Source organism: Rissa tridactyla, chromosome 2 (assembly GCF_028500815.1).
Source record: "Rissa tridactyla isolate bRisTri1 chromosome 2, bRisTri1.patW.cur.20221130, whole genome shotgun sequence".
Taxonomy (NCBI): Eukaryota; Metazoa; Chordata; class Aves; order Charadriiformes; family Laridae; genus Rissa; species Rissa tridactyla.
The window spans coordinates 137,519,034-138,051,611 of NC_071467.1; the positions used below are offsets into that span (position 1 = coordinate 137,519,034).

A 532,578-nucleotide genomic window follows, 5' to 3' on the forward strand; every position below is an offset into this window, starting at 1 on the left:
GGGAGTTAGGATGTTAGTAAAGAGCAAAAGTACTCTGTCTCCCCCAGAAACAGTTACAACGGACACAGCTTTTTGTTTTGGGTTGGTTTTTGGGTTGTTTTTTTGTTTTTTGTTTTTTGGTTTTTTAAGGAATGCAGGGCCAAACACATTAAAAATCTTATTGTATGGGTGCTCGTCTGGATGGAGTCCACTTTCTTCATAGCAGCCCACATGGTGCTGTGTTTTAGATTTGTGACCAAATCAGTGTTGTTAACACACCCGTGTTTTGGCTGTTGCTGAGCAGTGCTTCTATAGGGTCAAGGTTGTCTCTCCAACTACCCCACGAAGGCTGGGGGTGGGGAAGAGGTTTGGAGGGGCCACAATTGGCACAGCTGACCCTAACTGGCCAGAGGGTCTATACAATGTCATGTTCAGCAGCAAAATTTGGGGTCAGTTTATCCAAAGTAGCCTTTGCTCAGAGATCGACTGTGCATTGTTCAGCTGGTGCTAAGTGAGTGCTTTTGCATCACCTGCTTTTTTCCCTCTTTTTCCCCTTCGCTTATTAAACTGTCCTTATCTCGACCCATGAGTTTTTTTCACTTTTGCTCTTCTGATTCTCTCTCCCATCCCGCTGGGGGAGGACCGAGTAAGCAACTGGGTGGGGGTTTAGCTAACTGTTGGAGTCAAGCCACCACACTTATCTAAAAGTCTTCTGTACTTTTAGCTTCCCTGTTTTATTGTTCAAGATCCTCAGCCTCAGAAGAAGTCATGACGAAGTTGTCAGGGACCACAGACTCAGGAAACCTGGTCTCCTAAGCAGCCTGCCAGGCAAAGAACCGGACTATTGTTTGACTGAAATTTCACAGGAATTTAGGTACTTTTCATCAGGACAAACTGTTTTGTCGGACATTTTGCCAGCCTGCTTTAATTTGGACTAGATTCTTCTTGTGCCATGCATTCACAGACCTCCTGGTGGGAAAAGGAAGGAGCTGAAAATAGGCACAGTTGGGGACCTAATTACAGCATAATTGCAGACCTGTCCCTGTTTATATTTTGGGGACCCTTAGAACGAATACAGCATAGTTATCTGAACCTCACTGGAATTTTATGTCATTCCCTCAAAATATTTCATCTGGCTTTTTGGCCAACAGAGCCCACTGCCACCCCTCCCACACCAGGTATGAAGGAGCACACAGTGATGTCCTGTGGTCTGATTTTTTCCTCTCCATACATTTCTGGGTATGAAAGGCAATAAGAGTTCTAACAAAGTAGTCCCTACATATTATGCGTCTCCTCATGCACGTGAGAATATGCACATGAGAATACACATTCATTACTGATGAACATGGTAACAGATGCATGTTTAAGATGATCAAGTGGAATTAAAATATGTGTACCCAAAGTTGAAATGAGGGATATAACCAGAAGATTTCATAGGTAGAGAATTATATGGCTATCTACAACCTTTCAATAAAGATATTTTATTTTACCACACAACTCAAAATCAGAGAGAGAATTTTTGACTGAGCAGAGACAACAGAAAACTGGACAGTTGCTTCTAGCCCCAGAGCACTTCAGATGCATTAACACCCATCAGAAGATTTGAGCTTTGTTCTTAGATCTGCTAGAGGTGCTAACTCATAGGTACAATACTTAGAGACAATATCTATGGGGGGACCACAGCCATGACTTAGAGACAATAACCAGGGGACCATGACCTCAGGGTTTGCTGGGGAAATAAATTCTTGTGATAATGTTTGTGAAAAACTCATAGCAGTGTGATTTAGTACTAATAATTTTCAAAAGGCAAAAGTCTATTCTTTCTCTCATCAAAGGTAATATCAAAATTACTATTAATTTTAACATAGACAGAAGTATATTTTTAAGTAATGGAGAAGTCAGTGGTACATTCAGAGTGTGGCTCAACCAAGATACTGCAAGAGTAATCAATTACAAAAAGAAGTAACAGTTTACAAATCCTGAATCCTCTTAAAACTTTGTTGTTCAATTTAAAATCATTCCTTCATAAATAAGAGTATGTCAAACCAGACATGAAAGTGTATAAGCCTGTAAGTTTAGGATATACTTTTTTTCATCTAGGAGAGCCTTTTAAAATCTTTTTTTTCTGTCTTTCATCCAACAACTGGAGAATTGCACATATTTTCTGTAACATCAAATCATTTAAAAATTGTCACACTTAATTGTGAGTTTTTAACCAATGTTTTAGACTTTCCCTGAAAGGCCAACCTAAATGCAACCCAAAACCTCAATAATGAAACTGTTCAGTGCGGCATATTAACAAGTTAAAGATAATACATTAGCTCAATCCTTCCTAAAAGATATCTATGTTAGCTAGCTGTGCATTTTATCCCAAGGGGACAGTGAGCCCTTCAGCTATTTCCAGTTTCACTCCAAAGTAATTTTTTGCACATATAAGAAATATGAGGATGCATTTTATACAACTTTGCCTTTTCTTACATGTATGTGATTGTGTGCTTGTGCCTTTTCTTATATATATAGGTAAAAGATATTCTTAGACTCAGATAGCTGATAAAGGACTTAACTTGCCCATTGATGTTTCTAAGGTTATATTTGCTGCACTATTCAAATTAAGCCTACAAGTTCCATAAACAGCACAACAGGAGAACAATTTTCTTTTGTGAGGGACTCCACGAAAGGTAGAGTCAAAGATCACTACAATATCTAGATTCTTTTACAGGGGCACCAGAGACTGAACAAAATTTTGTCCCCAGTAAATTCAGTTGCCGGTGATAACAAGGATATGCACTTCTTTTTGAGTAATAATTAAGAGCTGAATGGCAAGATAAACTGTGAAGTATCACGTTGCTTCATTCAGTAAGCAGGTTTGCTGAGTGAGCCCTGTATTAGAATCCTTCATCAACACTGGTTTTCATCAGTGCTGGAAGTGAATCACCACTCAGTGTGCTCGTGCTCATGGCCAAAAGAAAACATGATCAGGAAAACATGTACCCTGGAGCAACATTCTGCATTTGACTTGGTCAAGAAAACAAGCCAGTCTCAAAGCCATCATTATTGTCTAAAGATCATCATTAAAGCTGTTTTTTAAATTGCATCCTTCACAAGAAGCTACTTGTGCTCCAAAGCCTTACAGGATTCTTCATGCCTTCTGCATTTCTACTTAGTCTAATTTGGAAAGAGCTTTTGAGATATGTGAAAAGTTGCCATAGAACTTTAATTTATTTTTTTTAAGTATAAGGTCCTCAACTGGGCAAATACTGACATCTAAGTAAAAGAATGCTATAATATGTAAGGGATGGTTTTCACATCTACCAAGTATTCAGACTTTTATTAAAGTCAATTCCAATTATAGCAATTCAGTATATTACGGTTTTGCTTTCTAGGAAAACGAAATCACTGTACAGGTTGACCTCCACGCCCAGTCATTGCTTTCACCTAGATCTAGTTTAAAAAGTCACACAAAATTGGAGCTATTCCTATAAATGTAATAAAAGAGGTCTTGTCTGAGTGACATTGAAAGAACCTGTCTTTAAACTGAGTCATAAAATTAAAAAAAATAATGTGTTCTCTCATATTTCACATGGGATTTTTATTTAATGGGATTTATAATCTTCAAGATTCTTCCAAATATCCCATCCTTTAAATGGTAATACTTTACTCCATAATTGCTCATACAGAAATAATCTAAATACCAAGGTACAGAGGGGAAACATGTTGATACTGTTCCGGGTTTGTGGCAGCTCTTTAAAGAACCTGATGGTGTTTATAAGGGAGGAAGTATTATTTCATGGCAGGAAGCTGCTGCAGCTCTGTACACATCATCTACATGAATTGGAAAGTTTCTAATCAAAATGTTTGTTCTTACATTTTTATTGAACCTGGGCCTAAAGTGCTCTCACTACTTGAGAAAACATGACAAAATTTGTCCTTGAGATATTTTGTTTGCGACTACTTCTAGAGGCAACTAACATTTCTGTCTGAAAGGTTCTCTTATCTTCTACATATTTACAGAGGAATATATACAGGAGACCAACATTTTAATAGGAGAAAAACTACCAAGAAAAAAAATGTAGCTTTTATTTTGTTATCATGCTGCTATGAGCAATGGCATACATCCAGGGTTTTTTTTCTGTTGTTTTGTTTTGGTTTTCTAGAGTGCATGTTTGAAAAACGGCTGATAGCAGAGCTATTAAAAAAAAAAAACAACCAGATGTTTTTATTTTCTAGTGCAAATGAGTCTCAGTGGCTTAGAGCTATCTCATCTTTTAATGGCTTTCATGTTTATTCAGTAATCTTTTCTGGAACTCTTTACTGAAAACTACCTCTAGAACTACCACTGAAACAACCACAAAGATACACGCAGGCATGCACACACACACACACACATGCAGCCCTCTCAGTCCTGCGGAGTGATAGCGTGGGACATCTTCAATCACGTCCACGGTGACAAACGGTCCCAATACAGAGTATAAGGTTAATGCAGAACCAAGCTCAGAGAGCACACCTTCGTACAGAACTGCTGACAAAACATGCCATTCCCAAGCAGCTGAGAAATGTTTCCCTAAACAGTTTTGATGATTTCTATTAATCAGTTGACTCCTCTAGAGCCCATAGGTTACAGTTACAAAAACTTCATGAGAAAGTAAAACATTATATTCTTTGTGCCTATACTAATGAAAATCCACAAAACCTATCTATTGATTTATGATCAGATTATTTAAAAACAAGCACTTTGCAGGTATATTCCAGTACTTTGTCTTCATTCGTGGAGAGATGCCTAGACAGTTATTGCCATTCTGGAAGTTTTAAGAAAAATAAATGTAATGCAGAAATACCATTAAAACTAACGAATTTGCACTTATACATTAAGCTCACAGTAAACTGTAAGCAATTTCTTGTGTTCATTGAAAGATATAGTTTAGTGACGGTTTTTGTCAGAGTTATGTTGATGGTTGGACTAAATGACCTGAAAGGTTCCTTCCAACCTAGGCAATTCTATGATTCTATGATTCTATGTGAATTTTGACATGGAACAAGACACAAGGTCTCATATATGAAGCTTGATTATTGTATTTACACATAGCCATGTTTTTCACCACTTTAAGTCACTAATGTGCCCTATTAGACTGACAATACCATTAGCTACGTTTCATACTTACTTAGATAAATTTTCACAGATTGGAAAAGCAGCCTTAATATTTACTGTACAGAGAATAGCCCCAGAGTGAAATTACAACCGAAAGAAAGGGCCTTTGGATTGACAGGTTTAATTTTTTTATTCCAGTGGGCAATGAAACTGCAGTGTTTGAAACTTTGAAGGTTTTTTGTAGAAACTTGAAGATTTTCATAGAACATTAGTAGGATTGCTTTGCAATAACTGATAATGCTTTACTCAAGCTACTGAAAAGTCCAGAAATAATTATAGAAAGTACTATAGATGCTGAATTTTCAAAATCTAACAAATAAAGCCAGTTAAATCATTTAGAATGGACTCTCTTTGGTAAAGGAAGATCAGGTTGGGGAACATTTAAACAAACTGGACATAAATAAATCCATGGGACTGGGTCGGATACAGCTACATATGCTGAGGGAGCTGGACAATGTCTCAATTATCTTTGAAATGTCACGGCCATTGGGGAGGTTCCTGAGGTTGGGAAGAAAACAAATGTCTCCATTGCCTTCAGGAAGCGCAAAAAGGACAATCTGGGAACTACAGGCAGGTCAGCCTCACCTTGAACCATGGGAAGGTAATGAAGCTAACCATCCTGGAAACCATTTCCAAACATAGTAAGGCCAAGAAAGTGGCTGGGCATAGTTAGCAGGGATTTATGAAGGGGAAATCATACCTCACCAACCTCATGGCCCATCCCTAGAGGTATTTAAAAGATGCTTCGGGACATCGTTTAGTGTTAGGACTTGGAAGTGTTAGGTTAACGGTTGGACTCGATGATCTTACGGGCCTTTTCCAACCTAAACGGTTCTATGATTCTATGGACTGGTTCCATGGTGCTACCTAAGTTCTGCAATAAGGCTGAAGACTGAAATGCTGGACAATAATTCCAGAGCTATCAGTGTAACATTTTTGTGATTCACAAAAGCTACACAAAGAAAGAACTACAATTTTCTTTCAGGCGGCTTAAAAGATCTTTGCACAGAGTGGTTAGTATCAGGTGATACAGGTCATGAACACAAAACCCCCCTATATATTAAAATTTGGTGTCTGTAATGTGACTTACACTGAACACAAAATTGCATGGCATCATGCAGTAAAAATTCTGCTTAGATGCTTTAGGCAGATTTACCGTTTAAACCATAAGACAAAACAATGAACACTCTATATCCACCAATATCATCATATATCCTTTATACACACACACATGTATATTCTTCACATGCATATATAGACATATGTATACATACACATAAGTTATGACAAACTGCTCCAGGCTAGCATTGGAGAGAAGCCCAGAGAATTGGAGATGAAATTTAATGTGAGAAGAAAAAAGGCAAAAGGAAAATCTGGGGAGTTTAACTGTTTTCTAGTTCGTACACTAAATGCTAGTCAATGGTTTGGAATATTAAAAAATTGACCTGAGCTTTGCTAGGCAGACAGAATACAGGGGAGTAATGGATAATTTATAGAGCTGTCCAGAAAACAAAATGTTTTAAAATTTCCACAAAATGGAGGGAAATGTTTTAAAGAATTGTCCTGGTTTCAGATAGAGATAGAGATAGTTTTCTTTCTAGTGGTTGCTGTGTTTTCAGATTTGGTATGAAAGGAAGGTCAATAATGCTAATTGTTTTAGTTGTTGCTAAGTGATGTTTATACTAGTCAAGGGCTTTCTCCAGTTTCCCGTAGAAGCTGAGAAGGTGCATAGACAGAACAATAGCATGGCCAATGGAATATTCTGTACGATAGACGTCATTCTTGGTATACAAATGGGGGTTCACCGGGCAGGAGGGGAATCCACAATCTTTGCTTGCATCGGGCTGGGCGGGGCAGCCAATTCACTGGGTGATGAGTGATTTGTGTCTTGTATATTCTTTTACCATTACTATTATTGTTATTTTTTACTTTTCTGTTATTGTTCTATTAAACTGTCTTTAGCTCAACCCATGAGGGTTTTTTTTCTCTTTCCCCTCCTTTTCCCCCCTCTTCTCTCTATCCTTCGCGGTGGCGGGGGGGGGGTGTGCAGTTAGGGGAGGTGAGCAAGAGGCTGCATGGTCCTAGTTGCTGGCTGGGGTTAAACCCTGACAAGAATATTTGGCAATTCCTTCCCCTGCTTCCTTTTATTTCCCCAGCACGCTTATTCTGGTCATTACTATGTCTACATATTTAAGTGCATGAGTACACACATAAACACTAAGGAGATTAGACACTCAAACAAGATGAGAAATCCCAGATGCAAGCCATGGATATTCTCCATTTATACATAAAAGACAACCCCCTGGGGAATCTAACCACTGTTCAATTGCAAAACATTTAATGGTGCAGAGAGGATGTGGATCTTGATCCTGCAAACACTTAAACATGTGCTGCAGTGTAAGCTGTTAAATAGTCCAAAGAAGTCAAGTGTGTAAAGCTAAGTACATAATTTAGTTGCAAATTGAAGGTCTTAAAAGACTGCAGAATGTATTGCTTTAAAAACTTCCCCTATTTTTTTTTTTCATTAGCAATACCACACAAAGCAGGAAGAGATAATCACAGCTTGAAAATCTTTTAGCAGAATTCTTGTAAAACCAAAGATTACACTCAGAAGGGGCAACTGTCATAACCTTTATGTTCACAGATCCCGAAAAGATGCTGGTGGTCTCGGGATTATCTTCAAATACACAATGCTACGGCTCCAGTCGAACAGCAGGATGTCTGTTCTTAGCATAGCTGCAAGTCTGGAAACAGAGAGGTAAGCACATCACAGAGTCAGAGATCTATAAAAGGAGAATTCCTAGTTTTACAAATCAGCAAATGCAATATCTATAGGCTAAATCTGTATCATCAAAGAGGGAATATGTGAAATAAGGTCTAACTGATTATATTGCCTTTGCAGAGGGCTTAGAGACTGAATGTTTAAACTTCAGTAAACCTGCTGTTAATGGGTTGTGGAGTTTAAAATGACCCCTCATCCTCAAAACACAGATGAGCCGGCTTCTACATATGCAGGGGTGCTCTGAAAAGAGAAGCCAAGGAGACTATCAAGGACTGAGTGGGGAAAAAAAATGTTACAGGGGACATCTCTTGCTTAAAAAGATGTTTTTAGTTCTAAGACTGTCATTATATGCAAGGCAAATAAATATCTTTTTGCATCCCCTACATTATCTTTCTCCTTGATTGACAGTCCCTTTTCCTATGAACAAGTCTATATAGTCTATATTGTCTATATGGACAAAAACTATCAGATCTTAAACAGCCTTTTCTTTTGTAACATATGCAAGCTTAGACCAGTCTAAACACAGCAAAAAGAAAGAAAGGAAATATTTCATTTTATTGACATTTTACTTTTAAATATCTTCACTTCTGAGCAATCATCATTTTAGGTTGGTAACTAAACAGATCACATTTGCTTTATGACAGCTAAAGAACAGCATTGACCAGGATAACTAGTCTTTTCATCTGAATGCAGAAGTAGTCCTGGTGGGACACAGTAGATGTGTTTGAGATAAATGTTTTCTGTTGACCTGTATGTGAAGCTTTAAAATGTGATATTTTACATTTTCACAAGGGACTCACAAGCATTAATCTCCATCACATTTCAGAGCATGTCACAAAACAATTTTTTAACAGGTGTTTGAGGGCTGTTGAAGACATGGGAAGTTTTATTACCTAGTGTTTTTCATCAACTCTTTCTTTGATTTTATATTTGTGGACTGTATTTTGAATTCATGACTGTAGATCATGCAAAAGTATAATATGCAATGGAAAACCAAAACCACACTGGTAGGACTGAAAGAAAACCCAATTAAAGGCTAGGCCTTCTCTCTCTAACTACAGGAACTGTATTAAATCATATAAATCCCATGACCATCTTTTACCAGCACAAAGTCACGCAGTTCAGTGGGGCCCCACCAGTGTAACTAACTGGGACTATTACAACACCCAACATTTTCCATCCTTTTCAACCTTTCTCCCCCAACTTGCCTTCAGACATTGCTGTAGTATAACAGTATAATTTGGTTCTGCTTTTTACAGCTTTTTCTGGTATCTTCTATGTTGATTTCATCTCACAGTTTCAGCAAGGACCTGCTGAAAGCATTCTCCAAGCCCCTGGGTGGTCTCTGAACCACAGAGCAATGGAGTTGAAAACTGAACAGTATTACAGACCAATAGGCCTAACAGAAGATTTTTAATAATAAGATACATTTATTTGATTTTGTATTTTGGTAGCTCAGACTCATAAAGAAGAACACTTAGAATACCGAGAGTAGTAGGATGCTCTGCTAGTGACAGTAACACAGTATTTCTGTAGCTCCTTAAAGCACAACAGCTCAAAGCTCTTCCAGCTGATAAATTTCACTTAATTGAAAACTGAGATATAGCAAGAAAAAAGACTGTGTTTTACCAACACTAGCCTTCCTACTGCTGACAGAAAATACACAGAGGTTCAGGGCTTTGTTCTGTTCACCTATAAGAACCTTCAGGTATTTGTCAAAACCAGATTTCATTGTCAGAGCATGAGCTGCTGACACGTCTTCTGAACATTTCCAAGTTTGAAGGAGTATCGTATGGTACTAAGTAGATGAGGACTTGATATTAGTAATTTTGTCAGGGACATCCATACTGTAAAATAAAGTATTCCAATTCCAGCAATGGCATTCAATATCTTTTTCTTTATCAGTTATATATCCACACATGTACATTGTTTAATGCATCCATTTATTTAACAATTAATATTATTTAACTAATACTTGGTTATTTCTAGATAGAAACCAGTTTTATATATATTTGGGGCACTATAAAAATAACACCTATGAAGTCAGATTAAGGGTAATGCCTTCTCTACTGCAAAGGAGATAAATTGCCCCAATGGGTTGGAATAATGAGTCTTTGCTTAGGAAATGTGAAGGAGGAGTTCACTTTTAACTCACTTGCTTACTTTTTTTCTCAAATACAAACAATATTCTAGCAAATGTTACAAGTTAATAATGATTTCCCTTTGTCAAGACCATAGATGTAAACGTAGCAGCTCTGAAGCCAGACAGCAATCATACAGAAAGGGTGCATTCTTAAACGGAAAAACTAAGAAATTCTTTTATAATCATGGGGGTTGGGGAAGGATCAAGGCAGAGACAAATGTCTACAGATAGTCCATGTAGGAGAGGCAACTTGGGGGAAGCTGATACACTACAGCCTTGTTCTAGCTGGAAAATGAAGTAGCCGGTTTGTTGGGGTTTTTTAAGTAGTAGTACTATCTCTGTCTGAATTTCATAGCTGAAGTTATTGTTTTATTCATTCTTGACCTGCACAGTCATAGAAAGAAAAATTGTATCCTAAAGAAAGATGCCAAAAGGATTTATTTTTTCCCCATTGACCATCTGGCTTTCGTTCTCAGATACACTTACGATCTATTTCTAAAATGACAAAACTGAGATTGTTAACAGTATCAAACGTCAGAATACAGCAGCTACATTCTCTTTATCCTTACTCAGATCCCTGTCTCCATAAACTACCTCATTATCTCATGTAGTTTATATCAAAATTCCTAACCATAGAGGAAGAAAGGTAATGGATCAGAAACTTCAAATTACAGTACAACTGAAGAGAGTTCTTAAATCAACATTATGCCAGAAGGACGGTCGATTAAAAAAAGTACGTAGCATTTACCACAGTTGCATACACTACCAATAAAATGAGAATTAATCTTTTAAACTAATCTAGTTGAATGAGATTTTCTCCCATTTTCAATTGTCATTTGTAGGTAACTGAAGCTTACGCATCTGCATAGCTATCAATACAGCTGTGCTATTTTGCACAACTTTAAGATCTGTTCCATTACCTATAAAGCAGATTGCCTTCTGGCACTTAATTCATACAAATGTTGACACCTCATCTAGAAAAGTTACCTTTTAATATTTTTTTTTTAAATAAAATTGAACATTAGTTTCATCATATGGAAAAACCACATAATCATCTCTTTTTTTGCCAAAATAAGATTTTCTTTGAAACAGATTCCTGTCTGCAATTTCAGACCTCCATTTAAATTACTTACACGGGGCTTTTGCACTTCGTTCCTGAGAAGATTTTTCTAGAGTTTTTTTAGCTTTCCCTTTCAGAACCTCTCCTAGAGCTTTCCTTTCTCAACATTTCTCTTCCTTCCTACTGTTAGCTTCAAAACGTGAGACTCTTTTTTGAAATGTATGTTAAATGCACATTGACAATTCAGGTCTACTGACTTCAGTTGATTAAATAGGTGTGCAAAAAATAGAGCCACTGCTCTGAACAAACCTGCCAACAGGAAGATGGGGCAACCATGCAAGAGAGTTTTAGTCCAGAGGGATCCATTGAACACTCAAGGGACTCTTTCCAATCCCTTGCTAACAAACTTATGATCTGTAGTGATAGGCAAAACTATAATGTTCCACAGGAAAGGATGAGGAGAGAATGAGAGACAGAGGGAAACCAAACCAAACCAAACCAAACTGAACCGAACCGAACCGAACCGAACCGAACCAAACCAAACCAAACCAAACCAAACCAGATCAGTTAATGATTCCTTGAAGTAGGGAATTGGTTGAGAACATTGCTTTCTATTTCTCTATTGTGTGGGTCACGTCTGTACCCTAGGCTATATCATTAACAATGTGACTCAAAAGAAAAAAATCTTTCCTAACCTCAAATATTGTGATTTGTTTAATATTGAAAGAAGGAGCAAAACACCTCAAGCCAGATCTTGGAGACATTGGTACCACCTTGCCTCTTTATCATCAGTCCATCAGTTTCTAGAGAGATTCTAGTAAATAAATTTTCTGTGTAGAGTGTTTATGGAATCTACATCTTGTAATTTTTTTTTTAATTAGGAAACACTTTGCACTGGTAAGCTTATCCTGTTTAGTCAGAAAATGTGCATAAGTAAATAAAGTACAAATCTGACAAACTTGTAAAATAATAAACAGAGCTGATGCAGGAGGCTTTGCTGTGATTTCAGTGTCTGGCAGTTGAATGGGCCTCCCTTCCTTGAATACAGAAGTGTGAATGTACACATGGATATACTTTGGAAAGATCTGGATGCTAGCATCAAATTCAGTCTTGGGCAAAGCCTCTGCAAAGACTGTCACCTCTCCCAGGTGCACTGAAACAAGCCATAAGAACTACAAATATTGATCCCAACCTGCATCGGTTTGATTGGGGATTTTGTTAGTTGCTTGGCTTTGTTTTAATTTTCCTCCCTTCAGATGCCCATGACTGATCAGAAATATTAAATTGAAATTTCCAGGCTGACCCTCACTTCAGCTGAGGTTGGCTTGCAACTTCTCTCCGTTTTCCCCCTGTAATACTTCCTAGTATTACCTGGGCAGACTTCTCTTCCCAACTCATTTAGATTACATCTTCTCTAGCCTTGCATTTATATCTCCATTCCATTTTAAGACAAATTTTTACAACTCCAAAGTAGTAAGGCTCCAGTAGTAAGGGCCCATATGCACATTTAATCTTAAATTCAATGTCCTCCAGAAGTCAATTAAATTATTTATCTGTCAACTAAGCCATAATTTTTTTACAAGATGGGAGCAATAAGAGAGAGAAAAAGTATAGATTCAAAAGCCATCTAAGGGTTCCCATGTAAATCTGGCAATGGTTAGGTAGCTGCTTCCCCTGTTATTTCCTGTATCCCTTTTTCTTTACTTCCACCCCTTGCTAAAGATTAGTAATATAAGAAAAGCCAAACCATATAGCTCAGTACCAGTGCCTGAGAGTGACCAATACCATATTGCTTAGAGAAAACTGAACACACAAGGTAAATAATTCTTTGTCCTGTTCTCTATTTTCTCCAGCCTGATGCTTAGGGCTTCCTGAGACAGACACTGTAGCTGCATCATGCTTAACACATGCCCTCAAAATAGTTCAGTGGAATTAATTTAGCACCAAGCTTTTAAATCTGGTATAGTACTGAAATAATATTGCAGTGGATTTTCACATTGATTTTTAGAAATCCAACTAGCAAGACTACCTTCCACAATTTTGTGAGATAGTTTTGGAACATTTTGTTTATTACTACTTCAAAGTGAGATCTGTGCTTTGTTCCTGTGTCAATATATTTCTGTCAGTTCAGGTCATGCTCATGTTCTTTTCAGCATTTTAAAAACCAGTGCTGTTAAACTAAAAATTCAGATGGCCAAACCATCAGAGAGAGAAGTTAACAGGGCACCAGACAGACACTGTCCTTCCAGTTTCTTCAAACTACAGATGATAAAAAAAGTTTTCCTAATTTGCAAAAAAAAGTGCTATCTGCAGAGAGATATCTTACTCCTATCCCAGAAAAATAAATAATTTTATCTAGGGAGCAGACAGGAAACATATTTGCCATTAGTGTGAGGCAGGAGGAATCTGTATTCCTCTAAATACTTGTTTAAAGCCTCAACAAAGCCTGATGGAAAATTGGGAGGGGGGAAAAAGTCACATCTGCTTCTCTCTGTGAGGACTTATTTCTCAGTTTCTTCTTAGAAGATATACATGAAAATGGGAATTCTGAGTGAAATCCTCAGCAGAAATCAGTGCAACTCCACTCAGCTAAAGCAAGTTGATGATATGTGCTTCTGCTCCTTTAGAGTGCATCTGTTTTTACCATCCCGCTCTTTATTAAATAAATATTGCCTTTCTCTACAGTGCAGGCAAGGACTTAAGGAAGGACACAGACTAACTTGGTGCGTAGTCAAAGCTGAGGAAACCTTACTCACGTGCTTCCTCCTTTTTATGATCCTCCACCGTGAACTCTCTCCTTGAGTCAGGGACCAGACCTTTTCATAAAACAAAGCCAAAGAATGTGCTTTTCCTCCTTTGGTGAATGCGTCTTTTCCTTGCTGAGATAGCCACAGTTTATTTATTTTGTATATATGTAGTGTTATCAGATAACCACTGAGTGCGGATAGGATGTACCTCTCATTGGGGGTGCCGTGTCTGTATTCGGACGCAGCCAGAGCTGGCTGTTCAGTGATCTTACTGACTCACAACCTAGTGAGCTGGTCCCACATAGTAAGGTAAAAGGACACCGCTCTTAGTGCTAGGATGTGGGAGGTTTGGTTTCAAATCCTCCTTCTTCTTGAGGGATTTCACTAAAACATGTTTTAGTCTTTACAGGACCAAAGCATTTGATACAAACAAAGGTAAGCTGAGAATCTGAGAAAAATATTCCATTATTTGTTTGTCATCTGAATAAGTTATATATGTTAAGAATACTCTTTCTCCACTTCAGAAGAGCACATCATTTAATCAAGACCTTTACACAGTAATGTTAATTTTAATTTCACAAATATCAAAAAATAGTAGTTCAAATACAAATAGACTAAACTCAGTAAGCTTAAGAGTATGAAGTCCAAGATTAATGCTTTGGACCTTACTCAAGTAGCATTTATTCTATAGAGGCTAAAGAATGAATTCTATGTTGTCATACTTTTTTAAAATTGCAACTAATCAAGCTGTACACACACAAAGACAAACAGCATGGGAGACAGAAAGAGAAGAAATAATAGTTGAGAGTTGTATCATACGCAATTGATCAATGTAATTACGTCAGTGCCACAGCTCAGTCTGGGTAAAACAAAGATTATTCCATTAATATTCCATTAGCCAAGGGACTTCCCAGACTTCAAAATATTCAGGCACATTCTGAGTAAATGCGGCTGATAGATCTTTGAGTTAAGTTTCAAGCCATTATGTAATAAAGAATATAAAAATAATTGAAACCCACAAAAAAGTAAGGGGCTGATCCAAAGACAACTGAAGTTAATGGAAAACCTACCACTGATTTTATTTGGCTCTTAATAACCCCTGGAGACAGATTTCCTACATTTTATATTAAACCTCATAACGCTTATCCAAGCCAAATTACATCAGATTTTTATACTGAAGTCCTTTACTACATAAGTCAAACATAGTATACACAAGAGGTCAAATATGAAAGAGAATTAGGAGCTAAAACATACTAAAGATGTCATTACTTATGAAAGCTAAACAGACTGTCAACGCTGAGTACATTTACATGGCAGTTTAAAAAATACCCTCTACAAATTTTAAAAGCATTTTCAAAAACAAACGCCACTCAAGAGTCATGCAGTTTTCAGAAAAAGCCACCAACAAAATAAACATGAGCAATTTAAGCTCATGTCATGCTGTAATGTTAGCCACAGAATAACCAAAATAAATAAATGCATATGAACCATTACTGATTGTCTGTTTCTATTTATTTGGTGTCAAAGATAGGGATGGGGGATAGAATCAAGTCTCTCATTCTGAACTGGAATCGGCAACGCGTCTTAGTGTGTCTTCCTATGCCTTCATGATGTTTTTGGGACCTTAGTTTCAGAGCTGTTAAACCATATTTTTAAATCAAATGAACCTTAGCTAAGTTAAAAGTCACACAACCCACAATTTGAAGGGAAGATTGGAATTTGACTTCAAGGACAGAATTGATTAGATTAGACAAAGAATGTTAACAAATTATAGTTTCAGAAAGGATGTGTTCACTTACCATTCTCATAAATGAAATGGCATAATTGAAAAGAAATTATTTTTACGAACTGAAAGAATTAAAAACATTAAAGGGGAAGTACAAGAGAACTTGTCCCTCTCTGATGCTTTTGGATCTGCCCAGAGCTGTGGGCTATCTCTCAGCCATCTGCTCCTTACTGGAGGGGTGTTATCTGCTGAAGGCAACTCCAAACATCCAGCCCTTGGCATTACTACAATGACCCTTTGAAGCTTTGCAGGGAAATCTCCCCCAGCTTCCAAGTTCTGCGCACAGCTTTATTTGGAGCTGTCATCCATGTTCTATCTCTGCACAGATAACAAATACAGCAACATAAGTTTAAAAGGCTTGTTCAAATTTACCTTACCTACAATACAGACAGGCTTAATCGCACAGCACAGGGGATTCGTTTAAGACTCCCATTCATCCTCTAAGCTAGATAGTTTGAAAAAAAAGGCTTATAATAAATCAGATATAGTGAGCAATTTTAGCTTACACGTGATCAGATTATTCTCTAATTGTTTACCTTTATTTACAAAATATCACTAAGAAGCCTTAAGTGTCAGATTTGAAGATTCATTGCTCAGGACAGCATCCACCCACCTGGCTGCTGCCCGCACCTCTCAGTCTCTGCTTCGCTTCTCTTGTGCACCAGCATTCACACTAATTACTTGTTATGCCAAATAGCCTACCACAAGCACTGCCTTTGTTCTGTGTGATCCCCTTATTTACCTTTGAGTTCAGGGCTTGGATACACCTACAAAAAACCTTCACGCCTTGGTCTGGAGCCAAATACTTTCAAAACTCAAAGGTGAGTTCTCATTTCCAGCTCACACCTGAACAGCTATGCGCACGTATTTGTGAACGTACGCATTCTGGCAAACACCGCTGATTGTTCTTCCTGACTTAGTTACCTATAACAATTCAGGCTATTACTCCTTTGTCTTTAATCAGCCTGCTATCCACTTCCCTGCTGCCTGCTTTGGACTGTTCCCCCAAATGCAATTTGGGATAACATCGTCTTGCTAAATACTGCATGAGACACGTATTTCATGTATATTAAGTTCATGATCTAAGGTGCACCGTTATAGAGATCACACAAGTAAGAAGTTGCTATGTTGGCTGCATTTATAAGAAAGTTCCCTTTTTTCTCTGTCACGATTTTTCTAGGATTCTGGTTATGCATACACACACGTTGGAGATGCACAGTCACGAACTTACGCAGATAACCATCAAACCAGTACAATCTAGTTGCAGCGTCAAACACTTAGCATCAGCAGCGCCACCTTCTTTTTTATCTGAATTTTTAAACTTCGCAATGACTCTATTTTGAGCATTGCCCAAGTCCCTGCTCCTTGTCATCCAACACGTCTGTTTTCTCCAATTTATCACTATGCTTTTCCCTCCCGAATAAGTCAGTCTTGAGTCAGCAAAAGTACTTCTACTCAGGCTTCACTCAAAAAACCACTTTTGTTCATTCATAGATGAAACTTAAGAATCCACCTTAATTTAAATATATATTTAAAAGCTTTACTGAACAGACTGAGATTACTAAACTGGAAGTTAACCTTGGAATAATTTTCGAAACCAAGCTTGCATCTCTATTTCTTCATTGTTATTCATAATATCCACTCTGGGAGATGCTGCTCTGTGCTACAATGTCTAAATGCTCCCTGGCATTGATACCATTGCTTCCTGTGTCATGTTTTTAGTCAAACTTCAACAGTTATGTCTTGGACTACATAATCATTTATAGTATTTTAAGTTCTTCCTGCATTCAACAGTCCCAAATATCCTGCTACTTATTAATATGTACATACATTACTATTAATATGTAGTTTGACTTCATATTCCATCGTAGGTCAAAGAGGTGTTTTCAGTAGTGCAAACTGATTTTACATAGCCTATGATTTACTCCACTAAAACTATGCAAATTACTGCCTGAAATTGCAGCCTCCTGGAAATTGCAACCTCCTGGAAAGCGCAAATCTGCAATTTCTGTAATTGCAACCTCCTGGAAAGACCTATACTCCTGTTATAAGCATGAGGCTGCCCTAGAATTACTTTCATTTTTCATAACTTCACTGTCACTGACACAACTCCGTCACCGTGAGCACCGAGTACTACTTTTGGCAAGCTGTCAGCCCTTTTAACCACAATATGCTCTTCCTCTGCTGTTACTGTAAGATGGTACAAGGCTGATAGTAGCAGAGGGAGCTGGCAGAGGAAAACCAGTGCAGAAAAGATGAAAGGTGTCTTTACCCCAGCAGCCGTTACTGCCACCTCTTTCCGTCTCCCGCATGATCCATGATGAAAGGTGTTAATCCTCCTGTAAATACCACTCCATCATGATTAGCAGGGGTCAAAGAAGTAGCTCAATGTTTAAATTTTGTCAAAGCTTCTCACGTCCCTCTTTCTAGGTCCTTATTTTGTAACTTGTTTTGTAAAACACCTCTTTCCGTTTATCTTCTTTATAAACACACAGTTTGGGAAAAAATGAAAACAAACCCCAAACTTATTTCAGACGTATGCAGCTTTTCAGGATAAAAGTTTGTCGTACCTGGTAACAAATACCCCAGACGGTTGTCTAAACAATTAAGAAAACTTGTCATCAAAATTTCCCTGAATGCCTAGAAGAAATATATCTGCCACAGAGAACTGACAGAAATCCAAGACTCTGAATTCACCTCGCAGGCTCTGCTAGCTATTCCTTTTAAAACCTCGCTGCTGTCATGGAGCTGAACTGCGTCTTCCAGCGGGGAGGCTCCGGGTGTGCGCAGAAGAGCAGACTGAGGTCACCCCCACAACGCTGCTCTGTCTCTGCCTTGACTCCAGGCCCTGATACCTCCTTCTGCGGGGAAACCTGCTCTGCCAAGAGCCGCCCAGGGCAATACCTCCTGAAAGCGGTCCCCACCGGACATTTTACCTTTGCAGTGGATGGCGGTAAACTGTGTTTTACTGTCAGCAACGTTTATTTGTTTGATTTGAGTCTGCATATCCTTAATGAGAATGTGAAACATTTCTGCAGACTGCTGTAGACTCTTGTGTGTGCAAAGTTGTTCAGTGCCTGCACAGCCTCAAGCCTACAAAGAAAAATACCTGCATTACCCAATCTTAAAGGCCGAGGTTCGTCCTCTTTGTCCTCTTCTAGTTGTTTCCAAATAGGAGCATCTCCCAGCAAGCCTTGAAATTTGGGTGCTTGAAACTGTTAAATATTTGCGGAACTCATTCTGCATTGATGGTATCAAACACAGCAGGTTGTAATGATCAATAAAGCAGAAGTATAAAACACTCTTGGTGATCTCAGGAAATGACCAAAGCATCCACGGCAAACAATTTGAAACTGTCTGGTTTTCGGCACTTTACTGCACATTAGAAAATAGAGTTACGGGTCAGAGGAGAGCAGGACGTTGCTCTTTCATGACCCTGACCAGCTTTGGGTCTGTCTAGGACTTAAAAAAGCGTCTTCATAAAGCCCCCGACAGGAATCACTGAGTGTTTCGTTCGTTTTCCCGCTGAAAATCCCCTCTTCCCTCCCCGGAGCACCCGGGCAGGGGATGCCCAGCCGCCCAGGGGAACCGGGGCTGCCCGGCTGCCACAAGCCGCCGCCGCCCCCCGCCCCGGCGCCGGGAGCCGCCACCCGCGGCGGGGCCGGGCCGGGGCCGGCAGGGAGGGGGGCGGTGGGAGGGCCGGGCCCCGCCGCGGACCCCCGGCGGGAGGGGCTGCACTAAGGCACGGGGGTGGGCGCAGGGAGCCGCCAGAAGAGCGCGGAGCCGCCGCCCGTCCCGGCAGCCCGGCGGAGGGGAGCGGAGCCCGGCGGAGGGTCCGTTCGGCGCGGCGGGGCCATGCGGGCGTCTGTGCCCCCATCCCTCTGGCTCTGCGCCGCCCTGATGGGGTGTCTGGCGGCGGCCAGACCCCGCCGGCGAGGTAAGAGGCGCCGGGCCGGGCACCGAGAGGGGGCGAGCGGCGGCGGGAGGGGACATCGCCGCCGGCAGGTGACCGCGGGGGGAGCAGGGGCGGGCGGCTGCCCCCAGCCCGGGCGGGTTTGGAAGCAGCCCCCTGTCACGGAGCGCTCGCCGTGTCCCCGTCCCAGGGAGCGGCTGGGGTCTGGTCCTTCCCCTGTGCCCGCGCATCGCCTGTGCTCCATCGCTAGTAACAGCCTCGTGGTTTGTAGTCTCGCTGGAAGAGGCTTAACTTTATGAAGCGACAAAATAGGAGCTGGCGTTGTCACAGTGCACCTGCAGGGAAAACCTACCAAGTGAGAATCGGAGAGCAGGAATGTTAATTCTCCCGCTCTTTCTTCCCTGCTCTCTCTTCCCCGTGTGCTGGAGCACATGCGGTGCTTTGGCACATCCGTACCTGGGACCTCTGCAAAGTGATTTGCAAAACCTGCGCAAAAATCATATCATATTCTTTCGAATTTAGGAGAGAAAACACGTAAAGAGTAGATACAATAGCGTGTTATGTTGAGAATTACTAGAAAATATTCGTTAAGCATGTATTTTACATTTTTTAAAGGTTATGCAACTACTTACTACCTTTACAAAGCACCCTTTAGGGTAGACATGAGTGGTTGAAAAGTGTTTTAACACCCATTCAAATCATGTTACTTATAAAGATGTATTAATGTGTGTGTCTTGATTCTATTTTCTTCACTGTTCCGTGTACGGGAGCATCCATATTCCTGGTCCATTGCATTGCCATAGTCATTGCTATAACATTTGTGATCATGTTCTTTTGCATGTCTCATCCAAGCAAATGGTATCTTTTAGGTAAATAGTTACAGTCATTTTCATATTTTGCTTTAAAAGTGTTACTCTAAATAATTACTTAAGGATATCTTCTTCCAAAAAGTGAACGTCTTTCTAATTTAGTATTTTGACAGAGTTGAAATCCACAAATAGATCTGGGCACTTTTCTTGAATACAGTCCTAGTTCTAATTTCTGCGTTGGGATGTCGATATGCTGCTTCCTTTGCAGTCAGCAGATGCAAGAAAAAGCACTTTCAAGATCAGAGTGGGCACATACTAGTGGCACTAGTTCTTTATCTGTAGTCATCTGCCAGACCCTGGCCTTTGGACAGCAGGAGATACAAACCTGATAAGCCATCCATCCTCCCTACCTGAGGAACTGAGTTGCCAGTCCTGCCACTCCGTCCTTGCCCACCTGTACTCCACGAGCTCCTCCTTTTCCTGTCTCTACTTGGGATTGCACCCAGCAGCCCTCTGTTCCTGACTGCTCCATAATGCTGGAAGCATTATGGATAGATGGAAAATCTTCGGCCCCTCTCTGAACATGGATTGGAACAGAGATGTGAACAGGGAATGGAAAAACTCGGTTTCCCACCCGAGTTCCTCAGAGGCAGTCATCAGGAGCCACTTAAATATATCTTTGTGGAAAATGAGCTCCTGTGTTAATTTCAAGAACCTCTTTGACTTTTGGTTAATGTGTGGTCTTCAGAGTACCTATTACCTGATCCAGTTTGTGGCAGTCAAGGTACAAACCCCAATGTGGTGGCAGAGATTTAGTCTATCTCTCTCCCAAATGGCTCATCCACCAGCACAATGCTATCCTTGTCTTTAAGGTGTTGCAAAAGTTGAATTCTTTTCTGTCTTAGGGTCACATTTCTCAGTATCTGGCAAGATTCTCAGTATCTGGCAAGACCAAGAAGGTCTGGGATGGATCCAGGCAAAGCTTACTGTATTAAACCTGAAGACAGTCAGGAAAAAGCAAACATGAAATCAAATTCCTCCTGGCGTGCAGAGACCCCAGTTAAAGAACAGCAGAGAGCCAGACACAGTATACAGGCTGTTTGTGGAAAGAAGCACAGAATATAATAAGTAAATTTGAATTCTAGCGAAACAGCTGCATGTTTTCCCAAGACAGATTGCTTTTCTAGCAGACAGTATGTGATATTTGGACCTCCAAGCAAAATGGGAGAGTTTGACTTCCTAGAAATAAGTCTCTCCTCGTAGCCTGTCACGTGTGTCTCCCCTAGGTTAGGTTAAACCAATGGTGCGCTGTCTACAAAGGAGGCTGAATTTTACAGTCTTAACTATTTATTTGTGTATTTTGTAATTAGAAATTCAATTTAACTGTTCTAAAGCAAATATTTCAATTTAAAGTTATTAAATCACTAATACATTTAAAGGTCCTAAAAGAAAAAAAATTAAAAATAATATTCCCGTATATATGGAAAGACTTGCATCACGAATAATCATTCTTAAATGATAAATTCTGTTAACGCTAACGTGAGTTTTCCATTTTTGGGTCAGAACATGTCAGAATATTTTGTGACTGTGGATGAAGATGCTGTAAGTCGACAGTAGCATAGATGCCTTCCCGTACTTTAGTGTCCCTCCTATACTAGGCAGAGCTGGGAGGGAAACTTGCCCTGTGGCTAAGCTTCCTTAGCGCTTTCAAGTTACCAGGCCCTGGTTTTAGTTCCTTATTATTTTGTCAGATTTGACTCACTGGGCTGAAAATTGCTGGGTGTTGAACACAGGCACAGCTTTTCTGGAGCATTACAGCAAAATCGGTATTTCTCGTTCTGAGAATGAATTTTTAAACAATGCTTATATCATTTTGTCATTTTTTTAATACGTCACAAATACGGAAATCATGATTTCAGTGGAAAATTTAGCCAGCAGCTCTCTCTGAGCAGATCTGGTCTGCGGGGGTAACTTTTTCACAACTTCCATTTCTTATTTGTTTCTGCTGTTGCTAGAATTAGACAGCACATCAGTTTCACTCAGATGTGTAATACAATATTTTAATTTGTATTATTGATGATGGCACTTATTTGCAGGGTTTTTTTGCAGAATAGGTAAGAAAAAGAAGAGAAAGACAAAAAAAATAAATCAACCAGTGTTAAGTAACATGAGATTTCCAAGCAATAACTATGGAAATATTACATACTTCTAAAAAGGAAGAAAGAATAAATGAAGAGCTGGATAGACATTTTGAAGTGATGTGCATAATAAGAAGAAACGTATAATTTGATCTTTTGTAGGATTTATAACCCCATTACAAGTGAGTACAGTCAAGTGTTTTAAAAATCTATCAAATGATGATCTAATTAAACTGCAGAGGAAAAGAAAATAAAGACTTGTCTCATGTCTACCTTGATTTATTAATGGAAAAGGTAACAGATATTAATTGTTTAAGGATGATTCAGTTACAGGAAAGAAACCTAATGAGGGTGCTGTATGAGAGGGAGAATTCCAATAAAAAAATAGAAGACAGGAAGAAACTTTCACCATGGTTCATAAACTGCTTGTGCTGTAGCTTGTTTGGAAAACATTTCAATAACACACATGACTGACCTGTGATTCTTCAAGGGCTTTTCTTCAAATTCCAATGAAGGATAAATTCTCAATGAGGTCAACTTGTATGGACACGAATAGCCTACGGGCTACTACAAGTAACTCAGAAGCACAGTGGTGGCACAGTCAATCACATTGACTTCCATCTGCCCTTAGAGGATAGAAGATAAAGCTATTGTTACCTGCCTGGGTAGCCTAAAGCCATATCAGATTAAATCTTCCGTCTTTGAAAGACTATAGGATTCTCAAACTGTGCTTGAAAGAGATGAAGTCTGTTCTTTCACTGGGGCATCTTCTCCATTTGAAGGAGGGGAATTACCTGATTTTGAAACTGCTTTATAATTGTGGTTATCTATCTGGACAATGGCATGAAAAATGTGGAAGAGAGTGCATTATTAAATGATTTGAACCAAAATATGTTTGTAATCAGTGACACAGTTACACCATGCAAAATATGGGACAAATACAGAAAAGCCTGGCAGTAAAAACTGAAGAACAGAGTATTAATATTCAAAATGTAAGATTATAGAGCTTTGTTTACAGTTGCATTTTCTTAATTCATTAGTAGCGCAGTAGAGGCAAGAATTAAGATTAACTGTGGCATTCAGTATAACCTGAAATTTCATTCACAGTCAGCATCAGTTGGAATCCATTTGTAAAAGCAAGGTAAATAAATAGGTGCGTTTTAAATGTTACTTATTTATAAACATTCCCTTACTTTATTTCCCCCTACTTTCACTTCCCAAGCACATTCCTGAGCAAGAATGGCCACTCAGCATGTTGCATGTAAATATGCTGTTAGTCAGAACTTTTATTGTCACTGTCTTTGACAGGAATCAACTCAGTTGCCAGATGAGAGTCAGAAATTATGACATTCTGCTTTATTTCTGAATGAGTCTGCATTTTAAAAAAACTGTCATAAAGATGCCTTCAGATTTTGATCCTTTATTTATCAGCAATTTTGAGATGTTTTTTGAGGCCACAAGGTCACTTAGATGTCCAAAAATATGATTATGAGCTGTATTTATTAAAATTTAGTATGTCAGTCATGCAAATTGACTTAAAATGTGTAACTCGGTATCTGCCCATTTCCGTACACACTTTTGCTATGATCTGCATCTCTACCTGCAAAGTGTATGCAACTACCTCTCATCCATTTGAGAGAATTCTTCATTTCGTGCTTAGGAACCTTATAAAGTGGAAGCCTATTTACAAAATACCTTTGGATAATCCTTACTCCTCTTAAGGTTAGATTTGACATATCTGACACCCCATTTTTATTCAGGTTGTTAGCTTTCATAAACATCAGTGAAACTAGAAAGTCAAAATCCAGAGAAAAAGTATGAACATATTCCTTTCCACTGTTTTTACATCTAGGATAAATGCCTCGTTATTAATTTGCATTTATTGTCCACTTAAAGAAGGGGAAGTTACCACATGATGAATTCTATTAAATTTTAGGGTGCCAACAACTATTTGTTGTTGTTACTAAGACTTCAATATGGTTTTCAGTAAAAGTAGCATCATATTGCGATATATCCATATTTTCCCATTAAAAATACTTAACATATTTTCTAACATACTTGTTCGGCATTCCGTCTTGATCCTCAAAATACTCTTGCTCCACAGTTCTTGAATGCTCTCCTGGTGGACATCACATCCTGCAGAGCCCTTACCGAAGCGTTGATTTTGATTCATCCCACCTCCAGCAATCAGCTATTCAGGATTTAATATGTGACCATTCCCTAACACCAGGATGGTATCGCTTTATGATTTTTGATAAGCCTGCTGAGATGCCAACCAAGTGCGTGGAGGTATTGTTACAACTCATTTGATTATGAGAAATACATATTTTTTCTTAAGAATTTTTCAGTTAGGATAGGTATAAAACCAGAACGAAGGGACCTTAAACGTTGTCTAGTTCCAGCCCCCTGCCATGGGCAGGGACACCTCCCACTCGACCAGGTTACTCAAAGGCCCATCCAGCCTGGCCTTGAACACTTCCAGGGATGGGGCATCCACAACTTCCCTGGGCAACCTGTTCCAGTGCCTCGCCACCCCCACAGTAAAGCATTTCTTCCTAATCTTATCTAAATCTACACTCTTTCAGTTTAAAACCGTTACTCCCCGTCCTATCACTACACTGCCTGATAGGGTCCCTCCCCATCTCTCCTGTAGGCCCCCTTTAGGTACTGAAAGGCCACTATAAGGTCTCTCCGGAGCCTTCTCTTCTCCAGGCCGAACAACCCCAACTCTTTCAGCCTGTTTTCCTAGCAGAGGTGCTCCAGCCCTCTGATCATCTTTGTGGCCCTCCTCTGGACATGTTCCAACAGGTCCATGTCCTTCTTATGTTGGGGACTCCAGAGCTTTTTTAGTGCCCTCCAGTGCCCCTTTAGAGCACTCAAAAAGCTGTCATTTGTAGTTACTGCTAAGGAGTTTCTCAGTGGCAGCGTCGCAGGCCGATCATGTTGTAAAGCTGCAACTATGTGATGGTCAGTCTGTCGGGAAGGCCATGTGAAAGCAGTATAAAGACGTGCAGCCACATGAATCCAGTAATTGTGGAACTTTAAAAGTGATCATGTTAGAGAGAAGAGATTACTCCTAAAATGACTTGAACTAATAGAGCTAACTGGAGATCAGTTGCCTTGTCATTGCAAGTCCCCTAAGACTCAAAAATTACTTGGAATATTTAATACTTTAGACTTGTAGGGCTTTATTTTGGAGCGTGCCAACTATATTCCTATTTTAAAACATTTCCTAGTTTAAAAAAAATAAAAATGTCATTAGAATATTTTACTTGTGATTTTTCTAAGGAATTGAAATTGCCTGGTCACAGCCTCAAAAAAAAAAAAAAAAAGAAAAGAAAAGCCTGACAATGAAACACTTTTAAAGGAATACAAAACAGTTAAAACGTACTAGTAAAATTAAATTGAGTTTGTAGCAGCCCCTCTTATTTTTATTTATTTGATTTATTTTTATGAAATCTTTGCAGCAGTATAAAGTACTGAAGTATGTTTAACGTGCAGCTGACTCAAGGACTCGAGGGCTGTCTTGCAGAGGCTACTGCTACCCAGGTTTTTAAGCTGCGAAAAACTTGCAAAGAGTATCGTTCCCGAAGGACTTTCTTTCAGTTAGATTTAATACCAACAAATTAATTAGCTAGTTGTATATTCTCAAAATGGATACTTTTATTCAAAGAACCAGCATGATAAACCAGGGTAAAAAACGATGTGGTTTTCAGAACAGAGGTTAGACTAGCAAGATACCCGCTCAGATCATCTAGGAAAGTTCTAGAAATCTGACCAAAGTTCTCAGTGCTTGGTAAATATTTGGCAAAAATAGGCTACCATTCTAATACAGAGGAGTCCAGATAATTACAGTTGGAAAGAGATTGATTCAAAACTTATTCAGCAATTGAAATTTATGCATTGGCATCTGCTTCTTTGCATCTGTTGACAAAACCAAGACATTTATTTTGAAACCTCAAAGTCAAAACATTAAAAACAAACTAAAATGGATGTCTTGTTTGGGAAGTTTCCTCCTTTCTTTCCTTTTAGGAGAACTTTTATTATAGCTATATTTAATCCTTGTCGAAGATTCAGACTCTGTTAAGTAATCCATTCCATTTCTGTCTACTTCTCATTAATTCTGTCTGTCTGATGGATTGATGGTGGGCTCAGATATTCTAGATGAAGGAAAAAAAAGAAAGAAAAGTGTACTTTCCAGATGAGTAATTGTTCAATGAGTCTATATAGCCTTTAGAACAAGAGGTTTAAGGATAAGATGGTCTGAGACCTGGTTTCACTATAAAGTCAAAGAAAGGAATCCTTGAGGCGATGTATGAAGGAGGAGAGGTTCTCAAAATCACACAGTTTCAGATTTATAGTTTTCATGTAAATATTTTGCAAATGCTGGCTTTAACACATTGTGTCCTTCTAGGTGTTTCTCTTCATTTTGCTTTCTGCAGGCACATGAAAGACAGAAGGTGATCTTTAACTCCTTCTGGTAACCCATGAACCAGGTTCCTTCTTTGTCTCCTTTTCTCAGGATTCATTTTTCTGTGTTCAGCTGGTGAACTCTGGTGTCTGCTAAATCAGACTTAGACTTCAGTTACCATGCTTGGTAATACTGTTAAATTGTGACCTGCATGGCAGCTTCCTTGATGTGAAGACCTCAGTAGTGAGGGGTGAAGGAGACTGTTCCACAGCACACTTCTCACTCCTCGAGGAAAAGCACTGAAGAAGGCTTTTGTTTGCGAGGGAGGGAACATCTGGTTGTTACTGGGGGTGTATATTACAAGCATGTTTATTTCTAAATGTGGGGAATTGAAAGACAGACATGGCTTATCAGGTGTCCTGCATTTTTGGCTAGTAACCTTTGAAAGCCAGTAACCTTGTGTCGTCTGGCCACATCTCTTACGTGAAATCCAGGTTAGCTGAGCCCTCAGTCCATGGCAAAGGGCAGATAAAACGTGTCAGCTTTAGCACCTATAGTTGATGTTCTATGTATCTTCTACCCTGTATTTGCTGTGCTCTGATAGCATTCACGCAGTCAGTTACTGTAGGTTAATGGGTGTAGAGTAACTCACTAAGCCACAATACAACTGCTAGTTTTTTGGGGTGAAACACTTAGGTGTGGCTCCCAGTTAAGTTCTTCAGGCACTAAATTATAGCCTGTCTTTAGAAACACAAATTCATTAGACTCAAAGAAGGACTTAAGCCTCTTTTGTGTGTATTTGTATTCAACCTGGAGGAGGAATATAAGCAAGCCCTCGATTACACTGTCTAAACTTTGCTAAAAGCTCATGCAGGAAATTACTTGAATACGTATGTACCTGTCATTAAAGCACAGCAACAGTTCGATACAGCATTAACCATTTTCTGATGTTTTTCTCTGGTGCTGAAGATGAATCACTGTGGTACTCAAGCCCCTGTCTGGTTGTCTCTGAGGGAGTCAGAATCCATGCCTCGGCCCGGTGAGATCAAACGGTTAACAGCTTGTGCTACATGGCGGTTTTTCTTCAGCACTTCAAAAGACTGCTGTCTTTTCCGAATCCCTGTCAGTGTGAGGAACTGTGGAGATTTCTTTGTTTACTTACTGCAGCCCACCCAAGGATGCATGGGGTATTGTGCAGAAGGTGAGAAAGGGCATGCTCTAACTCAACTAAGTGCGTGTGTTTATGGGTAAGTGTGTTTCTCTGATACTTAGCTGAGCGGAAATATCTGGAAATAGCTATACATGGTAAAGTTTCCTGCAATGCTTACTTTTAATTTCGATGCGATAGAAAAATTATTTTGTATGGTAAGGTGGGTTCACACCACCCCTTTTTAACTTACATTTAGCGCTTAAGTGTGGTTCAAAGCCCAGAAACAGGGATTGAAATGTTCATATAATGAAAGTGAGGATGTAAGACACATCTAGAAGTCAAAATTCGTACCTACAGTGGCACTCGTGCTCTCCAAATACCCATTACTGAATATGCATAGTATTATGTGTCAGGGTAAATTTTGTTTAAGAACTTGACCAAATTTATATCAATTATTGTTTAGCGTTGTTAGGAATCTTTTTCTTACTGTAACTCTTTTATCGTCATTCTGGAGAGTATACACATTGTTGCTAGAAGAAAATCCAACACAGAAATGCTCTATTGATACACACTTTATTAGTACTATGAGAAAGAACTGGAATCCTTTTGCGATGTCTCTCATTGTCTTGGACTCTTGTGCTCCAAAAGTCTGTTGGCGTTCACAGCTCAAAACTTCAGTATTTCATTATTGATGCCAGATGTTTTAGATAACTTAAGGAAGGCATAGTTAAATCCTTAAAGTTATAAGTACTGTGAAACAGTGACAAATTAGTGTAACAGGAGATTCTTATTAGCTCATATAACACACTGTTGTGAATATACTAGCAATATTTTTATGTGTCATATACTGTATTTCTCTAACTCATGTTCTCTGTTACTGTCTGCTTGCAAAAGCTTAATACCAAAACTATCAGTGGGTTTTCTGATGCTTTAGTGGCCTATCATTATACCTTTAGGTCCAATTCTTAAGGTATTCTCCAAGGTTTTATTCACAGAAAAAAAAAATAAAATGCCAGAAATGGGATATTTCAGCATGTGAGTGACTGAAGCAACAAAGAACTCCCGCACTATAGGACTTTGTATTTGCTTTGGATGATGGCTTACAAAGAGGAAAGAGGGTATAAAAACCATAGGCAGTGAGCTAGCAAATTTTTACTGCCTCAAAACAAAGTAGGCAAGAACCATAACTCTGGTTTGGCTCTGCTGAATACCGTAAATCTGAAACACATTTTGAGTTTAAAAGCCCTCTCTTGAGGTGATGTTTTCATGCGAAGTGCTTTGTACTCCTGTGCTGCTTTTAGTATCTAGGTTACCATGTGTACTCTGTTTTCTCTGTAACATTTGACAGCTGTGAACACTTGATGCAAATTTTCAAACAGTCTCTCCTGTACATGCTACAGAATTCAAATGTTATATCACTGAAGCGTGGAACATCAAAATCTGCTCTTCATTCTTTTTGGCGAATGGGGTTTTCAGTGTTGTTGCTGCCCTTTTGACTTAGTTTGACCGGAGTGACTAACCTCTTTCTACTTCTGTTACAAATGCACCAGTATTTTCATATTTAATCAAAGTTCCACTTTTTAAAAGTAACATACAAAGTAGCAAACAACAGCAGCACGCAAGCACTTTTTCTTAGGCCCCTGTAGGAAAGATGATTTTTTTTTCAAAGCAGGTCTATGCTGAATTTGGCTGTCCAGGGTTACAGTTAATAAATAAACATTCAGGTGTGGATTTGGGGAGACAACTTATATATTCAAGAGAAGAGTTTAATTCCTTTTTATTCTCTAACAACATCTGTAAGTATTGGCTGCGTACATCTGCGGTAAAAGGTGTAGAGGTGGTAGAATGTTCTGTACCCTCCCTCCTAGGTGTAGCCCATCTACTTGTGATTTCCAACGCAAGGCTCTGTACTGACTGCTACCATAATTGTATATGAATAGGATTAGAAGATTGCTTCTGTTCTGCTAATTTATGCTTCAATTAGTGTCTTGTGATATTTTGTGTATTTTTAACATAGGGCAATAATTTAAGACCGTTGGTGTACCTACTCTCTATGCGTGTGAATATACAATTTAAGAACAATTTGTAGTTGTTTCAGATGCAAAGCCGCAGACCTGTGATCCTGAGGGAACAGAGATTCAAGGCGTCTGTAGCAGTAAGTATTCTGGTTTGATTTTAAAGATTTTCTGTGCATCTGTGACCTAATAATGTCAACGTTTAGTCATATTCTGTCTTGAATGAAAACATACTCATGTTATCGACAGTATTGCTCAGTCTCTTGCAAAATGAGCAGTTTGGCGGTAATTTCAGACCTTGGATTACAAAATTAGTTTCTCAGCGTATTGTTCAGAATAAGTACCAAACGTTACAAAGCAGTTTTAATAATGCTGATTTACAGATCACCTTGACACTTTGGGATTCAAATATCAGATGAATCTACAAACCATACAGTTGTTTATTCTGTTCCTTGTTACATAGCCTTTTTTGTTTTTCTTTTCCCGTTCTTCATAAGTAGAGAAAATATTCTTCTGTCAGGCAAATTCCTTTGCATGTTGCTCTCTACTGTCTGGTAAAATAATTAAATATATTTTGTTCCCTTGTTTTGGGTGTTTTTTCCCACTCTTCAGCAACTTCCTATGGGCTAGAATATAATCAGAGGCTGATAAAGATTTTTTTCTCCTTTCAATAATTAATAAAAAAATACACATTTTCTCTGATTCTCTAAACAATTATGTAATATTTCCACATAGGAAAAAGGTAAAAATTATTAGTGTATCAGTTGACAAAATATATGTCAATCTCATTTCATCCGATACTGGTTTTGCACAGAATAAAAAGCACAAACCACACTTCTGTTTGACTAGGTAACCTGGCTCCTTCATCATCTCCACCTGTGTCACCACCACTACCAGCTGTTCCTGAAGTTGTAGCACAATTGATGAAAGGCAGCATTTACCTAAGGTGCACCTTTGGCGTTCCTTTTGCAAACGGCTCGGTCGGATTCATTGTAACTTGGTCAAGACTTTCTCCTGAAGGTATCAAAGAAGAACTGAAACATGAAACAGCAGTTCATACGTTCTCTCTTCTAGAACTAGATGGGATAAACGTCAGACTTGGAGATAGAGTATGTTACAAATAATTATAAACTCTTCGTATCTTTTAAAATATGTTATTTCTCCTTCATAGCCATTTTATCTAAAGGCATCTGATTTCATAAATGCTTGGTAGACACTTAGCAGTTGATAGAGTCAGCGTTCCAGCACCGTACTGGGTAATTTTTCTTGGCAGAAGCATACTGCCTCTAGATGTTGTTTACACCAACAGTGCCCATACAAATGTGGAAATACCATAGAATATGTCAGTAATTATCACTACTGTTAAGTCTTTTAGATTGTCTGTCTCAGTACAGTATATTGTGCCTCCAGGAGATAAATGCTTATTCAAGTTGCATCTTCTTCACCCTCTACTGTGATTTGGTTTGATACTGCAAATTAAGAGGTTTTTTTGGATGCAACTGCATCTAAGTAAGAGGCTATAAAAGCCAGACGTTGTGATAAGCTGTGTTGTTGATTCATTAGGTACATTTCTGTTCTCTGAATCAATAATGAGCTTGATGGTGTTGTCTCCAGGATCAAATTTAAATGGTTTAATCTCTCCATCAAAAGGAGTGGGGGTACCTGCATTACCTTCTGTGGTAGCAGAATCAAGATCTAGGCTCTCATGGTAACTTTGAGAAGCTTAAGAACTGGACAATCGATAAGCGTTCTACCTGTATATAACAAAATGCAGGTTAATTTTTCCTGACCAAAATAAAAACCAAAAAAGCACATGGTTGGTGTGCATGTGTGTTGAAGCTAAAGCCAGGCTGTTTGGATGGCTTATGGGCAACAATGGCAATTGCTAATCCTCAAATATCCTTTGGGGACTTTGTGAATAGTTGCCTGGTGGTGTTAGCTCAGTGACAGTCAAAAGGAAAGGCACAGACATAAACTACCTGCTGCTGCTGTGAATCCTTGGTTTTCTCAGGATCTCAAGTATTGCATGTGTGGTCAACACATCTCAAAAGGGATACAGAAAAATAAACAAAAAATACAAAACCAGAGCAAAACCACAGGGTCTGGTAGCATGGAACTGGTTGAGTGGAGGGAAATCACAATAACCGCTTCAGCTTGAAAAAGATTATCCAGACCCATAATACCAGGAATAAAGTATAGTAAGAAGAGGGAAGGAGGGGATGATTGTTTTGCCTAATCTAAGATCTAATGGGCACTCAACGAAGTTAAGAGGCAAAAATGTGAAAGGGACAAAAAGAAGTAAATAACAAATAATAAAGTATAGAATGCATTTCCACGAGATGTCATGGGGTGAAGGAAATGCTCCAGAAAGGATTTGTTAAATACATGGAGACTTAGGTGCTTGTTAAACATGATGGTTTGTATGCGGCCTTTAGTTCAAGAAGTCTCAGCACCGCTGGTGGAGTATGCTGGGAAAAGATGCTTGATCTGTTTCTATGTTTTTCTTAAGCAGCATCACTGGCAATTAGTAGCTTCTGGTCCAAACAGAAGACTGGGTGTGATGAATCCATCAAATTGATCCGTGATGGCTGGGTTTTGTCTTCACGTGGCCGCTTCGTAACAAAAATGTATGCTATTTTACTGATTTTGCCCTACAGGTCTACTGTAGCAGTTCAGCTTTTTTCATGGAGAAGCCGGATATACAAAGCACTTCTGTTGAAAGCAAGGAATTTTTTGCTGGCATTAAGGTAATTTTGAAAGAAAATAATCTTAGAAAAGAATCATAGAATCATCTAGGTTGGAAGAGACCTTTAAGATCATCCAGTCCAACCATTAGCCTAACACTGCCAAAACCACCACTAAACCACGTCCCTCAGCACCACATCTACCCATCTTTTAAATACCTCAGGGATGGCGATTCAACCTCTTCCCTAGGCAGCCTGTTCCAATGTTTGATAACACTTTTGGTGAGGAAATTCTTCCTAATATTCATCCTAAGCCTCCCCTGGTGCAACTTGTTTTACTTTATTGTGGTAGGAATCTTTCTAAGTATTGCTACAGCAGTCAGTCTTCTGACTAGAAGGCAATCAAGATGTATTAATTGTGAATTAATAGAGCATGTTGTTGGCTGTAGAGAACTTAAATTCATCAAAAAGCAGAAGAGTCAAAGTTGTTTCTGTGCTCCCCGTGTACTCAAGGTGCAGGAAGGCTCACAGACATAGTGAAAGCCTTGATTTCCAGCAGCTGGAGTGGACTCTGATGCTGTGTTTGTAAACTGGGAGGGCCACGGTGCAGACCTGAGCCCTGGCACACTGTTGTCCATTATGTGTAACTGATGATGCTTTTTTTGGCATGATTTTGGCTTATGCCAGCAGGCTCTCCCAGCACATGGCTCATGGGCCGCTTCCCAGCTGGCCTTGGGGGTAATGGAAGGGTAAGAGGCCAATCTGGTTCTGGACTTAGAGCGGGAAACTGGGCCATGAGCTGTGCCGTGACACTTGGTCAAAGGCCAAGCTCCAAACTCATTTTAGTTCCTACTGTGAATATAGCTATAGGGACCCATTTGCTGGCCAGGAGGGGGACCCCAACCCCAGAAAGGCATCCTGCATGTCATTACGTGTTGAGAATAATCCTGTTGATTTAAGGATTTGCCCTTCATGAAGTTAAGCCTGAGCTCATGTTTCTGCAGGATCAGGGCCCAGATTTATCTCTTGTAAGTGCAAATGTGTAGTGCACACTGCAAAGTGTGAACGCATTATTTTTGTTTTCCTGTGAGGCTGCGTTCAGGGTTTCACACAGTGTACAACACTCAGTTGTAGGCATCTCTTACTGATCTCTAGTTGCATTTTTGATTATGCACCTATAGTGAGCTGTGTTGTAAGTTTACAGAGAGGGATCCCAGGAGGAATAGAGTGTTTCCAAATTCTTTTGGGACATTGTTGCCTGTAGGTAGCCTCCCCCTCTCTTTCCCCCAGACAAAACACCAAACTGTTTGGATTTTAGCTTCCAGAAGTTACCCAGAGAATACGTTTTTGTGGTGTTAATGTGGTTTGCTAATTCATTACCTTTCTAGCTAGCCTTTACTCTTGCCTTTTCCTTATCCTTGCCCCTTATTTCTGCCTCTTCAAGACTCTTGCTACCGTGTCCCCATCTTCTCCCCAGTATGCCACTGCTCTTCAGACCATCTAAACAAGCCTGATCAAGTGGAACAGGCCATGCGCTGTGCCATTCCATCTCTTTAATTTTTTATACTGTACTCCTGGCTGGTTAGTAAGCAGTGCTGTAGTTTACTCTCAAAGCTTGTGTTTTAAGTACAATTTCTTCTTTGCTAGATACATCCAGAAACATATGATATATCAGAAGACGGGCAGGAATACAGACTGGCAATAGAAAGTAGCGTTCCTATTCCTTGTCCTGAGTTCAGCCAGCTTGAAAGTGATTGCAAAATCTCACTAACATTAAATACTGTTGATGAAGGTAACTATTATCCTGATTTTTGTTGCATTTTGTATGTTTAATGTGCTTTTATAAATATTCCTGCTGGTCTCCTTCTTTGGAGAAGCTTTTACATTGTAAAATACTTTCTAAAATATTAAACCAAAATGTTCATAGGCTGTATATACTGCTGCTGAAAGTATAGAAGAATGTGTCCATAATCCATTACTTGTTAAAGTTAGTAGGTGTTTTTGGCAGCTATGGATATCGGAGCCATATTCTTTAACTTGAATAGACAGAGTACCATAATACTTGCACAGTTTATAATTCAGTTCATTTTGTTGACCTGTTGTGTTGCAAGCATTGTATATGCAGTTGTGAAGTTCTCATTTTTCGCTATTATTACTGTTTCTGTAGTTTCTCAAGCACAAGTCCTCTGAACCCCAGGAGGAGCCTTTCCTATGCAGACAACCATTTTTATGTCACGTTAGCAAGCCTATCGTGATTTCCATTTGTCTATCAAACTAGAAAATTCAAAACCGTGTTCTTAGATGTGTGTATGAAGATGTAGAGAGGGAGTTTTGCATGACCAAACCCAAGAAAAATGCATAATTATTTTAATTTACGAAAATGTTTGTAAATAAGTTAGTATATCTATTAACAGTAGTATACAAAATGTGACTGACTTAGAGGAAAAATCACTAATGATGTGCTTTCATTAAAACAGGTAAAGAGCAGTTAGGTTTAAACTTGGCTCTTTCTTCTTGTCATGTGGATCTTCTCCAGAAACCCTGCAATAACGGAATCTGTAGTCAAGCTGTAATTTATTTCACTGCTGTGACAGACTTTATGCAGGATGGAGACAGAATTACCAGAATTGCAGTCGAACCCATATCCAGTGAGAGCTTCCTGTGGAATGGTTACGTTCCAGAAAGCACACAGGTTGAAAATCTTCATGTTATGCTCTGTAAGGTGGCCAGAAATGCGGCTGATGTTAATGAAGCTTCTATTTCAGTTGTGACTTGCTGACTTACACCAAGATTTCTAAAAGTGGTCAATTTTCCATTGTTTTATTTTCATTGAAATGCTGCATTTTCATTTGAATTATTTTTTTTTTACATGTTCATACTGATATAACTACTCAGATAGGTTAAAAGTACAATATATTTATTAGAATGTAAGCCAGTATCATAAGATAAATAACGTGCCAGAGTCTGTTTATTTCCTAATCTGACATAGTTTACTATGTGCTGCTTTGTTTTGAAGATTACAGTAAAGGATCTACCCACTGCCTACTGCTACTCATTTACTGACCCTCATATAATTACGTTTGATGGAAGGTAATCACTGGATTGCTGCTCTTAATTTTAAGTGCGTCGGGGTTTTTTGTGGGTGGTTCTGGGGGGCTTGTTTTATTATTAATTTATTTTTTTATTTTAAATCTGGGCTGATGATACAAGTTAGCTGTAGGTTTCCACAACTGCGCTCTGTATTTTACATTCTTTCTTGGACAATAAGGATAAACATGCTTTAGTTAGTAAAAGCTTGCCAGGTATGAAGATGTTTGCAGTATTTGTATTTCTAAATGCAAGTTTTGGGGTTGGGGCAAAAGAGTGAAGCAAATCGACTGTTTTCCATTTTAGAGGAGCATGCCAAGAGAGGAGGGCTTGCTGTGCAGTCTATTGACTATGAAAGATAGAAATGTTGTTAAATATGAACAATGATAAAATGATTGATTAGGCAAAACTGCTTTAATGCAAAGGTGTTTCCGATCTACAGCATAGTTTCCCTGTTTCTGGGTGTCACTATCTGAATCCTTGTAAGGATCAAGTTGCTAGAAGCTCTCTGCTGCCTGTGTAACGTTGTGCTGAGTTCATTAAGGCATTGAAAGCGACTTAATCACTGCTGTCACTTGCACATCACTGACCTTTCTAAAGTGAAGACAGCTTCCTTGGCCACAGCCGGCATGTTTTTGGTATGCTTCTGTCTCTCAAAGTGTTTCTAATTCATGGAAGGTGTCAAAACAAACACAGGTCCCAGATCTGGGACTTCTACATTCTCTGCTCAGCAGAAGCACATTTCTTTGAGTGGCAGGGTGAGAAGAAGAGGATATGTTGCCTGCCAATAAGGATGTTCAGCCCACAGCCCTGCTCTTCTTGTGAACTTGATAACGGAAAGGAAAAGACAAGTTGTAATTGCTTTTCTGATAGCACTGTGACTAGGACTAATAATAATAATAAAGTCACTGAGGTTATGCTGATCTTTCAGTTCCTCCTTCAGTGGAAATTATAGGGATGGCTTCACTGGGAATTTTAACCATCGATGATGCATTGTGATCAAGCTTTCTTATGAAGCAATGATTTTCTGTGATACGGTCTGGCTGGAAGCATGACGCTGTGGTGAAAAACCTGTCTTCTTAAGGATAAAGTCTGTTGCTACTTTATTTTACAAATTGAGGAAACAAGCAGAAAAGGAACCGTCCTTACTGAATCACGGGTAATCCTGTGCAGTCCCAGTAGGGCAGCTGTCTGCAGTTTGTCTGCTGGCCCATTATTCATAAAGCAAATCACCATTCCGCAATCAATAATTAACTGTCAAATGCCATTTATAGCCAAGAGGCTGTTAAACTTGCAGCAAAAGTTTATAGTTTTTTTTTCTTTTTTTTTTCTTCCTTCTCATTCCTGAATCATTATATTGGCTATTCTAACCTTGCTTCAGGGAACAGATGGCTAACCCTAAGGAAAAAAAAAGGAAGCTGCTATTTATGGTTTTAATCTTAAATAATTTTCAGATCTTTGGGAATACGCACTCCCCATCTCCATCTTAATAAAGCAGACCTTTTTAAAAGTACGCGACTTTCTAAATCACTGTGTCAAGGGTACTTATGCAGTTTGCAGCAGCTGCCCCCCACTCGCACCCTGCTATGCATCTTATTGCTCTTGCTGCACAGATGTACTGCTGTAGAAACACAAAGGCTGAGAAGTACCCTCCAGTTCCCTGGCATAAACACTGTTAAAAAAAAACATCAAAGAATGGCAGTGGCTTCATGGTTATGTTTCCATTCACAACTATTGCCTACCTATACTTCACGCATGAGCCTTCTTTTATTCCTTATTTTTCCGCCGTAAAACAGGTTTAATTTTTTTAGAGCTGCACAGAGGAAGGTATGATGGTGTTTGTTCAGAACAAATTTGTGTGTTGGTTTGTGGGCTGTACTGTTTGGTTTTTCTGATGCAGGAAAATGAGTTGCAGTATCCAAGTTCTCCAATTAGAAACGTGTTTTAAGATAAAGTTGCTGACATGTGGCGATACAGTTATTTTATAACCAAAGTGATTCCACATGCTGTTCTTTTGATTCCAGGCTCTATGACAATTTTAAAACAGGAACATTTGTTCTCTATAAGAGTACGTCTCGAGATTTTGAAGTTCACGTTCGCCAATGGGACTGTGGAAGCCTTCACTACTCGGCATCCTGTAACTGTGGCTTTGTTGCCAAAGAAGGAAGTGATATAATTGCATTTGACATGTGCAGCGGTCAGCTACATGACTCACAGCCGCACCTATCTGTGATAAATAGAGACACAACGGGAAGCAATGTCAGAATCACTGAATCCTACCTAGGAAGAAAAGTAACAGTAAGTAGTAAATAATTGCTTGCAGACGTAACGGTTGTCTCAGCAATTATTTTTACCAGTTCACACCAACTTCAGAACTAAAAGGTGTTTTATTTGCTGCATTTCAGAAATAGCATAATGTTTATTTTACAATCGTAGTCCTTTGGCCAGTACTTTGCTTGTAAGTAAAGGATGTTGTCCTCAAAAACGAGGATGTGTCACCATGCATAACTTTCTGGAACCACGTTGTCAAATACAGTATACAACCCTTGTGTGGAAGGTGCAGTTTTCAGATTCAATAGGCACTTATTTAGCAGCCCTGATGTTCCAGCATGAGATCTCGTGTGTGCCCTGTTTCGCTCATGCCAGTGTCATATAGGGAGGCTGTGCATGCAGATAAAGTATGCCAGATGACATCCACAGAATTAGAAGTGTAGATGGTTTCTCTAGAGACTGTGGCCCTCAGATAAAACATTCACGTTTGCTTTTATAATTTCCTGTAGCTTTTCTTTTGTGGCTAGAATAGCTGTAGGACTCCACTGAACTTCAAATGAAGCAGAACAGAAAAATGAAGCCCTCAACTGCTCTTTAATCACTCTGTTTGTCTGAAATGCAAGCAATAAAAACAGATATGCCTTTTCACCTTGGGTTTGGCTATTGGCATAAGACTATTTTAAATATTTAACTTATATCTGAAGCGCTTCATCTGAAGACCTCAGGTATGAAATATTAAGACGACGTTAGGCAATAAAGAAATTAAAAGGATACTGAGGAACCAGAAAAATTAAGTGATTTGCTCAGATTTGTACAGCAAGTTAATAGCAAAACCAGCATTTAAACTTGCGGTGGATTCTTGAGAATTCTAGTATTTCTTTCAAGAGATTGTAATGTTTGAGACTATTCTGAGCTACCTAGAACATTTAGGATCAGCTTTGCAGGTAGAAATTGACTCTAACACAGGGAATCATGTAGCTGTCAAAAAGAAAGTTGAGAAAGGTGCTGCCAAAGAGTCTATTCACATTAGCAGAGTCATCCCTTTCCATATGCTGGCATGTGAAGAGTGAGCAGCCCAGCTGATCTTTGATTCTCCGTGGTTTTGCAGTCACTGACCCTTCACAATATACCTGCTAATGATGGATGAAGCTTATGGACCTACAGTGCACCATCTAGCTGCCTGCTAAGGTTGAGATGTATAGGGTTCTTATTTACAGGGCTCCACAGGAAGAAGAAGTAATGAAATTTGTCTGATCCAGAATAGTTAGAGCAAGAATTTAATGGTATGTCTTTATATGCCTGGCCTTTTCCAATTGTTCCTTGCCAACAAACGTACCTGGTTTTATTAGGTAAAATAAAAATCATATTTCTCATGATGATATCATCAATCTCTTCTAGGTTTTGTTTTCTTCTGGAGCTTTCGTTCGTGCTGATGTGAGTGAATGGGGAATGAGCATAACAGTTAGGGCACCCAGTTCAGATTACAGACATACGATGGGACTCTGTGGCACCTTTGACGGAAGTGCAGAGAATGACTTTCACACTGCAAGTGGGGTGGAAATCCCAAACCATGCTGATGTTCCTTTTTCTTTTATTAAGGAGTGGAGGTAATAAAATACTTCTGTTTCAATCAAATGTCATCATTTTTGGTTCAACCTTTCCTTCACACTCTTAAAAACTTGTCAAAATAATAACAACAAAATCTTTCTAAGTTTTGAAGTTAATGTTAGAATGCCATCGTTACACTCCATAATTAATTTCAGAGAAAATAGAAACTGAAGTGCCAAATTAGTATTTAAGTAGTATGATGTAAAATTAGTTTGAGTAGTTTTTGAACAAAATATCAAGGTATACAGAAAATATCCACTCTTCTCAAGTCTTCTATTATAAGTTAATCCCATGGTTTTGTGATTTAACGGGTCTTTGAATATAACCGTGTGCTGCAGATTCTGTGATCTGTGCTGTAGAAGTATTAAACAACAAAAAGCAAAACAAACATTAATGCTTTACTAAAACAATGAAAATAGTTCAGATACAGTTTCATCTGTTTCTTTCTTCTCTAGAATTTCACCAGGAGATAGCTTGTTTGACAAGACACCTGCTTCCTTAACATCTTCTAGAAAAATAGTCTTCTGTGACTGTGCACTTCATGATGCTGGATTATATCGATCAGTGAATAAACTAGAGACAGTTTCTCAGTCAGAACATCCTCTGTCTTGTAAAGAAAGTGAAAACGGTAGATTTCTTTCTTTGATACCAGGACTGGATGTCACTGCTGAGTATCTCAGTCCTGTTGATCTTGTGAGAGGCTTAAAGAAACGTTCATCTGCACATGAAATGGATTCACCTACGCTTCTGCAGGGGGAGGATAATCAAACCAAACTCCACAAAACATCACTAGCAAACACACGTGTCTCTGCAACCTCAGTGGGAAATACTGGTGTAAACAGAGAAGGAATTTCAAGCTCAGGCATTAGAAGAGATTCTCACCGTTACAGTAGTCATCCTCACAAAAGCCAATCTGTTACAAGTAGGGGGAAGCGCCAAAATTATTATGAATACCATCCGGTATTTCTATTCCAGAGTCTCAGCCAAACAGACTTAGAGGGATACAGTTATTTTTTCCCAGAGGACCATGCCACTGACACGAACCAAAAGTTTCTTCCTTCTTGGCCCACACCTTCTGGCCTCACCGAGTCTAGCGCTTTATTACTATGCCAGCAGGCAATAGCTAATTCCAGTATAGGAAGATCTTGTGGTGGCCTTCTTGGCAGGCGAATAGAGGATGCGATCAACATGTGTGTTAAAGATTTGCTGCTGAAAGATGACCTCAGTTGGGCAGAAGCTTCCTTAGCTCTTCTAGAGAATGAATGTGAGAAAAGACTTTTAGAAGAAATAAATTACAACCGACAGGAACTTGAAGGGTCGGTTGAGAGCCTCCTTACTGCATTAAAGTGTCCCAGTCTCTGCAGCGGTAATGGGGAATGTGCAGAATGGGGCTGTGCATGTTTTCAAGGCTACAGCTCATATGACTGCAGCATCCTGTCTGGTAAGTGGGAGGAAAAAAAAAGAAATTTACTTAAATAGCATTGTCAATGTTTGTGCAACATATACATTTATTTTGCTCCCTTTCTCTCCTGCTTTTTTTTTTTGAATGCTGACAAGGGTTCCCTGCAGTAGCCTTGTTCATTATCCAGCAATTTAGTTCCGGTTTAATACAGCCATAATTGTTTTCTGCTCAGCCTTCCTGTTTCCGAAGGGAAAAATATGGGCTTACTTTCTGGTATGTCAGATTTAAAAAATTTACCACTTAGTGAGTTTGCAATCCAGGGTATTGCCCCAAGAGATTAGCAGTGTTTCCACGCGCTGTCTTCTTCAGGGAAGATCTGCCACATCCATCCATTCCCTAATTTTTTATAGTCTATGTGATCCTGTTTATTAACTGTAAGTGGGAATGTTTTTCTCTTTGGTGATGTTACATCTCTGTAAGCTAAACGTTAGATGTGTTGGGATCAGAATTGGTGGTGAAATAAAAAGAGGTACAGCAAATAATGCTGGGCAGGGTTTATTTTTGTCTTTTTTTTCAGTAAATAAGACATTCACTAAAAATTCAGTTAAGCTGGAAAAATATGAAAAATACTACAAAAGTCAAAACCTTTTCAAAACAAAACCTGTTTGTTTTTGCAATGATGTTTTTGTTTTAGGGACCCCTTTAAAAGAAACAGAGAAAGAGGTAAGATAATAATAACAAGAAATATTTTATTCCTCTTGAAGTCAAATGGAACTGGTTTTGCTTCATAAAAACTATTTTTGAGTGTTGTAATTTTTGACAGTTCATTTCCTGAAATAACTTCCACCTGAGATTTTTTTTAGTCTTTAAACAAAAAATTCCCATTATAACTGTAACCTCTCCAATTCCTATTACTAGGACCTGAGTTTCATTTAGATTTTATTCTGCAAGTGTGATGTAAAGAATCATAGATGAGAAAGCAAAACCCATATTCACAGGTGTTTGTTATCAGGTGAATATTTTCTCTGCTTCATAATGTTCAGGTTTCAAGAGAAGACAAAAGCTGAGTTTTTAAAGCTAAGATTCATTTTAACAATAAAAAATGTTTCTGCCTTTCTTCAGCTGGGTCCAGATTTTGCTGTTTTTGTAGTTTTCTGAGTTGGATAGAGAAATAAACATATTGCTTGATGTAAATGCACATGAATGGGTTAATATACTGACATTCGTTGTCTAATCTCTGCTTCGAAGACGAGGCTCCAGAAATTACAGAGCTGGAGAATGCTGGGCTGTGCGATATTCGACAATATGACTGCACGTCAGTGAGAGCTTTTGGACGTGGCTTCAGGGAGTCATTGAATCTGAAATGTGAAATTATCAAATTACAGGTAGGTCTCCCTGAATAGTAACAATTACATTTTAAACTTCTCGGAGAACAAGGGAAAAAATGTCTAACGTATTATTCATTGATGTGGGTACGACCCAATGCTTCAGTAGAAGCTAAAAGCAAAGGCACTCAGCACTTTGCAGCAGACACTCAAGTCTCTGCAAGATTGCCATTTCCTCCACGATAAGAGAAATACAAAACATAATGGGAATGTTCATCAGCCGAGAGGGAGATAACAGCATACGGCAGCTATCCATCAGAAAAGGGCAAGGGCAGCCCTATTAGTAACAACCAGTACATCGTCGTTCGGTTTTTTAAGTGCTTGTGGAGAGGAATTGAAGTACCACTTCTTTGAAAAAGGACAGCAAGGTTAAAGACATTACTAGATTTCTGTCTCAAATCTGATGCTTGAAATAGCCCTTTTATAAACAGAATAAATCTGTTACGAAAAGAGAGGGGCATTTTTGATGTGTTGTCCGTTTCCCTGGGGTAGAATACGACGGCTATTTAAAGATATATGTCGGCTCTATACCCCAGGTTTGAATGGGAGATTAAAAATGTTGCACTGTAAACTAAGGAATCTGTATAGAGAGACTGTTGTTACTCAAACCTAGAATTTGCTCAAGGCAAGTTTACAAACAGTTTACAAGTGTTAGCCTGGAATAAACAATCGGCAATTACAAGTTTTTATGTCCTGTTAGACATGAGAATAAAAAAAAAGCTTCAAAGTAAAATTGGATTTCATTGATGCGATGATGGTAGGGGCGGGGGCAGGTGGCAAAAGGGGAACCACTCAATGGTAAAATTTTGTAATTGAGAAAAAAACCTTTCCTTAGCTAGTTCCAGCAGATGCTAAAATTATTTTGACAGATTAGGTAGTGCTGGCTATAGATTTTTCTTAAACACAACATGTATCCACTCATCTGCAAGTTGGCTTGAAATGATAAAGTCGAGAGTAAGTTTACACTCCATTAGGTTAAAAGACTTTTATACCAAGCTCACAGTGAAGCAATTATTGGGAGTTCACTTATCACAGTTTGAAGTGTCTCAGTTTTAACTCATGGCAAGATATTCTGATATAACACCCTTTGTGTTATACTACAAAAATTTTCTATTTAATCGCCTTTATTGATGATATTCTCACTGACAAGAGCCAGGTTAGAAAATGAACAATATTGTTGTTGTCTGCAGTTGAGGAGGAAGCTGAGAACTTTTTCCTTGAAAATACAAAAGAAAGGGTGTTTGGTTTGGTTTTTTTTTTGTTTTTTGGTTTTTTTTGTTTAGTTTCATTTGCTTAATTTTCAGGCCAGAGTAATAATGACTTTATGGAAATGTCAACGGACTTGCAACAGTATAGAACTCCGTGTATTCTGAGATTAAACTTAAATGATCAAAATTTCGTAGAGGAGGCTTTTTGGCAGATTTTAGAGCTAATACATACTGAATTTCTGATTTTTTTTATATTTTCACTTTTGAAAGGTTAAATCAAATGTATTGTCCCTGGACTGTCCTACCATGTTGGGAAGGATGTAGGTCTCGTGATTCAGAAGGAGGTGATTCAGAGCATTCTGTATTGAAGTACCTCACAGATGCAGGACTGCTACATGTGTCTTGATAGAGGTTTGGGTAGGACGTGGCCACGGAATCTATCATTACACAGATCCAGAATTTACTGAGATTTTTGTAAAGGATGAGAGTATGTTTAACCTCCCCAAAATGAAAATACAGGTTTAGTTCCTTCTTATTTACATTGAACTGCAGAATTAATTTTTTCTGTGAATGTAACAAACTGGAAGGCTACTAGATCTAAGGGTCTTTTAACTGACTTTTGAAAGGTTAATACGTTTTTGAAAAAAATATCTGAACTTGCCTCCATCAATACTTCAGTCAAATAGTATTATCATCCCTATTCCATTACCCTCAGCTCTCAAGATGAATCCTTGGATGATTTGTCCACACTGCAGTTTAGAAGAAAAGTCTACAGGGTTAATGGTGTCATCTACTGGCTTGTGCAAGGGCTTAATGGCTACCTGCCAGTATTCCCTTAGCACCCTGAATGATACCTGAGCCCTGCCAAAAACCTCATCTGTTCCTTCAACTAAAGCTTGTTCTCTCCTGGGAGCAGAGATGGAGAGGAACAGAAGCACTTCCACATCAGATCAGTGCTGCTAGAGGATCACCCACTGCTTAACCCTGCCATTACTCTCCAGCTGGAAGAACTGTTTGTCCTTGGCAATGCAGTGCCAAAGGGCCATGTGGCAGCAAAGACTTCTCTGCCTTTTCTTCCACAGTGGCAGGCTTAGACAGAAATCTATGTGTGCAAATAATGGCATTTGCTATTTCCCACTGCATTCTAATCCAGAGACATTAGACTCATTCAAACACTGCAATACATGTGGCTTTTTTCTCTGATGAAAATATTTTCATAATGCATTTCACTGAAAAACAGATTTTCTGTCTTAACATTTAGTATAGTGATAGACAATGGATTCCCGGAGAACCTCTAACTATGCCAGCTGCCTTCCAAAATGCCAGGACTGTCAACTGCCAGTTACCAAATGATGGCCAGCAGTCTGATGTCATGGATCTGGTTGATGATAAACCCATGACCCGGTGGCAAATAAAGGTACTCGCAGAAATTTCAAATATTTGCTTAAAGATATTCCTATTAAGATGAAAATACATTACATATAGATATTTTCCTTCTTTTAATGGTATTAAAGGTGGAACTCAGCTTGCTTACCTCAGGGTCTCAGTTTCATCATCTAAGCTTAAGTGTTGAGTGCCATTTGAGAGTGTTCTTCTGCAAGGGGACTGGTAGATACAACGTAGGACCTTCAGAGACACAAGTTCTTCAAGAGTGGAAGTTAAAGGCCAGGAAGTTACCCTAGAGCATTTCAAATGGTGCATTTACGTGGCAATTGAGCTGAGCCCAGTCTACATGTGTGAAACCCTGTGTGAGGTGGATATCTGAGTTTCATAGAGAGTCAATAAGGTCAATAGAGCCTACACGCTATTCAATTTACCCTAAAGTAGACACCTACATGTGGTCGGTCAAATATCTGCCTAGACTTTTTGACAGGATGGATTAGATTTCTGATGACTAATATAAGAGTTTGAACAGCTAAATATAGGTGTTTATCAATGAGCTGAAGCTCATGCTAGCAGTCCACACCGGTGATACATTGATACCTGTATGGGTTAATCCATTTTTACTGTACATCTTGCAGATCTCTAATGACGGATTCATTTATAGCAACACTAAAACAATGATATTATATGATGGAGCCTGTCAGACATGTGAACCACAAGAATCTGGGTTATGTACGTTAAAGGTATGTATTTCATTACTCTCTATGTCTATTCTGAAAATACACATCTTTTCAGGCAAAAAGAAATCTAGAAAAATCAGCAGAACGTGCCCTGCTCTGGTTTACAACAGGGATTTTCCAAGCAGAGAAATGATAATGACAGAAAGAGAAGCAGGGATGAGGCAATTCTGAAATAAAAAAATCAAAACAAAAGCACTTAATGTAACTACCAAATAAACCCAAACATACCGTTGGTTGTTTGGATTTAAAAACAACCTTAGTTGTTTAGTGAAAGCGCAGAATAGATTTGATTTTATTTGACACTTTACAAATTCATCCAGATTTGCTGTTTGATAACAAAAAAATAATGAATCACATTGTCATTTGTCTAAAAGGAGAAAACGTGCAACATAGATGGACTCTGTTATGGTGAAGGTGACACAAATCCAACCAGCCCTTGCTTACTCTGCAGACCTGACATATCAAAGTTAACTTGGTCAGTTGTTGAAAGTAAGTTCTAAATATTTTTTTTCTATATATAGGAAGAAGTTGAAAATCTACAAAGTTTTTAAATTTATGGAAATAGTGACATTTTAAGTTTAGCTAGTTAAGCGTTTCATTTAAAGTTTAGTACCCACTACTTTAGCTTGTAATTTGATCTTGGTTTTCATCTGACATTTCTCCTAATTTCTGAAAATGATATTTTGTATTCCAGACCATACATATAGAAGTTAATTATCTTTTGATAATTGGCATATCTACATCCACAAATGTTCGTCTTCAAAATTTAGGAATAAAAGATATTTTCCAACAAATGACTCTGATACCAAATGAGAACACAAACTGAATTAAATGGCATATCATATTTATTAGACACTTAATATCTGGACATAATCCACATCGATGGCATAGATACATGACCTAAACAAATGCTTGAAAGTGTATCCAAGGCTGTCATACTTAGTCCGGTTAGAAACCACGCTATGAAAAGAAGACCCAAGTCTAGATTCTTCATTTTCCTTCTCCATAGTACAAAGTTCTAGCCTAGAAGTTGTAGCTCTTTTGGCTCAGATCTTAGGCTTTGGATATACAAATCATATTGGTCCCTTCACAAAATGGGACGTCTCTTGGGGTTTTACCAGCCTGTCCCATCAACCCAAGTCCATAACATCTCAAATAGAAGGGTTCCATCAGTGTTTTCATGGATGGATGTGATGGCAAGACTCTGCCTGACTTGGGAAGGGTCCTGTATGAGTGGGACTTCTGTTGCCTGTCTTGTTAAAATTTTTTCTACTTCAAACTTGTACTGAAAGCCCATGTAGCTTTACCTATTCCAAAAGAATGAAACCTGAATGAAATAAAACTCATCCAACAGTCAGGGAGTCAAGGGATTTCCATATTCTTGAATCTCCTGGAATTCAATATTGCTGAAGTCAGAAATGGGAGAAGAATGTAAAATAAAGGTAATACCCAAAACCAAGGAGCACAACCTCTTCCATGGAGTGGATGACATCAGGAACAGGGTGTCAGAATCTAACAGCTGAGATACTGATCACAGATTCTTCTTCCTTCATGGTTTCTGCCACAGTGGGTGGCTTCCTGCCTGGAGCGATCACTTCCCTGTAACCCAAAACTTAGCAATCCTTATCACCTTCTTATGTCCCAGCTGCAAAACCTACACTCTTCCCAGGGCTTCGGCTTCTCTCTTTCACAGAACTTGTCCTGGTGCTGCGTTTTGCTTGTTTGTTTTCACCTGATGTCTCTAGAAATGGAGTTACTCCTGCCAAATAAGTTAGAGCTCAACAGCGCGGGCATCTAAATAGACTAAGACTTATCATTGAGTAAGTTGTTGTGTGGTTGAAATCCTTCCTAGGAGCAACGAGTGAATAACTTATTCCATCACCTCATGCTCAGTTTTGTCAAGACAGTCATTGCAGCCCATTCCCAAGTATTGCTTAACAATGTCTATTCATTTGTTACAGGCAACACCAATCACCTATGAGTTTTATGGCTTCCTGTACTTTCATCTGCAAACTATCTCAGCATCATAAAAATACAGTGGTTAAATTTGATAAATTCTTAGTTCTTTCTATGTATAGATACACTGCACCTTTACAAGCTCTTGTGTAGTATAAGTAATTTCTTGGTTACGTTATTACAGTTATAATGAAAATATCTAGTGTTTTTCCTGTGCCATTCAAATGACATCAGAATTTAAGAGAAAGAATTACATGTGACTTCCTTAATGGAAAGATACGCTCCTTTTTTTTTTTATAAGTATATTGCAACTTTTGCTTAAAAGAGGAAAATATCTCCTTCGTTACAGACAACCAGCCTCCGGTGCTTGAAACTTTTCAGGGTATGCTACAGACCTTTTATGGAGAAGATTTTGTATATCAGTTTTTGGCTTCAGATCCAGAGGGCTCTGCTATTCATTTCACATTGGATTCTGGTCCAGAAGGTGCCAGTCTTTCCCCTTCAGGTCTCCTTTTGTGGAAAGCTGTGTCAATGAATCTCCATAAATTAAAATTTTCTTTGACAGATGACTGCAATGCGAAGACTAAGGTAGAAATAGAGGTAATGAATATTATGGTAAAATGATACCTACTAGTCAGATGTTTAAGATATCTAATTACAAAACTCATCGCTAGTTCATTAAAAAAAGAAAACTGTCTTATTGGACATGTCTTGTAGGTCAGTGTAAAATCATGTGATTGCCTAAATAATGGCTCGTGTGTGACAAACATTAATTTCCCACCTGGAAGTGGAAGATATCTTTGTGTGTGTGTGGCTGGATTTGAAGGTGATCTCTGTCAAGTGAATACTGATGACTGTAAACTTAACCAGTGTGGTATTGGCAGATGTGTGGATGGAATAAACAGCTATTACTGTGAATGTCCACCTGAACTTCAAGGTAAATTACTACTTTATTTATGCACATTTATCACATTTAGTGATAAATAGGAATTTCTATTTTTATTTCTACTTTTTTTTATTTTTTGACTGTAAATAGCTTACTGTTAAAGTATGGAGAAATGTTATGTCCTTGTGACAAAGTTATATGATGTACTTCAAGATATTTCTTGCATGAATACAATGGTTTGTATTATGAGAGCAAATTCCCATTGTTTTCCTCTGCAGAGGTAAACTTGGCAACATGGTGAAACATAGGAGTGATGAGTTTGGTTACAGTGTGATTCCTCCTATGCCTACAGATAAAGATATAGTCCCCACAGCCCATCTTCTCCACATTCCGCAGTAAGCAAGATACTTCAGATGAAAAAACGTGAATAGCAAACCTAGTCAGCTGTACTTATTAGCTGTACTGAAATTTGTTGCACTTGATATTTCAGCACCTGCATACATTCTGCCTTTACCTTTTATAAACACACTGTCAAAGTCTAGCGACACAGTATTATAAAATTAATAATCTGTATTTCGATGCAGGTAAAAATTGCCAAGATGATGTCGATGAATGTGTATCCAGTCCTTGCTTCCCTGGAGTACTTTGCTTCAATACTTTTGGTTCTTACTATTGCGGCTCATGCCCAAATAATCTGCAAGGAGATGGGAAATCATGTTATGGTAAAATTATTTGGTTTTCAGAAGAATGCTATTATCTTATTGCCATTCAGATAAAATATCTTTGGTTGTGCTTCGTGTTTCTAACAGTAACTCTGAACTTTTTTCAGTAGTCAGCAAAACAGGACTCTTTCTGACTGTTGACGTCTGGGAGAGAATCTCAGTTGATGACAACATCAGACTGCACTGGGTCACATAGTTGTAAAACACTTTTTAGGTGACTAGAAAAAATAGATACAAAAAATACTACAATTCTTTTATATAAAAGTAGAATACAATGAAATGGTGGTTTTTTCGGCATTATTTTCATAATATGAGCTATTATTGTATTAGATTTCTTAACATAGAACTGTTTACCCAAGTCAAGGCACTTGCCAAATAAGGTGCCCAAACATTTATTTACGATGCAATTACTGAATAACTCGTATTTTTAAAATATGCTATTGAAAACTATTAAGAAACAGTTTTTGCTCTTTATCTGCTTTCTGATTTTTGATTTTTATGTACTAAAACTTTAACTCCATAATTTATTTGCAGTTGAAACAAAAGTAACTGCTAATGTGCCTTCATATCTTTTGTTTTTAGAAAGCTTTGAAGACACTAATGTTGAAAGAAAGGATTCCACAGGAGAAATTGGAGGGAATAAAGGTGATTTTTTCATGAAGAAAATGGAATTTCTGATTCACATACTGATAAGAATATAGCTGGCAAATAAAGGTTCTAGTCAGTTTTATGTTATTCACTTTAATTTTTCAGTTTGACTCAATTTAATTCATTACTGGCATTGTAGTATGGTCTGAAAAATGAGACTGAAATGTCAATATCAACAAATCCCTTAGGTCAGTCAAGTCATTTTATTGACAGTGTGATGTATGACATTCTCACCGTTGCCTTTTGTTTTTGTGACTAACCACTGACATAAAATAGGTAACATGGGGATAGGGACATCTGTTATATGAGATAAGCAAAAGTTTATGGCATTATGTTGAATGCCATTTTCCTACTTTAACTCAAAGGAAAGGTGAAGAATATGGCAAGTGAACGTCTTAATTCCAAAACTCCATAAATGCTGTTGCCGGCATTTCCAGCTCTGTGCCTGCCAGGGCTTTCTTTGCAAGAAATTTTTGTGTGTCTTTTCCCTTTGTCTCTGAATTGTTAGTGGGGGAGGAGAAAACTCTTTCCCTCCACTGCCAGTGCTGGATAATTCTTCATCGGCTCCAAAATGGTTTGCTTTTCCTCAGTGGGAGACAGCACTCTGTAATAAGACTCATTAAGGTTTAACCTTTTGTAGACCATTTTCTAGTATTGTTCTAAATGGGGCTAGGGACAGAGCTTAAGTTAGTTGGATAAGCTCCTCCAGTTTCATTCTGCCCCGTAATGCTAAAAGCCCATACACGGCATTCCGCCATTCTGGGCTTACAATGCCACACTCCTTTCCACGACCCACCAGACCACCTACTTTTTCTGGGCAGAATGTAAAGAACTTTTCATTCACTTTGCACTCCTTCCAACGAGGAGGCTGAGTCAGTCTCCACCGTTTATAAAACACATGAAACATCCCACTAATAAAACCCATCCAGAAACTTTAAGGAAGTTGATAAAAAAGTTTGGAGAGTAAAGCATGGTAATACTTTTGCTCCAAGGCGGTGGATTATTCACCTAAAATACTGTCTGTGGTTCATCAGTAAGTATCAGCATATACGTACTTGTGATTAAATATCTGCTTCTAGACTCGAGGCTTAATACTAGCGCTTAGACACACTGGTGAACCATAAGCAGTATCTTTTCCTTAAACACTGTTTCAGTTACCTAGGTGGAAGCAGTGTACGGAGCTGGTAATTTGCTCTGACAGTAAAGCTGTTTATTGACCTGGCATGGGAAAATCTCTGCTTTCTGTCTCATATATATGGCGCTTTTTCCTCATCTTCCAGCCAAGAAAAGGCCATGGTGAGGGTGGGGAAAGGATGCAGCCAGAACACTTGATCTTCTCCAATTCTGTCAGTTAGGAGTTAGGTTCTACTGTATACATATGTTGCGATGCAGCACATGGAGAGGCGTCCTGAAGCACAGAATGAATGGGCTGTACATTTTTCTGTTCAGAAGGTGTTCCCCACCCTCAGAAGGAAAAAAAAAAAAGAAAAAGTTTCATAATATTCCCGTACTTTTTCCCCTTCTTTCTTTCTAACATGCTGTAGGTTTTCAACAGTCATCCTTTGAGAAGGTTTTAAGCATCTCAAGCTATATTCCCAGTTTTACAGATGTCCCCGAGAGATTTATTTCGACAGAAATGGTCAGTAGCAGCACTCCACCAGTCTCCACAGTAAAAACAATCACCACTTGGAAGTCACTTAATTCTCAGAGAAGTGCTTCTGTACAACCTGCTGTTTTTGGAAACACTGCTCATGCTCTCAGCACCATCAGTGGTCGCCTTGCTAACATGGAAAAGAGTTCTTCAGTACATGCTGTGATGACTGCATCTTCACGGAGCCAGGCTCTATCACCTGAGAAGAAAACAAGGGCACAAGTTGAAGCCTACAGCTATTTTGAGACCAGCAGGAAGACTTCTCCCAGCAGCAGAACAAATATAGGCAAACGGCTTTCCTTGCCGAGCAAAGTTTTGAAAGGTGGAAATGCTCACAGAGTTCAGCACCTATTAGCCAAACATAAAGCGAGTCCTTTACCTTTTGTCCTTGTGGAAGTCACTGTCCCACCCAAAATGCTTCCTGAAGAATTGAGTGAACTAGTGATTCCTAAAGCAGCAACCTGTACCGATTTACCCTGTTTTCCTGGAGTATCGTGTGAGCCAAGTCAGGATGGAAGCGTCAAGTGTGGTCGTTGTCCTTATGGTTATTATGGAGATGGCTTCACTTGCAGAGGTATTACAAATAACTGCACTAACAGCTTTGCAGAAAAGAATCTTGTGACGTCTTTATAACTTGAAATTACATTGTTACTGTGTGATTGATGAAATGCATAGAGTATTGAATTTTCTCATTTTCATTATTAGTGTTGGCATAGCCTACTGGCTTTTAGTTGAATGGGTGCACTTAAAAATATTTTTTCTGATATGTCTCAGGCTCCCCCTTTATGGGCAGGGACCTAATGAATTCTGTGTGATCTGTTCGTTATGTTAGGCAAGATACAGTCGTGCTGAAACGACACTTTCATTTTCCTTATTCCTTTCCTTATTTTCTTCATTGCCTTTCAGCAAGGTGTAGACAAACATGTGGCAAAAATATGGAGTGTGTGGCACCCAATATTTGCAAATGCAAGCCTGGTTATGCTGGTTATAACTGTCAGGCTGGTGAGTATGGCATTTTGATTTGACCTGTGGTAACTAATTTCCACAAATTAATCATCTGAAGATCACTGTTGACTTTTCACACAGCTCTATGCAAACCTGATTGCAAAAACCATGGCAAATGCATTAAGCCCAATGTCTGTGAATGTCTGCCAGGATACAGTGGCTCTGCTTGTGAGGAAGGTAAGTAGAATATTTTTTGCCTTTGAATCCATGAATACCCAAAGGATTCTATAAATAACTTCCATGACTCTTCATTCTGACAGCAAAGAGGTGTCATTTTACTTTTACTTTAACAGAACTCTATGTTCTCATTGAGTAACATGTTGGTAGATACCCCACTTTTTTTTATATACATTGTAAATGTTAATTGTAATTAGATGTTACTAAATTTAGCTTTCACAGTAAGTAGGGGAGTTCACCAGTGCATGTAGATGCCTCTAAACTAAACACTCCTGAAGAGTGGGAAGTCCTGTCTGGAAATTGTCTCAGATTTCTTCAAGGTGACCACCACCGTTGGGACTCTGTGTACTCTGTTGGAATTAAGTTTTGTTACTTATTCTTGTCAAAAGGCATTGCATACATCTCCTTATTTTATTTCCAGTTCTTTGCTCGCTGTCAATTATTAACACTTCCCTTTTTCTAAACCATAACTAATCCATGCGTCTTTTTAGAGGTGATTCCTTGAACAACATAATTCTATATCTGCAGCACATTGTAAACCACCCTGTCAAAACGGAGGCACGTGCTTGGCCAGAAATCTCTGCACCTGCCCATATGGTTTTGTGGGACCAAGATGTGATACAAGTAAGCAAAAAAGCATGAGGGAAGAGTACAGAACATTCCTCCTCTTCTTCAGGAGCAAGAAAGAAAATTATGGTTTAAATTTTTGATGGACTCTGTCTAATGTTAGCAAATGACTTAATACCTGTGCCTCTTTGAAGGCTCCCATACTTGGGCTTTTCGAACGTTAGTTAGATAGTATTTGCATGTAAACTTTGAAAACATAATTTACTATAAAAATTGCAAGTAGTTTATTATTTATGATTTACAAATGTGGAAACATTGTGCATGTTGCACATGTGATACTACCTTCAGAACAAACATAGTTGTCTAATATGTCCTTACAGCTTTTTAACTTCTATCATCTTAAATTTGTTCGAGGCTGGGATACATTCAGAAGTCGGTGTCAGTGAATGTCAAGTTAGAAAAACTGGGAAACTGAATTCAGAACCACACTATGAGGACTTTTTTTTTAACCTGGCATGGGAATTGGAAAATTTGCTGTGATTGTAGCTGAAAAATTGGAATTAGTTAGTCTCACTTAAATTGTCTTTTATATATCAAATTCTACATGCTGCAATTTGGCAACTCCAAATTTTGTGTAGATTTCATACTGGTAATTTTTATCATCCAGAGAGTCCAAATTTAGACATGCTGTTTATATATCGTTCACCTGAATGTGCCACTGCATTATTGCCCCTGAATTGAGCAAGTCCTTTGTTCATCTCCTCCTCAAATCCCAGGACTCTTTATTCTCAGTTTTTCTTATTCTAGTTTTGATTCAATTAAAATAATGCTGCTCTTTGTTAAGCAATACTAAGGAGAATGAGCTGTTGTCCTGAAGAAGTGATTCACAATTTCCACAGCCATGATATTTTAATGTCTTTGCTTGTTAGTCTCGTGTCACTCTGCACACAGCTGCACTTGCTGAAGTGATGGAGGACACTTGAGTGGACTTTCTTGGAGTCCATCAAATCCATGATGTAACATGATGGATTTGTCTCTTAGTATTGAACTTCCCAATTTTTTTTAGAATTTATTTGAATTTTTCTAGATTTTTAACACTGAATATAACCAGACCATGGATAATTAATGGAAATACATTTTATTTACCTTTATACTCTGGTGCTAGTTTTTTATGGCTTTGAGACTGGATTAAGCTGTTCAGCAATTCCTCTTCTACTAGTGGAATTGTATGTTATTTCCAGTGCTAATAATTGGGAAAGAATTGAAAAACGAATCAAGCATAATTTGTAACATATCTCCTCCTCTCTCTCCTTCCCCCTTTTCCTCTGTTTTTGCCCACCTTCTTGGATGGTAGTGGTTTGCAACAGACACTGTGAAAATGGTGGCGAATGTCTTACTCCAGACATCTGCCAGTGTAAACCTGGGTGGTACGGACCTACGTGCAGTACAGGTAACACTCCTGCAACTTCCATGTTCCTGGGAGAGTGTCTGTAGGACCTCCCATAGTTTGAAGTGTGGAACCGGGTAGCTCAGACAGCAGCAATGGGCGGCTGCTGACTGCTGCGGAGCCCCTGTACGCCCTCTTGTCTCTGCGTGTTAGTTCTGCTGCTGGCAGCAGCCTCTGTAAGTTCTTTACCATGAGGGTGGTGAGACACTGGAACAGGTTGCCCAGAGAGGTGGTGGAGGGCCCATCCTTGGAGACATTCAAGGCCAGGCTGGATGAGGCTCTGAGCAACCTGATCTAGTTGAAGATGTCCCTGCGTACTGCAGGGGGTTGGACTTAGATGGCCTTTAAAGGTCCCTTCCAACCCAACACATTCTCTGATTCTATGATTCTAATACTGATCCTAAAATTTTGGGTAAAGATTTTATATGAATGGTACTACCTGCAGTTATCTTTGGTGTTTTAATTCCTGTCCTTGCAACAGGAGTACATATTTTATAGACTTTGTTTGGCTATCATGCTTCCCACTCTTCCTGACCCTGTTTCTGCAGCGATGTGTGACCCTGTGTGTCTCAATGGCGGTTCCTGTACTAAGCCAGATGTTTGCCTCTGTCCACGTGGATTCTTTGGTGCCCACTGTCAGAATGGTAATTTCTTTCTTTCCCCCTCCTCTCTTAGCTGACATTATGAGCAAATCTGTGAGAAAACATTGTTGTCTTAAGACAATCAAGTCACGTCCCTAAGAAGTGGTGCAAAACAGAGATTACATTATTTTTTAGATTTTATGGCTCCTTCAGTGAATGTCCAAGGAGAACGGAGACTCAAAATTTGCCTTGTCTTCCGCTCAACTTTTGAAAAGTGTTCAACCCAGTTCCATTGTATGTTATATAGTCTGGTTACTTGTGTACAAATACAGTTGCCAACCTTGACCCTGTTCCATCTGATTTTGTCTTTACTATTGATGTAAACACCAATCCACGTTAATATGATTTCTATGAGACAGTGCTGAACTTCTCTATAAGCTATCAGAATTTTAGCATTGCACTCCTGTTTCCTAGAAGTATATTGCTAAGTCAAACAAAATGCAAACTACAGCCTTTTCCTCCTGTTTGTGTCTTTTAGCTGTCTGCAGCCCGCCTTGTAAGAATGGTGGTCATTGCATGAGAAATAATGTCTGTACTTGTCCTGATGGGTACACAGGCAGAAGATGTGAAAAAAGTAAGCCAGTGTTAAAAGCCTTCTACGATCCAAAAGTAACCAATAAATTATTCTGTAATCAGTTAAATATACTAAACAGCAGGTGGTTTTGATTTTTAAGGTGTCTGTGAGCCAAGGTGCATGAATGGAGGAAGGTGCGTAGGGCCAAATGTTTGCTCTTGTCCTTCAGGATGGAGAGGAAAAAGATGTAACACTCGTAAGTATCTTGTAGTTAACAGGAGAACCATACCTTAAAAGTAATATATGACTAAAGGACAACCCTGTTCACACAAGTAGTATGAAATTAGCACCAAAGAATTCAAGAATATGCACACATTGAAAAAATAATGGTCTATAACTTGGTAGCAAAACTGAGGATGGAGAACAAATACCATGCAGTTTCTAGGCTAAATCACGAGACCAAAATATCTCTTAAATTCTTGTATAGCAAGTAATATTTGTTTCTTTCTTAATTCTTGTCAAAATAAGAAACATGTATTTCTGCAAAGAGCTGAGTCAATAAAGTGAAAGAATTTCAATTTATGCTGTAGGATATAAAAGCAGATATAATAGAAGTAGTAGTACAGCGAAAGATTGGAAAACTGTGGAAACATGGTGGGAAATGATTGGAATAGAGGATGCAATGGGCACAAGCTCTTTAGGACAGGTAGAAATAGGACTGTGATGGCAGCAGAGGCGTGGGTCGCACTGTATCATAATGGAGATATTGATGGCGCATAAATAAAGCGTGGCAGCGTGGATAAAAGCACAGTGTGCATGAAAAGCAGCGTGAGGATGGGTGGTAGAAATCCAATAGATAAAGTGTTAGTGTCTGTGATAGTACCCACCCGAGGCTCAGATATTGATATGGCCAATGAGGTCTCTAATGGCATGGCGGAAAAACAATTTTCCCTGTATGACTCTCTGTCATTATTGGAAAGTTTTATTGAAAAAAGTATTACCCATATTGACAGGGGTGAGATATTCCTGGACACCATGGAAGAGAGATTTGATTATCAACTAGTCAGTTAACCAATGAGAAATAATAGTGGGTTAGGTTGTGGCTTAATAAGCAGGGATGAATGTGCAGAAAAATGGGTCATAGAAAATAACTTTTGGATCAAATGTTCATGAGTTGTTTCACCGTGTGTTTAATTGCGTGTTAGACAAAAGATCTCTCACTAAGGTGTGGGCTTTAGAAAGGTCAATTTGGAAAAAAATCAAAGATACGTAGTGGCGCTGACTTAATTCAGTATTTCAGGCTTTTGTAGCAATCTGTGATGCATCAGAACATCTCAATGTGTGCTTTGGCTGTAGGGCTTTTTATTTCTAGTTGCCTCTCTTCCCTTCCTTCATATCCTGATGATCCTAGATGGATTTTCAGTGAATATGATGTGACTCTTGTGTAGGGAAAGCACTCAACCTCTCGTGGGCATGTAAATAATAAGTAACAGTAATCACTTGAGTTATAACCAAGCTTTGTGATGATGTCTGTGCAGCAATCTGTCTTCAGGAATGTAAGAACGGTGGGGAGTGTATTGGACCGAGTACGTGTCATTGTCCTCCGCAGTGGGAAGGAATCCAGTGTCAAACACGTAAGAATGACATCACCTGAAGCCTCTTGCCTCAGCACAGTTAAGAGTGCTTCAGCAACACGCAGTGCCTAGAAGTCCTTTGCCTTGGTTGTATTTTAACCCAAATCTGTGTCAAAGGCAGGATGAACAGTAGAGATTCCTCTGCCCCTTCTGAAGCCCTCCAGAAGAATGTGACAGTAGTCTGGGACCATGGCAGTATGCAGTGGCTTGTTCTAACACTGTATGCTGCTCTGACAGCCCTGTAATGCTGTTACCCCTAATGCCTACCCCTGTAGGATGCATTAAAAACCACTTTACCCATGTCCCTGTCTCAGTTTCATTCATGCCCTCAGCGTATTCCCACAATAAATCTGCATCAAAGCACGAGGGGGGTGGGTTGGGCATAAGAACATTGTTGGCTCCGCACGACTGTGAAGTCTCCTTAGACTGGGGGGTGTTTCCTTGTGAAAATATCTTGCAAGTTCTCAGCTCCTGTAAGCAGGCAGAATAAGTATATAGAGACAGTAGCCACTTTTCCTTCACCAAGTTGTTGTAGTGAATAAAGCCACATACGTTTCTCTTATTTCAGCTGTGTGCAGCCAGAAGTGTCTGTTTGGAGGCAAGTGCGTATTGCCTAACGTATGCTCCTGTCGTCCTGGTTATACTGGAGCCCTCTGTGGGAAGAAAATTCAGGTACAGGTAAACATAGTGATTTGGGAGTCATTATCTAGTCCACCCTTGTCCAATGAAGCAGCACAAGATACATCAACTGTGTGTCTAATTTCTTCCTTTCAGTCTCCAGCGAGTGAAAAATTCATAAAATTCCTAAGAGCAATTCCAGCAATTTATAGGCTCTAATACAGAATTGTTCTCAACACCTAAAGTAAATTTCCTTTGTTTCAAATTAAGCCAATTACCTCTTGTCATTCCCTAAGTGGCTGCAGCAGGAATTGATAACGATCCTCTTCACAACAACCACTATTCTCTTTTCCAGCATCTGGCCCCATTTTGGGAAAGAGTATCCCACTGCTGACTTTCTGAGCTTGCATTGACACAAGCCATGATCTTTTTCAACTAACTGTCACTCAGTTCATCCCTGTTCCTTATCCCTAAGCGTAACTTTTGGGAATAGCTTTACGTTTTGCATTATAGTGAGTGATGACCGTTTCTCTGTTTTGTCACGTAGTCTTCTGTTGTATTCCTTTGCTTCAATGCTGACAGTCAGTCACTGAAGGAATTTAATTAAACATTTCATTACAGCTAACCTTTTTTTGGGATGTCTGAAGTAGAAAGTATTCTTGCGTCATCTGAGGTGTTTCTCTTCTTTTCTCTTCAACATATTTAGAGGCTTTTCTGGTGCCAGCAGGATTCCTTTGGTGGAGCTGGGACATCGCCTAGCTGGTTTTAGCGCTGCCTGCCCGTGCTGAAATTTACATTCATCCTTTATATTCATCTTTAATTTCATGCCACCGTTAACACCTGTACTGTCTTTTCTTTTAAAAACCATTTAGTTCTTTGGTCTCCTGCTGCAGCCAAAATAGCCTATTCTGTTCTTCCCATCTTTCCTTTGCTTTTAGTACGTTGCTACATAGTGTCTTTTGACATAAACCTGTAATGTCATTGCTAGACGTGCAGGCATTTTTAGTGAGAAACGGGTAAAAAACAGGGAAGACAGCAATGGTTCGACTTTCACCCAGCCTCAGTTTCTCCCAGTTGAAACTACTCGAGAGTTCAAATCTTTTTGCTGCTTTCTCAAGTCCAATACACAACGCCAATACCATTTGTGGTCAGACACATTTGCTACAGATGGGGCAAATGTGTTTAAGAAATTGAAACAACTAATAAATGCTTTTACACAATATAAAACTACACATCCTATAAAAATAAGACTATGATGTTTGCAATATGGATTTCCAAAATGTGATCTAAAAAAAGGAAAGAATTTTGATTTAAATGTTTACATGAATATATGCAAAGCATCAGTATATTTTTAATCTAGAAAATAAGTTGCTGATGAGTCAGACAGTGCTGTATAAATACACCGACCAAAATGGCACATTTTCTTAAAGAAATAAACAAGCTATAGCCACAAATTTAACTTAATATTGTGTTTCTGCGTATCAGGAAAGCAGAGATTCATTAAAATAGTTTCTTAATCTTTACCATAAAAAGGGGCTGTGTCATTAAAGGCTCTTTTTACATTTTTTTTTCTCCAAGGTACAAAGGCATCGTGGTTGAAGAAAAGAAGCGTATCAATTCAATTGCAATGCTGCATGGATGTATGAGACTGGAAAGTAGCAAGAAAGTTGAAGGCAGTTGCAGAGTTTATTTAAACGAAAGCAATATCCAGAAGCATTATTTTAAAAGATTCATATTAGAGTCATGAAGTTTGGTGAGCTTCAATACAACAACCTTATAGTCATTATGTATATTTCTATAATTTTTGCTACCTCGTGCACAAACCCCACAGTCTCTGATTCTTCACTGGGCTCACGAATGATGCAAACCCAAAATTCTGCAGTTTATTGATGGAGTCAACGGGACTACGAGATTCCTTTTTGGGAGCAAGACTGTAACAGCTGCTAAGTGTCTCTAGGAAAGAAGGCCGCGCTTCGCCACTTGTGAATGGTACCTGCTCTTTTTAAACACTGTTTACATACATATTATTGGGCTGTGTGCAGAAGAAAAAGCAGAATTATTTTTTTCTTCTTTGTCTCGTATTTGCGTCCATCTGTTATAATGACTAGCTGGTAGTGAGGAAGGAGGGGGAACCTAAACCAAGGCTTGGCTACTAACCACAGGGGCAAGGCCTCATGTCTTCCTAACAGTCAGCCAGATGCAGGAGTAATTCTGGTTTATCTCTACCAGCCTTTGTAGCCAGGAGCCGGATACCGACTCTTCTGTTTTGACTTCATTACTTACACTCACGCAGCTGAGAACCCAACTACTGAACGATTTCTGTGTCGGTAAGACTCTTTTATGCCCCTGTTTTGAGACAGCATTCAGTAATAGGAGGAAATCTTGTCCTTGAGTTTCTCTGAGAAATCTGACAATCTTTTTAACCGTGCTGAATCTTAAAATAGGAACCAATAAGAGGAGAAATTTGCTGTATGTCATGCCATCCATCTACGGTTGGAACTAGATGATGTTTAAGGTCCCTTCCAACCTAAACCATTCTATGATCAAATCAGAAAGTATTTGTAAGAGACTCCTTAGAGGAGTTTTTTTCCATTACCTATTGCTCCAATGAACTGTTAGCGCCTCCCAGCTGCCAAATAGTTTTTGAACAAATAAAATTCCAGATTTTCTGAACCTTCCTACAGAGGACGACCATCTTCTTCCCCTAGAGCTGTTAAAGACATTTCAATCGCTGCCGCAACTAACTGAGCTCTGGTAATAGATATAAATGTCCCTTTAGCTAAGCCATTTAAGTTTACTGTTTTGTTTGGTTTTTTAAAAACGAAAATAAACATCATGACTTCCTGTTCTCCTGAGCAATATTCAATTTACATACACTAATTCTGAACAGCAAGAAAATGGAGCTCATTCTGCCATTTACTGCCACTGTGGGACGCTGATTGCCAAATCATAGCTGTTAGCAGCTCTGTGCCTAGATTTCTCCTCACCTTTTGATAGTCCTCTTAAGCCATTTTGCAAAGTAAGCTGGCATTCTGAGTTCTCAGCGTCATTCCAGAATGATACCTGATGGATTTCCCGGTGTCTGACTGGTGTATTTGAAAAATGTTTTCCATTTCCCACTTGCATTTTAAGTTTCAGTGTTTCCATAGTTTCTTTTAATCGAGCATCCAAGTGGCTGATAGCCTCATCTGCTGGGAACTGATGTATTATTTAAAACCTACTCCACTTGAACCGGTTCCTCTGTCACATCTCACAAAGATTGCCATGAACAAAACCTGACTAGCTATTGGAACGGATGCCTCAGGATGATGCTTTGAATATGCAGGGTTCTGAAAACATTTTTAAAATGCAAACACACCGATATTGTGTAATCTCATGTTGTAATAACCACCATTCCACATGTCAGTTAAGAGGTGGTGTGCTGAAGAGAGAGATAACATCTGCGCGGAACACTGATAACAGTACTTTGGTTAATGAGTTTGTGCAACCTTCCATTCACAAAACTGAATCAATATATAGATGCCTTTCTACAATTTCAGGCTCAATGGAGGTGGGTTTTTTAATCATAACTTTTAGTATTTCCCATTTATTTTCAGTGTTTCTAAAGGCAGAAATGATTTCTTTTACTTTTTCCAAATGCAAGCTGTGCAAACCAAAGCACATCCACAATTTTGCTATAGTAGTTAAAAAAGCTCAGTGCTAAGTTGTGCTATTTTCCAGCAAGCACATGAAGCAGAAAAAGTACTAGTATGTGCATAAAGACAGCCAGCTACTTCAAAACTGCCCAGTAATTATGTGATTAGTTGCAACTGTTTTGCTGCCAGATCGTCCATCATACCCATGAAACAGAATTCACTGTAATTAGAAAGCACATTGCAACAACTGAGGAAAATTGCTCCGTTTAACAAGAGGCAGAAGCGTGTAGAGGGCTTGTGTACACAGGGTAACAAAGTTGTTCTAATGTCGCGTCATGTAATCTGAAATTAGGCCCAAAAGAGTTTGGCGATTCGGAAGGGGGGAGAAGGGTTGCATACTGCAGGAGCTGCCACGCTTCCACTCTGATGGAATCAAGGACAACTTGTGCCAAACTGAAGATCTTACGATGATTCTTAGCACATTATAGAGAATACAGGTATCTTCACTGAATTTTCTTGCATGATTTATTTAAATACTAAACAGTGCTGGAAGGTACATCATCCATTTATTACCCGGCTGCACTACAGTTGCTCTGCAGGCCAGCAGAAATTCTCCCAAGTGCAGATTGACTTCTGCCCATAATCTTGAAAAGATCTTTAAAATGTTGTATAATAACTATTTTCTGATATTCTCATATCACAGAAGATACCACAGATCTTAGCAAGGACTGAGTTTCCTACATTTGTATCCGTGTTGGCTGTGATTTAAAAAAAAACAACAAAAAACCATCAAAAAAGTGGGCCCCATGTGAAAGGCTCTTTCTTTTTACAAAAGTTAATTATATATAATCATAGCTGAGAATAGAAAGTGAGTGAACATTTCCATCTACCAAAAGTAAACCCGTGAAGAAGAATCAGCGCAAACCCTACAGCAAATGAGTACAAAAGCTTAAGCTACTTGACAAACTGGCTATATCCACTCCATTACCTGTCCAAATGGTAAAAGCCAAAGTTTAAATTCTCAATAAAACATAACACCTGGGTACATATACAAAACCAAACACAGAGGTTAGAAAGTGTTACTAATCATTAAAGATGTTTATGCTCTTTCTCTTGCATAAAGGTATCGCATGGCAATGTTGGGTCATTTTACTCACTTCCACCCACAGCTCAGTTTAGCCAATAAAGGATATTTTATTGATAAACCAAGTAACTCCATTCTTGCTACAACCACTTACAGCAGAGAAAATATAAATGGTAAAATGGGCATGTAAGGAAATTAAAAAGAAGAAACACTTCCCACCTTTTCGCGCACATTCTAAAAAGACAGAATATCAAAACCACAACCAGTGCACTACCCTTACAATTTTTCCAGTTGTTTTTAGTGAAAAATCGGAGCACCTGTATAAGCTGTTCCAGTTAGCTCTAATAAATAAGGGAGGTAACCTGTTCTGTATCATTTCTCCTAACCTTTGAGCTGCATGTGTAACTAGCTTTTCACAGGAAGATACATCTAGCTCCAAAAATTACATGCTGTAACCAGTATGTTCAATCCTCCAGTGAGCGGGAAACAAAAACAAAGACAAGAAATACTGGCAGCTCTTAATAAATATATGTGAAACTATATGTGGAACTGTGGAAATAATAATGTGGGGACCTGGACTGTCATTAATAATACATTCTGACATTGTTCTCCTTTAAAATAACTGCTAGAAAATTTGCTTTTAAACTCACTTAAAATATTGCAGAGATTTAAATGATTTTTCTTAAAAACAAAACCAAAAAACCCCACCGAAAAACCCCGTAGCCAGTAGATGGTGCTACATTCAAGCGGTATTTCTAAAATATGCCATCACGTTCCGCATGCCGTCAAATTACTGCCTAATTCAATCGTTTCTAAATAGGGAACTATTTAAATCAGCATCTGTCCTGGCCTGCTCAGAAACACCAACTACAGGTCTCGCTCACTGACTGCTCCTGGTCTCATGCTCCTAATGATGCTAACGTCTCTTTTGGCTTCTAATCGCCATTATTGTCACTTTTGGCTTTATTAGTAGAAGCCGCTCTTTTCAGGAACAATACTGAGATATTGTGCCTCTCTGCATTTACATACTTCTGCTCATTTACTCTGAAATCTTGGGTCTGAGGCAATTAATTTTTTTCCACTCACTTCCCTGCAACCAGTACGTCAGCTAAGGTATTCAGCTTAACTCCTGAATTTCTAAATTATGGCATGATTATTATAGCGAACTGTGACAGAATTTCATCATCATAAAGGCTACTCCAGAACCGCTGATGAAATCATCTTGTTTAATGCATGAAAACCACATTTTTCAGCAGCATGTCTGAAATAGCCAGTCTACCACAGCAAAAGAGGCACAAAAAACATACACTCCTCTTACTCTGTCCTCTGCCCCGGCGACAAAACCTGCACAACACGTGTCCGTAGCAGGTTTCCTCTGAACCTGATGCAAGAGCCTCCAAAGCAAGGTCAGAGGAAGGCTTCTCAACTACACAACCCACCAATTGCTTGTAACAACAGAGAAGAGGAGTCTCATGAACTATACCATTGTCTTTCATTTGTCCTCTGTATCATAGAATCACAGAAACATAGAATCGCCTAGGTTGGAAGGGACCTTTCAGATCATCTAGTCCAACCATCAACCCAATTCTTGACAAAAACCATCACTAAACCATATCTCTAAGCACTATGTCTATCCATCTTTTACATACCTCCAGGGATGGTGCCTCAACCACTTCCCTGGGCAGCCTGTTCCCATGCTTAACAACCCTTTCAGTGTAAAGATTTTCCCTAATATTCAATCTAAACCTCCCCTGGCACAACTTGGTATGCTTGGGTTCTCTCTTTTAGAGAAGGTCGGTAACTGAGAAGACCCCATTTCCTTTGCTTCTTGTCAATGCTCAGGCACCTGTAATCCCTGGGGAAACATGCCCATATAAATCACTCCACCTACAAAAGCTACATGTTCTGGTAGGGCTGTTCATACATAGATACAACATTATTCCATCAAATGCATTAAAATAATGCATAGGCAAATGGATTACACTAATGCATAGTTAAAAATTCTCCCACCAAAAATTACAGTTTTGCCTAGAAGACGATGAAAATCAATCTATCTCAGAAAAAAAATAATTGATTTGGGCATCGTTCAGAAAGTTGACTGATTCAGCTTGCGTGTTTTGGCAAAACCTTCCTCAACTGTAGCCTACAAGAAACAGCACAGACGAGATATGGAACAATGAGCGTAGGAGTCCCAGTCCAATCTGCAGCCCATTCAAAAGGCTGCAAAAGCTGAATGAGGCCAAACTGGAACGTGTCCAGAAGACAAGCCTCAGCATCCTCCACACAGGTGATCTGTGACAGATGCAGCTTTTCCTCGCTGCCAGGCTGTAGCTTCCCATTATATTGCTCCTGTAACAACACAGTCTTGAATAGAAATGAATCATCAACGTCTACATCTTCAGAAGGGAGATAAACACATTTCCCTATCCTACTGGGATAAGGAAAAGAAATAACCGGAAGTCAAGAGATGATCAGGTAATATGATGGTAGAAGTAGACAAGATAAGGACTCTTTCAGAGTATCACCATGGATGAAGCTGTTATAAAGTAAAGTGGAACTGTCTGAACAAGTACTGTGTTTTGTTTTTTTTAATACTGCTTAACTAATCAAGATCCAAATTTGATTGGGGGGGGAGGGGCAGGAAGCACACATAAAGCGATAACCAGGATTTTAATAAGATGCTTTGCACTTTGCTGATGTTCCAGAAAGATGCAAACTCTGCAAGTTTCCTCTTGTAACTGTGTAATCTTATGGAAGGTAAATTATACTTGAACTAACACCCACTTCTGATGATCTGAATTAAGGACGTTTTATTTCATGTGCTTTTTAAAAACACATCATTAATATAATGCAATAATTATAGTCAAAGGGGGGAAAAATCAAAAAGAAGAGCACAGATCTGAAGTGCTTTATTTGAAGAGTAAATTTTATTTCAAGGTCAGCTGTATCAACCAAGACATAATACTTCTGCTTAGAAGAAAAATGAGAACAGAAGAAAACATGTGCCATACACTACACACACTTGGATACTTATAACAGTTTTGTTACAGTCAGCTATAATTTTCTTTCATACAGAAAAGCACTTACTTAATATACTGAAGACAAAAAGTTATCTGAAATTAATTGGTTACCACGTTTTGTTTTAAGGTCCTCCCACTGCTGCAGACTTCATCTCTGTACTAAGAGTTACATGAAGAAAACACAGCTCAACTTTACTGGATTTTCTTCATTCCTTCCTTTTCTTTGTACACTGCAGGCCAGAGTACGGCAGTCGACATCTGCACACGTTTGGAGCTATGCATTTTCCTCCATGTTGACAAGGTAGTTTACATACAGCTGAAATGAGACACCAGATACATAGTATGTCTGCAGCACAACACAGGATCATTTTTCTTCTTTGTCTCCCTGTGCTAGCAGAATTGTTCCCTGGTGATCGCACTGGGACAGTATAAATAAAAGCATAATGGAAGAACTGAAAAGCAATGCCTCTCAATTTATGGCATCATGGCCTTCACTGGAAAACAGCCACAGTACGTCTAGTCTTACTTATGCTCCATTCCCCCTTTAAAATACTATCATTTCTATTGTTCTTTAAGGCACAGGCTATTTTTGAGATGGATGCCTTCACGATAGCGAGAGAACAATAAAAATTCCTACTGAAATTTATTCAAGCCGGTTCTTGGATCCACATCCATGAGGAAACAGTTGCCACATACTCGATGATGCTCACACGCTGCCCTTCTGTTCTCCCCCTCCCCCAAAAGAAGGGCAGCGGAGGACTGAGCAGGCACAGCTTCAGTTGTCCCCTAGCTACACACCAGTTCAGGTAACAAGCCAGGGGCTGTGGTTTGCTTTTGAGCATCTGTACCAACAGAAGTCAAACTGGATACAGATCTAGTTAGTTCAGGAACAGTTTCACATTAAGGACTTGAACACTTCTACATTCCCTGGTGCAGGGAACGGAGCTATACATTTTGTAAGTTCTTTGCATCTCCCATTCTTACCTTTTAATATCACCCTCTATCTCGATACACTGCTGAATACAAAGGATAAGCATTTTGCTGTTCAAATGGGAATGATAAAGTATTATTTATTAATGTTTCTTTGACTAAATATATTGCAGAAGAACTAACACTACCTGAACTGGATTCCCACAGCCACACAAAAATTTCAGATGCAGAGAAATTAATACGGAGACCTTGCACCTACGATATTGAATTCAACAGCAATGCTTAAATGAGTTTCTCTGTTTCCCAGAAAGCAAACGGAAAAACTTTCCTTTTGACAATCTCAGGATTCTTGCTTTTAGCATCAGGGCAGTGCTGTTACGAGCATACAAGGCCCCGCCAGAGAAGGGTAGGTTAAAGTCTTTATAATCACCATCTGCTTTTGTGAATCAAAATTTGGGAAAATGCAAGTGGTTGTTCAGCAAGAATGTCAGTCAGTACTAACTCAGATTACAGATGGCTTCCTCTTACTCTTTTAAGAGCACCTAGAGTTAATTCTGGTGACAGCCGCAAAGTGAGAAGCAAGTTTCAGTTTTCCATGTCCATAAAATTTAACGAAGCTTCTAACCCACATCAGTACTGATAGTGTTTCTGTAACAGCCATTTTCAGTTCTTTTATACTGGGGTCTCGGCTTATAGAAAGAATTTCAGAAATACTGACAAAACATACTAAGTAATGAATTTGGTGACAACCAAAATCTGAATCTGAATTTACTTAAGGTGGAAAAGTTCTGTCTTTCTGACCAAATTAAAAAGCTAACTATTCCTTATGCATACTTGTAAGATCCCCAGCATGCAGAAGCAGCTCTCGTTTACTATTCCAAGATACTTTCCTAGCAGCTTTGTTAGGCACTGAAGATTTGAACACTATATTGGTAAATCAAACAAGTACAGAAAAGGATAAACGAAAAACGTCAGAAGTCATTTACCTAAGTGACATGCTCCACCAACCCATCCAGCTGGACAGCTACAAATCCCGGGAGCCACACAAGCTCCATTATTCCGACAACCTTGAGGACAAATTGCTAGAAGAAAAGAATGGGTAAGTCAGCAGGATTTATAAAACTGATATAAAAGAATTCTGACAGAATGAAGGATTCAGGATGATACAAATCAAAATGGCAAAACACATCTTCTTCCAGGCCAGATAATCAACTGGTATAACTCTAAAGGCATTTCCAGGACCACGTAAATGGAAAAAAATACATAGTACTGTGTTAAGAATTTTAGTTTAAATGTTAATAGATGTACACTTTAATGCAAAATTGACACTATTTTCTCTGAGTATGTAGTAATAATGCAGGTCCTTTATTTCAATAGTAATGCAATGACATTTCCATAGTTAGCCTCTTAATCATTTTAAAATGTTTTTGTTACTGCAGTTATATTTTTAATAAATATAAATATTTTCATTATGTAAATACGCAAGGTACTGTGAATGACCCATGCCATGATAATGTCACCTTATTATCCTCATTTAATAGCAAAGTAATACAGGCATCTTAACTGAGAGAACAGTTCCTTCAAACTTTTCTCCGAGGAGAAAGACAGGGTTTAATTTGGTTTGTGGGTTGTATACTGCTTTTTGTACAAACCAAATGAGTAAGAATTCTCTTCTCAAGAATGCAGGGATAAACAACCGAGACTGCTCCAGTGACGAGTCTAGTACATTATTTTTATTTCTAGTGCCCTCTCATCAGGCTGCCATCAGGACTTGTTTAGAGGCCCTAGAGACTTTTAGCATTCAAGTCACCCGTGGTACAAAAAAAGCACATGAATGTAGATACCCACCTTCTTGGCATCTTGATCCTGTCCAGCCAGAAGCACAAAGGCACTTCACAACTCCATTGACAGAGATGCATTCGCCACCATTTTGACAGCCTCCTTCACAGCTTACTGCAGAAGAACAGCATACACAGAGCATTTCAAAAGCAGCATAGGGCTTCAACTAATTATCTTTAAACAGCTGGTCTATCATCAACTGCTTGTTTTATCACATCTGCAAAGACTGAAATTTCAACTATTCAGAGCAAGGCACAGTTCTATAAGGAGCGAATGTGTATGACACAACCACGTCTGCAAATGCCAGCTCAAAATGCAGTTAAAACTAAGCATGTGCTTAAAAGCTTGTTGAGCTTTTAGCCTGAGAGTACCAACAAACAAACACGGTTATCGCTACGGCACAGCTCCTCCCCTCCCCAACTGTGAACCAGCTGTGCATCAGCTACACCACTGCTCATCAGCTACACCACAGTAACTCCTAACAGGCACATTCTTATCAATCTTGCCAAATCACAGCTGATAAGTCAATAACATGTGGTCAAGGATTCACTTATTTCTTTATCTGATATGACCTACACATAAGAGGAGGAAGAAGAGATAGGGATATTACTTTGGCAAATGACTATAGTCGAGTGGTGCCTTCCCAAACACCAACTATCTAAGTCAGCCTCCTCATTCCAGAATTGTTCTACATGTCAAAGCCCTGAAGGCCTCATTAATAAAGCATTATTTGTGCCACGACATATGATTGGTATCAACTGTGGTGTGGACCGTCTTTGAAATACGGCATAATTACTGTTCTGCACAATCAAGCACATCCTTTCACAAGCATGAATGTAAACATACACAACACCTTCACTGATTTGAAGAGAAACAACTATCCCTCATTATATGGATATCTTATATCCTTATATATATAATGAGGGATATAATGAGGATATCCCTCATTATAAGGATGTCTGCTTGATACTTGGTACCAAAAAGTCCAAATCTCTGTTCTACTGCAAATTTTGGGCACGAGTTCAGCTAACAGATTTTTGGCACAAATGCTGAACATGCAAGGACATGCAAGTCAACTCCAGCACAGCTAGAAAAGCTCTTCAAAGCTTGTTTGCATATTTCTTTGGCACACAGCATAAGTTAACGTATTTAATATTGATTGTATTCGATTGATTGCGATAAGTGGGAGAAGTGCCTGAAGACTGGAGGAAAGCAAATGTCAATCCAATCTTCTAAGAAGAGCAAGGAGGACCCAGGGAACTATAGGCTGGTCGGCGTCACCTCAATCCCTGGTAAGGTAATGGAACACTTGATCCTGGAAACCATTTCTAGGCACATTAAGGACAAGAGAATCATCAGAAATAGTCAGCAGGGCTTCACTGTGAGGGTGACCAAGCACTGGCACAGGTTACCCAGGGAAGTTGTGAAGTCTCCATCCTTGGAGACGCTCAAAAGCTATCTGGACATGGACCTTGGCAACTGGCTCTAGGTGTCCCTTCTTGAGCAGGGGGTTGGACAAGATGACCTCCAGAGATCCCTTCCAACCTCAACCATTCCGTGATTCTGTGTGATTCTGTAACAGCACATTGCGCCGCAATGCAGTTTTGTATATCCAAGCTCCATATGCCACAGTACTGCCCCTTAAAGGTGAACACAAGGCTGTCCCTTGCCTTACAGGGATAACATGATAATGAATACAAGTAGGACTTTTAGCCAGATACAAACACAATTCTAGACTTGTAGTTATTAGCATAAACTGAACCCTCACTCTGCTTTGCCTATTTAAGCAGTACTTCTCACCTTACTTCTAATTCAGGCTCTTCTGAGAAGGTCAAGTTCCCTCTTCTGTACAGACCCCACAAACCTACACTTTCAGTTGGCTTTTAAGAAATTTTTTTTAAAAAATCTTATTGCTGGAAAATGATGCTGACCATGCTCCAGTTTACCTCATTGCTGTCAAGACTGTTATGTCTACTTAAAATGAATAGTTATTTCCCAACGCATTACATAGCAGCACTGTGTTATACAGATCTTCATTAGAAGACACTTCCTCCTCTTTCTTATTCCTCTACAATGTTAACAATTTTGATATAAAATTATTATCACTGGCAGTTGAATTCCCCTTCAGTCAACATACCAGAGCTACAGTTCAAACTTCTGCAAACTTAGACATACGTTACTATGTTAGGTACACTAGGACCATGCTTTCTTCACAAAATACCAAATACAGCTTTATTAAAAAATTAAACAACAAAAAAACCCAAACAAACCCCACCCCAGACAACCCAACAAGAAGACTCCAGAGAGCTGCAGAAGATAGCCAAGGTCCTTCCCCAAGTACCAACGAGGCTACGCTCCAAGTAAACTCCTGTAGCTATTTCACATTTGAAGGAAATAAAGAAAATGCCCACAGAATAAACATCAAACATAAATTGAGAATCCTGTGAGGTGTTGCTAGCTGCTGTGACCACAGTCAGACAGAATGCTTATTAAGTTCTCAGCACAGTGATGACTGCCTGACTAATTTATCAGCATCTATGCAAAAAGAACTTTTAGAACTTTTTAAGTGCCAGTTTCAGACTTCTCCTCTGAAAGGAAAACCGCTTTTTTTTCCTTCAGTCTCTGGGAATACCATTTTCCCCTCAAACTATTTCAAGTTTGCTTCCCCTTTTATCCCAGAACTCAATTTATCATAAGTAGTCTAATCAGTTCATAACAATGTTTTTTTGGATTGCCTTTTCCAATCCATGCATATAGTCAATAGGCTTCACAAAACCATAAAAACTGGTCTTTGCTACTCCTCATCTCTGTCATCTCCCGTCACCTATCAACAATACATTGCCATGCACATCTTTAGTGACTTACCCTCAATATTACATCTTGCAAATACTACACAAAAGTTTCAGCCACCTACTATAGAAACATGTGTCTATACAAGTCAGCTCGTTGAACTATTTAGAAAGAGTCTGTTATAGAGCTAAACAGAATATTTACATAACACATAAAGAAGGTATTTTACAAGGGACAAAATTCTCTCAGATTCTCCCAACACATTTCAGTACATATACTCCACCCCCTTCTCCTGCAAGCACCCAGATCCTCTAGGCCGTACATTTTTTGACAGTAAGGTCAGAGATCTAAGGAATTAAGGTCATTATTTCAAGTGCATTAGATCCTGGACTCGAGGAGGTCCAAATTAATTTTGTATGTTTTCAAACTTCTTGTCTTTCCAAACTACCACTTGTTTGGGTTTTACTCACCTTTATGACAGTATCTACCTCCATAGCCAGGTGGACATCTGCATTTTCCAGGTCTGAGGCACTCCCCACCATTTTTGCATTTTGGATAACACGTGGCTGTAAGACAGATAACAAACCAATCTTGGATAAATACTGGTAAAGCTTATCAAAATTACTACTTAAGCACATAAAAAAAAATTGCTTTATTTTAGTCTCTGAGCACTCAGTTTGCCTTCACATTTCCTAAGATATATCTGCCCTACCATCCCACACTGCCAATCAGGTGAAATAGTTTCCCTGAACAGAGAGCACTCCACCATTTTAAGCTTTTAAACACTCAAAACTAAGGAAGCTTTTGGACCCTAGACAGAATAGAGAGAAGAGAGTGCCATACTGAAAAGGAACAAAGGAACACAGCTGGACTGCCAAAGAAGCTTTTGATAATTGAAGTCATGAAATGACAGGTGAGAAAAGAGGTGATAAGAAGAAATGACTTAATAAAAAATTCTGCAGCTTCAGTGGCACCTTCTGATTCTTAAGATGTAACATCATACTTAACTCTTTACTGGATTCCTACATATCTCTCCAGAAAAACTACGTGCTTGTTTCATCACACCTATTCTCTAAAATGTCTCCAGAAATAAGTCAGCACTTTCTTCTCCTCCATCCTTTTTTTTTTTTGCCTCAGTTTGCCTCTCAGAAACCTTTCTGAAGTGTACAGTGTTTGTTTAGAAATCACCTGAGATAAATGCAACTGTTTGTTTGTCATAACTGTAATTATCTGTTGGGAGAAAAGCATCTATGATCATCACAGACCCTGCAACTTTTTCAATGCTGACAGCTTGGACAAGTTGGATAAGGCACAAATAAAAATGTTAATTTTGCAAAATTCTGTGTAAATCCAGTCAGATTGAAAATAAATTACTTATCACATAGCTCTCCTTGCTACTCATAAATCATTCTTGAATCAGTCCTGGTGTCTGAGAAGACATTTGTTTATTCACACACAGATTTTAGAAACCCATGTGTTTCAGAGAGTCTCATCTGAATTAACTGCAGGTGTGAGAGGAGTTCTCTACATCATATTGCTTTATCCTTTGACTGGATGGGTGAGAAGTCTGAAACAGAGGGAAGAAAAGGGAAAAGATGAGCAGTGAATAACACCACACTGATTTTGCCCTCAGATGCTCATTGCACTCATAAGCAAACCAACTGAAGATTAGACGATTTTTCACGTTAGTATCTGTAGAATGAGTATTTGCATGCAAATAAAGGACACAGACACATGTGAAAGGACCATTCAGCACTCGGCACATTGGAAATGCCATATAAGAGCTGTCAATTTAAGAAAACCTCTATTTCTGTGTTATTTCACATAGTCTTATAAAGTTTACTTTACCTATTTATGCTAGAAGATACTGGCAGTGATATCTGAATTTCACTGTGAAGTCACGTACACAGAGTCAGAAAGCAGCCCTGACGTGAAGATTTAATACTTAAATTCGATACTACTTGCACAAAGAAGAAAAAAGTTAACTTATCTCAGTGAGTTTTCTTGACAGAACAAGAGATGAAGCTTCATTTATCCAACTTTTTTTCTGTATTGATGACCTTATCAGAGCTAGCATTCAGTGGTTCCTTTAACAATACCAGACAGTTCACCTCTCTGGTTCAAAAATGGATATGCATCTCTGACAATCGTTCACACCTTCTCTAAACCCTAGGGTCCAAGAGTTGTTTGTAACAGTGCAAACTGCAGAGTTATTCATCCCCAATATGCAGCGCATTAGCTGCACATCATTTGTCACCACCTGCTAGCCTTAGCTTCTAAATAAAACAATGTTCCATGAATGATTACGGTCCTGAATGAAGTTTTCAGCATCACATTTCAGAGTTTAAAAAAAAAAATAAAAAAGAACACATTTTAGATGAAGGAAATTGAGAAATAAAACAACTACCGTACAAACTATATTACCTCTTCACGCAGGACAAGATGTAAGGCAAAAGAACTTCTCCTGATAGTGTTTTTTAGCAATTATTAGCCCCAATGCTCTGTAGTTAAAACTTTTGAAGAAAGGAATTAGAAATTGGGCTTGTTATATTAAACAGGGTTTAAACTGAAACTCTTCTTGCCAGCGTATACTTTTGCATACTGGTGACAGTTTCAAAGATACTTTGTCTCCAAGGGGAAACCAACAGGAACAAACTTCAGTTCACCCCAGCTTTATGCCTCCCACCATGGAAATGGGATGTACGAATGATTCTGTGCATCAGGTTCTGAAAGCTGTCCAACCTCGAAAAGCACCTTTCCTTACTCAGGCAAGTATTGAAACATGCACAGAGAAAATGATAGAAGGAAGCAGATGCAGAAGCCTATCCAGTCAGTGGATGTCTACCTAATGTGCAAATGGTAGAACGCAACCTACCGACCACACAGCCATTTCCATCGGCCGGGTCTACTCACCTACGTGAGCGTCCTCATAGAGGAGCTGGCTCTTGGTTGTGCTCTATCAGTTGGCTGTCATTGCCTCGCCTCACCAGAAAACGGGTGTCTCTACCCCTCTTCTTCCACCCCACCTTGTCTGTGTCCTCCCCAGCACCTGACCACCGCCGCCTCTCACCGTACCCAGACCCGAGCTCCTCACACCTTCCCGGAGGGATGCCTTGCAGGCAGGCCGGCAGCTCCCAGGGCTCACACCCACACCCAGCCGTGTCCAGGCCAAGCCACGTCCCCAAGGACCACCACGCACGTCCCCACGGCCGCGGGCTGTGGCGACTCCCCGCCGACGGGACCCCGCCGCCACCCGCACCGGCACCCTCCCCCCGCCGCGGTGCGAGGCCGGGCCGTTACCGTGCTGGCAGCGCTCGCCCTCGTAGCCCTTGGAGCAGAGGCAGGTGCCGTTGGCCAGGCAGAGCCCGCCGTGCTGACAGCGCGGGCTGCAGGCCGCCGGCGGGCCCGCGGCGAAGGGCAGGGCCGCCCCGCCGGCGAGCAGAGCGCCGGCCCCGGGGCCGCCCCGCAGCCCCCACAGCGCCAGCCAGAGCAGCAGGCGGGGCAAAGCCCGGCCGCCGCCGTCCCGCCGCGCCATGGCCCGGGCGCCTCGCCCGCCCGGCAGCCGCTGGCTCGGGCAGCTCGGTCCGCTCCCCGCGGCCGCCTCCTCTCCGCTCACTCCCTTTCACCCCCCGCTCCTTCACGCCCCCCTCGCTTCTCCCCTCGCCGTTCTTTACCACTCCTCCTCCTCCTCACCCCCGCTTCAGCGCCGGCCTCCCCCCCGCCTCGCCTAGCCTAGCCGCCCCCCGCGGCCCGCCAGGGCGGGTGGAAGCCCCACCCGGGTGCCGGTGAGGGGCAGCGGGGCAGGGCCGGGGCTGCCGGCAGCGTGCTTCCGTCGGTCGGCCGGGGGCGCCCGCGGGGCCTGGCGGCGGTGGGTGAGGGAAAGCGGGCCCGGGGGGTCCCTGGCCCCGAGCCCACCGCCGGCAGACTGGCAGCCACGGGGCCGGCAGGTACCGGGGCTGATCCCTACGCAGGCCACGGAGCCCGCCTTCGCACGGAGGCCGGCAGCGGGCCATGCCGTTCGGTGGCCCTGCCACCCGTTTCCAGGATGGCACTGCGTTTGCCATCTGACTGACCTCCCTCCCTTCCTCTTCACTGCCCTCTGAATCTCTAGTTTCTATTCACCTTCATCTTTAAAGTCACCATGAAACGTGAATATCACCACACTGACATTTAAGGGTGATTCGAGAGAGACATACCGAACTCACTGCCACTTGGCAGATGGGAAAGCGGGAAGAATGAGTTCCATGCTGCCACCTCATCCAGCCATTCCCATCTGGGAATGGCTTGAATACCATTCCATGACAAATAAAATAGCCATATATTCCAGGTCAGGTGTGAAAATGTCTTCGGTTGTAAGAATGCAAACGTAGGTGATCAGAAAACATTTCCTCTCGCCCCATTCTTTCCTGTCTCTCACAAGCATGTCTTCCAGTGCTTAAAGGGGGCCTACAGAAGAGGTGGAGAGGGACTCTTTACCAGGGGGTGTAGTGATAGGACAAGGGGTAATGATTTTAAACTGAAAAAGGGCAGATTTAGATTAGATATTAGGAAGAAATTCTTTCCCGTGAGGATGGTGAGGCACTGGAACAGGTTGCCCAGAGGAGCTGTGGATGCCCCATCCCTGGAAGTGTTCAAGGCCAGGCTGGATGGGGCTTTTTGCAGCCTGGTCTGGTGGGAGGTGTCCCTGCACATGGCAGGGGGGCTGGAACTAGGTGATCTTTAATGTCCCTTCCAACTCTAACCATTCTATGATTTTAAGTGTTTCCCAGAGAAGGCACACACTTTCAATGCCACAATTGAGCTCAAGGGAAGTTTGTCAGGTGAGTTTGATTGACCAATAGTGATCAAAGGATAGTATAAACACCTATGTAAAGCTTCTACAGAAAAGTGAAATAAACCTCATGCCTTTTGAAAAACTAAGGAAACAAACAACAACTTTGTCTTCAACAGTGAGTTCTGACTTTGAATTAGTTTTGCAGTGGCATAAACCAGCTTAATTTGTCACCTAGATGAAGCAGTAATATGGTCTGTAGCTGAATTCACTTTGACTGGAAATTAATATTTGTGTAATTGCTTGATGGAATAAAAGGCAAAAGTACTTTTGCTGGAAAAGTGGCTTTGATCCCTTTTCACACCTACAGAGCGTGGAACATACAGTTCCCAGAGGGAGTAAAATACAAGGCAAATCTGTTACTGATTGTATGAGGTGCTGTCTGGCTTCTTGAAAAGATTAAGACATGTAATGTGATGTTTGCGAGACAGTATCTAGTCTTTCAAAGAGCAAAGTAACATGTTAAATGATTAAACAAAAGAAGCCTAGAAGTGCAATACTAAATAATTGCCCAAAACGGGCACAATTCCCCTCTTGCTTGTACCTAGGCAACCGAAGAAACTTTTAGATGGTACATAGATACAATTAGATTCATCCCGTGCAAACCCATGTTGCAAATATCCTTTCATGTAGTACTGATTCTGCAAAAAAAACCAGTGGTCCAATTACTCGTGCATAAGTTGCCATAGCCTGTAAATTTGCTATCTAGAAAAAAAACATCCAAACCCTATTTTTTTTTTTTTTTGCCATTCCAGTTGTGGTGGGGAGAAGAGGGTCTCCTATTTTCATATACAGTATTCCCTCTTGCGAGTACAAGGGTAATTGGATTGTGCAGTGAGAGCACTCTTGGTAAGATTGCTTGCCAGAAATATATTGAGGAATAAATTCGTCCCAAAAGGAATAGCTTTGTTTATGCCAGCCCCGTAAGAGCAAAAGAAGAGAAGAAAAGAACTGAGAGGCTGACTCTGGGCTGTATTGTTCTCTGGGTATATCATAATTTTACACTTCCTTGACTTCTGCCAATAATTTTGATCATATTGAGTTCTTCGCAGAATTATTTTTCTATTTTTGTCTTTTCTCTGGTTTAATGTGTAAGTGTGCCTTTCTGATATTAATGCCTAGCAACAATGCATTCATACAGAACCCTTTTCAGGTTTTCACAGCTATTCTTCATTATTCATGTAGAGAGTCTGATTTTTAAAGTACTATTTATTTTCAGTCCCATACCCCAGCTTCCCTATTCCAAAAGATGACTTCTGGTGGCTCAGGTTAATTAAGAGCCCTTTTTTTTTATTATTTCTCTCCAGGTTTCCTTTGAGGATCTCAATATAATTAATATGAAAGAAAATAATCAGATTTGGAAATATGGCAAGTGCCCCTTTAGTGGAGATAATTAAATGCAAAAACTATATTAAATAATCTTGCCCAGGTGTTCCGTTGAATGAAATAAATTTGTTTAAACATTATCTTCTGTAGGAAGGATTAGACTGCTTCACCATCTTTGTGCATCTAAATTCATCTCAGGGCTTATCAAATTTGCTGAGTGCGTGTCTGCATTTTAAAGGGATTGTGTCATGTTAACAGAAGTTCTCACCGAAAACAGAAATGCTTCCAGGCATCTGACATGCTTTAGCCTTAGAAGCACAATCTGATAAAAAAAGGCGGCAGTTAATGGAGTTGCTAACTAGAGAGTCAGACAAAGAGAATTCACATTCATTCATTGAAGTCACAATGGTTATATCATAGAGTCATGGAACTGGGTTGGAAGGGACCTTAAAGATCATCTAGTTCCAGCCCCCCTGCCCTGGGCAGGGACACCTCCCACTACACCAGGTTGCTCAAAGCCCCATCCAGCCTGGCCTTGAACACCTTCAGGGATGGGGCATCCACAGCTTCTCTGGGCAACCTGTTCCAGTGCCTCGCCACCCTCACAGTGAAGAATTTCTTCCTAATATCTTATCTAAATCTACCCTCTTTCAATTTAAAACCGCTACCCCTCATCCTATCACTACACTCTCTGATAAAATGTCCCTCCCCATCTTTCCTGTGGGCCCCCTTTATGTACTGGAAGGCTGCTGTAAGGCACATGGCAATATATTGTGGGAATAAGGACACTCATCTGGAGTTTGGGATTCTGCTCCCTGTAAGGCAGAGCAGGCACAAGGACTAGGCTCTTCCATAACTCAATGGCTACTCCATACCCCACTTCTGGCCGTCTTAGAGCATGTGAATGTGTCTCTTGCTTATGTCAAACACTTTTGTTTCATTACAGTGTGAAAAATATTAAAGAAGTATAAGCTCAGATCTTCATGTGCCATGTGATTTTATGAGTCAGCCAGCTGTAATACAACACAACTTGCTCTCAAAAGTACTGACTCGTAAGGAAATGATAAGCCTAGAAATCAGCATACGAAGTTTTAGAGGATGCGTGTGCAGTGGTGATGCACAATAATCTAATAAGGTGTCGGTAGCTCGTTAATCAAGTAGATTTGCTGGGGTGAGAGGTAATGTTAGGAGGTGTATTACACAGCTAGCCTCTTTCCTAGCACTGTGCAGTGTGCGAGGTTCAAAGCTCTGATACAATCATGGCTGCACTGGTACAGCTGGACTCAGTGCTGTGCTTAGTTACATTTAATAATGTGTCATCCAGAGCTGATACTTTGTTTATCACTGTAGCATCACAATTAGCACCCACATTTATAGTTACTTTTCAGCATAATTTGATCTCCATGCTCTCATGGGTAGCTGAACCACCAGGTGATGAGACAGTTAAGTGGCATTGATCACAGCTGTATCCCAACTCAAGTACACGTCAAATCTTTCAGATAATAGGGACTTATGAGCAACATCAGTCTTCTTTGTTGACAGTTTTGAATACTGATCTGTCTTCCAGTGCAAGTGGGCTACGGTGGCATTTGAAAAATACGTATGAAAGTCACTATAATTCTGTAAAAGAAGGAAAATGATACATGGATATATTTTCAAACATACCCATGTGTGAATTAGGTAAGCAGAAATATTATATGTGTACAGACTATGTACAAACATTCGTCCACAACTGCCATGTACATCTCTTGTTGGTGTCCAAAATTAAGGGCCTCTATGGATTGCATATACAGATTGTCACCATTAGTGCACCTAGCCCTGATTTCATAATATGAAGCCCTATTTTAATTTATCTGAAACAAATACATTAATCTGAAGGATGCCAGCCCCGTAGGCTACTTTCGAAACCATTATTCTAATAAGTAATTTTCTTCCCATAATGGCAAACTCTCAATGTGTGATGTTTAGTCAACAAGACCGATGTGCACTGAAGTACTCATTCACAGATTTATCTTGCTTACTAGATAGAAACATGGGAATGTTATATGTTAGTGAGATATTACAGAATTTACACTTTAGTAATTGCAATTAGTTATAAATCTCTCATATTGTCACCTTTCCTAGGCATTTCCAATTAGAGTGCAGAATAAATCTGTGCCTGGGGAGTCTGGGTATCCCAAAGCAATGCAGGAGTATTGTGAAAAGACCAGCCAGGCTCCCTAGAAACAGTTTAGCTGCGTTTGAAGCTCTGTTTTATGCAAGACAAGGTCACCCAGTCACTACTCCCTCTTTTGAATCCTGGAAATAAATTACATGACAGGGAAAGAAACAATGTTTCTTTTGCCCATTAAAAGATTACTGAGCAAAAGATCAAGGCTTGTCTTATTCCCTGAGAAACAGCTCAGCTTCCAGCTGTAACCTTAATTTCTTGTTGGATCTGATTCTGTCTTTCGGGCATGTTTGGTGGTGACTAAGCTAAGAAATCTTCCATTTCTGCAAAGTGGTTAGGCCAGTGGCCCTTTACCTGACTTCACAAACATAAAGCATTGCTTCAAAGTTGCAATTTTGTAAAGCAAGGCCCTAATCTTCCGCTGCAGAACACCTTGGTTAGTAGCTGCAATGTGGAGGGACCAAATGTTTACATAAATATTGCCCAATTTAATTTTGAAAGCTGAGGTTAGTCTCACTATAACTAAGGAATTTTCTGCTCATGCTATAGGTCTTAAGATCAGCCCCGTTCTATAGATGCACCATTTGAAAGATGCTGAGCAGACACCCACCAGCGGAAACGAAACCTGTGATTCACATACAAAAATTACTGTTAAGAACCAAAGTCCAGATAAAGCAAGACTGAGACACAAGTTTTAAGTATCACATCCAGCTTCCTTTAGAGCCATCTGGAAACCTCCTTATTTTCTGCAGCACCGTGGTACCAGGCCCTACATCCCCACAAATAAAGGGCATGATGTTGCAAGGCACCAGGTACCTGGAATTTTTATTTGGCCTGAAGTTTAAAGGGCTCAGTATCTCACAAAGCCATCAAAGTCAAACTGAAATAGTCCTCTTCTATCCTCTTTTCTCTCCACACTGTATTCTGCTGAGTTGCTTAAGTGGGCTTGCAAGCAAATGAAAAGAATTTGATTTCCTCACTACTCGTGGGCTCTCAACCATATCCCTCATAAATAAATGATTTTTTTTTTGGTCAGTGAATCTTATATTTTGCCCTCAAAGAAATTCGGCATAATATCCAGTGAAAAGAATAATTGAATGGCATTTGGTATAACTATTGACTATAACTCAGATACCACACCACTGCACACAGTATAAATACCAGGGGCCTAATGTTCTGTAAATTAATTGAAGTGGAAAGTCCATATTCACAATTTATCCTGATGAACTCGAGGAAAAAACCCAAGAGGGTAAATACTAATTCTAAGGTAGGGGTTTTTAGTGTTGAGTAGTGAACTTTATATTGTTCCAGTAGTTAAATCTCTGTCTCACAGGATTCAACTTTATATCCATCAACTGTCCACAGTATCAAATATTGTTAATCATTTGATATTTATATAGTTATTATTGTACCATAATCCCTACACACACTTATGCTGCTGTAAACCGAAGCAACACTACTCAAGCTGTCCTAGAGTAAAACCGGTGTCTGTGGAAGCAACCAGAGAATCATCCTTGAGACATAAAGATATCACTTTGTCTGCCACGAAAATGTTGCCAGCTTCAGGGTGAATGTGGCTACTGTTCAACAGGGCACAGCAGCACAACCCAGCAATGTAGAACAGGAAACGAGTAAAAAAAGACCACATCTAATTTATATTTAGATATGGTAGGATGTAATTACTCATGCTGGAATTCATTCAAAGCACCAGCACTCTGAATGCTCCCCTATTATGAAAGAAAAAAAAAAAAAAAAAAAAAAGTACAATCACTTCTTTACTGTCCACCAACAGAAAAGTCTTTAGTTTGGCAGCTGACGGCTAAAAAATTTGGTTTGGTATGTATTTCTATGTTTTTCATGTCATTGTTCTGTTTGTTAAGTCATATTACCTCAAATCTACCTCTGAACAAAGAACGTGGTAACTCAAGTAAATAGTCCTTAGAAGTTCAGCAGCACTTTACAAGTTTGGAGTTCATTATAAATGTTGCCTGCTTGTGCTAATTTTCACAGCACTCCCGAGGGAGAATTAAATAGCACAACCACTTTACAAAATGGTGGGGCAACAGAAAGTTGTTTGGCAACTCACGATTAGAGCTAATAGCAAAGCTGGAGTATACATGGTATTATTTGTCTGGTCCAAGTTTCAAATCATGACAGCATGTCTAATACAAACGTGTCTTCATGTGATCTGTGCAAGTTCTGGCCAGGAAAGGAATATGAAAAAAGAAGGAAGTCAGGTAATAGTTTATTTCGAAAGAATGCTGTCATTCATCTGAAAACCACAGGTAGACATCAACTTTCCTAACTGCATAGGTATGATGGTGTCAAGGGATTCCACCTCTAGTTTGAACAGAGCTGGAATCTGGGCTCAAGAAGCTTACAAAGTAAGAGCTGCTAACCCAAATCCTTAATGACAACAGAGCAAACAAGTTGACAGCGAACTAGATTCTGTATTAGCCAGCAAACCAAAAAAGTAAAAAAGATCACTAGTGTCAATGAAAACAACTCAAATCTACCTCTGGCTCATGTATTTGTGGATAACAGGTGGAGGAAGTGAATATATTCAGGAATACAGAAATTTTTCACATTTGTAGAAAAAAACAGCATCTTTGTTATAGCGATTTGTCTGTCTTTAAACATGCCATTAAATAGCCCATCTCCAATGGATCAGCTCAGCGCTCTCTCTGCCATTTATGTGCTGGGCTCCCATTTAAACTCAGACCCTTGATGGACTGTAACTCTGATGGATGCTTTTGTCTGCACTGGTGGTGGAGAACGATCACATTGTATTTAGTACTAACTTTCATATTTTTATGTAACACTGCCAGCTGTGAAGGGTTTTCAAAGTTGTTTTTTTTTTTTTTTCTTAAAACTTCAGATTCTGGAATCCTATGAGTAGTTTTAATTCTCAGTTTTAATTTTAAAAGCATTTCTATTTCCTAGTAGCTGTGAAAAAGAGCTTAAGAACATGATCCTAGAAAACTCAAGCAGATAAACTTAAAACTTAACTTCTGCCAACTTCTTAGAAATATATTTTTTAAAGTAGTATTTTTTGTGTCTGTCTTTTAAGCTCCTAGGGTTGTTAATACTGTCCTTAATTTCGCTTTTTCTAAATGTAAAATGGGAACTTTGTTCATACATGCACATCTTTGAACACATGTTTGTGAAAACAGAGCCTGAGGTAGCCTGACATTCTAACACAGTTCCAGTCCAGAAATCCTGAAAAATCAAATTTCCAAAATGTAAGAATCTCCATTGTTAATTTAGACATCACATCTGCAAGAGCTACCAACACAATCCTTTGCATTGCCTTAGGCAATTTTGACATTTTGAATTTTTTAATCCAACTTCTTAGGCTATGGCTCTGCTAGAAACCTTCTCCTTGTTACAAAACAACAACTGCAAGTTATATTTGAATCCTAAGCATGGGTACAGGACGCTTACTCACTTTATCACTGAATTATTCTGATCTGGTTTAAATGCATCACTGACAAAGCCATCAGTTTATCAAAATTTCGGGGTCCTGACCACCCCAACTGGCAATTAAATGTACATAAACAAGATATCTTTCTGCACCTAGTTGTCAGCCACTGGGAAACTTAAAACCCAGAGGTTCTTGGATGAAATGTGCCCCAAAGGCACAAAACGATCCCATCACCTCGTATATGTTGATTGTACCTATAGCTGCATAATGGATATAGTATTGCATATATAGGACTTAGAGGCTGAAGAGGGGAGTGCAGAGCTGCTGCAGACACCACTCTGGCTTGAAACATCATAGAAATAAGCTCAGCAAAACTGTTTCAGACAACTGAAAACAAAATGCTGACTGTATACGTTTGACTGAGTATACTGGATGAAGATGAGTGTAATATAAGACGAGCTGCTTAGTAATTTAGACTTTCAGCTCACACTGAAATCATCATTACGCATAAGTGTGAGATGATCTTGCTTCTGAATTTAATGTTGTTGGCTAGAGATTTATAGGTAGATTGGACACATGCACTATGTCATATTTTGGGAAAAAAGAATAACAAAAGTTAAAAAAAATGAAATCTGAAAACCAGCCTTAATAATGCAAACAGATTGTAAGACAGCCTCTTCCTCTCTACAATGGTTAATATTAATGTTGAGATCTTTCATTTTTATTGATTTCAGTGATGAAAAAGTCCAGTCCTGAATTACTTAGCCTCTCCTGTGCCTTAAACAGATATCATTTAAGCCAGCCAGCCAAAACCAGCACAAGACAACCAGACAATGCCAGAACAGACCTTTCCCTTTTCAACATAGGGTTTTTTTTTGGTGTGTCAAACTTTCATTAAGGATCTTAGTATTTTTTCTAAGACAACCAGTCTTAGACACCACAGTGACAACCAGTAAGAAACAAGCACTGATAATATTTACCAGCAAAATCTTTCAAAAGGTATCACATCTGCATAAACAATTTTGTGACTTTCCTCTCATACATATTTATTCATTTTTTGAGACTTGGGGTTCTGTTTTAAGACCCTTTAGTGGTTGACTATAGAGGTTGGCAAAAATACTTCAGTAGAGGATGTCAAATGTTGCTCTGCAAAGTTACTATAAGGCTTTGTCAACGTGGATTGCAGAGTTGCAGGACCCTGATTTAAGACAAATCATTCTTAGAAGGTGCTTGACATAGGTTTTCCGGGGCTGATATTTTCATGCTTTATACTGTATTACTTTATGGGCTAAGACAAATTGCACGGCTTATGAAGTAAAAGATGAAACTTTTGTTTTCTACTGTCTACTAGAACTTCTAAAGTTGGTTGCTTGCCTTGATAAACTTGGTGTCCTACTGCCCTGACACCTTAAAATAAGCCTGCCCTGTGAGGGCAAATCAATATGTATTTGCAAAGAAGAAGGTGACAAAAGAGTCCTGCTTTTTTGTATAAATCATTCATCTTTCATTTCACTTCCTTTTTAATGGCACTTAGAGGAGCGGATGGGCTGAAGATCACAAAAGCAGGGCCACCGCTTCCCTCCTCGGCCAGCTCAGGGGTGGCATTCAAGTGTTCCAGGCATGATTCATTCTGACCTTTACACTCAGTAATCAATATGAAACATCAGTAATGTTTGACTCACCATTAAAAGTGTTATTTTTGTTAGAAAGAAGATGAGGGTGATGGGAATCTACACCATCCCAATGGCTCCAAGGACACCTGGTCCCTATACCCGTCCTTAGCACTCTGAGCCATCTGGCACCTACGCCCTGCACAAACTAAAAACTCCTAACGTGTAGTAACATCAGCCTCTTAAGAAGAGTGCGTTGTTCCTCAGAAAGAAGGCAAAAGATAGGAAAGACATTGCCAAACCCTTCATTGTTGTAATTGCATGGAATTTTGTTGGAAATGGAACCCTTCATTGCATGGAATTTTGTTAGTGAAAACCTAGATAAGCTAAATAATCCTAAGGAGGAAACATTTTCCAGCAGTGGCTCCCAGCCAGCGTGGTCCATGAGAAGAAAAGGAGGACTTGAGCTCCTCCTGAGCAGCACTATCGAAGCCAATCATTTTGCCTACACAAAAGTCATCCCGCTGAAGTCTACCTAGTGTAAAACCAGAGTTATTCCTAGGTACTGGCCAATAGCAGGCTAATGCTAGCCAATAGCAGGCTACCTAGTTCCTGGGTATACTTATGGATATTATTGTTGTGAGTTACTTTCATTGCTGCAAAGACAATGAGGCTAATCACAGAAGAGAAGTAAGTGGTATATAGTCAAAGCTAAGCAAGGCTGATTCTGAAGAAGTACCAAGTAGGAAAGCTGCAAAAATTACAATGGTAAAAGCTTGGGTTATATTTCTGTTTCATAATAAGAATACAAATAATCTAATAGTGGTCTGAAAAAAAAAAATTATTTCCGATTTTCAGTGCTAAGAATGCCTACATGGAATAACACCATATTCATAGATATTTTTCCTCTACCTCTATTATCTGCAAGCTGACATGGAGGTCAACACACAATACAGTCTGGCGCAGTGAATTGAGTTATTATGAGACTGTAAGAATTTGTGTCTCCTTTGCTATCTTCGCATTCAGTATTGGCTATTATAGATTTGCAATAGAAGGAGATGACCCAGCAATCTGCACAGCCCATATAGTACACCACATTGTCTCTCTGGGATTTGGCCAGTTTTCACATCTAAGCTGTTCACAGTTTCTGTATACAATAGAGCTAAAATGGAGTGTAAACACCTTAATGTCTTCCTTGCATACATCATTCCTGAGCATTAGTTCTACATCTGTAGAATATTGTCCAAGCTGCTACAGATACATCTATTCAAATGTGTCTTAATCTTTAGCTGACTGTGGCTTTTTGACATGTCCCATCAAATAGCCAATAATGATGCATTTTCTGACATTCCGAAAACTGCTTCCCGTGTCTCTCAATTACTTGCCCCCAGCAGAATGACTGCAGTTATTAGCTTTTGCTTCACTGTGTCATTTGTGTTATTCTAGTTCCATGTGAAGTATGACTTCCTGCCATTTATTTGCTAATGGCGACTCGCTGCCTTTCCCCCCTGAGGTTTTTTTCCCCTCCAAAATGTACTAAATTATTTGCTGGCCAGAAGCCTAATTATTCTTCATTGTCAGTTCATTCTTCAGTTTCTTTAGGTACTGTTCACATCCAGCAATGTAGCTACTAGGACTACTTAGCCACAATTAAACTTCTAGAGTATAAATAAGAGGTGTTTTCAAAGTACCATAACCAAACAGCATGTAATATATTATCCAACACGCATAAAAAATGCAACCTAGAAAAATGCCTTGAGACATACGATTTTTTAAAAAATATTTTGGTGATCATCTTATAGTCTTTAATACTGAAATACAATACCATATTAGAATATGTACAGTAATGATGCAAACAGTGTTGGTGCGGTGTTTTAATTTGGTTTTGTGAAGAAGAATGATTGTTTAATTTAATCTGCTTGGAGTCAGCCAAAAAAACTCAAGCCCACTGAAATCCACCCCTCTGTGTGTCATTTGCATTTGCCAGAAGAAAATCACAATTTGGTAGATTTGTTTACTCAATCTCCATTAAACACTGTTTACTGAAAAAGTCTTTTGTGCATTTCTGAGCATCACAGATTGATAACCTGCAGTTTGCTGGTGAACTGCTGGTGGGGGATTGTAAACGTCTAGCAAGGAATAAAAAATAATAAGTAAACAACTAGGGGGGGGGGAAAAAAAGCTGGTCAGGGTAGAAAGCAGGCAAAGCATGGAGGCAACAGGAGAGTGTGTATCCTGTACAATCCCATGGTCTGGTCTACTTCATTATTCCCTTTGTACTTTTGTGTATACTGTCTTTCCAACTGTGCAGTTAGAGGATGCTCTGACACTTTTTGCTAACTGTTTATATTATATGTGGGAGTTTAGTATCCTAGTATTTCCTAGCCTGTTCAAGCAACAAAGTATGGCCAGACCTCTCAGTATTCAGCCCCAAATCTCCCTGACCAGCCAGCCTTCCCCTCCATACTCTACTTGGGAAAGTGACACCTTTAATCGTTCAAATCACAAATGGGTTGGAGAAGATGAATTTGGGCTGTGGTGAACCAAGTCTACAGCTAAACAGCAAGAACCAGTATGAAACTAGCATGAAAATCATCCTAAACCTGTAGTTCTGCATTAAACGGTGCCACAGGGACTATTACTGGGAAATTGGTAAATTCTGTGTTGGTAAACTGTTGGCATGATGTGCCTTGCTCTTGGCCACACCAGCCAGCACTGTCCCAGGCCACCCCTGAAGACACCTACAGAGTCTGAACTCCTTGAGGACCATTCCCAGCAGGCAACTTGTGCCCAACTACATAGTTTTATAGGGTAAAACAGTTTACATGGGCAGGGTACATCATGCCTGTTGGTCTCTTTACCAGCAAACGGACATGGATGCTTTTGATATCCTAATCTAGATGTAGTTTTACAGTCTTAGCATCCCCTAATGCACCATAGGCCTATCTGCCCTAAAACCTACGCCAAGCAGATTCACCGTTACCCAGTATGTCACCACAGTAGGGTTTGGAAACAGAGGACATTCCCAATCATCATCCATCTCTGACCAAAAGAGCCTTTTAACTCAGTGGAATGGCAGCCAGCAGTTTAATTATATGTCAAATGCTATTGTATTTCTAGCTTAAATACACAGGCACAATATCGGGTTAGATGTGTAAAATACAAACTCCACATTATGTTGTCCAGGATGAATTGCTCATCATGCAGATGGCAAAGTATTTTACATGATATTAAAGTTTAAAGGTTAATATGATGAGAAGTGAGAGAAAGTGCTATAAACAGATTAATAGGGAACTGTTTTGAATCATTTGTGTGAAGCGTAGCATCCATATGGATATTTGCTTTAATACCATTGCAGGCAATATTCTCCTCTCGTATGTTTTTAGCTAAAAATACTCTACTTCTGCCTGGTCTGTCTGTTTCAGACTAGATAGTAGGAAAAGTGTTCAAAGTACATCTTCTTTATTACTGTGACCACTTTGAGAGGGACTTCATAGTTTTACATGATTTGGGAAAAAAGAAGGCCTCCACAAGAAGGTTTGTGGAAGAAAGAGTGGCCTGTGATTTACCAGCTCTTAACTTGATAACAGAGGCAGGAGGAAAGCACCGCTGGGCTGTCTATCACAGCTTTTTAATTTCCATTCTGTCCTCACAATAACACATACTCCACTTACGTTTTGCTCCTAAAATCAGGTTTACGGTCTGCAGCCTGACATATAAGCAGCACAGATATAGTTGCAACCTTTACAAAAGAACACAAACTACTACTCTCAACATTAATCAGTTGTCTTACTTTTAATTAGAGGAAAGTTATCAGTGCAGACAATAGTCGTTGAAAAAAAGAAAACAAAATCTGTCTCTCCAGCAGGTTCAGTATCGCTAGAAGGCACAGAAATGAGAAAACAAAACCAAACATTGTGACAACGGTTTGTAACCGAGATACTTGGGAAAAACAAGCAATTTGAATCCATTCTGGAGGCAGTAAATGTCCCTCTAAATTGTGTGCATCTGAGAGTTCACATGTATATCCAATTCACATAGAAATCAACATAAAGCTCTAACTGTACTTTCTATTGCTCAGCAACTCAGAGCGCCTCAGCACGAGACTCACAGAAAACAAGGACAGGCTAATACTTTTACCTGGGAGCCTGTAATTTAATGTAGACTGTAAACAAGATGAATATATTTCAGAATGTTTTCTTATTTGTTCCAGCAAAATCTGAAGAGACATTGTCGTAGACCTCAGTTTGAGTTCAGTCCTGCTCAGTGTTAAGAAAGAAATGCTGGTGTCACCTCTGAAACAGGGTAAAGCAACCATCATCAAGTGGAAACCTCGCACCAACAGCACTTACCTTACTCTTCCCAGGATAAGGACTTATAAACTCCTCGCAAGCAAATGCAGCAAAACTTGGCTTCACTTTTAAACACACAATGTTTACACGCTGTAGAAGAAGATTTACCCTCCTGATCTCAGTACAGCGGGCAGTTTGCCCCCATTTACACCCAGAGCGAGCCCCACAGCTTCGAGCATTTCCATTTAATGGTTCCAAGGGAATCATTGTTGGTAAGTGCTTCTGAACAAGCACCTCTGACTGAAGCCTGCAGAAGCTAATTACAAGACATACTAAATGAAGAGGATCAGGTGGTAAAGTGGGGAGAGGTTAAATCATTTTAAAGCTACGATGGTAAGTTTTCTCATTTCCTAATAAGTTCCCCTCTATAATGCTGCAAGGGATGGAAAAATCTGATTTTTTTCTTGGCAAATGATTTCAGCTGTTAATTAACAAGGGTAAAACTTTTTACCTTACCTTTACCGTAATTTTTTGGGGTCTTAATATCTTCTTGCGAGAAGACTCTTCTGGAGTCTTATTTGCAGCTAAAATAAAACCAAAGAAAATCTGAATTTATATTGATTTAGGCCTAGAAACTAGTCCTGGGCAAAGCCCCTGCTTAGTTAGCCAGGTAGTGTACATATAGCCTTTAAAGTCAGGGCATCTGGCTGCCAGGATTGCTTCTGTTTCTAAAAGATACACTGTTAATTAAACAAAAGTTTTAGGGCTGGGCATGAAATAATGCAAGAACTAGAAAATCCCTGGCAAACAGCCTTCTATACGGTGAAGTTTCAGTCAGGACAATGTACCATTTTTGTGCTCGGTACCAATGGTAAGAGGGAAGGGTAACAGGAAGGAAGCTGAGAGCTGCGTCCTGATGGATAAGCGAAGCACTTCCCTGCTGTTTAGGAAGCCAGCAGAAACCGAGATGTTAACCCTGAACATTGACAGTGTCTGTGAAATGGCTGCGGGTCCTCACCTGTGCAGGGGAGGGCTCTTGTACCCCAACACGTCATAGGATGCAATCAGCAAGCCAGTGCAGACTGCAGCGCACACCTTGTCCTTATTAGTGCTTATTAGTAAAGCAAGGGCCATGCAAAAATGGAAGCTATATTAGGAAACAAGTTTCCCAGCCTTAACTGCAAAAGAACAGGATTTATATTGCCTACCCCTGGCACTTTAACTTACTGTCCCTGTGGCTTTGATAACGCTTTGACACGGTTACAGGTGATGATCTCACCAGAAGGCGAGGGAAATACGCGGGGGGAGATCAGGCTGCCACGGGGCAAGAGCAGAACCAGTGAGAAACACCCCAAGCCCTTTCAAAGAGCTCTCTGGCAATGTGGGAGAATGTTCTGCAGTGGGTTCCTCAGCATTATAGCCATAGGTCTGTACCTTAACCTAATCCATATAAGCAGCTGTCTTAGCCTGAAGGGACTCAGCTGTCTTAAAACATGTGCAAGAAAATTATACATGTGTAAGTAGGTGAAACAGTGGGATTTTGTGTGTTTGGTTGAATTTAAAATAAATAAATGAATAATGGGGGGGTTTTTTGTGTGTTGTGTGGTTTGGCTGATGTAGTTTATGGCTACCAGCTCATCCAGTGGCTCCTGACACTGTAGAAACAGTCCTTGTAATTCTATAGCAGTGTCCAAGTGACAGTGGGTGACAGCAAGTGGAGCATATTTTAGAAGCCTGGTTGTGCTCCCCTTGAGACTGCTGACTGCTTCAGCCCCTAGCGCAGTACAGATTTGGAAAGGCAGGGCTATGCCTTAAGGCCACCTTAGCCCACTTTCCCTTGAATCTTACCCACACGTCCCAAGAAATCTAGTTAGTGCTTCCCCTCTTAATACTAAAATTAGGATGGGACCTGATTAACCTGCTTCTGGTGGATATTCCCCCTTGTTTCAATGATTCAAAACAGGTCCAGCAGCTGTGGCTTGCACAGTGAGAAGGAAGCAGGCAATATCTTTCATGTTTAAGGGAGACTGTAGGTTTGTTCTTCGGAAGCAGCTGGTACTCCTGAGCTTAAAAATAAAACATGACGCCATGAAAAATGTGCATGTCCCACATTTCTTGATAGCTTTTCCATCATTCTATGAATACAGGAAACACTTTCAGCCCATTTACACCTTTGTGGCTTGGTAATGAAAGTCTATGTGAAGGAAAATAAAAGCCTAGAAGAGTTAAGCCTAGAAGCTAGTCATTACTCTTCTTGTCAGTGGCTGTATCTCACTGAACTTTGTAAGTAATTCATGATACTCTTTTTTTTTTTTTTTTTTTCTTTACTCCACAGCATAGTGGGGACTTTCCATTGAGACTGTGATTCCTTGTTGGGCTTCACAAAGAGTCAATGGTTGACCAAGAAGGGACAAAAGAGGTTTGTGAATCTGTGTTGAACTGAGGGGCTATTACATTTTTAGTTAAGTTTGAGAGGAGGAAAACGTCATCTAGAAACAAAAGGAGCATACTCGATCCATATGTCAAAGCCTAATAAATCCTGTCTTTGATTTTGTGATTGTGAATAGATCAATTAAATGGATGTTACATTCCTGAATGAACCCTTGTAGTTTTTATCCATTAGTGGCATGAATATGCTTTCCTGAGTGGGAACCAGGGGTTCAGGAAACAAAGGGCTCTTGAACCCACTTTCATTTCATTTTTCTAAAGAGCCCAAGTCTGAAATGGTCTTCAGACAAAACCAGAAATTAGGGCTCCACTTTTGGGCAAAGTAATAAGTGAAGACTCTCCACAACAGCCACACATCTGCCTAAATGACAAAAAATGTAGACAAAATCTTTTCATTTAGAACTTTTCAAAAGAGTATTTCTGAGAGGTAAGAGCATGTCAGAAGTTGAGGGTCATTCATTTTCTCCCTCTCACAAGCTATAATGCTTTTGTAGAATATGGAAAAGTGGCCGGGTATGTCCTTTTCTTCCCACCCTTGGGAAGGCAATATCCCAGAGCCAGGAAGATAGCCGAAGCCAAACTCTGACACAATCTCCGCAGCTCTGATTCACTTTTACAGAGTTTTGCTGTAAGCTGAGTGGTCTAACAGGGGATGCAGAAAGCAGTTGCTCTTCCATGGCATATATTCCCCTTTGGGTGGGGTGGTGACAGGCTGCTGGCATTTCTGCCACAAAGGCCAGAGGAGATGACCAATGCCAGGACCAGCATGACCTTCCACTTCACGTGATCGAGGTGAAAGAGAAGGCTTCAACCGCTGCAGCATTGGCCAGCGGTGACTTTTGTTTAATGGAAACTGAGCTGGGAAAAAGAAGGGAAAAGCAGAGGGCATTGCAGCAAGGCTCTGCCGAGACGCCCGGCACCGTGAGCCAGGGAGCTGGGTGCTTTGGCCCGGTGGCTGCCCTGCCTCAGTGGGGTGTGTGCAGCAGGTCAGGGAGCTCAGGTTTTCTGAAACCAACCAGGTGTGCAACTGTCCCTACAGAAATATTTTGTTAAGGACAGCAATAACCCTTCCAGAACTATCACAGTTTCTCCCTCCTCTGTGCTGCTGACATGACATCTCAAAGGCAGAGACTTTGGTTCCTGCCAGTTGTCAACCCTCTGCCTTCCACCTTCCTCCCCTAGACTGGCAAAACACCAGCTGCGTCCTCCTCATCTAAGAGCTAAAACTAGTACAGCACATGGATACTTGCACACTGCAGTGACAAACAGATGAATTTTGCTTATTTGTGTGACTGCTCACCTGCATGATGCCATTAACAACATCGAGGCTCTGTAGCTCCAAAAGTCCCCAAGAGAATAGAAGTTTCAGCAGTTCCCATAAGAGACAAGTTGATCAGGACATTGGAGAAGAAGAGTTACCTTTGCATTTACATAAGGCTCTTCCCTAAAGGTGGGTTCATCTTCATCCCTTCCTTTTTCAGGCATGGGAAGGCTACAATATAGAGAGAGCAAATGACTTTGCTTTGGTTAGTCTTGAGTCACTGGTGGAGCAGGACACAGATCCCCAGTGCTACAGCTTATTCATACCATGCTCTGCCGCGAACACACAGTGACTCAGCCGTGAAGCCAGTTTCAGAAACCAGATCCAAATCCGGTTCATCGAAGTCGCACATATTCTAATGAAAGATGCCTATGTATCTCATGAATAAGCTTGTTCATTCATGCTCCCTTCATTACCATGACCTGCATCTGCAGGGCACGGTGCAGAGAGATTGGCAGGTTTCACACACTCACATGGCTCTCATTTCTTTGACTCCTGTATCATACAGAACCCCATTTACAAAGGAGCTTTGCAAGGCTTCTCCAAATCAAAATCACGTGAATCTGTGGGTGAAGCAGCTAATAAGCACAGTCTTAATAAAACAGGAACTATTGGCTTTTAGGTTGGCTTTAGAGAAACAAAGCTTAAGCATATACTCGGTCTATCTGTCTGACCCCAACCTGCCTGTTGCCTTTGAGCCCATTAAACACCACCCATCGAACACAGAAATAAAATCAGTCGAGATATCAGGTTCTTACAAGTGCTGCAAAAATTGGTGGCTGCATAAAAGAGAGATCTCAAAAAACACCCCTATTGTAGGAAGGATACAACTTTTATGGGACACTGAAGAATCCACATAGAAATGGTCCCGTTGCTAAATATCTAATCTAAAGGATTTGCTGATTTATCTGACAGAGTAAATACTGCTTAAAAATCGAGTAAAGGAAAATAGAAAGTTCCTGACAGTGTTATAAAAGTTTTAAGGGAAGGAAAATTAGGGATGCCTAGATTTCCAAAACCAGCACCCTTCTAAGAAATAAATCCAAAATTATCCATAAATAACCCCATGAGAGGCTATGCTTCTGCAATTGTGGGCTTGATTATTTTTGCAATGAGAGTTAGAAAAAATTAAGAGGATAGGGGCACAGCATGCTGATTAAGGAAAAAAGAAAAGTGGTTTGCTCAGCAGATGTCTTGTCGAAACCACATCCTTTAATCTGAAGTACAAACAGTAAGACCAACATCGCGGTGACCTGTTTTAGCCATTACAGCATAGAGTATTCTGGGGGAGGTTAAGGAAGTACGGTCATTAGGGTGCAGAGGAACTGCAAGGTAAATGTCTTTCTGTGAAAGGATAAACACCGTTGTCTAGACAGTTTCCCATCGGGAGGAACACGGGAGCTGGGCACAGCCTTCCCCGGTTGTTAACACTCGAGCACGGAGCTCGGTCCCCTGGGGAGGCCCCAGGGATGGGCTGATCTCTCTGCTGGCCCTTTTGCAGAGAAAGGATGCTTCGCGCAGAGCCCGCGAGCCGAGCACCAGGCTGCCGGCAGGGTCAGTGGGGAGACTCCAACAGAAACCACTGCAATGTTTGGGAAGCTGGAGACAGAGCAAACTCCCTTCTCTCCAGAGAGCAGTGACAAGCATGGAAGATTGACTTGTGTGTTGAGCTCAACTCCACGTCCGAGACTTGGTGGTCTGTGGCCTGAGAGACTGAAGATGAGGCTAAGAAAGAGGAACTCCATCAACATTGTCACTCTCATGACATGTAAACTCATTTACATGATGAAATCTTCACCTTTCATTTTTGCTGTCAGCTGTACTAAAATGCTTTAAAATATTTGTTTGCACAAAATTAAAGATAGTAATTTTTTATTTTTATTTTTTTTTTGTCTGAACGCTCTTCCACAGTTCAACAGTTCAGAGGAGACTTTGTGCAAACAGTACCTGTACCGTCAGGAACCAGAGACTATAAGCAGTCTTTCGCAATGTTAGTTCACAGTTCAACCATGGTGTTGAAAGCCTAACAGCAAGAAAAGTGACTTTTCCAGCAAGAGACCCGGTAAAAAAGCACATATATACATAAACAACTCTAGGACTTGGTTCAGTTAAACTGCCTGCAGCTGGCACATTGAAGCTAGCCAATGAGGGGTGGAACCTACATCTCTCTGCAAACTTTTAACCTAAGAAATGTCTTTGTTTCTTCCCCCTAATGTAATTAAATTACATTTACAATTTGTCAGAATTTGCTTGAAGGCTTGAATTTATGATGGGACACTAACTCACCCAAGCATATTTTGTTTAACAATATAAAACAGAGTGGGATTGTATTGAGCCACCCCAAATTTGTCATTTGTCATTTTTGAACATGCAGATACATGGCAAAGAATATGTTTCTCCATCATATCTAACAGTGTACAAAACAAATTCACTTGAGGCTTTACAAAATAACCCCATTTATGGTGGTTGCTTTTTTTTTTTTTTTTTTTAATCTATTCAGTTTTTCTGTACATTAGCTTGGTGGAAATCTTACTAGGGAGTTTGATCAAATATTAACAGCGTATTACACACACATGTATTTTTCCAGCTAAATATATGATGACCCAAGGGTACAAGGATGTGAGCGTGCATATAGGAGTGAGTAACCACATGCACAAAGTCACTGCCTTGAATGCAGGCATGGAATTAAGATTAAATAAACAAATAACTTCTGTCTATGGACATCAAGTCCCCAGGCTGACGGGGCCTGACAAGCGGGATTTGTCACACCGAGTACAGCAGTCTCCCGAGGAAAGCCTCCAGGGACTTTGCTGCGGGATGCTCACAAGGCATGTAAGAGAGCACGTCCTTTCTGCCACCCCGTGTCGGTGCAGAATCTGCTGGCACATTCAGAGCACCTGCTGGGGAAAGGCAGAAGCGTGCGAAAAGCCACAGGCACTTGCAGAGAAGGCATGAAGCAGCGCAAGATGCACCACAACAGTGCCCCCGTGGGTGCTCTGTGCACCTGAAACTGAATGGACACTCTGAAACCCTGGCAATGCCACCCTGTCCTTCAGTCCCTGCACTTCCAACGGTGAACTTGACTGACAAGTTCACCAGATCAGCAGGCTTGGAGGTCCTTCCAACAACCGCAAAGCTAAGGGCTATTTTCCAGTTGTCCAACAGGACTGTCACATCCAGTATGTGACCAAATGGAATGTGTCAGAGTGTCCGGACGGTACTTCATATTACATTACAACCCCTGGGTATTATTTGGATCAAGGAGCATCTCCTGTTTCCCCACTCCCCAGTTCCAGCTCTGTGCTGCTTCTGAGCAGAAAGCAAACGTTATCATAGCTCTAGAGATGCCAGCCTTTCCAGATCACATTAAAATCATTGGCAGAATGATGATTGCCCAAAACAAAAACTTAAGTAAGCATATTTATCTAATACACAACATTCATTTCAGCTTCAAAAGAAAAAGACAGCTTTTTTTTTCCCTGTGTCTCCTGAATATAACTTAAATTATATTACAAGCTTTCTGTAATATTTTTACACTACTTTGGACTAAAGATCTCAGAAAAAAATTTTCATAAACCTCACAAAACTCTTGGTTTAATAGAAGTTATCTTTAAAATTTTAACAAAATAAACAGAATTTTAATAAAAAATAATTTCTTCAGTTTGGGTAAAGTCTGCTCCAAAATCCCAGTTCAGTGGGATTCCTCTACTGATTATATTAAGGCTTGCACCTATTCCGTAACTAGTTTCTAGTAGAGCAATGAGTACTCTTTTCATCTGTTCATTGTTGGTGTTTGCAGAAGTTGGTGTTTGCAGAATGTGACACAAAAAGGTGTTTCTGACTGAATGCCGTAGGTTTGCCAGAGATGCAGGAATAAATTTTGCTAACATTTTTTTAATGAATATTATTGACCTCATATTGTTAGTTGGTTTTGTTGCTGCAGAGCCCTCCACAATCTTGTGCATAAATTGTCTATTCCAAATGTATGCACAGGCATATGTATGTAGTCACGAGAATAAATGGAAACAGACAATATGGGAAACAATGTTTTAAGTAATCTCCTGCCAGCAAAATATATAATTCTTTTCCCTGGAAATGACAAAAATTTAATGTAAGAAAACTAATCATGAGTCTGCTCTGTTGGAAAACACCCCAGCACAGAGGTGAACCGGGAGGTTAGAAACCTATAAGGAGGAACGTAATTTTTTCCTTCAAGACTGTTAATGTGTTTTGTGGATATCAAGTAATTAATTCCCAGAACCGAGAAGTTTTTCATGTTTGTTCCTTCCTCCTTCACAGTCCCACTCCAGCTGCCATTACTGATCATCTGAAACTATCAGGTCCTTCATCTTTATGAGTTAGGCACAGAAAAATCTACCTACATGTGACAGCGTAAGGCCTGCAAGGCTGTAAGACGCATTTCATACATGGAAACATAGGATGTTTTGTTCTGGATATCCCAACAAAATACATGGGTTACTTAAACAAATATTAACTTTACTATTCACTTTCAATGCATCTCAAATGACAGCTAAACCAGAAACTGTATTTCCAGCATTGTCCACCTGACATGTCCAGGGTTGTGGCCTCCAGGCATTAGTCTGTTTTTCCTTAATGTGCTTTCAGACACGGCCTACACGGCAGATATTTCCCTCACACACATTAGGAGTGGATGCTGCCCCATCTGTAGCCAGGAATGAGATCAGAAGGCAGTGGGAAAGGCTGAATAAACTATATCAGGAAGCGATTTGGATAACAACACACTGAGGAGAGGCGATGTATATCACTATACAGAACCCGCCTGTAGCTTGATATACTGTCATATGAAAACTCCAGCCTGTATGTCAATTCAGTTTGGGCCATTAGCCATTTTTTCCCCAGTCACCCCGTTCCGGAGGGAACGTCGCTCTAGAGACAACACTGGATGATACAGTCATTATTTATCATCATGACATCCCTCCTGGGACTGTTAACAAATGAGTCCCACATGTCTCCTGAAAAATCTGTCAAGAACACAAATATATTACAGAGGTGGCACAGACAGCCATTATGTAATAATAATTCTGCAAAAACATAGTTTAAACAAGGCAATATTAAAGCCTAATAGCCTAGTCATCAGTAAAAAATGGAATAATCCTTAGAATCATCGATGCTATCCATGTTTATATCTTCTATCATGGGCCTTCAGCGCTTAATAACTTGAATGTGTGTTCATATACGTGGATACATACACACACTTTTTCATGCACCAGAGCTCAAAATTCAGTGTATTTTCACTAATTGAAGAGAAAGAAACTCTACGGGTGAAGGCTGTCAGAAAATCAGTAACACCGGTACCATTGCTCTTCCCACACAGAGATTTAACGTCTAGTCTCATAGTTTTAATTTTTTTAGTAGGCAAACCGATCATATTGATTGGTTTGCATGATGAAGCCTTTACCACATTCAATTGCCTCTCATGTTGGTTTAACCATTTTTGGGTCCCCAGAATCCTGGGTTCAGGTGTGCCTAGGAAATTCCGTAGAAACTCTGGTGTCTCTTTGTCAGCAGCATCCCCTGCTCACAACAAACCACAACAGGAACAGAAGCTGCCCTGGGACCCTGCTACAGCAGAGTAAAACGCATTACCTGATAACATCCTCACAGTTTAAGTTTCCAAATTGTATTTTAATCAGAATATTGCTTCCTGGAAAAATCCTAATTTTCCTTCTGATTCAAAATGAAATATAAATCTTTCCATGAATACCAAATTTCAGCCAGCACTGATAATTTAATGCTAAGACTCGGACATTTGAGCAGTAATCTGTAAATGTCCACAGAAGGAAAATTAAAGGATAAATAAGCCTATAAAAGAAAGATGAAGATATTACAATGACAAAAGCCAGATATTTCTCTGGAAAATTGTTTTGGACTTTGAGTTTTGTACCAAACTAATAAAGCACCACTTAATGCATTTGGAAGAACGCAGTTAAAAAAATAATAACAAAATCAAGCAATTTTGAGATAAAATCGTAACAGTTTGGGAATACTATAAGCTTTGAACTCTCCAAAATGCATTTTCAAGATATGTGACACTGCTTCCTTAGTATCCTGGTTATTTTATATTAGTTTTTAATAGAATTAGGGATGCAACGGATAAAGCATCCTTTCACCCCACCATGGAAGAGCTGTGTATCTTTCTATCCAACCACTTGAAATTCTACCAAAATTATCTTAATTACACTCTACCCTTTGCCGCATTTGAATGACTGCTTTTCTTATGCATGGAACATTTAATATTTCATTAGCAGGGTCTTCATTTTTTCAAAATGACCTAAAATGATTTGTTTTATACTTCTAATTTAATGATTAAATTGACAAAGGAAAACGCCAAGGTATTTGTAACAGGCAAAAAAAAAAAAAAAAAAGTTACTACACGATTCTTCTTTCTAGAGAAAAAAATAAGAAAAAAATTGTATTAAAGATGAGCTGAGAATTAGATGAGTTGGCAATTAGATGAGTTGTTTTGCTAAACAATGCTGTAAAGTTGATTTTTACATCTGCTTTACAATTCCTCCACCTGACACCTACATGCCGATAGTACTGTTACGCAGGAGCTCTTTTTTTTTGAATCAGTTCTTTGGCAGTGATCCTTTGCACAATTTAATTTCTCCAGGTGGCACTGTTTCCTGCCACGACCTGCCAAATGGAGAAGTACATAATTTAAACCTGTTAAATAAGAAGTAATATTCTTGCCCAAGAACAAAGCACAGAAGCCAGAAGTTGGATCAGGCATCCATCCATTCATTCATCTTTTAAATGAATGGCTTCATTTTGGAAAGTACTACACAGATGCAATTCTCATTAGCTTTCTGGGGAATATTTAAAAACTTGTTCACTTTATCAACATGCCCAATAAACAGTCAACATTTCAGTGTAAGATACTAGCAGAGGTAACACATCTGTTCTTTCTTGCCAGTAGTTTCTGTTGGGATATTGGAGATAGACGTATATATACACACACACATTATTAATATATATAATATACATTATCTAAAAACATATTATATATAAATATATGTATATTATTCCTATATATTAGTTACATATATATATACTTATTTTTTTAACAACTCATATTTCGTTTTCCAAAATGATTCATCAAAGCTCTTATTACACAATGTATCGCATAAATTCTGAGGGAGTTAGTTTGCCATTTGAGAGAGGATTTTATTTAGAAAAACTTAACATTTCAGTAACATTACATGTACTTATATGGTCAGATCTTTCATGAATTATGACTATGCTTTGCTAGTTAGACAAGGATTCAATATTTGTCTTTTTTAATGTTTTTTTTTTCCCCCCAGGGATGCTCGACGTTATTCAGTGAAAGTGCTCACCGATCTCAAGCTAAAGTTACAGCACTACATGACCAGTGGTGATGAGTAGAAATAAAGCTCTTGTGTGACTTCTAGACTGTCATCAATTGTGAAGTCAGCTCTGAACTCCCCTGATGACCTCCCTATTTAACACTCATGCAATTTGAATGTTTTTTTTTCACAGCAGAATTTGTTTACTTCAGCTAAGGCATAGTCACAGAGAAAAATGAAAAGTATTGTTTTACCTTCAAGTGAGAGACCCTAAACCATCTTTTTTTGAACAGTATTACGCTAACGATAAATCTTACCATGAGTTTTCAGCGTAGTATTCGCAGGCTTAAAGGGCAGACTGCAAATGCAATGGATCAGGAGCCCACATGGGAAATGTGTGCAAGTGCACAGGCACATACACACACACACACACGAGGCCAAATCACCAGTCATCTCATATGCCTCCCTAATAAAGTAATTGCTCTTCTTGACACTTCAGATGAGATTTTGGGTCAGATTCTGTGCAGCCCCAGGTTATGTCTCCCGGCAGTTGCTGGCACACCTCCGTGCCTTGCACCCCTTCCGCTATCAATCAGCCATCCTAATGGAGCGACCACTGCTGCTGCAAGGCAACGGCACTGTTTGCAGCGTGTTCTCCCGCAGGAACCCAAACCCCAGGAACCTGGGTACATTCATTTGTAAGTCTCTTCAGTAATTAGTTCAAATGATCAGATCAGGCTTGGGGAAAAAAACCCCAAACAAAAAAACCCTGCGCTGCTGCACTATAGCAATTCATCAGAGGTCATGGCCGCAGTGTCTGGCAATGCGACCACATCTGCTGTAGCCTCACAACAGCAGCTGCGAACCTAGGTTCCAATTTTCCTGAAGACATAATGGCAAAGAACCTCTGGATTGCTGGGAATAGTTAATCGTACATGCTTGGACTATAGGTATTGAACAATTATCCATCAGTAGTAAGGCATGAGATTCCACCCACTCATGGTTTGGTATTACAACATTACTTGCATACAAATGCTGCCCAGATGACTTCCCCAAAATAAAACAGATAAGTTAGAGCCGGGAATGTGTTCAGTGCAGCCCATCATGAGTGCATTACATTGTCAGATCAAGACTATACTGATTACCCTGTATGGTAATACTGTCTATTATTCAAATAGCTCAGGAAAAAAAATAATTCAAGCAGGACACCATCCTCATCAACCTAAAAGCCCAGACCAGTTTGTCTGTTGCATGGTCATGGCAAGTCAGAGATGTTCTTCAATGCCTTATAGATGTAAAAACTATGGAGGAGCATGGATGTGAAACACAAAAGTAACTGCTCGATGCATTTGTTGTTATATTAAATATTTACACTTTCCCAGTGAATTTCCCCTCCCCCAGCTATTAAGAAACAACACAGTCAGCCCAGGCTTTTTCTACTGACCAGATAGCCATTTACTAGAAAGTTAAGTGTCTACAGAAACCAGATGCCACTCCAGCTGCACTGGTACGTATAACTCTCAAATACACTCTTGTTCTTACCAGCGGAAAATTGCTTTTCAAAATCTGTTTTTTGACATACATATCTTGAAGACGTTATATCCTAGTAAGTCTCTCTGTAGCGAAAGGGTAAGAATATCCACATTTTATCTGCAAGTAAGGCAGTTTGGTCTTTAAAGGTCACAATTTGAGAGCCTGTGAATGAATTCAGGAATTACTTGGTTTTGAATGCTGGGTCTGAGCCATTAAGCAATAAAACTGATTTTAAATAAATTAATACATACAAACTTCAAGCCTAGTATGTGAGTGTGCTAAAAACTAGACAGCGAGGCATGTCTGAGAAATAAGATTTTCCCAGGCATGTGTTAGAGACTGAATTTGAGACAGGTTTCTCAATGTACTATTAAGAACTTGCTACCGAACAAGATAGGTACATTTGCACAATGCAAAAAGTTTGGGGGTTTTTTTACATATTAGTACTCTGTTACACAATATGTATTTAAATTCATCACTCTGACATGTTAAGGGAAACATGCCTAGTGATGAGGTCTTGGAGCTGCCTCAGTAATAGCAGAGATGCTCCTGGGAGAGAATTCAAAGCTATTGTTTTTAATCAAGAACAACTTTTAACAATGCTTTTTTAGTCAAGAAGCCCGAACAGAGTATCTCACATAGGCACTTCTATGTCTAACGAACATTTATCTGATTCTACCAATGTTCGTGTTAATATAATGGTAGCGATTACTACCATTATATGAGAGCTGCAGATGTTATTGCTAGACCACTCTCCATCGTCTTTGAAAGGTCATGGGGAACAGGAGAGGTGCCTGAGGACTGGAGGAAGGCTGACATCACTCCAATCTTCAAAAAAGGCAAGAAGGAGGAGCCAGGGAACTACAGACCGGTTAGTCTCACCTCTGTCCCTGGGAAGGTAATGGAGCGACTCATTCTGGATGTCGTCTCCAAACATGTTGAGGAACAGGAAGTCATTGGAAGTGGTCAACATGGATTTACCAAGGGTAAATCATGCTTGACCAATCTGATAGCTTTCTATGATGTTATAACTGGTTGGCTGGATGAGGGGAGAGCTGTAGATGTCATCTACCTTGACTTTAGCAAGGCTTTTGACACTGTCTCCCATAACATCCTCATTAGGAAGCTGAGGAAGTATGGGCTAGATGAGGTGACAGTGAGGTGGATCGAGAGCTGGCTGTGTGACAGAACTCAGAGGGTTGTGATCAGCGGCATAGAGTCTAGTTGGAGGCCTGTAACCAGTGGTGTCCCCCAGGGGTCAATACTCGGTCCAATTTTGTTCAGTATATTCATTAATGACTGGATGATGGGACAGAGTGTATCCTCAGCAAGTTCGCTGATGATACCAAACTGAGAGGGGTGGCTGACACTCCAGTGGGCCGTGCTGCCATCCAGCATGACCTGGACAGGCTGGAGAGCTGGGCAGAGAAGAACCTAATGAGGTTCAACAAAAGCAAGTGCAAGGTCCTCCACCTGGGGAGGAAGAATGCTAAGCACCAGTATAGGTTAGGGGTGGACCTGCTGGGAAGTAGTTCTGAGGAGAAGGATCTGGGGGTCCTGGTAGACGGTAAATTATCCATGAGCCAACAATGTGCCCTTGTTGCCAAAAAGGCCAATGGAATCCTGGGCTGCATAGGGAAAAGTGTGGCCAGTAGGTCGAAGGAGGTCATTCTCCCGCTCTACTCTGCACTGGTGAGGCCACAACTGGAATACTGCATCCAGTTCTGGGCTCCCCAGTTCAAGAGGGACAGGGAACTACTGGAGAGAGTCCAGTGTAGGGCAACTAAGATGATTGAGGGACTGGAGCATCTCCCTTATGAGGAAAGGCTGAGAGAGCTGGGACTCTTTAGCCTGGAGAAGAGAAGGCTGAGGGGAGACCTTATTATGGCATACAAGTATCTAAAGGGTGGGTTGAAGGAGGATGGTGCCAGACTCTTTTCATTGGTTCCCAGTGACAGGACGAGGGGCAACGGGCACAAGTTAGAACATAGGAAGTTCCGTTCAAATACACGGAAAAACTTCTTTACTGTGAGGTTGACGGAGCACTGGAACAGGCTGCCCAGGGAGGTTGTGGAGTCCCCTTCTCTGGAGATTTTCAAGACCCGCCTGGATGCAGTCCTGAGTAATGTGCTCTAGGCAATCCTGCTTTAGCAGGGGAGTTGGACTACATGATCTCTAGAGGTCCCTTCCAACTCTGAAGTTTCTGCGATTCTGTGACATTAATCGCTGCACTGGTACCATCCCCTCCCATGGATTTATAGTGACCTTGCACAGATCTAGGTTTAGGAATGATCCAAACCTGCTGAATTCAGATGCAGTCAAGGGTCATGGTTTCAGAAGGATAAAAGGTAATACTGATTTACAGGGAATTAAAATATTACATCAGTCTCTTCTAGAGTCATTTTGAAATTGATAATTGTATAATTCATACATTTCTGCCTGTAAGTAAGTGTGTGCCTTGGCAATCAGTTTGACTATCCCAACTATTCCCACACTCAAACTTTGCCTTTTCTCAAGTGGGTACTTCTTTTATGAGCCTGAAGACATACTGGGACTCTTTCCCTTTCAGAGACTTGAAAAGAATATTTTTAGAAGGGAAAGGTAGGGAACTCAAGCAGAGTATACATTTCCATAAGACAGGTCTCATGGCTACAAGATCCAAAGTTAAATGGCAGAAGTGCACGCTGAGTGAGTATGAAGTGGTTTGCACACATCTGCACAGACATGTCCTGCTCCCAGCCAGCTCACACCTCCCTTCCAGACTTCCCGAGGGAACTCTGGAGTTCCTACACCTAACCCCCAGCTAGAGATGGGGAAAAGGACGAAAAGTACCAGAGCAGGTATTAGAAGGTCCCAGATCCTGTCAGCCTGTCCTACGGCATCTTCTTGGAAGGGTTTGGAAAGCCCTTCCTGGTGGTAGGAGAGCTTCTACAAAAGCTTTCTTTCCATCTGGGGCCTTTAACCCACCACTCACTTCCCCATGTGCTCAGACCCTTACTGCCTTTCCAGAGGCACGGACTTACCTTCCACATTCCTGCATCCAGGGGTACTGGGAGAAGTGGCTGACACCTTTGCAAGGCCACTCTCTGCCATCTTTGAAAGACTGTGGACATCTGGCGATGTCCAAACGACTGGAGAAAGGCAAATGCTGCCCTCACCTTCAGAAAAGGACAAAAGGCAAATCCAGGAGCTACATAGCAGTCAGCCTCACTGGGAAAAACAGAGCAAGTCCTGCTGGAAGACAGTCCTGTGAAGGAGGAGGGGTGAGCTGGGAGCAGTTAGAGCAGATTTATGAAACAGATATCATGAGCACTGTGACTGGATTTGGGGACGAAGGGAGAGCAGTAGATGTCATTTATCTCCACTTTAGTGTGACTTTCGAGGCCATCTCCCACAATATTCCTGTATCCAAGAAAGGGCATTAGGTTGTGGGTAGGTGGACAGATAAATCGGTTTAAAAAACAGGCTGGATGATTGGGCTCAGGGGGTAGTTGTTAACGGACAGTGCTCTGACTGGGGGCAGGGGTCTGTTCTTGGACCTGTCCTGTTTAAAACTGTATCAGCGACCTTAAGAAGGAGACGGAGTGCACCCTCATCAAGTTTGCAGATGACACCAAACTGGGGGGACCGGCTGATACGCTCAAGGGTAAGGCCACCATTCAGAACGACACGGAGAGGCTGGAGGGATGGGTCACAGCGACCTAAAGAGATTTGACAAGGATGAACGCAAAGCCCTGCACCTGGGAAGGAACCACCCCTACAACGAGACAGCCTGGGCACCGTGGGGCTGGGGAGCAGCTCTGCTGAGAAGGGCCTGGGGTGCTGGCAGACAGTGAGCTGAGCCTGAAGGAGCCCACAGCCTGCCTTGGTGGCAAAGCCCTCTGCAGCGGTTTTCTAGTCTTCTGGAAAAGACTCTCATCAGCACCATCGACTCGCTGCTGGTATACCATAGGCAGGGAGCAAAGACAGTAGATCATAGCATAACTGGGCAATAATGGATTAAAAAAATCCCCAAACCAATTCAGCTTGAATGTCAAAGTAGACCATGGTTATCAGGCCATCACGAGAAGAGCAAGAGGTGAGAAACCAGATTTGGAGTTTGGTGAGCTACACACACACAAACAGGGGTTGCGCAAGGTTTTTTGTTGATTTCAACTTCTCAGCATCAACACTCTGTATGTATTAACTGCTACTCAGTTAATACATACTCAGGTCTTTTACATTTTAAAATCCAAAATAGACCTCTGAATTGAAATATTTCACTCATTCGGAAGGAAAATCATGTACTGGATTTATTAGATTGAAACTCTGTTCCATCTGAACAGTTCAACCAGGATAGCTCCGCTCTTTTCTGAAACGTTATTTCTCCTTCTGGTTGCACTTAAACACTGCGGAGGCGGACGGGGGGGAGGGATGGGGGGGAGCAGTGAAAGGCTGCGAAGCAGAAACACACTTTTAACCAGGTTCCCCTCCTCAGGGAGCACTTTTCAGCTCCTCGAGCATCACCTGAACTGCACCCACCTCGCCGAGGAGGCCGCTGCCCCCAGCACATGCCGCAAGCTCCGGGCACCATCTATTGAGGGAAGGCAGCAGCGCACGCCGAGCCTGGCAGGTTAGTTTTCTACATAGAAAAAAAGATGAAACAGCACCAGAATAAAAATTAGGGTGCCTCAGACTGCACTGTAAGTAGCAATCTGTTATATCTACAAGTAAATTAGCAATAATAGTGGTGGTTTGTTTTGTTTGTTTGGGGTTTTTTTTATTTTTTGTGGGTTTTTTTTTATTTTAGTTTTAGTTGTTTTTTTTTATTTTTTTATTTTGAGGGGCTGGGGGGGCTTCTTTCTGTTTTTTTTTAAATAAAGGACCCTGCACACTCCTTTCCCCGGGTTTAACTGGTCTCACCAAGGTTACTAAGTAACCTTGAGTTGCGTTCAGCATTTCTACCGCTCTTTTGAGAAGGAAATTGAATCCCTCCCATGTTTGAGAAGCCCAGCTTTCAGTCTAAATAGGATTTTTCAAGTATTAGCATATCAAACAGTCTACTTGTCAGCATGCAACATAAGATTAGCACATTTTATTTTTTCTAAGTCTCAGTTCCCTTCTCCCCTACTATTTTGCATTTTTAGTGAGAGCAAACCAAAGGCAAGCTTGGTAGCCATCTGCAGGAGCAAGACACTGTCTATGTCTACACAACAGCGTCATTTGCTTCCAGAAACCAAAGAGTGGCTTAAATCTGCTGGGTCCCTCCATGGACACTGCTGGCCCTCGCAAAATCCGCAGGGCAACACTTCAGTCCTGGCTCCTGAGATATTTACCAGTACCAAAAAGCTGGATCCTGGCACCCCACACAGGGTGGTGGTGGTGTCAAAGCAGCCAGGATCCTCTCTTGATCATCAATCGTCCACAGGAGAGTCAGGCATGTCAGGTCACTTAGCATGTTAAAAGCAGCATGGAAATACCAGCTCTGCCCCATCTCTGGATTGGCAGCAAGAGTGGTTGTAAATGGTACAAGTTTTAAAATCTATATTCTGCAGCAACGTTGTGGGCTTCTAAGGCTTATTTTAACATTTCTTTGCGTATTTGCTGAAAAGTTCACAAACTCAGCATCAGCATGGAAAGAGAAATAGCTGCAGTGATTGTGTCAACACGTTTAAACACATCAAATGTAAAATTTGATCACACAGTTATGGTGGGTGAATTCGATCAATTAAATGGATCCCCACACAGGCAGCCACTAACATTCCCCAAACCTAAGCTATTTAAGACAGACTTAACGTTTAAGAAATGATTATATCCCTGTAGTATAGAAGCCTCCAAAACTCATGAAAAACAGTCAGTGGGTGTTTACCTTCTGTTTTTCTAGATATTACTATCTATTGAAGTAACTCTTATATCACACCTCTCACCAGTACCAGAACAGCCGCCTCGTGGTACGACTCTCAGAGGAAAAGTCAGATAAAGGCACATTACATTCATTTCTCAATCTCAACTGTATTGCTAGGGCTGATAGCAGTGTTACTTCCCAAAAATCCCTCAAGAATAATAAACATCATTACCCTTCAAATACCCATAACTGTAGCCAGTGGAATGTTACGTTACAGTGATGCTGCAGCTCCTTAATCAAGTTCTAGTTTTACCGTGTTAGGTGATTCACTGGTTCATGAAAAAGCGGCTCCGTTATGGAGCAGTGTCAACTCCACAGTGTCCATGACAACTCATTAAGCTGTGTGGCACTTGCTACCCATACACAGGAGTGAGGCATCTCAGCTTTCAGGCTCACGAGGCAGGGATTCCTGGAGAAGAAGGGGGGGAAAAAAAAAAAAAGAAAAAAATCAAAACAAAAAAAAATCAAAACAAAAATGTATGGGGATCTTTACCTCACCTGACATCAAGAGACTTCTAGCAAAATTAAACGCGTGATTTGGAATTCTTTAAGTTGCGAGATAGACATCGTCTTCACACTAGAAGGCAATTAGTGTCATTCATCACAAGTGTACCCAAAGCCCAGTAACATAATAATAACCCACGTAACACAGGAACATAACCCAACCCTTATACAGAAAGCTGTATGGAATCTTGAGAAGTAAAAGGAAAGCAATCTACAGCCAGACAGGGAAACCCCCAAAACCTTTCAGAAATTCGTAATTGTTGGGTCTTTGAAACTAGGCCATTTGAAGACGTCAGATCTTTCAGCAGTTAGGTCTCAAAAACATCTATTTCGGTTGTTCTGGAATAGCAATTTTTAGGTCTTTAAACTTCTCCAAATTCACATTTGTCAGCGTACTCCTTTTCAATCCTTTTCACGCTCTCCAGACGGACAAGGTGATGTTTGAAATTTGCCTGGTAGGATTTCACCTTTGTACTCCCCTACGTGCTCTGGATGGAAAAAAAAAAACAAAACAACAAAACAAACAGGAGAGGAATCCAAACCATGTAGTTTGAAGTATTTGGATCAAATGAAACTGTTCACTGATGAAGACATACTTTTGCCTACCTGTCCCCAGACAGGCAGAACAAGAGAGAAGCAGTTCTTCACATGTCTTCAAGCTCTTATTTGTATAAAGTGAAATACTGCTTAAAAGGTTAATGTTCTCCAATTTACAGTGTTCAATAATGGGCTTGCCTAAATAGGGAAGTTTGGACAACAGCTATGACAACTCTGGGAAGGAAAAGGGACTGTATGAGAAAGAAAAGAGCAAGCACGACTAATTTTTCCATCTAAACTTAGTTTAAAAAAAAAAAAGCAGTTTAGAGATCCACAAGCTGAACAAAACAGTCTGAAAACCCCCCACGCCCTAAGCCTCTGTTACTTATCCATTAGAAGTCATATCAGAAAACCAATGTAGTAGTCATGAATATACAACCAGTTTCTCCAGGAGAAACCTTAGATAAGCCCCATTAAGTTGTTCAAAAACATTTGTAACAGACAATCTGTAAAATCTGAACATGCTATGAATGTTTTGAATGCTTCAAATAAAGCCGTGTTCTTTGTCGTCCAGCTTTTCAAGATTAAAGCCTTTAGGATATAACGGTTCTTTATAGCAACTTTGCAAATAGCTGTACTGGGTCTGGCTTAATTTTCTTCTGGAGTAAATTTTCTTCACAGCAGCCCCTATAGCGCTGTGTTTTGGTTAACGCTGAGCAGAGCTCATACAGCAGTTTCCTTTTTCATTGCCGCCCCCTCTTCCCCCCACCCCCCCTCCAATTCCATCCAACCCTGCAGTGAGTAGGTTGGGGGTGGTCAAGAGGCTGGGAGGGGACACAGCCAGGACAGCTGCCCCCAACTGACCAAAGGGATATTCCATATAGGATCATATGCCCAGAGAAGCTGTGGATACCCCATCCCTGGAGGTGTTCAAGGCCAGGCTGGACGGGGCTTTGAGCAGCCTGGTCTAGTGGGAGGTGTCCCTGCCCAGGGCAGGGGGGTTGGAACTAGATCATCTTTAAGGTCCCTTCTAATCCAAACTATTCTACGATCATGCTCAGCAATAAAAGCTCAGGGAAAGGAGGAGGAAGGAGGGATATTCAGGATTATGGTCTTTGTCTTCCCATTGTAAACACCTGCTGGCTGAGAGGAAATAGATTCCTTATTTTGCTTTGCTTGTGCACAGCTTCGGTGTCCTATTAAACAGTCTTTGAGTTTTCTTGCTTTTGACCTTCTGTCCACCACCCCACCAGGGGAAAAAGTGTCAACCCACCACGACAGCCTAGGGTTTTAACTCACTAACTTTAGTACAATAAAGTAATTCATTCACATGTGGTGCTTAGCTTTCAGATACTCCAGTTTATTGTGGACTTAAAATAAAACACAATATTAAAAAAAAAGTAGACATCATGGAATGCCAGTAGTTACAAAAATTGAAATCATGCCATTGAAAATACATGTAGGCTTGTGTAAAAAAATATGGGGAGATAGGGGGAAAGCTTGTGGCAGAGAGTGAAGGAGGAGAGAAAAATATTAAGTCAGCTTAAAAAGAGAGATACATGACCCAAGATTTTTTTAATAGAAAATTTAATACCATTCTTTGAGTCAAACAATCCTGTCTAGAAACATACTCATAATGAAATTAACTCCAGGTTTTGAACCTCTAGATAACAAAATCCCTTGCCCCAGTTAACTTACATTAAGATAGCTTCTGTCTCCCACAAGTCATTCCCAAATACCCCTTGACTCATATAGTGTTTATCATGCTTAAGTTAATAGATTGTTTGCTACACAGTTACAAGAACAACAGTTACAATTCTTAAATTACAAAAATAGTTATCACTCATTAGTATTTCTATACATATCTCAAGCTATTATATGCACACTCTGTACAGTGGATGTTAACAGTGGTTAAGTTTGCTTCCTTAAACAAAACAAGAAAAAGAACTAAATCACTGACAGTCAGACCCTAAATATTCAGGCATCATAATATACTTGCATGTCTGGCACTAAATATCCCTGCCCATACAAAGTAAAAGCAGTTTCAGTACCCAAAAGACGTAGGTATCCAGGTTGTAAGACCCTTATGACGGCTGGTGGAAGGGGACAGTACGAGAACCAGCCTGTTACTGCCTCCAAACAGTCCCGCACTGTGCCGCAGGGCCCGACACTAACTTTAATTGCAGATTCCTTGCAGGCAACTGCTCCTGTAAAACAGGCCTGCCTATGGGCTGAAAAGCAGGTTTACATGACAAAAATCTGTACGGCAGCAGAACAAGCTACCCCAAACTACCCCGCTGGCAATGACCGGAATTCCCCAGCTAAAGGTAAAATAGGAAGGTGGCTTCTCAAGTAGACAAACACTGGATGTTTTTATCATATCCAAATTATTGTTTTCAACATGTTTTCATTGGGTTTTGGCTTGGGTTTTAAACCTTCCCCCCAAAGCCAAAAAAACAACCTAGATTTTTTGGCATGATCAGGGCCGACACCAACAAACGTTTTGCTGGTTGCAGCAGTCCATTATTGAAGTACATTGGTTGCACTTCCATTACTTATCCTTCCCTTTCAAAAGTAATAGTAAGCCTGGCAGTATTGTCAGGGTTGTGGCATTTTGTTATACGGGCAAGTGAAAAAAAAGTAATTCGTTTTCAGAGGTATTACTGCTAGTCTTATTTATCTCTTAACTCTCATGGGCCAGTCCAACTGCTGTTAAGCTTCAGGTAGCTGCCCAACTCTGAAACAAGTCACTGATTTCAGAAGATGCTGCCTGGGAACAGATAGATGTCCCACTATAGATCTGGGGGGTGAGAAGAAAAGTAAGATCACAACTAACCACCCCATCACCACCAAAAAAAAAAAAAAAGAAAACCCACAACAGAAAAAAAAAATGAAGCCTCAAATGCTAAATAAGAAATAACCTTTTTTCTTTTAAGATTTTCTGAATCTAGAAATCTTTTGCATACTACTCCAACCACTATCCTTCCCATCATGAGGGCACAACACTTCAGTCAGATGCTTGAAGACCTCAACAGTTCAATCCAAGCACTTAGAGATTCAGTGCTTAAATGGCTAGCTTTATACACCACACGCTAAAAAATCCAGTCATGTTTGCAATGTACAACTACGAAAAAAATGTATTTATTTGCAGAACTTCAAGGACAATTTGGAGCAAAGTCAACTAAGGCATGTATTTAAGTCTGCCAACAGAAGGCTGCAAAATATAAACACCACAATGTTAATATCAAGGTCACGCACAAATCAGAAGTGCATTAAGAACTTCAAAGCTGCACCATGCAGGAAAAAGTTACGCTCGTCTTCACAAAAGGTTAAGAATTAAGCAACTATCCCCTCAATAATCACGATGAGTAAAGAAGTTATGAATGAGCTTCTACAGGCTTTTCCCCACACCAGGAATTCAAGAGTAAGCGTCAGGTACCACACTTTTTTTAGTAATAGCGCTTCCCTTTAAATCTCTCCAAATGGATATTTGATGGTTAGATCTTTGAGTTTGTTTGGTGGCTTTATTCATTCACTTATTTTTAAAGCATCATATTTAAAATATGATAAGCATCATATTTAAAATATAAAATAGTTCTGTTTTTCATGTCAGAATACCCAAATAGCCAACATTCTTACACATTTTAGTGTTCCATGTTAATTTACCTTAAGTTATGGTTTTGAAGTTTTACAGTTATTCTATATAGAATACATTAAGTTTTGTTTTTCAATTGTGCCATTACAGTGCAACATTTGGACCACTGTTTTAAGAGAAAACAAACAGAGCTTCCATTTTAAAGTGCAACGGGTTTTGGTACAGGAATTGCTACAAAGCATTCAAGTGAAAAGAATTATACTAGAAATAAATCCCTTGTAACACAACACTACAGTGCCAGCATATACATATTTGATAGTTTTTGAAGATTATGGGGAAGTTACAAGTGAAATCACTTCAGAAGTCCTTCAGGAACTACCTCATATACAGGAAAACAAACCATAAAAAAAAAAAATTACGATTCTTCAAGTTGACCTTCTGGAGAGAATTTGTACTTACTGATTTACAGTGAAATGAAAGGCTTGCCTTTTTTATTTTAAAATCAAGATAAAAAAATGAAAGTGTGATAACTACAGGTCTGTCACACGGCTCTATTCTCATAGCTTTTTTAAAGAGTTATACAAGTTAATACTGACTTCCCTTGCTCCCTTAGCATATTTCCAAGCTCCACCACAGAAATCAAGTCTAAGTTAAACATTCAAACAGATGCTGACCTGTTTATAAGATGCTGACCTCATATGAGATGAGATGCTACATTAAAATGAGTAATTCAAATACTTGCCTTGTTTGGTTAGTAATAAGCTGACAGTTTTACAAGGATATACAAGCACACGCAGAACCTTAAGCCTGATTCTCCTATAACTGACTTAATTTGAGGATTCATCAATAGGATTCTTCACCTCACCCTTTATTTTTTAAGGTGAGAACTCTTAGTCATTCAGGAAGTCTAACTACAAATTGATGGTGTTAAAGTTTACATGCATTAGATATCCCAGATGACAGACATGAAGAGTTGTAGCTTCCCCCTTCCGCCACATACATAGAATTATTCCGCTCATAATTCTATATTTTAAGTTAGCCAATACCAAGCATTTCATGCAAGGCAAGATCCACAGATTGACGTATGTATTTTACTCAGCATGTCTGCCAAACTGTCAAAGGACAGCTTGAGTCTCAACACTGTGTAACGTCCCCCCTCCACGCTTATTCAAGCGGCATTCACTACTGTCCCCAAATAATTTCATCATTGTGCCATTCCAGTTATTTTAGATTACCTTTATCCTTTGAAGAAAAATTTTGTTTTAAATTGATATAAATATCTGCCTAGAGATGTTTTCTTCTTTTTCTACTTCAAAAAGCCAAATCAAAAAACCAAAAACTAAACAAAAAACCCAACCACTCTAGGTGTAAATACTTAGGCCTAGAAGGGGAAAAAAAAAATCCATATCACTTGCTGGCTGACTTCAGATCTGACATGATTTAAACCTGAATTCTCTCCCTACTCTCCGATATAAACAAATCTTTCTACAAGAGTTTACCTCTCTGCTTCTAGACAGCTCCTCTCTATCCCAGCCTTTAGTTATCACCTGTATCTTTTCAGACTATCAGCCACAGGACTGAACCTCATCTACACTCTAGGAAGATTAAAGTCAATTGTGGACTAGTTTCCCTCACAATTGTAAGCTGTAATAAAGAAGGTTTACTTTTAGTGCCCAGATTCAAGAATACTTTTCAGAACATAACTACAGTAACTCATCAGAACTGACTAGTCCAGGTCCAGAAGTTCTCCAAAGCCAAAAGCTGACATCTTCATCTTATCAACAATTATATGAAACTGACAGTTTAGCTTCCAAAATTTTTCATAGATATTCAGCATAAGCTCTCATAACAATTCAAACAGACGAGTGGGTTTTTTTTCTACTGCGACTTCATTTCTTTTAAATCAGTCTTACATAATCGATATTTCCCCACCACCCCCACCCAATTAGGTCCACCTAAGAAAGGCCGATAAAGAAAAGAGTAATTAGTTTAGACATGTATCTTCACTGAAAGTACAGGAGCGTAAGAGATTGTTAGTTGCAAGAAGTTACTCAAGAGCCTTTTTCCATAGTGTTTATTTCTAATTCATTTTATGTAGCTTATTTTCAGGAGATGGGCAGCATAAAAACCACAACATCTATTTTAAAAAATATATTATTCATTACGATGCAACAGTCTCAACGGTATCTTCTTACAGCTGCATTTTATCTAATTCAGAAATAAAACAATCATGATCTAGTTAAAAAGTCTCGTACCTAACCCTTAGAACAGTCAGCCTTCAGAAGTCAAGCAGCTTTGGACACCAAATTTACAATCACCATGTTTGATAATAACCCCGGAAATTCTCCCTGTGCAAACTATCCTACTGAAACTATTTAATAGCTTTGTTAATAAGTCAGTCTCATGATTACATCAGCATTTACTCTTACGGAAAGCATTGCTTTATTCTCCCTTATATAATTTTGATGTGAACCAAGTGCTCTGGAGGTTCAGATTACTGTGTTGCTTACTGAGCCTGCAGACTAAATATAGACACCCCAACAAATTAACACTTACAAGTAGTTTAGATACACAGTATATTAAAACAATAGAAATGATGAAAACTTACATCAAGCTGCCCAAACCCATGCTCTAACAGTTTCCCACCTAGTTCAAACTGCACAATCTTGATTTTAATACCTGTACTCAAAAGTCTGCTAAAAAAAAAGGTAGAATGACACAGTCAAATTTTTTACCCATACATCTTCTACAATCTTGAATTTTTCCTCTGGGGGTTGGTTTTTATTTTGTTTTTAAACACAACTCTAAATCTAGTAACGTACATTCTCCTTATAACATCCCAGAGGTAGCAGGAGGGAATATGAATGAAAAGATGCCAGATTCTAGAAATTCCACATTCAAATATAGTGTCATCCAAGAGAGCTTTCCTGGCTTTCACAGGCTGCACGTCACCTCTAATCATGTATAACAAATGAAAATTAGAATCCCAAATTAAAGAGCTATTGCCACCGGTTTACTAATAGAAGTTTCACACCCAGATACCTCAAAGTAATCTTATTACTTAAGTAGTAATACTGCCAGTTTCAATAGCAAATACCAAGAAATGAAGTATAAACGTAAAGTTTATGAGTATCAATTTTTCTAAAACACTCATTAGTGACACATTTCACCTAAACACAGACACACACACAGTTACTCTAAGTTGATGTACCACACTGTGAGGAAAGGTCCCAATTCAGTTCAAGAATCTGATGTTCCCCCTCTCCCTCCCACCACACAACTTGACAGAAGTGCTTACAGTAATAAAAAGCAAACAGAAGGGGAAAACACGACATTTAACAAGTGCATCTATATACATTTTGCACCTTTTCCCTCCTTGCATCTAAAGTGAACAGGTCACCATGTTCGCTATGCTTTACATGCACGTACTCTCCCCTTCACGTAGTACCAGTCCTATTCAAAGGATCTCTGCAAGCATCAACCGCAGTCATTCCACACTAACCAACAGGTGCTTTTACTGCGGGGGCTGAAGTACATTTAAATATTCTGACTGGCCCAGCTGGTAGGTTGTGTTTCCTCCACAGTCCACATACTGGTATCTCTCCTGGGATATTTGCTCAGAGTGGCCAAAGTAAGAAGTTGTCACTGTCACTCTGAAAAAGACAAAACAGAAGAGAGATTTGTTTTGTAAGGGACTTAAGTTCCCTATTCTAAAGATCAGTGTTTCTACATTACCAGGGTTTTTAAGGAAAAAGTTTTGGAACAAAATATGTAATATTATTAAGAAGAAAGTTTTAAATAAAGTTAAAAACAATACTAGTTACCACAACAGATTTTCTCCATCAAAGACATTTGCTTTCCTGAGCACAGCCTTATTTTTTCCTAAAGATGGTAAAGCTGAGGTTTATTCATTAATACCTTGCTTTGCAAGGAGAAAGCAAACGATCATTAGAGAAGCTACAGCCACGGTTGGTCTACAAATCTTCCCTCTTGCCACACACTGCCCCCGCCCCAAGAAAGCCCCCCCATGCTGCTATTTATGCAATCAGTCACAAAAAGCAGACCCTGGCAGAGTACCAGCAGCCTGTAACCACTTCAAGATCACGAAGATCTCAGCAATTTTTGAACAGTGGCTGGCACACAAACTCATTTCAAAGCATTTGAGACCTTGATAGCTCTGCAGCTACAGCCCAACTGCAGAGCAGATACAGTAATAACAGTTCTGCCTATTCAAGTGTCTTTACCAGATGAAAGACACAGTTCAGTTTCAAGAACTATGAAGCTACTACACTAGAAAACAAGTTGATTTCATTTTATCTATGACGCACAGACTCCAGGATTAAGTATTTCTGAGTAATATTTCAATGAGAATTACATGGCTTTTAAAGTTGTTTCCAACAACTAGGAAGCTTCCATACTTACTGCATCATCACTACTATGTTATGCACTTTGATAGATGCTAAAGTACAGAAGTCACTGCAAAAAAGAAAAACAGCTGTTAGATTTGCATCAAGCTTTTACAGGTAATTATCTAAAAAGCAAGAATCTGTGGCTTCAACTGGAAATTCTGTTACCTTTGTACATAGAGGCTACAGAGTTGCTAGCAACGGCAACTAAAATACTTCAAAAACACTGCCTATGACTGTAGGCTCACCTAGGTCTACTTTTATATACATCGTGTTGCTTTCACATGAACTATAGTCACATGTGCTTGCTTATGTGCAATGTTTGCCAACAAAAGTGTCCTGTGAGACAGTGGTCACTCCATCTTTCAAAAGCTAATCAAAGTTAACCTCAACGACTACATTAAAGAATGACAATACCACTTCGTCACTGATGAAGACTTCTACTATGAAGGAATATAGACACAATTTGCTGCAATTTCACTTCATGTTGTTAAATTTATACACAGAAAGGAAAATTTACAACAAAAGATCAATGTTATGCCAACTTCAGCATCTTTTCATGTAAAAGCAGCAACTTCTATCAAAAAAAGGTCTTGAGGGGCTTGCTGTTCTTGCTTGAAAAATATCAAGAACTTAGGAAATTCCCTTTTTTTTTTTGCACTCATCCACTTCTGCATTCTGCAGAATGACCTTTTACCAATCTGCAGAGATTTTGAAGTTACTGTCAGAGTTATTATTTTCTTGCAAGATACCTTTTCGAACTTACATTTTCTGACGTGCACCTACATACCAGTTACACAGAGCACTATATAAGTGCATACTCTTTTCCCACCCCCCTCCTTAAATCAATTGCTCTTGGTCACAAATTTTTCAGCTCTGGAACGAAAGGCATGTGACCAGTTCAACAGGGTGGCATGGCAGCCACTCACAATATTTGCATGCCATTGTCATTCTTTTCCCCAGCACCAACAAACATATAGTGAAGTACTAAACAGTGAACAGACACAGGTGATCCAAATTACATGAAAATAAAAATAAGACATTTGGTATTATAAGTTTTTTTATATTGGTATCTATAGTAATGACAAATTTTTTGATTTTTTTTCCTACTAGGCTTAAAACAAGATTTAGTTAGACCAAATGCCAGATATTCTCAGTTATTGTACTTTTCTAATCCAAAATATAGACAGCCTGTAACATAATATAAAGCCAGCTTGTACCTAACAGCACATCCTGGCTGATGAACAGAGAGGTACAAAACCAATGTACTGTTTTTTAAGTCCAGATCATCTGGAAATAAATCTGTCTAAAATTAAACCAAGAAAAACCACATATCAACCAACCAATAAGGAAAAACAAAAAGACACCGAAACAAAAAACACACACACAACGAAACTGTAGGTAGGAAACTCCATTGAAGGTGAACTCCACATTGACCCAGCTCTCTAAAATAAATGGGTGGAAGTGCCCTGTATGATGCTGATTTCATCACACAGGTCTGCTGAATCCAGATGATCGTACGCAGACACCTCAGGTCTCTCAGGTCTCCTGTATTCAACCTAAACCGATTTTACAGGACTCTCCAGGATCCAAACAACTAGCTAGTTATAGCTAACAGAACCTAAACTGACTAGCTAGGGAAACACTGAAATGTGATCCACCGTACAACCCCCAATGCTACCACACAAAGTAAATGGCACAACTTCTCTGCAAATACATTTCTGCTGACTGGAAAAAGTCAGTTTTAGCACCACTATAATTTTTTACTAAGACCCATGAGATATTTAGAGGTCAGTACACTTACAACATGTAGCTCATTTCATCTTGTATGACTGTGGGCACCATATAGTCAATCTAAAAAAAAAAAAAAAACCAACAAAAATAGCCCAATGAAAACACAAGTAAGTAGATCTATATATGAAAATTAACATGTATTCAACTTTGAAAGCCTATTCTATTTACCTGTTTCATGTCCAGAGGACCAATGTTGGTGATGTTGTTTAGCCGTGCTTTGCCAATAACTGTTTTTGAAAACTGAACTTGGGCTGTGATATTTGCCACTTCAACAGAATAATAGTTGTTGTTTGTTATATTTAGTGTGTTCTGAAAAAAACCCAAACACAACACAAAACAGTAACGGCTATTCATTTGGTGTATCTTGATGAATACACATTTTGAAATTTGTGCCTGAGACAGTAATACCTGAAATTAGGCAAGTATATTTTCCTGACTTCTAGGATTGGGAGGGAGGGGTGTAAGGGACCATCACTTACTCTCCTCCTCATGTTTTTTTGGCATATATTGAGAAGCACAAATGTCTGTACAACTTCCATGGTGACCACCCTCCATTGCAAATACTGCAGTTCTTCCTATCCTCAATTATTCCTTCCAGGAAATTTAGCCATCATAAGACTCTTTTCTCTCATGGCTGCTTTGCTTTACTTAAAATAAGGAACTCTACCAAAAGTCTTTATGCAATCCTGTATTGACTGCATTACCAAGAAGCGTATGGAAAGAACTCTAAGTTTTAAGGTGGATAAGAAATTATTTTTCCTCAAAACCAATTTTGACAGATGCCTAATACCAGGAAGCATTTAAAAAACATTCCTACATACACACACTACATTCACACATATTCCAAAAATAATGTAAAGAACTGTAAAGTCAGTGTTCCCATGAAAACAGAAGACCCAATGGTAGCTTGCAACTACACCTCTATTAGCTATAGCTACAGGAACCAGCTACAGCAGGTCCAGTTACATTTTTCAAACTGGTAATTTTAACTGCTTGTATTTCTTAAGGCACTAACTAAGTTTACCAGCTAGGTACAATTTCTATGCATATTAAACTGTCACAGTAGTATCTCTTGTCGCATTTATCCATTACAAACATCCAAACAGATAGCAAGACTTACCGTAATATTTAGATATATTATACGTCTACCCTGTTCATAAGTGACATATACTGACTTCACACCAATGTATTCAACATCGATTGAACGAGGAAACAAGAAGAATACAGCCAGTCCAGAAAGTAGTAAACATACAATTACAGAAGCAGTCACGTAGAGCTTTCTGCAGAAGATAAAAAGAGAGCACATTTCAGAGTCGAAAGCACATTAAGCAATAGTGGCATGTTATTTTAAGTGATAAGGAGCATGACTAGTCAATACAACTAGTTCAGTCTATTTATAGTTTCCCTTGGCTTCCGAAGGGGAGAAAAAAACCCAACTACGCTGCACTTCACATCTATGTCTCAAAGAGATGTTATTCTTGTATATACACACCAGAAATCAAGTTTCAAACATGTGGTTATCCCAACATCTGTAACTTACAGAGGAAAATGGAAGAGGTAAATATTTATATGCTTTGAAACTTAAGCACTTCCTCTTAAAGTCTATTTATAGCAGAATTTTTGTCATTCTGCAGGACTCTTGCAAAACACACCGAGAAAGAATAAAGCTCTTACAAGTCGTAAGAGACTTTCAGGGAAAGTGTTAGACTCCTGCTAAGGAACACAAAATTCATAATTAACCTAATACTAAAAAGGCCGTGTATGTACAATAATTTTAAAAGTACACAAATAAAAGGCTCCATTTCAGCTCCAATTTTGTTTCAAATTCGTACTACTATTACATAAGATATACAATCCAGGATAGTATTATGTGAAGTTATTGGGGGATTTTTGCCCCCTGGCATTCATTTCTATTTACTATAGAAACACCCACACATTAAGGAAAGAAAACCAACAAGAAGTGTCAGAACAAGAAGCCCTGAGCACTGTAATTAAACCTTTAAGTAGATCCCAGGGGGGAAAGAAAAAAAAGCAGCACTATATCAGGATGATGAATTTGTTGATTTTGCTAGCTTTACAGATGAATTTCTAGGTGACCTGTTTTGTAGTAGCGGCTCAAAGAAGTTATCACTTTGCTCAGACTTTAACATTGAATATGTATCTGTTTAGATCAATTAAAATGCTACAGAGATTGACAAATACTTGCATAATTACTGTAGACATTCAGATAAATAACTACATGAAGAGATAATACAGTATTACTTGGCTTCATAAGACATACTGTGATGGGAGTATGCACACCTGTTAATAAATAACTCTCCAAGAGTTAAAGGTTAAGGCTGATATTACTCATGAGCAGGGTTCTTCCAATACTGAACGCAAGAAAACATTCCAGTGATTTTTTGCTTAATTCTTCTTAACACTATCTCCTTTAAATTGCTGAATTTTAACTAGAATAGAAGAATTGACTGTAGATTCATGTACAACAACTAATTATTAACTTACGTTCTTCTTGGCCTCAGTCTCTGATCACTGTATGGAATTAATGCTACCAGCTGATTTTCCTGCCCTGGAAACAAAAACACCCTTTCAGAATTTAAACCAACAAAGAATAAGTATTGTTGCAGCTACTTCAAACAAAGACTGCCCGTTATAACTTAATGGCACCAAAGAATAAACACTAAAGATAAACATTTAAATTCCAGATAATGACCCAAGTAGAACACTACTGTAGCTTATGTCACTTTCTGCAAAAGAGTATGGCTTACACAACACCAAGAGGAAAAAAACACCAAGCTCACAAAGAGCAAAACAGCAACAAGTTCTGCCTCTCTGCTGCATACATGCACAGGAGATGACATGTCTCTGTCACCGTTTCCTCGAGAGAAACAGAGGTACATAACAGCTTCCAGCTCTCTATGCCAGGTAAAATCACAGGAAAAAAACACTCAGAAGCTCAGGCAGTAAGAACCGATCCAGAAGGCATTCTGTATGTACTCTTCTTAAAACAGAAGTCAGGTTTGTTTAAATCCAGATACATGTATCAATTTGTGTGGCTTTGGCAACACAAGTTATACATATACTACATTGTGGAAATCAGTGGTATATGCAACCATTTCTCACGGGACTGAGCTGCAGCACTTTGGAAGCCAAAAAAGTATTTACTGGAATTTCTCCAAGCAACAAGTTACTTCATGAGACAGCATTTTCAAAACAGGGATATCTTAACAGTAAAATTAAAAAAACACAAACACAGATGAGCTGTTGAAAATACACAGACTACATCTGCCTTTATAGCTTTTGCTATACAAGAAAATGGAATTAAGATTCATCCATATGACAACAGAGGCGCCTCAAGACCAAGTCAGATTTGCATTTTTTAAGCTAAATGCAGAATGTGAACAGCATTACCACTTAGCTAATCAACCACTTCGAAGTGATTCCATTCTGAATCACTAAGCTGCGCAAAGCATGCTAACTAAGCAGGCAGTTTTATGTAACATCAACCTTCTAAAAAACCTTTACCAATTTAAAATGGATTTTTATCTCAACTTCAATGAAGCATCGTCAACCTTTGAACAAAACAGCACAGTCCTACTTTCATACTTAATCATACTGAAAAGGTAAATCTGTCCAAGTAACAAAACACATTTTCATGTGTTTATTATGCAGTTTATCCATCATGTCACATGTTACAGTCTTCCTTACTAGTCATGCGGTTATTTTATGAACAATTAATTCTTCCCCTCTCCCCTCAAAAAACAGCCCCAAACACAAAACCTTCTCATCAGTTCCTCCCCACAGTCAAAGGGAAGATCTTCAGCGAGGTCTGTTTCTAAACAGCTATTCAGGCGGCTTATCATATAGGAAAGAAGTTTAATAAAGCAGAATATTTTATTAGAAGAAAAGGAAAAGCAAAGGATGAGGGCAGCAAGCAAACAAAACAGTCAGGGACAAAGAACTAATGCTCTGCAGACTACTCCTTCCCAAGGCAGACAGAGATCCTATATATTTTCAATTCCCAGCTGGGGTCCCTCTGCCTAGGGGAAAGCAAGGGGCACTGGCAGAAGTGAGGGCAAGAAAATTCACTATAAATAATGAGGAAAAAGGCGTTGTATCACAGGCATACTTTCACACTCTGTATTTGCAGTTATTTTTGCAAAGTTATATATTGATTCAAATAGTTTCAAAATAGGTACTTAAAAAGAGATGCGATTAAATATCACAAAAATAAAGGTTTGCAAATTCAACTTGGAAGAGCTAGGATTATGTGTGAATTTAAAGCTGAGAAGCAAGAAACACTGGCATTGTAAAGACAGAAGACCCAACAGGTAACAGCCAAAGCTGACTCAATTTGTTTCATTCATCCAGTGTAATTGTAACAAAATGCTTGGTGCTAAGAAGTCAAAAAGATGAAAAAACTTCATCTTGACTAGGAGAGCTATTTGTTACTGATTATTATAGTTACAAGTGCACATGGTTATGAGGTAGATTTTATAGGTTAAAGAAAGAAATAAAAAAAACTTGCCTCGTGGAATTCTTCCTGTTCCCTGGCAAGTCGGGCAGGTGACACTGTCTCTTCCCGTAAATTCCACATAGGGAAACTGCGATACGTCTCCACATCTGCCATCTTCGTTGTGCGATTCTGAGTGAACTAACCCATTCCTCATATTATCAGACACTGTGCCTCCATCATAGCCATCTTCCTTGCACGTATGCATAGGCAGGTGAGAAAGTGATTTTCCCATGTCTAAAATAAAAGTCAAAAAGAAAGTTTTCAGGGAGAACAATTCAAACATAACTGGCATTTATCCCTCCGCATCAAGTAACTCTGAAAAGACTCCTGTTGCCCTCTGTTCAGATCCCTTAAAACCTGCAAAGCACAAAGGCCCTGTCAAGCTGGAGTCAATCCCAAGCTGTAAGAACCTGACCTGCCTGGGAGCTTTGTTCAGACCCTCCAATATGCAGTGGTTGAAGGGAGATCAACCAGAAGCTTTTAAGTTAGAACAGTACAATTGCTGGCTAAAGGTTGCAACACTCTAGCAGTACTTTTCAAACGACTGTTATTGTACAGACTTTCACACAACGCATTAATCTTTGTACAAAAAAAACCCCAAACTATTCAAGACTGGGCTCTAGAAAGCAAGTTTGAAATTTTCAGTGGTTTCTACACACACTACAGACCCAATTCTAATAAGCTTTTTAGGCTGGACGTGTTTTGAGAACATGAGATCAGCTACTCATTGCCAAGCTAGAAATATAAATCTCCAGGTGTTTAAACTGACGATTCCCTTTTAATCCAGAAGAGGACTGATTCACAGGAAAGTCAAGGAAAAAAATGGGAGTTACTTTAACATAGCTGCTGGCAATATGTAGCATTTGTAAAGGCTTGTTAAAAAAAAAAAGTAGTATTAATTACAAAAGTATGCAAGTTTTAAAATTTTCTCATTGCTGTAACTTTTCAGCCATGATACTGAAGCTACCTTGAAACACAGAACACTTGAAACTAAAGGCTGTAATGAAGTGATGCAAGCGGAAACCTTCCTAATTTGCAACAGGTGGAAAATAAACTCAAAGTTAAAAAAAATAAAATTCGTGCAGCAGTGGCAATCAGTTGTCCAGCCTATCCCCATAACCCATTTTACTTACTTAACACAGAGACACCAGCCACTCAGTTCACCAGTGTCTTGGGGAACAGGATGATTTTAAAAGAATATGCAAAACTTAAGGTTTTTTTCCATTTTAAGTGCCATTTTTAAAGCAGCTGCTAGTAATTATCACATTGGTTCACTGAGAAAGGAAGTCCTAAGAGGAACATTAAGAGAGCAAAACAAGTCAGAAAGAATATTTTAAAGCAACCACTCAGAACAGGAAGATCTTAAATATGGTGATGGTAACATGAGCACAACATTAATTGGTTATATTGCCACAAAGGCTAGGTGAATGGAGGAGGGGAAAAGACAAATGCCAACAAGTCCTAGCTACTGTTTCACCAAATACGCAGCATTATTTTATTGATTTAAGTCATTAAACCCTTACAAGAAGGAAAACTATTTATCCTTATGCTGCTACAGCACTTTTAAAATGTTATAAGTATGGGAGCCATTCAATAATAGAAATTGTTGAATTGAAAAGTAAAACTATTGAGCTATTAAAAAAAAACTTTCTGAAAGAGCTGTTTATAATGTTGACAATTATTACACATGGGGTTTTTGCTTACTGTTTTCTTTGTAGCTGACCTACAGCCTTTCAGCTCCGAAACTTGAGTCTTGCAGCTTAGGCAACAGCTGTCACAGATATAGGTCTGAAAGCTTAGGCATCAGTCCCTGGTGCTGTTGTGCTACAACTGTATTCAACTTACCTGCCCTACTGACGGTAGGCCCAGGCTATGTCTACATTAACGACTAAATACAGAACAAGCAGCAACTCTGTAGAAATTAACAGTTATTGAGGATCCAACAACCACACTATACATGGCTTTGAGTGTTTACTTCATATTAGCTCTTGTCTAGACTGACAACACCCACTCACAAATGAAGTGCACCTTCTAGTTTTAGCTTCTTCCAAAAGAAAAAGAGTTCATGCGCTCCCAGATCGCACTGTGGTGTGAACCATGGTGCGGCAAGTAAAGATGACTGGGAACTCATTTCAAGGGCACACCCTTTATTTGAATTAAAATATTAATGCAGATGTATCCTCCACTGCCAACTGTACCTGAGCTTCTATAATTAGATTTTAATACTGTTATTCTACTCACAGAAACTTAGGAGAGACATGTCTCAGTTCAAAAGTGAGAAAACAAGACAACCACCTTCAAGTGAACTGTGTTCTTCTAACATGCTTCCCCTCCAACCAAGCACTGAACTTATTACAGCTGACCAAAACTCAGGAACATTTTGTTCTTTTATCCAGCACTTACATGCTGAACAGTAGTAGTTCCAAGAATACATCAACTTCGTATGTGTCAGTCTCTGTACTGTCACCAAAGTCACAAACCCTACCTCCTTAACAGCTGTGCTTTGACCTAGTCTCTCCCTCACAACTGTTGTGTATATTCCAATCTCCTTGGACTTGTCTGGATTTCCCCTGAATTCACAGTTTGTTAGAAAGAGTTCATTAAATTAAAAAAATGCTGTGATAAGCGGCTTTTATTTAAGGCTGCACCCTTCAGCTTGCTATAGCACTGCAGCGGGATAGTGCAAAACCCAATGTCCCAGGCACACAGAACCACCGCATCCTGAGTTAAATACAAGACCTGGGGAAAAAACTTGTTGTTTATAAACTCAGTGAAACTTCATAGAGTTAAAGTAGATTGCTATGCTTCTCCAAGAAGTTAGGGTAGCCTATTTCTTTTTAAAAACAGCGAGAGACTTTGAATCGCAACCACCTTCTACTTTATCAGCCGTGTCTTAATCACGAACATCACCGGCTCCTCCAAAACACGGAATTCAGCCGGGGAAGGCAATGACTTCGCAGCCGCAGGCGGGCACCTCCGCCGCTGCCCTCCACCGCCCCTTTAGAGACACCCCCCCTCAGCAGACACCGCCTGCCCGGTGAGTCTGGCGCTGCCAAAAACACAGGAGTCAAGAACCTCCCCGAGATGTACGGATTTCCTCGCTCGCCGAGCCGGAGCAGCGGCTGCCCTCGCAAACATGGCGAAGTTTCCAGCCGCCAGACGCAGACCAAGGCCCGGCGAGCTCGGCCGCTGCCGGGCTGCCCCGGGCGGGCCCTTACACCCGCCCGGCCGGCGGACGAGGAGGGTCTCGGCGCGGGAAGCCGCCGCGGGGTAAGCGAGACCCCGCCGCGGGCCGGCCCAAGCCTCGCCGAAGCCCACGACCCACCGCCGCGGCCCCCCCGCCCGGCGCCCAGCTCCACCAGGGCCTCGCGCTCCGCCCGGCTCCTGCCCCGGGCCCGCCGCCGCCGGAGCGGCCTTTCCCCACCTGCGGCGCGGGCTCCGCGGGCCGGGCCGGGCAGAGAGGGGGAGGCAGGAACGGAGGCTCCAGGTGCGACGCAACCTCCCCAGCGCTAAACCCCGGATCCGGGGCCTGCGCAGGCGCGGAGCGGCGGGAGGCGGTGCCGCGTCGGGCTCGGCCCGGCCGCCGCTACCGGCCGCGGGCGGGGCTGGGCCCGGTTCTCTGTGGGAACTGGGGCGTCCGAGTGTGAGGCGGTGGCCGGGCTGAGGGGTGCTACCGGGCACCGGGGGTCGGGGTAGAAGTAGGAGGAGGGAAAACCGGGAGATGGCGTAGGGCGAGTCTCCGCCGCCCTGAGTTTCTCTGCCAGCGGCCGGCTGCGGTGCTGCCTGCGGGTGTGTGGGCCCTGGCCTCCACCTAAGCTGTGTTTGCCTTAATCACGGGAAAAAAAACCCCTGAGTTTACTTTGTGGGGCCTTCACCATCCTTATTTTCTGTTCCCTGTTTGACAGCTCCAGTGGAAGTAACTCGCGAATGCTGTGTCCTAGGGGAAGCCCCATGCTCGAGCAAGGAAAGCTGTGGCAGGTCAGCAAAAAAGGTCGTAGGAAGCGAGGACACACCATCACCACAATTATGTTTTGTAACTCGTGTCACAAGGTTGCAAGTACAGCTGATGTTTATTCAGGGCATGGGCAGTGGGGTGTTGCCCGCGTGATGTGCCAGAGCAAAGTGAAGCACCTTGGAAGTGAATAACTTGTGATTGTTGCCCTTTGTGTGCCTGCATCTGGTCCGTGAAAACCACTACCCAGTGTCTGTGGCAACACAGAGGACCACTCCTGTGTGGGGTTGTGGGGGCAGCAAAGGGACAAGAGCTGTGGGATGAAGGAGCCTGGGGGATCAGGGAGGAGCTCTGCCTGGTTTGGGAGTCCTGTCCCAGCTGCAGGAATGTATCAGGCTGAGGGAAACACTGTGATTCACACCACATATCAAAGTGCAAGGGCAAGCATAGGGGCAGGGCTCCAGGGAGAGGGTGAGGAAGCAAGGTCCTTACACCAGCTTGGGCTGATCATGAGTCTGGAGCATGGTGCCAGGCTTCTCCTGAGGCTGGGAGGAGACAGGCTGCCTCCAGCAGCCACCCAGAGCTGGGGCAGACGTGAGGCCACCTGCAGTACAGCCCTGATGGCAGTGTGTCTGTCACCTGGCTGCAGGTCCAGGAAATGATCAGCACAGAAAACAACCTTCCCTCACCTAAACATGCACTCAGAAAAAAAGGTCTGCACATATCTTTGCCTGGGCCAATGCCAGCCCATTTATTCCCTTTATCCTTGGAACTTCCTGGTGTTTTCTGCGAGTTTAAGAGGTTTCAGCTAGCAATAGGCCTTAGCCTTCATCATTCAGTTCAAGTAAAGTCCTGCATGCTGATCGCTGGTGGCTTGACTCTACTTCTCTAACCAGGCATGGCCAAACTCCTAACAGTATTGGCAAGAGCTGGGATGGGGTTGTCCCTTGTCCTTCTGGTAGACCTTCATCTGAGTCTTTGGCCTGTCACTGTTTAAGGTCCCTGAGGTGCCCATACAAAGGTCCCCATGCAGCAAGATTGACCACAGTACTTTGTGGGTTCCTAACTATAAAATGATGTGTAAGAAACCTCTAACAGATTCCTGGCATGCTCAGGACTTACACAGAGCTTGTATCTTGCTTTAGGGCACCAGCAAATGCCAAATGATGTGAATTTGGTAGCCTCAGGCCTGGCTATTGCTTTCACTGGCTTTTGGTTCTGGCACAACTTTATATTGACCCAAGGAGCGCAAAATAGAGTGTAAAAAAATTGCCATATCTTCCAGCTGTCCAAACAGAAAGTGTGAACACAGAACCTTTGCCTTTTAAATTGTTTTAAATAATAGTGGCTGCCAGGTACATTGACCTAAATCATCATACATCGGGGGTATGCCAGACAAGGTCTTGCGAAGAAGTTTTTGGAAGAGCTTTGAAAGGTCCCGCTGAGTTCTGGCAACTCAAAGTTACTCAGTCTTACAAATTCTCTCAATACAAATTTATTCAAGGGAAACATTCCTAGCAAATTTGAATTAACGTGGGGATTTTGATCAAATTACAAATTTTCACCTTAGACTGCAGCAGTTTTTATCCAACACTTTAAGCCCTTAAACTAATCTATAAGGCGCTATGCACGTCAGGATGTTACAAGGTTACCAAAGAGAGTGTTTCCCTTGCCAGGATAGATGCAACAGTTGAAATAAAGCTTTCCGGATGGTTCTCTGTTACTGTTACCAATAGAGATGTTTCTTATTAAAGACTTCTCACTACTCACCCTAGCCTTTCCTCTGTAGTCTTGAGACACCCAAAATGCTGCCCCCCCCGCCCCCCTTCTCTTTTCTTTAAAGCTGTCGTGGTGGAAGGGAACATATCTCTGGATATCTCTTTGCTTTGTAGTATTTTCAATTACGAAACATGTTAAAGATATAAATTGAGAAAAAGAAATGGAAATACTGGAAGGATCTGACTCACCCGTTAGTTTCTGCAAGCTCATCCTTATAGTACAATAATATACTATATTAATATATAATATAACAATATATAAAATACATTAAATATACAGGCTGAGAGAATTGGGGTTGTTCATCCTGGAGAAGAGAAGGCTCCGGGGAGACGTTATAGTGGCCTTCTAGTACCTGAAGGGGGCCTACAGGAAAGCTGGGGAGGGGCTGTTTGCAAGGGCATGTAGTGATAGGACGAGGGGCAATGGTTTTAAACCAGAGCAGGGTAGGTTTAGATTAGACATTAGGAAGAAGTTCTTTACCATGAGGGTGGTGAGACACTGGAACAGGTTGCCCAGAGAAGTGGTGGAGGCCCCATCCCCAGAGACATTCAAGACCAGGCTTGATGAGGATCTGAGCAATCTGGTCTAAAGATGTCCCTGCTTACTGCAGGGGGGTTGGACTAGATGGCCTTTAAATGTCCCTTCCAGCCCAACACATTCTATGATTCTATGATTCTATTTGTTACAGGCTAAAGTCATGCAATTAAAACTGAGAATAAACAATAACATGAAGGTCCTGTAAAGTGTCACTCCCTCTATGCAGGCTTGAAAAACATGAAAAAAATATGATATACTGATAACAATTGTACACATTAGAAGCACGTTAGAAGTGCTTAAGTAAGTGATGAGATGCTTAAAAGCGCTACTGAAATGGGCCACTGAGTTAGGGCTAATCAAGACACAATTCCTGTGACTATGGAAAGGGTATTTTGCGCTATAAGTACAGACTGCACAACAACAGATATTGGCACTTCATGAATTATGTGAATCATGACTGGATGGGGATTGCATGCTTAAACACAAATACAGAAATTAATCAGTTCAGAAATGCATGGAAGAGGGGTAGTACGCAATAGTGGTAGTAGGAGGGCTATGAAATGGAAACATTCAGATGGCATAAACACAGAAGCTGAGATCATCACTTTTGGACTGAGTTATGGGACAGCTGCAAGTAATACAAGCTCTTAGTTCTTATAGATCACTAAACGGGTGCAGTTTATACTTCCAATGGTACATCAGTAAAGAAATCCTAGTGATTAATCTGCTTTCAAGTTGAGTTTTGTGGCTGGGGTGTGATAAGTCAGTCAGGTCCTGGGAAGGGCTGGAATTAGCAATCCCTATAGCAGCCAGCTGTGCCAGTATGCAGGCTCCCAAGTCCTGTGAGGACCTGCAAGAGAGGTAGACCTTACAAGCACCAGCGAATAATTATATTTATTTCTCATTTTCTCCCCATGATGAATAACAATCCACTATCATTGGTTATTTGAAGAAACTTCAGACTGCCCCCTTTTATTTCATCCTTCAGAAATATCAGCTACTAGTTCTGTGAGCACTGAAGCTAATGAAGCCCAGTTTCCTCTGGGTTTGTCTCTCGGTTGGCTGGACTATTTACCTGAATTATAATAATATTTTTCTGTTACAACCGCATATACCTAGCATCTTCTCCTGCAGAGCATTCTGGCAGCAAGATGCAGGCTGCTGCGTTCAGAAGTGGAAATTTGTAGAAATTTGCTGACTGGATAGAAAGTTATTAGATGTTAACTCCAAAATGCTCAATCCCTAGTGTCTCTTCTGCGTGGTTATCTATTTTTATGACGTTTGTATAAACGTTTATCTCTTAAATTCCACTGAAACTAACACCTTCAAAGTTATTGGAACTTGGGACACAGACAGAGAGACAGGGTGGTTGCATAAACCTTGTTTCATATAGCCTACCAGGCTACAAATGGATGGCATGCTATCTGAATGCTGAGCTGGGTACAGAACTCATTTTTATCTCCACACTATCTTCAAGTCCAGAAAAACAAACAACAATAACAAAACCCCCAACAAAACCAAACAAAAAGAATGTGAAAACTATAATCCCCATCTAATCTAGAGTATAAAGTAGGACTATGAGGGACTGTGTCCACTTACCTGTTGCTGATGGGAGAGAAGATGCTTAAGAAATCCTGTAATTACTTTAGGTTCATTATTACATCACTGGGGTTTTCGAATATCAGGAAAAGCAGGCTTTGCCGAACTATTACAGTTGTCTGTGTGAATTATGTTCCTCCTCCACCTTAAGTAGCCAGGGAATAGTTATGCTCCCATGTTGTAAAGATCATATTTTTTCTAAATTTCTCTCTATCACTAGTTCACAAGGACACTCGAAAGAAAATGGTGATTCCCTATACCATGGTTTTCTTCTTGAGAAACTTCAGAAAAGAGATACAAGTTAACCTGATAAAAATAAGAACAATCCTATTTTTTAGTGATTTTGCCATTGATTCAATAAAATGACAACAGTCCTGTTTATTTGCAAGTCACCCTAGCTGCGGGATGCACTAGACTGAGCTATGTGGTGGTTGCAATGGTGGCTTGTGCCAGGTCTCATCATTAAAGGGTACCTAAAGTCACAGTTGGGACAAAAAGAAAAAAAAAAAAAAAAACAACCCCAAACTATAGAAAAAGAGGGAATTCTGCAAGGCATTTCCAATTTAGGTGTATGTAATCTGAGACAACCTTACTTCACGCACAGGACAAAAAGACCCAGCCTATTCTTTGACCAGGAACCTACCGGTCACTTTTTGATGTTTTATTCTATGTCCTAGTGCTGCTTTGAGGAGTAGCTGCACTAAATGTAAAGAATTAAAAATGTATATTAAAAATTCCACTGCATTAATTTGGTCTGTTTGGATTTTTAAAAAAGTTTGGTTTTGAAACATCCTTCCCCCCCTCCCCGCTCCATGAGGTATTCTCTGTATTTCAGAATTGCTGATCTTGATGATATTCTATGGTAAATATTTTTAGACACATTTGTTTGTCACAGATACTTTCATTGCTGTGTATTTTCTGATGGTAGGGCCTGTGCACTGAGTTATTTTGCATGAATAAAACATAAACAGTCTTTTATAACTGACATTCTGCCATTCTCACAACACTCCACGGTCTTCTGCAGCTTATACTTTATAGTTCCTCTTTGTTCATTATATGTGCACAAACCTTAAATTCTGCATTAGCTGACAAATGAACGAGATGATTAGGTTCTGCAAGAACATCATTTTTGCCCATTCCTCCACAATTCTGATGCTGTATAAGAACTGCGGCTTGCTCACTGTAATATATGCTTCCAATACTTCCTGGGGAAAATAGCCCATATTTCTCCCGTTTATGTATTCTCACCTTTCCTTCGAAAAAAAAGTATAGCTGAATATTGATGAGGAAAACCCCAAACTGACAACAATCCACAGATCTAGACAAAGAATAATAAATCCTCTGATCGATTGGGTGAATGACCTAATGATTATACTTTGATGCTTTTGAATAGCTATTTTCAGAACAAGGTTTTTACAAATCACATGCAGAACCACTTGTCTTTACCTTAGAGAAGCGGCAGTGGGTGGCAGCTGTGGCTGCCTTCAGCCATACATGTGGACATGGAATAATACTTATTGGGCAGCCCCATTGATCTTAGACTCATCTAATTTGCATATGATCTGTTCTGATGGAGGAAAATACAAGAAAGGAGATTCTAGCTTTATTATTTCTAATGCGGGGCTTGACTAGCTTTAATCAAATGGGTGATAGGCAGAGTTAAACATCTTATTGAGAGGCTTTTTAACTTATATAGCTCCCCAGGGGGAGACTTGAATAGCCAATGGAACATTTGGCCTTTAAGCATTCAAATTTATTTGACTTTAAAAAATAATAAATTTTTACATATATTTGGGGAAAGTAATGACATATGTATAAGTTACATGAACCTCTGAGAAGATCTAGTTTCCTGCATTTGGGAAGTTGTGTTGAGTGGTGATGACTCAGTCTCTCACTGACTGTGCTAACACAACAGAATTATTATGTCACAGTGCAAAAAATAAATGGTTTTTGCTATTGTTTTATTTTTACGTAACTTGATCAGCACCAAGAAAAGCCACTTGTACCTTAAAAAGTTCCCATATTTTTCTAAAACATCTTGGGAGAAATGTGGTATTAAGTCCTTTTTCTTTCCTTTAGGACTCTCCCACCTGGCTTAAGGCTCAGGAGTCAATCTGTGCAACCTTCCGCACAGTTTAGTCCATCATTTATACATAGAAATTGATTTATGGCATTGGTCTAACAGATGCATAAAGTACTTTTTTGAGCCACTATTAAAATATGAGAAATGGTACCCATAACAGATAAGTAAGAAAACAGACGATGCAGCATGAGGAGCACCAGACTGAACAGATAGCATTGAGGAAATTATTTCACATAGAGCCTGAAGCCAGCTTGTTCCTGGCTTTTCAGCTTAAATGTGGTTTTATTGTATGTATGGCAACAGTAGGTATCATATTCATTAGTAGCATATGTCAAGATGTCTTCGATAATCTACCTACTGTAGCAAAATGATAGATGGTTTGGCCAACAATTAAAATAACTTTAAGTGTGTTCGCCTGCCAGATTAACCTACTTGCAAATATATATGTATTTTGCGTGTTCTGTTCAAAACACAACAGTGTAACAATCTCATCTTTCTAGTCATGTCTAGCCGCACTCAGCCTCTTCTGAAAGTTTGCCAGGTGAAGGTGCCAGAAGATGTGATATTTTATTTCTTGCAAAATGGATGAAGACGAGCAGTTCACAGAGCTTACTTATATTTCAAGAGGTTTAGATTTCAAGTGATTGTAAGTTTTACTTATTAGATGAGAGTCAAAAGCTCCATAAAGGGCCTAAAAATTGGTAAGTGTACTAGAAATTAAATTACATGAATTCCCTCACCTTTCAACAGGGTCTTCCCTGTTATTTTTCATTTTTGCCTGCTCAGCTGACTCTTTAATGTTAATGGATTATTTAGTAAACAAAAGCTTTCTTTTTTCCTATGTCCGTCTTTTATAGGTTTTATATCAAAAAAAACCCACCTCTTTTAATAATAAAAACCAGCATCATAGTTTGTGAAGGTAAATAAAAATAAATAAATCTGTTTTTAAGTAACTATCACACAAAGATAAAACTTGCAAGTGCATTTTATTTCTTCAGAAAAATACTTTAATAGTCATTTTTGATTGGTATATTCGCTGTGCAAAAGTGCTTCCAGAGACAGTGTTTATGTTTCTGTTATAATATGTTCTGCAGAATTCTAGTGGATTCCATCTCATATAGATGAGATAGAATTAGAAATTAATATTTTAACTTATCATCATCAGGAAAATAATTTGTCATAGAAAAGATTATCATATAATTGCACTGCAATTATCTTAATGAGTATAATCTGTTATGTCTGATTTTTTTGTCCACTTTTGCACTTCTTTGAAATTGGATACTATAACACGTTTTTCATTATTGTCATGACAACTGTGTCAAAATATTTTATTGAAAATTTAATCACCCTCGTACTATCTAATCTCTTATTGCAAATGTAATTTGGCCTGAGTGGACTTTTTGCAGAGTATGTTCCTAAACAATAGTGGTTCTAGTCAGTACACAATGACATTTATTAATTCCTGTAATACTCAATATAATTTTATTATTTTTAAAGGAAGTAGAGAATTCCATTGCAACAAAGAGCAATGCCATCTTTAACGGGATCATATCATATGAAATTATCCTTTTATTCTTTGTTCTATAATACAGGAAAGCACTTCTGTTGTTGGGTGGCACTGTAGAGGTTTGAAGAACACAGGCTTGGCTGCTTGAAGATTTAACTAACTTCTTAAATTTATTTTCCCAATGAACCATGCTTATTTCAAAAGATGAAGAGTTCACAGGTCTCTGATTCCTGATAGAAACTGTTATTCATTCATAATAGATTATTTCTCTGCTGCTACACCTTTGGATTTCAAAATTAACCTCTAGATTTTCCTTCCCTTCTTCGAGTGGTGGATACCAGAAATAATATGCATTTATTGCTAAATAGATGACTTTACAGAATTCCCGTTTTTTCTTGCATTGCAGATGTTAGCCTCACAGAGGTTTGGTTGAACCTACCTGTTCCATCAGTAAAGAATCTAGTAACAGGATTATATGCTTGCAGTTAAAGGATCTATATCTCAGATAAAGAAATTGATTTCAAAATGATCATTAATAATAAGTAACTGCGCATTTCCTTTTCTAGCTGTTTATTGTATTATATGCATTAATATAATCTTTCAACACTCAGTTTCGCATATCCTAAACAGTGCTACTAAAACTGAGAAACAATCTAAAATAAAAATAATTTTAAGCCAGTTCTGAATGGAAAAACACCTGAATAACATTTGTATAATGTCTGAAGAAGTGTTTAGCAGAGGTAAAAATGCCCCTTTGACAAATTATGAGATTATAAGTAATTAAATTGATAGGCAACTTGTTTGAAGTGAAAAACAGACTTGTAATATAGGTTGCCTATGAACATTCATAGGAAAATGTACAACCACGTTTATGCTCACACATAAGGCAAACAGTAGAGTGGATGACATCAAATGCCCTAAGTTAGACCTTGAGAAAATAAAAGGTAGAAATGAACATGTTTAAAACCATATAAAATTACAACTTATGTTGCTTGAATAATGGGGAAAAAGAAATGCTTGAAGGACAGATTTTTTTTAATTGAGGAGTTCACAGCTTGTTTTGAAAGTGTGAACATTTCACTGATGAAATACAGTCATTGAAATCTGTGTTTCTGAGAATGTTTATGTGCAAAGTAGAGTGTTTGGACATTTCTGCGAGCGGGTGTGAAGAACAAGAATATTTTATCTCTCGACTGGAATTAAACATATGGAGAAGACTGGGTTACATTTTCCCAGACTGCTGATTTAATTTAATTTCATTTGATTTCATGTTCTGTGAGAAGAACACTGTTGTCCAGGGAGGGCAGGCTGCCCATGTGAGGGTAGGTGGACTGTAAAGATATCTGGTTTGTGAGGATATCTGGTTAACAGCTATTCAGCTTAAAAGACAAGGACAAGAGACAAGAGAAGTAATAAATTAAACACATTGATACCACAAACCCTAAGGAACAGGAGATAATGAGACAATAACAAATATGAGAATCCTTAGGGTACCGATTAATGGACCACTGGAGGAACCACTGAAGCATGGCCTTGAAGAGGTTCAACCTGAATTTTATCACTGATAAGAAAGAGGGAAGCAAGATTAACATAGATCTCATGGGAAAGTGCAGACTTCTAATGGGATATCTGATGGGACTTGGGAGGGTCTGTAAAACTTATTATGGCTTTTTGGGGTGCATTGTGGGAATGAACAAAACTTATGGCATGTTTAGGAAAGGGGCCAAAGGAAGGGAAAGGAAGAGGTGGACATGGATCAGAGAAGAACGAGTGGGAAAACGGAGAGGAGGGGAAATAAAAGGGGTTGGTCATGTGTGAAGCAAGCTGCTGGCCAGTACGCTTGTCTGGCCAAGCCCTGGGTTTGATTGCCTCAGCATAGCCCATCTTGTTATTAAACTCTGTTCTTTCCAATTATTTTCCCATGTGAATGTGCCTGATCAACAGTGAGCTTCATGACAGACTAGCTGGTGGCTGGTGCGAGAGGTCAGGGTGCTAACATCTGTATGCAGAGGCCACGGGTCAAAGGGACCTGTAGGTTTAAGGGCCAGTGACAGGAGAGACTGGGATCAGCTGCCAGAGGGACCCATTCATGTGTGATACAAGAGCCAATGTCCAGCCGGAGTAGCTGGTGAGCTGGGCAAGAGGACTGCGAGCTTGATAGTGGAGGGGCTAGGGGTCTAATAGTTGGCTACTGAAGGACTATAAGCCCAGACCAGAGACCAGAGAGCCCCATGTGCGTGCGTGCTAGCAAGCTTTGAGCCTGATTAGCTGGCAAGTAGAGACATGGTCAGGCCACCAGAATTGTTCCTGGTTATGTGAGAGCTTTTGGTGTAAATGCATGGGTGTGCAGGGGCCAGTGAAGGCATTGCCTTCTCCCTGGGTCGCTGTGTGCTGCCAGGTGTGTACATGTGCATTTTTGGGCCACCTGCCTAGCCAGACTGCTGGCTGGACCTGGGAATGGCAACAGCAGCATTCGCAGCAACAGGAAAATGCCCTGGGTTCTTATAGCCCACCATCCTTATCCTACCTTCACAGCCAGCTCCATGGCCTTATACCTTATGTCCGCTTTTTAGCCTGCGGTGTATCTACACCATCTCTGTGCTGTGCACAAATATAAGAAGGGCTGGGTGTCGTCAACCGCAGGAAGAAGTTGTGTGTATGAAGAATTCTGTATGTCAGTAATTTACAGCATTGCTTTTCAGTAGGTTCTCAGTGGTGGTGATACGATTTTGTAAACACACATATGCCTCAGGATTTGAAAACTGAAGCTTATGTGCAAGTGTATCATAGAATTCAGAAATATCTATCTGAAATGTAGGTGTGTTTGTAGGAACACTATTCATAAATTACAGTAGCACATTGATTTAATATCTTATTTCAAGTCCACCTCATGGATCTCTGGGAATGACATAGCTTTTGCCATCAATATGATCAGGCTGAAAAGTTGCTTTTCTATCTTCATTTTTATTCCTGAATGTACACTTTTGACACTTGATTTGTGATAGCTGACACCTCAAAGCTGATGTATGGCTCAAGAGTTAAGAAACACAGGGCCAGACAGAATGAGCTAGCTATAATCTCTCAAACGCACAATACTCTCTGACATCAAATGTGAAAATCATCAGCATGTGTATAGTGTCATACAGAAAAAAAAGTACTAAAACGAAGTGGATAATTACTGGAGTTTTGGCTCAGAGGAAGTTAAGCTTTTAAACTACCTACTATGTATTTTTCATCTCTTTCCTTTTCTTTTTGAGGATATAGAAACAAGATTTATATTCCTGTATTTTATATCTGCCCTGTGTCCCAATTGCTGGGAATTCCTATGGAAAGGAAGGGAAGGGAAGAGTTCATGTAGAACCGCAGTGACTGGTGTCTGGTGGGCACCAGGCATCCCTCAGGGCTGCAGCAGGTGCTGCTAAGGGGCCCCTCGTGGTTCTGGACATTAAGTGCATTATGAAGCCTAATCTTCTTTCGGATCTGACTGGTATTCTAGGCGCTTTCTGAATTCAAAGTTTAACTTTGCTTTCAAGATCTGAAGGGAAGCTAAGCAAGCAGGGGGAGATACAGATCACAATCTGAAGTTTATTTGTTTTTTTTAAACTCTGAGGTATTAATGCAAGATATAAGGCTGAGTCAGATATTTTGGCTTTCAAGCTTGTATGTAGACTTTTATTAATAAAGAGTCTACAGGTTTATATTTTTATAACAATATGCTCCTTCCCTGTTGCATTCACTAACTCTGCCACCTGCCCTGTATAAGTGCAGGCCAAGCAATAGCACTGTACTTCTGCTGCCTGGGGTTAGGGCCATTTCAACAGACAGAGCATCCTCAAGCATTGCTGTGCCGGAGTGTCCCATTGGTGGTATCAGTTAGCATTTTTTAATTTTCTTCCAGCTCAGCGTTTTGGTAGTTTCTAGTTACTAATACCTCAGACCGAATTTACATGGAGAATTTATCTTTCTTTTATTCTTCGTTTCTGCAAGCTTTTAAGGCTTAATAAACAATGTATTCTATAACTATCTAGCCTGAAGTTGTTTAAACTTGATTATGTTTGCCTTTGGTAACAAAAAGTAAACTATGTAACACATGTGAAGATAAACACTTTTCTTCACTGCCTGGTTATGGTTTTGGACAACAATTTAAAGCCTACTAGCAATTGTAAATCAATACATGTCAATTAAATGTACATGTGGCTGCCAGTTCAAATTTGTTCTGTATTTATTTACTCAGGTTTGGCTGCTACCAGTTATTTCACTTTTTATCAACTACAAGCAGCATGAACCTAACAAGGAAGAATGATGCAAATACAATGATCCTATTGATTGAACTGGAGATTCCTTCCTTGAGACAGATTGAATGCACCTACTGAAACAGAAGCTGCTTAGGTAATGGACTTAGATGAGCTGAAGCTCTCACAGAATGGACATTACGGTATTCAGCTCCTGAGGATATCTAGATAATAGTCAATTCTTGTCAGAAGCTGTACTGAAGCTATGCTTCAGGGAACATTAAGGTGCATCATAATGGCCTGCACAGCTCAGAACATTTCAGAAACAGCAGTGAAGGAAAACACAAGGGGTTTCACTTCAAAATACTGAAAATAGTTTACAGCCTTATGGAAGATACAGCCCCTTCTTTCTTGACCCTTACCAGTTGCATGGGTAGGTTTCCTGAGGCTTGATTTCAGCCCTACCTGTGATCCTACAATGCAAGAGGGCAGTGGAGGTACAGAGCTGCCAAGACCTGCACTATTTCCCCTTAGGAGCAAACAGGGAATCGATACTGCCTGAACTTATTGTCTGCTGGTACATCTGCATTGCCTGTATAAATTGTTATTCCCAATAAGTGACTAACTCAGCCCCCATTTATCTACAATAATGTGATCATTTCAAGAGTTTGCTTCATTTCAAACTATTCTCTAGACAATTGCATAGTTACAGGAAGGTACCATTTCTGTGATATTATCATGGTTAAGTTAAAATGTGTGATGGGAACTTTGGCTCATACACTATAAATGCTCTTTCCACTTATGCTTTTAAGATGTGTGAAGCAGATTTTTCTTGTTTATACAATGGCCAGTGCACATGAAATCTCATCTTCCTGATGGAAAAAAAAGTCCAGTCACTTACTTGCTTAAAACCTGAGTCACTCAACCATCTTCAATTCTGTCTTTTAAAATACATTTTTAATGTAGACATAAGTTTTCCAAGATTAGTAGGTGAGTGCCAGATCTGGAGTCTAGACTGACATCCAGCTCACAGCACTGAATTGGTTAGGGTCCTCACTCTTCCTCTGCTCCTGTGCTAGGACAACAGCTCTGGCCCCATTGTCTCCCATCACCTGAGACAATTGCCTTAATCCTTTAATATTCATCCTCTGTTTTTTTCCCACTTGAACAAACCCTGGTTCTGTTCATTTCTTCAGATGAAGTAACTCAGTTGTGCTTGCAATAACAGTCTTTCCAGAGTAAGAAACAATTAAAGATGGAAAGACGTCCAGAGAGAGTAACCAGGGTCAGCCACAGCCCCAGGATGGCTGGGTAGGGCTATGGGGACAGGAATGGGCCAAGGCCAGGCTGGCATGCCAGCCGGTGGGGCAGGGGCATCCCCACAGCCTGTCTGGAAGATGTCTCCACAGTCACCAGCAGCACAGGTCTAAGCCCAGCCACTTTGAGATGAGTTTTTTTAGAGCAGAAGAATGGGCAAATTCAGTACATTAGAAGAAGAGGTTATTTTGTGGGCTTGAGTTTATTTTTGCTGGGAGGTTAAATACGTAGTTGCTGTCTTTGGTTTCAGCTGTTGGAACGTGCCTAGAGAAAGGATGGGATTGAAAAGTGACAAAAGAGAAACGAAGAGTGTCTTGCTGGTATTCAAACCACTGTCATTTTGATTCCTCTAGTTGATTAAGATAAATTTTACTTTTTCACGTAATTCTAGAAGGTGCACTAGAAAGTGTATTGCTCTGTACTGTGGGGAAATGTCCTCAAAGTTATCTTTGACAAAAGGGAAGTGCACTGTGTGTAACCAGGTGTTTATGTAGTGATCTCACTCCCAATACACAGGGCCTCGGGCTCATGAAGTGCTGGAGGGAATATCAGCGTTTTGCATTCTCACCACTTCTGGTCTTTCCTTTATTTAGTAGCTTTGCCTAAGCTTAATATGCCCGAGTATATTGGGGTGGATAATATTTTTAAGATCCTTTCTTCAAAAACTATCTTAATCCCTTCTTAATCCGTGAACAAGAGCTCTTGGAGCAAGTAGGTCTTTCGTCTTGCTTTCTGCCTCCTCATTAACAAGTGCCTTTTCTGTTATTCTTGGTGCACAATTTCAATATAAAAAGGTCAATTTAACACAAATCAGTTTCATCACAGATCAAATGGGTTTATTGATTAGGACTATGAAGAGCGTAACTAATCAGTGATGGAGTAAGTACATAGCCTAACTCTGCATGCTTAGGGATAATATTTTACCTCCAGATAGGTATAGCTAGCAGTCAGCTTTCATTAGCTGAAGTAATAAAAGTACATAATGTCCCAGAAGATGCAAAGACTTACATGGACTGTTGGATGTAATGCTTGCACTACAGGTACGCCCAAGGCTCGGTTCATTAGGGTTCATCAGTTATGGTGAGGCAGAATCAGGGGGCTCTGCAGTGCTCTTCCCAGTGTTCTTGGTTCCAGTAGGTTTTTGCCTGCTTGCGAAACCAGCTCTGATTTATTTTGCCACTGAACTCATGTTTTCTCTTAGGAGGGCTCCTAAGGAGGCCCAGCATTTCTGTATGTGGTCCTCTGGGTATCACATAGCCAGGTTCATATTGTACTGCGCCTGATGTAGTAAATTCTGCTGAAATTCATCAGGATCGTCAGCAGGATGGCTTTGCTCATGTCTTTGGACTAGCTAATTGCAACACAAGTATATTGCTACAGAAATTAAGCTATTCTGTATTCCAGGTCAGGGTGCACAATTAGCACTAGCTCACACCCTGTTCCCCAGTCTTACACTGCATATCTCAAAGTTCCCTGTTGCTTAACTGTATGATTCTGATTCATAATGACCTACATATTATTCAGTGCTTTTACCTTACCTAAGTATAATAAAAGAGCAATAAAAGAGATACAGTAGCAGTCAACATTCAGTCTTTTAGGGGAAAGTCTCGTTCATGCTAAACTTTTTTGCCTCCTCATTCTGCTTTTCTGCTGGACTAATGACATTTCTTCCTCTCTGTATTTGTTTATAATTTACAGCCCTATAAAGTTACTCAACCCATATCAATTTATCTTTAGACTGAGAGTATCAAAGCATCAGTGACACAGGTTACCTTCTACCTATGGCCAGGCACCATGAATGCAGGAGATGTACAAATCATGGTCTGGCATTAAAGCCCTTGCTCAGCAATTCTTGAACAGTCAACTAGATCAGATATAGCAAAGCTGGGCCTGAACTTAAGTACATGGGATTATGGAAATGTGGTTTACAATTTGTTACGAAGGCCTTATCTAATTGAAATTAAAGTAGAGACAAAATGTTATGTAATACATCAGTTTCCATTACTTATAAATGGTCTTAGTCAGAAGCTGGGGAAGATCATGTACACACATTTTTTGAGCTCTGTATGAAGGAGGATACGATGATTAGAACAGAGGGGACCAACCCTTGATGAAGATTTTTAGCATCTATCCTAGTAAAATAGTAAATTATATTCCTAACGAATCAACATTGCTAGCCCAATGTTTAAACAGAAAATGTGGTTAGCTATCAGCAAAACTGTAGCGGCAATTTCACACTGTATTACAAAGTGTGCAAAATAGATAAACATAAAAAAGATAAAATACTGGGGTTTTTTCCCTTTGATTTCTCCTAGCAACAGGTATATTGTGGTTACATGTGGTAAGAATATGTTCAAAACTTTTGACAAAAATATAGTTTCCAAGTGTAACCCTTGATAAATTATCACGCACATGGGAAGATTTTTATCTTAACTGTTTGTGTTCTATTCTTGTCTAGTATTATTTGTAATTTCCCACAACATCCAGTTGCTTGGTTTCACTACTATTTGCAGTTTCTACTAATGATCTCCCACATTAATGCTTGGCATCAAATATTCATTTATACTGTGATTATGCCACTAGCTGGCAAGTCAGTCTTCTACTGAAGACGGAGAGATTAAACAAGGCCCACGAGGCAATCGCCACCAGAGATCTTTTTAATTTTGGTTGATAGGGGATGAGACAACAAGGTATCACACTGCCAAGCTGAATTATGGCAATCAGTAAAGGTTTTGGTAAAATATGGTTCGAGTTTGCTGATATTAAGTTAGCAGATAGTAGGAAGCTGCTCACATGAAAGAGCCCTTGTCAAAAAAGACATTTAAAAATGTGTTTGCTTTGCTAAAGGGACATTATAAGAAAGCGTTATATCGAAGGCACGTGAACAGCGGTTGCACTTTGTGTGAACCTCCTAATAAACACATGTGCCCTTTTTATGTCCAGTAAACAGAAAATGCTTCATTTCAGGTTAGGTTTTAACCCATTTCTGTGGATTTTATTTGGTCTTTGATTTAGATGGAGCTATAACTCAAACTAAAGGCTATGAGATCGTGTACTGATGTACTTCTAAAGGTTTCTTACTGGAGTAAATCACTTTGATATTGCAAACACCATCTTAGATCACTGTAACCCATCTGTCCCTGAGGGCATAAAACTAGAACAGCTTGAAGGAGGATAAACCCATCCTCTGAAATTCCAAAGCTCTCGTGCAATGGAATGGATGTTTTATGCATTTCTCAAGTTTTGATAAATTTCACTGGATGAATTCTTGACCCCGTGCAAGCCATTGGCCAATCTCCAATAGATTACAGAAGAACCAGAGATTCACTAATTTTTGATGACTTTTTAGAATAATTTCAAACATTCTATTTTTTTTCTCTTGCTAACATTCTTTCCCCATGCCGGACTTTTCTAAAATGACTTCTTCCAATAAAGATGTTTGTAACTAGTGATATCATTATTATAATTGCTATCTTTATTATTTGCAACATTCATGTTTTTTTATGAATATTCTTTAAATATATTGCCATCACAGGGATAAAAACCCACATACTTTTTTCAGCAGACATTAGATACTTGCTATATCAGCAAGCTTGAAACATTGTGTCTGAGAACATGCCATGTAAATATTATGTTCTGTACCTCCATAAATGCATTACTGTGTTGTGCTAGTCTATGCTTCTTTAGTGGGATGCTGGACCCCGCTGGCCAGGTTCCAAGGCACAGCCTGTTTAAGAGTCAGTAATGATGCTGAAGATCAGCCAGACAGCTGAGGCCTCAAAATAACAAATTATTTCTCTAAATTCAGTAAAAAAGGGAAGCTAAACCAAACTGTTTTTTTTTCTCCAATTGGTGGGTTGTGTAGTGCGTCTGCCTCACAAGGGATAACCATATTTTCTGCTACAATCAACAAAATGCTGTGAAAATGTACCAAGTGTGGAAGAAGAAAACCACAAGCTTCCACTCATAGCTGAATCATAAATTATCATGTGATTAAGATATGAGACTTATTTTTGCATCTAGGAAAGAAGCACATGCATCATCTGATCTTTTTTCATTGCAGCATGACTCATGCTACATGGTTCATCTGAGTCTGTCTCTGTGAGTTTTGTTTTTTTTCTCTTGATGTTACAAATTCTTGGGTTTTTTACTCATCCTACTCTGAATATATAAACATAATATGTAACATTGCTTCTCTCTCTGAGAAGTAAAGAAAATTCAAAGATCAAAATCATAGATATGAGTCAATAATTAAAATCAGTAATGTGCCACCAACTAAAAAACATATTTAACACATTAATATATTAACTAGAAAGGATGAAGAGAAGAGCAATGAGGGTGTTGAAAGATATATGAGAAGCAACTAAGACTCCTTAGCCTCAGAAACAGAAGACGGCTGGGTAATAGAGATACATAAATAATAAGTAACATGGTAATGATAAATAGTGAAGTAATGATTATTCAATATAACTAAGAAATTAAATTATGAAGTGACATGTTCAAAGCAAATAGAAAGAGGTTTTTCGTCATGAAGTAGAAACTACTCTTGAGAAAATCATTGCTATGGATTTTTAAGGATGCCAAAATTTTACACAGGTACAGAAGCAATTCAACACATTTGTAGAAGAAAAATCCATCCAGGAGTTATTTACATGGAGTGAATTTACATTGGGATTTCAGAAGGTCAGGTTTGCCCACCTTTAAGCTGTTCTGACTTTGTGCTCTCAGGTACAGATGTGTTGCAGCAGTATAAAACAGCGTTTACAACCTCAAAGTGATTTATTCCAGTAAGAAATCTTTATAGAAGTACATCAGTACCAAATTTCATAGCCTGTAGTCTGATTTACAAGCTGTTTACAAATCTGCTCTTTCTGGTTGAGGGAGCCCTTCGCTGCAGGACTCTGGAAAATAGGTGGGTGTATTGGGGAATTACCACCGTATGCTTTACCTTTTCATCCCTCTTCAGCCACTATCAACGACAGATTATAGACTAAATGAACCTTTAGTCTGACCCCATACAATTGGTTTTTTTTAACACTTGGATGGCTATATCACATATGGCTTGGATACATGTAAAGCAAGAAGTCATTGACAGACTCAGAAACCATGAAAGAGTGTATCTGGGCAGCTCTAGATGAGGTAGTCTTGTTAAAACATTCAAACCACATGTAACATCACTGATTTTGCAAATTCTTCTTTCAGGTACTCTTAAAATAGAGCTAAAATTTTAAGAAAAGAATTTTTTATGCTCCGCTGGATAGACTTCAAAACGCTGCGCTTAACTCTGTAGCAGCAGATGAGAATCTGACAAGCAATATAACAAACTTCTAATTTAAATATGTATGGCTTGTAAGAAAAGTATCCATGAAAAAAGTATAGCTTTACACCTTTTTGAGAGCTGTGTAAGAGGTGAGGTTTTCTTTTATAAAATCATTCTTTCATTTTTGGGGTACTTTGTTGTAATTTGTGTAAGAGATATCCATATGCAGAAGGAAAAAACAAAAAATAAAATCTGGCAGTAACGTTATTGCTTTAGCACTAGCAAGGCACAACCATCTCTGGTTTGCCCATAGCTTGTAATAGGTATGATCTAGCTGACTTTCTATAAACTGAAAAAAACAGAGCAGTCATAGTAGAATATGCGGTAGTCTCCTGAGGATCATTTACATGCACTTTTATCTGTTCGTGTACATACAGATACGGTGACAAAATGGTCCTTTTGTTCCTGTGGCTCGCACAGAGCAATGCAATCTGTTCATTGCTATAATGGACATCAATCATTATTCATACATATGTGTGAAGTTTTCATTTATTGGTCAACCTGACTTTGATAAGAGGCATCATTATTACAGTCTCCGTGAGTTAATGAAATGGTAAATGCTTCTGTCACATGCCTTGGAAAGGAAAGCGTGGTGAGAGTGTGGTGAGATGAAGCATTGAAACTTGCATTGAGAAATTCGCTTTTTTAAATGTAGCCTTTCTAACCATAAAATTTTTTATAGTTTTATATGTTTTTCTTTTTTATAAAAATAAGAATTTACATCGTCTGTTTTTAAAGCATAAAGATGTCTTCCACATTTTATCCACACAACAGGGACAGTGCACTGGCAGACTGCTGACACGCAGCCAGACACAGGCTCGTCAGTGCTTCTCCATTAAGAACTAGTTGTCCCACACAAACAGGTGAATGGATAGTTTAATTTTTATCTTCCTTCCATTTCTGACAATTCTGCCAAGGCTGTCAGCCTGTATTCTGACACTGCAAATCCTTACACATGTACTGATCTGCATGAATATGAGATGTTCCCGTGAATACAAAGCCAAAACCCAGAAGTCTTTGAGTCGGTGATGCTGCTCGTGCATAAAACTGTGCAGACATCTGCAAGATCAAGGCCCAGGGGAGAAATTACTACAGAAGGTTTTGTGTGGTACATATCTGTCTGACAGGACCTGGTCTGAAACCAAAACCTCATTTTACATTGGTCAATGAGTAATGTTTCATATTAACGATAGTTTATCCCTGGTCTGAATTGAACTGGAAATAATGAAATGGGATTTGACCTCTTAATGGCCCCATTTCTCTTTCCAAAAATTTGATATGCTAATATTTATATTTTTTATAAATTTCTTTGACATTCAATTGAAAGTCATGCTGCTATTCCTTTATTATACATTATCATGAAATATATAGTAAAGATAATTGAACTAAATGAATATTTTCACAGTCTAATTCAATGAAGTTCTCCTCTGTCCTGAGTTACCTTGTCATTTTTTAATGCCATGGATTCCTCACTATTTTGAAAGAGGTTTTCAGGTTCTCTTATGTTAGACCAATTTTCCTTACAGATGAGGTATAACTTATGTTAGAACTAAAAGGCCATTTTTTGCATGTGTGTGGTCTTTCCTTCCTGAAGGCCCAATAAGTGACTTCTAGTCTCCATTTTATTCCTTTGAGAACACATAGCATTTTAAAAGTATAATTTAGCTAAATTAGGAAATCTTGTTTCACTAGAACCCCACCACTAAATGGGCAGAGCACCTAATTAGATGTTAGCCACCTGGGGTACACCACCACCTGCAGAAGAGGGCTTAGATCACAGGTGTAAGCCCATGGGTGATTTATCTCTCCCCTCCCACCCCTTCCCTTACCAGACTGGTTATTTTACCTTTAAATGCTGATGTATTGCCAGCTCTGGAGCTGTGATGGATTCTGTGTGGCAGGGTGGGTGACAGCGAAGCAGATGTGTGAGGACAAAGACAGGTTTGTTGGTGCTTGTGTGGCTCTGTTGGTAGAGGTGCTTTCTTTTGATGGCAGCGATTTAGGCATGCAGTGATTTGGTACTTTTGCAGTTATGTTAGACTTATGCAATCAATTTGGGAGTAGTAGTAAAATTATCAAAATCTCAGCATTTCTTTAAAATAGGAGTGGTTATAGCACAACTGCCTTAGTTTGCTAAGAGCGCTCTTTCCACTCTTCTGTGTTGAGTGTTTCCCTCTTAGCTCAGGGGAAATAGAGTAAGAGGACACAGATAAGGAGAAAAGTGTGGTGGAAGGAAAGAAGTAGGGAATGTGTTAAAAAATTGTCTATTTAACATATCTTCAGAACTCTTTGTTGTTAAAGAACTTAAGATTTTTTCTTGTGAGATGCTATATTTTCTGTATATAATGTGGAATATTTCTCCTATCTGTCTGTAACTTTAAGTACCCACTGCAATTGGATGGCAAACACACTTTAATGTTAGTATCCTGGATCTAAAATAAAATGCAGGACTCCAATCCTTCCTAAGGCAAAGGAGCCCAAGGGCAAACTAGCAATTAACATGTGAAAAGGGTTGCTAGGGGAAAAAAAAAGGCTTGATTTATTTGCATACTAATGTAAATTAGAAATGAATACATTTCTGGAATAATTAAGATGATTTAACATTTACAGCTTTGTTCAATATTTGAAATTATGCTGCTAAAGTTTTTCAAAGCCACTTGTGCTTTCAGCACGGTGACACCATGTGGATTGCTTTTAGTACTTCTCTTTTAGTGTTCTTGATAGTTCTTTTAGTTTTGCTTTTGTAATTGATCACAAGAAAGATGTGAACCTCCTCCCTGTCAAGGTAAACTACTCTGAGAACCATTTGCAAGAACCTATAATACCTTCTTGACATACAGCTTTGTTAACAAAATATATACATAGACAACGTGAAAGGAACTTTCTGGGGATGGTTGGGTTTTTTTAGTATAGCTGAAAAAAATCCTGAACTTCTAACCATGCCATGAGGAAAAGAAATAATTAGTGTAGCTATTATTACAGGGGAGGGGAAAAGAAGAAATACAGAGAAGGTTATATGCAGGTGTGCTGGTTTTGGCTGGGATAGAGTTAACTTTCTTCATAGTGGATAGTATGGGGTTATATTTTGAACTTGTGTTGAAAACAGTGTTGGTAACACAGGGATGTTTTAGCTACTGCTGAGCAGGCCTTATATAGTCAAGGCATTTTCTGCTCCTCACACCAGCGAGTAGGCTGGGAGTGTACAAGAAGTTGGTAGGGGACACTGACAGGACAGCTGACCCCAACTGACCAAAGGGATATCCCATGCTGTATGTCATGTTCAGCCATAAAAACTGGGGGAAGATGGAGGAAGTGGGGGGGACATCTGGAGTTATGGCTTTTGTCTTCCCAAGTAACTGTTACATGTGATGGGGCCCTGCTTTCCTGGAGATGGCTGAGCTCCTGCCTGCTGACGGGAAGCAGTGAATGAATTCCTTGTTTTGCTTTGCTCGCATTGTGTGGCTTTTGCTTTACCTATGAAACTGTCTATATCTCAACCCATGAGACTTTTCATTATTACCCTTCTGATTCTCTTCCCCCATCCTGCTGAGGGGGGGTGGGGGTGATGGGGAGTGGTGACTGAGCAGCTGTGTGGTGCTAAATTGCCAGCTGGGGTTAAACCAGGACAGGAGGCAATGGAAAACTCAGTTCAAGAAATGCATTCTTCTGATACTCAACAGTTTTATATGAAATAAACAAGTTCTTATTATATGGTGGTAGGCAAGATGGTATAGTCGAAAAAAATCCTGAACTTCTAACCATGCCATGAGGAAAAGAAATAATTAGTATAGCTACTGTCATAGGGGAGTGGGGGAAAAAAAAGAAATACAGAGAAAGTTATATGCAGGTGTGCTGGTTTTGGCTGGGATAGAGCATGGGAGAATATGATGTTTTTGTCATATTCTGGCTGGGAAGTATAGAAATTGCCAAGTTGCCTTCTAATTCTGAACTTTTTTCAGGTAAAAAAAAAAAAACAAACACCACCCACAAAACACTTGAAAGAAACTTCTTATTTTCTTCAGCCTTGGATTTCTCATACCTTGGTTTCAGAGTCTTATCACAGATTATCTGTAAAACGACATATAAATAACCAAGGTTTCATCAGTCAAGTGTATCTTCTTTTCTAATTTTTCCCTAATCTTAACACATTTATTCTTTTTTTTACTTTTAACTGAAATTGGCTTTTTGATTACATATGAAGCTTATGATCTAACAGTTTTTGAACAGAATGGAAATCGGGTTTAAAAAGAGGAAGAGAAAACTGAAGGGAAGCTGTTAAGGGAAGTTTTCCAGAGATATTCATGATGCCTGGCTTTGGCAAAAGGCTAACCAAACCTCATGTTGGCAGGTGCTTTTATGGTATGAGAATTTTTCCAGCTAAGTGATTTTTACTTATACAAGATAAGAAATCCTAAGGACTTCTAAGAACTGAACTCTGGTCTGAATGAAGGGTAATCCTAGATCAGATATTGATGTCAAAACAAACAGAAAAGAACATTTTGTATGCAACTTGAATTGGAGAGAGGCTTTAATTGATGAGCTCTTCAGTTCTTTAGCACACCTGAGAAACCAGCTGTCTTTTAACCCTTGAAAGGAGGGTGAATTTTCCAGGCAATGCCTCATACAAAGTTCTACCAATCTGTTGTTTTGTAGCGCACATAGATACACAGATAAAGGAGTTAATTTTTAAAAATATTTCTGTGAATCTTTTATAGATAAGAAGTCTTCCATTTCTCATATCCAAAGTATCAGGAACTGAAGTCTCTAGCAAGCGTTTCCTTATCTGTTGTTCATTCCTGCTGTGAGAAACTGGCAATATACTTTACATCAGTGACTAGAATATAAAGAGTTTATCATCTGTACCGTGTTCTTCAAGAATTACACTTTCTCCTTGAGCCATTAGTCTTGTAGTAGCAGAAACCCTGTGTGATGTTCCAATCAGCAGATAGAAATTGGTTGTTTATTCCAAATAATTACCTGTAGAGCACTGATACTCAGTGTATTTTACTTTCATATTCGCACAGGCAAGCACAGGAGGGGAAGAAGCTTCAGGAACAATTATGGTTGTCTATACCAATAAGGCCACACGTCAGGAAGTGGAATGAGAGACTGTCTGTCTTATTAGTCAGGGTCAGAAAGAATTTCTTATATTCTTTAAGAGTTGTGTTTAAATCTGCAAATGCTTTAAGTCACAGTATTTGTTCCTTAAGCCCTATCCATGTGGCAAATACAGTGGCCAGTGGTCTGAGTTACAATGGCTTCTGGTTTTCAATTCTCATATTGTAATATGAGTGTATTTGACTGAATGTTAACACTTATGCATACGTATCAAAAGTAAATAGTTTAATTAAAACACAAGTGTACTGTTTAACTGGGGAGGAGGAAAAATGTTTTAGACATTAATACAGAATTGGTATCAAATCCAAAAGCTTTAGACTTTCTTACAGTTATGTGGGTGTTCTCGACATGGTCCTTATCAGAAAACTTGCTGCATATAGAAAAAAATTTGATAAAGAATAATGGCATGATCAGGCCAGGATTTTTTTTGGTGAAAACAATCCAATTGAGGGAATACAGCTGTATTTAAATGAAAGATTTTTATGCTGGTTTATATAAAACCTTTGCCCACCAAGGTGAACTCATAGGATAAGAATGATATTTTTGTATTACAATTCTTGTTATGTATTTCCATACACACATTAAATACATATAATCAAAACATTTTGCTAATGCTACCGTGTTATTAGATGTTAAAATAGAAATGAGTATGAAATTTGCCATTACTGTCATGGCATTTGGAAGATGTGTAAAAGATAAAATGACCATATTGTATTTTGATTTGTTTAAGGGTTTGACCAAATATTCATAGATATTGACCTAATAAAATACGTCAGTCTTAAAATTTACCTAAACCAGCAAAAAAGCTGAAAGAAGAAAATTAGAACATTTAAAACAGAAATGAAGATAATCTCCATTATTACCCTTTAGATTGTCTACTGTTATAGGAAAAAAAATAATCTAATAACTATACTTGTGCTTTTGAGAGTCTATTTGTACTCAGAGCATGGCTATGTAGCAGAACTACAGCACTGTAATAAACCACAAATAGCGTTTAGCCAAATGTTTATTGGGGAGATCTAGAAAGTAACATTAATTAGTTGAGGTGGATTAATGCCCTAGGACACATACTATGATACAGTATCTGTGGCAGGTTATGTCCATGGATGATGAGAGTGTAATGTCTAGTAAATTAAATGCATCTTCTTCAGTCTTCAGTGTGTAAAGTGACAAAATAATGAAATTTAAATAAGAATAATGGCTACATTTATCTTAATTTAGAGGCTGGTCACCTTAAATCAGGCGTAGATATGAGATAAAATAGTGTGAAAACTGACACTTGGTTCTTAAAAATAGTTGATCTGTAAACTCTAGAAAGTTTTTTTGCTTTGTCTGAAGTAGAAATTATTTAAATACCAGTTATGTATTTGATCAGAACAGGAGCTAGACATTTCTACTAAAGCTAGAACTGAGTAGATAGCACATATTTTAATCACTTTAAAAAAACCCAACCATATCAAGTCTAATAGTTTCTATGTAAAAATCTGTCAAATTTACAATACTGGGGAAGAGGTAAAGAAGTTATCAGTATGGAAACACCTCTAATTAAAAACAAGAGAAATCCTAGCTAGAATATGACATCCATTCTTTAAAAATTCTAAACTTACAAGATACCAAAACTTCATATAAAATTAATAAAAAATTGTGACTGGGTTCTTTAGCAAAAAGGAGTTTAGCTCTTTTCAGGATTTATCTCTTCAAAGTGTGTTTTGAATATTATAATATCTGGCCTGACTATCAGTGGTAGCAATAAATTCTTCACAATTGTTGTTCATGTGGGCTGCTTTGCTACATTCCAGTTACCAGAGTCAGGAATTTATAAAGATGGTTTTTGGTCAGGCTTGGTAGGGCAAAACCCTCTCAAAACTGACTCAGGGTTAAGCTCTGAAATGTTAAGCATTTCTGGGTTTAAAATCTAAGCTAAGAACCTGGGTGGGATTATGACAGTTCTTAATAGTTGTTTACGGATTTTATAATTGCAGTCCTGCTGCTGAAATTAACGACAAGAAATTAAATTAATAAGGTAAATCGGACAAGTGGGTTATACAGAGCCACCTTCTTGATTTTTTTTCCTCTCTGTCTTTCATAAATAAATGAATAAAATTTCAAGCTGTTTGTGCTCAGATCTGTAAGATCATTTACAGTACGAGCAATTGCATTTCAAATAGGATTGGGGGCATCTTTGCCCTGGGTTTTGAGGCCAGTATTAACATTTCATAATTCCCTTAATAATGAAAGGCACAACAGGGAAAACTAGTATCTATCTAATGAAAAAGAATATCTAGTGATTGCTATGAATAAACCGACAGATCTTCTAAAGTGTGTAATGGCAAGCTGCAGAGTTAAATGAAAGCGAGTGATGCTCATTAGAGTCTGCTGTGACACCTTGTTAGATTCATTAGTGCACAAACAAAGGTTTAAACCGCAGAAAACAAGCGTACAGTTTCATCTGCACTAGGTTGTACGTGAACAAAAGGAAAAGGGAATAGTTATGAAAGAAAACGGTATTGCAAAAGTGCTGTGTGGGAAACTGACTCATGTTACTGGTTGCTTATCCTAAAAAAATAAAATATAAAAATTCTCTTTGGGCTCTTTACATTATAAATAAGAATCTGAAAAAAAGAGTCACAAAATCCAAAATGAAATAATCAAAGCCTCTGAACTGGCCTTCTGATCCCTAACAAGCTTTCTGGTTTAGGACTACTGGTCTCAAATCCGTAAGCCAGCTCTCCACCAAGGGATGTTCCTCCTGCTCTGCTTACCAGCAGGAGAGCCTGCAGCAGGACTGGGTGCTGATATTCCATTTTAAAACATGATGTCAAATTTCAATGTTGTTTATTTTTTTAATATTTGTTCTACCTACATTAATGATAACATTTAGGTTATTGACAAAAAAGAATATTAACATGCTAATTTCTTGTCACTATTTATGTTGCTCCTTTCCTTTTTCACTGAGCTTGGGCAAATACAATGGCCTAGATGACTTCATTGCATTTTTAAGCTGCTAACGTAACGGCATTGAATTCAATAATATAGCTACGATCCCAGCTCCTTACAACAGGAAGGGAGTTCCTGGGAACTCCTTTCAATGGGACTTCCTACACTGGCACCCACAGCGGGGAGCGGGATGGGGCACGGGAGCTGCCTTTCCCGGAGGAAGGAGAGGAAGCCAGGAGGCAGTCAGCTGCTGCAGGACTTCTCCTGAGCTCAGCTGGAAGGAGGTAAGAAACTAGGAGCAGAGGAGGAGCTGGGCATAAGAGGTCCTTTCCTGGCTTGGGGCTTTTGGTGGACCCCTAATGGAGAAGTGGTAGAGGAGCAGAAGCAGAGTTCCCTTCCTCGATGCTGTGGCTGCAGCATCCCTCAGCTTCTCAAGAGGGGGACCCACTGCCACTGGGAACATGAATTTGAGAGGACCTTCTTCCCCCTTGGGCTGTCAGATGATCATTAGAAAACAACAGCAGTCACCAGGCAGAGAAACATTAATTTATTCTCAAAAAAGTCTGTAAATTAGTAAAGAGGTTAAACTGACCTCAGTGCTAAATATATTAACAATACAATTATACTTTTGTGGAGAACTTTACCCTGCTTCCTTTATAAGGATTTTCTGGCTAATCTATGATCATTTCTTTGCTTTTTCCTGTGACTATATGCAAGAGGATACTGGAATTATAATCAGCATTCCTAGATTTAAGTTGAACTGAAGGCATACTTTGCAAATGAGCTGCTGAAAATACTGCAGAAAAGCTTGTAGAGTTATACCACTCCTGTACTTTGGCAGTTGCTCTGTTCTGGGTTTTATCAAGTGGCAGGAGGCAGCTGTTTGGATCTAGCTGCTACAGTAAGAACTTGTTTTTCAGGAGAGTGTTTTGGAAAGGGTAATTACGTGGGAACAGTCATTTTAGTGCATTACTTCATAATTAATAACAACTGAATTAATGTGTCCAGTGATTGAATTTGAGTCCAGCGTGCAGCAAACTGTAGGCCTCTCCACTAGAAAATTTAAAGTTCTTATTAGATACTATAAATCAGCACCATTGCCAAGGCTGCAACGGAGCTTCTATCAATAAAAAATTTGAATGCTTTCAGTCATTGCTGCATCTCTTCACAATTCCCTGCTATCAATCATATTGGTTTCAAAACTATTAGGCTGGTTCTGGCGCATCAGGCTTGAAGTGAGGCAAATGATGGGCTCATACTCATAGGCGTTGTGTTTTATGCCAGTCTGTAGGAAAGCAAAGGTCACCAACTGCCCTCAAACAAAGAAGGAATTTTGATTATTGGTCTTAGCAAACTAGCTAATTCAACTAACGCAAATTATCTGAGTAATGTCAGGTTAACTTCTGACACCATAAATCAAACCTACGGGTGAGCTACGTAACCATGCTAACTAAGCAAAACCTTCACAGAGCTTACTGGGGAATTCTCCAGCTTGGGGGTTGTTAAGAATAGGGCAATTTGGGCATTTTGGCCTCTCCAGACAGCTCTTGAACAAGAGAAATCCTATGTTCCAAGAGCTGGAGAGCAGAAATTTTCTGAGCTTCAGGCTTCTTTGCTCAATGAACTGTTCTGGAAAACACACGTTCCTTTTCTAATCAACCTGGTGCTTCTTTGGGAGCAGGTCCTTGTTTCTGCCAGCACCTCTTTTCTAGAGTCACAGTTGGCACAAAGGAGCTACAGTGTGTGGCTAGGCCTGCTGGAGTCCAAACAGCCAGATAAGAGAATAAATTGAAAATAATTCTTGATTAACTCCAGGCAGCACACTGATACTTTGACACAAGCGTGAAAAGACAAAAGTATCTTGAAGGAGGTTTTGGTGCAATCCAAATGTGAAATATTGTAAGCAATGCTGTTCTTGCTGCCGGCAGTGAGAAACTGTACCACACAAGGCTAAAATGGATGAATTAAAGTACCCTGTTATTGTGGTCAAGAAGCTTATGAAAGGGAAGCGGGCACAAGGTTACATGACTGCGGAATGACCACAATTCAGGGAGCAATAGGATTGGATTTATTCTTTCCAACCTCCGGCTCACTGTTCACTGAGCTCATTTAAATCCTTCTGAGGCAGAGATTTTTGGGGCAAACCCTGTGTTATATCAAAGGCCCACTAGGATAAGGGTTAGCTAAGAAGTACATATGGGTTTTGTCTCTTTTTTTTTTTTTCCCCCTTGTGTTTTTTCATGACTCCCTTTATTTTCTGCAAAGGTTATTCTCACACTCCATTTGCATTGGCCAACTTGCAAAGGCCGAACTTGAAAAAGATCTGTGCCTTGGGCCATACTCTCTGGCCAATGCCCTGGGCTTGTGGCCTAAATCTGCTACATGTTTAACCCCGTACTTCACACTTGGATTTTGTAACTCTATAGGAACTGTGGGCCTGAGGAGACAAAACAGCTGGGGCAAGTTTGAGCTGCCCTCTGTGTGCAGGGGGTGGAAGTTAGGTGCAGGCAATGCTGGTAAATCAGGCTGCTATTTCTAGGAGGAGAACCTCAGCCTGAGTTTTCCTTTCCTTCACCCGTGCTACACTCGGGCTCCTTAGCATCCTTTCCAAGACAGAACTTTGCAGAAAAGTTTAGCAACAACAGAAACCCAGCAGAACCACAAATTGTCTTTTCAACTTCCTAGCTCCAAAGAAACTTAAAACCAGAATTTTGGAGAAACGGATAATGCCTGACTAGGTATGAAATTGGGCATCAGCAGCATGCTGGATCCCTGTGCTTAAGGACAGAGATGCAGTGTCAATGATGTAATACTCTGCTCTTCACCAGGGCTCTGAGAAAAAAGATCTTAAAGCAGCCGTGCTACCTAGGAGCCTCAGGTAGCACTGAACCATACTTTGCTTTGCAACATTTTACATATTAAGGGTTTCTTTGCTTTAGTTTTTGTTCTAATGAAGACCTAGGATTTCTTCTTTCAGATCAAATTTGGGCATGCAAGTTGAGTGTACTATGTTCTTATGTTGCCCTCCTATCTTACCTGGAAGTATTGCTAAAATTGGGCATGTTTTGCAGTCAGAAGAGCTGTCTTGTAAAACCACTGGCCTGATGTTCAGGTTTAGCCTATGTTTTAATGAGAGATAACAAAGCTATGTCACTTTAAGCTTTAAACTAAAATAAACGTTAAGCGGAAGCACTGCTAAATGATTCTCGGTAACTTTAAAACATCTGAGTACTGTGTGTGTAACAGTATATAACAGTGTGCACAGACAACTTTTCTGTGAATATTTGGGAAAAAGAGGTTGCACCCATGTGTACAGTCTAAGCATTCATTACTTCTATGTGGGCATAAAAGCAGTAATGAAATGATATTACTGAGTAAGACACCAAATAATGGTATATTAATGTTGAGTTCCAACTTCATATTGTATTAGTTTTACTGAAGTAAATGATAGTGTCATTTCATTAATGTCATAATTTTACATTAAATCGGGCTTTTCTCTTTACTCATTCCATCCTTTGAGCCATTGTTTTGCCCCATTTTTCCACTTTTGTCTGCCCTTACGTTAGGGAAGAGGATTTGAAGAAACTGGAAAAACTGCTAAAGAGGTGCAGCGCTTTCTACCCAGCCCTGGAAAGAAGATGGAAGAAGTGGCTGAGATCTGCAGGTTACCCACAAAAAGGCAACAGCACAGTTTGCCCCTTAATGGAGCACTGTTTGCATCGGGGTGGAAACAGATTTTAACTCAGATTGTGCAGGAACTTAAAGGTACCAGTTTTATTTCTAAGTAGCAGGCGATCCAGAAAAGAACACATCCCTCATATAAATTGCTACATGTGTCTTCGAGTTTGCCTGGTATATGGTGCTCCAGTCACAAATACTTTCTTACTCCTTGTTCGAGACAAGGAAACAGTAACGAATAAAAAAAAATAAATATACTGTCTCAGGCCTCACACAGGTGGCCTAGTTTTATATCTATGCTATGCAGGAACTAACTGGTTAAATTTAACTTCTAATAACAGTATCATTAATCTTATAGAAAATTTTAAAATCTGAATGTGGTAGTGCCTTTTTCTGAACTTACCTCCTTCGAGACTTGCCTTTGAGTAGTAATGTTTTCTAGAAATAACTATATAGGCAAGAATATGGAAAGGGTTTTGTGTTTTGTCGAGTTTTTCTTGTTTTGTTTTTGTTGTTTTTTCTTCTTCTCAACAGTATCTCTACAGAAAGGATAAGTTGTAAGTTAAAGCAGTGATGTAGCACCGATGACCTAAACTTGATCAAAGTGGGAAGTACCGCGCTTGAACAGGTCAGTTCCTATGTGCTTTAAGACAAAGCAAACGCACAAAACTCTACTGAAAATCCTGAAAGAAGTCACCTGAGAACTCCAATTCATTTGGGAAAGAGGGTGTGAAGTGTGAAGTCATCCTTTTGTGCTGCTAATGTGGCCTGAACATAGCCAGAATGTCCGTTTTGTTTTCTTTATCGCAGTTCATACCTGTGTAGTGTAGGAGTAGAGGAGCTTTGGGTTTGGGGTGGGGTGGGTTTGGCCAGCCTTCAGTTCCTCCCAGAGTCATCCCAAAAGCATGTTCTAATGTGACATTACGCTGCATCTCGAGTGCTTAAATGCCTACTAAATGATGTATCTTGCCGCCTGCTGTGGCTAATGGCAGATGGTGCAGAGAGAGAAGGATGCACCTACCTCACCCTGCGATGCTGACTGAAGCTCTGCGAGGGACTCCCCATGGCAATTCCCTTACAGCCTGCAGTGTGAGATTTGATTATCCCATCTCTTAAGAGATACAAATGTTACAACCATAAAATTATCCAGCTTAATATGAATATGGAGATAACTTAAGGTGACACTGTTGCAGAGTAGGTAACGTGAATGAATATGTAATTTAATATAGGTAAGTGCAGGAATGAGCTGTTGATTTAATGAGACGCCATTACTTCTTATTACTGGAGACTGAAAAAGATGGAAGTTTATTTCTGTGTGACTCAATTATTCTTTTTTCCTTGCCTGCACAGTAAACAGCAGTCTAACTAATGGCCCTGACTCATTTGAGGATAAACAAGTGCTACCTTCCTGTCTCGTCACGAATGGTATGTAATGACCTAGCTTCCAATTAAATTCCTTTAAAAGCTATAGCTAAAGCCCAGTTTCAGTTTACAAAGATCACTCAAGAAAACTAAAACTAGTCTTGGGCAGACAATGTGCATCCAAGTCATCTTTTAGTGTTGTTCAAAAAGAAAAACAAGAAGAAGAAAAAATAATTGTTGAACATCTGGACAAAAAAAATAAAATAAACGATGCATCTTTTAAAGATACTGAAGGCATGTGGTAACTGGAGGAAACTTTCTGTCTTGAGGATTTAAAAATAGGCTGTTAGGCATAAATCAAAGGGGTCTTTAATATTTTACAAAATGGTATGCAGACTGACCTCAGACCTCAATGCTGCAAATTATAATAAACATACTTTATACATTTGAATAGTGTCATGGTGGTGAATCAAGCTTGGAAAAACCACTTGTAAATGCGACTGTTAATAGGATCTGACCTATTTTTTTATCTTGACCACGGTTTTAGATGTTGTTACTTATTGTATTCACCAGCAGCCCATCTTTCCGAACATTGGCAGAAAGTTCAGTGGTTTGGAGATGCAGTTAGATACGATAGCCCACAGATGGAGATGGTGCTTTCTTTTGATACTACTTGCTCATTACACATACCTTTAGAGATGGAGATTTAAACGAGGAGAAGGTCTTAACAGTTATCAGTAGATGAGTTTCTTCACAGAAATGCAAAGTAAAATCTATTGTAATGTGTTTTCTTTGGAGCCTTATTAAAACCGCTAATGTGTTCTGAAAAGATGAATTGAAAGATGAAGTAGATTGTGTAGATAGCACTTTCAGCTTTGGATACAGGAAATGACATTTAATTTTAATATTAAGAAGTAATAATTTAAATATCATGCTGCTTCACTTTTGAATCATAGAAGTTTAAATTTTTTAAGCTAAAAACCTTTACTTTTGAAGGAGCGAATGATAAGTGTCAGTTATTTGTGGGTTAATATTTGTATATTTATTCTTTATCAGCCCTGCTGAGTTTATCCTTTTTTTTATTGCACTTTATATCCTTCATGCCATGTAGCTCTGTCTCATAAAGTCCTCTGTCATCTATTCCCAGATAAATATTACCTTGTGGACCATTACACACTTTTATGATTTTTCTGCATGAAACAGTGATTCTTGATGAATTTCTGCTTTCATTTCATGCTATCTAAGCCTCTATAATTCAATTAAATCCTTTAATCACAGTGTTACCATGAGAGGATAAGTCTCCTCCAGTTTATTTAAATTTTATTTTAATTTTGCTGTTCTGTTACTCTCAGAGGTCTGGAAGGAAAGGTGACCTAGCATAGGCAAAGTTTTACAGGCTTCAAAAGGAAAATATATGGATTTTTTTCTGGTTTAACAATACTGCCTCAAGAGAAACCTGTATTATCTGTCATGGGAATCCCAGTGGAGGCAGCACATGCCTACAATGTTTTTAACAGAAACTTAATTTGGAAAGGACGAACCTGGGAATGGAGACACTGAGGAGGGCATGGTCATAAAAGATTTGAATGTTGCCTCACAGCAGGGTTAGGATTCCAAGAAAATCATATAATCCTGGCTTTTCCTGACTTCCAGGTGCTGAAGTTTTAAAATAGACTGTCTTCTCTGCCATATATTGCGTGATGTAACACCCGTAACAGTGCAGGTAAGGGGATATTCTCCCAATGTTGCGTGAAAAAATAGGAGAGGAGTGTTCAGAAAACTCCTTTTCCTGCACAAAAAGTGAATATGAATACTTCAAAAAGTATTCTAAGCCATATATTAGACATCTCCCAGCAGCTTCGCACCTTGAATAAGGCACCATCCTTTGCAGCATAACTAAAGTATGGCTTTCAATGTTTTAACAGAGGAGTTTTGGACTGGATTTTGAAAAGAGGCTTTTAATGGCATTCCTTCAGGATCTTCCCCCCCCCTCTTTTTTTCAAGGAAATTCATACATGTATCAACAGAAAATTTTATCTCTGGTTAAAGCAGCAGAGTGGGATGAAATTATCAGAACTACAACACGGAAATAACAAATAACTGCCTTATGGGCAATTAGAGAAAATGACTGCAAATTTCAGGGACAGTCAGCTGGAATCTAGAGCCTTGTGAGTTAGCTTATTTTCATGCTTATTAGTTTGATCATTGAAAAGTTATCTCAAAAAGCTATCATATTTTTTTTCTTGTAAATTAATGACCTCCCCAAAGTTTTACACCAGCAACAATTTTCTACTTGCCGTTTGCTGAGTAAACTACAGTCTCAAACTACGGTCTCATGTAACTGTAAAATGGTTGAACTGCATAGCAGCTGGAGGGAGAGTGTAGAAAGCCAGATGAAAGTTATTGGCATACTGGTCATTATGTGGTTACCATTTGCTTCCAGGACTCCAGAGCACACCGTTAAGATTCTTTGCAAAAAATTAAGTGACCAAGCCTGACAATGAAAACAGATGATGAAGTGACTGAAACTGGTTGCTAAGCTATGAAAAGGCTATTGCTAACAGGCGCACGTAAGCGGAGTGCATAAATAGCACCATCTTTGACATACTAAAGCTACTAATTCCATTATTAGGTTTTAACAGATGCAGTGCAAGTTGTCTTTATGAAGAATACATCTGCTTGTGGTTAAAGCGTGACTTTCTAGTGAAAACAACTGTATTTAGCATTCACAGCTCTTTATATCCCACGAAAGGCTTTTTCTCAAGTGTAGTACAATCCCTATTTTTAAGGGACAGAATAGCCTTTTATGTTTGGAAGCTAACATGAGCTGAAGATTAATGTCTGAAAGTTTCCAGATTTCAATTAAAGTCTTGTATTTTAAGATTTTTTATTTGTATTGTATTTTTTCCAAAATTTGAAATGTGGTTAATATCAAAACTTCAGATTATAATGACAAATAGATCCCCAAATTTAGTTCTAGAAACTCAGGAGATTCATCAATATGTAATGTTATAAATGGACTTATTTTTTTTAGACTTCTTCAAGCACATCAAATGTAATCAGCAAATTCACTCTGTAGAAAACAGAATTAGAATTGATCAGGTTTGTATTAGTGAAATGAGTGAGTCATGGTACTGCCTAATGTTATGGGAATCTCTACTTCTGTTTCACACTAATTAACAGAGCATCTGTCCCCTTACCTCTCTTGACAAACAAAATGTACTTTAAACAACAACAACTTGTTCCAGAGATGTGCATATTGTGTTTATTATACTTTTAAAATAGCAAAATACAACAGATGTTTCCCACTTCTGGGAGGGGAAGTAATAAGTCCATTAAAATGGGGTAAGGAATCCAGTTATTGCAAAGGCTTAAGATAAGCTAAAATGGACAGATTTTTTGAGAGATCCAGCATCCCATAGAAGTTCTTCAAAGATTAAGATATTTTCTAGTTACAATTCCACCTCTCTCTTACAAAGGCAAAACACCTGTATTGTACCAGTTACCTTTTTTCTCTTTTTCTTTTTTTTTTAGGAGTAAGATTTTGCTGATGCCTGCATCAGCAGTTTTCCCACAGCAAGGTGACCCTGCTGGGTAAGGCTATGTGTGCAGCACTCCTGGTGATGGGGAAGCAGCTACCTGAACTGGCTCATTTCTGTGTGTGTCTTAGTAAACTACTAGTCTGATTGTAACATAAAGATCAATAGAAAGCTACAGGACCAGACCCTGGTAGTTGCAGTGCCAGAATTATGCATTGGCAGATCCTTGTCTGTGAGATAGATGCTGCTTCCCAAACAGTCTCCATGTTTTGGAGAACTTCCATTCTTTACTTTAGCTTCGTATCTGTTTCATAGAGATACTCTAATATCTAAATGTGTAGAGGGAACTTCCTCTGGAAAATAGCTGAGATCTCTCTTTTGGAGGCAAAATGGTTTCTTACTAGGTAAAGTCAAGAATTGAGTGACAATGAGGCCCTAAGGGTGGTGATAGGAGTTTTAATTAACGGGTAGAAGAAAAGATGGAGAAAAATTCCTAATAAATTCTGTTCTGCTGAAAAGAACAGGTAACATCAGAATGCAGGGTCACACGTAAAAAGAAGCGAGAGAGAGCTTACAGATATGACACAATGGATTAATCTGTTTTGTTTTTTTTTCTTACCATGAAGCCTGTATATGCATGACAGCGTCTTGCCTGTCTTCTAAAAGAACATTAGGCATGCCCTAGTAGAGATTTAATTTTTGCTCAAGGAACTAGCCTGATGTGACCTGAACATCTGAGACTTGTCTTGAGTTTAGGCATGAGAAAAAATTGGAAGGTCATGCTTTATGTTTTTTACTTGAAGCATCTTTTGAGGTCAGAAGCTCAATCCTACACTGTGGCAAGACTGATTGCATAGCCATACAGTCATGGTGCTTCTGATTTGCAGAGACTTACAGTAGGATCATACCTGGGCTTTTAGTTTGTTCATTCCAAAACACTCCTTTGGACTATGCAGTAAGTATATCTCACTCTGACCACATGACTCTTAAACTAGAAATCTCTAGGCCCATAAAACTACTCTAATATTATAGAGGGAGAATAGACTTTTCAGACTACCTAAGGGTAAAGATTAGATGCTACATATCTAAAAGCAGCATTATGCTATGAGGTATAAGCCACACCCTTTAAGATTTGACCCTTTAGTGTTAAAAGCACACACTTGAAGTTTTGTTTGAACTTTTGATGTGTAGGTTTGTTTCAATGACAAGCGGGCTCTTGTATTATGTCCACATTTATGCTAAATTTGCTGATCCACAAATTCCTTGCTTTCCTTCTTTTTTTGCATTCTGAATTTTTCATTGTATTTGTCCTATAATTTACTCTTTGACTATGACTCAGTTTTTGGGAGAAAAGGAGAAAGTTGAAGAAAACTAGCACATAAAGGTGTCTAAAAGAGATGCAGAATTTTTTAAGCCTCGGTTTTCCTTTCAAACATCTTTGTAGAGCATATGCATTTCTATTTGCATCGGTACAATCATAAATTAGAATTATTAAAATAACTTTATATGAATTTATTAAATTTAATTTATAAAACTAAAAAGCCAAGCTGGTATGCCAATGTTATATGCACCTGTCCTAAATAAAGAAGACAACTATGTGAGGATAGTAAGCTGGAGATGAGACTTGCCTTTTTGTTTTGTTTTTTAACATGTTCATTTCTTTCTCCTGAGGTGTTCAAGGGTAATGAAATTAATTGTCCTTACTAGAGAACGGTCTGTGGCCAACTCTGTGAAAATAATGAATTAGATCAGGTTAAGCTGTGGAACCATAGTTACCAAACCGCCTTGGTAGAGTATGAATTGGTCAAAGCAAACTAAACCCTCTTCCAGAGGAAGAAATACTTAAATTATACCTGTGACCTATTGATTTAAATGTGCAGTCATAAAATATTTTGCAGGAGTTAACTATTACTGAAGTAATATTATAGGACTTAGAATTAGTTTGAGTAGATCCTGGCACTTACTACTTAGTAGCTAAATCAGCTGGCCTCCTGTTTAACTAAGACTGTGAAGGAGAAAAGGTGAGCAACCACGCTTGATCCAGTTACACTGTGACCATGAAGGTGATGGAGCTTGTGTTTGGGTCTGATCTAAGGGTGAGGGAATTTCCAGAGACTGGTTAAGATGCCTTGCGCTATTTCTATGTTATCTTCAAGCATAAAATGCTGAAGGGAATACTTGACGTGGTGTCGTTTCCTTCCTTCCCCATATCTTCTCTGGAAAAGGAGAGTAACTTGGGACTTAAAAGGTCAAAGGGAGTCACCTATGAAAGGAACCTGCACACCACTGTGACTAGTTTCACTGTATTCATAAACCAGCATCTGTTCTTGCAAATTGGCTAATTGTGTGTGCAAGCAGGTATCCACTAATTAGGTGCTCAGTTATCCGTTTTGCTCAAACAATGGGCATTTGCATGTATAAACCGAAAGGTTTTATGGACAGCTAACTCTTCCCCTGGTAATGAGCATTAAGCAGGGACCATCTTAAAGACATCCATCAACATTTCAAGGCTTCAGGGAAGTCAAGGGGGCTGGAATTCTCTTATGAATAAACGCTGCATAGTGTTGCCTAACAATTAAAGCATATACGTGGCAATATTAATATCAGAAAGTAGCAGAACCCAATATAAATGATAATTAGGAGAAATGACAGCTCAGCAAAAAGGAGCGATAGCATCATTAGTGCCACTAGGGGCTTTGTGAAGCATGCTCTTCACTGTACAGCTATAGAAAAGGGAAGGGGGTGGGGAACAACAGCTTTTGATTAGGTCAGATAATTCTCTGGAAATTCAAACCATTGCCTAGATAGATTGCAATAACTTTTTAATTTTCAGAAGAGAGGGCCTAAGTATGGCTTTTCAAAGGGTTTTCAATTATCCATCACAAGTACTTTTTGAAAATAGCACTTCAGCTTGATGCCAAAGCCTTTATTTTATCTTCTCTCCATGTTGTGTGAGGACGATTGCTCTAGAGTGACAAACTGGTAGCCCTGAAGGCTTTTAAAAATACATTTAAACCTAAAATATAATGAACTATACACTGTGGATTAGAAGATAGGATTCTGGATCTCGCTCATTTAACACTTCTTTCTGCCTCTTGTATGAGGATTATGTCAGTTTTTATGCATGTTCATAAAACAACTTCCTAAGCTCTGAGGCAATTATAGTGGGGGGCGGCGGGGGGGGTGGGGTGGGAAGGGAAGGCAACATATAAAGTTGAAAATTGTTACTTTCTAGCCAGTATCTTATTCATCATTTTTAAACCATAACTCTAGTGCCATTTTTCACCACACCAAAGATGAATAAAAAGCGTAACCAATTTTATTTAGGATATATAACTGCCAATAGCACTTTCATTTTATATTAAGAATAATTAATTAAATAACAAATCATTGCATTACTGTCTGTGTACCTCGGAGCCTATAGACATGCTTCTGATCATGTTTGTCAATCTCGTCAGTAGGTGGTGTGTGCCCAGTGGAAGGAAAATAAAAGGCTGTGACTGAAATCCCAAATCCTGGCAGCTCTCTGCTACTGAAACAGTCTTCTGCTTTGATTCAGCCTTTGAACAGGTCTCATTTTTTTTCTGGGTGGGTGATTACTGTTCAGTTTGTGGAAAGGTCGAAGTCATGAATAAAGCACTGGTTGTCACAGACCCCCTCCACCTTGGGGTCTTGCAGCCTTCTGAGTCCAGAGGATTTAGCCTTCAGTGTTTAAAAAGCAGCTGAATATCTAGCTCTTTAATCCTTAACTCTGGTTTTGGGTTTTCTGTGGTGGTGGTGTTTGCTTGTTTGTTTTTGTTTTGTTTTTTTTTTTTTAAATCAACTACAAAAATCCAAAACTACAAAACCCCCCAAACACTAGCTTTTGAAGTCTAGAGGCTTACGTTGAAAAAAACAATTAGGTTTCTCAATGCAGAGTTTAGCTCGAAACTGAAATTTTTATTATTAAGTTATAAACATGTCAATTTTTCTGGCTTTTAAATATGTAAATATATACCAGACATGGCAGCAAACAAGTAATATCCTCATCAAAGATATAGGAAACTTTACTTTTGACTTCAAGGATAGAGAATTGTGTTACCTGTTCTTTCTTTGTTTTAAATCCCCTTTTACTCAAATTTAGATAATGCTACTGATTTCAGCTGTAGCACTTGGCAACACCTATCCTTTCACTAGATGCTGAGACCTTATTGCCTTATTAAAAACAAACAAACAAAAAAAAATTCAGCTCTGATCTAAATAAAATCTGCAAAAAACCCCCCAAAAAACCCTATCAAATGTTTCTCTGGCCAGGAAAGGAAAATTGCCTAAGGTGTGAGAAGACCCAGTCATATGAATAGACATGCACAGTTATTTCCCCCTAAGGGATTTTAGAAGATAGAAACAGCTCTGCAACCATTTCTGCTGGGCAGCTTTTATTATGATTTATCTTCTCCTGGTAATGCTTATGTGATATCACTTTAAAGAATGACAGTACTCTGTGTGACAGTAAAATGTCTTTGAAGACTACGACAACAAAATATTTTCATATTCTACATACTCTCAAAAATGTGCTGTACCCACATTTCCAAAATAATGCTATCTAGACCGATCTATACCATACAGAGTTCATGCTGTATCACTGGTCAAGTCAGCTTAGATAACATATATTTTCTGAGGTACAAGATAGCACTCTATTTAAGTATTATGAAATTAGTAGTTGTGTATGTGATGCAATGTTCCAGTCCAGTAGAAAAATGTCATCTTTTGTAAACAAATAAACAAACAAAAAGGTATCTTCACAGTAAAATTGATTACAAAGATCAGGTGGAAAACTGACTGTGGAAAATAATTCCTATGTTTGACAAGCATGCCATCTCTTGATCCTGTCCCTTGGACCGGTGATGTTTCCATTTTTCCAAGCCAAAATCACAGTAAGGTGTAGCCTGCATTTGGCCACACCTGAGCAATCCAACACAGAAAAGGACATATGAAGTGTAAAATGATGCTGTTCAGATTGTAGTGCATTAAAAAATGACCACTCCTAGTGAAAAAGATCCTGTAAATCTTTTATGTAAAACATATGCTACTTATGTAGTGTCTGCATAGAAAACGCATTTGTTCCACTTGAAAAAATTCAGTACGATTTTATGGCTAAAATTTGAAACAAATGAAAGCCTAGGAGATCTTTTCTCACCACGCTGCCTCTACTCGCAGGGCCAAAGACTGACCTTATTCCACATGTAGCTATGTAAGGGGGCTCCCTTGAAAAGTTGTCCATCAGTAGGGATGGAATGAGTGATGTTATGTTTATTCTTACTGGTAAATTAGTGATTTCTTGCAGCACACTTCAGGATGCTGTTGGGATATATTTTTAGCTCTCAACAGGCACATCCAGGAAAGTGTCCCTGGTCGTCTTCAACCAGACTGGATTTTTACGGTTCCTGATTTAGCTATGAACTGTGTTCTTTTTACTTCTGATTATATGCCCCTTTGTAGCAAATTCAAGCCTTGTTCATTCAGCCTAAATTTCAGCTGTGCTGCATGTCTTGAAATAGGATTATCTACATGTTTCCTAAGGGATGATGAGAGTAATGAGAAATTAGTCCACAGTGGGCTAGTTTTTCATGAAAATTCCGTACTTCTATGTATATTCTGGTTTTGTTAACAGAAACCGACCTTCATATTTTGAATTGCCAGCTCCCTAGAGTTTCTCTGATCTCCAAACTGTATTAAAAAAAAAAATAGAATGTTTCAGTAAACTGTCCTTCGTCAGTTCAATTCTGATGTAAACATCATAACTGGCACAAAACTGCTCCTCTATTTAGTAGTTAACTGATGTTAAGAAGATTCATTATCATAAATAAAGGTAATATCCAACTGGGGTTTCTTATAAGCATTGCAAGTGTAATAATAGTGTGCAATAAAGGTTCTTGTTTTAGTAAATCAGCTTTTATAATGCTAAAGTTGACGTGCTTTTTTTTGGTATATATTGGATGTGAAGTGAATGACAGAATTTCAGATTTCCAGGTAAGTACTCGTGAAAGAAAAACAGTGTCTGGTGTAGAGCACGTTCCAGGAGCATGAATCCAGGACTGGAATCTTCTCCTCATACTCCTTGTACCACCTCTCCTTTGCTTTAAGCTGAAGGGCTAAAACACTGATATTAACTTGGGATGAAATCATCTATTTTATCCCCCCTGTGGAATATAAATGTTAAGGGATGTATATCCTTTTGTAAAAAATACACTGAATCTTCATGAAATTAGTAACGCTTCTCTAATAATTTTAAAAATCTGACAGTAGTTCATATTTCATAAAGGATGAGGTAAGTTGCCTAAAAATATATATACACACAAGTGCTCTGGTATGTTTTGAAAGTAATTTCTATTAAAATACTCTACTAAAAAAAAAAAAGTTTCAGTGAGTACCCTCAGGTACACCAGGATTAGCTACAACTTGAAGAACTCAACGAGAAGAGTGAATGGTCGCTTTGCCGCAGTAAAGCAATGCGGTCTTCTGCACAGGGATTTCTATACTCCATAAACTCTACCCCTATAATGTAGGGCAGCCTTTGAGCTCTCCTATCTTGTGGCTGACAATTGACGTTCCTACGGGTCTACTGCGACAGCTGTGTGCCATCCTGTCCTGTTGCTGAGAAAGGCCTCAAAATACTTAGCAAACCACAAGCAGTGGTTGCGTCCTTATAATAGTAGGACTTCCTTCAAGAGACCACATATGGCAAGCACAGAGGACCACAGATATAAGTTGAAGTGGATGCTCATAATTTTATTTCCTCTTTCAGTTTCTTAAAGCGTGAAGTGGTGGAATGGTCCTATTAACCTCGTTGATCTGAATGAAATTTTCACTGCTTGTTGCACAGAGTTTTTAATGGCAAAGCTGGCGGGCCTTAGGCAAAATAAATTTACCTGAGAAGGTAAATCCCTGTGTGGCTTAAAAAAATAAAAAATTAGCTAGTTCTGCCCTGAAAACATTTTATTACTTTAGTTACGTAAATGTCATTCTCAGTTTCCAGCAGCCACTTTGCGCACCCCACTGCTGCTCTGCCCTTGTGCCCGTCCTTCTCCTGGGATATATGACTCAGGCTCTTCTTTTTCCCCTTTTCCCTCCAGGTGTTCTCTACGCTTTCCTGCCATCCCAAAGCTTTCCACATTTCTGACTCTTGACAGCTGGAAATATTTATTTCTCCGATCTTCACAGTATTGCTGGAGTTAGTGGTAGATATGAAATATTGTGATATCTCTCTCAAAACCTGTTTCAAATATCAGTTCTTCCAAAGCAAGACTTTATGGCATGGCAGAAATTTCTTCAATGAGCAATTTATATTCCAGTACTTTCAAGTGTTCAATTTTCAGGGGATACAGAGAAAAATGGATTTGGAAAGGAATGTCCAGTGTCTGCTTCCATTCAAGTATATTGTTTATAATCTATTTCTAGTAGATCAAATGCACAGTTTACAATTCAATTGATGTTCTAGAAAAAAAAAATAATTCAGCAGAAGCCTTTTCAAAGGTGTGAATCCGTTAGGAAAACTAACAGGTGGAAGGTCTTGCAGTTTGGATGTTTCAGATATGATACAAGACAATTTTGTTTCTGAAGGAAAACCCAAGGTATCCTTAAATAGATGGAAAATTAAATATTCTTTTGTGTTTCTTCTGCTTTGGGATATGTGGCTGAAGTACCAAGGGAATGCCTTCGAACTGCTGTGTTTCTTATTCTTGTAAAGAATAGTTCTTTAATTAAAAAAAATTAACAGATTTTTGACTTTGTGTTGGGAATGACATTTCAAATGGAGGAAGTGTAAAAATACATTTATTCAACATGATCGTTTTTGTATTAAACGTTTCAATGTAATCGGTGGCATAGTTGCGTGTGCTGTCTGTGTCCGTATGCTGCTAGAAAAATTAGTGCTTTTTACATAGACTGTGAACAGGAATGCCAACTGGGGTCTGCTGTGCTGGTGATTTCTTGGGTAGATTTCTGCCCACTGAAATAACTAATTACTGTCACATAAAGCATAAAATATGTAAAATAGTAACAGCTCAGTCAATTTATCACAGCTCTGCTGAACTGAGGTGAAAGCTTCCTTATCCCACTCCAATTTGTCGAATTGTTTAGCTCCTTGACTATGAACACGTATTTCCTCTTGTCAAGTCCCTTAGGGAAAAGTTTTTCCCTTGTATTTTTTGCATCATTACAAAACCTCTGACAGGTTTCACAAGTTCTTAACAGACTTAAGATGATATTTTTTTGCTTCTTTCCTTAAAGACTGTCTCCCGGAACACTTGAGCCAATTTATTTACAGTTCTTGCCCTCAATTTGCTCTAAAGGGCCTGAAAAAACCACACAAACCAAATTCCAAACACACCTTGCAAGGCTGCCAGATTTCTTTAGAATGAGATGGTGATTCTGCAATATAGCTGAATATTACGTTTCAGGTATACCTGCCTGCTTGTTCCTGGTGTGAAATGGGCGTTCTTCAAAACAAGAATGTTTGTATCCAGGAGATGTTTAAGATTATATGCCTTATATGTATTTTTTGGTAAGTTATATGTATACATATGCTGGGAGAAGGAGGACATAATTTATGTAATGGAGAAATGGAGAATAAGTTAAAATACAGATAGTACTAATGAGAATACTGGTAAAAAATTCAAAGAGTTTAAGGTGAATACAATGGCTAGAAATTCTAGTTTTCTCTTTTGTGCAGAAGGCGGAAAAACCAGAGCTTGTGTGAACAAAAGGGAAAACAGCTTCCACCTAGGCTACCCTTTTTGCCAGCTCCTTCCCTTCCTCATTCCGAGCTGCCGTCCCTGAAAGCTCCACTTCACAACCAATCTCAGCACTAGCCGTGTGGTTGTACACAGGCCACGTGCATAAAAATATGTACTGCCTTTCAAATAGGGCCAAGAAACTGCATCTCGGGCAAACATTGTTACTGATAGTAGAAAAACCTATTATTCAGTATTAAAAATGGTTTTGCATAAGGCCTGGGAAAACTCAGTCTGCTTTGTGGGTGCTGCTGAGACCCTTAAAGTTACTGTATGACCAACTTGTATGGCCAAATGGGATACAAATGACTTTGACCTGAATCTTTGCTCTTTCTGATAGAAATAGGAACTTAGGAGGAAATTTTAGTTTGGCCATGCTGTTTTGTGTAGGTTTCATCATGAGTACCTGAGTCATTTTAGCTTTCCATTTTTAGTCCTCTGGGAGGTAGGACCCCCCACCCCCCATAACGGTTTTACTTTATAATATTAAATTCAATGAGATTTATTAAAAAGGAATAGGAAAGAGTAGTGAATTTGTGAAGTTAGTGATATTTCTGAGAGATCTGAAGAAAAGAAGACTAAGGTGGAGGATCTAATTGCCATCTTCAACTACCGATGAAGCGCTTACAGGAAAGGCAGAACCACACTCTTCTCAGATGCCCAGAGAAAGGATAATTCCAAATGCTGAGAGTAAGTTAAAAAAAAAAAAAGGCACTTTTGATATTTTGTACATTGCTTTTCTTAAATCTAATAAAAATAACATTAATTCTCCTAAAATATTTTTTTAATAATGAAAATTAAACTGGTTAGCATGGTAAGCATTTAGTTTACATATCACAAGATTAACATCTGTGTATTTTTTTAAGAACTATTGTAAACACCATGTTTTGGACTGTTGTCCCTTTTATGTGTCCCTTTTATACTATGATTTGATTTATAGAGCAGGTTTCTGCAAAATTCTGAATGTCGCTGTAGATTGATCACACCGTTGCAGGACATGCAATCAAGCTCACAATTACTCGGTCATAGATATTGGTGCTAAGCTTATATTTAGACAAGCATTTGACATATCAATCAATGTGATACCAAGAAAGATTGATTAAAGTTGATTATGCCATAATTCATTTTTGCTATGCGGAAAAAAAAAATAGGGGATACTAATGAAAAATGTATTCTTTTCACATGGAACATTTAGATTCCATAGAATGTCTAAAGTTCTTTTAGAAGAAGTGAATAAAAGTGGCATTGATTCACTGCTTTCCTCAAAGTGTGCGAAAATAAATGGAACTTGAAAAAATTATATAAATTGCTGCAGTAGTTACTGCAAGGAAAGAGAAATCTACTGGAGATACCAGGACAAACATATCAACTTACAACTTTGCCTGTTTATTTCAGAAGATTTGGGTACTCGTGGTTTGCCTGGCTTTGCTTCTTATCTATGTCTGAAGGATATCTGTGTGAAAAGTCTTGTTTCTTTTTCAGGTTTGAAGTTTCTGACATCCAGGAAGGAAACCCCAACACTTTCATTATTAAAAAGGGAAATGTAACAGCACTTGGGAACACTCTTTCATAATATGAAGTGAATATTCATCTTCCTAAGAAAGACTTCTCCTTAAGAAAATGTATGAGATGCTGTCATTGGCTGTTTAATAATTCCAGAAGTTGAGTGATTTACGCCAGAACTGGAGAGCGCTGTGTTTGCCTGCCATCTGTCCCAGCTAATCTCTGAATTCCATCTACGAACGTGGATGACTTACAACTTCCCTGATTAATGGCATCTATCACTTTCTTCGTAACACAGAGCAATTAATCTTGCCCCGTCCCAGGGGTCCGCCGCAGTAATAGGTTCGGGGGGAGAAGCAGCCGGCAAAGTGCTTTTGGAAATAACACCCTTTTCGTCCTTTTTTTTTTTCCCCTCTTTTTTTTTCTCTCCCCCCCCCCCCGTTCCTCCCCCGTTTCTTCTCTTTTTTCCTTCTTTTTTCCTTCTTTTTTCCTTCTTTTTTCCTTCTTTTTTCCTTCTTTTTTCCTTCTTTTTTCCTTCTCTTCTTTTTCTTTTTTCTTTCTTCCTCCCCTGCCCCCCGTCCCTCGCTGTTTCAGACGGAGCATCAGCGCCAGGAGCTCCCTGACCCCGCTCTGGCCGTGCGCCCAGGCGCGGTGTCTCCGCGCTGCCCGCCCGCCCGTCCTTCCGCGGGGCTGGGGCCGCGCTGCCCAGCGGGCTAAGCTCGGATCCGATGGAGGGGGCGGGCAGGTGCCCGCTCGGGCCGGGCCGGGATGAAGAGGAGGAGGAGAGGGCGGCCGCAGCTGCATTGCGGATGGAGCCGCTGGCTCTCGGGGAGGGGCGGCCGCGTGATGCCGGTGGGGGGCGGGTGAATGCCCGCGGAAGGGAGCGTGGGCGGTGCGGGGCACCGGGCGGGCGGAGGGGGGCGCGGAACCTCCGCCCCGACCCGCCGCAGGAGGGAGGTGCCGCCGCGTCCCGGCGCGGGGAGCGGAGCGGAGCGGCCGCGGTGAGTGCGGGCGGGCGGGCGCGGCGCTCCCGGGGGGCGCCCACCCACTGCCGAGGTTCGCCCCGCCGGCGAGGTGCGCGGAGTTACCGCGGGGAGGAGCGGGGAAGGCGCGCAGCAGCCCCGCGGCACTGGGGTGGGAAGTTGCGGGGCGGCTGCGGCGGGGCCGGGGTATCACCTGCGCCGTCCCCGCTCCGCGCTCGGCCTCCCCCCGCCGCTCGGCCCCGTTAAACCGGGACTTCGGCCGCCGTGGCCCGGCAGGAGCGCGGGTCCCCGGGCTGCCCCGGCTCGGGGGTGAAGGAGCCGGGAGTTGGCTTGTTCTGGAAGTCGGTGCGAAGTGTTAGCGCCGTGGAGTCGCAAAGGCGGCGGGGCGTCCGGCTGGGGCAAACTGCTGGGGAATTTTGGAGCTGTTTCGACAGAGTTTAACAATCTTGGAAGCTTAGCTGTGGTTACGCTCTCGGGGAGGCAAACAAACCAGCGTGACGCGAAGCCGTGCCTATAAAAAGCAAAGAATACGCTGGGTGCGAAGATGCCCTCAGGAGCGGGTTTGCCAGGCTTCCCCTAACCGAGCCGTGGGGTCAGGAGTGAAACTGTCCAGCTGCTTTGTAAAAGCAATTGATTGCTGTCTCTGAAAGGCATTAGACAAAAAAAAAAAAAAAAAAAAATTCTCATTTGTCAGATCACTTTGTGCGTGTTGCAGGAGTTGGGTTGTAGTTGGTCCCTTTATATAGCTTATCACAGCTCTGTGCGTTGTGCCTGAAAGTTAACAGTCCTGTTACTAACAGGGTTATAGGGTGTTCTGCGACAGAACTGGTGAAACTGGTGCTGAAAAAGAGTAGCAAAGAGGCACAGGAAAAGACAGCAAAGACTGGATGGGGACAGGCTCGTATCCCATACGCTGAGAGTTCTCCTAGAACACTCTTAAACAAAAAGAAAGTAAAGAAAAAAGTATGATTAAAAAAACCAAAAACAAAACACTGTTCTAGTAAAAGCAGTTGGCATAAAGTTAAATTCAAGGTGATGGTGTTTCCTTTTATTTGGCTTAAGTGAAATGTAAATCTGTGGTATTATGGAAACTGAAAAAAAATAGTTCTGCGTTACGGATGCGTGTTTGTGTAGTATGCACTAGTTAATGTGTAACACTAAGGTTGGGTTGCTTAAATCTGAATTAAAATTTTGATATGGCTATATTTAGCAATTTATGCATCAGCACTAAGTTTGATGGAGCTGCACTGATGAAAGTTGTTTTAACAGGCTCTTGTGCTCTGTTAAAATATCTACTTTTTTAAAAAAAATCAGCTTATCATTTAGTTTTAACGTTTGTAGGATAACATAGTAAAATTATTTGCCACTTCTGTATAGGTTACAGGACCTATCCTGTCATTTCCTAATTTAAGTCTTCTTTTCCAAAGATCCTATTGAGAAAGCCTTTTTTTTTTTTTCCTTTTTTTTTCCTTTTTTTTTTTTTCTTTTTTTCTGACAGATCTTTTGGAGGGCACCTGGAACACAGCAGGGAATAAATGTTATCAAAGTTGCTTGGGAACAGCATACTGTGCTTAGGGAGCAGGTGATTTTGTTCTTAAGGCACACGTTGTCCACGACGTGTTACTGTTTTGGCTGCACTATTGGCTTTATTTTGGAATGACTTAGTTTTTATTAAAGCCATCAGTATATTATTAGATAATAATTTCAGTCTATTTTTTAATCAAGATTCACACGACTGGTTGATTTTGATAGATCTGTTCTGACTTGAGATTTAGCAGGACAGTGGTGATGTTTCTTTTCCTTACCTGAGGTTATCAGAAATTTCCCTGGGTTTATGGCAGTGCTGGAGGAATGCATGTTTTCTGGTGAGATGGAACTTGCTCTACTTTGCCCAGATTTTTTGCCCTTGGATCGGATGGAGGCTCAGTATTGTCAATGACTTGTCTTTGTCAACTAAGGATTTTAGGGCATCTTTAGCAACTCTCACTTTATTCCTGGTGCTTTATAATTCATTTTACTGGCCAGTACAACATACCAGAAATTCCAGCTGCGGTTAGGCACTTGGATCCACATTTATCTTCCCACATAGAGCATTTTATGACAAGAGGGAGTAGGGGGAAGCTGACGAAGTGATAATATTCTGACATAGTAATTCTACAGGCTATATATCATGTCAGTGTACCGTATATTACAGGAGTGGTACGTAGTGTATTTGTCACGGCTGGCCATAAGAGAGGGGGGAGGGAGCTAGGATTGCCTCAGTTAGGCCTTCCTTTAAATCCACAGGGGAGCAACAAAGTTCTTATCGGGATCCTATTGAAACATTAATGTGGTCAGAGGAGGCAGGGATAATTTTAACTATTAGCTTGCACTTGATACTAAAAATCTTATTGAATTAATGAATTCCACTGCAGTAGCCAAACCCCAGGCTTTCCTCAGTAGTTCCTTTGGCAATGATTCGGTCAACATAAGCTGGGAGAAATTCCTTATCACTTCTCTTTCCCTGACTGCTTAAATTCTAAAGTTGCAAGTCACTGCTTTATCCCCATTAATCAATAGTTAATCAATGTATACAAAAAGTATTCAGAACGTAACCAGGAGGAAAAAGCATTTTACTTTTTATCTTAACAGCTGCAAAACTGTATAAATTAATTTTTATCCATAGCATAGTCTGCCAGCTCCATTTCATTAGAGTGAAAAGACAGTATCTAGGAGATATAAGGGATATCTTGGGACTTGTTTCTTTCATAACGTGATAAAGAATTCTTGCTGCTTCACTTATTTTCTCATGTGCTTGCAACTTGTACCTGACAGGGTTTGAAACCAGGATTAAATTCATGGTGAAGGAGATGCAGGAAAAGATGAGCTAGAATGCAAATATGCACATACATTACAGCCATCGGTCTGCTATTCTGGATTGTTCTGGTGTAAAAGTTACCCTTTCTTCCAGAAATAAAACTAGTCATGAGCTAAATACATTCAATATCTTCTTTGAGCTGTTAGTTTTACTTCTTATAAGCATAGAGTGCTTACAAGTGTCAGAACTGTGCCCTCTCCTCAAACTACCACATGCAAGGGAGATACCTGAATAGTACAAGAAGCGGTTCTCAAATTTATTTCAATTTGCAGACCACTAACAATTTTCTAGTGGAAATCAGTTTTTCCACTTAGATCTTACTGTCAGTAGGACTGTTTTTCTTAGTTAGGTATATTAAGTCTCTTGGAGGTCATTTGGGTACTACAGGTTGAAACTTACTGTTATAAAATTTGAGAATCCGCTTTAACTTTCAGACGGTTGACTGGTGGTGTGTGAATGTATAGCAGCTTTCTTGAAGTTTATGAATGAAAAGCAGTCTCTCTTTCCCCAGTTGTCCTTTTCTCCTCTGCTGTACATTTGGCAAAAAGGTCGATGTCACAAGTTGATGAAGTTAAGGCCTTGGAATGTTGTTGTAATTAATTACTCCTCACGTTCATAACATATCTAAGATTTGTTCTGTAATAGAAACTTAGGGGGTGATTTGGAAATAAAGGAGGTATTCACCTGGACTACTGATGTAATGCAAGAATGGAAAAAGCAAAATATAACCTTATGATGCCTGAGGAGGGACAGCTTTGAAAGATCTGGAAAAATATTAATGTCATCTCGCAACAACTTACGATGAGATGAAATGTTCTGATCACTCATGTTCAAGAAGAAATAACTGAAACTGGACCAGGTGTTGAGAAGAGCAAACAGGATGGTCTGAATATATAGTGAGCCTGCCCTGTCACAGAGAGAAGGGAGATCCTGGCTTGTTTGTCCAAGTGAAATCCTAAGTGGGATATGGACTCCACGTGCAAATTCAGGAGGGGATCAACTCAAGGGAAGCAGAATCTTGTGATAAAGCACATTGCTGGCACAAGAACAGCTGAGTATCTGCTACCACTGAATAAAATTTTCTTGCGGAAATTTGGAGAACATTCCCCTTTTAGAGGCAAGTGGGTTCTGAAGCACCCAGTGACAGCAGAGAGGGGTGGGGAAATACTGTGGAATATTTGAGATGGAGTTTGTTTATTTTCCAGATGAATTATATGCGTAGCAGCGGTATGGGCCCAGGGAAAGAGTTGCATTTAACTTCTGTCAAAGCTTTAAATGTCATGCCACGTAACGTGCCAATCCAGTTCCCCTTCAATCTGTTCAAAACGGAGCTTTGGAAACCCTTCATTCTTTTTTGGCTCTTGCCAATGTTTAACCCCTCTCAAGTGACTTCTCCTCTTCTACGTCAGGTTTAAGCTGCTTGTCTGCGCCTTAGCAGGCTAAAGCCGCATTGTGTGCAGCCTGTCTCTCTATTCTTGTTTCTTTGGCCTTTCCTTCAGCAGCCCTCTAGGCTGCCTGAAGCAGGAGATTAATCTCTCCTTCTCTCTCGTTCCTCCACCCGTGTTTAGGTCTGGCTCCCTCTCCGTATCGACCCAACACACTCATAAATTCCTCCTGAAAATGCATAATATTCAAAATGGTTTCCACGCATACCCCTTTCATAAAAGGAATATGAATAAATGGGCAATGTAGATGCTTGTAGACATTCTTTCACCCTAAAGTATCAAGAGCAGCAAGGAAAGTGTCCACAGAAGTCTGTGGAGCTGAAACTCTGATGACGACAGAGAATTTTAGAAGAATAGGAAAGACAAGTTTAGAAGAGCTTTTAATCTGGGGGATCTCACTCTTTTTCTCTCTTTCTCTTTTTGTGCACTGCATAAGAAAATGTCATTTTGCTTTTGTGTGGGATGGCAGCATCTTTAGCGGAATTACTTGCATTTCGGATAATAGCACAGGCTTCTATTTAGTTTCAGTTGTCCCTTAGACAGGTCTTTCGTATTAATCCATTAGCAGCCACTGTAAAGGATGTGCAGTACTCTTTCTGGTTAAAGTCAGAATGACAAAGTTTGGGAAATTGTCACTCGGCAGATACTTAAGTAACCCATATACTTTGGGACTACTTCTTCGTCCATTTGGGCAGAAACAAGTTTTTTTGTTAAATAAAATACAATTTTATTTAGTAGAAAGGTACTTTAAATGGGTAATTTTGAATGTCATAGATTCCAAAAGGAGCAGGATAAGGATACTAGCCCGCCTCTCTCCCCTGGCATTAGAAGATCATTGAATCATAGAATTGCCTAGGTTGGAAGGGACCTTTCAGATCATCTAGTCCAACCATCAGGCACCACTGAACTATATCTCTAAGCACCTTTTAAATACCTCCAGGGATGGTGACTCAACCACTTCCCTGGGCAGCCTGTTACAATGCTTGATAACCCTTTCAATGTAAAAATTTTTCCTGCTATCCGATCTAAACCTCCCCTGGCACAACTTGAGGCCGTTTCCTCTTGTCCTATCACCTGTTACTTGGGAGAAGAGACTGTCCCCCAGCTCTCTACAACCCCCTTTCAGGTAGCTGTAGAGAGCGATAAGGTCTCCCCTCAGCCTCCTTTTCTCCAGGCTGAATAACGCCAGCTTCCTCAGCTGCTCCTCATAAGACTTGTTCTCCAGACCCCTCACCAGCTTCATTGCCCTTCTCTGGATGCGCTCCAGCACCTCAATGTCTTTTTTCTGGTGAGAGGCCCAAAACTGAACACACTACTCGAAGTGGAGCCTCAGCAATGCCAAGTACAGGGGATTAATAGTGGTTGTAGTGGTATGGAAGTGGAAATCCAAAAGACATCAGACAGTTGAGTTTGGAGCATGGACATCTTCACTCTGGCCAGCGTGGAAAGTGCTGAGAGACATGTTCAAGCCATTGTTGGTAAACTTACATGATTTTTTTGAAATACCTCACTATGTTTACGAAATTATTTGCCTTCTCTCTGGCTTTTTATGTCCTTACCCTTGATTACCACCCATTTTATCTGTTGTCTTTCTGTTTTTTTTAGCAACTTCTCCTCCTGTTTGATTACTAATCACTTTAGTTTGCCAGCTCCTATCTCTTTTAGTATTGACATCCCCAGAGCTAAGGCAATAAAATTTTTAAGCAAATGCTGTTGATGTGTCAAACTTATAAGTATATGAGGTCTATCCGTATTGTATTTAAGCGTCTGTGGGTAATTTACAAAAAATGAGTATTATGAATGGTATTATATTGTTTTTTATTATGTTAAGGTTCTGGATAGTAATTTCCTGGAGTGTTTAATATCAATTTTCCTTAACGAAATTTCAGCTAGGTTGTAAAATTATTTAATTTAGAATAAATTGCCTGAGGGAGAGAATAAACACATGATTATTGCCTCGAATAATTTACAATATAGGGTCTTTACTATGCTACTATGCAAAGAGTAGGTTGTGTTATCTGTCTGAAATGCAAATAGTTCTATTGAAATCTGTAATGTCATAGAGAGGCAAAATTACATTCTGTTTAAAAAAAAAAGAAAAAAGGAAATGAATGTGTTAAATGAACTTGCTATTTTTAATTTTAAAATCTATGAATTCTGTCATGTATTTACCGATATCTCTCTTTGTGTTTTTTGCTAAGCTTAAGACTTGTTTTTGTTTGTTTGTTTAAGGAAAGAGAACGTAAGTGATGAGGAGCCCTACCCCAGATCAGTCAGTAACAATTTGGCCATAATTTTATCACCTACTTTAATGTAGGTATAGGGTTTATAGTCCGAATTTGAAATTAGCCAATATCACAAAAAAGCTCATCAGAAATATATATTTTTCAAAACTAATCTTTATACAAATATGCTTCTGGGTGCTGTGATTCTTCTCTTAAAAATGTGCTGGTCAAAGTCCTTTGATTGAAAAAGCTTCTATCTCTTTGCTTTCATGAGGACTTGAAGTCTAAATGTAATATTTTAGACTTCCCCCAGTCTTTAAGAGTTCAATTCTGTCACTGAAGGGAAGTTATATTCTCCCATTGACTTTAACGTGTGTAAAATTGGATTCTAATAGTCTAGTAACTGTAGAAAATGGGGGTGTTCCTCCAGTTAGATACATAGAAAAAGATTAATCTTAAAATAATAGAGGATAGGTCAAGACATTTTGAGAAATCCACTACAGTGACTATGAGATTATGTGAATTATCAGTTGCATGTAAATCTTCCTAAGGATGATGGATAGATATCCCAGATAGAAATGGTTGTAACAATACACCTTTTGTGGTCTCTGAAATTAATTTAATAAATGTTTTGGAGGTTGACTAATATACATATAATGACTTTTTTGTTTAGGTCAATGTAAAGTCTAATATATCTTGGAGATTAGTATTGATCAGAGTAAGGCCAAAATCAATCTTGGATTTTGAGGGTCGTTACACTTGGAAATAGGATGCAATACAGAAGATACTGCAAATGTTATGTTGCGGAAGGCTTTTACAGTAATTATGGAAAAATAAACTTTTACTTAGTAGTAGCAGTATCTAAAAAAACCTAATAAAAGGACAACCTGGTAAGGTTTAGTTAATTAAATAAGTAATAAGTTAAACCACTTTACATCTTTCCTTAGTTTGATGGATGATATCCAACCTTCTTGAAGTCGATATTGAAGTTCCCTTTTGCTTCAGCGGGAGAGGAATTTTGTCCTCCCTGTTTGAATTCATGAGCTGGTGTTGAGGAAAAGGTTAACCTATGTTCGTTTAGAAATATATTTCTTTTAAATGGTAAGTAGTTTCCTGTCTTGACTCTCTTCCTTAGCTTTTCTGGTTAAATTCAATTTGTGCCGTTGGAGAAGTACATGTATAGAGAAGTGAAAGAGGTAAATTACAATACAATGTACCCTTCAAATATTGCACAGCAAGCATAATCGATTTCACTGAAGGTGAACTAGTGCTACTTACTAAATAAGAAATGTTTGAACAGAACATTTTCTTTTTAATGGATTTTTTTTGTTTGTTTTGCCTGTTATAAAGTCTCTGGCCTGGGCACTTAATTTAAAAATAACCTGGTGGAAATTTTTAAGATCTTGGCTGAGAGTTTTTGACAGAATTAAGTCTTTCTAAAATCTGACTTGACTGAAACATCTATTCTGTATAAAGTGAAATTATGCGATCGTTATTTTATCCAAGATTCCTCTGTAAAGGATATCTTGCTTCCCCTTCATATTTTCAGAACTTATTAAAATAAATGAAGGTTATTCTATGTATCTTCTGCACAAAAGTCGTCTTCTGATAAACCTTTTTCTGCAGAGAGCACTGGGTGATGTTCTCCACAATTAATTGGTATAATTCCACTGATGTCTGTGATTATACTTTGGCCTATTATCTAGCCTTATATATTAAAGTCTCAAAAACTATAGTTAAGATGATAGATTATGCATTTATATTTATGAATGGATACATATTTATAATTTTAATGATGTGTTTGAATGCAAATGGAAGTTTATGTATACATGCCAAGTGTCTATCAGATTCAGGGACCCTGTAGCATTGTCCTTGAAAATTAAAGCCTTATATAGATGCAAGCTATTGATATTGGAAGTGATCTTCAAAGCTGCTCCATTTAAATATATTAACTATTAATAATGAGCTACATCTCAGATATAGCATTAGTTTGTATTCTGAGAGATCAAAGTACTGACATTATAGATGGTAGTTCTCAGGCTAAGAAAGTTCTTTTACCTTATCTTATCAGTGGACTTCTCCTCAATTTCTCTTAATGGTTATCCTCAGTGAAAACCTGCAGTATGTATATTACGAAATTCACCTTGTTTGTACCCGAAATAACACTTTGAAATATATTAGCAGGAATTTTTAGAGAGAGAGATAATATATGCCACCTTTTGCTGCACTGAAAGTAATAGTGTTGCTTTGGATTTAAGGCAGGCTGAGCCAAAAAAAAAAAAAAAATCTGATAACTGCTTTTCAGAATAAAATTGTTTAATAATCAGAATAAACATCTTTTAAAATGCCTCAGAAAATGTAAATTTTAGTGCATAAGTATTTTTTTTCTTACTCAAATGTTTTGGATGAAGTTTGCGAGAAGATTATTTTCCATTTGATGTTCCCACGTAGGAGAGTACTTAGGTCAGTTTTACTAATTGAAAGAAATTTGTCCACAACCATATCCTAATGCTTCCTGTTCCTCCTTTTCAAATGCTGACAAAAGAAGATACTAGAATTGAGTTAAAGAGTTGTCATTCTTTAGCTTCCCAAAAGAAAGAAGCAGTATAATAGTAATATTATAATAGTAACATATTTTCTGATTTTTGACTTTTTTTTTTTTTTTTTCCCCCCTTCAATGGGACTAATGCATTGGGATCAGAAAAAGTAATGATTTTACTGTTGTGCTTGACCTTTATATTAACACTTGCTTACTCTTGGAATTATTAAATAAAACACAGAAACAGCTAATCTGTCTTGAGCTAACTAATCAGCCTCTAGTTACATGTGGGTTCATAGCAATCTATTCTTCAGAGTATGGAATTCAAATGCTAATACATTTCACCTGTGAGACCTTTAATGCAGAAATATATTATGAAAAGTGATGCAGCCACATGATTCATTTATGTATTTATTTGTGAAGGATCCACTCAAAATGGGTCAGGCTTGCACTGTGCAAGCTGACTTTGGGAAAGGTTGGAGACACTATGAAACTTGACCTATATGTTTGAACTGGGACTTCAGAAACTGGGCTGAAGGAAAATCAAGCTTTTAAAACTTCTTCTCTGCATGCAAGTATTGATGTTTGGCCACTGATTTCACTCTGTTCAAACAGTTCATATAGTAAATATGTCTCTGAGTTAGGGAGTGTTTTATTTTTTTCTTCGTAGAGTCTTATTCACTAAGTGAAGTTAATTACAATTTATATCTGTGTGAGAGCAGAAGAGGCTCAAATTGCATTTAGTCAGGTACATTATCTATAAAGACGAAGTTGTATGCCCAAAAAGCAGTTCCTTATAATTTTCAATGCTTTGTTGTTTTTTGCTAATGGAATTGAGTACTTTTGAAGTAAAATACTATTTTACTTTCAAAAACTGAAGATTACTATAGCACCTATATTTTGTTACAAAGCAGTGCTGCTGTGATTGATATCTGAAGTCTCCGGGACTGTTGCTTGAACTCTGTCTCCAACTATCTTAATACACTACAGTTTCTCGCAGAGAAAACGGATCACAATCCAGATCTTCTGCCTCTTATGATTTTAACTATGCATCACAGAATACTAACATTGTCTGACTTTGAGACTGAAAATTTTACAGAAATTTCAGTTGATTTTTACTTAAAAAAAAAAAGTGAGTTTTACATTAGTAAAAGCATGACATCAGAGATGCCTGTTGGTAGTGTGGCTTGGTGTGTTGTTTTTTTAAACTACTATCATAACTCTACTTTTCCAAAGTAGAATGCTGCCTGCCAGAATACCGAAAGTTTCTGAAAGGAGAAGAGCCTTTAGTTACTGCTATTTTTGTTTTGCTAACCTAGGTTGTTACCTTCCCTCTGAACTTCTCCAGTCTTTTCATAATCCTCTAGTAAGTCCCAACAGCTCTTATTTTACTAAGCTCTTTGTGTAAAAGGGCGGATCAAAAAGGAGAGTGATGCTTGAGATTTTTGTCACTGACTGACACTAGTATTTTGTCATAATTCAATATTTTACATGTTGGTATAGTTGGGCTTAACAAGTTTCTTGTGAGCACGTACAAGGTCCCCTTTAAAAATGAGGAAAATATGTGTAGAAATCATCCAGGACACAGGAAGTAATGACGTGATCTGATCCACTAGTAACAAAGACAATGGAAAGGCTTCCATTAGATGGGGTCCTCTTGGACCACTTTTCCGTACTCTTTAGACCATTTCTAATCTATTACGTTGCAGTACTTTCTAGGCAAACCTCTTCCAAGTGACTGTGACTTTGGGTTTTTAACAAATGTAGTTTTGTGGGTTTGTGCTACAAAAGTTTAGTGCTTTTCTGATGCAGTTTCACCAGCTTCACCAAAGTTTTTGGGAACACTTGGGATTATCACTTTTTTCTTTTTGGTTCTTTGTCATAATGGTAGCAGTTTTGATGACCTAGGTGCTTAGTCACCTTGCAAAATCATTAGAAGCAACCTTATTTGGGGAAAAGAGCAAGTATTTTACACAGTTCTACTACAATCGACTTTATACTATGAGTTTATTGTATCAGACGAGCAGGCTTGCTCATGGGAAGCAGTGGAATTAAATGCCTCCCATCTAAGTGCTGTGGCTCTTTGAGTATGCTTGAGGCAGAACTTGTCATAAAAGTGCTATTGATAAAACAAAGGCCCTTTTCTATTACTTTTTGTTCTATTTCTTGTGAAATAAAAAGTACAGACAATGAAGACTGACACCACTTACTGGAATCATGTAAAAGTGAAATCAAGTTATTCAACTGAAGTAATTAGAATTCTTTAGTTGCTGAACTTCTGTGAGGTTTTTTTTTTTCCAAGGCTTGTTCGTTACAATTTTGTGGTTAGCCCTATAAGCAGTTTCCTAATGTAATGTCATCACACGGACTGAACCACAATGTAAGGCTGGCAGCCGATTGCTATTCAGGGCGTGCGGTTTAGGAAGAACGGCTTTGGGTAAAATCGCTTTATGAAGCATTTTAAAAATTAACTTTTGTCATTTTTGTTTGCTTGTTTCTCATGAACAAAGGAGACTTTTGCTCTCAGAAATATAAATGGAAAAGTATGCTAATGAGTAGAAAATTCCTTCACATACTCTAAAAGAGGGTTACGGTACCAAGAAGAAGTGAGGTTTTAATTTCAGGCTTCATTAGCCAAAGGATGCTGTTTGGAACAAATTCTGCCTGAAGTCACAGCTAAAAAAAATTAACTAATCTTGTTATAAATCTTTATAGACTTTCAAAATAAATTAATAATTCAAAAAGACATCTGTTATTAAATAAATAATTTAAATAACTGTTTTTAAGCTAATAGTCATTAGTTACCTGTGTAGTATTTCTGAAGGACTGTACTCCAATCCAAAATAATGTGTGGCAAGACTACAATAAGCGAGTAAGTTGACTTTCTTCAATGTCAAACGCATTCTTCTACTTGCCTGCTGCCGTTAGTTCTCTTAACTAAGTGTGTAAGCTTAGATGCTTTCAGTATTTAAGATTGGGCATGAACACCAGCTTGGATGCTGAAGGATGTAAATAGTAGAAGGGACTAGGCTGCAGCTTAAGGTAGACAAACATGTACAGTGTAAGCAGTTCCTAATAAGTACTACATTTATATAATGATTTAAGGTAAACTTGTCATTTGATATCTTCATGACAATTAGAAAACTTTCCTCCTTAAAGCCCTTTAGAAAACAAAAAAGTTCATCACATACTTTAAAAGGGGCTCAGCTGTGAACTTTGGATAGTGCTGTTGCTTCTGCAAGGATTCATGTGATGACATTTGGAGACTTCAGGGTTTCTTTGGTGCATTCAGAGCTTGTGCATTTTCTTGAGGCATGACCTAGACTTACCCCTAGATATATATTCCCCGTATCTGCTGTAGAAACCTGTATGACCCATTATGGTTTTGTTTTTCTGTTTGCAATTTCCTGTTCATCAGGAATACCGTTCTGAGTCGATGGAAACAAAACCTCGAGTAGTGTCATTTTAGGCTTAGCTATGCCCTCAGTTTATGTACCAGTGCAGTTAATTGCATTGCTGATTTCTGTATATTGTATACATTAAAGTATGAAAGAAATAAATACAGCACCAGCTATAACATGGGGTGACTATTTTTTTTTAAACTTTGACCAGTTCAATAACTTCCAAATAGCTTCCTGGACACACTTCTTCTCCCTCCCGCCTCCTCCCCCCGCCCCTTAGTTTTTGATACATTACAAAGAAAATTCCTTCAGTTCTTGATGCCTTGAAAAAATAATGAAATGAATTTTTTATCAATATAAAGGAGACTTTAATATGTTTGCTGTTTACTGCTGTTCATTGGTTAGATTTTAGCAATAATTATATATTAAGATTCAACTTAAAAATACATACTGTACTAAAGTTACTAAAATATAAATATTTTTTGCACTTAGAAATGTTGGGGAACAGAAATGAAATTATAAGGGTATCTGTACTGGATCTTTCCAGTAGTGATTTACTGGAAATTTTTCAACACTAGCAATTGATCGATTCTTAAGAAAGAGTGTAAGAAACAGAGGCAGCACAAAGTGATCTTTTTCTTGGAAGAGACTATTGGCTTCTGCTGGTCAGCAGTTTGCTATATTCCAAGTCTAGATCTCTGCATGATCATCGTGTTTAATGATTTATGCTTTACTACGTTCTATAATCCTCCTGTTTAGCATTTGACCTTCAGAGTTGGTTGTGACAATGAATTCCACGAAACTGTCAAGCCTCTGTAAAATAACTCTTCCTTGCATTTGAAAATTGCCAGTGATTTTATTAAATGGACCTCTGTTTTAGCCCCTCTGTGCATCTCTCTACCATTATAAAAGTCGCTGTATCACCTCTGAGCATCCACGTTGCTACGCCCTATGTCCTTTTTAGTTCTTCTGTATCTCTTTGTGTTGGAGTAAAGAGAACAGCAACCAGAATTTGAGCTACCACAGAGCTGTGTGTTTTTATAAACTCACGCTATGATGATTCTTGGTTTGTTATCTAAATATTTCCAATTAAGCCTCCTCCCACTCTGTCCCACTGCCAAAGCTAATAGGTTTTTATCTGCTGCAAGGCATCAAAGTGACATTTTCAGACAGCTGTCCTTGATAACTCTGAAATACCATCCTTATAAGCTGTTATAGAGCCCAACTCTGTTTATATGTGATTGGGGCTGTGTGTGGGGGGTTTTTTTTAATGGATTACTTTACATTTGTAGGCAGTGAATTTCGCCTGTAATTCAGCTTTCCCCACTTGTGGTTGTGAGATCCTTCTGCAACTTTGACCATCTGAATTTTCCTTTCACTATCGCTTTTTGAACAGTTGCCTTTTCTTCACTTATGAGTAAAAATGTATATATAAATATATCTATATGCACATAAATTATATATTTTATACATTATACATATCAATATCATATATTTACAGTTATATTTATACTTATATGATATGTTTTAATGAATGAATATATTTTTAATAGATGCAACCTATCCTCTCGTTCCTGTGTCATTTGTATCTTCTATTATCTTTCTGCTACCACTACACATATGCAATAGGTATCTATTAATAGTCTATTCATATTACATGAATAAAATACCATTTTACACACGTATGTGTGTATGCACATACACATACGCATATGTGAATTCACATACTCCCACTTTTGGTTTTAGCATCAATATAAAAGCACAGATATGTTTGGTCTTATCACTAATTTTCATATATCCTGTTTAATACTTACACTGCCAGTTTTGTAAAATTGTCAGAGACTTTCTGATCTAATTTTGTAGCCATTCTTCCCCCTGTTAAAATTATAGCAGTGTTGTATGAGAATTCGTTCTAGGGTCACCAAATCTCAGATTTATACTGAGGTGCTTAAAAATAGCACCTGACATCAAAAGTAGTTTTCACTAGTCCCATATTCACCTGAACAAAATCTGCTATGCGACTTCACCTGAATTATATTTATTTTTGTAAAGTTTAAACTTTGTAAGGCTGTGGCTCTGCAGTTTTAACCCCTGCTTCAGTGGGGTGGAGCAATTGTTTACAAACGGTTCACTGTAATTTTGCAAGGTTTTCAAAATACTTCTCTGTTAGAGAAGTGCAACTAACAGCCTACAACTGGAAAATGTAATTGAAACCCAGTCTGCACAACTTGGTAAAATTCATACCTTCTCTATTGCACCTGGCTCTCGTTACTCTCTCTGCAATCGCCATTCTATCTTGAGAAGATTTACTCAAAGACATAACAAATGTCTTCACACCTTCTTGAAGCAGTTCCCCGTGGTACAAGAACTGCATTTGGAGAAGCAGTGCCTGTATGTGTGCGTTCATCGCAGGTGCAAACGCTGCTATCGAAGCAGGTTCATAAGCGTGTGGGTTCGGCGACGGCTGGGTATGTTTTGTGGGAGGTTGTACGCACCCTCCTGAATCCTCACCCTGGGGGGGGAGGGAAGTTTCTCCGTCCTGCGTGCCCTCTTCTTACATTGCAAAGCATCAGGGACTTGCTGGCAACAGAGTGGTGTCCATGGGCTCGCAGTGAAGGTGAAGATGAGACCCAGGTCAAAACTCTTCATGTGTTGTGAAGTGTCGCGATTTTAAGGCTTTTGTTTGAGACCGCTGGCTTATTGTCTGTATGCAATACTAATACTGCTTTATGTCATACTTAGAGCCTTTCAGATATTCAGAGGGTTTTATGGGTGTTTTCATATGGTTACTCGTTGGTGGCTGCGTGTTTGGATGTCCTTTCGCACTATGAATTTATAAGCACTTTTAAAATATGGCTCTTATTCTGTGGTGGGTGAGGACATTCTTGCTTGTTGTTTTCCTAATACTGGAGTGCAACAAAGAGCCTCTGTCTGCTGAATAAACTTCAGTAACGAGTTCAGCTGCTTCTGAACAACAGTATTAAGGACTATCGGACTCTCCAAACAAACAGGAAAGGATTGAACCAATTTTTTTCAGCTTACAGGCTATGTTAACAGAATAAATAAAACCAAAGGAGAACTATGACCTCCTTATTTAAGCAAGCAAGAGGAGTTTTAAGAATGTGTTTGAAATCTGGCAGTCATTTTTCTGTTATAATGTAACTAGATCTGAAGAGACGTACGTGAGATTTGAACCAATGTCGCCCAGTCAGCCCTGCACTGCAGTGCTTCCAGCAGGAAGCTATTGCAGATGAGAAGTAGGATTTGGGTGGGTTTCTTTTGTTGGTTGTGTTTTTTTTGTTTTGTTTTGTTTTGTTTTTTTATTTTGTGTGTGTTTTGTTTTTTTTTTTTTTAAAGAAATGCTTCTTAAATACCCAGTATTTATTTGCTGTGATCTGTATAATATTGATTATAATTAATGTTGAACTGGGGTACATCTGTGTTTCATTTTAAGAAGAATGAACTGGAAAGCATTGCCTGGGCTCGTTAAGTAATTGTGCTTTGTTTTCATACTGAGAAAAGTTGCTTCTTGTTAGGATAAGAACCAAATGTTTGCATATTTCCTGAAATGGTCCCATTTACTGGATGTGAGAGCTTTTATATGACTTCCAGTTCAAATAGTGATGGCAAGACTTAGTCTGAAGATTTTTAATAACAGTAGAAATACATATAGGTGTTATCTTTACTTGATTTAGTCTCGCCTGTCAGCTATGAAGATTTGTGCTTCTTTGTTTGCTGTCAGTTAATTGGTTTTCATCTGGGCAGCATGGGATGAAAAACTTTTCTTGTAGACAAAGTCAAAAGGGGGCTGAGGCTGGTGCCATTTCTTACCATTGGCCTCAGAAGGAGCCAGGATGAAGCCAGAAATATTGCACTGTCTTCCTCATGGGTGCTATTTTCTCCATAGCTCCTTACCTGAATGCAAAATTGCTGGGAAACGTAGGGAAATTCATGTGAGCTTTTGCTGCTCTGCTTGTCCTGGAATCTGATTTATGTGAGAATACTTTTTCCTTGTTGGCATTAGTAATAATCAAAATAATTCAGATGGAGAAATGGAAGAGTCTTTGAGTGTTTATCATGTGAGAGATAATTAAAAAAAAAAAGCCATGTTCAATAATTTAGCGCTTATTAAATTACATTGAACTGGGTATGTAAGAGGAGGAAGGATCTAGATTTTGATTTACAAGATAAAAAAAAAAAAAGAAAGAAATAGTTTTATTTCATGGATGGGCATTTTTCTGTGAGAGGCAGTTGTTTTCCTGCATTATATACTATATCCACTGAAACAGGCTTGCATTTCTGGGTACTGCTGCTTCTTTTAGACTAGTAACAATGAACACGTTACTTGAAGATATAATGTGGCATATCCTTAAAGGCTCCTTGAGGTCTTTTGTGGATAAGATTAACATCTGCCTTCACTTTAAGCCAACTAGAAGTTGTACAGAAAGTGCTGAGCGCTTGTCAAACTCTAGATGAGGCCTGAACTATTTTCCATTAGTAGATTGTTCTTGCTACAGGTTTCCCTCTGGCTTTAATAGAAAATAGGATTAGAAACTGCTGAACTTTAATCCTGTTCTAGCATTTTGTTATCTCATGTGATTAGCTGACTTGAAGTTAAGTGTTTTGTGGCAAGTTTGCCAAATTGGTCCATGCCTGGCATCTGGCAGAGGCCGGTGTTGTGCCGCTCATCCGTGTACGGCCCCTTGCTGTAAAAAATGCTCCACTTTCTTGGTTGCTCTTGATTGTAACCTCTTAATTTTAGCATCTTTCCACCCCCCCCCCTCTCTCCCCCCGTTGTTTGTGGCGTTACTGGGAAGTTTCTGGGGGCAGCACCTTACCCATGAGCTCTGTGTCAGGAAGCCCTGATCTGCCCCAGCACCTGTTGCTGCAGGGCAGAGCTGGGAGCTGGGACAGGGACTCTCGCCGTGGCTTCAGGAGACTGAGCGGCGACCAGAGCCGCAGCACTATTGAATCTCGGGGTCACCTGAGCAGTGGAGGCACAGCTTTCGCACCAGCTGTCATTCGTGGACACTTGAGGAGACCCATGAGATAAATCCGCTCGTTGCGCACCCAAAGGTGAAGAGCAGTGGCGCGCGGCCTGGCCATGCTGTCCTCCCCGCAGCTGCCTGAGGCGGGAGCCAGGACCCTTCGGGGCTGCCTGCGCCCCTCCGGCTGCCAGAGATCTCGCTGCCATTTAATTGCCATCCTGTATCCCCCCCAGGGGCTCCTTCCTCGCTTTATCCCTCGGTGCCTGCAGTCCGCAGCATGTCCCTGTGCGGTACCGCACCGCCTGTGACTTGTCATTTTGCTCTAGTAGCACGGACCGTGTCCCTCTGGGGGTCCTATCAGCAATGCTGTCCTCAGGATTGTTTTTCAAGATATGGTTATCAGTTTAATTTGCTTAAAATTTGCCATAAGGAGAAATAGGCCATGAGGTCTCTCTTCCTGGGAGGAATTTCCACCAGGCGAAATCTGTCACAGGGCATTAGCTCGGCACTGTCATGCTGTGCTGCTAAGAAAAAGAGCAAGTGAAACTAAAATAGTTTGGAAGCAGTTTATCTCTCTGTTAAAATTTCACTCCGTTATTCTGGGTGCTGTGTGTGCTGTTGGGAAGGCGAGATGTTTTAGGAACGAAGCCGCTCTGGTCAGTGCTTTAAATCCTGAAATCTCAGGTCTCTGACACTTTTGCCTTTGCTGTAGATAGTTTAGGTGTTGCATGAAATTATGACTTTCGATGGGGAGTAAGGAGCAAATGAACTCCTTTAGAGTTTGCAGAGCCTTTCCCACAAAGTGGGAAACTACAGAGTAGGTGGATTTAATATGCCAGGATGATCTCACTGACCCTGATAGAGATACAGACTGCAGCTGGGCCCTTGAAGTCGTCCTTAATGATACGATCAGTCTTAATACTTGGTGGTGGTTATGCAAATGTAGGGATAAAAAAAGTGCATGTTTACGAGCTCTAGATCCACTGTATCTAATGCTTTTGACTAGTTTTGGCATGAGATAAAGTTTGCATACTTGGACTATTTAGAGGCCCCCTTTTTCTTCGTGCTTTCAAAATATGCTAAGCGCTGACAACAGCCAGGCAGTCCTTAGTTTTCTCCTGAAATCTCTTAAATTAGCTGTTTTGGAATCAGTTCTTTTTATGTCTGGGGGAAGAACGCTACTTCATATTCATAACAAAGAGATTGTGTCTTAGTCCTAAAGGGCAGATAACTAGGTTTGAACTTCTCTTTTTGAGGAATTTGCCTCTAATATTTAGTACCCAATGAAAATTTAATAACTAAAATCTATTTTGTTTGAGCAGATGTTCATGCCGAAAGATTAATATAAACAGGCAGTTATTGGTGTTTGGTAGGAGGAAGACAAGGAGAGAGTGGATCTGTAAGGCCTGGGATTTTTTTTTCCTTTTCAAATCCATGATAAAATTGATGCCACGCAGTTTAGGCGGAGCAGGTTAAACTGCCACCTGATCAGTCCCTGTCACTGTTTACAATTAAGCCACTTCTTCATCATTGGCAATTCTTATAAATTATAAGTAACATTTACTCTATGTTTACTTAATCCAGAGACTGTGGAAGGTTGAGAATAGCAAAAAGCCAAGGCCAAAAAGGTCTGTTGCTCCATCTTAAAACTAAAGAAAATCACCACCGCCAAAAAAACAATCCAGCAGTATTGTTTAGCAATTCCATGTTTGAAGTTTTGTTTATCATTTGATCAGTTCTTAATCTATTTTTAGTATGTGTTATGCTTGACTGACTTCAAAGAAAAACAAATAAATTTGTTAATGCATTTTTTCATTAAACAATCTTATTGCTTATTAAAATAAGCGGTCAGTCTTAACAACATAATTATTGGAATTAAGGATATTGTCTGTCTTTTATACAATTACATGTACTGTTGACCTTTCTATGACATTTCCAGAATCAGTGTTACAATAAGTATAAATCTGTGGGTCATCCTGTTTCTTTTAAATAACCATTAGCTTTCTTTTTTGTGTTGTGCTACTTTGCAATCTTTTGGAACTTTCCTTTGTTAAGGCAACATTCAAGGCTCAGGGAGCTCTGTGGGCATTTTATAACACTTTGGGATGCATGCTTTCCACTTCTGAAAACTTAAAATATTACTTCAAATAGTTGCTATTTAATAACCTATTTTTTGAATAAATAGAATATCACTATCATTGTAAAACACTGATTCATCATTCTACTTCCTCAATATAAAGGAGAAAGTGCTTTTGAACACTTCTGCCTTTCATCTCGATAAAAACATCAAAAGGTACGCAGTTTTTAACACTGAACTCATTGCTTAGTAACTTAGGCATTCCTTTCCGTAAAACTACAGGAGCATCAATGGAGCGTATGAATTTCTGAAAGGTGTTTTCGTGACCAGACTAGCCAGGATAGTTTCAACCACAGCCTTAACAATTCTTGTTTTGCTTTGTTTTGTCTAGTGAAGATTGATCCTAATAGATTTTTTTGCTTGTTTGTTTTATTAAGTGTAAATTGATCTGTGATTTAATTTATCTCTTTCTCAAATTTAACTGTGTTCGTAAATTGAGTTCTGGTAGAAAGTGGAATATGGAAAGAGCGTAACATTGAAGTGTTACAGAATCTGCTCTGCAAATTCCCTTTGAGTTGATTAGAGCAGACAGGTCCTGGCCCTGAAATCAACATGATTACAGAAGTGATTTTGGTTGCTAAGAAATGTCACAGCAATACAAATGTTTCATTTGAAAAACAGATTAGCTCATCTTAGTTAAGAGGTGAATTTGTTCGAAACATACCTTTTATTTAAAAAAGGGATAATCTGTTGCAGCTTCTATATGCCCTAGTCAAAATCCTGTGGATATTTTCATTATGTTATTGACATATATGGGAATATATAAGTTTATTGACAATATTTAGGATTATTTTACTTCTTTCTTTTTTTTTCTCACTTTTATTTAATGCTTATAAGTAAGGATTACGATATTTTTACTTGATTGAATTATGTGTTCCACAACTTGAAGTATTCTATTATGAATTTATAAGGAAATTGTTATGCTGATGATGTTTCATAACTATATTAGATATTCCTAATCGCTGTCCGTCTTTCTCTCTCTGGTAGGATAGTAGCATCTTTTTATTGGGAAAACCGAACTTGGACACTACACCTGAACATTGATAAAACTAGTGCAACCCCAGCCTAATTTTAGAGAAAGCATATTTTTTTAGGGTTTTCTTTCCTCAGCCAAATCATAGTAAGAAAAAACAGCTATGAAATAAATCCAATCACTTGGTAAAAACAACATATCTCATCAAGAATAAATCTTAGGAAATCTCTTATTTGAGGCAAGTAATATCAACGTCTTTCAAAACTTTAATGTAAGAATTTGCTAAATGTTAAAATATTTAGGCATTGCCTCAGTTGGGGATGAGATGTCATTACCTGTGAGGTAACAGGGGTGGTGTGAAGACATTTATCACAGTAAGTAAAGCAGATTTGATTTGATCATATTGGTCCATAAAGTAGGTTTTAATTTACAAGGAAGACAATGTGTAATATTTTCTTTTGTCTCTGGACTCGTCAGAAGAAACTGTCACCTTTTGGATGACAGTTTCTTGCCCTCTGGTTGTCGGTGTGCTTTTATCACTCCTCTGTTGTAGAACATACATGGCTCATACTTCTCTTTGTACTTAATATTTCTGTTAGTAAAGGAGCTATTTGCACCTGGGTAGCTTTAACTATCTAGCCTAAATTCTTCAGCTCCTCATTAGCCTATGCTGCTGGGATCTCATTGAATCTAGTTCCTCATCTGCATGTTGATATCCCAGGGTCAAGCTGCCAGTTGTCACATACGGAGCACTCCCCTGGTGACTAGCACAACTCCAGGAGCATCCAGAAGACAACTAGCTGGCAAGGTTTTGTTCATGCCACTCTGGGACCTTTATCCATGGGGATAATATTTATGTCTCTGGATTGACATGAAACTGCTGCATAACCTTTGCTAAGGATCATTAATAATCATCACTTTCTCCAACACAGCTAGAGGAGCAGAGATGTTAAAATGTGTCTTTGGATCATTTTTCACTGATGAGTGGATAACCTCTTAGTCGCATACTGGAAAATCTTTCGTATTTGCAGCAGTTAACTTGTAGTTAACCTCAGCTCAGCAATAAATATGTTTCTGCCTTGCATCCTTGCTGTGAATAGTTTCTGTGGGTTTATTGCTTCAAGGGTTCTATTAGGTGATTAGCAGGAGAGAAAATGAGTTTTCTCACAAAATCATGGGAAGAGAGTGAGCAGTTCGTGCAGCAGTACCTATCAAAATTTTTCACCCCAAACTTGCCAAGTCTGAGACGTGGCACTGTGGGTCTTACAGTAAATTTTTCTAGAGCAGACCCTGTGAGGGGCCAGCACAAAGAGGTGCTGGGGTCAGTGTGGGGCTGGGGTGTGTCCTTGCTGCCCGGGTGGTACCGCTGAGGGGAACGGTGTGGGAGGCAGTTGCTCCAGAAGTGAGGTCTCCTGCACAAGTTGGCTTGTGGGTTTCCTCATCCTATTCAGCTGACTCTGGATCCCTGGTGGAACCACTCAGGGATCTTTGGGCTTTGTACTTTGAAAACAAAAGCCCTTTCTCTCCTAGGTATAAGTGACGAGCTGAGACAGAGCCTTCAAAAGCATGTTTTGTTGATCGACTGTCAGAATGTGTGAGGCTTCTTCCCTTAACAAATGGCAACAAAACAGATAAAAGCCTGGATGTGGTGTTTGATAAACACTTTTGAGAGTCTCGGGGAGCCCTGCTGACACTTGGCTGTATGTTGAATTGTCTTCAATATAGTCCTGCAAGTTACAAAAATAAGTTCTATCAGTTTATCAGGAAAGAACCTGAAAATGTGTAAAAATTTGTGAGCAGTCTGTTGTAACAAATGAGTGCCAGGAAACATGGTCTTGATTTGGTGTCTTCGCTACCACAGACAGTTTTAAGATAAGTATTATAATTTGATGATAAAAGGACTAAGTTGAAAGATGTATCAGAAATCACAAACAGTTGTGGGTATTATTTGTGTTTGACTGACAGTATGTGAGAGAGTATGTTATGATACATCCTTGTCATTCAAAGGTTTTATTTTTAATCTCGCTTTCACAGTTGTTTTCTCTTATCTCCAGCACCACGTTTCATGCACTATAAATCACTCATACACCATAAACCATTTAAGATGTGCATGTTTCTTCATGAAATATAAATCAGAGTATAAAATTCATTTTACCATCTGACTAATATCACTTTTAAGACTATAGTACTCTGTCTTTAGACCCAAATTCTGCTTGCATTGAATCGCACATTGTCTCCTAAGTAATTAACGATATAAAATGATACCTTTTTAGTGACTGAAAGCCTTTCAATTTTAGTTAAGTTTAGATTTTATTATTAAATAGTTTAATATGTTAAATTTCTCCCCTTTTGTTGCTTTAATAAAAGGTGTAAAGATCTGGATTGATATGAAATCTTTCAGGAATTTTCATAGCTAATATCATTGAGTCTTATGGTTTCCCATGGTTGATTGCCAGAAAGCTGAATCATAGAATCATTTAAGTTGGAAAACATTTTTCAGGTCATCAAGCCCAACTGTTAACCAAGAGCTGCCAAGTCCACCACTAAACCATGTCCCTAAGCACCACATCTACCCATCTTTTAAATACCCCCAGGGATGGTCACTCAACCACTTCCCTGGGCAGCCTGTTACAATGCTTGATAACCCCTTTGGAGAAGAAACTTTTCCTAATATCCAATCAAAACCTCCTGTGGCACAACTTGAGGCCGTTTCTTCTCATCCTGTTCCTGTTACTTGGAAGAACTGACCCCCACCTCTCTACAACCTCCTTTCAGGTAGATGTAAAGAGCGATAAGGTCTCCCCTCAGACGACTCCTCTCCAGACTAAGCAACCCCAGTTCCCTCAGCTGCTCCTCATGAGACTTGTGCTCTAGACCAGACCCTTCACCAGCTTCGTTGCCCTTCTCTGGACACGCTCCAGCACCTCAATGTCTTTCTTGTAGTGAGGGGCCCAAAACTGAACACAGTTCAGGTCACGCCTCAGAACTCGAGGCGGGGCCTCACCAGCAACAAGTACAGGGGGACGATCACTTCCCTAGTCCTGCTGGCCACACTATTTCTGATAAAAAGAATGTAGTAAATGAAATCTTTTTGATAAAACTGAAAGAAAAGCAAATGAGCTGATTTTGTGGTACTTAAATACTCACCAAAACGGCTCCTAATAAATTTTGAATTCTCAGGTTGTTACTGTGATATTGAGCCTATTTTTTGCAGACTCACAACTGTTAAATGCACATCATCACCAGGAATGCTTCTGTTACTTCAGAAATGACACTGTAGCCTGTTCAATAGCTTAACTCTTTCCAGGTGGGACTGAGATTATTTATTTATTTATTTATTTATTAGTTCTAACCTCATCCAGGCTAAATTCTTTCACAGGCTTCCAAAGAGGCATTTTACTAAATATTCCTCTATCACCGTCAGCCAGTAAATCATACTATGGTTTCCTTGTAGGTCACAAAGAGGGAAAAAAAGAAGTCTTTTACGTTTTTCCAGGTTATGATATTCTGCAACAGAGTACTTTGTCTGCTACAATATATGCTCACTCCTGACTGTGGCTGGAATTCAGCTAGGGAAACTTTTCAAGGAAGGATCTTGTCCTGTGAGTCTTCTTTGAAATTGGGGCATTTTTCTCTATTGTCACTCAGGAGCGATATCATTTTGCAGACCTCTTATATGGCTGAAATTGGGAAGTATAAATTATATGTTATTGTTTGTCGATACAGTTTTGCAGAAATTCCAGTTACTGTCTATGAGGAATTATTCTTGCATAATAAATGAATTTAGAAGCTGTCATTCAACTACCAAAAAAATGTTTAATTTGAATCACTCAAAATGGGCCACTGCAAATGAAATTAATTAGGGCATGCTGTCCCAGAAAAGCTCCTGCTTGACTTTGAAGATCTGGAACAAAAGTTGTCATTAGACGACAGCTACTACAGGAGAGAAGAGGCAGCAGGTTTTTTGTTGTGATTTTTTTTTTAATTTATTTAAATTACTGTGTTTACACTTTTTAGCTTAGTGTACACTGGCGTATCCGTTCAAAATATAGCACAGTTCGGCATGAGTAAAACTTTCTTAAAGTAATGGAAAACTGTGCAATTGTTGGGTGTAGTGCTAGCAGCACTGAACTATAAGTATTAGTAATATTGCGTGTTAGTTTTTCCATACTTTGTCCCCCTCCCCTTCCCACTCCCATTTTGTTTTTTAATAACAAGTAATTGAAGGATAGTTATTAGATAACACAAAAGGTCTCCTGCATTGCACACAAAAGTACTCCTGCATGCAAAGTACTGTGTCTTTAGTGCCTTACATGTTAGTGTAGGCATAATGTTTTCAATAAATATGCACTATTTAACTATAAATACTGCTTTTTATTAATTCTTGTTTCAGAAGATAATCGGATCACAATGAGACATCCATTGGGTGTGACTCACTAGAGTTTATTAAAATCCACTACACTCCATTCTGTAGCTGTGAAGTGTTTTTCTCCAAGACAAGAATAACAAATCAGGCGTATCTAATTGAAGGAAAGTGCTCTTAGACTTTGTTAGATATAATCTAATACATACTGTTTGTCTTGGTTTACTCTCAAAACCTAATTGTTTTTGAAAAATTCACATTTCACTGTGCAAATAACTAGATAGTTAGCTGACCAATTGCCCAGCCAAATGTAAGACTTCAAGCCATATTATACAGATGATAGTAATGAAAGCATCTTGTTAGTTTATAGTTTAAGGCATTGGTTGATCAAATGCTTACTTGGTTCCTGGTGCCAATCTACATTTATCAAAGAGTAAGAGTAAATTGTACTTTTTATTTTCGTTACTTTGAAAATACACGCAGAAGCATGTTGTGGAACATTTCTACCAGAACATTGATAATAGTGTAAATTTTATTCAGTTTTTATAAATTCTCAAACTATATCACGTGGAATAATGCATGGTAAAAAAAAGTAGATGAGCCTATTTTATTTCCCCACTAGGACAGTGTTATTTCCTAATCTGTGTTTCTTATTTTAGAACATGCGTGAGCTGAAAATATTATCCAAGTGTGCTCTAGGCTCGAGAATTGTGTTTCTGTGTCCACCTGCAGTATTGTCGGTATGCCCTTTGCACTGCGTGTCACTGCCATGGGCCACATGGACAGGACTGATTATACCTGTGGTGCTCTGGTAGGTTTTGCATGTGAAACAGGCCTGAAGTAACACTGAAGAGTATTGAATTTTCTGCAAATACACTGGACATCTGTGTGGTGGCCTTTATTTTTCGAATGGGCCTTTTGTGTTCTTCTAACATCTTCTCTGAGACGTTAAGTGAAGGTAACCTAGTAGCTAAATAGTCTTGTTCTAACTCATCCCAGAGACCAAAGAGATGGCTTGTTTTTGCACTTGTATGCTCAGAAGAAATGGTTGGTAGGTAAGAAGATCTACGATGGAAGAAGATCAGGAGATGGGTAAATGAAGAAGTGAAGGGAGGACAGAAACAAAAGCAGACTGAGTGTCTAGTTGCAGCCTATTCAGACTGTCTCCTGAATGCTTACCGGGAAAAGCAGGATGTCAGTTTTGAGCTGAAAGTGCAGAGGAGGAGGACCCATGCATGAGTTCCATGGAGTGATTGTACTTCCAGCGTCTGCAGAGGGGATGGGAGGCAGCCTGGTCGTGAGGCACTGAAGAGATGACACTGTGATAAAAAGCTGAAAGGTGTGGGAGACACACTAATCACCTTTGGGGTTGCGGAGCGCTGGAGTTGACCGCGCTATTTTCCCTAGGGGTTTCTGACAGCGTGGCACAGCAAAGAGATGTAGGGATGTGTTACAGTTTGCGTAGAAATTCACACTGCTTCAGTCTGGGCCTGAGTTTATGCATTTGTTCTGTGTGTCTTACTGCTTACCTGGCACAGTGGGTCTAAAGTAGATCACCAGTAGGAAAACTACGTCTTGCTTTTTTCCCCTGAATCTGACCCCTGAGGTGTTTTCTAAAACTGAGTTTTTAGTGGGGAAAAGAGGAATTAGTTAGTAAGTGCCTAAACAGCCAAGTCAAAGTTTCACATTCTGCAATTCGCATCCCAAACTCAGAAAGCAAAGCCTTCCTGGGGTGGAGTAAGTCTCTGTTTGGCTCCTCAAGGAGTGAGGCGGGGTCCTGCCTCTCTTCCTGTGAGCTGAAGTGGAAGGAAGGATGGAGATACCGAGTTGGGCAGAGAGACCGGTGATAAATCTGCAGAGTTGCTGCCTCTCCTGCTGGCACAGGGGTGTTGTGAGGGGTCCTCATTCTCTGAGGGGATGCTCCTCCTGTAGTAAAAGCTACATAAGCTGAAGAGAAACTAAACTATTAGAGGCTCCCTCTTTTGTTGCTCTTTGTAATGTCTCTTGATGAGGTAAGTCAACAAAGCTTTGTTGGTTACATCGCTGGGGTGGAAAAAATGCCACAACTTTTCTATGTCTTGATGATCTGCTTGCTCCTAAATATGGTTTTCTGCCTAGATGGGCTGTTCCCAGAGCAGTACTATAAAACTGGTCTAGTTTTAATCTCCGTCAGCACCCTGCCAAACAGGCTTCAAGAGATTGTGTATCATGTACGGACAGCTTTCCTCAAAAGTAGTGATTCTTTTAAATGCTAATGATAAATTACACATTTTATGAACTGAGCTTCTGAAATGAATCACAACAGATCAGGGTAAACCTCAAAGGGCTCTTTTAAAGGAGACACTCCAGACGTCCATGCGACTAGATTATTTTATCCTTTTAGTACCATAAAATGCTTATGTTCAGTTAAGCCACCTAATTAGATACCTGCTTATAGCCTGGTTTTTTCCATAAAAAAGTAATAATATGTCTTGACTTTTATTTTATTGCAGTCTGGCCTATTTCATAGAATTTAGCTAAACTTCAGTAGAAATAAAGAGGGTTTAAATTGGGTAGAAGCAAAACTTAGTTTCATAGTTGTATTAATTGAAGTAGGAATATTTCACTGAACAGGCCTAATTCTGTGCGAGTGAGATCAAAGTACAAAATGAATTATCCTGCTGTAACTTAAGGTTAAAGAGGTATAGCTTTTACGCAAAGACTGATGCAGTGGATATTTGCAATAGACTGTAGGAAGTTTGAAATAGAAATGTGCGGGGCAGACCTTTCCAAGACCTCTCCGCAGTGGCATATAGGTACAAGGGCAGATCCACCCATGCTGCCCTTGGTTTGAATTTTGATAGGTGTGTATTTGTTGCAGCCTAAAAGTCAGTGTAAAGTGCAGAAGCTGCGTCGGACCCTGCCTGAGCCGCGTGGGCAGCGGTGCTCGTGGGGACCGCAGCTACGGAGATGCTGGTATTGGGACGCAGCTGCTTACTCCGGTTTGGGTCACTGAGCTGCGGGCACAGCTTCTCTGAAAACTGCTGGGGAGGGCACTCTGTACCCGACAGGGGATTTCCTCCTGCTGAAGCTATGGATTTTGTTGTGATGTTATTTTACCCCTCCCCCGATAACATGCCTTTTGTGTTGATACTGTTTTAATGGACTGAGTAGGCGTGCGTTATACAGCAGTTTGCCTTCAGTTCGTTATGAGCAAATTTCCTCTGGCTTGGAACAAAACTTTGTTCTGTCAAAATTTGTCCAAATTTTGAAACTTTCTGTTATATTGAACTTGTTCTTAAATATTTGTATTTATTTGTTGTTTAAATAGCACCATTTGTGTCATTCGTGTTCCTCGTGACTTTAAAAGCACACTGAGAGCGTATCCCAACACTTCACAATTAGTGTGCCATTTGGTAGGATTTGGTCCTATCAGGGCTTCATATGTGTGGAAGCTCTTGGTGAAATCTTAATAGTGAAATCTTAAGTACCGAATCTTGGATTTCCTTCATGTGGGATCCTAACTTATGTGTGTCCTAAATCAGTGTTTCATAGGATTTTTTTCTGTGATAGATTACTTTCTTAATTGTTATAGACGTATAAAACAATTTTTTTTTTTTTTTTTAATCTCCGGTCTGTGCTACTTCTTCATGGCAGGCAGAAATTCTCAGCTTTTTAAAATCCCAATATAATATCCTATTTAAAAGGGGTGGAGTGTCATATTGAGACTTTTGTACAGTTTCTTTCTTTAACAGGCTATCAAACACAAGACTGATGTGAAAACATTAATAGTAGTAGAGTAGTTTGATTTAGAAAATTAAACTTCCAGACTGTACCACGCATAAAAGCAGAAGATTCATAATTGTTTCCCTCACTGGACAGAGAAGTATTGTATAATATGGCATGGATACTAAAAGTATTGAGATTTTTTTTGGCTATTGTGATTAAACTAAGACATAAGAGTATTTCTCCAAACTGAGACTTTACAAATGCTATACTTTGGAGTTGCTTTGTATTCTCAGGCCTTTTTGTTCAAGGGTTTAAAAACAATAAAACCAATTTGATTGTAAAGTTCATGTATGTGTCTCTTGTTTTTAGTGCATGGTGGCACGCCTGATCAATGTACTGCACAAATACCCGCCCCCAAAGCTTGGTTGTTTTCCACTCTTAGGAAGTGTCCTGCTCCTGCGTTCAAGTTGCCATAGATCAAGTTATCCCTTGGAGTTCATGTTGCTGCTGTCCTGAGTTTTGGCTGTGGCGTCTTTTGTTAGCGTTTTGATCTTTCATCTTGCTGACTGCTGTTGTGAAGGGCTGTTTGCACTAATCTAGATTCTGATTGCAATAGCACTTTGCATGGCATGGATACCCTGAAGTTAATCTGTCTTGTGCTTACAGATCAGAGTCAAGAACAATTTATTTTTTTTTTTAATGTGTTCTTACACATTTCAGAATAACAAGTATAGTTTAAATTTTATGTGGGTACCAGTTCTGAGTCGGGACTGAGCTATTTCTGGAAGACTTTGCCTGTTAAATACAGAACTAGAATGGTTACAGTTTCCAGAGCCCAAGGTAGAAATTTTTAACTAATTTTGTGATGCTGGCTGAGAGTTGAACACTCTGTAGTGAGACCTGGGTTCTGTCTTAGCATGGCCTGTCCCATTTCCCTGGCACCAGCATCAGTAATATCACCAAATAATAGTAATTATGTACACAATCAAGGCAATTTTAAATTAGACCTTCCAAAGGAAACATTAAACACACGGTGTTCAGAACAAGACAGCGAGACTGTTAGCTTGATTTTTGGTTAATTTAGAGTAATGTTATCATTTTAAGTGTTGATTAAAGTTATTGGCCCTAGAACATCATACTCAGAGTGCATTCAGCACTGTTTTGTGTTCACAGGAACAAGAACTGACTTGTTCAGTACGTGGAATTGGTGGGTATTGAGCGAGTTATCTAATGCCAGCTGACAAATACGGGATTTTCAAACTGGCAAAGCTTCTTGCCTTAATAATGAGTATCATGTGCTTTTTAGCCAAAGCCATTTTTGTAATTAAAATCTTTATTGAGCCTTTTGTGAAAAGCAGTAAAAGGAAAATGTTTTGATATGTTACAGAGCATTTCTTAATATATCAGTGCACTAGAACGTGTATAAAACAACTTTATTTTTAAGCCTTGAGATAAAGGTTTTTTCTCCTGCTAGCTATTATAGAACAACTAAAACCGAAATACACAAGGAGGAACTGTTCTGTGATCCTAATGCTTTTATAAAATTATTCTTAGGAGGAGAAGATGATGCATGCGTGTGTTTGTGTATGTATGCATGTGTATTTCCTAGCTAACTAGAGTACTAAACGGATTACTTTCAAGTTTTATTTCCTTGTTCTATGTCTGGAATCACTTTTACAAAAGCCAAGTGGAGACTGAAAGCAAGGCTGTGTATGGCACCCCGGTAATATTAATTTGTGAGTGATTACCTTAGTAGTGTAGACTTTTTTAGTTCAATTCAGATGTTTGGTCATGTGATAAATATGCATTAGGGATGGTCTGTTTTGCTGCATGTAGCTCAGGAATAACGTCACATAGATTGCTTCTGCTGGGTGTGTTTGTTCAACGAGTTCCCAGTACTTTTAAATATAGCCCAGCCTTTCCAGCTTGAAAACTGTTCATTTGGTGGCCCTGCAGTTGTATCCGTGCCCATTACACGCGGCCTTGGGCATTGCAGCAGCAAGGCACTTGACCCCCTGGCTGGGGCTTGGGACGACGTTGCAGCGAGAGGCTCCAGCCTAGCAGCGCTGAACAAGGGCCAAGGCACCGGTGGCTGCCAAAAGCCACGTTGTCACCTCGTAGCTGTTGCCAGCTGTGACTGTTTCGGCAACCTTCCAAAAATGTACGAAAGTAGCACTGTGGGTCTGAGCAGCTGTGGGCTTCCTCTGGCTTCACCACACCTGGCCCCAACCACCTCTTCCTGCATCCTGCATCCTCACTCTGCTCCCTGGTGGGTTGTCATTCCGGGGGTGTTCCCTGACCTTTCCATTGGAGAGACGGAGATCTACACGGATAAACACATTTCTGAATGGAAAATATGACAGTTATGTCTCTATTGCCTTGTGTTCCCTTCCCTGAAGAGTGTCAGATAACATGGTTATGTGCATGATATATTAAGCCCTAAATAATGTGGAGCTGAATTATGTAGCTAACTTGGGTATTTATTCCTTCCTTGATCAAGACAGTGGGAGGATGGTGAAATTAGTTAAATGCAATGTATATACGGAACCGTGTGCCACTGGTACAGTAACTCACAACCTTTTTTTACTCAGTTGTCATTGCTTGCCCGTTGGGTAAGAAGGTTGAATTGGAATCCCACATTTTGCAATCAACAAACCTGTCAAGGGCTCTCACTGAGTAGGTTGAAATAATGTAGCATTTTGTGTAAATGGACTGTGTACATTTGTAATGGTAGGCAATTTGTAGAAAAAAAACGAAAAACAAACCAACCAAACAAAAAAAACTCCAAAATGAAAAAACAACTAAAAATAAGGCATTTGGAATTTTTTTATGACAATAATGGCATTGCATGCTTTTTTCTCGCGATTTAAAAGTTAGTTTTAAATGCATATGAAGACTTTGTCTTCACTAATGATTCCACTTAACAGAGAAGTAATATAAGGATACAGTCATGCTCTAGGGTATTTGAAACTTGCCTTGAATTTTCTGAGTAGCTCAAGGCATTTCGACAAGAGAAGTCTAGGGCTGTTGCAGATCCTGTGACAAATTCATGTCACATTTTCCATTACCTTTTGTAAAACAGAATTTACTCTTCCCGCTTTTACATGATGTGTATAAATAGGAGATGCCCATCATTTAAGATATTAATGAATGGTTATCTGTGAGTATAATTTATTTTCCATTACCTCTCAGCTATTTGTGGTAACAAGGTATGTGTCATGTTATTGGGTTATAGATTACTAGGATGAGAAAAACCAATAGTAATTATAATCATTCATGTGAAATAAAAGAAAAAGTAGGTAAAATCCAAGGATACTGTCCTGCCATTGAAACTGATGATTTCTTTTGAGGTTCGATTTCACCGCAAAACTGTTGAAGTCATCTTACAGGCATATCTATGTGCAAGTTGGCTAATAATTTTTTGTTGTGGTCTTTCACTATAACCAATCTCAGCTCAAAGGTTTGGTGTTTGTTTTTTTTTTTTTTTTCCCCACAGTGATTTTGGGAGTTATTCACATCATCTGCATCTCATATTTACTTTAGCTACTATGTTTGAAGTCAAGAACATAATTTTTAATGGAGATAATCTTGGATTGTACCCTAGAGGAAATTTACTTACTTTATACATCTTACGTAGACTGTGTGAATACCCTCCAAACTATGTTTATGGTTGTTCAGTCAGCTTCAGTGCGCTCAGCAGGATCACATAGATACAGTAGAGATCAGAATTTGTTTAGTATGGTCTATTAGCATATATTCTTTCATTGAGAATAATAGCCTAGTATATCATTCACTCCTTTCATGAAATCACAAGGATGTGTGTAATGAAAATGAACATTATGGTGTTTTTTTTGTTTTTTTTTTTTCCATGCGTGGTGAATTGTTTATAAAGTCTTTTGTACACCAAACAAAAAACCTTCTCACTGGGAGAATTGGTCCGGGTGAGTATGTTAATTCTGTAGCTAGAGTAAGACTGTATGCTCATACTAATCAGTCAATTCTTGAAAGGAATTCCAGTAAAGTAAGTAATCTAGGCCGAATATGTGAGCAATACTAGGTATCCGTCATAATAGAAGCAAATTGCTATGGGCTAAATTTCGTAGAGTAAAATGGGACAATAAGCATTTCTAAGCCTTCCCTAGGGAGAGTAAAAGAAGACCTTTGGCCTAAATTTACATTCTGACAAAGAGAAAATACATTTTAATTCCTTGTATCTTAAACTAATGTTGCTTTTCCAACACTTGGTTGGAACCTCTGTTCTTGGAATGAGCAGTTTGTTAAGAAACTAAAAATTTCAGATCCACTGGATGTGGCAGCATTCTCTCACCCAAATTTCACAGTACTAATATGAGTCTTTCAGGCTTCTTTTTTACTAGTACTTGAACTATGTGGGTTTAGATGTAAACACTTGGTTTTATATGCTTTTCTTATGCCTTAGTGTTCCATACGCCCATTCCTTTATATAGTATTTGTTGTAGAAGATCCTAAGCTAAGAATGTTAAACAAAATATGACCAGTGTGTAAATAAGAATAGTGTGAAAATGGAAGATGGGTGTTAAAACTACATGTACAGAAGCCTAATTTGAAGATGTGTTGTGTGAGATATTTGTGCAGTGGTTTCCCTGCTTTCTGAGGGATAATTACCATGACAATTTGTTGTTAGGCCACTTACAATGCATATATGAAGTCATCATTGAGAAACTTAACAAAAAAAACAAAACAAACACTGTTTAACAAAACACTGTTAAAGCCAGTGAGGTTGTGTTGAAGGAGAGAATCTGCAAGAATGATTCCAGTGTCAACAAGAGCTATTTGGTTTCAGATTTATCTCTGCACACAATGGTTGTAGAATGAAAGCCTCCATGGGTTTTGGGGGTTCTGGCCAACAGTTCATTATGAGAGAACTGAACTGTGGTGCAAGTAGTTTGATAATGGTGTCTTTGTTGTAGATAATAGTAAAACAAGACCATGTTTTGACTGAAATGGATGATAGAAGTTGAAAGCTTCTTGATACTCAGATCTTAATTCAGACGTGGTTCTGAAAAAATGGATTTTGTGGTTCCTGTTTAAAGCTCATTAACTTCTTTTTATGGCTAATTGCATTTTGTTCAAGGTGGTATTTTGGGACAATGAAAACTATTTTTAATTTCGTGTTTGCTTTGTAGTTTTATCCAAAGTATAAATGACATCATCTTTCAGCTTCGTGTGCTTGTTGTAGGTCAGAGCTAGAGGAACATCCATTCTTGTTTCCAAATTTACCAGGTAGACCAGTGGCTCAGAAATGTTCTTTAGTGATAAGCCTACTATTTATCTTCTCCTTTTGTCCAGAGGACTTGAATCCATAGTTCTTATTGCATAGACTGGGGGGTGGGAAATATTTACTGTTAATAGTTATTTGCCTTCATTGAAGCATTCTGTAGCACAAGATACTACACTTTCAGAGGTTAGCTAATTGCAACTGGGATAGTCATTCTTGCTCTTTCCTCTAGTGAATATTCAGTATTGCCTTACAAAACTGGCCAAATCTACTTGAACAAGCTCTTACGTGAATCACTTTGGACTTTGATCTCCATTGTTCCAGGGGAATACAACTCTTATGGTAGCACATGAAGCACAATCTGGCCTTTTGTACTATTGATTCTGGATGTTAGTGCCAAGATCTTAATGGATTAGAAACTTCCAGGGAGGCATTAATGTCTTGTAACAGGGATTTTTTTTGCAAAAGATGACCCCACTTTAGGAGATGTTAGGTAGCTACTTCAGCTTATCTAGAGCTTCTGTGTTGTCCTTTGTTTTACTGTGTAACATCTGTGTAGTATCTATTAAAAAGCTACATGGATTTCTGTGAGGTGGCTTTCCTGAGAAGGAAACAGCTGAGACTGAAAGAATATGTTGCCCTTAGGAGGCCCTAAATTGTCTTTGCCTTTCAGGCTTAGCGATACGCTTGGGTTTGAAGATGAATAGGAATATTTGGCATGTTCTACATGTTATAGAAGGAAATGACCATCTAAATGTTATGAAGCGGTATCAAACATAAAAAACTTGAGGGTAACTAAGGTATACATTGAACTGGCCATGCATAAGAGCTACTTCAGGCTTTATTTACTTGAAGTAGCTAAATGCTTTCATTATTTCCAGGGGTATTATGTGTACCTAATTTATCACCACAAGCTTTCTATTTTGTTTTCTGGACTCTCAGTTAAATCAAACATTTCTTTACCAAGAGAGTGGTCAAATACCAGAACAGGCTTCCTAGAGAGGAGGTTGATGCCCCAAGCCTGTCAGTGTTTAAGATGCATTTGAACAATGCCCTTAAGAACATACTTTAACTCGGTCAGCACTGAATTAGTTAGGCAGTTGGACTAGATGATTGTTGTAGGTTGCTTCCAATTGAAATAGTCTATTCTGTTCTATTCAAACAGGATCTATGAGCTGGTTCTGCATTGAAAGTGTAAATAATACCTTCATACTGATGTATCTGCCATACTCCAGAGGGTCTGGGTACATGCATTCTGTCTCAAGTTTAGTGTCACGTTGCCTCCCTGACAGCACCAGGAGAAGATGCCCCCTTGGAATGGTGTAACTTTCCCTAGAAAGAGGACAAACAAAATACTCTGGGTTTCAAATAAAGCTGACAGCAAAGATGTTCAAACAGGATAAAAATAGTCCCCTAAAATATGAGAGAGACTCCGTGAGGCGCTTCGGTCAGTCTTACATGGAGTTTGTGGGATGCTCATTTCCAGATCAAGGCTGAACACCTGGCCTATTTAAATAAGCAAGCCAGAGGTAAATGTCATGTACGAGTGATACATACAGTTGTTTGCATGTGTGTGTATGTCTATACGTAACAGCTTTTTGTCCTCTGAGTCTCTGTTAGCTCTGTAATGAAATTTTTGTCTGAAATTCCTGATGTTTAGCACATTAGATGGAGAAGTAGCTTGTAAGTTCTGGTCCTGCTCTTTTTGCAAAGAAGTGCATGTGCTCAGTATTTTCAGCCTGTCCAGAACATGCCCATGTCTGTGCTAGATTCCTCCTCAGTGAAACAGAAATTGCTGGTTAACTCTAGGAACAGTGCGCTGAGGTGAATGTGTAGGGCATAAGACTTGTCACACTCCGCGATGGGTTGACCCTGGCTGGATGCCAGGTGCCCGTCAAAGCCGCTCTATCACTCCCCCACCTCAGCTGGACAGGAAGAGAGAAAATATAATGAAAGGCCTGTGGTCAAGATAATAACAGGGAGATCAATCACCAATTACCATCACAGACAAAACAGACTTGACACGGCGAAAATTAATTTATTACCAATTCAATCAGAGTAGGGTAATGAGAAATAAAAACTAAATCTTAAAACACTTTCCCCCCCACCCATTCCTTCGTTCCAGGCTCAACTCTGTTATCACAGAGGCACTAACACCATCACTGATGGGCTCAACCTTGGCCAGTGACGGGTCCATCTTGGAGCTGGCTGACATTCGCTCCATCGGACATAGGGGACACCTCTAGCAGCTTCTCACAGAAGCCACCCCTGTAGCCCCCACCACTACCAAAACCTTGCCACGCGAATCCAATACGCTATATCATGTGTCCTAATTATGCTTCAGTAGGGCTTTTCCTATGAAGCTCAGACACGCAATCTATTTCTACAGAAGGGCTATGTTTTTTTATTTATTTTCCCCTGTAGTAGTCAATCACAGTGACATGAGGTAGGATTTTGCCCTTATTTACACCCTGTCCAGGCTCATTCACCTCCAGGAATCACAAGAAGCCATTTTAGATGTTAAAAAAGAAATGTCCTTGCAATGTCTTTCTACATCATTTTGCTTTTGCCAGTGAAAACACACACCGCTGTGTCACAGTTGTTATTTGGCCTGAGCATTTGCAGAGATTATAGGGTGCTGTCACAATTTCTAGTAACTTCAACAGTCATTTCTTTTAATAGAACAATAGAACCAAATGACCCTTGATCAACGATTTTTCATAATTGTTTTGTTTTGCATATGCCACACTAACCAGCTTCCAGATGCACATCAAACTATTGTAGTCAGTTGTTGAGCCACACATTCCAAAACAGTTTCATATTTTACTTTTATATAAATAGAATATAACACTATATGGAGTTTAATGACTTTTAAAAATAGAACGTCTACAAGCTTAGCTAGCATCTGGTCTAAGCGTTCACTTAGAGCAGTCAATTTATTTAGGAAGTTCATATCTGGGGGCTTGATAGAAGTGACCGTATATCCTGAGAAATGCTAGATGATATTCCTGAAGAGGTGTGAAATAATTCTTTTAAATATAATTTTGGGGGCATTTTAGAAAATAAATGACAGTTTGGGAATTTGTCCTCGATTATGTGTTTATATTATTAAAAAAAAAAACACAAAACAACTAACTTTGTTTTCTTGATCAAAAAGTGAGGTTAAATATTGTTTTCAAGCATGGAAAGGACTACAAGACCAGAGAAGGTTATTCCCTCTTCACACTGTGAAAACCGTGTGTTTATTCTTAACTTTCTCTGAGTTACTTGCAAGGATTTTTGAACTAACCAAACCCATTTGTTTATAGACAAATTGAACTGCAGTCACTGTTGGTGGTGTTGTTTAGCTACTGTCTGTACTTTCTTCCTTTGGCACAACAGGGCTCTGCACAGTAAACATGAAGCTTCCCTGCCTTGAAGATAAAAATTCCTCATGGGTGAGTCTAAAATGGTTACACAGACAAGAACTAACAGCAATCACAAACCCATGCTTTTTTTAAATAGGCAGAAATACATTTTTTGACCTTGTTTTCTATAACCTAATGGTACAGACAAGTATATGATTATAAAAATCACAACATAAATAGAAGTGCCTTCCTAGAACAACATACTAGTCACAATTAGCTCTGAAGTTTTCTGGATCTGTGTCTGATAAAGGACTGATTTTTATTGTTTATTTTCTTCTCCCCAGCCATTTTTTGGGGAAAAAGATACTACCTGTACTACCAACCTTGCCTCACTTAGGTCTTCAGGCCATCACAGCTCTAAAAGGATACATTTAGCACTACTTAGAACAAGCCTCCACTGCCTGTATTTCTTCTCCAGTGGAAGAGGACAAAGATGACGGGTAGTTTTCGTATGCTATGCTATGGGGAGATGCATAGAGACTCTACTCATGAGAGGGATAAGGAAACCCCTTCTGAAAGGAACAACGGTCAAAACGAATAAAGATCTTGTTTTCAACCTATTTTTTCAGCAGATGGTACTTTAAAGGTACAGGTACCTGTGTTCAATGTTCTGAGAAATTCTGTTTCATGCACTGCAGGAGACTTGAGAATTACGTCTCAAGTCCTGCATCCTTGAGAGAAGTGCCGTGTTGGCAGTTTAGCGCTTTTTCTGTAAGGGAGCAGTTGTGACATGAGTCGATGCTGTATTCCTAGATGTTGCTCAGACTGTGCTAACCAGGTTTAAAAGCAAGTGGTCACTGTTGTTCTCCCTGAATTGTAGCCCATGCTGAAGAGTAGTAATTTTTTATTTATTTTTATTTTCTTGTACGGGTATGGATATCTCATATTGCTGAGTCCTTGTATTCAGAAACTGGTGTTAGAACCTGATAAACTCGAGTGTTTTGTCTGTGTTTTTTTTTTTTGAAGTGATGAAAGCAATGTGGACTGAAATATAAAATTTAATTCTCTTTTAAAAACTGTTTAAAAGTTTGTCCTTTTCAAATAGCATGCAAGATGAACATTCTTTTCATTTTGTATCTGCAGATACTGGCCTAGGTGAATAATTACTGTTGATTTCTGTTAAGCATCAAGTCAGTATACTAGAAATATTAATAGTTGTTTTTTTCCTTTTAAATTTTATTTTTAGTGAATGTCATCACAAGTAACAATGGGAGGAAGTTAGCTACAAAGGCATACACAAAAAACTTGCAGAATAGTATGAATATGTGATAGAATTCAATGTTTGAGATTAAAAATCCTTAGATTAAAATACTTGTCAATCAGTGGGATTTTTTTTTTTTTTTTTAATGAAGAAGTGGTTCACATGTTTTGTATGCTGTTTCCCTGGAGTTTGAATGAATGAGAGTGTGGAAACCAACTGTTTAAAATGTTTTCATTATAATGAACTCTGCTACTATCTCTTGTATATGTTGCTTGCGATTAAGTGCAGTTGTGCTTGAAAAAAATGTAATAAGTTTCCAGCACAATGAAGCACAAAGAATGTTTAAGTGAAGATTAAATTAACATTCTTCAATGCCGATGGATTTTTTTTTTTTCTTTTAGCAATGTCAATCAATAAAGAAGGCCTTGCAATATGCAAACCTTCAAATGAAAAACTTCACAGCATGTAGAAGGAAGGATGAAAGAATATGGGAAAAACAAAACCAATTTGTGGTATAAGCCATGTATATGTTTTCTCACCACTTATTTAAAAATTTTTTTCTACAAATGATCTATGCAGTAGTTAAGGCTTTGGGTTTTCTCTTTTTTGGCACATGGGAATGAGAAAAGTTGGGGAAAAGGAAGAGGGAATTGGTTTTGTTTTCAAAGTATGCATCCATTCAGTTACAAAACATGAAAAAGTTCTGCAGTGTCTGGAATTTCAAAGTAATGTTTCCACTTTTCCTTATTTAACTTCTTTTTTTTTTTCTTCAAGAAAACAGGAATTGGATGCATATGAAGAGAATTTCTCTGCCCAGCACTGTTCTAGGCTGGACTTAGTACTTCATATTTTAAACACAAATGCATTTAATTGGAACTGTGCATGTAAATATTTATAGATCATAAATTTGTCTTTCTTAGCATTGGTTGATTCTTTTTTGTCTTTTCAGTACTACAACTGTTTTCTTCTTCTTCAGTCTTAAATCTTCCTCTAGCTTCTGCCAAATTCCTGGGCTCTCGGAGCTTTTGGCCATTCTTGTGTTGCTCAAATGTCTTCACATAACTTGTGTATTTTTACCATTTCCAGGCATAGCCCTTAGTCTTTCACAGATTATTTCTTTTTCTTCTTAATGTTGGATTTACTTGGGAAGCCTCCATAGGATGTTTAAATTAACTTAGTTGACCTTGACATTTCCCTGCCCAGTGAGATCTGCCCAGTTTTCTTTCTATCTGCATCTCTATTTATACCTCCTATCCCATAATCTTTTTGGCCCTAAGTTATTCCCTTTAATGGCAAATTTACTTTGTTATTTCAATTTTAATATTTTAAAATGCATTTTTCATCTGGAGAAAAGTGATTGTGTCCCACTTCTGTAGAAAAGAATAAGCCATATAATGGTCTTGTACATCTCAAATCAGTCTTTCTCAGTAACTGCTGACAGCTTAAGAAATGTAATTTAACCTTTTTTCTTCATCACCATTTTTAGGTTTAATGTTCCTTCCCATCTAAATGTTCAGATTCATTAGTATTCGTTATCAAGTTTAGCAGGCTAGTTTAAGACCATTTTTGACAGTTTACAAGGATACATTTAGCTTATCTTTACTAATCTTAAGTTCTATTTCTCTTCAAGTCTCCAGACATCATGACCTTTATCGTGTGTTCTTCCTTTCTTGAGTTAGCAGAGTTATCAGCACATTAAAAAAAGTTCCTGCAGGCCCATCTTGAAAACTCCGCAGCAATAACGCTGTGTTCCCAGAGCCACTGTGGGAAGCTGTAGGGAACCATGCATCTCCCTGCCTTAATCCTTTATTAAGATCAAATGGGGCAAGGACTTCACTCAGTATTAGTTCTCTTACTTTTTGAACCAGAAACACTCCATTGTATCACCATAATAACTTTATAAGGGGGTTCCTGACTGATTGCAGCCCAGAGGCCATCTCATGCTTTTATATGCTTTCTTTAAATCTGCTGTGTCCTCTGATCTTGTTCCTTTTATCTCTCTTTCACTATCAGTGATGTGATTTGAGATATTTGAAACATTGTGGACCTATCTTCACTTATTTCCTCACTTATTTAAAAAACAATTAGATGGGAAAGTTATGAATGCTGTTAATAGCCTAGGATTTTTAAAAGAATCCTGTGCTGCAATGGAAATTCTTCTTCCCCTTAGCTTTTTGCTTCACAAAAAATATTTAGGTAAGCCAGAGGTTGCTAACATAGTTATGGTTAAACATCATAAAAAAATTTCAAGGCGGTAACTCTTTGGTTTTCAACGACGTCATGGGACTTAATGTTGAGTTTGGAAAACAGCAAGAAATGTAACCGTTAAGGTTCCAGCAAAACATACCGGCTTGCAGACAATAAACAATAAAACGTAAGCAAGTGAAAAAAGGGACTGATGTAGGCTTTCTTCCCTTTCTTCTTGGCAAAATGCTATAGGCTTATACTTACCAAGTTAGCCCCAGCAGAGTGACTCTTCTTGTTCGCCTTTGCTATAGTAGAGTGGGTTGCCAGGCCGGCGACTCTAGGCAGGAACTCTTTGATGGTGGGCACTGACGGTCCTTCCTTAAGTCTTGCTTTGTCTGATGGAATGGTGTATCGGGATCATCACTAGACAAGATACTTCTGTAAAAAAATGTTTATTTTAAAATCTAGATTTGCAATAATAGACCCAAGTTGTTTTAACATTACACTGGACAATAATGAATCTCCTTATCACCTCCAGTGTCTTCTCTAGCTTTTGAGTTTGGTCAGCGTGCCCAAAATCTTCTGAGAGTTGTGTTTTTTCTGTTCCTATATTTAAAGGAAATCTCTGGAGCAGGCAGTTTGAGAACCTTAATTTTCTGCAACCAGGGATAACATGGCTTGATTGTAGCTTTCTCTTTGGATGAACCTTATTCCCAAAGATTATAGCACTGAACGTCATATGGTAATGCTCTTCCTCGTCTTCCCCAAGTTTCTTAAAAATATTTGTTATGCCTTTCTTGGTTAGGTTAAGCTTTTGGCTCTAGGCTTTAAGGTCCTGTCCCCTACCTGCAGTCTTCTTAAGGCAGAATGCCTTTGCAAAACATGTATGTAAATATTGCAAATTCTTTCAAAATTAATAATGTTTGTTTCTATCTTTCATAAGGAGAGTTCTAGTTTCATTTTCTACAGTGTCGGTGTGTATGGCTGAGATAGGCAGCGTAAGCTCCGCTTACAGCTGGAGGAGATGAAGAGGCACTTTAGGGTGTGTTTCATTTACCCTAGATGTCTTCTTAGAGAGTGATTGACTTCATCCTTAAGCTGCATTGCCTAGGAGGCTAGTTTAGGTCTACCTTATGTCTATTTTTAGATAGATTCTGTGTATGACAAAAGGCTAATCTGAAGACAGTAGTGTTCAGAGAGCACAGCCTTCACTTGACAGTTTTAAAATTTAGGGCAGCCCATTGCATGAGTGCTGGGTTTAGATTAGGTTGAGCATTATCCCAGGAAATAGTGAGATATATAAGAAAAAATACAAAGTACTTTCTAAGATGCTGGAATATAAATTTCCTGAGAAGAATGTATGGGTGAGAGAGATTAATGTCAGGGGGAATCTTTTCACAGAAGCTTGACATTTAAACCTGATCTGCCGTAGAACCAGTCATGAATATGGAATCCAAATGTCATTTCTGTGCTTGTGTAGGTTTCTTTCTTTATATTGTGGATATCCACAACTGTAAACTATGTAATCATGTTCACTGCAGCAGTAAAGTTTGTTTTTTATTATTTTTTTTTCATTGTAAGGAATGCTGAACAAAGTAAGGAAATCACTGGAGTGAATACTGAATTGTAACCATCAAAATCAGAAATCAAATTAACTAACCCTTGTGGGAAGCACTTTCTGAATTAATGCTGAACCTTCTCACTGCCCTTAGTTGGACTTCCATGGTAAAGGCATAATATATACTGATCAGTCTGGTTCATAAATTTGTACAAGGCTGCGTGTCTGATATCATTCTTTTTTTTTTTTCTTTTTGATGACAATATGTTCCAATATTTCCTTTAATATCAGTATCATTGTGGAAAGCAGTGATTACTACTCATTTCTCCTGGGTGATTTACAGAACGTACTTTGGTAAGAATGGCATACATTGAAATCTTCCTTTAGGCATCTCAGTGAGCTGTTTCTTTAATTCTTCATTTCCCTGGAATTGCAATGCAACTTCCTAAAGTCCAGGCGTCCCCAGCCACCACTGACACCAACGGTAATGCAAAAGGTAGAGCTGAGCCCAACAAGTTGACCAAATTATAATGCTATCCACAGTGTCTTGCTTTCTCGCTAGTAATTCCCTAATCTGAATATCCTATGAATAGTTTGTTTTAGGTAATAAGAAATATTAATCTGTAAATGAATCTCTGAGATGCAAATAGAACATGCTGAAAAAATATCAATTATTATTTATTAAAATGCAAATGTGGATAGGCACTTTAGAGACAGTTTAGGTAGTCAAAATAAATGAAATAAAAGAACATCAGTAATTAGACACTTGCAAGATACGTATAGTATATTACCAGGATTGCTGGACACAGGCATCATAAAGTGCTGTGTTTTAACTTCAGCTTTATGCTGCAGCCTCACAACAATTTTTGTCTCCAACGACTATTTAAAATATTCAGGTACCACAGCTCATACTTAAGTTTTATTAGATGTGTTCTAAAGATAACTTTTTATGGCAGTAAATTTTAGCTGTATGACTTGCACTCGCTTTAATGAATTCTGTAGTTAAATCCCTCTACGTTATTTAAAAAGTCTACTTTCAGTTTACGGAGCCCACTGGATTAGAATATTGTGATTTAGCACTTAATGAGCAGATGTTTTACAGGTTTACATAGGTTTTATACTTTCAGTTCAGCGCACAGGAAAACCATTAAGCCCTCTACACACAGATGTCAGTCAAATAACTAAGAAAAGTGACAATGAAAATTTTGTGAGTTTTTCTTCTAAAGGATATGGAGGGCTCGTTGAAGTAAGTGCTCAGAAGGGTAATGCTTAACTTAAGGGTGATTTGTAGTGACTGTTTTGGTTTTAAAGTGCTATCACAAAATGTGATTTGAACAACAAAGTGTGTTGGAACTTTTGTGACATTGACACAAATGTAATATGTTGTTATTAAATTCTGAATGTCCTTTGAGATTATAAGTTTGCAGCAATCTGCTAATGACTCCATGATAACAGAGGTTGCACTTGGTCTGATAACTATATTGTTAGGAGACTGCTTCATTAAGCCATATCTGTGTGTATACATACACATACCTAATTAATGCTAAGTATAGCCACATGTCAACATTTAACCCTTCGTTATCTCTTTAGTTAGATCTTAAAAAGATCGAGCAACATAAAAATTACTGTAGGTAATGTTGATTAGTGATCAGTTGAACCCCTGGAATCTAGAAGGAAGTGGGATCCAAATATAAGTTGAGTAACTATACCCTGTCTTTTAATAACCATATCTTACAGAAAATTTGTTTTAGATATTATTGAGAGCATGACTTTTTATATTCGAAAACTAATTTGTTTGTTTTTTAGTGAGTTGAAATGACAGATTTTCACGGTCTATAGAAGAACTTGTTCTTATATTTTTTTCTTGTGGAATAATATTGTGAAATTTAATCACGTAAGATCCTTTTATAACTACTGTGTAGTAAAATCTAGTAAGAATGAATTGCTTTTTATTCATTTCTGTTTGCCATATGATAGCACCAAAATGGGAGATTATTTTAATGTCATTAGAATTAATTAACATATATTTGGCAAATATAAATTATGGTTCAAGTCCTTGGTGAATTCCAAATTACATTCAAATTGCAATGCAATGAGTTTTATGGAGGACAATCTCCAAGACGTTTTCCATTTGTGTCATTCCCTGAAGTATAATGTGAAAGAATCATTAGGTAAAGTCCCACGGGAATTGTTTTGCTCTTTCCTGAAGCCAGGCATTCAGTGGCATCAAAACCAGATATAAAGCAAACTAAGATAGTGATCTGGAATGGTAACGATGTGAGGGAATTAAAAGGTATGAGAATTAAATATTTCACATCTTCATTCTGGTCAAGTATAGCAAAGGCAGAGGAAAAGGAGAGTTGCAATAAAAAGCTCTGTGTAAATGCTGAAACAGAAGTTGGATGATTGCCCTTTTCCTTTATGTATGTTGACCCTTAAAGTAATTGGGATGGTGATGTTTGTAAATTTTCACACTGGTGTCACTCACTGTTTGCCCCTCTGACAGCTAGAAATGCCTCCAAATAATAAAAAAGATGGTAGATCTCATTTTCATATGGGGAACTATTTTATTCATTTTCTTTAAACAAGTCGGTAAAGGGCACAGTGTGTTGTAACATAGAAATGGAAATTCTCTGCAAAGTGGCAGGTGTAAAATAATATCACTATAAAGGCTAGAAATAAAAATCCCCATCCCCTCCCCATGTGAAGAACACAGATCACAGACAAAACCTCCTTTCTTCCCTTGAGTTTACTTCCAGTAGTTGCATCAGGACCTTGCAATACTTGTAGCATAGCATTCCCCTTATACTACCTTTTTACTTATTCGCCTAATGTCTTCACCCATCTGCCTTGTTGTCTGTCATGATTTCTCTCTGTTAAGATGAACTGATATCTCTACAAAGAAGAATATTTGATAATGGATTTTTAAAAATATATTTTTTTTTCACTTCAATGTCATTTAGAGATGCTTAGATATGGCAGCAGTTATGGCCATATAGAAAAGCCTGCTCGGGCCCAAGGAGTCGCAGACTCTGTAAATAAATCTAAAGAAAAGCTTCCAGTGCCAAAGTGTTTATAGCTATGGTGGGAATTCTGTGATTTAAATTTATTCGTTTAATGTAAGTCTCTTTGTAAAATTGATACCTCTGAGCTTATTATCCTGTCCTGAGATATCTGTGGCTTACAAAATGTACAGTTGTAAAAATACTCCTTCATCCCGTGTTACAATAAAAAGTATTTGCAGATGGGACTATTAAAGACATGTAAATGTCAGGAAAGATGCGATAAGGAGAAAAACAAATCCAAAATGAATTTAGACTACTAATATCTGAGACACATAATTTCAAGGCAGGATTATGTGTGCAAAATTAGGAGTTTAAGATCTGACTTTATACCTTAGTTTGTGTTTAATCGCATAAAGAATTCTTCCAATGAGCTTTTAAGGTCTATTCTAAATGGGTTTTTTATGTTGTATCGATTAATTTTATTTTTTTTTTCCATTATGTGATGCCTGTTACTGATCAGGTTTCCAAAGGTTTGAAAACTTCTCATATAGTACTCCCAAGTGTAATGAAAAAATTTCTAACTTTGTTACACCCAAAAGAGTAAACGGGAAAAGTGAGCTATCAAAAATGCTCTGTGTGTGTGGGTGCGTGGATGCTCTGGTGATATTTTACATTAGAAAATTATAATTTCTATCAAGAGGGGCTAGTTATCTGAAAATAAATAGCATGAACTGTATGTATTCATACAGGTATACTCCACAGAAGGTGAAAACACTAGATATTATAATCAAGGACTATTTAATGGATCTACATAAAAATTACACAATGCAAAAATTTGCTGTTCATAGTATTACTGGTAGAACGGTGGTGATTGAATGAGGTATTGTGAAAATAAATCTTTTCAAAACTGAAATGTGTATGGGGGGAAAGTCTATATGGAAAAGAACTACCTAGCAGTGACCATTTGCTTTGGAAACGAGCAGATATGAATCAAACAAACGTTGAAAGACTATATTTGTATTGAAAATTAGATTTATCAAATGACTATAAAAAAGAAAGAGCAAACCCAAACCAGTGAAAATAGTGGTAGTTTTACAGTCTATCAACTGCCAGCAAAATAGCATGTTGAGTTATTTTTATAGCTTACAGGGAATTTCATATAAAACAATCACAAAGTTAGTGAGCAAAACTGAAACCTAAAAGATGCTTCTACTTATGCTAAACTGTACCTTTGCTAAGGAATGAGAAAAATGTATCCTCTGTTGAACAGGAGGTCATCACATCAAGGCCACGTACAAAAACTTTGAGGAAGTTTCCTGGGTTTATCTCCTTTAGTAACTGACATTACTGTAATGGTCAGAAAATCATCTCTTGTTTAGGCTCCTCTTTAAAACATTAATTTTAACTCACAATCTTCTATGTATTAGAACAGTAAACTGAGCTGCCTCTGGCATTCTAATTTTAATAGTCAGGTTTCTGTTTGCAAGTCTGTTGTGTTTTAGTCCCAGCTGGCAAAAAAGAACCACGCGGCTGGGATAGGGAGAATTGGAAGAAAAAGGCAAAACCCAACGGTTGGGGTAAAGACAGTTTAACAGAACAGCAAAGGCAGAGAAAAACAGCCACAATAATACTGATAAAAGAATACACAAAACTGATTAATGCACAACCACTCACCAACCAGAACCCAAAATGCCCAGCCTGCAGCAATTCCTGCCCCTCCACAGCAGGTCCCCCAGCTGAGCGTGACCTCACATAGTATGGAATACTCCTTTGGCTAGTTTGGGTCAGCCATCCCAGCTGTGTCCTGTCCCAGCTTCTTGTGAAAATTAACCTTATTCCCCCTGGAACAAGGACAAAGTCAAACAACAGGGTTCATATTCTTGGTTATAAGTTTTGGGTGCTGGATTGATACCATGATGTTTGCTCATGCTGTGGTCGGTGGCAGGAAATGACAGCCCTCCACTGCGTATGTGTTTCTTCCGAGTGCTATTTGTGGCATAACTATCTATTAGTGAGAGGCTCAGAATGAAGTTTTTCTTTTAAAAAACTTAAAAGAAACTCAGTTACGAGGGGGGAGGAGGAATGGAGCATCTACATAAACTGTCTGTTGCATTAAAGCATTGGAGTTACATTTAAGTCGTAAGGGTTGGAATTGAGAATCACAGGAACATGTGTCTTTCTGCTTTTGCAAAGGATTCTTCTTGTTTTTAAATACTGCTGTCATATGAGGCTTGATAGACCTAATTGGCCCTAGGGCTGAAGTCTAAGTATTTCAGCTTTGAACTTAGGAAGGGACAAGAATCTGAACTTCGTCTTGTTGATTTTTATTTTGCATCTATCAAATAGAAAAAGCCATAAAGAGTTACAGTTACTGAATGTGAACTGTATCTCATTCGTTGAATGTAAATTCATTTATTTTGAAATGTCAAGAACAGGCAATCCGCCCTCTAGCAGAAACTATTTTGTATGGTGAGGGCTTGTCAGCATTTTGTTATAACTCCATTCTTCAGGCTATAAAAATTTGCTTCAAGCTGAAAGCTGAATGTGAAATATCGGTCTTGTGATAAACTTGTGTTATCAAATTTGTCTGAAATTGGCTTCATTTTACACAGTTCAGAGGTTCAATCAAACAGAAATTTGCTGCTTTTGACCATTCTCCTATGTACATTACTCAAATTAACTTGTTTGCGTATAATCGGCTGTTTAGTGTTGCTCGTATGAAACTCTTGGGGTGTTTACTTTAAATGGCTGTGATTTATGTGGACAAAACCACCCACATTTACAACATAACATAAGGTCTTGCCTTATCTGAATATCTGCATATTAGAGTTCCTAACTGCACCCATAGAGCTTGGTCTAAAATTCTCTGTATTAGAGTAAATATGAGTCGTAGTTTAACCCCGTTGGGCAGCTCAGCCCCACACAGCCGCTTGCTTACGCTCCCTCAGTGGGATGGGGGAGAGAATCGGAAGGGCAAAAGTGTGAAAGACAGTTTTAATAGGCAAAGCAAAAGCTGCATGTGCAAACAAAGGAAAATAAGGAGTTCACTGCTCCCTATCGGCAGGCAGGTGTTCAGCCATCTCCAGGAAAGCAGTCCTCCATCACACGTTAACAGTTACTTGGGAAGAAAGACACCATAATTCAGAATGTCTCCCCTTCCTCCTTCTTACTGCAACATTTATTGCTGAGTGCGATGACGTATGGTCTGGGATATCCCTTTGGTCAGTTGGGGTCAGCTGTCCCAGCTGTGTCCCCTCCCAGTTTCTTGTGCACCCCCAGCCTACTTATTGTCGGAGCAGTGTGAGAGGCAGAAAAGGCCTTGATGCTGTGTGAGCACTGTTCAGCAATAGCTAAAACATCCCTGTCTTACCAACACTGTTTCCATCTCAGATCCAAAACACAGCACCATAGGAGCTACTGTGAAGAAAATTAATTCTGTCCTAGCCAAACCCAGTACAATGTTTTAGTTGAAAGAAGTCTAAAAGCCCAGGAAGATCAATTTCCACTTCATTCCATTACTGAGAGACATTTACTGCTGAATGGAGATACCTAATTTATATTCCCAATAACTTAAAATAAACCAAAAAAGGGTATTTCATTCTGTTTTACAATGGGTCTTCTTGCTCCAAGTCCTCAACTTGGGCAGTGGTAGCATACTAATATACAGACCAGACAGCTCCTTATTTTAAACTTTCCTCGTGAAGAAAAAAGTAAAACAATTTTGGAATGTGGGTTTTAAAATAAAATAGTCTTATCCACTGTCATGAGGGTGTAAAGGACATTTGCCTCATTACTGCAGTTCTTTTACAGTAGTCAGTATAAATCCCTAATGTTACAGCTTAAAAGTGGAGAGAAACACTTTGTATAATAAATTCCAGATTACGTTAAAACTTTGGGACCAAGTTTTGACTACATATAAGTTTTCTGACCCTGATTTACCTCTTTCTTGTTTTTTTAACAGTACAAGCTAAAACAGATAGGAAGATCTCAAATGAGATTAGGGATAAGCCTAGAATTTTCTCAGTGTAGGCAAACATGGATGCAACTAAGGAAAAAGTGATTTTGATTGCGGTCCACCTTCTTACATGCAGCTTGTTCTGCTCTTCTGTGTCCTTCATAAGACAGAAGAAGGAGGTTATATGAGCAATAAGGATGTGGATTTTCCTGAACTCCAAAAAAGGAATTGTGACACGGAGCAAATGGAGCAGAAGAGAATGGCTAACACGATTTTTTCTGTTTAGCTGTATATTTCTCCTAGCTAAGGAAACTTGGAGGTGTGATTGTATAAATGCAGAATCTTTCTGCCTTTCCTATTCATTACGTGGTGTCGATGTACTGTACTTCATATATTGGATTACGTTTATATCAATTGGTTGCCTGGGCCGATTTATTTGTCAAAAAGTTGGACTTTTTTGATTTTAATAAGCCTCTGTAAAGATTTAATCTTAATTATTTGGGATAGTAAGAATGGACAGGTAACAGATTGTGTTTAATATTTTTTTTAATAGCTTCAGACTGAAAATAAAAATCTCTTTTAATATATTTGGAAAAGTACGGGCAAGACTAAGCCATGAATCAGAGGAATGTCCTCTTAAATTAGAACTTTGAGATGGATGTAAGTAATGTGATCAGATGGCATAAATGGAAAAAAGAATGGGAGGAGAAAAGGTTCAAAACAGACGCCTGGCAGCAATTTTTCACAGAAACAAAAAATGTGTGGAATGACCTTCCAGACATGATTATGCTATGGAGAGTTAAATATTGGGCTATTCAGGGAAATTAGAGAGCATTTCAGGAGCATACGGGTGACAGTAAGCTTTGAAACTGGGGGAGCCATTGAAATATTCTTATTGTCATATGTTCTTGGATATACTGAGATATTAATGCTGAATTTCCTATTGCTTGTACACAGTTTAGATCATCAGGACACACTGTCCATCAGTGCCCTCTCCCTAGTGAATCAGGGGGGACCTCGTATGGGTAATTCTTTTAATTTTTGCCTTCTGACTTTTTATCTGCTTATTTATAGGTTTCTTCTGAATTCACTGCACAGAAGGTGCCTGTCCCCGTGGTATTGTTTTAGCATGCTGTGGAATCATGATAGTTGAGAAGTCCCTCACTAGCAGCGGAGAATGAATATTTACCGTGGCAAAAAGGTGTGTTTAGTTTCTACTGCTTATGACTTTTTAGACATGGAGGAATTCCATGTGGAATGTTTGTTTGTCTCTTTCCTATCAACTCTTTAATACTTTTTAAAGAAAATTTGAAACTTCTTTTAAATTGGTAACAATTATCTTTGCTTAACTGAGCCATGATTTACATACAGATAGAGCTACAATCTGCATAAAGCAGTCCTACAAGTAGACTAAAAAAGCAGATATGATTCTTATGTGGATAACAGTAAACTCCAGTTTGTCTAAATTAAATGTAGAGAGTTTCAGGTTTATATTTTTGTTCCGGTTATAAATATATCTGAGTAAAGGAAACTGTCTCTAGGCTATAATAGCTAACTTGGTGTTGTGCACTTAGATTGTCTCAAGTCAAAAATTGATTGTGAAACTGTACAGTTCATCGTAAGTGAATCTATCTTTGAGCAACTTAGCTTTTACTGAAAACGTAATCATGGTAGCAGAAAAATGTTCTTTTCTTCTGCAACTTGCATGTACATGTAGTTGGAACATAAACACTACAGTGACCAAGGTTGGGAAGATTCATTTCTGAGCAGGAGACAAAAGATTCTTTTCTCTAAAATAGCATGATTTTTAGTCAGTCTGTGATCTTTGGGGACAAAGCCACGAGGTTTTTGTGGATCCAGTATTTTAACAGAGTCAGCGATTTGACTAAGGTAACAGTTTTGGAATAATTATATTTCAGTGTGCAAAAACCTCTCTGAGTTACTCTTACATACTTGATTCTATTTGCTTTTCCACTGTATGTGACAGATCTGACCTCACAGTAACTTAGACACTTCATTTTCATAACCAGAAGACTGCAAATGATTAAATATTTTTTCCAAATTATTTGGTTTAATGTAACAATTATTGGACAAAATCATACGAAAGCTACAATAATCATGGGACAAGAAGTCCCTTGGAAGGCAGGCATAGCTGGACTGTCTACAAACTACTAAAAAAAATATTAAATCCTCTCAAACATCCTTCACACTGGCTTTTATATAATGTATATAAAATATGCCATTCATATGATGGTGTAGCTGCTGCGTTATTGACAGTTGGTTGTCCTAACAGACAGATGTGCTGTCATTCAAAATTCATGCCATGTAAAATATTCCAAGCATTAAAATATTTGTTTATTGTCCTACATAAATCATACATCTTGCAAGCTGTTATGAATATTTGAAAAAGTCACTGTTTTCCCTTTTATTTTTTTTTAATTTTGGAAAGAAGAAATAAAAGAAAAAGTAAAATGTTAATGATAATTATTGCATGCGAGCAATTGAAGACCGAATAAAACCAGAATGTTCAGGTATTATCATGAGAAAAGGGAGGGAGTGGTAGTCTTTTTGATTGCTATATTGTATAAAAATAATTGGTTCATTATCATAATTACGTTCTTGTTCATGATATCAAGGTCGAATGAAATAATAGTAGCAATGGAGGGATGTCATTTTACTCATTCTGGCAGATTTTAATTGAGGAAAAAAGAGTTTTGTTGTACTGAAGAGAGACAGGTGAATATAGAACCCAGAGGACCTTCCTTGTACTTCATATTCCTTACCATCTGTGTCGGGAATTCCAAATTCAGCCATGGACTGGGAAAGGCTGAATCTCCTTCTTTTCCATTTCACTTCTTAAAAAATGCTATTTTCAAGATAATGCTACAGTGGAATGTCTATATTTTTAATTCTAATTCAAAAGTTTAGGGTTTTTTTTAACACAGAAACATGTTCTGAGTTCAAATTCACATAAATGTTTACATTATGAAACACTGAGTTCTGCTTTATTTATTCTGGTTCTAAAAAATTTTCCTTGGTCATTAATGAAAGTCATTAATGGTTTCAGGAAATGAGTGTTGGCTGTTTCTCTCCTGTACCCCAGAAATCCTTAATAATAAGAGGAACCATTTATTGTGACCTGTTCAGTGGTAAAAATGAAATAGTTTAAAGGATTTATATCAATAGAACATGGAGAGTATAAGATGAGTTTAACATTGGTTCTAAATCCAATAGATGATGAACTGGACCGTAATAATGGATTTTCATTTTGATTAGTCTGTACCACCAGCTCAACTTACTAATAGACAAGAAATGGTGATAAATGTGTTAGAAGAACTATGCTGAATAAGCAGTGTTGTTGTTTTACACAATCCCTGGCAATGTAACAGCATATGAAATACAAAGCCAAAACTTTACCAGCTGATAAACATGAGAAAGTTTTGTTTGGTTTTTCCACAAAACGGTTGTTGTGGTAGTTAGAAAATATTTCTTCCGAAGTTTTCCAACAACTCATTTTGCTTTATCTAATTAAATTTTCTACATGTTAAGTACATGTTCTTGGATATAGGTTTGAAATGACATTAAGGTTACAAAATCGAGCACTCAGAGTGTGTTTCTTAAGTTACAAAAGCAATGAATTTTTTCTGAGCCTAATTGGCTGATCTGATTTAGCTAAAACTTCGTAAAAATGTTGTCTTGATGGACATATGGAGCTTGAAAACACATCTGAACATTTGGCAAATGTAAATGTGAGTTAAAAAAAAAATAAATCTCAGAATGGAAACAGTTTTTGGTTAGTGAGATAAAGTTCTGGATCATTTGCTGCTGCATCTGCCCTCAGCTGGTCACTTACAATGTAGGGAGCGCAACGGGAGAGGGCTGGTGGGCACCTGGCTGCCGGGGCTGCCTTCCACTGCTCCCAGCTCAGACCGACACAGCGGCTGCGTGGTGGCTGGCTCTTAGACATTTTTGGCTCTTTGAACTAAGGCCATAACAATGTGACTAAATGCTGTAGTCTTAGCCCTTAAAAGATGAAGCAGTGTTTGCTGAAGGTGACCTTCTTCCCAAAAATGAATTGGACGGGTTTTACAGTGATTGTAGCACATACAGTTTTCCTACGTTATGAAAGATTTCAGTTTTTCATTGTGCTGCAAAGTACAATTACTTAAATAAAGTATGAGCAGTACCAGATTTATGAAACTGTTTGAAGTGGTTATGCTAAATATTTGGTCTTTGACACTGCGAGGGATTTTTGTTTGGTTGGTTTTATCCTGTGAGTGGGTGGTGGTGTGTAAATGAAAGGGAAAGTTTTCTCAGACCCCCCAAAAAAAAGTTTAAAAATGACTGAAATAGCAGGGCATTTTTGTTAATGCGTGTGTGCCAGTGCTTGGTGAAAATTATGTCACATAAACAGATTTACATTTTGAACTGTCAAAAAGAAAGCGTTTGTGTTCCAGCTGGTAACTAACCCCTACCTCCTCCTCCCCATCCTCAGCTCCTCTGGCAGGGTATGTATTCTAGGGGGAGGACCTAATCTGTCTTTTATCCTCCCTAATTGCCCCTATAATTGAATGTGTACGTCTATACCCACCGCAGTGGTTGTGGCTCCGTCTTCCACTTCAGGAAGACAGCGTTACTGAATCACATCTGCCACAGCTAGCATTAGAACTTCAAGTTCAGAGTGAAAATAGGATTTTACTTAAAGTTTGTAGGATTTCTGGGAAAGGAGAAGAAAGGGCATCTTGAGGGTTTATTGTTGTATTGCTTTATTCTACTTTTGCCTTTTTTATTTTATTTTTCTTTTTTGCCCAGTTTCCCTTATTCGTTCCCTGTGAGCCTGTGGCAGTTGGCGTTGCCCCTGCACAGATTTGAGCGGCATGACCTTTGCCAACACACTGCATTAATTCTGACCGCAAATATCTGTTTGCTGCCTGCCCAGCAGCTACCCCTGCTCCCTAGCTTCTCAGTGAAGAAGAATATCTTATAACCTCCCATTAATCAGTGTAATCTGTTACTGGCCTTCTCCCATCGGTCCTGTGCCTTCACCCTGCTGACTTTTATTCCTGCTTTAGCCCTGCCTGTCAGGCACTGTGGGATTTGGGAGCCCTTCCAGCTTCCTACGCATCACGTTATTTTTCAGTAGCTGGGAGGAAGAATTATATAGTGATCCACGGACAACTCTAGGAGATGCATTTAATGGATGGCCAGGCTGTCAAACATTTGAAAGTGATGTAGGAGGAATGTTTCTTGCCAGTTTGAATAAGTATCAGAAAGCTGGAATTAGCAGTAAGTGCTGAGGTTCTCAACTTGCCTGGGTGGCAGCTGCCTGCCTGCAAGAGCTCTGGAACCAGAAATTAAACTCTGGCATGGCTGTGCTTGTAAAAATGTTAATATTTTCCTGCTGTGTTGATGACGATTTTTAGTTCTTCTTGTAAAATGTTCCCTAATTAACCACTGGCATGTGGCTCTTCATGGGAATTAAATGTTTAATTTTTCAGAAAGAAAAGAAGAAGTATTTTTCAGCCAATTGGGAGGAATTGTCAGTTGTGCCCAAACACTTTGGTTTTGCTGAATCGGTTATTGAACTGAAATGGAAAGTCAGATTAAGGCTTATAAAAGTTGCATGGTAATTTCGTTTCCTTATTATTGGTGGGAGGTGGATGTGATATGCAGCTCTGCTGAATCTTTACTCTGTGTTTTACGTGGGTGTGCATAAATATGCTGCTTGAGCTGAGTCACATTTCCTTTGTCCTCACTACCTTCATGAGGTTGTGATTATGCAAATAGACAGCTCATGAAAAGTGGCATTCTAGTAAAAATTGTTTTAGGACAGTGTTTTAAACAGTTAAAAGAGAGTATCTTAAACCCATGCTGTGGCAACATAAAAAGGTCATCGAGAAAAGCAGAAGTATTATTAAAAGTATACAGCTACTGTAATACGTGTGCTAATTGTATGCTATTCTTACACCCCGTAATAACTTTACCCTTTATCTACTTTGGGTAAGAGGGGAACTTTAAGGATGTTAAGTACTGTCAAATACCTGAATTTTGGCATCAAAACCGGTGTAGACCATTAGTCCATGCAGCGATACGCTTCTGGGGCTTCTAAAATAGTGATTTTTTTATTTTTTGATAGGTGCCTTATCTTTGCTCCAAAGTGAAAAATAGAGATGGCTGGAAAAGATGTCAGTTGGAATCATTTTCACTAAAAGGAGTGGGGACTAAAAGTACCAGAAAGCCGGGTATAGGGTCGTTCCTGTCAGCTGCAAGGAAGTATTGTAGTGAGATTTTCATGGATAATACATTTACATAAATAGGACATTGTTATAACAGCTACAAAAATAGGACCTTAGGAATGAAGGGAATGGGTAAAATCAAAACTGGTACTTTGCTTCCTTCATGTGTATATGTAAGATCTCAGTCTTCTAATGCATGATAACCTGTCCCATAGGGCAAGGAGCTTCCACACCTGGCACTACTAACGCAGCAACCAGTTCAGCATTAATAGCTCTTAATTAATAAATTGGTACTTCTCATTGCTCTATTTCTTACTCTTTATTGCATGCATCCTATTTAGCAAACATGCCGATGTGATAAGTAACAATTATTTTCCAGTCTTTGATGGATGTATTGTAAGCTCTCCAGGCTGGCTGAAAAATAGAGTCTTGAAACTCGGAAGCTGATTCTACGAATGTGTGATGACTTGCAGACTTCTTAATTAATTAATTAAAACCTTCATGTTTGTTTTCTCAGAAAAGTGTCTGGATTAGTTGATGATGCGCAACACAGTAAAATAAATTCGTAACTTATTTCCTATGTAAAAATTTGAGACCAAGAATGATTTCTGATTCATTACATTTGCATCACTTTCTATGTTTTGAATAACATTTTTGGATACAAAGTCACTCCTCAGAAATACCATAAAATGAGAAAAGCTTAAGGGCAAGTTGTGCCGTTAGTAAGCGATGATACTTCTATCTGGCGGTTCAGTCAGCTTGAATAATATGAGGTTTATGTGATTTATTACCTTACAATGCTGGAATAGTATCTACTAATACAAATGTTTCAATTAAAAAAGAAAGGGAACTTATTAAATGGGAAAGATAATGTTTTATTAATTTTTCTTCTTGGTTTTATATTCTTGTGCCCTGCAGCTCTAGTGCAGCTGCTCTAAGTGCAAATGCAAATACCAACTTGCTTAATGGGGTAATTAAACACAGTGGAGGAAAGTTATGTAACGGATACTTAGGAAGTGTAAAATATTCAAGCCATACCAAATGTTATATTAAACTGTGGATTGTCTCCTGAGGATGGAAAGACATTGCATACCACTTCTTGAATAGCTCTTTTTCTAAAATTGGATGTGAAAGGAGGGAATTGGAAGGATGACCTACCTTAGGTCTGCAGATTCTGAATTATTTTTGTTCTTTTTATTTGGGTAGGATAATTTAACATTTTCCCCCATTATTAACCCCGCTTCCCTATATAGTTAAAAAAAAATGTGTTGAAATCCTGGCTAGCAGCTGCATTATTAGGAAGACCATTACGGAAAAACAGTTTTCAGGAAAATTGCTTTGTCTTCAGATTATGTCCAGCTCTGTACAGCTTTGTGTTGAGCATCCTGAATGGAATTAAGGACAGATTCCAAGGACATGGTGCATTGTATAGTTTAGCGGGAGAAACAAAAACTACATGTTTAACGTGTTCAGAAGCCTGTGATTAGGTAATTCAAGATTTTCAGTTTCAAACCTACAAGCTTTTGAAACTGGACTTTATTTGTCTTTTTAAAACTAATATGCAATATTTTAGGACAGCTTCCAATACAGTAGGCTTCTCAAATCTTTCCAGTGGTGTAATATTTGGTCTACTATCTAGAATTGTTTTCATTTAGTAACAAAGTGTAAAGGTTAAGTGTAATTAGCAGTATAACCATAGTGATAAGGTTATACATAGAGAATTCGATACACATTTGAAAGGAGATTTCTTTACATTTAAGCTGGGTTTGATCTTAAGAGAAACATACATGGGAAAACCTCATGCATGTTTTAAATGAATTGAACAGTATTTTGGAGAAAATGTACAGTAGTTTTAACATTATGTAAAATTTTCTTTTAGTGATGAAGTCGTAGACTGTGCTACTGGAAGTTTTGGAAAATGTGCTCTGATGGCATATGACACTTTGTCTTTTTGCAGCTCCTACCAGATCATTTTATGCAGCTGGTTTCAGTCCTGAACTACCAATGTAGTGTCTTTCACAGTCTTTCTCCTCCTTCCGATCCTCAATTCTACCTCTTTTCTAAGTTTTTCTTTTCTGATTCCTTACATAACATTCTAAACCACAAATTTATTTCCTTTCCCTGCCATCATGTGCCCTTATGGAGACAGCATTGGGAACACGGGGCAGCTGCTCCAGATCTGCCTGGCAGTGAGAAAAGTAATTGCCAGCAAGGTCCATGCTTGGCTGTTGCAGTGATGCTTCTCATGCTGGCAGGATCACACCTGTGTAATTAGTCTCACACACAAGGCAGAGTATAATTGATGTAATGAAGTCTTTGACAAGCGCTCTCCAATTACTGTCTCTGCTGGGAATTGAATGACTTGTGATTCTTAAAGCTTTATTATAATTCTAAGTATTCTTTTCATGTTTTGAGTAGGTCAAGAGGTATATCTCTGATACCAGACAATCTCTACTTGCTAAACTTCAAACTCCTCTAGCTTGAAAGAATATCATGATAGTGCTTCTCAGGGAATTCATTGTCAATTGTTTATTTTTTAAACTGTGGGGTTTGTGGTTTTTTTTGGTTTGGCTTTTTTGTTTGTTTGTTTGAACTAACCTCTTGTTATTCACCACTCCGTAAAAAGAATCCAGGCAAAACAAAACCAAAATCCCTACCTCAAGCATCACCCTGAGGAGTATGTACAGTTGCAGAATAGCTAGATTAAATTAGTAATAATCAGTTAAAATATGGTCTTTCAATGGAAATTGTTACTATCAAGTGCAGGCGTTACTCCCATCAACCGTATGTTTTTAGGCTAAAATTTTAATTGCAAAGCCTTATATATACATTACAGAAACATTCCAAAAAGCCATCCTTTTATTTATATGGAATCTCTAATAGTTGTATTTTGTTACTCTAGGAAAAATAAGGTAGTGGTTTTCTCTTTCTTTTGGAGAGTGGGGTTGGTGGGAGGGTTCAAACAGTTGTTAGGGGTTTTTTTTGGTTCTGGTGCACTCCTTGGCCTCTTACATCTCCTATACATTTCTTCCTTATCTCATGGGAAATTTTATGTCATTTTTGTCTGTTCTCCTTCATGAACACAGAAGCCAAGTCTTCATTTCTTAGAAAAAAAAAGTCTCTCATAGATCTTTTATTTTGGAAGTATTTCTTGCTTACTTAAGCCTATTTATTAAACTGATTCCTCTGTTACAACATAATCACTAGTTAAGATGTTAAATGAATTTTAAATGTTGTCGTTCACTGTTCCCACTCGACAATTTTGCCAGGTTTACTTATTTTATTCTGCATTTATCTTTTGGAGTTTGGCTCTGGGATTCTCCATGACTGGGAATAAACTTTTTTTTGAAAATCTCTTATAAAAATATTATTTCTGATGTACAAAATCTCATCTTGTAGAAGACTGCAAGATACCTGCAGTCTAACAGTAGTGATCCACAAAGCCATGTGTGCTGTTGGTAATCCAGGGTAATGAACTGCACGTACATCTCCTCTGGTATTATTTCAGCTGGACACCCTTCTTAAAATTATGTCACACCGTGATTATATTACAGTTACATCATATTGCATGCATGTCCAAAATCTGGTTGGTACATATGCTTTTGTTTAATGTATAGATATTTAATGAGTACTTGTGATCATTTTAGTCATGTGTAGTATTAAGTACTGTGGTTGAAATGTTCCAAGAGCAGATATTTTTTCTTCTGACTTTTTTTATTACTAATTTTTTTACCCTTAGGCCTTTGCAGAGCTGAGTTGCTCTTTGACAAGCTGGAGCCAGGGGTTACCGTCTACCTGGTGCTAACGCTTGTCCTGGGCACATGCTTCTCTTGTGGTCCACGGGCGTTGCGCACAGCACTGCCATGTATTGAGCACTGGTGGGTCCTAGCAACATCCACCTCTACGCTGGCTGGTTCTTTGTAATACGCTCTTCCTAAGACCCTTGTGAATCCCTCTGTAAAAAAATTACATGAAAATATTGGCAGTTCGAGTCTACCTTATTGCGGACTTAAAGGTTTTAGTTTTTTATTTCTTTCTGTATTTCTACCTCATCTCTGAAATTCGTGTGCTTCTTTGCAGGATTGAGTGCTAACACGTCAAAACTTAAAAGCTGTTTCAACTCTATCAGTCTTCAAATTAACTCAGAATATGATATCTTTTTTTTCCCCCAACAAAGTTGAAGAATCTTCAGTGTTTTTAATGTCTCCCCTCACCATCTCAGCTCAACACATATGAAAAAACTAAAAGTAGTACAGGAAAATGGTTGAGTGTTTATAGTAGTAGTAATAATAATAGTAGTAATAAAAATAAAAAATAATAAGTTTTTGCTTAATAGAGCATATTTTTCCATTAAAGTGTATTAACTGACACTTCCTATGTACCTCATCTTTAATTCTTTATTTTAAATATGTCATGTATACCCTCTAAAGTATTTTAAGTTTAGCTGATAAAGATGGGTGTAGTAAACAGCCAGCCTTTGATAAGACATTTGATGAAGTCCCTGCGGAAATTCTAAATAAAAGTTTAGCCTCCCATACTAGCAATAGAAATATGAAGACAAATCCATCAACTGGATTAAAAAACCTATTAATGGTCACACTGCAAAAAGAAATAGGTGGGATATTTTATATTTTACGTAGAAGCCTAAATGTAAGTTTCAAAGTCAGTGCCCATGAAACTTGTAGCTGATAACTAACTTGTTTATTAGAGTTGCAGAACAGAGTAGTCTTGGGAATAATCTGGACTGGTTGGTAATATGGATTTATGCAGGCAAATTATGACTCGGTCAAACCACAGTCAAAATGATGCATGTAAAACCAAGAAGCTCAGGCCATGTTTTCAGGAAGATCCTGGATCCTTGACTGGGGAAAACACCGACTCTAGAGAGGATTTAGGGAGTCAGAGCAGACAAAGAAACTCCTCATGGGTTCCCAGTTTGACAGAGATTAGTTCAGTCTCTGGCTGTGAAATACTGCAGGAAAGACTAAAAGTCAGCATTTAGTAGAAAGGCTGAAAGAGTTGTTCTTTAATCTGTGAAATCGATACTGGAAGAATCCTTAGTGATTGATGCCGATAGTTTAAAAGGGTGCAGAAGAGCAGGAGAAGGTGTAAAAAAATCTCACATAAATATTGCTTGAGGAAACTTTGCAAAAAACCCCTGCTTATTTCATCAACAGCAATCATCTTAAGTACTACTAGGTATAAGATGCATAAATCCCATCAGAGGGGGAATAAATAGTGGGTGCTAAAAACCTTCCATTAAAGTAGATGTGTTTCTGAAAAATACACATTAGAGAATGGATCACATTTAGTGATTTGGAAATATTTGGGCAAGTTTAAGGTTCAGTAATAACCCAGCAAAATCTCTGGCCTTTTGAACCATAGGAACCTGCGAAACTCTAGAGAAACTGATTTTTTGTGTATAGTCAGAGGTGCTGTGTGAGTAGTACTACATCATAGTCCACCTCTGTTGTGGTAGACACAAACAAGGTTGAGATTCCATAATGCTGGCATCTCTTCAAGTTGAGGTATTTGATCTTTTAGGTATTTAAATAATGATTATTTCAATAATATTATTAGGTCATTAATTATCTTTTGAAATAATGTTTGTTTGTTTGTTAATTTTATTTTGGGGGGTGTTGCATTAAAGTTATAGGCCAGTTTTTGGTGGTCTGGACAGGTCCGTCACTGACAAATATCTTGTGGTATCCACTTAGGCAATGGTCATCAGGTATGGGGACAGACACTTCAATTAATGTAGCAAGAATCACTGCCTTGCTGGAAGATAATATACATGTATTTAGCCAAGCCCCCAGCTCTTGAATCTGAGCTCCAGCCTGTCTTTGGAGCAGGTTTGCTTGGTTGTGGCACCTGTATTTGGCAGGCTGCAGGGCTGCTGCATGAGAGCATCCTGGAATGGGGATAGGGGAGCCTGGACCTATTTTCAGTTTATTTGTTTCAGCCCATAGTTGAAGAAAGCTGTGCTACCAGTGGTAGAGGGCTAGATAGCAAACTGCTTCAGCAGCATTTTATTGGTTTTAGGAGGTTGTAGAGGCTATTCTGTTCTTTGCCTACCCAAATATCTACATTTGTGCTTCATACTGGAAGCATAGAGAAGGTTCAAGACTATGTTGGAAACTATTACAAGTTTATGGTCCAAGTTTTGTAACTATTACCCAGTCCAAAGAAATGATTGGCTGGAAGGGAAGCGGGTGAGAGGCATAAGAACAGGGAATAGACTGGTTTATGAATGGAAGTGTTAACTTTATTTGCAATATAAATTTATTTTTTTTTTTTTATTGTTGCAGAAGGAAGGAACATACTCCAAATCTGGAAGCCAGAGAACATGGCCTTAATCTAATTTAGGTATCTGTAATAGAGTAGGTAACATGACACCTCTTCTATATTCAAAGAGCATTCTGATATTTTAGGACAGGATTCATCCAACTGGTTTTAGATGTACGCTTCCAGGGAAGCTAAATTATATCTATTGATGAGATCTTTATTGACTATAATGAAGTATAGCTGAAATGGAGATAACAACAATGGACACTGATGAATCCTATTCAAGATATTCAACTCTCACAGGCAGTGTGATATTGCACATTTCCATCGAACTACATGTACTTTCTGCAATAGTTGTGAGAAAATTATATGCGTTCTTCCCAGCACAGCAATAGGAAAGTTCAAGCACTTGATTAATGGAGAAAAAAAAAAATCAAATGCATTGTATGGTTGACTGATTTATGCTGAAAAGCGCTGTTTATCTTTGAACCCTCAAATTGCAGGTCAGATTGGATTGTGTAACTTTTCCTTTGTTTCAGAACTTTCTGTGCAGATGTGATTGAACAGATATATGCAAGAAAGATTTCTTTCAGACAAAAGCTGAGCAGACTTCTCCAGCTGTTGCCTATCCCGGATACAATGAATACAGTCTTGGGAAGTAACCCCAGCCCTAATAAATTGCACTAAGCTTTTAACTGGTATTTGGAGCAAGGGGAGAAAAGTTCTGATGAGTGGTTCTTACCCATTTTCCTCAACTTCCTCCCCTTAAGAATGCTAAGAAAGAACTTTACTCAAGTTTGCTTTTTGTATTTGTTCTTTCTACACAGATGTTGAGGCTTATTTATGTACTTCAGAGAAATAATTTTACAGGAAGTATGACTATTTTTAAATGATTGCAAACATACACAGAGTAAATGAGACATTGTTCTTTTCACTTTTATTGTTAAAGTTGCTCGATAAACTAGCTCTGAAAGCAATTTTTCATTTCATTTTTCACTTTTAGCGTGACTTGGGTATTGACATTTGGTGAATTTATGTATTTTTTATGAAAATATTGAGATTTTTTGTATGCCTTGAAGTGCTAATGCCATGTATATACAATATATTCAAACAACAGAACTTTGGTGACTTAGTGAAAATAAGGAATGGGATGCTGGTAACTCCCAGAAGCACCGTGTTTTTACATCAATTAGGAAGTAGGCTTCTGTATCTTTTAAATCTTGTAATCGACAAACTTCTTTTGAATTTCAGAGAAATTGTAAAAAATGCCTAGAGGAAAGTCTTACAATGACCTTCTCATTTAGTCTTGGAACAAGGAAAGGAATTTTTTTCTTCTTTACAGTCATATTGAAGTATTGAAGTGTCTGTGTCTTTTCTAATTTTGTAGAGTATGTAATTGTCAATAAAGTTCAAACTGTAGGACTGAAGAAGTTGAAAAGTATATTTATTCATTAAAAGTACAAGACATAACATTGATGGACTGGCTAGGGATGTGAATATTTGTTTTAATGCGTGGTGATTTCACCAGTGAAGAGTCCTTTTTAGTATCTTCTGGGCACAGGTAACTCTAAAATGTCCATGCTAGGCAGTAAAACAGAGAACTTCAAAATTCAAGAACAGTTTCTATTATTTTCTACTCTTTTGCTGAATAGAATAAAAGAATGTAAACCTCAAGTGATCAGGCATGAATTGAATCAGTTGGATTGCCTCTGTGTCTTTGAAATACTCATTTTAACACCTTGAGCTACTTTGTTGTTTTGTGAGATGTAATAACATTTAACATTTTAGATATGTTTTTGGTGCTATATGAAAGAGCAAAGGAAACTTCTTCAGTGCTGTGTCACGGTATGTATTTTAAATAGTGCTGATCTATGGAAAGTCCATGGAAATTCTGTTTTGAAAACTAACTAACACTGAGAGCACTTCCTGTTACTGAATCAGCTCATGTTTGCATTCAGAACAGTAACTGGGGAAAAAAAAAAAGTACCTTTTTTTCGGTAATTAAAATGATCAAATGCTGTAGTATAATGTGGTTTCTTAGTTATTCTGGTCCCAGTTTTATACGGTTTCTGTTGGACTTTGCAAAGTTAAATGCTTATTCCAGACTTCGCAGGAGTGCCGAGTTCCTGAAACTTTGCTTGCTGTACATACTGGAAATGCATGTATATGCACTGAACACACTGAACATGATTCGGGACTAGATTTGCATGTCAAAATGTTGCACCGTTGAGTCTACTTAATCTCCCATTACAAATGACTAGCCATCTTGCCATTGAAAGGACTGTGTCATGTCGTGCACTATGGCAAGAATTTCCATCCTATCTGCAGCAGGAAGTTTGAAGGGGGCGATGTGTTTGGTATTGCAACCAGAGCTGCCAAGCGCTTTGTGCTTCCTGGGACACAACGGCACCTGGCAGCTCCGAGACACCAAGCTGAGATGGTCTATGTTCAGCTGGGCTGAGGGAATGGCCTGCAGCTGCGTTCCCTCACTGCTGGGAATATTCTGTCTTGCTGTAGAGATCTGCTCTTGGTGTAGTACTGGCCTCAGGTGCTCACCAAAGCGTGCCGTCTGGTGGTATCATATGCTCCGTCACACTCAGACACTGACACATGTCCTAAAGGCCATCACAAGTAGCCCACTCCCTCCCCCATGCCTCTCTCAGCGGTCAGACCACCGCAGCTCCCACTGTGCCACCGCCCTTCCTCACAAATCATCATCCGAAAGTTGTGCTTTTAAGTACCATACATATAAGCACACATGTAAAGTCATTAAATATACATAAGATAACTATGTTTTTGGTAAATAGCTGGAAATGGTAATCAATTTAGAAAAGTGGGGTGAAGGCTCAGTACAGGTGGAGAATATGTTTTTACAAGGATTTAACTCAGAACTTTTAACTGAAAAACCCAAGGAAGTGTAAACTGAGAAATGAAAAGATTTCTGTAGAAATTTTATTGCATAATCTGAATTAGCATCTTCATGCTATATCTATAACTTGCTCTAAATTATTTTTGCAAGGTTCATTTTCTTGTTTTGCTGGTTTTTGGAATAAGGCAGCTACATACTGAAGGGCAAGCGAGCAGTAATTTCCAACTTTTATCTATCTTCATACATCAGCAGTGGTTGAGTGTGCTATCTCCCAGCACGCTTTTAGAAGGATCAGACAAGGTTTCTTTTTATTGGTTCTTCAGTGATTAGCCTTGGCTTCTATATGTGCCAACTAGCATCTCTGAGAAGCTTACGTGTAGCAAACATGCATTTATCTATAATTTTCAGGAGAATAACCATGAAACTTAAATAAATAAAAAAAATCTCCTTGCAATACAAGACGGATTAAAAAACCTCTTTAACTGTAGGGAAAACTATTGTCAAAATCAGTCAGTAATTAATCTCAGATGTCTCTTGTACAGCTAAATATATATTTTTTTTTTTGGTCTTGAAGTCTACTATATGCATATAAACATATATATATTTAATTTAAATATTGAGTTATTTATTTTTGCTTCTTTTGATAATACTTAGGGGCTTCTTACTGTAGTTCATAATTTAGCTTCATCCATTTTTTCTGTTTTCCTGCATGAAACACGTTCATGTGCACAGTGTGATAACTGAATCTTGATGAAAAGCATGTCCGTGGGTGCTAAACCTTTCTCATTTTCACTATGTAGTTTACTTTGACTATGAATTAATTGAAGCAGTATGTAATTCTGTGGGACTTCTGGTTTTTAGATGAGAAATCTATCTCAGTATCTTATTTATTTATATTCTGTGTACAGTTATTGCACGACTTGGTGCTCATCTCTACTTTTTCTGTGATAGAATCACAGAAGCCAGAACTACAAATACACATCCCATTACTAGCAAGAAATATCTTTATGGAGTTTGATTTCTTTTCAGTGTTTTTTTCCCCAGTAGCTCTTATAATAAATTTCCTGATAATATGTTCTTCCTTTACTTTTTATCAGTAATTTGAAGTGTCAGTCTTTCTTTCAGGATTAGGACACGTGTTCCATTAAGTTTCATGCCTCCCTAGCAGCCTTGATAATAGAATTATAGATATTGAAATAACAAGAGATAAGTGCGAGAACTCTCCAAGAGTATCTTGTACTAACATAATGCCATACTTGAACAGTCCGATATTTTTCTTTAAGCTAAAAAAAAAAGTCTTGGTAGAATGGTGGATTTATATGATTCCATTCTAATCTACATGTGCTCTCATGTATTAATGGAACTGTTTACAGATTGTAGAGGTCAGTCGTATCTTGTAATATTACTACTTCTAATTCTAAGGAGTTATTAGGAGTTGTAAGCAGTCAATAGACCCGTGTTTTTGCAGCCATTTATAGCTTAGAACTCTCATGTTTTGTATAACAAACACCTGCTTAAAATACCTCTAGCGACCTTGATCGGGAGGTTTCACAACACTGACTTTGGATTTATTCTCAACTCTTTTTATTATTACTCTGAAAACAGCAGAAGCTACTCACATATGAATTTCTTAAACTGTAACCTATATTTTCAAATTACTGCAGACTGAAAGATTATTAATATTATTTTTCTATGTGTGGTCAGCATTCCTGGGTTGTTTTGCTAGAATAATTAGAAGTCTTGGGTTTACAAACAAAGTGTCTGTAAATTATACAGCTATCCTCAGTAAACCTAAAGTGCAAAATCGTGGATATCGAGGAACAACACTGACTGGTGCAAGCCATCTATATTTTCTGTGAAGTCCATCTTTTAACAACTACTTAGGTTCTATCGCAAGATGTAGAAAAATAACAACTAAAATTACCTCAGTGGTCTTATCTCGGTGTGTGCAGAACTGCTCTACTTTATAAAGGGGCATACTTTTTAGCAGGGCTTGTTGTGCTAGGACAAGGGGTAGCAGTTTTAAACTAAAATCACGTAGATTTAGACTAGATAAAAGGAAGAAATTTTTTACACTGAGGGTGGTGAAACAATGGGACAGGTGGTAGATGCCGCAGCTCTGGAAACATTCAAGGTCAGGTTGGACAGGGCTCTGAGCAACCTGATCTGGTTGAAGACGTCCCTGCTCATTGTAGAGGAGGTTGGGCTAGATGACCTTTAAAGGTCCTTTTCAACCCAAACTATTCTATGATTCTATACCTTTGTGGCTCCACTGTTAAAGAAACGTACAGTCAGCTCTAATGAAAGCTATTGGTCTCAGAAGTTACAGGGAGTGAATAAATGTTACTCATAAAAGCACTTCTTGTCAGAATACGAAAATATTGTTTGTTTGTGCTGAAAATAATTGTATTCCAGATGTTTTATACACATTCCAAACATTATGCTGACTTTCGTGTACTGAAAATAGCTGTTTGACAACATATTTTGTAGATAAATACATAGTAAACCTTGCTTCTCTTTCCCCCATAGTGTATCACAGATGGAGTAAATGGGGCTGTAACTCCCCTGGGTTTTTAAAAACGCACTGCCTTAGTTCAGATGCTGTGGCTGCATCATTGCCTCCCTACTAAGACTGTCTGACTCAGTCTGGCATACTGGATGCAAAGCCCTGCTAGATTAAACTGATATTGCTTTGGTTAAAATCTCTTTATGGATTGTTAATCGCCAAAACAGAGACTATAACGTATTGCAAATATTTACTGGACTGCAAGCGCTATCATGCCCGGATAATCTGGTAGATTTGAAAGGCAATGGTGAGCAGCTATTCTGAATTAAGAACTAGGTGAAATGTAGAAGCGGTAACTGTACAAAGAGTTTTGACTTATCTAATAAAAATGTTTGTCTTTCAACCTGGCAGAAGTCTCTATCCCTGGTGTTCAAGGAAAGATTTCAGGATTTACTCGTAAAATGATCATTTTTAAATGACAGGAAAGGTGACTGAAGTGAATAAAAGCTTTGTCTAGAAATACTTTTTATATGTTGAATTTTCTTTTTTATGCACGATGTATGTTGGAACATGAAATATAGTTGGAATTCATGAAAATCTGTCTGTTTGTACATTCACCTCCCTTCCTTATTTTTTTCCACGGACTAACATGTGTATGGATCAGTGAACTCTGTTTTAAAGATTCCCCTCCCTCTCAATTTTTTTTTTTTTTTTTACAAAGTTCTTTGTTTCCCACATTAGTTGTGGTTCCGTATTTTGTTATGTACATAAGTTAATTCAGTTGAGGAGTTTGTTTCCTGCCAAAGGATTTGTTTTGAAAACTTGAGTCTTACCCTCTCCTCTCCTCACCCAATGACCCAATGCAGGAAGTTAACGTGCTAATCTTCTTGGAAAGCATATTTAACAGGAAATGGGGGCTATATTTAAAGCAGGAAAGGAAAGTGTTAATTGTGGCAGGATGTTGATGAACACAATTACCATACAGAATTAACTTATCATTGCATAAACTGAATTATATCAAGGAGGTATCTACACAGAAGAAATGCACACTGTGACGTATAGGAAGATATGTGTTTTGATAATATAATTCATTGGTTGTATGAATTAATGTATTTATTTGGGTAGTGTCTGAATCCTAATGTTGATTGGAATGCCTTGAAGCTTTTCCCTTCTTTTATAAAGGTTAACATGCACAAAAAATCCACTTCTGTTTTTATTTTTCAAATTCTCTACTTCGGCTAAAGGATTTTCTATGTTCAAAATCCTGCAGCACAGCCAGAGAAGTCCCGGTGGACAGTGCTCTAATGGACAGAGATGAGGAAGGCAGCAGTGGAGGGACGCTAGCAAGATGATAGTTGTCATTTCAACTATGTGGCTAAGTGCTCTTGACTCAAAGGGATGTCAAGTGTGTTCTTTAACCCGATACGAGTGGAATGCTCTTACAGCTTCGCTCCTCTCTGCCTTTTCAAAGTATGAACATTTCTGTCTGACTTTATAAATTTTGAAATATTTCAACTTCCTCAGTTTTCCTCGTGTTTATTAGACTTCCGCTATGGCAAGGGTAGCAATTTGGAATCAAGCACAAAATAAAAAGATATTTTACGAAGCTATCATTAATATAAAACTTTGCCGTAAAGCAGTATCTCCTCGAGAGTTAAAAGATAAGGTCCAGCCTCTGCAACACACTTCATGTTCAGTTGTCTTCTGACGGAGAGTTGCCGGATCTCTGATGCACCATCCCATTTCCAAGCATCCTCCCACTGCCCCTGTTTGGGGGGGTCCTGTGCAACACCCCACAGTCTTTCCTGGTGCTGAGCTCCTTCCGCTCATTCATCCTCCGCCAGGCCAAGGCAGCCCAGCACCCTCAGAACTGGGCTGAGTGTCACTCCTGTGCACTGTTTAACAGACTGGTTAAAACTTACTGCTGCAAACTTATTTTTGTGACTCTTCTGTTTTGGATAGCACGAGCGTAGGCCTTGCACTTTTCCTGTGCTGGTTTCCTGATGCACAGTCTGTGCCAGCTCTCACTAACATCAGCACTGAGGCTATTCCAGTAATTGTTTTGGATGGAGAACATAGGAGGAGTCCTCAATTACAGCAGATTAACCTTTTATTTGCTGGTCCCTCTTCAAATTGCATTTTGATAATGTGACCTGTGGTTATGGTGTCATTTCAATAAAGATTTGAAATTTAGATATTACAAACTGCTTTGCCCTTTGCTAAGTAAAGAAGAGGTAGTGTAACGGTGGCAGACAGACTCTTAGAAATTTGAGCTTCCAGATTTCTGCGGCTACCCATCTCTCCTACTTTGTACCTGTAGTTGGAGAGCTATGTTTTAATAAACTGTCAGTCAGGTCAGCTGCACATGTATTGCAGGTCTGGAAGGAATTTCCTTTTGAAGCCTTTGTTTTTCTTTTTTTAACCTTTGTTAATGGACTATCAAGTATAGTTGGGTTAATAGCTAAAGGACTTGTAACTGTAATCTTTAGTAAAATCTGATGTTAGTTATCGTATTACCACTGTGGCCAGAGTGGATGAAAGCGAGAAACAGATAAGTCTTGTGCCTGTGGAACAAGTGACATCCTGAGTATTTATCAGAAGAGAGCTCATTATTTGGTTATCTTCATGGGTGAAGATTCAGAGGCTGAGCTGAATATTGCAACTTACCCTTGGAGAGCCTGTTTGAAGTGGGAAGGGTTCAATAAAGAGCTTGAATTTACCTCAAAATGTGCTGATTAATGTACTGAAATGGCATTCTGCCACTTTTAAATTAAAGGCACATCTGGAATACGACTTTTATGAAATTCAAGCTTTTTTAAAAATTTACTTCTAAATTTTAAATTACACTTTATTTTTTGTGAATTGAATGATTTAAATATGTTTCTTTATGGATTTAAAATTATAGAATTGTATGATAATGAAAGGTTGATAAATGTTCCTCAGGTACAAGTTATAATTCTGGTACTGTACTTCACATATTTTAGTTTGCTCCGGTACGAATTTATGTGTATATTGATCTTTAAAATATTTCTTTCAAAATAGATTTGCTTTCTGACTGTACCTTACATTATCAAATATGTCATTTCTCATTCAACATCGGATAATATTCTACATGTTTGGGAGCTTTAGTGCAGTGCTCAGCTTTTTTTTTAAAAAGGGAAATATAATGTCTGCTCTCCAGCTCTGTAGAAAAAAAGCAGTGTGCTTTGTGAGTTTCCGTTAAACATTATCCCAGCCATATCTGCTCAAATCTGTTGTTGCTTATTCTTATAGTAACATAAGTTTTATGTGTGTTTAGAAGGAAGAAGCTTCTGCATCTTCTGCAGCTTTAAGAAGAAAATTTGCTGTGAAGCGTTGAACCTATTATTGTTACTGTCTGTTAAGCTAGACAGTAATTAGCATTAACGCTAGTTCTGTTACACAACTTCTTTTTAAGATAATGTATACATTCAGGAATTCTAAGACACGTTGTCTTGTTCTCTATCAATACTAGCACTGAAACAGAAGAAATAATAATAGATCAGAGTTGCAAGGATAAATTCTGCAGGCCGAAAAAATCCTCAGTATTGTTGCACACATGTTGATGAAAAAAAATGTGTATTTTTACAAAAGTTTATCATTAGGCCAACATCTCTATTTGGAGGAATCAAGACAAATAAATATAAGCTAATAGTGCACTGTGTCAAACACGCGATCTTAAACTTCAGTCATTTCATTTAGCATTTCAGCCCTAGAGTGGGACCTATATTAGCCCCATTACTATTACAGGCTTTATCATACATTGGTCAGCCACTTGTAACATCGCCTTTTTTAGGTAACTACAAAATAAGTGCCTTTCTATTTTCTTTTTCCTTTTTTTGTGATGTTAGTTAATCGTTTCAAATATGGGAAAAACACAGTTTTAAATGGGTGGGAGAGCAGTAGATTGGTCCAAACCTGGCGAGTGGGAAAGTGAACAATGGAGGCATGTTTTCATTAGATTAGAAATATTATTCTTTGGAACTCAAGGTGCAAATTATGCTGTGCCATAATGTTCTTTTCAAGCACACAAGATAAAATTTGCATATCTAAATTGGATCAGCTTGAATGGGTTTCCCTGCTGTCTCATCCCCTCAGCTGCAATCTTTCTGAAATGGCCTGCAGGTGGATCCAAAAAGTAATTTTTAAGCCTATTTTTAAGAGCATCTCTAAAATAAATATTTTTCTTTTAGTTTTATATTGATTTCTTGCAGTGAACACCAGCAAAAATTCTCCTATGCCTCATCTGAGTATAATCTACATGATAATTGGAGGCTTAAATTTAATTCTGTTTACACTGACTATAAGAATAACAATTTTATCTGTCTCAATAAAGTCACAATTGTTTCATAGTATTAAAATAACATAATTTTTTTTATGAAACATTTTAGAAGCGTGTGTAATTTATTTATGATGAATGTGAAAAATTTTGCCATCCAAAGGAGTTAGGGGGAGGATCCTGCAAGCGATCTTGTTCTACACTTCTGGGCTTTTGTTCTGTTTTTTAAATGTAAAATTACTGATACTGTACTGATTCAGATTTCTCTCCTCCCTTTCCATAAACTTCTTTCTCATAACTTTGATAGTATCTTATTACATTCATCTTGATGGACGTGTATAGATTTCTTTTTCTCCATCAAAACCATTATATTCTTAATAAACTTTTCTCAAGTATGATTTTAATTCATTTCATCCATCTGCTCAATTTAGTGTTCATTTGGTAGTATGAATTCTGACTTAACAAAGAGAAACAGCAAAAGAAATACTTTAACTTCTGAGGACAACAGGGCTACAGTTCAAAGATAATGTTTTAATTCCTGTAAAATAGAGTTTAGAAGTTCTAAGGGGAGTATTTTTACAGTGTCTCTGCATAGATATACTTTGATGTATGTAAAAAGATGTGGCACGCTCTTAGACCATAATGGTTTCTGTACGTGAATCTGAAAAACAAGCTATGGATGACCTCAGGTTTTTGCCAGTTCATCTGCGTTTTACTGCTTGTATTTTAACAATGAAAACTTTTCACGTCAGAATAAGGAATATGCTGGAAAGAAAGTCCTCGCGCCCTGCCGAGTGAACAAACAGAACAGTGACGTCAACGGAGCTTCACGAGACCCTGTCCAAGGTGCTGAGCAGTAGAATTCGGCTCAAGGTGGGGAGGCCGTACCGCCCCTGCTGGGGGGGGGCCGGCTCGGGGTGTTTGAGCTGTGGACATCTAAATGGAAATCATTGTGCTGTTAAATACAAGCTTATGTTCTGGGTGGCTTTGGGGTTTTGATGCTGTTTGGGTCGGTTAGGTCGGATTGGGTTTTTTGTTGGGTTTTTTTGGGTGGTTTGTGTTTTTTGGTGGTTGTGGGGGTTTTTGGTTGCTTTTTTTTTGTTTGTGCTTTGGTTTTTTTTTGTAGGATTTTTTTTTTTTTGCTTTGTTGGTTGGTTTTTTTGATGTTTTTTGAGCGGTTTGGGTTTTTTGGTGGTTTTTTTTTGGTGGGGTTCTGTTTTGGTTTTTCTGTTGGGTTTTTTTTTTGGTTGGTTGTTTTTTTGTGTGGTCTTTTTTATTTGTTTCTTTTTATTTCTTTTTAACTTCCCATCTCCTATATGTAGAATGTTAGAGTGTTATAGAAAAGCGAAAGTTGGTTTGATAGTTTTATCTAGAGATGTTTAAAACTCAATATTAGCAACTATTTATCGGTTTACCTACAGGCCTTAACTCAGGCTGATGTTTTTGTTCCTTTATCTAGAAGATTTGAAGGCTCTATTAAATTCTACGTATAGTTCTGATTTACATATTGATAGGGTTTTTTTTCTCTTGCTCTTGACAAAGCAATTTGAAATTTTATTAAAATAAGCTACCAACACTGCTGTGTCCTGTAATGATGATACTTTTATATATAAGTCAGAAAACAAAATTCTTCCTAATTAGTATTTCTGGATGCAATATGAACATTGCTTGTGTTTTTGAAGATCACAGTAATGGTCTTCTTCCATCTGAGTGGTATTCAAGATGTGATTGACCTAGAGTCCAATGACTGTGCCTAACTCATGGAGCCTACTTTCTGTTACTACAGCAAGAGAATAATACTATGTCTGCAAAAACCCTTCAAATATCATTGGAGGTGGGAGGTGTAAGGAATAAGAGATATTCTGGTGGTGGTTCTTTGGCTGTAGGATTAGTTCTCTTGCTTTAGGCAATACAGTAAGGTCTAAATGTTATTTAATTATGTAGAGCATACAATGCCAGCATTTTGGGAGAAGATTCTGACTATGTTGTGATGGGGAGAGAGGGGGTTGAACCCTAGGCAATGTGGTGCCATTGTGCTCAATATATTAGTGGGCCAAGCAAGGAAGAATGTGCTGTGTCAGGGAAAGCTTCTCACACAGGCAAACGCACACATACACATCTTGAAAGTTAATTGACGCATGCTCCAGCTAGCACTGCAGTGGTTTGGCATGGCTAAGCCACATAGGGGGAAGAATGCAGCACTCACTCTGACCGGTCCCAGCGTCAGGCTTTGGGTAATGGATCGGTGACAGCCTGCGCCACTCCCACCATGGGCACTCTGCTTCTGCAAGGTATTGGATCTCTGTGTAACCAATGTTCCCCCATTGTCTCTATCTGTGTGTGTGTGTGTGTGTGTGTGTGTGTGTGTAAGCCAAACAGCCACAGACTGACAGTCAAATCAGCCCACAATGGTATCGGGGTGCACCTTTACAAACACTTCAGATGTTCTTGTCCTGTCACTTGTTGATCCAAGGCCTGTACTGATGTTCATAACATCTTAACATAAGTGCAGATTACCAGAGGTGACATCATGGATAGCATGTTGTAATTCTGAAAATGGACGAGTAGAATAATTTTGTGTAACAGTGTAACTAGCTTTGTTTATACGATGCCTACATATATAAAGATAATATGTTTGCCAAACTATAGGTGCGGGATTGGGCTTTTTATGGGAAGTCTTAGGCAAAAAATCATCATAGTTTGATAGTTTGTAATGAAATTCCATGCAATTGCCTTTGTGGTTAACCCTTATTCTTTTAAACAGCATTTACTGTTTGCAGTAATGCCGAAGTGTTTCAGTATAGCAGACACACTTGTGCTAAGTGTCTTTTCTCATCTTTTAGATCTGTTGAAAGTATTTGCCATCAGATAGAATGTGGATTATTAGTTCATTGGGGAAATCAGGGTACAGAAAAGTTAATTTAAAATGAAATAGTTGCTTTTCTGTAAGACAAGAAATACTGTGAAAGTTTACCAACAATCTTTGTTAAAAAGTGGTGTGTGTGCTTTGCAAAGAAATCATTTGTTCTGCCATAGTGAAGCTAATTATTCTCAACACACACTAGCTATGTCAAATTGCAAAACAAACACCAGCCTTTGTATGTTGTAGGAATTAAAACACCATCAGTTGAGTTAATGAAGAGCATACAATGAATATGATCTCATTTTTGCAATGCAGTTAAAGTGAAAGCCATTTAAAGAACTGTTGCAAAAATCATAATTTAGGAAGAAAACAAACAATAAAGCAAATGTTTACTATCTATTTTAATTACTTTCATTTTAGAGGTATGCATTAGGTTTATTTGTTGTTTGATTTCAAATTCTTTCTTTTAGTGGTTAAGAATACGGTGACTAACGGTCCATTCTGAAATCAAATGAATACAATCTTCTGTATTCCATTATACAAAGCCAGAGAAACTAATCTGGGATTGTTTCATTATTATATCATCTGAAGATTGCTACTTGAAATTACAGGTTAACATAAGGATGGGAATGTCAAAGAGAATAGGAAACACAGAAGAGAAAGAAAATTCTTGCACTTTTTTTCAAATGGTGAAAGAAATGAGACTGGTTTTCTGAATTATGGTCTGAAGATGTGAATGCAATGAAAAATGCCATTCCCTATTCATATTTTAATTATTTTTCCTTTGTAGAATTACTTACAGAGAGAGCATTACAAAAAATCTTTTCTGTAATAGATGATTTCCTTTAAGCTTTCCTAATGCTTGGTGAAAGTAACAAGTTCTGCCCTGGCCAAAGACAGTAGCAATTTTATTTTTGCGTACATTTAAGAGTGATCACAAGACTAATTTTCCTCCTTTCCTCCAAAGATCCAAGGTATGTGGTTCTTCCCTTTGTCAAAACTATGTATGCACCTAGAAAACTTAGGACATGACGTCAGAGGTCTTGACTCTAAGAGAGGCTGGGAACACTCAGTGCACGTCACCAGTCCCTTCAGAACTGAAAATTATGTCTTAGGAGCTTAGGAGAACCCCTGCCAAACTGTCTATACCCAAATCAAGAATAATTTTTATTTAGAGATCAATGTAGTAAAATAACTCTATATATTTAAATTTTACATTAAAAAAATTCCGATTCACAAGGTTGGCAATCAAGCAAGTATTTTTTTGGCTGCCAGTCAACCAGCTATTGACAGAGAGAGGGGATTTGGTGTAGGCATATCCCCTACATAAGTGTTTGATATAAAGAAGGGAGTTCTTTTCTGAATCCGATCAGTGTAATACTTTGCTATGGCAACCTGTAACTTTACAGGAGGTTAATTTATTGAATTGTACCCTACTTGAGCCTAAGTGAGGTGCAATTTGCCCTTCTATTCAGCAAGTTTTAGTATTTAGGATGTATTCCAAGGCTGTATAGTATTTAAACTCCTCCTGTAGATAAATGCATGTGCTACAATAAGATATGGGCAAACTTCTACATATGTTATGGTTATGACTGTGTATCTGTAAGAAGAAGGAAAAAGTGAAATGATCTGGGGATTTAACATGCAGTTATCCTCCAGGGTCTCCAAAGCTCGTTGCTTACAATGGTTTTCTAGTAGCTTTGGAAGAAAGCAGAGTATATTTTTTGTTTTCTTCATCTTTCTTAATTTAGAATTTGGAATTATTTGGTTTCATAGTTGATATAAACATTACTAAAAATAGCTTTTGTAAATATTGAAAATACCTCCTAGGGTCACTATGTGTGATGGAGACATTAATGTTGGAGTGTGTGTAGAAGTGTCTGCAGGCAAGGGATGGAGTTTGGTCTAGTGGTGTGAGTACTTTAGCCACATATTACAAAAATGGACATTTTCCTTTCACTGTGTAGGATGTCTCAGAAGATTAAACTTCTACTTAGGTGTCAATGTATCAGCCAAACAACTGAAGTTAGGTGTGTTGTATCTGTATTTATATGTAGGTGCTGAGAGAATTTAAGCTGACCTAAATTGTGTTGTTATTTTGTTTGTAAGAGTGATAAATTCAATATATATGTTAAAAAGTATTAAGATGAAAGAATTACAAAATATTTTGTATCTTATTGATACATCTAGGAAACAGGTTCTTACGTAAAGTTTGACTTCAGCTTTATGCATGACATACCTTTTTTGCACTGGTAAAACAAGTTTGTCCCTTTATCTGAACTCAGGTTGTTATTTTACCTGAACTCAGTGTTATTCAAACATTGCTATTGCAGTTTCAAAGTCATGCTTCATTTTTTTAGTACTCCTCACCCCACTTCATCTGTGTAAATTAAATTTCCTTGTCCCAGGGAAATCATGCTCCACTTATCTACCTGGATGGTAACAAATGAACTCGGTGCTCATCTAGAGACAACTGCTTTGCAAGTTTCTATACTATTTCAGTAATAGTACAATCACTGAGAAAACCCCTTCTTTTAATTTCATCCATGTCATTTCTTCCATCAGTGAGCAGTGTATTAAAGTAAGTTGTCATATATTCTACAGAGAGTATATAGATGCAACTGTCAGTTATTTTAGACCAAGGTTAGTTTTGAGTCTCACGGGAAAAACTTGTGGAAGTACTAGAGCTGCCACTAACAGTTAAATGGAAAGCTTATTCACTCATTTTCAGATACGCAAGTATAATAGCAATTGGAGAAAACTGTCAATAATGTCCTTTGTCACCATAGGGAAGAACAACGGTGCCAATTTAATGAATTTTTTTCCTGTCCTGAAAGTGTCACATCGCCTTAAGCTTGGTTTGATCCCCCTAGTGAAGCTCTAATTTCAGTGTTAATGCTGATAATTTAGAGAAGATTTTTCAGCAGCACACAGAATGTGTTAAGTGCATTGTGCTCTGCATGCAGAAAATTCAGTTATATATGGTTGTGATGTTACCTGTTTCAGTGCTTAGATTTGGCTACTTACTTTCTGGTTGCCACAGAAATGTTGGTGCAGTGGAGCATAGGAGAGGAAGGTGCTGCAGCAGCAGAGGAGGAAGAAAAGTCAGCGCTTAGGAGAACGGGCGATTTTAACACAACGCAGAGTTTTGGAATTAGTTGTCCATGTGGTTTGAAATGATTTCATGCTTTCATTAATAGGGGCTTAGATTTCATTAATTTTGTTGCCTCCTTATTTAGATTTATTCTTTACATTGTAGTTTGCTACAGAGTTGACTTCAATGAGAATGACCTATAATTTTCAATAAGAAGATTGATCAACAGGAACAGATTTCCCTCCCACCCCCCCAGTTCAAGCACCTACCATATAATGAAAGTACGACAGATGGAACACACTTTTGAATCTTTTGTATAAAATTAGAGAGTAAAGAATTTATCTGTGCTGTAACTTTATTTATAACCTAAGATTCTGCAAAATATGATTATTAATAATCTGATGTAGTTCTATCTTAGGGCTTGGTTAGTTAGCAAATCGCAGTTGAACCTTGGTCATTAATTCAATATGGTTTAAATCTCACCTCATCTTACCCCATGTCAGAATGGTGTGAGATCCTTTAATCGGTTTCCTGAAGTTATACTCCTCTTGTTTATTGATCTGTTGAAGTCAGCACAAAACACACAGCTGTACTTTTGGCCAGCTAAGTTAGGGCTCTTAAGAAGTTAACAAATCATTAAAAGCTATTTCCAGCTATATTGTGTTTGTCACTACTACTGAGTCTATCCTTTTCTGGAAACCATTAAACATATTGGTTAAGTTAAAAAAACACCAATGAAACAACAACTCATTAAGAAAGCAGCCTTGTTTAATTTTCTTATTAATTTGTATTACTTAACTAATTTGAGAATTGATAACACAATGTTTGAGTGATTTATGGCTTGAAAAAGAAGACCAACATTTCCCTCCTTGAGAATGGAAATTGGCTTGTCAGGCATTTAGATGAAGAATGATCAATCAATAGGATTTTAATAAGGAGAAGGTTTAAAATTGACTGAAGGTGGCTTTTGTTTAAAGGTGATTTGGTATGTGCAAATTACTAAGCTCTCCCTGGAGAGGATTTTCAAAGGCAATAATGGGCACTGATTTTCTTTGTTTATTCCATTCTCTTTCTGCTCCCCTTGCCAGGGATTTCAATGCTTACCTCTTCATTGTGTCTTTGAAATCTCACTGCCTGCTTTTCAGGTTCTGTGAATTATTCTACTTATTTGCATTAACAGCTGTCAGTTTTAACTGTTATTTTTCTCCAGTGAGCATGTTGTCTAGGTAAACTTATTATTTTCAGCAGACGTTCATGTTAAGGGTAGGGTCTAGCTTTTCCCATTAAGGTTAGAAACAGAAATTTCAAAAGTATATGCACACATTGGAGGAACAGAGTTGACTTGGAAAGTCCCATTAAAATCCTGCCTTTTGGTTTCCTGTCAGAAAATCCAATATAGTGGGGTGGGTGAGAGAAAACTAGCTCTACGGGGAATTATGGTCACTTTGGTTGGTTTGTTTTCTCCATTAGTGAAGTCTGTATTGGACTTTCTGAAAGTGAGGCAACCGAAGTTAGCTAAAAAACAACTCCATTCTTTGTGCCGTCTTAATTACATAGGTACACATGCTGTAGATACATGCCAAATGTGTTAAAAGAGCAAATAGTAAACAGAACACCCACAGAAATTCTGGTTGTCACTACTTCATCACAGTATTTTTTTCCCCACTTAGGTTTCTTACCCTGATTTCAGTCGGTTCTCTCAGCTTTTCCTATCGTTTACTCTTTCCCATGCTTTCTATCCTAGTGACTTAGAGGCTGGCTTTATGTTCCAGCCTCACTTTTGTACTCAATCTTAGTTTTTGTCCCCTTCAGCGCCCTCTAAGCAAGTGCATACTGGTACCACAATTTCAGAAGAGGTTCTAATTGTGTGCAGACTTCTTTTCAGAGGTTATAATGAAAAGCGCACAGTGATCGCTCCCAATAGAAACAAAGTTTGAGTTTCTTCCCCAAAGCAGAGGTTACCAAAAGCTTTTAAGTGAAAAATTCACTGCTTCCCTCATGCACATATTTTTTCCCTTTTTTATTAACACGAAAAAGTAATGATTGTCTCTTTTCTTCATTGAAATGACTGGGACCAGGATGGAGATAATTTTGATATGTTTTTCTCTTTCTTGTCTTTGGCTTTCTGTATAAAGTTACTACGAAACTGTAAATATGGCAGTCTTAAGAAACTGAAAAGTGTAATTGAGTCAGAGTAGTGATGCAGACCTCGCTACAAACTCTAAACGTAATTAGTATTCTGCTTGTGAATTTTGTGTGTGATTAGAATTATGCTGTGTGTATAGTCTCTGGAAGAGAAATTTCAAATACAAGGACTTACTCCATTCACTTCTGAATATGTGAACGTGTTCAAAACCTCTTTCATGCAAGCTGGTGTATCAATGCTTTCCAACAAAAAGCGCATACTGTATCTTCCTGCTATATAGCAAGTTCCAGCAGAGGCTACTAAACACATCTCTGAATTGAAGAGAAAAGGTTGAGAGCTTGAATTCTCAATAGAGATGACACTTCCTGATAGGGAACTGTCACAGACACTTCTGCAGCCAGTTCTGATCTTTGGAAAGGTTCTGCTTCCAAAGGTCAGCTGTTGGAGCCAATATAATCTGGGCAGAAAGGAGAGTGTTCATTCATAGAGTTTAAAGCCAGAAGGTAGAATTAGCTGATTTAATCTGACCTTCTGCAGTTCTATGGCCGCTACATCAGGTAGCTTGATCCAAAGCTAGGTAGGTTCCTTGATAAAGTCATTAACTTCTTGAATTCCTCCAGTTTTATCTTTCAGCAAGCAATTTTCGATACACCTGCTGGTGGCACATCAACGTGCCCTTCTTACAAAGAATACTTTCTTTCTGTGAATGTTCCATGCCGGGGATGTTGATTGTTACCTACAAAGCCTACAAAGAATGCAACAGCCAGCTGTTAAACCAAACTGAGAGAACTACTGAAATAGTGCAGTACAGGAGGAAAAAAAAAAAAAGAAAAAAGAAAAAGGAAAAGAAAGGCTAAATTAATTATCTTTTGTTTTGCAACTGAAACCCCCACCCCTTACCCATGGAAGAATTGTTAGGAAAATTTCTAGATTTAAACTACATTAAAAAAGAAACAAACAACCACCACACACACATCCCAATATAATCAAACTACAAAATCTTCAAAAAATGAGAAATCTGTTCAAGAATTACTAACTTACCATAGTAAAAGCAGAAAGTCAGAACTAGATGACTAGTTCTGCTGCTCATGCATTCATGCAAGCAGGATCTTTATTCACTTTCCAAAAATAACTTTTTCTTTTTGCAAAGATTTTCAGAGGAATCGAGAAGCACTGAAGAGTTTAAGTATACATTATTAACATATTCTAGGGATTTTGTACATGTAGTGCTTTCTTACTTCCGCACAGCTCACATGCATAACTCCTCAAGTTCATGATTTGTCCTCCAAATCCATGATCCAAAAAAATGATATAAATTTAACGAACAGGCACTGTGATACTTCTAATGTTTGCAAAAACAGTTACTCTGGCAAACCCAAAAATAACTGTACTACTTATATGAAAGAGGCATAAATTTGCTGGGTTGCTTTCTTTGTTTGTTTCTTTGTTTTTTTAAATTACAGTTTTGAAAAGCGTATGTGACATAATATCACTCCTTGAAAGGACAAAATCAAGGTCTCTTACCTGCTATGAAAGAATAAGAGCAATCCATACATAGCGTATTGTGACATGGTCGAGTGTGACACCTAGAGGCCATAAGTTTAGGATCCCTAAATAATAACTTTTTTCAGCTGCAAGTTTTGCACAGCGCATTTAATTTTGGATTTAAGGAATGGAGCTGCCAGATTTTGAGAGGTGAAGTATATTGCAACATATTCATATTTTTATTCAGATTGTTCATGTTAAGGATTTTTTTGTGGCTTCCGTGACGAGGCTCCCTAGCATTGATACGAATGAAAATAATAGACCATTACTGACTGTGGTGAGGTGTGCTCAGTGCTCTGCAGAAAAGTAAAGCCTAAAAGAGCTCTGTACAGCTTATTCTAGCCTGGAGTTCACAAAAACTGATAAAATTCTTGCAGGCCCCATCTCAAGAGAAACCTTATGATATACTTGCATCTGTAGTAAAATATCTGCAGGAAAGTCAGGCTCTCACAAAATGCAGAGCTAGAAGTTTTGGCCTGTGAGCTTATGTCAGGGAATAAAGAGAACAAAAGCTTTTTTGAGCTGTCGTGTGGATTGTTTAGATCACGGATGTTGCAAAACAAATGTCCATGTAAAGAAACACACGACACCTTCCTAACTTCCCCTCTAAAAGTTAGGGGTGCAACCAATACCGCTGCATCCCATACAGGTGATATATCCAAGGGCATCCTAATATGGTGACTGAACCAGATCGACTCATTATAGCTCTAGAGCTCTTTTCATTGAGATAGTTGACTTATTTGTCTATGGCAGCACCTATCATTTTCATACCTAAGTGAAGGGAAAAAGTCTTGGAGATAAATCAAATGAGCAGAGTTCACATGAGGAGGACACTGAATTTTCTACACAAGAGAGAAAACACTTTTCATTCTTTAGAATTTGGGTGATTTTTGTGGTATTCTTGTACTCACACAGCACAGATGGTTTAGGGCGGTACAGCTGTAGAGTTTGTGAAACATCTTTTATAGATCTAGAAAAGTGGACTGAAACTTCGCTAAGGATTTCTGGCTTAACCAGGCTGTGAAACTGAAGGTGGAAAAAGTCATGCTGGGCACAACTCTTCATTTGAGTATTGTTGACTCTAGAAAAAAATGTGCTGTATATATGTTGTAGTCTCTGCACATTCTTTGACTTTACTATATGTAGATATAAAACATATTCAGGATAGAAGATAATATGATCCTGAAGTTTTTATTCATAGCATTTCAGAAACAGAGAAGGGTGCTAGCATGGGACTGCCTGGTAGCAGAGGAATGCCAGCAGGGTGATTCTATTTGGCAGGCAGCTTTTCATACCCAGCGGCTAAGAAATGTATATCTTGTTCTCATTTCTCTTTCTACTAAATACAAGGTATTGCGTGTTTGTTTTGTCATCCTCTATCTGTTTAATGCTAGGAAACACGAACAAAGTAATTCCAAAACTTCATGGTTAACTCTACCTCATTTTCATAAAGGTCTTTGAGGTTAGTTGTATTTTTTTCCTAGAAAACAAAAAGGTACTAACTTGTCAATCACTTGTGAGAGCAGTTTACAGACTCCACATAGCTGCTGTGCTTCAAATAAATAATTGTATCTGAATAGAGGTCTACTGAGACTCATATGTTGGTGCTCCAAGGTACAGCTCAGGTACTATTATGTTAGTGACACAGATGCTCATGTTGATTGTAGTTTATTTCTTTGCTTTGTCTAGAGGTTTCTTCTCAGAGGTACTTAACCATTTCTTTGGGAATGTCTAGGCCATAAACAACTGCTAGATTATGATAACTAGGTGTGTATTAGAAGATGGATTGCCATCATGGGCTGGAAATAGTGGCTGCACTGTCAACTGGGAGGGAGGTCACCATAGCAAATAGGAAGAGGGTAAGAGAATATGGGATACACTGGGGTGGATAAGGCTAACAGCAGCTCTCCAGGTAAGGTGTGCTGATAGCAGCTGAAATTTGCAATCAGGATATATTGCCTTCTGTGTCTGAAGCCTAACTCCTGCAGTTAGGATGGTGTGGGTGTCTCTCTCTGAAGGCATCAGCCTACTCTTTGGCCTGTGCTTTCATTGGCTTTTCCCTGCCCTGATCAATAGAAGTTAAGTGTATGTACTGCAGAAATGATCTAGTGTTTGCCAAAAACAGTGACTCAGGAATCCTTATTTTTTTCCCAGACACACAAATACATTTGCATAATAAATATCTCCTCCATTCTGTCTTTGTGACATATTTCTGAATGCTTTTAAATACATCGTAGCTTCTTAGCAAAAAGGAAAAGAAAAGAAAAAGTGAAATTATTATTTCATGCTTCATTGATTTTTGACAGGAAAAATGGTACAACCATAAAAAGTGGTGTGAAATTATTTTGTTTTAATAGTCTCTGTTTTAGTGAAGTTTTAAAGGTATGCGGTCCAATAGTTGCACAAATATAAGGAAATATTTGAGCGCTTGTGTATGTGTGCTCACCCTCTTTCATGATATTGCTTTGTTCTGCTGTCAAAAACCACTTTGATTCATTGTGCCAACTACATGGATGATCTGTTCCCTGATGATGTTTCTGGATGATCTGAGTCACGTACAAAATATTTTCAGAGCCTTTCTTTATGCATTCATAAAAATTCTAAGTAGAATCCATTGTATTGAATAACTCTGGTGCCTTTTCCCCTACTCACTGTATAAACTTGATTTTTCCCCTCATGCATAGCTCCAACTAAAAAGCCAGTATTGTTACTCTTAATTTTTCAAAAGAATGTATAAGATCTATATGTTTTATTTGAACTATTCAAGTCACTAAAGCTATTGCCACAGACTTCCTGATGACCTTAAAACTTTTTTAAGCCCTTAAATTCTCAGTCTTATTTTGCATAAATTATGAAGCTGGCATTATTTTTCTTAGGTCAAATATTCTCAGGTCCCTCTACATAGCGTGCAAAATAATGTGCATGTGACTAACTTAACCCCAAATTTACCAGTGAAATTGCTGTAATTGTATAAACTCAGACAACATTTTGATTTGAAGCAGTATTCTGTCCTGTTCAACAAAGCAAAAGCTGACGGGGTTTCCATGCTTCCTAAAGTGAATACAGCTTGATGTAGCGGTGAATAAAATGTATTTCCAGAAGCGCTTTAACTGAGGCTACAAGTTTCTGCATCAGGATGCTATAAATTTGTTAAGATCATGGCTTTCTATGTATCCCTTATCAACCTATAATCTCCTGATTGTTGCCTGTTTTTCAACAGCTGAGGAACAGTAATCCACACTTGCTTATCTCTCTTAATCACAGCCTCACGGTGCTAGAGCTCCCTGAGCCTTTAATTCCCTCTTAGAGGCGTAACAGAGTGGAAAGTAAACAAAGACGAATTTGCAACCTTCAACATTGCTAATTTGCTCTGATGTCAGAATATTTAAACAGGCAAAGACTTGGGAATTATTTGATCACGGCTGATTTTAATCTAATGCATGTGAAAAGGCTGAGACTGGGAAGGTTGTGCAAAATGACAGGCGTCCCAAGAGAGGTTGACTGAAGGTTTCTTCTTTAAACAACAATAGCTCCATCATTTTCAAACTCTGCGTCCTGTGTTCCTACTGTGTGTTTTTGTAGCTGTTTTCATTTTTAATGAAACTTTTTGAATAAGATAGCAGTTTTTCTTGAAAATTCTTCATTTGCTTCCCAGTTTATAGGTGTCCGAAACCCGATCTTTAGGCTTTTTATTGCATCTGTTCACTGGGTAGTGGGTGGGAGAGATAAAGATCCCTATTTAAAAAGCTTTGTCTCTCTCCACGTTTTTGTATCATCATGACAGCCTAATGCATCCTGAATACTTTCGTATGTAGAAGTCAGTGTATGTTTTAAAAATGATTGATGACTTGATCCTCAAATTATTTTAAATTACACAGTTGACATTTATGCATGTATATATGTGTACATACTTGCTGGATAGGACAGAATGTTATCTTGCGTTATATATTACATGCACACTTCATCTACCATGGAGGTGATGTGCTTACACATACATACACGTTATCGTATACATATATTTGTCTCTCCTCACAACAGATAACTACATGTTATTACCTGAAACAGATATGATAAATACACAAGGCAAGTTAGTGGTTAGTGTGTTTTTATTTTTTTTCTGCATTTTCTTCCATTTTCCTTCATAAGGTCTTAAATGTCTATTTAACAAATGTGTAATCACTTATTTTTTGTTGTTTGTTACAAAATGGTTAATGCAGCGTACATATTGTTATCAGGACAAATGTCTGATGCTCTCTTAATGAATCTGTGTCATTCTAGTTATATCTGTTCTGCTCCTATGACTTGTGCTTCTGAAGCGCGTCTGATGATGATTTCTTCTTTTCTTCTTAGTATGTGTCATTTGGGATATTCCGGGGAGAGACGTGTCTGGGAAGCCAGCCTTTTGCAGTCACTCTCTGCGTCGAGATTACAGCATTGAGCTATTTGTGTTTCTCCTCATCCCTGTTTCTCTCTGTCTCTCACTCTCTCCAGCTGGTGTAAATGACTGCTGCTGCCTCCCAGAGCAAGATAACCTGCTCAGTCAGCTGGAGCCCCCTGCGGACAGCTGTCTCGCTTTTAGCTGATGGAAACCTGCTACTAACCGCTGAATGGAAGAGTGTGGAGCAGCAACCATACTAGCAGCCGCCACCACCGCCGCTGCAGCAGCAGCAGCAAGAGCGAGCGAGGACTCTATTGTTCCCTGGTGTTAAACAGTTTTTCCTTTTCAACTGCCATGCACAATAGCGGGAGAGAGGTTTCCAGCCCCCTTCTCCCCGCCAAGAAATTCTGAAGAGGGGAATATTGTTTGCAAGAAGGTTTCGTGGTCGTGCTGCCGGTTTTGGAGGCGGCAGCAGGCTGCTGGAGGCATGGGGTTGAGCGAGGGGAGCGCTGCTTTCTGCCGTGGTCCAGGGGTTTCCGCCGTGCCAGCCCGGTGCGTGGGAGTTCTTGTGCTGCTGCTGCTGCTGCTGGGAATCTGGGACGCTCGTGCACAAAGTGAATTTCAAACTTCATCGGTGTATTTGTGGAAGACCGGTAAGTAAGGAAGCTATGTTAACACCACAGCAGCGTATTTATTTTTTGTTGTAAGTAATAGCCTTTTTGTGCACTTTGTGTATGCGGAGAGAGAAAGTTAAATCTCAATTACGAATGTTTACTTGCAGGATTATACGAAAAAAAAATAAAAATAGGTCATCTTCCATGATTCCACCAGTCAGGCAAATATGGCAATTAAAAAAAGCCACATTTGTGACTCTGTGGCACAATTACTGGAATCTTTCATGTATTTTCTGTGACTTCTGAGGTTTTTAATTTTGTTTAGTAGCTCTGTGTTGTAGGTAAATAGCAAAGGTCAGGGCGTTAGTGCCTGTCCACAATGGGAAGGAACGTTTGTTACAATTGGAGTCAGCAACGTTAACAGTGCTCTAAAAATATTGACTTTTCACAAAGAAAGATGTAATTCAGCATGTCTAATCTTTGTGCTCTGTGCTGACATGTAATATATTCAGCGTGGTAATTGATGGGGAGTTGGGTTTGTTAAATTTAGGTTTGTTGCAGAGTATATAGGACACGTGAAAGCTAATGATGGATTAGGTGAAATAATCCAAGTGATGCCAGATCTCGTAACCAAAGAGCCGCAGACAAATAGGCTATGTGGATTCAGCACCACACTAGATAGATAATTTCCTCTACTTTGATACTAATGAGTTACGTGTCTGTTTTAAAGATTGCATAGTCATAACAATGTTCCAACCTCAACTTTGCATTAAAAATCAGTGGGGAATTTTCCTGTGTCTATTAATACATTACATTAATTCAGAATTTTATCAGTGATGAATATGTACATTTTAGTTGTCTAGTACAGTTGTAGTTTCTATGTAAGTAGAGTCTCCTTTAGGAAATGTAAGAATTTCAAGCCAGTAAATATTTCACATTGGCTTTGGCAGTTGGCTTTCTTCCCTGTATGTTGCCAGGAATAAAACAATCCAAAAAGTAGTAGATTGGTATAAAAATTGCTTTTCCATTAAAGGATAATATAGTAGTAAGGGAGAGTGCAAATTAATCATTTGTCTGAAAAACAACTTTGAGAAGACAGTCTCTTTCCTGGATGGAGGGCCCCAGCCTTCTGCCACAGAAGCAGATCAATTTACAATTACAGTGATATCCTGAATTTTTTAAGAGGCTCCATCTATCCAGCAGCTCAGGGAGGAGATTAAAAGGAAATTCATTTAAACAAGATGACAAGCTTTCCAATAACGCTAGAAAGAGAAGTCTGAAGAAGGGAAAATCCTTTGCAACTTTCACTTCTGACTGAAAGATGGATCGCACAATGACAGTGACCTTTTTTTTTTTTTGACCCACTGACAAATTCAAAACATAGTTTTCAGTCCCATTAGAGATTTGTATATGTTTAGCACACGCTTAAAAAAAAAGAAGATAAAATACATGCACAGGTTTATGCAAAAGCACAATGATAGTATAGCATTTTACATTTACGCTAAGTTGCTAGGCATCAGTGGAATAAACTCTCCAGCATTTTATTTTGTCTCCATTGAACAGTTTAATGGATCGTATTTAAAAATGTTAAAATAGTAACAAATGTTGAAAATGATAACTGTAGTCAACTAATACAAACATGCACTGTCAGTTTGCGATGAACTTAAATCCACTTACTTTGCATATAGTACACGTGCTCTGAAGTCATGTCAGCTAAACCAGCTCAAGGAAACTGGGCGGCTTTTGTTTTCTCCCTTCCTGGCAAAGACCACTCTTAAGGAACTTTTGTTTAGAACAGGTATGATCTAATTACGTGGCCTGATGAAGAGCCAGCTCTTCCCTTCGGCTTTTATTCTGTGACCTCTCTCCTCTGTTTTGCCTGCAATAAGAAATAAGATGAGCATGTTCACTGTGCAGTTTCTAATATTACAATGTCAGCGATTTGATAATAACATGATGAAAAACAAGTCAGAAAGACTCTTTTCAAACAATGAATGGCAAGATTCAGTGAATAAGGTAGTGCATCTGCGTTTGGCTTCTAATTAAATCTTCGCACACACATTTTATTGAGTTTTTCTGTTTTCCCCCTCCTCTTTGTGGGAGGTTCTAGAAAGTGAACTAGGAGAATCTCTGGTCAGTGATCTGAAGGGATAGCTAGTATGGGGCGTATACAGTCCAGCTGAAGTATCAGAGGGACTAATAAAATTGAACAGGTAATGAGCCCTTCCAACTCAGATGGTATTTTGCTTTACCTTCTGTGAAAGAAACTGGTCAAGGGAATGTGTGGCTAAGACTGCGTGTCAAGGAAATCAGCTTGATTATATGCCTTTTGGGACTTGTTATATCCATTTTTTGAGAAACATGCTTTTTTTGTATTGAATTTAGTCTGGCATCAGTTTTTGTAAATGTTTTTCATGACTTGCATGTGTCTGATTTTTATTTCTAAAGATTTTTGAAGTAAGTCTTGGTGTGCGCTACTCCATGTCTTCTATACTGGTTTACTGCATTGTGCATGCCCTGGAGAATAATCTGCAAGAGTTATGAGGTCTGAGTTGAGGCATTCTTTGTCTTATAAAATAACAGTTTTGGTATCTGGTACAGTTTCCTTATACTTTCTTTTTTTGAAGGGTTGTTGTTTTGTTTTATGAGGTTTGGGGTTTTTTTGTTGTTGTTTTGGGAGGGGGTGGGGGGAGGGAGCTTTCATCTGGTTCATCTTCCAACAGCTATGAAAACGTCTCAGGGGTCATGAACTTTCCTGTCTACCGCCATCCTCCTGTGTACTACCATAAAAATCTGAAGGGTCTGTAATACTCAGGTTAACCATTCTGGGGTTTAATTATCTTTGATTTAGCATGAACAATGTTGTGAACAACCTGCTCTGGGCAGGTAGCTTGGACTAAATGATTTCCAGAGGTCCCTTCTAATCTCCACCTTCCTGTGGTATGGAAGCCATCACTAAGTCATTTTTACTTTTCCAACTGAAACTGCTTTGAAGTTTTGGTTTTCGTAACTTTTTTGATCTCTTGTGAGAATGGATGTTTGCTGTTGCAGATTTATGCTGCAATTATGATGTTTTCAGTGTTTTGAGTGGCATTTAGATGAACGTAGTTGATCATAGTTACTAGTCTTTAAACTAGGTTTCTCGCAAAACATTCTCATTCCATGCCATGCAGACATGGTGTGTACATTTTTTTCAGATCCAAATACACAGCTCACTAATTTTGTGTGGTCACTGGGAAAGTCCATCTGGTTTCTTTAACATAAACTAAAGCAAAGTCTCTACCTGTGCAGAATACCTTCACAGGAGAGTGATGAAACAGCTAGATTCCCAGAGTTGAGTCATGGTGTCTGTCTGCTTGATGATTTGAGCCAGAGAACAGCAACTCGTAGAACAGACATTGTGGTATTAAGGGGTGGTGATTCCACTGGTGTGAGGTGGACACACACTGCTGAGCACTGGACTTTTGAAGTTGAAAGAATTTTTGAATTACCTGTTTTGTTCATCAGTAATTGCCCTTCTCTAAGTCTACAGTCTTTATTTGCTATGAATAGGTGTTTGGTTCAGGTTCTACGCTCCTACACTGAACTTCTGTGAGTTCCTGAAATGTTTTAAGTTTCATTCATATTCTACCTTAATTGTTATGAAGCCTTATTGAATTGTTTCTGTATATGCATAAAAAAAAAAATAGTAATTCTATGCTACAATTCAGTAAAATCTCCTTTTGTGTTAACTTTTGCTAAATGTTATTGTCCAGTTTCTTTTATGTTTAAAGTTAAATTTTCATATTCCAGAATGTATCATAACCTTCTTTATACTCCCCACCATAGGCTAAGATTTTGATATATCTCTAAGTTTTGCAGTAAACAATGTGAGGATTGCTGATTCATAAATGAAGACTGCCATACAGCTATCACTCTTCCAAAACAAGAAGATGCATATTTTTCTTGTTCTGTCTTTTTGTGATGCAAGCCACGTAGGTACCATTTCTATATACAACTGACTAAGCCTAGGTATTTCTTACCACGTCAGAACTCTCCTTTACTTCTTTCTACGCTGTGCTTCATTTGTTTTTGTTAAATCAACCGACATGGTGATGTGTGATGTGCTGTCAGTGTTGGGTGCAATGCCTGCCTACAGTTACTAATATAATTACTGAAGAGCTGCACAAAATCACAAAGGTTCGATCACGCTCTAAAATTGCTTCTTCTGACAGTTTGAAGTAATGCACATTATACTCTTGAAGTGGAAGATGCAACATTGGATTGATATCTCTGGAACCAAAAAAAAAAAAAAAAAGGCCATAAGAAAAAATCTGGGAGGCAGTGCCTTTACCATCATTATCTGTTTTAAAGACTATTGATCAGATCTCAGATAGTATAGATTGGTATAACTCTGCTGAGTTATTTGAGCTATCTGCAATTGTGTGATACCAAGACTTGGTCGTCTGTATAACAGCTGCTGTTGGACGTTTTCCCCTTCTTTCTAACAAAGGTAGAACTTGAAATAGACTATCTGTAGGTAACCGTGCCTTTTTAAAATTAAAAGGAAGAATTCTTCGTTTTCTGAAGAGAACACTTAAATACCTTTATTTTTATGCTTATGCTGTGTCTCAGTATGTGAGAATTGGTCCTTAGGTAATAATTTGTGCAATGTTTGAGGCAGTGGAGAATCAGAGGAAAGGCAATAATGTGGGTGTAGGAAACATACAGGAAATCGCATGTGCTCCTGGGGTTATGGAGGTACAGTGTCAAATTAGCGTGCCAAGTGGTTTCCAGCGGCACCAGAGAGATGTTGGAAGCTCTGCAAGAGCTCTCCTTAACCTCTTTCTGAGCTTTTTTCAGGCAGTAGCATCTCTCCTTTACTCTTCCTAGTTCCATCCTCTTGGAAAGATGACTGCCCAAGGGCCTCCTACTTCACCTGAACAGTCTATGAACAAATCTTTCTCTTGTTTCAACGTGTTACTGTGGGACCTTTTAACCACATCATGCTTCTTTGCTACTTGATAAGAACTTGGGTCTCAAAACCCCTCTAGTTTTTAACCTCTTGGTTTCCCACTTACCCACGAAGTAGGACAAACACCACCTCTGTACCATCATGCATCCTTGTCAGGTTTTACAGTTTTACACATTCCAAGGCCCAACTCTATTTTAAAAAGAGTTTGATGCCTCAAATGGCATTGGAGAGAGGAGGGTTTCCAACACTTTGTCTGAAATTCCTCATCTAACGCCTTTGGTGGCTAACAAACATAAAAACACTGAATAAAATGTCCTTATTTTATTTTCCCTATGTATGTCTCTATGACTGCCCTTATTTTCGCAGGACTGAGTGTTCCTATCTCGTATTAGTGCCTGAGGGGGGCAGAAGTCCTTCCTAGGACCAGCAGTCCAGCAGGATTTTCAAAATGTGCCTAAATACATGACAGGAATGATCACAAGGGAAGAGGGACAGATAAAAATTACCTAACCATCCCTCTGATTAAAGCAGTTACCTTTTAAAGGTTGTGTCAGCTTGTTTGTTGAAGCTGTTCCATCCTATAGCAGAAAATTCCCGATTTGTTTCAGTACTTGGCTTTTTTTCCAAAACCAGAGTAAAGAATTTTTGCAGTAATCGCAACTTGAGACTAGAGACAGATAAGCCTATGTCAGTAAATAGAAAACTCCCGATTTTAAAGAGATTATGAAGAAATGATCTGAAGAGGCGGATTAGATGTGAAGACCGAGGGGAAAATGCTAAATGAGAAAAGATGTTTTAACTTGAGGCCTGACGGACAGGAAGGGAATTCACATGTGATGATGAAAGAGGGCAATGAGGACCTCTTCAAGGGAAAATCTACCTACACATCCTTGAGGAGGGAGAGGTCAAAATTTTTGAATTGTCAATGTAAAAGGTGTTTATCAGGATTCACCTTTTTCATTCTCAGGTCTTTAGTTCCAGAATAAGATAAAAGGGATATTAGTAAAAGCTGCATTTCATCAGCTTTTCAAAGAAAAAACCTAGTCAAGCAAAATGTGATAAAGATGCTTTACAGTTATTTCATTGATTTAAAATATAAATGATCCTCCAGGACTGAACGTGGTTAAGTGTTGGTCACATACACCCTGTATAAATTTATATTAATTAGAGTTAGAATGTATCACTTCTATTGCATTCTGTAATGTGCATCTAAGCAACCACGCTGTTGCCTGTCTGTTTCCTAGTTAAATCTGACTTTTATGTAGTCAAATGGGGCTTGTCTATCTATGACTTGAATAAGGAAATATTCATTTTCATTAGGCACGTTCATCACTCTTGCTCTTCGCCCTCATCTATAAAATGTCCTTTCAGATTTCTTTATTCAACAGATATTGTGCAAGGCAAGTATTAAGTCTTCCATGAACGCAAAAGGTTTTTAGTGCAGCCTGGCAACAAAACATTTGGCAGAGATGCAGAAAATGGTTGCTTTAAGGAAATTACTTATAAATGTTTTTTACTAATGTGTCTCCTTATTTAACAAAGTCAGAGTAAATATTTAAATGTTTGGAGAAAAATGTTGTGCTGCTGAAATTCTTTTTCTTGTGCAGCTACATTGCCAAATCTGAGATAGGAAAATAGGAAGAAGGGGGGCTGATAAGCCTCTAGTTAAGATAAAATATACTCTGGGCTAATGGTTGACTTCACTTGTAGGATAGCATTTTGAAGCTGTCAGAAGAGTGGAAAATGGTAGTTGATCATGTTGTACTGGTAGCTGAGAATGTCTGGATTGTTTTTAGCAAGTGCCCTGGAGTGCTTATGCTAACTGGATCAGCTGAATCCCTCAGTTTATAGGCATACTGGAATAAGAGAATGTCACAAAAGCTGTGGGTTGTTTTGCTCTGTAGGCTGGCTGCTCTGGTGTTGGATTAATTCTGTTTATTAATATCTTATAGACCAGGGTTTTATTTTACAGTTCCCAACTCCACCTGATGTTTATATCTTTTATCGTGTTCATCCACTCAGTTGTTCAGATGTCACAACCATGTATCTTTTAACACAATAACTCCAGATTTAATAGAAAGCCCAATTCCCATAATATAAAGGCTAATACTCTCAAACACAAGTGTAAATAAAATTGCACACCAAACTACACACTGCAGCTGAGAAAGTAATGTCTGGGGTTTAGGACACTACGCATATTTACTCTGTTTATTGAAGGTTCTTTGATGCATTCACATCTTTATATGTCTTTTTTTTTCTTTTCGTATATTCCTTTATGATCTGTTTTCTGTCCACCGACAAGGCCTCTCCGTGTAAGAGGGCTGGGAGACTCCTTTTGGGATGTATGTGCAGTCAAAAATCTCTGTTTCTGTTTCTTAGATTGGTGAAGCTGAAAAAAAGTGGTGGGTTCCTTAGGTGGGTAAAGATCTGTCTGTTTAAGTTCAGACTGATAGAAGCTGAAGATCCGATTGTTTGGTGTGGACCCTCAAAGGAGACAATGGGCTGGCAGAGCCCACAGTTGGAGATAGCAGTAGCATTAACTTGGGATTTTATTTATGGACTTCTTTTTTCTTTTTATGTCTATTTCTGTGTAGTGAGGCAGTAAAAACATATGGAGTTACTAAAATGATGGAATAATTAGGTGAGAGAAACATGTCTAGAAACCCTAAAGAATGACGTTATTTGGTAAACTTTCCTGAGTAAAGACAATTAAAATAACTTTATCGTATTGCATATTAAATCTCAGTCAAACCAAATTTAATGTAAGCAGTTTTGCTACCACTAACACAAATTAATCTCCCCTAGAAATCCCATTATTTACAACACCCATATGAATGCTGTACATTGTTAAACGTACCAGCGTCTGGGATTTCACACAAAATCTAAGACAGTTATTGTAGCAATCAGCACGTTCTCAGCATTAATTAGCACTGTGCATTTTGGTGTGGCTGACATTTCTGGAAGTTGTCAGTAGACCACAGTAGCTGTTCTCTTTGAAGTAATTTTCGGTATTTTGTGAGCATTGCCAAGATTTTTTTTGGTGATTTTATGTCTGTGGAATAGAGAAGAAAAATACGGTCTATTTGCATGGATTCAGGGAAGGAGTGGCATTAGATGTAGCCCTTATTGACTGGACCAAGTTGAAATTTCTCCTGTGATCCCTAGTGCACAGTGTTGCAGGTAACACAGCAAACTTTCAAATGTCCAAATACTGGTAAGAGTTTTCCACAGGTATTTTGAGAGGGACAGAGAGAGATAATAAGTAACTGTTTTGTGTAGACTGTTTATATTGCATAAAGTGAGTTTGAGGATATTAATTGGAAATGGTTTCTGATGTAGTGAGACATACTTAAACATTTTAAAGATTGATGACATCTGCTAATCCAATGAGAAATTTCTTAATGAGACACATTATTACCTTCTACCTCCTGTATTATGCAAAATGAAATGTTTATATTAGTGAACAACAATATAACTCTCCTTATGTGTGCTGGGGAATAGCTATTTTACCACTAGGCCATTAGAGAAATAAAGAACAGAACAGAGAGAGATTGTTTTATAATGACTTGTGTTTGTACAGTGCCTAGCACAATTGAATTCTCTTCAATTGCTGGTGTTCCTATGTACCACAGCTTTATACAAAATGACATAATTAAGACTTGTTAACGATGCTGTTTACAAAGATACGAAGATAAATTATTAACACTCTAAAAGCGCATTCAAATAATTTCAAGTGTCAAAAATAGTTCAAATAGCTGATATCAAGATGCTGTACTAAAGGATAAAATTATTTTCATAAGAAAACAGTGTTTTGAAAAACCTTGGAAGCAGGATTTGTCTGTATGATAGTTCCAAAATGCATAGTTGTGAGAAAATCTCTTCAGTAGTAAGAGGAATGTTACTTAGCATTTCCACATTCACAGATTTGTCAGTCATCCCTTCTTCTATTTGCATATAGCAAAACTCTTGTTTTGAATTTCATAGAATGGTTTGGGTTGGAAGGGACCTTAAAGATTATCTAGTTCCATCCCCACTGCCATGGCGCGGGATGTCTTCCACTAGACAATCCAACTCCATCCAACCTGGCCTTGAACACTTCTAGGAATGGGGCATCCACAGCTTTTCTGGGCAACCTGTTCCAGTGCCTCACCACCCTCACAGTAAAGAATTTCTTCCTAATATCTAATCTAAATCTCCCCTCTTTCGGTTTGAAACCGTTACCCCTTGTCCTATCACTACACTCCCTGATAAAGAGTCCCTCCCCATCTTTACTGTAGGCTTCCTTTAAGTACTGGAAGGGGCCATAAGGTCTCCCCGGAGCCTTCTCTTCTCCAGACTGAACAACGCCACCCAACTCTCTTGGCCTGTCTTCCTAGGAGAGGTGCTCCAGCCCTCTGATCATCTCCATGGCCCTGCTCTGGACTTGCTCCAACAGGTCCATGTCCTTCTTATGCTGGGTGCCCCAGAGCTGGATGCAATACTGCAGGTGGGTTCTCACCAGAGCAGAGCAGGGGGGGAAAATTGTCGTCCCCCCCCCCAGCCCCATCTCCTCTCCCGTCCTTTCTAAAGAGCCTATATCCTTCCATTCCAACACTCCGGTTATAAGAGCCATTACACCATGTTTCCATGATGCCAATAAGATCATAACCCTGCAGGTGTGTGCACATTTCTAACTCCTCTTGTTTATTCCCCATGCTACATGTGTTTGCAGAGAGGCATTTAAGTTGGGCCCCTGATGAAGCTGACTTATTGGCTGGAGTGGCTGGAAGTCCTTTGTGCTGCACTCCAGGTGCTCTCCAGCTGACCTGTGATCCTTCTCCAGGCTCTGACCATCTATTGCTGGCACTGGCATTTGATATGAATGTGCTTGATTATTCTAAAAGATCCCTTGTGTTATGTAAAGTTTTGCTTGTTTTGCAGTTTTCTGCTGACTGGTTGAATCAAGTATACATTGTGATGAATTTTTTCCTGGTTTATTCTGCTTTACTTGATTTGCTTGTGATTGTCGGTCAAAAAAATGTCTGGATTAGGGGAAGAGGTAGAGGAGAAGGGTAAAAGCCATTCCAGTAACAGTAAGACTGCTATATTTTGCAACAAGGAACAACAAACCTTATGGAAAAAAAACCAAGAAGACATTATAAGCCAGTAAAGAGGCTGGATCTTGAATCTGGTCTCAGCTCTGGAAGTGGTTGGCAATGGTGACATTGAGAACCTTTTTCCTCTTCTGTAAAGTGACATTTATGTAAGTATAGTTTTCTGTAGGTTTCTGTGCAAAAACAAAAGAGAAGAAACTTTTTGAGACTTGGGACTTTTTGATATAGTTATCATACTGTTCCCAAGAAACCAGCGCTTTAGCACGCTTGTAGTACTTGTCATATGCAAACAAAAATGGATGTAATAGGAAAAGATTATGACATTTGGGAAATCGGAAGAAAGAAATTAACTTGAGTGGAGAATACAAACATGAAAATCATGGGGTAAGCAACCAGCAGCTATTTTCTGTTGAATACAAATATGTAAAATAGACTGTGAGACTGAAAAACTCAGGGGGCTGAGAGAAGGCGGCAATTGCTGTATGAATAGATGTGGAAATTTTTAAACTAACATGAATTTTCTAATGAATCTGTCTAGAAGTTATTTTCGTTCGATGTCTCCAACAATACGCATACCTGTGCGTGCACGCTTGCATGTGTGATATATATGTGATGGTCTGAAAACATTACTGAACAACGCTCTATGGATCCAATGGCACTACCTTAAAATGCGTATAATGGTAGGTTACCTAGGTCTTCAGTGTCTGACTAAAACAGGAGCACAGCTTGAATTTGTGGTTGCATCTAATAACAGAAGCGTATTTTTTTTTTGTATACCACTAACTCATTTTAAGAAATTCCAGCTCCGCTGCTGCTTAGCTTGCTGTTTTTAAGAGGCGTGCTTTGAAGGCTGTCATTGAAACCACTTTGTTTTTTTTTTTTTTGAAACTCTAAATGAAATTCACAGTCAGCATTGCTTTTTAGAGAGCAGCATTGGAAAGACCAACTCCTTCCTGTAAGATGGGCTTGGTGCCATGCAGAAGATAGTGGAAGGAAGAGGAGGGAGAGTGATAAAGTGACTGAGTGTGCAAGGAAGATTTGTAGTCTTTAACTTGACATGGATGAATGACTTGTGGGTCTTCATATTTCAACTTGATATATGAATGTCAACACCCTGGGCATAGTTTGGGTACCTGAACCATAAAGCTAGGGAATTCAGGTTACTTTTCTGTATTTTACTTCCATGGCTTTGTAGGGAACTGCAGAAGTCTATGGGCTGTACTGCACAAAAGCAAAACCAAAACTCCGCAAAGTGCATACCATGACAGATTTGTATAGGTGATTTACATATTTAATATATTAAATATATATTAATATAAATAATTCATTTCCCCCCTCTGTGTTTAATATGTTTTAAAAGCTTTATGGAATAAATCAAGATGATGAGTATATGTACTGATTATAATTGAGTCTTGGTTCTTTTGTCATAATACAGATTTAAGCCATTTTATCAGATGTACTACCAATTACATGTGGTGGAAGTAACTCTAAATTTATGATTTTGTTATATGGATATTAGACAACTTGTTTTTTGAGATAGCATCATTTTTGTCTTTTTCTTATCCTAACTCTATAAGTTCATTTTATTGCTCTGGAGATGTTATGTAGTGAATGCCTTCCCTTGAAAATACTGAATTTGCTAGGTTATAGTGCTTCATAGTTTCTCCTGAACAGTGTATTGCTTAGTTTCTCTCTTAACATAAAAGTAATAGCCCTTAAGCATCAGGGTCCAAAACTAAAAGCTAAAATTGGGTAGTAAAGATTTTACCTTTCGGATGCAGAAGTAGGGTTTCCAAAATAAGTATGTTTTTTTGAAGCCTCAGCTGTAAAGGGACACTGCTGATCAGAAATGAAGTAACAATTCGGTGAACTACAAATTGCTGCCACACAAACAGAAAAAAACTTCTCTCACAATGACAAAATCTGTTGCTTACGTGATGTCTTCATCACCCTCATTTGAGAAGTAGGATATAGGTGTGTTCGTATCGATGAGAAATCTTTCATACTATTATTAGAGTAGAAGGAGATGAAACGTTGAACCTGTGTCTCAGAGTAAATTGCCTGTTGTTACTGCTCATATGTAGATGCTAGTTTGGGTGGAAGCCATTGTAAGAAAGATAACAGTAGACAATTTGCTTCTAAAGTAGCTTATGTATCTCTTACAAAGGTTGTATATACATCTGAACTAATAACCTTGCTGTTTTAGTAAATTAAAGGCAATCTTCAGTATATGCCCATACCTTTCTAAATATATTTTCTCAACAGTGAAACACTGTTATCCAGAAAGTTTATTATTATACTATCAATGGAATCCAGTCTGTATATAATCCCCTGAGAGCGATGAGTAGCACTCCTAGAGGCAGGCATTCACTAACAAAATACGGATTTAAGGAGAACTTGAGAAGAAGAAAAGGTGCTACTTAATTAAAGATAAAATACTAAAAGGAAGAGCACAAAAATGAGTTTTCAGTCTTGTGGTGCCTGTATTAGTTGATAATGCAATTCAGTGTTGCAATTTCTTTTCAATTTAAGACAGACATTCATCACCTCTTATGTAAATGTTACCAGAGAGAGTTATTTTGGAAAGACAAAATATATTAAGAAGCCGTAAAACACAGATGCCCTGCTTTCTGTATAATGAATCAGATAATATATTGCTTTTCTGTTAACTTTTTTTTTTTCATTGAAAGTATTCAAAAAGAAGCAAGTTATCATTGGCTAAGGCTTACTAAATCTTCAGTTATTGAAGCAGTTTAAGATAGATAGGGAAAATAGTTTAATGAATAGCACATCTGGGGGAAAAAAAAAAAACAACAAAAAAATTGGAATGTAGAAGATCAAAGATAGCATGGCAATTAAAAAAGATTTACTTTTGTGCTATATCACTTCACCTGTGTCTGGTGCTAACAGACAAAGAGTTCACCTAATTTGCTGCAGTTGGTTATAAACAAGGAGTCCATTTGAAGTAATAGTGTTGCTTTTGGTTTTGAATTTTTAAAGTAAAGATGAAGAAGGCTCCCTGAAGATAGAAACTCATTAAGAAAGCTGAGGGCTTTTTGGAGAATACATTCTATTCAGGGTGGCTTTTTTGTTCCCCACTTTGTATGTCTCGGAGCACGCTGCTGCTTCTAATGAAAAAATAATGCAGTTCATTAATCTGGAAAAACTTCTGAAAGTAGCTACATTCTCACAGTATTCTGGGAATTAGTTTGAACATAATTGGTTAGATGTCAATATTAAAAAGCACTCTAATGAAAAAGGAAATGCTCAAACTATGATAGTTTGCTGCTTCTGATGAAAAATTTAATGAGGCTGAATAATTACCCTTTCTCTCTTCTTTCTTCCCAATCTGCCACGTCTTTCCCAAGCTCTGCTTTACATTTATTGTAAATATTTTAAGTAGGAGGATTTCTACCACTGTAATTGAAAGACTACACTATTGTCTGTGTTGCACTATTTTATAGCCAGTTTGTCTTTTTCTGTAACCCTTTTTCCTCTTCACGACTAGATTACTCGAGAAGAGTATTTTTCAGTTGTCATGCCCCTCAGCTATGGCTTAGCTGAACTGCGCTTAGTGAACTCTAATCTTTCTTGATAAATCAACCTATTAGTGTTGCGCCGAGCAGCACAGTGTCTATCATTTACATAACAGTTACTCTAGTGGGTTTAATGTGACTTTTTATCTTCTAACTTCAGGTTGAGAGTATCTTCCTTCTGAGATGTGATCACTGCCCCAATACGAATTCTTTCCAGCTACTGAGTTGATTGTTAATCACTTATTTAATAAAGTTATGAAGCACATGGAAGTTGGGATTTTTCATGGGTGACTCATTCTATAGAAAAAAACCAAACAAACTGAAACAACATACACACACGCATGCACACACACAAAAGCAACCAAACAGAAGAGCCACAAATGCACATTATTCGAGTGGAGGGCCTCTTATTCTGATAACTAAGTTGCCACAGAGTGATATAGTATCAGTGATATAGTATCAGTTTGATATGAGGCGCAGTACAGATAGTCAGATGAAGCATTCAGACTCATTCTTTAAAACACAGTAAGTTTTTGTATAGACAGAGGTTTTCGTGAGTCTTCAAATCTATCGTCTGTAATATTTTGGTTTTCTTTTTGCTTTTTTTTTTTTTTAGTAGAGATGATAGGTTTTTAGTCTCCATCCCAGTGCCTTATGAGACTTGTATTAGCCCTTCTGTATCGTCCTCCTTTTCTGTCTCGGTGGGCTAATGGGTGCTGCATGAGATGTTTTTCCCCATGGCCTGGGTCTGTATTAGTTGCCTGTTCAATAACTGCTCAGTATTCTGGAGGAGAAACTTTGCTTTTTCTGCCATAGGCCCCTACCTGCAACAAGGAATAGTGGTTCACCTTTTTACGATGTTGTATTAATGCGCTTCCAAAGAGAAAAATAAGAGAGACACAAAGGCAGTCTTATTTTATCTCATGCTGTCAACACCTAAGAATTTTTATCAAAGGCGAATTGTAATTAGAAGACAAAGCCAGAACCATGTTGCTGTTTTTGTTAATGATATTCTTGATCTGTTAGTTACAAAACCTGAATATCAGTCACACCATGACGGCGATGCAAACCTTGATTTTAACATTCAAATGCACTTCATGGAGACATTTGGTGCTTCAGAAGACATTTGCTGCTCTTTCTTTAGAGCTCGCAGCCTTGAAGATAACCTGGAATGCCAGACTAGGAAATTGAAAAAGGCTTTAGTGGCTCCCTGTGCTCTTCTTCCCGGGCTACGAGCCACCTTGTCACATATACTGCTCATGATATCATTGAATATGCGACATTAAGAGATCACACCTTTTTCCTCACTTCATAAGATGAGAAACTTTTAGTGTAAGTTTAATAAGTCAAATATGACACATACTTACGCAATCTCTTAACAGGAATTTTTGCTTTTTTCCTGATTCCATTTTGTTTAATAATTCTGTGAGTTTTTATCATGGTCAAGAGAGAGTCCAATCTGAATCTTTCTAGCAGGACATTTAGTGCAAAGGTATTCTTTCACTATACAGATCATAATAACAGTGTACTTCTGGTTTTCCATTGAGAAAACAAAATTACTGGGTCCAACCTTATATACTTTAGCTCCTGCGACTTTAATGTCATGACTCAAGGTAACACTTCAACAAGTGCTCAACATCCATTCTGGAACACAGGAATCAGGAGGTGGAAAAGCCGGCAGTGTTTTGCCTCAACATAATTTTTAGGTTTTTACAGAGAAGATATTTAAGTAGTATTTTTTATTTTAACTAGCAAATGAAGGCTTGAGATTAAAAATATATAAATGCCGTTCCCTGTTTATTGGATAAAAAGGGGGAAATACTCTCTCTGAGAAGTTCCTAGATGTTTCTTTTTGACATTCTAATTTACCTTTTACGCTAAAAATTAATCTTTCTTCTTTAATATGTATTTTGTAATACCACTTTCTTCTTAAAATTATTAAGCTTTGTGCAGCTGAGTACACTGAGATTTCCTTTGGCATATCAATTAAACTTTGATACTGACCACAGTGATGGGGCCTTTCCCATCGTGGAAGCATCCTTAAACTTTTATTCCTTCCTGTGTCACTGGAATTACACCTAACTGTGAGAGCGGCCTGTAGAGCAGCCTTCCAGAAGCTCATGAACTTTCATTTTCTTTTCAATTTTATTTAAAGGAATTTGTCTTAGTTGCCTTCATTGATACAATATACATTCAAACAAAATGCCCGATGCTGATTTTCTTGTTTTTAACTAGCCATATTAAAACCAACTTTCAAAAAAAGAGATAGATACGTGTGTCTCTTATTTTCTTTTCAGGAGGTTCTTAGCTTTTAGGTAGATTAGCCTTTATGCTTTAGTTAAGTAATAACACTTAATCCCTTGAATTAAAAGGAATGGGAAGCAAAAGATGAAATTGAGCTTGGTGGCGGTTTGTTTCCTCTTGTTTTGGAAGAATTTTTAGAACTTTTATCCTTCAGAAATATGGGTGCCTGTTAGAATTGATTCTGAGCATAAAGCTAGTGTAGTTTTAACAAGCAGACTTAGTAAACATATGGATACATGACTTTTGGATTAACATAGGTTGTTTTGCCATCCTTTACTTTTATAGTTGTAATAGGATGTATTCTTTGGGAGCAAGGATGTAGTCTTTCGGTGACAGCTGGGAAAGCTTTGATGTAGATTTTTGTTCGTTCCTATAGTTACCATACATTTGTAGTTGATGGTTCAAGGTCTTATTTAGGAGTTCTGGTTTATGTGCCCAACCCATTTCTGTCTCCTTTTTGCACCTACCAAGACCACTGTCTTCTATGGACTTGAAGTAACGAAAAATGCTGCTTACTCATGTAGTTCTTGCCGCCTCGGAGGGCCTTTGGTTTTAAATTTCAGTGCAGTACAAGCAAAAAAGAATTTAATCCTTGTGATGGCAAAGAAATCTCTGAGAGTTAAACTTTTCAAGTATAATACCTGTCACTTTGAAATCTGGTAAATGAGTACCCTTGGCCTGGCTGTTGGCAATGATTTTGCATTTAAACAAGCTCTTCATTGCGATTCCACTTTTCAAAGCAGAGAAATCACATGTTTAAAAATAACTTGTCTCAAGAAAAGTTTCAAAATGAGAATGTATTGTTTAAAACCTACTTAATGGAAAAGCTTTCAAACTGAAATCTACTTCATGGTAGCTGCTTATGAGAGAGGCAATTCAGCATGATTCCAAGCTTCTGCTTTTATCTGCCTTGATAATTGTGCATCAATCTGGTAAAGATACAGAAATTGTTCCTAGCAGCATAAAAGCAATGCCCATTTTAATTTTAAAGGTCATGCATGTAGAATACCCTGTGAATTAGTAATCAAGTGATTATTTTTTTATAATTTTGGGTGGTCTTTGTTTTTGTTAAGTTTTAAGATTATTTTATTTTTCCAATTTAGTATCCTTATGTAGCTTTTCAGTACAACGTGGGAGGCTAAAAAATCTTTCTACTGCAGGGACAGAGGGTTGAGCAAAATATGAAATGAATGTAAGACCATTCTTTCAGCTCTAAGATTGCCTGCACTTTCAATGCCATCTATCTATTCACAGTAGCTAATAAGATATTTTCGTAGTTTGTTTACAAACAAGAATTTGTGTAAAGCATTTTGGAATGCAGTATTTCTTCTCAGGCCAGTGCAATTAAGAGTTTCTTAGTTTGCAAATTATTAGAGTCTATTTTATTATTACTGATGTGCTTGTCAGAACACATTTCACCAGTGTGGCCTGGTGCTTCTTTGCTTTAGAATATTCTTAAATACTTCATGGTGGTTAAATATAAGTAGCCTCTTGGAAATACCTATATCATTTTTGTGATGCTATAGAATTACTCAATGTAGGTTTCATTGTTGAAAGGTCTTTGCTGCCTGTTTCTGAGTGTCAGGACTTCTCATGTCCTGACAGATTATTGTAATGTCGCAGATGGCCTAAGACTCTATCTTTAATCAGTAAATGCAAACTGAAGGTTTGGAGTTTATCTGTTTCATTCTTAGCTATGGACTAATAGTGGGACAGATGGATTCATCCCAGACAGTGAAGTCGCTATATAGAGTGCTCTTTCGAACAGTAAATGTTGCTGTGAAATATAGCTAGCACCACCGTCATTTTGGATTGTTATGCTTCAGTTCTAATGCCATTTAAAATCCTCATTCATTAAAAAGGCCATTTTATTCCATTTGTTACAAAAACCCTTTACAATTTTGAAGAGAAACTCGACTAATTTCTAGTTAACCTTATGTAAAAAGAGGCGAGCACCTGAGAACAAATAAGGAAACAGAAATCTTCTTTAGTTTGCTTTAAATGGATTAAATAGGGAGATTCTTTCACATGGGTTTTCAAATTAGTTACCTATTGTGTAGTATTTTTATTGCTTCTAGATAACTATTTTATGGACATTTGAAGCAAACTGTCTAAAAATACATTCTTGAAAAATGTTGACCATGTCACAGCATTATCCTTTAAAAAATAATTTATTTATTTAAATATGCTAAGTTCTTAACTGCAAAAGAGATATGTTGGGGTTTGGCTTTTTTTTTTTTTTTTTTTTTTTAAAGTATATATGTTAAAGCTGTCAATACAATGGCAGGTTATAAGTGAAACCCACAGTACTATTAATACTGCTTTATCAGTATGTTGTTTTCATACAATATGTTCTCTTTGTGTCAGAGTAAGAGTACTCTGCCATTAATTCAGTGGATTCAGTGACAAGTTGTTATAACTACATCTCAGAATATAGAGATAAAATCACAATCTCTATAAATACGTATCTCTGTCAACTGGAGCTGGCTTCTCCTAAAGTGTAGAGTAACCTTCCTTCCTGCCTTTTTTTTTTAAAAGTTTGCATTTTGTGCTTTGTTAGAAACGAAGTTTCTAGGTAATAGAGAAAAACTAACATTTTGCTGATTAAACTTCTATTTTCCCCGTCTTTCCTTTTTAATACCGTGATGTTTTCAAGTATGAGCCTTAATTGCGTCAGCATAGATTCTGAGTGGAAATTGGAAAGGAAAAAGAGTCAGTTGCGTTGTCAGTTTTTGTATGCCCTGAAGTAATCCATCTTTCTTCAAAGCTTCTGCTGCTGTTTGTTCTGCAGGGGAGAATGGTGATTTGTGGGCCCTGCTCGGAAGCGTAACTTTAAATGATACTTTATTGACTCTTTCCTGGTGTTTAGCAATAACATTGTTTTGCATAATGAAAAAAAAATTAAATAATTAAGCAATTCTAAAAATCATCTTAAATGTAAAATACATTTTTTGGGCAACCTTCCCTAAGCAAGGATTTATTAATGGTAAATCATTTTGCTTTGCTTACATGTGACTATCGAATGGTATAGTTAGATCTTAATATTACAGGTGAGAGGTCAGGCTAGGAATAAAGCTAAATAATTTACAGCAAAGTAGACTAATTACTGGTGATGGAGTGGACTAATTATTAGTAATGGTTGGATTTCAAGTCCCTCTTTCTTCCCTCTAAGTACGGTATTTTGGATATTCAATGTTTTGAACCACATCAGAAAAATACGCCATATGGTATTGCTTGTCTTTCCTGATAGGATGTAACACCAGCTGTTACTCTGCGGATTCCTGAGGAGACAGTATAGATTTCATTTGTAAATGCTCAGGCATTCACTTTCATATTTGTTTTCAGAGTGGATTGTCTGAAAACAAGATTATGGTTTCTTTGAAAATATGAAAGAGATCTAAGTATGGATATTGTTTAAAAGTTCATGTAATTTCAGTTAGCTGTTTGAAATTTTATATGCAAAATAAAAAGCACAGCATGGTGTGGCTTTTTGTAATGTGTAGACTTCATTTTTATTTTGCGAAGTTGCATGTGTAGAAATAATAAATTGTGTATATCTTTTAAAAAAGTATAAATAACTCTTTATAGAGTCAGTTCATGTTTCCTTGTAATACAAATGACTAAACTGGATAAACATTCCATGCTTGAACTCTTCACATTTAAGGGGATTCTTAGAGTTACTGAACTATTGTAATTTCATGAAATAATGTTTTTTTTCCAACAATACTAACACTTCGTTACGATAAAAGCTAAAAGTCTTTTCTTAACATTTGGGACGTTGGTAATAACTGGATCAAAATAATTATGAAATTGTTTTCTGTGTCAGAGTTTGGATAGTAGTTGTATTTATCTATTTAAAGTTTCCAGTAAATGTTTCTTCTATTGCATCTTGCCTTTTGTGAAATCAGAGTCAGCAGAACAGACCAGTGATGCTGGGAAGAACAAGGTGTTCCCAGAGTGACCATAAGAACACCCAAAATCGTGTGATGCGGCAAAATTTCAAGCTGAAGGCCTTAGGAGTCGGGGTAGTTGAGTGCTCTCATAGATGAGGAATGAACACCTTCCTGTTAATTTTGTTTTCTCAGGGTATCACTTTCATTTCCTGTGAGTTGGTAAGATGTTATGTGCAAAGGTTCAAGTCCAGAGTTCATGGAAATTTTGTACTCTTAAGTAGTAATGTGTAGGACAGTGTTTATAGTACCATGGAAAAGACCATAGTGTATAATATCAGCTGATTAGTGTCTTTTTGTTTCCTCTCCTTTTGCCCCAAACCAGTGGATGAGAACCTTTGGTCCCTTCAGGTGTTTGTGCAGTGGCCTTTGCTATCGCTGTCACGCAGGGATGCGTGAGTTCCCCAAACACTCTGCGCCCACCACATGGTGGGTGGGCTGTTTCTAACATTCATAGTCATTCTAGTTGGATGGGTTATTGATGAAATTGCTGTTCAGATCCGATGACAATTTAATACAGTACATGATAACTGAACTGAGTGACCTTTGCTGCAATTGACGTTGGCCTTTCTCCCTGTTAAGTGACCGCTCAATTTATCTAACTTATAGGAAATATTGTGATTGTTGAATAAACTGTCTTGGACAAAGATATCTACCATTCATCTTGAAAAGGTTGAGTGGGCACTAGTAATCAGAAAAGGTCAAAGAGCCTGATTAAAGATTGTTTAAATCTTGAGCTCTTTTTCAGAAGTAAACGTACAGGATATAACCAAGCGTCTAACTCTGGTATTGGTATCCAGTGTAGGCAAACCAGTAGTGTAGAAGACCACTTAAAGCGTCACCCAGACTGTCAGTTTGTAAGTGCTACGCAGAACAAAATAAAAGTTCTAGGCTTGTCTTCAATTTTTACAGAAGACGTGTGATTACTTAGTTCTATCAGAAAGTTATGTGGGAGCTTTCGTATACATGCAATTAGTATTTCATAGAATGAGAGTAGGTAACATTAACAAATGTTTCTCTTTAGGCAAAATTGGTAGATATTGATCAGTTAACATATGATATTTAAGTGAATTTATACAGGCTATTTTCCTGAGTGCTTCAGCTGTTGCAGAACTTACCACACTCAAATGCTGTTAACTACCGCTTCAATGCTGAATCACAAAACGATCGAAGAAAAATAAAGAGCAATCGATCTGCATGCTTTTCAACTTTTATTGATTTCATCCATGAAGATTATTTTCCATTTGATTATTCTGAATCTTGAAGTACTTTAGCAGGAGTTGATTAACACAGGGATCTTATTCTCCAGTGCTTTCACTGTTGACCTAGTCACATTTGTGCATTACTTATGATGTGTGAATACAGAGTGTGCAGGAATTTGCTATTTACTTAGAATTTAGTATAGATTTTTTTTTTTTACCACATATCGTACTTCCTTCTTCCCCCCCTCCCCTCTTCTTATTTTTTTAATTTCCATCTGACACAATTGGAGATTTTTTTAATTTTTTTTTTTTAAGATTTATCTCTGGTCCAAATGCTAACCATGGCTGTATGACTCCTGGTGAGTTAGCACGGTGACAGTAACATTTAAATGGATGCAAACATTGTTTCAGAGCTGCATAAGAGACCCAGTCTGTCCAACCCAGTATTCACAACTCTCCACCCTAGGCACTTGAGTTAATTGGCTCATTCCTTTAAAAGTTAGTCTCTTTGAACAGTAACTGGGGGTGTTGAATTACTTCAAGTCATGGAAGTAATCTAATAAACACCTATTAATTTTTTTACTTAATTAGGTGAAGTTCAATGTGTGCTTCTCATAGCATTGATGTACTTTGCAGAGAAGGGCTATACTTACATAGTTGTGAGATTTTAGTCTCCTTTGGGTTGTCCTAAATTGACCTGTATGAAATACTCTGGAAGTAGACACACAGCCACTTCGATTTCTTCATCCATACATAAACACAGAACACTCTAATCTGTGTTTTAGCATGTTTTACTTTCACTCATTACATATGAGCACAGTCATCATTTCAGTGTGTATACACACGCGCGTGTGTGTGTGCACGTGTTTATTTATCCAGTGCACAGTGTGACTTGATTGAAGTTTCATTAGGAGCTTGTTAACAGCTAGGTTGAAGAGAGTGTGTAGACTGGCTGCTAATTAGTTTCCATCAGCAAAATTATTAGCGCAGTAGGTCAGAATTACTCCTGCCAAATGAAAGCTTCAATAATCAGTAGCGTATCTGGGTCAGAGACCAATCCAGTCATAAATACTGTGGTTGCTTAGGCCTGGAGGATGCACGGCGAGGGTCAGTGGCACGACAAAGCTGGTGATGTAGAATTGCTCCTCCTTCGCTGATAAAATGATATGCTGAACACTAGCAGTAGCTTCTTTTTTAAAAAGTTTTTGTTGACGCTGTGGAATAGTGCCCACTGCCAATAATGTTCAAGGGTGAGGCAGCAGTTTGCATAATGAATCATCACCGTAGGAGATGTGTGAATTGGGATGGTTTTTTCTTTCAAAACATTGCCCTAATAAGGATCTCATCGCAGGAGACAGTAGTTAACAGTTAAAATGCTAGAAATAGTTCTTGAGTTAACTAATCTGTCTGAATTTGCTCATAGGTTTTTGTTTGTACTTCAAATGGAATTTGGTATTCGAAGATTGGATATTCAAATGGAACTAATCTACTGTATTACACATGCATATACCTCTGTGTTCTGAACCTGCACAGGGCACCTTGAATGACGAGGTGTGTTTTGTGAAGAAAGTTAACAAGACTGAGAAACAATCCTACTGCTCTGTCTTTTAAATGTCTGTTTATGCAGTTCACCTACGACTAAAAGGACAGAAAGAAAATGAGACTGGGGACCGCTGCTATCTTAGAACGTAGATGAAGACTTTCCCATTTTCTAAAGGACAGCTGTAGTATTGCTCTGTCTGGGAAGAGCTACTCCTGCCAACAGGTCCCTCAGAGCTGTGCGAGAAGAATATCTTAGCTTAGCTCCAAAGCAGGACCATTGTCATACAAAATAAATCGTTTCCATCAAGGTTGTTTTCTTTCTGAACATTATGTGTGTACTCACAGGAGACAGTTGGGCAACCTCTGTAATAGCCTGAAGCATAAAGATATGGTTCCTTTTCCTGTAGGGAAAGAAATTGTGAGCCAAGTTGCGTCCTAGAAAATATTGTTGATAGTAGTTTTGTGGAAAGCAAGAGCGTATGGTAGGTGCAAGTAGGTAGTTCAAGGAAATACTTTCCTGTTGAAAACACACCAATTTATTTTATTTTTTTACTTTAATTCTACCTATCTATTAAAAAATAAACCAGTATTTCCCCAGTGTTTAAAATGATAATATGGAAGTATTTATGAACATATGCTTCCTATGTACCTATCTGCTTATCAATTTTTGTTTATTACAGTAGACCAGAAATTACAAATAAAAGTTCTTCACAAAGACCTTTTATTTGTCCTATCTTCCACATCAGCCAGTGGTCTCTGATGTATTTTGGGTTTCCAGTTTGCATTCATAAGCAGTATTTTTTGTAAGGCTTAAAAAGTCACATTAAAATAACGGAAAAATAATGACAAAAATAATTCAGTGCGCTTTTATTTGCTTTTGTAAGTTGAAGCCAAATATTCCAATGACAGAGCTACAGTCTCAGGTTTTGCTCCAAAACCATGTTTATGGGTTTTAAAAAAAGGAGAAAGAAACAGATATCTTCAGATGTTTGTGTATTATTGTTTTACTCAGCTGTCTAAATCTCTTAAATTTGTATTTATTTCTTTTTTTGTTGTTGTTTTTTAGGTCCAATGTATAATCCTAACACTACGGATTTTTCCTTCCCCATTTGTCACTGATTTGCTGCTGTCTTGCAGCGGTATTAACGATGTTTAGGGTAGCATTAACAGCATCTCAATTAGGATGGTTTTATTTCATATTATATTTCCTCAGTTGCTGTATATACGTTTTCATTAACTGGTCTGGATTATACAAATGTTTGTTTAGGAGACTTCATTTTATAGTCCTAAGATCTTATGCTTATAAGGCCACATTCTTTTTCGAGCTGGCATGATCTGCCCTCTGATACAGGCTTGCATTGCCCTGCTTCTTGACCTTGCTTTTGTTCTCTCTATTTTTTCTTTGTCCCCTTTATCACACCGCTGAAGGTGTACTCTTCAGCTTTCACCCTCAAGGTCCTGTGGTGCTGGTGCTCCTTTCCACTCTGTAAAGCTTCCTTATTCTGTTAGCCAGCAGCTTAGTGTTGAATGGCAAATGTGTATCACTCCTTTGTTATGTGTTGGGTTTTTTTTTCGCCCCCTTAGTGCTAGGAATCAAGCCAAGGTCTCTTAAAAGGCAGAGTTTATTGCCCTGTGTCAAAGGGCTTGTGGAATTATTTTTGTAAGTGTACCTTCTTAGCTGTCATCCTCACATTCATCTTATTGCTTGTTGTGTGACTGAAATAATATAGTAAATGAGAAATGTCTGGATATTAGTGATATGGGATAGAACCATAGGACTCCTAACATACCAGTTTGCATCCAGACCTTGTAAAAACCTAAATCTCAGGAATTTCTGGAATTCTTTTATTTTCATCTGGCTTGGCCAGGAGTTTGGCAATGGAGTAATCTGATAATGAGTGATACTGGGGGAAACAGCATATGCTGTGAATTTACTGATTGCATAGTATAGCAATAATACACAGATCTTCTTATCTCTAAATATCTCTTGCAAATGTTGCCATAATGTTGCTTAAACTTGTCTAGCCTGTATGCTGCTGCTCAAGTAACAGTATTTAGTAAGTTTAAATTTTTTTGTCCTGTCAGAATTAAATATCCAAGGTCAAAGAGTTTATAAGAGGTGAATTCTTAGCCAAAAATAAAAGTGCAACTCCATAGTGGGCTATGTGTTTGCATGTTGGATCTCAAAGCAGTCTTTGGGACCATTTCAGTTTTCGTGAGAATGTTCCATTCAGGGGCTTCTCTTTCTTAGCACAATCAAATGGGTTTGCATGCCTTGTGTTTCCATTCTTATTTCCTTGATATTTCTCCTTCCTTCTCCAAAGCCTGTGCTTCCTGTAGCATGCTGTCATGGTTTAACCCCAGCAGGCAAATAGGACCATGCAGCCCCTCGCTCGCTTCCCCCCAGTGGGATATGGGAGAAAAGCAGAAGAGTAAAAGTGTCTTTAGCTCAACCCACAAGTTCCCTCAATTTAATAGAGTAAAGGAAAAGCCACACGTAAGCAAAGCAAGGAATTCATTTGCTATTTCTCATCACAGACATGTTTTCAGCCATTCCTGGAGGAAAGTAGGGTTTCATTATGCATAATGATTACTTGGGAAGACAGAATGTTATAACTCTAAACGTCCCATCCTCCCTTTTCTTTTCCCTCAGCTTTATATACTGAACATGACACCATATGGCACGGAATAGTCCTTTGGTCAGTGGGGCCAGCTGTCCCGGCTGTGTCTCCTCCCAGCTTTTTGTGAACTCCCAGCCTATTTGCCGGCAGGGTGGTGTGAGGAGCAGAAAAGGCCTTGACTGCTTAGCAAAAACCAAGAACATCAGTGCCCTATCAACACTGCTTTCCTATTGAATACAAAACATAGCCCCACATCAGCTGGTAGCAAGAAAAGTAACCCCATCCCAGCTGAAACCATGACACATGCGTTTCTAGGAAACTGACTCTGTTGTCAGTTCATCCTTTTTGCTAATTTTGGACTTAATTACATTAACTAATCAAATGCAGTTTAAATCTGAAAGAAAAATGGAAGCTTCAGAGACTAAAATTTTCCTAAAAAAAAATGTGTAAATGTGAGTATCCAGGGAGGAAACCCACAAATTACCGTCCCCACGGAGGGGAATCAAGTAAAAGGCTCTTACGTGTACTGACCACGCTTCTACGTTGTCTGTTGGTTGTAAATCAGTTCTTCTACACCATCTATCAGTTCCATCCTACAGCTGAAATAAAGGACTTACCCTAAATTCAGAGTTTGTATCTAATACTTTTTCACATTTCTTCTCAGTGTATGCCCTGGTTCAAAATTTTACCCACTGTTTTTGGGTTCCTCCCTGACCCCCAAGCTGTGATGCTGCAGACCAACACTTCAGAGAGGAGTCTCGCAGGCCTTACCCTGCGCCCATGCTGATGAGTGGTGTTAAGTGAGCGTGGCATCATGGACTCTGGTTAATCTGTGCCATTTTGGTTAAGAAATCGCCCAAAAGAAACTCTGCCGATGGCTGTGGTGCCTGCGCTGGCTGCATCGGCCAGAGCATCTCTCTCCCTCCCTCATTAAGCCATTATATAATTGTCTGTGTAACACTGCCAGATTTGCAGGCTGTGTTTAGAAGTTGCTGGTACAAGGCATTAGCCAAGTTTTTAAATAGTTATAGTGGGCACTCAGCAATCTGTGAAGAGAGTGGGAGAGCCCTGTCGGGGCATATTGCATGCTTTGGTGTGACCAGTAAATTGCTTCTCTGGGAGAAAAACTTCCTCTGTGCTGTAGTTGTTACCCCCAGCTCTAGTACCTGCTTACAGAAATCATAGGATTTATTGAGACGTGGCATGTAACTGCTACAAGACTTCTGGCAGCAATGGCATGACATCTCCCTTTACACCACCTTCCCAAAATCTAAACTCCACTTAGGGTGCCACTGGTGGTGAAGGTACCAATGGCTGTAGTGGCAAGTGATCTGCTTTGTTAGACATTTGGGATGTTTGTACAAGTTATATCTTCCTTTCTGATTATAAGGTAGAATTCAGTGATATTCAGTGACTGTAAGCAGTGGATTTTGGCATCCTACATTTCTACAAATACACAGCAATGTACAGAATGTGAGAAAAATGCTGTCAAAACCTGTTCATGCTAAAGAAACATGTAGAGCTGAGAGAGAGAGATGAGAAGACATCTGACTTTAAATTCTGAGCAACCTATAAAATACTTCCTAATATTGAATGCATTATGTAATGCTATACTTTTAGCTTTGAAATATTTTGTCTCTAACTACAGATCTCTTGCTTCATCACAGCATGACCCAAACCAGATATCCAAAAGTTCGAAGGTAATGCAAAGCCAGTAATATTTAATACATGCAGAACTAAGAAACTGGGGAACTATGGGTGTGCAATGAGAGGGGATCAGAAGTGGAACAAAATAAAGCATTTGATTGCTAAAAGATAAGCATTGGATGCAAAAGAAAATAGGAATTTGCAGATACAATAAAAAAGCAGAGGGAGAATGAGCGTTAAAAAAAGGTCTAATGAAAAATTTAATATGCAGTCTATTGAGCCCTCAGGCTGCTAAAGAGTTGCTTTGCTGTGATAGGTACAGAAAAGAGGAATGAATCCTCTACCGCAATGTGTTTGGGTTTTTGATGTAGGTACCATGGTGAGGTAAATTCTTTTAAGCTCTCTTCATGAAGATACTGACTTGGATTAAGTGGCTCTTGGATAGGAATGCTATTTGTAAGCTACGCCTTATTCTACTGTAGTATAGAGAAATTCTTTTTCTTTGTGTTGTCATTTAATATAGAACTAACACTGTTGGCACAAAGTGCCATTTATGTCATTCTGTGGTGCAACTGCATAGATAATGCAAAAAGAGATCCTGAAATTACTATCCTGATAACAACTTTTGGCACATAATGGGAGGTCAGTAACTAGCAGTGTATCCCAGAGGTCAATACTGGCTCTAGTCCTGTTTAATGTTTTCATTAATGATCTGGGTGATGGGGGCAGAGTGCACTCTTAGCAAGTTTGTTGATGACACCAAACTGGAAGGAGTGGCTGATACACCAGAGGGTCATGCTGCCATTCAGAGGGACCTCAACAGGCTGGAGAAATGGACTGATAAGAACCTCCTGAATTTCAGTAAGGAGAAGTGCAAAGTCCTACGTCTCCTGGATGCTGGAAAGCACCTCAGCAGAAAAGGACATGGGTGTCCTGGTGGACACCAAGCTGAACACGAGCCAGCAACGTGCCCTTGTGATGAAGGCCAACAGTATCTTGGGCTGCATTAGCAGGAGTGCTGGAGCGGGTTGAGGGAGGTGATCCTTCCCCTCTACTCAGCACTGGTGAGGCCCCATCTGGAGTGCTGGGTCCAGTTCTGGTCACAAAGGTGGTGCGTAGGTCCTGGGCAGCCTGCTCTAGGTGGTCCATCTTGAGAGGGCGATTGAACCAGATGACCTCCAGCAGTCTCTTTCAATCGCAACTGTTCTATGATTTTATAAGTTTGTAAGCAATAGAAAAAGTATCTCATACTTTTTGATACATCTCTAAATTACAGAAAAATATTGTAAACAAATTCTGCACAACTAAAAAAATATATAAGAAATTCCACTTCAGTCACTGCCATTTAAAATACACTCCACAAAGCATTTTTTTTCCTGCTTGTAAGGTAATATTGACTTGAGAACATCTACCCCACCCAGCATCCTGGAGAATCTTCACCCATCTGGAGTCCTTCCAACCTCATAGCTCCCCCACCATGTACCTGTGCACAACTGTAAATGTGCCAGCAGCTTAGATGCCGTAAGTTATAGCCTCCCCTCCAACTGCACGTTTTCTTTCACATACCATGACCTCTGCTTTCACTGCTGAGGCCGAATTTTGCCTTTCAAGCTGAGAAGCCTTGAGCTGGTTATAAGGAAGGGGATGCAGTGATTACTGCCGCTGACTCCTTCAGAAATGAATCCACAACAAACCTGGGCTGAAACATTTGCATAAATTTATTTGCATAAATTGCTCCGCTGCCATATTTTATGTATATTTTATACGTAATGTTTTGTACTCTCACCCATGGAAGGCGCAAGGTTGTCTCTTTTTTTCTGTGCTGTTCTGAAGTCAGAAAATGGCACTAGCTTTGTGCAGTGCACAGTTCCACTGAGTTCTGCCGGGGAAGAGGCACCTGTGCTCTGCCCTGACAATAGCAATGGGTTTTGGTTCCATTGGGATACTCTTAGTTACCTCTACACAGATGGTTTCAGCCTGTAGTTATGTGAAAAATAATGTTTTAGCATTGGTTTGTTTTGTTTTTTGGTTTTTTTTTTTTTTTTTTTTTTTTTGGTTTAGGGTTTGGTTTAGTCTGTTTTGGTTTGAGTTTGATTTCTTTTATTTTTTCCTAATCACTCCTTATACTGATTTTTGCTGAAGACCATTTTGCTTTAGCACCTCAATTGCTTAGTGTTGCTCTAGAAATGTTGATGTTAAAATAAAGTACTTTTATTTTTCTTTTCTTGGACCTGTACTGTGTACTTTCTAAAATTAAAATAAAACAATATGATGTTTCATAATAATCTCGTATCAGTGGACCAGCAATTTTTGGACACTGATAATTGAAAAGACAGTGTTCGAAGGCACTAGTGATTTTCATATACTTACTGCAGTTTTTTTGTCTAAATAATCCACTAGAGCTGTTGAAATATGAAGGTTGTTTGGCTCTTCGATTTTTTGAATTCTTGAAGTATGCAGAAGTATTCTTAAGATTCATGCTGGAACTTCTGTAGTGTTCACAAAAAACCTGTGAACAACTGGAAAACCTAGCACTTAGGTTTTCAACATCAACTTTTATCAAACCTTGATAAAAGTTGGAATGTTGTATTTTTTTTTTTTTTTGCGTACTTCGAAGATTTTAGTGAAGTTACCGCTTTGACAGTTACATGACTTTTTTTTTTTTTTTTAAATCCTAAAAGCCCTTCAGTTGTATTTGAGAGTTGGGGGCCGAGTAGGTTGCTTCTTTCTTTAGTTGATTGGTTTTCATTACTCTGTGTGCATGATGTTATTTTCTCTGATATGCAAAGCATTCTTATTTTGATAGAGAATAACTTACCTGTTGCTTATTATTTATTTTATATTCACTGCTAAGAAAACAGTAGGTGGTGGTTTATTTAGCCTTGGCTGTGAGAGTGAAGGTAATGTTATTCTGTTGCCTTTTTATTACTTTGAAATTAACATATTTGATAGGTGATGCTCTCCTACGACTGCCATTCCTGCAAATGTAGGAAGACTGGTGTTGGCATCATTGGCAAAGCATTAGTCTTGATCAATGGTTCTTTTGCTGGACAGTGCACTCATAATTTGAAGGTAAATCTTTCTTACTTGGGTAAAAATTAAAGATTAGAATCAAATGTTTGTGGATCTTATTTTTTCAGTTGTAGCAATTGCTGTAAAATGATACAGAATGAAGTTAGAAGTCCAGTGGACGCTGGCATCGCATAAGCAGTAAGAATGGCTGGCTTTAAGCCCTTATTCCATTCTGTGACGTGGCAAAACCTGTGTCTCTTTAGTTGCTCTGAGTATACTCAGTATTGCCTGGCTTTTCATCTAGAGTGAGTTGTTTCCAGTCAGAGCTGATATATAGAGAATAAATTGAAATGTGATCAGCATGATGGATTGTTTAACCCACTTTTGTCTCTCTCTGCCTGTCAGTTTTTAGGCACATCTAACTCTATTCATTTGTAAACTTGAATCAAACTTGGAATTATCTTCCCGACTGAATAAATTTCTTTTTGCACCACATACTGCATACCATTGTTTGTTGCAAAAAGTATGTCAGTAGGAAAATTCAAAAATGGATATTTGCTATTTGGTAATTTGTGCTTTGGTTGCTGGTGCTTTGGTTTCTGATGCATTGCAATGCAAAATTGGGATGCTTGTTGAGAGAGATTTTGTACAGCTTTACAGGATTGCCTTGAAAAACACCTAATGTGCTTAATTTAAATTGAACCCTTTCCCCGTTTTCAGGAAGTTTCTCGTAATTTTTTTTTCAAAGTCGAAGTTAAAAGAATAACAAAGTACTTGTATCTGCAGTAGCTGCTCTTTTGTGATTTCTAAATATGCTTTTTGAAAGTGGCATAACGATGGGCAAGAATTTGTTATTAAATGTTCTAAATAAAGCGAGGAATATCTTCGATATATTAATAACTGGGAAAAAATATGATTAGAAAAACATTGTTATGGTGAATCACAAAGCCTTCCTTAAGTCTGTGGTCATTTTACTTACTGCTGATCTTAAACGCAGTTTAAAGAAGAAAAATACAGTTTATGTATACTCTGTAGATAGGTGCTGTGTAGCTTTATATGTGTATGAGTGTGTGTGTATATAAAAGTATAGCTGCAAGTTGCATTTGTACTCCAGTGCAGAGGTTAAGGTTATGCTGTTAAAATTTGCTTATATAACTGTTCTAAATTTTAGGTCTAATTCACTGTAACCAACTTGCTTGCAAACTCATTGGTCTCCCATTATCTTCAAGCAGTCCAAGTGCTATTTTAGCAGTTGCTCAAATTTTGATGCATGAAATGCCATAAGTCTCCCCAGCTGCAAACAAAAGGCAGGCACGTTCTCCATTTAGAGGTAGTGCAGCAGGCCTACCTTTAGATCAGAGTCTCAGCAATGCACTCACAAACTAAAAAAAATGACCTCACCAGAAAGAGCGGACAGTCTGCCACATGGCAGAACGCAAAAAATGTTCAAGAGTATAAATATTTAAAGTACAGATGTGACCTTAAAGGTGTAGACAGTGCATCTGAGACATGGCAAAACTAGGGTCAAGTCCCTGCTTTACCTGCTGTGGCCTTGTGAGTTGAAAACAAAGGATTTCTTCTTGCTACCAGCTACGGCTGGTCAAAGCAAGTTTCATGTATCTAGTACAATGTTTTCTTCTGGATCTTCCTGATGTGTTAAAAAGTATCTGTGTATATATACATGTATGCATATAATTAATATATTATTAATCAGTTATATATTATATATTATCAATATAATAGGTAACAAATTATTATATTTATATTATCAATACATTAAGTATATATTTTATATACAACACACTTATGATACTATATAAAATTTATGATATGAAGTATGCATAAGCTATTCTACATATTATGTATATCATGTGCGTACACACACACAGCACTTATGCATTTTGGTAATTCATCAGCAGTCAGTGTTCTAATTCTTCTGTGTGGTCATCCATCATTCTCATTTGTTTGTTTTAGATAGGACTAATCTAATCGCAAGCTTTGCAGTTTGAAAGATCCGTTACATTTAGTTGAGTATTGAATCAAATTTTTCTTTTTAAGGAGATGTATGCAGGTGTCAATTCCGTCTTCCTCTCTGTTGTTCCTTCAATATCCTTTTGTACTGTGACAATACATCATTTATGCCGGTAGTCTGAATTTTGGCTTCTGTCAGCCATCACTCTTGTGTTGAGCAGGTAGGATTGCCTGTTATTGTCACATCCTTCTCTGCAATACTTAGGAATAGGGGCTGCTTTATCAAACTGCAGTGGACGCTCAGCTAGTGTGACTTTTTTGTTTCGCAAAGCTCAGTATTTTAATTTCTAGCTCATTAAAAATATATTGTGGTGGCGATTCTGACATTTGCTGTGTATTCTTTGTTAATCTCTGAACAGGCAGTTCTAGGAAGCAAAGTAATAGCAGGGTAGAAAGTTCATCTAGAAGGGACATTTAGTTCAGCATTGTCAAGATTAACTTCACTGAAGTCATGTCTAATTTGTCTTAAACCTATGTTTGTAGAGGTTTACCATGGTATTCATGGCCCATCAGATAGTACGTTAACTATCTTGCTATTAAAACTACTTTTTTGTGTTTTATAGTGGTTTCCCTTCACAGTATCTAAGCTAAGTTTCCAGATAGCAAATTAAATCCATTGTTTGTGTTATTCCTTGTGGACATTGTTTTTCACTTTCTTCCATAAAGCAAACTTTTTCCTCTGTGAAGTCTGTTTTGCCATATTTATCTTTTTTTTTCCCCAAACTAAAGATGCCCTTTCTTTTTTTTTTTCAGTCTTTACAGTAGGTTTTGTTTTCTATAGCCCTTCTTATTCTTACATTTTTTATTCTGTCCAATAACTCTGGTAAAAAAAAAAGTCCTAGATCAGCTTTACTTGCACCAGGTAATTTGATTTATATTTCTAAAGGTAGTTATGAAATAAATTTGCCTAGAAAGTCAAAGAAATAATTCTGAGACATTTCACACCAAAATAATTAATGTGGTTTGAGATTATGAATGTATACCCGAGGAATACTCAGTCCCAACTCTAGAAAAATCTTTTCCAAGCAAAATTAAGTAATGTCTTAATTTTATTCCCTTTGTTAAAAAACATTTCATCAACTTCCCTGAGGGATTAACAAACTTGTCACAATTAGACTATTTATGGCACTGATCTTTTTTTCTCTCTCTCTGGGTAAAAACTCACAGCAGTTTAACAAAACTTGGGGTTTTGGCTGCTGGAGCTAAAATTTTGTCTCTGTTTGCATTCTGCCTGCATTCTTTAAAAAAATAAATAAAATGTGTAGCAAAAATGATGCAAGATGATGGAAGTGAGAGAACAATACCAAGCATAGCACTCATGGTTGCCTAAGACTAAATCAAAGCCAGGCCAAATCATGGTGTAAAGAGCTGGCTTTAGTGGCAACCCTGATGATAAAACTTTCTCCTTCCCTTCCTCCTCTAGCAGCACGTTTCGAATTTATATTTCCTCTAACTGCTTCTCAAAGCAAAAAAAGAAAAAATCCATAAAAAATGTAGTGGGCAAACCCAAAGTCTTATTGGTTTTTTTCTTTCAGTTCAACCTGATCTCCTATTTTTCTGGTAAACAATGAAAATGAGCTAAGATAACAATTTTAGGAAGCTGTCAATATGTCTTCTTGTCCGAACTAAGAGACTGGAGTGTAATGCTGTAACAGGAAAAGATGATCTTTTGTTACTGCAGACAACCGACTCCAACAAAGGACAACTGAGTGGAAAATTAAACTGGGGTGGGGCGGGAGACCAGTACGTGCTCTGGATAATGCTGCTGGCAGGGGGAGGAGGGTGGCATAACCAGAAAAAAGAAACCATTCTCCTTGCTTACTTCTAGAATATATATATGTCTTTTCAGTACCTTGTCTTTCACTTTGTAATCCCCTTTCTGTGGAAATGCCCACAAATCCTAGCAGGAAAATGAAGTTTATAGGGGGGAAAAAGCGGAGCAAATTACAGTTAGGTGACTACGGGGAGCTTCCCCTTTCTTGGTCACCGTTTGCAGACAACAAAAAAACCCACTTGTCAGGGGGAGTTTTGCAAATTTGATTGGTATTGAGTGAAAAACTTGGAAGATTTATGAAAAATTTTGAAAAGGAATATGATGCCACATGCGCTATACTTTGAGGGATTGATTATTTCCATTTCATCACAAAAATAGGCAATGCATTACTTCTCAAGTCAGCATTGCATTTTAAACTGCCAAAACTTCATCTTTCAGTTGCTCTATACAGTTATCATTATGATTGATTCCTGACTATTGTATCCATCAGTGTTATAAAAATATTGGTCAGCTTTCATAGTAATTACCGGAGCAGAACTAGTAAATAAATACAACTATCCTAGTATTTTAAGTCTCAGTACACGTGATAATCTCCAACAGTAACGTGAATTATGAAATTCCATGATCCTGTACAAATCATAAAATAAAAGACATGGAATATACTTATTAGACTGAGTTGGACACTTGGCTGAGGAAGAAAGATCAGTCATATTAGAAAGTTGCATTCTCCGAATAATATGTTTTGAGCAGCATGTTTTCCTGTGAACATGAATGAACAGGATCACGCTGCCATTATAATTAGCCATTAAGTAGAAATTACTAATTTTTTTTTTTTGAGCAGCCGACCGCAGAAGGAGAAATGCCACCTTGAATGAAGCATTTCCTTTCTGCAGCCTGGCCTCCTTCTACTTAGACGTGAAGGTGATAAATCACTGACTGAAACAACAGCAGGGATCCTTATTAATAACAACCTTCAGCTCTCTTTGCAGTCACTCCAAGTGCAAATGACACAGTAGAAGTGTTCTTTTTTTTTTTTATATATCTGAAACATGGATTTTCTGCTAACTAGGAAATTTGCCCGGATTGAATGGAGCCTTCAGTTGCCAGATTTAAGACTTGGTTTGGTTTGGTTTTGGGAGGGGCGTGGGTTTTTGGATGCTGGCATGTCATGTGCAACTGTGGATGGACATAGGAGGAAATGGGAAGGTCAGACAGTGATTCTGTGAAGAGAATTAATTGCTGTTGAACTTTTAGTTAATGAAATTCAGGAAAAGGCCCTTGTCATTCATTAGAAAAAAAAGAAAAAGTGGGAGGGCGTTTGTTTGTTTCGGGTTTTTGATTTTTTTCTTTTTTTTTTTCTTCTGAAAGCTTAAGATTTTTTTGAAGTCCTATTTTTCGTCGGCACTGTCCAGCTTTCTTTTTTTTTTTTCCCTCCCAGAAGAAGGCCCACATCTGCAATGAGCAGTCCAAACAAAGGCTGGGAAATGAGCAGAAGACAGATACCTAAATAAGACGATATAACTTTTCTGAGACATTTATAAGCATTTTTGATCTTAACTTTGTCTTCTGGTAAAGCTTTCCCAACATTTTAATTTTGATGTTGCTAGTTTGAGAGACCTCTATTTCTTAAGAGCAACATCTGCAAGCCAGGTACGATACTAGAGGATGTTTGAGGTACATCTGCATTAGTGTTTTAATTTAGAAGAGGAATGGGGTTTTTTTGTACCAAATTAGGCGTTGATCTCCACTTACCATTCTTGCCTTCACACTATAAATCAGTGCGCACAAACCGGTTTCCTTTGGGTGAAACTACACTGAACGACGCTCTTCGGGAGTGCGCTTGGATTTGTCTCCTAATCCTAACTGGAGTTTGGTCCATAGGTCCATACCAGAGCTAGTCCTTGGAAAAAGGGATTGCTGTTGCTGCTCTGACATTGTTTGGAAACCTCAGTTCCACCCTAACAGTGTACAAGTGGCATATATAGGACTGGAATGAGGAATTCCATGATTGCTATAGAGTTCTCTAGCTTCTGAGATTTTCATTGCCCCTTCTTGCCAAGGTTTGTGTGCCTATCGTATAGAGTGCATAACATGTATAGTCATGCTTACTGGAGAACACACTACTTCCTTCTTCAGTAGGTCTGAGTCAGTCTCTTGTCTTTGCTGTATGACTATTTACCTGTGATTGCAAAAGGATGCCACCGAAGTTTGTAGACTTCTTTTGATTATTTTCCTCCTTTTCTATGTGGAAATCAACTGTGGTTTAATAACCACAAGTGAAGGTTATTTCTATTACGAATTTGATTTTAGCTGCCTCTTTGGAATTCATTTGTTACAGACCAGTGTAAATAAGATGGGAAAAGAACCAGCCTTTCTAATAAAACAGTTCACTCACTAGAAACGTATGTACTTTTAGTTGACCTGAAAGCATATGTAAATCAGGGGCAGCTCTGGGAAACAGCTTTTATTGGGTGAAAACTCTTAATAGAAATTACAAAGTGTTTCCGGATTGTTGATTTTAGGTAGAGAATCTAATCTTGTGATTTCTGTAGTATAGGATAATGAAGTAAACACTGCCACAGTTATTCTCCATGCGTGAATGCAAACAGTATTTAATTTGTATTATTTTTTTTTTTTAGTAAAAAGAACCCTGCAGGTAAAGAATGTTGTTATTCACCTGAGGATGCTCAGGTGAACTAGAAAGGTGGGATGACACACTGAATGGTCCTCAAGTTTCTGAAGGTGCCCGTGGGTTGAAACTGTGATTAAGTGTGTCGAGCACCATTCCTTATTTAGTATCATCTGCAAATACAGTGCAGTATGAGCAGTACGAGCCCCAGCATCGATCCCTGGGGTACCGTGCTTGCTACTGAACACTAGTTACAACTCGGGCTACTCTTTACCAGTCTTTGAGCCCAGCAGTCCAGCCAGTTTTCAAACCATCTAGCAGTCTGTCCAGTCCTCATCTTATCGTGTGGGAGTCAGCATCAAAACCCTTCTTGAAGTCCAGTTGTATTGCACGGCTTTCTCCTCATGTGCAGGAATGATCTTCCCGTGGTAAAACTATTTTGAATGTTCATGATACTGCCTTATTGTCCTTCATATGCTTGTAATCTGCTAGAAGACATGCTTCATGACCTTTCCTGTGACTGTGCTGGGGTTGGTCTCGCCTGTGGGTCCCTGGTTCTGCCCCATTTTTAGCATTTCTCCCATTGTCCTCCTCCAGTTTTGTAGATCGTAGACAGTGGCCTTGAAGGCATGGCAGCCTGCCTTCAGCACTCGCAAGTAAATCCTCTTCAGTTCTGTGGGTTTTCATATGTCCAGTTTCTTTAAGCAGTTTGTTACTCTCCACTGTTGGTTGTCACACATCTTCCCAAACCTCGCTGGTACGGTCTGTGAAGACTGAGGCAAAAAAGTTGTTGAACTTTATCAGTCTTTGCCATATCATTCTTCACTAACCAGACCACATCCAACTCATGTTTTCTTTGAACTTCACTGTGCTGCTAAAAATGTATTTAAAATGTAACATTACATTTTAAAGATGATGCATACAGAACATATAGATTTCGGGATATACTTAGAATAGAGAGAAAATCTTGTTTTGGTAATTTCTGAACATTCTTCAGTATGTTCAGCTAATTCTACAATATTTAGCGGCTATGGCCAGAACTCAGAACTTTGATGGAACTTGAATATTAGGGTAGCATGTCACTTGTATATCACCTTTGAAAGGTAGATTAATATTTTTGTGCTTTATTCCTTCTCTTATCATTCTGATCTTCTTTTTGAATGTCAAGCAGATCTCATATTGTCTCCTTACAAAAGGAAATGCTTCCTAGATGAGCATTCACTTTTCTTGTGAACAGTAGTATATTAATTTCATTTGAATTGAGTGACAGCTGCATAATTCTGTTTTCTTGTAAAGTCCATGAAAATGGATGTGCAAGGTCCATATACAGGGGAAGAATGCAGTTCCTCAGATTCTGAGTAATGATAGTAACAATCCCTTATTGGTATAATCTTTGTAACAATAGATGCAAAGGTTTTCTATGCATGTGTGAGTTGGAATAATAAGCCAATTTTTAAAGTTCCATTTCATTTTATCATGGTACTTATCTCAACATATGAAACTGGAGCAGTAAAAATCAAGCTTTCAGGGGGTTATTAATGATGTAGCCGCGGCTGCACCTGACTTATACTGCGGCTATCCAAAAAAAGATTCCGCTAGAATCCAAGCAGAATGATTTGTGTTAACCTATCTCTTAATAAGTATGTAAATAAGCCCAGGCTGATTGAATCTGGAAATTAGAATACCTAAATATGGTATGATACATATAGGCATACTGAAGATTGTGTCCTTCAATACAAAATGAGAAAAGATAGCTGATTAAGTCTGAAGGGGAAACCAAGAATTAAATCTCAACTATTCAAGTTCAATGGTATTCTGTTCTATTTGTCTGCTATTTCAGTTACAGTACAGAAGAATCAGCTTCTGAAAAAAACTGCAGGAGGTGGCCATTTATGAAGATTTCCTTTGGTTTAGATGGGTAATTTCCTATCAAATCTGCCTGCCTGTATTTCAGAAATGTCCAAGCAGTACACTACGTTGTCATAACGTGAAGGAATCACCTGCTGGTGTAAGAGGAACAGGTATACTTTGCCGCTTATTCTTCCAAACACTCAGATATTCCAGTTTTTTATTTCCAATGCTGCAAAAGCAATACCGAAAAGGGGCCCAGCACTCTCCCCACCAACAGCCAAGCATCTCTCCTACCTGAGGTGAAGTGCAGCAGTACTTTGCTACAGGGAAGGCTTCATACAGGGTTTATAATTTTATCCTTGTAGATTTATGGTATCTGGGCATGGACCACATGCTTCTCTCGATATTAACCAGTGGTTCTGTTATTCATGACTGTTGGAAAGAGTAAACTTTATTTCAGCCAACTCTACTTATGTACTCCCTTGTAGACTTTCTACCATGCTAATTGCTAGACAAGTGTCATTTTTGTATTGGTGATCTATGAGTTAACATCACAAGTGGGAAAAAACGCTTTCAGAAATGAAGTGATTGTTTAAGCATCTGTCATGCAGCATGAATAAATCTTCTGATCATGTGTTGCCTGATGCAGTTACATCATAACAAAGAAAAGGCCCAGCCTTTTCAGGGCTCAAATTTCCTAGGCTGATGTCATTCAAATTGAATTGTGATTGGTTTTGAAAAGCAAATTGGATCCAGTGTTTATAGAAAAATCTGGATTTGCTAAAATAGCAAGTGTATCAGTGCTTACGAAAGGGAATGCTATGAAAGAAAGGTGATGAACTCAGTTAAACTATGCATATTTAAATAGTATCAGGATCAATTTCAGTAGTCTCTTGAGGTATAAAAAATTCTTTTCTCTTGAACCTGAGATTTTATTTATAACCAGCTCAGGGACAATTCTATGAAGTCTATTTTCTGAATATCATCATAGTCGATGCCAATTTAAGACTATTTGGAGCAAAAGGACGGAAAGGGGAATCATTAACATACATACACAGAAATCAATCTATGGTATCTGTTTGCCAGCTGACCTCAGGCCAAAATAAATTGAAGATCAAAAGCAGTCAAAAGGGAAATTCTGTGTCATTATGAAATGCTTCAACATGTCTTCTATTATGTGAGTAATGAACCTTTAATTTTGGATTAGCATGTTTACAGTTGCAGCTTGATGTTTGATTCACGATTATGCATGGTTTTGATAAGCAGAGAATGGTTTAGACTGAGAAGCAACTGTTCATCGTGAGTGTAAATATTATTTCAGTTCCAGGTACAGAGAAGCAGAAATAGGTTTTAAAAACTGGATGGTTAATCAAAAAACAGCAGTAAAATGTGAATATTTCAATCTTTAAAAAAGTTGCTTTCAACCATCTGGTAGAAATTATGGTTGTAATGTAAATTCTCATTTTGTCCAGTTCACCTACCTATCAAGAGATTTTTGGCAATATGTAAAAGAATTATATGTTCTATAATTTACTAAAAAATTATCACTGAAGACAATGATGAATGATTTTTAATCAGACACTTACAGAAACTATATCTTAAGCTTTCTAGTTAACTACGGATTTGGGAATATTGAAAATTATGAAATTAATGTTTGTTAAGTACTAAGTTTTTCCCACAGTAACTTTCGGGTAGTGAAAATTGTTCACCTATTTTGCTTTGGCAGTCTTTCATTTTGCTTGATGCCTTAGCCTTTTACAATATGATAAACTGCTAGCGACAAGAGATGAAAAGCAAGTTCTTAGCTAGTCTTATGACTTAATAGTGCCCCAGTATTTAAATTTTATTGTATTGCTTTCTGCAGTTCTATTGGTCAGTTTTACTGATTGAATATGTTGATGAGTGGTTTTTTCAACTTTCTTCTGTAAGTAGAAAGCATGTCTTTTGAATGTTTTAGTTACTACTTTAGAAGATTTATGTTTCTAAAGGGTAAAGCTCTATGTGTTTTGGTATAGTTACTAGAAATCCTGCCTTCTTTTGGGGTGTGCTTCTGCTCCTCTCCTTCCCCCTCCAATGGTAAAAAAAAAAAACCAGCAAAAAAACAAAAGCAAACAAACAGCTTTAAATTATTTCAAGTCATGAGTAATTATTTGTTCCTCATATATAACACCTTCCTCCCCCCAATTTGAAAACCCAAAATACCAGCCTACCACTAACTCTTTTTTTCTCCTTATCCATCTCAAGCCAGCCAGCCAAACAACAATCTAAGTTTTAAATTCAGCAAATATGCAGGTCAGATGATGATGGTGTATAACCCCTTAACTTCATGAAAGTCAGTTCTAATGTTACAAGTTTAAATAGCAAAGTATCTGGCCCATTAACTTGCCCTGGAGAGAACTGTCATGGGAGGGTCAGAATTAGATATCATAATGTGGATGCGCACCATTGAAAAGCCATTTTTTTACCATGTTAAGTGAGCATCTAATAGGAACTCCAGCTGTAGCTAATGTATTGTCCTCTTGTGACGTATATCTTCTCAAAGAGGATTTGTGCTTTCTGGTTATGCGGACATAACGTAGAAGAGTGCTAATAGTAACATATCGTTTTGAAAAGACGTTAATATAGAATAGAAAAGTCTTACCTCCTTTTGTTTTTTCTGTTCTGTTAACAATTTTTTCTTCAAAACACCTGAACTACTGTTTGTACGCCTAGCCTTGCAGAAAATTGTGAATGAGATACCTGAAACACAAAAGCAAAAATGTTTTACCTTCAGATCTTGGGCATATCTTAACATTAATAAAAACATAAACATTCTTTGCTGGTCTTTAAATAAGTGCATCATACTAAAAAGAAAAAAAAAAAGAAAGGAAATAAACCCCTGTGAATTGCTATCTGTTGTACAGCAAAAATAAAAGGAAAAGACGAAGACAAGCTCTTCTTTGCAAGGTTGCACTCTCACAAAGCAAGTAGTCATATCTTGACTGGAACAATACATTCCACCATGCATTACCTTTCTTCAGAGCAGAACTGTAAAGTTGGTGTCTTCTGATAGAGATGCCCAGAAGTCTCTCCATATGTTTTAAGTAGATTGTTGAAATAAGAAGCGAAATACTTTGCAGGCAAGAAAGCAAATTAAGCATTTTTGCTCCAATTTCAAAAGTCATCATGCTAGAATACCAGCAACTTGTTTTCACATATAACTGTTTATGCGTCTTGGTGATTTGTAATGCCAATGTCATGAAGGAAATAATAAAACTTTGAGGTTTTATTGCAGTTCATACAGTATTCTATGCCTACTCTGGATTCCTTTAGCATCGCTTTAGATTATCATTGGTGGATTCTGGCTTTGTGGGTTATAATTTTTGTGTAACAGCATGATGTATTCCATACTGATATGTATGTATATTAAGCTAAAATATAATCAAAGTTGTTTGGTCAACATTCTTATCTCTAGGGTGTTGTGTTTTTTTTTTTTTAAACGTCCAACCTCACATTCAGCTCGTACTAAAAGTACTGTACTATAAATCAAAAGTAAAATATCATTAACAAAATACTTTGTTAACTTTTTCATGCAGGCAGAATGATAGCTTTATTTCGTTTGAGGTTCTCTAAGTTTAGTTGCACAAACACCGAAGTCCATTGATACTCTTAATGACTTGGAAGTTTTTGCGGCTCTGGGAAACTTTTGGTGAAGACTGCATTTATGCAGAGAGTTGAGGTCTGATTGATCCCATTTTTACTGAAGTGGATTATGTTATCCTTGATAGCTTAGAGTTGGATGCTGGATTTACTGATATCCAAAATTCAGGCTACTGTTTGCCCACTTCCTTCATGGACACACCTCGCTTTTCTATGTGTAGCTGCCTGTGCATGGCTGCATGGAAAATGAAGTCTGGGACTTTGGAAAACAGGGCTGGGAAAAGCTCTGAGAAGGAAGAGGGTGGCTCAAGTGGATCTGAAGGAGAGATGTGGATGGGGAGGCTGTGTGATGTACAGGGCCATGCTTTAGACATGCACCCAGCAAGGATACAGGTAACCAAGATTCTGCGTAGGGCAGGAACACATGCACGATTTTAATAAATGAATTAATATATTTCTTTGGTTTTATTTTTTACTCTTTTAAGTACATGTTGACTTTAAGGCCTGAGTGCACAGATTTCATTATGTGTTATTTGTGTTTAATAATTATTTGCTGATCTTTACCAAAAAGCAAAAAACCACCCCCTTCCCAATGGTTATGCTACTGTAGTTACGACACTTATTTCTCCATGCATTTAAAAGAACCTTTCTCTGAAGAGAAATTTGTTTACAAGAATTTAAAACCATTGAAACAGCATGGCTGCATGTCCTTTACCCCTGAAGAAAAAAGGGCTTGTGAATTGTCTTATTAGTTGCTCATTGAATGATTGCAGCAGTTTCTTGACCTTCAGAGAAATGGGACACTGGCAGCGTTCTCCAGAGGCTGGTGTTATTAGTGTTGGCTGACCTCGGGGAACCGGGTGACCTCCATTTCACCTTCCAATCTCCCAACACCAAAACAAAGCAGTATTTTGCAATATAATGTGAGTAAAAGACAAAGGAAGGTTGCTTTTATATATAGAGGAAGAATGAAAGAGGCTGCTGTAGCTTTGATTAAAAAACACAATGCAGTATAAATCCATCTTGTAACAAATAAAAAGACTAGGCTCCTATACATACTTTGCCACTAAATTTCAAATTTAAGGTTTTCCACTTGGAGGGTAATGGGCTTAAACCTCACTGTATGTAATACAGTTATTGCTGGTTTTCAGGAATAGGATGGTCCATATTGTCTTGTATTAATTACAGAATCAGCTTTCCCATTCCATTCATAACAGTACATTCTGTGCCACCACCACATGCATGCTGTTAAGTATTTATTTTTTTAAATTGGTAGGTAACTTGTGTTTTGTTTTTGAAAAGAGGGCTGCAGTTGACTTGAAACATTAGGCCACTGTTATAAAATCTACTAGTGATTCCACCAATGTTTCAGGAAAAAATATCTCTATTTGAGTGTTCCTATTTTCAGCTTACTGAAAAAAACAATTGGTACATTCACGCAGAATCACAGAGTGGGTTGGAAGGGACCTCTGGAGATCATCTAGGCCAACCCCCCTGCCAGAGTAGGGTCACCTACAGCAGGTCACACAGGAACGCGTCCAGGCGGGTTTTGAATGTCTCCAGAGTTGGAGACTCCACCACCTCTCTGGGCAGCCTGTGCCAGTGCTCTGCCACCCTCAGAGTTAAAGAAGTTCCTCCTCATGTTTAGGTGGAACTTCCTATGCTCAAGTTTGTGCCCGTTACCTCTTGTTCTGTCCTTGGGCACCACTGAAAAGAGCCTGGCCCCATCCTCCTGACACCCACCCTTATTGATAACGGTTGGGGTAGAAGCTTGAAGTATTTCAAATTAAAAAGAAAGATCAAACTAAAGCATGTTCTATTTTAGATTTAAATTTTTCATTCACAAAAGCTTCTTGTGTACTTACCTATGTGTATGCTTGCATGTATGTATGCAGCACAATCCTACCTAATCACAGCATGATATCATCTAATGATGTCAACAAAAGTGAAAGTAATTATTTGGACCCACCTTGTCAGCAGCGAAGTTTGCTGTCTTTCAGACTGCTTTTTTTTTTCTTTTCTTTCACTACAGATTCGAACTGGCTTGTTTTTGGAAAATTAAGATTTCAGTCAGTGATTTAAAGTCGTGCTTGGTTTGCAGCTGCGTGGATTCTGCATTTATCCCTAGTAAAGAAGATATAATAGTAATTATGTTATTATTGATCATACCAGTCTTAGCCTCCTCTTTAGCTATACTTATCAGTCTGGCAGGACTCCAGAAGTTGTTCAAGGATGCACAAATCGGATTCTCGAGAAATGCTGTGAGCAGACAAATGCTTACCAGGTCTTCTACTGTATAACTTGGAAGTGCTGTGAAATGCCACGTGTCCGAGAGAGTGCCTCACCACTATATTTTCTCTAAGACTAAGAGGAGGAAAATCCAGCTTTTCCCCCCTCATTCTTCTGGCTGAAGTCCAAAATAGTTGGAAACTGAACTCCAGTGATGTCTTAAAGCTGTATGTGAGGTGCTTTGAAACAGGCACCAGAGTTTCAAATGATGGATTAACACAACATACCAAATATGCTGCTATTTGACGTCAGGCTAATTAGCACTTGCTATTTATCAGTGTATTAAAGAAACTTATTTGATCCTATTGGTGGAAAGATGAGCTACAGGGTTTATAGTTTAGATGCAAGTGTTACTTTAGGTAGGTTGGCCTTTCAACATCTCAGAGGAGGAAAGACCATGAAAAGTAATCAAATCAGTTTGGGCAACAGGTGTATGTTGGTAGATACATCTGAAGGTAGCTACCTTTGTGTCCCTCTGCTGTACTTTACAGCAAGATTTGGAGCCTGTACACCCTGCCAACATGTTCTGGGGATAGTTCTAAAACTGAATTTCATTAGAGCTGTATATGTGAAATTCATTGAACCAGATTTCTTGTTGTGAAATAAATGGTGTGTCGCAGCATAATGTATCACAAATGTATTGCTGCTTAGAGGCTTACGTTTGATATTTGCAGTCTGAAAGATCTGATATTTGCTTACATGCATGCCAAGATACTTTGGTAACTTTAATTGTGTATATATATGCTGCATGCATGGTTCTGTTTTCCTTTAAATCACATAAGCAACTTATACTACCTTTCCTTTTAGGGGTCAACATGTGTATTGTTTAGAGTTCACTGAAACGACAATCTTGTCAGAATATTGAAGCCAGAGGCATTTTCAGATTGGAATGGATTCAGCTAATCAAATAACAGTGCTGACTTTTCTGACACTGAAAAATTATGATATATTGTAGTATAAATTGGACCTAGGCTTAGTACTGAATAACATCCATAATTGACCTTGGATAATCTAATTTTTGTAGGAGCATGTGAGGAGGAAGTACTCTATATTTGAGAACAACATTTTATCAAAGGTTTGGAAGGTTTACTAGCAGCTGGGGTGTAGGAGGGAAACAATTACATAATACTTGTGATCCATAAAGTGTATATGTTATATATTTTTTCATTAATAACCATTGTTTTATGTTGTTTCTAATAATTTAACCATTATCTGTTATCATTTTAACTTTTGTCATGCAACTTCAACTCAGAACAAATCCAAGTTGCATTGCATCATGGTTAAGTCATGCACAATCTATTTCATAGCTAAAGCTATGATAGAAAAATAGTAATGAAAAAATACTTAGAGATGCATTTCATACATACATCTCCAGTGGCAGAGCTACATGTATGTGCAGATATAAAAAGTCCTTTGTCATCAGACAAATGGAAAACAGGTGGAAATATTGTCTGATCAGGCGGTCTAGATCTGCTAAATATATATAGGCTATAAGATATAAGTGAACATGTTTCTCCCATAAAATGTGATGGCTCTGGCTGTCTTTTGTTCTTACTTAGCTACATTCGTGCTTTCTGTCTCACCAATCCAAAAGCGATCGTTTATGTTGGAAAACTTTATAGAGAGAACTGATGTCCATTGACGACCTAGGAAGCACTGTGGTGATGTTCGGGCAAGAACTTTGTTTACTGTCAAGTGGTTTATTTTAGACTAAGTAAAATTCTTAACTCCATATTTTATCAAATTGCAGAGAGTAACAATGAGACTGTTTAACATTTTCCTTAAGAACTACGTGCATGTGTAGAATGAGATCCCAAATTATGAGCCATGCTTATCGAATCTGGTAACAAGCCGATGTTAAGCCTGGAGTTCCCTATTCAGAATAAGGATGCTGCTAAAGAGTATTCAAGTAGCAATGAAACACTGGTGTGTCGGTTTATGTGTGCATCCACACGATTACCAGGAAATTTGAGTTGAAGCATTTTATTCATATTAGGAATAAGAACTCCGGGCAAGACTGAGCAATAATTTTGGCTCTACAGAAAGTAAATGAGAATTTCTGTGCAGCAGAGGGCTGGAAAACGGGTGTTTCATACATTCAGGGAAGGAGGTACCCCAAGAATAGGAAGTGGTAATGGGTTGCCAGGTCATTTTTGGTATCTGAGGGCCCTTAGGATGACCGTGCTAATGATTTCATGATCCCTTGTTGGCACACTTTCTCCCTCGGCCAAAGACTCATGCTATGTAGTATCCCTGTTCAGCATAATCTCACTTTGTGACAGCTGCACTTGAAATGCCCGTAAGTGATGTGAAACTCAGGAGCTGGATTCACTGCCCTGCAGACTTTTAGGAAACCATATGTTTTAAAGCAATGAGAGGAAATATTAAAAGAGAAGCACCGATATCGAATTAATGTTGTATAAAGTTTTGTTTTCCAAATGCCTATTTCTTCTTGGAGAAACAGCCTCAGCAGAAGCCAAATCTTTTCAAATAGAGATCAAAGACAGTGAGTTGTGCTGACATAAAAGTGCTGATGCGCTGAAAGGTGCAGAAGGATCCTTGGGGTGTTTGGGCCTCTGGTACTGGTATATGTATTTTAAGTGAACCAAAAATAATTATCTCCTAGCTGAAGGACATTATTATTTCTGCAAACTATTCAGACACTGCGAGGTGTACAGATACAAAAGTTTGAAAAGGAGATCCATCTGTGTTTGAAAAATAAAAAAATTACATAACCCATTTGGGACTCTTAATAAATGACTCATTCTTTTCTGAAAGTCATATTTGATGTGATTCTTGTTGTGCAACAGAACTGTGTGCTCTACAGAGAGAACAGTCTGCCTAGAAAGCTGAAGTAGAACTGAAGAAATAAATAATTCATTGACCAAAGTCTGTGATACGGATGGGAAGTGTAAAGCCTACGCTTCTGAGATGCCTTACAGTGCATGTGTGCACGAGCGTGGAAAGATCTTGCATGTTGGCTTAAATTAGTAAAATTACATGTTCCATTGTTGTGTTAAACCTGGAACTTCATTCTACAGAAGTACACGGTTTCGATGAAAAAGGTGGTCCCCAGCCTTCTGCACTACAGCCAGCTGCCTGTTACTGACAGTCCCAAAAGCCAGCTCTAGAACTTGTATATTTATGTGGCAGCCAGGTGAGGTAAGGGCTAGTTCTCAGTTACATCAGCCCAATGTGTAATTTGAGATGATTCTGGGGTGATCTTGAGCATTCAACCCCAGCCATGTTGGGGGGGTTGTTTGGGGTTTTTTTGTTCATTTTGGGGTGTTTTTTATTTTATTTAATTTCTGGTCTTATTTATGTCCTACAACCACATTACTTTTCTAAGGGCTTGGAGTTGCCATCCTTGCGTTGGATTTACTGATTGTTCTTTCTGTTAAAGATTAGAAGTAAATAATTTGTAATATATGTATGTCAGATACTAGTAGTTTACCCATTCAGGTGTCATTTCTGACACAGAACTCAGTTCCAAATCCTACTTACCCTGGCTTCTCTGCAGTGAAATGCAGGTAAATAATTTGGTAAATGGAATGGAGGTGTCAAAGTCCTAAAATTTTGAGGAGTTGTGAGAGGAGCAAATGCTCAGTTCTTGGAGGGGTTCTGTAGACTTTGAGAAGGATCAGACAGATATTTTCATGCACCAAGGGGGTAGTGCTTGGCATTTTGACATGCACGGCTCCAATAGCAACCAAAGAGATAGCGTGGGGTTCCTGAGCGCAGTGTGGAGAGCGCTTTAGAGAAATAATGGATCAGAGACAAAAACAAGTGTTAAGGATTGACATGTTTCTTTGGATTTCTGTGTCTGCTGTGTTAAGTATTAATTATAACTGCATGTGGGCATGTGTGTGTGCTTCAGCTGTTACCTAAACTGGAGATCTGAATCATAAGACAAGAATACCCCCAGCAGAAATGTGCTGCGTCTGAAGTACTTGGCAGGGTGAAGGGCTCAACGCTGGTTAGTGAAACTCCTGGATAAACTCGTTTGCATGGTTCTTTTTCTATGATGGCATAATGTCCTTTTTGTCCATGTGGTAAATGAATATCCAAAACACAGTCTGACTAAGGTGTTACAAATGTAATCCCAGTGCAAAGAAAGTATATAGTTTATGTGGTGGACTGCACCAACCCTGTAAGTATATGACTTGTATGTTTAGAGACTAGGACACAGCCAGATTCCTAATGGAAGCTGCAAATATGCATGGGTGGAAAGAATGTTCATAGCATTAACACTGTACAAAATAGTGACCAAACCCATAAAACAGTCTCCAAAACCATGATCCATATCAATTGGACTCTGAAAAAGTCTAAGTGACAGAGTCTAAAAAAAAATATATAAATGACTACCATTCTGTGTAGTGACTTCTATTGTCCTTTCACAGCCAAAGTCAATGGGCATGGCATAAGCAAGGTCCGAAGACACTAGCAGTGAAAATGTTAGAGGATACATGTTTTATGGGACTGGGGGAGGTGGAAATAAGTAACAACATAAGCCCTAGAGAGACCATGAAGATGTTTTGTTTGCGTATGGAGCAGTCAAAAAAAGAAGGCAAAGTCAAAGCTAACTTTGTGCCAGATGCACCCCCTCCAGAAAAAAAGGCAGCATAAAAAAGAAAAGGTTTCTGTGATCAACAATCTCACTGGAGAAAATTAGGGGCTTGTAAATAATTAAATAAATGAAAATTTACAATACACACTAGAGGGTGAAAGAAGGCCTCCAAAGAATATAAAGCAACTGTAAAAATACAGAAGGAGAGAGAAGGATCTGCTCTTACTGCATGATTTCAGGTTGATTAATCAAGAACTGCATTTTCCAGATTTTTCATAGCAATGGCAGGAAGAAGCTCTGGTAGCATCACATAAATCCAAACTACATGGTTAGGAATGAGTGTTTACTGTAAGTGATGGAAACAAAGTCTCTGTGGCAGATGGCTTCATATTTTCAAAGGGTTCACAGGATCAAGAGTTTTAGGACTGAATCACTGCATACTTCATTTGGAAAGTCCTCATTGCTTCTCTCAGACAAGCTGATGCTGTGGAAATCTTCAAGGCAACCTCACAATATTCTTCCCCTTGGTTTGCCCTGCAAGTTTTGCTCAATCCAGAATAGCAGGATTTGGTCTCAAGCCATTAGAAACAGATTAACAGCCCTTTGCTCCCAATCCATTCCTGAAATACATCTTTTCGTAACTGCAGCCTTTGAAGGTATGTTAACAATCTCTATTCGCATCCCTACTGTGCATGTTCACTCATGCGATCCACTTTCTTTTTGATTGTTCAAGTTGGTCCAGCAAAAAGATTTCTGGAATTTGGGTTACTTTTCTCATAGATGCACTTAATTTGAATAAAGTCATTTGTAAGCAAAGCTAAGAGAGCTGCCGTCAGTCATACCTAATATATCAGTAGACTTAAAAAGCCTGCAGCTGGAGCCAGACTTAATCTGGTCGTTGATATATCTACTGTATTTGGGTCACAGTATGGGTGTGATGAAGTCAAATAGTAAGATGATCGTGATAAGAGGAAGACTAATCACTTACCTAAATACAATTGAAAAGATGGCTTATGTACGAGCCATTGGTTTTCTGCTCTTTGATAAATGCATGTAACTTTTTTTTTTTTCTTTTTTATCCCAGGCTTAATCTGCTAATGGTCTTCACAGAAGGTGATTACTTTTTAGCTTGGTACAGATTTGATTGGACTTGTGTTGCAACTGCAGTGAGCATAGCCTTGGGGATAGATTCAGGTTGTCAAATCAAAATGTAACATCAAAAAGTCATCTTCTGGAGTGTCCTTTTTGGTAATAGAAGTCTCTCCAGATTACATACATTCAGCACAGCCTCTCGTGCAGATTCATTGTGGTCCTAGAGCTCTGAAGCATCTTTTAACATAAAAAAGCAGCAGTGCTGATGTTGACCTTATGTATTTTTTTTTGTTATTAGAAAAAATGCGTATATGCTTTCTGATCATAAGGTTGACACGTGTACAGCTCAAGAGTGATCACAGCACTACTATTTTTGTGAAAGCTGCACATTGTTATCTACTATATGACTAATTCTCTTATTTATCTTTCTTTTCCTCCAAATTCAGCATTTTAAACTATGTAACAAGCATGTTTTCTCACCGTTCTAGTAGTGCTTGTAAACCATTGCAGGTTTGCATTTTGATTGTCACACAAGTTACAGAATACTTGTGTCAAAGACTTAAATTGGGATCTCAAAAAGCCAGCAGTACAGTAGATGCGAACAACAATGTTTAATGAGTACAGAAATGCCAAAAGAGAATGTTATGTGTAAAGGAGCATTTTTGCAGATGGCTCTTCCTTTATTTAGCCTTCTGCGTATTATGTACCGATACTGTTTCTGGTTTTGAACTAAGTGAGTAGGTCACTGTAAGATCTTAAAAATGATGGTATGACTAGTGATTTTAAATTTTTTGCCGGTACAAAACCTCAAGAAGCTCTTATAATAAAAACTTGTATAGCACAACTACGGCATTTTAAAATCTAATTGGATATGAAATTTGATATTAAGATTGATTTCACTGCCAATCTTCTGATGTTTGGGGGTGTGGGGGGGGGGGGAGAAAAAGAAGAGTTAATTAACTGTGGAAACTACAAAACAATAACGCTTGATACTTTGTCCATCCAAGGAAGGAAAAATTTAAAATGTGGTCAAAAATTCATATATATTGAATACTTTCCGAGTATGTTAGGTAGGTGGAATTCTGTCTTGTTACTGCCAAATAAGTGGATCACTGCTGGCAAATCATAACGTTTGGAATTTGGCTTGAAGGTTCCATGTAGCCACTGAAAATGTGACATGAAAATGGTGGCTAAAATGCTGCTATTTTGTGTGGCAATGTTGTTATAGTAATCAGGCCCTCTCCGCATAAAGGAAACTGAGAAGAACAATTCAATCTGTAAGGTCGGCGCATAAAACATGTACTTGTGAGCACCAAGGAGGTGTTCAGCCTGCCTTGCAGGAAGGGCATAAATGAGGTTGCTTTATTTACTCAGAAAGTGAAAGTTGAAAGGGAATGTGCTCCTTATGCTCCAACGCATTTAAAAAAAATCAAAACAGTAACAGGAACAGCTAATAGTACATGAACAGGTAGGTTGAAGCTGGCTTTACTTATATAAAAAACTTGGCAACAAAGAGGAATAGAATCACAGATATAAATAAATAGAGAGGAAGACTTGGAAACAGGTGTCTAGGTTTGATATCAGTAGGAGCAGTTAGGGTAAAAGGCCTAACTTCTTTTAAGAAAAATTCAGAAATGTCATTTTTTTTTTTTTTTTAGAAAAATGAAAGATTTGCGTAACAGAATACAAGAAGTATTTGCTTTAAGCAGCAGAGATTTGTATTTGCTGGTGCTCCTACATCCTTATTTTAGAAGGATACTACCAAAAAAAACCCCACAGAGGCAGAAGGACAGAAAATTGTATCTATATTGCAGTGCTGTCTGTTAAAAAAAAAATATTCCACTTGTACTGTCTGGCTGGCTTGGATCCACATGATATGATTGGAATTGCAAATCATGCAGGAGGGACATTCTCTGTCCTTTGGATCAACCTTGTTTGGTTGCTTTTTTTTGATGCACTTCATGCTGCGTGTGCAGCCTGCTGATCCCGAACAGTGTCTGAGCTGTGAGGCCATCGCACCCTTGTGTGTGGAACACGTGTATTGTAGAAATAACTCCATTGATTGCAAAAAAGGAAGAAATGAAATATATAGTTAAAATGATGGAACAAATCAGGTTGCTTTCAGCTCTCTTACTCCTTATCTTGTCACTGAGTGAAAAATAATTATTTTGATAGTCAAGCAAATTTGCCCCTGTCTTAACTACAAGCAACAAATTGTCATTTAAATGTAGTATAAATACATCAGGTTTTGAATTTTCTGGATTTTGAGGGGATTGGCAGGTGAGAGAGGCTCTCAGCTTCTAACAGTGCTTTGAAACAGAAATTGTTTCCCCCCCTACATCTTCTGTCACTGCCGTGTTGATTGCTACCATACCCACTCAGACATGACCAGAAACCCAATACATCTATCAGCAGCACTTTTTCCAAATAATTGCATTTGCCTCTGCTTACATCTTCCGCATAGGCTAAGCCATAGCACCAGATAGAAATTGCTTGTCAAATATAGCAGCACTTACTGTGCTCTGTTGAGCGCCTTTCCTTCCCTTCATGCAAAGGCTGTGGCTGCTCGTTTACAGCACTGCTCCTTCAAGAAATTTTGGCCCCCTAGAGAGGCTCTGCACATCAGAAAATCACTGCCCAGCTTATCAAACGAGGCAGCCCTTTCTGAAAGGAAGGTTACATTAGGAATTACAGAGAGTATTGAAGACGCTGATTCAGTGCAGTGGATTTGTCACAAGGCAGTTCACTGGCCCATTCCCTCTTCTCTGTTCCTCTCTGTAATCTCATCTGCTCAACAACTTCAGCCGTCATCCATCACAGCTGTGCTGAATGCCACTTGTCACTTCTGACCCTTCTCCCTCGGGCTCTGTCCCATCACCTTTTGCATTTCCTCACTGATTTCTCAGAACAATTTAAGCTCATCGATTCCCTGCTATCTAAGCTACAGGTTTATGATCCATTCCTTGATCCCAGTCTTTGTATCAGTGTTGCCTTACGTACCCGCTTTCCCAGTATTGCCCTCTTGCAGAGTTGTATTTAAACTCATTGAATGGCACGGTGACAGGAATTACATTTTACACAGGAATTTTATAGTGCCTAAACACAGAGTAATGAAGCTATGAATGACTTGGTGCCCATGTGCATCCTGAATGGCGTTTGCCTTCACTTTTTTCTAAGGGATTCCAGATATGGGAACCCTGTGATGTGATGTATTCCTGTACTTCATTACCCTTTTCACAAGATTATTTTTTTTCCTAAAATTGAACCTGTGTGATGCTGCAATTTAGCCGGTCTCCCTCTGATACTGCTCATATCGCAGATGTGAAGAGCAGTAGCTCATCCTCCTTGCCTTCAGCGCGGCCTATAAAAGTTCTTTTTCCCTCCTGCGTGGTCTGAATAGACCTTCTAAAAACTGCAGCAGTATAAGCAATATACTCCACTACAGTAAGTCCCCAAATCATTCATAAATATCAAGAATTAGGTGGAATTCTGTAGGAAAGGATTATTTTTTAACAACAGTATTTTCATCATAAGAAATGTTACCATGACTCTTTTCTGTCGTGGCATTTCTTTATGTGTCTCATGATACATTTTGCTGTGGCTGAGCTTTAAAAATCTTGGATTAATACTTTATCTTGCAGGTTTTATCATAGGCATAAAAAGTCAGATAAAAAAAAAAATCACACCTGTTTGTTATTTTTATCGTTTCTGCACTAAAGATTGTACAAAATTCTTGTGTAAATAGGCTTAAGTAATGCTGCAAACAAAGCTGTGGATTCACTTAGCATTATCCTTTAAATTTTTCTTGTGTAGATTAAATATCAATGTTTCTTTATGGTTTGTAGAAGCCACTAATTAAGTAATAACCTAATAACTTCAGAAATCTGTTCTGTTGCTCCAACAGTCTCTGACTGTTACCAACTACAGTCCAATTAGTTCCTCTTTTACTGCCAAACAAGTTCATGAAGTTTCTTCTTAATGCTGCTAATATTTTTTTATAGTAAAAATTTCATTGGGGTTTGTTTGAGCTTCTTTTTCACTTTCAGAAACCAAATATATCATAAGTGTTAATAATTTCCCATATATACTGAAGTGAAGCATGGAAGAACACTATTGGAATTCTTTGATATTGCAAAATAATAACTAAAAAGTTAAAAATTTAAAGACAAAACTCCTGTTTTACTCCAAAGAAAAAAAAAAAATCTTCAGACATAATAATCTGCTACTTTATTCAGTCTATTTATTCATTCTATTTAGAGATCAATTTAGTAACTGTTTTCTTCTCACTATCTTAAGCTTTTATGTTTCCAAGTTCACTCACTCAGAAAAAAAGAAACATTCAATGAATGAAATAGCCTTCTTACATACAAAAAGAAAATGGCATACAAAAATGGATGATCTGGGATTTACAAATATCTCTATTCATGCTTTTAAATAGAAACTATATGCAAAAATCAGTGTAAATTTGATGAGATCATAAAAGACCAAATGCTGTTACAGGCTTGCAGGCAAGTCTGGTGAATAATCATTATTCTGAGAAGGGAAACGTGCATCAATCTAATCCTTTAAAATAATCTCCAAAATAACTCTAATCCTGAAAATAATTTTTCTGAATTTGTAGAAGGATAAACAAAAAAATGAGAAAGAGGTATTAGGTGAAACGCTTATAATGCAAAATCAGAGTACAGAAAATACCTTAAAGCCATGGGAGTAATACAATTTTGATTCTTAAACAATTTTTGTCAAAAAAAAAAAAAAAAAGAAGTTGTGAAAGGTGTATTACATAAGAAAAGCTATACATGTTGTTAAGCCATTAAGGCATTTTGCAGAAATGTAAGCACATATGCACTCTAAAGCGGGACTTTGTACGCAGACTTTTCTTCTGAAACAATGAAATAGAAATCTACTTTTTCATAGAAAGTAGTGAACTACCTGTAATTCAGAAGGACAATTTTGAAAACAGGATCAGGAATGCTGTGGTGGTTTAGCAAGTAGCAGCTCTGAGTTGTTACCAACTGAACCAAGATCTAAAGGACAGTAGCGTCTCAGATCCGGTGACCTGAGAATGTGTTCAGCTGCTTCATTCTCCTCTTGTTCCTGAGACTCTGGTGGATATATATACATGTATTTTTTATCTATATTGCTCTCCGTGTCTAAATGCCATAAAGTATATAAAGTTTTAAAAATCCATCCTTGCAGAAAGAAAAGGTAATTTGAAAAATAAAAATCTCAAATAATTCCACAGCTGCAACCCTTTCTAATGGCAATACCCTGATTGATGTTGGAGGATTTTCCGGAATGCCACCCATACAATGGCATTGTGCAAGTAGCAGACAAGGTGTTCATTGGTGGCGGTCACATTTTCAATCACAGTGGGTACTAACCAATTATTTGTAAATCAAAAGATGTTATAAAAGTTTTTGTCAATATTTTTATTTGTAGTCCAGCTATATAATTTTACTTCCTATGATTCAGAGTACAAGTTTCCTCCTGTGCCAGATCTCAATTTTTCGGAATTTTGGAAGCCTCTGGATAGGAAATGGTGGGTCTGCACTTAGAGTGGCTGCTAACATTGATTTTGTAGGGTTATTTTTTTCAGTATCCTGAATCGAGGAGAAACAACAAAGATATCTGGGTTTTATAACAGGATAACAGAACTGACTAAAAAAATAAAGAACGAGGTGTTAATTCAGATGTTGGGGTTTTGGTGTATAGCTTTTACACTATCGGGCAGATTGCCTAGGTTTTAAAAAATTAGCATTTTGCCCCAACTATTTTTGCTTCTTGGATGGAATGGGAGTGTGCGTGCTTATGTTAGGCTGTGTAGCGAAAGAAACAAAGAATGCTTCAGTATTTGATAAAGGTGATTTTTACCAGATGTTTTTCAGGAAAATTGTGTACATTTAATTTACACATTTGTGATTCCTGAGATAACGTTATGAATCAAGAATCAGATGTCTTAATGTATCAGCTGGGAAGTTCTGTGCGTGCAGAACTGATGCTATTTAACTTATGCCGAGGCTTCACACCTGTAGTTGGCTGGTATTTCATATGCTGAGAGAGTAGGGATTGTGGTTCTGAATTCTTTCAGGGGTTTGGGGTTGTGTTTGTGTAATTTAGTTCTTTCTTATTAAGCTATTACAGTGGATAATCTCCAGCTTTATTATCTTTCACTGGTGGTTCTGCAGTAGTTAGTAGATGGACATCACAGTTGTGTCCCTCCTGATTTTCTTCAACCACCTTCCTTTGCATCTTTCATGATGACAGCTTGTGCAGCATCTGTTAGCACATGAATACCTTTCAAATCAACACTTGCATCCATGTTATTCACTGCACCTAAATATGCAGGGATGAGCCCATATAAAAATGATGATTTGTTGCAGGGTATTTTTGCTTTCCTAAATCTAATAAAGAATATTCTAGCACAAACAGATGATAACCTAAGTTGTTTTCTACTAAAATATAATAACCTTTTAACATGAAAGAAGTAGCAACAGGCATTCCTAAAATGACAGCACTATCCTAACTACAAAGTTTTGATGATGCTTTTTGAAGTAAGGTGGGCGAAGACACATTACCGCATCCCATTCGCTCCATGGCACATGACAGGAACTTTGTGCTGATGCTGCAGTCGAAGTGAATCTCAGCCATTTTGCACTCGTGCTGTAGTTTCACACACAGTATTTCACAACAGGAGCTGACTAATGTGAAAACCTCACACTAAGGTGCAGTGCCAGCCTTGAAATAAAAGGTGGAGTGCACTGAGCTCCCAAAGGGTGCAGCCAATTAGCAGGTTCTCTAATGGGGTCTTGCTGTCACGGCGTGAGAGGTTTATTTCCCTCAAACTGAAAAATATTCAGGCTCCTTAAAGGTTCGGTTCTTGGGAGCTGCTTTGTATTACCTGAGTGGGGAACAATTAGGCAAAATGCCTGTCATGTTATGGAGTCCTGAGATACTGATTCTGGGTAGACCTGTGTGCGGTTTACCTTCATATTTATTGATTACAATGGTAAAGAATAGAAAATTACTCCAGTGTTTAGATCTGAGGGTGTTTTGCCTTTCTCCTACACAATTTTTGTTCTTTTGTCCCCTCCTCTTCTAATTACTAAAGGATATAAACCCACTTTCTGGTTTTTTGTATGTAATACTAAAATTAAACCAAATTTCATGATATAAAAATTTGTTAGCATATCTATGTTCCCCCAACCCATCATGTAATTCTTGATTTTTTGCTAGATGCACATATACACACACACATAAATGTATTAAATAAAAAAAAAAGTCACCTATTTCTACATTGTCAAAAGATGTTTAATCTAATTCTTCACAATAGTGAAGGAAACTCCACTTCTGCAAGCGTTGCCTTATTTATGTTCACTGGAATGTCCAGAACTAAAGGAGGGGGAAACCCATAGTAGCTCTGGCTCATGTGCTGTTTTCTCTTTTCTGTACAAAATCACGCCTTTTGGGAAGTTTTCCTTTTTTAGTCTGTCTTTGGACTCTCTATAAGCAACCTCTTTCCCTCGAAAGTAACACCTTCTTGATGAGACACGTCCTTTTGTGCTTTTTCACCTCACAGTTCTGTAAGAATTGATTTTTTACAGAGTTCCCCCTGTTAAGTGTGGTGGCTTTTGGTACACACTGGGCAGTGTGGATTTTGCTGGATGTTATAAAAGTATACATGATAATTTGGGGATAGAAGGAAGAATTTTATGAGTGTGGATTTTTATACATGCTGATTAAAAAAGAGAGCAGTCATATCAAATCAAACCAAAGGTCCATCTAACACAATATCCTTTCTGTGACCCTGTCTGTTTCGGGATGCCTGGGGAAGAGTATGAAATGAGGACAAACATGTAGTGATATCACCTCTGAATATTATCCCTGCCTCCAGCAAATTGTGTCTTTCTAAGTCCCTGCTAATCCCTTGCTGTGTAATAGCTATTGTTAAATTTTTCCTCCGTAACCACGTCCCGCTGCTTTTTGAGCATAGTCACCTACAACAAGAAATTTTCAAGCTGTTTTCACGTGTTCTGTGAGGAACCTCCCGTTTTGCTTTGGTTTTAATTGGAATTTATTTCTACTTTTGTTTGAAGCTCCTCCTTCATTTGTTAGAGATGGCAAATAGTCCCTGTTTATTAAGAACTTCATGAAAGACAAGGTTAGTCTCAATCTTAGCATCATGGATCTCCATCATCAGATTTGAGTGTATATGTGTAAATGCTAAGTATGACCCCCAGCGCAGACACCCAGCACCTCCAGTTTCTCACAGGAAAAGGATGCAATTATGAGACCTTCAAAATAAATAAATAAATGTTTTTAAAGTCCCTTGCTTTAGGCAATATTATCCATTTTGAAATAGCAGATGTTTAGAGAATGATAAAGTTGTTGAGGTCAAGAGCTTAGCAGGTTTCACAGAAGTAGGTATTTATATGGTTAAGGAGACCAGCCACGGTTAGACTGTGGTCCTACAGAACAGAATAGAATCATTTAGTTGGAAGGGACCTACAGCAATCATCTAATCCAACTGATCTATCATTGACCGCTGACCTGGGCTGACCAAATGTTAAAGCCCATACGGCGGGTAACCCAGCTAGTAATCTAACTTTTCATAGGGACTAGACCTCAGAAACATCATAGCACGCTGACAGTGACAGCTTAAGCATGTGGAACATCTCTTGTCCCCAGGTTGCTTTTTTGTTTTTCCACGGCTTTAATGTATTTATTTAGTCCACAGTTTTCAGGACAATGACACAATTTTACGGTTATGGAGCAGATTGATTTACCGGCTGTGCTCCTACTGTGCTGTCGCAGTGGTGTTGGAGGGTTTCCCTAGGTCATATTCCTGACCTTGGCATGATCATTGGGGCAGGTCTAAAATAACAATAATAAGGGTAGAGGAGCATGCAGTCCACCTCATGTCTTTGAAGGAGGATGTCAGCAGAACATGCAGGGAAGCTGTACTGTCTCCCCGCACTGCGGTTCAGTTGGCAATGCCTCTGAGAGCTTGGGCCTCAGCCTCCCATGAATCCCTGTCTACCAGGAGCAGTGTCTCTACCAGGAGTTGCTGCTTAGCCATGGGTTGTAACCATCCTAGCCCCCCGCTACTGCCTTTGAGGGCTCAGCTCATCCGGATCACAAGCTTGGACATCACCTGGGACACTTTGTGCAAGTGTTTCGAAAGCTGGTATCAGCACTAATGTGATATGGCAAGTTTGGGTGATGAGCTTCCCAAGTGCTAACTTCCCTAGTGGATGGGGATTGTTTGGAGCCAAACCTTTAACCTGTGATGTGAAAGTGAACCCTAAAAGACCTGAAGAGTGAATGGGAAGACTGGAAAGCGAACATCCAGCCCAGCTGCCTGCTTTGCTTTGTACTGGGGCCTAAAAGGTGCTTTTTCATTCAGTCAAAGAACTGTAATGAAAGGTTGACTATTGAAAAGGGGTTTTTCGGAGATGTTAAAGGATGAAGGAAAAAAACTGTAATGGTTCTGTATGCATGAGAACAGCGTGGCCTAATGTATTCTCTCAGATGGTATGTTCTGAAATATGTTTTCTGAGTAGTGTTTTGAGGGAGGGTGTACATCTCTGAGATGCAGCTCAGTGCCCTTGACAGCCTGTTGTTACTCAAGGGCTCAAAGCTGGTACAGGTCTGAGACTTTCAGTCACCTGAGAGTAGCTCACACTGACTTCTGGTGTCTGCCTCTAGCATAAAGTATGTCTCTAAAGATAAGTCCACTGAATGCCATCACCTCTCTCTCTGCGGAACCCTCAGCAAAACCTCAGTTCTTCTCTTGCCATGTATTTTGTGAACGTTAGCCTGTCATAATGTGCCTCAGTAGAAAAGTTAATGTGGACACTGAAGCAGCTGGCCTTTTCATAGAGTTAGGTGGTATAGGAAAGTGTATAGAGGAGGCAAAGTCTTTTTGGATCGTCATTTTTCACCTTGGATGGTCTTGAGAGATGCTGTTTTGACCACAGTGTGAATGCAGTCAGGGTATTTAAGATAGAAGCACACTGATTGGCTTGGGATTGACCTACAAGAACAGGATTGACCTATCCATTTTGTCCACCTCTTCCATAAACTGCTGGGAAATAAAATCCATTTTGTTAGTTGGTGCCTAGCACTCTGCAAGCATGTAATTTCAGGTCAAGAAAACGTTCCCTGGGTGAGTATTAATCATCCAGCGTCTTGGACCTTTCAAAATATACAGACAAAAGCAAACTGGACTGTAAAATTGTTATTGGTCCTAGAAACCCTACTGGGGCAGGGGTGAGAGGCCTTTGCCTGATTCTTTTATGCATCCGTCTAGGAGAGAGGAACGGGAGGGAGAGGACTTGCTGGCGGCAACGCATGCGTGCTCCCCTGAGGCTTCTATGGTTGCAGCCAGTGGTTTGTAGCTGTGATCTCATGCTTCTCCTGAAACGCTAATGGAATTCTCTTTCTTTGAGTAAATAAACTTTTTAACCAATTAAAAATGCTGTGACAAAAAAGGAAACATCTTTTGAAATGTTTAGTCTCGGTATGTATGTATCATGGAGTCTTTCACTGTATTATCTCCCCTTTGAAAGTAGTTCTGACACACATGCAGTGTCAAACAAAGGCATTATGTGTTTCCCATGAACCAAAACCGCACTGGGCTGGAATGCGAGGACCCTTGGTTTTGTCACTGGTTCTTTGAGTTCTGTGTGTCAAAGCAAGTGTTCAGAGACACAGTTCTGCACTGTTGAAATGGAAGTAATGAATTTTCAGTTCACAGTATCATTGCAGTATATGGATTTGTTAGTGTAAAACTGTGCCTTCTTCCACTGCTTCTGCATGCTGTTTGTGGGAGAATGGAAAAAATAATCTCGTATTCTGCAGGGCCAAGAAGTTGTCTCTGGTCAAGTGCTTTGCTCCTCACCGATGCTGGTCCCAAGCTGACACCTCAGTTTTCAAACACTGCACTCCCAACCACTGGCATTCCCATTTTCTTAATAATAATAATAATTTCCTGTAATGTTTCCCATGTTTTCAATTAATAACCTAGGAGGGCCATATGTACTAATAAACTCATTAAAGGTTAGAGTAATACCAGGAATTTTTAAGGATTATTAGATAGGAGGAGGCTGCACGTATTGAACAAGTGGGTACCACATAGTAACAGAAATGACATTCTTCTTTTATTACTGTTCATATATGATAGAAATAACCCCTTTAACTCTTCCAAAAAGGGAAATCTATGTATTTGTCATTTATATTGAAATATTACTGTAAGGGCCCAGTTAGGACTGAGTTGCTTTTAATAGATTTCTTTTAAACCATGCAGTACATTTATTGGGAATGCTTTTTGCCTTCTGATAAAAGAGTATATTCCTGAATAATGGGGGGAAAAAAATCCTTATTTTTAGTCTTGAAATTTCTAGTTTTTTACAAGATGATAATGGGTCAGTGTTTTCGTGCTACCTAAGTGTTTCTTGTAAACTAAAATGAGGACATCAGTCTGATGGTTGTTGCAGCACAATTGCTCTCAGAGAAACTGCTTTTACTGTTTTATTGTTTTCAAACCTTTATGTCTGGGAGGTTTCAAAGAAACAAAGAGAAGCTGAAGAATTAGAAGATACCATTTTAATTCAAATCATATCAGATAATTTGTATTGTCTAAAGAAATCATCAGGTTCTTTCATAGAAAATCTCTTACATTTCCATTCAGACATCTTATTTCTGCTCTGTAAGTTGTGTAATATCGTTGATGTATTCAGTCGTTGATAGTGAAAATCCTATTGGCTGTAAAGAGTGTTTGAAGTGAAACATGCAATTAATATTGAATTTGCTCAGATAAGTGTTCCATTTCTTAGAGAGAAATTATGAAAGCTTCTGATATCATTCCTAGTAATAGAGGAAGGTCTGTTAGCATCTGGATTAGTGACTGAAACCAAGGTCTTACAGGCCACCAAGGGAGTAGTAGAATCACCATCTGAGCTTCTATTGTTGGATTTTAGCTATTTGTGTTTGAATTATTGAAAAAGGAGAGCACTAAAATAGCTGGTTTTTTTTTTCAAATCTCTCACTGTAATGTGCACATTTTTTCTGCTTGTTTTAAAATTGAAACATACTTTCAATAAAAGCTATTGCTTTAAATACATTTAATTCAAATTTATTAATCAGTATAAATATATTCAGCGACTTGGTAAAATAGTGCTCTCTGCAGCTTTAAATTAATAGTGATTTGTAGATATCATATGTTGGATTTTACCTTCCCTTAGAAGGCAAGAAAACAAACATTCCCAGTAGCATCTTTCAATCAGTTTTTTGTCTCATATTTTATTCTATTAATATACATCATGATAGATTGGGTGATAGTAATAGAGTGCTCCAAATGAAATTATGTTGGCAGAATCCTTCCTGGTCCATTAATGGTATTTTCACTTTTACTTTGAGTTAACGTCTAACTTAAATTTAATTCTGGATTTTCACCTGGTTTCTAATTTTAATGTATGGTTGGGTGCTGTAACCCGAACAACAATGGGGTCTGACAACATGTTATAAAACAAAGCTTTATTAAGGTATTAAGAAAGATGAGCAGCATCACACCCGTACAGCAACTCACCTAGTCACCAATAGCAAACACAGGGTCATGAGCGATGCCATGGCCGTGCCAGGGATGTCGGTGTCTGGGTCATCTGGCAGCCGTAGCCAATTGTGCAAATGCCTTTTGCCTGCGGGTAGGACTTGGGCTGCCCCTTGGCTCCAGCGATGGCAGTGTGGTTGGAAAGAATCCTACCTTAATTCCTACCTTACATCAATAATGCGGGCAGCATCCTGCCTATGCCGCCGATGGCGGGCAGGGTGCAGGGTGTCAGCAGTCCTTCCACACTGCTGATACGGGTCCAGGGGCAGGGTGTCAGGTGTAAGAAAACACTTACTTGTGTGAACATCTTTAGGTGCTCTGCAACAAAATATTGCACTAATCTTGTGTGGATTGTGCAATTACTGTCTGTTTTGAAAATGATTTAAGGTTCTTGCTAAAGTGAGGCAAGATAATTTAAGGTTATGAGACAGTTGAAGACTCCCGTCTGTGGTAGCAGCTGCAGAAGCAGCAAAAGTAGGGGCTTTTTCTATGTGAAATCCACTGTTTCGAGCTCTTGGGCTTTACTGATTGACTGTTTCAAACCTCTCTTCCTGCCTTCCTCGCAATCACTGTACCTCAGCTGTACTCATGCTTCTCATTAATTCTTCTCTACAGTTTTCCCTTTTTCTTTCTATTGGACATAAACCTTCCCAGGAAAATCCACCAAAAGAAATGATTGATAAAAAAATTAATCCAACTAATATGTTTGCGGTCATCACATTGTTTATTCTGCACGTGCGTTATACGTATCTTCCCTGAGCCTGATCTAGCCTCCCTGGGATGGCACCTGGACACGAGTTCTCTGAAGCTGCGCAATGTCTAATACACTACGGTCAGATGTGGTTGGCCCTTAGAACAATAAAATGAATGTGAGTAATAGAGTACATCTTCCAGAAAAGCATCTAGTTTCAATCTCAAGATGTCCGGGGAGAGAATGCTATCTACTTGATGATTTGTTTGAATGGTTGAAAGAGAAGCAAATTGTCTCATTTCTGATCTTAGTTCTTTTCTCTAATACCCAGCTCTGATAAGATTTACTTGGTCCTGTGCTATTCTAGGGAAATTCTGATCAACTGGTGTGAAGTTGGGTTTCTTATTGCTATAACCTCCTACTCTGGAGTGGCTTTATTGCCTTGGAAAGTCAGAACTGGAAGGAAAAATGCAGAGCTTACTAATTAAGCAGAGTGCATTGATTTGCACATAATAAGTAGATGCACGTGGTTAGGAGTATATTTTATTCTCTCTGCTACCCAGCTGACTTTTTGTTTCTTTCAGCACTGCCCTACTGGGTTGAGCTTTCCTTTGCTTATATTAACCTGCTGTTGAACAAACAACTGTGGCCTTCTTAAAGTGTGCCTGGTCTTTAGATGACTGTGACTGTTTTTCACTCCAAATAAAAGAAGATCTTAAACGGTATTATAATAAGGGGAAAAAAAGGCAATGGTATCAAGGGTTCAGTAATGAGATAAAAGTATATAAGACAAATTTAGGCTTCTGCATTTGAATTATAATTAGTTTGCTACACTTCTATATGAGGCAAATTGTTGTTATCTGACCATAACCTTTGTATTTTAAGAGGGAGCAAGAGCTTCTCCAGCTCTCCAGTAAAATTGGAATCGAGTCAAATTTTAAATTGTGATGGAGACTTGGGCCAAATGCATGTGTTCCCCTGCTTGGACAAAATTTGTTCTTCTGCAGCGCATCTGAAGAGGGTGAGGAAGATTTTATGGCTGCTAATGTATCCTTGATGGATAATTACCTCTTACACATTCTTCAGAAAAAAAAAAAAAAAAGAAACAGTGGACATAAGATCACTGTAAATGTCATTTGAGACACCGAAATTCCCATAACAGGTTTTTTCTTTCTTTCTTTCTTACTCAGCCCAGTGAACAGTTTCATGTTGATGCGTTTTAAAAATGATTAGGAAAGACTTCTCAGTCACTCTTACTCCTTTGTAAAGAGGCTCCTTGAAACAAAATGACCTTTCTGTTTTTCAGAGCCTTTTGAAGATTTTTTTTTTTTCAGTGTAATTCAGGCTGATAAGGATCTTTGCATCACCCGTTAGGCAAGAGGGTGAGCGTTTCTTTGTCTAATACTAACCTTCCTTCTCTACTCATTATCTCTGTTGAGGGCCGCTTTAATTGAAGTCATCCCTTCTGAAAGATATCTCCAACCAAGTTCATTATTGATTTTGAAAGATCTGACCTGTTAGAATTTCCTTGTCAATGAGTTAACCTTCTTACCTGAAGGTGAATTAAAATAGAGAATGACATTTCTAATTTCCTAAGTGTTGTAGCCAAAGGAGCTGTGCTAAAGTGGTATAATGTTAGCTCAGTTTTTCAAAAGGATAAGATTTGTTGTTTAGCTTGATGAGCCTTCTTGGGCTGTGCAACAATAGATCTTCAGTCAGATGCATTTGCTTTCTGGAATGGCTTTTAATTGAATATTGTTATATCACAAAGAGCTGCTTTCGGATTTGTCTCTCTTTCTTGAAGTTGTGTTGTAAAGTTACACCCAGGAAATCAGGTCTAATCAATCTTTAGCAAAATTGAAGAGCTTGAAGTTCAGTAAACTATTTAGCTACCTAGCCATTTGATTGACCTGGCATCACAGCATCATTTCAGCAGTTTTCATGAACTGGGCTCTGCAGACACTTTTTCCAAATACTTTTTCCCTAATGCCAGCTGCAGTGGCATCTTAATAAGTGCTCAGTGTCGTAAAATTTCTACTAGTGTGACTGACTATAGGTGATCATGCCCCTGCTCAGATATATAGATCTCTCCCAATACTTACTTTCTCCTTTAAATCAAACTTGCACACAGACTGTTCCTTCACTATATAGAAAATGCGCTTCATGTTTATCTAATATTTTGAAGTAGTGAGAGGAAGAATTTTAAGAATTAATAGATTTATATAAGTACACATTGTTCAATGAAGCTTAAACAAGGAGACTTAACCCTTGCGGTAATCCATAAAAAGTGCATTATAAAGTCTTCTCAATGTATAATTTTGAATCTTTTCTGAGATTTTTGTATCTGTCACATTTCTTTATCGAATTGGATTTAATAAGTGTAAAAATATATAGGAAATAATTTCTAATGTAGTTAATATTTAATGAAGCGTGAATACATGTTACATATTTTAAGTTTATGAAAATTATCTATTAGTCAATTTTTTTAATTCTGTGGAGGGTTTTCATAACAAATTGTTCTTCCTGTCAGTTTTCTGATACATAATCTCTGGCGTGGAATTAAATAGCCATTTTGAGAAAGGTACTGATTTATGCTAAATTCTATAATTCATGACCCCAAATCCTTAACAAATATCATTTTCTTACCGTTTACTTTCTAGATATATCTACTCATGAATACATAATGCCTTTTAGTCTTTATATAGTGATTTAAACTTTGGCATAGTGAAGTTTGGGAAACTGAAATTCTGGAAAATACATAACCAAATACTTCCTTTGGGAGTTTTGTGTTTGATATTGACATGTGTGTATTTCACAGAACCACAGAATGAGTGAGGTTGGAAGGGACCACTGGAGGTAACCTTGTCCAACCTTCCAGACAGGGAGGGCAGGGCCACCTAGAGCCAGTTGCTCAGGACTATGTTCAGACAGCTTTTGAGTATCTCCAAGGATGGAGATTCCATGTCATTTCTGGGCAACCTGTTACAGTGTTCAGTCACTCTCACAGTAAAAAAGTGTTTCCTGATGTTCAGAGGGAACCTCCTGTGTTTCAGTTTGTGTCCATTGCTTCTGGCCTGACACCGGACACCACAGAAAAGAGCCTGGCTCCGTACACAGAGGTGAAATTTCCCCCTGAGCCCTCTCTTATCTTCCCTTCTGTATTTAAATTAAAAATGATATTCTGTCTGTACTGCTTGCGTTCATATTTTGTGGAAAACTAAATATTGCCAAGTTTTATCTCAGAGGTTGATAAAACGATCCCTAAGTTTCTGCCAACAATGAGAATTTGGCAACAGTCAAGACCAGATTTAAACCGTTGTTTGTAAAGTATAACGGGTGCCTTTAAATATACTGTAGTAACACAAATTTTTCTTTAGCATTTGAATGCCTTTCACAGAGGTATGCTTGGTAGAGGAAGTACTATTCAGTTTATTATCTTTACTGGATAGGCTTTTAGAATTGTGGCTGGCTTTCTGAAAGAGCAGAAACCAAAGGTTTAATTCCTTCCTCCCTATACTTATTTTAGTAGCGTTTACAAGTGACATCTTGCTCTGTCTTACCATATTTTACTTTATGCTGAACTCTCTGGAAGAATTTCTCTTTCCAGTAGAGGCTTTTGTTGGTTTGTTTTGTTTTGTTTGTATCTACACAAGAATTCTGTCAGACCTACATGTTGTTGAGATTTCTTTTATAAAATTTCTAATTTGCTTTTTTCCAAGAATTTAAACTTAAAAGAATTGGCTTGGTAAATATCTGATTAATACCACGTGATGCGCATTCTGGCACGTTTTTCTTTCCTAGGGGCTTTCACAATGTCTGATGAAATCAAAGGTTTACTGTTTTTTTGAGGGCCGAATGAGGATCTGTTTAGAGGAGAATAGAAAGGAAATCTGTCGTCTTTGAGGACAGGAAAATAGTAGTGACATAAAATCATTCTGGAGGAGTATTCAGTAATATTCCTCACTGCTGAACTTTGACACTTTAGCACAGTTTCCAAAGAAGCAGCAAAATAATAGAAAAGACAAAAATTCGTTTCTTGTGTTTGCCTTTCTGGAGAGAAACATGCAGTTTGCCCCGATGCCATGTTCCTTCCTCAGCCTCATAGCTTTACACATTTGAAGTCCTCTAATGCCTTCTCCATCTCTCACCTTCTCTTAACTTGGAGATTTGCTGATGTAAAAATTGAGTAAATCCTTCAAAATCTACAGAAGGTCTAAGGTGAGACTGAAAATAAAAAGGTTTAGCCACTATTTAGGGATTCTTCTGTCAAGATAAAAGAACAAAAGAGGTGTCATTTCCTAGTAGCTTCTACTAGAAGATTCTGCTGTTACTTCTTATGAAAAGATCTCTGTGAAGTAACTTCAGAAATAAAAGGTAGCACTTGCAATGGAAAGGTAAGTGGGTTTTGTGCTAGAACAGAAGACAAAGGAAGAGGTCAGTCACTGTGTTCCCGTCTCTGTTTCTTTGATGGCTGAGAGCAATTTTAAGAAATCTCCTGGAGATTTCTGATATGAGAGTACTCTTGTGATGCCCTCCTTAAAATACTTGTATACTTTTACATTGTTGCAATAGTGATTCATTGCATTTTTAATAGGACATCTTAGGTTCTTGTAATAGATCAGTGTGGTAATACCAGATCAAGTTCATGTATTTTTAAGCAGAAGTCCTTGCTGTGATTAATGGGGAGTTCTCTTTAAAAGCCAAAGTTATGATATGGTCTGATATACTGAAATGGATGCCTATATTAATATTTTATGTAAGTTATTACTTATTTCTAAAACAAAAATTGAAAAAACTATTTACATAGAAAGGTCTATTAGATATATTTTCAACCTCACAAAAATAGACAAAACCGCTTATTTTAATACATTTGTGCAACACATTTGCCAGATAGAACTAAGTAACAGTCATTTTTTTAAATTAATTATTTATCTCAGTTGTGTCTAGAATGAAAATGATGGATTATAGAACGCTGAAATGAAGACATTACTTATTTTGCATACATTGCAGTGACAGGTTTTATATGGTCCTGACAACATTTTTCAAAACTAATATAGATCTATCCTTGTCTAATACACAGCGGCACCTGTGTTTTGAGTACACCCACATGGCTTAGTAGGCTTTCCTTCCCATAGTTTCAAGTACTACGTCAATATGATGAAAGCACCACAACTTTAGGGGAAAGTTGCCATTTAAAAATTGAAAATGGGTTTCACAGGAATTCGGCAAACTGCAGATGATAATGAATAATAAATGAACAGAGGATATGCTTGGGAGAATGTATCTCAGCAAGACATAAAATCTTAGTGCGCTTCAAAAGATTTATGACTGGACTGTTATTTCAGTCCAATACATAGGCAATTTAAATAATTAAATATTTAAATATAAATAAAATTAAATATATAAAATTGGCCCTTTGTGCAATGTTCCATACTTCAAAGACGCAATTTTACGAAACTTTCTTTGCTACAGTGAATTAGAAGAAAACCAAGAGGATGAGAGGGTCCAGAATATTATTTAAGTAATATTTGTTAAGTTCAGGTCTCCTATTTTATTTTATTCCATTAGTGGCAAAGAAAACAACTCTAAAGAATCCAGAGATATGAGAAACCTTCTTATTTGATCCTTGAATAACTATATTAGCTCCTTTGTGGCCAAGGAGGCAGAGGGAAAACACATATGAGAAGTGTGCATGCTGTGCTCTATGAATAAGATTTCTGTCAAGAGTAAGAAAAAACAGCAGCTTATTGTCTGGGCTTCTTGCTTTTTTATTAAAACATACCTTTCAACACAACTGGGATTTAGGGCAAAACTCGAGGGAAAGATATTGAGTAAACTGTGTGCTTCCAGAGAGAAAATGACAGAACGTGTATTCCTACTGCTATTTACTTCTTGCACACCGTTTTTCATCAATACATCTAAATGGGCTTTAAAAATTCATATTGTTGTCCCTGCCTTAGACAGAAAAAGCTGAAGTGCAGGGAGACAGAAGTGGTGTATGTAGATCATCCTGCAGGCTAGCAGTAGGGCTGAGTACAACCTAAATCTCTTGCTGACTTCATGCTAACTAAATTGTAGTGTTTTTCTTGTAACCAATTTACCGCTACCTTGTCTGACATTATGTCTTGGAGGAAGCCTGACCCTTTAAAAAAGTCATGGTGCAAAGATATTACGTTTAATTTCTGATGTCTGGTTCTAGTAGTCTAGTCGAAAAGCTGTAGCCGGTCTCCGAAAAGCTGTAGCAGTAAATTTCTTCATATCTCTGTCAAAGGAGGTTTTTGACTTGTTTGCCCTTGGCTAATGTAAGCAGAGACCGGGATTACGAACCGCTGGGCTGGCACAAGCGCGATGGCCTGTGTTGACGGATGTACCCTGTGGTTGCGGCAGCCTCGCAACAAGCACTTCTGGCCATCAGCGCCACAGCAGGAGGCTACGATGAACAAGGGAAAGAAATAAAAGGGCAGAAAATGAGGCAGAGGCAGAAAAATAAAAGCATTCACTTGGTCTCGATGCTAATTGAAACAGAAATATTTTGTCTTCTCTTTTTAATATATCAGCCTGCGTGCACTGAAAAAAATCACGTTTAACAAACTGAATTGCAAAATATTCATGATGGAAGTGTAAGTGATCTGATTTTAAGTCCCTGTAACCTGTTCAATATGGCTGATTACCATGAGATTGCATGACACTCTGCAGAAGAATAAACTCTCCTAATAGTACCAAGCAATTGGTGCTGTGACACGTGCTGATGCCCAAGTGTCGTGACAAGGGCTAGCGGTGTTTTTTCAACTGATCTAATTGGGGTCCACTCTGATGAAAAGTGAAGGGCAAGCCTCAGTTGGCTGAATTAGTGTAAAAATCTGCATTTCCTTGTATTGTCACTGAGAATAATACCAGCAATGAGACTTCCAGGTAAAGTGAGATGTTGTCTTAGCAGCGTTCCAGTCGAAATATAGCAATTTCTGCTGGAATTTGCTTTGAGATTTGTGAGTGAATTGAACGTGAAACGCCAAAGGGGAGAAAACCGTGAATCTTTGTTCAACACCAAGGGTGAAAACCTCATCTTAATCTATACAAATCAAATCCTCCTCTTTAATAGGGAGCAGATCCTGAATTGGTTTTCTCAATAATTTGTCCCTTAAAATCAGATTCTGAGGCAGACAGAGCTGCAAAAATCTACAGGGACACAGGTAAGAATCATTTGCAGTGATGTTATTGTTGCTCATATAATTATAGTGCTTTCATTGTAAAATGTTAATATTTACTTGTGATTACAATCTCTATAATTATTGGAAGTAATTATTGATTTCACAGATTGGCTCTTAATTGGCTCTGCTGCTCATGGGAGTGCTTTTTCTTCTGTTTTTCCTTGCCCACTCTATAAGAAAAAATAGGTTCATGCCATGTGTTTTCTGTCATTACCTTTCTAGTAGCCTTGCACGGAAAAAAGACCAGGAAATTTAGAAGTTTCTAATAGGATTTCTAAAATTGATCTTCTTTCGAAGGCAGTTGAAGAACACGTGGATGTTCTTTATCTGATGTTCACATATAAGTATTAATCATATTAGAAGGGCTGTACCAGTATGTCTACCATGGTGTGTGAGCTGGAAATGGTGGGAAGCTGGGAGGGTACCAGGGAAGGCATCATCTATGCTCACCATATTTTTACACCTTCTTCAAGCCTCTGTTCTTTGTTGCTGTAGAAGATGGGGACTGGAGTAGGTAGGTCTTTGGTCTGACTCAGTGTACCCGTCTCACACAGGAGAGGCAGAGCAGCTTTCAACTGTTAGTAATCTGAAAAAAAGCCAAAACAGAAATGTGGGGGAGAGATACAAGCAAAGGTTAATAACAAAAATTACAAAGCCTGCAAGAGCGTTTGCTATGTATGGGAATCATCATTTTGTCAGAAGAGCATTATCTGGCTCTTCAGCCAGCAGCGTGAGTAGATAGAGCACCTAAGAGGAGTGTGAGGAATACGTTAGTACGGTTTACCACTACCTCTAATGAAACTAAGAAATGTTTGTGAACCAGCTACCAGCTTTATATGTAAACAGACTGTGGGCTAGAAGAAACTGCATTCAATATCTCACATTACAACATGACTAGAGGCTCAAAGCAATGTAATTGCTTTGTAGAACATAGCAGCTCTACTTCTCTTTAAAGCATGCTGCTTCAATTAAGTATTCCTTTCGTGTATTCATTCAATATTCATTTTGGCTGCTACTGCTATACTATGTAAAGGAAAATGAATAGTTATAGGAACTCATGCTAAAAAAAAAAAAAAAAAAGGTTTGGAAGAAGAACTCTTTTAAAATTTGAGTAACGTTTTGAGAATTAGTTTAAGTTTATAACAAGCCTAAAGGAAAGGATTTCATTACAGGTTATGACAACAACCCAAAGCCAGATAGTTCTGCACTGTGAGCTGTCAGCCTTTCATGTTTGTGTGTGTGCTAGCATATACTTCAGATTATCATGTTCCACCACTACTGCGAGCTGGAAGGACTTGATAGCTTCGGTGTAGATAGTGATTTTCAGGGTGTTATGCCACCGTACATTCAAATTACTTTGGGAAGAAATGTGATATGAGAAGTGTGAGCCCTGATGCAGTTTATTTAAGAATTTGAATCTACACCGCTAGAGCAACAAAATAAATATTAAACAGTGACAAATATAAGGAGGCGGCTGGGTTTTCTGGGTTTTTTTTTTTTGTTTGTTTGTTTTTAAAGCATTGAATTAGCTTTTCAGACCTGACTGTCTGGGGGATGAAGAAATAGTATTATATTAAATAAAGAAGGAAAATTTTGAGACCATTTTGTTTCTTTATGTATTTTTTTATACTATAGAAACAGATACTTTTTAACCTCTCCATGTTTATACCAGATGAAAAAAAATATTGCAATATCTATTATAATTGTCACAATGTTAAGGCAGAAGAAGCACAAAGCAGACAAAAAAACCCTCTACCATGTGAAAAGTGATGTAAAAGCTACCATGAATTACGGCATAGGAGCCCACTGCATCAACACTGGGAAAGCATGTTAAATTCAAAATTTTTTCTTATGGAGCATACAGCCTTGTTTTGGACACACCAGTTTTCTACTATACAATACAGTAAAATAAGTAAAATTTGGTTGTGGAAATTTGTAAGGTTCTTGGGTGACAATGCTCAATTAGGGAAACACTGAATAAGTGTTATGCTTTTTGTGATGTTGATGTCAGAATTTAAGCTGGTATGGTTACTCTTTGGTTTATTTGATGTGTGTTACATTCATGATTTTAAGTGAGATTTGAAAACAGATGGATAATGTTAATTACTGTGCCATTACTAGTATCAGGAACATGTGTGAGTGTATTTTCTTAATGGATATTATTAGGGGAAAAAATAAAAGAGCTCACACTTATAAAGTGCCTTAATAACTATGTGCATAGCTAGAGAGATTTCTAAGTGGCTGATTTTTATATACTTTCAAGATTGTCTTTTCCCTGTTATTTGAAAACGTGCCCTGGAAACAGGGAAACAATGTGAAATTTGTAGATTAGATTCATCTACATCACTGTTTTTTAATGTTAATTTTCATACTTCCTTGTTATTTTCAGAAATGTGAACAACTTGTTCTTTGAATTGCAGTGTGGCTTACACTCTGCCTTATACTGTCAGGAAATAAAAATTTGGCCTAGGAGTTTAATCATGTGTAGGCATCTTTGATTCTCAGTTTTCTTCCTCTGAATCACAGACGTTATGTTTTATTATGTTGAGAATCCTTTTCTTATTTTATCTCTCTTCCGTATCCTGAATCCATTTTCTTTGATGCAGACGCTGCCTCGCGTATTCTTTTCAACCTTTGAAAGAGGAGCCGAGAAAGACAAAAGCGTTAAATAGAAACGACAGTCAAGGTGATCCATAGCACTCCTGGAGGGGAGAGTTTGCTGGCAAACAGAGCAGGTGGCAACTCGCACAGCACCCACGGAGTCCCGCCACGGGTGGGAGAGAGGCAAAAATAAGGGTTTTGTCTATCAATGATCTTCTACTGTCTTGGCACTCCTGATAGCATAAATTACAGAATCTGTCTTCCCAAATGCTGCCAGCTTGTCATGTTGGCAGCGCCTCAGATTCTATATTAAAAAAAAATAAATGAAAGCCATCGATAATTTATCTAGCATTACGGTGTTTCGCTGTATTACTTCTTCCCAGTAAAATAGTCAACCTGTCTGTATCAGTGAGACTCAGTTTCCTGTTTAGACTTCTGCAATTAGCTACTGCCTGGGATGAAAATACGCCATTGCATCAGCAGTTGTTTTTCCTTCACCGCCAGAAATGAGTAAAGCAAATATAGATAATATAGATATAGCGTACCAACTTACGGACACGCTTATCGTGTTTTAATTTAGCCAAGCGGATCTGCAAGTGATTTTGGCAGCAGCTCTGAGGCCGTAATATTCTCAGTGTCCTTCTGTTCACCCGACTCCTTCACCGGCTCTGCTATCAGGAGCTGCAGTTTGCATCCGCTGTCATCTCCCGAGTCCTTCAAAGACTTCTTGATCTGTGTCTTTTTGACCTCTCTCGAGATTTACTGCTTAGGCTTGAACTGTATCTTGTAATACTGGTGTCCTTCTGACTCTCAGCCCTGCATCACCCACTTGACCTTCTTGGCCTTCATCACAACCTTCTCGTAATACAAAGAAATTTGAGGTCTCCAATACTGGGTAAGGTTAGGTTGTTTCTGAGCGCAGGAGAAGTAGCTTTCTGCTAATCAGTCTCTCAACAGTCCCTTTAAATACAATCCTCTCAAAATACTGAAAACTAAGCTGCTCATTGTCTTGTGCGGTCCAAGTCTCTCTATCTGGCATTAAACAGTTAATGCTACTTACAGGCACCAAACCAGTAATACAAAATGGGTCAAAACAAGTTCTCACTAAGTACAGCAAAATTCAGATGAAATCAGTGGTGCAACCCTCATTTGTTAAAAAATGGAAGTAATGTCTTGATGTTTTAAGACATGTTTTGAGTTTTACGTTTGGGGATAGTTGGGGACTTGTTTTGACTATTTATTTGTACGTGGAGAAAAGCTTAAGGGATTTTCACATAGCCTAATTTGCTCTGAATCAAAGTTCAAAATAAGGTTTTTCTTCTTCACATAGTGATAATGTAATACCTGAAACACTATAAATATATAAGATATTAAATACTATGATAGCTTACTTTGTTCTCAGTTAGCTGCAAAGCTGTCGGTGTTTTAGTGGGTGTTTTGTCTTGATTTTTTGACTCCATTGTGATCACTCCCTGAAATTTCAGAATAAACTTGCAGTAATGGTTAATTCACTTACTTTCCTGCCTCCTAACAAAAACAAATGTTAATCCTATGGAAGCTTAGAGGGAAACTTAATATTGTATTTTACAGTAATCTCTTTAGAAGACAAAGAATTACAAATGACATTTTAAACTCACTAAGACTTCAGTGACAACGCCCAACAACAAAAAAGAGGAAAGCTTCCTATTTATTTCTGTAATAGCCATTTGTAATGCACTGATTAAACAAAAAGCAGATAAACGATGGTATTTTCATGAGAGGAGTACAGCTCGCTCCAGGTAAACTGTGACTCGTTCATCTAGATATGTTTAAAACAAAATCCTAAGAAAAACTACTCTGCGTTCACGACAGCGGCTTTTTTTTCCCCGGTGCGAAGTGGTTTAAGCACACGCACGTCCCGTTGCCCAGGCGTAACCAGATCCACACACAGCAGGGCCAGCAGAGCGTCTGCGTGAAGACTGCTTCTGTGGGAAAGAAGGAACCTAAAGAATATTCATAAGGAGCGAATTAAACCATCTTATGAGGCCTTGATTAGGCTCGCCAGCTTTCCTAAAGACTTTCTGTTGTTGTTACTGGTGCTTAACGTCAGCTGAGGATTTGTGAAAGAGCCGCCACCCCCCACCTCCTGCAGCCTTTGAGCGATGGTGGTGGGTGAGACCCTTTACATTGCGTTCTGCTGATCTCTTTCATTGCCAAGTTGCATATCTAGGCTACGCTAGTTTCTGTGAGATTTAGTTTTATCCCAAAATTTCACATCTGCAAATGTTGTGGTAAATGATGATATCATACAAAAAAAGCATGTTACAAGTGATCCGTACATGGTTTTCTCATACTTCCGAGGATCACTCAAAGCCTCCACCTTCACTGTTTTTCATCATGTATATTGAGTGATGAAAATTTCATGCAGGCAATGAAATATTGTAAGCATGTACTGGGTGCTTTCCCTTCAATCTGTGGCAATTAGATAAAAATTGACAGTGGATTAGGACCACTTTGGGATGCATTTCTTGTTGTTTGGACAGTCACAAAGGCCATTTACTCAGTTCAGAGACATTCCTTTTCCTGCTTTGCTGTGATTATTTTCAAATGAAAACCATGTTTGGCCTTCATGCTTGCAATGTATTTGGGGCCACTTAAGTTAGAATTGAATTACTGTAGGCTTTTTTTTATAATTGGTAGAGAGATGGGTACCTGTAAAGGGAATTGCAGAGGAGCTTCTCTCTCTTTTTGTGAAGTCCATGTAAAGAACGTATGGCAACAACATTCCTCAGCAAATGCTTGAGGTTAACAACAGTGACTTGTCATCCTACATAAAAATGTGGATAACTTAACTGAAGATTTCAAAGCAGTGTGCAACTGAAAACTGATGTAAATGTTTAATGTAGATACCAGAAATAGTTTTCAAAAGAAAAAAATGTTTTGGTATTTCTCAGAATGATTTTGGTCAAAGAAAGTTTCTGTTCAAATTGCCATAAATACATCAATTTTTTTTTATTTTTTTTTTTAAAGCTAAGGAAAGTAACAAAATGGCAGTTCCTCTTCTTCCACCTGAATAAGACAATGGGGTTAAAGTAAGCTGTTGAAATTGCTGAGATATTTATAGGTATTTTGAAATTAATTCATTGGAAGTTAGGTTGAAACACATTCTAAAGGAGCACTGAGTATGGAAGTGTTAGGGATTTTTTTCCTTTTTTTTTTTTAATATCTTCCATAACCCCAAAGAGAAATATGGCTAGTTGTGAAGAATAGTACTGGTTTCACTTTTTTGTTCCTGATCGTTCGTATGTTTCTTGACAAATTAGTTGGTGGAGCCATCTACAAAGATGGGGGAGATAGCATAGAAAAGAGAGAAAATTTGAGAGAATGGGGGATATGGCAGGGAGTTCATCACCAGGCTGCAGCGGGACAGGGATTTCTAGAGGCAGAAGAGCCCAGGAGAGAATTTGCTGCCACTCAGAAAGTCACTGTATGGGAGGGAAGCACAGAGTCACCTCAGAGGCTTAGCAGGCAGGGGAGGAATTGTGTATAACTCAATTATTTCTTTGTTTCTTGCTTTTGCATTCAACTTTCTTTATTTAACACCTACCCCATCCCCAATTTTTAAGTGTTTGCACAAATACAATTTGGTTTGGTCACGTGTGGAAGCCCTTTAGTCTTTTGAGGAAGCTCACTGAGAGGAAAGCCTAAACAGATCCCTACCCCAAAGCTGGGGCTCGCTTTAGGGCCCTGTCATGGTCATATAAAGAAGTGTGCCGCAGGGTGAAAATGTCAGCTTTTTGGACTACTTGTAGCCTCATACTCTAAATGGATTATTTTATATTTTAATTTAAAGATCAACTTAATATCTATGAGGGGGAGGGTCAGATACATCACCAATACATCTGTGTCAACAACTCCACGAACCTAGAGATGCTGAGTAGTAGTTTGCCCAAAGGTTCGTGTAAATGGGGTTTGTTGGTACTCACTGCCAATGCTTTTATAAAATCACATGCTACTTTGCAGCAAAGGCAAAATAATGCAGTTTAATACATGAGCCTATCTGTGCAGCTCATCATTATTTTGCATCCAGTTGTAAAACCAAAATTCTTGTAATCTAATGAAAGAGTTTATTTTTATCCAATTATCACAGTCATGTACAGATATTTTTTTTTCATATTTATATTGCCAAAGGCAGTAGTCAGAGCATTGAGGCTGAGATTTTTATCATTTCCATTGGTATAAGTGTGTCAATGAAATGGATTGAAGACACTTAGATGTCAAGCACAGGTTTTAGGTACAATGTGATTTCTTGGCTAATTGACAATTGAAAACTTGGTAGAATCCCAAATGGGTAAACTCTTCACCTGGAGTACAGTAAAGACCTGATCTTTAATAAAAGGGATTTCTTCATTGAACACACACAGTATGCACAAGGTGCAGTGATCTGATAAGACAGAAATTTGTAGTTTGCAAGATGAACAATTTAGCTTTATTTCAATCATGATTCTTTTGGTATCTCTGCTTTAGTTGGAGGTTTTCTACAGTCTTTATTCTTTTAAAGTTGGCAAGTGTTCAAAGTGGTGTTCTGGGGAAATGATATCTCTTAACTCAGTGTAAATACACCTAAATTAAATACAACGATTATGTCATTTGTGGAAGGTTGGTTACAGATAAAGTAGGGTAATCTTGCTGAAATGGAAACTGAAATGTATTTGTATTTAACATACATTTATTTTTCCGGATAGCTAGCTAAACCTTGGAAACCCTAATTCAAACTTAATCTGCAAAAAATAGGGAGGAGTTTCCATGGGCTGAATCGCTCTCTGCCAGCTGGCATTGCTATGGAGTGTTAATGCTTAGGATTTTAGAACTACCAACAAACTGTTCAGCCGTAGTGTCCACTTAAAAAAGAGGCAATGAGGAGCAGAGGCTAAGCGTATAGCCTATCATCTGCCCATTCCCAGACTGCTACTGAAGTTAACATTGGATGAACAGCTCAAAAATTGCGTTGAAGTCGGTGAGACATTTAGAGCTCGGCGGAATCAGTAATAAGATGTGTCTTCGTATTCCTTCCAGTCATTAAATAAGAAAGTGTTGTAAATAATTTGTACCCGCATTAGCTCATTAAACTTACTCTTTGCAGTCCTGGAATTATTCTGTTAACCTGCTTTGGAAATAACAAAGGCTCAGGCCAGCATCTCCCACAACTTTTCTCACACAAATAGTCTTGTTAGTGGGCTCATTCGGATGAATGAGGATTGCATGGCCTGGCCCCAGTTTCTTCGTGGAACATGAGAACTCCTCAGGCAGAGAAAATGTCTTCTGTGTGACCAACTGTTTGCAGATAGACCCTCTTTGGGAAATGGTTACAGGGTTTTTTCTGAAGTGCTTATTCTTTTCCTCTTTCATAGCGAGTCAAGGCATGATGTGTAGGAGGAGAGGTCTTAAAAAAATATGAAAAATACAGTTTTTTTACCATCTGATTTGTGGATTTCGTGCGTTGAACTGAGTGAAAATTACAGTTTTTAATAATGGAAAAGGCAACCATATAATCTTTCAAGGATATGGGTTATTATTGGTTTTGTTGACGCTAATTATAACAACACGTCAAGTATTTACCATAGACCTTAGACATTTAAAAAAAAGCAATAACTTCTGTTCTTTGGAGAGTTACCAGCTGGCATGTCTCTTTCTTCAAGGGCTTATTCTGTATAATCATTTCACAGATCGTGTGGAACAAACACTCCTTAACTGGCTTTTAATTTTTATTTTACTTATAACAAAGGAAAGAATAGAAGTGGCCAACCCGAAATTACCTCTATTTTTCAAAACGTATTATGTTGTTGTTCTCATTATTTAGAACAATACGTAAGGAAGAGAATTTATATTAATTGGCACCAGGGTATAAAGAGTAGTGCAGTAGAAATGCGAAGCGAAAACCGAAACAGTTTGTGAAAGGGTATTCATGCAGGTTAGAGGAAAGACTAGCTTCATGCCATGGAGGGGGGGACTTTGGCTCCTATCTTGCTAGTCGAAACTGTGATGACTTTGTGATTGTTCAGTTCTTAGTTCTCTAATGTGATTAATTCCTGTGTATGTTCTTGAAATTAAATATACAATTTATCTAGGATAAAAAGTGAAGTGTATCTGTAATCATAAAAATATGAGATGAAGAATAATCCCATACTGTTCTGTGCTTTCCAAGTTCAGGTTTCTCCAAAAATGAAATTTTTAGAGGTGCAGGAAATGCAAAACTGGTTGTGTGAGCTTGGTTTTACACCATGGCAGAAAAACAAAGAAGTGTGCAATGTTAGCATCTTCTCTTGTTTTCCAGGTCCGTGGGGGAGATGCATGGGAGATGAATGCGGTCCAGGTGGCATCCAGACGCGAGCGGTGTGGTGTGCCCACGTGGAGGGCTGGACCACACTGCCCACGAACTGCAAGCAGCAGGAGCGGCCGGACAACCAGCAGAGCTGTTTTCGGGTCTGTGACTGGCACAAGGAGCTGTATGACTGGCAGATCGGCAGCTGGAACCAGTGCCGGCCCGTCCTCTCCCGCAGCCATGAGAAACCCCTGGAGTGCCTCAGAGGGGAGGAAGGGATCCAGACAAGGGACATCACCTGTATCCAGAAGTCCAACGGGGTGCCGGCTGAGGATGTCATCTGCGAGTACTTTGAGCCTAAGCCCCGCCAGGAGCAGGCGTGTCTCATCCCGTGCCGGCAGGACTGCATCGTGGCTGAATTCGCCCCTTGGTCAGAGTGCTCCAAGACCTGTGGCAACGGGCTTCAGCATCGAACTCGGCACGTTGTGGCTCCACCGCAGTTCGGTGGATCTGCTTGTCCTAACCTCACCGAGTTTCAGATCTGTCAGTCCAGCCCGTGCGCCACTGAAGAAAGCCTGTATAGCCTAAATGTGGGACCCTGGAGCGCGTGCTCAGTGCCCCATTCGAGACAAATAAGGCAAGCGAGGAAACGAGGGAAGAACAAAGACAAGGAAAAGGACAGAGAAAAGGCAGTTCGGGATCCCGAAGCTCGTGAGTTAATTAAGAAGAAGAGGAATCGAAACAGACAGAGTAGACAGGAGAACAAATACTGGGACATACAAATCGGTTACCAAACCAGGCAGGTCACGTGTACTCACAGAAATGGGAAAACTGCTGCTCTGAGGTAATCACTATTTATTAATTTGCACGTCTTTATTATTCTCTGTTTAAAGTAAAGCATGCCTATGTGCACACTGGTATTACTTTATGCAAGCCTAAATCTCAATACGGGGCACATGCCATTTCCAATACGAACATCCCTCTTCAAGCTCAAGATGCTTCGATGACACGAAATGTGCAAACTGATCATACTAAGCGTCACATAATGGTCACCGTTAAACTGTGCTGACTCCCTAGCCTCTGTCCAAATAGATTTCCTCCAAAAGCTTGAAGATATTTGTCAAATATCTGCTCTGTTTCTGTGGGTTCAGGCAGGTTTTTGCTCTCTAACAAGTCATGCATGTTTGGAAGAGTTGATGTTACTGCTTTTAAGGCTCTGGGCAGAAAGACAAACAGAAAACTGGGCTGAGTCAGACTCACAATAAAAGTAGAAAACAGAGAGAAAGATGCTGCATGAGAAGGCAGTAACTGTTCTTTCTAGTACCTTTTGTTTTGAAATAGAAGAGCATGAAATATTGTTTGTCCTTCTTGATTTCTATGGCAAAATTCCTGAAAGGGAGACTGTGAAGCCTCTTTGCTTCTTTCATGTACTTCCTCTTTTTCTTTTCGTCTGCACCTTTATGTCTGGGTTGGGTTTTTTTTATGATATTTTTATGCTATTTATTTTACTTTTCAAGAGTTTTGGCAGTCACAGATATTTTGATAACTCTTTCTTTAGGCTTCTGGGTACATTTCTGCAACCATATTATCTTGTACTTGTTTGTTTTACCTAGCTAGCATTCTCTGCTAGCTCATGTTTTTTCCTTCCTATCCCTCATAAAGTTTTTGTCCAACTCAAAAATCTTCTTTCAGTCTAGTCTACCTTTTTCTGTCTTTGATGTGATTCTTTTTATTTCCTTCCCTCTAGTTCAATGCATGATTAATCAATTTTACATCAACCGTGAAATGACTAAGGTATCTTGCTGAATGTGGCTGACACCTCTTGCTGCTAGGTTAGTGTTTATGAACTTTTTTCAGGGTGTTTTACTTTGGAGTTTTCATTGTGCCAGTTAAACATTCCATCACAGAACTAGCAATCGCTTCAACCTTTCCTATCAGAAACCATATATTATAGTTTTTCAAGTGGAGTAAACATTTTTTGAGTAAATTTCCTTTCAAGTGAGGATCCAGCAGTAAAACAGGAAAATGAGAGGTCCCCGGCTCAAGGGAAGAACTGAAAGATTTGCGTTGTTTAGTTGGAAGGAGGGACATATGAGTGAAAATGTAAAGTATCTATGAGTATATAAATACCCGTCACAAGGAAGAACGGAAGAAGCAATTCTGTATATATTATGGATGTATAGGAAAAACAATAATGGGCTGATCAGTGCTGAATGAGGTTAGACTTCTCAATAGTTGGAATAGTGGAGCTCTGGAAAAGATTGCCTGGGGGATGTGTGGCACCTCCATATTCAAAGGTTTCAAAGGTTTGAATAGGCTAGAAATGCACGTGTCAGTGATGACACACCTCGAGTAGCTCCTGGTTAGGGAAGAGGGACTGACTGCCTAGTTTATTGCAGTCTCTTCTAGCTCTGGTTTTCCACATTTTTCTCAGATTTTGACCCAGACTTGGATGAATCTCAGGAATCTCAGGAATCTCAGGAATCTAAGGAATCTCAGAATCAGCTTGCTCAGGCAGTCCCAGGTGTTGTCTGCAACACTGGCTCAGTGCTGGTACAGGAAAATACCCGTTCCTTTTCCAGCCTCACATCATGCAGCCCACACTGTGACTGGCCCAGGAATATCATTAACCGTTAAACACAGGGAATAATTTATTAAACATATCAGTTGCTAGCAGATAGCAGCCAGCCGCTCTGTTCGAAAGTCCCCAAGTTTTTATAGAGGTTAAATAAATAATTGAGAACGATCATATTTAAAAAAAAAAAATATGGAGGGGAGGGAAGCTTCTTACATTCATGTGCTGAGGCTCTGATAAATGGTAAAATAAAGTAAAAGTATAATTGGAAGTCAATGGCGTACTTTACTCATCATCTCTACACTCACCATTGAATTCACACAGAACAGTAATGCTGTCTTAATTTCAGATACCTCAATGTATTGTACCGTACATGCGCATTTCTGGCTGTAGCAGGGAAATGGATGAAACTTTCTTGCCTGAGGCAGTGAAACAACAGATAATACAACATAGGAGTGATTCTTCACAGGGGAGAAAATGATACAAATGATGCAGTGGACATTTTGATGTCTAATTGATATAATTTTATGTTGTAAATGCACAAAGAATTTCAAATAGTCTTCCTATCAGTTTAATGTAGAATCTTTTTTTCTAGTTGCATAGTGAAAACAAGAAAATTTGGTTAGATGACTCATATGAGAAATTCTGGCACTGATACCTTAGCCTTTAGAGACCTATCTATGTACATCACCTATGTATCCATTTGTTTTATTTATGCTACCCTCTTCACTAAGTGGTCACATACCTTTTTCTATGATTGGCATTCCAGAATCTCAAGCAACAGAATTATTTTTCTGCCCAGGTTGTAAATGCAGCCAGCTCAAATGATTTTATAATCTCCATCATATAGTAACTGTGTTACTAAATGATATAGACAAGTAAGGTGACTGGAAAACCTGCCGTGCTCATGTGAAATGCTCTTCAGCTTGAATAGTCCATTTTCAGGGAGTTTTGACTTTAGCAATCAGAAACAATCAGCCCCCTGGCAGCATGACTGAAAGAAGAAGAAAAACCCTCAGGCAAGTAATATTTTTTGCAGAGGTAGCAAAATTGGTATAGTATAAAGAGGGTTTCAAAAAAACAAGTTTCAGAAAGGTGCTCCAGAGAAAATAGTTCTGTAATGCTGTCAGCAAAACTTCAAAAAGGCGAATTCTCTCGACACATCAGCACACCAGGCATGGTAAAGAGAAGTGAAACAAGAAAATCAAAGTGTAATTTATACACTTTATTGCCAAGTGAACAATACATAGTCTCCCATGAAGGATGAAATATTGGATTTCGTATTGCCCATTCTACAATAATGTATGTGTTACATGGCCTATATTTGCTTTATGTTATCCTTAGTCTGAAATTCTGTTGCACTGAAAAAATTTTAAAAACAGAAATAGTGGAGAAGAAAGAATTCAGTAATTAAAGGTGACTTATAAAATGACTACTCTTGATAGCTAACAAAACCTGGACACTGTTGCTGTTATTGTAGAGGACAACATTGATCGTCTGAAATGTTTCCTCTTTTTTTTTGGTGAAAGTGGAGTTTTCCAGAGGTCCCAGAGAGAGCCGTTAGACAGCAAACTGTCAATGTAGGGAAACATTAGATGTATGTAAAAGTTCATTTTGAGTTACAAATCTGTTTGCACTAGTTCAAGTTGTGATGATTGTGCCTCTTGTTACACCTATCACTTTCTACTGCAATATATACTCTGTTTTGCTTTCTTCTACTCTGCCAAATTGTTACGATTGGGTGTCAAACATTTCCTCATAATTATTTTCCTCCACAGACTTTGGGGGGAAGTTTAGCAAAAATGTTTGGGCTAGGTTTGTACAAGTCTAAGAAAAAATATTTTGTTTTGTATGGTGTTTAATTCATATAGCTGTTTTACTGGGATGCTTTGTTGAGAACTCACTGGATTGGGCAAAGAATTTGATATTTGGAAGGACTGGAGCAGGTTATGAGCACAGGCATTTATAACTGTAAGAACATGGACCAGAACTAGAGTATCTTCTTGGCCTGTATGTTTCTGCACTTCCGCAAAGATTATGAAATTCGCTGACAAAGTGCGTCAAGTTCCCCTGTAGCAGTTGGTCCACAGGCATATATATGTACCTCCAGGTCCTGAAACCTCCTAACCCAAGTGTTCGCTTTCCAAATCACGCAACAAATGCCTCCATCTCGTTTATGGACTCTCGTTCTTCTTTTAAGTTATAGACTGTGTGAAGAAGGAAGATTAAAATATACAGCATAAGCCTATTGCTTTCTTTATGCCATTGATCTGGACAAGCAGACAAGTCACCCTGAGGTGTATGCTGTCAGAGAGCAAACAGAAGCGAGATTTAGACATATAATACAGCAGCTCAGTTTGTTAATATATTAATATACCCTGTAATATATTCCTTGCTTAGAAGAAGATTCTCTACTTCTCTGAGGTGCTCCGTAAGGCAACAGGCAGAAAGGGTGACGCGTATGAAGGTGGCGGTGGCTAAGGTGGAGTATCTTCAAGGAGACAGCCTGGGAGAAGGTGAGGGAATAGCAATGCAGAGAGGACAGGTTGTAGAGATACAGGAGCATAAGCAACCTTCAGCTTGTTCATTGAGGACCAGATCGAAGTGTGCATGTCTACAGTGGTTTTTATGTTACGGGAAAGGCAGCTCAGCAGCTGTTTTTGTACAGTAAGCCTCCAAGTTTGTCACACTGTAAGGGTTTAGAAGCCATAACTGGTTCACTAACAGAAGACCAATAAATAGCATGTATTTGGACAATGAGCTATATACAGTCATGTTGATAAATTAACTTGAAACCACTTAGAGCATACGCTGTTAACAAATGGAGAACAGGGAAGAAGAAAGTAATCTTGGAAGAAAAACCTCCTGATTACTTCAGGGTAATTGTCAGGTGCATTGGCATAATAAAAATGTAAAATATTATTAGAGGAACAGGAATCAAACATATTGCTTTCCTACCATTTTCCACTGTGCTTTTAGAATTTCCATGAATTTGAAAGTCAGAAGCATTCTGTAGATTTTTAATGTGATTTTGGTGGAGACAGTGGTTTCTGGGGATATGCACAATATTATTCACTGGGTGTTCCTTTCTATTCTAAGTACCTGCTCCATCATCTTACTGAGCCTGCTGTTTTGACAGTGGCTTGTCAGTATTGCCATACATTTGACATACCATGCCAAAATCTAGATTTAAGATGGAAACGTACATACTGTGCTGAATAATTGAAACAACAGCAAGGAACCATTTCTTTTTCCATGCCGTATTTTAACTCTTTTCACGTAGTGAACAGTTGTTCTGTCATTCAGGTGTATGGCATTCATGTATTTCTGTGCAAAGCATCAAGATTGGATGCCTTTCTGGAATAAAATTTTTATTCAAATACATGTAATTGGTCTTCCTTAGCAAAATATAATAGCTTGTAATGTAATGAGGGTCAAACTACATGTTCTGATAATCTCTTGTGGCCATAAATCCTATGAATGAAGAAATGAATTCTATGAATGAATGCTATGTTGAATTTCTAGCAGTAATTTTCTAAGAGATCAAGATGCACAGTGGTAAATGGAATTAGGCACTGAGAGCTTTAACAACAATTCTCCTATGGTACACTTTTATGTACTTTTTCTGCCTTGTTGTCAGAGAATTTTTATGTTAATTGACTTCAACATAACTAAATAAATACAATTCAAGCAATAATTTTCTAAATTTTGACATCTTTATATTGGTATCATATCATACTCTGGAGATAGTCCCATAAGGAACAAACTGGAGTGTATTACTTGTTTAGAGTTTGGGTTTTGGTTTTTGATTTTTTTCTATTATGTGACTGCTTAGCATAATCTGGGGCATAGTGTATGCCCATGTTTTCTTGATGAGCTCTCTAAAGTTATGGTAGAGCACGTGAACTGAGCATCCTCCTGGGAGATACTGTCCCCCAAGGAGTGAGGGACTGCACAGGATGGGAAGTCACAGAGTTCTGCTTCATTTGCAGATCCCCAGAATGGCAGAGTTGGGCACTTCAGTGCCTAACTTTCAGTGGTCCCACTGAAAATAGTGTCCAGCATACCTCTTAATATTGACAGCTTTTTCCAAATGTTGGAGACTGAAATGAAACTGGTGATATTTTCAAAGCTAAGTGTCAATGCAGAGAACAAATCTAAAATAATACCTGAAACACAATAAATATTAACAATATAATTTTCAATAATATATTTTTTTTTAATTTTAACTTCAATATTGTTTATTAATGAAGTTTTGCATTGTGTTTATTTTTTCTTTGCCGATAACTCCATGAATCTGTTAGTTAAGGGTCAAAGTAAGTGCTGATTAATGCTATGTAACAAAAGTTTCCTCTGACAAAGGGAAATCCCCCCGCAAAGGCTTTGATAAGTCTTCTATGTAGACTATTGCCAAATAACCTGCTCTACCAATTTTAAAATTATCTATAGCATGGGATGTGCATACACGCCACTGTGTCATTGGACTGTGAAAGATAATACCTCTCCCTAAACACTTCTGCGTTCTCATCTCCTTGGACACTCACAGTATCTGCAACAGCCCCACAGCTGCTGTTGTTGACACGTGTTTAGGTGTAGTAGAACCTCTTGTTGTTTTGCTGGTATTAGCCAGTGTATTTTTCCTTCACATAGTAGTTTTAATCTCTGTTTTCTTTTCTCCTGTAATGGAGAAAGCCTGAGTGGTTTTGGTTTTTTCAAAACTGTTTTGGCTGTGCATCTTTGGCAGCATTAATTAAAGTTGTGAAAGGATCATGGGAAAGTAGTCTTGTGAAAAGCACTTAGGTGGACAGTACTTGGATTGTAAATGAATAAAACTGACCTCATTGTTTGTGTGATTATAACAGCCCGTTATACTGTGAGGTACTAACAGTTTCTCAGAACAATGTACAATACAACCGATATTAAACAGCGCAGCTGTAGGGAAAATGAATCAGGACTATGCCATGAGGGATACTCATTACATTTGCCACTAGGAAAAAATACAGGCACTGTGTTTTCACTAACTTCTTTAAAGAAGCAAGTGTGTACCAACCGTAAACTGTAACTCTCAAGGAGGAAGAGATTTTACCAATTATATTCAGACTTTACAAATTACATTTCCTATCTTCAGAATAACTCATGGGAGTTATCTAAACTCTGGATTTAAATCACCTTTCTACTATTCCCGCTGTCTAGGACTTGTTCATTAAGCAGATTTTTTTGTTTGTTTAATTTTATTTTTGAGAAAATAAACTATTATTTTTTTCTTTATACCAAAGAGTTTATCTCAGTCTCTTTCAAAATCCAGCCATATCTTTGATCCAAGAATGGTATAGAGTTGATTTGATTGTTTGCTTTAGAGGTTAATGCATCCAACAGGCTGTATGAAGTCTAAGGAGAAAACCGCATAGACGATAAATAGCTTGTTGCAAAACACTGGGACATTGTGCTTGATTCCTGTCTCCGTACATTAACTTCAAAATCCCTATTACTCATACAGAGCATCTTTTAAGGTTCCACGGTGGCCAGATAAAGGGCAAGGAGGAGACCCTACACATGCAATATTAGGATCTGGATTTAGTCCTAAATAACACAAAAGGTTAATATTAAGCATGAATATTACTGGATTTCCACAGGCCTCCTGACCAGTAGAGTGATCATTCAAGGTTGCTGTAGAAAATTAGACACAGGGGTACATAAATTTCAAAGGTTGGTTTGACCTTCTGACCTGGCCAGATTATTTCTGCGAGGTAGTCCTTGTCAGAGGTGTGAGGATCTAGGCTGTGGGACTGCCCGTGGGTAGTCAGATTTCCCAGCAGTGTAAGCCTGAGCATTTCTAGGATGCGATGCTAATGAGTGGTGTGGTACATGTTTTACTCCTTTACTGTGAGGTTACAGTTACAAGAAGCAGATGCAGTCTTTGGAAAGTGTTCATTACAGTCTCTTGTTTCTTTTAGCAGTCTACTGAGACTTAGGCAAACTTAGAGCAATCCACTGAGATTCTCTTTACTCAGAAAAGTAAAATATGCTTGTATTCAAATCGTGCTTTAATTTTTTTATTGTTTTAAGGATTTTTTTGGGAGTTAGATCGGTGTTCATTCATGGCTGTAGGATGTCTTGGAAGGACACAGTCCAGTTTAGTTGTTTGTTTTGGTGGGGTTTTTAATTGTTATTTTTTTGAATCACAAAATTGCTTTCTGATTCTTTTCCAAAAGCTTCCCCTAGTTTTACTCTGTCCTTCAGTCAAAAATGCAGCCTCTAGAAGCCTGCTTCTGTGTACTTGTGTTTGTGTGTGTAATTTTGGCTTTCAAGTGCTAAACTAACATCTAGTTTTTGCTGTTCTCTGAGCAATTTGTCACTGTTCCAAGTCCTTCTGCAGACAAGTTTGGTCAAATGGGCTTGCATATCAATAGTTTTCATCTTGTGGCAGTGGAAAAGACTGAAAACCGTTTTGTTAATGGTATTCAGTGACGTAATGTCTCACGAGATCAGCAAGAATTCAAGAGAGACTCTCATGTTTCCTGATGATACAGCTGGTTGTGGGAGAAGCCTGATGCTGTGCAGGACATTCAAGGCCAGGAAATGGTTAAATTATTCTGCTCTTTTATCTTCAAGATAGTCTTTGCTTTTCTTCGTTATTATTTAGATGAAGCCACTTAAAAACCTGTTAAAGGATTCTGGATTTCATGTGTTGATTGTGCTTTGATCTGAAACTTTCAGAAGCGACTCCCTTTTTCTGCTGAACTGCTGAACCTCCTCGTATCATACTCAGCATGGGTTTCTTCGAGGCCGTTAGCCTAGTTTTTGGTTATGTCTTCTTCAGTCCTCTCAAGTTTTTAATTAATTCGTTCAATCTTGGGTGTTGAAAACATCATTATGTTATATTGTTGGGGTTTTCTTCGGAATACAAGAAGAGCTTGTATTTTTTGATGAAAATGGAGTAGCCTTCTTCAAAGAGAATGGTAAAGTTCCTTCCCCAAAGGTGCCGGGGTTGAACTCCTCAGCAGACAGAGCGGATTCTGACCCCACAGCCCTTCATGATCACAAAGGGCACGTGATATCTAATCCCTGTGATACTATGTAGTATGAGAGAGGCAAGGGGAGAGAGAAGACCATTTTTTCCTTGGTCTTTCATGTGGTGTCTGACAATGTGGATGTCTGTTGAGTGTCTCTTAATAATGCCTGCTGTGCTAAGCTCTCATGAGCGTATATAAGACATTGGAGTGTCCGCTTTCCACACCAGGATTGAGGGTAGGTCAGCCGTGGCAGGACTGGAGCAGGCTGGGCAGACCTGTAGGTGCACCTACAGGAAACTTTAGAGCCACAGGAGCAAAGAGCCTGTGGACATAATCTGCTACCACATCAAATACTGATCCAGGCTTGAAAGATCACAGTTTTCAATTTCCAGGTAAAATTCTACTTAAGTCCTTTCAGTCCAGCTCTAACCCATGGCTTTTTGTTTCCCATGAGTGCCAAAAGTTTATGTCTCAGTCTCCCTCCTGAACCGTAGCCATGTTATTCATTTCAGAAGAATGGAAATCTCTGCACGTAGTCAAATGGGAAATCAGAGAAAAAATAAATATATCAGAATTACAGGAGAATGTATACAGTGAATGAAAATAATGAATAATAGCTGCAAAACTTTAAGAAAACCAAAGCTGGAAGTTGGTGACAGTGAAGCAATAGAGAAAATATAGCAAAATAGTGCAGACAAAAATTATTGAAGGGACTATTTGGCTTGCATTAACCTTGTCAATCAGGCTCTATTACTTTACACTATAGGTAAAACCAGTAAATAGCAGTTCTTGTTAAATATCAGCACTGGGTGAATGAATTTAATTTATTGTAGAGGATATATTCTCCACTGTACAATTTTAGATTTAAATTACAAACCTCACATTGGAGCTCTGTTGCATTTGAACACGAAGAGCAGCTGTATTGGGAAAAGCACCAAATTGAATGTGTCTCCCCTTAATACGTTGGATATGTGGACTCTTATTTACATTAACTTATAAATTGTCTAGATATAGTAATGTGCAGATATTTTGGGAGTGTCCTCAGAATGAATCTTGAACAGCCCTCAAATCCAGGCCAGTTTTACATCTCAGGGTTGTACATGCAGTAGAAAGGGTCTGTAATTGCAGGACATAGCAATGTTCAAATAAAATGGAACTAAGTGAAAGAGAACTCTTGTACCTAACAAAGAGATAGTCAAGGAGGGAGCTTATAGAAGTCTCTAAACTCACAAAGGATACAGAGAAAGTGAATAGAGTACAGCTATGCAAAGCCTGAAGCCAGAAAATTAAATTAACAGAGCAATTTTAAAGCAAAATTACCTATTTACTGTTATTGGTGGGTAAAAAAGTGTGTAACTCATTGTTTCCAGAATGATGTAGATGCCAAAATCTTGTCTGGGTTCAGAAAGTGTTTAGACTAATTCATGAAAGAAAACTCTGTAAAGGGCTCTTCAGTGCAAAGGTACAAGTTGTGATCACAAGTCTTTAAGCCACAGTTTGCTGGAAAACCAGAGGGTATGTTGGAAAAGAGTGACCGAATACTTGCTGTTCTTTCCATTTTTGCCCTCCATTTGCTACTGCCAAGGCAGGTGTCAGACTGCATGGATTATTAGTTAGAACCACTCAGCCATTTTCATGCTGCTGTTGGTCTTTTCTCATTAACTCTTCTTTATAGTTATCAGTCCAATATATTATGGAGGAAACACCAGCAAAAGTAGAAAATCTCTTAGCTCTACAAGTTATGCATAGCTTCACTTACTTGCATAGCAAGTCCTACTGCCTTGCTTAAAACCTATTTGTTTGTCCTATTCATTCTGCATTAAATTTAGAGATCAGGTGAGCTTATAGAGGAGGAGATTCCAACGGTCTCTTCCATGACTTTTCTATACAACTTAAATTTTGAGACTGAGATTACAGACACTCAAGCAGGTCACTGGTATATAAAATCAAGTTGTCCTGATTTTTAAATATTGCAAAAGCACGATTCACTCTCTAATAGAAATTTAGGATACCTCAGAAAGAATTGTTTTACCTCTTGACTAATCTAACTTTATCACACATTGAAAAGCTTATCTTCCGATGAAGAGACTGCTTTCAACTACACAGCTTGCTCATTTGTACACAGGTACTACAGTGCAATTTGCTCCAGGTTTAGGCCTCAAGCTTCACTCTCTATGTGTCTGTAGCCTTAATTATCCCACAAAATGACTTTGAAATCCCTAGGGGAAACCTTCCTATCCAAAGCAATGTTTAGTTTTTATTTATAGCTGTAAGAGCAAAAATGAGCCTATGGAACGTGAGTAGACACAAATTCCTGACCACACATCTCCAAAAGAGGTTGAGCAGCAATTATGTTCTGTATTTTGCCCTTTGAAACAGCACTGGCTTTTTCTTTAGTTCATTTATCTAATTTAAGTTTTTCAGGTCAGGAATAGGTTTGATGTTAGCTTAATAGCAATAGGACTCATTCATCCCCTGTGATGTTTTGTTTTTCTTGGATTGCCTTCTCTTTCTGCTATGTCATCTGTGTGCTTATATGTCTTTTGCTTTCTCTTTCCACTATGTCATCTACATGCTTATATATCGTAAGCTTCAGTTCCCCACGATATCTATTTATTGTCTGAAATGGTACTTTCTCAAATCTTCCTTCAAATTGCATCATGACCTCTTCCCTGCCCTTAGGACACTGTCCTTTGAATGTATTCACTGGATCGAGAGCAAGTTCCTGCAGACTTTACGTTACCCCTGTGCTACCTCTTCTTGTATCCAGTCTGCTCTGTTGATTTATAACAGCTTTTTAATGCAATTCATGTACTTTTCTTTGAGCTTCCCAAGCAACTATCTGGACACAACTCTGTGGGTTGATAGTGAGGACTTATTTGTGCACTCCTTGGGCTTTTTGAAGCCTAACTTTGCATATAGCATATGTTTGGGTGTTACTGAAAGTACACAGAGCATGGAGATGTTTGATGCAGAACTTCTAGTGGTTTGGCTCAAAGAAAAGTACAGTGAATACATTCAAAGGGCAGTGTCATGAAGGAAAACTCTTGATAATGGTCATTTGCAATTAGCTCTCACAGTTTCTCTCACTTGTTCAAAGAAAACCAAGTGTTAAAAGAAGAAACAGCAGCTGATTTGCTTGTCTGACATTTCGTTTGCTAATTGTAACTGTCTCTGCCCTCTCACAAAAATAGTATGACAGTATGTACAACAGTGAAGAGACTGTTTGCTGGTGACTCACACCAATATCAGTTACGTGTCAATACATATGCAATACTGCAAGTGGTGCATGGTTTTAAGAAGTAAGCAAGAAAATAAATGGATAATTCACTTTGCCTCTTGTTTGTCTCCCTAGTAATATTTATGTTCTGGTTACAAGAATTTAAGAGCTTAATTGTTTTATATTTGATTTAAAATTCATCAATTTTATAAGTAAATATTTGAAGTTAGGCATGCTTTAACTCTATTGCTTTTCTTCTATCAAGGATCATAAATAAACAACAGGATTAGTAACGTGGTACAATTCTGTTTGGGTCCTCTTCATACCTGAATATGAAAATAATAACAAACAAGATAAAATTACTATTCTAATTATATAAGCTATATTAATAACAGGTTTTCATAAATAAAATGATCATGCAGTGTAAGATACTAGCCTGCTGAATCTATGTCATTGACCAAACAACTCTTCAGTTGAGTCCTCTGAACAAATCTAGGCCGAAATTTTAGAAACATTTTGTGTCATGATCCAGAGAGGGACTTCAGCGTCATGTCATTCAAGATTACAGGGGTAGTGAAAAGCAAGAAACTTCAGGTGGTCTTTTTGCATATTTAGCAATTACAGTTTAAGGATCTGTGAAATGAAAATTTGTTATGTCCAGTTGCAGTAATGCCTATGTTGAATACTTTGTGAATTCTACTAGCTAGTAGAGTGAACTCTACTAGCACTCAGAATCTGAAAAGTACCCGGATTCTTTAGTTATCTTTCAGGAAGAGAGTATATAATTTAAAAATTAGTAAATATAATTAACTTGCAGGGCTGGCCTTAATTTTTAAGGGGAGCTGATTGGCAACTCTCTGTTAGTGTTTGGTTTTTTTTTCAATTATGGTTATGGGAAAACTTTTTTTTTCTCAGTACACTGGCTCAATTTTGTCAATTTTTTCCACTTTGTTCAGAAAACCTGTGACAAAAAATCCTTTTGAATTTAACTAGCTCAGAATGTTATTTTTTAAAAAACTGGTAAGTCCGTTATTTTTGAGCTCAGTTGCAGCTCAAGTTCTCATTTCTCCTAGGCATCAATCATCCTAAAGAACCTGAACCCTTTGTGTTGCAGTGGAGGTTTCCCTTATCAGGGAAGGAAGCGATCTCTGCATGAAGCTATGTAGGAATCGCAGCCAGTCACAGCTGGGGACATCTTTAGGGTTCATGACAGTTAGGGGATACAGGCAGGTTGGAGATAGCTTCAGTGAAGAAAGATTATTTATTTAGTAAAACAACTTCTGAGAATGAGTATTAGTCTTTCTCCTGTAACACTTCTCCCAAAGAAATTTTGAAGCAGATGAAAAACCTATTATTTATTAATTGATCTCTTCACTCTGCACCAAAGCTACTTTGTGGTGACAATTTTGTGCATGTTCCCTGGCAGTATGTGTCTATAATTAACCTCAGCCCCATCGTAATATGAGTGAAGAGGTTGTTTTTGTCTGCTCTCAAAGGAGTCACATCGGAAAGGAACTTGGAAGGTGATGATATGTCATCTGTTCCCTAGCAGGATTTGCAAATACTGACCATGTTAGAATCCATAAGGAATAGATCTTTTCTCTAGTCATTAAAATGTGTGTCTTTGTGGGATAAATGAATCTATATGTTTTGTCAAAGGTACAGAAACTGCTATATTTAATTTGACAGTACTGACATCCTGTGCTGGATGGGGCTACATGAAGGTGAAAAAAGTCCATTATTAAAGAATTTTCTCAAAAGCTTTGAGTGTCTTTTCCCCCAGACAAGGTGTATTTTCTGTTCTTAAGCAGAATAAATGTTGTTTGTTATGTGTTAGGATTTTCTCCCAACCACCACCTTTCACATAATAAGAACATGAGAAATCCCCTACTGAGGAATCCCCTACGGTCTGTTAAGCCCAGTAGTGTCTCAGATGCTATTTAAAGACCTAGAATATGAGGCCTGGCTGCCTTTTGCAGTCCATTCCCTTTGTATTTCTCCAGTATCCAAAGTCAATGTATTAGGGATGTTGGTCAGTATACCGCTGCCTAGTCATTTTAGTATCCATATATAGACCCATTCCCGCAAATTCATCCAACTTCTTTCTGAACCTGCTGACACTGTCTGTCTCCACAACCAGGATCTTCTTTTAGCAAGATGTAGAATTGCTCCGCCTCTTGTGTATAGAAGAAATAGCTTCATTTATTGTGTTTTTAAATCTCTTATTAGTCTCAAAAAGCATCCCTACTTCTAGTATTACAAAAATTTGTTAATAGCAGTTCAACATCATGTTGGATATATGGGTAGGGTAAAATTTTGTACAGCAACAAAATTGTTGTAAATGTTCATTATTCTGTATTATTTTGCATTGTATTATAAGGGAAAAAATGAGCCTTTGTTGTGTTGTTTGTGGGACTGGTACCGAACAGAGCATCTCGTTGTGCCATCTGCAGTCCCAATAAATCTTTTTCCTGGCTGTTTAACTACTTCAGAAGCCAGAATTTTTTTTCAAAGCAGACATGATAAATATATTTATGTTGTAATTATAATTAAGGAGTTAAAGTTATGTTCACTTTAATTGTAGTTTAACTTCTCTATTGCTCATTTTCCTATTGTGAATCAAGCTTTAAAATAGAAAATTTAGTTTCTAGGTAGAATATAATGTTTAAAAAGGCAGACACATTTAGAGGGAGAAAATCTGCTTCATTCACATATTACATAGGTTGTCAGAAAAATCAGATGGAGAATGGAAATTAAATGATGAACAGGAGATTAAGGCTATGGATTCATGGTAGCAGGGAAGGCTCTATTTTAAGGGAGAGATCGTTCCCCTTTTAGACCATGAGGCATCACTGTGGCAACATACCAGCTGTTTACAAAGCAAATTATTAGTGGCCAAGTATTCAATATATTTGACATTGCAGTTTGTAGTCTGGAAAAGAGGAGAAGATGACACTGAGCACTTGGTTCTCTTCAAAAACATTGGATAGCCATCTCTGTTATTGATTCTTCACTTCCTTTTTGTTACAAGGGAAATAATTGAGTATGCCTAAAAATAAAAGATAAGCAGTGAAAAATTGATTTATTTCCTCTTTTGTACTTCTAAATACGTATGAAGATTTGTATTTTAATTTTGGTCACATATGTGGCAATACTTGTCACTTCTAACGATAGCAAATCTTAGGTGTCTGGTTTGAGTCACTTTAACCCAAAGCCCTTTTGGCTGACTTTTTGGGATCAAATACACGTGGGCTGGAACTTAACAGCTTTACAAATATTTACTGACTTTGCATGTTGCAATGGACATCACTTTTCTGTTCATGTCTGTGAATCTGTGTGCTGAAAATTGTAATGCTCTCTTATTACAGCTTCTGCAAACAAGACAAGTTGCCCATTACGTTCCAGTCCTGTGTGATCACGAAGGAGTGCCAGGTGTCAGAGTGGTCGGAATGGACCCCCTGCTCCAAAACCTGCTTTGACATGACAACCCCTAAAGGGAATCGTACAAGATCACGGACCATTAAACAGCTCCCTATTGGCAGTGAAAGTGAATGCCCGCAATTAGAAGAAACAGAGCAGTGTGTTTCTCAAGGAGATGGTGTGGCACCGTGCATTACGTGAGTTGGTTCATTTCAGTTCTCCCTATACTAAAATGAAGAATTTCAATTAAGCGTACAGGGCTGGTGACGGAATATCAATCAAATGATTATTAAAGAAATAATAGGTTTGGTTTGGGTTTTTTTTTCAGTGCCTTGCTTATTTAGTGCTCTTCTTAAAAGCCTGAAGCCTGCAAGTAGATGCTATTATAGTGAAATCACTTCCTCCTCTAAATACAGGAAAAATAACAAATACATATTTTTTCATTAGTGTTAACTTTTAAAAAGATCATTTCTGTGTATGCAGGTTCTGTTAAGACAAAAGTAAATTAATTGTGTTAATTTGTTGGTGATCTTTCCCCTACATAACATTTCCGCCAGAATCATTGCTTTCTAAAGTACTTGTCTGTTTGCAGATAAAATTCTGACCATAGGAAAGAGGTGATAAACATCTGTTTAGCAACCAGACTTTTTTAGTGAGACTTGTATTCGGCACAACAAAGGCAGGACTGGGCCCCAAATGGAAAGTGGGAGAGGCTCACAGTGACAGTGAATAAATTATCCCTCCTTAAACTTTAGGAGAAATGACAGCAAGCACTTTAGGATTCAAGAGATTCCTGTAATCCTTATCAAGTAATCGAGATTAATATTAAAGTCCCAACTGTGCTTTTTCTTTATCGGACTGAGAAGAGGGTTTGGGGAAATGTCATTTGATGTTAAGCATCTTTGACTGCAGTACATATTTTTCATTTAAGAGTTGAAATGTCGTCTTTCCCCATCTCCAGCCACATTGGGAAGCAGTTTGTTTGATTCAGCCTTAAAGTATTCACTGGGTAGAGAATTCTGTGGCATTTCTTGCAGTTCGTAATTCCGATTGGGGTTTTAACTGGGAGACACAGATCTTCCTTCCTGTGCATTCACTGATTAGGAAGCTCACAGCCTCTCATCATTCATCAGTACCCAGCAGGGACGCTTCAGTACTGCAGAGCCATCTTCCTCTTGACAGTGAAAAAGGAACTTACTGAAAGGTTTTTCTGAAGTAATAATAAAAATATACAATTATAGCTTTATCTTGATATTCAGGAGAAACCACTGTCTTTCTTATCAAAGGTGAACAAGCAGCTTTTGGGTTTGTTTTTTTGGAGTTGGTTTGTTGTGGGTTTTTTTCCCTCTCCTTTTCTGGCTCTTATGTTTCTCAGTGTGCACATTTCTTTGATATTTTGGCTTTGGTTCATATAAATTGTCTAGCTACAAACAAATGCCGAGAGTCACAATCTTGAAAGTTAGCTTACCTGAACATAGGCTATATGTCTCTGTATACCAGGTTTTTCATCCCCCCAATAAATTATACACACACAGTATATTTCAGGAATTGAACAGAAAAGATCTTCCCCCAAAAAATAATGATTTCAGAAGTGAAATAATAGAGGAAAAGTTTCCACCCACATTAAATATCAGACTTAACGCGCCTCTGTGTACAAGAAATTGTGGGGCTCGTGCCTTTTAGAAAATAAATAAAGGTATTAAGGTGTTTCAGCTTGTATAATTTAATGCTGTGTAGAATGGCTTCATGATTTCTAAAGACCCAATTAACCAAATTTGATCCAGGTATGGTTGGCGGACCACAGAGTGGACAGAATGCCGTGTTGATCCTCTCCTTAGCCAACAGGACAAGAGGCGGGGAAATCAGACTGCGCTGTGCGGAGGTGGCGTTCAAACCCGGGAAATGTACTGTGTGCAAGCTAATGAAAATCTCCTCTCCTATTTAAATACCCTCAAGGAAAAAGAAGGTAAATTTGATTTGCTCGCAATTGAATTACTGTGACATCAGTGCACTTCAGCATTCCAGAGCTCATTGACAGCCATTGTCTTCTGGCATGAATGCCTTCTTACCTTGCAGCTTACTGTTATTTTCTACTTCAGACGAAAATACTTAATTGCAGTAGCAGTTTCCTAGCTACAAATGACTATTTCTTAATATCTACTGAAAAATATTGTCTTATGCAAAGGACGTCTCTCAAGAAGAAAGTGCATGAGAAGGTGGGTCAGAAATCCTAGATTCGGTTCCTTCCTCTAATGTGAATTTCCTATGTATCCTTCAGCTGGGTGATGAACCTGTGCAGTTTGGTATGCAGATGGAATATGTCAGTTCTGGCATGTAAGCTCAATATAGAAATATGCAAAAATATGACTAGATTTCATTCTCAGGGAATTGATTCTTTTTTTTTCCTCCTTTTCTCGATTTGGTCAAGTTCTTAAGTGGCTTTCAGGAGTTCAAGGCAATATAATGTCATGGGTTTGTTTTCCTAACTGAAAGAGTAAAGAGATTATTCCTTGTCACTGTTACAACTTGTACAGCTTCTTAAAAAAAGAGAAAATAGCTTAGGAGACAAATCTTTAATTCATTTGGTAATATACATTCTTAAGCACAACACTTGAGTATTTTACATTACGTCTACTTCTGCATACTAATGCAGCACTATAGTTTTGGTAATTAGTGAATTAAGCTAAATGCATTTAGCTTGTTAATTAAATTTTATCCTCTTCTGTCGCTGTTTCATACAAACACACATCATTATTAAAAAATAAATAAATACAGCCACATACTTCAGGAGAAACGACATATTATACATGTCATGTAATACAACAGTTAGAGCAGAGCTGACCAAACTGCCGGCTAATGAGGTTTCTGCTGTGGGTTAAAGGTACTCTGAAACTTGCTGTAGAAGTACAGTTTGTGGGGAATATTAATGCCGACATCCATTTCAGCATGACTGCTTGGATCAGTAGGGTGTGACTTGTGTGCTCTGTGGGCCCCACATCTGTATTTATTAAAGAAGAAGCTTTCAAGCCTCTTTGTTTAATGCAAATCAGCTTCCACTCAAGGGCTTTTAGTAAATCGCCTCTGCCGAACAAAGTTTAGATGCCCCTGCCTCAGAGTAAAGGAGTAAAACCTCCCAGCTAAGGAGAGGTAACAATAAAATCAGTGGCAGCTTACTGTTCAGAATGATGATTAGGATTTTGGTAGGCTGTGAAGTCTCGCCGGCTTAGGCGGGTGTGAAATCTGCCCTTATCAGACTGTGACAGGAATACGCGGAGCCCATCAGGAGGTAATCTCTGCAGGCCCCGGAAAAGCTGATTAAAATGTAACTGGTCTTTGAATGCATAAACATGAGAACAATTTTTCAAGAGCTCAAACTAGGGGTGAAGTGGGTCTTAGTTTAAAAAGGAGCTCTGGGGTGTTTCCACGTTAGGGGACAGATTTTCAGAAGAGCTGCTTCTCCACTCATCCTCCCTCTCTCTCCCCTCCCACCTTGGATTCCGTGTAGGCAAGAGCTGCTCCCCAGACCCTCCTAGGAACAAGTAAATCAATGCCTATAAAAACGAATACCATTTGAAAACCATGAGTTGAGGATTGGAAGAAGACAAGGGAGACACCTACCAGTTTTAGCTGCAGGGAAACGCCTTCATTTCAGTGTAGTTTGCTGTTGGTTGGAGTGAATGCTGTCTCGGTAAGGCTGCTTTGAAGACCTCCGTTCTCATATACTCACGGTGGCGTTTCCCTGTTATTTCAGAAAGTCAGTCACAGAGCAAGTCGAAGGCTAGTGCTGCACCTCTGCTATCGATCACTTTTGAAATAACAGGTAGGTAAATTAAGGCCCCTGACCTGGCCTTTCAATCAAAAGCGTGCAAAGGAGGCGACGTCCCTTTCGGGGGAACTTCGTTGGCTGTATGTGTATAACTAACGTGTATATGTAGCTCTGAAATAGTTCAGTGGATTTGTGCGTTCTTAGGAAATTTCAGATCAGTTTGAAAGTGACAGGCCTAAACTCAAACTAATGAAGTTCATGAGCCAGCCAGGATGCTAGGACACCCTGTTCCACACCTGCGCAAGTGACTGATTTTCCTCTCGATTCTGAGCAGTGGGAATTGCTTCATTGCGTTCGTCACAGCTGCTCTTTTGAGTCCCTTTTGTAGATTTAAAACACCGAGTTAGTGCTCCAGTAAAAATGTGGACTTTTAATACTTAGCTGAACCTGAATCCCTCGCAGCGTTCAGGTCTGTATTATCTCCTATCAGAACTCATAAATTTAGACTTGAGCAAGAAGGGGGGTATTGGGTGTAGTAATTAGGCAGCTGACAATCAAGATTCCTGGAGGCCGTTGTCATTCTGCCATTTACTTGCCACTGACGTAAATTGCTTCATCTCTATTCACCTATTTAACAGGTTTGGGAATGAAGTTTCTCTCATGGTAAGCTTATGAAGTAGATTGTGTCATCTTTTTCCAAGTAGCTTTAAAAACCTCCATGCAGAATGACAGTGGAGGAAAGAAAGTTCCTTTACGGGCAAACACACACTCATTTCCCTGTTGAACACAGAGCAACTGCTTACGTGCATGGAGTTGTGCAGTTGCTTAGAGGATCGGGTCCTGAATTATCTGCTGTCTTTTGATGACAGCATTCAGCATTGTAGAAAACGGGGGAAGAATATGTATTCTTTCATTAGTGGTCATAATGTGCTTTGGGCTTGGGTTTTTCTTGCTTTTTTCAAGTAAGAGCACTTTAGTTGGAAAAATTCCCTTCCACTGTTTGCTGTGAAGCCAGTGCAACAAATGACCAGAAGGAAGAATATGAAGTTGTGTCTGCTTATGCTGATGGAGCCACATACAAATTCACTCTCTTTGCCAGCCTAGTCATTACTGGGCACTAGTCTGTTGAGGGTTCCTGGAGAAGAAAGGGGAGGTTGAGACGCCAGTAAATATAGTAAAAGCTTAAGAACAGAAATATGTTGGGTTTTTTTCAGTTCTTTTTAAAATGCAGTCATTTGTGAAGTTGTTCTACAAGGGTATAAAATATATTCAGCTAAAATTTTGTAATCTCATAGATGATTTGAGGACTCATTTTAGTATTTAGGTCACTAACTCAAACCTGAAATTCATTCAAACCTAAGTCTAATTTTTTAGTTAGACTGAAGGAGAAGAAGAGATTATCAATATGCATTCACTTTTATTTCCATTTTTGTCACAAAATTTGGTCAAATTCTGCACAGAGCTTGTAGTATTACACACAGTCTAATCAGCATTCAGCATCACTGCCGAGGAATAAAAAACAATCTTTATTGCTGACACAAGAAAGTATGAAAGGATAGAGATAAGACAAGGTTTTAAACTGTAGGTTTCTGCTTCCAGCATCATCTTCTCTCAAATTGTCCTTGCTAAACAATAGGCAGCAAAAGCTGAGATCATTTATACTTTTTTGATGCTGAAAGAAATCCATTTAAATTAATGAGAGCAAGATGATCATAAGATACCCAGGCAAGGCTAAGTTTTCTTATTTTACTGTCAGCTCAAAGAGACAATTCTTGAGTAATCCTGGGTGAAATACACCCTGAGTGTTCAATGATGAAAATATTTTTTAATAATCTGGATTATAAATTATCTATCCTACTATTGAATTCTTTTGTTTTAAAAGCAATATATAACATATCTGATAGCAGATATTTGTCCATCACTTGTGTTCTAAGAACAGAATTTCAAAAGCTTCTTGGTGTATTGAAAGATTTATTGATACCACTTACCTGTCTCCAAAGCACTTTTTTCTTCCCTTACACTCTAATGAGTGATGGAAAAGGCAGATATTTTTAGTGTGTTTTTTTATGATAAGTGTATTTAACAATGTTTGCTGACAAGACCTGGAATTCTTACTGGACAAATACCTCCCAAAAAACTGAAAAAGCATTCCTATTACTTAAGTCAGTCTCTTTAAAGCCAAACACAGTCACAATTGCTCATATTTTAGAATTTCAGGACCACCACAAATTTAGCTGGAAGCCAAATGGATTGTGACAGTAGCACAGTAGTACCTTCTATTGGCAGACTCTTAAAACAATCTGGTTGAGATACGGCACAGCTGTGATATCAAAATCTGCCATTTAAAGCTTCCTGGTGAAAGGTCTTTGTTACTTTTTTGAGTAACATCCCACGAACTAGTGTGATGGTAAGATGCAGGCCGGAGATGAAGTACGGCATTCCTCAGAACACTTTCTCTGTTCCCTGAAGCGAGGCTTTGTCTCAGGGGTGTAATTGACCCTTAATTTCAACTGTCTCGCTTGGGCAATTCCCCGATTAAATCAAGGTTAAAAAAGTATGGCTAGCAATTACTTACTGTTTTTCTTTTTTTTTAGAAACTATTCAATATGAATTCAATTACAGGCAAATTATGTTTGTTTATATCCATGTTCTACACAAGATATGGGCATTATGTTGATTATCATGCACATTAATTGTGCATGTCAAACTTATTGTAAAATTCAATGTTCTGTCATAAAATTTAATTCCAACGTAGCATTATGCAAATGTTGGACTATTTGTTCATATATTATTTTCTGTTAAGAGATTGGTGAGCTGCAGGCAGTAATGTTGAATGACTATCTGCCATCTTCATGCCTTCATTATGTGGAGTAACACAGTGTAAAACTGTGCCAAAGGAGGTGACATGGGAAACCAGAATAGGGTGATGATTTTTCATTCTCTTTTCCCCTTAAAAAGTGAGAATTGAATGCTTTTTCTATAACTGGAAAGATCATCTACTTTTCTGTAACTGGAAAGATACACACTTGTATACAAATAAGACCATACTTTAACAACCTGATGTTTACTTTAACATTATGTCCGTGGTTACTGATGTCATCTTTCAGAAGGATATTTTGTCATATTCTGAACTTATCTGAGAGTGTGTTTCGTCAGAAAGCTCTTTCCATGAAAAGAGATTATTTGTAGTGGTGGCAGAAAATTAATGAGGTAACTTTCCTATGAAAAAAATGCTGAGGGAGTAGGATGAGAGTGTTTTTTAAGTTAAGGAATTGCATGTTTCTTCAATCAACCAGAGTGAATGAATAGGGCAGAATTCACTTTGCCTTCTAGCAGATATTCTCTGCTTGGTTTAATATTTTGTTAAGTCCTGTATTATGAAAGACAATTAAAATCTTGCTTGTAAAAAATGGTACTTCTTACTTCAGAGCTCTGTGCCTTATTCTGGCACCTTGTAGAATTGTCCTATTTGTGTAACCTGGGAATTCAAAAGGGTAAAGTATGGAAGGAGCAGGGTGATTTTGTCCTATTCCAGGGCTTATCGATCTTTAAAGATCAGTAGAATATGCCTTCACATATGTCTTTATAGATTAATAATACTTTAATGAAAAAAAACCCAGTTCTCCTGTGCAGTTTTAATTATTTAAAATATATTATGCGCATAGAATCATGGAATGGTTTGCGTTGGAAGGGACCTTAAAGGTTGCCTAGTTCCAACCCCTCTGCCATGGGCAGGGACACCTCCCACTAGACCAGGTTGTTCAAAGCCCCATCCGGCCTGGCCTTGAACACTTCCAGGGATGGGACATGCACAGCTTCCCTGGGCAACCTGATCCAGTGTCTCACCACACTCACAGTAAAGAATTTCTTCCTAACACCTAATCTAAATTTCCCCTCTTTCAGTTTAAAACTGTTATCCCTCGTCCTATCACTACACTCCCTGATAAAGAGCCCCTCCCCATCTTTCCTGTAGGTCCCCTTTAAGTACTGGAAGGCAACTATAAGGTCTCCCTGGAGCTTTCTCTTCTCCAGGCTAGACAGCCCCAAATCTGTCATCTTGCCTTCATAGGAGAGGCAGTCCAGCCCTCCAATCATCTTCATAGTTCTCCTCTGGACCTGTTCCAACAGGTCGATGTCCTTCTTATGTTGGGGGCTCCAGATCTGGACAAAGTATTCCAGGTGGGGTCTCACAAGAGCGGAGTAGAGGGGCAGAATCACCTCCCTCGACCTGCTGGCCGTGCTTCTTTTGATGCAGCCCAGGATACGGTTGGCTTTCTGGGCTGCGAGCACATATTGCTGGCTCGTGTTGAGTTTCTTGTCAACCAAAAGCCCCAAGTCCTTCTCCTCATGGATGCTCTCAATCCATTCTCCGCCCAGCCAGTATTTGTGCTTGGGATTGCCCCAATCCATGTGCAGGACCTTGCACTTGGCCTTGTTGAACTTCATTAGGTTTGCACGGGCCCACCTCTCAAGCCTGTCCAGGTCCCTCTGGATGGTATCCCTTCCTTCCAGTATGTCAACTGGTGGCAAATTTGCTGAGGGTGCACTCAATCCCACTATCTGTGTTGCCAGCAAAGATGTTAAACAGCGCCAGTCTCAATACCGACCCCTGAGGAACGTCACTCATCACTGGTCTCCAGTTGGGCATCCAGTCATTGACCACAACTCTTTGAGTGCAACCATCCAACCATTTTTAAATATATTTATATTATATGCAAACCATACATGTATCTGAAACATAGCCTTTCTTGAACTAAAGCTGCTACAGCACACATCTTATTGCTGAGTGTGCACTTGACGGTTTTTAGTGTAAAAGAAAAAAAAAAAAATTTGTCATAGTTTTAACTGTGTTTCAGGTTATAGCTTAAAAATAATCTTCTAAATATTAACTAACCAGGCTTTTGAAGTTTTAGTATCATATAAGAGCAAAGGGAATTATACAGCTTATTGTTCAGTTTCTTAAGTGAAGACATGCTCAATAAGACACCAGGACACTGACTTAGACAGAGTGCAATGTGAAGAACTGTTGTAGTAACATACTCTATGCATTAAATGAAAGGACTAGGTCCGAGAAGGAGCTACAATATCTACTGACTCCACGTAATTGGATTTGGCTCTGTTCAGCAGAGGGTAAACTGACTTCTGTTTCATTTTTTCAGGACAGGCATTTTTCCATCGCTTCATCAGATTACAATGATGATATAGCAGCCTTTCTGAATGAAGGATGGTTCTGTCCACTTAGAGCTGAGGATCATGACAAGTGACATGTGAGAAATGTGTTGACTTTGTTTTGACAGCCTCGAGGCCAGTGGACCGTAGTCTGTGTACGGGACCTCTTCCCAGCACCTCCCAGCTATGCCATATCCCGTGTCCTACAGAGTGTGAGACCTCAGCGTGGTCAGCCTGGGGACCCTGCACCTATGAAAGCTGTGAGGACCCTCAGGCCAAGAAAGGTATGTAAAAATTCAGCAAAGCCTTTTAATGGTCATTATTTCATACCCCTAAGTCACTAAGCATGTCTGGCTATGCAAGCACACTAAATTTTGTACCAAGAAGAGTATATCCAGTGCCTCTAAGCATCAAAAAAAGGTCATTGAATGAGGACTATATTTAGCATCACTGCTGCACCAAAGCTGGCAAAAACATAGGCTGTTTACTAGGCCCTCAAGGTCAATTTGGGTTATTACAGGTCAATTCCAGTTTCAAACCTTACTCTCAATCTGAAAGGGATACAGTTTGTACATGTGTTCCAATCACAATTCCGTCACTGTCTTGAAAGGAGAACAGAAGCAGCCCTTGAGGTGTATAGTTTCCAGGTCACTCAAATATTTACAGTTCAGTAATAGTTTGAGAATTCATCATAGACCATAAAGCATTCTCTGGCAAGGAACTGGGACCATTCACTGTTGATAGGTGACACTGTTTTACTGATGACACATGTGCTTGTTTCAATTTTCACGTTTTACAGTTTATTCCTATGCAGAATAGATTGTAGTAACCTGGCATCAAAACAGGAAAGCAAGAATACAGTGACAACCGTCTTCAACAAATACATGAGGTCCATGTAAGAATTCTGCAGGTTTCTGGCTGAAAATGAGAAAAACTGGCCTAATCCCTGCTGCGACGTGATTATCTGACAAAAGTTGAAAATACAGACTTGGTTCCACGATTGAAAACACTCATAAGAAAGGGCAGTCACATATGTCCACTTGAAGGAGCAACTGTAATTACCACATTAGCTTAGCTGCTTCTTCCTGGTATACTGCTAGCTGCACTTCAGTCTGGGCAGCAATAATTCAAGTTTTACAATGCTATCTCACAGTAATGTGACCCAACCTTGTTCAATTCCAGAAGGAAAAAGCAGTTCAGCGTGTAAGCCTATTGGATTAATTACTCTGAGTACAGCTGTCAAGTAGTCTGTTTTTTCGGTTGCTGTTTCACCACTGAAAGATTTGCTGCATTTTCAGGGGTAATGTTGAGGTTTGTGAGACTGATTTGGACACCTGTCTAATGGAAACGTATTAGGATGTACTTTATGCAAGTCCTTATTTGTGCACACATGAGCAGGGATCTTTTCTCAGCTGCCAACGTTTTCCCCTTACCTGGAAATTCTTATAAATTATTTTCTTAATTTCATTGACAATTCTTCTGAGAGAATAATGTAAAAGTTGTACAGGCTCAGTTGTACAGTTGTACAAAACAGTTGTACAGTTTTAGCAGCAAGTCTCTCTACATGTTTCAGAAATGGCCTTTTAGTGGGAATCGTTTGCCTCCTTTGTTGCAGTAGACACTGGAGTTTTTTTTCTGAAATTATATTAGCCTTTTGTGACAGGCTCAGTAAACCATTTGGAGATAATTTGTCTGACCTCTTCAATTTAGACAAAAACAATTAAAGATACATGGAAATGTGTTTTTATAAAGTAATATTTATTATAATTGAATTAAGAGGCAGGTCTTCAATCAAAGAATCTATTCTTGCACGTATGTGTTTGAAAACTCTCCTCTGTTTAGTTTGTGTCCTGGTAGAAATTGAAGAGTTTTATGTCGCATTTTATAAATAAATATCTGTGTATTACTAACCTGCCTGAATATTGAGATAAACCAAAAGAGACTGTGAAGAGATGTGAAAAGAAACAAGCCCTTGCCAAAGTTAAAATATTCTGATCAGATATACCAGAAACTATAGAAAAATATTACATGAGAAACTGTTTCCTGAATCCAGTTGTTCTGACCGTAGATTTAGTCTGGATGTTTCAAGGTGCCATCCTGAAAGTGTGAGAGAGAGGGTTACTCTTAGACTGACTGACATCGACCTGGCAGATGACACGCTGTATAAAGGCCCATCAGTTTCTCTGATCCAAAATGAGTTTAGGTAGTCTTAAGGAAATTTGTAAATGCTTGCAAGGGAATATCGCGATGGTAATTACTGAAAATTTGTTCATAGGAATCCTTGGGTTTATTCCCATGCCTTGCCTCTTCTGGCAATGTAGTCCTTTTTTTTTATTTTATTTTTTGGGGAAGGGGAGTGTTTATAAGCTGATTTCACTTGATAATTCCATCCCTGTTGGAAGATACCTGAGGCGAAAACAAACAAGTGAACAGAACTGTTCACTCAGGTGTAGACAGATAAAAATCTCTTTACTTTGCGTTTTAGAATTCAATTATTTTCATGGACATTTCAGGCTTTAAACTAAGGAAACGACGCATCACCAATGAGCCTACAGGAGGAACAGGGAACTGCCCTCACCTGCTGGAAGCCATCCCGTGTGAAGAGCCCTCCTGCTATGACTGGAGAATCGTGGGGCTGGAGGAGTGCATTCCCGACAATGAGAAGCCATGTGGCCCTGGTACGCAGGTTCCTATCGTCGTCTGCGTCAACAGTGATGGTAAGATGCTTTTTCCTCCAGTCCACACCAAGTAGCGTGGAGATGCTAAAATATAGTCCAAAAGGGTAGCAGGTTTTGTCGTTGTCAGCTTTCTCAGTCCTGAAGACAAAGCTGTCTGGAATAGAGAGAAATACCCTTTAGTATTAGTTAGGTAGGATAGGCCCTCTAGTTGCTCTAGGATCAAGCTCCTTCACCTACACACCTTATGTTTTCAAAGGTTTCAGATGAGAGTTTGAGAAAAGTAAATAGAAAACAGCTATTGTTTTTCAGTAGGTGACTAATGCCTACGACGACTTGACTGAATTCCCTGATGTAATCCCTCTAACAAATCTGATCCGCTGAGTCCAAAACCAAATAAAGTGTGAGTAAAGTAAGACACATTGCAGTAAGTATAGCTGGAAGAAAAATAATAATGTGTTTAATAAAAAGCATGGTTTGATGTGTGTTATGGAGTTGGTTTGACAGTCCAGGCTGTCTTGCTTCTTCAAAAGGTCAAAAAAATACCCCCATTATTCAGTTATCCTCTGTGAGAGAAAAGAGATTTTGCATGACACAGTAATAAAAGTCAATTTTGAAAGCTGCCTACAAAGTGCTTTAGTCTACGGAAGACTCATGAATTACTGTTGCAAGAATATTCTTTATTCTATTAGTAATATTATAGTATAGAGCAGCATATGAATTAAAATAATTGTACTGACTACAGCACAGTTATGGTAAGAGACTTCTAACTCCCTATAGAGGATTAAATAAAAGGACACCTCTGATGAGTGTTTAACAGCTGCACAAAATATTTTGTAATTAAATTAGTCAGAAATAATAACAACTCATTATAGAGAGATTTAAATCTTGAGCTTTCATTCTCAAGAATTTGGGTCATAATTGAGTTTGGGTCTTAAATTGAAAACCTTAGAGCTAGAGTGTAAACTTTATTTTCTGCATACACCTAAGAGAACTGGTAACCATTTTTACAGCTCAGAAAGAGATTAATAAGCTTAGAATTACAATATTGAATCTAACACATTTTATGCCCCTTTTTGAAAAAAATTGCCTTCACAGTGTAATAATTGCTTGGCAACAAATACTGAAACTACTTGAAATTTTGTTTGCATACATTTTCAGATGAAAAATGGCTTTATCCTCATAAATAAAATTGTTTCCTAAATAATTCTGAATTTTTCTCTTTTTTTTAATAACAAAAAAACCCTGTAAGACAAAAATAATGTATTTTTTTTCTTTAATAGATTTTGGATAATTTGGCTTACCTTCAGATTTGAGAAGTATTTGCTCACATCTAACTTCTGATTAGCCTAATTTCTTACTAAATCATAATATAGACATTTATATTGACTATAATTTATTGTGACCACAATACATTTGGAGCATGCAATTGAGCTACTAAACTTTGAGGTATGTTTTATGTATGTGATATTTTCTATTGCTCTGTTTCAAACTCACAGGATTTGCTCTCTGCATTGCATGGGCTTTGGTTTAGGCCAAATTTGACTTGGAGGACTTGTGATTAACCTTTTTACCCACAGTATTAATCTTTGTCTTTCTGAATTATATGGCGTTATATATTGCTGTAATTAGATGGTATTATACATTGCCTGTATCAGTAATCTGTCCCAGAAGGAGTGAGAAGTTAGGCTTTGGCCGTGTGACTGTCAGTCTTTAAGATTAAAGAGTTGTGGGCACAGCTTCAAAGAAAGGAGAAAACAAATTGCAATTATGGTTTGTTTTGCAAAGATCCAATCACCCACAGAGATACGTGTTCAATATCTTTTGACAGAGTGCAAACCCAATGGAGAGTAATGTAGTGGGTTGCCTCAGCTCTTACGTGAAATCCCTTCCTTCTCTTAGCAAACAGCCTTCTGTGATCTTCACCAGTAATACCAAGTGGCTTTTGCTTAGGTCTCTCCTGAGAAAGATTATCATGATACAGTAGAAGAAAACAAAGTACAAAGGAAGGATCCACCAACTTTTATAGCCTCTCCCTCCAAGCTAACTCTACTCAAGCATCTCCTTCCTGTGCCTCCCACTGCACCAACCCCCTGAAAATCCTGTAGGCAACTCCTAAACGCTCCCCTAAACACCCGCCAGCACCTCTTCCCAGGTAGCTCCCATCCAGTACTCTGGCCTCCTGCCCTGGCACAGGATATCCCTGGTATCCTTCTTCACCAAACACTTGCGTGCGTCCAGATTCTGCTTCACAAAATCTAGGAGAGCAGCACCTTGCAATCAGGCAGTTTTTACACCAAGCCCCACAGCTGCAAGATAGTTTGCAGTGAAATAAAGTTTGGAGAATGCTACTCTTCCTTTGTCTAAGCCTCACAGTTTAAATTAATCATCATATGAAATTTGTAATATTCATTGTTGTTTGAGAACTTCTTGGAGAAGACTACATTAACTGGCAGTTAAAGGCTGTGATTCAATTAACAGGATACATAATATGCATAATAATCATGTGTTACTATAATTTTTATCTAAATGGCACACGGGGAGTTTCGTTCAGTTTTACTGGTAAAAATGACTGTGAAGGGAAACAATGTGTGGAAGGCATTAATTATCACCTAAGTTTGCTATGTTATTTAAACTGAAATAACCTTTACTTAACAATACTCTTTTCAGTCTCTTCAAGAGCTTTTTATTATGGTTTTTTTCATTCTTCTGAATTAATTAGCCAATCTTAAATCATTGCTTGGATAGAAGAGGTTGGATCAAAGGGACTTAAGTGTATTAAAACAAAAGAGTATTTTCCCCTTGACTTCTGCTTTATCAAATGAGAAAGGCTGGGATTGTAATTTTCAGAATAAATATTGTACTGTAAATGTACTGCTTTAATGTAAGATAGACCCCGCACTGATGAGTATCTTCTCTTTCTGCGGACTGTTGCATCGTTATATATGTTTAAAGCACAATTAGTTGGGATAGCGTGTCTTGGGTGTTTTACTTTACAGTTAGAATCAAGAATCAGTGTTTGAGAGAGTGTTTTATATAATTGGAATGAGCTTCTCTCTTCAATTTGGTGTAAAGATAAGAGTCATTACAGCCTTTGAGACAATAGCAAACAATAGATTATCCTCCTGTGTTATTGCTGGAGGCTTATGATTGTCATTCTCTTTCCACAGCGGATTGCGGTAATCAGAATTTTCATTCAGGCTGAAAAAAATATGACAGTCAGTACCCCAGGTTGTCATTGCAGAGGCTATAATGAACTTTGATGTATTTTATTATATAAATGGAACTTCAGCCTTCTACTGTGGAAAGAACCTTTTCAGAATAAATATTCTTAGTCAATCTTCCAAGGAATTTTACAAAGGAGCTCCTTTAGGTGAAAAAACCTCCTTTCAGTTGTGGAAACTCAAAGATTGGACAGAAGCTGACCAGAATTACTCTACGTATAAATTATTTTAATAATTAGAGGTTTGTGGCTAATGTCCCATGCTACAGACTCTTTCTTTTGCTAATGATAGAATGGATTTTTTTAAAAATAAATTGTAATTTACCTATTTATATGTATACATAGCATATTTATAAGGCATACTCGAAGCACACACAGGGGTATGTATATATTATCTGTTATTAAGTTCTTCAACACAGTTTAGAAAAGTGATTTTGCAGTAGTTGAATTTGCTCTATTTTTCTGTACTTGTGGCAATCTATGAAGGATACTGTTTCAGAAATACTTATGTATTATTTAAAGATTCAGTCTATAGTAGGAGACCTGTCCATTTCTCCACTCCATGACAGATATATTTGTACTACTCATATGTAAATATGGAAAAATAATTTCTGACATAAAAATCTGCAAAATTAACTACTGCTGAAAATACCTACAAAATGCTGGTTCATTAATTCTGTTTTTTTTAAGGTTTTTACCTTTGTGCTGAACTCTGTAGCACAGGTACCGGCAGTGGCTGTGGTGTCAGTAGCGTGCTTCTGATCTTCAGGCAGAAGGCTGAAATTACTTGTTTATTTTGTAGGAATGTGTAAAGAATACATTGATTTAAAGCCTTTATAATGTAATGGGCCTTGTTCCGCTGCATGCGTTACTCTGGATAAAACAGATCTCACTTTTGAAGGGGAAATTTCTTCTGGACTTTGTTCAAGCTCACTAGTTGTTGGGTTACAGTTAGCTCCACAGGGGAAAGGGATGGAGTCATTGCCATCTCCTGCCTCACAGATGTGAGAGATGACTAGCCTTAGAAGAGGGAACCATGGCAACAGCAAGGATCTTCGTATATATGCATATTCCTGCGACTCTTTGAAGTAGCAAAATTTTTCCTGAAGTTGTCTAGACAGAGATGTGTGTTCATGTAGCCGAGTGCCACGAGTTCTCTTCTGTCACCTGGATGCACGCAGGTGATGCAGGTCTGGTCTTCCTGAGAGTGGAGTGAGAATTCAAACCACCAGCAAGATCATTGTACCCTGATGTAACATGTGTGGGCTGTGCCCTGTTTGCAATATTGGTGTGCAAAACAATGGTGTTGGTAGTTAAGTAAAAGACATAGAGGGCAAACTAGTCTGTTTGGTTAAGATACTCATACGTAAACATTTCAAACTGATTAGTTTAGCTACTTTGTAAGGGGTGGCTCAAACACTGTACTGTCCAAAGAGGAACAGTGTACGTTTCCTCTCCCTGTACTTATTCTCAGCTAGTGTGACTGCCTGAAGTCACCGTCCTTCAGCTACATGACAATACTAGAGAATTTAATTGCTTTACTATTTTTCTCTAGATTCAGAAATATTTATTTCTGAAATAGAATAATAGAATGGTTTGGGTTGTAGAGGACTGAAGATCATCTAGTTCCAACCCCCCTGCCATGGGCAGGGACACCTCCCACTAGACCAGGTTGCTCAAAGCCCCATCCAACCTGGCCTTGAACACTTCCAGGGATGGGACATACGCAACTCCTCTGGGCAACCTGTTCCAGTGCCTCACCACCCTCACAGTAAAGAATTTCTTCCTAACACCTAATCTAAATCTATCCTCTTTCAGTTTAAAAACCGTTATCCCTCGTCCTATCACTACACTGCCTGATAAAGAGTCCCTCCCCATCTTTCCTGTAGGCCCCCTTTAAGTACTGGAAGGGGCTATAAGGTCTCCCCAAAGCCTTCTCTTCTCCAAGCTGAACATCTCCAACTCTCTCAGCCGGTCTTCATAGGAGAGGTGCTCCAGCCCTCTGATCATCTTTGTGGCCCTCCTCTGGACCATGTTCCAACAGGTTCACGTCCTTCCTGTACTGAGGAAGAATTTATTTAGAATAAACTTCAGGAGAGAAACTGAGTTTACGGGTGCATTTTCACTTAAAATTTCACTTTAAATGTTTTTGCTGGGTTAAGAATTGGCTCTTTCTGTATATTCATGGTTTGAATCAAATTTATGCTACATGAGTAGCTGCTGGTCTACATTCATTTCCAGAATGGCAAACAATAAAAGAATCAATGGGAGCTTTATAGGTATACCCAGGTATAAAGACTCTACTTATTCTGCCTTTTGTATTATGTGGCTATATGCATTGAATTAAGAAACCATCAGACTAGTAGGATTTTGGTGATTACTTACAAAGAAAATACCTACTTTGTATCACTTTGACTTAGTTCTTTAAAAAGAATGAAGAGCCAGATTCAAATTCAAATTACATTGAATTATTGAGTTAATCCTGCAAAAGAACCCAGATCAAAATCTGGCCAATGCTCAGCACTCAATTAGCAGAAAAATACAGTTGCTAATGATAGTTTCTTTCAGCGCATACTGCTTTATGCTTACAGGAACTTGGTTATATGGGCATTAGTCATCATTTCCCAATATTAATTTCCTAGCTAATGTCATTACAGAATTGATTGAAACTGTTCTTTTCTGCCTGACAGCTTTTTGGCTGACCATCTGAGGTATTTAAATCAAATGTAAGATGTATCCTTTGTTCTTCACTGTAAACACATAGGATATGAAATTTATAACCCCATCCATTTTTTCCTTTGATTTGTCTGGTTACATAAAAAGTATTGAATATGTTTATTGGAAGAATTTGTTACTAAGGTAAAATACAACCAGTTTAAAGGACCTTAAAGTTGATATTCTCAGGCCATTTTTTCAGAGCATTGTATTTTTAGGGCATTTCTTTTTAACAAGATTTGCTTTATTTATTATAAAGGAATATAAGGAAAAATCAGTGCACAGTACTGCTTAAACTATCCCATTTCAGTTCTCAGGAAGCCTGATAATTGATAATTCTTCCGTCAGTAAAAGTCACATTTTAATATGTCATACCAATTCCTTTTTGTCTCTTACCTTGACATTGGGAAAGTGGACATATCCCCACTAAATTCTATATAAGAATGGATACTTTTAGTGTTTGTATAACATGAAGTAATTTCATTATATGGGATCACTTAAATATGTCATTTATTTTTTCAGTGTCTTTTATAGTTGGCCTGGAATGTGATGCAATGACTTAAATTAAAGGGATAAGTACCGCAAAACCAGAGTTTCATCCGTATATGCAATAAACAGTTATCACTTATGACAGTGCAATAGACCCTTTTTTCCAATTTATCATGTATGTTTGAAGACAGAGTTGCACTTGGTATAGACAATGCCTGCAGAGATATTAATGTGCATAATGAATATAGTTAAGATAAAAATGGGTCAGCCAAATTAATTACCAAAATCTTTTCCTTGTGCCTTAGATCATAATTTGTCTGTCTAGTGAGATGAGCTTCCTGGGTTTTGACATGTTTACTTTTAAAATGTACTATAACATCTTTGCAGAGGAGGTGTACTCACTTTCTTAAAATTTATTGGACATCTAGGAATAGCAGTTGCTGTAGTGGGAAGGAAAAATATTTTGGAAATATAAGTTAGAGAGTGGAACTACAGGTTTCGTATGATGCACGCTGTTAGTAACCTGCTTTTCTTTTGGATAGCACAACCATATGGAAAAATAGGGTATTGGAAGAACTGCTTGGTAAATTAGGAGGAGGGATTTTAATGCACGAGTTTTGATTTGCGTAGCAGCCTACAAAGGAGGAGCTCAATCCTGATTAGACTCCACTTGGTTTTTTTTAGGATGGTCAGTTTAATGCTTTACAATCTTTCCATTTGTTTGTTACTTCAAATATGCTGTTATGAAACAAGAAAAAACTGTGTTTATAGACTTAGGGATGGATTACAAAACTGGATTTATAGACTGTCATGGTTTAACCCCAGGCAGCAACTAGAACCACGCAGCCATTCACTCGCTTCCTGCCCTCCCTGCCCCATCCCTCAAGTAGGGCAGGGAGAAAAGGGAGAAGAAGGAGAAAAGAAAAACCTTGTGGGCTGAGATAAATACAGAGTAATGCAACAGAAATGGAAGAGAAAAATAATAATAATAATAATAATGGTAAAAGAATATCCAAGAAAATACAAAATTGCTCTCACGACCTGATGATCAATTACCCAGCCCGACCCGAGCAGCGATCGTGGATTCCTGCCCCCAGCCTACCCCCGTTTATATACTAAGTATGACATCTGTGGTATGGAATATTCCTTTGGCTGGCTTGTGCTGTTTATGCTTCCTCTCAGCTTCTATGGGAAGCCGAAAAAGTCCTTGACTTGATATAAACATTACTTAGCAACAACTAAAACAATACGTTCTATCAACATTATTTTCATGCTAAATAAAAAACACAGCAGCTACTAGGAAGAAAATGAACTCTATCCTAGCTGAAACCAGGATATAGACCCAATGTTGAACTTCTTTGGTTTTGGATTTGTGTGTCGTGTTAAATCCCTAGAACAGACTCAGAAAATACTTTAAATATTCTTATAAAACATGCTCAGAAGAGATAATGTATATATTAAATAGATAACATTTAATAGTGTTATATATAATAATAATGCTACTTATTTATAAACTAAATACCACTTTCTTGGAAGATTATATTACACAGTACTAATGATTAATCTTTATGATAACATGTTCTAGGACAGTATCCTCTCATTAGATTGATAGGACTCAATTTTCCATCCAAGAGAAAAAGGATGCACAGAACTTGTTTTATTTTCTGACAACCTGCATAGTAATTGTAAACTTTCTTCATAAATGTTATCAAACTTCAAAAAGCATCTTCATTATGCAGTCACATTGAGCCAGAATAAATAAGATTTTTTTTCTCAGTACCTCCAGCTTTAAGCAGCCCATTGTCTGAACTTTCTTTCAGACCATAATTTGTGTTGAGTACTGATTAATGTAAAACCATTCTTATCTGCCAAGAAATATTTGATTTCACAAGATGATTCACTCTTCTAGTGGCCACTTTAAGAGCCTTAAGATAATTTGTGTCATTTTGCAATTCTTGTTAACTCCTGTGCACCTCACAAGCACCATCTCCACTGCAAACTTCAGAAAACTTCAAACTAAGATTAAAGCATAGTCGGCCACAATGATCACTCCAAATCTGAGCGAATAGCTGAGAATCTCAGTCTCTCCAGTGTTCCTAGTGATCTGTTGAAGGTTTTGGGTGCAGGTAGCTTTTGGCAGGGTTTCAGCTACATAGAGTCACAGACCCCTTGCAGATGGAATAGATTTGTACCTAGGATTTTGTGAAAAGGGGGATGGCAGACAAGAGGAAGAAACTGGTACTGACCAAGCAATGAGGTTAACAGCTGGGGAAAGGTAGGATTTGACGCCGGTTTCCTCCAGGACAGCTTACTGAGAGCAAGTGAGGAACACAAAGGAAGTTATAAAGTGTCTCTAGATGTCAGGGATTAGGAACGAATTTGGGGAGGGATTCAGTCTGGTGACGGTCAGCCCAAGGGAGGATTTGACCAGCAGCTGAAGTGAACTTGGCGGGGCTGGGTGAAAGGGACAGCGAGGTGACAGACTGGGATTAGTGTCTGGAGAAAATAAGGCTGGATAAGAAGCAGGAGAAGGGGAAGAGAGAAGGAAATTTGTCACTTCTAGAGCTGAAACGCAGCACATTATAGTCGGCTCCTGCTTTTGTCCCATGAGATCACCCGGCAGAGCCGTAGGTGTCCAGAGCCAGTGTAATAGCCATGGGAGAAATAATATTTGTCATTCAGCTTCTGTTTTAAAATAGAAAATTGGAAAGAAACATTATGTCAAAATTAAGTATCTTAAGTTGCAAAGCCAAACCCTCAGACATTAGGAAATTAAGGTTGTTTGTCTGGTCTTTATGTGGATGTATCAGATGGAGGTCTTTAATTATTTAATTGTGCCTTCATAACATTTTCCCCACAGAACCTGCTACTTATTTGTGAAACAGATATATGTCCTTTGGGGATTAAGTGGGCATTTTGTAGTAATGAATGATTTGTCTTTGAGACAACTAGCCTTAGTTGTCTCATTCTTCAGGGTTTAATTTTGCTCTGCTTTTGTTCAGCATCAGCAAAATACAAATAATACTGACCTGTCACATCTTCAGTGTTTTGAAAATAAATGTATTAGTGGGTGTCTGATAGCCATGACAGAAAGATCTTAGAAAAATTACCAATTCTGTTTTAATAACACTTTTAATTAATGTGTGGTAAATAAAACATAGGCTCATGCCTTGAACAAAGAGAATAAAACTAAAAATACAAAAAAGCTACTCATTAAGGAGTTTCCAATCTGTGAACTGAAGGAGGAAGGGACCCAGTGGAAAAGTAATATGCCTGTGATTTTGCAGTTTAAAAAACTGCGTTATACAAAGGCAACTTTAATTCTGGCATTTACTGCTGTTTGCTTTCTTGACGTAAACTGGGGCGTAATATATGGATTAGCTATGTAAATCTTGCCCTAGGAATTATCAGATGTTTCATTTTAATTTTACTGATTTGAGACATCCTTTATTGGTACTGATATTATTTTATAATTAGCAAATTGCTCCATTAGTATTTTACAGAGAAAAGATATAAAATAGAAACTACCTCAAATCTCTCATTCTAAATGTCTCAGAATGGAAATATTTATTTTTTTTTTTAAGAGGAGAAAAAGAAGAATAATGCCAGCTAGAAGCTTCTTAAATCTTGTGGGAGGCTTCCAGAAAAACAGTGATGTTCTCCTAGTAGGGGAAGGGAGCCTTATATCCAGGCTACAGCTGATCTCTCTGACTAAGTGCAAACGTGCAGTGAAACCTGTCAGATTCCTGTGACTTTAGGACATTAGCCAGTATAATTTATTAACCAAGCAGAAAAGTTATAATGTACCTATACTAGCAGATGTGTTCCTGCTACTTTTGGTTTTGTTGTGTGACAGTGTTATTGTATTTCCTTAATTTAGCATAGGTTTATGAAAGGCAGTGGTGTTTACCTCTGGTTGCTTTCCTGAGAGCTCTTTCTCTGAATCCATGAACCTGAGAGGCCAGGAAAAAGGAAAAGTGAAAAGGATGGGTTGGTTTTAGTCTTCTAGAGAGGAACCAGTTATGAAAATGTTTCCAAAAGACAAGATTAATTCGCAGCCTGAGCTCTCCAAAGGCATGCTGTGCCTTCCACTTGTAATGATGAGAAGATATTCATTGCAAGATGGATAAAAAGATGTTCTCCAAGGACTGCATTTTATCTGCCAATAGTAGGACACAGACAGAAGCATCCATGAAATTAATTATAAAACTGTTTCTCAGAAATGTGTAAACATGACAGTAGCAGTGATCTCTTTTAGACCTCTTGGGTCCTGTGTTTTAACTGTGATTGAATTGATCTGTCAGATTACATATAGAGTGACAACTCTGTACTAGCGGCAGCTGGATGAATAATGCAAAGAAAATGTTTGCAATCATCTTTTACTATAAAAAATAATTTTTCTTATTCTTTTAAAATCACTCTTGAGTTACAGGTATGTTTGTGTGGCAAGAGGTATCACAGATATTTATGAAAGTATGGCTGTAAACTTGCTGCAAATTCACTTTATAGTAGTGAAATACTCGTTAATTGAGAAACTGAAAAATTCATCTAATATTCTGTCAGCTGCATGCCGTTAGTCATTCCCTTCAGCTGTGGGTAACGCTTTTGCATTAGAGAGAGGAATAACATTAAAGTGTCGGTGGCCAAATTCTAGGAAAATACTTGGTGATGAAACTGCAGTGCTGGAGTATTTATGAATCAATTTACGATGCAACTTTGTGAACTTCTGAGCTTAAATTTATAAAGTTATCCTCCAAACCTCATATTTATGCAGAAAATGAGAAGCCTGAAGTTCATGAAAGTGATGGATATTTAGTGTTTCTTGAAAACCAGGCCATTTATGGCAGCTGTTTAAAATATGCTGATTGGTACCGCAGTGTAGGGAATTGCTGAAAAGATTGACTGTGGCGAGCGCTGTCGTTCTACTGATGTTAGTGGAGCTGTCACATTGTTTTCATGCTACTGTTTTTGTAGTCTTGCCTATTATTTCCTTTTTATGCTTCTATTCCTAACTTATATTCCTGAATGTTAATCTAGTTCAGATCAGCACGTCAGAATTATAATTTCTAATGGAACCTGTTTGAAATCGCTGACATTCCGTTACCCTTCCTGGACTTGTTCTCCACTTAATGTTTTGCTTATTGGAGGGCAGAGGGAAATGTCTAAAATAGTAGTTATGGTAAAATACCCGTGAAACCTTTTTAAAGGCTACAACACTCTATTTGTCCATATCTGATGAGCTCAAAAATTTGGTGAGAATACCCAGCAGTTAAAAAAGTAGTAATATAATTCCCAGTGAGTAATAAAACTTCATGGGTTTGAAATAAACAAAAAGACATTGTTCAATGCTAAAATAGATACATGTTGCATTTTCAAATCCGTGTATTTTAAATCCTACTCTTACCAATAAACACCATAGAGTTTCTGTGACATTTAAAAAAAAAAAAAAAAAGAAAGCATTTTTTTATTTTATTTTCGAAGTCATACTTTTATACCTTTTTATCACTGAATAAATTGTGGCTTGCTTGGGAAAAGTTTGTGAGAATGTCCGGTTGAACTTGGGATCAACAATATCTTTTTAAGGCGCGTTGGTGCTTTGACCAAGTGTTCTTCGAGATGCCCTGTGAATTTTCAAGTGATCTCACCCTCCTGCACTGTGTCTTCTTGTTTCCTTAGAGCTCTGTCAGCACTTTTCCCCTCCTTTCCCCATTCTGCTTAAAATGGCCTATTGGTCTGACGTATTGATCCCACTTGGTCCCATGACTAATATTGATTTTATTCTCAATAGGACCTCAGCCTGTCATCAAACTTACTTTTTCTTTCATATCAAGAGGACGTTTGATTGGCTTATTTGACACTAGAAGGCAACTGCACTTGGTTATGATCAATACACTTGTATTCTCTGTTCCTTATCATTCTCAGTAAGACTACATTAGCAAATGAACCGTGAAAACGCGTCAACTACCTGTCAAGGAGTAGAAAAATCTTACTCCTGTGGTTAGGCTATGTGTAGGTACTCTGCTGGGCTTTTTATTAGAAATATTGGACTACTGTTCCTGTGGTACAAGTTTACTATGGCATGAAGTTAAAGCATAGCAGATTTTTTTGGCTAAAGGCATACCACGTTTCCGTTTTTGTTTACTTTGTCTTGTCTGCATGGAGACACTTAGGAAAGCTGATCCAAATTAACTGCAAAAATAATATTAGTTAAACTATATTAAAAGTGTATGTGAATCTTCTTATGCAGAATTAAGGTGGCCTTAATTCTATTTGTTAAGTATTTTCTCTTTCATTCTGAATAAGGGGAGCCATACAAAATGTTAATACAGTTTAACTAATCTCCTTCATAGTCCGATTTTAATTAATTGGGATTAATTCTTCAGTATTCCTATTTAGATCACTCTTTTTCAGTGATACTCACATTATTACTAATAGTTCAGATACAGCCTCTTTCATGCTGGTGGATATTCAGTGGCATCAGAAGTAGCGAAAATTGAAAGAAAGTATCATCTGCAAGAAGAATTTTCCTTTAGTCTTTGATGCATAATACAAAATATGCATTCAGTAACTTACAGTGTTGTGTTAGGGATAAAAAGGCTGTATTACTTTTTAAGCCATAGCTGGTGCTGCAAGACATCCTCAGTGTGCCTCTCTGTGTATAGTGAAGGGACTGACCTCACGTATATTTTTTTTAATTATTATGCTTGGGGGAACTGATACTGTGGCTACCACTTACAAATTTATGTAAATAAATACAGGGAGAATTGGAAAACCTTTTTCCATATTTTCTGGGTGAAATGTATGTAATTTAGTTTTTCAACCTGGCTAAAACTAGGAAAGAATAGTGAAAAATTGGAGAGGGTATAAAGGAATAAGAGGTTAAGTTTGAAAGTGGGTAGCACAAAATGTTCTTTTTGTTAAGATGACAAAGTGAGCAGAACTGTTTCTTCCGCTTTTCTCATGCTTATAAAGAATTAAAGCATAAATAAGAAGTTTACACTTTAATGAAAAAAAAATAAGGTGTTTTTTTCCCCGACCATATACCTCAGGTTACAGTATATTTCTGAGTTAACATAGTTATGGAATATTATTTTTTCATACTGTTGTTTCATCTGGCCTTCTTACATATATGACAGATTACACTGCATTTTACACTGAAAAAATATTATTTGGATAAAGAAATAATATTCCTTTCTCTGTTTTTATTTTCCTCTGTCAAATTTAGACTGTATCTACATGACTGTAATTCTGATAGATGACTCTAATATTAATGGAGGTACATATGTTCTTCTATTACCAGACGTGAAAATGAGATTACTGGAAGCATTAATATAATATCGGAAGGTGTGAGTTCATTATTTTTAACCAGTTACATCCAAAGAACATCCAAAGACTTTTCCCATCTGAAGCAGTTTTAGAAAGAAATATACATCTTTAAAATACGTGCTTCATTTTTGTTTCAGAGTTGTCCCTTTATTGCTGTCATTGTTTCAAAGTAAGGAGCATTATTTTGGGTTTTGATAATTCCTATAGCTGTTTTGCGTATGGTGCAAAGCTTTACCTTTACCTGATGCATTAAGGAATAGGGGACTGGATTTCTTAGAAGCGACTCACTTTTCTTGAAATTTGCACGAATGAAACTTTGGATGAGCTTAAGGACAGGGAAGACAGAACTATCTTAACCTCTGTAGCAGAATGCCTTTCACATCAATTAGCTTTCCTATAAACCCCTCGCAGAGGGTTACTTGCTTCTGCATTCTTTCTACATAGCTGCCACTCTTTGAGCTGTAGCCGAAGTGTAGTAGTAGCATTTACTGGTTTGGCTACAGAGGAGCAGCAGAAGCACTCAGGTACCATGGTTGGAATTCGATTTCTTCGTGAATGTGGGAGTTCTTGAAGCCACTAACTTCCTACTCATCAAAATTTCTTTTCCCATAAGGTGAATACATGAGGAAAATTGTTTCATCTCCTTAAGGAATAGTAAATCTTAAAAAGATCATGATTTTTGCTTAAGTATGTTGACATGCTATTATATTTGATTTGAGAAACACTGGATATGGTGGGTTTCTAAGCTCCTGCTGTTTTTCTTTTGTATAATGTTTGTTCCTTCCATCATCAGTCATTTTTCATTGTAAATGTTTGCTTAAAAAAAAAGCAAACCCACATTTTAAAAGGTATTCATCTCTTCCAGTGTTTGCATAGGGAAAGTGAGTAGTCAGTGGCCTTTTCTACAGGTCACTGTTTTGTGTGTGCAGTCATGGTAAATGTGTAAATACGATGAAGGTATATGCGCTTGTGTTAGCAAGTTTCTCATTTAAAAAAAAAAAAAAAATCCGTCCATGTTTGAGATCCATGATGGTTTTTTGAGTAAGTGGCCAAGGTATGTTTATCATTTTCCTTTTAGTAAGGAACAGGCTGTATGATACTACTTGAAAGTCTACAGTGAAACCCAAACCACAGTAAATTTTCACACACCAATCTCCAAATCAAACAGTTTACAATCCTACAATGTTTTCATATCATTAAACTATTAGACCAACTTTCTTTCATTTTTGCATAATGAGCAGATGTGAGAAACTAGTGCATTTGTCTTCATTGAAATCAGTGCCATTTCTGCTTAGGCTTCTCAGAGGAAAATGACTTCACGAATATTAACCATCAACTAATTAAGATGTACTTAATTAAATGCAGATGCTACTTAGCAAAAGCAATTGAGAGAAAGGCATGTGATTAGGGAATTAGCAACTGATTTAACACTTTGAGCTACCAGCTAGGCACCTAAGCGATGGAAATGAAAGCAGAAACTTCACTTGATAAGAATAATACAAGGGAAAAAAACACCTTTTCATATTGTGTTTGTTGAAAAGCTTCGGAGCCAACGAAGTAGAATATATTGAGAACATAAATTGTATGTTAATGCTGCTTCATGTTCAATAATTAGAGAGGTTAAAAATTATTCAAAATGCTGAAAATTTTTCAACCTACCTCATGCAGAGAGATTTTTTGACAGCTGGTCATTCAGGAACTAGAACAGAAAATAATTACATACAACATACCATAGTGTTGCTACTGTTTTCAAGGGCACTGCCATTTTACTAACATTAAAGCTTACGTTGACAGCCTTTATCTTTGGAGCAGACATGAATAAACACTGTCAAGATGTTATGAAGGCTGCTGGGATTAATAAAACATTTAAAGTTTCCTAATGTCTATCAAAGTATTTTTGTTATATACAAGTATTGAACGGGTTCAAGAGCAAAAATTGGTCTGTCAGATACTGTTGCACTTTTTTTCCCTCCAAATACTCTGAAGACTGTTGGGCTAAACAAGATGGTAAATGATGAATTGCATGAAAATATTATTGTTTCCCCTTTCTGGGTCTTATTTGATTAGGTTTTCAGAAATTAACTTCTAAATTCTCCCTACTGAAAAATCTGGGTCAGCCTTTCGCAGTTGTGTACGCATTTTAATTAGAGATGTGTGCTATGAGAAAGACAGCTTTCCTCAGAGAGTTCCTCTTGTATAAGAAAAAAAAACAACCCACACAACCAAACAGTGAAACAAAAAGAATTGCCAAAAAAAAATAAAAATCAAAATCAGTCATGGTATGAGACTGAATTTCCAATCAGCAGTTCTGATAGAGTTGAAGTAAGATGAGGAGGTTTGAGGAAGACAAGATCGCAAGTGCCCGATTATGCAAAAGGGCAGAAGTTGAATGAAAGTGTTATGGGCCTCCACTTTTCCCTGTGCATAGTTCACAACGTGGTTCTCTACCTCTTCTGATCATTTGAAAAAGAAAAATCCACACTACTGCTGCAGCATCGTGGTTTGGAAGGAGAGGTTAATTTGCTGTGACGGTTCATGCTAGGCAGGCAGGAGTTTTCCTTTAGTGGGGAACTTTGGGGACTGGTAATTGCTTAGTGATTTGAAAGAAATGCAATAGTACTGGAAATGAAAATGATAATGTTAGTTTATCCTGGAGATTGATTACTATCTGCTTATTAGCAGATATAAGGTGTCCTAGCATCTGGAAAATGTATGGTTTCATGATATTTTTAATAGCTTTTCTGTAATGTGAAGAATTGCCCATTTTGCATTAAACTAATCAGCCAATGCATAGAAAAGGTTATTACAAATGAAAGTCTAGTGTAAAACTTCAAATTTGGATAATTTGGATATGTATGTTTTCTCTTGTACCTTTGAAGCAATTACATTTTAGACTAATATCTTCTTGCTTATTTTCTGTCCTGAGTTATAATTAAGACAGACATTTAGGCACTTCAGAATTGTAAGAAAATAAAAAAAAAATAAAATAGTAAATATCCCCCTCTTCTAGTCAAATTATATTCGTATATCTACAGGAATAACACAAAAATTGTAAAACTGTAGCACACAAAAACTGGTTTGAGAAGCATGTGCTTTACTAACTTTGGGTATGGAGACTGGTTAGAATTATTTCCGTATGAAAAATGGGACTAAGCACATACCACAGACCTGGTTTTACTGAGTTTTGAGTATAGATAGGCATATTTTGCTCTTGATGGGCGGAGCCCACACAGCAGTTTTGGCTCCTGAGCCAGTCTGAGAAGGTCATTCAGTACACTCAAAGGCTGAGAAGGGAGTCAGCGTAAGGACAAGTGTAGGTCCTCATGTGGGAGGGATGTGTATGGGAAAGTGCATGGGAATTCCAGATAAAGAACAGTCTCGGCCATTTCAGCCTTTACAACCCTTACAGGAGGCGGTGTAATACTTTCCTGTTGATTATTTTTCTACACAGAGAAGGAAGGAAACAGTAAATGGCAACCACACAGCTCACAGATTTTAACATCGTGCGAACTGCATTTTTTTTCCTGCAGCCCCCATGCTTAGAGACATCACTGAAGGTAATTGAATAAGAACAAGGCCTTCTTCACCCACAAACACAGAGCCCTTTAAAAAAGTGGGCTCTGGGGTGCCTTAGCAAGTATTTCAGGTGCCCAGTGGTTTCCCAACACATGACATATTGTGTGCCTCCTTTTCAGCTTCACTGAAAAGGCATCCACTGAGCAAGCGATGCCTTATAACTGATAGAGTCACATACACACAACACAGTATGTACCCTACTATATATAACCAGTACATCCAGATCATGCAGTGCTTTGACCTGTCAGTCTTTTCCATCCTTTCATATTTTTACGTCATCATTTTAAACATGCAGGCTTAAAAAACGCTTGAATGATACACTGTAATTTCCTGTGGTCTCTTGTATTTAAAAGCAGACTATCATATGTGGCTACCAGCAGCCCCAAAAAGAAGATATTGGCATAACTGAGCCTTTTTTTTCTTAGAATTGCAGATATTCTAGTAAATTTGAACACATTCAACACATCAGCAGTACAAAGTCTGAAGTCTGCAGTTTTAGCATTTAGGCTTAGTTGTTGTCATTAACTTCTTTATGGACTTTGAAATACAACTGTATGATTTGTTTTGCCATTCTGTGATATTCCTGTCCTTTACTGATTACACAGGCATTTAAAAAAAAATGTTCAATATTAATGTTCAAAGCACTCTCTTGATTTGATCCCATTTATTGTGATTTTATTGTACATTTTTTACTTAGTTTGTATCAGGTTATAGTTCAGCCTTTCAGAGGCTGGTTTCCAGGTACAGGATTGAGACCAAGTTCTTTGCCTTATTGCGTAGGATCCCAGCAGCATTTTTATTTTATGTTGGGTTTTTTTTCAGTTGTTCTCTATGCCTCATTGGATCTTGCAGTGATTTTACTGTTCAATTTAAGGCTTTAAAAAAATTTTGCCCTCTGTTAAGCACTTGCTTTTCCATTTACTACAGGTCAGAATTTGACAGCAATTTTTCACTGTGCATTGAAGCATGCATCGTGTTAAAAGATGCACAATAAGCAAGGGGTTTCCTTGCCATGTCTCTCTAGTGATACCAGCTCTGGGAATGCTTCCCATCAGAAAGTTCTTAAAGCATTTTACAAGAAACTTAAGGATCAGACACATTTTACAGATGAGTAAACAAAATCACAAAGGAGTGACATGATTCAACTACGTTAAACACAGAACATAGGTCTTCTGCAGTCTAGCCCAACCCTTAGTATCTATACCAAATTTTTATGGACACCGTATCTGCTTTGTGAATGTAATAAAACAAGAATGGTGATATGAATACAGTCTGATAGTTGCTAACAGTTAGCCAGTTCCTTCTGCATGCTATTCACACGCCACCTCTCTGTAATCTGTAAAAATTTGCCTATTCAGTAGGTTTGGGGGGGGTTATTTGGGGGGTTTTTGTTTGTTTTTTTGCTTTAAAGTAATTAAATAGTTCAGTAGTTCACTAAAGGCGCTGGCGTGCGCACACATACTAGAAGTTCTTCACACCAAGGCGATGGCCACAAGGAGGTTTTAAAGTAGTGGCTCACTTTGCTGATTGTTTAGCTGGATCCCGTGTAACAGTTCAAGGAAGGATGTGGATTTGAAAGGCTATCTCCTTGGCGGTCTTTACTGATGATATAAGTCTGTAAATATCCCAGCAAAGGTTTAAAGAGTTTTTGATATTTTAAGTCCTTGAAAAAGAAAACCTCTTTTGCCTCCTGCCATTTCTACTTGCAGTCACTCCCTTCAGTGCAATTTGGATAATTTAGCTCAAAACGTGCATCTGTTGCATAAGAGAGAAATATCATTCAACTACATAGGTCCTGTTTCTGAATGTGGATTTTTGCTATATCCCAGATTTTAATGAACAAATCAACTGATAAACAGTGAAGAGTTTTTATCTTTCTGGTTTTTACTTTTTGTCATTCTGCTGCTTAGAGTGTAAATAATTCAGTGCAGAGACCTTTGACTCGAGTTTTTGGAGTTCTGGCTTTGACTTTTGTGCAACATAAATATATATCTATAAATTTCAAATAAAATATTAGACTACACATGACAAACTTTTTCAAATCGGACTTTTTCTAAGTAGCATTAGTCTTTACACTGGCATTGTTCCCAGCATATGGTTGAGTGGTTCCTGGTAGTTGACTACACTATGCACTTTAAAGAGGAAGACAACAAAGGTCAAGTTGTTCATAAAATCATTAGTGAAATGTCAGAAACAATTTAGTCTAAATAAAATATCTCCCTGAAGATAAGAAGTACCCATTATAAAAATTTCCTTCCAACTGCATATTTATGCTGTTGAATTCATCAGATAAGAATTGGACAGTTGACAAAAACTAAATGGTGTTATGGAAAATACGTATTTCGAGAATAATTTCTCTGTAAAAGCAAAGGATGAAAGAGGACTTTGATTCTGGGAGAGAGTGAAGGGTTTTTTTTATTTGAAATATAAAACTTGGACTGAAACAAATTTAACACAATTTCTCAATGTGACCCCAAATTTAGCTTGAATTTGATGTTAATAGGACATTGGTTGACAGGCAATAAATAAGCATGATATAGTATTGTATGTTTACACCATGTTTACATTACTTTATTGTAATGGTAGTATTTCTTGCAAAGTGTGACAGTATCCCAGCAGTTTATCTCATTAAGTATTACCTCATGATGGAGCAATTTGAGAGTAAGGTTCACTCCTTTTCTAGCTTTTTTTTTCTGTTCTTTGGAAAGGAAGTTTGCATTCTGCTCCTCCATCTTGTCCTTCGACCTGAACGCATGCCGTTCTGATGAAGCGGGCAGGAATCCCTCCTGCACTGGTGTCAGGATGTGATGACCTGTGGTACAAGAGAAGGAGCAATTGATGCAAAGATTGAGTCCAGTGAGGGAAGCAGAACTTGATGTGGGAGATCTATGAAGCCTTTGGCAGGGCTCAAATTTGTATTTTTAATATGAGAAAATACAGCTATTGAGACTGACTTGATCTCAAAGGTCTTTATAATTCAGATGATTATGACTTCTTTAGGCTATTTTAAAAGCACGAGCTGCAGGACTGCCCCTGGTTTGCAGAGACAAGGAAGATTGATGTTTGCAGTTCTGTTGTGCCGAAAGATTCCGTATGAATAAAATATTTGACAGTGGTTAAAGGAATATAATATTGGATGGATGGCCCTCATCTTTCCCTCTTTTTATAAAGAATTTGGTCATTAATAATTCTGGGACTCATGATATGTCGCTAGTCCTAAAGAACCTCTTGTTTTCAGGAACTCAATGTGTCAGAGATTCTTATTCGAGAGGTTATAAGACTGTAAACCTTGAATGACAAAAGTTTAGTTTCTGTTTAGATTAGTGTTTGATTCATTGTATTATTATTCTATTAAGCAATAAAAGCCTAATTTGAGGCTTGGGTAAAGCAGTGTTTATAGATCTTTGGCTTCATTTACAACATTCAGAGTGTTCACTGAATTAGCTTTTCAGAATCCAGGTGGTGGTTATTAACACTGGCTGATGTCTTTATTGTTAAATTATAGAGAATTTAATGATTATTTCTAACAAAAGTGTTGTTGCATCCAAGACTTATGTTCATTGCAAATTTTGATGAGACCCTATTTTGTTGACTTTAGCTATTAAAGGAAAAGGGTTGACATGATGGGTCATAGCAAGTGCAATGCTATAGACACTCCCGCTCAGTCCCGTCAAGGTCACGTAATGCTTCAATAACATTTCAGTAGATTAATCGTAATTCAACAGAAGGTTTTATGAAGGTACAGCAAGGATCATATAACACAAGAGGCATTCAGATGCTTTTGAAATGTTATGCTTTTTAAAAAACTTTTTTAAAAAAAGTTTCATGTTTATGAATGAGACTGACTCTTTCCATGCCTTTATTGTATGTGATTTACAAGGCCTTGGAAGTCCAGTGTGCTCTTAGATGCAGCTTTTTCAGTTTCTTGTTACTGGCTTTACACATGGGGCTACTGTTCAGTTCCTGGTGCTTTTCATTGCAAGCACTTTCTGTAATCGGTTGTGTGACAACAAAGCTATAACTCTAAAACAGTGACTCCAAACCTCTCCCTCCTTTGTTCTTTTTCAAAGCGAAGATTTATCCTGAGGCTTTTTCCACTGTCCATGAGACTTACTGACCTTTGAATGTGTGGTCATTTGTTCATTCCTCACTTAATGAATGTTAACTGATTTGATCCAGAAATCATGTTACCTTACAAAACTAACCACTTTGTGATTAGGGTACTGTGCAGACAAATCTCACGCACAGTGCTCCCACGATTTGCTTACTGAAAACAAAAGCAGCCCTGCTACTTTAACACTAGCTAGTACTTCATTAAACAATTTATACCAGCCTGGATCTTTTTATTATAATAAAATGTGTACATTGATGTGACAGAATACAAATGCATAGGTCTTTTTATACTTCCATGACACAAAGAGTGATGTGTTACTGGCTTGGCTAACAAATAAAGATCTTTCTAACCAAACAAGACACTCTGCAGCTTACTACAACACTCTTCATATTTTGATGCATAGCTGCACTTCAAAGGATGAATTGTAGGTTGTAAAACTGGCTGAGCTGGAATTTAGGCTACTTTTCCCCTTCTCCCACAAGCATGGATGAAGACTAGTTGATTAATATATGTGCATTTCCATGTATACAGTTTTGTATGGGTGTATTTTATACTTTGTCATTCATTTCTGTGGAATCAAATATGTATTAACAAAATGAAAGCCTAAAGACCACCCAGGCTGGCATTCGCTTCAGCAGAATATCAAATTAAACTAGGTTTAAGCATGTTCTTCTAGAATCAAGGCAGAGGAGACAAGTCATTTTAATAAAAAATCTATTTACCTTGTTTATATAGAAGAACAGAATCTAATTTATCTGTGTGCCCATCTGGACTAAATTGCTCATTTTAAGTTAATTTAACAAATGATAGACTGCTACTGGCCTTTTCTTTCCCAGGAGAAGAGGTTGACAGACAGCTGTGTAGAGATGCTATCTACCCAATCCCGGTTGTCTGCGAAGCTCCGTGCCCAAAGGACTGTGTGCTCAGCATGTGGTCCGCATGGTCCTCCTGCTCACACACCTGCTCCGGCAAAACCACAGAAGGGAAGCAGATGCGTGCCCGCTCCATTCTGGCCTATGCAGGTGAAGGTAAGGGCGCATACTCTTGCAGAATCTTGTTTGATTGTGAATTCTCAATTGTCTTTGCAATGCCAAAGTCATTTATTGATCAACAGAAGCAAATTATTAGATGGAGTTGTGCTTTTTTTTAAATATAGAAAAATATGCAAATGCTTTTCCTACATTTACTTATGGTACCTAAAGCTGTATTAAAGAGGAGATTTTATTTTGCTTATTTCAGATAGTGTTGCTTTTTTTTATTCTGCGTAATGTTACTATTTTGATTTTGAATATATGGCTTTCCATTTTTCTATTAAATTAAACAACGCAAACAATTTATCCTATACAGAGCTCTATAAAAGATATTTATAGAGGATTGTTAGTAACTCTAGCTATAATTTAGGTCCAATTTAGAAGGATATAAGTAAGAATGCTGAAAAGGTGAGAGTTTTAATGAGTTCAAATGCTAAGAAATGGCTTTTGTAACTTCTTAGCTCACATTGGTAACTAATGTTACCCTATTGACATTATTATTCATAGTAAGACTTTGGTTTTACTCTACAAATCCTCACTCATGTGAATAGTTTCCAGTCACGCAAATGGTCCTTGTGCAGCATCTGCAGCAAATACAAAGAGAACACACAACTGGAATATAAAGGAGAAGAAGAAGAAGGTTTTGGATACAGGTTCATTTCTATTCTTTGATGATTTTTCATGCTTCCTATAAATGGTTTTGTATTCTTTTGTTCTTAAGTATTTTGGGGAGTAATAGAGCAAATGTATTCTATATGTAACATAGTTCTAAAATGGCCATGTCAGGTGTGCGGGGGTCCAACTGGTAAAATGCCTTGTGCAGGACTGGCAGCAAGGAGACGTACTCACCAAAGAGTTCTTGGAAAACGTTTACTCACGTGGGTTACTGACAGTAAAGTTAAATGCCTCCAATATAAAAGGATATATGGTTGTTTTAGTTCTTCTTTAAAGCTGTTAAGCATTTTATTACTTCAGAGTTAAGGTGAAATTTAGCTGAAAAATGAAACTTGTGAAGTATGGAAGTAGTGAAACAGAATGCCCATTCTGAGAAATGGAAAAATAAAGGGACAGGCTTCATCATATCATATAATCATGGAATGGTTTGGTTGGAAGGGACCTTAAAGATCACCTAGTTCCAACCCCCCTGCCATGGGCAGGGACACCTCCCACTAGACCAGGTTGTTCAAAGCCCCATCCAGCCTGGCCTTGAACACTTCCAGGGATGGGGCATCCACAACTTCCCTGGGCAACCTGATCCAGTGTTTCACCACCCTCACAGTAAAGAATTTCTTCCTAACACCTAATCTAAATCTCCCCTCTTTCAGTTTAAAACCATTACCCCTTGTCCTATCACTACACTGCCTGATAAAGAGTCCTTCCCCATCTTTTCTGTAGGTCCCCTTTAAGTACTGGAAGGCTGCTATAAGGTGTCTCCAGAGCCTTCTCTTCTCCAGGCTAAACAAACCCACCCAAGTCTCTCAGCTTGTCTTCATAGGAGACGTGCGCTCCTCTGGACTTGCTCCAACAGGTCCATGTCCTTCTTATGTTGGGGGCCCCAGAGCTGGATGCAGTACTCCAGGTGACATCTCACTAGAGCAGAGTAGAGGGGCAGAATCACCTCCCTCGACCTGCTGGCCATGCTTCTTTTGATGTAGCCCAGGATATGGTTGGGTCTCTGGGCTGCAAGCACATATTGCTGACTATGTTGAGCTTCTCATCAACCAACACCCCCAAGTCCTCCTCAGGGATGTTCTCAATCCATTCTCCGCCCAGCCGGTATTTGTGCTTGGGGTTGCCCCAAGCCACATGCAGGATCTTGCACTTGGCCTCATTGAACTTTATGAGGTTCTCACAGACCCACCTCTCAAGCCTGTCTAGGTCCCTCTGGATGTCATCCCTTCCCTCCCGTGTGTTGACCACACCATGCAGCTTGGTGCCAAGACACTTCTTTGTTTGCAAATACAGTTAATTTAATTGCTAAAAGTATTCGGTGTATTTGACATAGGTCGGAAAATTGCAAAATAACATGTAGTGGAGAGGACACTTTCAACCTTTTCCTCAAAAGAAACCTTTGCTACAAGTGTAAGAGCAATAGGAACTATACTCACTTTAATCAATGATTAAAATAGTAAATTACTTAGATGGATCTGTGTAACAAATTAGAAATGCTCTTAAAATTAGAAACAAATTTGGTTTTATGTTGTCCCTTTTTTTACAGTGTGTCAAATAGACTCATTTTGAGGGAAACAGAGAGTCACATTTTCAGATGATAATTCAAATAAGCATATATTAATGTGCTTCTTGCTTTTCTTGTAGGTCAAGATAATAGATTTTCCTTATGCTTATGAGGTTTTACAGGAGACAGAAATTTAACATTCTGGCAAATGTGCCACAGAAGTGGAAACCTAAATTACTCCAGAAAATTATTCCACTTTATTATCCTTCTTTTTTAAAAAGTACTCATTTTATTCTGACTTTGGTACTTAACATGTCTAGGGATAATTTACAAGGCTGCAGATGAAGCAAAGCAGTTAAGCGTAGGTTGGATTTTGTATCTATGAATTTTATTTATGTCTGTTGCTCTATGATCAGAAGCAGCACTGAGTGATCACAAATACTGACAGGTCTCAAACTACACAGGTAGTAGCGAAGAGAACCCTAAATTACTGCTGAGAAGCCAACTCATTGCCTAGATGTTGTAGTATCTTTGCTCAAACCCTGGCCTCTTTACCACTATTCTGAGATGAGATTTTTCTGTACTTTTTTTAAGCATACAAGCTGGTGTGTCTACCTAGCTTATAGCAATTCCCTTGCATCTTGGTCAGGTGTCTTCAACACCATGCTCCTTTGCACTGTGTACAAACTCCAGAGAATAAAAATATATAAATAAATAAAAGAACCTTCCAAGGCTCAGCGTGTCGTTATAACTCTAACTGGAAGGTAGTTTACACCTTTGCTTGTGTTATGTTCAAAATGTATCAGTTTGGCTTTTATATTTTATGCTTCACTGCAATTAGAGTTATTGTCATCTTTCTCCTCATACATCTCTTATGCCTTTTAGTCATTTGCTGTGTGACAAATCACTGAATGACTTTTCACCTCCAGAACTCGATGACAGGGATCAGCAGCATTCTCAAAACATGAAACACTGATTATGTAGTCAGTGCTGGAAGGTCATTTTATGCTCTGGGGGCACAGAATATATTCGTGTATCTGAAAGTCTGTATTCTGCTGCTAAAAAAAGGAAGCTCCATGTGAACCTTTTTGGGGAAACATGCACTTCTCAGTTCTATTCAGAGCTTATAAAAATGCACATTACTGTTGATGAAGACTCCCTAAACATCCCAAGTCTCATAAATGAAAGACCAATAATTCCATTTACACATTAAAACTGAGTTCTGAAAATAGCTATCAGTTCTGTTCAGGTGAGTGGTCCCCCAGGTGTTCCCTTTTGGATCTTTGAACCTTTCCTTGAACTATTGGTATAAGAGACAGACCAGGTTAGTTAAGACATTTCATAGTAATTCCTATATAATATAGCTATGATATTTGAGAGGTTTTATTCAGAACACAATAGCTCAAATATATTGTACATAAATATATACAATTCCTATGATATCAGGATGGGACATTAATTAGTGAAAGAATGTGCAAGTCTGCTGCCAATCTATGAATAAGGTTGAACTTAGATTCTAAAATGACATAAAGAGTCCGGGTTTATCACTGAGTCCTTGATCACATGCATCCTCCTGCTAGCCATGGAGAATTCTGCCTACAAGCCTGGCAAGACCAAAAGTGTTGAAGGCATTACACTCACAAGGAATACTGCATTCCCTCAAAGTATCTCAAATGCTTAATTCTTGTTCACTGCAGTACTTAAACATGAGCACCCTATTGAAATTCTTGAGGGTCTGTAAATACATATGAAATAGGTTCTTTTATCTGGATCTCAGATGGCTTCTTATCAAAGTATTATTTGTGATTGTTCACTTTCTCTCCTCTTTGAAATAAAAAATACTATATCCTCTCATTTTATCTGTTAATGGTGGCAGATGACTGTCTGTGATAGAGCTATTTCATTTCACACTTAAGACCTTATTTTTCTTCTTAGTTCCCAGCTGTATATGCTGCTGAATTGGTTTGAAGAAACCATCAAGTTAGCATAACTGGCCACTGGGAAACAGCCACAGTATAATCGATTTTCTTGGATGAGTTAGAATAGGAATAATTCAGTAGTATTATAATAATTCCTTGGTGACAAGAATAGCTTCACAGGAAAAAGTGAAGCCGTATGTAAATTACAGTAGTGACAAAGTTTTCTAATGAGCTCTGGGATAAAACTGGCCCTCCGGCACCACGCTGACTTCTGCTTGAGCCAGGAGCTGATCTTGGCCGTACACCCTCTCAGCAGCATTTCCTTGTTCAGAACAACACCTCTTCCGCATGGTCAAACCATGCAGAGCCTCCAGCACAGAGTGGTTATGCACATCTGGGATGGGCTTATTTCCTTGTATTCAATGGAGAGAGACAGAGAGAGAGAGGTCTCTTTCCTTAAGATAAAGACTTTCTGTGAACGTGTGAGATGACTCCATGTGGAAACTGGTGTCACAATAACCATTTTTGATATCTTTTCTGAGATCATTGTCCTCAGCTTGAATGTTTGAAAGGTGAAGTGATTTATAAATTTGCCTGTCTGTGAGCCTGCCTATAGTGGTAGCTCATTTGTGTCACTGTCAAATACATCTTCATGGTACAATAAGAAACTCAGGAAAGTCACTGTGTCAAAATTTAAAATGACAGCAGAGGACATAATGATGTTACCTGATACACCATATAGTTGTTCTGCATAAGTCAAGTAAAGGCATCGTATACAGCTCAGCCTATCCCTATTGAATGCAGGGTTTCCTATTTTTGTTTTATTTTCTGATTACTATTTCTGTTATTTTTTTATTTCCTGCTTGCAATAAAACTTATATAATTAGCAATAAGCACTAATGCTACTTTACATAGGCCATAACCTGAGACTAAAACGTACTAAATGCGTCTTAATTTGTTAGTAAACAGTAAATATGCAGATTGAGTCTGTATTGATTATATACTGCCTTTGACTGACACTGCCACATCAGTGTCATACAGCGTAACACCAATATAGTGGATACATTCCAGGTTTTATCAGTAGTAAATGACTGATTACTGATTTTGGAAAAGTAAAAATCAAAAAAAAAAACCCCACACAAGTCAAATGTAAAGAAGAAAATAATCTGATTAAAAAGCTTAATTTAATAACATGAGAGCAAAGGACGATTTTTTTTTAAATATTCTCTTAGGGCAGGGATGCATATGCATGGCAATATCATACTGTGGCTACAGTATGTTCATAGATTAGCAAAGTATAATGTCAGAAGGACTATTTAGTGTGACCTCATATATCAGAGACTATTAAACATCGCTGAGTTAGGTAGTATAGAATATCAGTTTTCCGTCTCATCAGGTATTCTGTTTGACAGGGGCCAGTAGCTCATACTTCTCATACATCTGCAAGATTGATTTACTGAACATGTAAGGAATAGCTGGATCAAAGGAGCTTCTTCTCAACTCTAGGCAAATCATGGTTGATATGATTTAAAATTTTATTCCTGTTAAAATTCCAGTGCACTTTGACTTCATAGTTGCAAAAGAGGAGTTATGCTTATGGCTTTTTTATGTGTTCACTCTTCGTACACTTGCTCAGGATGTTTGTTTTTAATTTTTGCATTTTCCTGGCTTGAAATAATAGTGCTTGGTAATTAAATCTGAAAGCATAGAATTGAGTATTTGTTTTCATAGCAAACTACTTATTCACCAAACGATGAATTTGGGAGAAGACAGGGATTTTCATGAGTTTTAACTGATTTCAGCTGAAACAGGAATAAAAAGCCACTTAGTTTTGCAACTGGGGAACCTGAATTTTCAGGCCAGACTTGCAAAGTGACCTGCCACAGGCGTGTAAAGGCGAGCCAGGGGAGAGGACGTTACCGTGCTTCCCCTTTTGCTCAGGAGCCCCTCAGCTGAGCTTGCCTGGAGCATGGGGTCTGGGATTCAACTCCTGTCTGAGAAAGGACTTGAGGGCAGACCTCTCATCTCCCACTCAGACTCCAGTCCTCTTGTGTATTCTGGGAGAGGTCTGCTTGGTTCGTATAACCGATACGCACCGGGTGAGGAAGCATGAACGTTTGCAGAACCGGAACAGGAGATGTGCACCAACAGGGCAATCTCTGACCTTTTGTTAGCGGTCTGCACGTACTGACCACGTCTGGCTGTGGGAAGTGCAGCTGCCTGGAGGAGTGCCTACCTCGTTCCTAAGGCAAAGAAAGAGTGACTAGCACCTCACTCTCTAGCTTACAAGAGGCACTTCGGTCGCATCTGTTTTCTCAACCTTTAAGATTATTCCAGCTCTTTTGAAATGCATATATAATATTGCATGCATTTGTAAAATGAGTGATATCAAAATGACTAATTCAAAGCCTTAAAAAATGTTAAGCGTTTTGAAATTTGGAAGTTATCAAGAGAGTGTCACAAAAAAAGACTTACAAAATCCAATCCTTGAATATCCTAGAGCAAGGTGTCTTACGCACTACCAGCTCCAAACTGGGCAGAAAAGCAATCTAAGCATATGACAATTCTGTTAAAGCATTTGAGGAAACTACCCTCACATCACTGCTATTTTATGAGTAATATGCAGGTCCCTCTGTAAAGCCAGCCTTTCATTTCCAAGTGTGCTTTGCTTAAGTATCCAAAATGACACACTTCAACTGGTTTTTGTACCTCAAAATGCTTATTTTCACTACTGCCAAGCAGTTATTTACAGTTATCTGATCATGTATTATATTAAATGGAGTTAGTATTGTATGTCCCTTTTACATGTATTCTGATAAAATTAAACGTCTATTTTATTTTTTTCCGTGATACTCATTAATTTATATATTCCTGTCAAACCTGTCCTGATTTGGTGAAATGTTTTGAAAGTTGAGCAGCGCTGATCTTGTTACCCTTATGCAGGTGTTGTAAAGAGTATCTCCAACCCCTTCTGCTTTTTCTGTATCTACTTTAATTTGAAGGAGCACAAGGGAATGGAGAGAATAGCACACTATAAATAAATAGTATATTTTTTAATATTACAAAGATTTGGTACTAGTGATAGTTGTTTCATATTTCAGTAATATTATTTCCACATTTTGTTCAGTCTTTACATAGTTTTTTACTACTGGTTTAATCTGAACAGAACTGGATTCCCACTGAGCTGCCGACATTCATGCCCCAATGTTTTTCATTTACAAGTCAATGTCACTCTCATTTTTTCCCTGAATATACTTTCTCGTGTTGCTGTCAAAGCTAAATCTAAGTTGTCACTTTATTCTCAAATGCCTTAGGAACTGGTGGTTGTGGCAGACATTCCTGGGGAAACATTTCTTTCCACACATGCCCCTTTAATTGATGAATTTGCTGAAATTTTTCCCTTGTGTTTCTTCTTAAACTAACATCAGATGGAAATAATTGTTTTAGTAATCTTCCTTATCTCTTCTAAATTCTCCTTTTTTTAACCCCTTTACTGGGGGAACATGTCTAGACTCCTCATATGACTCAATTTTCTCTCCCATGCCAAATAATTTATGACTTTACTATCTTTGATTTTTTTTAATTTTTGAAATACGTTCCCTTTCCTAATTTCCTTGCTTATATTCCTACCTGCTGGTGTTAGCTGGAAGATATTTTTTTCCTAAAAGAAGCTGCTTGGATAACTTTTGGAAACTTACTACATAATATAATTTTATTTTACCATTTGGTTTTTTATTTCCTTTTTTAGGAACATGCTTATGACATATTTTGTCGTAATGCTTTGCATATTGACATGTATTTTAAGCAAGTCTGATAGACTTGAGTTGCATCCATTCTGAGCCAAAACCAATTTCATTCCAGTCATTTAATTACATTGACACATTTTTAGGTTTTTCGTATCCCCCTTTGCAAAATTTAAGATTAGCTGGTCTTTGGCATGACATCTCTGATAATATGATGTTTACTGTTGCTTGGTTGCATCAATATTTTTAGCCCAAAGTCAGAAGTTAGAAATATCTATGGAATTAATTTGAGAATTTGGATGTTGTCCTGTGTTTTCATTAGAATGGCCCTTTCTTCATTTTTGCTGCAGATCTAGACATCCTATAAAAGCACCTTGGGATATAAAGTATTTTCATGCTTGTCATACTTGACTGAATTGTGTTGGAGTACTTGAAGGGTCCATTGTTTCTTTGATTACATTTATTTGTTTGTTTAATTTCTCTCAACAATAAGTGCTTAAAACCCCTTTCTTTTTGCACATCTGTAGAGCAGGAGATCAACCTACAGCTCAGCAGTGGGATATAAAACTAATACACTCTCTGACATGTGCTTGGTGTGAGCATACATTTTTCTCTTTAGAGAAAAGCATTGTATGGTCATCTACAGTAACTAATAAAAAGCTCCTCTTTCAGTTATCTTTCTTATTGTTCTTGTCTTTTAGGAAAGACTAAAATGTTATTTACATTTTCCTTGGCTTTCTGTCACCTGGAGATAGGAGTCCTATTGTTCCTGTGTCGGTCATGAATCTTTAAATCAATTCTTAAACCTAGATTCTGGATTCTGTATATCTAGTAACACCAGAGATGTAGCAGACGTGCTGCCTACTCACACGGCTAGACACCTAGTAGCCTGTGATCAACTCTGGTAGGAAAGACCTCCTCTTTACTTGTGGAGGATTAGGAGGCGAGATTAGCTTTGAAGTGCTTGAATATAAGAAACTGAACATAACTACCTGAAACCGGACGCAACAAAGATAGCATTGTCTGAGCTTTTCTTCACAATTATTGACACATGAATGCATTTTAATCTTAACCTGCACCGGCCTTTGTTATCTCAATCTCGACCTGAAATTGCCAGCTGTGCCATCCTCTTTGGTAATTACGTAACATGGATAAATATCCACTGGGAGCTAGGACAAGAGCTCCAAAAATCTTTTTAATTGATCCGTGACTTAGACATAAACAGCCGTCTCTACACATGCATAACTAGAACATTTAACCATTTCTTCTGCCTAGAGCCTTCATACTTCTTTATGTGATCTAGTCTCTTTTCGAGAACCCCAAAATAAAAAGGCTATAGATTACTCCAAGCACATAAAAGTAGTGTGTTACCTAAGTTAGGATTATTTTGGTATCTTTCTCTTAATCATTTACATTTACTCTCCATGTCCGTTCTGTTCTGCGTAATCTGTTGACTGAAGTTTGTCGAAGTCCATATTGGGCATATGAAGAGGAGGAAAAAGGAACAACATTTCTTTCATGTAATCAAAGTGATAATATATAACTAATAGCATTTTGAAGTATTGTTGTTTGGTTGTTTTGGTTTTTTTTTTAATAAAACACTTTATTTCCTTCCACTGCATGAACTCTTGCCCTGTTTTATTGTTCCAGGAGGAATACAGTGCCCAAATAGTAGTGCTCTGCAGGAAACACGCAGCTGTAACGAACACTCTTGCACTGTGTATCATTGGCAGACCGGCCCGTGGGGACAGTGCATAGAGGATACGTCTGTCTCTGCTTTCAACTCCTCTGCCAGCTGGAACGGGGAGGCCACCTGTTCCGTGGGGATGCAGACAAGAAAGGTCATCTGTGTGAGAGTCAACGTGGGACAAGTGGGACCAAAAAAGTAAAGATCTTAAAAAATACCTTCATGATGTAAATATTTTTGGATTTTACTACTCTATATTTATATCACCTATGACTACATGCAAAGATAAAAAGACTCCCATCTTTGTGTTCTCATGGGGGACCAATTAATCTTTTAGAAATACAAAACTGAAGCTACAGAAGGATTATAAAATACATTTCTCACTATTGATTTTTATGGGTGATATTTACAGTGGTGGTTTTGCTGACAGCTGACTGACTGCAAAATCCAGTTGGCTCCTTGCAACAGAATCATAGAATCATAGAATCATCTAAGTTGGAAGGGAACCTTTAAGATCACCAAGTCCAACCATCAACCTAACTCTGACAAAACCACTACTAAACCATGTCCCTCGTGTCCATGTCCCATGGCCATCATCAAGTTGAGTCGAGATAAAATTCTTGAGGCAAGTGTGGGGTGTGCAGTGGAGCACCATTTCCAAGATCCTTGTGGTACCTCCGAGGAAGCAGTGCATTACGTGAATTAGTGCAGTTCCATGCAAAAATACTGTTTTGTGTCTAAATACAGTACAGCCCATGTAAGTGCATCTTCTCAGACGCAGACCAAGGGGAGGTCAAGAGTAGTGCGGTTCTGACAGGGCATTAGTTTGAACATTAGTTTGACAACCTTTGTAAGGGATTTTTCCCATATACGTGGGGTTTTTAAGAGATCTCTTTGGCCCAATGATTTTATTTTGCAATTTAATATATAACCAGGGTTAAATACAGATTAGCTGCTAGTAAAATACATTTGATAATATCTTCGTACAGTTTGGCAGTCCATAAATTTTCCCACTCAGGACAGATTCAGAGCTGCAAGAGCTGATAGCAGAGGTCATTTAGAAAGTTCATGAGGCAGCTATTCTCACACTAACTATTTGCATGGTGCCTGTCATTTGTTGCTTTATTCAGCGGTAGACTTATTCCTAATTTACTTTAAATGGAAATATGGGGAATAATGTCAGCACATTCAGTAATCTAAATTGTTGTGTATCTGCATTAAGTTGCTGTTCTATTCGGTCATGATACCGTTATATTTTTTATTTGGTATTCATTTTACATTAAAAAAAAAAACCTCTAATGATTTATCTTCCTTTTTAAATCTACTGTTAATGTGTCTGCTTTTGATTTGATCTTAAATTTTTGGCAGGAGGGCTCTTTATTATGTCATAAATGCGTCCTGTGAAATGAGAAAAAAAGTCTTAGTTGATCCTTCAAATTGTCACATTAAAATCACGGAATCCTTTTTAAAGAACCAGACATTTAACACGAAAACGTAAATAGGAACCTTGTTTTAAATTCCCCTTAATAAAAAGGATTACTGTGGTATGATACAGTCAATATTATTGGCCTTATCTACCTCACAAGTTACAGACTTCAGCTTGTATCTCTTCTGTTTAATTTGACCTTGAGTAAGGACTGCAAAAAAATCAATACTTCGCTTTAAGCCACATATACTAAATACAAACAATATAAAAGATAGAAATGGTGTTCTAATTGAACTAATTGCCTTGCCCAGGGATCTGAAGAGGAGCTGTAATGTTCAGTGCTCCTGAAAGATTAAGTTCTCAGTGAAACAGTGAATGTCTATAATTCAGACTTTTCTTGTATGCTTGTAATTCTGTTGTTCTTTATGAAAAAAGGCATTAGTAAGCCAATGTTCAATACTTTTCAGAAGCATTTTGAATTTTAACTTTATAGAAAATTTCGGAAAACATAGTCAATGTATGTGATTGGTGGCAAATGTGTTTTTAAAGTGTACCTGTCCATATATAATACAGCCGTGCATACATAAGACGATTTTATGAACTACATAGAAACAAGGCACAATTTTACTTAAAAATGTAGAAAGAGCTTATGGAGAGATGATGGAGATTTATGTTGCTATAGCTATATTTCATGGCCTTTCACATTGCTATTTTAGGGGAGAAAAGAGAAAGGGTAGAGATGTCATCATAAGAGGGCACCAAGAAATTGGTGCTGGTTCACAGCAATGGATCATATTCCGAGGAGTTTACATGAATTGACAGGAAAATGCAGAGACAACCAATGGAAATAAGGAACTAGCAAGTGTTATTGCTGAAGAACATGTTCCTGTAAAGCTGCAACTCAACTTTTCTTCTCCTTTCCCCCTGCTTCTCCTCCCACAGCGGCACAGGTGCAGTTCTCCACTGGCCAGAGAGACCACGTTTTCTCGGTAGTTCATTGTTAGACTTGCCTGTGCTCCCTTCAGCCTGGCAAGAAAGATGTCTCATGCAAGCCAACCTTCCCCAACTGATCCAATCCAAATATCAAACTCGTTTCTCATCTCTCTGGTCCAAGATGCCCAGCAGTCACAAGAGGAAAAGCTTGTCATAGTAACGTTTTTCCTGCTATGAGCCAAAAGCTCCAATACGTAGAAGTGATGTTTTTCTTCTGTCTTTACATTTTACTCCGACAGTCCACGTAGGGCAATAGTAATTTTGAAATTATTTTAAAGACTTGCAATACTTCTGCAAGAGTTATTGCATCATTCTGAAAACAAGTATTGCAGCACAGGGAGTTGTTTGTCCTTGATGAAAAAATAGGAACACGGAGTGGGGGAAAATGACCTGGGTTAATGAGTCCCATATGTGGCAGTCCAACAATCCCTTTTATATGCTGATCAAGCCTCTTCCGAAAACAAGCAAGGTTTTCTGTCCTTTCAGATAGTCTTTCACAGTCTCATTGATCTGGCAGTTTCAAACCTTTTTCTGGTTTCTGTCATAATCATGGCCAGCTTATACCTATTTGTTCCTGGGTGAGCAATGTTATTTGTTTTAAATGTGCCTCCTTCCAGAGTTTATGTTTCTGGTAAATTTATGAAAAGCTAAAAATGTGTTTTGCTAAGGTAAACTAAATGGCTTTTCGTCATAATCATTTGGAAACTTGAAAACAACACTGGAAAGGCAGAGTCTGGAATGGTGAGTGAGAAATCATGATTTTTTTTAGCTAAATCCCCAGGTGTAGAATGCACCGGTTTTGGCTTGCTTCCACCAGCTCTATTTAAGTTCTAACAGTTTTTCTTTCTGAGCTCAATCCTGGTGAATTCTGGGCAACTATCACTCCCCTCGTGTGCCTGCAGGCATTCAGTACCTCTCATAATTCACCAGTTCACTGCAGAATGATTGTTTATTTGATAATGCTTCTTTTTCATGTTTTTTTTAGATGCCCTGAGAGCCTCCGACCAGAAACAGTGAGGCCTTGTCTGCTTCCCTGTAGGAAGGACTGTATTGTGACTCCATTCAGTGACTGGACATTGTGTCCATCTTCATGTCAAGAAGGTAATTTTACCCATTGTGTGCTAGTAGACAGATTTTTAAGACAAAAAAAAAAAAGGGTCAGACTAGCAGTCACTTTTGGCAGAATACTTATACACATCTCTTTCTGACAGAGGACATGTAATAGCTGATAGAGCAGCTGCAAGGAGGACATAGTGGTTTTGCTGATAGAATCATTATTTTTATATATTGTCTGTAAGCATCTGTTTGTGGGGTCTTTTTTCCCATTTTGCCTGCTTTTATGTTACAAACTGCCTTTTGCATCTTCCGCTGATAAAGAGATAACTAGTCACAGAGCAGATACATAGTTGTACAAGTACAGCAACTGTGCTTGAAGAGAGAAATAGAGTTGTCCACAGGTATATAATTTTGGCAAAACTCTTTCACTTTTGCCTGTGCTGGTTTATTCTACCCTAATGAAAAGTGAAGTCAATGAAAATCAGCAGACTTTAAGTTGATATTAATGGCCTGACTTAAATACACGTTGCAATACCATGTTAATACACTTGGCAAAGCTCTTGAAAACAGTGCAGATATCCCTTGAATTTTTATTACATTGAAATCATACATGAAGTTAAAGTGATGAGTAGATTAATATTGCCCACATTTTTCTGTGTTATCTCTTTTTCTCTTTTAAGCTTAGCAGGAGGTATTTTTATAATATGTACTATTATGGACAGACTCTGTAATATCCTGAGTTCCATGGGGTGCTAATCCCCATGTAGGGACGTGGTGATTACTCACAGCTACCATATTATCAGAATGTAAGAAATTGTTACATCAAGTACACGCACTTTGAATGTTGTGGCCAATTCTTCGTGTTTTATAAAGGACAAATAGAAAGTCATTTTTGCAGTAATTCCTATTAGTGCTTAGTGCATTCTAACAAATAAACGAAGGGTTAGGAAGATTAACCTTTGAAAAAGAACAGTGAAGTGAAGTAAGACCATCGAATCTGAATCTATGAAATAGTTATTCATTATTAAATACTGTGTTATTTTACAGCAATATTAATAATTCTTTCTGAAATATTTTTGTTGGGGCAGATCATCTTGGACAAAAATGCCATCCTCTTCTGTTCTTATTCCTGTGGGTTTTAAGAAAGGTCTTGATGCAATGAATATATCTTCATGAATATTAACTCCAAACTAGCATGTATGCTGCTAAGAAACAGTATATTTGTGAACCAATACAGGCCTTTTGTCTATTCAGTGAATCGAACTCTTTTTATACTACACAACCAATGTTTATTTCATGGGTTTTACCCATTTGTGTCAGCAAGCTGGTCAGCAGCTTTGCTGGGCTGCACGTCTGTCTCGCCCCTCGTGCCAGCTCCTGGCATCTCCTGGAGCTGATTGACTTGGGAGCGGAGGGTTTCCTCTGCGTTGAAAAGCGGCCAGGTGGTGGAGAGCCACCGCCGGGATTCTCCTACTGTTTGCTCCTAATTACAATTGTTTGGCCGTGGTCCAGCACGCTTCTGTGTTCAGACAAGCTGCAGCTGCTGTAATAACCCACCCAAAGCTGAGATCAACCCGGTCAGCCGAATGTCGGTGCTGCAGCTCTCTGGGAAGAAAAAAAAAAAATAAAAAAAAAATTCCAAGATTCTTACCTAACAATATTTGTGTGTTAGGTATTGCTATGGAATTAATGTAGATTTTTGGCATTTCTCTTAATTTTCTGCCTGAACAACTGATATCTGAAGATGACTGGAATCAAAATTCCTACAGGAACTGCTTACTGTTTATCATTAATAATGAATGACCTTAATAATTAAAAACTGTAAACTGTAAATTAATTCCAGAGTGGGAAATAAAACTTCGCATTTAAATGTAAGGCATGCTCTTTTGGAAATATTTTTTGAGTATCTAGATAGTGTAACCCTAGTCCCAGGTGGGAAACGAGGGCATAGCGAGCAGAATTAAAGCCTGGCCTGGAGAGAACCAAGACTGTAAATTAAATTTGTTATATTCCTGGCTGTGGAGATAAGCAAAAGCCAAGCACATTTTCTGATTGAGTCATTTATGGAGTGGAAAAATTGTGAACTATAATAATTTCTTCCTATTAACTTATCTTTCTGGTTCTGCATGCAAATGATGAGGGCAAATTTACACTTTGAAACTGTAAAATGTAGCCGCAAACTGAGCTGGTTTAATATTTTTTTCACTTCAACTGTGTGTTCACTTCATCTGTATGTTCATTTGTACAGTATTGCTACTGTTTCTTTCTGTTTAGTTCTGCTTCGTGGCCTTTAGCTGAGATTAAAGTATTTTATCTATTAGGCTTAATTTCCTGCTTATGGACAAAGAAGCCTGTCGCTATTATAGCAATCTACTCAAATACCTGTTAAGTTAAATCTTATTTTTCCCCTAATTACTGACGTTCTTCTGTAGTAGCAGGAGAAACAAGTTCTTCTACTCTTTGCAGGAGGTGTCACAGTAAAGAAACAGTCCCGTCATCGAGTCATCATCCAGCTCCCCGCCAACGGTGGTCGGGAGTGCCCCGACTCCTTGTTCGAGGAAAAAGAATGTGAAGTTTCTCCTGTCTGCTATAGCTACAGGTACTCTAAATCAACCAAAGGCAGCTCAGACATGTTTTCTCAACTTATACTACCTCAAAAGCATGTTGAATTCCACTTATTAAGAAATATAGGACACGTACCTAAATCAAGGTTTCAGAATGGATATATAGACTCAGTTGGGCCCATAGCGAATCACTAGTTCATTTTGTTCCAGTTCCTTTGCAGAAACATTGCAACCACTGAGAAAGACTTTCCAGGACAAATCTTTCAAAATCTTCTATTTTGAAATTCTAGATGATTTAAAAAAATCTTCCTTTCTAAATTATCCAAAGCACTGAAATGCAGCCTCATCTGTTTAGGAGAGCTGAGTTCTGCTGCCACGCTGTACCATTGCAGCGTGTCCTCCATCTTTCCATCCTCAGCAGACCTGAGATAGTCCACAGATGATATATCACCTAACGTACAAAATTCTCTGTGTTGACCTAATCTTCACCAGAGAATGTTGAGGACCATTCCAACAGCTGGGGATCTCCACCATAACTGCTTAAGAAAATTTTCTGGCGATTTTATAGTATCTATCTGAGTGGCATGGGAAAGTCTAGATGTGTGAAAGATCTAGCTGTTGATACAGACAAAGTTTAGAAAATTCTGATGCAGTTGAAAGAGACCTGGGAGTCCTGGTGGACAACAGGATGACCATGAGCCAGCAATGGGACCTTGTAGCCAAGAAGGCCAATGGCATCCTGGGCTGCATCAAGAAGAGTGTGGCCGGCGTTTCAGCAAAACAAATTGAGATTAAAGAAATGTATTGCTTTCATCATCTGGTAAGAATTACCTTCGCAAATTCATTAGGAGATCACACTGTATATAACTGAAAGATATGAAAGGATGTAAAACAGCATTGGGAAGCTACCAAAAGCAGTACTCCAAATATCGGAGAAATATAGCTCGACAACCTTTTCTAGTCAATACAAGTAAGAGTTTTGTCTTTTAAAATGCTGGCTGCTCCTATCTCTTTAATATCTTCAATATCAAATTTTACCTGAGATAGTGCATGATGGTGTGCTGAGCAGAATAGTTACTAGGGAGTGGTAGCTGAGGTTATTTAAATTTCATGGTACAAACTAATACTAAAACCATTTTCTTTATATTTCCTTTAGCATCTTTCTGACCTATAGACATGCTGTAACAGATGGAGTCACACACTCAGTTTGGCTCATGCCTTAGTTTAGATACTGGCCTACAGAGGCAAGTTACAATGAAACTTGAGGTGCAAAACCATTGAGATAATTTTAAACGTGAGAGCAGTCGATGGTTTGAGCTGTGGATGTAGCATTTTTTTTTCCTCCCACTCTGAGTAATTCAAACAACTGTGGATTATTTCAGAGACGTGACAATGACCAGACTTGCCTAGATTTGTTATATTTAATGCCTAAGGTATTCTGCAGCACTAGAAGGGAACTTTGTAAAAGTTTCATAGCAGTTTATATTAATGATATAATAATTTAAGCAGCACAATATTGCATTTCTTATCAATGATTTTTGCAAGTTCTTTTTGTCTGTGTTTTATTTTGATAAGGTCTGGGCCTGTGTTCATGTTGTGTTGAATCTCTTGGTTGGCTCCACATTTGTAAGGTGCTACCAAGACCCCAGGTGCTCTGGGGTTGCCTGAGGCACCCTGACAGTCATTTAAACCCACTGTCCCAATGCTTTATGTAGCTGGGGTCCCTTTTTGCTTCTGATTTCTCTTTTTGGGATAGCGTTTGGAAGATGAAGCTTAGCAAAGGAATTTGTTTGTTGTGAAAACTTTACCCTGGTAATCGTATCATTCAAAATTTGAGAAAACTTGAAACAAAGATCCTAAGACTTTGCTCATCTGACCTCATCTTTGTCTGTAACTCCACGATTTGTTTGTGCTTCAAGCAAGGCAGAATTGCTCCATTTGTTCTTGTGTTGCAAGACGTGCCTAGGGGAGGGGACGAAAAGACCTGGGGAAGAGGAAAGAAGGAAAAGAGAAAGAAATGCACTACTACCTATATGTGACAGTATTTACCGCTAAAAGGCACGCCCAATACTGTGTGAACCTGAAATCAGCCCTGGAGTCTTTGGAGTGTATTTGGGAAACTTCAACACATCTTTGCTTCACTGAGATAGGTGAAAAAAAGAAAGGAAAGAAGGGAAAGTGAGAAAGAGAGGAGGTTTATTAGGTCGTGCTAGTATTTAGAACTCATCATTATTTAACAAGACCATGTTGTTTTTATGAGACGTTACTGTCACTTCACTAAATCCACTTTTCAAATTTTATTATGTCATTTTGTTGGCTGGTAAAATACTCTGAGCATGCTCAGATGTATATCCAGATCAAAAATTGGGTATTCAAGTCACATCATTTTTTTATTTTGTAGAGTATTCTTTTTTGAAATTTCTTTCTCACATTTTATATAAGTGTGTTAATGCTTTGTATTAATGTATAATCTCCATGTTGTGGTTTGTGTTGTTTGTGTATTTGTTAGGTAGAGTTAATGTACCTTTGTCTCTGAAAAGATATATGGTTCGCTTTCTCTTCCTTCCTCCGCCTCCTCCTTCCTCCCCTGTGTTCTTAATGGTGGCCTAATCCTAAAAGCAGCGAAAAAGTTAACAGGAAAGTGGGAAAAGTTTACGGTATTGTTACTGTTGTGAATTGGTTGTGACCAGTTAGTAATAGTAAACAATAGCTTACGGTGGTCCCTAATACTATCTAGCACTTGTGCTGCCTCGGTTTTGATTGCTACAAGTTTAGATGGATTGTTTGAAGTTGATTTCTTCCCCCCTCATTTCAGGTGGAAGACCCACAAGTGGCGTAGGTGCCAGCTAGTACCATGGTATGTGCGCCAAGACAGCCCAGGAGCACAAGAGACTTGCGGACCTGGGCTACAAGCAAGAGGTTAGACCCTTTTTTTGTGCTATTTATTCCTCAGAAATCTATAGCCGCACTGGTGTGGGAAATGCCTAAAATTTTAGTCATTATAACTTAACATCAATTTTATCTATCTTTATATGCGTCGGCAAAGGAAAATACTGAACTCTAGTATGGTAGGGTGCACCCTAACAGGTATCTGGCAATTTTTTTATTCATAACATATCAGTATTAATTTATTTTGAAGTATAGATACCACATGAGTGACTAATTTTATGGTATTGTTTGTTCAGTTTATTTCACCATCCTTACCTGAAGCAAGTTTGCAGAGGTGTTTGTGGAAAGTATGTTTTCAAAAAGAAAAAACAAAACAAACAAACAAACAAAACCCCAAAACAACGGGATGGCTGACTTTACAGGCTTCTTTTTGTGAAAAAGGTTGTATAAATTCGCCTGTGAAAATGTGACATTTTTCATGTGGTGGGGATGTGAAGACATGTTTATGGGTATATCCATTAGACCAAAAATAAGACTTTTGCTGCTTCTGTTTGTTTGAAAATTTAGAATCGGAGAACCATACAATAATTTTGAGTTGGAAGGATGCTCTGGAGGTCCCTTGGTCCAACCTTCCACGCGGATCAGGGCCAGTTTCAAAGTTAGCTTCCACACAGAGTAGAGCAGGTTGCTCAGGGCCACGTGTCAACGTGTTTGGAGTACGTCCCAGGATGGAGATCCTACAGCCTCTCTGGGTATTTGCTCCAGTGCTTGTCCAGCCTAGCGCTGCTTTTTTTTTTTTTTCTCCCTAATACCTAAGCCAAAATTTCTCTTGCTGCAATTTGTGTCTGTGTCCTCTTATCCTTTCACTATATATCTCTGAGAACAGTCTGGCACTCTCTTTTCTATCCCCTCAAATTAAGTAGTTGTATAGAGCAATGGGAGTATAAGAGATGCTGGACTTTGCATTTAGGCTGTTGAAGTTCAGTGTCAGCCCATTTCTCCAGGCTGTCAGGGTCCTCTGAATGGCAGCCCTACCCTCCAGGTAGGTATTAACTGCTCCTCTCAAACTGGTGTTGTCCCCAGACTTGCTGAGGATGCTTTCTGTACAGGTTGTTAAAAACGCTAAACAGAATTGGCCCTGGAATTAAACACTGAGGTGCAGCGCATTTAACCAGTTGCTGCTTGGACTTTAAAACCGCTGACCCTTCCAACCCAGTCATTCAGACATTTTTCCACCGTTTCCAGTTGATAACAAATAATTTTAGCGTCCCTATCCAGCCTTACTGTCACCTGTCTTCATACAGAGTTTTATGGATTAAATAGAACTGTGTATGTGTGACTGTTACAAGTACAGTCAGGAGAAAGTTTTTTAGGTGCATTAAATAAATTCAGTATGAAAATAATTGCGGTTCCTGCTTACGGTGTTACAGTAATTGAATTGCTTTGAACTATTAGTCAACCTTGAATTCCAAGAAGGTTTTTTTTTCTTTTGTCTTTCTGAGTGCAAGCTTCTATACATTAAAACAATATTGGCTCAGCAGATTGTGGAATTCCTGAGCAAGGACACTGCTAACTGCAGAAGCGAAATGTTCTGGTCATTAACTTCCTTGCAGTATTAGAGGAGGTTATGGCATACTTTAAAAAGTCACAGAGTAAATATTAAGCTAGTAACTCCTACCACTTACTCAGAAAGCGTTACAGGAGGTCAATTTAGGGCTTACCACAAAATGAAACCTGATGGTATTGCCTGCGAACACAAAGGCTCTGTCTGTGGTGATTCTTTTGAAGGTCTGTCACTAATGCTGTCTATTTCTAGCCACTCTGGAGGATACATTCAGATTACAGACTGAGAAAATAAGATTTCTGTCTTTGACAGTAGGAGTTCAGACAGTATAAAATGTTGTCTTCTGTACTTGCACGGTAGTACCTAAATCTCTTGACTTTGCCTCAAAGTCAGTTAATAAAGAAAAATAGCAAACTGTACTGCATGCAAATTGTTTCTTATTATTCTTGTGCTTCATGAAACTTTCCTTTTTTTAAGCTGTAATTTCAGTCATGTGTGGTACACACACACATGCAGAGTAACACATTATTTTGGAGTAACTGGGCATACAGTTTTCAAATCTGGTAAAATAGATGGGCAGAATTTCCCTCTGATACTACACAGAGTTTGATCTTGCAAAAGATGATGTATTCGAGCAGTAGCCTTGTTCCTACAAGCAGATATAATGGAAGTAGCTCTCTGGTGTAATGTGGTCAAGTGGCAGGATGAGCAATTGTTAATTAAGAACGCTGGGAGCAGCTAAGCCTGAAGAAGTGGGTGGTTTTGGCAGAATTCTGTAAAGGTTTATGAGATCAACGGTTACAAAGGGAGACTTTTGTTTGCTCTTGCTTTTTATTAAGTCTATCCAACGTAAATATTTTATTGTAGAACTCACAGAGGACGTTATTTAAATTGGATAACTGTTGTGGTTTAGGCACAAGATTATTTATGCCTCATTCCAAGTATCTATATATGAATCTAAATATTTTCTAGCCTGTTGCAGTGGTGAAAGTTACAGGCATGAAAGAGTCTTTTTTGGCCCAATATTTTGCCCATTAATGCAAATTATGTGAATTAACATAAAATGTAAGTTTCAAGCACAGGTATATTATGTATCATGTTGCAGTGTTTTAATACCTGACAGTGCATTGAATATATCTTTTACTTTTGTGCTCAGTGTTGTAAACTGATATTCTGTAGGACATAAATAAACTAGTACAGCTTTTCTTTTGTTTGAGAAAAGTAAAATATTTTCTGTTTTCTTGAACACTTTTACAATAAATATGACTTGGAAATAAAAGTTGAATTTTTGCACAAAAGTAACTTTCACTTTGGAAAACTTACTTCTGCAATTCTAGAGATTATTGGTTGAAGTTTTAATTACTTTGCACCTCAGAAAATTGCATTTTGAACACCGATAGTGTGTTTTATTTGTTGTATATATGTTATCTCCTACATGGGGCATTAACATACTCCTTTTCCACTCTTACATTTCAAATTCTGACATGAAAATAGCCACGTGTGAATTTTCAGTGGTGCATTATTTTGTTTGGTCGCCTGCACAACAGTTGATTTCATGCAAGGTCCTCACCGAAAGGAGGCTGACCAGAAAGTAAGCATCTGGCTGGCTGAGCTCTACCCTGGACAATATTAGCAAGATTTCACCAGTTTCTGAAGGAAGACTCTGGAAGAGGGTTTGTCCCTTCCCCTGCTAATTCTTGGCTCCCTCCTGCATACTTGGCTTGTCATAAATAAAGTTTCTACAGGCTGCGGAAAACTTTGCGTGACAACATGTTATTAAAAGTTCTGTACCGTAAATCATTTATTTAAAGATTATTTTGTGATGTAGATACAGAAAAGACTGAGCTATATTGTGCAAGTCCTTTTAACCACCCCAAAATCAGGAAATGCTCAATACTGAAATCTGAAACCCATGTGGTATTACAATCTGATACTGCATTTATAATGTCATACTGGACTAAAGATACTTTGAACAGATCATTTAACTGTTTGTTGGTGATTTCTGTACAAATGTTTACCATACTCTGAAAACGTAAACATAGCAGCATGTCTTTTTCAATTGAAAATGAGTTAACTCTCAAATTTCTGTGCTCATGAATGCAGAAATCACACATTCATTCATCTGTTTGTCCTAATTTAGTTTTGATGACAAAGCGAAACGATCGTCTTATAGGAGTAATCTCAGCCTTTTAGTTTCCTGTGGATTGTCGTTTCGTTTTGTGTCGATAGTCAGCAGAGCAAGTAATTGCATTCTTGTATGTGAGAATAGTTATCTGTTACTCTTTTTCAGTGTTGCCAACGCTATTAGTTTGTCCCATTTCTGATCTGATTGCCTACGCACACGGTAACACGTAATGTATCAGCAAACGTGTTAAGTAAGATAGATAGAATAGGAATGTACATGGGGAAAAGGCACATCTGACTGTGCATTCATTAGTGGTTTATTTTGAACAAAATAGTCTGTACTGTTCATATTTCAGTTAGAAGACAATTAAATCTGAAGGAAAAACCAGAAGTTAGGTGTCTGATCTTAAGAGTCTATGAGTAACGAAAGCATATGCATGCCTTTCTTTCTATCACAGCTTTACTATTTACATTTTCATTCTTTAGCTTTTTAATCACATTGGCCTTCTCTGGCAGAAGAGAGACTTGGGTGAATCATAAAGTTTAGAGTTGTGATTCATTGTTAAAGACAGCTCTGTTTCTAGCTGTCTTGTATAATGAAGGTTTTGTTACAAATCGTGTCAGTTTAAATGACACAAAATTAGAACTTGGGTGAATGCAGAGGGAAGAGAATAAAAGAGATTGGTGTTGTTTTGGTTTTTGTTTTAAGAACAGATTTTTTAAAGAAAAAAGCTTGCTAATTATTCATGCAAATGATGGACAGATGTTTATATCTAAATCTAAGCACAGTAACATAGCATTTAATACCCAAGCAGCAAATTCATTGTTGTAGTCATGAACCTTATTTGGGCAAGGCAGATAGTCATGACTTATCTTGAATTTCCATGATGAATGAAAATATACAGTCATATCACTATTAAAATGCCTTTTAACAGTGGATAAGCAGGGGACAAATGTATCATAGAATTGCAGTAACAAGACTTCTGTCTCCTGTTCGAAACCCTCAAGAGAGGATATTATGGGTGCATCAGCGAGGAGTTTGAAACTTCCTTTTTGACCCTATCCAATAGGAAAAAGAAATGTAGAGAAAAGCCATATTTTACCACCACAGCATTTATGTTATGTTTATTTTGATAAGCTGTTTCTCAATTAACAAGACTAAATTGACCAGATGTCTTGATGAGTCACCTGAAACCCAGAAGGGAAAGGCACAGGCTGTTAGCAAATACAAAATACCAAAAAAAAAAACCAAACCCAAAACTAGAACAAAAGAGTAAATGCTTGACAAAACCAGGCTAGTAGTATTTGATGGAGATGTGGACTATAATACTCACTGTGAGAGGAACCTGCTCCAGCTAGGGTGTGCTGAGATACTACTTTGTATTCTTAAGGTTGACATTTATGAGCACATAGATAACTTGAAAATAGTGGTCTGCTCAGTGAGATAAATTAATGTATAAAGTCTGAAATTGTGAACAACTTAGGCAGGTTTGTGTTATGTTAGGCAGGTATGTGCTATGTTATGCTCATATCAAATCTGTGTCAGTAAACCTCAGCTCCAGAGACTTCTGAAAGAATTTAGAAATACAGTTCAAATCCCTTTAGAATTGTATAGGAAAGCCTAGGAAACTTACTTACTAAAAAGGCTTGTTTTGCCAGTAGCTTCTGGCTTAAATCTGCACATTTAAGTAGGGCTTGTTGGACTGCATCCCAGTGCTAGTGAAGAGGACATGTAGCAGCTGAGAAGCTCGAGTGCCCAAACTGCAATAGCCTAATCACATCATGATGTATATGGATGGATGCACATGGTAAGGGCTATCCCAGTGACCGAAAAGAGATTTGCAAAAGGATGCACAGCCTGCAGTCCTTGCCACCATAAATCTTCCTCAGAGTTTTGTAGGAGGAATGGGATGAAAATTGTGAAATCTGTCAGCACGTTCTGTAATAGCAAGAGGAAGGTTATTTATAAACTTTAAGCAGAAACTTGAGTAACCTGGCTGTCAGAGGAAATATCTGAATAGCTGTACTTGATGTCACTGGGAATTGGCCATTATTAAAGAGCTGATCCCGAGCTCTCGCTATTTTTCATTCGCAGGGTGTATGTAGCGTTATTTGAAAGACAGTGAGGCGGGGGAATTGGAGGAAGCTTCCCAGGATGGCCGTGAGCACACGAGGCGGCCTTGCAGGCTTGTCTGTGCCGCGGGGAGGCTCGGAGGCAGAACCGGTGTTCAGAAGCCCTTTCCTCTCGCTGTGGCTAAGCAGGGAGAGCAGCCTCCCTCTCTGGGCATCGCTTATGGGGGAGGGGGGATTTGCTCTTGGGGGGGTTTCGTGCCCTCATTTGAAAGCACGAGAAAGGAGATAAAATCATAAAGAAGTGCTACTCCTTCATGGAGGTACAACTACTATTGCCTAGTTCATATTTTAGTCACTGCATTGGTTAATGGCCAGCTTCAGGTTTTGTACTGAAGTAAGAATTTGGACAACAGTGCTCAAGAGCAGTATTTACATGAGAAATTATTTTTTTATTAACAAAACAAGAGCGAGAATCTCCATACAACTTTATTCAGCAGAAACACATTGTTACTCTCTTTGGCACATAAAGAACACTCAGGCTTGTATTTTCATGATATTATTGGTGCGTGCTCCTGCTTAAGATACTTCATGTTAGAAACATTTCATGCATTCTGTGTCCCACAGAGAAAGAAATAAACATAGATGAAACCACAGCCTAGGCAGCATTGATAGAAGGTGTAAGAAACGTTAGTGTGCTGAAATAATTCTTGCCTTCCTAGAAATGAATTAGAATATTTTTGTTGTTAAAAATACTTAACAATTGAAAAAACGGTGTCACAAATGTGCTGTAAAACAAAGGCCGTAGAGCACATTCATTTATAAAATGATTCTTAGGCATCGGGGACACTGAATCTCACATCTCAGTGAAATCTTCATGAAGTATACAAATGATAGTAGCACTGGCAAGGTTTTTGTATAAACCCACACATAACAAGTCTTGTTAAGATACAGTCTTGGTGTTTCATTATGCCAACAACAAATATATTAGCCTGTAGTCCCCTGTGGCTTGGTAGAAACAATGTTGTCAGATAAAGTTTTAATTACACCAAAGTCCCTTGTTTAGAAAATTTAGATTGCCATTTATTTCACACCTTTCTTCTGGGAGATAATAATTGTTAAATACCGAAACAATTTTGTAAGTGAACGGGTTCCATGTTAAATTTGATTTTTCTGTTAGCCGTACTCCTGCTTTATGTTTTCATGTAACAATAGCTTGGGCTTAATTTGGTAACAGAAGAACCATGCTCTTTCCACTTACTGCTGATGTCTGTCGTAAATATAACATGGTTGTATAGGTTAAACAGTTAGTCTGGCACTGCATGGTTTTATAGTACTTGAAGACACTTCTCTGTATAGTGAGTTAATCATCGATCTCCGTGACTTTTTCAGAATGTAATTAAATTACCATGGGTTTGACCAGAGAGGCAGTGATGAGTTTCCCCAAATTAGGTTGTGAGTGGAAAAAGTAACTCCACTAACAGTAAGAGCATTTCAGATGTCAAGTCCGTCATTTACCTGGCCAAAACAATGTATTAATGGAATGTATGCAGTTGTCAAAATCCCTGCTTTAAGTAATGGAAAAATACCCACTCTTCAACAGTCATAAGGAGTATAAAGCTTTCAGATTGATACTTGAACCCGTAGAATAACATTCGGAAAGTGGAATATAGAGCGAATCATCCAGGTCTTGTCAACTATAAGTAACATGAATAGTTATGGACAGGCACTGTGAAAATTAAGATTCAGGAACTGATGTAGCATGCCAAGCTGTCCTCTAATTTGTGTTGTTATTAAGGTGAAATATTTAGGTCTCAAGAATGAAGAGTTTTCCTGCTTTGATTGCTACAGTACAACTGACAGTTAATCTGGAAAAAACCCAAAATGTTAATCTGCAGGGGAGCTTCTCACCTGGGTCTGCTTCATGTAAATTAGATGCACTAATACGAGTCTGAACATATTTATGACAGAGTGGATATCTGCCCACGGAGTAATGTTTAATACCCAAGAAAGATGAAGGAATAAATATTGTCTTTAGAAAAACAATTTATCTAGAAAGAAAGAGTGTTCTTTAATGGACAGTGTTTATGGCCTGTCAAAGAACTAGATGGAGAGGCAGTACCTAAAATGGGTATTAAAATTGTGAAGAAGGTTATTAAAAGTTATTGGGTTAATCAGTGGACCATTTTTTAGCCCTTGGCTAGGTATAGTTTTAATTGCTAAAAATGGTGGCCATATCTTCCTGAGAACATAGTGAAGATAATGCAATTAGTTTTGCTGATGCATGAACGTGCCAAGGTCAGACTCAAGACAGAGGGTTTAGGTTTGGCCTCTGTGAATTTCCACGTGATAGAACTAGTCTGAACTGTGTTCTTACCTCGGGGAAATCAGTGCGTGTTATTTGCAGAGGAGAGTATCTCAAAAGAACCCAAAACCATAACCTAGGCTTGTATTGGAAGGTACTGGTTTGATTTGTGTTTTTCCAAAATATTTGTCTAATTTTAGAAATCCTAGAGTAGGTACAGTTAAAATAGTTGTTGTATGGATTTTCAATTTTTAGATATTTGGTTTTGCTCATTGAATCACTATAATTATATCTGAAGAAAAAAGGGTTTCCTCATGTAAACTACACCAATAATAATAGGATTTGATGGAATAATTGTATTAGACAACGTACAGCTGGTCAGTGCCCCACTAAGCACAACTTAATGCAGTACTGAGCCTATTACAAACAGTGCTGGCATCCCTGCTCCAAAGGGCAGTCAAGGATCAGGGAGGTTGTTTGCTCTGGAAAAACAACCCCCCCCCCCCCCCTTTCAAAGTGTTTTACCACAGACTTGTGGCAAAAACAGTTCACTTGGGAACTTTGGATATGTTCACAGACTTGAAACGGACCATATGGATCCTCAACGTTCAGCTTCCTACAGTAATTATGGGGTAGAAATTCAGTTTAGAACTTTCAGACACAAAAGCTTTTGTCAGAAATCATATGTTAGAATTACATTACAATAACCTAAAAAAAAAAAGAAAGTTTCCTCAAGTATTCTTCCACCTTCCTCTAGGAGGAAACAATTACTCAATTACTCATAGCCAGTTTTCTGTTTTATTTTGAAACTCTGCATTCAAACCCCATTTTTCTCCAACGGTTGAACTTGATTATGCCTTAATAGTTTGGTTAGTAAAATTTACATTTTTTTTCGATTCACATACCAATAAACCAAGTATTGTCACTACAATTGAAGTGCTGTGCTTAAATTATGGAGTGGAGTGTAATACAAACCATGATATTCCCTCATATGTGTACAGAATGATATATTGTGTTCAGATGCAATGTTATTGTGGCAATTGGTGACCCAAATTACTTTTACTGTCATTATGGTATACTGCCTATACTGTGGGCTGTCAGGTGCCAAGAAGCGTAAATATGATTCTATTGTGTAAACAAACAGCTAGAAGTTTCCAATCTTGTTACTGTGTAATAAGTTTTATGTGGTTTTAGGCAAGGAAATAAAATAAGATTTACTGAGGCTCAGGTTAGAATAACAGATAAGCAACCATGTTAAAAAAGTTGGTCCATGAGGAACAACAATAGAGTATCATTAAAGACTATATTAATGAGACAGCCCTATGTTTTGTAAATTGTCATGTTCCAACTTCTTCCTTATGAGCCACCTGAAGTTTTCTTAAGAAAGTTGTTTGTTTTTTTTTTTTAAATTTAATAGTAAGAAGCTTTTATTCAGGGTATGGCTATCCTGTTATAAAACATTGTACCCCTCTTGGCTGATACTCCATCCCTAGCAAACATACTTTGTCCTTCAATCCTTTTTCAAGACTAAAAATTGCTGAAGAACACCAGGCAGCCATACTGTTGTGGGTGGTTAAGTGGTATCCAGAACTCAAATATGTTTCTAAATTTTTATGTCTGCCCCTTTTTCTAAAATATATGCTGCCGATAAAACTTTATAGCTTACACAATATTCAGCTACTTAAAATGGCATTGCAAGTTTTTTTTATGTCTGAGTTATAGGCTATATCTGTAGGAAAAATGATAATGTGAAAAGTGGTATAACAGGTGTGGATAACATGGTGCAACCTTTATAATAGTAACAGTTGTCTGTAAGTTTTATTTTTTTTTCCTGGTAAGTCCTGATAAATAGAAGTTTAAACAGAATCTCAAAAAAAGCAGAGATGTCAAACGTATTAATCCAAGATATAACTGTTTGCAAATATTAGGTTGTTTTATAGCTAGTCTGGGCTTTCGATGTGATTTTGTGGTAGAATATTGTAGACTTCCTCAATTGAATACAGACATTCCTGAAAAAACTGCTGAATTAAACTCCATCCCTTTTTGCTTCCAGCAATTACTTGTCGCAGACAAGACGGAGGACAGGCTGACATCAGCGAGTGCCTTAAGTACTCTGGCCCATTACCATCCTTAACACAGACATGCCAGATTCCCTGCCAAGATGATTGCCAGTTTACGAACTGGTCAAAGTTTTCTTCCTGTAATGGGGACTGTGGAGGAGTCAGGACAAGGAAACGCACTCTTGTCGGTAAGAGTAACAAGAAAAAGAATATATATTGTATTAATTATTGCTACTGTCTTGATTAAAACCTGCGTTGCTCTGTTCCCCTACGAAAAGCAAGCAATGTTTGTCCTCTTGGCAGAAAGCTGACCCAATGTTACTGTCATGCTCTGTACACTGTTGGTGGGAAAAAACAGAAAAAATCCCTCAGGAGAACAAACTCCTGACAGATGTGTCAGACTCTTGATCATGGGGAAGTGGCTAGAGAGAAGAACAGAGAGGAGGACAGAGGCGGTGAGGGTTTCTTCTAAATGGAGCGCACATAGTAAACCGCAAACCAGACCATTTCTTTTTCTGACCGGCAAGTCAGCGTTGGCTGTAGTTCCAGGGAGGTGAAAACCTGCGGTTCTATTGAGCTCTGTGTTATCTTTTCACCAAAAGGGGCAGAATTATTTGCTATTCGAAAGGTTTTCATACCATATGTATTCCCAGTCCTGATTCTGCAGCCTGCTTCTGTGCATAAAGAGGTCAGGGAGGTTTATCATTCGTACAGAATTATGTCCTTGAGATTATCTATTTGTGCTAAGCATTTAACAAATATAAGAGACCGGCCTTTGTGGTTACACTTTCTCAAGACATTTCTCTGAGTTACAGCTTAAAATACAAAAATATTTTTTCAAGAGCTTTTCTTATTTTTTTTCCCTTAAAATTTATTTGACTGATCATTTGCTCTGGCAAAGGAAGACTCTCTCTTCACATCACTCTCAAATCACTTTCAGTCCCAAACAAGGTTAAACAAGTTCAATTTTACTTAGACAAGAAACTAGATTTGGAAAACTGATAATGAAAAGCAGAGTGGCCGCAGACACTGTCAATGATTTGCATTTTCTTGGTTTATGTGCACTTTCTCAGCTAAGACTTTAGGGAGCAGGTCTGCAATTTGTTTTGATTCCTCTTCAAGCATGATTCTGTGCACAAGCTGTACCTTGCTGGCGTTGGCTAACCAGACTGAATTCTTACCAGATTGAATTGGGTCTGTTTTCTTTCATTGTCTTTTTTTTCGCACTGAACTGTAATTGAGAAAAAAAATCTTGTTGAAATTTCCCTGGAGCTTCCAATAGAAAACCTTTTAATAGAAAACCTAGTGAAAGTGGATTTTTTTTATTTTTTTTTAAATCGGTGACAGACCAATCAACAATCATCTCTCTTTAACAGGTTCAGATGTTAACCCGCTCACATGCCTCTTAGATGGTGTTTTGGTGCATTAGAATTACTACGGCAGCTGAGTGTTTTTCAGCCTTAAGCTTTGGTTTACCTCTTTTGAACTTCTTAGCTGCAGTCTTGAATGTCAGATTTATGATTAAGCCAGTCCTTTCCCTGGCTGAATGTTTGCTCTCCAAGTTCTTTGTGCTCTCCGCTCTTCCATTGCCTTCATCCAGCAGCTCATATCACTGCATGAGGCAATAGAATCATAGAATCTTCATGGTTGGAAAGGCCCTTTGAGATCATCGAGTCCAACCATACACACACCAAAAAAAAAAAAAAAAACCACAAAAAATCACAAACAAACAACCTACAATCTCTGTCACTAGACCATGCCCTGAAGTGCCAAATCTAGACGTTTCTTAAACACCTCTAGGGATGGTGACTCAATCACCTCCCTGGGCAGGCTGTTCCAGTGCCTGACCACTCTTTCAGTAAAGTAATTCCTCCTAATATCTAATCTAAACCTCCCCTGCCACAACTTCAGACCATTTCCTCTGGTCCTGTCATTATTCACCTGGGAGAAGAGGCCAACACCCCCTCTCTCCAGCCTCCTTTCAGGTAGCTGTAGAGGGCAATGAGGTCTCCCCTCAGCCTCCTCTTCTCCAAGCTAAACATGCCCAGCTCCCTCAGCCTCTCCTCATATGACCTGGTCTCCAGACCCCTCACCAGCCTGGTAGCTCTCCTCTGGACACGCTCCAGCACTTCCATGTCCCTCTTGTACAGAGGGGCCCAGAACTGAACACAGCACTCGAGGTGAGGCCTCACCAGTGCCGAGCACAGAGGCACGATCACTTCCCTGCTCCTGCTGGCCACGCTATTCCTGATACAAGCCAGAATGCTGTCGGCCTTCTTGGCCACCTGGGCACACTGCTGGCTCAATATGTTACTTAATTTTCTTCTGTCTTGTGACACTCGATTAATTTGTGTCCCTTGAAAACTCTTGAGGTTTTAGTTAACAGAATAAAAAGTTTTTCCAGGGATGTCCCACCCTTTGCCACAAACTTTTCCATGTGACATGTGATGGCCACCCTTCCACTTTCTTCTTCAACTTTTTTTTAATCTGTTTTTTTTTCTTTATTCTGCATGAAATGAAAAGAAAAAAAACCATGCTCTGTTTCTAAATTATAACTGAAACCTCAAGAGTGAGACTCGGCCTCTGTCAGAGCGCTATTTGCCAATTAATCTGCATTGTCTGTGGTGGAGGCAGGCTAGCTAAGGGGGGTGCCCATTAGCAGCCTCAGAAAGAATGTGATAGGATCCAAACCCTATCCCCTAATCCTTCACCCTGTAAATCAGAAAACCTGTGGACAGTGAATAATTCATGATCTTCAAGAAGGCTCACTGTGACTGTCTTATAACTCCAGTGAACTTTATGCCAGGTTTGCTTCCACAAGAGAAAAAAACCCCTGACTAACAATTTTTTTATTCATTTTAAAAACAAAGTAAGAAAGAACAGATTCTATTAACACTGAGATACTTCCCTGCCTGAGTTATCTCTTCAAACTTGCAAAAACAGTGATATCTGCAGTAGTGTATTCTCTGTGGCAATGCGCTACCCAGGCTGACACATAAAGCTCCCTTGCAGTAAATTCATAACTATTTATGGTGAAAATGAGGAAGAAGCATTTTTAGTATGAAGTTGTGCTGTCAAAAGAAAGATTTTTGCAAAGACTACTGCCTTAATATATATGATCTGTCCATTAGGGAAAGGAAAACTGAGCAAACTTTACCAAAGAGAAGATTTAAAATAGATTTAATAGGAAGTAGAAGGTGAGCGCAAGGCTATGCTCCAGTTGGGGAAGGAAAACGAGGAGAGATTTGAAAAGAGACAAATTCACGGAAGGAACTTATTCTATTAGAGGGGAAGAATGGTAATTATTTACAAATGTATGATAACAGGTGATGAAATTAAAGGATTCTGACATTTTGAAAGAAGGTACTACTGTAGCAAAGATCCATGTTACTTCTTTCTGCAATTTCCTTCAACTTGAGAGAGTTTTATCGAGAGATGATTTTTTTTTATTGGACTGTACACTGCTGAAGTAACAGAGGAAAAAGTGTGTATTTGTTTAATTACTAACTTTTTCAAATTGTACTCCCCAGGCACCTTTATCCAAAGTAAATACAAATATATGGCTTTATTTTAAAAGATGTTGTCTTTGTGCAAATTGTAGGCATCCATTAATTTAGAAATTCAAGTCATTGACCTAAATGAATAAAGACTAACGTAATTAGTTTTAGGCATATGTATTTGAGTGCAAGCACTTGTTACAGAAGTCTAAATTAATTTTTTGGGAGATGTAAACTGATACGAACTTTCTAAAGTAATTATTTCTTCTTTCTAGGAAAAAGTAAGAAAAGAGAGAAATGCAAAAATTCTCAGTTATATCCTCTGATTGAGAATCAGTTTTGTCCATGTGACAAGTACAGTGCTCAGCCTGTGGGAAATTGGTCAGACTGTATTTTACCGGAGGGAAAGCTGGAAGTATTGCTGGGAATGAAAGTACAAGGAGACATTAAGGAATGTGGACAAGGCTATCGTTACCAGGCCATGGCGTGCTACGACCAAAACAATAGACTTGTGGAAACATCACGATGCAACAGTCACGGTATTTATAGACCTCTTTTCTTTCATCTGTTTACTTATCTGCTTTATTTCATTTAACAGAATAACTGTACAGGTAGAATTAGCAGATTAATATTTATTGGTTAGGCTGTGTTTTGTCCCAAGATACCTTTAAACCCAGCACATGTTTTTGCTGACTTGGAAAATAGTAAACTTAATTTTTATGATTACTACGGTGCAAAGTTTAAAAGTAAAATCATGGCAAATTGCTAACTAGGTATTTTAACAGATAAAAGTAAAATGTTGGTGTTTTTCCTGATAACTGCACCTGCAAATTTGAGAATAAAGCCATTTAGGAGGGTCAGATGCTCAAAAAAGAAACAGGGACAGCACAGGACTATTTTGGAAAGGCTGAAATCATTTCCACAGGTTCTTCAGATAGCTTTAATCTTCTTAAATAGCCTTATCTCTACCATTTGCTTTTTAGCACCTTAATAGGCATGCATTGACCTGACATCTACAGCACACAACACTTTGTGTAATTCTGTCATGTGTAAAACTAGAATGTTTAAAGACTTTATATTCTTTGTGTTTGCATTGCTCCTGGGGGGAATAGGAGCAACGTGAATATATCAATACGGTCCTTGCCTTCCTAAAGTGGATACATCTATTGTGTTAGGATCAAAACTGGCACTTTCTGATTTTCAGTGAGACAAAATTGTGTTAGTTTACGTCACTGGAATTTTTGTGTTCATTTGTTTTCCTGTTTGCAGTGCAAAATTGTATCATCTGAGATATTGGTATGAAAAGCTGGATGTTAGTCTCAGTGCCATTAGAAGGTCAATCTAAGTTTAATTTGTGTATGTATTCTACTTTATAATGTTAAATTAAGATAACAGAAGTTTTATTTATTACTTAGATAAAGTTAAAATAGCTAATCAAAGACATTGAATGACTTAAGGGTATTTTAATTAGCACTATTAATTCGTCTTTAGAGCTACGATAACTAAGAAACTGAATGTATCAAGCCGAGCTGTGGCATATCTTTGTGATTCAATGACAAAGTGAGCACTCAGCTTAATACCTCAAAGCAAAGTTGGAAGATAATTTTGTGAAGAATTTTCTCTCATGTTTATTTTTATTCAGAATCATCTTTTGCTGTAGGTAACTCATACTGAAAGATAAGTTTGTATAAATACATCAGAATGTCAAAGTCTAAATCCCAAATTCTTATGGGACAGGAAATCTCTCATTCTACTCTGAGAATGTTCTTTAACTCTGTTCTCAGCTGTTTGCTCTGCGTTGAGGCGCAGAAAGATTTTGTTTCGTTCTTTTGTGTAGTTTAACAAGGATGTGCCACACTTGCTTAGACTGACCAGGACCATTTACCAAAAGATGCAGCTACCTCTAACGACCAGCAGTCGATCTGCCTGGCTTCAGATTTGTCCTGAGGGAACTGGAAAGCTCCTCAGAAATCTGGTAGCGAACACTGAAAAAAAGAGTCATGGAACAATCTGAATTATTCAGAACACATTGTTATAAAATACAGAACTGAAACTTTTTCCTATTTCATTGTTGATTTTTTTAAAACTTTAACTATACGTGACACTATGCTAGGAATTAGTATTCTTTCAGCATTACGTCCGGAGTGACCTTTCAAAAGTGGAAAATAATAAAAGAACTTAAGTGCAGGGGAAACTAGAGAGTCTGATGGCCTACTGCCAGTCAGTTTTTGTTGACTTGAAGAATGGCGACTGTCAGGTTTTGTGTCAACAGCCACGAGGGAGGGGAGAAGCTGCCTGTGCAAAAGCAAATTATAGGAGTTGTATGTGGTAGGTAATGTGCTGCTTGCAGTAGCTTGCAAAAAGAGGTGGGAACTCTTTCTTTGTGTAGAACAAGCATGGATGTAGCTGCTTTCGAGCCCTGGCAGTGCACGTTGAGGTGTAGCTCCATTGTAAGAATCAGAGACGTATAAAAGAGGAATTAAAAATGGGGGGAAAAGGATATTCTCAACCATCTTTGTTTACCCTGTAGCCCTTCATGATAGCAATTTCAAATCTAATGGATTTTATCAGTGAATGTCACGTACACTCAGAGTGACCACAACGAATAATAATCCAGTGGAAAAGCTACTAACACTGTATTGTTATTATGCCTACTATGCCCAGGATGACTGTTTACATGCTATTAACACTAGCAGGCAACCTTCCCAAAACACAACATAGCTTTGCTTTGTTTTGTTTGTTCTTTCTACAGTTCTGTCCCACTTTTCTCACTGGAGATGAGTCTCTTTTAGCTTCCTTTGTAAACTGTAAATGTTTGTGAGTCATTACTGTATTTACTATAGGGTGGGAAGCCTGAATCCTTTGGGGTTTTGGAGTTTTGTTTTGAATTCTTTCTCTCTAGATCTGTTTATTAAGGTGTCTGGCTCTCTGATTCTGTGTGTTTTCTCATCAGTTCCATTTGAGGGAGAGTGCCTTTATCTTGGTCCATGGTGCAGTGCATGGGCCGATGAAGCTTGGAAGTGCGGTTGAACTAACCCTGCATTCCTAGCACTTCCTAAAATTGTTTGACAGGAATTTCAGGTGTACAAGGAATGAGGTATCTAAACTGACTTTGGTGGTAAGGAATTAAACTGATGCTAAGGAATACGTCACTAAAATTATGGTTTCCTTTCCAGTAGCTCTTCTGGAACAAAAATCTATTACTGGTGAGTGTTGTACACACACATAGTACAGAATATTTCTAAGGCTTACCTAATTTATTGTCTGCCTTCAGCATTTCTCCAGGTTTAGCACAGTTTTGCAGATACAAGGGGGCTAGAATAGATGATGTAGATGTTTCAATCTAATTTCAGTATATATTTGCTGCCTTTTCTGAATATCTGCTTTGTATTCATGGATTACGTTCTGATGATTTGTTTTATTTTTCTCAACACGTATAAGCTGCTGTTTTGCCAGTTAAATCTTATTTTATATCTTACCAGTATTTATGATGTTTTTCTTGTTATTTTCATGCCCTTGGTGTATGACAGTTCTTCAGTTTGGCATCATCTCTGGATTTCAGTGTGCTGTTTGTTTTTGTCTTTAAGAACAAGCATAAAAGCTATATTATGCCAAATCAACAAGGGACTTCTGTGGTATCACAATAGGTACCCCACCTGCTAGCAAGTAGAAGTGCCTCATAGCTTCCCATCAATCTGCTTTTAGTTTTTCAAGCTAAACTTGACAGGACTCATAATTCAAGCCTGCTTGGGTTATTTTTTTAAATTCTAGCAGAGTTGCTTATTTCCCTACGGAAATGATAGCATTGGATTTTTCGCTAATTTTGTAACTGATCCAAAGAGGAAGAGTCATGTGTGTCTGCTATGTTATCTCCTTTATTCAAAAATCTGTTTTAGTTCCTGTGAGTCTGATATTTCTTTTCCAAGTAGTACAGTGTGTAATTGCAGGTTTTATGGGGTATGATTAGGTGAAGTAGCTTGGACTAGGAGAGAAATCAAGACCATTACTTAAGGGAAGATGTTTCCTGTGCGGTGTCGAAATTTTACTTGCACTTTTGTTGTCTTCTGACACTATGAAATCGTGAAGTGGGAAATGAGGATAGCTGTACTTCTTCACCTGTGACAACATCCTCTAAATCTGACAAGCAGGACAAACTACACCCACACTGATGTTATTAATATATCATGGGATATGCTGTGTGATATACTAAAACGCCACATGAAACTCAAATTGTGAGACTGTCAGAAGTTTTGTATAAATACTGCTGTGTAAATTTATGAGGCTATGAGCAGGTCAGTGTTGCAAGTCATGCTGTTTTGCGTGGGAGGAATGAGAAGACAGACCTGCTCCACAGTGCCAAAAAATTCATAAGCTGTTTGTTTTGCTAAATGCTGTGTGTTTATAATCACGATTCTGTTGACTTACTCAGGAAAGAAAAGGTAAACAGACGCAGAAGAATAAATACTTCAGAGCTCTTTTTACTACTTGATACATCTGTTTTTCAAAAGATTTGAGAATAGTTAACTAACAGTTTCCTAGGCACCATGGAGCTAAAGGAATGATGCAACACAAGGCAGGCACCTAAATTCATGGACCCATAAGAAGATGGGTCTATTAATCTGCAATAATCTTTGAAATTTTGGGTGCAGGGATAAAGTCCCCAGTATGAACAAGTTTCTCAGAAAGACAGGAGTGATCATAGGTCTGAAAAAAAGAAAACGCAAAATAAGTTTAAGTAAATCTGTTGTTACTGCTAGATGAGAACACTGGATAAGCAGAGGGCAGAGTCGTTTTGAGAGGGTCCTTAGCTTTTTGTAGCTTAACAGGTACTTCAAAAGATTTCTCAAACTTCAGCTGCGGAGGGACGCGCTGATTTTTTTATTAGTTTCTTTTTTATCTGGGTTTTTTTTTTTTTCAGTGTTAGATGTGCCTAATATTTTGGTTTTTCTTTTCAAAAGATTTTGTTTCAAATTTGAGCTAAATGTAGTGATGAAAGAGTTAGCTCCATTCAGCAGCCATTTGAAATATTCTGCCGCTGGTATGTTTCAGCTATTCCAGTTCTGCAGAGTGTGGGCAAGAGCTAACAGCTGACAGTTATCAGCAGATGCGGTAATGTCAGCTAGGAGTGGGAACTGAGCTGTTTTTACCTGATTTCCTTAATGGAAGTCACATAAATTGCCCCTTTTTTGGTTCCTGCTTTGTTTCAGTACTACATAGGAAATTATACTGGAGAAATACAAAAATGTATAGTTCGGTTGATAGTCAAGTGTGAGAGGTTTGTTTTTTTTTTTTTTCCCCCATCAGAAAAGCAGCAGTTGTTTTTCATAGCTTTACCCCTGTCATCACTAGTATACTTAGAGCTCTGTGGATAATGACATATGTCTGCCGCCAATCTGTTTCAGCGTATTTGTGAACAAAATCGAAAGAAAGTCTCTCTTTAAACTGTACCTTGGAATTTTCATCACAAAAAAATCAAAAGCAGGCCACTGTCACGCTTATGAAATACACTGTTTACTCTTCAATATTTAGTTTTCCTCCATTATATATCAGTTGTGAATCATGACCCACATAAGCTAAGCGGTGCTTGTGTTTGTGTGTGTGTAGTGAAGGCGAACACAGTAGCATGGCAGACAGATGCACCATTTTTATATAGGTTGTATTACCCTTCTTAATTCATGTCAGTTTACTGTTAAGACCTTAGGCACATTCAACCAGTCCAGGATAGTTTGTCTGCTGCCTTATTAGTGTGAGATTATTTCCCCCTTTAGCATTAATTAAATGAGATGCATTGATTTGTGCTGACTCCACAAAGCTCTCCATGGCTACAAGGCTTATGTGGGGGATTAGAGAGGAATATCTGCGTATCAGTGGATACTTTTACAACAGCTGCTAGGAGTAGCAATATGAATCAAGGAATTTTGTGTTTAATTCCTTATGTATTTGATAGTAAAAATCTCATATGTTTTAACAGAGTCTACAGAGTCCAAGATGTCAGTTAGAACTTGCTGCATCCACTTGTATTAAGATTTTTTAATTTTTTTTTCACTTTCAGTATTCTAACCTGAAGCAATGCAAATTTACCAACAAAAAATAGCAAAGTGTTAAAATTTAATTGAGACTTTCTGCCACATGTTTATTCTAAAATAAATATATTTCATAAGAGATTCTAATCTAGCATGGTAGTGTGTTTAGGTTCTCAAATTGTTATTAGGCTACTTTGCTGTTTCGTAGCTTGTATCTTTTCTAATACTTTTTTTTAATATATACAAGGTGTCATATGTGTCCTCTTGTGTGTTCTCAAGGAATGTGCTACCTATCACCCTGAACCAGAAATACTAGCTTAGTTCTCTGCATTATGGTGCCACCGTGTCTGCCCTGTCAACAGGACATCAGTCATGGAGCAGTCATCCATCAACCCAAAGACCTGTAGTCAGTTCATCCGAGACAGAACTGCTGATGCAGAAGACAGTTAAGCATTAACAATTGCTCTCAGATTTTGAGGCTTTGAAGGGTAGTCCTGAAAAAAAAAAAAAAGAAAAAAATCTCATGGAGTTTAATCTATGTTTCCAAGGCTAAGCAGAAATACTAATAGTCTCAAGAAATACATACATTCTGTTACAAGTGAAATGCAAGTAACTGTATTTTTCTTTGCTCTGGAAGATGAGATCCAAAAACTTTGTATTTCCTTGAAAAAAAAATAATTAAAAAATCTGTGTTATAGAACATAAACTGTTCTGACATTGCGATTTTTTTCTTGGAAACTTAGCATGACATTTTAGTCATGAAAGCAGGAGCATAACTGTCAGTCCTAAGGACAGAAGAACTCATGTAAACACTTTCTAAGACGTTCATTATGTCTGCACCCTTCAACTTAAGTAGTCAGTCTGTTCTTACACATTGCTGGTGCAGTTTGTGGGGAAAAATCTTATATCCTTAACCTGCTTTGTCATTAGACAAAGTGTGAAGTCCATTAAAGTCCTCCATTATAAATTATCCATCACATCTGTTAATGACTTTGTTCTAGGAGTCCAGATTTTATAGCCAATTAGCAATGGGACAGTAAACCTTTCCCTTTTAATAATGAGTTCAGTCCCTACTCCTAGTGGTTCAGAGCCATTTGTTAAATTGTGGTTCAGTAATAAATCTTTAATGATAGAATAACCATGTTCTTGCTCATAGCAGACAACTGCCCATTTCACAGCCTTGTGAAGTTCAGCTGATAGGTGCTGAAATAATTGAAGAACTACTCCACTGGGAAAAGGAATAGGCCTTAAAAGATGGGCGTCTCTTTCCAGTACCCTTCTGGACCATGCAGGGCCAATGCTGTGTACCACAGTATCCCAAGATCTCACCTCTCCAACCCTTAGATGTTTTAGGGAGGAGAGCTGCAGGAAGCATGCAGTGAAAGACTTTAGTCAGGAGGATGAAGAGCAGACAAAACAAGAACTGCTGATGTCCAGAGAACGTCTTTTCAGCCTTTACAGTGTTGGTCTTCTATTTCACTGTCCCTCCCCAACCGTCACACTCCTTTCCTCAGCTCTTCTTCATAGTCATTTCTCTGCTCTCGTTCTTTCCTTCTCTCTGCATCTATCGTATTTCTACCTTGGTAATTTCTTTCTTGTTCTGTAAACCTCAAGGCTCTAGCATTCCATTTGCTGCAATTATATTCCATAACTTGTCTGTGTGATATAATTGTGTGATATTCCGCCATACAGACACCCACCTCCACACCACCTAACACCTCCAGTTAGAGGACTGTTTCTTTAATAAGATTTTACACTGTCTAACACAAGGGGCACCCTTGCAAGGATGATTAGATCAGAGTGGAAACAAGACTGAAAAGTGAAAAATGGCTCATTCATGTCCTTTATATGTCAGAAACTATGTATCTGCATCACCAGTCCCATTTGCACGTCGTATGTCTGGTTTCTGTGCTTCTTTGTTTTCTAAGTAATTTTTCTATATCACAATTCGCTCTCTTCTCACTTGCTAAAATTTTTACAGCATGAACAAAGTTTACCAATACAAGCACCTGAAATTTAACAAAAATAACAAAAAAAAAAAAGGAAAAAAAAAAGAAAAAAAAAGATTATAAGCTTTTCAAAGTTCCTGAAAACCTACTTTCTTGGATTTGAGGGGAGGGGCGATTCCTATGAACTTCTGGAGATTATCATCCTTAATCACTCTAAAAGCTACGTTGACATCATACACACAGAAAGGCATCTGAGGTGATGACATGCTTCAGAGAAGCTTTTTCTGAAAAGTACCATTAGAGGAGTAGTAAGTGGAGTGGAACAAGTCATTTGAACAAGTAATTTATATTTTTTTTCAATTCAGTCTTCTTTCTTGGCTACAGAAATATTTGCAAGCATCTTGAAGTCTGCTTCTGCCTGGGTTCTAAGGGAGTCCAGTGGCACAGCTAAATGTTCAATAGTCTGTCGAGAGAAGTAGTGAGGTGCCTGAGAGGAAAAGCAGATGCCAAGGGATGAAGATGCCAAAAACTTTTTAATGTCAGATATAACAGGGTCATTCTCATTCTACACACAAATTACCTATAGAATTAAAATCAGAGACTGCAGTCTTTTTAATGCTTCCCTTTTTATTTGTGGGCACATTCTTCATTATATTTCGCTGTCTGGTTAAGATATATCAGAGTAGGCTCTTTGAGGGCATCACATTCTGATGGTGCTACACCAAGATATTACTTTTGGCAGGCTGTTTATTTCTTTTCTCCTCTTTCTTTGTTTTCTATCCCTACACAGTATGTCTTTACAATTCTCTTGACTCTATGTTCTGAGCCATTTTTTTTTCTTCCCTCCCCCTGTCCTTTCTTACCCTTTCTATTCTCCTCAGCATCTCTTTTGTCTTGTGTCTCCTCTGTTGTTCTGACTTTTGACTCTTCGCCATGAAAAGTGACTTCACTTATTTGTTTTCTTTTCCTTCTGTTTGGAGAAGGCTTGGAAGCTGTGAAACTCCTTTCTGGATCCCTTTGTTCTGTTCATGTCCTTGACCTATTTTTTATCCAGTGTTCTTAGTGTTAACAGTGCTTGGGAGTTTTTTATGTTTTTTGCATAATAATAACTGTTTTTCTCTCTGCTCTCCCAAAATGGTCCACATTTCCAGTGGCCCCAAACCTTCCTACCTTGTAGAGCTTCTTTTCATGCCTTCAGCGATTGACTCCATTCTTGTTCTCTTCTTCATGTGTTTTCTTCCATTCTTCTTCCACTGGTTACTTTTCACATGTGGAGTTTGGGTCTTGATGCCAGCTTTTCTGAGGAAATAGGAAGGAGGGAGAGGAGGGGATCATAGGCCAGATAACCCAGGGGTGGCATAGGAAAGAGCTATATGGTGAGCAGAAGCTTGTAGGATTAAGGACCCAGTATAAAATGGCAGTTCAGTATTTTTTTCATTATAAAGTAGGTGGGAAATGTCAGCTGGTCCACTGCATCCTTTCCAAATATGTTAACAAACAAGTTTGTAATTTTCCACGTTATAACTCTTACTAAGACACTATACCTGTAATATGATGCTGTTCTGGCTTTATTGCATTCTATGCTAAAGGAGTTTTAGTGACTAACTTTAATGTAGATATTTCGTAGACAGTGTGAGAAAAAATGTTGCTGTAGTGGTATGGTTTCATTTGATATTTTATGGAATCACTTGAACTACAGATGAGTGTAATTAAAATGTCACCTGCTTATATAATAATCTATTTCATGCCATGTCCGTTTGCAAGATTCTGAAAAGCTTCTTAACTTTTTGGCTAACATTTTCATTATCTCAAAAAAAATATGTCTCCATTGTTCTCGATTGGATGGGCTGAAGGGAAATAAATCAAAATAGTTCCTAATTTGTCAATCATTTTAGTTTAGTATGTTCCATACAGGTTCCTTTTGGTTGGCTATGAAGTATTCCCGTGCTATAGTTATCCAAGTCCCAAAATATCGTGACATTCTGGAGATCTTTTTCTATGACTGGGCCAAAGGGAAGATCCCTTTGAGATTAATTAAGACAAATTTAAAATAGCTCAGAGGTTTATGGCAGTCCTTAAAATAAAGTCTTCCTGAAGCAGCCTGTACCATTTAAAGTTACCAACTTAAGAATGTACAATATATTTAAAGCAACTTAAATTGGTTTCTTCCAGACATTAATCACAGTGGCAGAAATTCAACAGAAGCTAAATGGCATAATTTTATTATAGTAGAAAGGTTTCTACAGAAAAATATTACTTAGAAGTTATTTTGAAAGTAAAGGCAGCATTTCAGAATCTAAAAAAAAAAATCATAAAGAGCAGTAAAATTTTCACTTACTTCTATCAGACAATAAATATCACTGAACACTTCTTTAATTTTATTGCTTGGAGGGAATTGTTTCTTTTAATGTTTTTGTTATTGTCCATTTTCATTCAGTAGTTTCTTGATTGTATGAGTATATGGTTTTCTATAGCACCTAAGAAGGCTTGTTAAAAACTCATTTCTGGTGAAGACAGAGTTTGATATTTATGCAATCAAAGTTCAGTGTAGGATGGGGCTCTGAGCTCGGGTGCATCTGATTTCTAAGGCTCCCTCAGAGATGTCAGGTAAGGTGAAATGTAATCAATTTAGCATTTACTACTGCAGGGCGATCTATGTCACCACCTCTGATACGCAGTGATATGATCTTCAAAAATATATTTTGTCTAACACAGTGTACCTTTCATACAATATTACTGAGCTGACCAATCAAATGGGGACAGATATTTAATAAACATGCTTATAATTCAAGATAATAACATTCTAGCCATTTTAAGGAACATACATTTGGTCAACAGAAGTTCCACGGTGCTCAAATTCAGGATGTGCTCTGTATATTTATTTAACTATTTAACACTTCCAGAGGAAAGCTATATAGGGTAAAAACATCACCTAAATTTGACCATAAAATATTCTGAATGTTACTGTATGTTTAGAAAAAACACCTTTCTGTTCTTTATATCTAAAACAAATTAGTGGAAGCAACTAGAAATAAGTATATAGAATTGAAATCTTTAAGTAATTTTATTCTTTACACAACTTGTGATTCTTTGGTATTGGTTGCTTTTAGAAGAGACAGAATAGCTTTACTTATGAGTATAGGTTAAAAACATAAAGCTGCTAGCATCAGCTCTAAAGAAAATGGCAGTGATTGTTTTTAAACTAAAAAAAATTTAAGATATGTGAGAAACATTTGAAACAATGCCTAGCAAACTGTGCCAAGCATTTGAGAATGATCTTACCCAAGTATGTGTTAATTTTGCAACTGTGTTCATCAAATATTTTAACTCACTTTTAAATACACCGAGGTTTCTTTAAAGTGAACAATTGCCAACAGTAATTGCGTTGCTGATCTGACACAGGAAAGGGGAGAGGAGAGTTCATATAGGTTTAGGGTATAGTTGTAGTAAAATTGCAGTAAAGGCCAGCTTTTTATTTGAGGTTTTATAGCTTCTGCCGTAAATATCGGCGTAAATGACACATACTGTAGAGCTAGGGCATATGTTGCTTTTGAAAGAAAGACATTTTCACTTATTCAGTGAATTGAGGCCTTATGTTACTCCCAGCAGACCGTGTCATACCCCTTTCCAACCTCTCAGGACCGATGACTTATCCAAACCAAACATCTGCTTTTCCATTCAGTGCAATTATTCAGTGTGCTACTGGGGGCAGATGGTTGTTAATCGACAGATCATTAACGTGGCAGGCCACTCTCTCTTTCTAGCCTTAGAAAGGTCACAAGGTGTTAAGTTCCCTTGCTCCAGGCTGGTAAGATGCATATCTTTTGATTCAGTTGGATTTTTGAGTATAACTGCAATTCAATTACTCGATATGATTATGGAGCAGCTTTTAATTAAACCCTTTTTCCTTAAAAAAACCCCATTGTTTTCACAGCGTAAGAATGATGCAACCAAGAGATGGGTTAGTGTCAATTACACTGTAGCTGTCAGAAAGTTTGAATGCTGAAATCTGGTGAGTGTGAATCCATAATCAGATAGCAGTGAGGATGCTCAGCTGCTCCTCTAACACGGTCTCCAGCTATATGTGTCAATTTTCTGCAGAATTTAATTTAGCCCTAATGATGAAGAAATCTCTCTATTCACACAGTCCTGTCAAGTCAAACTTTGGACAATCTAAATGAAGTAGACGAGGGCTTCAGGGAGAAGTGGCAGTGTGACATGCTGAAGAGATTTCACTTTCTTTTCCATTCCCACAGGTTATATTGAGGAAGCCTGTATTATTCCATGTCCCTCAGACTGCAAGCTCAGTGAGTGGTCCAACTGGTCTCGTTGTAGTAAATCCTGTGGGAGTGGGGTAAAAGTTCGGTCTAAATGGCTCCGTGAAAAACCCTACAATGGTGGAAGACCTTGTCCAAAGCTAGATCACGTCAATCAGGTAATTTGATTTAAATTTACATTTTTGATATAGCTTTTTCCATACCTCAGATAACCCTTTCAGCTGTATTGTTTGTTCATGTAGAAAAACTATAGAACTTAAGGGGCAGATGCAGGTAGAAGGAGGAATATGTGACGGCTTAGATTTCCTCAGTCAGCATAGGATCTGCCTTCATTAATTCTTCATCTGCAAGAACTTAGCACATTATCTGAACCACAGACAATAAAACATTCTACCATGCACATTGTGAAGACCATGTTTCTGAAGATCTTCTCTTATAACAGGCTAAATGTTTTAAACTGGTAAGATTCTTAGTGTTGTTCCCCGACCATCTGAGATCAGAAAGCAAATTAAAACTTCTCAAACAGTCACACAATGTCATCTCAGTGTCCCTTAGTGGGTTTAGTCAAGCTGAAGCTTGACCTTCAGGTACACTTGCCCTGGCACTGCAGTTCCAATCCGGAATGTGCTTCTGAAGTCGATTTCCCAGTGGTCTCACTAACCGCACTTGATTTTTCAGTCTGGCTGCACAGTCTGAATCCTCTTGTAGCGTAACTAAGCCAGAAAATGTGATCCAAAAGCACACTGGGACTTCTTTGACCACTAATGAACATTTAGTCTTTAGGATCAAGTTCAGCACTAGTCCAAGTCAAACACCCGGAGCTTGTTTGCTCCTGTTTGCTTGGAGAGTTTTAGAAAGAAAAACCTTCTATGTCAATTAACTTATGCTCTTCAGAATTGATTTATATTCATATTACTGTTGAATTTCATTTAGTCTGCAGAGGCATGTTAAACAGCCACATGGTCGTCTTTGTAAATATTCAAAGATTGAAAAAAAATGTGCTGTCAATTTACATTTGAATAAAAATGCATGTACTTAATATTATCCTATTGACATTTTGCTAGCACAGAGTGAAATGGCTTGTTGATCTAATTTTCTACTTTAGGGAATGTAATTAGTTCTAATTTAGAAAATAATAAGTGTTAAACTGCAGCTAATAAACTAAGTTGGTGATCTACTGTAACAAAATACAGACTAGAATGAGGGTTGCTGGATTTGGGTCAGCATGTAAAGATGCTTTAAATGAGGAGGAATGTGTTTCAATAGGAGCAAATTAGAGTCTATACAGAAGTCTTTTTCCTTCTTTAATATTCATGTAGTACATAATAGGCTCGTATTTTTCTGCAGCAAAGGTGGTTTTGCTGGAGGTCTGTTAGCCGCTTACATGCAACACTATTGCCCTCTACTGGTTGTTTGAACCGAATTTGATTTGTTGCAATGTTAGCATGGTACTTGCCAAATAATAATAGATGATTCAAAATGTAATTATTGTAAAAATAAAATATAAATCTAGTACTTTCATGAGAAAGGAGCTCTACAGGTAAGATAGGAGCGTCGAAGAATATGGAGGCTGTGTCTTTCAATTTTAAATACATTCACTGTCAATTCAGAAACATGCAGGGAATACACCTGCATTCTAATTTTGAGTTAATTATTTAATCTAAATGTGATACACCATTCATTCAGCTTGAAAACTACTGACTCTTCAGAATATTTATTTCAATTGTTAAATGTAATTTGTTTTATTTATGTATTAAATACTTATATATGTAACATGCTTATTTGCATACATATAAAGCGTAATGGTTAGACTGGGTCTTTGATGCCAATAAGCATGTGAAAGGTGATGTACAGAGGGGCTATGCTGTAAGATGAGATCTAGGAATTATGAACTCTGAGGAAAGACTGCGATGCACAGCCCATGGAAGAGAAGATGAAAGGGTGGATGCTGGCAGTCTGCTAGCATGTACATAAAAGGCTGTTGTAAAGAAGGAGGAAATAATCCCTTTGCCATGTCCATCATGGATAGGATAAAAAGCAGTAGGCTTAGACTGATGCAAGCAGATTTGGGTTAAGCCTTGGGGAAACTTTCTAATGGTAAGGCTAGTGAAACATTGAAAGGAAGTGCTTAAGACATCTGTCAAGTTTTAAGACATCTGTCAAGTTTTAAGACTAAGTTGCCCAATGTCTCTCAGTGCTGACATGTATGACTGTATTTTGGAGGAGGACGGAACACAGTGAAGGCTAGATGTCCCATTGAGCGTCTTTCCTCATGGACCACGCGTGCCAGGGAGACTCCCAAACCACACTCCAACTGAATGAAGCTTGTTCAGTACTCACTTCACTAGGCTAAAAGTCTTCATAATTACAATAATAATAGTGTCAGGTCTATTATAAAATTATGTCAATGGCCTTCAGAGTATTCCAAAGGAAGAGCCTAATCTGAGACTGTTAGAGAAGATAAGGAGATCCCTCTCTTCATTGGCTCCAGGCATTATTTGCCCCCTTATCCAGCAGATGGGTATGCAATCCTTACACCACCCAACTGCCATGGCCTGCAGTTATAGCTACAAAAATGCCAGTAGGGACAGGAGAACACCACTTAACACATGCAACATAATACAGAGTTCTCCTTTGGCTTTCTGGCAAGAAATGTTTATGTTACTGGAAAGGCTGTTGAGTATTCAGGGCTTATGTATTTCTTCTTATGCCAGCCAGGGTGAGACATATAGAGACATTTCCATAAATTAAGGCTTCCCTATTCTCATTTTGGAAATCCTGGACAAGAATAAACAAAGTGCTACTTCTCACATGGCTATGAATTGTGCACTGGGTCCAGTACCTTCCTTAACGTGCATTTACACCACCCATCTTTACACCTGAGTTAATGCTTCTGTACTTCAAAGAAGGCCCAAATACGCTGGCTATGCTGGTCTTCTTTTGCATGGGCTGATCAGCTGCGTAGTGACTCTCTACTGATATATCAGACTCTCTACTGATATATCAGGCTCTGTACTCATTCATTGTTCAAGTAATAATTTTTTTTTTTTGTGACTGATAGTAATTTGTTGCGGGTTAACTGATAAAATATCAAACAATTAGCCCTCTTTTTCTACCCAAGCAGTGTTGCTGAATGAAATCAAGGACTTGTATAAGACAATGTCTTAGATTGTCTAGAAATATTATGTCTGCTGACTTGATACCCAGAATGATATGTGAAGTTAGCTGGTATAAGATAATTTTGAGGCAATGGGCTTTAAGTAACCTATGCATAATTAAGATACTCAGCGAAGGACTTAGGAGCTTTGGAAGGGTGAGAACTGCCAGTTCCTCTTATTCCCCTGAACCTATTGCACTTAATGCTGTCAGAACAATTTCAATTAACAGAGAAGTCCAGTATCCTCTACAAAAACACTGAGGATTTTCTCTTGTCTTAGGGAAACTGGATTCCCTACTGTGTGAAGAGTTGATGCTCATTATAGGAAAAAAGGGAAAAGAGTTTTATCATGTGTTAGAGACTGAGAAAGAGACTACCTAATTTACTAGCTAGTGTCTTCCCACTAGTTGTGATTTATAAACTTTTCTTTTCTTCCAAGGGCAAAATTCTTGTAAAAATGCCTCGTGACAGCAAGTGAGATGCAAGAGGAAATATTCAATATCTTTTGCTTGGCAGAAGTCATAGAATATTGTTTGTAATAAAAGCTAAATGAACGCTATTTAAACAACTATGCTTCACGCTAATCATTCTTTCTTTTTGTCTTTGGTTTTTCCTTTTGATTCATGAAAATACTTTCTTCAGGCTCAGGTAAGATTTTATAAAATAGAGATATAACCGTAACATGTGCTTCCTGATTGTGCTCCGATGTTTACGTTGTCTGTCCTTTTTTTGTAATGTATGTTTGAAAACATATATGGAACGTTGTATAAGGTACTATAAAAGACATTACTTCAAATATGCATTCAAATCTAAACATAATACTAAAGTTTATATTAGAGTGATTTTAAGTATTCACAATGAAAATAAAATAAACTGGTATATATAGGTATAATTTGCCTTGAGCTCACCTCTCTTTAGAAATACAAAAACCCCACAACTAGTAACAGTGGGACAGAGTGGTTGAGGAGAGATGTAAAGGGTAGAAGTAAAGTTTTAGCAGAGTTTTAGCAGCATTTTTCTGAAATGTATACTCGTGAGCTAGCCCAGTTGCAGATTTTATGCTAGTTGTGTTGATGTTATTGGTGGAAATGGCATAGTGTGGGCTTAGTGGCAGAGAGAACCAGGGAATCTGTCATTAGATGTCTTAGCTTCTGACTTTTTGTTATTTCTATAGTTTTCTATCAAATATTTTATCTGTATTATTACTACAGCCTCCAAATCGTCATTCATATTTGTTATTCTTACCAAAAAAAAGCAATAACCTTTTTTTGCGTGATCACTGTTGCATGTTTATCTTATTTACGTGCAACAAAACTGGTGCCTGCTGTGGATTCCAGGTATATGAGGTAGTTCCCTGCCACAGTGACTGCAGCCAGTATATATGGGTTACCGAGCCCTGGAGCGTCTGCAAGGTGACCAATGTGGACTTAAGAGAGAACTGTGGAGAAGGTGTTCAAACGAGGAAAGTCAGGTAAAACACTATTGCTCCTTCACTTTACAGAACCTTCACTTTCAGTCGTGGCTGTGTTTAATTTGATGTAATTTTGTGTAAAGAATAGTGGTAAGTCCAGCCATAGTATACTGGATCAGAACCCTGGCTGATGTCAATCAGAATAGCTTCAGTGATTGCAGTATGACTCTGTCTATTGGTTATGGATATAGATCTTAATTCCTAGTTTATAAACTAATGTATGTTGTATTTCTTATACTACTTCAAACACTGCAACATATGATTTTAGCACTTTTCTGAAAGGTAAAATGATCCTCTTTCTATATGAAACTACGATTTTTAAAAAGCCCTTCTAAGTACATATACCTTTGGGAATAATAGTTATACTTATTACAGAAAAAAGTGTCAAAAGTGAATGACTTGAAATAGAAGAGTCCAGAAATAGTCTGTTGTTTATTGAACCTGATCTAAGCATCTTGTAGGCATGTTCATCAACCTAGAGCTCTAATCACAGGTTAATTAAAATCAGCCTCACATGATGTGGTACACAGCATGGGGGGCTTGGGGTTGGCTGGGTTTTTTGAGGGGGTTCTGGTTTAAATGTTTTGTTTGCTTACTGCAAAGCAACACACAATTTGAGATTATAATTTTGAATAATAAAGCATAATATGAATTCAGTTTGAAGGACCAAAATGGGAATTGTATGCAGTGAAATGCTAAAAGTTCTCTTTTCCCTGACACAAGTACTTAGAAACAGGAACATTTACAAAGTTGTGTTCACAACAGCACTGTTTCTTCAGTGTAACCGTTGACTTCAAGAAGGTCACAGTATTATTCTTTGCTTCATCAAAGTTAGAAAGACTATGCACAATTGTTCTCACACAGTAGCATCTAAACATAATGCCGTAAGAATTCTCTTAAAAATTCTAATATGAAAAATAAGAAGTAATCAGTGTTTATGCTGAAAAATAAACTTTAACACCACCATCAAAGAAAGTGATTTCAGCCCTTTCCGACTAAAAGCATCTTTCATTTGTTATCACATAGAGTACTAATTCCACAAAGCAAATACATGCTCATGCTGTATCTCTTATGTTTACCACAGAAAAAAGAATGTTTCCAAAGTTAGTTTAGCCTGGTAACATAAGATATTTGTGAGAAAACAATGTAGTCAAATGAAAGACGCTCAGAATATTTCCATGAGTGTGAAAGGCTTCATATTGATATGAGTTTTTCTCTTACAATTCTGGAAAACAAACTCAGGACTCTTAATTTGAATGATCCTAGTCATGTACTAGTTGGTCTTCTGTTGACAGGTGGAAACGATAAATCAGGAGCAGAATCCACAGCAGTGGAAACATTGTGGAACAAAGACTGTCACCTTCAGCTCTGCAAAACTGAGCATATTAATTTCTCATCTTAACTGGGCCTCCAGCTGCTAATTTCATATAATGATAATTTAAAAACATCTGTGTAAATTAGAGATTAATACTAAGAATATAAAATTTTAAAAGTTCTAATATTTCTACATTTAAAATTATCAGTTGAAGCATGCACAAAATACCTCTACATGATGGCTGGTTCACATGATTCTGGCTTACTCGTAAGCTAATGCCAAATAAATTACCTGCCCAGAAACTCTTAGCAAATCACTGATAGGGAATGTCTAAATTCTGTGCATTTCATTATATGGCTGTCATCTGTAAAAGTGAGGATTATTTTTGGCTCTTCAGCTTTTCTTGGATATTCATAGATCAATACTTAGTTTTGTTACTTCAATTACTTCATGATTGTTATTTGCTGCCAAAACGTTAAAATGCTTCAGAATACTGTGGAACATGGTTACTGTACAAAATCCACGGCAAATGCAGTTTATGTGCAGTTGTTTTTTCCAGGTGCATGTTAAACACTGTGGATGGTCCTTCTGACACTGTTGAGGACTATCTATGTGATCCTGAAGAGATGCCACTTGGTGCTAGAAAATGCACGTTACCGTGTCCTGAGGACTGTGTTATGTCTGAATGGGGATCGTGGTCTCGATGTTCTTTGGTAAGAAGTATAGTGAATGTTTATCATTTCAGGATAAATGTATATATGAAAATGTATATATGACATATTGTGCAAAGATGCTGAGCAGCGATTACACATGTAAATATCTATATTTACGGTCACCTTTAGGGTCGTTGATAGTTGGTTGCAAATAAAGAGTGCCGGTATTATCCATTGAGTGAAATTGTTTGAAAACACAAAATACAGTCACCAATGATCATTCTTCGGGGTGGGGTGGCTTCTGTGTGGTGAAATAGCTTCAGCAGTTGTTTGTGAGTCCATCTTTGAGCCTAGCTGTGAGCCTTTCCATACCAGTGCAGTCACTGCACTAAAATGTCACTATCTTGTAAAGAGCAAAGTATGTAGATCAAGACTGAGCATAGAAAGATAATTTTGGGTCTCCTCTCCCCTTCCTGCCAGCAATTTCAAAAAGAAATGTCAAAAAACACCAAACCAAAGACAAAAAAATATCTCAGGACCTCTGAGTATTTGGGCTCTGGTGCACTGCAGTGTGGCATTTGGAAAGAGAGCATCTGGATATCCAGTTTATGAGCAAAATGGTTTCAAAGTGCTAGTGCTGAAATGTGAACTAGTTAGGAAAGTACCAGGGTTTCACTAAGTTAGAGGATATTTCATCTTCAGTGGTACCAAGGTCGAACAACAGACTAAATTCTCTTTGAAATAGCATGGAAATGGTTTCTCACAGGCAACAGTGTGAGCCTGCTATTTTACGTTTGTGTCTGTGAAGAGGTTACTTGAAAGGGTGTTATAATGTTGCATGAAAAGGCATCAGGATGCTGAAATATCAAAGCTGTTTCCGATCTCCCTTTCAAGCCATGCAACGGAAGTAGTGTCCGTGAAAGGTCAGCTGAATCCCTGAGACAACCCGATGATGGAAAGTCTTGTCCTGCTGCCACTGAAACAGAAATCTGCACGTTGAACAAAAACTGCTACCACTATGACTACAATGTGACAGGTATTTGTGATGCTATGACCCAGTGACAGCTTGGGACGACGGCTTAATTCCATTCACCTAACAGGACAGATTTTTCAGCTTTCTGTTCTTATCTGGAGGGAGCTGAAGAGCTTGTACTGAAAACTGGTTCATACTATTTGATCCAGATAAAATATCATTGGAGACTTTGCAACCGGGGTGTAGCATGCATGCTACAACTCCAAGAAATGTATTTCTATGATCATTTTGTGATTTGCTCAAGATCCATGCAGATGAGACCTAATATGAACTTTTCAGGATGGCATCATGGCACTGACTATTTGCAGGAACAGTGGTTGTTTCCAAAAATGAGTAGCAACTGGGTTCTATGAGCCTTTGCATGTGTAAAAGTTGCTTGTGAAGATTATTTTAGGCCATCAGAATTAGCATTAGGTGTGAGATTGGATCATTATGAGTTTTATCTAGAATATCTGCTACGCTAACGATTTCCTTGTTTCCAGACTGGAGCACGTGTCAGCTCAGCGAGAAGGCTGTCTGTGGTAATGGTATCAAAACACGGATGCTCGATTGTGTTCGCAGCGATGGCAAATCGGTTGACCTGAAGTACTGTGAAGAGGTGAGTGGGTACCTGTGAGTAAGCTCCCTTCTAACAGTGCTAATTAATGCTGAGCCAACTGAGCTATACGGCACGTAAATCATCTTCGCCAGATGTTTCGCAACATTATTCATGGATTGTTAAGTACCTCTGAAATAACCTGTGCCATCAACAGTGATTCTTATACAATTTCCTTTGGTTACTTTTAAGTGCCACTGTGAATGTATGCTAATTATTATGTCCTGAAGGAAATGGCTTAGAAACAATAATTAATAAAGTAGAATAAAGGTAATAAATCTTAATCACAACACTAATCATCATTCTAATTTGATACAATTCCTGCATGGAGCCTTGGACAGCTGCCAGTATCAATCATTTACTCAATGTGTGGGAAAATGTTTCTCATGTGCCATTCTGCAGCTGGGCTGAATGCTAACTTCTTGTACCCAGCTGTGCAATGCAAAAGATGCCCAAGATAGTGTGAAAAAATGTGCAGCATGAATGAAATATTAAATAGAAGTATATATGGAGAACTAATCAGCAGGCGTGAGCCCTTAAATTTTGAAAGTGCTGTTTTGCAAATGTTCGAACTAACTTCAAACTTGAAAGCAATGGTTTTCTGGCATTTGGTGTGTTGGTCTTAATGTTTTCAATTGCATGGAGACAGGAATGTGAAGGAAAATGGGAAGACAAAACAAGTGTTGCATTAAGGGCAACCCTGCATGCATTTCTCATGGAAAGTAACTGAACTTGTTTCAGCTGCCATTGCCCCACCAGATCAGAAACAAAACCAGTTGCAACGGGAGACTAAGGTGGAGCGGCCTCCATAGCAGCTTTGGTACCAACACCTTTTCTGTTGGACCTTCCTGGCTGGTAGCTGCTCTTCAGGATGTGCTCATAGAGAACAGTCTCATCAGAGCTGGAGGGAGTCAGGAAACCATCGTATACCCTGGACAAAACCTGCCTGGATGCGTTCCTGTGCAACCTCCTCTAGGTGACCCTGCTTTGGCAGGGGGGTTGGACTAGATGATCTCCAGAAGTGCCTTCCAACCCCTACCATTCTGTGATTCTGTGACTATAGTTTAGTAATGATGCATCAGACCTACTTAGGCTTCTCCGACCCCCTCCAACATCTTGCATTCCTGAATCCGTAAGCTCTTAGCAAAGGTAGGAAGTTTCAGCCGAAGCTGGCACATGACTTTTGTCCCAAGTTCCTCCTTCACCCCTCTTATGTTTATAACCAAATCTAATAATTTGACCATTTATGTCTCAGAAAAAAAGTCAGGATCTGTCTACCTACCAGCAAGTTTCTCTGATGTGACTAGAGGAATGTTTTAATGCAGTCTGTTAGTGTTTTAATGCGTTAAAAGTAAAAAAAAAAAAAATAATTGACTCGGGTTATTTGTAAGAGACTGCAATATTGATTAATTCATACCAAGACATGATATAAAATGTCCATCCACATGAATATTTCAATAGAAAAATAGATGCTTTATTAGATTTCAGGGGGAAATATATTTATCTTACCATAAAGCCAAGAAATTGTTCCTGTTGTTAACCAAAGATTTTGAGCAACATTTAAACAAAATACTACATTTTACAATGAGATCTCATGACAGTAAACCTGTGGAGTTTTCCTGCATTTAAGAAATGAAAGTTTATTACTCAGAGAAATAATTAGGGCAACAAGATAATATCTCAAAAGCAACTCGCTGTAAATGAATGACTGGCCAACAGACATCACTGCAGTGGGGTCTTGGCTTTATCAGCAACCACTGTGATACAGTCTTATTTGCTCTTTTGATTTGCGAGACCATACAGAGATACATCTTCCTGTAGAAAGCCCTGATCCACTCCCCAGTCATACTGTTAAGGCCATTTCTTGAATTATGGATGTGTAAGCAGTGGTACAACAAGGTCAAAGGCTGATCCAATAACTGTGAGGAGTAAAAGCTGTTAACCTGATTAACAAGAAAACCAAGCTGTTCAGATCTTACCAGACCCTTCACTCTAAAGATGTGAAAGCCAACTCTGTGACCTTCCAGGTCATGCAAGGATAGTATTCAAGAAATTATCAAAAGGTGAATACGCACTATGCACTTACTAATCTAATCACAGATGATCCTTCAGGGTGGGTTTTTTGCTGTGTTTTTGCATCATAAGGGCAGTGCAGAAAAATTAAGTGAAATTCAAAATAGAGTGCATGTGGTTAGAAAAGTTTATAAGACAAAGATGAAATATTTTTGTAGTGACTTAGCTAATGGAATTTCCCCTGGGCCATCATAAAACTTTATACTAGATGTATGAATAAAGAAAAAGTTCTGTTTAATTTTTGTGTAGATACAAAGAGGAGAGATCAGAATAGTTAAACCTATCCTGATTCCTAAGAAAAGATGTCTAGTTGCAATGTCTGACTTCCTATATATAATACATGTTTCAAGAAACTAATAAAAGCCATATATAAAAACACCCTTCACGCTGCCTTTTGACTGTCACCATCTCCATGTACGAGCATCAGCCTAGTTAAATGCTAACATTTCTTCCAAGCCCCCATGTTCTTTCCTAATGTGTCCATATGATCTTGTGCTTGTTTCAGTCAATCAGCTAAAGAAGCTAGCCAGTCATCCTGATTACTGCCAGGATAAATCAATTTCTAGAGCTTATTTCCAAGTCCTCGTTATGTTAACTTAGTTCCCTTCAAACTCTCAAGGCACAGTAATACTGGATTACTTGGTCTCTAACTCTACAAAATTAGCACATCACAAGAACTTGGCTTGTCTTTTCCTTGTGTATTTGAAAATCAAATCACCTAAAGCAAGCTGGTCCTGGTCATATTCATATTTATGGACGTATTTATTTACCTTCAATTAAAGATCAGAAAAGCCTAGAAACCAGCAGTTTTGTTTGCATTAGAAAGCAAATTTTTCTGCTTTATTGGCAAATAGTCTGCTTGTCAGATTACATGATTAACCTCCAGCAGACGTTAATCTGTGGTGCCAAACATTCCTATAAACAAATAGAGATAATTCTTGTGGATCCCAGGGTTTATAGAGCATGCTGGTCTGGCCGCCTGCTGCCCCTGGTGTGTGCAACCAGGAGTAGAGGGCGCTCAGCGGTAGCTTCCAGTGCAACTCCTCCAGTGCTTGCCATTCTTGAATCAGAAACCACAACTCCTCCAGAGCAGAGGTTCTTTCAGGTAAGGGAGCTACTGAACACTTTTCCAAATGTTTTCTAAGCTCTTCAAGGTGAATTGTGGTTCATCAATTGAAGGAAGGAGACGGATGAGAAAAGGACATGTGATTAATATCAAATTGCAACCTGCCAACTGTTCCCCAAGTCTATTTCAGCAGCATTTCAGTATCTAAGACATGCAAATGGCAGATCACTGTGGGTAATCTGGCCTTCAGCTTTCTCCTCTTCACCTTCAATATCTCTCTTGGGCTTTACCTTCTCTAGCTGCCAAAGTCGAGCTGAGAAGGCCAGTCTTGAAAGAGAGCAGTCGTGTTTCTATAATTGGCAGGAATCAATTCAGCAGGCATTAAAGCCTTTGCTCAGAAGATTTGACCCACATATAGACTTCAAAGATGGTTCTGTAGTGTCCTAATTATCCAAAGGTTTCAGGTGTTGCCTGTGTGCGATAGCTGGATAATCGAGGTTATACTGTACAACAGAGAAAAGGCAAAAACTCATTCTTTGATGTATAAAACAGAACAGAGGTCAAAAACCTCATTTGACCCAGATGCAAGGTTCTCCATCTGGGTCGGGGCAATCCCAAGCACCAATATAGGCTGGGCAGTGACTGGCTTGAGAGCAGCCCTAAAGAAAAGGACTTGGTGGTGCTGGTAGATGAGGGGCTCAACATGAGCCATCAGTGTGCACTAGCAGCCCAGAAGGCCAATTGTATCCTGGGCTGCATCAGGAGAAGCATGGCCAGCAGGTCGAGGGAGGTGATTCTCCCCCTCTATTCCACTCTCGTGAGACCCCACCTGGAGTACTGCATCCAATTCTGGAGCCCCTACTACAAGAAAGATGGACATGCTGGCACGTGTCCAGAGAAGGGCCATGAGGATGATCAGAGGGCTGGAGCACCTCTCCTATGAGGACAGACTGAGAGAGTTGGGGTTGTTCAGTCTGGAGAAAAGAAGGCTCCAACAAGACCTTATAGTGGCCTACCAGTGCCTTAAGGGGGCCTACAAGAAAGCTGGAGAGGGACTTTTTAGGATGTCGGGTAATGGTAGGACTAGAGGGAATGGATTAAAACTAGAGATGGGACGATTCAGACTGGACATTAGGAAGAAGTTTTTCACCATGAGGGTGGTGAGACACTGGAACAGGTTGCCCAGAGAGGTGGTGGAAGCCCCAGCCCTGGAAGTTTTTAAGGCCAGGCTGGATGGGGCTCTGAGCAACCTGATCTAGTGGGAGGTGTCCCTGCCCATGGCAGGGGGGTTGGAACTAGATGATCTTTAAGGTCCCTTCCAACACTAACAATTCTACGATTCTATGATTTTATGATTTGTCTCAATAAATGGTACTGCAAATGCAAATTTAAGACTTGGTGAGTCTATCAGGGTGAGACATTTCCAGTGCTTGTGTTAGTTTATTTATGGAGGACATGTTAATGTTGTGCCTAATTATTGCTCTGTGCTTGCATTTAATAGAAAATAGTGGTATTATTTCCTTTTTAAAGTCTTAACTGCTGGTTTTATGTCATTAACCTTTCCAGTCGTTAAAATTAATAGGTTTTGAAATGTCTGGTTTGCTTCTTTTTTTTTTAAACTATGTGGGCATTTTATCTACTTAAAGATATCCACAACCTCCTGGGATTCTGAAAGGCCTCAATGATGATCAAGGTCCAATGGTGAGGGCCAATGAAGAGGGCAGTCTTTTATGCTGGGAAGGTGCAGATCTGTTCATATTGGCAGATTGATTTTCTTTCATGTTTTATATCGTACACCCTGTAATTGATCTATCCTTTTAACTCATTCTGAATCCATGCAGGCTGCAGGGATTATTATTGTCATGCTAATATTTATGCCATCAGTTGTATTCAATCTTGCATCATGTATTTTCACGTGTGTTAGTGACAATATCTCTTTTCTTCCTTGGATGGTGAAAATCTGGACCATGGCAGTTTATAAGAACATAGAAATGGCTTTACAGGATCAGACCAAATGTGTTGTCTCCAAGCGTGGCCATAAAACTCTTCCTTCCCTATGGGGGTTCCATCATTTGTTAGTATTAGTGTTGGTGTCCTGCCCAGAGAAGAGCTCAGTACAGAATGTATTTTTTGGGAAAACATGTGAGTCTGGCTATTTTCTGTGGCATCTACTTTCATACTCTTCCAGCACCTGCAACATTTACTTTTTTATTTTTAAATGTTCTGATTGCTTTACTTTTTATTTAGTAATGACTTCATGCTGGCTTAAAGCTTTAGTTGTCTCAGACTCACTGTGTCCAAATGCATACCCTGCACCGATGACACAGACTGAGTGTTAAGTGCTGACCATTGAATATTTCCTTTTAGCTTGGTTTGGAGAAGACATGGCAAATGAATATGTCCTGTGTGGTGGAATGTCCTGTGAACTGCCAGCTCTCTGACTGGTCCCCCTGGTCTGAGTGCTCTCAAACATGTGGCCTTACAGGTCAGTATATACCTTTGGCTTATTTTAAAGACCGAGCTTTTTTTTTTTTTCTCCTTTTTTTCTTTTCTTTAAGAAAAGCAATAATATCTCTTTTCACAGAACTAGTAAATCTAGCTAGCTAGGAAGAGTGTTGGAGATCTAAATCAGCCTTATTCGTGGAAATAATATGCTTCAGTGAGACTGTACTCACTGAAGATAAGGAGAGTTTAGCCCAGAATAGTTTCTGTCTCGGGAAGAAAGTGAGACATGGAATTGAGAAAAAAAAACATTGATGTGAATATTTGTTTTTCAGCGGGTGGGGGGAGGAAAAGGAGGGAGGGGTTTCCTTTTAAGTTTCATTAGTGGTAAGTCTGGAACAACTAAACTTGTAGAAGAGCACAGTGATTAAAACTGACAAATTTACTCACCACAGAATTCCGTATTTTTAAAAACAGAACAAGGACAGGGGCACAAGTTACTTTCACTGTGTACACATTCATGGGTGTTTTCCAAAATGCTGCAAACAACTATCTAAGTTTTTTAGAATCAAATCTATATCAGAGAATGGATATCAAAGCACATTCTAGTTATGGGGGAACTCTTGTTGTTTATTTGTACTGATACATCTCAGAATAAGAACCTGAAAGCAGCATCGTGCCAGGCAACTAAAGTGTACAGACTACTGATAAAGAAGGATAGAAGCCGTTCTACCCTGCCTCTTTGTTCTTTAATCTGGTCTGGAATATGTCACTACAGATATTGGATGGCTAGCAGTGTATCAAATTCAGTTTCAACTGCTGGGCTCAGAGTAAAAGGATATTGCATCTTTTTGTGTTCCCTGGGAAGTACACTGAAAGGAAAAGTCTAGGCAAAAACATCTGAAAGCTCTGGCCACCTCAGGACCCCAACAGACAGACCTACAGATTTTTTAATGATAACAGTTAATAATTTGATACTGCTGTATCTAATAATGTAATAATGTTTCCATTCTTGACATTGCCTCCCAAAGCATGATTTCTACATTCAAATAATCTACACAAAGCTGGGGGGGGGTGGCTGACACACGGGAAGGCTGTGCTGCCATACAGAGAGACCTGGACAGGTTGGAGATCTGGGCAAAGAGGAACCTTATGAAATTCAACAAGGGCAAGTGTAGGGTGCTGCACCTGGGGAGGAATAACCCCATGCACCAGTACAGGTTGGGGGCTGACCCGCTGGAGAGCAGCTCGGTGCAAAGAGACCTGGGAGTCCTGGTGGACAACAGGATGACCGTGAGCCAGCAATGTGCCCTTGTGGCCAAAAAGGCCAATGGCATCCTGGGCTGCATCAAGAAGAGTGTGGCCAGCAGGTCGAGGGAGGTCATCCTCCCCCTCTACTCTGCCTTGGTGAGTCTGCACCTGGAGTACTGTGTCCAGTTCTGGGCTTCCCAGTTCAAGAAGGACAGGGAGCTGCTGGAGAGGGTGCAGCAAAGGGCTACCAAGATGATTAGGGGACTGGAACACCTCTCTCATGAAGAAAGACTGAGGGATTTGGGTCTCTTCAGTCTGGAAAAAAGATGGGTGAGGGGGGACCTTATCAACACTTATAAATACTTAAAGGGTGGGTGTCAGGAGGATGGGACCAGGCTCTTTTCAGTGGTACCTGGGGACGGGACAAGAGGTAACGGGCACAAACTTGAGCATAGGAAGTCCCACCTGAACATGAGGAGGAACTTCCTTACTTTGAGGGTGGCAGAGCACTGGCACAGGCTGCCCAGAGAGGTGGTGGAGTCTCCATCTGTGGAGACATTCAAAACCTGCCTGCACGCGTTCCTGTGCAACCTGCTGTAGGTGATCCTGCTCTGGCAGGAGGGTTGGACTAGATGATCTCCAGAGGTCCCTTCCAACCCTGTGATTCTATGATTCTCTATGGTTCTATGATACACTTCTATGTTCAAAATAACCCTTATAGAGTGAGGATTGAACTAACAGCTCTGTTGAAGGCTTAAATATGTTGACCGATTTTCCTTTACATGGTTCTGTTTCCATACAAGACCTGAACAATTGATCTGATATTTTTCTGAATGAGAATTATGGTTGCTATATTTTTTCAGAATATGAAGGTGGATCACTCTCTGAAATCCCTGTGCTTTCCAAGTATAGAATTTATTTGTAGAAATGAGAAACATTATTTTAAATGGTAATGTAGCTGAAATAGCTTTCAAATTTTCAGTGTTTCTAACAGATTATGGCAACCTCACATGTAAGTCTCAAAGCTGTAATTTTCCTATTAGTTATGAAGTTGGAAGTAACTGCTGTTTTTCAATAAATAATAACCATCTAAGAAACCCAGTGACCACAAAGCTGAATCACTCGTGTGTGCCCATCCAAATACCCATAAAGTGGAGGAAGAATTCTGTATGTAAGGATTTGGCTCGTTGTTGTTCTTTGGGTTTTTTTCTCCAGTACTTTTCAAGAAAACCTTTTTTTTTCCTCCTGTGACATCTCAGTTGGAGCAGCTGCAAATCCAAGAATGATGAGGCTCCACATGGCAAACATCTTTCTAGCTAGCTGCAGTGAACACAGCTGTCTGGGAAACTGATACAGTTCTGTTGCTCTGTTGTGGCTTCTGTAGCTTGCTCTCAGCAAAAGATTTGTGTCATGATCATTAGGTTGTTCCATTCCAAATGCATCAGATTGAAATGCAGAATTAAAGACGAAATTTTTTTGGCCTGCCAACATTGGGTGTTATGTATGTAAATCTATGTGATGCCTTAGATTATGATAAGCCTCAGTATACAAATTTAAATATGTATGTCTTATTTCAGACCTGGTTCATACATTTATCTATTTATAGAATAAAATTCCACAGCTGTCTTGGTTTTGTGAAAACATTTGTAAGGTGCCAAGTCTAGAGCAGCCAATTTACCACTACTCCTGGCACACAAACATTATTTTGGTTACACGACATGACCTCTCTGTAATAAAGCATGAAAGTCTCATTTTCACTGCAAGATGAAAGCAGCAAGAGTTGCCGAAAGAATAAAAATGTCTTTCTGTTTATGTAAGTGTTTGAAATAGAACCTGTATCTCAATGATGCCTGGTAGCATGCTACTCATGATTGAAGAGAAGATTAATGTTGGATAAGCCTATTGTATTTTAATTTTCTTTGGGCCTGAGTGAGGAATCCTCCATCCCCTGCAAAATCTACATGTTACGTTATCCAGACAGACAGTGAGGGAAAGATGCAAGCTGTTCCCGGTCATGGGAATTAGACAATCATGGGACAGAGGATTCTGTACTAACTTAGGGAAGAACAGAATATGTTGGTTTCTTCTACCAGCAAACTCCAGATGAGGAGCTGGAATCTCCACTGAAGTGCCACAAACATATTGTCACATTAAGAAAGGGTAATTTTCCCCAGCCTTCTGAACTAGGAAATTACTCATTTTGTTTGCTGTTACAGGAGCAATCTGAAATCCTAATCAGACATCCTCCTGCACTTCAAATGTTAGAATATAAAGTGTCTGTTATATCAATTTACATTTTTTGAGAGGCAACAGATCTGCTTTACAATTCAATTTGTCAAATGTGGAAAAAATTACTTTATTCAAACACAATGGCTTTCACCAAAATAGAACCATCTTGAGGAATAAATCAGTTTAACCACTTTCTTGTTAGTTATATTGCTGTTTCTCATTTACAGGAAAAATGATCAGAAGAAGGACCATAAATCAGCCATTTCAGGGTGATGGGAGGCCTTGTCCGTCTCAGATGGAGCAATTCAAACCCTGTCCAGTAAAACCCTGTTATCGATGGCAATATGGTCAATGGTCTGCATGCAAAGTAGAGGTAAAAGCCGTATGGGATGCTGAAGTACGGAGCTTGTATATCTACTTGTGACGTGCTCAGATACCTGTGTAAAAACAGTGTAAAAAATTGCTTCCACCTCTCTTATACAAAAACTAAAGATTTATTCTTAGATTTTATATTTGTAAACCGATATAACAATGTCCTACAGATATTCAAAGTATAAACGTAAAATTTGCTGCCTAAGCAGCATCTTTGCTAATAATTGAAATACTTCTGTTGTAAAAGAATATCTGTGGAAATAGATTGGCATCCTAGAAGAGATCTCCGCTTGAGATACTGTTGTAGTTGCAATTCAAAGGCATAATTAACTCCATACTTTAAGAAATAGTCATAGCAGCCAGCAGAGTTTTTGTTTTGATTTTGTTTGTTTCTTTCAGAAGTAAAGAACAAAGTCTTTTTTATTTAATTTTTTTTTTATTTTTATTTTTCCCCTACTGGAGTGAATACATCATTAAGCAAAAAATAATGAGAAACAGAGTAACTTGTAGGTCAGATCTAGTCTTTTGGCGCTTGCTTCGGTCCAGCATCCATGTATGTCCTCCTTCCCCAGGATGCTCAATGTGGAGAGGGAACACGAGTAAGGAACATCTCCTGTGTGGTTTTTGATGGATCCATTGAAGATGTTGGCAAAGTAGTAGATGAGGAATTCTGTGGAGAAATAGAGCCTATTATAGATGGTAATAAAAAGGTGATACTTGAGGAAACCTGCACTGTCCCTTGTCCAGGTAACAAAGCTATTTGAATAAGTGTTGTATTTCAAGATTGGTTGGGTATCATTACATTTATCAGTGCCTAGCATTAGCCACAGGCAATTAAATCTTTTTCATGTGCTTTACTGGTTGGATTAATCCATCAAATGACCAACAGAGTTACTTTTTGGTAGGGGCTTCATGACAATAAACCAATTAGAAAAAATATCAGGTTTTAAATTTTATAAAAGGCATGTCTCGGTCACAGATTGTACCTAATAAGAATATATTTTTTCACACAATCTTTTGCAATAAAATTTGTGTTTAACTCTATAAGAAAGGGTGTTGGTTTGCAGCTAAATATTTTCTTTAAGTGCTTAGATCATCTAACATGTTTATTAATACTTTTAAGAGTGGCTAAGAACTTGATGCCTTTTACGGGTGTCTAAGGAGGCTAAGCTAGGAAGTCTTATTTTTTTGTTTAAAGGGGCTATTCCAAAGGAAGCTAGTATTTTGGTGTCTGAGAAATGTGCATCTAGCTGTCTAACTTGCTGGATGTGACATGCACTATCATTGACCTCGTAGGCTTAATCCGAAGGAACTGTTATAAATGATAGGATCCATGACCCTCTTACTGAGAAAGATTAAGAGCCTATAACAGCTGTTTAATTTCCAGTAAAACCCCTCAAGTTCATTTCAAACACTTATTTGTAGAATGTGAAGTATATTGCTGTTGTTCAGTAGAGTCATTAGTGACATATCTTCAGAAGTAGTGATTAACTCCTTCAGTTCTAATGTAGGTCTCATTCCACACCAGTACTCTCTTTTTGCTCTCTTGCAACTCTCCTCTTTCTCAGAATTTTTTCCAGTTCATTTCAGATTGGACTGAAGGTAGTTGCCTCAATAAATAGAAAATAATCAAAAACAGAGAGGCTTCCACCACTGCTTTGTGCACAGCATTCCAATTGCATGATTTTCCCATATTTTTACTTATTAAATTAAAATTGGAAGAATAAAAAGCTTGCAGTTGTTTTCTTGTTAGTCAAACATATACAAAAAATATAGCAGCTTACTGCTTGCTTTTAAAATTTTGCTGAGCAGGAACCTGTTCTTCAACAATCTCGCATTTAGCCAGCAAGAATAACTGCCCTGTGGGGATGTGCTAATGATGTGCTCCTACTAATGTTTCCAAAAATCACTACTTGTTTTCCTATTATGTATACATCAGTTCTTCAATTATTCATTTCTTCGCATGCTTTCCTAACGTTGGCAAATAAAATTCCTTCATTAATCAGACATCTGGTCAACACAGTACTGATTATATCTGTCATCAGTATAATGCAAGGTAGCATGAATTTTTAATAGCTCTTTCACTGAAATAATGAGAACTAAGAGTTTTATTTATGAGTCTGTGCACAGTCTAATCCCATTTTCTACTGCACTTTTAACAAAATGGCCTCTTTGTGTTGTGCCTCAGATCTTCCTTAAATGTTCTTTAGCCAATCGTGATAATTAGTGTCATTAGTATAATTTTATTTTTCAGTTTTACACTATAAGAAAACATTCCACAAATCTCTATTATCCTAACATGAAATAGCCAGAGCAGACATTTTAATCACCTTCCCATTTCTCTTTCTTGCAAACAATGTTCCAGCAGTTGCTTCTACTGTCTGTTTAGAGAAATTCTGCATGAGGATAAGCAACAATTAATCTTTTTAAAACTAGAGAATGTTTTCTCTTTCTAAGATCAAAGCATTGTGAACAAGAAACATAAATTTAGTGTAAGGCATACAGTGAACAATACCCTAAAATTTACAAAAATCCAAACATTGGGTGGTGTTATTCAGAAATTCAAAATGAGAGTGATCCCATGGGAATGCTACGGGAAACTACCCTGCTTTAGAACAAATAGGTTTTTGTATAATCTTTTTATTACTATTTTCTACTGCACAGACATTCGAGAGTGTCAAAATATTATATTCTCTTCAGTATAAGTCATGTTTAAAAAGAGAATGAAAGGAACTATAAAGAGGGAAAATTAAGAAACCAGATTTGTACAGTTTTTCTAAGACATATTCAGTGCGAAAAACTCTTCACATATGATGGTCATTTATGTTATCAAATTGCTGTTTGACAGGGGACTGTTACTTGAGAGAGTGGTCAGAATGGAGCCTTTGTCAATTAACCTGTGTTAATGGTGAGGATCTTGGCTTTGGAGGGATACAAGTCCGATCTCGGGCTGTGATCATTCAGGAGTTAGAGAATCAGCATCTCTGTCCAGAACAGGCTTTGGAAACAAGACCATGCAATGGTAAGCACCAAAATACTCATAAGGTCACTTCCTGTAAGAAAAAAATACAAAACAATAGTTTTGTTTTCTTTCTGTTCATGGTATCAAATTTAGGCAAATACAGATTTGATAGACGTAGAAATGCCCTTAACTTTTTGTTTTACAGATATCAACTGTAAACAGAAAGCCTTCCAGGTGCTAACCGTCATAGGTTACCACTTTAAACACAATCTTTGGAGAACTGATGATCCTTTTTTAATAATGAAATTTCTATTTATAATATGGGAAAAAATAGTTGCCTTATTTGCTTGATAACATTAATAAAAAGAAATCTTTAAGTTTTTATACATAACCAGATTTAGATTTTTCTCTTCTCTTTGAATTGTTGTTATTGCACGACAATGACATTAAAAAATCTCAGTCACGCATACTGCTGGTACTGGACAAAGTATCTTAGAAATGTCACTTCCTGTACAATGCCAGACCGATCAGGCAAAAAGGAACTTTGTATTTATGAGGGAAGTAAGGTGCAGAAGGACTCCATGATTTATCCCAGATCATATGAGAGATGTACATCAGAGCTGAGACATGAAGCCAGATGCAGCCTGGGCCACTTCACCAAGCACTGGAGCGTTGGCTGAAGCTCAGTGTTACCAGGAAAGGAACCTGACTCCTGAATGAGTTTTGTGCAACAGATGGGCCGCAACCATTATGAGGTTATTGGAAACATCTGTTTTGCCTATTAACTGCATTAGGCTTACTCCACATGCAGGGTGTACAACCACTCTAGTTTGTGTCTGGGACACATCTGGTCTATTCTGTATGTATCCAGTAAGTGGAGGAAACCTTGGAGCCTCCATGTGTGCAATGCACCCTTCTAAGTTTCTGGGTGAAGGTGGGAGGGGCCTACTTAGCCATAAAAGCCATTAAACCTAATGTGTATGGTCTACTGACGAGTGTGGCTGCCACCAGTGGTAGCCTAAAGTCTTGTAATCAGATTTCTTGAAAAGTGAATGTTCTCTGTGTAGATGGACAGTGCTATGAATACAAGTGGATGGCTAGTCCATGGAAGGGATCATCTCGAACCGTGTGGTGCCAAAGGTCAGATGGTTTAAACGTCACAGGTAACTACTCTTTTTATATACACAGAAAAGCCTGGAAAATAGGTGGATAATGTCTTTCCCTAGCAAATGGAAATTATGTTTTTTTAAAGAATCTGCCAAAACCACTTGTTCCTGATATATGAATCAACATGCTGTCTTGAATCATCACACCATTTCTTTTCCAGAATTATGCAGCACGTAATGGAAAAAGTAAACATAAATATTTATCTTCTCTACTGGACCTGGAATGATCTACGTTGTGGTTTTTTTGTACCATAAACATCTTTACACTTCTAAATCTAGGGTTTCAGATTTCAAGCCCTACAACAAATAGAACTTGTGTGTATTAAAGTTCATTTCAGTGCCTATACAGAGGCAGAGAGATGCAATGATTGATATATGCATGATTGATACTATCATGCATATATTATATATCTCCTTAAAATCACAAAATATCACATTTTAATAAAAGTGCTAATATAGGTTTATTTCTTTACTTCAATGATGTAAACCTATAGCAGGATACTTCAGTGAACAGCTATGGGCTAAGTTTGGGTTTGGGGCAAACCAAAGCACGTCCTTAATGCCAGCCACTGTCAGGTCGGTCACTGGAGGAGAGCCTGGACTGCCAATTCATGGACTGCCAATGCGATACTGCTGGATGATGGAATCCACCACTACTGTCTGTTGTAACAGTAGATCTAAAACATCAGTGTTATTTTTACAAGTATTTTGAAATAATACTTAGTAGCCCAAAGTCTCTTTTGCAAGTGTGACCTTGTCCTGTAAGAATATTAAAATGCATCATCTTTACAATGAATGCAACAGGGCATTATCTATGCACCTTGATTGCTTTCTGCTTAGCAAAGATGCTTGTATGGTAGGTAAAACTCTAAGTAAGAATTGTTATTGAAATTAATATATGATATCTGTTAAAGGTCCTACAGGATTTAAAAATAAATATTTCAAAATAAATAGGGTCTTGGTGATTAGGGCTCTGAGGTGTTAAAATCAGAATATATTCATAAATCACAGTCAGTCACATAAAAATAATAGTTTGTTCTGATGCAACTGAATACAGCCATGCAATGAATTCCAGAAAAGACAAGTGTGTGAATATGTATTGTTGGCAGATTTTTCATGACGGGACCTCCTAGGCAGACTAACCTCAGACCTATATTGTATCTCTTTTTTCAAAGTTTGTTTGTATGCGTTTTTAAAGCTGTGGTAACTTTCTAATTTGAAGTGAAGACTACTGGAAAATTCCAGAGAATGTAATCACCAGTTTCCATGAAATGCAAAACTGTATTTTTTTTATATGCTCCTGATAGTTTTCAAACAAAGCACTTAAGTATAACATTCTGCAAGAACTTCTCTGCATGTACTATACAGTCATGAACCAGATTGTTATTTACATTTGAACATTTTTTTGAAAGTGGTTTGTATAAACTACAGTATTTAAGAGCTCAAACTGATAGATGCACATACACAATAGATTTAAATAGAGAATACCTATTTTGATCTAGAATCAACCCATATCTCTGATAACTGTGTTTCTTTGCTGCCTTATTGCTGCGTATTTGTCTCTAACTTAATGTATTTTAATTCAGAAATTTATTATGTGTCCTGTTGGTATATTAAGGCCTTTATTTATTTACTTGCATAATATTATTGTGCTGAATAGTTCTTTTTTACTTGAAGGTGTTGTTTCCCATGGGCGATGAGGCAACTCTTTCCTTCTGCAGCTTCCTTGGATGACTGATATTTTATTACATAGATTCCCACAGGCATGTGCTTTGTATGCTAGGATGTATGATTTTCCATTTTGGGGGTGGGGAAAAGTTATGGCAACCAGCAGGGTTTTCTTTGTTTTTCATCGGCCACCCCGTTAACACTTGGATCTACGTAACCACATCTAACTGCATCTGCTACAGTGACCAACCTCAGCTATCAGGATTTCATCATCATATCACACCAGTATAAAAATGTTATTAATTTGGGAGATGCAAGATAAGTCATCCTGTAGCAGTATAAATGTTAAACTACATGATGCATATCCCTCTTCCGTAAGCTGGAAGGAAACCAAGATAGATTCAAACTGATTCTAAATATATTTCAAAGTCATTCTGGCTGAAATGATAGTGAAAGCCTGATTGTGTGTTTTGGTCCATAACAATAACTGCACTGTACATAAAGCTGTAGAAATGAGAACTAGGACTGTATAAAAAGGAAAAAGACTGAAGCCCACTATATCACCAGTATCATGGCATTCAGTACATGCTTTACTGATAATACTACTTTCCTTTCAAAAAGTCTGTCTTAGACTAGCGTGAAGCCTGGCTTCATAAGAGGCAAAGCTGAGGAGCAGCAGAAAACAGGCATCCGTTCATAAACCGGATGAGTAGTTTGTTTTCAGTTTAACAGTCAAAGATACAAATAAAAAAAATGCTTTTATTTTCTTTGTGGTCACAGTTTTAATATATAAGTCATAAGGAGGGCCCTAGAGAACCAAAATCCATTCCCTCAAGCACAACAAAACATTTAGAATGTTTTGAGCAGTCCACCAAAGGGAAAAGCAAAAGATTCACTTGCCAAATATTAGTTCTCTAAAATGCACATGAATGCAAATACATGTGCTGTATCCTTACTCTACCTATAAGAAAATACTTGATACCAATTATCCTTCCCCTTGGAATAAGAGAAGGACTCTTAAATTCAAATTAGCAATAAAATTATCATCCATGGCATACTGTAGCAAGTAATGACATCAGTAACTTCATCAGTGGTGAGGTATTACCATGTCAAAATATGATTTTCTGTCCTACAGGGGGCTGTTTAGTGATGCGCCAACCAGACGCTGACAGGTCATGTAACCCACCGTGCAGCCAACCCCACGCTTACTGCAGTGAGGTATGTGCTACTGCATTGGAGCATAAAACACCCCCGTCAGGGCTTCCCACACATCTCTCTGCATTACAAAGATTCTGCCAACAAAAAGTAGTTTCAGAGATTTTGCTAAATGCTAATCTGTTAAAATCAACTTCAGACCATTTTCTACCTTTCAATTACATGTTGAATAATCTCTGTTGACTCGGTACGAACCTGCATAAAAATATATGAAGAGGTAGTCTCCAGGCTAGCACTCGTCAAAACAGTCTTCTTTTCCAGTCATCCATGTTGTTATGCTTTATGGCTCATGGAAAACCGTGTTTTTCTGCTACACAGTGTAAAACACTTGTTCCCTACAGACTAGAACGTGCAGTTGCGAAGATGGATACACTGAAGTTATGTCCTCCGATGGCACACTCGAACAGTGCACTCTCATCCCAGTGGTGGTGATCCCCACCATGGAGGACAAAAAGGGAGATGTGAAAACCAGTCGAGCTGTGAACCCCACCCAGCCCTCCAGTAACCAGTCAGGACGAGGAAGGACTTGGTTTCTACAGCCTTTTGGGCCAGGTGAAGTCATGCAATGAGCAGTTCTTAATGCTAAGTACTGCTGCAGGGTCTGGCATTTAATTTTTGTGATGCCAAGGAAGAAATGAAAAACCCTTAAGTGTTCATTTAAGAAGACGGGCATCTGCCCTGACTGAAAACAATGGAAGAGACATAAGCAAACCTGTAGCCTTCTCAGCTCCTCCATCAGTATGTTTAATGAAAGCTTGTATTGCACATTTCCTTTTAATCCCTTCTACCTATTAAAACTCACAGAAATGTAACTTTAGAAGGGAGATGGCTGCAAAGTTGCAAGCCAGGGTATTAGATTATGCTGTCTCAACTAGTAATGCCGTTGACCGAGGAGTGAAAAGGTAGCGCTGAAGACTGCAGAGGGTAAGGGCTGCTTAAAATTTGCAGCCATAGCATAAATTGTAGGAAAATAATCAGTATAGATATGCTAATGCTTTTCTGCCATATCCACATTGAAACTAATTCATGTTACACAAGAGCTAACCACATTATTGATATTTAGTATAGACATGCTCTAAGTCTCTATAGGCAATATTTGCTTTTATGATGGACCATGTTCTTTAGTGCTGAGCAAGGACTTATGTGCAAGAGTGGCAAGAAATATAAGACAGTTATCCATCAAAAATACTATAAAGTCCGTCATGTAATCAGATTTCAGTAAATATTTCATGGTACTATTAAGCATTGAGATAAATAAAACTTTAAGTAACAAATTACTTTCACGTAAAGAGATACGATGCTTGTCCAAAATGCTAATTATTTTAAGAGGGCAATTGATTATCTTCATAAGTGTCTTTTAAATCACATAGAGCTAAATATTCTGATACACTTGTGTCTTAGAGTGTTCTTTTCTTTCTAAAGCTTTTATGAATGTTTTTAATCTGAAAATTGAAAACAGTATCCTTACGTGCATAATCCATAAAATGCTGCAAATTGAGAACTACAGCAGTACTTCTGCAGATTAAATCATGTTTGGGTTAGAAATACTTATGTTAGATCCCATTAGTCCTATTAACCGTTATTTGTACTGTGATACTATATTTGATACCTGCAATAAAATTATCTTTACTCTAATAAGTTAATACTTTAATTCACAATAAAAAAAGAAAATTAAGCTTTTCTGGTCCTGCTTTAAAAAACAGCATCTTACCAACTGTGTTATCTTTTACTCATTCTAGCTCACTGCACCTGATAATGCCAGAGGGAGGGTTGTAACAGCCAGAGTGGAGAGAATAAGCAAATGTCAGTCACCTTCAGCTATTTAGGAAAGTGAATGTTCATATGAGCTCAGACATGCTATTTGGAGCAGGGAACAGCTGAGAGATTTCATGAAAACTCACCAATCTTCCAGTAATTCAAGTTAGGAAGGAAACATAGCTCAGCTCAGATAAAAACAACTGCATCCAATAGAACTAATAATTCATTCAGTGACGGTATGAGCAAATGTGGAAGAAAGTGAACATTTTGCACTTGAGATGAGATTTATGCTTGATTTTTTTGAATTCTAGAATTGTGTGACTACTGGAAAGGTTTTGATTTACTTTAGCACAATTATTCCTTTCCTCACAGTTCCTGAGTCTAGATTTAAAATGGTTCTTTCACTGTCTTCAACAAATTTTATTGCAGTTCCAGAAAGAAAGGCATTTAAACTACACTCTTCACGTGTCTGTGCTGATGTATTACCCAAAACAGATGCGTTTGAGATGCCAGTTCCCTTGTATATGTAGAAATAATCTGTCTGGGGGAATTCAGAAAGCCTGAGTTAGATGCCTGTAGTTGCAAAATATGAATGACCTCATTAACAGAGTTCCCTGCTGTGACAAAAATAAATAAATCCATACACAAGGTAGTGCCAGTCTTTTTTTCAAGGAGATAATGCTATTTTAAAATAAACAAACCCAAACCAACCCAAATCCCCTTACATTTACCAATGGAAATAAACCAAGGAGAGAAGAAGCTAACCTATTTAGCAGTACCGAAGTCTGAATTCCTCTCATTCCTAGTATCATATCACTGGATACGTCAGGTCAAATCTACTGTTCAGTCCACCTTTAATGGATCAGTTATTTCAGTTATATGAGTTATTATCAGTTATAATGTTTCATTAGGTTGATTAATGTAATGAAGCTAAAATGTTTTGATATTAGTCTTGAACAATTTGTCCACATGACTGCAAGACTTTGCATTTCTAGAGAACAGAAAGCCTGAACTTAGCTGCATAGCAATACAGAGGGCTGCTGTGAACGTGAGCAAAGTCAGTCTGACTGATTTTTGTTATTAATACATCGTAGAAACATCAACTGCATCAATAATGCCTTTTTGTTCTACAGAGGTATCAGGAAACAATAAGTATTTGGTCAGAAAACTTTTTGCTGTGTTTGATTACATTGAAAATATACATGGATTCATGATATAAAATATTTCCCCTTGTAAATTAAATAATTCAGCTTTTTATATATATACATATATATAATTTTCACTGTCAAGGAGGTGCAACGAGGCTAGCTAACTTCCTGTAAAAGAATGTTTTTGAAAAGCCATTTAGAAATTTGCAAAATGAGTCAGGTAAAAGTAATGAGTCCAACAGAATGCACTGACCTTGGGTTGTGACATGCTCGTTTGGGGTTCAGAGCAAAACCCCACAAAGTCATGCTGTTTTTCCTGGGAGAAGCAGGTGTATCTAGGATCAAGGCAAGCAGGAGATGGGATGTATACCTCAGCCTGCTGGGACATCATGTCCAAAATCCAAACTGCACAGGTTGCACATAAATACAGTCCTTATCAACAACAAACAGTATTCTATCTATAAGTGTGGGTTGTCTTTTTTTTTTTGGGGGGGGGGGGGGGGGCGTGTATTTCTGCTTTTTCTGTGAGGGGAAGCTGATTTATAACAACACAACTTGCAGTTGGCAGGGGAAGAAATTGAAAAATTATTGCTTTATGCAATAGTAAAGTTTGTGTATGCGCAGTTAAGGTATGGATGAGCTAAAACAGGCTAAAGGCATTTAAAAGCATAAATTTAAATAGCAACAAGAATGAAAAATTGAATGAAAATTTACTGGAGCTAGAACGAAAAGTGATGCTAAGAGCATAAATGAGTCCCAGGCTGATAAACTGCCCTGTGATCACACTGACGGATCGTCCGCCACCAGCGGGCCCAGGGGCTGGGTTTCTGGGGGTCTTACTTGCTGCCTCTGCCCCACATCTCGGCTCCATTCAGATTATCCAGACTTCGTCTGAATAGAAGAACACAAGCGCACAGAGAAGCTATTGCTCAGTTGTTTAATACTATTTACTCTTACTAAGCTGTAATTGCTAGTCAATATATTTATTTTGGATTATAAAAGTATTTCTTTAGTATATCAGAACTAATCAACAAGACTAACTCAAACACTACTGACTAACATTCATTCCTTTTAGATGGGAGGCTGAAGACCTGGGTTTATGGTGTAGCTGCTGGTGCATTTGTTTTACTCATCTTTATTGTTTCTATGATCTATCTAGCCTGGTGAGTTCTTTAATTATTTACAAACAAGCAGTCCCACACAGACTGTAATGCAAGAGTTTACATATGCCGCTGTAGAAAGTGCAGGCACTTGTGTGAACTGCAGTATTTAATTTTCCATGTCCTTTTGTCCAAGCTCAGATTATTGGACTCTGGTTGTAGTCTAGACAATGGCTAAACACGCCCTCTCCTGAGGTTAGAAGAACTTCTTATACATAGGGGGTAGCTTAGTGTATAGTTCATTTTTGCTTAGTTTATCTCTGTTAAGAATTTACTGTGTCCATTATAAATCTCATTGCGTTTGTAGCACAAAATACAGAGAGAAACGGCAAGAAGGAAATTTAGTAATCAGGCAAATTAGATTTTATATTTGGCAGCATATAGAGAGACAGAACCAAAAAAAGTCTGAAAAACTTTCTTGTTTTTCATACGTGAAATAATATTTCATTGAAAAATCTTAGTGCATGTGAAAACAAAGATTTTTTTGCAAGAACAAGTCACCTTTGAGAATGCTCTCCCTGAAGTTTTCTAGGTCCTGTTTGGAATTTCTGATCCAAATGGCTGTGTGGGTGGAAGGTGAGGGACGAGTGGTCACACGCATCAGTCTCTTGGCTGTACTGCATTAGTAAACATTTAGGGGGCTTCTGGATTTGTTTGGGTTTTAGTATACTTTCCCCACAATCTCACTTCTGTACAAGTAAGGAATAAAATCTTTTTTTTTTGAGGAAAAGAAAATCCATTAGCATACAACTCCACCACAGATTCTTCGGACTGGAATCTGTGGCCACTGCAAGCCACTGTAACAACTGGTTTGGTAACAATGAATTAGATTTGGGAAGCCTGAGTGACATAGCTGAGAGATGATTTTGGAGGAGACTGAGAATGAACAGGCCTCATTTAAAGAAATGCTTATATTACACTCCGAAAGAAGACAAGAACTAAAGCATGCATAAACATGCATTTTCCTTTGGCTTGCTAATTTTTTAAAGTTATATCAAATGGATTGGAAATACTGGTGGATTAAAATCTAATTCAAGGCTAGACAGGGAATGGTTATGGCTAACAACCATATCACTGCTATTTATGACTGGTTTGATTATAACATCTAGAATTAATGGTAGTCATTCCAGAAAGTGTAATGACATAAAACTAATCAAAAGATGGAACTTTCCTGTGGAAACCCTTGATGTGTCAAAAGAGGTTAAGATTTGAGTCATATAATTTAAAAGAACCTGATTGCAGCTTTGATACATGACCAAATACTGCACTGCAGGCTCTGGGTTCTTCTGAAAACTGACTGATCTTGCAGAATTACCTGCCAAGGATTTCATCAAGTCACATCAGTGCCGTAACAGCCTATTTCTGAACAACTGAGCTTTGAATTAGATGTTGCTTTGGGTTGGTAAAGAGACAATTACTGATCCAAGTGAAGGTTTTAGGCTTATAGCTTTTACAAATGAACACCCAAATGCATTCTTAAAAAAACCCACACTCATCTCTCATTTAAGACTGAAATCCATCTTTGCTATCTTATTAGTTCCTTGTTCTATTTACAAATTATCTTATTGTTTCAGCAAAAAGCCAAAGAAGCCCCAGAGAAGGCAGAACAACCGACTGAAACCTTTAACCTTGGCTTATGATGGAGATGCAGATATGTAAACTATAACTTCTCATGGTGACAAATGGAGTCTAAATTAATGGATTGAAATCAGAAGGTACCCAAAGCCACAGGGATTTTCTATGGAGTGGATTAAGTGTTTTGACTTTTTCTTTTTTGTAACTGCACCATAGATAAAGAAGGATGGATTTCATAATGCCTACAGATATTCAAGGTATTATTGCTTTACTTTAGACCATCAACACTGAGAAATCTGGCAGAATCACATTAATGGAAGCTGCAGCTGGAGATTTGTGGTCTTTCCTCAATCTTACAAACTATAAGCACCACTTCTGTCTTCAGAATACTGTAGCTGACGTAATATTAACAGTTGGAAGCCCCTGCAACATTAACCAAGTATAATCAGTACGCATGAAGAGTTTGTACCAAGCTGTCTATGACTCTTTACATCCAAGCATAACGTATATACTCGGTTGAACCATATGTATTACTCTATCAGATTATATACTTGTTAAAGAGCATTTTAGCGCTTAGTACATTAACATTTAACTGGGATTAACCTACTGAGCAAGTTCAACAGTTTGCCAGTTGATGATAACTTGTGTTAACCTGCATTTCAGAGGGCAATGACTCACTTGCAAAATTCTGTCCTGTTATCTCTCCAAAGTATAAAGGCCTCGCGTACATCCAGAAAGGAGGCATTCTCAGATTCAGTATTTTCTAGCGGTTGCTGTCTGGAAAAAGAATACCCATTGTAAATGTTACAATACGTTTCTACTTTCTCTAACTCAAAACTGTTGCCTGCATCTTTTTTGCTACATGTAAGGCAAATTTTTGCACTATATTAGTGCAGCATGATATGCACTTAACTAGTATTGCCATAGAAACTGCCTCTTTTCAGAAAGGATGATGATGTATCTTGTACAAGGAGTGTCAAGTCAAGCAGACAGGTCTTGAATCCTGAAGAGAGTAGCGTTCGGTTTGGACTGCGGCTGGATGGAATCGGCTAACGACGTGTACTGTACGCACCGTTCCTTGTCACAGCAGCCATTTGTAGTCTATATCATGGCAGTAATACAAGTGTCTAGTTTCTCGCCCCGTCTACCTATACTGGTATAGATTGTCCTGCTGGTTTCTAATTGTACTTTGAAGGCTGTTTATGACTAGATTTTTTATATTTGTTAACTTTGCTAGAAAAAAAAAGGAAAAGAAAAAGAAAAGTGGTTGCCCTGTAATCCTGAGTGACATATTTACTGTCTAAAAAGGTATTCTGATTGTTTGTTCAACTAAAATGAAATGGTTTTGCTTTTTTTTTTCCCTTCCGCTAGTGAGAGCTTTTTCACTGTTGCTGACAGTTCAATACTCAGAGCCCTTCTGTCTTTTTTAATTAGGATAATTGGATAGACTCTTTTAATTATTCAGTTAAACTCTTGAGTGTGCTGGCAAGTAAACAATATGATCAATAGTTCTGCCATTTTAATACTCATGACTTTTTAAAAAATTCTGGCATTATAAAACTCACTGTTAATCTCTTTCCGTGCTTATGGCTTTTCAGTGTTACACTTGAAGCTCATTGACTTGCCAGTGTATCTACATGCCTGTTACAGATGTGATTCATGACCTGAGAAGGGTTATTCTCATCAAATGGCTTCTGTGTGTAGCCTGAACATATAAGTGACTGTGCCACTACTAAGCAATACAAAACTTTATCAGGCAACCTCTCAAAAATTAATTGTTATATAAAATTCAATATTAGGTTCTCAGGTCTTTTTTATAACCTAAACCATTTCTGCCTATTCATCATGCTATTTACTCAAGAAGCACCAGTTTTTGCACTCTGAATAAAACTGTAGCTTTGCAATCTTTGGCCCAGATCCACTGAAATCGGCAACAAGCCTCTCACGGACATCAATAGGTAACAACAGTTCTTCAGAATACCTACTTTTGTTCCATGTAGAATAATTCTTGGAACCAATGTGCATTTTGTGAATGTTCAAGAGAAGGTTATGGTCCTACTTTAACTTAGCTAACTTATATTACCAGTGTGGTGTTCCTGCATCAAGAAAATGACCTTCCCTCCCACTGCGTAAGTATTCCCCAGATGGGAGTGATGGCAGAGAGGAACAATTGTAACAATCTTTTGTACAGGTTTAGTTTCTCATTTTATTCCTTGATCTGGCCACAGCTGGTGAAGTGCCATGGCCTCCTGCTACAGCAGTGGTTCATTCATATATGTGTTGCCGGACGGGGGGCTTCAGTCTTACATCGTTTTGTAAAGGTCCATAGGAAAAAACCAAATCTTGATGATTTTAATTACTTCAGCATTCTTGGGTAGAAAACAAGGAAAACCTAGTTGATTCCTATTTTGTCAGACATACAAAAAGTAATGTGGAAAAGTCATAAAGTTTTAAAGAATGATAACTCATGTGGAGACATAAAGTTTAGTCACAATTTGTGTACTTTTAAAAGTCTGATTCTATGTTGTCAAATAGTATTGGCCAATAGGGAATTGAGGGAACAGAGTTTCTTTCATTGGCAATGAGTCAACTGGCTGGTATAATAACAGCAGGAACTGTTGCCTAGTTCTTGCCTTGAAGACTTTTATGTCCTAAATCTAAGAATTTAATGAGTTGAAGTTAAAGGTATGCCATCTCCTTTTTCTCCCTATAGAAAATGGACAAACGAAGAAAGCAATAGGAGGGATTTTAAAGTATATTTGGCCTTTGCAATCCATGCAAGTATTTTAGTGCGTGTTACACTTCATAGCCAGTCAGTGAATTCTGCTGGTGCACATCGGCATCATGCTAATGCTGCGTTTAAAATCAAGAGTGCATTTTCATTATTATTTTTTTTATGAACAAAGTGCACGGAAATTTGAAGCCAGAATGGCTTCCCTTGTTATTAAGAAAAAAATACTAGGCTATAAGGAGGGCTGAAATTTTATGTAAAGCTAAAAGTTGCAAAGGTCATTAAGCCCTTTAGCATTGAAACAGAAAAAAATAATAGGTGAATTACCGGTATAGAATGAAAAGCCTTTTGCTTTAAAAATCAGAGTGCTTCTACAAATCCAGTGCCTAAAGCAGCCACTACCGTAGATGGTTAGTTTGTGAAAGTAACGTTTCCAGTGATCAAATAAACCATTCAGAAAATAGCAAGGTAGACATTTTCCTGTTGATGTGGTGGTTTGTATTTTCCTTTTTAAATCTGTAGTTTCTAGATTACTGTGTCTGCTTTGAGTCCTGGAGCAGTTCCTTTTTGAAGCTTTGATGCAATGGCACAAGCTTGTCTATATTTGGTATAAAGCATCAATTTTGAAACTCCCTTCCTCCTGCGAAAATGTGATAAAGTTTGTTTTCCAATATTACAATCCGAAGAGACCAATTTAAAAACTCTGTGTATAAATCACTGTAAAATATACCTTGAATGAAATGGAAATCTGTCTTTTTACCTTTATGTAAATTGTGCTCACCCAAAGTTAAGAGTTTATTTTGCCTAACTTAATTTACTTGAATATTTATTTTGTAGAACGAGGAGGCAGCTGTTTGAGGAATGTTTACCTTTTTTTTGTTAATGTTAATTTGTAAATTGTGTAATGCATTTTTATTTTTTAAATTATGTATATTTCTTTTTTAATGCACAAAATGTTTACGTACAACTACCGCAGATTTGTGTATATTGTCACTAAGCTTTATTGAGTTAATACAGATGACGTGAAAATGTAACAAATCTTACATTTTCATCTGGGTTATTTTTACATAACTGATGTACTGCTGACAATAAATATAAACACAAAATCATTTAATGTCTTTTTTTAATAGATGTAGTATACTATGATGGGATAGAGTAACAATAAAAGCCAGATCCCTAAAATATGACAACCTTTTAATTAGTCTCTTTTTTGGAAAGAAATTAGCAAACATATTATTGTTAAAAGTTAGTATTTCTCTTTAAAAAGAAATAAAAATACTTTCTGATATGATGGTTACTCTCAAAGTCTGTTGCTACAGCCCTTGTTTACATAGAAGTTTACAATGTGTATTTAATTGATTGATAAATATCCAATAAATGCAATATATCAAGGGTATTTTAAATTTTCTTCCTTGGTTGCCATTTTTAGGTCAGAAAAGCCAACCCGTTTGTGGAGAATAAGGGGTGGATCAAGATCCCACTGAAATACACCTGTTCACTTCAGTGAAGTTGAGTCTGTCCCTGTCCCTAAATGAGAAGAAACAGGGAGCAAATCCTCCAAATAATAAACAAACATGCCCAATGCAATCAATACAATTGTCATTTACATCCCAGTTGTTGAATAAGCGTTATCAAACTTACTCTAATTTCTTCTAGAATCAATAATTTGTTCTACCTAAGAAAAAAAAGTGACTCCACAGTTTTTTCATAACTGCTTGTGTTCTGTCTCTGTGCTCGTCAAAACTTATTTTTTCATGTCCTTTTCTGCAGTGTATATTTACACACCAGTTCATAGGGTTTTGTCCAACTTCAGTAATTATTACCTCCCCAGTAACGCTTCCAGGCTAACCCTTAAAAGGTTTAAACCCAATTTTGAGAGCACACAACTCTATTTTAGAGGCATTTCAGGATTTTCAGAGGTACCTCCTACCTACGTTTTCTCCTCCTGGAATCCACAGTAAAGTAACAGAAGCATTGGATTTGTCTTCCCACCTGCAATTTAATAGAGAAATTTTTTAGATCATTTAAAGTTGTTTAATTCAGTACAGGCAGAATTCTACAAACTGTTAAAAAAGATACTTGAGATAATAAAATTAAAATTCTTATTTAAACTCTGCAGAAGAGAATTACCTATGGTACGCTAATGAAGACCATATCATATTCGCATTCAGTAAAGAAAACTTACGGTAGGACTTTGGCAATTGGTTGTGAAACTTCTAGAGCAATGGCTTACAGATTGGGAAATATAGTCTTTATTTAAAAAAAATATTAGGAGAATATGATTTTCCAACACAAGTATAATGAAAGGAGATAAACAGAGCGGTAAATCAAGAGGCTTAGACAAGCCTTGTAAATATTTTAGCCGCCTAGTAATGTGAAGATCCACAGTATTAGGTCTAGAAAATTATCGTGCTGAAACGGTAGTGAGCTTAAGCAGCCATTCAGGATCTGTTTGGCATCACTGAGCACAATCTGGCTACAGAAATGGTTATTTCTGAATCTTCTGGTTGTTTTCTTTGACACAGTAAAGCCAAATGTCAATCCAAAAGCAGCTAATGACCAGGCAGATGAACAAATAATTTGCACTTTTTTCAGGGGGGTGGAGGTCTGTAGTGTGGAGCTCTCAGTATCTGCTAGCCTGATTGTTTATTTTGCAGCAGAGGGAGCAGGTGACTCATTTTGCCTGCCTTCATTTGGGCAGTGCCCCTGGCCATGGACGAGCTTGTCCTGTGGTGACAGGCTGGTGAAGCATCTCCTACACCCTTTTGAAAACTGACATCTTTGCTAAGTCCTGCTTGATCTGAAAGGTTGCAAGGCTTACTGTGAGGCACACCACCGTCAGTGACGTTTGGCAGGTGCCATTGCTCTTTCTGTTTGCCATCAGGCAACTTTGCACTGGGAGAGGATTGAGCCTCGTAAGAACACGGTGGTCTCAGAGCGGCAGATTGTTAACACCAATCTGCTGGTACCCACACGTGGCAGTGCTTTAAGTGGACCCTTCTAGCCTGATGTATAAACCATTTCTGGTATTAATATTCTGACTTGCCTTGACATGCCTTGGATGCTATCTAATCCTGCTGGTCCCGGTCTGGTTAGGTAACGGCTCTGCCGAAAAGGAGGTGGGGGTGTGGATCCTGGTGGACAACACACTGACTGTGACTCAGCTGCAGACCCTGGCAATGAGAGAGGCAACCACATGCAGGGCTGCATTGGCAAAAGCTTGAAGGACGTGGTTAGTCCCCTCCCAAGCCCTCATAAGGCTCTGTTGGGAGCTCTATGTCTGGTTTGCTTTTGCCTTTGGGTAAGGGAAAAAGGCCTTCAATTTGCCACTCTGGTGAAGCTAAAACCTAGCCACAGGATCATAATCCGTGATCGTAGCTACTGTTGTTTTCCACATTCAAAGAAATCACATTTCAAACAGTTCAAGTTTGAACCTGTTTAATTATTACTGTGCATTTATGTATTTAGAAATCCTTTGTCTTTTTAGAGAAAATAAGATTTTTTTTTTCTTTTTAGAGAAAATAAGATGAGAAAATAAGATGAGAAAATAAGAAAGTCTTTTTATACATGAGGGGTTGGTGGCACATATGATTTAATATTTTGTGGGTTGTATTCAGAACCTAGTCCTGAGGTTTATTAGAATCATATTCTGAAATTGAGATTATAAAAATAATGAGGTTTTTTTATTTTCAAAAATACCCTTCATAGTGTCATTATATTTCTTTAAAATGACAGAATTTTACTTGTTTGATTCTCGATAAATATCAGTTTTGCTTAGATTACGAATAAAAAAATGTGTCATCACGAATTGAGTGTTGGATTTGAAAGCAAGTCTATATTTTTTTCCTTCCTTTAACAATTATAAAAACTTAAGTCATTTCTTACCTATACATGTCAAAATGTGACTTAAATCTCAGCTTTTTCATTGTTCCCAGTGCTGTTCATTGAGATGCTTACGTAGAAATAGCAACATAATTTGAATCCATGATCAGAATTCAGTTAAGAGTTCTGTGAATGTCCAGTATTGACAGATTCTTTTTAACGTGCTTCCTAATGATGTCCTACAAAAACCTATCCCAAACTGAACCCAAACTTATTTACACAACTTGTATCAAAGAAAAAAATATTAAAACTGTCACAGAAAAACAAAGGAAGGGTGAGACTTTGTGTCTTGCTTTCATACTCTAAACCTGATTCCCTTAATAACTTTCTTCTTGTGCCCCCATTGTGTCTTGGTGTTTGAAGCAAATGCCAGATTTTATCCTTACCTGGAACTTTTCCGATTTGCACTGACTGCTGTCATAGCCTTAATTCTCTTTTGATGTGTCTCTTAAGATCATGGTTAGACAACAATAGTTACCAGTTGACAACTTACAGGTATTTGAAGGCATGCTGTCAAAAGCAAAAATATGCATACTTAAAATGTTAATTTTGAGACTGAAATAATTTGTTTCCTCTCTTCATGCAACCAGAGCTGCAGCTATATATTTGGAAACCTTGAAAATAACTAATTCTACATATTTCAGGTTCAGTCACACCATTCTACTGCTGTTACTTTACACTTTTCTCTACCGTTCCCTTGCTATACTCATTTTGTTTTAATTTTCATTGTACAAACATAGTAAGGGCTGTCTCCTCTGTGTGTACAGAACCTGACTGTGATATGACAATAAACAATTATTAACAGAAGCTCAAATACTCAGTATCTATTATTTTTCCAAGAATTCTGGGATAAAAGCTTGGCGGACTAGCTTGGAAATATTCTCTATTTGTGAAGTCGCTGAAGAGTAAATGATCACAGAAGTCAAACAAAAGCTCTCTTCCCACGAGCAGCTCCATGGCAGGAGGTTATGTATTCATATTTCTTATTTCTGAATGTTACCCTAAACACACAGGGATTTATAAGCTCTACTAACAACTTAAAATCATCGGTAGTACAGTTGATATCAAGGTGTATTTAAAACAATTTATCAGAGATGTGTAGCATTATACATGTGATGATAACACAGAGCTGAGTTTCAGCTTTGGATCTCATTTTTAGTTATGATATTCCACAAAAGAAATTTTCAGCCCTTAATTTGATTTGAACCAACATAATAGAGACTAAGACACCCCACATACTCGGTATTGAAGAATAATTCTTCCCAGAAGCAGCTCTGCTCCTTTTCAACCAGAGGGCTGAAAACACATAACCTGCATCTCCAGGGGGGTGAGCAGGCCATGCAAGTCCTTGCTTCTTTCCCTCACTGATTTCTTCTGCAATGACCAGGCTCTTTTAGGCACTGTCATTGTTTAACCACCGCCAGCAACTAGGACCACGCAGCTGTTCGCTCACTTCCCCCACATTGAGACGGGGGAGAAAAACAGAATAGTAAAAGTGAGAAAACTCATGGATTGAGATAAAGACAATTTAATAGAGTAAAGGAAAAGTCGCAAGCAAAGCAAAACAAGGAATTCACTCACCACTGCCCATCGGCAGGCAGGTGTTCAGCCATTTCCAGGAAAGCAGGGCTCCATCACACATAATGGTTACTTGGGAAGACAAAACGCCATAACTCCAAATATTCCCCCTTCCTTCTTCTTCCCCAAGATTTATATACTGAGCATGATGTCATATAGCATGGAACACCCCTTTGGTCAGCTGTCCTGGCTGTGTCTCCTCCCAACTTTTTGTGCGCTCCCATGATACTTGCTGGTGGGGTTGTATGAGGAACAGAAAACTGCTTCGCAACAATGAAAAGCATCAGCGCATTATCAACACCACTCTCATCCTGAATCCAAAACATAGCCCCACGTCAGCTGGTAACAAGCAAGTTAACTCCATCCCAGCTGACACCATGACAGGCATTCCTCTGGGTTGTTAGTCCCCAGAGCATAACCTACCAGTTATCAATACTGGCCCCGTGACCTACTAGCAAAGAACTGATGTCCTGCACAAAGCTGGACTCCCAAGATAATCTGACAAACTGGTAGAAAATAAAGTTTCACTGGCTCAATGTTACCTGTTACTTTAAGGATTACGTTGGTGTCTTCCTCACTGCTTTGTTTCTTCAGTCTCCAAGAATGAGGAATTCTGTAGCTCCATTTTATGAGTGGAAATTGGTGACACCAGGTTCCGCTCAGCCGAGGAAAGAAAAAAAAATAATTAGCTGGCAGTTTTGTGACTGCCTGAAGTTGAATTTAATGAACTACAGCAAAAGCTTTCTGCAACATTAGAACAGCAGCTGGAGCTAAACCCTACATTTCTGCCTTAAATGGCCTCCACTTACTAGTTGATGAGCAAAACATTAGTAGCAGTCATTTGTTCAGTTTTACAGAAATATAAAAGGAAGCTTTGAAGCATAAGCAAGAAGTTAATTGTCAATCTCAGACTGGCTCTCCAATCCTATTGCAGAATTACAGTGCTAAAGAGGACAGGGCAGGAATCTAATGGCCTCAAAATTGTAAATGGGTGCTTTCAGAAAGGCAAAACATTATTTACGTTAAAAATTGCTGTACTACTCCTCTGTTAATTCATTCTCTTTGAAATGAGGTGGTACTGCAGATGACAAGACTTCCATCTACCACCTTAGATCACTGAAACAGCAGTACAATGTGTTTCTCTGGAATACTTTATGGTTCTCATCAAAAAGCCTTACTGTCATGTATTAAAAATTGTCCTTATGTTTAACAATTTCTTATAAGCTATAAAGGTTTCTGCTATTATGTAAGGCTTTATATACCTATAATAACACTACAGAGATAATAAGAAAATAATATAAGGGATAATAACATTTATTATTACTTCATTTACATTGTTTAGAGCTTTTAAGTCCTACTTCAGTAGTTGTCAATTACTGTACAAGACATCCTGGGCATTCCCCACACAAACTGTATTGAAATACATATATAAGAAGAAAACACATACGCAACAGGATTGGGAGGGTTTGCTTTTTTTCGAGCAGAATCACAGGACAATTAAATAAAAGTAAATGACGTTAAATTGCTTTCGAAGAGGGGAAAAATATTATTTTAAAGAATTCTGAAAATCACTGCATGCAAATTTCCGGATTTTCATTCTCATTGCTTTTTCTAAAAAACCCCAGAATTTTCCATTTACCATGCAGTCCCTAAGGACAAGGAAGGGAATTTGTTCATTGTGCTCTCAGTTTCTCAGTGGAAAGTTTGCACACTACATTGTCTGTGCATTTCTTCATATTTCCATAGCTGTTCCGAGGGAAAAAAACAACAATCATCTTGCCCCTTTTGTCTTGTTGTCAACGTTGTATATATTTGATCATCAGCCACATATATCTAATGTCCATGTTTCATTCTCTCATGTCGTGGAAGTCTTTTGACCCAGCTGAACCAGCTGCTGAGAAGAGCACCAACAGAGGAGAACAAGTTGGAATATCAGGAAGGGTACCAGCGGTCTACAGTTAATTTGTTATGTTTGTCTTTGTATAGTACAACCATAGTTCTACACAGCTAGCAGTAACAAGCAGCTATTCTATGCAAACTAGTGTTTATGACTCTAACACGATGACGCAGTGCAGAGAAAGGCAGGCCCGGTACAACGGCAGAGCCTGGAGCAGTGAAGACAGGATGCGGTGACAAGGGCTGCGAGCAGAGGATGCTGGAGGAAGGGGCACAGGCTGGCACTGGAGACCCCTTGGCTATAACTGACCCATGTCCAGGTAAAGAAATGCAGACCTGGAGCTGGCCAGAACTGATTTTAGAGGTAACAAAGAAAACAAAGAAATAGTATCTAATATACATAAATGACACCATATAGAGTAAATATGTGTGTAATATGGAACTGCAGACAATGAAGACAGAGCAAAGGTATAAAAGGGTGTTGGCAGACATATAAAAATGACCCCAAGTTGATCCTAGAGTGAGGAAGAAGAAACCATCAACATGAACATCATATTCCTCACAGTGAAGGACTCCAGATGCTGACGATTCACCAGTAATACCCCACTGGTGCCACCAGCACGGAACAACCAAGCTCGGCACCCAGAGGAGCAGTGGAGACGTGAGCGTAACACTGGGAGAAGGGGTAGGCACCAGGAGGTGCATGTATAACAATTTTAACTACATCATCATTCTTTTTTAAATAATTAGATCTGGACAAATAATGGTTAGACTGCTTCGCTTTCATTTATACTAACGATAAATTTTTAGCTTTCCTTATATAAAAGGTGTGCTTCCTCTGTGCCCATAAGCAACATTTTGAGTGTAACAACTCTGCAGCAGCAGAGAGAAATCTGGGACAGATGGATGAGAAAAAAGGATAAATGAATTTTTGAGTTATATGAATATAGATACAGTAATCCTCTCTTGGTACAGCAAATTTAAAAGAGAAACAGAAAAACTTGAAAGCTAGGTACACTCTGGCTTCAAAGCATTAGAGGAATGTGTAGAAATGAAAGCAAATGTTGTCCTTACCTTAAGGGCACATCTTAAGTGCCCTTATTTTTAATTTTTAATAGAAAAATTCAAGCTACTTTAGTAGGATCTTTTAATTCAGAACTGAACCAAAAATCCTAAATTTACCAAATCTGCACTATGTGCAAAACAATGTGATGGCAGAAAAAAAACACCAAAAAAACCAAAAAACCCAAAAAACCCAAAACCCAACCAAAAAAAATCCAAACCAACAACAAAAAAAACCCGTAAAAACCCCCCCAAACCCAACAATGACATTTTATGTAGGAAGTATTTAAAGTATTTCTCACCATAAGCAAGGCTTTTATCTGGATCACGATGGCAGATGATGTGTCAAAAAGGTAACCAGTTGAACTAATTTTATCTGACTAACATACCAATGATCTAGAAAACTGTTCAATAAGGACATAGAACTTGCTAATGCTAAAAAAAAAAAAAAAAAAATACTGACTGAGCAGACATGGTAAAGAAGCCTATGGGCTAGTTACTGAAAGTAGTAAAATTATGAGCAACTGGAACAAAAAAGTGCCTAGAGTGAACTAAAGAGCAGCTAGGATTAACTGTAAAACACCGCAAGATAGCAGTGGGGGACAAAAAAGAGCACAGGAAAATATGTCATAAAGCAATGAGCCACAGCAAAATCTGATATGATCAAAGACATAACAAAGCATGTGCTGTGAGGCTTCTCTCCCTGAAGAGCAGCATAGAATTATTTCAAAATAACTTACATTTGTAATAATAAATTGCCAAATAGTGGCTTTAACTATAGCTCACCTAAGAACCGGTGAAGACAGCGTAAGCAAGGAATTAGTAGTAGCACAGCATCTCTTCTTACAAAACAACTTATTAGCAAAAGATAGTAATGAATGGAAAATTTGAAATTAATGTTTAAATAACAAAAAAATCCGAACTTTTCATAACATCCCAGAGGGCTTTCTCTTGCATTTACACTATCCAGCAAAGTATCATTTGTCTCAGGACTCCCTAGGCCAGCAGTTGTCCACCAGCCACTGTATCTGGCAGACTTAGGTGGCTTTTTCTTCTATGACGGGGACAAATTTGCTTTGGAATCTATGCCACCTCTTCTATCCGCTACTCTTCTCATGGTTCTGGGGTGCTCGAGTAAGAAGTAGATCTGAGATACGGTCTATGGCAGGTACTGTTGCTGAAAATTCATGAAAGGTGAGAAGCAGGAGTGCCTGGCAACCTTCGTTTTCCTTAGACCGTGATTCTTCCTTGGGCAGCCAGCTTAGCTCAGTGCACAGGCAAGTGCCTGAAATGTGCATGCCCACCAATAGCATGGTTGAAAGAGTCTTGAGCTCAAGACAGTGGGACAAAATTCTTTTCAAAGGAGGGGTTGAGGGAATGGGAATGTCATAGGGAGATGAAATAAGAACAGAATTAAATTCCAGCACATTCAGATATCCAGTGTACCTTGAGAATAAAGCAAGCAAAAAACATGTAACTGAAGTGCACGTGGACAAAAATAGACTTTGATATAAGGCCGAGATATATGGCCTTGAAAATTCCCCAGGCAAATTTCAGCTTGAATATTCATGATTTGTAAGACTAAAGCATACTCTCTCCAGGTAAGCAGTAGAAGTCCCATCTGGTGAAACATTCAAAATAAACTGCCTACAGCAGTGGAACATTTGCTGAGCCAAACAATCCTGCTAGCCAGAGGAAGGCACCCAGGTCCCCATCTTTAGGGAGTGCTACCTTGCTGATTGGCCTGGTAGCCTACGGTGATAGTTCTGCAATATTTACCTTTACAGAAACTCCTTTCAATTACTTTTAACTTGATTAATCTTTATGCAATTTAATATTGTTTTAAAGCTTCAGCTAAAATTGGATAACATACATTGACTTTCTCACTTAAAAAAATCTGACAATCCTTTGGGAACTGTGAGGAGGAGATGTCTGTAAAGTCAAAACCAACCTTTCTACAGTCTTTCAAATCAGTAAAAATTACAAATCTTTCAAAGTCCTTCATTTCCCCCTTGTCCCATAGAAACTTCGTGGAAGATTGGAAGCTGAACTCCCCCAAGATTTCTTTGGCATGGCACACTAAGGAGTCAGCAGAAGATTAAGGGACTTACCGACAAGAAGAAAGATGAATTTGGGAGCAGGATGGGGATGAAATTTGAGGAACAGACGCAGAAAAGTGAAGTGTAACCGTTGACTGAAGTGATTGGAAGACTGAAGATTGGACCTGTTGAGAAAAAAGTACCATGTGCTTATATAACTGATAGTATTGTAAAACATATACATTTTTGCTTCCATGCATGACCGTGTTTTGTTTGGACACTGAGGCAGATAATGGTTTAGGATTCATATAAGACTTGATGGGATTAACAAGTAACAAGGTGGGGGTTTTTATAGGTTCTAATCCTTGTAGGCACAAACACGGGCAGTATCCTTATTTCTCACACCCACAAGTACTCCAGAGTGGGCTTCTGGGGCCTGGAAAATATTAACAATTATGATATAAAACTAATGAATTAATCATAGACAAGTGAAGTCCCCCTTACTACAGCTAGTAATCTCTAAGGGGAAAAAAATGAGTAAAAAGGGAAAAATAAAATAATTTTGTCATCAACTTTTCCATATTTTAAAAGCCAACGAGTGCCTCAGTAAAGGCTTTCTCTCTTTCAGCTTATTTGCATTTGGTATATCACTCATATAACCAATTGCCAGGTTCCCAATTAACCAAAGAGGTCATCTTCCTTGGTACACTATTTGTCTAATAGAAGCATATTTATTCACTACTTGTTAAATGGACCTAAAATATAGTGAAAGCACATCCCAGAGATATTAACTTATCACCAGCAGATTTTTAGGTACCAAAACCAAATAAGATTGTGAAATGACTACATTCCATCACTGAAGATTTTGGTCTTTGCTTTTACAAGAGTTGCTTCCTGGGAGTTTAACGCTGTCCAAGTTGGCATCACCACATCAGTATATCAAATTAAGCTGACTTTTCAAATGAGTTTCTAATTTGTTGGCTGAAAGAATGAAAAAAAAGAACCCGCATGATCTGCCACATAATATTTCCCTTGTTGCCAGTCTGCATCCAAGCAATTTTACCTCATGGCATATACTGTCATGTTAGATGACTTAATAGACCATATTTGAATTAGCTTTACTTTCCTGGCATTGTCTAGATTATAATTAGAGCAGGCTATTTCACACACTGCACACTGGTTTTATAACAAACATATGTGAGACTTCTGGGATGGGGAAGCTGATGCAGTAATAAGTATGCTAACAAATTCAGCCGACGTTGTTAATTTTCCAGTTGTAGGCCCTTATCTTTATCTAAGAGGGTGATATAAATTTTACATAGACTTCAGTGGAGGAGTATGTAGCTACACCTGAATGACTTCTCTGGAAAAACAAATATCTATTTCATAATCTTTCAATGGCAAACACTCAGAGGCCTGTTTCTGTTTCTTCTCCACAGAAAAGCACTGTAGTGCTGCAAGATGAATAAATTACCAGGTTTGGTTTAACTCTCATACCACCTATAACAATGGCCTGGGTGGCTTGCCAAAACCTTCTTTAATATTCAGGATTCTCATGCGTTGGACTCACAGGCAACGTAAAGCGTACCTTGAGGTGAAATAAAGTCTGAAGCTACAGAATAGGTCCACTCAATTTTGGTTCTCAGAAGAACTAACTCCCCTACAGCCTGGTGAGCACAGGGCAACGACACAACAGCTGGCCACCAAGGTTGGTAAAGGTGTACAGTGGTACGGAATATAAATGTGCGAGTCTATGGAAAATAAACAACAGCCACAACACTGGAACAATTTATGATGTATCATGTAGGTAGGAAATGTGTAAAAAAATTAGGGGGAAACTGCTTTGCTTATTTGCACAGCAGAGGGCCAGAGCAGCAATGCAAATATGCTGGAAGCATGTAACAGCTAATGACTCAAAGGATGAAAAAGACACCAGCTTCACTGAATTAAGGACGAAAAGAACTCACTGTTCAGCTGACTTCTACTAAACTAGCAGACAAGGCACTTAGGTAACCAGAAACTTTACAAAACCTTCTAGCACTAAACTCACTAGTTATTGCAGGTTTCTTCTGTTTCATAAATGAAAGTTTAAAAATAAAAATATAATGCTTGATTACACGGCAAAACAACAGAGATTACCAAAGCAATGCCAGTTTGGGAAAACTTTAAATGGTTCAGGAGATCAGTTGATAGATGATACGAGAAACGAAGCAACAGAAAATTGACTTGTTCGCAATATCTGCTTTGATCTTACAGCTTGCACTAGAAATTGCAGTTCCAGTGAATACTGTACTATGAAGAGCAGAGAGCTGCAACAGCATTATGAGATCCTGCAGCAAGAGCAAGGAAAGCCAGCCAGGCAGAAAGCCTGACACAGAGAACTCTCAATATTGCTTGTTTTTCTTGTCCAACGCTAATGATTGTTCAGGAAGAAACAGTAAAAAGTAGGAAGAAATGAACAGTACCCACAGAACATGGACCAACTTGTTCAAAAAACCACAACCGTCTCCTCCCAGAGGCAATACCAGAGAATTTCAGATTCATCAGTTGTGATTACAACACAGAGTCCACAGAGAATACCATGGTATCTTGACAACTGTTTAATTTCGAAGGCAATAAATGAAGCATTTATTTCAATTACAAGGGAAGAAATAGACAGAAAAATCAAGGTCACGGAGGATGTGCTATGCCTGATTTCATAACACCGTAAATTGCAATTCTTAAAAGATTAAAAAAAAAAAAAGTGGAACATACCCTCCTTGCCATATACATATGATAACATATACTGTAAATATCCTTGCTCTCCTGCTCACTTTTACGGAAAAGTTATCCTAGCTACGCACAACATACATTCACACATTCAAGTCTGCAAAACAGAGACAGTCTGTGACATCTTCTTAGACTTCACAGATATGTTCTATAGGACTGATTAACATTTTCACAAAAACATATTTATACTTCTGTGTTCTTTTTCAAGTACATAATGTATGGAATTGCTCAGTATCCTTTTAACCAGTTCAGTAAACCCAGGTAACCCAGTCTTTTTTACTGCTGTGAACATAATAAGCCAAATTATTAAAATCCTGTTGTGTGGACTCTCAATGTTCTTGCCTTATAAAAAGAACAAAGACTCAACAGTTTCAAACATTTTTCCCTTTTCCATTAAACCCCCCTGTAGTCTGAGGTAAAAGCAATTTAATAAAGCCTCCTTCTGATGTTTACAGCTCTAAAAAGAAGAAAGGAGAACCTTCAGAAAAGTTTACCAGAACACTAAAACAAATTGGGGGCATGTTTTTTTCTGTCACTTTTGTGATGTCTGCTAGCCACTTTTACGTGTCATCAGACCAATTAGCCAAAAGGAGACCTATCAGTGAATAAACTGAACCAGAATGTCTTCATCATTTAACAGGAATAGCGCCTTTTCAAACATTACCATCCAACTTTCATTTCTTTGAATCAAAGAGGGACATCAAAGATGTTAGATTAAGAGCACAGAACCATCACTGCTGAAAAGAAGTGATGGTCCAAGAAAAAAGATTAATCAAATAGAGGTGCAAATGAAAGCAATGAATCTCTAGCAGAGCTTTTAGTATAAACATTAGGCTTTACACATCAAAATATGAATTGTGAAAAACTTTACAGAATTTTCCAAGTTCTAATTATCACAAACTTTGGAATCGTGAAAAATTTACTTATACTTTAAAACTGATCTGCTTGTGTGTATATATATGCACCTATATGTGTCTTAAGACACTGGAACTACTAGTGTGTTATAATGTTTGGTACTAGACCGGGGAGGAAGAACGAAGTGGTTTATCAGAAACCTTTCTGCATATATAAGCTGGTTTTAGTCTGTATGTGTCCAGCACCTATTGAAAGGATGCTATCTCTAGATAGAAACCATATTAATAATGCTATTAATGAATGATAAATGTATATACAAGCAATTGCAAACAGGGTACTAGCTATCTGAGCATGGTGCTAGTGAGCCAAGACATACGCCTAAGCCCAAGGCAGTTTTTGAGTATTTAAGGCCTGAACTTGGATATGTGGATGGCAATAAATTTTTAAAGGCATTTTCTTCCTCATTATCTAACTGTAACAGCCACATTTCCACTCTCCCAGAGTCAGAGAAAGCATACAGTACCCAGGAGTACCCAGGAGGTAGCCAGGTGTCCAGTGCTCTGGCTTGTGTTTTTGGAGGGCCTGCAAAAGTAGCTACGCTCTCTGGAAAAGCAGCTACTCATTTGCTGAAGTGACAGAAAGATCATTATTCATTTTTAAGTTTGACATGATCAGTGAAGAGCTCTGCCTGTGTTTATAGTCAGCTTTCCCTTATCTTACAAATCAAACAGTGTGTCTCTCAGAAATGAAAACGCAATCACTACCAAGAAAAGTAACATTACTTTTTACTATCAGTGTGGAGCACAGCACAACTCAGGGTGAAACCCATGACAATGAAGCTGGACGCGTTCAAAACCCTCATGTGTACTAGGTTAAAGTGAAGAACAAGGAGCGACCTCCCTTGGAACAAGCAGTGAGGTGTGAGGTGGTCACTGCGCTGTCCCGGAAGGATGAATATTCTAACGGGTCTAGGCAGGTTAAACTTGCCTTTTAACAGAGGTTAGACCTAGGAAAGTTAATGGTGGGCTTGCAACAGAGAAATGCACATAGGACAATAACTTTAATAACTTGTTTAGAAAACTAAGTCCTGCCCAATTTTTACATATGGGATCTACAGTTATTAACACTATAACCAGAGTTTTTGTTACTCTTTCTTCATGCCAGTGTTCCTGAAACAACACAACAGCTATTTCCGATTCCTTCCTCAGTAACAGATGGGTATCAGAGCTCCTGCACTGAATACACGAATAATGAGCTGGGCACATATTTGGATGAAACTACACCACTGAGACGTCTGTCCCGTCCTCTGTTTCTTTCTGTTGTCCATGCTATTCCCACTTTACAGAAGTGCTTTCAAAGGATTACTCTGGAGAGGACACTGGAATTAAATTATGTCTCTGCTTTTGATTGACTGCAAAGCAGCTGTGAGACAACCAAAGTGCCTCCAATCTCCCTCAAAAATTGCAGTAAATAGCTGCTAAGATGAACATTGCCAAGCTGGTAATGCCTAGCAGCACTGATGATGAGATGTGCACTGGACTTAAATAGGAGGAGAGAAGAGTATTTGGCAGTAGATAATAAAATGAAGAGGCAACGCTCATGAGACTCCAAGCAGGGTGAGCTGATGTGTTTTGAGAAGGAAAAAAGTGGAAAATGAGTGGAAAACAAACACAAGGGTAGTGCAAATATCTCACATTTGGTTATCAGAGGGCTTCGTTAGCTGAAAAATATTGAGGTTTCCATTATGAAAACACCTTGGCTGCATCTGAAAAATCCTATTACTGTATTCATCACTAGACCTGGGTGATGAATATTTTGGATGGGATAAAATGATATTTTAATTGTTTCCCTGGCAAGATATCCCTCCAGTCTGACCTGTTCTTCCCATCTAACCACAATACCGGAGTTTTTACAACCCCGAGCTTTAGCGTAAATGGCAAAGCTGGAGGTCCGGCAAGAACAACTGCCTTCGCCTGGCTCTCCAGGGAACTATCCCCTGTCTGATACAGGGATACTCTCTGCTATGGTAAGATGACAGGTCTGCAGTTAACTATGGAAGGCAAGATGCAGAGGGGGGAAAAGAAAAAAAGTCATTGTGGGGGGCAAGGAGGGAGGAGAAGTGTAAGGAGGTATCAGCTAGCAACTTCTTAACGAGAGCACCGCCCTTTGCAAAATCAAACCTTGTCGGTTTTAAACTATGCTCAGGTTTTTGTCCAGTGTATCAGTACCTCAGGGAAAACCACCCACAGGGTCAGTAACCGCTGCCCCTCACACCGCCACGGGGCAGCCCGAGAGGACAGGACCGTCCCCGGAGGAGGGAGGCGACACGCCCGGCGAGGCGGCTCTGCTTCCACACGGTGGCACTGCTGCCAAATTTCTCAACCTTTTCCTTACCAGCACAAGTTAAAAAAAACCTGTGTTTTCTGGTCATTCAATACCACTGTATAAAACCGAACACAGCAAATTAACATTTTTGAGCCGAAAATAAACATGCAGTTAGATTTTGGAGATCTATATCCTGTAAATTCTCCCAAGATGTTGTCTTTGTAGCAGATGCAGAAATAAAACCGAGGCAATGTGGAGGTTTAGAGACAGATTACCGCACTGGGAAGATCCCATCAGAGACCAAAATTGCCTTTTTCTATTGCTGCTCTTATTTACGTGTCTTCGAATACAGCCTTGCACTATCCACTACAGTACATCTGGCAAATCCCTGCTCTGCCAATGTTTTCTTTGGCTTTATCTCTCCCCATTGCCACTGCCCCAGCCCTTTGTGAACCTTTTTGCAGATTCAGCACCCCTAGAAACATTGAGATGTAAATCAGCAGTATATAGATCTCCCTCCTTTCTGAAATCAGATTAGCACACATGGTAAAAGCCGAGTGAACACACAACTTCTAGGAAAGACTTCAGTACTATGAATATGCTTTAAAAAGAAGGTGGAAGTGAAGTCCTAAGGAACTTCCGAAGGAAGGAAGTCCGAAGGAAACGATACAATGCAATTTTCTGAAGAGATAGTACAAAGCACAGCCGTTCACACTACTGATGAAGAGCAGGTACAATCATATGTGCTAATGAACAGTTTCTGTAAATAAATGGAAGAAAGGTATAAGGATGAGAAGTTTAATAAGTTTATTAAACATTTTGGGAAAACTGACTTGCAAAGGCAAAAGTGAATCCTGGTTAAAGAGATCAGTCTTATAAAGGGAGCAGCATTCTTGCAGAAACTAAAATCTGCAGAGGGATTTTGCCATTCTTACTCCCTGCAGAAGCTCAGCAAAGAGGGCAGGCTCCGCAGGAAAGCATCTCGTGCACAACCATTTGCTATACACATAACAGTGAAACCTTTCCAAACAAGGGCCTTAGTTTCTGTCAAATCTCACAGCCATCTTTTGGCTCCTAGGGATGATACAAATAAGATATAATCACTCCATTAAGCCCTGCATGGGGATAATTTTCCCTCGTTGGATGAACTGCCAATGTAGTATTACCAGAAATTCAGGGTGGCCAGTGCCATTCCCCAGTTTATCCCAATGGTCCCCAGACCTCAGCCAAGTCAGTGTAGTTCTGAGAGTTAATGGATTAGAGGTCTCTAGCCCAATTTGTGCAACATGAGACAATTCTCTTCCCTATTTCTTGCCTGAAAATCTGACGATGTAACTACTGCGTATGAAAGTCAGCATTTTTTCCAATAGAGAAACAGATGCAGTTGCTTTTCTCTATTCCTATCCCTTTCCAGGCAAAATTAAGTGTCAACACTTGCTAAAATAGTGATATACTTCTCTTGATTATTTTGGAAGGTGTTAAGAATTTAATGATAATCATGAAAAGATACATTACAAAAAGAAATATGTGCTTACAAACATTACAGAGAGATTGCAGAGGTGCCGAGATAGCTCGCAGGCCTGGAGGTGGCTCCTGGTGGACAACAGGCTGACCGTGACTCAGCTGCAGACCCTGGCAGTGAGGGAGTCAACTGTACACAGGGCTGCATTAGAACAGCTTGAAAGAGGTCATCAGTCCCCTCTGCTCAGCCCTGAATTTATATCTTTACAGACAGGTCAGAATCAGAACCAAAAGTAGTAAACAAGAATAACTCCTCTTGCTTTAATAGTAATAAATCTATTCTATTCTATCTTATCCTGTCCTAATCTACATGGACTAAAACAGGGTATAATCATGAATGAAACAATGCTATTTGCTATCTACATCAGGTAACTCTCGTATTATCTTTACCTGTCATAAAGGGATGAGCTTTCAAATATTTTATTTTTAAAAATAAATAATAAAATGTTATATTAAAAAAAATTGTGTCTCTTTAGCATAATTTTAATACTGCTGTTTACATCCTTAAATATGCTTTCAGAAAATGCACAGGATGCAATTCAGTGATGTTAATCCTGCTGCTAGAAAAGCTTATTATAGCCATGATTCTGCCATGATTCTTATTTATGTAGCATAATACTACTTCTACCTCTGAGCCTTCTCTGGATGAATGTATTTCTAGACAAGGCAAGAGAGACCTTCTCCACATCATGTGTACGTCCAGTCTTACCTCACCCTCATCTCCCCATCTCCCTCCCCTTATACACTGCTTCAGGTTTTTTTTTTTTCCTTTAAAAGTCCTTGAAAATACACTGGAAAGGGCTGAAAAGCCATCTAAAAAGGAATGAACAGTCATTTTGGTAAAAACACATAACTTCTTTACACTGTTAAACCACCTGGAGCTCCAAGGACAAAGAAGCTGTTCTGATGGTTGGCTTGTCAGCTCCTATCCATCCTGTGAACAAATAGCACTTCAGGAAACTATTCCTTTGGCACTGGCTTAGCCTCTCTCTAAAGAGGAGACATAATAGAATATCGTAAAAACGCCCTCTCGCAATCTCTCCTAAAGTATTGTACACTCAAAATCTACTTGCTTTTCCTTTGTGACTCTCACTCTATTTCACAGGACTCACAAAAGCACACTGATTATGATTTGATTCTCTAGACCCCCTCTTTTCACCGGTGAATATCCTGTCTACAAGCAAGAGAATACAAGGCTTGGCTGCACAGAGAAGCTGCCGTGCAGGGAGCTAGAGGCTGTTTATAGCGCATTAACCATTGCGGTAATTCCTCATGGAAGCATGGCTTGCACTAAAGATACCTCTAGGACCTTGTTTACTCCCCTTTGAAAATGGGCTGTGCTCCTCCAAGGGTCAGAGTGGACCAAACGTCTAATTCCTACCGCAGCCTACTGAACAGGGCTTACTTGGCAAGAGTAAATTCAGCCTCCTTAACGCTGCCTGTGTGGTTTTAATGATGGTGATACTCTGACATAACTTATCCTCAAAATCGACGGTGCTCACAGGGATAAGTACTTGCATTAAGGAGAATTGTTTCCTCAGCAGAGGTGGCAGCGAGAATTTATATCAGGGGAATGAAGTGTTTCTCTCCAGTCGAGCATTTTGCTGTGTATGTGTTATATCAATGAGCTCAAGCTTTCTCCAGAAACAGATTGAATATAAAGTTTGCAATAGAAATTCTCAGAGTGAGCCCGAAGAGGAAAGTTTAGTCTGTAGCCTGTATATTCCTTTAGATCCTGCTGGATAAAACATTCCATAAAACATGTAAGATGTGGGGCACGTTCAGGCACAAATAGATCTGTCTTATGTTTTCCAGGTTAAAAAAGGTAATAAAATTGCTCTGCCTCTCTATCACTCAATCACAAATAGCATTTTTGACCACATCTGACAGAAGGACAACAGCCTCAGATACTTCTATCTTGTAATGAAAACAGATGTCAAGGTAGAGAGGTGCTCCTAACAACAGAGCAACTGCCGCGTAAACTCCAGCACACATATTCCTAGGAAAACGGAGATTCTCACCCAGAAGACATCCTCAAGAAACCACGCATCAGAAGTTCTCCTGCTCGTGGAGTGTTTTTCTTCCCAGGGGCCCAGTGAAGATGGCTCTGTGACTGGAACACCTCCGTTCTTTGACTAGACAGTGATATAATTTGCAAAATTATTCTAAAAATTTCATTCAGCACTCAGTTTCATAACACATGAGAAAAGATTTTAGAGGCCCGCGTTTGGACAGCACACCCCCTCAACACAAGTATCATGCAAACAAATACCCAAGTTTTCATTCCTTTTTTAAAACCACTTATATTCTCATTTAGGCTAATTAAGAGATTGAACCAGAGCAAACTACAGACGTATTTCAGTGTCACTTAAAGAGAAGAAAAGGCAATTTTCCAATAATAATAAATGTATGGGTTTTGAAAAAAGAGCACAAATCTAATTCCAAAAGCAGCATACACAGCTATGTCAACAATGGGTGCTGACAGTCAAAGAAAAAAATACAATAAAGTATATTAATAGGAAAGATTGGCATTTATATTGCAGAGTTCAAAAAAACTGCTACATCGTATGCACTAAATCTCCCTTAGTAATATTCAATGGAACAAAATAAAACAGTCAGAAAGTCAAGGACACCTTTATCCAGGGCTGGTAACTACCTTACAAGCTCCACAAGAGAGCAGCATATACTTGACTTTGAGAAAGAAAAGACATGAGCCTGCTCTTTTCCCATCCTTTTCCCTCTTCCGTTATTATTATTCCACTGTGAAAAGGTAACGAATGCAAAGATGCCCAGATGGTTGGTAAAACCGCAGATCCTGAATGTCATGAGGATTGTGCTGTTGCTCCAGGCTGACAAAATAGAAGGTGGACACATGAAACACACCATAGCTATTAAGACAGGCTATATTAAAAATTATGAAATATATTTCACCGTGTAGGAAAGGAATGTATTTTTATTAATGTATCACAGATATATTATGGAACACTTAAATCCATGTTTAGGCATATGAAAATGTGCAAATATTTTATGTGGAATAATTCAGTAATCATTTCAAGAGCAGTGGAAAAACTACGCATGAGTAGGAAAAAGAATTTTTTTTCAGTTTGTACAGAAAGATGGTTTTGCCATTTTACTATGCTATGAGTTTTATATTAATACCACACAAAACCAGTATTTCTATAGGTTTGTATTCCTACAGGAAAAGGGATTTTAAACATCTCAGACATAGGAGATTTTTTCTGAAAATTCCAGAAAAAAAAAACTTGAAACAGTTTTATGGATGCCTTTAGCTGCCTGCTTTCTACACTTCCATAAATCCTGTAATTCAGGTGAGGACATTACTGGTCTGTACAGAAACAATCATAACCTCTCCAGTGCCAAGCAGAACAGCAGAAGTTCAGCCGAGTCACACTGGAAAAAGGGAGAAAAGAATTGTCCATGTCAATGCAGAAGAAAAAAAATTCCACACCCTAATCCTTGCAAAAGAATTGAGGAAAAAAACAAAACAAAACCGCATGTGTTTGGGAGGACATCTTTCATTCTTTAGGTTAAAAAGTCCAATTAAATCCCCCTCACTGAGCGGAGAAGTTTGTGTCTAACACGGAGACTTTAGTTTGGCTGATCCTGTTGAAAGGGGCCACGGCGAGCATTAGGCTGAAATTCTTTTGATTTTTACTGAAGCAGCCAAAATGTCTGACCGCTCCCATTAGCATTTCTTGCTAATGAACTGCTGTGCTGAATGCTGGGTTTCACCACTATCATGTTGTGTGGAAGACAGGCCCCATTCCACAGAGATTTAGAAATATGCTGGGAGGCCAAAAGAACAGAAAAAAACATCAGACAAATATTTAAATACTAGCAGTGCTTGGTGAATTAGGAGATTTGTTCAATTTCGAAAGAGATTTAGAAAAGAGTTAGCTATTATGGATGTCAATTAACATCAAATCAGTTGTAAAACATCTGCAGATGACACACGGGCTCTTCCTTCACTTCATCGCATTTGGAAATCACAGTATTTATCATTATTTGGACATGATGCTTGTATTCCCCTCCCTCCTGCCCCTGCATCTGTGGAGACAAACCTTCTGTTCTACGTGTCTTTCAGATTCTCTCTTTGATATCAATTTCCAGAATAATGAAAAGAACTTTTAAGGGAGAATCATATAGGAAACAAAACAGGGATTTCTGATCTTTTTGTTTTCCAAAAGCAGCAGAGGAATTGTGCTACAAGAGGTGGGTCATCAATAAAGAAGCAGCCATCTGGCTGCTCTAGCTGTTTGACTAGCTTTTTGTCTTTCTGAGGCTAAGTCTCAGAGCCTCAGAGACAATCCCATCAAAGAAATTTGGAGCAAGATCGATACTCCAGCAGAAAGTCTGTCACATATAATCTTTTTAAAGAAACCGATGATGCAAAACTGTAATTTGCATCTTCCAGTCTAAAGATGGCATTTAGCTGTGCCAGAGCAGCCTCATAAATGGACAGTTAAATAGCCTTACGTATGGTATTGTTTTCTTGCTATACACTAAACATTTTGGACTCGCAACTCCCCTGAATGTCAAAACTGCATCAGTCCAAGATCACCAACATGATCTGGAGGATTCATGTTAGTCCTCAGCCCTGTGGGTTATTAGGCCACAGGAGCTGACCAAAGATAAGCAATAGAAAAAAAGCCCACATTTACCAATAGGGCCTTTGGGTACAATTCAGTCAAAAAATTGAAATTCTTTTTTTCATTATAATTGCAGGGTATTTAGAAGAACAATGATAAGGATATATCCATGGTTCATGCAATCCCTTTCTCCATTCCTTATATCAATTTAAAGATGCAAAATTCATGTATTTTTCATGTGCAAAACAGGGATTTTTTTTTTGTTTTCAATTACTCTTTATAAATGTAGTTTTCTAAATATCTGATAAAGTTCCAGATTTTATCAGCATCATTTAGATGTCCCTTTGTACTAGAATGATTTATCTGCAAGCATAATCTACTGCTCTTAGAGATTTTGTGGTTGGTGGGGGTCTCTGCTCTGCATAATCCTTTTTTTATTGGGGGAAAAAAAAAAAAAAAAAAAAAAGACCTCCATTATAAATTCTAAGGAACTTTATCTTACGGGTTTTCATGGTTTTGCAGTCATTAGTAGTTTCTTTCACTACACTACTATTTGTTACAAGCTGCAAACATTTGCAAAAGACCTGAGTGCAAAAGAACTTTGATACTTGGGAGATATATTGGGCTGGTAGGTAGACACTCATTTCAGGACAATCTATGAGCTAGCCAGGGTGTTGTAGGATAGTTGTGTGTATTTGACACTTATGAAATTGCATTTTAGGTAATGATACACTTCCCACCTGCCTACTATCTATTTTCCAATCAATTCCAATCTGCTTCCCAGGACAGTAAAACAGTTTGTTTCTGCTTAACACGTACCTTCTGGTTAATGACTTCGTCTTTCCTTTGTTGCACGTAATAGGCTGAATACATATTAGTAGCGATAATTTAACCATAACAATGATCAAGTTTATTTTTTTCTTTAAAAATATGCTCCACTACTCACAGATTATTATCATACTGTATGGAAAAAATATTATTCTGATACTATATGGGGAAAAAAGGGCACCAGAATTAATTATCCTCTGGACCATACACATATAGGACCATATATTCATGAATAGAAAGCTTTAATGGCTGCATATTACATTTTCTTATTTTCAACGTATCATTAGATTCAAATAAAAGCTTTTCAAATAATAGAAATATCCCTACTTTATATAACACAGAGATACCGCATCAAATTTTTTTCTAAGTGGGTCTCAGCTAAGCCATTTATTTTTGGGGAACTTTTGAAAGATAGGGAGTTGAGGACACTAATTTTGCTACTTCTTACACATTTTAGCCATTCTTCCAGAGGAGTGAAAGAAATGTGCCACACAGTGTAACAACGCAGGGTACATTCCCAGGTTTGGACAGAAACAACACGGTGTATTTTACTTTCTGTTAATGCATCATTTGCTTTATTTTGAGAAACGGTGTCCTTTCCCTTGGTACAGCATAGCTATGTTATATGAAGTGCAAAAGAAAACTTTAGTTATCATTCAAATACGCTTGCTGTCTTACTAAGTCGGGGAATGTTATCTCTCTCTCAGATATTTTGGCTTCTGAAAGTTAAGGTCCTGGGGATTCTGCCAGAAGGCAGATGCTGGGCTGGCAGAAGGCATATCCTTTCAGTCATGGGGGTGTTGTCCTTCACTTCTGAAAGAAAAATCTTCTGAATAGCTGTACAACAAACTCTTTTAACTTGCCTTTTTCTACTGAACAAGGTAGTATTCCTGTAAGAGGCCAATGGTTCCTTTGGGGTCCACCCCACCCCCCCACACACCCCAAGATGTTAATGATCTTATGGCCACCATCTACTTTAACTTTTGTTTTTCTTCTTTATTAGGAATAGCAACAGCAATATGCTAGGCTCTTACTTCATTCCTTTGACAGAGCAACGTATTCTCCCATTTGATCTAATACGCTACCAGTTTACGTGTTTCCTTACCTCCCATGTCACACTTCTGATCCATACATCTAACCTCTAATCCTAGCCAAGGGCGAACAAGGGTAACTCTGTCAGAAACTGGATTAGCAGCAGAGCTCTGGGCTTAATTTATGAGGAGAGGCTGCCTAACCGCCCTTCTCAGTTTCCCTGTCCTATTTAGTTTTTGAGCTGTGGGACATGAGAACAAGAAAAGATGCGTGACCTGCACTGGAAGAATTAGAAGGGACGATATAACACAAAAATCATGGTGTTCCCTAAAAAGAAAAATGATATGAAAACCTATTTTTAAAATAGCAGGAAAACCCCTTTTTCTTCCGCCAGTTGAATTTTGATAACTTCTGTTCAATCTTACTTGTCTGTTGGGATCCTGGGGGTAGAGGACTACTGCAAGGGAGGGAAACACAGGACTCTTACTGAAATTCCAACTAGTCTATGCTATTTCCTTTATCAGGGGTTTACTTTACCATCCCAGTCTTTTATGTAAGGGAGAGAAAAGAATTTCGCACCAACTGGCTCGCAACTGGAATTATTTCTACTTGCAAAAATGCGTGTTTTTAAAGTGGGTCTCCGATTTTCCCATTACGTCCACCATTTGAGTCCAACAACTCCTGTCCTCTCCAACTAGACTTCTTGTTAGTGTGGCAAGTAGCCCGAGAGCAATTTCTGTTTCTTTCCCACTCTCTGCTCTCACCTCACTGATTCCTGCTTAAGGCAACAGAACTATCTCAGCTGTTAAAGACAGAGGCTCAAATAATCAAACACCTAACTGGTTGCACAAACTAATTTCAGCTATAAACAAGCATAATTTCCACCTCCTTTTTCAGAAACAAGAGGAAAAATGTATTTTCAAAATGAAAATGAAATTGCCTAACCATGTGCACTTTCACTTTCCAAAAGTAATTATTAAACTGCTTAACTCTGGCAATTTAAAACCTCCTGCTGTGGAAAGCAGGTATAAAAAAAAAAAAGCATAACAAGGAAGAAAACTCTCTTCTCAGTACCTATAAGGACTGGCTTGAACTAGCTTGAAACAAGGATTGACTACAAAAGTCTGCATTCCTGGCTGAGCCTCGAGTCACCTCTGAGTCTGCACCTCCCTGATGCTGATTTGGCTACCACGCGTACAATTTGTATTCTCCAGAGGTGCCAGTGGTAAGGGACTGAGTTCTTGAGAAGAACAGCACATAAGCTCAGAGAAGCAAAAACCTTTTGCCTTCTCTTCACTAATTGCTTAGTGAGAGGTTCAGGGGTAAAAAAAAAAAAACCAAAAAAAAACCTTCTAGCTAGGGTAAGAGTGGCTTCTGTAGTTTTGAAACAAAATAAGTCTGGATATCAGAACTTCCTTTTTATAAGCACATTGTAAAAACAAATTCTTATAAATAATACAATCGAAAACGTAGTACATAGGCCATCCATCTCTCTCAGATGTTATTATCATCTATCAACAGCAGAAGAGAACATCGTTCAATTACAACATGCTCCAAGAGTTTGTAGGCACTGATTTCACAGTCCCCCAAACAGAGCAGCATGTTGTCTTTACTTAAGGATTGTAAGACTGAGGTAACACTGACTAAATGTCCTGCCTTGGGAGACAAAAATTGTCCATGAGGTCTAGGAAAAAAAATACAGCTTTCCTAGTGTCCCAGAGATTTTTTTCATAAGGCCATTTCCCCCTCTTCATATTGCATACTTTTTTAGCAAGGCTAATTACCATCCTTTGGCAAACATTATATTGAGCCATATTAAAATGAAATTAGATTGGACTGAATATTTTTCTTACTTTTTTGCCCCCAAACTAAAAATTAAATTACTAAGATATAAAAACTGAAAATACAGGACAGAATGAGTAGTGTGCATTTCTTTATACCTCAGAAGAGAAAGGACATAAAATATCAAAGAAATGCCTCATTTTATTTTACAAAATATGTTTTGTTAAGTATACTTTTATCAGATTTAACTTTCAATCATGAAGTTTAACCTGCTTTCAATATTCCCTGCTGATTTTCACAGGGAATTACAGCCAAAGGACCTCTTTAAAGTCAGTATTTTGGCTCATACATTGGCCAGTTTCTGTTCAAAGGTTCTTTGTGAATAATAAATCAATTGAATAACATAATAAAAATAAGCTTTCCTTTGGAAGCATTTGGATACTATAATTTCTTTCAGAGAAAAATTAGTTTTCCTTTTGTGAACTTGGTAAAATAAAGAAAAATAGTTAATATTTCTCCCTATCCCCACATATTTCAAGGCTATTTGTTTTAATTTTCATATTTGATCACTGCAAGTATTTTAATGAAAAACAGCTTCTTGTTTCACAAGAACCATTTTGAAGATAAGCAAAGCAGAACATTCTGCTGTAACCACAATGGCAATAACTACTCACAACTGGCTTTAAGTGGAATAGCAGTGATCTCCCAGGTATTTTCTTGAGAAGATACCCCTGTACATTGTCAACACAGAGAAGCTGTGGATGCCCCATCCCTGGGAGTGTTCAAGGCCAGGTTGGATGGGACTTTGAGCAACCTGGTCTAGAGGGGTTGGAACTAAATTGTCTTTAAGGTCCCTTCCAACTGAAACCGTTCTATGGTTTCGGTAATATATACCCACTTGTCACAGTTTGGGCTGAGTTGGCCAACAACAAGATGACAGATGGTCTCCCCCAAATCTCGCTCCAAGGAAATGAAGGAGAGAGATAAAGAGATCTATGAGTTTAGAAAATACTAAACTACTTTAACAAAATATTAATAATAAAATAAAAAGGAAATAATAAAATAGATTCAATGTATATAAATACATACAAAACCGGATCAAGCTCTCAGGGACATGTCACTGGCAGGCACTGGGGAAGTTCCAGACTGGACCCAGTGATGAATGGGAACTAGATTCCAGAGCACATTGATGGCAATCGAAGATAGACAAACTGACAGGGTCCTCCTCAGACATCAGCCATTGAAGAAGTCAAGCCATTGAAGAAGAGCCAAATGTCAGCCCTTTGATCCCTCAGCTTTTATACTGAGTATGATGCAGCTAGAATGGAATACCCTGTTGGTCAGTTTTGGGTCACCTGACCTGTACCCTCCTCCCCACAGGTGCCACCCATCCACAGGGTAAACAGTCAACTCAGCTGACCCTGGTTGCCACAGCAGCAAGTGTAAGCAAGAGCCTCTCACCGAACAGAAAGTTGGCCTTGCTCCACCCCAAACCAGGACACCAATATACAGTGGGGTGGCAGGAAGAAGGTAAAAAGCAATCTAGCTGTTATGATCAAGATTGGAAGGAGGAGGGGCATATATATATACATACATACACATATATATTCATATTCAAAATGTAGATATATAATGCATTTTTATACTGTAATATGTTTCTCTTGTATACGCTTACCATTTTATATATCTATTTTATATAACAAAACATTCTTAATATTTTAAATTAATGCATAAACTAAATAATTAGTTTGAGCTGAACATTTTAAATCAAAACCTGAAGTGTTTAAATACTAAAAAAAAAGTAAGCTTCGTTTCACCTCCAGACGAAACTATTACTTGAATTAGACGCAAATTCATAGCTAGATACCTGATGAGAGAGACTTTTTATTAAAAAAAGAAATGAAAAAATACTATTTATCCAGTATTTGTAACATCTAGCTGAAGGGCTGTATGATATTTTTCTAAATACAGAAAGAGCCCTGTTCTTGAGCACTGCAAAGAGGGACACACACTGCTTTGTACAAAGGACTACAGAAGAAGCTAAAACAACTAGAAACACGGAAAATCTCACCTAAATGCAACTGAAAACCACAATTGCTTATAACAGAAAATTAAAAAGAAGGGGTACTATCACAATGAACTCCAGGAACACCAAGGGCATAAGCTTGTGTTGTGTTGCCGTGGAAGAACACTTTGTTGCTAAAGTTGCCATATGTATTAGTGAAGCATCACATGTGATTTCTATAGGAAACTATTAAAAAAAAAGAAATCAAAATGGTCACAAAACTTATTTATAACTGATGTTCTAGAGCATATTTAAAATGAGGGTGGAAGCAGCCCTACAAAAAGGGCAAAAATCCAAATTGTGGGAGAAACAGTTGGCTGCCTGTCTGATTAGCTGTGTGACAGAACTGGGAAGTCACCTATAAATACCCAGTTGATCTGGGTCCAAGACTGAGCCACCAAGAACATTCATGTCTTGCAAAGACAGTGTAGATGGGAAATGTAATTCATCAATGTTGCCTGTTTCTTTGGACAAGAAACAGACATCCAGGCTGGTAAGAAGCCAGGGAAGTGGACAGGGGATAAGCCCTGGGGACTTCCATGAAAAGTTAAGCACCTGAACAGCTGGAATTGTTTTGTTTGCCGCTTTGTAACCTTCTCTTTCAAAACTTATAATTTCCAAATTTAGACCTGTAGACACACAAAACTAATTTTTGCTTCACAATTAAGCCTGTCTGGTGTTGGAGGCAGTAGGGATAAGACTGAAACTTGCAAATCTGCAGTGTTTCATACAAACGGGGTGTTTGAAGCCACCCAAGAAGGAATTTGGACTCCGAAGAGTGTTTCCTTCCCAATTGTGAAGAAACAGCTTTAGGGACCTGGCATGATGAATAGCAACAAGTGCACTCCAGCCAGCATAAAGCAACCCCTCCCCCTGCCATGATCAGAGAGCTGAGACAAATCCCAGGAAACCCTGAGCCACCACGGCAGCAGGGACAGCCGAGGCGATAACGAGTAGCGTAGAGAAGGGAGGATGGCAGCTCCTCATTAACAGAAGAGTGGGGGAAAGTCAACAAAAGCCAAGCATGACAAAATTCAAACCTGAAAAAGATTTTTGTTTTTTCACACGGCATGTTGTTAGGCAGACCTGTAGTTGTGACGAACCTGTGTCACTGATTTTTGGCATTAAAGGTGGAAAGGCTTGACTTAGAGTAATCATGGTAGATCATAGCCACAACAATAAGTTAATGGTAGGAAAAAAAAATTGGAAAAGTTATGTAGTGTCCTGCTTCATGGTTTCAACTATTTTTTCTGGTATGAATTATGATGACATGTTTAGAGAGGGCAGGTTATCCCCCTCCTCTTTCCTCTGAAGAATCTGTATCAATTGATTTGTCAATTACTTACCAGGTTTTCTCTATTTCTACTGATGCCAGACTATAGCAGGAGCCTGGTATTTTAGAACTTTCTGTCACTCAAAGAAATGACATACTGAAGGATCACATCTCAGAATTTGTTCCCTTGAAAATTGTCATAGAGGCGCAATATGTGAGTTACAAAAATAATTAGGATTGTGTATATATGAATCCTTCTGCTATTGAATTGCTTCGGGGTTTTTTGCTATGAAATTATACAGTTCTACATAAATGAATGGGTAGTTTCATCTAAAACTTTGCTGACTGTTATTAAATAGATCGCTTTTCTGTCTTCCACATGTATTCGAACTAAGATCACAGTTTCTAAGACCAAAGAGAAATGTCTTAAAAATGTGTCCTATAGGTGGTCACTCATCCATAGATCTACATGCTAAAATGTAAAATAAAAGGATAAGCCTTCACATATCACCCATGCTACTACAAATAACAAACATAGTAACACAATCAGAAAATCAAATAGATTAATAATCATGACAGCAAAAAAAAAAAAGAAAAAAATTGAATTTAATTTTTAATAATAATAGCTTAAAAAATGAGAATGATGATATGGAAGATGAGTTTCTTCATTATTAAGAATAAAAGTAAATACTAAGCTAAAACTCTTAGGCTTCTTAATCCATATGTAAATTCCTGTTAAGAAATAGTTTGACTTTAGTAGTCAGTAGTAGTCGCCCTTGAATAGTTTGTCTAAAGTAACTTTTGGTTATGTAAATAATCTGAGAGTTTGGTATTATTACTATTTTTTGTTAAAAGTGGAATTAAGTGACTTTAAATTAGTGAAGATGTGTCATAACTCATGTGTAAGAGATTGAAAAGGGAAAGGACTGTGCCTCAAAATTTTCACTTGTGTTCCCGCTAGTTCACTAGTATTTACAAAAACAACGCTATTGAAGAGTATACCTTTCCCATCTTTACAAGATAAAATTGCCTGTTAAGAAATGTCTGACAATTTCTGGCAGACTGTTGTAAACAATACAATAATTTTTTTCAAAAGCAAATCACAGTGGATATTTTGTAAACAAGATATTTAAGATAAAGAAATAGGTTTCTCAATTGGGGACCCTAAGGAATCATCATGAGATGAATATAGGAACATGTGTACATAGTCCAGAGAGCATCGCCACAGATATTTAGAAAAAAAAACCCTTACAAGATAACAATAAAACTAGGGAGTTTATTTTGTTTACTCTGATTTACGGCTCCTAGGCTCTTGAAAATAGGAGGTGTGATAGAATTTGACTTGCATTTTATGTGAAGGTTGACAAATTTTTGGGCCTCTACACCTCTTCTGAAAGAAAAGAATTAAACACTATGTATATAGAATCAAAACCTTTATTAACAATGGTATTTTATTTAACTCATACTGATTATTTGAAATAAGAAAACAGAATTCTGTAAAGAATTAAAATAGCATTAAAATAATCTGTGTGAGGACACGTATTTGTGGTTCTTCAGAGAAAAAAATATGTTAAAAGGATGAAAGCAGTGAGTCTATGAAAATACTAAAATACAGAAAGATTTGCTTAATAATGCTTCTACTATACAGGAATGACTTTCCTTCATGACACATATGCAGTGAATTAAATTGTTTCCAGTAAGGGAGTAATACACTTAAAAAATATAAAGTCCTGGACAACGTGGAACAAAAAGACACATGGAATAAAGGAAGGAAAAGTAATTGGTGAACTAGAGCATCCTAAATATCAAAAGACAGAAAGACACTTCTGGACAGACACTCCTAGAACAGTGCTAAGAAAGATGGTAGAAGTGTGAAATTCAAGTAAAATTACATTAAAATGCCTTAGTTCTCTGAGATTTCGCAAAATCAATTTTAGCATTAAATCTGGAACAAAAATCCAGAGAAGACTGGAAGATGTTTACAAATATTAAATATTCCTTGGATATTTATGAAACTGTAGAACTTCTTGGCAAAAAGATGGATAATTGAAAAGTCAGAAGCTGTCCCAAGTTTAAAAACCTTACGAAACAGGAGCTTAATTTGAAGCAGGATTGCCCAGCTACTTTAGTTCAGTTGTCTACTCATGCCACTCCTCAACACTAAATATTGAGAAAAAAACAAAAGTGAATAAATAAAAGTGAATCATTCTTTCTCCTTCATCTGAATTGCAAGAAATGTGGGGGTTTTGGTTCCCTCAGGCAGCACCTGCTAACTCTGAGTAAGAATTGCATTACATTATGTGACATATACAATTTCCTAGTATTTAAACTTTTCATAATGCACAGGCGCAACTAGAATAGTCAAAGATGGGCTTCAAACCAGGAACTGGTTTGAGGGTGGCAAATCTAATACATTTATCCGCTACTTAACCTTTAAAAGCAGGTACCCGCTGGACACCCATCGAAGCCATTGACTGCTGTGATTACCAGAGTCTTATGCACAGAGTGAGATGAGCAGCAAACACAGACAGAAATGTGCAACTAGCCAAGCATCAGAAACCACTTGCAGCCACAAACTCACCAAGGCCCATTCCCTTTTTGCTATTTTGGAGATTTAGGATTAAAATGCTTAGCCAAGGGGGATGTGTCCTTTTATTAAAGGCTGGTTATGTATCGTGAAACACACAAAATAGTCTCCAATTTCAATGACCCCACCCGCTGGGAGTAGTATTTTAAAAATTTGGTGTAATGTCATTTGCCTTCTCATGCTGCTTTTCACCGGCCGTTCTTACCTTGCATACTTTGCTGCAGCACCTCAAGCTCAAAAGGAGTGGAAAATGTCTACACTTGACCTGGCCTAACGGTTACTAAGACTCCCTTAAAAGCTGGAGATACCATGCTGATGAGTCAGTAAAGAATTTGAACCCAAGTGTCCCACATCAGGTCCAACAATGTATTCCAAGGTTTGGTACTTTTGGCAAAAGTAATGTAAAAAAAACCCCAAACCTTCAAAGCGAGGGGCTGTCAGATGTAAAGCCAGAGGTTGTCATCCCCAGTGGCACTAGTGAGACCACACTTTGAGTACTGCGTTCTGTTTTGGGCCCCCTCACTAAAAGAAAGACACTGAGGTGCTGGAGTGCAACCAAAAAAGGGCAATGAAGCTGGTGAGGGTCCAGAGCACAAGTCTCACAAGGAGCAGCTGAGGGAACTGGGGTTCTTTACTCTGGAGAAAAGGAGGCTGAGGGGAGACCTTATTGGTCTCTACAACTACCTGAAAGGAGGTTGTAGAGAGGTGGGGCTCGGCCTCTTCTCCCAAGTAACAAGCAACAGGACAAGAGGAAATGGCCTCAAGTTGTGCCAGGGGAGGTTTAGGATGGATATTAGGAAAAAATTCTTCACCGAAAGGGTTATCAAGCATTGTAACAGGCTGCCCAGGGAAGTGCTTGAGTCACCATCCCTGGAGGTATTTAAAAGATGGGTAGACATAGTGGTCAGAGATGTGGTTTAGTGATGGGTTTTGTCAGAGTTAGGTTAACGGTTGGACTCAATGGTCTTAAAGGTCTTTTCCAACCTAAATGATTCTATGATTCTATGTTATTTCTGGTTTTCACTGTCACTAGTGATTGTGGTATCAGGCAAAAAAGAACCACCTGAATTTGACTATAAGAAGTTGAGAGCAGCAGTTCCTCTTTAGGATACGTTTTAAATAAGGAGAAAAAGCCTATTCATGGGGGGGTTTCTCTGGGTTGCTTTTTTTAAAGAACATGAGGAGAAGCCTACCGTATAAAACAACTGTAGACTGAGGACACTAAATAGAGAGAAGACACCCCCCCAAGAATTTCTGAGTTCAAGTCTAGTTCATAGAGGTGAGCAAGGAATTCAGATACTCCTTCTCCTCTCCTTGCAAACTCTCTTGCTTGTTAATTGTAGGATGGCAGCTCCTGTTTCAGCTCCCATTCCTAACCCATCTCAAACATCCAACTCAGTCTGGGTTCTGCTTCAGGGCCAAGAGCCCACTCATTAGGCACCCAAGTTTGTAGGCGATCATTTGCTCTACTGTATCTAGTGCTTCTCTCTCTGTATCTTACTTCTTTGTTCCTAAAATAAAACCTCACAGATACAGAATGAGAAAAGGCTATCACTTGTTAAAAGGCATTAATTTCCTAATGAAGTCTAAACATACTGATAGGTTCAGCTGAGGCGAATTTATGGGCAAATTAGCACCCTCCTCATTGCTTTCCTTGGTGCAAAACTTTGACTGTTACACAAAAAGTTTGAAATCTAAAATAAATTGATTTATTGACCGTAAAGCTTAATAAGTGAGAGTAAAGTAACCAGGAAGATTAAAATTGTGGTTATATCCCGTGCACATTCATGAAACCTCTTGTATTATTTTTCTCAAGTTAAACCAGCTATTATTAGAAATGCAGCTCTTTGTGGGTAAGTGTGGCAGATGGTGCATAGGAGTGAGTGGTGAGCAATTTACAGTAAACAAATTCTTTATCTCTGACGGGTCATGGGGAGAACTAACATGGTCCCCAATTCAATCAGGGAGTCGTCTGGAAAACAGTGGCATTGAAATGCACTAATCGCAGTGAAACATGTTTAAAAAGAAAAACAAAACCAACACAAAGTCTTCAGACTATCAAACCGAGAAACATTGTTTCTAGAGAAATCTTAAGGACGTGCCTTCTGGGGCTGACAGTGTGCTGCGATTTGTGAAGGTGCTCCAGTGCGCTCAGCATCTCCTGTTGAGAGCACTGTTACAGGCTACGCACCACTGAAGCAGTCAAATTTAATCCAGGTGTTTACTGACACACCACACCTCTTGTTAGTAGCCTTTATACATGGGCTATTATGTGCAAATAAGACTTTATAACTACTTTAGCCATGTGTCTTGCAAGACAAAACACAGTGCATATCTGGGAATGTTCAGCAGGTTCTCCTCACCTTCTGAGGAGATGGTAATCTGTGTCAGAAGCAGATGAATTCCTTTGAATAAAGCAAGCCTAACTAAAGGTATGTGAAGGACTTGTCATACACGGTTCAGACACAATATGTTCATAAGAAATTTGGTTCTGCCCATATTAGCTATGTCTATCTGCAGTAGTACTGTGAACTAATATTGGCAGAACAATAGTTTCCAAATACATTTTCTCTATTTTTTAAGTATGGATTCAAACAGCAGCCTGTGCCTCACAGGTAACTAGCACCACCAGCTATAGGTGGAACAGATATTTGCCTTCTCATGTGGATTATGGGCTTGCCTGATTACAGATATTCTGCACTGGTGTCTGTCCTCTTAAATTTGACCTAAATTAACTTTGCATGAAAAAAATAAATTGGTTTTAACTTTTTAAAAAAAACCTGGTTAGATGCAATCACTCGGTATTATTTTAATTTGAAAGAAAATGGTAATTACGCTGGTTACCTTCTCTGCAATTACATTTATTTATATGAAAGTACGCATTCTCACATTCTTTGCACAGGCAGTAACAAACTACCAAGTACTGTTTTTCCAGTCTCAGCACCAAAATCGTGGCCTCCATCTGAAGCCTCTGACTCCCTCTTGTTTCTTCAGTAGTTTCTTTTGGCTCTTTCCTACACACTCGTAACCCAAGAGGTCATGTGCCTGTGGAAATGCACCTTGACATAGATGATGCTTTCCAAAATATTTAGCAGAAGCACATTGCTCCCTGAATCTCCATATTTTCCATGCTACTGTTTTGTTTTCTAAGCTTAACTGACACATTTTACCTGCTGTTTAGCTCATAAACCCTCCAACTTCTGAACATATCCTTTTTTCTGTCTTTAACTAGGGAACGGATCTCTTCTCTGAACCTTTCATATTCCTCATTGCTTAGGCATTCTTCCTGCAACCTGCCCTTTCTATCACAGTCGTGCTCTAGAGCAAAAGCCTCTGCAGACCTACCTGTGAATACTGTTGCTTATGACACGTAACCAGCATGTGCCTATGGAGGCAGAGAAGATGGAGAGGTTGGAGATGATTTCCTGAGAGCAATGACTTGCAAAAATAGATAGTAATAAATCAGTTAAAAAAAATAATAATAAAGCTCAGAACGCATTACTTCTCAGTTTCTTATCTCTTATACTTTTGAAAGCCTCAAATCTTCCTTTGCCTGGCACTAAAAGAACCATTAAAGCTTTCACAGAACCTAGTTAGTCATTTCCCCAGGGAAATTGCAGTGCCTATCACTGACATAGAGACCAACAAAATTACTTCTCTTCCCACCACCTTCAACAATGAAAAGATGACACTGGGTTTTAAGTAAATAAATATTCCTGGCCAGTACTTGAAATCCAAACATGGAAAGAAATGCCATCATCGCTGATTTTTCACTACGTATAACAGTAAAAGATAGGGCAATTAAGCAACAGGGATGTTTCTTAAATCCTTTTCTTTTCCAAATAAGATGCTATGAAAACCATTGGTAAAACTGTTCTCATTTATACCAGGGATTTTTGAATCTGAGCTTTCCTATATTATTGCAGCCTGAAAAATCATTTACCTCTCTTGTTTTGTTCTTTGACATAAAGAAACATAGGTTTTACATTTCTAACACTCCTTATACATTCTGGATAATCCCATTTATGCCCATTTTTGGCAAATTGCATTAAACTTATCCATCCATGTCTGTGCTTGAGACAAAGGCAATCATCATCGTGATTCCTGTTTGAGACAGTGGGACGACATACAGAGATGTTACTCTATGAACTTCAACATCTCCAGTGGTGGTGGAGTATTACTGTGAGAAGTACTACTGTGAGGCAGAATCTAAAAGCTGTGGCATGTTACGCATTTAATGTAGCAGACCCTGACTGCTTCTTGTTCATTTATGTGCAGTGCGCTGATAATATGGTCTTCACAGAGGTCTGGCATTCCTATCTTCATGAAAATTTTGGTTTTACTTTCCAATGTAACTAACACTGAATGCCTCGAAATTATACTACAGGATTTTTTTTATTTGTTTTTTTTTTTAATTTCTATCTTCTGCTCAAGAGACGTTTGGAATGTTTAAGACTCTACAAAACTCCATCAGTGTTTTATGTTAACAGAAATAAATCTCGGGCATCAGGCAGGTTTTAGATAAATGGTTACGCATTTAAGTCACCTGCACAAGATAACACAATTCTATATGCTTTTAGGGATGTTATTCAATAGCTCTTTATAAAAATTAACTTACACTGTTTTAAGTTTCCTTGGTCTTCTGTCAGATGCCTGATTTGGTACTTCCTGATATTGTGAATTACAAAATAAACAATTTAAAAACCAAAGCGAACAATTACAGTAATTTTTACTGTAATAATAAATTAACTGTTAATTGTGAATGATTATCTAGTTGCATCCCAGACAGCTAGATTCTTGGCTAAAAAGTACTAAATAACTTCAGGCAATTAACTAGAAAACATATAAAATCATTGCTTATTGAGGTTAAAGATGAGAAAAAATATTGTGCTGGGAAACAACAGTGAAGGTCATTTAGATGAGCAGCCATTACTGATATATCAGATTCAGTCAATCAGCTACTGTTTGAGTCCATGCAAATTCTAGGAAAGAGATGAAACCTCTTCATACGACCTTTGCATCCAATAAAATCACATTTATTTTTATGACAGAAAATTGCCCCTACCAATCTACTGTGCAATATTTCTATACAGAAATGATTGTGTATACGCAGCTTTGAGAAAATATGTGGGCAAACATTTTGTTACCGGCATTTTTTTTACATAATGTACATCCATCTCTAATAATGGAGGCACTGTTTGTGAAGTAAAAAGTATGTTTATTCTACACAAATATATTTATTCTAAGAGCTGTAATTACTGAAACATTATTTCAAATGAGATTTCTATGTACTTCTGTAATTCTGAAAAAAAACACATAACTATATTGCAAGAATGAAAGCAGGTTAGTTCTACTTCAGATAATAGCTCAGAATGTCCAGATGTTATATAGTACAAGGCCTTTTGTACAATATTCTGTACAAATTACGTTGTGCACATCTATACCTCTTCTTTCTTTAACAGCAAACATGATACAGTTGCAGATTCAAGAACATGAATTTCAACCTTCCTTCCTCTGGATCCTTCTTATTCTTCTGTTTCTTCTTTTATGTTTAGGTCCTTGTTTTATACTGTTTTGGAGAGGATGATCATAACATCCCTACAAGTAAATGTCTCAAAATGAATTCCTGATTCTCTCTTTCCAGTTACATATTGTAGCTCAGTATGCAAATCAATTCTGCTTCTCTCTCTCTCACACATGCTCATACAAATATTTCTGCCTCTTTCTCAAAACCAGTGCCCTATGTTATGGAAAGAGGAAATCTGAATTGACTTGTTATCAGAAGCCATCAGATGAACACATTAGTATTATTTATAATTGCTGCAGAGTTGCCTAAGGAGCCAGTTGCCAAGGGAATCATTAAACCCACTGATTTTGACTTTTGTAGAGGATTTGAGAAAATTGCTTTTAAAAGAAACATCTTTCATTTTATCCACAAAGTAGAAAAAAGGCTAAACTAGGCAGAACAAATAGAACTTCTTTGAGATGTCTGATAGAAAATTCCCCGGGGTGGAAGCTTCAAATGGGTAAGATAAATCTTGATTTTTAGAGGTTTTTTGGTACCATATACTTCAAGGGAAGAAGGGTGAGGGGTTTGAGCAACCATCTTGCAAACAATACATCTACAACAGAGTATGAACGATAAACAGAGACATTGTAACTGGCTGTTCAGGAGGAATAATAACAAAAATTATCAGTGTAAATGTGTTAATTCAGTACTGATATACGTATGGTCAGAAATATAAAAAATAAAGCACACCATAACATCATCCTTTAATGTCCTTCTTACATGCTTGCCTATGCATCTCCTATGCTGCCCTCTGTATACTCCCTGTGTACCACACGTTTTATTCAGTTACTTTCTGAAGCCTCTCCTAAGGCACACAAATACCAGCCTACTTCAAGATTAATTTCTCTCAGTATATTAAGCGGCAACATAACAGGAAACGCCATTCTGTTAAAATGGCAGTTTTTGCTATCTGATACCACTTTCAGTCATCCTTTTGACTTCAGCCTCCTTTGTATTAAGTGATATCACTGAGTCCTTTCCTCAGTTCCATTCTTGATCCCACCACTGACCCTGAGAAGACACTCTTGAGTCAGGATTAGGAAGCAAATGCTCTGGGACTGACTCAATGCCAGTTCCATTCATGTAGTGAAGGCACTCCATTGTGAAATACCTGCCAATTAGTACTAGACTACCCAGCAGAAGACGCAAACAAATAGTTTCAACACGGTGCAATGTTCAGCCTAGTTTGCAGCTAAATCCTAATAGCTACTGACTCCAAAGCATCGGCTATTTCGGAAACAGTGAAAGATGAAGCAGAAAGAAAAAAAATTGCAGACACAATCAGCAGTTTGAACACTGCTGAAACGTTGAACCCGAGACGCAATGCATTCAATGACAGAAACAAGCAAAGGGAGGTAACCTTTTTTTCCCTTGTAGCATTTCTCCTATTTTCAGCATTTCTGTCTGACTTCCCGCACCCTTTTCCTTTCTCTGGTTCTCCTCCATTTCAGATCACCTCTCCTGCTTGGGACAACATATGACTCAAGCCATCCCAGATGAATGCCATGTTAACCCACAAATATCCCATGTCTTATTCTATAACCAGGATTAAAGTTCAGAAAATGTCTGCAGAAGTATTTGGAATTATGGTAGATTACAGAATATTTTGAAATAATGACAAATCAATGAGTTTTTACCTAAAGAATTATTTTAACTCCAAATGCTATAGAGGTTATGGAAGAAAAATAACATTTTGCTTGCACAGAATACGGAGTATCAACACAGGAGAAAAGAGGTTGAGACTATGCTTGATGGGAAACTTTAAATAATTTCACAAAAACTTATTAGTTACCAAAAGTCAATAAAACAAATATTGATATCGTTTGTCCTTTTAAAAATTATCCTAGTGTTAAAGATGCATTTATTTGACTTCTTATCCTTTTCCTTATATCAGCATCTCCAAAACGTAATATAAAATCTTTGTTCCATATTATGAAGCATTAAGCAATAAAAGGATATAAAATTTCTTTGTTCTCCATTCTATAATTTACATAAAGAACATTTGCACCAAAAGATAAGTTCATATTAGTCCTAAAATGAATCATAACAGAGCAACTGTGCTGAAGCATGGATAAAATATGTCTATAAAGACCACAGGTGAAGTGTTAGTAGAAAATGATTTCTGAAACCTTCAAGAGTCTGCAGACTTCCTGAGATCAATTTCACTATGTCCCAGTTTGGACTTACATGATGCAAAATCTTTGCTATTGCTCTGAGATGGCCTCAGCAGTTTGCAACATTTAGAAGCTTTTGAGTCTTTAGCTGTAAAAGGTTTTTTTGCTCATGGTTTGATGACAAAATTTGTCCTTGGTAACTGAAGAACTTCAAAGAATATCCTTCTGTGTGTGTGCTGAAATTTCTTGAGTCTTATCAAGTTGAACTTTTTCTTTTTTTTTTTAAATTTTTGAAGCTGAAACATCATTAAGAACAGACAATTTACATCCTTCATAAAGACAAATGTTAAATAATTCTCACCACTCTCAGAATCTTCTCTCTATTAGCACAGTTATGATCTCTGATAGCTCAAAGCCAGATGTTTCCCAGTTGGATGGAGGTGGGCACAAAGCACAGTTTTATGTGGTTAATTAATCTTAAACAGAACATTTCTAGATTTTCCAAGATGCTAAGAGAACTATTTTAACATTTAAATTATTTTAACAATATTTCATCTGTTAAATAACCTCTCTTTTGTAGCTGCTTCCTCTATAACATTTAACTTTTTTATATACAAGTATTCCTCTGCTTTCAGTAGTATCCCGCTACAGGACAAAATGCATACCTCGTCAAAGCAGCACATGAATGACTTAGGTATGATTTGTGCCACCATGTGGTCTTTTTTTCTGTATATTGGACTGGAGATAGTTCCTGGAGCTGACCATAGGTTTTGCCTGGAAAAACTTTGATTCAGAATTTCTTCATCTGGTAGAAAATAGTCAAATCAACTAGATAAGAGTTTCAAAAGAAATATACCATTTTTTCCCAAGGCTGTGTAGGGGATACTCCCAGAGTGAGCAAACATTGTATAGTGACAAAAAGATGACTAAGCAGGTTTGGGCTACTCACAAATTTCATATTTTTTCTCTGAATTAGCAGCGAAGGTATTTAAATCTTTCACAATTCTAGCAATTATTTAGATTATTTACTTCTGCAGTTAACTGTCCTGAACAGTGGGTGACTTTCCACTATCACCACCTGAAAAGAAAAGAAAAGTTTCACTCTATTATGGAACAGAATCAAACAATGAAGCCCATAGTAGCAACTGTTGAGTTTTTTGCAAGTTGAAACTCCTATTTTTAAGTTGTTCCTAGCAATAATTCCTAATATTAAGTATTAGTAATTTCCCTTTGGTCACTGGAGGAGTATGCTCGAAGCTCATTTTTTTTTTCCAGAAAACATGGACAGGACTTTCTTTGTCAGATTTCTAGAAAATAGCCCAGTGACTCACTTTCTGAGGTACATTGTGGGTAGCCAAGGCAAGTTTTTGTTTTCGACTTCCATCTGTCTAGAAAGCTTCATGAAATATTCATGCGATAGGAGTTTGTTTCAAAGGAAGACTACATGCCTTATTTCTGAGTCACTAATTTTAGTAAGAGCTGGAGTGCTATAAATGAAGCCCTGTGTGCATAAAAGCTCTGCTTTAAGAGTATGCCATTTAAGAGTGCCATCTTTGTTGCTACAAAAGGAAAAGCGGTGGCACTCCTTCCAGTTATTACTTTATAAATTGGAATTTCCCTTATTGTCTATAATTTCCTTTTTTGTTTTTAGTCCGCAAAGCAGAAAACCAGTATTATAGGTTAGCTGAAACAGCTCTTTGTTAGAAAAATGCATAATCTTGAATAAACAAGAACACTCTCTATCTTTTTTCTGTCGAGCCTTTCACTGTATGCCAGTGTGAAACCCAGAGCACAAGCGATGATTTCCCGGTGTTTACAGCACACACACACTTAAAGAGTTTCCTCTGTTACAGATCTTTTATAAAAGTTTAATTCCACCAAATTTCCTATGTTTATTTCCCATAGATGTAATCCAGGTTTGGAAAGAGTACAGATGTTACCTCTTCGATCACTTAATCTCAGTGGGTAAAACGCCAAAGACCAGAAAAGAAAACAGATGGGCGGAAAGCCTTTCAAATCTCAGACTGAACAGGCCTGTTTGTTGGAACCAGCTAAGAGAAAACTGTCTTGACCATTTTTTTATTTCATTTCAGATATTTTAGAGAATGAGTAATGAGGAAATGAAAACACTTCTAAATATTTTAAATAATTGATTTAACAAAGCGTAAGTAAAAATTACAGTATCTATAATAAGGATGGTCTATAGGCCCAGATATCTTCCAACATTTTTCATAAAAACATTTCATTTTTTATTCTGTCAACATTTCTGTGAATTTTTTCATACTTTATCTATACTCTGAAGAACACGATTTTTGCTGATAATGGTGTCTTGTATCTAAGACACCCTCAATCGCAATTAAAACAAATCTGAACATATTAATTTCAGCAAAAATGCAAAACCATCTGTCTCTTGAAATGTATTATTTACTATTTTCATCAAAGCAGCCCCCAGGAGACGCTGTTATAGTAGAGGTGATAACTCATTAGTTGTGGTCGCTTATGCAAGGCATTCTATAAATACAAAAAAACTACTTTCCAAAAAAAATTTGACACATTCTGATGCTACATGCCACCCTACATTGTTTGGTCTGAACAACACAATGAATCATTTACACCTACATATTCAGACTCTGCAGCATATGTTTCGCACAACCCAAGGTCAAGAGGAAGAGATGTTAACTAAACGAGAAGATACTCTGCAAGCAACTCCATCTAAAACAGGTCTTTTAAACCGTGAGCATACCAAGAAAGAAGCGATGAGTTTGTGTGCACATGCTGTCCTGCACACTGGGCTCTGAAGTTGCCTAGACTCTTCTAATGCCTTCTGACAGCGTGATGATCTCCCTGGCAAATGCCTTCCTGGGCTGCTTATCCTGCCAGCGGCACTGAGGGGACAGGTTTTCTGTTGTTCCCGTCAGCTTCCAGTTAGTTTGTTGAAAAGTGAGAAATTCGTCCGCTGATTTGTAGAAACACGCCGCTCAGCAGCTCTCGGGCCGTGGCAGGAATAGCCGGCGGCACAGCTTTTGCTGATAGGTTCCCATGTTTTGCAGGGTTGAGGGGGAGTCTCTGATGACTTGCTGAGTAAGAGAAAGAGCCTATAAATCAGTAATATCCTTTGCAAACCTCCTTAAACACAGAAAAACTTTAATTAGCCCCTTTCTATGTGGCTTCATTCCCTAACAGAAAAATGAGGGCCACATATGTTAGGAGGCTGCCCGTGGTGATAATGGTTTCTTTTTCTTCTGGGCATCATGTAAGCTTGCAACACCTCTTCAGCCTAGGCACTTCAAATCCCCTTAATATGATTGCTCTTCTCTCCCCTACATAGCAGCAGCAAGCTTTTTTAAAATGTATACACAAAACTGGTCTTACATAGTGAGTTCTTTGAATGTCTGACTCTTCCTGGAGGGTCATTGCACTCAAGCAAAATACACACACACAAATTACTGTTGCTCCAGTTTGGCACCGTTGTGCTCCTCCTGCATTTGCTAATTCTTTGTGGTGTGCCTGAAACAGCACAAATGGCATAGTTCATCAAGCCATAGCATGCGTTAAAAAACAAACATGGAGAAAAACAAAAACCAAACCAACTCTGGAGCTCAATTACACTGACCTAAAAAGCTTCCTACTATGTAGTTCTTGCATTAAGATGTAACTTTGCAAAAATCATTCCTGCTGGGTTATAATGTGCTTATTTTTTATTATTATTTTTTAAATCTCCCACTTGTCAGGCAAAAAGCCATGATGTGGATGCTGGAACATTATGAAAATGAATTCATAAGCCAAGTCTGTCTGCCAGAGTGTTCTTGCTAAATGCTGCTATGAGTGAGAGACTCAGCATGTGGCCTACCAAAACTGCTTCTTGAAAGAAAATAGGAATAAAAGCAAGGGAATGAGGGAGAGAAAACATTCCCAACGTCTATTTAATGATCGTGCAGTTACATACATGTAAAATCCGCAAGGCCAAGAAAAGGTCTCTTGATTCAAATCAGCAACGAGTCTCATAAAGACAAGACAAAAGAATTAACATCAGTCCCATGGTCCCCCCGCCACATGTGTCAGATGAGAGTGGGCCTGTGAACCATGGACCCCAGAAGGCCTGTGAACCATGGACCCCAGAAACCTGTTCATTTGGTGCGCTCACTGATGTACACGTTTTTTATGTTTCATGTATTGCTCTCCTGATGGGTCTGTTGAGCCTCACCTCCAAATGCTCCTCCCCTGCCCAAGCTGCCTGGTGTCTGGTGGCAGAGCACTACGTGCAGCTCTCCACCTCTCACTGCAGTTTTGGTACTTCTCTTGTAGCTTTCCTTGGTAATCTGTTCCCTCTCCAAAACTGTGTATCAAAGCAATTAGTCACTTCTCTTACACCCTCTTACAGTAAAGACCTTGGCATTACCGCATCATCTCATCTCAGGCAAAAACCTGGTCTTACTGCTAGCGACCATTAAGAGCACTTCACTCTCCATTCTGAAACTTTTTTCAAAGTGGCACTTGCTTTTCAAATGTTATTAATTTGTCATCTCTTTACCTTCAAACAGTTACATATCTCCGTTAAACACAACAGCACACTGATAAGTAGACTTTTAAATCTACGTTAAAATTTTTAGACAATTAACAATAAATTCATGGGTGAAACTGATTATAAAACACCCTGGAGATTGAAACTGGACTGATGAGTTGGCAAAAGTCCAACATAAATGCCCATAAGATCAATTTAGAGGACACTGGGATGTGCACAGGAAGATTTATAATTCCTGAAATGTACTGTGGCATAATTAATAAAGTATGCCTGGGCTAAAAATGAAAAGAACTAGTTAAAGGAGAGCTACTCCCTTGCAGTTATGTTGGAAATAAACTGTGTAAAAGCTGGGAACTGCAGAGCACGCGTCCAAGCACAAATATGACCAAGATAAGGTTAGAACAATCTTTGCACTGTACTTGGTCTCTAAGCCTCAGTGAAATTTTAATTAGAAAAACCCTGTTCTAAATGTTTTCATTCTGTCTCTTAAGTGCTGTTTAGCATTTTAGTACAGTTTCTCAGGTTCTCTTCCTCCTAATGTATACGATTCCTTGTTCATAACCTTCCTTTCTCTATAAAAAGAAAACTGATTGCTGATGTTTTGACCAGTGATGTCACAGAACTGCCCATAAGCCATCTTCATCAATGGTACAGTGCTTGTTACAAACGTTACAATGTCACAAGTGTTACCAAATGCCCCCCAGTTGTAAATTGGTCCTTTAAATCATGACAGTCTCACTTTCGTTTCCTGAAGACTCTTAGGAGGGGAAGCTGGGAGAGAAAATAACACTGTCGTTAGCTGATTTTTTTTCCTTAAAACTAATGAAACTAAGCCCATAATCTAACTGTGGTGTGAGCATGCCATTCCCATAGGCGTTCTAAATAAAGTAAGAAAACTGGAGTCATGGTCATAGAGAGCAGTAGCGGAGACCAGTGATTTGAACCTAACACCAGACTTTCAAACTCAAGCTGAGAACAAAGGTCCTGCTTCTCCAATGGACATGGGCTGCCGTCCTTGGGCTGCACAGGGTTTGTTACAGATTAATGCAAAGCTACTACATTTTATGGACGTTCTTACTCAGGTTTGTTGCCCGCAAAGAAAAAAAATTAGTCTTTCTTTTCTAGACTGTTGCTTTTCTAGGAGGCACACGCAATACAGACTGCCGCAGCTAAAAGAAGAAAATCTAATTCTCAGGCCTGTCAACATTTATATGCTGAGATGCACTGTTAACCCATTTCACAGTCTTTTTCAGCTATTCATTTGCAATATGCTGCTGCTGCCTGTACCTTTTCCTACCTCCCCATGTGCAAGTTAGAAGTATTACTGTCATCTGCCATCCGTCAACCTGCTGTGTGTTAGGCAGGAACACTTGGCATCAAGTGGGAAAGAAACTTCTCTTTCGCAGGATCTTATATTCAGGGATGCCGTGTTAAAAGACACTCAAATACAGACTTAGGTTTTGTGCTTCTTCCCATCATATTATTCTACCAGACTCCACCACACGAGCACTCCACGTGGTCTTTCAGAATATGTGACATTGTAGCTCCACTAAGTTTTAAAACTCGTTTACGCTGTGTACACACTGATACAAAACACTACCTACACCTTATTAATATGTCATTGCACACTTGCCACATTCCTCTGTCAGCAATTTTCAGGGCAAGAGGACACAGCCCAGTGATCTGCCAGGGAAGAGGCACATTGAAGGAACACCTACCCCTCTTTCCTTTCATTGCACAAGGTCAGGCTCCCTGCACCGACATCAAGAGGGGGACAGTTATCCTGGTTTGTTCAATTCACAGTCACACTCCACCAAGCTGCTCCAATTAATTCTTTCACTTATCAGTTCAGTGATAAGTCAGAGAGGACAAGTCCTCCAGATAACCACAACTACCTTCTACCAGCTCTATGCTGGGACTCTGCCACATCATCTGGGATCGCGCCTGAACCTGTCCTGGGTCTCTTGAATTTGGTTTTGTGCAACTTGGTATAATAAAATGGGACAGAATGACCACAAATCATTTTCATTCTTCATTAATAAAGTTAATGGTCATCTTGACTGGGCTTTCAGGGTTCTTTTCATATTTTTCTGTTCAATATAATATGCATTTTATTGACTGAACAGACTTTTCATCTTCATATTAATTCTTACCATGATTTCACATATTAAATTATTACTTTCTAAGAAGCAAATTGTCCACTTTTAATTTTTTTAACATCTGCTGACATCAGTTTTCATTATATATTACTTATGATCAAGTATTCAGAGTTCTTTCATGTAGTCTCAAGCTAAGGGCCCTGAGCAGAACTACTTATTCAGAGCATTTTGAACTGAGGGCAGAGACGAGGTCATCAAAGCAGCATAAACTAATCCAAGAACTCAGAAGTGAGAGGAGAATGCATGTGATGACCTTTCACTTTGTACAATAATTTATCTAAAACAAATGTTCCTGTAATTTGCTTTATAATGGTAATCACAGGAAATGACTAGCCAACTCTCAGAGGTTTATCTGCAGTAATTAAGCATTTTCTGCTCCAGAATTTCTCTTTCCATTGATGAGGCTAGAAGAGCAATTCACTTTGGCTGGAAACACACTTCTAGAAGGTCAAAAAATAAACTTCTGCCATTTCCTTCACCTTCTATTAAAGATGTATCAAACTACCCATGAACATTCATACTGTATATCATTGAACATGAATGGGCTCAATGACCTGTATAGAACAAGGGTATTGAGCAACCTATTAGACATGCTGACAAAAATACAATATTTGGGTCATATTATACAACATAAAAATAATTACTTCAAAGTTATACTAAAAGATACAGCTTACTTAAAACTATGGACAACTTTTATTCTTCACAAGTCATTTTTTCTAACAGAGAAAAATATACTTTTGTTGGGTTACTTTTATATTTAAATGCAGCCTTGAAGTCTGTCTTATAACATTGTATAGTCATAAGCTGTATTTAGAATCTAAAAATAAGAGTGCACATGATAAATATTCTTGGGTCTTGTTTTGTTTAATTTTGCCCTTTTTTCTACTCAAGAAAAACAATCTGAGCATTTGAACCCTCCAATAGAGCCTTAATTTATTTTTTTTTTACATAATGCATTTGCAGATGAAGTGGCAATCTGATATCATGAAAAATCTACTTTTCTTATTGTTTATGACAGAAACTTTATCATGGAAAAAAATGACAAAAAGAAGCCAATAAATGTTCTCTGTTATAATCAGGTTCAGATAAGGTTTGGGATATGAACAGTCCCCACTATACGAGAATTTTGCATTTGCAAAACTCTTTCATGCCAAAATATCTCAACTTTTACCAATCTGACTGCTAAAGGACATACTTGAATGAATGAAAGCAAAACAGGAAATCTCATTAAACGTTGCCAGCAGCTTCAAATCATTATGAATTTTCCAATACAGCATCTGATAATTGTATTATTTTTCCAATAATGTAGTCAAATGTCTCTCATTACAACTAATTGAGAAAGTACAACAGATTACCCAATCTCACAATTTTATGAAGAGAAAATCATGTTTGGTCAACTCTGCTAAGAGTTGAAAGCACTGACATGCACAAAAAGTCACAAAAATGTCAGCACTTACCTTTCTGTGGGCCAGAATTCCCTTATCAGATACTTCTTCCTATGTAAGCTTCCAAAACTGATCTACGAAAAGTGTGAGGCTTTATATCCACAGTAATTCATTGATTACAGTCATAAATATTTCTGGTTACCAAGTCTAAATAGGCTGTTAATTTTCTGTGTCAAACTCAGAAGGTTTCCTGGTACCCCTGGAACTTGAACTGTCTCCGACAGTTCTGGGGACAGCCCCATGGGCTTTCCACGAATGTCTGTCGGATATAACCTCTAGGCAAGAGGACAGGGCATAACTGGAGCTGGGCAGACTTCACTGCTGGCAACGAAGAGCACGCTGGAGGAAATCCAGAGGAAACTTGTAGGGCTGGCAATCAGGCTGGTTAGCCCCCAACAGAACAATAAAATCCACATTACTATTGTTATCGTAATTACGACAGTTATCCAGCTGAGCAGAGCTATAGGTATTAGAGCTCTCTAAGGCACTCGCTAAGTGCCTTAGGCACCGAGGTGGCAGAAGACAGAGCACACAGAACCCACTGAGATGGTTGTGGCAGAATCCGCCCTTTAGGCCTGGGCAATGGGCATCTCTCAGTATCTGCACTGTGAAATCACATCAGAACTAGGAAGCCTATTTGGAGGCATAAAATTAATGTCTTCTTCTGAACTCTGGTATAGTCCCTGGCAGCCTACTTTAAACAAAATTAAAAACAAAACAAAACAAAACCAACCAAAAAACCAAAAAGCTGAGGGAATAAAAGAATACCCATTTTTAACATGCCCACAATATCCCTTTAGCCAGCGCTTCCAAACTCACAGTCAACTAAAACAGGTCAGCAGAGGGAAGATGCAACTCTAGGTGAGATTCAGTTATTCATGGCAGCATTTGGAGTCACGAGCATGACACCAAAGGCCTGCAACCAGAAACAGCGTGCAATTACTGCTCTGGCTCTGTTTTGACACCACCTCCTCTATGTCACCCATGTGTTTCAGACACTTCAGGGCTGGAGGCCGTGAGGAGCATATGCTTTTTATTGCTTTATGCATTTGTGCCTACAGGCTAGAGAGCAGCGTGGTCACTGCGCTCAGCCTATTTGGTGCTGAAGTCCCACCCTTCATGTCCAGGGCAACAGAAGGTAGCCACGGTTCAATGCCGCAGAAGGGCTCTTCTGCTCCTGTCCAAAGGAAAAAGTACAGCTGGTGGATACAAAAGTTATTAGGAGGACACGGGAACATCTCTGTGCAACTAAGTGTGAATACATCTCAGTATTTCACACGCTTGGCAAAAAAACTTGTAGAAACTTAGCCTTCACATATGAAACAGGATCCCATCTAATAAGCACAAGGCTACAATAATAGGATGCCTGTAGTAATATCAATAACAATAATAATAATGTTGATAAAGGAGACAGTTCTGTAATAAATGTTATGGTGATTAATTTTCCAGAACTTTCAAATGGCCATTTCAGACCACTGTCTTTATATATTATGAACACTGCATATATGTCATAATTGATTTTTTTTTTAACTTACAGCTTTTGAAATATTTATGGCTTAAATCAGCACCAGACACAAAATATGCATGGAAAAGGTAGCACAGGGGACACTTGTGACACATTTGAGAAGTGCTGCATGGAAAGAGGTACAATTATTAAAAGAGTGGCAATAAATGAAGATACCGCAAAAGTGATCACGCTGTGAGAGAGAAAAAAGTATTTTGCAAAAGATCTAAAAGGATTCATTCTAAATCTAAATTAAGCTTTCCTTTCTTCTACATACCGTTCATTTCTGCCCTGATAGCAATTTTCCTGATTAGTAAATAGGCTACCCAAAGCAATAAATTTATTTAGAAAGATGAGCAATGGGAATGGATAAGAGAGCACGGCAATGAGCCAATAAATTCTAGCTGTGTCATGTCTCTTCAGGAGCCACTAGCTGCCATCCTGGCTGCTTCCATACAAACACTACTTGGTTAATATCACGTACAAATTTATCACTCAGCAATAATCTATCCCCTTAGAAACTTAAACCGGGGAATGGCTTTTCACTGACTGGCAGGGCAGATTATTCAAAGTCCTTTTCTGTCGGCATCCAACATAAATGTTTTTCAAGAAGCTTGAGAGAAAGTGGTCATTATTTAAAGGTCAGTTTTGGGGAAAATTAATGAATATAGTTAAGAGTCCTGAAAAACAGCTAAAACAAACCCGAACAGAAAAGATGGACTGTGAGAGCCAACGTGGGAACACAGTTAAGATCCACTGCTGAATATAAAAACTTACTGGGTCCCTCAGTGGCCATTTTAAGTAATTCAAGCCATTTGCAGCCCTTCAAATGACCAAAAACGCCATTCAGAGTGACAGTGTGTGTGCATGTGTGTGTGTTCACGTGCACGTCTGCATTTCTGGTGGAGGAATAAAGCTTGAAATCACAAAATTGAGATTAATTTATTTTGCTCTCATTTCATTTGGCATTTTTCTAAGTGGGGCAGACGGAGACCCGGGGTAGAATGGAAGCTGCAACCCATAAAATTTCAGCTAATTCAAAAGAAATTCTAAATTCTCCTTATCGTGAAAATGACAGTGATTTAAATGTCGGCAAATAGAATTATTTATCAACAGTTGCATGGCTTCACAGAATGAAACTCAATTCAATGCTATTCTCAAAGAAACCATATCCCTTTCTTTAATGCAACGATGGGAATGAAAATGAGTACTGTACCGACTGATAAAGGGGAGTTATTGCTTTCCAATAAGGTAAATGGCACAAGCCTGATCCCAGAGTAATTTGGCATAAAACTGGTTTTGCTGGTAACATGAAAAGGACTTTGTGTATGGAGTCTCTTCCCATTGATTCATTCCCTCTTTTCAGGCATGGGCTCTGCTGGAACAGATTGTCTCCTCTAGCGCAAACCCAAGTGACATCTGATTCACCCACTGGCAGCCGTTCAAGCCTATCTGGACAAGCAGGCTTCCGTGAACTGGGGACTTCAGGTTTTTTTTTTTCCACAGCGTTTATCAGCGGTTTTCATGCTGCTGAAACGATCTTGGCAGGGCCACTCACAGTAATCCCTCACCCCTTTGTGCCACCGCTGTTTGGAAACACAGCTCTGCTTACTTCTAGGTATGTTATCTCAAAAGACTTCAGCCTAGGAAGGCTGTGCAAATGATCAGTTAAATTGGACTCCTCAGACGACTCAGATGATAGGCAAAATCAGTGCCCTGTAAAAACTAATATAATTTTTTTTAAATGCAATTAAGTTAACTAGCTGCCTATTTAACCTTAGCATTTAAATCGCCCGAGGGCTCGGAGCCTGCAAATGGTAAAGCACTCCAAACATCACCCAAATACATTTCCTCTGGGTCCCAGTCACGCCCCCAGGTGCCAGGAACCACCTTGGGGGTTCAATTATCAAACAAAGCCCAATATGTTAAATTCATGTAAGTAAAATGAGCCACATGCTTAAACACCCCTAGTGCCTGGGGTGACAGTCTGTGGAATAATGGAACGATTTGTTGTATATACGAGGGGAGGAATTTAATTTATCTGTACCTACAATCATACCCAGGAGCTGGATAAAAAAAGATGGCAAGTGAAACAAATTGTGATAACAGTGTGCCTCAAAATATCTATGAGTGAATGTCTTACAACTTATTCCCTGAGGGAAGAAAAGGAACCAATCCATACCTATATATAACCATCAGCACACAGTACAGTGATTTGTATCGTGAATTAGATGTTATCCAATGAAGGCTCCTAAGAATAAAGCAAATTAAGACCAAAACCAGGAACTCTGGGGAGTCCTGGAAATAACTGAGGATGAAAGCACAGCCTACTTTAGGCAATTATTAAAGCATTTATCTATTTGATACGTAAGCGTCAGTTCTTCAAAGCCAGTCTGAAACACCGCAACAACCAAGATACAAGCAAGTTTAAACAGCACCAAGCAAACCCTTTCAAAATTACAAAGGCTGGATGAAAAAAAACTGCCACGGGTCAGTGCAATGTCAGAAGCAGAGGAAAGATTTGATATGACTACACTGAAGGGTGCCCATGCTCAACAGACATCAAAAAATAACTTCACAATTCAGCAGTTTGTACACAAGATGACCAGAGACCAAGAACGAAACCTACTTGAAAAAGATTTCTATAGCTGTTCCTGAAATTGCACATTAACCATCTTTCTGATCACATTAGTAGTGAAAGAGCTGAAAGAAAAAAGGTAGAGCAAGTCCAGCCTTCCAAGTGGAAAATGCTTCCTTGTTAAACAAAAGATAGCCAGTATGTACAAAAACTCTCCTTCAAAATAACCCTTAAACTCATTAATATTTTGTGTCATTTAAAGATCAGTGAAACATGCAAAAAGATGATGGCAATGTTCTTGTGATAGGAGGAATTAAGTAGTAAAATTCTATTTATTTTTCAGTAAGGAATAATTTATTGCTAAGATTAAACAATGGACAGAAAATAAATTTTTTCTACCTACCAGGACAATTCTCATAATCATTCAAACACAATATACTGTTATTTAATGTGGCAATATTCCAGATAGAAAGCTCATCAGATTTCTCCTACTATCAATCATTAAGGGCAGATCAACTGGTCTTTCTGACCTTTGAGAAAATACAGTTAGAGCTCTGATGCTACAACAGCTGAAGAAAACTCTCCATCAAAAGCACCATTTCCCAGGGGACAGGTCTGGCATGTTTCATCATGTCATTTTCAAAGAGTCCAGGTGTCACCCCCCGAAAGCTGGTATTGACTAGCACTCAAATCTAACTTGCCCACAGAAATTCCCTAATTTTCTACTTTTAACATCCATTCACAAGATAGCAGAAATTCTTAGAAAATAGAATAACACAAATGAGAAAATCTCATTTTATAAGGTAAACAACACTTTGAGCAAAACCCAAGTGCTGAGACCCTGTAAAATTACAGGGAACACATAATCTTACCTTCTGGGAGGGAAGCATATTAGTGACCACAACAAAGTGGCAGAGAGGTTGTGTCTGACCACCCACAATTAATGGGGAAAACACACAAAAAAAAAGTCCTGATGGGGGCCAGGAAGAAACCCATCAGAATTACTGGGAGTAATGACGCCAGGAGAAATACTTCCCTTGTCAAATCCTTGTATGGGATCGTATGCCGCATACAGCAACATGACAGCATGCAACTGAATCAGCAAATGCTTCAGAAGCACCCTGTGCTCCACGCGGGACTTGAGTCGCACAGAGCAGAGCGGGGCAAAGGGGGCCGCTGCCTGTCGCCCCGAGTCATTAGCAAAGCCTGTCAGGCTAAATTAAGTTACCGTTCTAGTCTGTAGCCCAGCAGCAATTTCTCGTTCCCAAATTTCTAAGAGAAATATCCTAACCAACCTGAAAGTAGGAGCAGCTATTATCCAACATTCACTGTGACGGTGCTGTGAAACCTAGTCCCCTCTCTTCCTGCCAGCAATTAGGAACAGAGGACCACGAGCCCTGGAGCTCTCTCATGTCAGTTAAATAAAGTTGACAGGTGATTCTCAGCAATGTTTTGCCTGACTACAACACAATATTTCTGGTCTCACTGGACTTTGTGATGCTCAACAGCTTTCAGAATTTGGGGATTTCTAGTTTGGAAATTCATTAGGGATCAACCTGCTCAATGAAAAATCAGGCCTAAAAAGAGACTATTTCTGGGAAGGTGTCTTTCACATTCTCTAAGTTATATGCACTTAAATCACAAGCCTGAATAGATTATGTTTAAATACTTAAAAATTTCATAGGAAAAAAATCCCAAATATTTATCTTTATGTATAAAATACACATGATAATGTAGACAACATTTTGGGGATGAATCTGAGATCTGATGCAGTAACACTTTATATTATTTACTAAATATGACAAAATGAATACCTAAAGGTTATTTGTTGAAAATAAAGATGAATAGCCAATGTGACTGTGTGGTGCAGTTCATTGGAATGCCAACAGCATTATTCAGCAGTTGTAGCCATACACCACTTCCATGCAGTGTTTCCGTATTGAAAAGAGAGTTCTTAGATGATAGACAGATTATGAAAGCAAGTTTACTAAATCCTTTAATTCAATATACTGCTTTACCACTCCCTTCAGGGTGGAATCAAACACTTCTTTTTGCTGTAATAGCAACCTGTAGCCTATTTTCCTCTTTGTAAAAAAATCACATTTTTTGTCAAAGTCTTCTTTTACTTACCATAGTAGTTATCCAAACGATGAAGTAAACCAGTCATGTCTTGTTGTGACTATGTTGACTTAAAGAGTGCCTCCCGTCTGAAACCAGGACATGCTGCTATCCTTCATCTGCAGGTACAGTACTTTTTTAACATGTCTGGTCTCCACATGAATCAAAAATTAAAACATTCTGTGATTTTTATAGTATCCAGTATAAAAGAACCTGGGCTGTAAGGCACAGTCACAGTCCAAATATGATGTAATTTCATATAATAACCCCATTATGTATGCAATTTAATATTTAATATTAAACACAAGATCTGATGTAAAACCTTTCAGAAATTAATTAGTAATCATCTTCACAGCTTAACTTTATGCACATGGGAAACTCATTTGGGTTTGTTATATGTTACTGATATAAAAATGGATTGCCCTGGCATGCATTCAAATACAAACACCTATTTTCATCCTTCAAGACCTGGCTACGTACTTTGCGTATGCCACTAATGCGGCTCTTCATGCTACACCATTAAACAAACATCCAAGCAGTAAGTAAATAAGAAGGCAACACTGGAGTGTGTCATTTCTATTGCAATTTCAGGTGCAATTACAGTCTGTGTGCACGTGTACATATTTACAGGACAACAGCCATTATGAGAATGTGGACTATAACTTACCAGTTTTTAATGGAAAATGTCCTTTATTTGAGCTTTCCTTTACAGTCAAGCTCTCTACCAGAACCCTGAACCTTCGTGAAGATAAGCTTCAGGGACGTGGTACAGTAATTAGCAAGTACAAGAGCTAGTTCCATGGGGAATTCAGAATTAAGAGCTTTCCTGCTGGGATAAATAGTAGCAGTATGGAAATCAAAATATTTGGGTATAACACTTGATGCTATTAAAATCAGTCTCTGCTGAATTCTCTCACATGGGAATGAAAATTCTTTTGTGTAGTGACTGGCACAATTAAGAAATGTCTAACATCAAAATAGAAACTTTAAGTAATTTTAAAAAAAATCAGAATCGCACTAAGAAACACAGGCTGTTTCTCCAAAATCCTAAGCAAGCAAAGTTCTCACATTTTTGTCTCTTGCACTGTGAATCTTCTAAATAAACTGGACATTTGTAATCTGTGGCAAACAACTTGATGTCATTTCTCATTACAGTGGTCCTATTATTCTACAAAGTCTCTATGGACAGGCATAATAAAAATATGTAAATCTGCCAGAAAGCCAGTATATTCTGCCCTTAGTCATATACACCTCTTTGCTTACCGTGTATAATTAGCCTACAAAAATAAATTGTTGTCAGGTTTCTTATTCACTTGCTTTGCTATAAATAGAAGTTGAATCAACAGGTCAAATTAGGTTTTACACAAGAAAAGAAATAAAAAAGCACTAGTCTTTAAATGCAGAAGAATCATTCTGCAGCCATTCAACAGCCATTACACTCTACCTTGCAACAATCTTGAAAAAGTTGATTTGGCAATACAAATGTGCTTTGCATATCCTATAAAGGACATACAAACCATTTCCTTCAATTAGCAAAGTTAAGTTGATAAACGGCAAGAGGCTGAAATTTCTTTTTATGCCAAATGGAAATAATTGTAATTTGATTAGAGTTCTATCATAGTACAACTTCATTTTATGACATAAATGTAATTTGACCGCATTCTAAAATATTTTTAATGGGAATACTCATTGGATAGGATGTCATGAAGTATGCTAGTTTTTCTTACTATTAGAAGACTACCTTACCATCTCTACAAAAGCAGAACACCAAGACTTTTCCCAAGCTCCTGTGTCCCCATTAAGACAACTGTATTAATAAACTAAGAAGTTTTTCAAAGTGCAAAGTGAAGTTCCAGCTCCTACTATAAATTAAATCACTCTGAAATATAGTTTTAACAACAAAACATTATTTTATATGGCATACAGACACGTAAAAATCAAGCAAATGGTCACGTACACATATATTTGTGTGTGTTTCTATGTGCACAGGCCACATGTTATTGTGGATCAGAAGAAATGATTCATTATGCCATCTTAATTTTGTGTAGACAATCGTCAGCATTGCAAACCACTTCGAATTTAGCAGAAATGAAACCAAGGTTTGTCTCTGCTTCAGAGGAGCCCGACTCCGAAAAGGCTTTGCAGATTTGGGTTCAGAAGCATGAGCAGAACAGTGCAGCTAACGCTGTACTGATCTAAAGAAAAGGTTGTCACTGAATAAAGGATTTATGACTATATATGGCTTTTGCCTAGATCTATAGATTGATTTCCTTGAACATATGAAGTATTTAGGGAAAGAATGCAGCCTCTGCTGAATCAGAGTCGGTATGCTTCATCTAAACAATGCTACTTAAAAATATTAAGTTAACAGAAGCTGAAAAGCACTGCCTACATGTGTCAGCTCAGCGTTCTTCCGAGTGATGATGAAACCTATATTTTAATTCAGAGGAACCAGTGGGGTCCATCAGGAACAGACCCACCTGGAGTGGGGAGAGGAGGCAGAGAGGGCTGAGGGGACTCGAGTGATGCCCTACCCCAGCTCCACCCACGGCAGGGTGCTTCATGCCACTGTGTAGCATCAACATCGTGCTGCAGGGGCTGCATGTGGCCTCGGTCATGGTTAACGCGCCAGGGTTGAAAGCTGTACCGCTGTACTGTGTGAGACGGTCTTTGTGGTTATGCTTGTTAGGTTAGGGAATATTACCCTTGAACATGATATTTTCATACTAAGATAGGTGAAGGGGATGAGGGACAGGATGCCTGGGTTTCCTAATGATGTTGTTGCCCTGCACGTTGTGATAAAGCAGCGGTTTGCTACGCAAAGCCTGCGAGAAGACATACAGCCCACAGGTCCTTAGAACCTTTCTGCTATGGTGATGTACTTACAATGTCATAGCAAATTGGCTTGTTTTTCACAAAACGTGGGTGTAGAATAATTTAGTAAGGCAAAACAAGACAGCTTGTATAATAATCTGTCATATGAATGGCTCTGCTGCTTGCCATACTAGCATAGGTCAACTCCGATGAATTCTTGGGGGCTTTGATTGTTCCCCTCTTCTTTATCACAGCACCTTTCCTGACATCGGAGTATCTATTGTACTTTACTTCACCCATAGATCTCTTTTTCCCAAAATTCACTGCTTCCATTACCTGTGCCCACATAACTTACCTTGCTTTGGCAGAAGGGAAAGAATATACAGCTGCTTCCTCCTCGTGAGGTAATCAATAGTGCTTCAAAGATAAGCCAGCCAGCAAAGGCCTGTAAATAAGTGTCACTTCTGTCTTCAACAGCCTTCCATATGTGACATTTGCAATGCTTTTAGTCTCAATTGACCTGATCCAGGGGAAAGACGACAAGAAGCCTCTGCTGAACCGGAGCTCCCGAGGTTACTGCTTCACTGGAGAATCACTACTTCATGCCACGATAACAAATACTAAACCCTTCGGCTTTATTAAGGTGTTATATACATAACGGATTAACTCCCTAATGACCGATCATCAAAAGATAAACGCACCTTTGTTTACAAGGAGGCCGCGCAGGATGCACCCTAAAGCAGTAACACTCTAGATTACACTTTGGGATGACTGCATTTGTAACAGAGCGTTTAGCTAACACGGGTGTAATGAAACACTGACCGGGAACTTCTACAGAAGCACACAACAGTGACGGCTACTAGAGCAGCTCTGCAGCCAGCGGTTTCCACAGGGCATAGGCACAGCATTTCTGTCAGCAGGGTGAGACAGGCAGCAAAAGAGAAAAAGCTTACAGCCATCCTTTTGAAGGAAGCGTAGGCAAGGGAAAGGCTACAGTCGATATTACCTAACAGACTAAAACACTGATTTAAAACAATTTTTTCTACCTATAACCCTTTTCCCCCCCGGTATTTATCAGATGTTTCATCTATGGTAAGACATAAAATAGATTCAAAAATAATTATCTTGATGGAAGTAAAACAACAAAATAAGAATACGTGAAAAATATATCTTTACCAGTGTTCTCTTGTAAACTGGTCATACAGTCAAAAATATTAATCCTTTCCAAGGTATATCTAGGAGACTGCCACTATTTTTTTAAAATAACGCATCCATATCATCTTGCAAGTTTAAGCTTGTGTGGTTTGTGATAAAGTCCAGAGGTCAGTCACTTTCCAAAGATGCAGAACTGGTGGCCAGTAGAGCAGGACTTGTGCATTAAGGAATGGTGAAAAGTTCCTGAAGCTCCTTGTCACTGCCAGAGCTCAGTGACATTTAATTGTGTCAGCTTGAGCTCCACAAGCATCACCTAAGTTTGTATATGGTTGAGTTGTTGAAAATTTAAGGAGAGGAAAAAAGAAAACAATTTAAAAACCCTCCCAAACCAACACCTCAGTTCTATTTCCATCATAGCCTATTTCTGAAGGGATAAACAATAAATCAATACGCCCAGACTGCTGACGCACTCTGAAAGCGCGTACTAAAGTCTGCTATGCGTTTTTAGAGGCTGCACAGTTACACTGTGAGTCTCATTTTAAAAGGCAGAGTCAGTCTGAGCCCCGGGAGCTCACCTGGACCCGCAGAGCCTAGGGAAATGCCTGGATTCTGCTCGAAGTTGGGAAACTGGATGCAGCGTGAAGCTCAGGGTCACGCACTGGCAAGTGACATTTCCCTCACATTCCCAGAGGGAAAACAGACACACTTGGAGTTCATAAGCAACGTGTTTTATTAGCCTTTCTATTTGCACATACAAGCTGCTAAGTAAATAAACGTGAAATAATTACCACAAGTCATAGAATAATTTAGATGCGAAAGCAGCTCAGGAGGTCTCTAGTCGAGCCTCCTGCCCGAAGCAGGGTCAGCTTGAGATCAGACCAGATTGGTCAGGGCTTGATCTTCTAAGAATGGTGACTGCACAACCTATAAATCTATGTAACTGAAAGAAAAATGATACAGATTTTTATATATGTGTGTATATATAAAATACTAGATTTAATTGATATCTAGAGTTAGAAACGCAGCTGATCATGTTTAAAAAGATTTGAATATCAGGTATTAAGGGATATATACTAGACAGGGCTGAGATCTAAAATTAGAATTCATTGTAAAATTGGCAAATAAAGGTCAGGTTTGCTTCCTCATGCCATTGATAAAACAGTGCTCTTAAAAGCAATTGAGATACAATTCATAAGTGAAATATAATTCACAAATGTTATATTAATTGGACTTCTGATGGCACTATGCTCCTGATGAGGAAACAACTTTACTTAAAAATCAAGATCTTTGAAATGTAATGGTACAAGCTCAAAGGCACTGATACCAAACCTAACTCTTCACTGACAGCTTGGGCAAACAGGCAAATTGACTGTTCCATTTTTAGGGACTGTGATCATGAGGTGCAGTGGTATTTCTACTGGTATGCTTGAATGTTTGGTCTTTCTGATTTGTTCCTGTGAGATTTAAAAAATAACAAAGCAGCAGTGGTGTTAGAGATCCAGACTCCTCTCGCTGCACATACTTCATGAACGGTATGTACTTTAATATTTGAAAAACACCATTCTTTTCTGTCCGCTGAACTGAATGCCTAGACTGTAACAGACGATACACTGAAATACAAGTAGCATGTTAATGGGGCATCTGATTTTCCTATCAATACTACAGGCAGAACCTTGATGCATGTCAACCATTGTTCTTCCACTTTTACCATCTGTGGTAGAAAAAGGAGTGTAATTTTTCTAAATTAAGTTTAAAGTTTTGAAAATCAGTGCATTTTTCCACTTCTAAAACATTATGTCTGAGATAGGTTAATTTTCCTTTGCGGTCCCAGATGACTCCAAAGATAAACCATTCATGGGGTTCATAGGGAGGTAGCAGTTGTTTTTTCCTTCCACTTTTTAGCTACATTTTAAGATTCTTAGACATCAAAATTTTAAATAATGTGGCAAACATTAACATGGTTAATGGTAAGCCCTGGTATTGGAATTTGATATGCCACTTGATCTTCTGTTAACAGTTAAAATACTAAAAATAAAATACTAAAATTAAAAATTACATGTCTTAAATTGATCGTTTCTCTAAGGTAAATGGTCATGGTTGTCCCTGTTTTATTAAAATCCTGTAGGGTTTGTGCAATCCTCTCAGGTTTATGCAATTTCCTTTGCACGAATCTTTTAGAGCTAATTATGACCATTTCTAAGGCTCAGTAAGAAGCCAAAGAAATTTAACCATACCAACAGAAAACAACCCATTGCGAGCCAAACCCTCGCTAGGTGCATTTAAGGTGTAACTCAGAAGAGAATGGAGACTGATTTATTCTCATTCATTTTTACTGTTCCTAAAAATTTGGGCTTCAGGTTGGTGATGAGGTATTACTATAATTGATAACTCCCCCATACACACAATAATGACAAATAGTTACAATTAAAAGGTCTCACTCATTGTGAGTGAAGCAGTAAATGGAACAGGCCATGAACTTGCATGCAAGTCAGCAACTAGGCCCTTTATTTGTGTTTAATAAATATTGAATTTTAAAATAATCTAAAAACTTCTACCCAAGACTAACTGCTCAAACAGAAATACAAGGTGATGGATTGCATTGGAAACAATTCCAACAAACCAGTTATTTTCATTGTTATAAGGGTTATATCTTCAGCCTTCTCTCAAGCCCTAATGAAGATAGATTTTGCCCTACTGCAAAACTCTGCTGCTCTCTGAATTTTAGCAAGCGTTGGACAGTAAGATGGGAAATTAATTCAGCCTTGGTGTCCTCTCAGAAAACAGTTGGAACTACCATCTTTCGTGGTATGGGAGCCTAAATCAAGTGAGCCTGCATGACTTCAGTGGTGGCAGCATGCCCAGGCAAGAGGAAATATTTGAAAAAAGGACAGTCCCAGGCTACAGGGCAGAAGCAGGGTGGTTGTTCATAAATTTGTATGCAAATTGATACGAGAGACCAACAAGTAGACCAAGAATGAGAGCTTTGTGTATTTTTCCTTCTTTAGTGAGACCCTACCTTTACTTGAGACTCCAACCAGTTTTGGGGATTAACGTTACACAGAATTCCAGACTTGAGGAAAAGTGGAAAGATAACAACAAGCCTGTTGTCTATGTCAAACAAGCTGTAACTTCCTATCTAGCTGTGGATGGCAAAACCTGACCAGATTGAGAATGGAATGATAAGTTGACCACAAAATGTGGGTCTAAAGACCTAGTTGTCAGTTATAGTTATTACTGGAAGAACTCCTTTGTTCACTCTAAAGGACTACTGTTGCTTCTGCCAACTTCTCAGCTGGTGACCCCAAACTTTCATCATCATCTCAGTCATGTCTCAGTACAGACAATTCACTCTTCTTCATGTTTCCACCTTCGTCAAACCCTGGCTGAATGACTGAGCTAATATACTGATCAGCAGCCTGCATTACAGCCGGACATACCAACCGTTCTGGCCCCCATATACTCACTGTTTTGGGAGAATAAAGTTGCAGGCACGACAGATAGATAGTCAAACCATGGCATGCTGCTCTCCGCAGATCCTTAGGAAGAGGAGTTACTGCCCACAACCACCCAGTGAGATGCTGCTGGGGCTGTGAGCAGCAAAGTGACTGAAGACCAGCCTCATCCTCTCAGAAACCACTTGCAAGACAACAGTGCCTGCATGGAAGTGGTGCTGAAGTTACTTGGTAGGTCTGATCTGTCTCTGAAAGTCTCTCTATTATGAATAACTGTGTGGGGATAACCTACGAAAAATGACCAGATTAACAACCCTTTCTTCACATCTGCATGGCTTTTTAAAAAGCAATAAAAGCGTGCATCAGTTGCTGTGTGTAGTGATGAGCAGAGCAATGTCTGCAGGCTTTCTCCTGGGAGATGAGCTGGTAAGAAGAAATGGCATAACTGCTTGGAGCCAAGGATGATATACACTGAGACTAGGTCTGAAATTTTGGCTCTAGCATGGCCTACTATGTATCTGAAACATTCAGCAAGGCAGTCTTCTACTCCTTTCTCTCTTAACAAAGGCCCTACAAATACAGAAGACTATGTAGGGATGTGACAAAAAATATGATCCAAGCTATACTTCTTCTTCAGTCTGGGTTTCGAGGCTGTTGGCATCTGTAATGGAAACAAAGCTCTGGGGAACTGTAGTATTTTCTCTGTCCTCCTGTCCCACTGCTGGCAGCAGATCACCCTGCTGGGTCCCACCATGCTGACATCTCTGAAAGGTGACAATTCTCCTGGCTGGTCTAAAAAGGTTTTATCCACAAGGAAGAAAGGGGAGTCTTGGTTTTGTTTGGACTCCAAATCACAAAAATATGCATCAACAATGTGACTTCACAGAAAAAGAAAATTCTTAAAATACATACCAAGATTTAGATAAGCAAGTTGGTGAGCAATTAAAGACAATTCCATAATACGAACAATGCAGGTTAAAGGGTGGGTTTAGCATGTATTATCCACACTATGCTTGGATTCAAAATGGGGCAGGAAACTTTTAGGGAACAAATAAGGGCCAAAAGAGGTATTTTCCACCTAGGCGCTTGGCTTGATGTTTATAATTAAGAATGAACATTGCATTTCTTTTCAGGGACAAAACATCTCACAATACTGCAGATGATTCAATATTTGAAAGACAGGTTGATGTCTGAAGATATAAAGACATAAAAAATTCAACTGATTATTAAAATATTTAAGAAAAAAGGTTATTTCATCTTTCAGAGCAAGATGTTAAAAATAAAATGTCCCGTGCTGAGTCAAAAAAAATCAGATACTGGTGACTGAAACAATGATCCTTAAAACAAATACTAAGCAATTTCAACAATTAAAATGGAAACATCCCAGAGTCTTTCTTGTGGATAACACTACTGTTATATTCTAGCTTTTATAAATCCCATCTCCTCAGCAGCTAATTAGTGGTTCTTATTCCACAAGGGTTTTAAGCACTTACTGAATATTGTCTCATGTAGCCTTTAAAACCTTCACAATTTACTGATGATTAAAGATTGAAGCTGTCTCTGTATTTATTTTTTTTTTTGTTTCCAGACCACTGGAATTGGCTGGGTTTGACTCAATTTATGTCACAGCCAAAACTTGCAGACTCCCCCTAGCCAGAACTCCCACAGGTATCACCTCCCATCTACAGAAATGAAAGCTCTGACACTGATCTGGGGAAAAATTTTCACATCACAGTAATAAGTAATTTGCCTCTAAGCCACGAGTTACTAGACTTGCTGTACTGGTGCTTCTCCAAACTTTTTCTCTCCATTATGAGGAGGTTTGCCCCAAACTCTATCCACCTGATCAGTCACATGGCGGAATAAAAACTGATCTCTCTTACTATCTCTCTCTGCAAATTTCATTTGGTACAAATGGGAAGATATTCGCCGTAAAACCTGGTTGCAACTTCATGCTGTAAAGGGATACACATTATTTTTCCAATAGGAACTAACAGAAGTATGTAGCAGAGCAGTGACATTAATTGCTTCCAGCTGTAATTCCTTTGTGTAACTTCTAATTGCTGGTGCCTTGCTAGAACGCTACGGGCTGCCTGGCTTTACCTGAAAGAATACAGGCAACGAGGTGCTATTGCCTTGTTCTGACGCGCTTCTCTTCTACCATAAGATGGCAGGCATAGTACATAAACTTTCAAGCATATACTAAAGATCACAATTATTAGATCAATATGTATACGATGTTCATTACCGTCCTTACGGCATGAATCAGAAAAAAATGGTCTCACTGTACCATTATCCGCTACTGAATTCACGGTATGCTGTTAGTTCATCATTACAGCTCTTTCAAAACACGACTTGGCAAGAAAAAAAAATTAATAAAAATTTGATCAGGCATAAAATGACTGTATTTTTGGTTAAAGTGCAGAACAATAGCACAATATAGGTATGGTACAGCTTTTATTTTTAGTCAACTCTTTAGTATGCTGTAGGTATAAATGAGAGACTTAAACCAAGCATCAAAACCGAACCTTTCAGACGTTAATGTGATGATAGCTGTGTTATTATGAGGCTAATGATATCTAGTGCACACAAGAATACATAGGTGTCATGCTGGGAAACCAATGATCTGGCTCTCATTCTGACTGCAGGCAAAGAATATCTCATCAAAGCTATAAATTTCATGAGTCTGTTCCCAAATTTAAAACCCTTAAGGAAATGGCTTTCATGGTTCAACAGTTTTAAAGGGTTGCTCTTACTTGGCTTTGTAACAAGTAAATTAATAGTTCTTCCAAAACAAATCAGAATTATGCCATAGCTGCATGCATTTTCATGCTGTTGCCTTCAGCATTTTCCTTCCTTCTCCAGATAACATCGCTGCAGAATCCACATTGAATTCACCGTGGGGAAACATTTATTACCTGCTATGATTTTGCAGTACAGCCTTAGATAGGTGATAGAAGTCGTTTACTTATTGCTATGTAAAAATTGTTTTCTTTCGGTCATGTGAAATAGAGTCAGTTTCTAATCAACCTTCACATTTCGCAGAGTAAAACCCATCCAGCCTAATGTCAGGGAGAGTTAGTTTCTGTAGCGTGATGCAGAGCAACCGACCAAGAGGTAGACGGCTTATGGGACTGCAATAACAAAGAAGCACTGAAGTGATATACTTCTCTGTCACTATCGGTTTTTTTCCCCTTAAAAATTCTGACTGTGCAAATATTGAAGCGTCTTCAATATTTTCTTAATTTAAAGGTATAAAAATGCTTTCTAATGAGCGGAAAATGAATATTGTGTTAGGATTAGCTGTTGCATGTCAAATTTCATGGATATAAAACGCTATGACTAGTGCTGTTCAGGAGAAAAACCATAAATGAGCACCAAATGTCCAGCACGGCAATACATTTCAATTTATCAACAAAAAAATACTGTGAATTCTCATTTTAACCATTTACACATACACTGGGATTAAAATACCAAGATAAATCTGGTGTGCGTAAAATACTTCTGATTGCACAGCATTTTACATCCAACTATTTCAATGCCTGTGGAGCTACAAACAGGAGATTAACAGCATCTGTGTCGAACGTAGCTTTGCTTTTTTGGCTCATGCCAATCATTTGGAGTCCCACCCTTAACGTGAGAATGTAGCATTCAGAATAAGAATCCTTGCATGACAACAACAATTAGGTAATATACTAAGGAAATTCATTTTAACTGAGAGCAGACTATTGCCCATCTTTCTACGATACAACATAAACCATTCCCTAATAAATCAGAAATGTGACCCTGTGGGTGACACAACTCCCGCACCTCAAGTTGCTGACCCCCACATGAGGGAGCGGTGCAGGAGCCTAACAGGGAGCAGAAAGGCCAGAAATTATTTTCTAAGAACAAAAATTATCGTAATAGACAAATTTGCTCTTATTGATGGTGAAGTGGTTGCCTGTAATAGAAAACACAGTGTTGGAAACAGCAAACATGGAGACTGAACAAATCCCAACAGTAATCCATTATAAACTGCACAAAAAGCAGTAAATTTGCTTTAATATGAGGAAAATGACAGTTTCTCTTCAAGCATGGAAAACATAATTATCCCCTAAGCCACCCTAAAATAGCTGTCATGGGTGCAAACCAGAAACCTGCAATTCCCAACTGGGAAGCACCACCACTGCCACGCATGAGAGGGATGGACTGGGAAACAAACAGTTCTCCATCGAGCCTTGTAGAGCATCATGTCACTCTTACTATTAAATAACTGCAGAGAGGGAGAGAGAATAAAATCAAAAGGACATTATAAGTGGCTGCTCAGGCACATGTACATGGGCGTGTCGGTGTATATTTACACAGGAGGAATACACTGCTCCATAAAAACGCCTGTCATCAGCTGAATTAAAGCTGTCTAAACTTTCGCTCATCCTAATTTAGCCCTTGAGCATCTAAAGATATGGTTTGACCTTCACCCTACAGGGCCTAGGCTGCTTTCAGTATCCAAGCTGGCTTGTGTTCAATTGCAGCATGGACTTACCTTTCGTAAAAGCCCCAATATTATGCATGGGGTTTTCAACTTAGCTCTGATGAAAAATAGCTCTCAGAAGCATCGTATCATGGTCACGTAGCACTGGTGCAGCCATCTGCTTTACCCAGTGAGTTGCATCCAAAAAACCTCCGGACATTGAGAAAAAAAAAAAAAAATGATGAAAATGAAATTCATACCGGCAGTCTGAAAACTCAAGAACATATAAAAAAAATACCAATTCAGCTACAAATTTTAATTAGATCAGAATCAAGATAAAGGAAATAAAATCACCTATTTTTTAGA

General features: G+C 38.4%; 5 protein-coding genes across 8 annotated transcripts; 3 read left to right on the top strand and 2 right to left on the bottom strand.

Moving 5' to 3' along the window:
* Nucleotides 1–24,747: 24,747 nt before the first annotated feature.
* VWDE (von Willebrand factor D and EGF domains) lies at nucleotides 24,748–59,912 on the top strand. Its single transcript, XM_054192217.1, has 30 exons — nucleotides 24,748–24,792; nucleotides 27,884–28,115; nucleotides 30,154–30,219; nucleotides 30,929–31,188; nucleotides 32,737–32,826; nucleotides 34,411–34,555; nucleotides 35,241–35,455; nucleotides 35,780–35,853; nucleotides 37,875–38,148; nucleotides 39,520–39,728; nucleotides 40,185–41,170; nucleotides 42,380–42,516; nucleotides 44,986–45,141; nucleotides 45,746–45,850; nucleotides 46,222–46,336; nucleotides 48,153–48,403; nucleotides 48,521–48,740; nucleotides 49,274–49,411; nucleotides 49,994–50,056; nucleotides 51,604–52,284; nucleotides 52,617–52,712; nucleotides 52,797–52,892; nucleotides 53,421–53,516; nucleotides 54,814–54,909; nucleotides 55,455–55,550; nucleotides 56,026–56,121; nucleotides 56,222–56,317; nucleotides 57,600–57,695; nucleotides 58,264–58,367; nucleotides 59,892–59,912. The coding sequence occupies exons 1-30, from the start codon at nucleotides 24,748–24,750 to the stop codon at nucleotides 59,910–59,912; spliced, it is 5,355 nt and encodes a 1,784-aa protein (XP_054048192.1).
* Nucleotides 59,913–65,975: 6,063 nt separating this feature from the next.
* Nucleotides 65,976–75,146, bottom strand: LOC128905844 (von Willebrand factor D and EGF domain-containing protein-like). Its single transcript, XM_054192419.1, has 5 exons — nucleotides 74,912–75,146; nucleotides 72,082–72,177; nucleotides 68,831–68,935; nucleotides 67,969–68,064; nucleotides 65,976–66,368 (listed from the first exon to the last, which is right to left on the bottom strand). Exons 1-5 carry the CDS (start codon nucleotides 75,144–75,146, stop codon nucleotides 66,259–66,261), a joined length of 642 nt encoding a protein of 213 aa, XP_054048394.1. The 3' UTR covers nucleotides 65,976–66,258.
* Nucleotides 75,147–111,965: 36,819 nt separating this feature from the next.
* Nucleotides 111,966–126,716, bottom strand: TMEM106B (transmembrane protein 106B). 4 transcript variants are annotated; one of them, XM_054191346.1, is made up of 8 exons: nucleotides 126,576–126,715; nucleotides 123,164–123,385; nucleotides 121,141–121,204; nucleotides 119,756–119,915; nucleotides 118,804–118,944; nucleotides 118,646–118,695; nucleotides 116,858–116,911; nucleotides 111,966–116,088 (listed from the first exon to the last, which is right to left on the bottom strand). In XM_054191346.1, exons 2-8 carry the CDS (start codon nucleotides 123,381–123,383, stop codon nucleotides 115,950–115,952), a joined length of 828 nt encoding a protein of 275 aa, XP_054047321.1. In that variant the 5' UTR covers nucleotides 123,384–123,385; nucleotides 126,576–126,715; the 3' UTR covers nucleotides 111,966–115,949. The 4 variants fall into 4 exon arrangements, with proteins under 4 accessions (XP_054047321.1, XP_054047322.1, XP_054047323.1 ...); XM_054191347.1 differs by lacking the exon at nucleotides 126,576–126,715 and adding an exon at nucleotides 126,023–126,194; XM_054191348.1 differs by lacking the exon at nucleotides 126,576–126,715 and adding an exon at nucleotides 124,285–126,002.
* Nucleotides 125,410–161,455, top strand: LOC128905111 (uncharacterized). The gene is made up of 7 exons (XM_054190595.1): nucleotides 125,410–125,425; nucleotides 126,194–126,421; nucleotides 153,632–153,816; nucleotides 157,099–157,297; nucleotides 157,745–157,838; nucleotides 158,561–158,635; nucleotides 160,226–161,455. Exons 1-5 carry the CDS (start codon nucleotides 125,410–125,412, stop codon nucleotides 157,762–157,764), a joined length of 648 nt encoding a protein of 215 aa, XP_054046570.1. The 3' UTR covers nucleotides 157,765–157,838; nucleotides 158,561–158,635; nucleotides 160,226–161,455.
* An 11,830-nt stretch (nucleotides 161,456–173,285) lies between these two features.
* Nucleotides 173,286–467,640, top strand: THSD7A (thrombospondin type 1 domain containing 7A). Its single transcript, XM_054191500.1, has 30 exons — nucleotides 173,286–173,386; nucleotides 223,649–223,775; nucleotides 258,907–259,446; nucleotides 338,564–339,395; nucleotides 354,728–354,976; nucleotides 356,564–356,745; nucleotides 363,843–363,998; nucleotides 366,228–366,431; nucleotides 388,669–388,860; nucleotides 398,352–398,586; nucleotides 401,793–401,908; nucleotides 404,330–404,462; nucleotides 407,243–407,346; nucleotides 417,433–417,627; nucleotides 421,212–421,475; nucleotides 433,165–433,343; nucleotides 436,985–436,990; nucleotides 437,680–437,813; nucleotides 439,688–439,841; nucleotides 440,676–440,817; nucleotides 441,297–441,412; nucleotides 446,916–447,033; nucleotides 450,698–450,843; nucleotides 451,415–451,589; nucleotides 453,691–453,864; nucleotides 454,872–454,967; nucleotides 457,774–457,856; nucleotides 458,195–458,405; nucleotides 461,835–461,922; nucleotides 463,494–467,640. The coding sequence occupies exons 3-30, from the start codon at nucleotides 259,281–259,283 to the stop codon at nucleotides 463,576–463,578; spliced, it is 4,935 nt and encodes a 1,644-aa protein (XP_054047475.1). The 5' UTR covers nucleotides 173,286–173,386; nucleotides 223,649–223,775; nucleotides 258,907–259,280; the 3' UTR covers nucleotides 463,579–467,640.
* Nucleotides 467,641–532,578: the final 64,938 nt, after the last annotated feature.

Bases quoted from the DNA above. Each gene is read 5' to 3' on its own strand.
- TMEM106B (XM_054191346.1), bottom strand. From the start codon at position 123,383: ATGGGAAAATCACTTTCTCACCTGCCTATGCATACGTGCAAGGAAGAT. The intron at 119,916-121,140 runs GTAAGTTAATAA...TATCTTCTGCAG, and splicing joins AGACTGAGGCCAAGAAGAAC to AAAGCTCTACGTGACTGCTT. The intron at 116,912-118,645 runs GTAAGTGTACTG...TCTTTTTTGCAG, and splicing joins GATGAAATGAGCTACATGTT to TGACTTCTGTACTTTAGCAT.
- LOC128905844 (XM_054192419.1), bottom strand. From the start codon at position 75,146: ATGGCGCGGCGGGACGGCGGCGGCCGGGCTTTGCCCCGCCTGCTGCTC. The intron at 68,936-72,081 runs GTGAGTAAAACC...GTTCTTCTGCAG, and splicing joins AGGTAGATACTGTCATAAAG to TAAGCTGTGAAGGAGGCTGT. The intron at 66,369-67,968 runs GTAAATGACTTC...GTCTCATTTCAG, and splicing joins TGGTGGAGCATGTCACTTAG to CTGTATGTAAACTACCTTGT.
- LOC128905111 (XM_054190595.1), top strand. The intron at 153,817-157,098 runs GTAAGAAACTAG...CCCTTACGTTAG, and splicing joins CTGAGCTCAGCTGGAAGGAG to GGAAGAGGATTTGAAGAAAC. The intron at 157,298-157,744 runs GTACCAGTTTTA...TCTTCTCAACAG, and splicing joins GATTGTGCAGGAACTTAAAG to TATCTCTACAGAAAGGATAA.
- THSD7A (XM_054191500.1), top strand. From the start codon at position 259,281: ATGGGGTTGAGCGAGGGGAGCGCTGCTTTCTGCCGTGGTCCAGGGGTT. The intron at 259,447-338,563 runs GTAAGTAAGGAA...CTTGTTTTCCAG, and splicing joins GGTGTATTTGTGGAAGACCG to GTCCGTGGGGGAGATGCATG. The intron at 388,861-398,351 runs GTAAGGGCGCAT...TTATTGTTCCAG, and splicing joins TCTGGCCTATGCAGGTGAAG to GAGGAATACAGTGCCCAAAT.
- VWDE (XM_054192217.1), top strand. From the start codon at position 24,748: ATGATTTTTGATAAGCCTGCTGAGATGCCAACCAAGTGCGTGGAG. The intron at 35,854-37,874 runs GTAATCACTGGA...TTTTGATTCCAG, and splicing joins ATAATTACGTTTGATGGAAG to GCTCTATGACAATTTTAAAA. The intron at 49,412-49,993 runs GTAAAATTATTT...TTTTGTTTTTAG, and splicing joins AGATGGGAAATCATGTTATG to AAAGCTTTGAAGACACTAAT.